Source organism: Petromyzon marinus, chromosome 23 (genome assembly GCF_048934315.1).
Source record: "Petromyzon marinus isolate PM22_M1 ecotype Great Lakes invasive population chromosome 23, UKy_Petmar_22M1.pri1.0, whole genome shotgun sequence".
Taxonomy (NCBI): Eukaryota; Metazoa; Chordata; class Hyperoartia; order Petromyzontiformes; family Petromyzontidae; genus Petromyzon; species Petromyzon marinus.
In genome coordinates this window covers 12,171,259-12,747,974 of record NC_133689.1, presented here as the reverse complement: position 1 = coordinate 12,747,974, position 576,716 = coordinate 12,171,259, and the positions used below count along the sequence as shown (strand labels likewise).

At 48.2% G+C, this 576,716-nt stretch overlaps 9 protein-coding genes and 1 long non-coding RNA gene across 34 annotated transcripts; 3 read left to right on the top strand and 7 right to left on the bottom strand.

Annotated features, from left to right (window-relative positions):
• Nucleotides 1-20,814: 20,814 nt before the first annotated feature.
• ALKBH2 (alkB homolog 2, alpha-ketoglutarate dependent dioxygenase) lies at nucleotides 20,815-29,829 on the bottom strand. Of its 9 annotated transcripts, none has more exons than XM_032959706.2 (5): nucleotides 25,717-29,829; nucleotides 25,269-25,491; nucleotides 24,280-24,501; nucleotides 22,235-22,433; nucleotides 20,815-22,008 (listed from the first exon to the last, which is right to left on the bottom strand). In XM_032959706.2, the coding sequence occupies exons 2-5, from the start codon at nucleotides 25,429-25,431 to the stop codon at nucleotides 21,384-21,386; spliced, it is 1,209 nt and encodes a 402-aa protein (XP_032815597.2). In that variant the 5' UTR covers nucleotides 25,432-25,491; nucleotides 25,717-29,829; the 3' UTR covers nucleotides 20,815-21,383. The 9 variants fall into 9 exon arrangements, with proteins under 9 accessions (XP_032815597.2, XP_032815590.2, XP_032815584.2 ...); XM_032959699.2 differs by having other exon boundaries at nucleotides 25,269-25,450; XM_032959693.2 differs by having other exon boundaries at nucleotides 28,432-29,829.
• A 342-nt stretch (nucleotides 29,830-30,171) lies between these two features.
• On the bottom strand, nucleotides 30,172-54,531 carry TRAPPC12 (trafficking protein particle complex subunit 12). 2 transcript variants are annotated; one of them, XM_032959690.2, is made up of 14 exons: nucleotides 54,378-54,531; nucleotides 46,787-46,956; nucleotides 44,850-45,587; nucleotides 44,292-44,566; nucleotides 42,948-43,064; nucleotides 42,304-42,417; nucleotides 41,033-41,171; nucleotides 40,788-40,900; nucleotides 37,554-37,626; nucleotides 35,629-35,702; nucleotides 34,268-34,366; nucleotides 33,600-33,700; nucleotides 31,714-31,801; nucleotides 30,172-30,479 (listed from the first exon to the last, which is right to left on the bottom strand). In XM_032959690.2, the coding sequence occupies exons 2-14, from the start codon at nucleotides 46,923-46,925 to the stop codon at nucleotides 30,237-30,239; spliced, it is 2,313 nt and encodes a 770-aa protein (XP_032815581.2). In that variant the 5' UTR covers nucleotides 46,926-46,956; nucleotides 54,378-54,531; the 3' UTR covers nucleotides 30,172-30,236. The 2 variants fall into 2 exon arrangements, with proteins under 2 accessions (XP_032815581.2, XP_032815582.2); XM_032959691.2 differs by lacking the exon at nucleotides 54,378-54,531 and adding an exon at nucleotides 48,183-48,701.
• A 417-nt stretch (nucleotides 54,532-54,948) lies between these two features.
• LOC116945285 (signal peptide peptidase-like) lies at nucleotides 54,949-71,441 on the top strand. Of its 7 annotated transcripts, none has more exons than XM_032959684.2 (13): nucleotides 54,949-55,095; nucleotides 55,601-55,767; nucleotides 59,885-59,983; nucleotides 60,847-60,929; nucleotides 61,492-61,580; nucleotides 61,974-62,059; nucleotides 62,684-62,809; nucleotides 64,120-64,162; nucleotides 64,833-64,916; nucleotides 65,400-65,490; nucleotides 68,675-68,768; nucleotides 69,887-69,972; nucleotides 71,112-71,441. In XM_032959684.2, the coding sequence occupies exons 2-13, from the start codon at nucleotides 55,678-55,680 to the stop codon at nucleotides 71,251-71,253; spliced, it is 1,113 nt and encodes a 370-aa protein (XP_032815575.2). In that variant the 5' UTR covers nucleotides 54,949-55,095; nucleotides 55,601-55,677; the 3' UTR covers nucleotides 71,254-71,441. The 7 variants fall into 7 exon arrangements, with proteins under 7 accessions (XP_032815575.2, XP_032815574.2, XP_032815573.2 ...); XM_032959683.2 differs by having other exon boundaries at nucleotides 54,957-55,232; XM_032959682.2 differs by having other exon boundaries at nucleotides 54,957-55,444.
• Nucleotides 71,442-74,708: 3,267 nt separating this feature from the next.
• NPL (N-acetylneuraminate pyruvate lyase) lies at nucleotides 74,709-100,156 on the top strand. Of its 3 annotated transcripts, none has more exons than XM_032959679.2 (12): nucleotides 74,709-74,865; nucleotides 76,650-76,717; nucleotides 78,497-78,570; nucleotides 85,242-85,329; nucleotides 87,599-87,656; nucleotides 88,429-88,504; nucleotides 89,323-89,415; nucleotides 90,162-90,307; nucleotides 93,212-93,258; nucleotides 94,318-94,402; nucleotides 94,831-94,870; nucleotides 99,442-100,156. In XM_032959679.2, exons 1-12 carry the CDS (start codon nucleotides 74,821-74,823, stop codon nucleotides 99,591-99,593), a joined length of 972 nt encoding a protein of 323 aa, XP_032815570.1. In that variant the 5' UTR covers nucleotides 74,709-74,820; the 3' UTR covers nucleotides 99,594-100,156. The 3 variants fall into 3 exon arrangements, with proteins under 3 accessions (XP_032815570.1, XP_032815572.1, XP_032815571.1); XM_032959681.2 differs by having other exon boundaries at nucleotides 74,725-74,879; XM_032959680.2 differs by having other exon boundaries at nucleotides 74,747-74,897.
• A 7,249-nt stretch (nucleotides 100,157-107,405) lies between these two features.
• LOC116945283 (collagen alpha-1(XII) chain-like) lies at nucleotides 107,406-432,608 on the top strand. 3 transcript variants are annotated; one of them, XM_032959676.2, is made up of 66 exons: nucleotides 107,406-107,437; nucleotides 108,035-108,109; nucleotides 110,725-110,855; nucleotides 116,720-116,836; nucleotides 117,997-118,140; nucleotides 121,144-121,221; nucleotides 173,576-173,839; nucleotides 174,821-174,988; nucleotides 176,009-176,176; nucleotides 176,768-177,097; nucleotides 177,359-177,498; nucleotides 183,397-183,597; nucleotides 187,337-187,439; nucleotides 187,824-187,979; nucleotides 212,084-212,377; nucleotides 214,761-215,042; nucleotides 222,313-222,597; nucleotides 228,710-228,979; nucleotides 251,692-251,991; nucleotides 252,361-252,553; nucleotides 253,560-253,672; nucleotides 257,629-257,775; nucleotides 259,844-259,963; nucleotides 262,279-262,443; nucleotides 268,957-269,103; nucleotides 271,118-271,272; nucleotides 279,659-279,788; nucleotides 281,715-281,863; nucleotides 283,671-283,800; nucleotides 286,569-286,717; nucleotides 289,976-290,105; nucleotides 290,962-291,101; nucleotides 292,079-292,208; nucleotides 292,909-293,048; nucleotides 293,703-293,835; nucleotides 297,699-297,740; nucleotides 299,027-299,169; nucleotides 300,259-300,388; nucleotides 303,261-303,380; nucleotides 303,690-303,836; nucleotides 304,345-304,461; nucleotides 308,025-308,171; nucleotides 309,934-310,005; nucleotides 310,951-311,090; nucleotides 311,775-311,898; nucleotides 312,660-312,803; nucleotides 313,617-313,781; nucleotides 314,431-314,469; nucleotides 314,649-314,787; nucleotides 324,310-324,452; nucleotides 326,384-326,493; nucleotides 328,089-328,247; nucleotides 330,883-330,960; nucleotides 334,517-334,603; nucleotides 341,291-341,344; nucleotides 341,983-342,078; nucleotides 342,354-342,407; nucleotides 368,362-368,415; nucleotides 369,224-369,277; nucleotides 372,208-372,279; nucleotides 374,019-374,054; nucleotides 375,587-375,653; nucleotides 378,402-378,590; nucleotides 378,974-379,051; nucleotides 382,358-382,516; nucleotides 432,362-432,608. In XM_032959676.2, exons 1-66 carry the CDS (start codon nucleotides 107,421-107,423, stop codon nucleotides 432,523-432,525), a joined length of 9,117 nt encoding a protein of 3,038 aa, XP_032815567.2. In that variant the 5' UTR covers nucleotides 107,406-107,420; the 3' UTR covers nucleotides 432,526-432,608. The 3 variants fall into 3 exon arrangements, with proteins under 3 accessions (XP_032815567.2, XP_032815568.2, XP_032815569.2); XM_032959677.2 differs by lacking the exon at nucleotides 432,362-432,608 and adding an exon at nucleotides 393,696-406,433; XM_032959678.2 differs by lacking the exons at nucleotides 378,974-379,051; nucleotides 382,358-382,516; nucleotides 432,362-432,608 and adding an exon at nucleotides 372,714-372,733 and having other exon boundaries at nucleotides 378,402-378,542.
• On the bottom strand, nucleotides 160,172-167,717 carry LOC142925697 (uncharacterized). The gene is made up of 3 exons (XR_012942654.1): nucleotides 166,421-167,717; nucleotides 164,031-164,126; nucleotides 160,172-161,391 (listed from the first exon to the last, which is right to left on the bottom strand). It is a non-coding gene; the product is annotated as an uncharacterized LOC142925697 (long non-coding RNA).
• Nucleotides 432,609-435,954: 3,346 nt separating the features above from the next.
• LOC116937727 (A-kinase anchor protein 7-like) lies at nucleotides 435,955-458,608 on the bottom strand. Of its 5 annotated transcripts, XR_012942653.1 has the most exons (11): nucleotides 458,426-458,607; nucleotides 457,280-457,368; nucleotides 455,993-456,100; nucleotides 455,281-455,433; nucleotides 454,116-454,246; nucleotides 452,781-452,914; nucleotides 451,715-451,875; nucleotides 450,782-450,894; nucleotides 447,806-447,953; nucleotides 442,850-443,124; nucleotides 438,959-439,094 (listed from the first exon to the last, which is right to left on the bottom strand). XR_012942653.1 is itself a non-coding variant. In XM_076069060.1 (10 exons), the coding sequence occupies exons 2-10, from the start codon at nucleotides 457,362-457,364 to the stop codon at nucleotides 438,940-438,942; spliced, it is 1,188 nt and encodes a 395-aa protein (XP_075925175.1). In that variant the 5' UTR covers nucleotides 457,365-457,368; nucleotides 458,426-458,608; the 3' UTR covers nucleotides 435,955-438,939. The 5 variants fall into 5 exon arrangements, 4 of the variants coding, with proteins under 4 accessions (XP_075925175.1, XP_075925176.1, XP_075925173.1 ...); XM_076069060.1 differs by lacking the exon at nucleotides 442,850-443,124 and having other exon boundaries at nucleotides 435,955-439,094; nucleotides 458,426-458,608; XM_076069061.1 differs by lacking the exon at nucleotides 442,850-443,124 and having other exon boundaries at nucleotides 435,955-439,089; nucleotides 458,426-458,608.
• A 38,543-nt stretch (nucleotides 458,609-497,151) lies between these two features.
• On the bottom strand, nucleotides 497,152-514,187 carry LOC116937725 (olfactomedin-4-like). 2 transcript variants are annotated; one of them, XM_076069054.1, is made up of 6 exons: nucleotides 513,851-514,187; nucleotides 505,521-505,679; nucleotides 504,826-505,032; nucleotides 502,643-502,883; nucleotides 502,301-502,448; nucleotides 501,142-501,229 (listed from the first exon to the last, which is right to left on the bottom strand). In XM_076069054.1, the coding sequence occupies exons 1-5, from the start codon at nucleotides 513,941-513,943 to the stop codon at nucleotides 502,354-502,356; spliced, it is 795 nt and encodes a 264-aa protein (XP_075925169.1). In that variant the 5' UTR covers nucleotides 513,944-514,187; the 3' UTR covers nucleotides 501,142-501,229; nucleotides 502,301-502,353. The 2 variants fall into 2 exon arrangements, with proteins under 2 accessions (XP_075925168.1, XP_075925169.1); XM_076069053.1 differs by lacking the exon at nucleotides 502,301-502,448 and having other exon boundaries at nucleotides 497,152-501,229; nucleotides 513,851-514,186.
• A 17,445-nt stretch (nucleotides 514,188-531,632) lies between these two features.
• LOC116937723 (olfactomedin-4-like) lies at nucleotides 531,633-539,269 on the bottom strand. Its single transcript, XM_032944818.2, has 5 exons — nucleotides 539,153-539,269; nucleotides 538,561-538,719; nucleotides 537,225-537,431; nucleotides 535,226-535,397; nucleotides 531,633-532,777 (listed from the first exon to the last, which is right to left on the bottom strand). Exons 1-5 carry the CDS (start codon nucleotides 539,213-539,215, stop codon nucleotides 531,987-531,989), a joined length of 1,392 nt encoding a protein of 463 aa, XP_032800709.1. The 5' UTR covers nucleotides 539,216-539,269; the 3' UTR covers nucleotides 531,633-531,986.
• Nucleotides 539,270-551,709: 12,440 nt separating this feature from the next.
• Nucleotides 551,710-554,591, bottom strand: LOC142925691 (laminin subunit alpha-4-like). The gene is made up of 3 exons (XM_076069044.1): nucleotides 553,866-554,591; nucleotides 552,877-553,011; nucleotides 551,710-552,166 (listed from the first exon to the last, which is right to left on the bottom strand). Exons 1-3 carry the CDS (start codon nucleotides 553,963-553,965, stop codon nucleotides 552,150-552,152), a joined length of 252 nt encoding a protein of 83 aa, XP_075925159.1. The 5' UTR covers nucleotides 553,966-554,591; the 3' UTR covers nucleotides 551,710-552,149.
• Between the last annotated feature and the right edge of the window lie 22,125 nt (nucleotides 554,592-576,716).

Here is a 576,716-nt window from a genome sequence, read left to right as displayed (position 1 = left end):
CGCCCGCCCGTCCCCCGGCTCCAACCCCTTCGTGTGCGATTGGTCTGTTTACGGGCAGAGGGTAGGGGCGTGTTTGTTATTGTCGGCACACGTGGAGCGCGGATGGGAGGGAAACACGCGCCGCGCCTGTTTGTTTACGGGCGGGACGGAGATTTACTGGCGAGTGCGCTTACAGCCCCACCCCGCCTTTGCACAGTGTAATACATCGCAAGCGCGAAGCGTACGAGCCGCTAATTAAACTATGCAAACGCGGTCGACATCCCAGGCAGAGGTACAGGGGGGCGAGACGTTAGGGGTCGTTAGTCTGGACCTGACAGAGCAGCCGGGGGGTAGCGGTGTGAGTGGAACGGGGGAGTCGGTGGGCAGCGGCCCCGACAATTCAGTGATGGCGGGGGACGGTAGCCCCCACAGATTGGCGTCAGAAGCGGTACGAACCCCCGCGTTTCCCCACGCGAAAATAAGACATATATTCACCGGCCGGGGTACACCATCGTGGAAAGCATTTGCCCGCAACGTCCTAGGGGCTAAGGAAATTAATGGGTGGACGGACGCACAGGCGTTACGTCAACTTAATATGAATCTGGATGGGCGGGCAGCTGATTTTGTGGAAGCCCTACCCGCTAGCGCGCAGACACAGCTAGAGGAGCTGATGCGCCGACTTGATCTGCGTTTCGGTACGCGCGATGAGGAGGAGGCAAAAGCGGCCTTAGAGGCACGTCGTCGCCAACCCGGCGAGGACCTGCGCGATTATGCCGAGGATGTGCGCGAGCTAACAAAGATCGCACGCCCGGGGTACACAACGGAAGTGATTGAGGAGCTGGCCGCAGAAAAAATCCAGCGATACTTAACGCGCACGGCGTGGTGGCAGCCAGACATGAACTGTACGCGCCTCCCCTTTAACACCCTTGTCAAGCGCGCGCGCAAATGTGAAAGAATTTCTAGCGAACGCACACAGCTCCGAGGACTGGGACGGGAGCGCACCATCGCAAGTCTGTCCACCGAGGAAGAAGAGGAGGAACAGGAGCTCGCCACGACGGTAAGGGATCGGGAAAGGGAGCCTCCGGCATCCCGCGAGACAACCCCAGGATGGGTAGCGGGGATACAGACGGGCATCGGGGGGATCGACAACAAGGTAACCCAAGTAGGTGAAAGAATAACCCAAGTGGACAACAAGGTAACCCAAGTACGGGCACATATGACTGCGCTGCAGACTACAGTGGAGACGGTTCAGACCGAGGTGGGATGGCTGGCCGGGAGGGTAGCCCGACTAGAGGCGGAGTCTGGGCAGCGGCGTACGGGAGGGGAAAGAGGGAGTGGGCAGGGAGGCTCCTACGGGGCTGCCGCCCTTCTCCGAGCATGTTACCTGTGCGACCAGCGAGGGCATCTGGTGAGGGACTGTCCCCAGATCGCCCGCGCTAGAAAGGCACCAGGGTTAAAACGCCAACGCCCCCTAGAGAATGGACCACCTAGGGGTGCAATCAATGAGGTCCCGAAACAAAACGGCGATAATAATAATGGTGAGCGAGTGACCCCCACACAGGTTCCAATCACAACACCCAAGGACGCGGTGAGGACGGGCGACTGGCTGCGGGAGCTGGTAGCAGGAATCACGGGGGCCACGTCGCTGGTGGAAGGACAGGTGAACGGACAGCGCACCCGGATCCTACTGGACACGGGGGCCGTAGCCTCGCTCGTGAGCGCCGCACACTGCAGCGTGCTCGGGGTTGACGTGAGCCGCCTGCAGGCCCCGGATCGCGCGCTGCACACAGCGAGCAGAGCCGGGATGGGGTTGCTGGGAAGGATCTCCCTCGAGGTCCGTCTCGGAAACCAGGTGTGCACCCAGAAATTCTACGTCTCGAGTGTGTTATGCCACGAGTGTATTGCAGGTATGGACCTCCTGGAAAAGCTGGGGCTCAGCGTGCAGCCCCGCCAGCGATGTGCCACCGCGGAGGGCAGCGGGGAGTGGATCCCGTTCCTGGGACCCGAGCCGAATCGCCCTCGCTTCACACCCGTAGCCGCTACGCTGGTATCGGCCGTCACCATCGGGCCACTCGCCGAGATGCTGGTGCCAGTGGCAACCCCCTCCGCCGACCCCGCACACCGACCATCGGGCGAGGTAATGCTAACTCCTCACCCAGAGTTGGCAGTCCGGTACGGACTGCCAACTCGTAGGGTCAGCCACGCTGGTAAACGCAGATGGGGGCCGACTGTTCATGCGGGTGTTTAACCCACACAGTACCCCGGCGATGCTACGACGACGCACCGCAGTAGCCACCATACACCCCCTGCATGAGCACCACTCTAACGACTCGGTGTTTGCACTCTGGGCAGAAGACCCTGGCCACTCCGGGGACAACCAGGATCTGGCCTGGCGGGTCGGCCCAACCCCCCGGGCCGAGATCGCTCCCCTACATGATGCGTTACATGTGCCTTGGGCAGATTTACCTAGGGGGGAGGCCGATCAGCTTCGCGGGTTGTTACGGGAGTACGCCGACGTGTTCAGTGAGCACGATTCAGATGTAGGCCGAACAGACCTTGTTAAGCACCAAATTGACACAGGTGCAGCCCGACCGATCAAACTCCCCGCATACCGGGTGGGCGCGCCCGAACGGGCCCAGATCAAGGAGGCAGTCGCGGACATGCTACGCGATAACATAATTCAGCCCTCGACGAGCCCCTGGTCTGCCCCAGTGGTACTAGTGACGAAAAAAGACGGGTCGACCCGATTCTGCGTTGATTACCGAAAATTGAACGCCGTCACCCTCGGCGACGCCTTCCCCTTACCGTGCATCGACGACACCTCTGACAGCCTCGCAATAGCACAGTACTTTTCCACCCTCGATCTGGCGTCCGGGTACTGGCAGGTGGAGATGGCGGAGGAGGATCGGCCGAAAACTGCGTTCACCACCCCGATGGGGCTGTTCGAGTTTCGAGTGCTGCCGTTCGGACTCACTAACGCGCCCACGACGTTCCAGCGGTTGATGGAGTTGGTAATGCGGGGCTTACAGTGGGAACAGTGCCTGATTTACCTGGACGACGTGATAGTGTTCAGCAGATCTCTGTCCGAGCACTGGTCCAGGTTGCAAGAGGTGTTCCAGCGACTACGAGCCGCCCATCTCAAGCTCAAGCCGTGTAAGTGCTACATTGCGCAGCGAGAGGTAGGGTACCTCGGACACCGAGTCAGCGAGGCGGGGGTGCGCACCGATCCGGAAAAGGTGCGCACCGTGGTGGAATGGCCACGGCCCAGGAATCTAACAGAGATCAGGTCATTCTTGGGACTCGCCACCTATTATCGTCGATTTGTAAAGGGATTCAGCGAGATTGCACGCCCCCTCACCCAACTCACCTCCCCTAAGAACCCCTATCGATGGACGAAGGCCTGCCAAACGGCCTTCACCACCCTCAAAGACCACCTCACCCACACCCCTACCCTCGCTTTCCCCGATTTCACCACGGATTTTATCTTAGACACCGATGCCTGCAGCAGCGGGCTGGGCGCGGTGCTGTCACAGGTGCAGGGGGGGACGGAGCGGGTCATCGCATATGCCAGTCGAACCCTGAGTGGGGCTGAGCTGAATTATTGCGTGACCCGTCAAGAACTGTATGCCGTGGTCTTCGCGTGTAAACAGTTCCGACCGTATTTGTACGGCAGGAAATGTCGGGTACGCACTGACCATTATGCCCTGCAGTTTCTCCTTACATTCAAGGAACCGCGGGGGCAGATGGCCCGGTGGTTGGCGCAGCTGCAGGAGTACAACCTGCAAATAGAGTACCAAGCTGGGCACACGCACGCAAACGCGGACGCCCTGTCGAGGCGGCCCGCGGTGGGCACCGAGACAAGGGCGGAGGAGGCTTGCCCGTGCTTCACGGGGGGCCGTTGCCGGCAGGTGGTGGACCCCCAGGGGCGCACCGAGACTAACCCTCCCCCGGTGAGAGACAGTGCAGTATGTGCCACAGAGACCCCGGTAGGAGGAACCAGGGGCCCGGAGGACCACTCGGCGGACACGGAGCCCTCACCAGGGGGCCCGACGGGTCGCTCAACCTTTCTCGATCGGATCCAGGAGGACGTCGGCTGTGCCTTCCCGAGCCTGGACGACGAGCAGCTGAGGCGGATCCAGCTGCGGGATCCAGATCTAGCGGCGGTAGAGGCGGCCCTACGGGAGAAAGAGGACACCCTACCAGGGCCCTGGAGTGGTTTGTATGCCCGATTGTGTGTGCAGAACGGGGTGGTACGGGAGCTAACCGAAGCCGGCCAGCCGGGGTGCATCTGCGTCCCCGCCCAGATGCGACCCCAGCTGCTGAGATTAGTGCACGACCACCCGCTCGGGGGCCATGACGGAGAACGGCGCACTCGTGAAACCCTGCGCCGCCAGTATCTCTGGCCCAAGTTGGCACAAGACGTGGCCGTCTGGGTGCAGGGCTGCCGCGCGTGTCAGCAATGCGGGCCAAAACCGGCGCGATACCAGGTACCCCTGAGGCCGTTCCGCGTCAGCCGGACGAACCAGTTGGTCGGGATCGACCTGCAGGGGCCATTCCCGCGATCCCACCGGGGCAACCGATATATTCTTGTAGCGGTGGAATACTTCACACGCTATCCCGTAGCGGTAGCCATCCCTGATAAGACAGCCCTCATAGTGGCCCGAGCGTTCTTGGAACACTACGTACTGAAGCACAGGATCCCCGAACGGGTCATTACTGACCAGGGTAGTGAGTTCGAGGCAGAACTATTCCAGGCACTGTGCCGGGAGTTCGGGATCCAGAAGGACCGAACTACGGCGTATCACCCCCAGGCAAATGGGATGGTACAGAGAATGAACCAGACCCTAGCGGGGAAACTTAAACGCATGGCAGCCACGAATCAACGGGACTGGGACGAACACCTCCCCTATGCGCTGTTCGCCTACGCCACCACAGTACACACCTCCACGGGACAGACCCCGTTCCTAATGATGTTTGGTCGCGAGTCTCGCCTGCCTACAGATCTGCTGTTCGGTGTCCCTCCGCCGCAATGGGAGGAAGGGAGCCACCCCGTGGAGCACCTGATGGGGACCCTGCGAGAAGCTAGGGTCCGTGCCTACCCACAAGGCGAGACCGCACACCGGCGGCAGGAGCGGGGCGCCCAACCCCGGATGGAGCCCCCCGTCTACTCGGCGGGCTCTAAGGTATGGCTGCACACCCCTCGCGTCGGGGCCGGGCAGGTAGGGAAGCTACCCACATACTGGCGGGGGCCCTGGACGGTGGGGCGACAGATCTCCCCCTGGACGGTACTGATTCAGGGGGGGGAGAGGGGCCGGGAGATGGTAGTTAATGTTCGGCGACTAAAACCGTGGAGGGTGGCCCCAGCGAGGGAGAACCCCGCCGTTCAAAGACCCCAAAACTCCGGGGTCCCAACACCCCCGATACCCGGGGGCCTCGCAGAGTATATGGGCCCCACGGGGTCCCGGGCCCCAGGGGGTCCCGGCCCAAGCCAGGAGGGACGAGGACGACGCCCCCTGAACCCTACCGCCCCCGAGTTTGTCTCCAAGCCTGCAGGTACCCAGGGCCGGAGGGAACCATTGGAGTGGAGAAGGAGACCGCCGCCGGAACCCCAAGAAAAGGAGCCACCACCGTCGAGACCAGCCACGAGAGCCGGGCGAGTCCCGCGGACCCCGCGGCGCTACCTTGTAGGGGCAACCCAGGCGAGGTGCTCCAGTCAACCCGGGACGGGGACTGGCACCTCGGGGGGCTGTGTGGTGCCGCCGCAGCAGAGCTGCTCCAGCGGAACCGCGCCCACTACCGCGGCGCCATCACCTATGCCGCGGATTTCCCGCCACTCTCCCGGGGCCGGTGCCTTCTCAGACGTCCGCGTTTTGGCCCCTGCACAGTCGTGAGGCCGCTGCAGCAGGGCCACTCTGCCGAGGTCGTGCCCACCGCCGCAAAGCCGCCACCGGGGGATGTCGACGCCGACGCTGAGCACCCTCACCACCCCCCCCCCCCCCACACGAACGTACACACGCCCCACGTAGAGCCAGGAGGGGAGGTCACCCGGCTGATAGGTTTTTGTCCAGAAGTCCCTAGTGGGATCGAACTTCATGGTTTCCTGCGGCCGGGAAATTGGGCGATCTTCCCCGCTGTAGCTGACATGCACTGCGGCGCCGCGACCTGATATTAAAGTTGCATGGTCGCGGCAAGGGCCATCGAACCACCGCGAGTGGAGCCTCACACATGCACGGGTCAGTGGACTGGTAGCGGGAGAACAGAGAGCGGACGTCGGTGAGATCACTGCGGCGACGTCATCTGAGCTGGGATCCGGACATCGAAAGGGCGGGAGAATCCGAGCCGCTGATTGGACGGGAGGCCAAGGGTCGGAAAGAGCAAAAATTCCTTTGTTGTAGGTAGGATAAAAAGGGGGGGGGGGATCGGGGTAGCAGGGGGGTTCTTCTGGTTCAAGATCATCGCGGTCCCGGGAGCAGGAGAGTCAGCCATCCGAGACGTCCGTGAGACGTACTCCAGCATCGGCAGGCTCATCGCCTCATTCCCTCACAGCGGTCAGTACATCGGGGAGAAGTAAGTACGAGTGAGAGAGGCGTAAGCTCAGCCGTTTTAAATCCAGGATAGAGAGCAGGGCGAGCGGTAGGGGAAATCGACTCGTAGACCTCCGAGGGATAGATTAGCGTCCACTGACCATACCATCACAGGTAAATAAAATTCGCTAGTGGGGGGATAAAACTGTGTTGCGTGGTCTTTTGGGAGTGTGAAGTGGAGGGCAGTGTGCGCTGGGTGTCTACGTGTATGCGCGGCTGTGCACCTCGAGACGAAGCGGGTGGTGTTTACGTGCCCGCACGATTGCCCACCATAGTGCTTAGCGATCGCGTACCTGGGTGGCGGTGCCGCGGTCACACACCCGCACATGTGTCTGGTCGCGAGATAGCGAGTTAGAGCGCCGAGCGCGCGCGTATTCGCGCGACTGTTTGAGCGGGACCTTTAACTCAGAGCCAAGCGAGCGTCCCCAATCAGCGGCGCGCGCACGGCAGAAACCCCGCCCGCCCGTCCCCCGGCTCCAACCCCTTCGTGTGCGATTGGTCTGTTTACGGGCAGAGGGTAGGGGCGTGTTTGTTATTGTCGGCACACGTGGAGCGCGGGTGGGAGGGAAACACGCGCCGCGCCTGTTTGTTTACGGGCGGGACGGAGATTTACTGGCGAGCGCGCTTACAGCCCCACCCCGCCTTTGCACAGTGTAACGGATCGCAAGCGCGGAGCGTACGAGCCGCTAATTAAACTATGCAAACGCGGTCTACATCCCAGGCAGAGGTACAGGGGGGCGAGACATTAGGGGTCGTTAGTCTGGACCTGACGGAGCAGCCGGGGGGTAGCGGTGTGAGTGGAACGGGGGAGTCGGTGGGCAGCGGCCCCGACAATTCAGTGATGGCGGGGGACGGTAGCCCCCACACTTGCAGAGACCTGTCGAACACTAATATGTATAAAACAATCAACATTCAACTATACTCCTGGAGGTCATCGCTTATCATAACGTTATTCTGAACTCCAGGTTGTGCCCCGAAAGAGTGGCATCAAACAGTTTTTGACAAGAAAATCTTGATCCCAATGCAGTACACCATATCGACTTGATAATTAAATGAAATTTGAAGTGTGCTTAATTTATCCGAAAGTATGTTAATTATTGTAATTATACGCATAAATGATGCTAATTCTAGAGATACTAGAATTAGTATCTCTAGAATTAGCATCAGTGGGTGCGGTTATGATAATGCAGGTCGTTATGATAATTAGGTCCAACCTCGGTGACGAAGATTGGTTATTAATTGGAATAACGCAATTAATCGTATGCAAGTGTTGTGCAGGTGCTTTGAGCGTGAATGAGAGAGAGTCAACTCGGGTCCGTTATTTAATTCCGTATTATCAATAAGGACACGATTATCTTCGATTTAACGCTTATTGATTATGTGATGGATTAGGTGTTAGTGTGCTTATGATAGGTCCCCCAAAATTCAGATCTCAATCACAGAACAATTCTCATGCAGAATCACGGAAAGAATCACACACAACTCTTATGCTTTAATCAATTTTATTTTCTAGCTAAACTTAAATGTTTGAATAATATGAGAACTCTCAATCTCGGAATCTAAACACAGCATTAACATGGTAACCATCACGATTGCGTTGTTGCACTTCGATAACGGCACCTGTGGTTAATTCCCGACGCGTAACTCAATTGATCGGTTGTTGAGAGAAAGATTAAAACATGCAAAACTATTCTACCAAAACCTTGACTCTATCATATGTAAATTCGTATACTTGAATTGTTACCAACACAGCACTCGGTCATTGATCATACGAGACCCTTAATATAAATTCTTGTCACGTTGTTAACCAGTAGGACGATTGATTATTATGCAACTCAATGACATATGAAAAGACACTCAAACCATTATTATTCCTAAATGCACAAATATGCGTTCATGGATTTGTTATGTTCATTCATGGATACATAAACAAGATTATGCCATTAAAGACTACCGACTAAAATACTCCTAAGTGACCGTATTCACATAACTCGATGGCGATGTTTTCCGTTATCAGCTAATATTTGATGCACTTATCATGAATCTTCTTGTATGTGTTAATGTGCGAGGGTTGTTGATCTTTTTGAGTTAAGCAAACGTCTAGGTTGGCGTTCCTTGTCAAAAATGTGTTTGTTCGTTGCGGCGTGGTGGGGGAGTGATGGTGAGAGTGTAGGGGAGGGGGGTGGGGCATACGAACAGGCTGCGACAGTTTCTGTCCACCGCTGGCTGGAAGAGTCGGCGCGAACCGCTCGCTGTCGTCGCGCGACGATGGGTGTTGAGTGCGGGCCCGCCGCCCTCTCCTGCTGCTGCCCGAATGCTCTCCGCGCTGGTGACGCGAAGTGGCGCACCGTAGCGCGCGCTGGCGCTGGAGGCGCGCGCTCCCTCTCCTTGAAGATGCGCGAACGTGCCCGTGCTGCTGGTTCGCCGACAGCAGTTTCTCTCCACTGCTGGATGAGCTGCGCCGGCAAGCGCTTGCTTGGTGGTGCTGGCCGCGCCCTTTCCGCTGATGATTGAGCCATGTTGCACGCGCTCTCTCTCTGTGGAGATGCTGAGGTTGTTGGCGGCTGGCCAAGCTTTTCCGCTCCTGGATGGCTGCTGCACGCTCTTTCTGTTCGCTGGCAGCAGCAGGCTTTCTTCACTGCTGTAATAGCTGAGTCGGCACAATGCTTGGCTGCTGGTTCGTTGACTCTTTTGTTTGTTGGTGCTGGACGCTCTGCTTTTCCGCTGCTGGATGGCTGGCACTTGATGTAGGAATAAAGTTTTGATACTTTGCCTTTCGGCTCTGAACTACGCTCGTTGATACATCGCGACTCAGCGATCCTCGCTACTCAGCGAGGCTCGCGCTCCTTGGAGCCAGCCGTTCGCTGCGACTGCTCGTGCCTTGTCGACTTCTTTATCCGTTGATCCGTCTTGACTGAACTTTTGAAAGATGCTCAGCCGTTATATTCAAAAATAATTCTCCGCTCCGCGCAGTGAAGGGGGGGGGGGGGCGTGGTCTGTGTGTGTGTGCGTTCGTGTGTGTGTGTTCGTCAAGCCATCTGCGTTTATACAACTCTGGGGGGGAGGAGGGGGCGACCCTCTCCTTTGACTGAGTTTATTACTGTTTATTACTCATCTCCTGGACTTTCTGGTTTAATGGCCCTGTTACGATGGGCATCTGGTTTTCTGTGTGGCTGGCTTACGTGTTTTATTCATTTTTTTTGGTCCCTTAAAAAAATGATATATAACGGCAAATATTATTGTTAATCTTAATTTTGGAAAAGGCTCGATATCCAACAGGGGGGCGAGGACGCGCAGCGTCGGCGTCGTCACTGCGGTGGGTGCGGCCCCGACGGAGTGGCTCCACGGCGGCAGCGGCGGCACCACAAGCGGACGTTGAGAGAGCACCGGCCTCGGGAGAGTGGCAGGAAATCCGAGGCACCGGTGGCGGCGTCGCGGCGGTGGGTACAGCCCCGACGGAGCGGCTCCGCTGCGGCGGCACCACACTGTCATCATGGATAAAACCACATACAACAACACAATCCAGGACCTTCGTAATGATGGCAGTTAACCAAAGTCATCAAAGATCCTACCAACCGCCTGGCTACAATAACCAACAATATCATTACCAGTTCGACGTTTCTAATCGAACGATGCAAACGGCTCTCTATAAAATATTCTGCTACGAGACCACCCAGATTCTATGGTATTCCAAAAATCCTTAAAGAAGGTACTCCACTTCAGCCCATCGTTTCCACGATAAACTCACCTACCTACAAACTGGCCAATTTTCTGTCTGATACCTTGCTTCCATTCATGGGCAAGACTACCTCAGCAGTATGTAACTCAGCTCACTTGGTCTCTCTAATCAAGGGCATTTCACTGTCCCCAGATGATTTGCTCGTCAGCTTTGATGTAGTTTCTCTGTTCACCAAGGTTCCTGTACCTGACACCTTAGCAATAATTGAAGACTTAGTCCAACATGGACTGAATCCTGATGTGTTGGTAAGGCACTGCCTTACCAAAAATGATATATAAGGCACTGCCTTACCAACACTTACTTCACCTGGAATGGTACTTTCTACAAACAAAATGAAGGTACCCCATGGGTTCCCCCTTTTCACTAGTGATAGCGAATGTTTTCATGGAGAAATTTGAAACAGATGCCATCCAGACATCCACCCTCTGTCCTTCCTTGTGGAAGAGATATGTAGATGACACTTTCGTCATTTTGCCACATGGCCTGCCAGCATTGAACCAATTTCTCAACCACATCAATTCCATACACCCATCCATCAAATTTACCAAGGAAGTGGAGAAGGATGGTACGCTACCATTCCAGGATGTTTTGTTTGAGAAGAGACCTGACGGCTCGTTGGGACACTCTGTCTACCGGAAAGGCATCCACAGATATTCCTATCTGAAACCTGATTCCCACCACCATCCGGCACAGAAGAATTCCCTCATCAAAACACTACACCATAGGGCCGACTGCATTCCGACCAACACCACCTAGCCAGTGAACTGGAACATGTACACCAGGCCCTCAAGATGAATGGATACTCGGACCGCATTATTCGCAAAGCTGTTTCTCCAATCATGGAGAAACAACCCCCTGAAAAGCCGATCAAAACAATCACGTTACCATACATAGCAGGTGTTACCAAAAAGATTCCAAAATCTTAAACAAACACAAGATCCAGGTCCAATTCAATACAGTACACAACATCCATGATCTAATCTCATCTGTGAAGGATGTCATTCCTGACATGCAATATCCTGGATTCTACAAACTGAGTTGTACCTGCGATAGCAGTTACATTGGGGAAACGAAACGGCATGTCTCGGACCGTGTTCGCATGGCAGAACCAATACCTCTGCCATGGCTGACCATTGTTATAACGCTGTGGGCTCACATGATATTGTTTTTTTCCAAGACCAAGGTACTCTGCAAACCTTCGGGCTACTTTCAAAGGTTTGTCATGAAGTCATCCAGATATATAAACACAGACATAACTTCAACCGAGAAGATGGATACAAATTGAGCAATCATTGGAAGAATGTTATTAACCAGGTTAAACCTTAACTGTTTATGGTTGTTCCATCATATCTGCCAGGTACTAGTCAATTTTTCCAAGTTAATTTCCCCCAGCATCCCCATCGTTCCCAGCCTCCCACTTCCAGCCCCGCCCACTTCCCCCCCCCCTCCCCCCTCAGCTTCACGTCCTCTCTCCCCCTAGCGCTCACGCAGCCCCCCCATCCCCCTACCCCCCCTTTCTCTCTCCCCTCTTGCTCCTCCCACTATTTCTTACCTATATAACCTCTTGCCACGGCAGCTCTCTCGCCCACTACATTGGTATTGTTGCTGCATTGGCATTGCTGCTACATTGGCATTGTTGCTGCATTGGCATTGTTGCTGCATTGGCATTGTTGCTGCATTGGCATTGCTGCTGGATTGGCACTCGTGCACCGTCCATGTTCCTGGTGCTGTTGGTGCACTTGGTCTATGCCCATCCCTACACCCTTAAAAACAGTTTGCCTTTAGAGGCTGACTCCTTTTCCTGATGACGACCGCTTGTGTTGCGATCGAAACGTCGTGATTTGTTTTATTTTATTTCTATCTACGTGACTTTACCGAAATAACCAAAGAGTGTGGATTCCTGCAGTCACTAAAGCTTCAAATAAAGGCTTAAAAACTTTACGTTAAAATGACAAAATATTAACAAGATATGAACACATACTTTCCATTGTCAATCCAGACATATTTCCTAAAACAAATTATACGAGCGCCCCACGCTTGTATTTGTAGTCGATTACAACAATAGTATATTAAACATATATAATGCAAAGTACTTGAACAGAAAAAAACGTATTTTTAACTTTTTAGTACATTTCATAAAACCGTGTTTTTAAATATATATATTTACACATCAACTCACCCAGTGAGTGCACCTGCCAATTCCATGTCGATATGGTGTACTGCATTGGGATCAAGCTTTCCTTGTAAAAGACTGTTTTATTCCACTCTTTCGAGGCTCAACCAGGAGCTCGTTAAATATCCAGCAGAAGTATTGAAAGTATTTTTTTTTTTGGAGATGAATGTGCGACAGGTTTTCGCAAGCTCTGCCTACGACCATATCATCCTGAATGCACCCGATCTCGTCTGATCTTGGAAGCTAAGAAGGTGAGAGCCTCGTCAGTACTTGGATTGGAGACTGCCTGGTAATTCCAGGCTTTTCTATTTTTCTGTTACTCAGGGGCACTATTTACACTTCAACTCACCTAATGAGTGCACCAGCCAATTTAACGTCCGTATGGTGCACTGCTTTGGGATCAAGATTTCCTTGTAAAAAGACCGTTTGATGCCACTCTTTTGGGCTCAACCAGGAGTTCAGAATAAAAGTTTTCCTGAGCGTTGACCTCAGAGCGAAGTGGTTAATTATTCACATGCCAATAAACAGCACCATCTGATATCTGAATTATTTTAAATTAGCTATTTGCTTGGCTTAGTGATATGTAAATTGCATCTGCCGATCTGCAAAGATTGCGTATTTATCAATAGATTAAAAACATATTTGAAAGACTAATAAGTTTACGATTTGCAAGCAATGCTCTCTACAGAAGGAAATATCCATGACTGCTCACTGTGTGAAATGATGACTGAATCTTCCATGCTTTTGGACGAAAATTATCATCCGTCGTGGTATTTGACCAGTGTGACAGCGTTAGGGATAAGGCCCTCTATGCCCCTTGTACCCCCTGATCCACTTAGAGGTTTGACCAAGGACTGAATGGCTTGGCTTCGGTGCACACGGACCATATCGGCCCTTCCAGGTGTTTAATGTGTAATGAGAGAGCGCCATCCAGTGGGTGCCAGAGGGTAACTGGTACAGGCACTATTATGTAATCGACATCCAATCCTAAGAGGGAATAACATCTGTGCCAAAGGTGACGGGCAGAATCGGGAAGGATGCTTAGGGATCCATCGGGAAAGGTTCCTCGAGGGGGCGTGGCTAGAGGCGGAGCTTAGCTCCGCCAGGGTAAATATAAGCAGAGGCAGGGGAGGACTCGTGGTCGGTGTGGGGAGCCTTGGGTCTGGACTGCGTCGATGCCCGTCGACTCCTATCTGCGCCACCGACCACGTGGCAGGTTCCCCAGCGAGGCTCGTCTCTTCTCTCCGGCGCGCCGCCAACCAATGGCGAGACCGGGGGGGGGGGGCGGAGCAAACCTCGCTGGTGGACCAGAGAGAGAGAGACGCTCGTCTATGGCGTTGTGCAAGGGAAACTACCGAGACCGAAGGAGCGGAGCTGTGCAAAACATACCTTGCTCATACATTGAGTTAATGTTCCATTCATCATCAGTGATGATCTAAGCATTGCTGGATGAAGACCCCTTCAAGCCGTTTTCATACCCACAGCTTTGGGTATCAATAATGTTCTCAAACTATAGTAAATGTTCTTTAAAACCGTTTTTCAACGTGAAAAATACAATTGTTTCTTATATTACAAAGGCATATTTTATTATTGTTTATTTATTTGAATTATTTTCTGCATAGTGATGCTCATGATTATTTTGCATAAAATATCCAGCAGTAACGTAGAATGTTATTTTTTTAAGATGAATGTGTTACAGAGCTCCGTAAGTATTGCCTAAGACCATATCACCCTGAATGCGCCTGAACTCAGACGCTAGGCAGAATACAAGCATGATTAGAACTTATAGTGAGGGAAAAAAGTATTTGATCCCCTGCTGATTTTGTATGTTTGCCCACTGACAAAGAAATGATCAGTCTATAATTTTAATGGTAGGTTTATTTGAAAAGTGAGAGACAGAATAACAACAAAAACATCCAGAAAAACGCATGTCAAAAATGTTATTAATTGATCTGCATTTTAATGAGGGAAATAAGTATTTGACCGCTCTGCAAAAACATGACTTAGTACTTGGTGGCAAAACCCTTGTTGGTAATCACAGAGGTCAGACGTTTCTTGTAGTTGGCCACCAGGTTTGCACACATCTCAGGAGGGATTTTGTCCCACTCCTCTTTGCAGATTTTCTCCAAGTCATTAAGGTTTCGAGGCTGACGTTTGGCAACTCGAACCTTCAGCTCCCTCCACAGATTTTCTATGGGATTAAGGTCTGGAGACTGGCTAGGCCACTCCAGGACCTTAATGTGCTTCTTCTTGAGCCACTCCTTTGTTGCCTTGGCCGTGTGTTTTGGGTCATTGTCATGCTGGAATACCCATCCACGACCTATTTTCAATGCCCTGGCTGAGGGAAGGAGGTTCTCACCCAAGATTTGGCGGTACATGGCCCCGCCCATCGTCCCTTTGATGCGGTGAAGTTGTCCTGTCCCCTGAGCAGAAAAACACCCACAAAGCATAATGTTTCCACCTCCATGTTTGACGGTGGGGATGGTGTTCTTGGGGTCATAGGCAGCATTCCTCCTCCTCCAAACACGGCGAGTTGAGTTAATGCCAAAGAGCTCCATTTTGGACTCATCTGACCACAACACTTTCACCCAGTTGTCCTCTGATCATTCAGATGTTCATTGGCAAACTTCAGACGGGCATGTATATGTGCTTTCTTGAGCAAGGGGACCTTGCGGGCGCTGCAGGATTTCAGTCCTTCACGGCGTAGTGTTACCAATTGTTTTCTTGGAGACGATGGTCCCAGCTGCCTTCAGACCATTGACAAGATCCTCCCGTGTAGTTCTGGGCTGATTCCTCACCATTCTCATGATCATTGCAACTCCACGAGGTGAGATCTTGCATGGAGCCCCAGGCCGAGGGAGACTGACAGTTCTTGTGTTTCTTCCATTTGCGAATAATCGCACCAACTGTTGTCACCTTCTCACCAAGCTGCTTGGCAATGGTCTTGAGGCCCATTCCAGCCTTGTGTAGGTCTACAATCTTGTCCCTGACATCCTTGGAGAGCTCTTTGGTCTTGGCCATGGTGGAGAGTTTGGAATCTGATTGATTGCTTCTGTGGACAGGTGCCTTTTATACAGGTGTAGTGGGTTCCAGGACACGGAGACGGCAGAGTAGAGGCAGTACTATTTATTGAACAAGGGGGTCACACTGGAAGGGGTAGTGGCCCCTTCACCCGTATATACTCAGGAATAACCCCAGGCTATCTAGCCTAAGCTCTAGGCTCCCGATTCCTCCGGCTATAGGCGCTAGAGAAGGCTATCTGATCTGGCCCTGGTCAGACACAGATCTCGGCACCCCACCCACCAGACCGGCCCATAAAAGGACTCCGGCTCTGGGGCTCTGGGGCCGCACCACTGGCTTGCTTTGCCGGCCCTGAAAAGGGCAGCGGTCACAGGAGTCTCAGGGTCTATCCTAGCCGGCCTTCCTTCTTCACTGGCGTTTCAGTCTTGGCCCCAACACACTGCCCCGAGCTCTCTGGCTCCCCGCCCTTTGTACCCACTGAGGGTGGAGCCACAGCGGACGTGGTTGTAGCCACCAAGGTGTGGGTGTGCCACACCTTCCCACACCGTGTGTTTCTTCCCCATAGCACCCCTACACAGGTAACAAGCTGATTAGGAGCACACTCCCTTTAAGAGTGTGCTCCTAATCTCAGCTCGTTACCTGTATAAAAGACATCTGGGAGCAAGAAATCTTTCTGATTGAGAGGGGGTCAAATACTTATTTCCCTCATTAAAATGCAAACCAATTTATAACATTTTTGACATGCGTTTTTTCTGGATTTTGTTGTTATTCTGTCTCTCACTATTCAAATAAACCTACCATTAAAATTATAGACTGATCATTTCTTTGTCAGTGGGCAAACGTACAAAATCAGCAGGGGATCAAATACTTTTTTTCCCTCACTGTATATGGTAGACTGCCTGGTAATACCAGGTGTTGTAGGCGGACGGCTTTTGCATTTGTGTGTCTGGAAGAGGGCGCTATTTAACACGTTAACTCACCTAATGAGTGCACCAGACAATTTCATGTCCGTATGGTGGACTGCTTTGGGATCAAGATTTTCTTGTAAAAAGACCATTTGATGCCACTAATTCGGGCTCAACCAGGAGTTAATTTACGCAAGTTTTCCTGAACATTGACCTCAGAGTGAAGTGGTTATTGTTCACATGGCAATAAACAGCACCATCTGAAATCTGAATTTAGAATATTAAATTAGTAGTGTTCATTTGCTTGGCTTAGTGATTTATAAATCTGCCAAAATTCCATATTTATAACTAGATTTTAAAAAACGTTACATTGAAAACACTGCTCCCTGTAGATGTAAATACCCATGACTGCTCACTGTGTGGAATGACTGAATATAAAACCATTTTGGACGAAAATTTAAATCTATCGTGGTCCTCGACCAGTGTGACGGCATGAGAGGTAAGGCCGGCTATGCACGGTCTACACTCCAATCCCCTGAGAGGTTTGACCAAGGACCGAAGTATTAACGGTCCATTATCGGTCCTTCCAGGTGTGTAATGTACAAACCAAAACATGCCTTGCTCATACATTGATTTCATTTTCAACTCGTGAACAGCAATGATCTAAGGATAACTGGATGAAGACCTCTTCAAGCCGTTCACGTTTCCCGCAGCCTTGTGAATCAATAAACCTTTCTCCAGCTATAGATAACGTTCTTTATAATCGTTTCTCGACGTGAAAAATCAATAGTTTATTCAATGATGGAGGCATATTTTAGTCTTATTTATTTGGGTAATTATATTTTTCACAGTAATGCTCATGATTATTTTGCATTAAATATCTAGCAATAGAGTTGAATATTTTTTTTTCAGAGTAATGTGCTACAGGTCTCCATAAACATTGCCCATGACCATATCACACTGAATGCACCTGATGTCGTCTTATCTCAGAAACTAAGCAGCTTTTAGCCTGTTAGTGCTTGGATGCGAGACTGCCTGGGAATACCAGGTGTTGTAGGCTTGGTATTTTTGTCTCTAAGGGGTGCTATTTATACTTCAACTCACCTAATGAGTGCAACCAGACAATTTCATGTCCGTATGGTGGACTGCTTTGGGATCAATATTTCCTCCTAAAAAGACCGTTTTATTCCATTAATGCGGGCTACTGAGCATTGATCTAAGAGCGAATTGTTTAATTGTTCACTTGGGAATAAACAGCATCATCTGAAATCTACATTGAGAATTATACTAAATCAGCAGAATGAATTTGTTTGGCTTAATCTTCATATATATAAAAGGCAAAGTTGTGAATGTGTCTCTTCATAATGTTTAGCGTTCTTCCCGACATGCAACAAACTTGACATTTGCCATGTGGGTACTTTCCAGACTGTACACCATGCAAAAATTATAAAAATACTTTTATTGGTTTTTTTTGGGTGAGGGGAGCTCAATAATGCATGTATTTTTTTGCACGGCAAGTGAGCTGTGACGTCAAAACTGTCATGTGACCCGCGCATGTGGAAGCGTAATGCATTGTAGTGTGGCGGTTAGCGCGCTGCGCTACGAACCCGGCGACCCGAATTAGATTCCCGCTCACGGCCACCACCGGTGACGATTATTTGAACCGGTCCTGGGCCTCCTATAGGTCGACTCAGCCTCAAACGAGTAACTGGTGTACTGTGAACATCGCCACTGGGGGGGACAAAGGCGGCCGGGCGTGGTGCTGGCCACCCACCCCCTCGTGACATATACATTGCATCTGCCGTTCTGCCAAGATTCTCTATTTATCACTAGATTAAAATATATATTACTAGCTGTACTACCCGGATGGAGTTGTGTGACAGGCTTGTGGCGGCAGCAAAAGCATGTTTAATGACAGGAGCCAGAACATAACCATGCGTGACCCCGACCTCCACGTTGAAGGGCTCTGATTGAAATCCACTAAGCACCACTCTGGCATGCATTCCGTCATGGAACTGTTTTAGAATGCTCAGAAACTTGGGGGAGGCACCCGACGTTTGGTGAGCTGCTGCCAGATTATCTTTCGGTTGATGGTGTCATGTTTTGGTGAGGTCGATAAAAGCTATGAAGAGGTCTTTGTTTTGCTCCCGGCATTTCTCCTGCAGTTGCTTTGTCACAAAGATCATGTCAGTGGTGCTCCTGCTCTTCCTGAAGCCGACACTGGGATTCTGGGAGGATGTTTCTTGATTGGTGCTCTGCGATCTGGTAGAGCATTATTCTGACAAGGACCTTCCCGGCAACTGAGGGAGATACCTTTGCTGTTGCCGCAAGCCACTTTGTTACCCTTCTTCTTGAAGATAACTACAAATTCGCATCCTTCCATTCCTGTGGGATGGTTTCAGACAGCAAGATTGACTTGATGAGAAGGTGCAAGCGGCGATGGAGGTATCCCCCTTTCTTCAGGATCTCAGCTGGGATGACGTCGGGTCGAGCACTTTTGTTGTTTTTGAGGCCTTTGACCGCCTGGTGGACCTCAGATAACTTTAGTGGGTTGTCGAGTTCATGAATGGGTGGGATATCTAGGAGTGTCGAGGATGAGCTGGTCTGTGGGGTTGGTGTGGTTGAGGAAGTTATCAACGTGCTTCGCCCATCTCTGCGAGATATTTTGGCGGTTATTGAAAAGTGTGTTGCCATGAGCAGACCTGACCAGGGTGATGGCTTGTTTTTCAGGACCATAGATGACTTTGATGGCATCATAGAACCCTTGGGCATTGTTTGCATCCGTGAGGCTTTCGATCTCATCTGCCTTTTGGACCCACCAGGTGTCCACCATGGCACGGGGAGCATGCTGGGACTCTACTTTGGCACAGGAGAGGGTGGTTTGGAGAGTGGGGAAGTCTGGGTTGGACATGACGGGTTTGTGGGCTTGACGTTTATTCTGTAGGCGTGTGGATGTCGGCAGCATTCTCGTCAAACCAGTCTTAGCGACGCTTTTTGGTGTACTCGACTGATTCGGAGGCTGCCTCGACGATGGCTGTGGTGTTGGGGGTGGAGTCCGGGGGGGTTGGGAGGAATTTGGTGGGGAGGAGACACCGAACGTTGTTGGCGACAGCAGGGTTTTTGAGGGAATTACTGTCGAGTCTCTTATTTGGGGCCTTCCTTGGATGGCGTGGACGAATCTCAATACGGAGCTTGGCTTTAATCATACAGTGATCAGTCCAGCATTCTGCCCCACACATGGCTCAGGTCACTAGCACCTCCTTTTGGTCACACCGACAGAAGTACATCTCCCTGACTGCTGTGTGCAATAATGACAATCTAAAATGCTTTTGGCTGAAAATTGACCTCCGTCATGATCTTCGACCAGTACGACTGCATTCGAGGCTAAGCTCTTCGTACCCCTTGATCCCCTGTTGAGGTTTGACCAAGGCTTAGGTATGTCCATGTCGGTTTTTCCAGATATTTAATATACAGACGAAAACATGCATTGCTCATACTCTCCCTACCTGCTTTATGGTTCTTTCATATCTGCCGAGTACTAGTCTATTTTTCCGAGTTAACTTCCCCCCCCCCCGCATCCCCAGCCCTCTCGGCCTCCCACTTCCCCCCCCCCCCCAGCCTCACGTCAAAACCATCATGTTACCATACATAGCAAGTGTTACCAAAAATATTTCCAAGATCTTAAACAAACACAAGATCCAGGTCCGATTCAATACAGTACACAAAATCTGTGATCTAATCCCATCTGTGACGGATGTCATTCCTGACATGCAACATCCTGGAGTTTACAAACTGAGTTGTACCTGCGGTAGCAGTTACATCGTGGAAACGAAACGACATGTCTCGGACCGTGTCCGCGAACACAAGGCAGATCTGAAACACGGCGGAACCAATACCTCTGCTGTAGCTGACCATTGTTATAACGCTGTGGGCTCGCATGATATTGTTTTTCCTGAGACCAAGGTACTCTGCAAACCTTCAGGCTACTATCAAAGATTTGTTCATGAAGCCATCCAGATATATAAACAGACATAACTTCTATCGAGAAGATGGATACAAATGTAGCAATCATTGGAAGGATGCTATTAACCAGGTAAAACCCTAATTGCTTTATGGTTGTTGTCTATTTTTCCGAGTTAACCCCCCCCCCCCGCATCAGCCTCCCACTTCTAGCCCCGCCCACTCCCCCTCCCCCCAACCTCACGTCCCTCCTAGCATGCATCCACGCAGTGCTCCCCTCCCCCTACCCCACATTCCCCCCCTCTCTCTCCCACCTTGCCCCTCCCCCTTTTTTATCTATATAACCTCTCTCTCTCCCACTTCAGCAAAAACAAATCTTGCTGTGGTTTTTCCCACCTGATGATTGCTTGTGTTGCAATCGAAATGTCGTGATTTATTGTTTTATTAAGTTTGTTTTCTGTGTGTCTGTGTTGTCTCTCTAGTAATTCCTGCAGTCACGAAAGCTCCAAATCTCTCATTGACATGCTAATTTCTCTACCTCCCCCCCCCCTCTCTATTTAAGGCCTCGACACAAAGGCGTTGTTTCTCTGTGTGCCTATGTGTGTGTCTCTATCTGTCTTGTCTCTCTCTGCTTATGCGTCTATGTGTCTCCGTGTCTGTGTTTTTTTGTCTCTCTCAAATTTAGCAACCTTTGAAAGAACGTAATCAACCAGGTAGGGTGTTGACTGTTATGTTAGCCGACTATCTGTGTTGTATTGCATTATATTTCTAAGTTGACTAGGTTTGTTTTTCTCATTCATTTGTACCTGATGACGATTGCTTGTGTTGCAATCGAAACATCGTATTCTATTATTTAATTTATTTTCTTTCTACGTGACTTTACCAAAAGAACCAAAAAGTAAAAAGCATATTATATTTTTATTTGGTTAATAATTATCTAAAGTGATGCTTGTGATTATTTTTGTTGACATATCGGTGAACGCGGTACCACGGAAACACGGCAGTATCCTGGTAATGTGTCTTCACACTCCTGTGTGGATGAGGCGGAATGTAAGGTTAACACGTATGCTTTTATCTCTGCGTCGTGGAGGGAGTGCATGACACCACACCTCGTTTGTCGGCCATTTCATTACCAGGACACTGCCATGTTCCAGCGGCATCACCAGCCTGTCTCCTGACACGGTGATGGCGATGTCGTTTGCACATCTTTCAATTGTGCATTTCAACTTGCTGGCAGATGACTGACACGTTGAAAGCATTTTGCTTGTTACGGAGTCATTCTCAAAGGCGCCGCTGCGATTGCCACTCCAGTTGTCAAGTTTTGGCAACTTTGAATGGATCATACCGCTCATTTCACACATTTGCTCAGTATCCTGATCACTGCCACCATTGTGAACAGTGCGACTGCTCCAAGTGCCAGATGATGACAAATCCTCCGTGCTGCTTTCACTGCCTCCGCTCGCATCACGACAACAGCCGCGGCTCTCCCGTGGTTCCGCATTCACCGATCGCCTGCCTCCGCGCGGCCGACGTCGGAAGCAGAAGTCCCTGCATGCGCCCAGCGACACGGACGCAATGGCCGAGCCACGGACGAGGTCCTTTTCATCGTCGCGGTGTTCCCCCATGTGGTCTCTTCCATCACGGTACCTAACAGCATCAGCACCGCTCATATGAATACTTTACAATACATTATAACAGCATCACAAATGCATATTCCAGTTTTATACCGATAGAGCTATCGGCAGTGGTGGAAATGGGATGTCATACGACGTAATGCCATACTGACAAATAAACAGCCTAAGAATCGACCTTACTCCACAGGCTGTCATCAATTAGATTAAAATAAAAATGTTAAACTACAACTGCGGCAAACCTGTTGACAAGAACAAAGTTGTAGGGTTGCTCAGTGAGGCTCTCAATGTGCTCTCGGATCTCCTTCAGCACTGGGCACCAGGGCCGGGCTAGAAGCGTTGACCCAGAGTAGCGGTACGTGACTCCGGGGTCCCCGTAAGCGGATTGCTGACGCGGGAGTGCGTGCCACGCTCCAAATACACGCACCCGCGCGTCCTCATCTACACACACACACACACGTCTCATTGATACATCCATGCACATATGGATGTTGTTTTAATATACACACACGGACCCGCGCATATTACACGATCGTGTACAATGGTTAATCTTCAGGAGGGACAGTGCATTCCGTTATGAACGGATAAACGGACGGAGAGATCGAATGTATAAACGCTTTTTACCTCGGTTGAAAAGCATTCATAAGTGAAACAATCTGCTGCGCATATGCAGCTGCACCAGTGGCTGATTCATTCATATTTAATCGAGTGCTTTCTGTGCTGCTGGGAATAAAATCAAAGGCTCCCTGTCCATAAACAATCATCGGGTTGTGCTCATCTGAATTTGTGTTCTCGAGCCAACGGTGGAAATGTTTGGTTTAACACGTAGGTTTTCGCGACCAATATCATCCATAATATAGGTTTTTTTTGGGTTAGATGACGTAAATGTAAATGTGTCGTTAAACCCGCCACCACCTGACATGCCAATTAATGAGGTTTAATCACTCATTGTTTTTTTTTGGTAAAGTCACGTATGTAGAAATACAATAAAATTATATTAATACAAAAAACAATCACGACGTTTCGATCACAACACAAGTAAATACAACAAAAAGATGAGAGACGAGAATTCAACAAACCTGAAAAAACATTGTGAAGCACATCCAGTCAGGCCAAGAACACAGACACTTCCTGGCGGACCACGAATTTCAGAAGAGTGTTAAATTTCGTGTTCAACCTTTGGATTGCACATACCAGCATAGATAGAATTAAAAATACGAGGTACACGGTCAGTAGAAATACATATACAAGTCCACCAAGAGGTAAGGAGGGAGGAAAGGCGGACAGGGAGGCCTATGCAGCTGCACTTATTCAGTCACGAAAGCTTTAATACTTTATTATCACACTTCTACGGGGAAGTTACCATTGTAATTATGTGCAAGATGTGCCATTTTTTGAGCTGCCGTTTTGTATTTACAAGAGGTGGTCCTTTTTTGAGCTGCCCCCTCTCTCTCTCTCTGCCTCCCTGTCCATCTTTCCTCCCTCCTTACCTCTTGGTGGACTTGTATCTGTATTTCTACTGACCGTTGTACCTCGTATTTTTCATTCTATCTATGCTGGTATGTGCAATCCAAAGGTTGAACACGAAATTTAACACTCTTCTGAAATGCGTGGTCCGCCAGGAAGTGTCTGTGTTCTTGGCCTGACTGGATGTGCTTCACATAATGTTTTTTCAGGTTTGTTGAATTCTCGTCTCTCATCTTTTTGTTGTATTTACCTCCGTGATTTGTTCTTGACACCTGATGAAGATTGCTTGCGTTGTGATCGAAACGTCGTGATTGTTTTTTGTTTTAATATAATTTTATTGTATTTCTACATACGTGACTTTACCGAAAAAACCAATGAGTAATTTTATGCAGTCACGAAAGCTTTAATACTTTATTAGGTTTAATCACGTAAACAGATGATGCCAATTCGTTATTAGTACAGCACACCGGTGTGTTGGAGAGCAAATCCACAACATTTACAATCCGAGTACAACGTTTCGCCAGTAATTACAACTAACATCATCAGGCGGATAAATCTGGCTGGCCGCCTGATGCTAGTTGTAATTACTGCTGTACTAGTAACGAATTGGCATGTTCTGTTTATGTGACAAATCTTACTAATTGGCTGTTGGCGGGTTTAGCGACATTTATATTTACATGACCTAACCCAAAAAAACATATATTATAGTGGAAATGTTCACATTATTATGGCAAGAAATATATTTTCAGTGTTTCAGCTATCACATAAGGTCTGCAGTCCACAGACACGCATTAACCTATTCAGAAACCCACAGCAGTACCTGCCATGTACTCAATTTGCTTTTCACACTCCTCCAAGAGCCTCTCGGCCTCAGCTCTTCGGAAGGCCCGGGTGTAGTCACAAGCCAGCCCATCACCTCGGATGCGAATCGCTGACCCAGACTCCGCGAATAAGAGTAACTCTGGATCCAATCTCACTTTGTTTCGCTCAAACTTCATGCCTGCCAAGGGCTGACTGTCCATGTCACCACCGCCAACACATCCTGCACAAAAAATTATACAAATTGTGCTTTAAATTTGAATGTACACATCGTCATTAGCTATTGCTGGATGTAGACTTCCCCAAGTTGCTGCCAACTCCCATGATCCTGCGATATAATAATCCACTGAGCACATGTACAAGACCTGAATATCATTGTTTCACCTTGTTTGTGGGCATCTTCTCGAAAAGATTCCATTCCTTGGCTGCCAATGTTATTATTCATGATCATTGGCCAATCACCCTTCTCAAATTATGTCCTGCCCAAGCTCACTTGTTTTTTGTTAAGAATGTCAATGACGTCATTAACCTGTGTATGTTCTATTTCACAATGCAATTCCAAGCATGCATCTCTACATGAGACTGGATAGTGTTTGGATAGGTAATCTCCATGCATAGCAAGCATTGTAATTTGCGGGGCTATGTTGTGGGCAGTGCAATTGTTCTAATGCACTTCTATGCTTCCATGTCAATGTTACCCACCTCACCAACCCGCACTGACCAGCGTGGTGAAGTATGGTCAAATAGCCCTCATGGTGTGTATCGAAGAAACAGTGCTGTATGTGTACATCCCAAATGATGACCATGCAGCCCAGTAGTCGATAATAACCTGACGTGCATGGTATTAACCCACCCAAGTGCTTTGCAGGCTCTTGGCAGCTTAGCTTCCGAGATATAATGAGCTTTCGGATGACTTGGTTATAAGCATCATGACCATAACTGTAAGCCGAGAGGATGAGGAGCAATAAATATGCAGTGAGGAGTTGTCACCATGAGATTGGCGATGCTTTCCAGCCTTCCCATCCACTGGGGAGTCTTGAGGACGTGGACTGTGAAGCCCACTCCCACTCGAGGCTTGAACTTTTGCTGAAACTCCCGCGGCAGACCGAGTCTCATGTCTCTTCGCAGACCCAAAATAAGGGCTGTGCATCATCTTTTCACCTTTCGTGGAACTGGGATACAGCAGATATGGATTTGGAAGTGATGAGATCACCTCCAATGGTAGAGACAATTTTTTTTAAACCATGTGTATTGACCCTCGTAATTTTCTAAAGTACACAATAAGCCACCTTCACTTATCTATATAAACTTAGTGTCTTGTTATACACCCCTTCAGCCACGCGTCTTTATGAATGCATAATTAATTAACATTGTTTCAACATTTATTTTTTTACGTGGAGGGACCGATATGGGGAGTAGGAATAGTCTGCTTATTTACCTTGGACCTTGTCAGATGCTGTGGGGCAGGATAGCTTTGACCTGAGGGTCGATTAGGACTTCCACATTTGTGCAGCGCGACACAAACACACAGCTCGCATGCAAAAATTGGAAAGGCAGTGCGATTACTGACAGGTCAAAAATAATCCCCTCTAGTGCCCGAAACGTGTGGCTAAGGGCAGTGGCGTCACTAGGGTTGGTGTCACCCAGTGCAGTAACTCATGGCAATAGTAGTGACATAAACAACTAGAAAATTTTAAATTATACCTTTAAATTACAATATTTCCTTTAATTACTACGTAATTCTCAAAAAAGTTATTGATATAGGTTCACAACAGAGACGTGCAGTCAGGGGAGGTAGGGCAGGTAGAGCCTCACCTGTCATACTCCAATCAAAATAGCTGTTACGAAAAGAAAAAAGAATATAAAATAAATAAATGCCCACTGACCTGTGTTATAAATGTCATTTCTGTACAATTCCAATAATTTTTATAGTCAAAATCGCCAAATTTGCGGAGCTCCGCTACAAATACAGAAAGAGACGAAAGGTGAGGCAGCGACGAGCTCAGCCTCCCCTCTGATTACGCAACCCCTCAGTAACTGGGTGGAGCGCGGGCAATAAGCGCGTGCCTGTTACTATCTCAGTATGTCACCAATGTAATGTTTGTAGACCCCTTCATTTCATGTTCTCGTCTTCCATACTCCAGGTAACTTATTTCACGTATGTGTATAAAGATGTTTAGGCTCGCTGGTCTCGTCATGAAACTGCAATGAAAAAGCACCAGGGGAGGCAGCTATCACATCTGCCTCACGGAGGGGGATGTGTCTAACACGCCCCCCACAGTGAGGACACGCCCCCCTCAGTGAGGTCACGCCCTCCTCAGTGAGGACACGCCCCCCTCAGTGGGGGTCTTGAAGCGTCACCGTAGTTGGGTAATAACAGCTCTGACCGGAGCGCATTAGAAGGTTAAAAAAGAAATGAGCATAGAGTTTTAGCCTTGTAGGTATATTGTACATGTAGGCTGGGATTACGAAACATATTTTTGTTATAATTAACTACAGGGATATTTTAATTAAAAAATTCTGCTCAAACACCGCACAAAAATTGTATTGCCATCTTGGTGTCACCCCCTCTGATGGTGTCACCCGGTGCGGCTCGCACCCCCCCCCCCCCGAGTCACGCCACTGGCTCAGGGTGCTTACACTTTACATCTCGGAAGCCAAGCAGTCCTGCATAGCGGCTATGGGTGGCCACCGCACAGCAGCAGGCGTTAGAGGCAGCTGTGTGGAGCTACGCGGTAGGGAACACTGGGCAATGCAGCATCAATTGTTGTACTGTACTTGTTTGCTCCCACATCCCACCGCTTTGGCATTAACATTCCTCCTAGAAAACACTGGTGGCAACCATCAACTGTGTCAGAGGATGAATAGGTTGAAGCGCACGTCTCCTTCATAAATGGAAAGTTAACAAGCCAAAGGAGTGATTGCGATGATGCAAACAGAATCGTAAGCCACATGAGGTCTGCGCTCCTTCAACGGGCGAACAGCAAAACGACACGAACCCTAGTCTCGTGAAGCCCTCTCGTCATGGCCAGCAGCTGGCCTGAAGAACACATTGCTGCTCCCACAACGCGCAGGAACGGGATGCCCCCCCCCCACCACCACCTTTGTCTTCACCAACCCGCACTGACCAGTTCAGTTCAGTTTATTTATTTTGGTATAGCCCTGTGAGCCATTCGGCTCTTGAATTGGGTGCAACCACAACAAAAAAAACACGAACAAGAAAAACATCTTAAAGTCTCTATGTGACTGTGCAAACAGAAAATCCATGAAAAAAACAGCTAAATATTCCTGAAAAAAGCACCGTACACCAACGCTGTGTGCAAAAAATCCCAGTGGGATGCAAGTCAAACAACCACAACAGCCACACGAAAACTTAGATTAAGGCCATCAGTCTAACTCCGTACTACAACAAAAGAAACATGTCCATACCAAAAAACGTTTTCGAAATCACCAAAAAATAAAGCCATAATTGCAACGTAACAGTGATCATAGGGACTGTGACCGAATTTTTACAATAAACTACATAAATAACATGTAACACCAAATCCTAGAGCCATAGCTGGCTGCATGAGTTACTCCACAACAATAAGCATCAGTCGGAGTATCAAATTTTTCAATGCACCTTTAAGATCAGCACGCTAAATCAAAATACAGATATCAGGCGTGGTTGCAGCTGGTTTGTTTACTTCTCATTGAGATCTCGCCCGGTTGAACAAAACCTCAACTTGAAAGCGTTCACTTGCCCAGCGTGGTGAAGTATGGTCAAATAACCCCCCCCCCCCCACGACTCTCAAGGGCTGTGGGGAGGCCCTCGTCCAGCAGTGACTGGACAACAGCGCTGCACGTGCACGAACCTCCACGACGCTTGTGCCAGGCTAGGTGCACACTGATGCCCTCACATGAGAAACGCGGATTCCCCCAGGGGACCTTCAAAACAGACTGTTGGGGCCAGGGCTGTTAGCGAGCACCTATTAATAATGCTTTTTTTTTAGAAATTAAAACAAAAGTAATTCTCATTAGGCCCCCATGGTGCAGTTTCCAGCTCTTATTATCCAATCTCTCTGGCATCTCTATTCATGTGCTATGAAGAAGTGCCGTTGTCCGAAACGTCGTCCATTACATGCTTTTTGTTGCCGATGGCACGGAGCGTTACCAAAAACGGAGGGTGGAGCGCAGTCCACCGTTGTACTGCACTTGTTTGCTCCCCGCCTCCACCAACCAGCACGGACAATCGGTGGCGAAGTACGGCGAAGCGGCACAGTCCCACTCACTCAGTGTGTCCGGGTTTCAGGCGAGAGCAGCAGCAGCAGCAGCGGCCTGGACGCCGCTACCACCATGGACCCCGCCACGCTGCACTGGGGGGAGCGCGGCAGCAGTAAGGGGAAGTGGCCTAAGCGAGGAGGCGTGGCCTAAGCGAGGGGTGCGGCCTAAGTGAGGAGGCGTGGCATAAGTGAGGGGGGCGTGAAATTTTGATTTAAAGCTTTCGTGACTGCAGTAATTCATATTCTTAGCTCTTTCGGTAAAGTCACGTTGAAGGGAAACAATGGTCGAGACGTCGTGAGAATTTTTATTGTTTTATATATATTTTATTATTTTATTGTTTCCCTTCAACGTGACTTTACCGAAAGAGCTAAGAATATGAGGGGGGCGTGGTTTAAGCGAGGAAGGGTCGACACGCCACGCAGGCGTGGGGTGAAATGGTCCATCCATGCCCTTTGGCAGAGCCAAGTGGGAATTCCACATTCCCGTGGCAGGCAGGGGTCCTGACATCCATACTGTTGACTTCGCAAATGTGGCTACTCAGTTAATCGACAATCAATTGTTAAAGGGGCATTCAATGAGTTTGTTTTTCTCTTACCAAATGTGTTCGTATTTTAGGAGGAATCTAAAACGTGAATTCTAGTCTTCAACGAAGTAGCCTGTCCAGGGCGCAGAGGCTTGAGTTCCTCGTAGACCTGAGCAGCTCTCATCCTTGATTGGGTTACCCATACCAAACGAGTGTGTAATTGCGCTACTTTTATTTTGTATGCGGAGGGAGAGATACCCCAATGAGACATTTGGTCTGCTGATTTATTTTATACATTTAGGAATACAGCAAACTTCATGTCTTTATTTAAAAGCCATGAAGAAAAAAACTGTTGCAGTGTCCTTTGTTCACAAGCTGAAACAAAATAACACTGTATTCTTAGTTCTTTCGGTAAAGTCACGTTGAAGGGAAACAATAAAATAATAAAATATATATAAAACAATAAAAATTCTCACGACGTTTCGACCATAACACAAACGGTCGTCTTCAGGTGTGTCGGTTTCAGGTGTCGGTTTGCATACATTTATTTATTTTTATGCAAACCGACACACCTGAAGACGACCGTTTGTGTTATGGTCGAAACGTCGTGCGAATTTTTATTGTTTTATATATATTTTATTATTTTATTGTTTCCCTTCAACGTGACTTTACCGAAAGAACTAAGAATATGAATTACTGCAGTCACGAAAGCTTTAAATAAAAAAAATAACACTACTATGGGTCTAAGTATTTTATTCCGACATTAGCAGTGACTTGGTATAAATTAGTGGCGTGCAGTTTTTTTGTTATTCAATTTCCAACGTAACAGACCGTGAAAATTACTATACACATTTCACATGATGCGCCCGATCTCATCATCACAGAGGCAAAGCAGGCTTGAGTCTCGATAGGGCTGGGATGGGCGACCACCACACACAAAGGGGCTGTCATAAGTCTGCGGGTCTGTAGCGTGTAAGTGGAATAATGGACAGGAAAATCCATTGTACTGCACTTCTATGCTCCCACGGGTGCTCCCCGACGAGTACAAACTCGCACGCTCTCCGGCACGGTGAAGCGCGGTCTAATAACCCCCATGACCCGCACGACGTGGCGAGGCCCTCGACTAGCAGTGGATCGACAAATGTCTGCAGAAGCAGACTTGCACAAAATCATCACAGCATTTTGAGGCACTGCACACCGAAGCTGTCCCCGCTGTGTGGGGCCACAGTCGCGAGCAGGCCTTGCTTTTTGGCCGTGCTGCGTGACGATTCGAGCTCGTACATGGTGGACAGGTTGAAGAGCACGCTCTCGTGGAGGTAGCGCTGAGGCTCCTTCTGAATGAGCTCCTCCAGCTGTCGCAGCGACTCCTTCAGCTTCCCCATGTAGAGCAGGCATACGGCTGCGTTGTTGTTGGCCTGGCACACAGATGGAAAGACCGATGATGCACAATTATGGCGGTGACGGGACCTGGCAATAGCGCGTTCACTGCTTGTTGCAGAAGTAAAAATATTTATCTGTTGGACTGCCTTGGTTATAACTGCGGCTGTATTAACCATAAAATAGGCAAAGTATGCTTTACAGCCAATATAAAAATCCACTGATGTCATTCTAAATAATTTAACTTCAATATTTCTCAATTAGGATTACACATCGCTACAACGCCCCCTAAAGTAACACTCCTGCATACTATGTGTCAGGCTATGTCTAGCCTTGCGCTATAATGGTGCACATATCACATTTACTAAATTATTATTAGTTACACTGAAACAGAAAGCATGAGTAGTTTCAACCATTCTGCACAAATCTTTGAATTGATGGGAAGTTGATCAGCTACGTTTATGTCTTCAGGTTGAGGTTCATATCCAGTCATGAAAGGACATGCTGCTTAAAAGTTTTAAAAAATGAATTAATTATAGACATATTCATTGTAAACTTTCATCTATCCACTGCTAGATGAAGTCCTCCCCACATCATCGCAATCCCTTACAGGCAACTTGCTCCTGCACGTGAGCTGATCCTACCGTCCCACCTCCGTGATGACCGTTATCTCGGGCGTGTTCCCTCCTTTGGCTGCAATGCCAACATCAGTCTCGACCAACAGCTTTCATCCTTTCTGGCAATGTGTCCTGCACAAGCCCACTTAATTTTCTTCAAAATAAATATGTTGCTTCCAATTTGCATTTATTCCCTGATCCACATTATTCTCCGATCCTGTGATTAAATCATATTCTCAAATACAGTGAGTTTTGTGGTCTCAATTACTCATTACTGCACAGAAACCCCGTTACATTACATTTGGTTCTGCACTTAATTTGTCTAAATTCCAGCTCTGAGAGTAAAAAAAACACCGGTTTTACTGCCACGTGGCAAATATTACTCTTTGTAGCTGGGCGGGTGGGAAGGTGATACGCCCTACTGTGTGGACTTGGTCACTTCATATCTGCGATATTCAATTTCCATTGGCCATTCTCTAACATGAATGGTTCCACTGCTCTGTGAGAGATCCGAACGGACAGCTGGTCTCAGGACATGATTCCAATAGTACAATTTGGTGGCTTTGCACCGTAACATTAATGTGGAGAAGGCAAGAATACTTCAAGGTAAATAAAAGTTACCCTAACAATAATGCCAAGGGGTAAGGAAGCTCACCACCGCATTCGTGGGATCCAACTTGGAGACCTCCTGGAAGCAGCGGTAAGCATCTGGGAAATTATTTTCTGCCAGGAGTGCGAATGCTCTGTGGAAAAAAAAATCACAAAAATATTAAAACCAGCCATGTCTGTGATTATTCCAGCAAACATAACATTTTATTTCACGAGCGGGTGTAGTGTACTTATCGCGTTAAACGTTCATATGCATGTGACAATTTGTTTGGCTGTGTTGGGTGGTGGAGGGTTCTAAATTACACAAGTTTGGTCAGATGATTAGGTGGCCCAACCTATAAATCAATGGTGAATCTTAATGTTTTATTATGAAGCTTACTTAGCGATCCATTTCATGCAATAGTCTTACCATTACATTGTTAATAATTGCAAAGAGAAATGTATTATTGCTAAAAATTATAGAACTAATTTGAGCAAACCTCAATAAGTGAGATGAAGGTGGGTGGGAGCGTGTGTGGGTTGGATGGTGGTAGGTGGTTCATCCATGGGAGTCACCCATAGGGGCAAGTGTTGAATATAATTACAATGTGTCCTCTAAACACTAGGCTAATCCAGGGTGCGGTTCCAAAAACACCATTACAGTCATACCTCGGTATACGACCGCTTTGGAATACGTCGAATTTGGTATATGTCGTGTTTTGACGAGAAAAAAATGTCTTGGGATACGACGTCTTGCTTGGGATACGCTGCGCTTGCTAGAACTTGTATGGGTAGGGATGAGTCACCGCGTACCCGTGTAGACCCGGTTCACGACTGAAACAAAGTGCCGCTCCTCAGTCTGCCTGTACAGTAGATCTCGTTCAGTGCACAACCGTTGCCATAACTCTCTGTGAATTTCAGCTTCCTGAAGTTTTCATGGAAGGGGACTCTCCTTCCAAAAAATAACATCTCCTCCTCCTCCCCTTCCTCACCACCATCCTCATAGGCTATTGACTCCTCTCAGCAAGGTAAAGTGTATTCTTAGTTCTTTCGGTAAAGTGAACGTGACTTTACCGAAAGAACTAAGAATATGGATTACTGCAGTCACGAAAGCTTTAAATCAAAATTCAAGGTAAAGTGATGTAAAAAAATTATGCATTTATTTTAATGTATGTATGCATTTTAGTAATAATAAGTAGTGTCTAAATTATTTTATGCAACCCCATTAATGTATAATATGCCATATAAAATATAATTTCTTATACTTATACTTATATTCTTATACTTATGGGAAAAATTCGTTTGGTATTCGTCACTTTCGGAATAAGTCCTCCTACCTTCTGGAACTAATTAACGACGTATTCCGAGGTGCCACTGTATTTACAAGACCACATTTAGAGTGTAATGTTACTCACATAAAAGGTAAAAAAAAACAGTGAATCCATCACAAATCACAAGGGAATTTGGGAATGTGCACTCCAGCGCTGCATCAGTTACTGCGCCGTGCAGTACTACACCGGGACTGCTGTGGCAAATGCCACATACACACCGCGTGGAGACGCAGCAAACCGCGAGGCAGCGTTACTCTGAACACTGTTAAAAAAAAAAATTAGCATTGGAAGTGCAATTTACATTTTCCAAATGTTTTCATTTTGAGGGAGTTTCTCAAAAAATAATGTCATACGAGGGACGCAGTTTATTGTCTACATTGTGTGCACTGTCATGCCCTCTGTGAACGGTGCCCAATTCTGTGGGAGGGACTTATGGAACAGGTTTCAATGGTTTGACAAGTGCTGAAATAAAAAAAAGTGCAGAAAAATGTACAAAAGTCATCTCCAATATTCCAACACGCCTGGAAGATAAAGTTTGCTCAAGTGGGGGCCCTTCCACTAGCAGTGGCGTGAGAGAGCAATTATAGGGCCGCACCTTTTTCCTTTTACAAAAGTAACACACCTGTTCATAAGCACCATGGTCTTATGCTGCACGCCTTCCTTATTCTCGCAAATGGACTCCACTCTCTGAAAGTACTTTTGTGCCGCCGCGAGATCTCCCACCTGAAAGAGCAAACGCCAGGTTTGCGTCAATTACGTGAGTTAAGGGAAAGGGCAAAAGCCCCTGGACCAGTTGATATAACTGTGGACATCGTCAAAGAAGCAGGACCAACTGCTTGAATAAAATAAGCAGACCAGGTAAAAACACAGACCAGGTAAAAACACTGTAAATCTGCAATGCGATAAAAATATATATTTATAGTTTTTTTTAATTTCAGAGTGAACTTGACTTTTAAGGGAATTAATTTAGCATAACCCAAAGGCTGCATCACGATCATTAAAGCAGGGATTAAGGTGATGTGTGAAAAGTTATGCGGAGTTGAATGTTTATTTGCTTTGTTGGTCATTGTGTTTGAATTATTGTACATACTGTTGAATACAACAAAGCAATTAAACACTGCACAGAATTGATGGCAAATACCTTAATCCATACCTAAAAGACTTAAGTTGTTGTAAGCGCAACAGTTAAACACTTAACATTTAAATTTACCGTGCAGTACAGAGATAATATCGATTTTATCTAATTGGCAAAAATTTACAAGAATGTCAATTTCATGAAGACTTCATTACCTGCAGCAGGATCTTTCCAATGTTATTGAGAAGCTGAAGCTCCTGCTCTGGCTGGATGGGGATGATGGCTTCATACGTGTTCACAGCCAAGCAGTAATCCTAAACGCATGTTCAGGTTACAAGGCTATTTTGCTTAACCACGTGTGAACTCAAGGGACTAGGATTAGAGTCTAATTCGCAAGAGCGAGTGACCTGAGTCACCAAAATGACAAAAGCAAAAACAAATAAAATATAGCAACAGCATTGAAGCAAATAGTAATGGGAGCAGAAACGGGTAAACATTTTTTCACAAATGCTAAATGAAACACCTGTAACAAGTCGGCCTTGGCAGATTATTTTGAGACTGATCATAGTACAATTACAATTAAGTTATCCAAACATTAAATATGTATGTTGAACTTCTCTCGCACCATACGTAGCCAACCGTGCTCATATAGGGTAACTATTGCACTAATGTGTAAAAGATGACAAGGATAAAAGAGTTAAATGCATTAACACACACAGTAGGGATTCACCAGGCATCGCAGAAGAGCAGTCTCTCGCCACTGCAAAACTGGGCCGATCCTGTGCAGATTGAAGCCTGATTGGTCAGGATAGCGACTGTGTTGAGATGTCATAATGGTCTTGGATATATTTTATTTAATATTATTTGTTAACATATTTCACCTGGAAATCCATTTGAGAAGGAATCTCTCATTTGCAAGAGTGTCCAGGATGCCATTTCAAACAGAAATAGCGATGCATTGCTTGAATGATACATTTCCTCTTCCCCCATCCCCCACCCTTAATTTGGGGTGGGTCGCATTTGTGCTCTGCCTATTGTGGGGCGGGAGACCATTCCAGGTAGCACAAAAATTACAATTCACCCAGGCAGTTTGCCACCGACAGCACTTTCCTAAAAGTCGAGTGCTGCTGGTGGCTACGCTGCACACGGTCTGTAATGCAGCGCTGTGCAGGCAGCGAGGGTCGGTGGATCAACACGATTTTGTAAAACTCCCTACCCGTGGGCCATCTCCTGGCTTGCCAGGGTACGATGGCAGTAGAGAAAGTGGATTAACTTCTATCCATGCAGGGGGATTGAGTGTTGCACCCCTCGCATGCATGGGTTATCTGCTGGCACCCCGGTTTCCTCCCACAGTAATAAATGCTCATCAATAGAGTTGGTAAAATATCCCAACATAGTACCACGGAGCTTGGGAAATTGTTGTCGTCAGCTCTGGCTGCCTTCCCACTTGTCTGTGGTTTCTGGCACCTCCGTGCGCGTTATAAGCTCACCAGCGTTTGAGGTGTAATTTGCATGAAAGTGGTGATACAGAACTAACACACTGTTACCAGTACAACGCCATGGTGGCAAAGCTCACCTTCATGAGCAGCAGGCAGTTAGCGGTGGAGTAGTGCACGCGAGCCACGCGCGACCGCCACAGCTGCACGGAGGCTAAACAAATGGCAAACAGAACATTGCTCACACCGAGAAGATTTCAATTTTCTTTTACTCAGTCAGTGGTTTCCTGCTCAAATGAGCATGGGGGCAGTGTCCACCTCCCGTTTATTGAGCGAAGCCAGGGTGTGGAAATTCCACATTGCTATGGCAAAGGAGAGTCTCTGTATAGGGCAACCACTGTTGACTTCCCCACAGAGTGGTGCCCACTTTATCGACTCCAGAAGGATGATGGGCTGAGTGAACCCCCCCCCTCACTCATACTCAATAATGATGAGAAGAACAACTCATAGTCACAACAATGGCACCGTCACTATGGAGTGTGGTCTTGTAACTTCTTGACACCCATACTCTTTGGTTCTTTCAGTAAAGTGACGTAGGTATAAAATAAAATAAATCACGACGTTTCGGGCGCAACACAAGCATCCATCATCAGGTGGGAAAGCAGCAGCAGCAGACCACACTTTCCCACCTGATGATGGACGCTTGTGTTGCGCCTGAAATGTCGTGATTTATTTTATACTTACGTCACTTTAGCGAAAGAACCAAAGAGTATGGATTCCTACAGTCACGAAAGCTTCAAATTCTTGACACCTGTATTATGCCAAAAAAGGGTAAAGCCTATTTTTATCATCTTAAAACTGTCAAAAAGGGTATCACAGATATAACTGCTTAACCCGAGCTGTTATTGCTTTGCCGTGTGCATCGTCTTTGTGCTGTTTGCCTTTTGGTGGCCTTTAGTCCAGCCCTGGTAATACAAGGCCATATGTGAGGCTGTCTCGGGCGTAGGCTTCAAGGAAAGTTTTACCAAAAGTACGTGTGCTATATGCAGACATGGTGCCTTGTGATAGGTATCTATTTGGTATTTTAACATCTTGACACCTGTATCATGCTGAAAAGGATACATACTTTTTTAAATTCTTGTTTGATTCCAGCCGACATACGCAAAATCAACATTTTAAAGAATGTGTTGTTTTTCTGAAGATTACAGCAGAACAATACAGGCGGTACGAGTCCACGGGAAGCCTCACAGCAACAAGACGTTGTCTAATGAGGTGAACGCCTATATTTGAGTAAAAACAAATGAATATGTTAATTTACACGTACATGATTGTCAGTCCATTGCTGAATGAGGGCCGTGGGGGTTATGAGACCATACTTCACCACGCTGGTCAGTGCTGGCTAGTGAAGGCTGGGAACAATGTCATGGGGGCACAAGCACAGCACGATTATTGTGTTTTTGCCGCACTACCCTCTGCTGTTCACCACGCAGCCTGTCAGTAGCCTATAACATACGGTGCAAAAGAAGTTAAACATACGTACAGACATACGTAACACCTGGCATGCATAAGGGCTACCCATCCAGCACTTAAAAGCAGGAATGCTGCTTAGCTTCTGAGATCTCATGAGATTGGGGCATATTCAGGATGATGCGGTAGTAGGCAAGACATAAACACACACACGGTCCATATGAAGTGTACTGCCGAAAAACTATAAACTAAACTATTTTTATCATACCAACTAAGGCCCACTTGAGCTATATAGCTCTTTTTCTGAAACGGCCCGGCCACAAATGATAGCTCAACAAAGTGGCTTATCAAATGGAAATGTACAGCGGCCAAATACCCTAAATGTATTTTTCTAAATGTGGAGGGAAAAACTGGAGGATCCAGAGAAAAATCCACAAGACCACAGGGAGAACATGCAAACTCCAAATATACAGGCGTCAATATCAGGATGAAACTCACGACCTCCTGTATACCAGGCGAGGTAGTTAATATCTCGCCACTGTGGTGAGCCATCCCATTGGAGAAGTCACTGGTGATGCAAGGGGTGATTGGTGGCTACCTTGCCGATTTTCTGTGGAGAGGTTGATCATGCTCCCGTCCTCTGCGAGTCCATTCTCTAGGTTGCTTAGAATCTAAATGAGAAATTATAGAACGTACACATAAACACGCATTACAACTGTAATACCGTAAATCTAGACAGACGCTCTCCGGTTTATGGTCTGATTTATGAAGATCCACATTTACGACACAGATACTTGATTTACGACACATTTTACGACTTGACTCTGAATACATTTCAACAGTTAGTGTGGTTTCCGATGTGACTTGGTGTGCAGTTATTAAACCCTGTTAAATTACTGATAAAACACAAGTGAAGTTTAGACTGTTTCTGTTTATGGAAAAGAAGGTCTGATTCACGACAATATGATTGATGACAATAGGATTCATGACAATAGGATTCATGACAGGGTTTCCAGGAATGCATTGTGTCATAAAAGTGGGGACCACCTGTACAGTTATCCCTCATTATACGGCAACTCAATATATGGAATTTCGCTAGAACGTTAACTTACACGTTTTGGAACAAATTCGACAAGCGTTAAGTTGAATTCGCATTTAGGGAATTTTGAATTTCAAAATGAAAAAAAAAATTCGGGGGGGGGGGGGAGGAATCAAACAATGTTCGATCTGCCGTTTGTCCAAGCAAATTTCAAGATATTGTCCCATGCAGTTTGCGTGGCACGCTTTTCAAGCTACTGGTTTCCCGCGCTCTCTGTGTTGCCACCCAAGCTCAGCTCGTTTTGGTTCGGTCCTTTGTGTTTATCTTATATAGCACCTTTACGCAAGGCGCTTTACAAGGGTTACGAGTGCTACAATGAGGGTAGCTAAAAGTGATATGGTGAATAGGGATGTGGTATGGGAGGGAGGTTAGTGGGTACTGTACTGCGCAGGATTAGACCCTTGTTCAACGTTCTTCAACGTTCATAAAGTAAGTCGAGATATCTGGAAACAGGATATGAAGTGCAAGTGTAAAAATAAACTATAAAGCAATTAGCTTGAATGTAAGTACTGTACAGTATTTATATTTCATTACCTATTTTGAGTATTATCACAATTTTATCATTACATTATTAACTTTTCATTAAATATGTACTTAAAAGAAGTTTGCTGCATTCTTAAGTGTGATTTTATTAAGTCTAGGGACCAAATGTTTTCCATAGGAACAAGCCTCCAATAGTCCCTCGGTTAACGTTTTTAATCCGTTCCATGAAAACTATTAACTCAAATAACTGTTAATCTAATATAGGAATGGCATGTTAAAAGCATTCGATTTTTCGAACACGCCCTTATTTGCCTTAAAGTCTTCAAACAATAAACCAAAGGATAGTGGAGCTTTATGTTTTAGGTGTTCGAACATAGCTCTCGGCCTTTTACAAATGGTTAAGCTATCTATAAACTCACCACGCATTGCCTTCTCCCAAATCCATATCTTTAGCAGTCTTTCCATTTATACAATAATTTCCAAACCTTTGAATATCCTGGTCGAGGAATCCTTCACATTGGTAGCTTTAATTGTCTTTATTTATCAAAATTATTAAAATGGTGGATTAGGTCACGGCAAACTCACTCATAAGTGCCCTGGTTTTTACCCCTTTGTCATGCTTAACAAGAATTCCATGCTTTGTTTTCATGCTAATTACTTTCCAACCCCTCTTTTCCCTTTGCAAATTCACTTTAGGGGGCATTGCAGTAACTATTAATTCACTTATAAGTTGAAAATAAGTAAAAATCACTGAGTTTGCAAGAGAGCTGCACTGCCAAAATAGAAAACATCATGTAAATAAAGTCACTCGAGGTCTAAATGCTCATAAATGGCTGTTGCTGATTGCCTGAGGCATGCTCAGCCCACTTACGAGTGCTTGGATTGGCCGAAATTGGAGCCTGCGTGCATAACGTAAACATACCATTAGTTCAAACTTTAACTATAGGAGGCAAAACGTCAACCGAAAAACTGTTAACCGTCGTCACTGTTAACCGAGGAACTTTTTCAGAAGCGACCTGGCCAAAAATAATAGCTCAAAGAAGTGGCTTATTACGTGTAAATGTAAAGCAAACACTCATAAACGCATGTTTATAAATGTAGAGGGAAAAGCCGGAGGACCCGGAGAAAAATCCACGCGCCCACGGAGAGAACATAAAAACTCCAAATGTACAGCAGGCGTCAGGGGTCGGGAACGAATCCACGACATCCTGCATACCAGGCGAGGGAGATAACATCTCGCCACCTCTTGCGAATGTCACGGGGATCTCAAGCGTTCCACTGTAAAGCAGACGGGCGCGTATTTTTTTATTTGTCACGGGTCAATACACCCGGCAGGATTAACCGGAGCGGCCTGCGGGAATCGAACCGAGGAACCTCTGCAAAGAGCGGTGCGGAACGCGCGTTAGTTGTGGGGGGGGGGGGGGGGGCACGTCAGAGCCCCCCATGCGTAAAAGACATCGCAAAGAAGCGGGGGGGGGGGGGTCGTTGGAACGCGGCGAGGTGGCGTTTTATAACCCGAGTGTGGCACGGCGCTCTCCACTGCTGGATAGATGCTGGTGTAATAATCCCGTAGCGCCACTGTTGCGTGCGGCGTACCACACTGCGATTTTAATAAACATAACAGACAGGAAGGGTCAAGCTTAAAGGGCTCGCATAATGCACATGCGTAATGTACGTTGACTCATTAATCCCCCCACTTTGCACAAGAGCGCAGAAGCGTGGTCACCACATCTACGCCTCTATATAAGGAACGAAACAGTTAAGACTTCTCCACAAATCTGGCTGTCGCCTGATGAAGCTAGTTGTAATTACTGGCGAAATGTCGTACTCAGATTGTAAATGTTGTCGCTTGCCGTACTAGTGACGAATTGGCATGTTCTGTTTACGTGACAACCCTTACTAGTTGGCTGTGTCGGGTGGTGGCGGGTTTTAACGACACAACATTTATATATTTACGCGATCTAACCCAAAAAGCCTCTATTACAGAGTAATGTTTGTTGGAAGAGAGTAAAGCTTATTTTCTTAACCAAACTGAAAGTGATGTTTTGTTTGTGCAGTCTTTGGTGAACGGGCTAAAACCATCAACCCACTAAATGTGTGACCCCGGTTTAATCAAAGGTAGTGGTTTAAACCTAGGTTCGAACCCACGGCCTCAGCAGTGCCAGTGCTCTGAGCCACCCAGCGACCCCTCAAGCCACAACAGAGATAATGTGTGATTTCATTTGTATTGAACCTTGGGTAATAACTTGCCTTTCCACAAATGACTCCAACCTGATGCAGACGATCCAGGGTTTCCTGGGGCCGACCGAGATACTGAGGCAGCTCGGCATGAAGGATCCTCAAGGAGAACGGTACCATGGACCCTGCGCGAGGAGGGAGGTTACAGCAACCCACCGCTCCCTAGGGTCCCATACGATACAATACGATCACACGTAATAATAAGTGGCAAGTAATTGGCACTCGGACGTGCTACCGACGCGCACAAGCACACGCACCTCTGCGTGCTGGGTACACATGGGGGTAGTACTCGTAGTACAGGTCAGGGTGGTCCAAGTTGCCGAACGGCTCAAGCTCCGCGTCACAGCCGCCGAAGAGCCGCAGTTTCACCAGGAGGGCGAGACGCACGAACCAGAGCTGTCAACGCACACAGACACCAATTTGCCAATCAATGTAGATACTGATGCGGCAGCTCCGATTGCGAAGTGCAAGAACAATGTCTTTCTTAGTTTCTGATTAAGTTTTCCACACGTTAAAATTCTGATGCAAATTTGGCCAAATTCTCAGTTATTTATAGTTATTATAATTCTTGTTTACCCAGGAAAGCCTCAGATTAATGGATAGATACTTTGCCTTGTTTCTGATACATCACTTGTTACACGCCTTTGATATAATATAGCAACAGATACAGCATTAAACACTGTAAAGAGGCTGCACTTTGGTCTTGGTGGTGACAACCGGGGTTTTTTTTTCGAAGACAGATTTGCCAAGGCCCCCACAGCTTAATTATCCCTTAATTTTGATGTCGGGTGATGCAGGTGGTAGTGCAGGTGGTGGTGCAGGTGGTGGTGCAGGTGATGAAGAGTGAAGGTAATGAGTGGTGAGGTGGTGCAGGTAATGAGCAGTGCAGGTTATAAGGGGGGCAGGTGATGGGCAGTGCAGGTGATGGGCAGTGCAGGTGATGGGCGGTGCTGGTAATAAGTCGTGCAAGTAATGAGTGGTGCAGGTGATGAGTGATGCAGGTGACAGTTGATGCAGGTGACGGGTGGTACAGGCGGTGAGTGGAGAGGTGGTGCAGATAATGAGTGATGCAGGTGATGGGTGGTGCAGGTGAAGGTTTGTGCAGGTGAGGGGTGGTGCAGGTGATGAGTGGTGCAGGTGATGAGTGGTGCAGGTGAAGGTTCGTGCAGGTGAAGGGTGATGCAGGTGAAGGGTGATGCAGGTGATGGGTGGTGCAGGTGAAGGTTCGTGCAGGTGAGGGGTGATGCAGGTGAGGGGTGGTGCAAGTGATGGGTGGTGCAGGTGATGAGTGGTGCAGGTGAAGGGTGGTGCAGATGAAGGTTCATGCAGGTTGGCGGTGATGCAGGTGTTGGGTGGTGCAGGTGAAGGTTCGTGCAAGTGAGGGGTGGTGCAGGTGATGGGTGGTGCAGGTGAAGGTTCGTGCAAGTGAGGGGTGGTGCAGGTGATGGGTGGTGCAGGTGATGGGTGATGCAGGTGTTGGGTGGTGCAGGTGATGAGTGGTGCAGGTGAAGGGTGGGGCAGGTCCCACCTGGATGGAGTCGGTGGTATGGCTGCTCGGCTGGCCACACTTGCCGTGGCCCTGCCCATGGGCGGTGAGCAGCCTGCCCGTGAGCTCCACCGCCGCACGCCAGTTCCACGAATTCTGAGAATCATTGACGTGTATTTCTCATCAAGCCCAATCCTTACATTCCCTAAAGCGTCTTCACAACAGCAAAACTTAGGTTTCGCATCGTTTGGAAGTTTATCAACAATGCTAAGAGCACCGTGCGTTAAGCTAAGGTGCATTGACACTTGGGCGTATGTCCAGAAACGAGGATGGTAATGAAGCAAATGCAAAAGAAAACGAAAAGGGAGTCAAGAATCATGGAGAGATGCATGCTGGAATTACACTCAAAGAAAGGAAGACGAAGATATAAATCAGAGAAACAATGCAAATTAGAGAAGTCACATTGACTTAATAACCCGAAGTGGGCATGGGTAGGACACACTGCAGGGGATTGATCATGGCTATTGATGATGGTATAATTTAACAATCAAAACAAGATATTGCACGTACGGAATGACAAGTAACAACTGCACAAGAGAGACAAACCATTGATAATAAAAATGGCTAAGAACTTAAGTCATACATAACGTACTTCTTACATGAGCCGAATATGGCTTCTTACTTACAATCAGCTGCTTGAGTCCAGCCAAAGACGGCTCCACAGAGTCCACCGTGAGCACTTTCCTCTTGGCTGCCTCCTGCTCCCCCACGCACTTGTGGAGCAGGTCTTTCACAGGGTCCTCCTGCAATGGCCATGCACGTGAGAGCAGGGCCATAGTCATTTAAGATCGTGGAACCTCCTAAAGAAAAGAAAGCTGTCTCTGGTGTGGATTAATCAGTTTCAAAGGCAATGCATATATTATCAGAGTATGTTTTTTTGTTTGCATTCTGACCACAAGTATTGTGGTTAATGCAGACATGAGCCCTTGTAAAAGGTTTCAGTTTGGTTTTTTAACATCTCAACAACTGTTTTGTTGCCAGAAAAAAGGGGAAAACCTATTCTCAGTCATTTAAAATGTTTAGAATAATTTAACACATGATATGAGCATTATTAAAATAGCGCGAGGCTATCATGAAGGTGGCATGTTTCACAGACGATTTTAGTTTGCCAATAGGGGCAATGTCACAATGTGGTTTTCCCAATTAAGTCATTTGCGAGTGTTTTTTGGAATGGCAAATTTGGAGTGCGACGCAAGCACACACCGCCCACTCTTTGAAAGAATAGCATCACAAAACTGTTAACATCCACTAGGGATAACACAGCATGCACGCATGGTTAATAATCCGCAGTATTAACCAGGGCAGCTGCCCTGCTCAAATAGTAAACATCGGTAATAAGCGGTAGACTGGGCCACCGCCTAGCTATGTCACTATATAAAAAACTTACTTAAGGTACAGGAAGACGGAGTCATTGAAAAATAGACTTTCTTGCACATATTTTAAATTATTTGCAATGGTTTTATAGTTGGTCTCAAATATAAGTTATTTCTTTTCACATTTTTCCAATTTTTATCACAATTATACAAGCAGCGTCCCATCATGAGATGTCTAATCCATTCGGATCTCTTGCAGAGCAGTGTAACCCTCAGTGTTAGAGAATGGCCCATAGAAGTGGATATCACAGAGCTACCTGAGATCCCATCCAGTGACCTGTTTAATGGGTGGTATTGTTCCACCCACTCTGCTACAAAGAGTAATTTTCATAGCATGAATCAAAGCAATGTTTATAATTCGCAGAGTTGGAATTTAGCCAAAACCCAGAACCAAATTTAATGTAATTTTTTTGTGTGCAGTCATTGGCAACCGAGCTATGGCCATCAACCCACTACATTTGAGATCCTGGTTTAATCACAGGCAGTTGAATTCAGGATTGGAACCCAGGATCTCACCAGAGCCAGCTCAACACCCTGACCACTGAGCCACCCCAGCCCTTGACAGAGTGGGCTTGCCCAGCGTGTTATCACTCTGACCTGTGGCGCGTCTGCTTTGAGCCCCGGCATGGTGAGGCGCTCTCGTTCAACAAACATGTTCCCGTACTGTTGGGTGGCCACTGCAATCAGTGTGCGGCGCGTCTCCTCCGAGGGAAGCCATGCGTCGTGCCTCCGGTCCGACTCGCTCACGCTCAGGGCCGACACAAACGCGTCCTCTCCTGCAGCGAACACCGAGAACGGCTGCGGAGACTCCAAGCCACCTGCTGCTTGTGAAGGGGGTGCTTCGGTTGATGTGTGACTTGAAACTTCGCTTTCTTGAGAAATGCACATGAAACAGACACATATAAATGTGCAAATTAGAAAAACTCAACTCATTCGTAAAAAATACTGTGGCCTTACAAGGAAAAAAAATCAGATAGGCGACACTTGGGAGCAATGGGCCATTATCATAGCATAGGGCCATTCTACACACAGTGTGTGGGGATGTCACGTGACATGCACGGCATGATGGGGTGATTGAACTTACATTTGCCATCTAGAAATAAGCTTTTGCAAGTTTCATTGACAAAAAAAACCTGACATCGCAAATACACGTACCAGCAAACGGCTTCTGGCTCTCAGACGGAGACAAAGAGAGGGACGTCAAGCCCGAAGGTGGTGCCTGAGAATCAACGTTCGGGTTGTTCGAAGTGATGACCGACGCAGACGTAAAGGAATCGAAAAACTCTGCCCCGGTAGTAGAGGGTTCCTCTGCAAAGAATTTGCTGAGACTCGGACTCGGATGAATGACATCTGCACCAGCTGCTTTAGGATTGCTTGGCTCGACACAGGCCGTGAAGCTGGCCGACTTAACCATCTGGCTCTGGAAACCGTCCTCCTTCACGGCTTGCTGCTCTCGTGCGTGCACCTTGGTTGCCGGCGCCTTGCTGAATATGGTGCACACAGGCAGAGAGTCCTCCTCCTCGGGGCTCAACTGGTCCAGCGCTGCCACTGTAGCGGCGCTTTGCGGCGATTGCGCAATGTCCGCTTCTCCGATTTCGACGTCGTTGTTCGTGCCCTCGATAGAGTCGATCGGGGTGCGTGGTGGCGACGTCCCTGTTGCTGCGTGCATCTCGGAGGCGACGCATGCCAGCTCGACCACCGTGTCCCCTTTGGGGTCCGGTTGGAAGCCCACTCGAAGCTCCGTCTCTGCGCCGTTTTCTAGTTTGTCGCTAGTCTGCAAAGTGGCACTCTCGGCTGTGCCGTCATCCTCACTGTTACTGGGGGAGTCGGAGATGAGAACACTCTCCATCATCGTGTCACCGAGGAGAGCGCTCATCTCAGCCACGTCCTCATCTACACACAAAAAGAACACGAGCATTAGCAGAATTAGACAATTTCATCAATTCGGATTTAAATTGTCAATATATTTGTCCGAGCGTTTAAAAGTGTGTACTTACAGTGTGTCGTGATGTTTCTAAATTTCAACGCAGTGCAAGCTAGCTTTGTTACAGGTGCTCTATGAAGTTGCACACATTTTTATTTGTCATAAAGCTGATATTTAGTTTTCTTGGTCTTTTTCCCCAATATTAACTACATTTTACTAGCTTTGCATGACATGTAATAAATAAACCATTTGGATCTCTCGCAGAGCGATGCAACCTTTCATATTACAGAACAGCCCACACAATGGGAAATTTCGGAACTATTTTTGAGACCACTTCAAGTGATTTCTAATACACACAATAGGGGACAGAATTTCCCTCCGGCCTTACCCCAGAAATAAATGTTCATCACATTCCAGTCAGAGCGGGAATATAGACAAATTAAATAGAAATAAAACAAATTTTAGTTTTTATTTCTGCAGTGATTCGTGACTAGGCTGAAATCATTGCACTGCACTTGAAAACCAGGGTCATCACAGGCGGCTGCCTGGGTTCTAACCCAATATATCAGAAGTGTCAACTCGGCACTCTGACCTCTGAGCAAACCAGTCGCCTTCCTCAATAGTTAAAATGCAAAGCTTTGTCAGCAAGGTGTGCAATTTACAATCTACCTCCTCCTCTAAACTCTTTGGTTCTTTCGGTAAAGTCATCACGTAGGTATAAACTAAAATAAATCACCACGACGTTTCGATCGCAACACAAGCGGTCGTCCTCAGGCGGAAAAAATATAATCCAGCAGTGGAACTGCTGAACTAGCGAGAGAGCAGCTACAACAACAAGATGTTTATATGTGGCGATGGGCAAGCAAGCGGGGTCTGAGCTGGAAAGGAATTCCATCGCCACATATATAACATCTTGTTGTAGCTGCTCTCTCGCTCATTCAGCAGTTCCACTGTTGGATTCTATTTTTTCCCACCTGAGGACGACCGCTTGTGTTGCGATCGAAACGTCGTGGTGATTTATTTTAGTTTATACCTACGTGATGACTTTACCGAAAGAACCAAAGAGTATGGATTCCTGCAGTCACGAAAGCTTCAAATCAACACCTCCTCTAACATTCACCTGTATCGGCCATAGTTTCAGGGTCTTTTTGCTTAAAATGCTACATACCATCATTCTCCTCTGGCCCCAGGTCAATGGTGTCTGTTGCTGGAGGAAGACTTTCCCCATCCTGCCCAGACTCCTCTTTTCCTGTATCCTGATTTGAAGCCATCATCGCATCTTCCTTTTTATGCTCAAGGTCGTCCATTGTGTGCTTCCACCTAGATTGTGAAGGTGACCTGTTTGAAGACAGAACCACAAAGCATCGTTATAAACCCTGTGGCATACGCTCACTGCCGAAACTGGAATAAGCACGTGCGAGCCCGGATCATGCTCGGATGAGTGTCCACCATGCACAAAGCATTTGTCAGAGGGCTGCAGGGTCAGGTGGTGGTTATTTGGGAGGCAGCAGAGGGCAGTGCAGAAATATCCAATATTCACCTTCAGATGTCAAGCAGGGCTAGAACTTCCAGCCTCTAGGACTGTGACTCAATTGCATCTGAAATGAGCATGGTGCGGGCCCCGACAAAGCGGTGTTATTTTTTGTATTGTTAGATATTATTTCTATTTATGAAGACCATATGGTAAACCGCTGAAGTGGTTTACGCTCCTTCAACTTAGGAATTGCAAAACACGAACTCGCTCTCCTGAAGTACTCCTGTGGCTGAGCAGTCCTGGTAATAGACTTTAGAGCTGCTGAACATATTGCCATGTGTAAGAATAAAATTAATTATTTTAATATTACGCTTGTTTACCCAGGAAGCCTCATTCAGTCTCGTGACTTTTTTTAAGAGGGTCTTGGGTCTTGTAAAGTTTTCGCAGTCTGGAGGCGATGCTTGCGGCGTATATTCCAACAGATTAATTTGCGGTGTCATTATTACATTTTGGCAAAATTTGGGCCATTCTGTCGGCAAACAATGGCCTCCTCTTAGAACTATTTTTTTATTTTATGTTAAGGCCCACTGAGCTATATAGAAGCGACCTGACCACAAATAATAGCTCAAATAAGTGGCTATTACGTGGAAATGTAAAGCAAACACTCAGAAACGCATGTTTATAAATGTTTGGAGGGAAAAACCAGAGGACCCGGAGAAAAATCCACGCGACCATGGGGAGAACACGAAAACTCGAAATATACAGCAGCAGGCATCAGGGGTCGGGAACGAATCCACGACCTCCTGCATAGCGGGCGAGGGACTTAACATCTCCAGCCACCGCTTGCGAATGTCACGAAAATCTCGAGCGTTCCACTGTAAAGCAGACGGGCGCGTCGTTTATTTTTATTTTGTCACGGGTCAATAGACCCGGCAGGATTAACCGGAGCGGCCTGCGGGTATCGAACCGAGGAACCTCTGCAAAGAGCGGCGCGGAACGCGCGTTAGTTGTGGGGGGGGGGCCACGTCAGAGCCCCCCATGCGTGAAAGACATCGCAACGAAGCGGGGGGGGGGGGGGTCGTTGTGTAACCCGAGTGCGGCACGGCGCTCTCCACTGCTGGATAGGTGCCGGTGTAGTAATCCCGTGGCGCCACTGTTGCGTGCGGCGTAGCACGCTGCGACGACGACGTCTGTGAACTGTGGTAAACTATTGTGATGTTGTGAACTGTGGTAAACTATTGTGATGTTGCAAACTGTGGTAAACTATTGTGATGTTGCGAACTGTGGTAAACAATTGTGATGTTGTGAACTGTGGTAAACTATTGTGATGTTGTTAACTGTGGTAAACTATTGTGATGTTGCAAACTGTGGTAAACTATTGTGATGTTGCGAACTGTGGTAAACTATTGTGATGTTGTGAATTGTGGTAAACTATTGTGATGTTGTTAACTGTGGTAAACAATTGTGATGTTGTGAACTGTGGTAAACTATTGTGATGTTGTGAATTGTGGTAAACTATTGTGATGTTGTGAACTGTGGTAAACTATTGTGATGTTGTGAATTGTGGTAAACAATTGTGATGTTGTGAACTGTGGTAAACTATTGTGATGTTGTGGCACTGTGGTAAACAATTGTGATGTTGTGAACTGTGGTAAACTATTGTGATGTTGTGGCACTGTGGTAAACTATTGTGATGTTGTGGCACTGTGGTAAACTATTGTGATGTTGTGGCACTGTGGTAAACTATTGTGATGTTGTGAACTGTGGTAAACAATTGTGATGTTGTGAACTGTGGTAAACAATTGTGATGTTGTGAACTGTGGTAAACTATTGTGATGTTGTGAACTGTAGTAAACTATTGTGATGTTGTGAACTGTGGTAAACTATTGTGATGTTGTGGCACTGTGGTAAACTATTGTGATGTTGTGAACTGTAGTAAACTATTGTGATGTTGCAAACTGTGGTAAACTATTGTGATGTTGCGAACTGTGGTAAACAATTGTGATGTTGTGAACTGTGGTAAACTATTGTGATGTTGTTAACTGTGGTAAACAATTGTGATGTTGTGAACTGTGGTAAACTATTGTGATGTTGTGAACTGTGGTAAACTATTGTGATGTTGTGAACTGCGGTAAACTATTGTGATGTTGTGGCACTGTGGTAAACTATTGTGATGTTGTGGCACTGTGGTAAACTATTGTGATGTTGTGGCACTGTGGTAAACTATTGTGATGTTGTGAACTGTGGTAAACTATTGTGATGTTGTGAACTGTGGTAAACTATTGTGATGTTGTGGCACTGTGGTAAACTATTGTGATGTTGTTAACTGTGCTAAACAATTGTGATGTTGTGAATTGTGGTAAACTATTGTGATGTTGTGAACTGTGGTAAACTATTGTGATGTTGTGAACTGTGGTAAACTATTGTGATGTTGTGAAGTGTGGTAAACTATTGTGATGTTGTTAACTGTGGTAAACAATTGTGATGTTGTGAACTGTGGTAAACAATTGTGATGTTGTGAACTGTGGTAAACTATTGTGATGTTGTGGCACTGTGGTAAACTATTGTGATGTTGTGAACTGTGGTAAACTATTGTGATGTGAATTGTGGTAAACTATTGTGATGTTGTGAACTGTGGTAAACAATTGTGATGTTGTGAACTGTGGTAAACTATTGTGATGTTGTGAACTGTGGTAAACTATTGTGGTGTTGTGAATTGTGGTAAACTATTGTGATGTTGTGAACTGTGGTAAACTATTGTGATGTTGTTAACTGTGGTAAACAATTGTGATGTTGTGAACTGTGGTAAACTATTGTGATGTTGTGAACTGTGGTAAACTATTGTGATGTTGTGAACTGTGGTAAACTATTGTGATGTTGTGAACTGTGGTAAACTATTGTGATGTGAATTGTGGTAAACTATTGTGATGTTGTGAACTGTGGTAAACAATTGTGATGTTGTGAACTGTGGTAAACTATTGTGATGTTGTGAACTGTGGTAAACTATTGTGGTGTTGTGAATTGTGGTAAACTATTGTGATGTTGTGAACTGTGGTAAACTATTGTGATGTTGTTAACTGTGGTAAACAATTGTGATGTTGTGAACTGTGGTAAACTATTGTGATGTTGTGAACTGTGGTAAACTATTGTGATGTTGTGAACTGTGGTAAACAATTGTGATGTTGTGAACTGTGGTAAACTATTGTGATGTTGTGAACTGTGGTAAACTATTGTGATGTTGTGAACTGTGGTAAACTATTGTGATGTTGTGAACTGTGGTAAACTATTGTGATGTTGTGAACTGTGGTAAACTATTGTGATGTTGTGAACTGTGGTAAACTATTGTGATGTTGTGGCACTGTGGTAAACTATTGTGATGTTGTGAACTGTGGTAAACTATTGTGATGTTGTGGCACTGTGGTAAACTATTGTGATGTTGTGGCACTGTGGTAAACTATTGTGATGTTGCAAACTGTGGTAAACTATTGTGATGTTGCGAACTGTGGTAAACTATTGTGATCTTGTGAACTGTGGTAAACTATTGTGATGTTGTGGCACTGTGGTAAACTATTGTGATGTTGTGAACTGTGGTAAACTATTGTGATGTTGTGAATTGTGGTAAACTATTGTGATCTTGTGAACTGTGGTAAACTATTGTGATCTTGTGGCACTGTGGTAAACTATTGTGATGTTGTGGCACTGTGGTAAACTATTGTGATGTTGTGGCACTGTGGTAAACTATTGTGATGTTGTGAACTGTGGTAAACAATTGTGATGTTGTGAACTGTGGTAAACAATTGTGATGTTGTGAACTGTGGTAAACAATTGTGATGTTGTGAACTGTGGTAAACAATTGTGATGTTGTGAACTGTGGTAAACTATTGTGATGTTGTGGCACTGTGGTAAACGATTGTGATGTTGTGAACTGTGGTAAACTATTGTGATGTTGTCAACTGTGGTAAACTATTGTGATGTTGTGAACTGTGGTAAACTATTGTGATGTTGTGAACTGTGGTAAACTATTGTGATGTTGTGAACTGTGGTAAACTATTGTGATGTTGTGAACTGTGGTAAAATATTGTGATGTTGTGAACTGTGGTAAACTATTGTGATGTTGTGAACTGCGGTAAACTATTGTGATGTTGCAAACTGTGGTAAACTATTGTGATGTTGTGAACTGTGGTAAACTATTGTGATGTTGCAAACTGTGGTAAACTATTGTGATGTTGTGAACTGTGGTAAACTATTGTGATGTTGTGAACTGTGGTAAACTATTGTGATGTTGTGAACTGTGGTAAACTATTGTGATGTTGTGGCACTGTGGTAAACTATTGTGATGTTGTGAACTGTGGTAAACTATTGTGATGTTGTGGCACTGTGGTAAACTATTGTGATGTTGTGGCACTGTGGTAAACTATTGTGATGTTGCAAACTGTGGTAAACTATTGTGATGTTGCGAACTGTGGTAAACTATTGTGATCTTGTGAACTGTGGTAAACTATTGTGATGTTGTGGCACTGTGGTAAACTATTGTGATGTTGTGAACTGTGGTAAACTATTGTGATGTTGTGAATTGTGGTAAACTATTGTGATCTTGTGAACTGTGGTAAACTATTGTGATCTTGTGGCACTGTGGTAAACTATTGTGATGTTGTGGCACTGTGGTAAACTATTGTGATGTTGTGGCACTGTGGTAAACTATTGTGATGTTGTGAACTGTGGTAAACAATTGTGATGTTGTGAACTGTGGTAAACAATTGTGATGTTGTGAACTGTGGTAAACAATTGTGATGTTGTGAACTGTGGTAAACTATTGTGATGTTGTGGCACTGTGGTAAACGATTGTGATGTTGTGAACTGTGGTAAACTATTGTGATGTTGTCAACTGTGGTAAACTATTGTGATGTTGTGAACTGTGGTAAACTATTGTGATGTTGTGAACTGTGGTAAACTATTGTGATGTTGTGAACTGTGGTAAACTATTGTGATGTTGTGAACTGTGGTAAAATATTGTGATGTTGTGAACTGTGGTAAACTATTGTGATGTTGTGAACTGCGGTAAACTATTGTGATGTTGCAAACTGTGGTAAACTATTGTGATGTTGTGAACTGTGGTAAACTATTGTGATGTTGCAAACTGTGGTAAACTATTGTGATGTTGTGAACTGTGGTGAACAATTGTGATGTTGTGAACTGTGGTAAACAATTGTGATGTTGTGAACTGTGGTAAACTATTGTGATGTTGTGGCACTGTGGTAAACTATTGTGATGTTGTGAACTGTGGTAAACTATTGTGATGTTGTCAACTGTGGTAAACTATTGTGATGTTGTGAACTGTGGTAAACTATTGTGATGTTGTGAACTGTGGTAAACTATTGTGATGTTGTGGCACTGTGGTAAACAATTGTGATGTTGTGGCACTGTGGTAAACTATTGTGATGTTGTGGCACTGTGGTAAACTATTGTGATGTTGTGAACTGTGGTAAACAATTGTGATGTTGTGAACTGTGGTAAACTATTGTGATGTTGTGGCACTGTGGTAAACTATTGTGATGTTGTGAACTGTGGTAAACAATTGTGATGTTGTGAACTGTGGTAAACTATTGTGGTGTTGTGAACTGTGGTAAACAATTGTGATGTTGTGAACTGTGGTAAACTATTGTGATGTTGTGGCACTGTGGTAAACTATTGTGATGTTGTGAACTGTGGTAAACAATTGTGATGTTGTGGCACTGTGGTAAACTATTGTGATGTTGTGAACTGTGGTAAACTATTGTGATGTTGTGAACTGTGGTAAACTATTGTGATGTTGTGGCACTGTGGTAAACTATTGTGATGTTGTGAACTGTGGTAAACTATTGTGATGTTGTGAACTGTGGTAAACTATTGTGATGTTGGGGCACTGTGGTAAACTATTGTGATGTTGTGAACTGTGGTAAACTTTTGTGATGTTGTGAACTGTGGTAAACAATTGTGATGTTGTGGCACTGTGGTAAAGTATTGTGATGTTGTGAACTGTGGTAAACAATTGTGATGTTGTGAACTGTGGTAAACTATTGTGATGTTGTGAACTGTGGTAAACAATTGTGATGTTGTGAACTGTGGTAAACTATTGTGATGTTGTGAATTGTGGTAAACTATTGTGATGTTGTGAATTGTGGTAAACTATTGTGATGTTGTGAATTGTGGTAAACAATTGTGATGTTGTGAATTGTGGTAAACAATTGTGATGTTGTGAATTGTGGTAAACTATTGTGATGTTGTGGCACTGCGCTCCTGGCCCAGCTTCCGCTTCCGCATCCACGACTCGTGGTCACGTGGCCTAGAGGGGGACGCGGTGCCAGGTTGGAGGTTTTTTTTACCTTCCTGGAATCCGATGAGCTGTGAAGCTCTTTGTTGCTCAGATGTCCAGTTATTATCGGGGCGGGTCAGCGAATTACATCGAACAGACGTTACTAAAAAAAACTACATGAGGGCAAGATGGAGACACGAGAAACAAGTCGCTATAAATTGCACAGCTGTCAAACCCGTACGGGTTACACCCTCCAATTATCGGGTCCATGCGGGCACATTTTTCGTGTGTCTCTCTGTGTTTGTGTCTCTCGCTTGCGATGGGACTTTGTAGGATGGACGTTGCGATGTTGCAGGGCACATTTTTCGTGTGTCTCTCTGTGTTTGTGTCTCTCGCTTGCGATGGGACTTTGTAGGATGGACGTTGCGATGTTGCAGGGCACAATTTTCGTGTGTCTCTCTGTGTTTGTGTCTCTCGCTTGCGATGGGACTTTGTAGGATGGACGTTGAGATGTTGCAGGGCACATTTTTCGTGTGTCTCTCTGTTTGTGTCGGGCTCGCTAGAACCAATGCTGATGAAACTGCCAAATGATTCAAGGCCAGGACCCTCCCTGTGTGAGACATGGGGTCCTAGCTTGACACAACCTACAGTATACAACACGGAGAGAATCAGCGTCGTGTTGCCCATTCGGTACGCGTTGTCTTTTATCGACGTGGCGCTGGCGTTTCCCCTGCACGGTATCCACGCTGCCAGCCTGCACTTGCCCACCCCGCACGTGTTGAGAGCCGCTCTACTTCACCATTCCGATTTTCAGGGTGGAGCGGTGGCGCAACGGTTAGCGCACTTTTGCATCCTGAAATTGGATTTCCAGCCACGGCTCACATCATTGGCGCGCGATATATAAAAAAACACTATTCTGGGTACGCCACCCACCCAACACACATCGTCATCAAGCCGCAATGTACAGCATGCTGGAGTGTGATGAAGCCTCACCCAGCAGTGGATAGAGCAGGGGCCGGGCTGTGTCGGAATGATGAACGCGGGGGAGGTGATGTCAGCGCGGCGCCCTCTGCTGTAGAGGCGCGTCCCGGGCAATCTCAGACCAAACCCTCTTCCTGCCCCTCCTCCTCCACCCGCTCCACCCGCTCCTCCCGCTCCTCCCCCTCCTCCTCCGGCTCCTCCCACCGCTCCTCCCCCTCCTCCCCCCGCTCCTCCTCCCCCCGCTCCTCCTCCCCCCGCTCCTCCTCCCCCCGCTCCTCCTCCCCCCGCTCCTCCTCCCCCCGCTCCTCCTCCCCCCGCTCCTCCTCCCCCCGCTCCTCCTCCCCCCGCTCCTCCTCCCCCCGCTCCTCCTCCTCCCGCTCCTCCTCCTCCCGCTCCTCCCCCTCCTTCTTACGGCTCCTCCCCCCGCTCCTCCCCCCGCTCCTCCCCCCACTCCTCCTCCCGCTCCTCCCCCTCCTCCCCCTCCTCCTCCCCCTCCTCCTTACGGCTCCTCCCACCGCTCCTCCCCCTCCTCCTCCGGCTCTTCCCCCCGCTCCTCCTCCCGCTCCTCCCCCTCGCTCCTCCCCCTCCCGCTCCTCTCCCCGCTCCTCCCCCCGCTCTTCCTCCTCCTCCCCCTCCTCCCCACACTCGCCACGCTTGACACAGCGAGCCCAGGGAGGGTGACACACGAGTGTCACGTGTGTGGGAGCACGCACACCGAGGAGATGGAGCGGTGAGATGAGCCCGTGCGAGGGTGCTGCATGGATCGTCGTCGTCATCATCGCATCGCGGCAGGGCGAGATTTGGCGACGGCGGCTTGCGGAGGAATTCCTCCAGCGGGGGATTGACACCGGCTGATTAATTAATCACGTAATTCATATCCTTCGTTAACTGACGCCGTGCTCATTGACACCACCGTCGCCACCACCTCCACGCTCAACCCCAGCTGCACCGGCAGACAGGACAGGCGTTCAGATGCGGGGCAGCGCTCTCACGCGCTCATCTCACTCCTAGAACTCGTGATACATCTCTTGATCTGATCGATCCCATTATCTCTCTGATACAGCTGATGCATCACCCTGGTACGTCTCCGGATACATTCTGATCTCGTAATAATCTCCCCGATACATTTCGTGTTACACCTCCCGGTAAATACGCTGATACAGCCAATACGTATCCCTGGTACATCTCGTGATAATCTACTGACACACCCAATAATCTCCATCTCTCTGATACAGCTGATGGATCTCCAGGATCCGTGTCCTGCTAAATCTCCCTGATACATCTCTGGATACTTCTCGTTTCGGCTGGGACCATGGCGGGCCGCGTGGCGCTCTCCGCGTTCTCACTGCTGCCCGTGGTGTGCGGGGCAAGGAGGGCGGCACGCCGAGACCAGGTGAAGCAGGTGAGTCGTGTGGGAGGTTCACGTGAGACCAGGTGAAGCAGGTGAGTCGTGTGGGAGGTTCACGTGAGACCAGGTGAAGCAGGCGAGTCGTGTGGGAGGTTCACGTGAGACCAGGTGAAGCAGGTGAGTCGTGTGGGAGGTTCACGTGAGACCAGGTGAAGCAGGCGAGTCGTGTGGGAGGTTCACGTGAGACCAGGTGAAGCAGGTGAGTCGTGTGGGAGGTTCACGTGAGACAAGATGAAGCAGGTGAGTCGTGTGGAAGGTTCACGTGAGACCAGGTGAAGCAGGTGAGTCGTGTGGGAGGTTCACGTGAGACCAGGTGAAGCAGGTGAGTCGTGTGGGAGGTTCACGTGAGACCAGGTGAAGCAGGCGAGTCGTGTGGGAGGTTCACGTGAGACCAGGTGAAGCAGGTGAGTCGTGTGGGAGGTTCACGTGAGACCAGGTGAAGCAGGCGAGTCGTGTGGGAGGTTCACGTGAGACCAGGTGAAGCAGGTGAGTCGTGTGGGAGGTTCACGTGAGACAAGATGAAGCAGGTGAGTCGTGTGGGAGGTTCACGTGAGACCAGGTGAAGCAGGTGAGTCGTGTGGGAGGTTCACGTGAGACCAGGTGAAGCAGGTGAGTCGTGTGGGAGGTTCACGTGCGACCAGGTGAAGCAGGTGAGTCGTGTGGGAGGTTCACGTGAGACCAGGTGAAGCAGGTGAGTCGTGTGGGAGGTTCACGTGAGACAAGATGAAGCAGGTGAGTCGTGTGGGAGGTTCACGTGAGACCAGGTGAAGCAGGTGAGTCGTGTGGGAGGTTCACGTGAGACCAGGTGAAGCAGGTGAGTCGTGTGGGAGGTTCACGTGAGACCAGGTGAAGCAGGTGAGTCGTGTGGGAGGTTCACGTGAGACCAGGTGAAGCAGGTGAGTCGTGTGGGAGGTTCACGTGAGACCAGGTGAAGCAGGTGAGTCGTGTGGGAGGTTCACGTGAGACCAGGTGAAGCAGGTGAGTCGTGTGGGAGGTTCACGTGAGACCAGGTGAAGCAGGTGAGTCGTGTGGGAGGTTCACGTGAGACAAGATGAAGCAGGTGAGTCGTGTGGAAGGTTCACGTGAGACCAGGTGAAGCAGGTGAGTCGTGTGGGAGGTTCACGTGAGACCAGGTGAAGCAGGTGAGTCGTGTGGGAGGTTCACGTGATACCAGGTGAAGCAGGCGAGTCGTGTGGGAGGTTCACGTGAGACCAGGTGAAGCAGGTGAGTCGTGTGGGAGGTTCACGTGAGACCAGGTGAAGCAGGCGAGTCGTGTGGGAGGTTCACGTGAGACCAGGTGAAGCAGGTGAGTCGTGTGGGAGGTTCACGTGAGACAAGATGAAGCAGGTGAGTCGTGTGGGAGGTTCACGTGAGACCAGGTGAAGCAGGTGAGTCGTGTGGGAGGTTCACGTGAGACCAGGTGAAGCAGGTGAGTCGTGTGGGAGGTTCACGTGCGACCAGGTGAAGCAGGTGAGTCGTGTGGGAGGTTCACGTGAGACCAGGTGAAGCAGGTGAGTCGTGTGGGAGGTTCACGTGAGACAAGATGAAGCAGGTGAGTCGTGTGGGAGGTTCACGTGAGACCAGGTGAAGCAGGTGAGTCGTGTGGGAGGTTCACGTGAGACCAGGTGAAGCAGGTGAGTCGTGTGGGAGGTTCACGTGAGACCAGGTGAAGCAGGTGAGTCGTGTGGGAGGTTCACGTGAGACCAGGTGAAGCAGGTGAGTCGTGTGGGAGGTTCACGTGAGACCAGGTGAAGCAGGTGAGTCGTGTGGGAGGTTCACGTGAGACCAGGTGAAGCAGGTGAGTCGTGTGGGAGGTTCACGTGAGACAAGATGAAGCAGGTGAGTCGTGTGGGAGGTTCACGTGAGACCAGGTGAAGCAGGTGAGTCGTGTGGGAGGTTCACGTGAGACCAGGTGAAGCAGGTGAGTCGTGTGGGAGGTTCACGTGAGACCAGGTGAAGCAGGTGAGTCGTGTGGGAGGTTCACGTGAGACCAGGTGAAGCAGGTGAGTCGTGTGGGAGGTTCACGTGAGACAAGATGAAGCAGGTGAGTCGTGTGGGAGGTTCACGTGAGACCAGGTGAAGCAGGTGAGTCGTGTGGGAGGTTCACGTGAGACCAGGTGAAGCAGGTGAGTCGTGTGGGAGGTTCACGTGAGACCGGGTGAAGCAGGTGAGTCGTGTGGGAGGTTTACGTGAGACCAGGTGAAGCAGGTGAGTCGTGTGGGAGGTTCACGTGAGACAAGATGAAGCAGGTGAGTCGTGTGGGAGGTTCATGTGAGACCAGGTGAAGCAGGTGAGTATTGTGAGATGTTCACGTGAGACCAGGTGAAGCAGGTGAGTCGTGTGGGAGGTTCACGTGCGACCAGATGAAGCAGGTGAGTCGTGTGGGAGGTTCACGTGAGACCAGGTGAAGCAGGTGAGTTGTGTGGGAGGTTCACGTGCGACCAGGTGAAGCAGGTGAGTCGTGTGGGAGTTTCACGTGAGACCAGGTGAAGCAGGTGAGTCATGTGAGATGTTCACGTGACACCAGGTCAACAAGGTGAGTCGTGTGAGTCGTTCACGTGAGACCAGGTAAAGCAGGTGAGTCGTGTGAGATGTTCACGTGAGACCAGGTGAAGCAGGTGAGTCTAGGTGAGGAGTCCTGATTTATAATTAGTTATTAATTAAAAATAATTAGGACCCTGTACTCCTCTAGAATATTAACCTTTTTGTCTTTGGTTCTGTTGCTCGGCTCACGGCAACAATATAGCGGGGAAACTGGTGAACGCCATCATCCATGTCACATATCAAACAAACTCAAATACCCACCGTCACCCGAAAGAGCCAATCAACTGAATTTGTTACGTAGGCAAATATTTTATTCGACGCTTCACTCACAGCAGTTCTCCTCTCGCGAGAGCAGAGCTGCTGTTAACACTTGATGATGCTGGATATAATCTCCAGAGAAATTTTGTTTAAAATTTGTTAGAAATTTGCTTTCGTTGAAAAACCAAATCACGCGGCATATTGCCCACGTGACAACTTGAGTTGATTGGCTCTGTCGGGTGGCGAAGGGTATCGGTGAACATCCTATTATAGCTAGGTCGTGTAACCCAAAAATAATTAATTTTGACTTCTAATATTGGTCATGAAAGACTGTATAAAATTAGTTAAGAGTCGTGTTTTAGATGATGGTGAGGTGAAGGTGAAAACGAGGTGATGCTCTGTGTATCGCTCTGATCCCATGGATGGAATGGATAGGTGGTTGCACAACATCACAAAACACTTCAGCATGAAATGCATTTGATGTTTCTTAACCAGTTCAACATCGGGCATTCTCAGTGAACCCTACGAGGCAACTTATTCCAGTGTGCTCAATGTGTGCTGGACCCTAGTCCAGCTTTCTAAGGGGCTATGTGGCACCGCAGCCGATTGGTGTTATGTCCATTCGAATCTTTCGCAGAACAGCGCAACCCATAATGTTAGAGACGTCCCACAGAAGTGGATATTACAGAACTACTTGTGAGATCTCTTCAAATTCATATTCTTGGTTCTTTCGGTAAAGTCACGTAGAAGGGAAGCAATAAAATAATAAAAATATAAAACAATACAATTCTCACGACGTTTCGACCGCAACACAAGCAATCATCAGGTGTGAAAGCCACAACAAGAAAATTTGAAAAAAGTGGCGGTTATTTTTAACGTTAGCACCACGGAGAGAGATTTGACAGTTTGTTCGTGAGAATTTTATTGTTTTATATTTTTATTATTTTACTGTTTCCCTTCTCCGTGTCTTTACCGAAAGAATCAAGAATATGAATCCCTGCAGTCACGAAAGCTTTAAATCAAAAGATCCCTTCAAGTAAATCTCTTACACACCCACCCTACCATACGAGAATAATGTCCGTCACATGACAGTCAAGCTGATCATTCTAATTCTCAGAGTTGTAAAATTGGTCGAATTAAGTACGGAACCAACCTCAACGTCGTGGTTTTTTGTGCAGTCGTTGGTGACCGGACTGAGACCATCAACTCGCTACACTTGAGAACCCGGTTTAATCACAGGCGGCTGGCCTGGCTTCGAACTCTGCTCTTTGTAACGACCCGGCGCGTTCACCTCTGCGTGTGAACGCAGGCAGCGTGCGCGGTCGAGGAACCCTCGCGCGGATGGCTCGCGGCACGTGCGCCTCTGTGCAGCGGCGTGGCCCTGCTCGCCCTGCACTTCCTCTACCGGGTAAACGCCTCCTCGCTCACCGCCCGCTGCCGTGTTCACCAACACGCACGTGCCACTGGCTCAGAGTTCACTCTCTCTCGAAGAGGGAGAACGACTTAGAGATGAGAGCAGGAACCACAGACAAGCGGGGAGGCAGCAACGTGATGAGTCAGTGCCAACAATTGCCTAAGCTCTGTAGTCCTCTACATATTAAGGTGTTATTGGCCAATTCATGATTGTTTACATGTGGGAGGAAATCAGAATACCCATAAAACGCATACATATGAGTGAGGGAGCAACACGGTATTCTATACAGGTGAACACAGGTGCAGTCTATACAGACGGAACATGTTGCGCTACTGCTTTTCCTGACAAGCCAGGGTATGGACACCTCAGTGCGCATGGGAAGGAGTTTCGCAACGTTTGTGTGATCCACTAACCCTCGCTGCCTCCACAGTGCTGGATTACAGGCCACGTGCGTAGCCACCACTGCCGGTTATTTTACCGTACTCCACCGTGCTGCTCAGTGTCGGTTAGTGAGAGCGAGGAGCACAGATATGAGAACATTACAGCACAATCATCGATTTTCCTGGACTGTCCAGAGTATGACATTTTAAATCTTGTCAGTAACACTGGCCTTCACGAGAAACATATATAATAGGCGACGTTCTGGGAAATGGCTATTCTTCATATTGTCTATCTTTACATGCTATGAAGAAGTGCCATTGCCTGCATAGTGGCCTTTCCCTTTTGAGCCCGCAGTGTTATTGACGAGCGTGTTGCATTTCCACGCGTTTCTCTTGTGCTTCTGCACCACTGCCAATGCAGCAGCAGCATCACCAAGTAGAGTAAAAACATTCTACGTTTATCTTCGGCTGTTGCAGATGTGTCCTCACGACGTGCTGTCGGAGGTGCTGGCTGTCTACTCCCTCGTTCTGGGCACTGTGGCCCTCCTGTGCTCCATACGGTGTGTTTCACATGACCGCAATCATCATATTTGGACACACAGGAGTGAGGTGGCCAGGTGGCTCAGAGATTATCCAATACGAACAACACTTTGGTGCTGTAGTTGTGTTAGAATTCGGGACTTGTGCCATTAAATACCAGCCAAATTACTCAAACGTTTTTTCAAGCGTTGGAATACAAAATCCAGAGGATGATGGATTTTTTGCAAAGTTGCAGACGCGTTTTGCCATGACAGCTGCCCATCTGCATCTGTACTGCGAATGCAATACTTCCGAGGACAAGCACGTTGGAAAGCGTTACAGAATCCACACGTACACGTTATTTTTGTGGTTTAATGTTAACGTTGCGTGCAACAGAATAAATAAATATATAGATAAAGGAGATCGAGAGATAGAACTGCGATGTTGCACTTTTCGCAGTGGCATTCAATGTGAAACACACAACGATGAATGCGCTAGTACAACCGAGTGGTTAACCTTGAAAGTGTACACTACGAATATGATGGACGATCAGTGTCACTGTGACAAGATGCGACAATGTTCCCGTCTCACACGATTGTTTAGGCCGACTGTACTCGCGATGCTTCCCGAAGGGTTCCCCAATACGTGGTACCAGGTGACGCTTAACCAAGGCTTAGGGACGGCAAGGAGAGGTGAGCTACTGGTATATAAATGCAGCCTAATTACACCCTTCTCTCGTGATGTTTGCAGCCGCTTCGATGAGAATGTGGCTATGATTACGGAACTGCGAATGTAGCAGACGCGGTTAATGCCGAGGGGCGCGTTAATGCGTGTTTCCCCGCTGGCGGGTATTGGAGAGCCCCCTTTGGCCCTCGGTGAGCAAACGATTGTCCACCCCTCCCATAGTAGCTGCAGATTATTTGCAATGAACCTCGTTCATTCATAGTCTTAAGAATGAGGCGAGAGGCCACTGAGACCAAACGTCCATCTTGCGATGGAGACCCGGGCAAATGTAAGCTGTCTGTATACGTGGGCGTGCACTCAGTCTGTGACAACCTCTTGCCGGGTTTTATGTCCCCCTCCAGAGATATGGAGCATGAGGTTTGACCGGAGAGACCTGCTGAGCTTGGCAGCAAGCCTGTCTGTGGGCCTGTGCTACTTTGTCACCAAGGTGCTGCGCCCGGCCCCGCGGCATGGCACAGCTCGCCACCTCACTCCACTCGCTCAAGAGCAGGCCTTCTCTTTTATCCGTAGATGTTCACCGATTGTTGTTGTTGTTGGCATGAATGGATTATATTTTACCCGGAGTGCCCGTGAGATGGAACATCTCGTTTGCACGGGTGCCTTAACCTAATCGAATACAAGATATATATTATAACACGATCACATCTTGTATATTTATCCTACCTTACCTAGCTCCATCACCGATGACCAAATCACTCGGAAGCTAAGCTGGTTTTATCCTGGATAGTGCATGGATCAGCAACCCCTATGCAGAAACAGGTTGTCATGTAGGGCTAGTGGGGCTACGTGGAGGGCAGTAGAAGCTGGTGAAGCAACATTCATTGTTTTACTGTACTTCCATGCCCCCAGGTTTACGCTCCCCAACCTTAAACGCGCACTGGCCAGCATGGTGAAGTATGTTCAAATAAAGTCCACAACCGACACAAAGTGTTGGAAAAGCCCTCGTCCAGTAGTGGATTGAGAGGGCTGCACACGTCCGTGCAGGCGGTAGACTCGACCCTGGTGTGACAATGACGCAGTGAGCGTGCCGTGCGTGCTGCGTGTGACCCAGCACTGGGCCACGAGCGATGTCCTGGCTGCGTCCCTGGCGCTGCGCGGGGTGGAATTGCTGCCGCTGTGCTCCATCCCTGCAGCGTGCCTACTCTTCGCATGTCTCTGTCTACATGACATCACGTCGGTAAGCCTGGGGATGATTACTCCATTCTCTTCGGCGGCCGAGCATTGCTGAGATCATTGGTTAGAATCCAGGTTTGGGCCATTGTGAGTAGAGCACGCGCAGTCAGCAATTTGACTAAAATTTAACTCTGGGAATAAAAATGAATGTTTGACTATCATGAGATGAGCATGACTGTCATATGGCAGTCATGGAGCTGAGGTCACTTGCAGTGCGGATCTCTGTTAAGAGTAGCTCTGTGACATCTGCTTCCATGGGTAATTTTCTAGAAGAAGTGTCTCGTTGCTCTGTGAGAGATCCGAGTGGATTCTGCATCTCATGACGCTGATAGCTCATTTGGGATCAAATTGGTGAAAAGTAAACAAATAAAAAAAGTGATAGTTACCGGGATGGTAAAAACGGATCGTATCGGTGGAAGGGATTTTGAGGTGCAAGGATTCCTTGCCCCATGTGTGGAGGAAGGACAAACCTTTGCCACTCCGTGCTCCACACAAAACGAACTACGGCTGAACCAAAACACACGAGCGCTTGATGGTATCTTCACTGCACAACAACCGATATTTTAGAACACTACTCTGCTCATAAACATAGGCAATGAGGACAAAAATATATACAAAAATGCAATTTAAACACTGCCTACCGTAATTAACGGATAACCGTAATTGCAGCTGAAAGGAATCGTCAAACGAGGCGAGACTGAATAACCACTTCGCAAAATCATGAAGAAGGTTGAAAACTTTTGATTTAAAGCTTTCGTGACTGCAGTAATTCATATTCTTAGCTCTTTCGGTAAAGTCACGTTGAAGGGAAACAATAAAATAATAAAATATATATAACAATAAAAAATTCTCACGACGTTTCGACCATAACACAAACGGTCGTCATCAGGTGTGTCACCTGATGATAAAAAATTATCACGACGTTTCGACCATCAGGTGAATCACCTGATGACGACCGTTTGTGTTATGGTCGAAACGTCGTGAGAATTTTTTATTGTTTTATATATATTTTATTATTTTATTGTTTCCCTTCAACGTGACTTTACCGAAAGAGCTAAGAATAAGGTTGAAAGCGTTAACGGAAGTGAGACCGGAATGATGCATGGTATGCGCCACTGCTGACCAGCACCAGCAGTTAGAGAGCTGAATATGCACAATAAATACGTGACTTTATTACATTCGTGAGAGTAATGGTTTTTGTAAAATAAAGAAAAATGAGCTGAAAGCTCTCTTGAAGGTTGAGATGTCATGAACCGGTGGCCTGTGAGGTCCTCGTTAGAGATGGTGAAACGCCGTTGTTTGTTTTCATGGCAGTGTCAGGAACTGAGTGGACTTGAAGGGAACATTCCGATCGCCCGTAAGTAGAGCATGCACAGTAAGCAAGTTACGCTTCTGAACAGATCGTTGTTTCATTTGCCATCACAAGCGACCGTAGTTATATTTATTTAAGCTACAGTGTTATGCTGCACCGTGTGTGGGGAAATTTACCTTGCTGTCATCCGAATACGATTCTCACATATATTTGGTGGGCCACACATTACCACGCAGACTCCTTAGCCCTATCCAATAGTAACGTGACAACGTGCGTGTCGAGCAATTGTAAATAGGCCCTTGAAGTGATAATAGCGACTGAGCAGGCATAACGTACTTTACAGGCACATCACTCACCATAGTCCCTAAACCTGGTAGCTTTGTGTGGTTGGTATGGGCCCTGGTAGATATAATTAAATGGGGCCCTCTGCCTGTAGGCTGGCACCTGGTCCCCCCCGGCCTGCGAGACCCCCCCCCCCCAGTGCAGTTGCACCACCTGCACACTCAATAGCTATGCCACTGTCCAGAGACGCAAGTGATGCTGCTCGTCGTCTAACATTTCCAAAGGGTGCATTCGGCCATGTCTGTCCAAGATCGGTGCTCACAGGTTGAGCACATCGATGTTGTTTCGCTTACCCCGGTGTGTGCGATGATGTTGTACCGGTGAAATCGCTCAATGACGCGCTCACTGGCTCGATCCAAACTGTTGCCCGCAGTGGTATTCCCCAAAGAATTATTCGGAGATGGTGTGGACGTGTCGCCGTTCGTGATAGTACCACTGGACACTGTCGTCATTCCAGGTGAGACTATTCACCAGCACTATTCATTTTACAGCTTTCATTTTTTTTTATTTAAAACAGTCTATGTCACTTGTTTAGTGAATGCTCAGTTTAACACGTAGGCTTTCGCCACCGTTATTGTCCATAACAGAGGTTTATTGGGTTAGATCACGTAAATATAAATGTTGTGTCGTTAAACCCGCCACCACCCGACACAGCCAATTAGTAATGTTTGTCACGAAAACAAAACATAGTTGTAATTACTGGCAAAACGTCGTACTCGATTGTAAATGTTGTGGGTTTACTCTCCAACACACCAGCGTGCCATGTTAGTAACGAATGTTTTGTTTACATGACAAACCTAATTGGCTGTGTTGGGTGGTGGCGGTACACGTTACTGCATAGTTAGAGCAACAGATGGATAACATAAAAAGTCCTCAGAAAATATCAGCAGTAAAACGTACCTCTTAAATGTTTCTCTTGTGTTTTTTTCTGGTTGTGAAGCTGAATGCAGCATAAATAACAAAATCATGCCCACGGCTGTCTCCCATTATTCAGGGATATTCATAGCATTTTTGCTGAAATTTGACATAAGGTAAGATTAATTTCCACTTAATATAAATTTGATCGCCTCATTCCACGTGTTGCTTTATACAATTAGGAGGCAATGTTTGTGCATTGAATAATGAAGTCTTATGTTCTTTCTAACACAGTGAAGTAAAACATGAATAAGCCACCGTTACACATGCAATTGGCGTCATCTGTTGAGATGGAGAATTAATTCAGATCCCTCACAGAAGTGCAACCCTTCGTGTTTGAGAACAGCCCGTGGAAACAGATATCACAGAGCTCCATCGGAGATCCCTTAAAGTGACCTCTGCTCCACACAGTAGAGAGCAGCACTGTCTCATTCGCTGAACAATAAGGGAGGGACGTCCCGTCGCATGATGTTTTAATTCTCAGAGCTAGAATTTAGCCAAATTAGATGTGGGAACCACATTCACATGTTTCAGTTACTTTGTGTAGTAGTGGGTGACTGGGCTGAGACCACAAAATAACTGCACTTGAGAACCAAGTTTAATCACAGGATTTGAAGTGAGGATCACAGTGTAAGCAGCTCGGCACTCTGACCTCTGAGCTACCTAGCCCTCTCCGGGCTTGTGTTTCCTTAAACATATATTCATCCTATAGATGGGGTGACTCTTACCAGTCAGCTCCACCACTTCACAGATCAAACCCTTCCCACACTAGCCCTGCCCCTTCCTCCATAGGCAGGATCAAGCAAGTTAGGGATTATCTAAAATAAATGGGTTTTTTGGGTTGTATAACGTAAATATGTGTCGTTAACCACCATCACTAGAAACAGCCAATTAGTAAGGTTTGTCACGTAAACAAAACGTGCCAATTGATTCCTACTTTAACGTACCAGTGTTTTGGAGAATAAACCCGCAATATTTACCGTTTGGTTATGACGTTTCGCTGGTAATTATATTTATGCCATGTAACCCAAAACACCTTCATTATTAATAATATTGGTTGCGAAAGCCTGCGTGTTAAATCGACTAACCTCTGTCGGGATTTTCATTGATTATGATATTGAAACGTGTCGCCAGGTTTCTGCCAGTGGATAATTAATCACTCCACTGCTGGATGAGGGCCTCCCCACACTGTGGGTTGTATGAGTTGTTTGACCATACTTTACCAGGTTGTTCAGTGTGGGTTGGTGGAGGGAGATCTCATGACCGTTTCAGATATCACTCGCTGCCTGTGGCCGAGAATCAAACTCGGTCACCGGATTCGTAATCATGTTTTTTTTTTAATAATTGCGTCGTCGTTCATGCAAATTGCATCTCTCACAATCCCTGAGGAAGCACACATAATCGGGAAGTCATTCACGCAGTGAGTCAGCACCAACAATTGCCCAAGCTCTGCAGTCCTCTATATGTTAAAATGTTTTCAGCCAATTCTTCAGCATTTATACATGTGGGGGCAACACTATCCCATACAGTTGGAACAGGTTAAGACCACACTTTGTTGTTACTCATTCTCCTGGCAAGAGCAGGGTATGGCACCTCCTACAGTGAGGGAAAAAAGTATTTGATCCCCTGCTGATTTTTGTACGTTTGCCCACTGACAAAGAAATGATTAGTCTATAATTTTAATGGTAGGTTGCATTGAACAGTGAGAGACGGAATAACAACAACAAAATCCAGAAAAACGCATGTCAAAAACGTTATAAATTGATTTGCATTTTAATGAGGGAAATAAGTATTTGACCCCTCTGCAAAACATGACTTAGTACTTGGTGGCAAAACCCTTGTTGGCAATCACAGAGGACAGACATCTCACCTCGTGAAGTTGCAATGATCATGAGAACGGTGAGGAATCAGCCCAGAACTACACGGGAGGATCTTGTCAATGATCTCAAGGCAGCTGGGACCATAGTCACCAAGAAAACAATTGGTAACACACTACGCAGTGAAGGACTGAAATCCTGCAGTGCCCGCAAGGTCCCCGTGCCCAAGAAAGCACATATACATGCCCGTCTGAAGTTTGCCAATGAACATCTGAACGATTCAGAGGACACCTGGGTGAAAGTGTTGTGGTCAGATGAGACCAAAATGGAGCTCTTTGGCATCAACTCAACTCGCCATGTTTGGAGGAGGAGGAATGCTGCCTATGACCCCAAGAACACCATCCCCACCGTCACACATGGAGGTGGAAATATGATGCTTTGGGGGTGTTTTTCTGCTAAGGGGACAGGACAATTTCACCGCATCAAAGGGACGATGGACGGGGCCATGTACCGTCAAATCTTGGGTGAGAACCTCCTTCCCTCAGCCAGACCATTGAAAATGGGTCGTGGATGGGTATTCCGGCATGACAATGACCCAAAACACACGGCCAAGGCAACAAAGGAGTGGCTCAAGAAGAAGCACATTAAGGTCCTGGAGTGGCCTAGCCAGTCTCCAGACCTTAATCCCAGAGAAAATCTGTGGAGGGAGCTGAAGGTTCGAGTTGCCAAGCGTCAGCCTCGAAACCTTAATGACTTGGAGAAGATCTGTAAAGAGGAGTGGGACAAAATCCCTCCTGAGATGTGTGCAAACCTGGTGGCCAACAACAAGAAACGTCTGACCTCTGTGATTGCCAACAAGGGTTTTACCACCAAGTGCTAAGTCATGTTTTGCAGAGGGGTCAAATACTTATTTCCCTCATTAAAATGCCAATCAATTTATAACATTTTTGACATGCGTTTTTCTGGATTTTGTTGTTGTTATTCTGTCTCTCACTGTTCAAAAAAACCTACCATTAACATTATTGACTGATCATTTCTTCGTCAGTGGGCAAACGTACAAAATCAGCAGGGGATCAAATACTTGTTTCACTCACTGTAGATGCCCACGGGAATGGCGTTTCACAACATTTGTCTGGTGATCCACCGAACCTTGCTGCTTCCACAGTGCTGGATTACAGGCCACGTGCATAGCCACCATCGCCCGCAAATACGTTGATCAAGATCATGTTCTCTTATCTACTACTCTCCCACTAGTTTGCTTTATCTGTGGCTACTTTACATTATTTGCCAAGGGCTTACGCTTAGTCATTGAGGTAATAAAGTTGTTACATGAATTGCTTAAGTATCTTCAATCGAAAGTATTGCTTCAATGACATTGTTGTGTCTCGTATGCATTACACATCACCACCTTTACTCTGTTGACTCTTTTATAAAAGCAGTGTTACCCGGATGTGCATAACATGTTTTTTCTCACTCCGAACAGCATTGAGAGGAATAGTCGCGTTTACTTCTACACGGGACTCACATCATACGCCGCGGGACTCTGTCTCACAGCAGTGTTGGAACATTATGCTCTGGTACGCAAGGCCCTTTGAACCGATGTCCACACGTCGCTAAGTCCAGTTATATACTGCTTTACTTGAAGTTGGATTCGACAGAGTCCACGTGTTTTAAGCAGCGAGGGCCAAACCCAGAAGGTGTCCTGTTCATCCCCAGCGAGCCTTAGCCCCACATGTCCCATCTCCATTCCAACTGATGCCGCACTGAGACTCATAAACTAACACAGATATCTCACAGACTCGCACAGAGTCCGACATTCTCCCTTGGAGACTGGCGGACTCGCTCAGAGACCCACGGACTCGCACAGAGGCCCGCAGACTCACACAGACACCCAGTGGTGGGTGGATACAAAGCTTTTGGGGACAGCCATAATTTTGGTGCATCGGTCATGGTGGAAGGTTGACCATACTTCAGCATGCTGGTCAGTGCGGGTTGGTGAAGGGAACATGTTTTGTCTTGCCTCTCCATAGGAATATGGAATTTCCACCACTGGCGCAGGGCTGTAAGTAGGAGATGAGCACCAATGCCTCTATGCTGGTTTGAACAGAAGATCCAATCTGAATGTTTTATTGAGTGTGTGTCGGTGTGTGTCGGTGTGTGTCGGCCACCAGTAACGAATATTTGAACCGGTCTTGGGCCTCCCCTAGGTCGACTCAGCCTCAAATTAATACCTGGTGCGGTGTGTAAACATCGCCACTCGGGAGACAAAGGCGACAGAGCGTGGTGTTGGCCACCCACCCCCTCGTGTGCCATGTCGGCCTTCATAGGTGCTCGCTAGCAGCACTTGTCCCTATAATCTGTTAAGGCTATATGGGGGATCTTTGTCTTTTGTGTACCCATTATCTATTTTAAGTCATCTCTATTTGTGCTAGACGTACATCACAAAGTGATGGGAACCTGATATTGCAATAATCGTCACATCGTGAAATGTAATATTATATCGTGGAAAATGGTATCAAAGCCACCCGAGTGTGATCTTTGAGGTCCGCCAGCAAAGGAGTTTGCTGATCGTGTTTGTCACTAAATGAGGAGCAAGTCCCACACGCTGCTGGACGGCGCTGCCTGCTTTACCCATAAATGGATCTGAATTGCCTCGCATAATTCCTAATTGAACCTGCGGCTTCTGTATTTGCAGCCAATATTTCCTTATCTGGCTCCAGTCTACCTTGGGCTGCCACTGCTGGTGGCTGCATACAGGGCGGAGCTCACGGAAATGTTCTGGTGAGGCCGCGTCAGCATTGCACGCTGTTTCACTGTGTGAATGTCATGCTTATACAGGGTTCTTTAAAACAATGTTAACACTTCGGAGAATTTGCATCAATACCACAAGAAATGTGCCTCCGGACTCGAGAGACCACCTGGAGAAGATTCCAGGCACGTGTTGACAATGATGGCGAACAAGTGGAGGCTCTTTGACATTTGGAAACTGTTAACATACATTTGTTATCATGTTACATCCATCCTTTTTCCATTAAAAAGGATAGTCCCGTACAAGTGTACATTTTTTTAAAGCATCCTGTATATTGAATTGTATTGCTGTGTATTCACAACTTAGGCAAACTTTTCAAAATGTCCCAATGTATTACAGTATGTGTGTATGTTGGACTTCTTTCGCACCGTATGTAGTCAACTGTCATAATCGGAGGTATGGGGGAAGGACAACAAACTAAACAAAAAAAAGCAGTTCTAAATAAATACGTTTTCAATCGAGATAATTTAAAAGTGCAAAGCTCCAGTGGCTTCCTAATATCCGAAGGAAGAGCATTCCAGACGGCCGCAGAAGCGCATCTGAAAGCGTGTGATTGGTGACCGTCCTTGTTCAATGGCTAGCCAATGCAGAATTAATGTATTGTTCTGAGTAATGCAGCAACAGATAGTCTGTATCTGTATTGATATATTGAGAGCTGTGGCAAGGAAAAAAGATATGAAACTTTAAGTTAAATGTTATATGCTACCTGCACGGTCGTTCATATTCTTAATTAAAATAAAAACCACGCAGAATGTAACCGATGCTGGCGAAACATCCCAATGATGAAAAATGACGCCCAAATTACTCATTGGGATTACACACAGCAGGAACATCACCTTTCCTACTGCGAAAACTTGGCAGGACCCTCCAGCAAGAGAGTCAGTCCTGGCTAAACAAGCTGAATGATAATACCAACAAATAGCGTGCGTGATGGCTCACGTTGATGTCACTGCACAGGTGCATGACTGCGACTTCACACAGCAACATCAGTCGGAGACTTGTGATACCAAATGAGCATGTGTGTGATCTGTGTGTGCCGTGTGTGTATATTGTGTGTATGTGTCGTATGTGGGTTGTGTGTGTCGTGTTGCGTGTGTGTGCATGAGAGCAGCTTTGTGTCGGCGGTGGAGCGGTCTCCCCACACTCCGCAGGCGAGCGAGCTGCCTCTAATGCCTGGCTACCCAGCAGCACTTGGGGCCTTCATGAGCTGCAAACCCAGGCTCTATCACATAGCAGACCCTAGCTCGGTGTGACCTTTCACCTCCAACCTATTGTCGTTTGAACGGTGGGATCTTGCCATATATCTTTCTGTGGCTCATTCTTATGATTTTAACATGGATTAATGAGCTCAACATGCTGTCGCAGTGTAATGGTCAGCACGCTAGGGGTCACCACTTCGATTCGTTAACAGTCAGTCCACGTGAAAATGTGAAAGCAGTGGTGGGGGAGGTGCCTCCCGGCCCGAGAGGGCCAAGTGCCTGCGGCGAGTTTGAGTCGAATGGGATTCAGATGGTGTGGGCAGAGACAGAAGAATATTGAAGGCAACATCCTGTGGTAGTTAGCGCAGGTGAAATGCGAGTTATTAGAAAAGTGTAGGACACTTCATGAAAGTTCAGTATTGACCTGGAGGTTGAATAGCAATCCATCTCTGCTTAGTGAGTTGATTGTTCTGCAGACGTCAATGCCGGGAATAGATTTGTTTATAAAGTGAAATGTTAATTTCATTGTACAAGTATATCTATGCGTGTGCATTTAGATGGAACATAGTGCATATACATTAAATGGTGTTTTGCTGAATGATCTCTTGTGATGGCGAGCCCGTGTGTATTACCTGTAAATATAATGGCTAAACACTTTCCTTACTTTTTACTTGTAAATAAAGTCCATTAATTTTTGTTATTCTGTTTTATTATCCAGTCATTGAATGTTTAAAGCCTGCACTGTTTTTTTCATACTGAAGCTCATCGGTAACGTCAGGCAAACCAACAGAACCTGCTCGTTTAGCCGACGATATTGACGTTGCTAGTAAATGCATGGTCAGTGTGTTTGCACTTACAGCCCCTGGTGTAGAGGGGGGTCATTACGAATAGCGAAATTGACGAGCAAACAGGAAACGAGCTGAGACCACAAATAAAAACGACGAAGAAAATGAGTGGTATGAGAAATGGTGACTGCAGCAAGAAACTTTGTTAACAAGTAGGATTTTTTATTTTATTTTGCCTTCTTGGTGTCAAGTGCAGACTTCATCTGGTTTTATTTTTGTCCCTCTGGCCTGTCTATGTGCTATGAATAAGGGCCATTGCCTAAAATAAGAATGTTTTTCTCTTAAGGCCGCTGCAAAGGGGAGGTGTTGGTCTCCCCATTCTATACTGCCACATCCACTCGCACGATCTTTCCAGCACTCATCCTGGACGAAATACGGAGACCAAGCTCAGCTGCAAGAAACCTCTCTTTCCGAACACCAAAACCGCAATAACCAACTTTGTTGAGTGTCAGTGGGGAATTCCTCATCCTAAATGGCAAGGTGTGCATCACAGCAACGGTCCACCAAGTTCCAGTCGCAGGTCCTTGTGGTTGCTCGCTCTGAAGAACACGAGCTGCCTGAATGCAGCACTAGCCGAACAGGCCCAGGGTGCAGGGGCAAGGCTCGTACAAAAAAGTGCCTGAGTGCACGATGGCTGTGAACTCCACAGGGGAAGGTGACAGATGCAGTTTATAACATAGGCTTTCGCGATCAATATTATCCATAATAGAGGGTGTTTTTTGTTTAGATCATGGAAATATTTAAATGTGTCAATAAACTCTCCCCCACCCAACATAGCCAATTAGTAAGGTTTGTCACGTAAATAGAACATTCCAATAACTTACTAATTCAGTTCACCGCTGTGTTGGAGAATAAACCCAAAATTTATGCGATCTAACCCAAAAAAACCCCTCTATTATGGTCACAGATGTGTTGAAGCAGAGGGCGGGTGGACTCTGCCAAGGTGAGTCACATTGCCACCGGTGCAGAGGGGTCAGCACCCAGCTGAGCCAAGCACCAGGGTGGTCACACGTGCCGAAGCCGATGATCGCCATCAAAGTTGGGTCGCGTTGGCCCCGACAGACGACTGACTGCAAGCTACCAGGAGCAGGCAGTGGCTAAGAGCGCCTGACAACTTGATATTCCAGCCTCAGGTCCACTGTTACGCCGAAAATGTAATCAAGCATTAGGCCGCTTTGTATTTATATTCCTGGGATTCCCTGCTTTGTCGCACTGGATCACGAGTGCAAGGTAAGCAGAGCTAAAACGAAACTAAAAGCTATTGTTAATTTTGCCAGGTAAAGTGCACTGACCTATACAGTGTCGCTATTTTTCAGAAGCGACCTGGCAATAAATTATGGCTCAACGAAGTGGCTTATCACATGGAAATGCATCGCATGTTTCTAAATGTGGAGAGAGGAAACCGGAGAAAAAAATACAAACTCCAAATATACAGGCATCAGGGTCGGGATCTAACCCACGACCTCCTAGATACCAGGCAAGGATTGGACTAATAATCCTTGGATTCACTACACACGGCTACTCTGGTTCGTTGTCGCAAGGTAAGTCGAGTTTTACTTGAAATCCTGGGGCTCACTTATCATGGAGCCTGGAATGCATTGTCTGCTGTAGTGTGGTGTGCTCCGAGTTAAAAATCTGAATATTTATCTACATTGGAGGAATCCGATTAGCTATAAAGCTCTTTTTCACCGGTTGGTTCAGGAGAAATTGCAAGACTCATTTTCTTCCTCATTGCTTTTCCTCAAGTGAATTGTATCGTTCCGCATTTTACCTGATGTTATCTTTGAAGGTGTTTGTACACTCGTTTGATATCACCTTGAGGGGGGGGTGATAATACATCTATATGTATCAAAGCTAAGGATGTCTACAACAACTCAGCTGGCTTCCGGTTCCTGGATTATCTACTTCGGGTCCTACGACAATGTTTCAGCTCCGAAGACGCGAGACTCTCTCTCTCTCTTTATAAAAGGCGAAGGATAATCATTTAAATGTATAAAGCGCCCTTAAACAATCGTTCTCAGGATGTCTGCAACAAGTCAGCAGGCTTCCAAAGACCGGTTCCGAGATTGTCTGCTTCAACTCTGGACGATGCTTCTGGATCGTCTGCTTCACCTCGGAAGATGGTGTTTAAGCTCATAAGAGGAAATATCCAAGATGTATTTTTTTATCGTGAAATTTTCGATGTACAGTTTTCGCTGTACGTCCGCCCGATGATGCTAGTTGTAATTACTGGTGAAACGTCGTACTCAGATTGTAAATGTTGTGGATTTGCTCTCCAACACACCGGTGTGCTGTACTAGTAAGGAATTGGCTTGTTCTGTTTACGTGACAAACCTTACTAATTTGCTGTGGTGGGTTTAACGACACATTTATATTTACGTGATCTAACCTCTATATTATGGATGATATTGGTCGCGAAAGCCGAAGTGTCAAGCTGTTGCAATTTAGTTGACGGACAAACGGAACACCGGGCTTTCACAATAGCTGGTCCGATCGTTTGATCCACTTCGTGTAGTGTGGGAAAATAAACCCAGAAATGTACAATTGTGTCTTTAGAGAAATCTTTGATTGGAAAATATGAGTTTAAAATATATATGCGTGAATCATTATTTAAGGTCTGCTAGATAGGCGTATGTCACGCGGGGTAAAGCTCATTTCAAATCAAACATTGAGAGACCTTCAACGGAGCCTGCCAGGTGTGGGTGGCGTTACAGCGAGGGGAGGGGTCGAACGCGGCCGGGCGGCACGTGACCGTGATCACGCGCTCGGGAAGCTGATGAGTCACGTGACCGCGGCCGTCCTCAGGACTCCAGCAACTCGGGTGAGGAGCGCGCGGTGAGGGCGAGTGTGAGGGTGAGTGTGAGGGTGAGTGTGTGAGGGTGAGTGTGTGAGGGTGAGTGGTGAGTGTGTGAGGGTGAGTGTGTGAGGGTGAGTGTGTGTGAGGTGAGTGGATGGTGAGGGTGAGTAGTGAGTGAGTGTGAGGGAGAGTGGTGAGTGTGTGAGGGTGAGTGGTGAGTGAGTGTGAGGGTGAGTGTGTGAGGGTGAGTGGTGAGGGTGAGTGTGTGAGGGTGAGTAGTGAGTGAGGGTGAGTGTGTGAGGGTGAGTGGTGAGTGAGCGTGAGGGAGAGTGTGTGAGGGTGAGTGGTGAGTGAGTGTGAGGGAGAGAGGATGGTGAGGGTGAGTGTGTGAGGGTGAGTGGTGAGTGACTGTGAAGGAGAGTGTGCGAGGGTGAGTGCTTAGTGTGAGGGAGAGTGGGTGAGGGTAAGTGGTGAGTGAGGGAGAGTGGGTGAGGGTGAGTGGTGAGTGAGTGTGAGGGAGAGTGGGTGAGTGAGCGTGAGGGAGAGTGGGTGAGGGTGAGTGAGTGTGAGGGTGAGTGTGAGGGCGAGGGGATGGTGAGGGTGAGTGTATGAGGGTGAGTGGTGAGTGAGTGTGACGGAGAGTGGGTGAGGGTGAGTGAGTGTGACGGAGAGTGTGTGAGGGTGAGTGGTGAGTGAGTGAGGGCGAGAGGATGGTGAGGGTGAGTGTGTGAGGGTGAGTGGTGAGTGTGTGTGAGGGTGAGGGAGGTGGGTGAGGGAGAGTGAGTGTGGGTGAGGAAGGGTGGTGAGGGAGAGTGAGTGAGTGTGAGGGAGAGTGGGTGAGGGTGAGGGAGACGGAGATTGAGTGTGGTTGAGTGGTGAGGGAGAGTGAGTGTGGGTGAGGGAGGGTGGTGAGGGAGTGTGGGTGAGGGAGAGTGAGTGTGGGTGAGGGAGGGTGGTGAGTGTGGGTGAGGGAGGGGGTGAGGGAGAGTGGGTGTGGGTGAGAGGGGGGTGAGGGATAGTGAGTGTGGGTGAGGGAGGGTGGATAGGTTGAGGGAAAGAGTGTGGTTGAGACAGGAGGGTGGTGAGTATGCATGATAGAGGGTGAAGAGGGGGGTAGTGAGGGAGAGTGAGTGAGTGTGGGTGGAAAGGGGGCGGTGAGTGGGTGAATGGGTGAGAGTGTGAGTGATAGGGTGAGAGTGGGTGAGTGTAACACTCGTCAGAATTGTCTGAACCGGTCCTGGGCCACCCCTAGGTCGACTCGGCCTCAAATCAGTATCTGGTGCGGTGTTTAAACATCGCCACTAGGAAGACAAATGTGGCCGGGCGTGGTGCTGGCCACCTACTTCGCATATGTGTTGTTCCAGCCTTAAGAGGTGCTCGCTAACACCACTTGCTCCTACAGCCTGTTAAGGTTATAAAGGGGATCTTTGTATTTGAGGGCGGAGAGGGCGAGAGACTTGGTGAGGAAGTGCTGATAGGATTAGTGAGTGGTGAGGATAGTGAAATGAGTAAGGGTAGCGAGGAGTTAATAGTGAAGTGTGTGAGTGAGGGTGGTCAGTATGAGAGAGGGTTTGAGAGCGAGTGTAGTGAGAGGGTAAGCGAGTGGGTGAGTGAGGGTAGTGAGTAAGGAGAGTGTGGAAGTCTGCGAGAGTTGTCAATAATTGATACTGTTTAGCTTACACGTGGCTTTTTCATTTGACAATGGGAACTGTTAATGTATAGGAGAGCGCATCCTCGTTATAACCCCGTGTGGCCGTCTCGGGAGTTCAACGCAAGGGATGCTGTTTGTGCTCGTTGGTGTTTTTCAGGCTACGATGGAACCACTGAATTTGAAGGGATTGATCGCGGCTCCGTTCACTCCTTTGACAGAGCAGGGGTATGGTCCCGTCCACACTGCATACGGTGCAGTGCATTCACATGTTCACACAAGCAATTGTGTTCATCCACGTGGTCCATTGTTATAGACGAAGTATCACACATACGCCAACTGCAACAACAACCGCCATTCGCCACTAAGTGGCGGTGACGTCATCACTGTGATTGTGCCAGGCTAAGTGCACGTTAAGGCCACGTGAAGTGTGGAACGCCCGCTGGCAGGTCACAGGACAGACCCAGGTGCCATGAGTTGACTGGCTAGGATGACTGGCAGATGCACACTATGCTAGACACGGTCCTCATCATACACTGACACAACATAAATCGATTTACCATGTTATTAATGCTTAATTACATCTAATCTCCTGTTATGAAACCAGGTTCTCAGGTGTATTGATGGTCCCAGCCCAGTCACCAACACAAGCATCATCACATTACATTTTGTTCCACGCTTAATTTTAGAACTAAAACTCTTCATTTGCCTGTGATGTGACGACGAACATTATTCTCTGTTACGGGACGGCTGGGATAGTGCTGCCCCCCTACTGTGGAACAGGACATAAGGGATCTCAGAGGTAGCCCTATGATATCCACTTTCTTTGGCCGTTCTCTCGAACATGGAGGGTCTCACTGTGATATTTTATAATGAATTCTTTGTCGAATTGCATGACGCTGATAATACAACTACGGGGAAAATTGTATCACAGTTGATAATCGATTATCCGGCTTCCAACATGATTCGGCGGTCCCGGGCCAATCTGGCAAAACCGTTCTAAAGGCTATACCAGTCTAGCGATCGGCACCATGTGCGTGACAAAAAAGCAGTTAGCCTTTATTTCAGTGGCAAATAATAGAGTAAATTATACACTACATACAACAACTTAAACAATGAAAATACTACACTATATACATTTTTCAAGACTAATAACTAAAGTTGTAAAAACAATATACAGTGCGATCCGGTGAAAAGTGCGTGGTATTCGGCGCTCGCATCAGTCTAGCGATCGTCAAACTTGTTGTAACAAGACTATAGTACGTACATCAACCCGTGCAGTCTTCAAGATGGGAGTGGTCACTATGGTACAGTAATACAGGAACTTTTTAGAGAAGGAAACTTTTTTTTCTATTTGTACGCTTATGTATGCCAATTTCATACAGTAAACAAATTTAAAACACGAAAAAAACCATACACAGCACCTAAAAATATGTTATGCTAGAATGTGCAAAAATAATCTATTTAAAATAATTATGTGATTATCCATCGTTTATTAAAATCCAGGGCCCCCGTCCCCCCGAAGTTACCTGGTAATCCATCTACAGTTTCAGTTTTTGTGAATATATTATTTTACAACTTTTTGGGCCCTATCATTAACTTTCCAGTGACAACGCCATGATTTTCCGTGGGCCACACACTACAGCAGAAACAAAACCACTTAAAATAAAATAGGATTTTTAAATAAACAGCAAAAACCGTATAAAATCAGTGATATTAATATAAAAAATATATATCCACATTACATGATCCACCACCATGTGCTATTAATTGTTTTTTGCCCATCAGAAAATATACTTTAATAATACCCTGATCTAGGCCCTGGAGGATGAGATGTGTCGGTCATTCTCGAAAAATTTGGCTCAATTGATAACGGTTGATCCTGAACGGAATGAGCGTTCTCTGTAAATAGAGGACTCAGGTGTAATTCGGAAGAAAAAACAAACGAGAAACGAAGCTGCGCAGATAATGAGTCTCGGGTTGAGCGTGCCTCTTTATCTCCCACAGGGAAGTGAACCTGCCCGTGATTGCAGGATACGTGGACTATCTGGTGCATGAACAAGGCGTGAAAAGCATATTTTGTGAGTTAACTCCTCTAACATTGAAGTTACGATAATTACAAAATTAACAGAAAGTCATTGCATCCCGAACAATATTTCCAAGTGGTTAAATGAAGTTTTTGCTAATTAATGTTTTCAAAACAGAGCATTCCCATGTTTGCCAATTGTATGGGAATATATTTATGGTGTTTTTGGCAATCCGCTGCTGCATGAGGGCCTCCCCACACTGCAGATTGTGGGGGTCATTGCACCATACTTCACCACACTGGTCGATGTGGGATTGGTGAAGGTGTTGTATTTCGATTTAAAGCTTTTGTGACTGCAGGGATTCATCTTCTTGGTTCTTTCGGTAAAGTCACGTAGAATGGAAATAAAATAATACAAATAAAACATAATAAAATAAAATTCTCACGACGTTTCGGCCACAACACAAGTAGCCTTCCTCAGGTGAAGAAACAGAACTGTCGGGAAGACGGCGCTTCAGTGAACACTGCCAAGCTTGGCAGCATCTTTTAAGCTGGGTGGGAGGAGCAGAGCTCTTTGACGAAGGAGTTTACATTTCAACAGAAGAATTTAGCATTGAAGTAGCTGTGTTAATGTGTTGGATTAGCAGGATGTTAAAGTCAGAAATTAGCATGTAACTGGGAGATTAGCATAATGTTAGTGTGAGGGATTAGCATGTAACTATGTCGGAAAAAGTGGCGGTTTCTTTTTTCTTTTCAACGTTAGCGCCACGGAAAGCGACGAGCTTTGTTCAGACGGACGAGTCCATCTGTGCTCGGAACGGAGGAGGGGGGAGAGAGAGAAACAGCCACGATGCGCTGCTCTGTCCTGTGTTGCGTTACAACTATGCTATAAACTAGACTACTATACATTACAATATTATAATACCTTCCAATCTAAACTACATTGTATAATATCGAATACACAGCCCAATGTAAGCTCTAACATTATGCATTATATTGATATGCCTCCAACTGAACTTTTTTCTAAATTACACGACTATACACCGTAATATACACTGCCATAGACAAACCCCACCCTTGAATTATACAATGCGTTACTATACACTACCCTATACTTTAGACTATAAAAGATTAGACTTGTAATATTACACTGTATTGTTCTACCAACCCTACTGTATACCACACTGCTGTATATTCACTATACAATTACAATACTATATATTGCCTTATGAATTATGTTAAACATTACACTGTTATACTATTTATTATTATACAACATTCTATAAACCATACCATTGACCGTCGTGTAAAAGGTACTAAAAGGCAGTGCCAGCGAATGGACTGCGGTATGAAAGTCACCGTAAAATACAATCAATCAACCAAAATGGTTTATAACGTCTTTCCAATGGTTACCAAGCCGGAATCCAGCTTCTCGGTTTAAATTGTCTCTGTGTTTGTACATGTGGATGGCCTCATGAACTAATCTCGCATGGTAGCCGGATGGCTTGCAGAAAACCTCTATCTTGGAGAAGTCAATGTCCTGTGAGCCCACTGAATTATAACAGTGATCTGCCACGGCTGAGGTGTTCGTCCTACCGTGTTTCAAGTCTGCTTTATGTTCACGGATGCGGTCCGAGATATGTCGTTTGGTTTCTCCAATGTAGCTGCTACCACAGAGGCAACTTGGTTTGTAGACGCCCGGGTACTGTATGTCTGGAACTACATCTTTTACCGACGGAACCAAATCACGGATTTTATGTACTGTGTTGAATCGGACCTGGATCTTATGTTTATTCAGGATTTTGGAGATATTTTTTGTGACCCCCGCAATTTAGGGTAAGGTGATGGTTTTGAATGGCTCCTCAAGAGGATCCTTCTTCATGGTTGGAGTGATGGCTTTGCGGATTGTGTAGTCGGAGTAACCATTTGCCTTGAGAGCTTGGTTTATGTGCTTGAGTTCACTGGCAATGTGTTCCTGGTCAGAGATGCATTGGGCTCTATGGTATAGAGTCTTGAGGGAATTCTTCTGGGATGGATGGTGGTGGGAATCCGGTTTTAAGTAAGCATCCGTATGGGTAGCTTTCCTGTAGACAGAGTGGCTCATTAAACCATCAGGTCTCCTTTTAATTAGGACATCCAAAAAGGGTAGCTTGCCATCTTTTTCGACTTCAATGGTAAATCTGATGGCTGGGTGTATAGAATTGATGTGGTCGAGGAATTGGTCTAGAGCAGGCCGGCCATGTGGCCAGATGACAAAAGTGTCATCCACGTACCTCTTCCATAAGGTCGGGCGTAGAGTGGAAGTCTGGATGGCGTCAGTCTCAAATTTTTCCTTGAAATCAAACTTACGCGCACCGAACTAGATCAGTTAGACAAGACACTCTATAAATCACACTTATCATTGACGGCAACAATGTCCACATCGGATTGGGAACATGTAGACAATATGACTGCCTGTTCAGCTGCTATGATGTAGACCAAATGTAAGGAGAACCTGATTTCCAAATTTAACCTCTCCAACAAAAGACCGGACCCACACACCAAAAAACTAGACGTTAACAAAGTCGTGATTAATCGCAGTAACAGTTCTATTTCCGATGGTCTGAAATCCGTTTTAGCTAAAGGTCTAAACTTTGCAGTCACACCTAAACACATACCAGTTAATGATATAATTGCCCAAGTAGACGTTGCTCTCAGGGGCCTGGGTCACATCGCTGCAGACGTAGCAAGATCTGAAATCGCTGCAACCCTCAAAAACGCTAAGATGCCAGCTAGCAACCTCAGCAAAGATGAGCGTTTTGAATTATATAAATTAAAAAAAGAGGGATGATATTGTAATCCTCTCGGCTGACAAGGACAATGCTACTGTCATCATGGATAAAATAGAATATAACAACAAAATTAAAGAATTACTCGATGATGGCAGCTATACAAAATTAAAAAGAGATTCCACCAACAGCCTCGTCACACAAACCAACAAAATAATTTCTGATTCAAGAGCATTAATTGATCAAACTAAACAGTTTTCGTTGAAACCTTCTGCTGCCAGGCCACCAAGATTATGCGGCTTACCAAAAATACATAAAGTATATACACCCCTTCGTCCCATCGTCTCTACTATCAACTCCCCCACCTACAAACTGGCTCGTTTTCTGTCTGAAATCCTGCGGCCTTTCACTGGAAAAACCACCTCTGTGGTACAAAGTTCTACTCACCTGGTATCGACAATCACAGGTATTTCCCTGTCCCCAGACGACCTGCTTGTCAGTTTTGATGTAGTTCCTTATTCACCAAAGTTCCTGTACCTAACACAATCACAATCATTGAAGACTTGGTTCATCAAGGACTAAACACTGAGGTACCCCCCCTGGTGAGACATTGCTTAACCAATACATACTTCACTTGGAATGGAACTTTCTACAAACTGAGGGCACCCCAATGGGCTCCCCCCTATCTCCGGTTATAGCCAACATTTTCATGGAGAAATTTGAGACTGACGCCATCCAGACTGCCACTCTGCGCCCAATCTTATGGAAGAGGTACGTGGATGACACTTTTGTCATCTGGCCACATGGCCGGCCTGCTCTAGACCAATTCTTCGACCACATCAATTCCATACACCCAGCCATCAGATTTACCATGGAAGTCGAAAAAGATGGCAAGCTACCTTTTTTGGATGTCCTAATAAAAATAAGACCTGATGGTTCAATGAGCCACTCTGTCTACAGGAAAGCTACCCATACGGATGTTTATCTGAAACAGGATTTCCACCACCATCCATCACAGACGAATTCTCTCATCAAGACTCTGCACCATAGAGCCCAATGCATATCCGACCAGGAACACATAGGCAGTGAACTCAAGCACGTACACCAAGCTCTTAAGGCTAATGGTTACTCCGACTATACAATCCGCAAAGCTATCACTCAAACCATGAAGAAGGACCCTCTTGAGGAGCCTTTCAAAACCATCACTTTACCCTACATTGTGGGGATCGCAAAAAGATCTCCAAAATCTTGAATAAACACAAGATCCAGGTCCGTTTCAACACATTACATAAAATCCGTGATCTGGTTCGGTCTGTAAAAGATGTGATTCCGGACATACAGTACCCTGGTGTCTACAAACTAAGTTGCCTCTGTGGTAGTAGTTACATTGGAGAAACCAAAGACATGTCTCGGACCACATTCGTGAACACAAAGCAGACCTTAAACACGGTAGGACCAACACCTCGGCCGTGGCAGATCACCGTTATAATTCAGTAGGCTCACATGACATTGACTTCTCCAAGACAGAGGTTCTTTGCAAGCCATCTGGCTACCATGAGAGATTCGTTCATGAGGCTATCCACATATACAAACAGACAATTTCAACCAAGAAGATGGATTCTGGCTTAGCAATCATTGGAAGGATTTGATAAACCATTTTGGGTCTCAATTGATTGTTCACGCTTACGGTGGCTTTCAGACAGCATACATTAATTTTTCGTCTCCCCCCTCCTCTTTTCCGAACATAGATGGACTCGTCCATCTGAAACAAAAACGGTCAAATCGCTATCCGTGGTGCTAACGTTAAAAAATAAATCAATAGAAACCGCCACTTCTTTCAAATGTTCTTGCTGTTGGTTTTCACACCTGATGATGACTGATTGTGTTGCAGTCGAAACGTCGTGAGAATTTTATTGTTTTATATATATTTTATTATTTTATTGTTGCCCTTCAATGTGACTTTACCGAAAGAACCAAGAATATGAATCACTGCAGTCACGAAAGCTTTAAACCAATTTACTTATTGTATGTTTATTGGGTCAAATTTGTCCATTACGATGAGAACCTGCCAAGTGCATACAACAAGCCAGACGCAGTTAACTCTTAGTTCTCCATGGGCAGGTTATACAGTTTGTGGTTTAACCTGGTGAATAAAAAATATGTTTATATTTACAAGTGGGTTTCATTTGCTAGCTGCTCGTTACTTGTTGAGGACCACTGGAAACACCACAGTATGTTTACCTAGGGTTGTAACTGAAGGGGGGTCTGGGATCAAAACAATTATCTGAATAAGAAAACGAGAGCTGGTTAGTGCTTTTTGATGACTGTGCTAATAATGAAAATCAGCTTTGCCAGTGTGTCTAAATAATAACCTTTCAACTGGGACAGTACCTACTATGAAATGGAACAAAAACATAGACCTCCTGTGAATGTTCAAATGTTAAATATAATTTCAGTAATTTATCAAACAGCCTGTGCAAGTAGGTACAAATACATGTTATTCAGGAAATCTCTCTAAGGCAACTTGTAGAGAAGCCTATTTGATGAAGTCAAGATCATTGTTCTCAACGAGTTGTGTCCCAGGAACCTATGACTAAATCAACCAGAATGTACCTGCCCTCGTCAGGTCTGGGAAGTAAGCAGAATCGAACCTTCACCATTAAACAACCTATGTATCGATGCTGCTGCGTTGGCTATGGTGCACAAGGGCAAATTATAAAAAATAACGCGACGCATTTGTGAATAACACCGCCTTAAAATAAAAAGTATTTCATAGGTTACATTTTGGACAATGGCCCTTCATAGCACATTTAGAGAGGCCAGAGCACTGGAATAGAGATTTTTCTGGACTCTTATTTGCTCGGAAGACGAGCCATTGCCCGAAAACATTGCCTATTATATACTTTTCCGTTTAGGGCGCTTAGAGTATTTTTTACGAATTTGATGAGAATTGAACCTGGATAGTGTGTGGCTGGGTGCCTCTATGTACAATCAAGTTGTCCGAGGGCTTGTGGCCCAACGTGGTCGACAGGGAAGGGCACAATGCAGCAATATAAATATGTTTGTGTACCTTTATGCTGCCATGTCTATGCACCATGTTTTCATCATCCCACGTTGACCGATTGGCAATGTTCATGTCAGGGCTCTATGGCACCTTCGACCACTTTTGAGTCGCGACGTAGCCAACACAGTGGCATATAGCATAGTATCGACAAGGCTCGATTATTGCAACTCACTATTCGATAGCATGTCTGGCAAAAACATTACCAAGCTGCAGCGTGTACAAAATTCTCTGGCACATATCGTGACGGGTACTGGAAGATCCGACCATGTCCGTCCAGTGCTCGCCGAGCTGCATTGGCTTCCGGTTGCCAACAAATACATTATAAGGTCGAACTCACTACACACAAAGTGCTTGCCACAAATGAACCACAGTACCTCGCTGATCTTGTCAAGGAACATAAACTACCATCACGTGAACTCCGGTCATCCTCGCAGCAGCTTTTGGCTCAGCCTCAAACAAGAAAAAATCACTGTATCGCGTGCTTTCAGATGTGCTTCAGTGGCTGTCTAGAACGCTCTTCCTTCCGATATCAGGATGTCACTGGAGCTATGCACTTATAAATCTAGATTGAAAACTAATTTCTTTAGACTTGCTTTTGTGTTTAGTTTGTTGTCATTCCCCCACACCTTCAATGAGCACAGTTGGCTACTTACATTGACCAGCATGGTCTTCATCCACCAGTGGATTGACAATGTATCTACATTATTACATCAAGAAACCAAGCTTGGCTGTGCTTATTATTGCACGTGTGTTCCTTTTCTATTGGAATTGATTTAAGTGTTCCCAGCTGTAATCTAACGGAATGTGGATATATACCAAATGTGAACCCACCATAATTCTGAATTGTATTTTGAATCATTGCCTTGTTAACTGATAGAAAATGTTTATTGGTAGTGAATGGGACCACGGGGGAAGGGCCCTCGCTGACTGTGGCTGAGAGGAAGCTGTTGACTGAAGAATGGATTAAACAAGGAAAGAACAAGTGAGTCATGAATGTGAAGAGCTTCAATGACACTAAAAAACACTTGACATTTGCACTGTGGCTTGGCTATACATTGTGCTCAATGTTCCTCCGATATTTCCTCGTCACAGTTTGTTCGTGAATTTACTCAGGTCTTGCGGTCACATACAAACGTGCAATGTAACTGATATTTGCCACGCATATCAATGGTGCAAAATTCACGAGAAAAATATTACTCAATTCGGATTACACATCGCAACATTGCAGGTGGAGGGCACATAGATAATTTATAAAATGGTTAGTAAAACTTGATAACTCATTAAACCGTTCGTAATTTTTTGTGTAATTGTAACACGTTGCCATCATGAAATATACTGCTTTGAAATTGGGTCCATCTTTTTAAAACACCCTGTATAACTACTTTCTGCTGCCTCGGCAAAAAGAGCTAAGCCGCCTATTTAGGCAATCCCCCCCTAATTCATCAGGGTTCCGCTGATATATCCATCACCACTGTAGCCAGATCGCCGTTGTCCATCTGTATGAAGGCCTTCCCAATCGATTGCAGTCGCGCACAGTCTTCGGATATTCAGCCTCTTTAGCACCTGCACATGAGTTTATTGCATTGTTCCATCTCCCCGGTGGACAGTCTCAGGCGTGTTGCCTCCTTTGACTGCCACTGTCATTAGTCTGGACTACCGGCCATCATCTCTCTTCTAGCGACATGTCTTGCCCAAGCTCGCTTTTGAATTGACTATAAAAGCAATGTTTTAAAATTGTCCAAGTTATTTAATCCATCTATTCTTATCTCTTAGTATAATTCCGTGCATGCACTTCTCCATGCTTCTCTCTCTTTGCGCTTCTCAGATTTTGTGTTGCGTTCCGTTCCATTGTCCATGTGTGTGATTCGTAGCATGCTGTGCTACAAACCCGGGGGCCCGAGTTAGATGCCCGCTCACGGCCAACACCAGTGACGATTATTTAAACCGGGTCCTGGGCCTCCCCTAGGTCGATTCAGCCTCAAATTAGTACTTGGTGCAGTGTGTAAACATCGCCACTAGGGAGACAAAGGCGGCCGGGCGTGGTGTTGGCCACCCACCCCCTCATGTGCTGTATCGGCCTTTAGAGGTGCTCGCTAACAGCACTCACCCTAACAGTCTGTTAAGGCTACACGGGGGATCTTTGTCTTTGATCCCTCTGCCTTAGCAGAGCAGGTGATAAACACTGATTGAAGCTTTTTCCTTTTGGCTCTGGTATGTTGCTTTTCAAGTTCGGTTTTCCCAAAAGCACTCCACTCTGCTGTCGTTTGCCTATTTATTTTACAATTTCATCTTGTTCTGCCCGAGGCATACATACTCCGATGTGTTTTTCAGTTGTGTCCCACTGACAGATATCTCCAGTTGTTTAATGAACTTGTACATGACTGTTATTTTGCTCATATATATCTTGAGCCGCAATTAACAGTCTTCTCGTTGAAGCTGCTCTATCGTGTTTTATAGTTCGGCTCCATGGGTTGTCAAAATGATTGTCATCAGCCAATCTGAGATTATTCATATTTTCACCATATATATTCGTACCTCTGTTTCACTAATCTTCTTTCAGAAAACGACCTCTAATGTGGCTGTCGATAGCTTTTACAAAAGCGCGTCACCTCCACAATTACCGTTGTACTACGCCTTCGTGGAGCATGAAATGGCTTTTTGCCTTTGTGGGAATCGATGCAATTATACAAGCTCTCACAAACCGAGGCATAAATAAAACAATGTTTAGTCCTGACGACAGTAATTTACACAAATGGAACAGCACCACTGACATTAAAATAAACAACGCACCAAATAAACACCCTCATTTACCCGGGGTTTTAAGATCGGGAGCATTTTGGGAGGCTTGGTCCAGTCGGATTATTGGAACTGAAGCAGGATTGAGCCTGCATAGTGCTTGGATGGGTGACAACCACCCACACCAGGTTATCATAGGCAGTGGGGCTGTGCTGTGTGCGGTTTAGCACAGGAAAGTTCAACCAAGGCATAGGTTTCATACTATACATCTCTTAGCTGACATCGATGCTCCCCTCCTTCGCCAACCCGCACAGCGTGGAGAGACCCTCATCCAGCAGTGAATTGACAAAAATGCTGTACGTGTAGTCCACAAATCTGAGATTTAATGCCACTTCAGATTCCTTTCATACCCAATAGCCAAATGTTTAATCACACATGTTTTGTCGCCATGCATGTTTTTATTTCGCGTTTATTTTTACAAAGTTAACCCCACATCTACTTGTTTAAATTTTCAGATTGACTCATGTCATTATACACGTTGGAGCAAATGCAATTACGGAAGCCCAGCAACTGGTGAGTAACATGAAGATTTATTTACACCTGCAGCTTATCTATATAATCTCTGCACTGGCTGTTAGGTATGATGAACAGATGCCAACTGGCTTGGGTTTCAATCAACAGCACATGACCTGCAGGTTCTGAGACATATCAGTTTGTCAAAAAATGAATTAAAAAACAAAAACATGAAGGAAAATCATAATCACGTGGCTTCTGGTGTGCATGCCATCTTCCATAAGAGAAGAAATGTCACTTCCAATTCTGGAGTGGCGCTTTGAGTGGCAGATTCTTGCCAGAATGTCGTCACGTATGTCAACAAAAATACATCTAGAAACAAAAATACAATTGTCATGACTTGTGTGAGAATAGAGGAGATTGAAACCTTGTGTCAAAACCACAAGATTATGTCACCATGAGAGGTGTGTGACTATGTTGTCTCGAAGTTTGTGACGTCAGTGCAAGTGGATACCCTGGATTTTCTGTAAGATTGTAACACAACTTATATTGGTACCTGATTTACATTGGATCATCCCCGCGTGAGTTTTATTGCAACCATCGTTCTAGACGGTGCAGGCAGATGGACAGAGCTAATGCATTAATGCTTTCAACGTCAGGTGGAAAGTGTTAAAATAATTCACATTTTAAATGGACTGCAGCAATGAGAATAAGCATTATAATAATTATGTTTTTATAAAATAAAATATTTCATTCATTTAAATGTGTAACACTGAACTGAAATTACTTTGGTGCAAGTGTTATGTTAACATCCGCTGTTGTTCTCTCCAAGGCGAAGCATGCTCAAGATGCTGGCGCCACTGCCATCTCCTTGATGGCTCCAAACTACTTTAAGCCATTGTCACTTGGTAACGTGACTTCCACTTCACATAACACATGCACACGTGCAGCCCTGGCACTTCCGGATGATGGCCTCCCCACGGCGTGCAGGTCATGGGGCTTATGTGAACATATTTCACCGCGCTGGTCAGTGTGTGGGTTGGTGAAGGCGGTCACCGTAGACGTGGGAGCATAAAAGTTCACCGTGCTTTGGAAGCAAGGTTTGGTGGAACATTTAGATGTGTGAAACTTACAAACCTACAGCATTCCAAGGTGACCAGAAGATGTCAGCACAGAAAATTTGGTCAATTAATCTGTGCACACTCTTGAGTGGTTTCCCCACGCTGACATGGGTTTTCTCTTGAGACTTTGGTTTTCTGGCCAGGTGGCTCTGCTGCGGAGTGAGTGGCTTGTTCTAGATTAAAATATTTAGCTGCTATAAGTTTGCATGTGATAAGCCAATTCGTTGAGCGATCGTTTGTGGCCAGGTCGCTTCTGAGAAAGAGCAAAAAATCTCAGTGGGCCTTACCTGGTAAAGTAAAAATGGTAAAAATGCAAAAATCTCCTGCGAGTTCACATTCGTGTTGTTGGGTGAACTCAGCCCATCATCGCTTCCTCTGAAGTGTTTGATGCAATGCATTTCTTTTAAGTTAAAACCATTAAATTGTTATGTGAATATAATTACAGATGGTTTACATCATTATGCATTCATTGTTGAAAGCTTTTATTATTTTGAGAAATGCGTTGGTCTTGTCTGTACCTGTCATAGTCTGTGCTGCATGGTGTTGTAGCCTTGCACAATATTTTATTTGTGTGGATTGTCTGACTCATATTTATCTCTTTGCAGATGCAATTGTAAATTTCATACAGGTGGTAGCAGCTGCAGCGCCTAACATTCCTTGCCTTTATTACCACATTCCAGAGTTCACCGGAGTGAATGGTAAGTATTTTCTACAGCTGCTAAGTATATTTCATTGACTATTTTTCAAGACGATGCGTAACATCAAAGCTGCATTATGAAGAAGCAGCGTTAAACATTGAATACCAATGATGCTGTGCTATTTGTGATATGTAGTCAATATAATTCGACATGTTACACAACACTTTACTTGCAGACACAATATATAATTTACATGCAAATCACTTGCACCTGACAATACTCGCATGTTAAATTTTGAATGCACTTAACAATTTCATGGCGCATGCACACAAATGCATGGACAGGAGTTTTGAAATTCACACATACACAACTTCCCATTTGATAGATTAGTAGTTGCAAGAGCTGTCAACGAGCACCTATTCGAACCGACAGCAACAAAAGTTTGTGGTTTAAGAATGTAAAGTTGCGTTCATTTGTGTATTGGTTATTACATTTACTCAAAACAACCTCCTACAAAGTTCTGTTGCAGTCAGTTTTGTGGCAATTGGTCACGTACCAGTGGGTGAATATGTGTCACACTCATTACAAATCCACTCCATTGCATCAGGGACAGCTCATAGTAAACTTTCCTTATCAGATCCTCCCTTGTCTAGCCATAATTATAAAAAAAAGTTAATTATTTGCATCCCTTTGTCAATGCACTGCTGGTTGAATGCCTCCCCACGCTTTGTCAGCCATACTTCATCACACTGCCTCACGCTGGGCTCTACGTTTGTTCCGCCACGGACCTGTTTTGTTGTGCCCAGTGTCCATGTACGAGTTATGTGATGGAATTCGCGAGAAAATCCCAACCTTTGCTGGAGTGAAGTTTTGTAGCTTGGATTTGCTTGAACTTGGTTGTTGCATCAGCCGCTATGGACGTGAATTGTCGTTCTACTATGCTAAAGACGAGGTGAGTGACTATCGCACGTTCAGTTGAATGAAAAATACTCTTCCATTGTAATGTAACATAGACGATACTCTTAACAAGTAATGTAAAGCACGAGAGACGCCAAGGGCCCGATTCGTACGTAAGTGGGACGGAATGAGCACGGAAAGGAACTGATCTGAAGCAAGTGGCATGATAGGGACTTACAGTGAGGGAAAAAAGTATTTGATCCCTTGCTGATTTTCTACGTTTGCCCACTGACAAAGAAATGATCAGTCTATAATGTTAATGGTAGGGTTATTTGAACAGTGAGAGACAGAATAACAACAAAAAAATTCAGAAAAACGCATGTCAAAAATGTTATAAATTGATTTGCATTTTAATGAGGGAAATAAGTATTTCACCCCTCTGCAAAACATGACTTAGTTCTTGGTGGCAAAACCCTTGTTGGCAAAACCATTGTTGGCAATCACAGAGGTCAGACGTTTCTTGTAGTTGGCCACCAGGTTTATACACATCTCAGGAGGGATTTTGTCCCACTCCTCTTTGCAGATCTTCTCCAAGTCATTAAGGTTTCGAGGCTGACGTTTGGCAACTCGAACCTTCAGCTCCCTCCACAGATTTTCTATGGGATTAAGGTCTGGAGACTGGCTAGGCCACTCCAGGACCTTAATGTGCTTCTTCTTGAGCCACTCCTTTGTTGCCTTGGCGTGTGTTTTGGGTCATTGTCATGCTGAAATACCCATCCACAACCCATTTTCAATGCCCTGGCTGAGGGAAGAAGGTTCTCAACCAAGATTTGACGGTACATGGCCCCATCCATCGTCCCTTTGATGCGGTGAAGTTGTCCTGTCCCCTTAGAAAAACACCCCCAAAGCATAATGTTTCCACCTCCGTGTTTGACGGTGGGGATGGTGTTCTTGGGGTCATCGGCAGCATTCCTCCTCTTCCAAACACGGCGCGTTGAGTTGATGCCAAAGAGCTCCATTTTGGTCTCATCTGACCACAACACTTTCACCCAGTTGTCCTCTGAATCATTCAGATGTTCATTGGCAAAACTTCAGACGGGCATGTATATGTGCTTTTTTGAGCAGGGGGACCTTGCGGGCGCTGCAGGATTTCAGTCCTTCACGGCGTAGTGTGCTACCAATTGTTTTCTTGGTGACTATGGTCCCAACTGCCTTGAGATCATTGACAAGATCCTCCCGTGTAGTTCTGGGCTGATTCCTCACCGTTCTCATGATCATTGCAACTCCACGAGGTGAGATCTTGCATGGAGCCGCAGGCCGAGGGAGATTGACAGTTCTTTTGTGTTTCTTCCATTTGCGAATAATCGCACCAACTGTTGTCACCTTCTCACCAAGCTGCTTGGCAATGGTATTGTAGCCCATTCCAGCCTTGTGTAGGTCTACAATCTTGTCCCTGACATCCTTGGATAGCTCTTTGGTCTTGGCCATGGTGGAGCGTTTGGAATCTGATTGATTGCTTCTGTGGAAAGGTGCCTTTGTTATACAGGTAACAAGCTGAGATTAGGAGCACTCTTTTTAAGAATGTGCTCCTAACCTCAGCTCGTTACCTGTATAAAAGACATCTGGGAGCCAGAAATCTTTCTCATTGAGAGGGGGTCAAATACTTATTTCCCTCATTAAAATGCAAATCAATTTATAACATTTTTGACATGCGTTTTTCTGGATTTTTTTTGTTATTCTGTCTCTCACTGTTCAAATAAACCTACCATTAACATTATAGACTGATCATTTCTTTGTCAGTGGGCAAACGTACAAAATCAGCAGGGGATCAAATACTTTTTTCCCTCACTGTAGCATGTGATCCTCTTAGCCCTATTGCACAATAGTTACCACTCGGAGGCGTCTCTCGCACGTTGTCTTGCATGTGGATAGCAGGAGGCATTGGCCTAGCGAAATCCTCTCATTCATGACCATTTCTAGGTAATTTCTCTTACCCGAAAATTAACGTGGACCACAGGAAGTAATCCACGATTTACAAAAAGACTTAACACGTTCGTCAGCAACACTTTGGCCTTAAATGGAAACATAATAGGCAACGTTTGGTGGAATGGTCCTTTTCACAGCACAATTACAGAGGCCAGAGATAGTGAAAAAGAGTTGAAGACTGCACTGCACCATGGGGCCTGATAATAATGAATTATAACCGGCGTCGTGGATAAGATGATAACAAGATGAGAGGCGACACTGTACGTGTCTCATCACTTTCGATTAGCACAGTTGGCTACGTACGGTGCGAAATAATTTCTACATACATTGACGCTGGTCCAGAGTTTGCTTGTGTTTAAGAAATGTTGCTCAAATTTTTAACTCGCAGAAGCCCGTGGGACTGATGAGTTGTGTAATAATATAGAATGATGGGGGAGACAGATGTGTGAAGGAGACATGGTTAATTCTATTCTCCACAACGGTGCTGATTATTATTTTGAGTTATGTATTATATTTACATCGAACTAATCCCCATAGCGTATAGAGAAGGTCCTTGTCTGTAAGTTTGGAAGTTTGCCATTTTTAGTTTATTAAAACCTGACTCCTGATCAGACACTGCGTGTTGCAACCGGTCCAGAGATTGCTTGTTTTAAGGCAATGTTGCTGAAATCATTAAACAAATCATGAATTTCAAGGTATGTGTTTAGTCCATTGGCTAATTTGCTTTCCAGATTAATTTCCAACAACATTTGCTTAAGCAAGATAATTCTATACTGGTTTCTACTTTCTGGGTTTCATCAGCATTCAGTCTTCTTAAACACTGCTGAGTTTCTAGATGTTATTGGAAAGAGCACTCTCGATGATGAAGAGGCCTTTCGGGAGGCAAGTTTAAGAAATGTCCCTTGTGAAATTCGCTCCTCTTGAGATGTTTAGACCCAGTTTGTGATGTTACTTATTTGTTCCTAAACCCCAGCAACTTCTTTCTGCTTTGGTGTTGGGAACGCACGGAGCGGTTGGCAGGTGTGTGCCATCTCTTTCTCAAGTCTGTTCATTTTGTTTTGCAATCCACATCCGGGAGCTGCAGCAGTTTTCATAGCATGTATCTTTGAACTTGCATTTGCAAGCGATCTCCATGGAAGACTTGTAGAAGAAGTTTAAATTTCGATTTAAAGCTTTCGTGACTGCAATGATTCATCTTCTTTGGTTCTTTCGGTAAAGTCACGTAGAATGAGAATAAAATAATAAATTGATAAAATAAAATAACACAATAATATTCTCACGACGTTTCGGCCACAACACAAGCGGCCTTCATCAGGTGAAGGGAGCGAGACTGTCTGGTAGGACAGCGCTGGAGTGAGAGAGCCACGTTCAGATCACGGCTTTTAAGCTGTGTGAGAGGAAATTTGAGGGCTCTTTGTTCCTCTCACACAGCTTAAAAGCCGTGATCTGAACGTGGCTCTCTCACTCCAGCGCTGTCCTACCAGACAGTCTCGCTCCCTTCACCTGATGAAGGCCGCTTGTGTTGTGGCCGAAACGTCGTGAGAATATTATTGTTATTTTATTTTATCAATTTATTATTTTATTCTCATTCTACGTGACTTTACCGAAAGAACCAAAGAAGAAGAAGTTTAAACTTGACTATTTGTTGTTGATGCTGCTTTTTGAAATGTTGACTTGCTCGTAGCCTTCTAATATGAATGTTTAGTTTGAAATAGCATCGTTCATGCAAATTGCATCTCACACTCGCTGAAGAACCACAAGCAGAGTGAGCTGGCATCAACAATTGCCCAAGCTCTGCAGTCTTCTATAATATTAGAGGACCGCACATACTGTACATATTTTTGGTAAGCTTTTCTTGCTTGCTTCAAATTCTTCAGCTTACTCCAATCCGGCTTCAAAAGGTTTTTCTGCATGTGTGTGTTAATAAACAATACAATCGAGTAAGACCAACATGTTTTGGGTGTTGTAGTTTACTTTAAATATGGAAAAACTTCGATATGTTTTCATGTCAAATGCATCGCAAAGTATTGTATCAAATGCCAGTATCAACTTTGAATTGTAATTGTTCCTTCTTGACAGTACTTACAACTACATGGGAAAACTTAACAACTCGATCATCGAGGCTCTGGATAGCGGCAAACTGGAAGACGCTCGCAAGCACCAGGTAAAGCAGAGTCACATTGCTGCTCAATGTTTTCCTTCCACGTTGGGTTTTAAAACTTGTCGGGTTAAACGGTGGACACGATGTCCTTATCAGATACCTCGATTGTGGAACCAGGCCTCAGTCGTTCTTCTGTGGAGGTTTAGAGAGATGGAATTCGTTCAACACACCTTCAATCCGTCAAGTGTGCACGTGTGTGAGGCTTCATTGACCTGGTTCACACTGCCAATTATGGGCAGTTTTTTTGTCGTAATAACTTTATTGGATACCCTGTGTTTATTTTGCATAACTCGTTGGTTTCACTTCGATACTCAAAAGTGTAATTTATTTAAGCCATGAGGTGTTTTGGTGACTTTCCAAACATATAAGTCTACAATGCTCGCATACTTATTCACCATCTTTTCTTTTTCTCCATCCAATGTTCATTGCAGTTTACCGCACAAGAGCTGCTGAAGAAACTCTTCACATTTGGTCAGTCTTTTTTTTTATTATATCACTGTTAAGACGATGAACAACATTTACGAAAGATAATGATATCCTGCAGAGAAGTACAGGTGCAGCCTTGAAATGTCTTGCCCAAGGCACTTGTTGGAAGGGCCTCCACTCTAGGGAGCTCTCGAGTGCCTCTCTATCGAGGGTCTTTCAGCCTACTCTTCCACAATGGGCAGACATTTTTTTTTTCGATTTAAAGCTTTGGTGACTGCAGGGATTCATCTTCTTGGTTATTTCGGTAAAGTCCCGTAGAAGGGAAATAATAAAATAGTAAAAATAAAACATAATAAAATAAAATTCTCACGACGTTTCGGCCACAACACAAGTAGCCTTCCTCAGACTGCCACTCTACGCCCGACCTTATGGAAGAGGTACGTGGATGACACTTTTGTCATCTGGCCACATGGCCAGCCTGCTCTAGACCAATTCCTCGACCACATCAATTCCACACACCCAGCCATCAGATTTACCATGGAAGTCAAAAAAGATGGCAAGCTACCCTTTTTGGATGTCCTCATTAAAAGGAGACCTGATGGTTCAATGAGCCACTCTGTCTACAGGAAAGCTACCCATACGAATGCTTACTTAAAACCGGATTCCCACCACCATCCATCCCAGAAGAATTCCCTCATCAAGACTCTATACCATAGAGCCCAATGCATCTCCGACCAGGAACACATAGCCAGTGAACTCAAGCACGTACACCAAGCTCTTATGGCTAATAGTTACTCCGACTACACATCCGCAAAGCCATCACTCCAACCATGAAGAAGGATCGTCTTGAGGAGCCAGTCAAAACCATCACCTTATCCTACATTGCGGGGGTCACAAAAAGATCTCCAAAATCCTGAATAAACACAAGATCCAGGTCCGATTCAACACAGTACATCATCAAGAGGATGAATCCCTGCAGTCACGAAAGCTTTAAATCGAAATTTATCCGCCTCTACGGGGAGGGATTCCACATAACCCTGAGATCCTTCAACAAACTCCGGGATAAGAAGGCTCAACTAATCGAGTCTCTCACCTTTCTGAAGAGATGCTGCGGCTCTAAGGTAATGATTCCGCCCACACAGCTTAAAAACACGCGGTCCCTGCTTGGCAGTCCTGTTTATTCACCTGAAGAGGGCTACTTGTGTTGTGGCCGAAACATCGTGAGAATCTTATCTTTTATTTTTATTATTTTATTTCCATTCTACGTGACTTTTACCGAAAGAACCAAGAAAATGAATCCCTGCAGTCACGAAAGCGTTAAATCGAAACAGTACATAAAATCCATGATCTGGTCCCTTCTTTAAAAGATGTGGTTCCAGACATACAGTACCCGGGCATCTACAAACTAAGTTGCTTCTGTGGTAGCAGTTACATTAAAGAAACCAAACGACATATCTCGGACCGCATCCGTGAACATAAAGCAGACTGGAAACACGGTAGGACGAACACCTCAGCCGTGGCAGATCACTGTTATAATTCAGTGGGCTCACATGACATTGACCTCTCCAAGACGGCGGTTCTCTGCAAGCCATCTGGCTCCCATGAGAGATTCGTTCATGAGGCCATCCACATATACAAACACAAAGACAATTTCAACTAAGAAGATGGATTCTGGCTTAGTAATCATTGGAAAGACATGATAATCCATTTCGGTTCTTGATTGATTGTATTTTACGGTGACTTTCATACCGCAGTCCATTTGCTGGCACTGCCTCTTAATACCTTTCACACGACGGTCAATGGTATGGTTTATAGAATGTTGTATAATAATAAATTGTATAACAGTGTAATGTTTAATATAATTCATGAGGCAATATATAGTATCGTAATTGTATAGTGAATATACAGCAGTGTGGTATACAGTAGGGTTGGTAGAATAATACATAGTGTAATATTACAACTCTAATATTTTATAGTCTAAAGTATAGGGTAGTGTATAGTAACGCATTGTATAATTCAATAGTGGGGTTTGTCTCTGGCAGTGTATAGTACGGTGTATAGTCGTGTAATGTAGAAAAAAGTTTAGTTGGAGGCATATCAATGTAATGCATAATGTTAGAGCTTACATTGGGCTGTGTATACGATATTATACAATGTAGTTTAGATTGGAAGGTATAACATTGTAATGTATAGTAGCCTAGTTTATAGCATAGTTGTAACGCAACACAGGACAGAGCAGCGCATCGTGGCTGTTTCTCTCTCTCCCCCCTCCTCCGTTCCGAGCACAGATGGACTCGTCCGTCTGTACAACGCTCGTCGCTTTCCGTGGCGCTAACGTTGAGAAAAAAGAAACCGCCACTTTTTTCGACATAGGATTGTAATGTATAACGACTTATTGTTAGTAGTTCAGCTGATGGGAGAGTATAGAGTTTATTGATAATATTGATGTAGTTTATATTTTAGTTTTTTATCAGTTTACTATATGGTATTCATTATATAGTGTAGTGTATATCCAGTTACTTTATGTTAATAGCTCAGCTTATTGGAGAGTATATTGAGTACATTGATTATATTGATGTAGTTTATATTTAGTTCTTTCACATCGATTTATTGTATGATAGTTGGGTAGTTGCAGTCTTTAGCGTTAATATAATAAATGCCTCTGTTGATATGTAAACTCTGACTTTAACATAGCCACTTCCGTGACAAGTTACATGCTAATTTCTCACATTAACATCATGCTAATCTCCCAGTTGCATGCTAATTTCTCACCTTAACATCCTGCTAATCTCTTAGTACCTTTCAGTGTAATGTTTAATATAATTTATTTGGTAATATATAGTATTGTAATTGTATAGTGAATATACAGCAGTGTGGTATACAGTAGGTTTGGTAAAATAAAATAATACATAGTGTAATATTACAAGTCTAATATTATTATTATCTAAAGTATAGGGTAGTGTATAGTAATGCAGTGTATAATTCAATGTTGGGGTCTGTCTATGGCAGTTCATAATAAAAAAGATTAGTTGGAGGGATATAATAATTTTTGCGACATAGAAGTGTAATGTATAATGACTTATTGTTAGTAGCTCAGCTTAGTCGAGAATATATTGAGTACATTGATTATATTGATGTAGTTTATATTTAGTTCTTTCACATCGGTTTATTGTATGATAGTTGGGTAGTTGCAGTTATTTAGCATCAATATACTAAATGCCTTTGTTGATATCTAAACTTTAACATAGCTAATTCCGTGACCAGTTACATGCTAAATCCGCACACTAACATCATGATAATCTCCCAGTTACATGCTAATTTCTGACTTTAACATCCTGCTAATTCAACACATTAACACAGCTACTTCAATGCTAAATTCTTCTGTTGATATGTAAACTCCTTTGTCAAGGCGCTCTGCTCCTCCCACCCAGCTTAAAATACGCTGTAAAGCTTAGCAGTGTTCATTGGAGCGCTGTCTTTCTGACGGTTCTGTTTCTTCACCTGAGGAAGGCTACTTGTGTTGTGGCCGAAACATCGTGAGAATTTTATTTTATTATGTTTTATTTTTATTATTTTATTACTTCCCTTCTACGGGACTTTACCGAAAGAACCAATAAAATGGCCAGACATCTTCTAAGAGTTGCAGGTGCCCGCACTTGTGCTTAGGAATAGGTTACTCTGCATGACTAATGACATTTCATATACCTGCCACTGTTGGTCATTACCAGTGGTCGAAATGTAAGTGTAGAAGCATGAGACGCGCTATGGAACCTGTTTGTCGTGCAGCAGCCCATGGTTTCTGCTGCCTCCCCTCTGCGGAGACATCGTGGAGTAGGAACAGGAACCGTTTTGTTAAGTGCCGATATATCACGTGGTTTGATGACATTGAGAAGTGCCGGTGTGGCGAACATTGCCACCACTGACCCAAGATTGTAAAATTCTATTGCCCCGCCGAGTCCGTCTTGCTTTGCTATTTGCTAGACCACGACGTGGGCAGCAGAGGGCAGTACAGCAAAGTCCTTTGTACTGTAATTCTGCACTCAGACCGCCTTTAACAACCGACACTTATCAGCGTGGTAACGTATGGCCAAATGACCCTCACGACTAGCACAGCATGGAGAGGCCATCATCCAGCAGTGGATTGGCAGAAAGAGCCGCGCATATACTTGCGTCTCATTAAACGCAAGTCACGTCACCGACTACGACTAAACTACTACTATTTGTATTTTACCAGGTCAAGCATTGAGTGAATAGTGGCCAGATAAAAGTACAGGCTCTGGCAACAGTTTGGACCCAGAGTAATTTCAGGCCCGTGCTGTTGGGCCTATTGCTGTTTATGAGAATGTGATGTACGTGTGGTGGATGGAGGAGCTCTTGTGTATTGAGACTTTATCCAAGCAAATGTTGGCACAATCCCAAGCTTGTGCTGAAGTTTACTGTCCCGATGTATGGCTCGTGACTTTTTGTCTCACCCTCAGTAATCCATGAGTCGCTGGAAATGCTTTATTTTGCCGAAATGTTCCAAGTCTTATTTTATTTAACCGGGGGACAGTGTCTTATCCGCAAGATTGACCTGGGTCTCATGTGACATTGCCATCTCCGCCTGCGATTTCAAGGTTTTGGCGTGGCAGAAAACAAGGCGGTGATGTCGCTCGTGTCGGGGCTCCCCCTGGGTCCGCCACGTGCTCCACTGCTCAATCGCTCTCCAGAATCCTTCTTGATCCCGGCGAGGCTGGAGCTGGAGCGTGCGGGATTCCTTAAACAGTGACACCAGCGACGACCTGCATCACTCTCATTTTATTCTAAACAAACCATGTCGACTGAAAAGTAGAGTTGTGCATACACGATCGAATAGCTCTCTTGTGTGTTTTCAAGTTGTTCGACGTTTCAGAGCATCTTCAGTTCCTGCACGTGGGAAGTTATGCCAAAAAACACGCGATGCTGTACGACCCGAAACCACATCGGAGAGCTATACAGCATAACCGAGAAGAGCTGCACCATTATTATTTCAAGGGAGCATTGCTGAAGTTTTTGCATAAACATTTTCAGGAGTATTTTTGTTATGACTTGATTAATATTAAAATTTGAATATTTGATTAAACAGTATAATTGATGATAAGCATTCAGAGTTGTGTTTGAATGGGGTGCCACAAATGTACAATTTACAAAAGTAAGTCTAGACTTTCTGGACTCATTGTGACTTCCTGGGTCCTCTGATGATGTTCAATGTAATTTCAAATGGAATGCTGCTAGATTTGGATGTAAGAATCGCTCTTACCGGTGTGAGCGGAAACTAACAGTTGTCACGATTAAAGCTTGTGTACTTGACAATTTTGCTGTGTCGGGTGGTGAAGGGTCTTTATTACGCATCAGATAATTACATGGCCTAACCTAAACATCTATTATGAACTGTGGTGGTGTGGTGAGGATAGCTGTGATGATTACGATGGATTAATTGTTCATGTGGCAGCTGCTACATTGGGCAGACGGGACGTAACATCAGCGTAAGACTAAAAGAACATCAGAGAAATATTAAATTATCTCAAACACAACTGTCGGCAGTGGCAGAACATGCTTGTCAACAAGGACACTCAATTGATTTTGACAATGTTGCAGTGGTGTGTAAAACTAATTATTACTGGCAAAGACTAATTAGAGAATCCATTGAAATTGAGAGGAACAAGAATAACTTTAATCGCTCTGACAGCTACCGGCTCAGTGCGGCCTGGAAGCGTATTATTAAATAATACACATTACATTTTGATTTAAAGAATTACTAATCTACAACTCATTACTAATCATAACCAATGACTGATTACTAATCGATTATATAATTACATTACCCCCCCCTCCGCCTCTAATCACTGCACCTGATGAGTTAAGTGATGACGTCACTCTTCTGCTCTATATAAAACCGGGAGCAAGCGAGGGCTTTACCATTCTGGCGAATTGCCCGATGATGCTGGAAGTATTTACCAGCGAAACGTCGTACTCAAACTGTAAATGTGGATTAACTCTTCAACACACCGGTGGGCTGAAGTAGTGAATTATTTGTCTTTTGTCAACGTGACACTTTTCTTTGCTGATTGGCCGTGTCGGGTGGTGGAGGGTTACGACACATTTATAAATAAACGCGATCTAACCCAAAAACCTTTATTATGAATGAATTAACCATCACTCCTGTCATCACCACCGCCACTCCTAAAATTCTCAGCACCAGCATCACTACAATCTTCACCGCCATCGCTACTATCCTGGCCACCGTAACTACTATTCTCAATTTTGTAACCTTTCTCTGTTGAAGTTAACGGCATCCGTTCGCTTGAACAGCTGGGGTCTGTTTTGATAAGCGTTGACCTCTGTATATGGTCTCATCTTAAGCCCCATTAATAGCGAAGTCGGAAATATGGTGGATCCATAATTGCTGGATCCAGGAATTGATAGATACAGGATAGGTGAGGGCGACTGAAAAGTGTTGACCAGGTCGGAGAAAATCGTCTGTCTGGAGCTTACCCCCGACCCCCATGTAACCACTCTCCACCCAGTAGTGTAAATGTGTACACCACATTAGATTGGCAGGTTGCATGTGGTGTGTTAGTGTGGCTACTCCCACCCTTTCCAAGACATCTTGCCAGCGTGTTGAAGTTGTCCAAAATATTTTCTATCGGGGTATTGAGCTGCCTCTCGTGAAGGCCCGTCCGCCAGCAGTGGCATGAACGAGCACTTGCATGGCTGCGTCTGTACTCGTGGCCTGTACTTACATACTTTTAAATGACAGTAACTAAATAAGCAATGCATCTCCACATTTCCATACCTCTACATTTGTTTAACACCTCTCATCAGAACTTTTTGCGAGTGCGTAACGTCAGCAGCATTGGTTCAACACATTTTGTGTCTCATCAGCAGAAGCAGGTTGATTTGAACCAATTCTGGTGAACTGCTAGGTGTTCATAGGCAAGGATCTTCGCCCATATATGAGCCCTGATTCTCTGCAGATCTCGAATACACAAGACAAATATTAAGTTTAACACATCGGCTTTCGCGACCAAAATAAAGGTTACGCGATATAACCAAAACAACGTTTATCATGGACAAAATCAGAAGCCTCATTACTTATATTCTCCACAAGGACACTTTATTACTTTCTTAGGATCTGCGTTGGCAAGACATTGTGGCTGCAACTTGACATTTTACTGAATGTTGTAATCTGAGCCATCCCCTTGGGCCATCTCCTCGGCACCGCAGGCCACACAGTTTGCTGCGTGTGCAGTAGGGGGCGCAGAAGGTTCACGCAGAGGCGGGCTCAACAACATTGAATCATGAACGTCTTTGCGATATCTCAACCCATACGGTTTACCCGTATTCTAGTACAGGGAAATTTCATTTTTAGGTCCATACGGTGTACAGCCGTTTCAATACGGGCACATGTTTTTGTCTATTTGTGTTTTTCCCTTGTGATGGGACTTTGTAGGATGAACGTTGAGATGTATACAGGCACGGGGTGACCAATAAGGTCTAAATTGGTCTGTAATAAGTTGGCACTGATAAGGGGTTGATCGGTGTGGGATATCAGCAACAACACACGTTTTAAACCAGGACACGAACTTGTAAGAAGCACAGCCATTGCGCATATGTAAAAAAACAGCATTAGTGGCTCTAGTTTTCTGATTAATCCTAATTGGAGCGAAACCTGTCCACAGTTGTCTGTCACTGCATCACCGAAGCTTCCTGTCGGTCACATTTGCCCAGATTCATTTGGACGATGACTTCAAACAAGAGGCACCAAACGGCACTTGAACTGCTGATGGTTTGTTGCATGTGCACAGTGGCGGTGGGTTGTTGTGCGCGAGGTGTGTGTTGTGTGAAACTTCATCGCTGCAGCTTTGTGGCGGATGGCGGCGTGGCCGATGTACCAGGTCCCCCCTACCGCTGCCTTCGCCCGGTATTTGGAGAACTCCCGTGTCAATGGTGCTTATGCACGCCCGTGATACAGAACAGTATCGGCAGCGATGGTTGGATCACAGACATTCGTGAAACTCCCTACCCATGAGCGTCGAGGTCACCATCGCGTGGCTTGCCACAGCACAAAAATATTAATTTCCGCCTGCACGGGGATTGAATGTTATGCTGCCCCCCCCCCCCCCCCCCCCCCTTGGGCAATTGTTGCTGCTGGTTCTGGCTGAATGATTCTCAGTGGTGAGGGTGAACGATGTCTCAGCATGTTACAAATCCTGAATGTTAAATTAAAACTCAGGGGCGAGTGCTGGCCGTGTTTGATGTTCGGGCACCAGTACCCCGCATCCCACTGAGCCGGCCCAGCCAGCTGACGGCTCCTTGAGCCCGAGGCTCCGATCCAGCGTCGCTCCGACGAAGAGCGGCTCAGGGTCGCGCCTGGGCTAATGGTCGCTCAGGTATGGGCACCACGGTGGCAAGAGTTAACCACCTCGCCTGGTATGCAGAAGGTAGTGGGTTCGATCTGGACCCTGACGCCTGCTGCTGTATATTTGGAGGTTGCGTGTCTCTCTCTCATCATCATCATCATCACGGTGGCTAGGAGATGTTAACTACCTCGCCTGGTATGCAGAAGGTAGTGGGTTCGATCCGGACCCTGACGCCTGCTGTATATTTGGAGTTTGCGTGTCTCTCTCCCCGTGGTCGCGTGACATTTTCTCTGGGTCCTCCGGTTTTTTCCCCTTCACATTTAGAATCACGCGTTTCGAGTATTTGGCCGCTGTATATTTCCAAATAAGCCACTTCTTTGAGCTATCATTTGTGACCAGGTCGCTTCTGAAAAAGAGCTATATAGCTCAGTGGGCCTTACCTGATGAAATAAAATACATAGATTAATTAATGTAGACGTAACTAGAGACGTAGATGAGATTAATTTGTGAATCGCCCGCTACGTGTTTTACGATTTAGAGTTTGAGCTGACATTTGCTTAAATGAGTCTTGTTTCCTGAAGTAGAAAAGTGATCATTTGAGTTTCACTGAGCATGGTCGCCTCCATCCGAAGTTGTATCCGCATGAGTGAAACCAATATTGTTCTCAGAGCCGAGTGAAGTAGTGTGAAATCAATTCGAATGCGATTATATGTTTGTGCGGTCATTGATATCTGGGTTCAGACCATCGACTCGCTGCACTTGAGAACCCAGTTTCATCACAGACAGTGGCTGAAACAGATTCGAAACCAGGATCTCGGCGGTGCCGGCTCAGCGCTCTGACCTCTGAGCGACCCCACCACCTCAAAGTTGTTTTCATCTTTAGGGCCTTAATAACAACTATGCTCTCGCACCTCCCACGACACTGATCTCTTCAAACATCTTTGGAACGTCTGTCAGTGGTAAATGCACTTCTCTGCAGGCTTTTGACAACCTACAAATACACTCCAGGAGCATTGCTCTCTTCACACGATCATATTTGCCTCAATGTGGCTTTGCAGATCGCTGTTTAATGGCCTGCTGCCTCAGCGGTAGGCCGAGTGGCTCGCAATCGGAAGACTTGCGAGTTCCAGACCGAGTTGGAGGTTGATGTAACCCAGCATCCCTCTGGCGTCGATTAAATGAGCGCCACTCTGGGCAGTTAAAACAGTAGTCGTCCTATACACTCACTTGCGCCATAGGAATGTGGAATTTCAACCACTGGCTTAGGGCTGTAAACAGGAGAGGAACGTCAATGCCGCAATGCTCAGTGAGCAGGGAATCAGGTGGATTATTGCCGATTGTTAGTTTCAGAGGAACCTCTATACCAGTTGCTTTCTTGCTCTTAACTCTAGACTATGCACTGCGTATGAGATTAGCTGCCTAATGAGATGGGCGCATCCTAGGTGGCCTGGTCATGGACTGTGTCATCTCCGTCAGGATGTTACTGCTGGGATATTTAGACACCCCGTTTAAAAAAAAAATACGTCTCGAACATTGTCTTCCACACCTCTCTCGCTCGGGACCGGAGGTGTCTTTACACCCCGGGGTGATGGGCACCGGTGTCGTTTCACCCTGCCGCGTTGTACCACCGCCCTCGTAGAGCACGCACGCTGGCCCCAGCCGCCTGCGTAGCCTCCGCCGTCTCATCGTCCGTCTCGCAATCTCCGATCTGCCGCAAGTGGCTTCCTCGTCCTCCTCGACAAGCCCAGCTCTTGAACCAGACGAGACGAATGTGGCGTCTCGGTCGCCTGGAATGGACTCCCTGACTGCGCTCTCCCTGAGGCGTCGTCCCCTTCTGTGGGAATCTCAAAACTCCTTCCTCCTCAGCTATCTTCCGTGCCTCTGTCCTTTAACGTTCAAATTGCGCGCGTCATAAATGCACTGAATACCCATAGGTATCCCGAACGGACTCTGCGTCTGCGCTCTGTGTCTGTACCTGGTTGAGGTGGCCGGCCAAGACCTGGTGTAGTAGCTCACTGCTCTGGCTGCAGTCGCCACGTCCTCACTTGGTGGCTCTGCCTCCGATGAGGGTTACTCAACAACACACGGTCTCCCGCTGGCCGGCCGCCAGAGAGTACAGAGGCCTGATCCCATTGGGGTGTTTTGAGAGGAAGGCTGCGTCATCGACAGTAGTGTAGTCTGAGTCAACTATTCTCCAAGCAGACGATGTGTGGGGGCATTGTTGAGGCCACGTTCGGGAGTTGGGTGGCCTCTGGCATTATTTTCTCGTCTCGTGCTGTGCCGATTAATAATTGCTCTACTGTGCCTTACAGGAAGTTCCAATTTCCAATAATCATAGCTCTTCAAAGTATTTTACTTACAATGACAGCCGCCGTTCGTCACTAAGTGGCAGCGACGTCACCACAACGCCAGGCTAGGTACAAGTTGTACGTTGGTTGAACTTCTTTCGCACCGTATGTAGCCAACCGTGCTAATCGGAGGTGCGGGGGAAGGACAGCAAACTAAACACAAAAAGCAGTTCTAAAGAAATAACTTTTCCATCCAGATGTTAAAGTCCATAACTTCAGTAGCTTCCTAATATCAGAAGGAAGAGCTTTCCAGACGGACGCAGAAGCGCATCTGAAAGCGCGCGATGCAGTGGCCGTCTTTGTTCGATGGATACCCGAAAGCCGCTGCGAGGATGACTGAAGTTCGTGTGAATGATCAGAGTTTGAGGCCACGTGGAGCGCCCAAGGCTCGCTGGCAGGAGGTCACGGGAGAGACCCAGGTGCCATGGGTCGACTGAGATGGCTGGCAGATGAACGGCCTCTCCGATAGATTTGAGCATCGCTCCTCTGCTGTCCGTTGTGTTGGTGTAGGGCGACTATCTCTAACCAACCAGTCATTAGCGTCCTTCACGAGCCTCCTCCATAGAGGCCGTTCTTTAAACCGCTGGTGCCGGTGTACGACAAGTCCACTCGGCTCCACATCCTCCTGTACCACATCAGTCCATCTCTTCTCCAGCCCGTGCCGCTCCCGTTGAGCCTCCTTTATCCGGCCAAACAGAAGCAGTTCAACACGTGGGCTTTCGCGACCAATATCATCCATGATAGAGGTTTTTTTGGGTTAGATCGCGTAAATATATAAATGTGTCGTTAAACCCCGCCACCACTCGGCACACGTTCTCGTGGCGACCCTTACGAGTTGCCTGTGTCGGGTGGTGGCGGGTTTTAACGACAAACAGAAGCAGCTTAGTGGACATCCGCTGGCCGGGCATGGGAATTTCCGCAACACCCAGGGTATCATCGACGCCACTTCTGTTCGTAAACCACCATGGAACAAGCAAACAACCGCCTCCCGTGCCTTCGCAGAGACTGCGCCTTCCCTGTCCACGACGGTCTACGCGGACTGTCGGCGCGATCCGCCGCGCGTGCTCGCGATGTTGGTGAACGCGCGGCCGCGCAGACGCAGGAATGCGCTCGCGCCGGTTTCTCGCCGCGGGGAACGCCCGCGGGGAGGGGAGTGGGGGGGGGGTCTCTCTCAATCGCTTCTCTTCCAACCCCCACCCCCACCCCACCCCTTCTGTCGGCGCGTTACTCGCAACGGGGAGGTGACAGGTGCCTGCCGACTTGAATTAGCCGAGCGCGATTGCGCCGCCGCTGTCATCCGGCGCTCATCATTGGATCGAGCGGCTTGCGCAGTTGCATAACCCGAATGCGCCCCCACCCTCCAGCACGTCGTTAGCACCCGAGCCTTCGCCTGGATACCACACCGAGACCGGAGACCACCCCCCCACCCCCCCCCCCCGCCGCCTTCACTCGCATCCACGGTCTTCGTATGTCGCTCCAACGACCGCCTCCCTCTACTCCTCCTGCCCTGCACCGGTGGCATCTCTCCCAGCGTCCGTGATCACCTGGATATTCCAGGTTATGCACAGGTGCCGTGACCGCCCATCACCTGGGACGAGCGGGTGGGAGTCGCGGCGCTGGGCCGGGGAATCCGAGCGTCAGGGATTTCTGTGTCTGAACACAGCAGGGCGTGCGTGACGGTATTTTTAATAAAAGCAACCGCACTCCTTTCCATCGCTCCCTCTCCCTCCCCACAACCCTCCTCACCCCCCCCCCCCTCTCCCTACCGCTCGCTCGTTCCTCCTCCCCCCTGAGCTACTGCGCTACGCGCCCGCCCTGGCAGCCAGCGCGCAGCACGCACCTTGCCGGGTCCATCCCACCGGGGTGATGGGAGCCCTGCAGAGGTGGGGGGGGGCCCTGCAGAGGTGGGGGGGGGGGCCTGCAGAGGTGGGGGGTCTCTGCAGAGGTGGGGGGCTCTGCAGAGGTGGGGGGGCCCTGAAAACGTGGGGGGGGCCTGCAGAGGTGGGGGGACTCTGCAGAGGTGGGGGGCTCTGCAGTGGTGGGGGGGCCCTGCTGAGGTGAGAGGCCCTGCTGGGGTGGGGGGGGCTCTGCTGAGGTGGTGGGGGGCTCTGTTGAGGTGGGGGGCTCTGCAGAGGTGGGGGGGGGGCTCTGCTGAGGTGGAGGGTTCTGCTGAGGTGGGGGGCTCTGCTGAGGTGGGGTGGGGGGCTCTGCAGAGGTGGGGGTTTCCAAGGGAGGGGTTCGGAGGGGTCTGTAAGGGAGCGCTGTGGTAGGGGGGCGGGGTTGTAAAGATTGGGGTGGTGGAGGGTGGAGGGAGAGGGGTTGACGCCTGTGGGTGGGAGAAGGGGAGGGGTGGAGGATCCACACAAAACTTGGCTACGGAGCGGGGGGGAGGGAAGCGAGGCGGCCGCCCTGAGAGTGGCGCCCTTCTCCCTCCCGACCCTTCTCCCTCCCTCCCGACCCCGCTCGCTCGCTCAACTCAGACGCCGGGAGAGGAGCCCAGAGGCTCAGCAGTCGCCTGGGCAGTGGAGGCACGGCCCGCGAGAAGGAGCGAGACGGTGAGCGCGGCCCCAGCCCTCCGGTTTCACTCGCCCAACTCTCTTCTCGCATCCTCCTCATCTTCGTCTGCTCGCCCAGAAGCCCCACTCCTGCATGGAGGCGACTGCACCGATGTCCCCCCTCCTTGTGCTTCCATTCTGTGCATCTTCTCTACTCGCGTTCACTTGCCTCGCATCTCGCTCCACGCATCCTCCCATCTCACCCTCGGGCTCCCTCCAACGTGTGCCCTGTGCCGGTGACGTCTCCAGACATCGCGTCTCATCTACGGGGCTCTGCTAGAGTCTACGGGTCTCTCACTCTGTGGGTCTCTGTGTGAGTCGATTGGTCGTTGTATGAGTTTGTAGGTCTGTGTGTGTCTACGGGTCTCTGAGTTTGCGGGTCTCTGTGTGAGAATATGGGTCTTTGTATGAGTTTATGGGTCTGTGTGTGAGTCTACGGGTCTCTGAGTCTATGGGTGTCTGTGTGAGTATATTTATGTCTTTCTGTGCGAGTCTATGGGTCTTTGTATGAGTGTGCGGGTCTCTGTGTGAGTCTGCGGGTGTCTGTGTGAGTATATTTATGCCTTTCTGTGCGAGTCTATGGGTCTCGAATCTCCATAGCGCTTCTAATTGCCCCCCGCCTCCTTTAAGTCTTCTCAACACGTACCCAAACCATCTTAAATCTCTTCTCCACGACCTCCTCTTCCTGCGCGTTTCCCGGAGACGCGTTTCCAAATCGGCATTCGCATCGCCGCGCTCGGATCGCGCTGCGTGCAGACCTCTCCTCCGTTACCCGCGTGGCCGTCGCTCCCCCCTCCAGGGTGACGAACTCTGCCCCCCGATGGTGCGGTGCTCGTGTCGCGCAGAATCTTTGCCGCGATTCCGCGAGTCGCATCAATCCGTGTCGTCTCCATCCGCGGGGCTCAGCACCCAACCACCCACCCGCCAGTGTGCGCAGCAAAATATTTGTATAACGTGCAGCCCATTGTACATCCACTGCTGGATGGAGGTCTCCCCACGCCGTGTAGATCGTGGGGGTTACTTGACGCATACTCCATCCCACGCCAGTCCGTGCGGGCTGTGGTGAAGGGGAGAGACTCAGGCCCGGTTCAGATGTCACTCGTCATCATTCATCTGAGCCGTGGCCGGGAAGCTAACTCCAGTATCCAGGTTCAAAGCGCAATGCGCTAACCGTTGCGCGACCGCTCCAGCCCCAACAATGAGCTGTGATGGCCAATGACGACCGTAGATAGACGCAATCACTGCCTGATGTCCTTCCCCGCACCTCCAATTAGCACGATTTGGGTACGTACGGTGCGAACGAAGTTCAACGTGCATACATCTCGCCTTTGGAGTGGCACGTACTGGCGTTAGTTACTCCACGCTCAGCGGACTCCGCGTCTGGTTCGTCATCTCTGCCCTTGCAGCTGTGCGCGGGGTAGGTTGTGCGCTGTGGCGTCTTCATCTCAAAGGAGCCTCGATGCCATGGCACCCGGTGCGCGCCCCCTGTCCACGCCGCTCCCTGGCGGGGACAGGGCGCGCTGCCTGGTTCAGCGCCGCGCGCGCACGGAGCGGTGGCGCCGTGGTGAGCGCGCACCGCGCTCTTGCGCTCCCAGCCGCCCGCGTTATTAGAAGAACATTTCGTGCCGCGCGAATCGCCAGTGGTGGTCGCTGTTGACCCGAGCAGAGCCGACTCCGGGCGCACGCCGCTGCCGGGCTGTCGGCCACGGGGGCCGCGCGGCGGAGTCGCGGCGAACGCCAAGCACTCCGATCGCACAAAACAAAGCTGTCTCTTGCACGAGCTCGACCATGCTGATGAGAGACGAAATGTCGAAACCGCTCTCGAGTTTGTCGTGTTAAATCAATGCCGCTGATCACTCCGAGAAAGAAGGCTGTGTGGTTGATGGGATGCGTCAAAGATTCTGTTCTTTTTTTTTCACGTGGAGAGACGGGCGTGTGAATGAGGTGTCTTGTCCGCTTGGTTATTTTGCTCGGATCGACGCACGTGAGTGTGGGGCGGTGACGCAGACTAACCCGACGACTTGGCCTCAATTCCCGGCCACGGCTAACATCAGTGGCGAATGCTACCTTCAGTGGGTGGTGACCTGCCCGCGGGGTGTGTTGTTACCCATCAGCGCTGGGTGTGGTGCTGACCACACCGCCTCTTCGTGCGCCGTGTCGGACTTAATAGGTGCTCGCTAATCGCAGATCAATGACATTCAAACTGGTATGTAAGTGGGCTTTAGCAGGACGTCTCGCTAGAAGAGGGGTGATGGCCGATGATCAGAACTGTGGTCGGAGCGGCAGCCAAAGAATGGACCGCGGCTGAGAAGACGTCCACCCAGAAGGTGGAGGCGCGTGTTTAGAGGTGCCAGGTGGATTGTTATACATCGCAGGGACCGTGGGCGATGATGATGATGATGGTGGTGTAGAACGCAAATGTATTCATGAAAATATGAGCTCTTGTAAAAGAAAATGAACCTATGCAAAACCACGTGGTCTGTCACGTTAAAATCCTGGCAGCCATCCGTGATGAAACAAGGTTCTCAAGTGTTGTGAGCTGATGATAATGAACAGCACTTTCCCAAGCAGTCTGTAAGGCTCCATGGGGGATCTTTGTCTTCGTGTGCATGCAGACTGTGCAGCGGCGACAACAGAACCACCACCACCTCCACCACCACCACCTACACGATGTCTGTGGCGTCGATCTCCGCGCTCGCCCTAATCCTGCTCGCCACGCAGCCCGCGCCCCCCGTCTCTGCGCAGGGTGAGCGGGGCCCACGGGGCTCCACGGGGGTCTAGAGGGGTCAGCAGGGGTCAGCAGGGACGTCGCGTCCCGCCCTGCTGACCCCCCCCCCCCCTAGACCGCGGGGGGGAGGGGTACGATGGGGGCTGGCGGTGTGGGGTGGAGTGCGCAACACGAGCGGCGTGGAGCCGACCGTGAACTATGCACGTGCGTCGTGTACACGTGTTTGTGTGTACACGTGTTTGTGTATTTTGTGTAGGTTTGTGTACACGTGTGTGATTGTGTACACGTGTGTGTACATGTGTTTGTGTATTTTGTGTAGGTTTGTGTACACGTGTGTGATTGTGTACACGTGTGTGTACATGTATTTGTGTATTTTGTGTAGGTTTGTGTACACGTGTGTGATTGTGTACACGTGTGTGTGTGTACATGTGTTTGTGTATTTTGTGTAGGTTCGTGTACACGTGTGTGTGTGTGTACGAGCGAGCGCCGAGGATCAACGCGTGTGTGTGTACGCAAGAGTGAGTGTGTGTAGGTGTGAGTATGAGCAAGGTTGCGTGTGTAAATAGGTTGTGCGTGTCAGTGTGTGTGTGCGCGTGTCAGTGTGTGTGTGTGCGTGTGTGATTGTGCACGCTGCACGCGACGAACCGCGGCACACAAACACACTCAGCTCCCCAAACGCACACTTTCCTGGAAGCAAGAACAGGAGCTAGAGTCTTGGCAAGCGGACATCGCGGTGCGTGTGTGGGGGGTGGTGCTCGTGTGGGACGGCGGTCAGTGCGCGGTTCGTGTGTGGGAGGAGCGGTACATGCGTGTGGGGGAGGTGCGTGTGGGGAGCAGTGCGTGCGTGGTGGGGGGGGGAGTGTGTGGGTGTTAGTGGTGGTGAGTAGGGGTTGGGTGTTGGTGGGGGTGGGTGGGGGGGTGAGTGAAGGTGAGTGGGGGTGAGTGTTGGGGGTGAGTGAGGGGGGGTGAGTGGGGGTGAGTGGGGGTGAGTGAGGGTGAGTGTTGGGGGTGAGTGTTGTGGGTGAGTGGGGGGGTGAGTGGGGGGTAAGTATGGGTGAGTGAGGGGTGAGTGTTGGGGGTGAGTGAGGGTGAGTGTTGGGGGTGAGTGAGGGTGAGTGGGGGTGAGTGGGGGGTGAGTGAGGGTGAGTGGGGGTGTGGGGGGTGAGTATGGGTGAGTGGGGGTGAGTGGGGGGTGAGTGGGGGGTGAGTGAGGGTGAGTGTTGGGGGTGAGTGAGGGGGGGTGAGTGGGGGGTGAGTGGGAGTGAGTGGGGGGTGAGTGGGGGTGAGTGTTGGGGGTGAGTGGGGGGTGAGTGTTGGGGGTGAGTGAAGGTGAGTGAGGGTGAGTAGGGGGTGAGTAGGGGTGAGTGAGGGTGAGTGGGGGGTGAGTAGGGGTGAGTGTTGTGGGTGAGTGGGGGGGTGAGTGGGGGGTAAGTATGGGTGAGTGAGGGGTGAGTGTTGGGGGTGAGTGAGGGTGAGTGTTGGGGGTGAGTGAGGGGGGGGGTGAGTGGGGGGTGAGTGGGGGTGAGTGGGGGGTAAGTGGGGGTGAGTGTTGGGGGTGAGTGGGGGTGAGTGGGGGTGAGTATGGGTGAGTGGGGGTGAGTGGGGGTGAGTGGGGGTGAGTGCTGGGGGTGAGTGGGGGGTGAGTGGGGGGTGAGTGGGGGGTGAGTGAGGGTGAGTGTTGGGGGTGAGTGAGGGGGGGGTGAGTGGGGGGTGAGTGGGGGTGAGTGGGGGGTGAGTGGGGGTGAGTGTTGGGGGTTAGTGGGGGGTGAGTGTTGGGGGTGAGTGGGGGGTGATTGTTGGGGGTGAGTGAGGGTGAGTGAGGGTGAGTGGGGGGTGAGTAGGGGTGAGTGAGTGGGGGGTGAGTAGGAGTGAGTGTTGTGGGTGAGTGGGGGGGGGGGTGAGTGGGCGGTGAGTATGGGTGAGTGAGGGGTGAGTGTTGGGGGTGAGTGAGGGTGAGTGTTGGGGGTGAGAGAGGGTGAGTGGGGGTGAGTGGGGGGTGAGTGAGGGTGAGTGGGGGTGAGTGGGGGGGTGGGTATGGGTGAGTGGGGGTGAGTGGGGGTGAGTGGGGGGTGAGTGGGGGGTGAGTGAGGGTGAGTGTTGGAGGCGAGTGGGGGTGAGTGGGGTTGAGTGGGTGTTGGGGGGTGAGTGGGGGTGAGTGGGGGGTGAGTGTTGGGGGGGTGAGTGGGGGGGTGAGTGGGGGGTGAGTATGGGTGAGTGAGGGTGAGTGTTGGGGGTGAGCGAGGGTGAGTGGGGGTGAGTGGGGGGTGAGTGAGGGTGAGTGGGGGTGAGTGGGGGGTGGGTATGGGTGAGTGGGGGTGAGTGGGGTGAGTGGGGGGTGAGTGGGGGGTGATTGAGGGTGAGTGTTGGGGGCGAGTGGGGGTGAGTGGGGTTGAGTGAGTTTTGGGGGGTGAGTGGGGGGTGAGTGGGGGGGCTTGAAACGCCCCGGGGAGGGGGAGGAGGAGGAGGAGGGTGCAATCATCGCGGGGTTTGGACCCTAAACTGTGGATCCGGAGTCTCGTCGCCTGCTCACCCTCACGGCTCCTCCTCTTCCTCCTCCATCACCTGGTGAGTCCGCGCGCTGCCGATGAGACACTCAACACCGCGTCCGGGACTCCACCTCAACAAATCCGCGCCGGTGTCGCCAAGATCAGAGCCGCGGAATCCGCGACGCCTCTCTCGGCGGGACGCAGCGCGCGGCGATGGTGGGTGGTGGTGGGTGGTGTTGGGTGGTGGGTGGTGGTGGTGGGTGGTGGTGGGTGGTGGGTGGTGGAGTGGAACGCAGCGCCCCGGGGGGGAGGGCAGAGCGCGAGTGGGCGAGAGACTTGGGGGGACAGAGCGCGCTCGCGACTCACATCCCTGCGGTGGGCAACACTCGGGCAATGTGTTGGCACGTTCGTGCCCGCCCACACCCCCCACTTTAAACAGAGCGTGGAGTTGCAGACGTGGACCAGGTGACGCCCGCGGAGAAGTGCTGAGGTCGCTATCGGACGCTTTCGAAACTGCGGTCACGCCATCGGAGGGGTTCCTGCGTCCAGGGTGCTAGAGCCTCACAGAGGGTTGGAATAGAGGGCGGCAGGAGGACACCGGGTTCCATGAATCGACTTAAACAGAGAACCATAGATCCACGTAGAGACCCATTGACTCAGAGACTCGCACAGAGATCCATACGCTAACGCAGAGACTCACGGTGACCCATATAGTTACAGAGACCCATTGACTCAGAGACCCGTAGGCTCACACAGAGACAGACTAACAGAGATCCATAAACTTGCACAAAGCCTATAGACTTACACAGAACCGATAGACTTAATAATACGGTACTATAATAATAACGGAAGAAACACAATTACCGTATAAAGTTACAGGAATGTAAGATCGCGATAATTTTCATATCGCAAATATCGATACTGTTTATCGAAGTCGACCGGTAGGTCACGCGTGGTGGGGTAAAGCGTGGGTCCTCCCACGCCATAGAAGACGTCTGATCAGCGTAGGACAAGAGTAGGACAAATACCTTGCACAGGGGCTCTATGCTGCACCAGCAGTGGCGCGATAAAAGCACTTGCGGGGCTGCGCCTTTACCCGAGAAAGGGCACGAGGTGCGCTGGACATCCGGCTGTGAGGGCGCCACGGTGGCTAGGAGACGTTCACTGCCTCGCCTGGTCTACAGGAGTCGTGAGCTTGATCCCGACCGTGACGCATGCTGCTGCTGCTGTATATTTGGAGTCTGCAATGTCTCTCCCCGTGGTCGCGTGGTTTGTTTCCTCCGGGTCCTCCGGTTTTTCCCTCCACGTTTAGAAGCACGCGTGTAGAGTGTTTGGTTTGTATATGTTTCCACGCGATAAGCCACTTCGTTGAGCTATCATTTGTGATAGTCAGGTCACTTAAAAAAAAAGAGCTAACTAGCTCAGTAGGCCTTTCCTGCTAAAATAAAAGAGAGAGAAACGCAGCGAGAGAGAGAGAGACGCAGAGAGCGAGAGAGAGACGCAGAGAGCGAGAGAGAGAGACGCAGAGAGCGAGAGAGAGACGCAGAGAGCGAGAGAGAGAGACGCAGAGAGCGAGAGAGAGCGAGAGACGCAGAGAGCGAGAGAGAGCGAGAGACGCAGAGAGCGAGAGAGAGACGCAGAGAGCGAGAGAGAGCGAGAGACGCGCCGTTCCTGGAGAGGACGGCTTCCTAGAAGGCGCAGGGAATTGCGTCATCTTCGCTCCCCACGCCAAGCGAGGCCCTGCCACTGGGGGGCTACGAAAGCAGGAGGGGGTTTGGGTGAGGGGCAGGGAGGCGGATGGGAGTGCGGTCGCTGTGGGAGTAATACGAAGGGATCCTGAGTCAGCTCGGGATGGAAGTGTAGATGCACCTCGTCGTCGTCGTCATGATGCGTTATTTATACCACCACAGTAGATGAGGTATTTGGGATAATTAGGAAGGAAGTGGGTGCAGAACAAAAATACCACACAGACATTGTGGTAGACAGTCATGGGCGGCACGTGACTCGTAGTCGCCACCGTGAGTGGTATACTGGATGCGGTGTGCTGAGTGCGGAAATATTTTCCAGGTCGCTGACCTGGACAGACCCGGCTGAGATGAAGCCCTGGACGGAGGTGTGGGCCGGGGGGTAGAGGGACGGGAGGGCGAGACGCCGTGATTTGAGGGCGGCGACACAACAGGAATCTGCTCGGAGCGGAGGAATTCTCCCCATGGGTGGTCGCGGGGGCGGGCGGAGGGGCATGGGGGCGGTGGTAGTGGCGGGTTGTGGGGCTTTGGTGGTGCTGGCGGTGGTGGTGGTTGCACGGTGGCTGCTAATGGTGGTGGTGCTCGCGGTGGTGCTGGCGGTGGTAGAAGCGATGTTGGTGGTGCTACTGGTGGTGGTGCTATTGGTGGTGGTGCTGGTCACTGTTGTTGAGCCGTCTTCCCACACTCTCCGCCTCGCTTCGTCACACGGTGGGAGCCCCGGGCTCGTCACGATGGCAGTGTTTACTTTGACCCACTTGTCACCAGCAAAAGCCAAACGCAGGCAAAATTCAAAGGCGCGCCACACAAATTGGTGGTAGGGTTTTGTGATTTGGCGTTGTGGCCATCTATTGTGGTTCCCGGTCAACTGAAATTGGTATCCGGTGCCCGTCTCTATCACAGCGGGCTGCCACTGAACGCTGATTTTATTAAAACTCGATTGCTTCGCCAACCAAAACGCGCGTGCACACGCGTGGTCGTGTCACGGCGCACATTTCAGATGCATCCACAAAGTTGTGAAATCGCTGCAGTCCACGTGCAAAGAGGGCACTCCCCTTGGCGGTCAGCTGGCTCAATAGGGGGCCCTGGGCGAGTCGAGGCGGCAGCTCCAGCAGCCCAACCCCACCCCCCCCCCCCCCTTAAGGGAGGAGGAGGCGGTCTGGGCTCCCCATCCCTGTGGGCAGGGGCGCACACCCGTGGGGGCCAAAGAGCTGTCACACAAAGTCACTATTGTTTGGGAAACTGAATTGAATGATATTAAAAATACGGTTTCAATCTTTGAATATTAAATGTATCTCTAATTAATGGACGTAAAAGACGTATCCCTTTGAATCACAATTTCGTATTCATGAAAAATCTCACAAATGGTCCGTGGCTTACGACGGCCTTCTCAACGTATTTCGGGTGAGGAGGTGGGGCAGCTGCGCCTGTCACCGTCCCCCAGTGTGCGCCCCCGTGTACCCTGCCACTTGCTCACTCGCACAGCTCCTCGTGGGCGGTCAGCTAGAAACTCGCTACTGCTGCCAGCGTGACTGTGGCCCGTGTCTCCCGTGTCGCCTTGAGTCTGCCGTGACTCCCGAAGTCTCCGCTGCTGGTGGTTGATCGTTGTTCGCCGCTTTTAGCTGCTGCCGCGTGCCTTGTGTCCCGCGTGCAGTGAGGCCGCCCGTGAACCTGCGCTTCAAGGTGCTGTCGGGCAGCAGCGTGCGGGTGCTGTGGCGCTCGCCGCGCGGCTCTCTCCTGGGCTACAGGCTCCACGTGCTGCCCACCAACGGTGCGATCGCGCATGCACGCGAGCGATGTGTTCACGGATTTCGGAATAGTTGGGAATCCCACGGAGGTGACATCATTCTCACGACGGCACATCTTCAGATGAAACAGAATGTCCCAACATTTCACGTCTCGGTCAGATTTTGGATTTACCGCAATAATTTGGCAATTAACACGTCTCTACTCCCTGCACAAAGACACAGATGCCCCGTATAGCCTACGCAGACTGGGAGGGCAAATTATGTAAGTGTGTAGCACACGTGCAGCAATCTCACGAGCTGTGCGGCAGGACTGGGAGTGCCCTGCACGACTGCCGCACACACTCCAGCTAATCCGCACTCCGATCCCCAAATCGCTCACCTCCCAGCCCGTGTGCCCACACGTTTAGCAAACTCTGGCCAGCTCTCGTGCTAACGGGGACAAACACGTTCAGGTGGAGGTAGAAGTGAGGTGTGCCCATGCCGAACTAATCTACAGCGTTCCCCATCTGTACGCGAGGCAGCGTTGTGGTTTATCGAACCGGTTACTGAGCACAAGAGCCCAAAGGTCACCGTCACATCAGGCCGCCTACCACTTGGAAAAAGGGCCGTCAGCAATATTTATTTGTCTCAGCCGCATTCATCGGGTGCCAGAGGGGGACGTGTTTGCGCTGGCAATTCCGTGTTTCTAACATAAGCGTGCTCGGTCACGCGTTGAAGCCGTTTGAACGCACAGGCGATACCCACAGTCCCTGTGTGATCAGAGCGTCGGCTAACGATGGAGCTCGCCATCGCTCTCTGTGAAAGCTTCACTTAAACTCAACTATTTTTTTTGTATTTTACCAGGTAAGTCCCACTGAGCTACGTAGCTCTTTTTCGCAAATGACTTGGCCACAAATGATAGCTCAACAAAGTGGTTTATGAAGTGGAAATTAATAGCAGCCAAATTCTTTAAACGCGCGATGATGATTCTAAATGTGGCGGGAAAAAAACCAAAGGACCCGGAGAAAAATCCACACGACCACAGGGAGAGAGAGAAAGACATGCAAACTCCAAATATATAAGCGTCAGGGTCGTGTTCATACCCACGACTTCCTGTAGACCGGGCGAGGGAGTTAACATCTAGCTACCGTGTCACCCCACGTGGGGGTCTCTGCCCGGTCCGTGTCCGCCGGCGGCTTTACAGGCGAGGCCGTGCGAGAGATCTCGCTCCCACGTGACGCCACGTACGCCGTCATCGAGGACCTGGTGCCCAGGACCAAGTACGTCGTGACCATGGTGGCGTACGACGCGTCGGGGGAGAGCCCGCCCGTCACAGGAGAGATCACACGTGAGTGTCCGCACACGCCAGGGTCATGGGACGGGGGGGCACGGGGGGAGAGGGCGAGACAGACTTGACATCCTCCCCCTTCCAGGGATGTCTCACTTGGCGATCTCTGAGAACCTTAACTTCACTCCACGCGTGAGAACACGTGGGAAGACACGGAACACCTGGCAAATGGCGAATCGGCCTCACAATGCGACTGCAAGGGATAATTGGGCAAGTCCTTCCGACAACGTCAATCTGATTACCGGCCACAACTGACGTCAGCGCCGAGCGACATTCGAACTGGTTGAGTTCATCTGCACCATCCTGCACGGACCAGCATGGTGAAGTATGCTCAAACAACCTCCACGCCCGACACAGTGAAGGGACCCCTTCATCTAGCAGTAGATTGAGAAAGGCTGTACATTATATTTCCTGTTATACCAATGACAAACATTCCTCCGTTTGATGCCAATGAGCTCCCCGTTGCACGAATCGTCTTATAGAGCCCACACCGCTTCCCATGCACGTGGTGGTGGTGGCCATTGTGCACTTCACTTCTCCGCTGTGGGTGAAAACAAATCGTGCACTCTGCTGTTTTTTTGCTCCAGGTTGCATCCCTCAGAGGCCCAAAAGCGTTCGTTCTCTCTCTCTCTCTGAACCCTGGGTCATTTTAACTGGGAAGCTGGTTTCCTGTGATTCGTATACATACTGTATATATGAGGAGAAAGCCAAGTTATATTGGAGGGATTATTCTTCTATTTAGGGCAGAATTTGTTCAGTCGGAAATTAAAACAACTATGATAGATGCGATGTTCAAATAGGAAATGAAGCTTCGAAACGGGAGCTGAGGCTCTGGAAGCTGTGCCTTAAAATACAAACACAAATTCCGAGGAGGATTCTTGAACGACGGCCATCCTCGTCTTCCACTGGACCGGCACAGCAACACAAAAAATCCCCCAACAAGTTAAGAGTTTGCGCTCACTAACAACAACAATAAAACCAACACGACGCCGTCCTGCCAAGCCCCGACTCGGCACAAACGCAGCCAAGGCCAGACAGCCTGGGCAGCTGAAAAAGGGAGTGCAGTGTTATGCTAGGGGTGCGTAGTAGCCCTCGGTGGCCCTTAGCAGCTCGCTGGTAGCTTCTGGTAGTCCCCAATAGCCATTAGTAGGCCCCTGGTAGCTTCTGGTAGCCCCGGGTAGCCCCGAGTAGTCTTTCTGGTAGTTTCTGGTAGCCCCCAGTAGCTCCTAGTACCCCCAGTAGTTTCTGGTAGCCCCCAGTAGTCCCCTCGGCAGCTTCTTGTAGACCCTCGTAGCCCCCAGTAGTCCTCCAGTAGCTTCTGGTAGCCAACGGTATCCCTTAGTAGTACCCCCCCCACCCCCAGTAGCTCATGATAATCCCCGGATAGCCTCTAGTAGTCCCCCAAATAGCTTCTGGTAGCCCCTCGTAACCCCTCGTAGCCTCTGGGTCTCCTGGTGCATGGTGTGTATTGCTCCGGAGCTACTGCGAGACCTTGCATTGTGCCCTGCTGGAATGACCTGCAACCCCCACTTACCCTGCAAATCCATGTCCACGAGTGGTTGATTAATGCCGTTCGCTATAATTCGGAACATAATCGGCACCCCTTTGTCAGCCCATGTGTTTGTGACCATACTTCACCGGGCCAGTCAGTGGCGGGTTGGTGACGGGAGAGTCCCAGGACTGGTTCGGATATCGCTCGCCGCTGTTCTATACCATAACCGGCAGGTCACACGTGCACACACAAACGTGTACTATATATACACACATACACGTGCACAGGGCGCCGGGTTCACGATGTGTTCCATGGCTGTCGTTATGGAAGAGCTTTCCAAACAATTATCGTATTAACTTTAGGAATTTCGCAAAAGTGGCTTACCGTGTCATCTGGAATTATGCCGGCCACCCTGTGAATTAAGTAATTGTGCTAATTCCCTTGTAGTTGGAGAAAAATCCGACTCACAGCGAAGCGCACAATTGATTTGCTTCTAACATGAAGTGCAATTGGAAAAAATGCATCTAATTATTCAGAGAGAGAAAAACCATGGAGAGGAACCTGAATGTAGAATATTGCGTTGGTAATGAAGGAGTAACTTGTTAAAGCACACACGAGCTGCCCCTGAGACTCACATCTGATGGGCCTCATACAGCCACAGAGATCACGTAGACGTGCTGACTGGAGCTGACACGTGCTGACATGATCTGACACGTGCTGACACGTGCTGACTCGAGCTGACACGTGCTGACTCGAGCTGACACGTGCTGACATGATCTGACACGTGCTGACACGTGCTGACACGTGCTGACTCGAGCTGACACGAGCTGACACGTGCTGACACGTGCTGACACGTGCTGACTCGAGCTGACACGTGCTGACTCGAGCTGACACGTGCTGACACGTGCTGACACGTGCTGACATGATCTGACACGTGCTGCCACTTGCTGACACGTGCTGACACGTGCTGATTCGAGCTGACACGAGCTGACACGTGCTGACACGTGCTGACACGCGCTGACACGTGCTGGCACGAGCTGACATCTGCTGACGCGTGCCGACATAATCTGACACGTGCTGGCACGAGCTGACACGTGGTGACACTCGCTGACACGTACCGGCACGTGCTGACATGTGGTGACATGTGGTGACATGCGGTGACATGTGGTGACACGTGCTGACACGTGGTGACACGTACTGACATGGGGTGACATGGGGTGACATGTGGTGACACGTGCTGATATGTGGTGACACGTGCTGACATGTGGTGACATGTGCTGACATGTGCTAACATGGGGTGACATGTGCTGACATGTGCTGACACGTGCTGACATGTGGTGATACGTACTGACATGTGGTGACATGTGCTGACATGTGCTAACATGTGGTGACATGTGGTGACGTGTGGTGACACGTGCTGACATGTGGTGACGTGTGGTGACGTGTGGTGACGTGTGGTGACACGTGCTGACACGTGGTGACGTGTGGTGACGTGTGCTCCATGATCGCAGTGGAGATGATGCGCCCGGGGGGAGCCCGAGGAGGCACCGAAACAGGCGCCTCGCCAGAAGAGATGTCCGTCTCACAAGGTGAGTCGCTCGGCTGCTGCTCGCCTCCACCTGCAGCCGTCGCTACTCGGCACGAAATAACATTGGGCTCGAGCGAAAAAACTCAGTGGGGCATCGATCCCCGGAGCCGTGCAGGGTTGTGGGTAGGGCCTGGACGGGCAACCACCTTACTCAGCCGCGCTGTTATACCGCGCAGACTGAGCGGCAGATGGCAGTGCGGAAAGATCCACCGTTGCACCGCGCTTCTATGGTCCCGCGCCGCGATTTCACCAACCCCGCACTGGTCCAATAAGCCGCTGCATCCAGCAGTGGATCGAACCGGGCCCCCCCCCCCTCCCTGTATGTAGCCCTAACAGGCTGTTGGGGCGTGGGCAGCACCACGCCCGGCCGCCTTTGTCTCCCCAGTGGTGATGTTTACACACCGCACCAGGTACTAATTTGAGGCTGAGTCGACCTAGGGGAGGCTGATCACCGGTTCAGATAATCGCTACAGGCGTTTCAATCGAAACTCGCACATCCGATTAGCACGGGTGGCTTATGTACGGCGCGAGAGAAGTGAAACAATGCGAGCTTAGGTCGCCGGGTTCGGAGCGCAACGCTGTCCACACGCGTGTACACATTCATCGGTAACATGCATCACGTGTGTGCATGGTCACACATCCACGCGCATCATTTGGTTCCCAGAGAACTATATATGTAAAACGCACGCTGTGTTATACACATGCATGCGAACACACATCGACACACACACGCATGTGGAGCGGGTTCTTTAGACGACGTGGACGGATGGTTGTGGCGACACTTATTTATTATAACTTTACACAACACAATATCCCTAACAGGAAGGGTAGCGACCCCTCCACCCGCTAACTAAGGGGGATACAATCCCCCACGGAACTCGCCCGATCTCTAAGCTAGGGTCTCGGGCTAGTCCGACCTCACCGGCCAAGGTGCAGGTCCCGACCTCTGGTTACACGGACCCGGCCCTGACAAGGACGTCGGGATCCCAGGCTCCCAGGGTCACACCACTGGCTCAGTCTGCCCGGCCCTGACAAGGACTGCGGGTCAGAGGAGTCCAGGGTCCTAGGCGAGCCGGCCTTCTGTCTTCAACTGGTTCTTCAGTCTTTGCTGGCAGCACTGCCCAACTCTCTCGAGCTCCCGCCCTTTATACACCTCCGCAACGAGGGGCGGGTTTTTGTGGGAGCCCAGGACACCCCGCAGCTCCCTACAGGTAATCAGTGGGTGCTAGCCGGAGATAGTGTACGTTCGTCCCATAACACCATTACACATGGTATATGCAGACTTCTGTAAATCCACAAAGTGTACGGACAGAAAATATGACTCTCCCATGGATGGGCAGCTGGGATAAGAGTTCTTCGAGGTCACCTCTATAGGTGTTGAGGTGTGGTCAGCATCATGCCTACCCGCCTTTGTGTTCCCGTGCTGTGTATTTTGTTGTTGTTGTTGTTGTTGATCACACACCGTACCAAACACCGTACCAAACACAGTATTCATTTCAAGTGGTATGCGTAACAGGGATTTTAATCTTGGATTTTAGCAGCGCGCAGAACCCACGCTGGAGTTTATGCACGCACCCCGCACGGAAGTAGTGAGGAGGAGCTGTGATCAGGCAATGAGGAGGAGCTGTGATCAGGTAGTGAGGAGGAGCTGTGATCAGGTAATGAGGAGGAGCTGTGATCAGGTAATGAGGAGGAGCTGTGATCAGGTAATGAGGAGGAGCTGTGATCAGATAGTGAGGAGGAGCTGTCATCAGGTAGTGAGGAGGAGCGGTGATCAGGTAGTGAGGAGGAGCGGTGATCAGGTAGTGAGGAGGAGCTGTGATTAGGTAGTGAGGAGGAGCGGTGATCAGGTAGTGAGGAGGAGCTGTGATCAGGTAGTGAGGAGGAGCTGTGATCAGGTAGTGAGGAGGAGCTGTGATCAGGTAGTGAGGAGGAGCTGTGATCAGGTAGTGAGGAAGAGCTGTGATCAGGTAGTGAGGAGGAGCTGTGATCAGGTAGTGAGGAGGAGCGGTGATCAGCTAGTGAGGAGGAGCTGTGATCAGGAGTGAGGAGGAACTGTGATCAGGTAGTGAGGAGGAGCGGTGATCAGGTAGTGAGGAGCGGTGATCAGGTAGTGAGGAGGAGCTGTGATCAGGTAGTGAGGAAGAGCTGTGATCAGGTAGTGAGGAGGAGCTGTGATCAGGTAATAAGGAGGAGCGGTGATCAGGTAGTGAGGAGGAGCTGTGATCAGGTAGTGAGGAGCGGTGATCAGGTAGTGAGGAGGAGCTGTGATCAGGTAGTGAGGAGGAGCTGTGATCAGGCAATGAGGAGGAGCTGTGATCAGGTAGTGAGGAGGAGCAGTGATCAGCTAGTGAGGAGGAGCTGTGATCAGGTAGTGAGGAGGAGCTGTGATCAGGTAATGAGGAGGAGCGGTGATCAGGTAATGAGGAGGAGCGGTGATCAGGTAGTGAGGAGCGGTGATCAGGTAGTGAGGAGGAGCTGTAATCAGGTAGTGAGGAGGAGCTGTGATCAGGTAGTGAGGAGGAGCTGTGATCAGGTAGTGAGGAGGAGCGGTGATCAGGTAATGAGGAGGAGCTGTGATCAGGTAATGAGGAAGAGCTGTGATCAGATAGTGAGGAGGAGCTGTGATTAGGTAGTGAGGAGGAGCGGTGATCAGGTAGTGAGGAGGAGCTGTGATCAGGTAGTGAGGAGGAGCTGTGATCAGGTAGTGAGGAGGAGCTGTGATCAGGTAGTGAGGAGGAGCGGTGATCAGGTAGTGAGGAGGAGCTGTGATCAGGTAGTGAGGAGGAGCTGTGATCAGGTAGTGAGGAGGAGCGGTGATCAGCTAGTGAGGAGGAGCTGTGATCAGGAGTGAGGAGGAACTGTGATCAGGTAGTGAGGAGGAGCGGTGATCAGGTAGTGAGGAGCGGTGATCAGGTAGTGAGGAGGAGCTGTGATCAGGTAGTGAGGAAGAGCTGTGATCAGGTAGTGAGGAGGAGCTGTGATCAGGTAATAAGGAGGAGCGGTGATCAGGTAGTGAGGAGGAGCTGTGATCAGGTAGTGAGGAGCAGTGATCAGGTAGTGAGGAGGAGCTGTGATCAGGTAGTGAGGAGGAGCTGTGATCAGGCAATGAGGAGGAGCTGTGATCAGGTAGTGAGGAGGAGCAGTGATCAGCTAGTGAGGAGGAGCTGTGATCAGGTAGTGAGGAGGAGCTGTGATCAGGTAATGAGGAGGAGCGGTGATCAGGTAATGAGGAGGAGCGGTGATCAGGTAGTGAGGAGCGGTGATCAGGTAGTGAGGAGGAGCTGTAATCAGGTAGTGAGGAGGAGCTGTGATCAGGTAGTGAGGAGGAGCTGTGATCAGGTAATGAGGAGGAGCGGTGATCAGGTAGTGAGGAGGAGCTGTGATCAGGTAGTGAGGAGCGGTGATCAGGTAGTGAGGAGGAGCTGTGATCAGGTAGTGAGGAGGAGCTGTGATCAGGCAATGAGGAGGAGCTGTGATCAGGTAGTGAGGAGGAGCGGTGATCAGGTAGTGAGGAGGAGCTGTGATCAGGTAGTGAGGAGGAGCTGTGATCAGGTAATGAGGAGGAGCGGTGATCAGGTAGTGAGGAGGAGCTGTGATCAGGTAGTGAGGAGGAGCTGTGATCAGGTAGTGAGGAGGAGCGGTGATCAGGTAGTGAGGAGCTGTGATCAACTAGTGAGGAGGAGCTGTGATCAGGTAGTGAGGAGGAGCGGTGATCAGGTAGTGAGGAGGAGCTGTGATCAGGCAATGAGGAGGAGCGGTGATCAGGTAGTGAGGAGCTGTGATCAGCTAGTGAGGAGGAGCTGTGATCAGGTAGTGAGGAGGAGCGGTGATCAGGTAGTGAGGAGAAGCTGTGATCAGGTAGTGAGGAGGAGCTGTGATCAGGTAGTGAGGAGCTGTGATCAGCTAGTGAGGAGGAGCTGTGATCAGGTAGTGAGGAGGAGCTGTGATCAGATAGTGAGGAGGAGCGGTGATCAGGTAGTGAGGAGCTGTGATCAGGTAGTGAGGAGGAGCGGTGATCAGGTAGTGAGGACTTCTTGCTATGATTGGAATAGGAACCAGTCCACAGTTAGCTATCACAGCGACACTGCCGCGGTCAGTTGGTGAAGATTTGCTCAAATTAGTGTGGCGTCCTCAGACAAGAGGACGAGAATGCCGTTCTGCCTGCCCTGGCGATGGCTTGGCATGGTGCGCAAAGTTCAGGGTGCCCGCTCCGGCGTGTTGTTCGTGGTGACGGCGCGTTCACGATCTCAGCGCGCGGAACGCGAGGCCAGGAGCAGACGTCGAAGAGGAACGGCGCGCCCCGTGGCCACGGCTCTTCAATTCTCTGGAGCAACAAGAAAAGTCGCGCATTCGCGTGGATTCCGTGACGCTTGGCACGACTTGCGCGTGACCTCAGAAGTGTTTAACTGCAACGGTCTGGGCCTCTGGCGCTGCGTTGAGCGAACATTTGTGGCCAGGTCGCTTCTGAAAAACATGTTAATAGCTCAGTGGGCTTTGCCTGGTAGGATGGGCATGGTTTCGTTGAATGTGTGTGAGTATACTTTGCATTACTCTCCTATTTTTGTACTGTTTGCTGGTGTAACGTTCTTACTCGCCCATACTGGACATCTTTTGAGAAGAGCTTTGTAACTCATCGGATTCCTCACGCTGTATGAATGAATGTTCTCATTCTGGCTGCACTGGCGGGTATGCAGGCAGCGCGGTGATTCTCCGTGGCCGGGTTTCTCGTGGGAAAGGTCCCCCAGTAGCAACACAACTCGACACGGGAGGTCGGTTCACGTTGAACGACGTCGTCGTTGTGAGAGTCACCATGACACCCCTCTCCCGCCTCGCGTTTCGATGGTTCAGGTGCACGGATGAACAGACAGAGAGAGAGAGAGCTCACACGTGCACATGTTCACTCTCAGTTGCAACGCGTTACAATCAGGACCGTTGTCGTATTCAATAGGCGCCGTTAATTTGTAAACGCGGCGGCACTTGGTCTAAAATAGTTTAATTCAACCTCTGCGTCTCATTCCGTTCCGCTACTCAGCCAGCGATTTAGTTTTGTTCACCGAGGCCGCTGCTGCTGCTGCTGTTAACTACACAGCCCCTGTGTTCTGCTGTGTCAAGCACGCGCGCAATGATCACCGGCGGGGCGTTTTTAACGAAGTGGGCAAGCGGTCGACATTCTCTGCTTGATTGTAGACGCAGCGCGGTGGGGAGCGGTGGTGCAGCGGTTAGCGCGCTGCGCTGCGAACCCGGCGACCCGGGTTCGAGTCCCTCTCATGGCGAACACCGGTGACGATTCATCTGAACCGGTCGTGGGCCTCTCATAGTTCGATTCAGCCTCATATGAGTACGTCGCGCGGTGTGTAAACATCGCCGCTCGGGACACAAAGGCGGCCGGTCATGGTGCTGGCCACCCACCCCCTCGTTTCGGCCTCCATGGGTGCTCGCTAACAGCACTTGGCTCCTACAGTCTGTTCAGGCTATAGGGGGGGGGTGGTCTTTGTCTTTGTGGGCGTAGTAGAGGAGTGAAACTTGAATCGGCCGTGGGTAGACGAGGTGTGAGGGAGCTGACCAGGCGAACGAGACGACTGCTCTTGCGAAGGTCCAACCACCGTCCCAGCCACGTGCCGACGTTGTGCGGCGAGGCGAACGAGACGACGGCTCTCGCAGCGGAAGTGATGAGAAGGATGAGAACCACCACCTCCACCACCAGAATCAGAAACTACAAAGACGTCCCAGTCACCATCGTGTGTGTGCCGGTGTGCACTCGGAATCGGGGGGCAGCCAGCGAGCGCAATCTAACCCAAACAACCCCCCCCCCCCGCCCCTGTATTATGGATGATATTGGTCGCGAGAGCCTGCGTGTTATGCTGGCGTTAACCTGCGTCCGCGTGAACATTCCACCAAGCCCGCAGACACTCCGAGTCATGGAAACACAGCCCTGCTCGCTCGCAGCCCTCATTACCTCGTCGCTGGCACGAGGAGCCGAGTTGATCGGCGCGTGCGCGAGCGTCGAGAACGCGCCCCGTGAGCGTCCTCTTTGTTGGCTCAATGCCGGCGGCACGAGGCGGTGCCGGTAACCCCCCCCCCCCCCGTGCGGGTTACCTGACCGCGAGTTAAGTCGTTCCTCGCTTAACGCGGTGGTGGTGGTGGTCGTCGTCGGCGTCGATTGCGTTGCTGAAAAGTGCCGCGTTAAGCGAAAAACGCGTTCTTCGAAAACAGCTTCCCCCGTAAAATAATGTAATGACGAGAACTTTCGACGAGATACAATGAACGCACACGCAGTCGAGATTGTATCACTGTACCGCTTAGCTCAAGAAAGTACCGCGTTATAACGGTATGTGTATCACGTTATAACGGTGTGTGTATCACGTTATAACGGTGTGTGTATCACGTTATAACGGTGTGTGTATCACGTTATAACGGTGTGTGTATCACGTTATAACGGTGTGTACCAAATTATAACGGTGTGTGTATCACGTTATAACGGTGTGTGTATCACGTTATAACGGTGTGTGTATCACGTTATAACGTTGTGTGTACCACGTTATAACGGTGTGTGTATCACGTTATAACGGTGTGTGTATCGCGTTATAACGGTGTGTGTATCGCGTTATAACGGTGTGTGTACCACGTTATAACGGTGTGTGTATCACGTTATAACGGTGTGTGTACCACGTAGACCCCCTACTTGTGTGCACGGTGGTCCCCCACGCAACCACCATGCAGGTTCAGCCCTGCTGAGCTTGCGAGGTCTTAACGAGATCGGGCGCATTCGTGGTGATATGGTCATGTGTTTAGCATCTGAAGGTATCCGTTAAAATCGTAGAGGCATTTTTTTTATCGTGTCTATAATTGCAGGGGGACACATACAGCAGCAAGATATTGATCAAAGCACAGTTAATGCACCTTGTTTATAATTAACCCCGTGTGTGATTTGACTTGAGCGCACCGTTTGATTGAACGAGACGTTTGGTGCGTCGCCCCAAGTGAACGTGTTGAAGAAGATTGTCGGATCTCATCCCTTACTGACATTTTCAAACGGTGAAAAGCCTCACACCGCCACGTAAGCTAAATGGAACCTTGCGCTTGAATGTGAGTGCGGCGAAGCACAGCGTCGTCTCGCCGCCCGGGTGAAGAGCATTGCCCTGAAAACGGGTGCGATCGTCCTCCTACGGAGCTCACGTTGGCCATGACGCCGGCGATGCTTCTGGAATTGGTTCGTGCTGCCAATGCCTTCCCTTAACTTCATTTAGATGTTTCCACGGGCGCGCATTGGAACAGGGCCGTCGAAGTCTGATGCGGGTGCTTCGCGCTGCGTTCCTGATGGCAGATCGGGTTCCAGAGACGGGCGGTGCAGCAGCTGCACCTCCTTTGCCCTGGCGATGTTAGACAGGATTCGAGGAGTCACCAACAGGTTTCGCGCTCACCGATCTCGGGATGCGACCGTGAGCGCAACCGCTCCTGTAACTCTGAAGGCCCAAGAACACGAGAGGCCTCGTGGGTGGCAAGCAGAGGAATGGCACTGCCAATGGCACAACGACAATCAACACGTTCGTCAATAACAACACTGTATGGCCTTAAGAGGAAAAAAAATATACGTAACATGTGACGTTTCGGGGCAATGGCCCTTCTTCATAGCACTTAGATATGTACTCTTTGGTTCTATTTGGTAAAGTCACGTAGGTGAAAATAAAATAACAAAAAATCACGACGTTTCGGCCACAACACAAGCGGCCTTCATCAGGTGAAGGGACGAGACTGTCTGGAGGACAGCGCTGGAGTGGAAGAAGCCACGCTTAGATCACGACCGTTAAGCTGTGTGAGAAGAAAAAGACCACGCGCCTTGACAAAGGAATTAGCATATAATTTAGCATTGAAATGACTCATTGAAATAGCTAAGTTAAAGTATGCACATGACTTTACCCAATAGAACCAAAGAGTATGGATCCTAGCAGTCACGAAAGCTTTAAATCTACCACTTAGATATGCTTTGAAAAATGTTAATAAATGTGCCATGAATGTGGGCCATTGCACAAAACGTCGCCGAGGATATTTGTTGTGCTTGTAAGGCCTCAGTACGAGTGTCGAATGTGCTGAGAGTTGTGTGCGCGTTAACGGTGCTTGTGCACCACTGCAAGCTCAGCAGCAGCAGCGGCACCACCAAATATTTAGAGGACGACGCAGCCGTGACCGCTGGGCGTGGGCCGGCCGCTCAGGCTGCACGTGGTGCGTGCCCCCCACGAGGCTAAAGCTCACCCGGGGTGAAGTGGTGGGGGGGAGGGGTCCCACAGCATCGCTGCGTGCCTCTGCTGCTGGATGCTCGTGGTGTAGCTGTGTTCAAATGTGGGGAGCGGTGGTGCAGTTGTTAGCCGCCCCCCCCCCCATACGGACCCAGTAACCAGAGTGGCAGCGGCGGCCGCGGCGGTAGCGGCGACAGCAGCGGCAGCAGTAGCGGCGGCAGTAGCAGCAGTAGCGACAGCAGTAGCAGCAGTAGCGATAGCAGCGGCAGCAGCAGCGGCAGTAGCAGCAGTAGCGACAGCGGCTGTAGCGGCAGCAGCGGCGGCAGTACTCGGCGCGCCGCTGCCCACCGAGCGAGCAGCCGGTCCGACTCCCGCCGAGTCTTTGTAAGTTTTGCCTTTTGACAAAACCGTAGCGCGAGAACTGCGATCTGCGTATTACGTTACACGGGTGCGCGAACAGCACTAACTCGAGCCACGTGAAGGTATGCGAAGGTACGTGAGGTATGAGCAATGAGGAATGTACCTGCGTGTGAGCGTGTGTGTGTGTGTGCACGTGTGTGTGTGCACGTGTGTGTGTGCACGTGTGTGTGCACGTGTGTGTGTGCACGTGTGTGTGTGTGCACGTGTGTGTGTGCACGTGTGTGTGTGTACGTGTGTGTGTGCACGTGTGTGTGCACGTGTGTGTGTGCACGTGTGTGTGTGTGCACGTGTGTGTGTGTGCACGTGTGTGTGTGTGTGCACGTGGGTGTGTGTGTGTGCACGCGTGTGGGTGTGCACGTGTAAGTGTGTGTGCACGTGTGTGTGTACACGTGTGTGTGTGCACGTGTGTGTGTGTACACGTGTGTGTGTGCACGTGTGTGTGTGCACGTGTGTGTGTGCACGTGTGTGTGTGTGTGCACGTGTGTGTGTGTGCACGTGTGTGTTCACGTGTGTGTGTGTGCACGTGTGTGTGTGTGCACGTGTGTGTGTGTACACGTGTGTGTGTATATACACGCGTGTGTGTACACGTGTGTGTGTGTGCACGTGTGTGTGTGTGTACACGTGTGTGTGTGTGCACGTGTGTGTGTGCACGTGTGTGTGTGTGCACGTGTGTGTGTGTGTGCACGTGTGTGTACACGTGTGTGTGTGTGCACGTGTGTGTGTGTGCACGTGTGTGTGCACGTGTGTGTGTGTGCACGTGTGTGTGTGCACGTGTGTGTGTGTGTGCACGTGTGTGTGTGTGTGCACGTGTGTGTACACGTGTGTGTGTGTGCACGTGTGTGTGTGTGCACGTGTGTGTGTGTACGTGTGTGTGTGCACGTGTGTGTGCACGTGTGTGTGTGCACGTGTGTGTGTGTGCACGTGTGTGTGTGTGCACGTGTGTGTGTGTGTGCACGTGGGTGTGTGTGTGTGCACGCGTGTGGGTGTGCACGTGTAAGTGTGTGTGCACGTGTGTGTGTACACGTGTGTGTGTGCACGTGTGTGTGTGTACACGTGTGTGTGTGCACGTGTGTGTGTGCACGTGTGTGTGTGCACGTGTGTGTGTGTGTGCACGTGTGTGTGTGTGCACGTGTGTGTTCACGTGTGTGTGTGTGCACGTGTGTGTGTGTGCACGTGTGTGTGTGTACACGTGTGTGTGTATATACACGCGTGTGTGTACACGTGTGTGTGTGTGCACGTGTGTGTGTGTGTACACGTGTGTGTGTGTGCACGTGTGTGTGTGCACGTGTGTGTGTGTGTGCACGTGTGTGTGTGTGTGCACGTGTGTGTACACGTGTGTGTGTGTGCACGTGTGTGTGCACGTGTGTGTGTGTGCACGTGTGTGTGTGTGCACGTGTGTGTGTGTGTGTGCACGTGTGTGTGTGTGCACGTGTGTGTGTGTGCACGCGTGAGCGGCACGAAGTCGCGCCGCGGCGAGCCACGGGCTGGCTCGGCCCGTCTCAGCGCAGGTCCGAGTTGGATAGCGCGCAGTGCGTGCCGCCCCGTGCCGTAGCGACTCTCAATGAGGCCGCCTTCCTGCTCACGACGAGCCCGGGGTGATGCTGCTCTCTCTCCTCCACCCACTGAGAGTGGCAATGAGCACCACCACGCCCTCACCTGCGTAGTGAGTTCAACTGAGTCGCAGACGTATTTATCACCAACACACGGGGTAACCGCCCCTTAACAGAATAACAACCTATGGTGGTCACCACCTGGCTAGCTACACTAGTTACCACGTGACTGGTGTAGCTAGCCAGGTGGTGACCACCAGGCTAGTTACACTAGTTACCACGTGACTGGTGTAGTTAGCCAGGTGGTGACCACCAGGCTAGCTACACTAGTTACCACGTGACTGGTGTAGCTAGCCAGGTGGTGACCACCAGGCTAGTTACACTAGTTACCACGTGACTGGTGTAATTAGCCAGGTGGTGACCACCAGGCTAGCTACACTAGTTACCACGTGACTGGTGTAGCTAGCCAGGTGGTGACCACCAGGCTAGCTACACTAGTTACCACGTGACTGGTGTAGTTAGCCAGGTGGTGACCACCAGGTTAACTACACTAGTTACCACGTGACTGGTGTAGTTAGCCAGGTGGTGACCACCAGGCTAACTACACTAGTTACCACATGACTGGTATAGTTAACCTGGTGGTGACCACCAGGCTAGCTACACTAGTTACCACGTGACTGGTGTAGCTAGCCAGGTGGTGAGCACCAGGCTAGCTACACTAGTTACCACGTGACTGGTGTAGCTAGCCAGGTGGTGAGCACCAGGCTAGCTACACTAGTTACCACGTGACTGGTGTAGCTAGCCAGGTGGTGACCACCAGGCTAGTTACACTAGTTACCACGTGACTAGTGTAATTAGCCAGGTGGTGACCACCAGGCTAGCTACACTAGTTACCACGTGACTGGTGTAGCTAGCCAGGTGGTGACCACCAGGCTAGCTACACTAGTTACCACGTGACTGGTGTAGTTAGCCAGGTGGTGACCACCAGGTTAACTACACTAGTTACCACGTGACTGGTGTAGTTAGCCTGGTGGTGACCACCAGGCTAGCTACACTAGTTACCACATGACTGGTATAGTTAACCTGGTGGTGACCACCAGGCTAGCTACACTAGTTACCACGTGACTGGTGTAGCTAGCCAGGTGGTGAGCACCAGGCTAGCTACACTAGTTACCACGTGACTGGAGTAGCTAGCCAGGTGGTGAGCACCAGGCTAGCTACACTAGTTACCACGTGACTGGTGTAGCTAGCCAGGTGGTGAGCACCAGGTTAACTACACTAGTTACCACGTGACTGATGTAGTTAGCCTGGTGGTGACCACCAGGCTAGCTACACTAGTTACCACGTTACTGGTGTAGTTAGCCAGGTGGTGAACACTAGGCTAACTACACTAGTTACCACGTGACTGGTGTAGCTAGCCAAGTGGTGACCACCAGGCTAGCTACACTAGTTACCACGTGACTGGTGTAGCTAGCAAGGTGGTGACCACCAGGCTAGCTACACTAGTTACCACGTGACTGGTGTAGTTAGCCAGGTGGTGACCACCAGGCTAGCTACACTAGTTACCACGTGACTGGTGTAGCTAGCCAGGTGGTGACCACCAGGCTAGCTACACTAGTTACCACGTGACTGGTGTAGTTAGCCAGGTGGTGACCACCAGGCTAGCTACACTAGTTACCACGTCACTGGTGTAGTTAGCCAGGTGGTGACCACCAGGCTAGCTACACTAGTTACCACGTGACTGGTGTAGTTAGCCAGGTGGTGACCACCAGGCTAGCTACACTAGTTACCACGTGACTGGTGTAGTTAGCCAGGTGGTGACCACCAGGCTAGCTACACTAGTTACCACGTGACTGGTGTAGTTAGCCAGGTGGTGACCACCAGGCTAGCTACACTAGTTACCACGTGACTGGTGTAGCTAGCCAGGTGGTGACCACCAGGCTAGCTACACTAGTTACTACACTAGTTACCACGTAACTGTTGTAGCTAGCCAGGTGGTGACCACCAGGGTATCTACACTAGTTACCACGTGACTGGTGTAGTTAGCCACGTGGTGACCACCAGGCTAGCTACACTAGTTACCACGTGCGACCAAGGGGAAGAGAAGGCCAAAGAGGGCACGGCGGAGAGCGCAGATCTTGGAGGCCGTGCAGCAGCTGCGGGATCTGGCAGGGGGTAGAAAGCGTTGGCTATGAGGTGCGGTGGTGGCATGAGCGGCTTTGGTCAGCGGCTGATCTCTGTATGCACGACCACCGTTGCTCTATCACGAAGTGGTTCTCACTTCACGGAACCCATAGAGACGGCGGTGAGTGACCGGGATTTGAACTCGGACTCTTCCAACCGCGCACCGAGTGACTAAACACACCACCCGGCCGGATGCGCTACCATTAGAAAGCATTCGTTCGCCTTGTTTTACCCTCTTACGTCTGCAGAGCCGGGGTCTAATGCGTTTTGTGGATGTGTCTCTCACAATGCAGCCTTTGACCGTGCAGCGCGAAGGCTAGAAGGGGTGCACATCTTTCCGGATGCTTTTCTATAATGGATTTTAAAAGACATTGGTGGGTGGAGACCAATGCTGCGGCTCTTCCCACGTGTGTCCGTCTTACGCGCACGGCTCGTCCACCCACCAGAGGGGACGACACGAGATTCCAGAGAAATGTCTCCGAGGCTGCCTTCGGCGGATATCCTCGCCATGTGTCCAAACAGATGCTCCTTTGTAGGTCGCAGTGTTGTGTCCGCGCGCGCCGTTCCCTTCACGCCACTCTCCCTGACGCAGCGCCTGAGCACTGAGCATCTCCACACGTCCACACATCTCCACACATCTCCACACATCTCCACACATCCACACACTTCGTGCATCTCCACACATCTCCACACATCCACACACTCCACGCATCTCCACACATCTCCACATCTCCACACACTTCGTGCATCTCCACACATCCACACATCCACACACTTCGTGCATCTCCACACATCCACACATCCACACACTCCACACATCCACACATCCACACACTCCACACATCTCCACACATCCACACACTTCACGCATCTCCACACATCTCCACACATCCACACGCTTCGTGCATCTCCACACATCTCCACACATCTCCACACATCCACACACATCCACACACTTCACGTATCTCCACACATCCACACATCTCCACACATCCACACACATCTACACACTTCACGCATCTCCACACATCTCCACACATCCACACACTTCACGCATCTCCACACATCCACACACTCCACACATCCACACATCCACACACTCCACTCATCCACACACTCCACACATCCACACACTCCACACATCCACACATTCCACACATCCACACACTCCACACATCCACACACTCCACACATCTCCACACATCCACACACTTCGCGCGTCTCCACGCATCTCGGCGAATCTGCACGAGCAGCTCTGTCCACTGTGAAATCAAAGACTTTTTTTTTTCTCAGCCGCAACCCAAACCCCCGACCGCGGCGCTCCCCCTCCGACCCAGTCGCTCGCGCCGCCCGGCTCGTGTCAGGGTCAATTTGTGGGCCGCGTCTCCTCGGCGCGGCCCCGCGTCTCCTCGGCGCGGCCCCGCGTCTCCTCGGCGCAGGGCCGCGCCGTCATTAGCAGACGGATCCCAGCAGCGCCGAGCGAGGCGGCGGCTGCCGGCCGCGTGGCGCGCCGCCAAACATTTGCAATATTTTCCACAAAAAAAAAAACCTCCTAAATGTGTTACAACTTTAAAAAGGTATTTCGGTTGTAAAAATAGACGAGGTTTCAGCGTTTTGCGGCGCGCCATGTGTACGGGCCAAGCGGGGTTTGCCGTACGCCCGAGGATCGCCTTGGCGTTTGGCTCGCTCGACTCGCTGGGACTCAGCAGCCTGGAGCTCGCCGCCGGCTTTCTCGAGGTCTTTGTTGAAACACGGTCGCCAAATAAAAGGAACATTTTTTTTATTTTACCAAGTAAGGCCCACCTGGGCTGTACAACTCTTTGTTGGTAGCGACCTGGCCACAAATTATAGGTCAACGAAGTTGCTTATCACGCGGAAATAGCAACCAAATACTGGAAACGCGTGATGTTGGATTCTAAATGTGGAGGGGAAAACCGGAGGACCCGGAGAAAAATCCACGCGACCACGGGGAGAGAGACACGCAAACTCCAAATATACAGCAGGTGTCAGGGTCGGGATCGAACCCACGCCCTCCTGTATACCAGGCGAGGTAGTTAACATCCCATAGCCACCGTGATAATGATGAGAGAGAGACACGCAAACTCTAAATATACAGCAGGTGTCAGGGTCGGGATCGAACCCACGCCTTCCTGTATACCAGGCGAGGTAGTTAACATCTCCTAGCCACCGTGATAATGATGAGAGAGAGACACGCAAACTCTAAATATACAGCAGGTGTCAGGGTCGGGATCGAACCCACGCCCTCCTGTATACCAGGCGAGGTAGTTAACATCTCCTAGCCACCGTGGCGCCGCTGATGATTGTGGAAGGAGCACGACTAGGAAACGCTTGAGGGTGTGTGCACGTCGGGCAGCTATTGCAGGCGGACCGGAGCACCAACGATACAATACCCAACACGGCGCAACGAGGAGATTTGGCGCAGCGTTCCCCACGCTGTCCTGTGAACCGGGTGGACCTGAGTGTGATTCGTGGCCGAGTTGTTTCTGAAAGGGTCCTGAGCCCCTCCTTCACCAACTCACACTGACAACCCCCATGCCAATGCGGGTTGGTGAAGGACCAAGCGTGGTCAAGTTGGGTCCAGCAACCCTTCTGACTGTCGTATGGAGGCCTGCATCCAGCAGTAGGTTGATTGAGAGAGGGCCTGTGACTTATGCGATGTGTTACATTGTTACCAAGGTAGAGGATTGAAGGAGGGCTCTGTTCGGGCTGAGTAATCGCTGGCAAGTCCGGCTATGAACGCGAGGCGTCGGACGTGAGAGGCAGGAATCAAACCTCGAGGTTTTGAGAGGAGGTTAATTTAAAAAGGCAAAGGGGCAGCCCTGCAATGTCTCGCTCACGCCACTGCTGGTGGAAGAGCCTCCACTAAGAAGGAGCTCCAAAGAGCCCCCTCGAGAGGGTATTTGGCCTCTACTCTTCCACCCTGGCCGGACACCTTGGAGGAGTTTGACAATAGCCACACTTTACCCCACTCACTGTGGTGAGCTGTAGCGAGCTCATTCATACTGCTGCGTGCTGGGTGGAGGAAGGTGGCGGCAGTGTGGGGAAGGGGGTCGGGTGGGGTGGGGGGGTGATTTGAGAAACTCGCACCACTGTTTGAACTGCCACGCCCGGAGATCGAATCGAAATCCGGCGACGTCTGTCAGAACCGGTGCCCGGCCACTGGCTGCCCCCTGATCCCATCCGCTACCGCGTTGTCATGACACCATTGGGAAGGGGTGGTGGGGGGGGGAATCTAAAAAAACTATTTTTCTTCTCTTGTAATTTGGCTACTCTGAAAGAAATGAAAATAACGTTTTGTAAAATAACAGCCGCCCGAGCAAGCATTGGACTCGCTTGTAAATTCATCGCAGTATAGCGGCGGAATTCGCTGCTGGCACCGAGCCAAGGAGAGGCGCGCGAATATTGGGGTCACGGCTGCCGCTGGCTGCAGCGTGACTCCAGACGGCTGTGGCTCACGACCGACGTGGAGGAAATTGGAGCAGGAGAGAAACCCGCGCGAATCCTCTCCCGAGACAAAGATCGCCCATTTACGCTCCGACTGCCAGAGTCAGTGACGTGAGCGAGGTCACTTCTTGGTAAATAATGTCTTTTATAACGCATCCCTTCAGCCACAAGGCCTGCTGGGAGTGCATCAATTCAGGAACATTAATTCGGCACTCTGCTGATGAGACAGTGAATGCCAAAATGTGTCTAGAATTTGCTTGTGTGCATCAATGCTGCTGACATTATACACTCCCAGAAGGCCGTGTGCCTGAAGGGATGTGATTTGTATGGAGAGAGACATTGCATGTGGAGGAGGCGTATATATGTTCCCTACAACGATGGTCGTGTTTATTATGTCCCACCGTGAAGGACGTATTTAGAATGGACAGAGCTCTTTCCACGAGCTCGTCTGCCCGTCTCTGCCCGATGTATGTCGATGATATTCACCAGTAACTCATTTTAGACCGAGTTGCCCTTGGCGCATGCCCAGGTTGACCTGTGAACTATCAGTTTGATCTTAGACCAGGCAACCTAAAGTGGGTCACCGACATTGGGGCACAGTTTGTGAGCCTCTACCCGCACAGATTGGAGCGCGCGCACATCTATCCATCCACGAACAAAGTCAACTATCCTCCGTGTAGACTTTATGGGGCAAGTGCTGTTAGCGAGCACCTATGAAGGTCAGCACAGCACACGACGGCATGTGGGGTGGGTGGCCAGCACCACGCCCGGCCGCCTTTGACACACGCCACGATACCCTGAAACTCAGCAGACATCACCCACCACTCACCTGATATTCACTAGCCACTTGCCTCATCGTTCACAAATACTTACTTGACAAATCAATCATTTCTATTACGACCTTAAACCCCCATGCCACACCGCCACCAACACACCACTGCATGAATAAACTACCCCTCTACAATACAACATTAGAGTACACACCACAGCACTGATATACACTACTACATCATTTCACTGCGCCACCTAAGACTAGCCCACATAACTACAGCACACCACTAAACCATACTCACGTATTTCTCTCTCATTCACTCACACATTCCTCATTTACTTGTGTATCTTTCAGTCACTCGTTCCATCCTCACATTCACTCTCACCCATTTCTCTCATTCATTCTTACCTCGATCAATAATTTCAATCAACCATTCATTTGCTCACCACCTCACCGCCCAGCCTCTAACGCAGACCTACCCACTGGCTGTCCAGCACCTCCCACGTGCTCTCTCCCATGAGGTCCTTGGGCCAGCCATGGCTCGCTAACGCCGATTGCTGGACCAGTGGTCGACATCCTGCGGCTCTTCAAGGACCGCAGTGGGGCTCTTGAAATTCGAAGAAAAAATGTTTTTCAGCATTGTGAGATAATGAATTAAGGTCTTGAGGTAAATGTTCTCTCATTCCTTCCTCATAGCCTTTATGCCTTCTCATTCTTACCTCATTCGATCATCAGGCTCACCGATGCTCCCCGATGACTTCGTATGGAGCCAGCCCTTGCTCTGGACGGCTGTTGCAAAGGCGTCACTGTTGGTCCTCGCAACAAGCAAGCAGCAATACGTTTGAGGTCTTGTCGTGCAGACGAGTGCTCGGGGTTTTGAATGTTGCGGTTCACATGCAGGTGCTGTTTTTTTGTTTGGTGCCCATGACTCGGCAAGGAAGTGTCGTGGCGATAGCAACATGTTTGCTTTTCATCGTTACTAAATTTGTACAGGCAGCTTGGAAAATGTAGATTTGTAGAAGGTTGGTTCAAAGTGGCGCACAAGGACAAAGATCCCCCTATAGGCTGCACAGACTGTTGGGGCAAGTGCAGTTAGCGAGCCCGTGTGAAGGCCGGCACGGCACAACAAGGGGCTGGGTGGCCAGCACCACTCCCGACCGCCTTTGTCTCGCCAGGGGCGATGTTGACACACCGAACCAGGTTCTCATTTGAGGCTGGGTCGACCTAAGGGAGGCCCAGGACCAGTTCAGATAATTGTCACGTGTTGGCCGTGAGCGGGAATCGAACTCTTGTCGCTGGGTTCGTAGCACAGCGTAGCTGACCGCTACGCTGCCACCCACACGCAGGCAGGCGCTGCCTCGTGCTCCCAGCGTCACACACAGACACACGCAGAGCTACAACTGCCAACTCACAAAGATGTCCATTCTAGTCTGGATTGGCAGCTGGGTTACCCATTACGGTGATGACAGGGTGGCAGGGCGAGCCCGGTTACCACAGCCCACTCCGCCCCCCCCCCGCTCCCCCACCCTCAGATCTTCAGTTTGAGCTGAGCTGACCGAGAGGTGTTGAAAACCTCCTTCCCATATTTGTCTCTCCATATGAAAAGTTAAAGTATTTTATACGCATCCCATCGGCCGCACTGCCTTCTGAGAGTACATCTTTCCGCAGCATCGGTTTAGTGAAAGCAAACTGTCTCTGTTCAGACATTGAGTGTCTCATCAGGCGAGTCTGGCTTGCTGGTGCACCACTAGATGTTTATAGGCAAGGATATTTCTCCGTTATATATTGGTCCTGCCTGCTTCGACTTAACGCTATAATGAGGCTCTTGACCAAGAGGTTCCTCCCAAACCTCGTGTAGGTGACCAGTCGGAGGATCACGAGTGGTGTGCGTGGGTTCATGGCCTGGATGTCTGCAGCATAAGCCTTCGAGGAAGCTTCAATATCTGGATATGATTTTTGTTTTAACAACGCAGATCCAATTAATTAAAACATTCCCTGAGATATATATTGTATATAAAACATCTAATTGCATTACAGCTTTTTTTATAAATCAATCTATTTCATGTGCACTATTGCAACCGGCACGCATTGTCTCCCGGTGTGTCTGCTCACGGAGTGAATGGGATGAGAAGTTGTATCCCTCGTCACGCGGTCGATGCAACTGCGTTCCGATGGATATGTACTTAATAGCCTCGAGCAGAACTGCAAGTGTGAACAATAAAGAGTTGAATGTGCGTGTAGACAAAATAATCTGAATATTAAGCCGTTTAGTTTCCATTGAACTTATAAAAATGCCACCATACCTGTTTCATTTTTATATTCCGCAACCACTACTTAACCGGCATCTCCATGCAGCAAAACTAGTGGTCGCCACGGTGGCGAGATGTTAACTACCTCGCCTGCTATACATGGAGGTCGTGGGTTCAATCCCGACCCTGACGCCTGCTGTATATTTGGAGTTTCCATGTTCTCCCCGTGGTCGCGTGGATTTTTCTCCAGGTCCTCGGGGTTTTATCTCCACATTTAGGAATATGCGTCGAGAGTATTTTCGGCTGTGATACATTTCCACGTGATAAGCCACTTTGTTGAGCTATCATTTGTGGCCAGGTCGCTTATGAACAACAGCGACATAGATCAGTGGGCCTTACCTGGTAAAATAAGAAATAGTTTAAGTTTATCAGACAGGTTGTGAGGATGTCTATCCGGTGTCCCCGTCTCCCGTCCTTCAGGATTAACTGCGTGCACGTTCACTGCACACCGCCACGCGCAATGCCTGAGTGCACACCCACCGAGCGCGGGGAGAGGTCACGGGGACCTGGCGGACAGCGCGATCATTTTAATTACTTCCCATCATCATTTTCATCAGTAGCCGTGATTAATCCACTGCTGGATGAAGGCCTCCCCAAGCCGTCGCCATCCCTCAAAGTCCGTCGATGGGACAATTCACCGAGCATACGAGCCAATCTCATCGCTTCATCTCTGCGACACTCCAGGAATTGGCATCTGTGTTCGGGTGGCAGGACTTTGATATGATGTACCGAGATGTGACGGTGGTATCGTTTTGAACTTTACTTCACTACCCTGCACAGTGCTGATAGATCTGGGCTGACTGAGAAACGTGCCCGGATTTTGTTTGTGGAAAAGGTGGCGACTCTAGTTTCCACCGAGTCTCAGGATTGAACAAGAGTGCTTGGAGAGCTGTGCGCTCGTTCGTAAAGCAGTCTGCGGGACTTTTTACTCCGGACGTTGGGAGGCTCTGAATGTCCTCTCCTGGCTTGGGCGGGTTCATCTTGGGCCATGACGCAGGCGCAGATGCGGAGACGTTCGTTCGCCTCCGAACTCTGGGGAACTCCCCGTGGCGGCCCTCTCACGCGACAGATGCCGCCCTGTACACTTGCCACCGAGGGCGATCGTCGCCCGCGGTCGCTCTTTTGTTTGTGTCACAGCGCCCTCCCTGGGCCGCCCACTAAGCTGCAGGGGCCGGCGAAAGGAGCCGTTTCGTCTTGTGGGTGGGTGGGGGATGCCCACAGATTTCTCATGGGCTGCTGGCAAGGGCGCTAAATAATGTCATTTGAAGCTACACACACATCGGCGGCGTAATGTACATCCACAGGCCAACAAAAAAAACAAAGATCCCCCATGTAGCCTTAACAGACTGTTGGGGCAAGTGCTGTTAGCGAGCACCTATGAAGGCCGGAACGGTACACGAGGGGGTGGGTGGCCAGCACCACGCCCGACCGCCTTTGTCTCCCCAGTGGCGATGTTTACACACCGCACCAGGTACTCATTTGAGGCTGAGTCGACCTAGGGGAGGCCCAGGACCGGTCCAGATAATCGTCACCGGTGTTGGCCGTGAGCGGGAATCGAACCCGGGTCGCCAGGGTCGTAGCGCGGCGCGCTAACCACTACACCACCGCTCCCAGGCCAACACACACACACATACATCCCAGCACGTGCAGTGTAAACACACATGGATTGTCTTATAAATGCCGTAGGTGGATGCAGACCGTGCTCCATGAATAGAAGTCGCACTTTCAAAGCTCGGGAACTGAACAGCGCGCTGTCGCTGCTGACGCGTGGCCAGCCGTTGTCCCCACGTGGCACAGAGGCGTCATGCGCCACGAAGTCCCCGTTGAGTCCTCGTCCTGTGCACTCCTATTCCTCCACCCCTTTTACAACGGTTTTACTTAACTTGAAAGCTGTGTCGGGGTCAAATATTGTAATCAAAAGTTAGTCTACTTCCTGTTGTCCAATCAATTACAAATTTTATACACGTACTCAGATCCGGTGACAATGCATGCCTGTAGTAAAATCGGCATCAATTAATCAATTAATTGCGTCCTTTAAAGCAATTCAAAAAAAATCATGGAAGGCATATTAATTAAATATGTTTGTGTAGGTGAAAAACATCCCTAAACTGTGGAATCGGTTCGCACAAAAAGCAGGCGCCACGTGTCTCTTGTCATCAAGATGTCGTCCACTTACCGCTGTTCAATCGAGGTATTTACTTTATAGTGCACTTTAAAATAAAACCGTTGTTCTTAAAAAAACGTTTTTAAAAGGAGTTTACGTTGTCCTTACCCCCGCACCTCCAATCAGCATGGTTTGCTACGTACGGCGCGAAATAAATTCAACAAACGTGCAAATGCATTCCAGCGCCGTGCCACCAAAACAAAAGCAGTGGTTAGAGGGCGCCCTGTTTAGTGACCCCTGTGACCCGCGTTTGATTTCCAGCCACGGCTCACATCGTGGCGGGTGATACCTGAACCGTGACCTGGGCCACACCTCTTTCACTAACTCGCACTGACCGGCACGGTGAAGTGTGGTCAAACAATCCCCATGACCACCCACATGGTGTGAAGAGGCCTTCATCCAGCAGTCGTTTGACACAATGCTGTAAATGGTTATCATTGGCAAAGTCGCGGTTATAAATTGCACACTTAAAAACTACCAGCGTATGCAGCACACCCAACTCAAATGCACGAAAATAAACTTGTCACACCACGCTTGCATAAGGGCGATTTAAACACCGCAGCTCAGGACGTAAACAAATCCAGCTCTCTCGCTCTCCCCTCTCGCGCGCGCGCGCTCGTAAACACGTGGACGCGCACACGGACGCGGTGACTCAGTGCGATGCGGGATGCAGAAGCACCGTGGAGAGACCGCCAGATGTTCGGGACTCGGTCCCACCGAGAGAGAGATCCAGCATGCCTCCCCCACCGCACCCGTCACACTCGCAGCACAACCCGTCCCCGCTTTCTCATCCCTCCCCCCGTCTCCATCCTCACTCATCCTCCGTCTCTCAGCACGAACGCAACTGCCTCCCCCCCCCCACATCCACTACCTCCTTCCCCATCCGCAGGCAGTCCGCTGCCCCCCCCCCCCCCCGATGCCCGACTCACGAACAAGTGAGCGACTAGAAAGCCAAGCCCGTGAGTTGCAGAGCAAACCATCGCGACACCGTCGCAGTGGCTGGTTAAGCAAGGAGGAGGCCGTGCGCTTGGGATCGATGCGTCGTCAGAAGGGACGGTGGCTGCTGTTCGACCGTAACGGCGGAGTGGCGGTCCAGAGAGTGGTGGCAGGGGGGAGGACGTCCGCCACGGAGATGGAGTCACCAGACCAGGGCTCGGCAACCCGTGCCTCCAGAGCGGCTCTTTGAGAACCGTTTGGTGACGTTCTTTATCAAGGGCCGTCTCGACGTATTCGCATGCATTGCGGCTCTTGACATTTAAAAAAAAACAATCGAATTCGAAAAAAAGTATCTTCCTGTTGCTTTGGTCGCCGGCCCCGAATATTTGCATCCCAGCGTCGCGAGAGAATGACGATGGCTTGGGGGAGGCCTTCACCCGGGAGTGGCAAAGCTGTCAACCCGTACGGTTTACCCCGTTTCTTTAACAGAGAAATTGAGTGTTCAGGTCCATACGACGTCCAGCCGTTCCAATACGGGCAAAACAAAAATGTCGATGTTTGTGTTTCTCCCTTGTGATGGGACTTTTGAGGATGAACGTCGCGATTTATAAGGGCAAGGGGTGACCAATAAGGTCTGAATTGATCTGCAATAAGGTAGGCACTGATCGGGGGTTGACAGGTTTGTAGTGGGGTCAATCGATCACGGCCAACGAAGGTGCTCGTTTTGCAGCACACGGATGCTCGGTGGAGGCAAAGTGAAAGCGACACTGAACTTGGTCGTCCCCTTGAGTGTGCGGTTGTTACGATTCTGTAAACCGGACAACGCTGGCAGAGGCGGCGATTACTTTATAACGTCGTCGTCAACGTTATGGCGATTGTGCAAGTTGCGTCGTGTAGTGAAAAGGTCAGAAAATGGTTGCACACAGAAGAAGACCTGGTGATGCAGGCAGCGGTGAGGAGGAAACTGGCACGACTGTATTTGGACACACATGTAAGATGGACAACGGCAAGACATTTAACGGTGTGTTGTTCAGAAAGATGGAAGGAACCGCAAAGAGGACGACATCACAGAGCATGGCTTGACGACGACGTCGTCAGGGATTGGTGCCAGAGACACGCGGTCACCACCGCCTGAGCATCCTGGGACATGACGGAGAAAATGACGACATGTGCAGTGGACACCTACGGGCTATCTGGCCGTGGATTGTGATGAGTCCATTCTATGATACTTATCGAGTGGGAAATCGATTACATGTTTCAATATAATCACTTCCGATGAATGCTCTTGACGAGTCATCTTTTGCTGAAGATGACTCACTTCTCTGGGGGGGGGGGGGGGGGAATCAAATAGCTTCGCGATAAAACGCAGTCGTTATTTCTGGAGAGAGGCAGGAGGGCACGGGCGTTGGGAGGGATGATTGTGAGCAGAGGATTGAGAGAAGGAGGGACAATGAGGAGGGAGCCATGCGGTGCAGAGAGAGGGGAGAGTTTGGAGATGTGCCAAGTGGTTCTAACCAGCCGGCCCGATGCAGATACAAACCCGAACGTGTTTGTCCAGATGTGCTCAGCGTCCTGCGTGGGGACTCCAGGAGGCGGGGGAGAAGCGGTGTGGGGGGGGGGGCATGGACGAGCGATTGGTATGGGCGTGATGGGAAATCGGGATCGTGGCTTGGCCGTCAAAGCTGGGGGAGAAGGGCGCGGCGCGTGCGTGCCTTCTTGTCGTACCCAGGGTGGCGGTGGGCTCGGTGTCTGTCGGCGACGTGGACTCCGCACCACCGTTCCCTATCGACCGCGGTTCTGCTCCGCGTTACCCCCAATGTTGCCGGCAACATCCACGCGCCTGGACGTGGCCGCTAAGATTGGGGAACGCGCTCGATTCATGTGGGTGGCTTCAATTTGTGAAATTGCTGTCGCACCGACATCGTCAAAGAGAGCCCTTTCCCATCAGTGGCCAACTCCCAGCTCCCTGCATCCCCCGTGAGGCCGGGACTCCATGTCAACAACCAATCAATCTTTATTTTACGTGCCAATATCGCCTTCAAATAAAGTAGGCATCAGTGCACATTACAACAGAATGGAAACGGAACAGGAGTATAGAACAACAAAAAATGGAAAAAGAAACCCGTCACGACCTCAGCAACTTACAACGACTGGGCAAAGTAGATTGCGAATTTATTTTAAAATGCAGATAGTGTACTGAAGGCGCCACAAACACGAGTTCCAGTGTCATGTTAGGTCTGCCTGTCACTCCACGTGAGAGACGAGTTGACCAGCAAAGTTTCTCTGTTCACGTGGAGGTTGGTGTGCGAGCCACGGGGGGCCTGGTGAATGAGTGAAACGCTGCCAGCGAACGATCAAAGCGGTCAGTGATGTCACTGTGTGGTTCGCGGTTTTGAGACAGACGACTCGCATTTAGGGCCACAGACTCAACGCAGAGACCCATAGACTCGCATTTAGGGCCACAGACTCAACTCAGAGACCCATAGACTCGCATTTAGGGCCACAGACTCAACGCAGAGACCCATAGACTCGCATTTAGGGCCACAGACTCAACGCAGAGACCCATAGACTCGCATTTAGGGCCACAGACTCAACGCAGAGACCCATAGACTCGCATTTAGGGCCACGGGCATGAATGGAAGCGGGCCGTGCGTGGCGTTACTCTTTGGTCCATCGCTTGAGACTCGTGAGCGCGGTCGCACCGCGGGGTATTTTCCATCGTCCCCCGGTGTAGCTGTAGGTAGCCGCGTCTGCCGCGCAATGCGCTGTCGCCGTTCAACACCGAGCCATCGTTTCCTGGGCGGAGTGAAGGTGGAATCTGGAAAGTTATTTTCGCAGGGTCCGTGACGACGCTCCCATGGTGGGAACCTCACGCGGGCGCCGCGACACCCCCACGGTCACGGCGGCATCGCCAGTGGCCGTAGGCGACGCAGCCCCTGGACGTTAGAAACGTCTGTCGACCTCGGCGGGGTGCGGCTCCAGGGCAGCCAATTGGACTTCTTTCGTTTCTGTTCTTTTCACATTGCCACATAAAGAGATCAAGTTTAAGCCGCGATCTTCGGCAAGAGGTAGCACTGCCACAGTGGTGTAACGGTGAGCACGCTGGATTTGCCGGTTCAATTCTATTTTAGGGTGCAGCAGCAGTAGAAAATATATTTACGTTTCTTAAATCCTCCCACCTGTGCCCACCCAGCAGTATAAGTAGGTACACCACCGTAATTGCACGTGGTGGAGTAGAGTCGACCAAATACCCTCCAGATGAGTTCTCCAGAGCCCCCTCTCGTGGAGGCCCTTCTTCCAGCAGGAGCGTGAGAGAACGCGATTGCAGGGCTGCGCCTCTACGTCTTGGGAAATGCAGAGAGGAGCTGTGGGATTCTCGGTGGTGCAGGAGAGGGTGGGGAGAGTGGACGGATTTTTTTTTGTTGGTCCGAAAATGAGTAAGGTGTTAAACACATGTTCCCAGATTTCATGGAAGTTATATATTTAAAACCAACATTTACAATTGCGTCGTTGTGTGCTGTGTTAACATAGCATGACCGCATGTGAAAACATTTAATAGATTTTCCAAGCCCTAAAAACCACGTCGCGTATCCGTGTGTGCGGATGAGTGTGCACATTTGTACGCGGACACGTCTCGTAATTGTGAATCATTCTCTGTGATTACGTGGAGTGCGCGCATGCAGTCGACACTGCACGGCTGTGCGCATTCAGTAATATGTGGGTGTTTGCTAACCGCCCTTGCTATAATCATCATCGTGCCTATTACGGATACTGATATATTTGTCATTGTTGTATTCAGTATGTGTGTCCATGAGACCACTAAAACCCCGACAGCGCAGGTTCGAGTGAAGGTTCCGCAGAGCGGACGCCTCCACGAGGTTCCGTTACAGACCCGGTGGCGTCATCAATAAAAAAAGAACACGAGTAGGCCGTTATTTGCCGGCGTCATGATCCTAATTTACATCCAGATTTGGCCCACGACTCCGGCGCACATCTGTAACGTCCGCAGTGAGGCGGACCGCGTGGAATATTTTATGGTTAATGCACCCGCGGCGGCGGCGGCGGCGGTAATAACGGGGGAGGATTTCCGATTTCGAACTGCGACGCGCTGCAAACGCGCGACTGGTGGGGCCACGTCACTGACCCTCACGTGTCGACACGCGCACGCCGACGATTCCTCTTGGCGCGATGATTACTGCCGTCGTCGCGATGGCACACGGGCGAATTGACTGCACAGTCGCCGTTACCGTGATCGTCGTCGTCACCAGCGCCACTGTGAACTCCGTGGCTTCTGTTCACCCTCACGAGAGGCAGAGGCCACAGCGCAGCAACATCCTGGCCCATCGTGGGTTACCCAGTACACATACGAGGTGCGGTCTTGAATATTGTCGCAATACAACTGCAAAGCCTTTGTGTTAATCCACTGCTGAATGAGGGCCTCCCCGCACCGCGTGGACCGTCAAGAGTTATGAGGCCAGACTTCGCAACATCGGTTAGTGTGGGTTCGTGGACACGAAGAGCCTAGGGCTGGCATCATAGTACAGTACGTAAACCCGGGGGCTACGTGATTTGAATATTAATTCGTGATGCTCGTGAATGTTTCGTGGGAACAACTTTCCTGTGTTTGATGGATGAGTGTGCTGGATCCTGCTGCGCCAGGGTAAGACGTCTCCCGTCTGTGTTGCTGTCCATGCGTCTGCTAAGACCGCCGGTGTCCATGTAAGAGGGGACACCTCGCGGCTGAAAGACTCAACAGTGCCATCCTTGTCACAGCACTGTTAAAAAAAGCAAATGCAAAAGAGGTTCAACATACATACAAATGGCATTGGCACCAACCTTGTAGCGCAAGGCAATCTCGAATTAAGGTGCCACTGTGTTTCAGAGACGCAGTCTACAGTAGTTTCACAGATGTGGCTACAATCCCAATGAAGTATTTTTCAGGTGAATGATCAAATTCGCAAATATCGACCAAATCACCGGCACACAATAGCCAATCGTTTTTAATTAATCTCGGGATGACTGTGTGTAGTATTTTCTGATGAATACACCGGCATTATTAACCAGGGCAGCCTGCTGGAATCGAACCACGAACCTCCGCAACAAGAGGCAAATGCGCTGTGGTTGGGCCAGGACACCACACCTCATGACACCGAGTATGTCGAAATATGCACTTCGATTATTGCCACTGGCAGTCAAACCGTATTATAGTAATAAGTGTTTCTGAGCTTGTGTGTGTGTGTGTTTTGGAGAAGTGGCGTAGTAGCGAGTGCACTGCATTGTGAACCCGGTAACCTGAATCTGGTGCTGGACCCCCCCCCCCCCCCAGGTCAACTCAGCCTTAAACGAGTAGCTGGTAAGGTGCGTAGACCCGGAGAGGGAAAGAAGGCGGCCAGGCGTGGTGCTGGCCACACGGCCCCTCGGTGCGGCTGGCCCACCTCGACAGAGCGATCACTAACAGCACTTGCCCCCACAGCCTGTTAAAGACTGCGGGGGGGATGTTTGTCCTTGTGTGTGTGGGAGCGATGCCACGGCAGTGAGCTCGGTTCTCTGCTCGCAGTGACCCGAATTTATTGTGTTGGCCTGCACGGCAGGCTGGGTGGTATTCGAGTCTGGCAGTGCGGTCAGCGGCGGCTCTGTGGGGAGGGGTGAATGTCTTCTGGGCGTAGCGCCGGCCACGCTACCACACCGCGCGTCATGGCAGCCTTTAAAGGTGCTGGCTAACGGCACCGCTCACTCTCAACGTCTAATTAGTTATTTGGGGGGGTCTCCGTCTGTCATTGCAGCGTGTCTGTGTGTGCGAATCTCTACCCGATGATCTGGAGCCCATTTCCAGCTCCTTGAGTTCAGCCAATAGCGAAGCATACGAGTGGCTGTTGGTATTGCTGCACGGCAAGATCAATGAACCATCAAGCCCTCGTATGCTGCCCTAGCTATTACAGATGCCCTTCGATAATATTCACGAGGTGCCCCAAAATGTCGCAGTGCAGCAATGGATTGAATCTATCTGTGCAGGGCTTTTGAGTGTTTTTATCTCGTATGCCTGGCTTTTCTCCGGGTATGACTGACAATTTTCAAACACTAACGATCGGCCCTGGCAAAATATCCCACGGAAGGACTCTGACAACAGTCTTCATATGGAGCGACGCCTGCCTGAGTTAGCGAAGAGCGTCGCTCTCAGTGCAATCGTTCGGCACGGTTTGGCCATATTAGCAAGGGGACTTCTGTGTTTGTGTTCAATGTCCCCATTACTAATTGTCCATGGCGTGAAGCGCAGTCTCCAACTCTTACTCTACCTCTCTCTGCCATGAGCAAGGGCCGTTGCCCGAAACGTCGCCGATTATTGAATTCTAGTTTTAGGGCCGCGGTGCCATTGACGAAAGCGTTCGGCTCGTATAATTCGCGATTGTGCACCACTGCCGGTGCAGGGTCGCAATGGTGGTTGTGGACGCTGCTGCGTCCATCTTCGTTCGTGCTGAGGCTGTGGTGTGCGGCGTCGCGGGCGTGTTTTGAGCGAGGCTGCGGGATCGCGGGGCCTCCACATTCCATTAGACATCAACTAAAATGAAAGGAAATCATTAGGGTGATAAGCGGGATTATGGTTTGTCTGCTGGTGACATGCGGCAGGACTCGGCAGGTGTGTGCATGTCTGCTACGCCACGTGAGTCCACGGTGACATTTGTCAGTGTCTTTGCCGGCCACGCGTGTGTCTGGCGTGTGGGCGCCGCTGCACCTCGCAGGGAGTGGCACGCTCGAGATCGCGTTGCTCCGAACGTGCGCAGAGGCCCTCTGCCTCGACAGTCGGCCAGTCGCCGCACAGCCTCACGAGTGAGTGTGTGTCAGTGACACTCTTTGTGCGTGTGTGTGTGTGCGGAGCGGTAGTTAGCACTCCCGCTCCATGAACCCGGCGACCCGAGTTATATTCCCGCTCACGTCCAACATCAGTGACGAATACGGGAACTGGTCCCGGGCCTCCCCTATGTCGACGTAGCCTTCAAATAGTACCTGGTGCAGTGTGTAACCATCAGCACGGGGGAGACGATGGTGGTCCGTGCGTGGTCCTGGCCACACCGCCCACGCGTGTGCCACACTGACCGAGATGGTTGCGTGAGGACACGCGAGCACGAGAGAGTGAACGCTAAGAGGCTGTCGGAGGGGTCAAGGTGCGAGGTCACCGCCGTGAGAATGTGTGGGAACCGCCGGAGTGGTGCGGGTGGGGCCGTGTCCAACGCAACCTTCCCCGCAGGTGGCTCTCTGTCAGCCACCCTCTCTTCTCCCTCCCCGCACACCTCGCTCCCCCGGGGCGTGCGAACAGGCTGCAGCAGGTATCCCACCCTCTCTACGTCTGCGTGCGCATGTCACGGGGTTGGGGGGGGGGAGCTTGGCAAGTTCGGACAGAGACCCTGGGACGAACGGAGGCATAGACGGGCCAGAGTGCGACGTCCTGACCGAGATGGAGACGGAGGCGCGCAGACGCACGGCGTCGGAACAGCGGGGCAAAGTCGTTGTTCTGCGCCACGTAGGTTTTCGCGGCTCGCTCGGGAGCTGAAGAAACTCGGGCATTCGAAGAAGTGAAAACGCTTCCGGAACGCGGGGGCAAAAACGTCGGACATAATGCCGAGCGCGCGCGCATCGCGGCGCACGAGACGGCGGCTGACAAGGGAGAGGGGACAGCGAGGGAGACGCACGTGGCAACAGAGCTGTAAAAACACGGATCGGCGGCAGAGACGGCCGCATAGCTGCACAGCCCGGCGAGGCAACGGGAGAGCGACACGCATATTAAGGCGACACCCAGAATGCTACTTCGCCCCGCAGCTCATTCCACGGTGCGTTACGCCCCGCGGACTCCCGCGCGTGATTGACAGCGCCGCGCCGGGTCCAGCGCCGCGTGCACTCTTAACTCTGCGGAGCGGAGGAGATGTCGCCACGTCACCTCGAGAGCGATTTCCATGAAAGGTTTCTTCCATTCTTGCTTCGACGTTTTCATTCCCCCGGAGTGGCTTTTGGGGGCCGTTTATGCACGCTCAGTCGCTCGCCTTGCTCAGTACCGCAGTGGTAATAAAAACAAAAAGCAATAATTTAGCGGTCGCGGGAAAGCAGCTGTAATGTGACCGTCTAAAAAAAAAAGGTTACATACTGAAATGCAAGCCGTGGGCAGAAAATCGAATCTCGCATGGCCCTGCCGCAGCTACTGAAACGTGATGACCATGCATGGGTAGGGGTAGGTCTCTCTCGGGGAAATGGGTGGATCCGATTCTGGCCGCTTCTTGAAAATGTGAAATCTCCTTATTGGGAAGAGATGTTGGACCGTGTCACGTCACAGGATGTCCTAATTTCACAGGTACAACATGCGTGTGCTTGTGCACGCGTTTCAAGCTGCAATGCGGGGGTCAGTAGCCATTTGACTCCGCTCAGAGCCCCCCCCCCCCGCCCCCCGTGTGCATTAGAATCAAAGTCTCCACCAACCCCCCAAGTGCCCTGACACCACTCTCTCCACCTTCCTGCAAAACGCCGATTCACTCCAATCACTCGCTCACCACCAGTCAGTCGCCTGCGTATCACTCGTCTACTGCTGCTACCCTTGTCCCGATGAACTTCACACGTTGATTCCTCTACCCATGTTGAAGAACTTGGTCTACCAGATTGTGTTGTCTCATCCCACACTGTTAAACCACCACCACACTGAAGGTCACAACAACACACTCAGTCACCCACTCATGCACCGACTCACCAACTCACTCACCCACTCATCCACTCACTCACCACTCCACAGGTCACAACACTTCTCGTTCTGAATTTTCCCTCGCACTGCTCCACTTTGAAATGCCTTCCTCCCATCATCACCATCATCATCTCATTCCCAAGCTTTCACAATAACGTTGCTCAATTCAAGAAATACGTTGGACTCTTATCTATTTCCACTGTCGGTCATGCTGTTTGTTGCTGGCCACTCGGCATCGTAGGCCTCTGAGCCTGTTCTCAGTAAACCGTGACAATCAAACTGAACGATGGTAGTGCAGAGCTAGCAGATCCAACCTGCTTTGACATGTAACGTCAAGATTCCCACAAAATAACGCGCAGCCCCCTCAACCCGGGCACACATCATTCTAACAGGAATGGAATGCTCCGAAGCTCATTGCTAACATCTGTGCAGCCTCAAAAACATCAGCTCAGGAAACATCGAGGGAGCCATCATTTTTGGTGTGGCTCGGCTAACGATCCATCTCCACGCGTTGCTCGGTAGTCGCTACGTCGGGCCGCGATGTCCTCCACGGTGAACTTTGACCCCACTGCAGAGTTCCCAGCTTTTCCTTCATTGCCCTCCCCCCCAAGACAAAGACCCCCCATATAGCCTTAACACACTGTTGGGGCAAGCCCTGTAAGCGAACACCTATGTAGGCCGGCACATCACACGAGGAGGTGGGTGGCCAACACCACGTCCGGTCACCTTTGTCTCCACAGCAGCAATGTTTACTACACACCACACCAGGTACCCATTTGATGCTGAGTCGACCTAGGGGAGGTCCAGAACCAATTCAGATAATCGTCATTGGTGTTGGCTATGCAGAGGATTATTGTCTTTGAGTGAGTCAGTGGGTGAGTGTGTTCTTGTGAACTTCAGTGTGGTGAGTGGGTGAGTGAGTGGGTGCGTGAGTGAGTTGTGAACTACAGTGTGGTCACTGTGGTGAGTGGGTGAGTGAGCTAGTTATGAACTGCAGTGTGGTCACTGTGGTGAGTGTGTGCATTGTTATGAACTGCAGTGTAGGGAGGGAGTGGGAGGGTGAGTGATTGTATGAATTTGTGAGTTATTTCGAATTGCAGTGTGGTGGTGGTGGCTGAACACAGTGTACAGGTTTAGACGAGACAGTCAGTGTCTGGTAGACCGAGTCCTCAACACGGGTGGAGGAATCAATGAGTGAAGTTCATGGGAAGAGGAACCACGGTAGTAGTAGTAGTAGCGATAGAAGAGTGATAAGGCGGTGAGACACCGCCAGTGAGCCAGTGACTGGAGTCAGTGACTGCTAATACACGTGGTGGGTGAGGATCACTATTAAGGGAAATTCCACATTCCCATGGCCTCTCCAACAAATAATGGACAACCTTTGTTAACGTCCCACCAGAGGTGTTATAGACTCCATGGGCCGGGTCAAACGGACCAGTATTTTAACTCCGCACTTTCCGATCATGAGCCTCTTGCACGCTCTTCTGCAGGCCGCTCGCAGGTCTCCTTGAATTTCTAAGTTTGACATCAGCTTTCAGGACCGTTGCCAATTTCTACCGACGCTTCGCCATTGCCCGTAGAGCAGGGCTGTCCGGTTATTTCAGTAATCGATGACTGGACTACGGTACTCAACTACATTCAGATAACGTGAAAATATCTTTGGGAAAAAAAGTCTCACCTCTGTTCCCACGCGTGCCGCTAGACGGGAGGTGATGGGTACTGCTGGGTGACATCTCCATCTGTGTCACCATCAACCGCTTCGCTTTAGCTTGTAGGGGGTTTCCGCATCTTCGGGAGGCAAGATGTGGGGGTAACCTCCTCTTTTAGAGTGGCCCGAGACGTCTACCCCAAACGAGGTGTTTGATCTCCATCTCTAGCCGTTCGATCGACTTTATCGGCCGGACACGCCGGCTGTCCTTGCTCAGGTGTTGATACGTGAATAGATTTGATGTCTTGCTACCACGTGTTCCTCTCATAGCATCCGCACGTTATCTCTGTGTCTAAATCAGTTCAAGCCTCCCGTAAATCGCGTGACTTTGTGGCCACCCCCCACTAAATTAATCCTTCCCCCCACAGCTCCCTTTGAAAACAGATGCTGATGCTCTGTGCAGTGTCAGTTTTCCATTCATTTTCCATCAGTTTCCTCTCATATCCCATTCTGTCCCTTCTCTCTTCCCTTTCCCATTTCTATTTCCATGCAATGGATCCTTGACTCGACTCCCCTTGCCGGGGTGTAGCTACGGGGAACGAGTTGCCACTTCACTTCAAAACATCGATTCATTCTATCAATGGAGATGCAATGAGAAGGGCTATGGCGATGCCATCGCTGCTGCAAGGCGGAAAGTAGAGCGGGGGGTGGGGGGAGATGGGAGGATGCGGTGGAATGAGATACGAGGAGAGTGAATGTAGCGACAGCAAGGGACACGGAAGACAAAACTGCGTCCGACTCATGCAGGAACGGGGCTTTGGCTGAGCAGAAGGGGGTCAAACCACGCCACTTGCAGTTATTTCCACGACCAATGATGAGAAACTCCCCCACCCCTCCTCCCTGAGTTTCCTCTCTTCGCCCGGCACCCCTCTCCGAGCCTGTGGAATGGACACACTCGGTGCCAACCGGGACGCAATGTGAATGGAGAGCCGCGGGCTATAAATCTGCGCCACGCGGAGTTTCTTCTCGGTGCGTAACTCGCTCCCGGAGACCCTTCGCTGCGTTCTTTGCGCAAGGCTGGGCCTGTGGGGAGCACACGCCGCGTGTGCGTCTCTACTCCACGTGTGCGTGCGTGGGCGCGTGCACGGCTTCGTGAGTGCACGTCTGAGAATGTCCGCGGTACGGGCGCGTTAACATCGCGCGTCTCGGTGCTTTCCCGTCAAGCGGAGGCTCGCATCGCCCGCTCGGTTCAGCCCCGCACCGATTCCTGCACCCGTAAAACCTAAACTGCGGCATACATCATCCTCCTGCTCGAGAGAGAGAGAGAAAAACCGGAAAGAATAATAATAGTCGTAGTAAAAATGTATTACGTGTTCATTTGGCTAAGGTTTGTTCTTATTTTTGGAAGGCACTGGGGTAGGAGCCAGCGATATTGTGGGGGTGGGGGGGGAGGTGCGCTCGTATGCACGTTCTGCTCCGCTGCGTTCTCATTAAACAAACCTTTCCTCGTCACATGTCGAACTACTCTCTCTGTCCTTCCACAGTTCCTGACACGCCGTTGTATTTATTGTTTTGTCTCCATAATTTTATCCCGGTTTTGCCATTGGTATCACGTGATCATCAGACTAAGCATCCATTCAAATCTCTAGCAGAGCAGTACGACCGTTCGTGTTAGACTACACGTGTTAGACTACACGTGTTAGACTACACGTGTTAGACTACACGTGGAAGTGGACATCACAGAGCTACCTCTGAAATATTTTCACCGGATAATAAATGGGTAAGGAGTCTGTTATATTGATTCAGGATTAGGGTTAAGAGTCTAATGTTATGGGTTAGTGGTTGGTGTTTGGCGTTAGTGTTATGGGCTACACTTATGGTTGAGGATTATTGGTTCGGACAAAGTAGGGACCACACAGATGGTAGCAAGGGGATCTGCGTTTCTGTACCGCACGGTGGAGTGGAGTGGTTTGCCGTAGGAAAGGTGCGATCCTCAAGTAGTTACTTTGTAGTGCATCGCCACCGCATTCCCTGGGGAGCACGTTTTCTGCGCGTTCCCCTTCCTCCCCCGTCTGCCTGTGGTAATTTTCTGCAGAGTTGCCCATTCCCGCAGAGACGCCGGGCTGCCTGGCACTGACCCACCCACATTCCCCGTGCGCCGCCGTAACCCCGCTCGCAAATTTGGGTGAGAATGTAGGACAATGTGCAACTGTTTAGACCACGAGCTGCTGTGCGTGGCAACGCGCCGCGCTCTGATGTCGCTCCGCTTCTACTTGTGAGTTGGCACCGACTGGGCCGATGTCGCTCTCCGTGGATTCTCTGTGCCTCACGTCATCCAGCTTTCTCAGATCTGTTTGTTTCTTGTCTGTAATGATTACAACAACGTACAGCCCTTCTGTCAGTCCTCTGCTGGACGAAGGCCTTCCCCACGCTGCGTTGGTCCCTGGGGGTTATTTGACCTTCCATCACGCTCGTCATGTGTTGGAGGACCGGTTTAGATAACACCGGTGTTAACCATAACACCGGTGTTAACCATAACACCGGTGTTAACCATAACACCGGTGTTAACCATAACACCGGTGTTAACCATAACACCGGTGTTAACCATAACACCGGTGTTAACCATAACACCGGTGTTAACCATAACATCGGTGTTAACCATAACACCGATCACCGCCATTTTTTTCAAATTTTCTTGCTGTGGTTTTCACACCTGATGATGATTGTCTGTGTTGCAGTTGAAACGTCGTGAGAATTTTGTTTTATATTTTTATTATTTTATTGTTTCCCTTCTACATGACTTTACCGAAAGAACCAGGAATACATAACACCGATGTTAACCAACAGCCAGGAATCGAACTCGAGTTGCTGTGGTCGCAGTGCCATGCATTAACCACTCCACTGCCGCTCCATCCTGCCTTAAATCCACCTGTCCGTATGTATGGCAGCGTGTCTGAACGTTGCACTTTAATAGCTATTTGACCACATGGTAATATCTATTAAAGTTTGAAACATATACGTACGTACAAGAACTAAACTAGATTGAACAGTGCTGAGAAGAAGTTTGTGAACCCCAATGATCATTATGGAAATTCCATAGTTTTACCACAATCGCCTTCTTGAATCAAAACCGTTCTTTTCTTAAATATCCAATACGGTTTATGTCACCAATTCCATGTCTTTTGAAACAAAATGATGCATGAATTAAACAATGAGTAATTAAAGTTCAGGGTATGTGAAAAAGTAAGTCAACCCCTGATTTAATTCGCTCAATTAAGGGAATAATTAGAATCAGGTGTTTAAATAATTAGGTAGATCTTTTCAGGAGTGGGAGGCCCCACCCTAGATAAAGATCAGAAGCTTTGTGAGTTTGGTCTTCACCATACATGTGTGTGGAAACAGGTCATGCTACGATAAATATACATCTCTGAGGATCTCAGAAAAAGAGTTTTGATGCTCATCATTCCGGAAAGGGTGATAAAACCATTTCTCAGGATTTGGGGCTCCACCAATTCACTGTCAGATAGTCTACAAATGGGAGAAAATTCAAGATGACAGTCACTCTACCCCCGAGCGGTTGTCCTACCAAGATCTCTCCAATAACAAACCATAAAATCATCAGTGAAGTAACAAAGAACCCCAGAGAAACATCCAAAGATCTGCAAGCCACTCTCGCCTAGGCGAATGTGAGTGTTCATGACTTAACCCGATTGAAATGTTGTGGTAGGACCTTAAGTGAGCTGTCCATACAAGGCAACCCTCAAATATTACCAAGTTGAAATTCTTTAAGGAGGAATGGGCCAAAATTCCTAAAATCCGATGTGAGAGACTGACCAATGGTTATAAGAAATGCTTAGTTGCAGTCATTACTGCTCAAGGGGGTGTAACCAGTTACTGAATCTAAAGTTTCACATACTTTTTCATGCATGGTTATTGAATGTAGAATCACTTGAAGATGAATACATGTCGAATCATTTGTTTAATCAGGTTATCGTTATTTATTATTTGGACTTATTTTAAGATTTCATAACATATTCTTGGTTCATATTCTTGGTTCTTTCGGTAAAGTCACGTAGAAGGGAAACAGTAAAATAATAAAAATATAAAACAATAAAATTCTCACGACGTTTCGACTGCAACACAAACAATCATCATCAGGTGTGAAAACCACAGCAAGAAAATTTGAAAAAGTGGCGTTTTTTAACGTTAGCACCACGGAGAGCGATTTGGCAGTTTGTTCAGATGGACGAGTCCATCTATGTTCGGAAAAGAGGAGGGGGGAGACGAAAATAATGGATGCGGTCTGAAAGCCACCGTAAGCGTGAACAATCAATTAAGACCCAAAATGGTTTATCAAATCATTCCAATGATTGCTAAGCCAGAATCCATCTTCTCGGTTGACAATCTGTGTTTGTATGTAGATAGCTTCATGAACGAATCTTTCATGGTAGCCAGATGGCTTGCAAAGAACCTCTGTCTTGGAGAAGTCAATGTCATGTGAGCCTACTAAATTATAAGTCATCTGCCACGGCCGAGGTGTTGGTCCTAACGTATTTTAGGTCTGCTTTGTGTTCACGAATGCGGTCCGAGACATGTCGTTTGGTTTCTCCAATGCAACTACTACCACAGAGGCAACTTAGTTTGTAGACGCCAGGGTACTGTATGTCCGGAATCACATCTTTTACAGACGGAACCAGATCACGGATATTATGTAATGTGTTGAATCGGACCTGGATCTTGTGTTTATTCAAGATTTTGGAGATCTTTTTTTGTGATCCCCGCAATGTAGGGTAAAGTGATGGTTTTGAAAGGCTCCTCAAGAGGGGCCTTCTTTATGGTTGGAGTGATAGCTTTGCGGATTGTGTAGTCGGAGTAACCATTAGCCTTAAGAGCTTGGTGTACGTGCTTGAGTTCACTGGCTATGTGTTCCTGGTCGGATATGCATTTGGCTCTATGGTGCAGAGTCTTGATGAGGGAATTCTTCTGGGATGTGGTTTTCACACCTGATGATGATTGCTTGTGTTGCAGTCGAAACGTCGTGATAATTTTGTTTTATATTTTTATTATTTTGTTCCCCTTCTATGTGACTTTACTGAAAGAACCAAGAATATGAATCCCTGCAGTCACGAAAGCTTTAAATCAAAATCTAATAATATTTTAGTTTTGAAATATCCAAAATATCTAAAAATCCTAAGAGGTTCACAAACGTCTTCTCGGCATTGTAAATATAATGTAAATGGCCATCGCTAAGGCTTCTGGACCTAAAGGCTCTGCATTGTTCAGAGTTGTCTGCAAAGGCAATCGTCTGCACGCATTTGTGAATAAAGTTCAGTGCTTATTGATGTTTTGTACACTCATGGATATCTTGCCCAGTACATGTGCAGCACCATTCATTACTGGTTGAGGGCCCTCCCCACACCATGCAGGAATTGAGGGAGCATTTAATCATACTTCACTACTCTGGTCAGTAGAGATTTGGTTAAAGAGGGGAGAATAGATGTCGGAGTATAGTCCTGTACAACACTGAAATTTCTGCACTAGCACTCTGCTGTATGTGTAGTGACTGACTCAGAGACACTAAGAGTAGGAGGCACTCTGTTTATTAACACGGCCTGACAGTAACAACAGTTCCCAGTCAGGAGAGCTGATAGACTGCCCGACTGGCGACGCTGAGATGGTGAAGACAGAGACGACGATGAAGACTCCAGCAGCACGACGGGATCCCACTCCAAACGACAGCCTCGAGGTCCCGTCCCGGGGCCCCTCTTACACTGTCAGCGTGGCCTGGCCCCGCCGCCGGCCACGCCCCCTTCTGGAAGCTGCTAGCGGGTTCTCGATATGCCCCTTCCGTGACCTTTCCCCCGAGATCCCTCTCTGGTCTATCACGTGACCTGCTGTCAGTTAGGGCTGCTGTAAGCTGCAGATCCCCTTTCCTGCCAGCAGCCAGCACTATGCTGCTGCGTGACCGATTCTATGTCACTACATATGTATGAATGTTGAACTTCTTTTGTACCGTACACAGTCGACCGTGTTAATTGAAGGTACGGGGGAAGAACAACAAAATGTTGTCCGTAATGTAGCTCTGCAGCAACCTTTAACACCTGTTATGCATAATGGTCGCCCAACCAAGCACTCTCCTGGCGGGATCAGGCGCATTGCGGGTGATTTGATCATTAACTTACGATCAGTTTAACACGTAGGCTTTTGTAACCAATATCCAAAAAAGGTTTTGTTTTTTTGGGTTATATCGCGAATATACAAATATGTTGTTAAACACGCCACCACCGGACAAAGCCAATTAGTAAGGTTTGTCATGTAGATAAAACATTCCAGTTAGTTACTCGTTTAGCACACTGGCATGTTGGAGAGTAAACCCACAACAACAACGCCAAAACCTCTTATGGATAACTTACAATGTAAACAAAGAACATTCTTTTTGAGTTTCCATTGTCATAAATAAACGGGAATGATGCAACGGCCACAGAGAAAAGGCGGTGGACAGCTGTAGATCTCATTTGAACAAAAGCAGCCAACCACATCGCGCTCGCTCAGGATTTAGCACTTTAATTGAATACACACGGCTTTCGCAAACTTTGGGCGCGTTTCAGTAAGTCGAGATTGAGTTCCCTTTTCGGAGTTGTGTTTGTTTTGCAAATTTATATTCCTCATGTGAACAGGCTAGACTTCACCAGTTTCGTGATTGGGTGGCTCTGGCTTTGTGAGCAAGACTCTGCGATGTCAGAAACACATGGGGAGGTGGTACTGATGTTGGAACCACTCCGGACGCGCAAGTGGCGGTGTTTTTTCATCACTCCCGAGTATAAATTTTGTGCTGCTGAAGTCGCAGCTGCGACGTGGGAATTGGATGGTATTTTTGGTGACGCAGTGCGACCTTGTGCATTCCAGTGTCAATTACCGACTCGTGAATTCACGGCCGTGGAAATTTGAATCATTTCTCGATCGTGAAACCAAGCTGCCGGTCTTTTATGTCTGGCTGTTACCCAAGCTGCCGTGCTGTAATGGTTATGGCATTGGACTTGCATACAGAGGTCCCCACCGATTTGATTCGATCTCCCGGCACGGCAGTTCACACATTGGTGCACATTTTTCTTAAATATCTGACGCCACCTGTCCACCCAGCTATATAAATGGATACGCTCTTCCTTCCGATATTAGGAAGCCACTGCAGCTATGCACTTTCAAATCATGTTTGAAAACGAATTCCTTCAAAACTGCTTTGTGTTTAGTTTGTTGTCCTTCCCCTCCACCTGCGATTAGCACGGTTGGCTATATGCGGTGCGAAAAAAGTTCAACATACATACACTAGAGTGAGTTGAATGTCGCGTCCCATGTGGTGGGATATATGATGTCTGACTAGTGTGGAAGAGTAGGCCAAATATCCTCGAGAGGGGCTTTCTAAAGTTACCTTTAGTCGGGGTTGCTTTCACCACCGGTTGAGTGAGCAAGACATTGCAAGGCTGCAACTTTGCACTGAACGTTCACATTTGCTTTCATAAAGCAGCCGCACACGATGCAGTGACAGGTACATTGCTCGCTCTTGCTGTGTCGCTCACGAACGTACAAACAAGATTACGGGCTCTGATCTCACACGCACACTTACTCACGCGAACGTACATCAGAACCCTCCATAATCGCAGTCACTATAGTCCTCCATCATCATCATTATTGTCGTGGACAGGGCTTTTGTCAATCCACTGCTGGCCGAGGGCTTCTTCACATCCTGGGGTTTGACCCTACGTCACTGCGCTGTGAAAGGTGGGCACCAAAGATGTTGAGCGTGGGTGGATTTTATTGCACTGCTTTCTGTTCACCGCGTAGCCCCACACACAGCAGCCTATAACAACCGGTTTTGCAACAAAACAACACGACCCCGTTGATTCCCTGAAGCTTATATTAACCATGCTCCAAAACACGACATCACAAACCTTTGCTTATTTCCATTGAACCCCAGCAATGTTCGAAACCGCTGGGCCTGTGCTCGCTCCGCTGGGCGACCAGCCCGTGGTGCTTACTAAGCTCTGCAAGCTTTTAAGATGGAAAGTTAATAATGGAAGCTGTTGAATGTATAAGCTCACTTGAGACCTTGTTAGCCTCCGCGTAGGTTCTTGCCGGGTAATTTTTTTTGGCTGCGGTGCGCGTAGCGAGGCATGCCTGCATCTTCCTGCCCTCGACATATGCATGCAGCTCCGTTCATTTTGCGTGAACGTCGCTCCTTAGAAAGCTCGACGGTGGATGAATGACGGTGTTTTAAATTATCTCTAAAGTGGTAGCGCGATCTCTCTGATTGGCAGTGATCGTGTGGCAAAGGCAACGTGGGAATTTCAATGTTGCTTCCATGGACGTGCCACCCGGTTCTGCACGAGCGTGACGATCGCAACGCATGCCTCATGGGTAGCCTGGGGCAGCTGCAGCAAGCGGCTTTGTGTGTAACCAGATAAACATTAAATGAGATATTAAATGTACTTGCACATGTTCAAGTTCAGTCCTTTTGTCAATCTACTGCTGGATGAGGGCTTCTCTCGGCTGCGGGGGTTATTTGACCATATTTCACCATGCTGGTAAATCCGAGTTAGTGACGTTGGAAAGCATAGACGTGGGAGCATAGAATTACAATTCATTGTATTTTGCTGCACTGCCCCTATGCTGCCGAGTTCATAACATATTTATGGACAAAAATAATTATGCCCTTTTTGTGCCCAAACGAGAATCGCATTGAGGTTCAAGACATTTTGAAGGGGGTCCTTGCATATGGGATAATTGGCCGATGCCATTAAAGATGGTAATTTGGCAATGATTAGAAGGGCAATGGGGGGGCTTGTGTTGACGGAACTGCAGTTGGAGAACTTTCAACTTATCTCCGATCTCTGCTTATTCTGGAAGCACGGCAAAGCACAAGCACGAAGCAATACAAATAGGAAATCCAACCATGTCGTTAGCTCAGTGGGTCAGTCCACTGCCACTGTTCAACATGTGACGACTCCTGCCACCTGGGAGGGACTCCTGGCTTGTGTGAGGAGGGTAGTGCATTCTGGGTGTTGGTTTAGTGGGACTGAAGTTCTTGGGCTACTGTGAGGAGCTGAGAGTTTATTTAAATCAACAGGAAATACAATTACAATTTCACGCTGTGTTGAGATGCAAATTTCAATGCTAAAATGTCAGTTCCTCTCACGAGTGTCACATGTAACGTTCTGTTTAACACGTAGGCTTTCGCGACCAATATTGTCCATAAAAACGTTTTTGTTGGGTTAGATCGCGTAAATAAAAATGTGTCGTTGAACCCGCCCCCACCCGACAATTGATAAGGTTTGTCACATAAACAAAACGTGCCAATTAGTTACTACCCGGTAGCTCAGCACACCGGTGTGCTGCAGAGTAAACCCACAAACATTTATAATTCGACTACGTTTTCGCTGGTGATTACAACCAGTTCAATCAGGCGATTAGCCAGAATTGTAACGTTATTTTGGATTGCTAGCGAGGTTTCCAATGTACATAGTTCACGTTTATATAATTTCCCCGTTAAATGTGATTTTTCCTGGCCAAAATAGGCATTCATAATTCGTTTCTATTGGGTTCGATCGTCGTGTCGTAGGTATCGTGCCAATGTTTAACTACTATAACCCTTCCCAGCCCGAGAGAGCCAATCAAATCAAATTGTCATGTCGAGGAAAATACGAAAATTTACTTACCCCTTGATGCGAGATGTTTTACCATAATAAAAAAATGTAAACAGCATTGTTAATCTGCATTCTAACTGCGTTGTTAATATCCTCTGTGTTGTTAGTTTTTCGTCGTTAATTCGTATAGTTTCTTTGCATTACTCTGCGTTATGCATTGTTACTGTGCGTTGTTAATCTGTGCTCCTTCTCTGCTTTGTTACGCTTCTTTGTTAATATTCTCTGCGTTATTAATCGACAGTTGATCTCCGTCGCTGTGCTAAGTTGTTACTCTGCGTTGTTCATCTGCGTTGTGAAGCTGCCTTGTTAATATGCATTGCTGATCTGTTGTCAAAATGCATGGTTACTCTACTCTGGAGCGTTAATCTCCCTTGTTAATCTCCACTGCTACTCTGGTTGTTACTCCGCGTTCTCGCTCTCTGATGTTTTGCTAAGTTGTGCATTTAAACGTTGGCTCCTTTGGAAAACCCATTCCCAGCTATTTCATGTACCTCATATGATGTTAATAATCGTTGAATTTAAGAAATATTAAATGTGTATTCTCACTGGAAGTGTGCACTGTTAAGTATCTTGGGTGCTTTCAACATGTCGTGATGATGTAATTGAATTAGTCATGCCGCGAACAAACTGTCCTCTCTACTCATTTCCCCGAAACATCTCTGAAATTCCACTGTGTAGGTTTTCGTGGTCGTGCCGCAGAGCTCTCACCGATGTGTCGGCAGCTTGTGCCGCGTGTTGTTCGGCACGGTGTCTGACGTTTCGCTCCACTTGCTGAAGCTCCGAGGACGCTTAGCGAACAGCACCCTGAAAACACATCAGAGAGCCAGCTCTGAAATTCACTCCACGTTTCCCTAAGCTCCTAATTGGATATCAGTACTTAACGTAATTCAGTATAATGTGGTTTTTCCTCCCAATGACATCAATCAATGGCATTTGCAATGGCAAATAGGCATTCCAGGGTCAGCTGGTATATAGAGACGGATTCGTCTTTCATTGCGAATTCTTGCCGTGAGTTATTATCCAGACCGTGTCTCTGAGCAGACATGTGGCAGCACTCCCGGAATCTTTACTGTTGGTGCAGAATGTATCCTCGGCCGTTTGAGCGAATACACAATATAGGATGGTAACATTTATTGCTAGAAATGCAGATTAACTTCTTCACTGTAGCCACAGATTCCAGTTTTAGTCTTGACTGAGATGGTTCATATACACAAAGACCCACGAAGCATTGTAATTCAACAGGGCAACTGAGGATAGCATCAAAACATGAAGAAAGTATTTAAGTTATTACAAAAAAAAAGCTGGGTAAAGGAAACAATGAATACAACCAATATAAGACTGAGTTATGAGAAACCAAAAAGGAAGTAAGCCCTGCCAAGCGATTCATAAAAATAATGAAGATTGTTTTAAGATAAAGCAGAGTGTCTCTGGTATTTATCCAGATTGGGAAAATTATTTAATAGAGGCTGGGCCCATCAGCACAGACAACTGGGGGAGCGCGTGCACGTGGTGCCACGTACAGATTTTAATTCATTCAGCTCCATTATTTACTTTGGAGGATGGCATTCACCTGGCCATGTATTTACAAGTTTTCCGCCGGATATTAAATGTGGAATAACTAGCGAGAGCAGCAGCCGCAGCATGAGGCAATGTTTGGATTCCGATGCCTCTTTATAGCGGAGAGGACAGGCCTGACATCGCGAGCAGCTCGGGCTGCTGACCAGAGTCGCTGCCCTCATTCAAGACTGGGTTTCCTCCGCTCAGAATTCTCGAGCTTACGCTTAGCTTGCAATCTTGATTTGAAGCTTTCGTGACCGCAGGAATCCATACTTTGGTTCTTTTGGTAAAGTCATCACGTAGGTAGAAAAAATAATAATAGATCACGACGTTTCGATCGCAACACAAGCGGTCGTCCTCAGGCGGAAAAAAAATACATATCCAGCAGTGGAACTGCTTAACCAGCGAGAGAGCGGCTACAACAAGATGTTATACGACCGCTTGTGTTGCGATCGAAACGTCGTGATCTATTATTATTTTTTATACCTACGCGACTTTACCGAAAGAACCAAAGAGTATACTTAGCTAGCACTCAAACTCTGCCGATTTAAAAGAGAATGGTTTACATGGCCACCCACTTAAGGAAGTGCTGATTAGCTGCACGATAAGCCACTTTGTTGAGCTATCATTAGCGAACAGTTCGCTTCTGAAAAAGAGCTATATAACTCAGTGGGCCTTACCTGTGAAAAATTGCCTGCTTCCATAAACAGATCTGATTGTTGACTCAGGAGCCTTTCTGTGTGGACTTGGCCCCCCCCACCCCCTTCAGTTTCATGCCATAGTTAAAACCCCGCACGATGTAACTGGCATTGGCCAAGCATCCCAAATGCCGAATGATAACCTGCAATTTACTATTAATTTTTATTTCGCACAGCAACACCGGTCGCGAAAACTTGGTAAGTTCCTCCGAAAAGGGGGCCTTGAGACCCAGCGAAGCTTCCCTGGGTAAACAAAAGCATACTCATATTTATAATAAGAAACCTGTGAGCAGCACATTATCAAGGAACACTCTGCACGTGGTGCCCTCGTGTTATTCTTTTGAAATATGTGGTCTCTCATCTGCGTTTGTATCTATGTTGAACTGTTTTCGTACCATACGCAGCCAACCGTGCTAATCGCTGTACAAAGGGAAACTTGCGGCTCTGATTTGAAGGGGTTACAGTGGACGCATCGGTAATTGTGACCCAGCTGGTTTCCTTTGGCGGAAACCTTAAATTCGGTGGATTATTGAGCGTGGACTTTTGGGATTAATTACAATTTTGTTGTGGATGTGTCCCCCATTTCGAGAAGTATTTTAACAAATATAAACCCACATATTTTAGAATAATTTCAGACATTGATTCACGGCACGATCGTTGTAACGAAAGTGAAAACGTTGCAGTGTCCCGGGTGGAAACCTCTGCTTCTGTTTATGCAAAACGGCAGCACGGGCTAAACTTTAATATCTCTGCGAGGAGAATAGATGAAAATCTGCAATTCCACTTCCACGGTTTATCCCGCGAGGAATGCGTGCCACATTACGGCCACAGCACTCGCCGCACCTCGCTGTGACAGCTCCGATGGCCGTCGCTGCCGCCTCTCTGGCTCCGCGCTCGCGTGGAGCGGGGTCCAGGTGGAGCGGGCTCAGGTGGAGCGGGCTCAGGTGGAGCGGGCTCAGGTGGTGCGGGCCCAGGTGGAGCGGGGCTCAGGTGGAGCGGGCCCAGGTGGAGCGGGGCTCAGGTGGAGTGGGGCTCAGGTGGAGCGGGCTCAGGTGGAGCGGGCCCAGGTGGAGCGGGCTCAGGTGGAGCGGGCCCAGGTGGAGCGGGCTCAGGTGGAGCGGGCCCAGGTGGAGCGGGGCTCAGGTGGAGCGGGCCCAGGTGGAGCGGGCTCAGGTGGAGCGGGACCCAGGTGGAGCGGGGCCAGGTGGAGCGGGACCCAGGTGGAGCGGGGCTCAGGTGGAGCGGGCCCAGGTGGAGCGGGCTCAGGTGGAGCGGGACCCAGGTGGAGCGGGGCCAGGTGGAGCGGGACCCAGGTGGAGCGGGGCCAGGTGGAGCGGGCCCAGGTGGAGCGGGCCCAGGTGGAGCGGGCTCAGGTGGAGCGGGCTCAGGTGGAGCGGGCTCAGGTGGTGCGGGCCCAGGTGGAGCGGGGCTCAGGTGGAGCGGGCCCAGGTGGAGCGGGGCTCAGGTGGAGTGGGGCTCAGGTGGAGCGGGCTCAGGTGGAGCGGGCCCAGGTGGAGCGGGCTCAGGTGGAGCGGGCCCAGGTGGAGCGGGCTCAGGTGGAGCGGGCCCAGGTGGAGCGGGGCTCAGGTGGAGCGGGCCCAGGTGGAGCGGGCTCAGGTGGAGCGGGACCCAGGTGGAGCGGGGCCAGGTGGAGCGGGACCCAGGTGGAGCGGGGCTCAGGTGGAGCGGGCCCAGGTGGAGCGGGCTCAGGTGGAGCGGGACCCAGGTGGAGCGGGGCCAGGTGGAGCGGGACCCAGGTGGAGCGGGGCCAGGTGGAGCGGGCCCAGGTGGAGCGGGCCCAGGTGGAGCGGGCTCAGGTGGAGTGGGGCCCAGGTTGAACGGGGCCCATGTTGAACGGGGCTCAGGTGGAGCGGGCCCAGGTGGAGCGGGCCCAGGTGGAGCGGGCTCAGGTTGAACGGGGCTCAGGTGGAGCGGGCTCAGGTTGAACGGGGCCCAGGTGGAACGGGGCCCAGGTGGAACGGGGCCCAGGTGGAATGGGGCCCAGGTGGAACGGGTCGCGTCTCTCGGTCGCCACCATTTTGCGCAGCGCGTGCCGATGGGGGCATCCATTTAGTACGAACTCAATGGACGTGCGTGCTCAATGGATGGCCCCCATGCACCTTCCCTCCCTTTTGCTGTTTTGAAACCAGCTTGAGGGTCCCCCCCCCAATGAGGTCCCCCCGCCCCAATGAGGTCCCCCCCAAATGAGGTCTCCCCCCCCCCACGAGGTCCCCCCCCGAATGAGGTCCCCTGCCCAATGAGGAGGTCTCCCCCCCCCCCCCCCCCCAATGAGGAGGTCCCCCAAGGAGCGTCCCGAGGCCACTGCTGCTCGTTGTGAGGCCCACGTGTTGCTGCTCGTTGTGAGGCCCACGTGTTGCTGCTCGTTGTGAGGCCCACGTGTTGCTGCTCGTTGTGAGGCCCACGTGTTTCTGCCCCGAGTCCTCTACGCGTGCGTGATTCCGTGTGCTCGCTCCGCCGCCGCTTGGTAGTCGAGGTGGTCGACACGACGGTGCCGCTGTTGGTTGTGGGCTCCCGTCCCACTTCGCCGAGGTTGTAGCCAGTGTTATCATCTTTACTCCACACATTCAGCAAAGGGAGTGGTTTAATATTTAGCCGGCAAATTGTCACGCACGCTCTCGCTATCTAGAACGCGAGTGTGGAATGTGTGTTGAGCGAACTTGCTTATTTATTACTCTCAATCCAGGCTCGACTTGAAACCTATTATAGAGCCCCAACTCCTTACAACTCATGCCGAGGGCTTGCTAAGAAGGGCCGAGGGCCTGTGAAGAAGGGCCGAGGGCCTGTTAAGAAGGGCCGAGGGCTTGCTAAGAAGGGCCAAGGGCTTGCTAAGAAGGGCCGAGGGCTTGCTAAGAAGGGCCGAGGGCCTGTTAAGAAGGGCCGAGGGCTTTCTAAGAAGGGCCGAGGGCCTGTGAAGAAGGGCCGAAGGCCTGTTAAGAAGGGCCGAGGGCTTGCTAAGAAGGGCCGAGGGCCTGTTAAGAAGGGCCGAGGGCTTGTTAAGAGGGTCCGAGGGCCTGTTAAGAAGGGCCGAGGGCCTGTGAAGAAGGGCCGAGGGCCTGTTAAGAAGGGCCGAGGGCTTGTTAAGAAGGGCCTGTTAAGAAGGGCTTGCTAAGAAGGGCCGAGGGCCTGTTAAGAAGGGCCGAGGGCTTGCTAAGAAGGGCCGAGGGCCTGTGAAGAAGGGCCGAGGGCTTGTTAAGAAGGGCCGAGGGCCTGTGAAGAAGGGCCGAGGGCTTGTTAAGAAGGGCCGAGGGCTTGCTAAGAAGGGCCGAGGGCCTGTGAAGAAGGGCCGAGGGCCTGTTAAGAAGGGCCGAGGGCTTGTTAAGGGCCGAGGGCTTGTTAAGAAGGGCCGAGGGCTTGCTAAGAAGGACCGAGGGCCTGTTAAGAAGGGCCGAGGGCTTGTGAAGAAGGGCCGAGGGCCTGTTAAGGAGGGCCGAGGGCCTGTGAAGAAGGGCCGAGGGCCTGTTAAGAAGGGCCGAGGGCCTGTTAAGAAGGGCCAAGGGCTTGTTAAGAAGGGCCGAGGGCCTGTTAAAAAGGGCGGAGGGCTTGTTAAGAAGGGCCGAGGGCCTGTTAAGAAGGGCCGAGGGCTTGTTAAGAAGGGCCGAAGGCTTGTTAAGAAGGGCCGAGGGCCTGTTAAAAAGGGCCGAGGGCTTGCTAAGAAGGGCCGAGGGCCTGTGAAGAAGGGCCGAGGGCTTGTTAAGAAGGGCCGAGGGCTTGTGAAGAAGGGCCGAGGGCTTGTTAAGAAGGGCCGAGGGCCTGCTAAGAAGGGCCGAGGGCCTGTGAAGAAGGGCCGAGGGCTTGTTAAGAAGGGCCGAGGGCCTGCTAAGAAGGGCCGAGGGCCTGTGAAGAAGGGCCGAGGGCTTGTTAAGAAGGGCCGAGGGCCTGTGAAGAAGGGCCGAGGGCTTGTTAAGAAGGGCCGAGGGCCTGTGAAGAAGGGCCGAGGGCTTGTTAAGAAGGGCCGAGGGCCTGTGAAGAAGGGCCGAGGGCCTGTGAAGAAGGGCCGAGGGCTTAAGGGCTGAGGGCTTGTTAAGAAGGGCCGAGGGCCTGTGAAAAAGGGCCGAGGGCTTGTTAAGAAGGGCCAAGGGCCTGTGAAGAAGGGCCGAGAGCTTCTTAAGAAGGGCCGAGGGCCTGTTAAGAAGGGCCGAGGGCTTGTTAAGAAGGGCCGAGGGCCTGTGAAGAAGGGCCGAGGGCTTGTTAAGGGCCGAGGGCCTGTGAAGAAGGGCCGAGAGCTTGTTAAGAAGGGCCGAGGGCTTGTTAAGAAGGGCCGAGGGCCTGTGAAGAAGGGCCGAGGGCCTGTGAAGAAGGGCCGAAGGCCTGATAAGAAGGGCCGAGGGCCTGTTAAGAAGGGCCGAGGGCCTGTTAAGAAGGGCCGAGGGCCTGTGAAGAAGGGCCGAGGGCTTGTTAAGAAGGGCCGAGGGCCTGTGAAGAAGGGCCGAGGGCTTGTTGAGAAGGGCCGAGGGCTTGCTTAGAAGGGCCGAGGGCCTGTGAAGGAGGGCCGAGGGCCTGTGAAGAAGGGCCGAGGGCCTGTGAAGAAGGGCCGAGGGCATGTGAAGAAGGGCCGAGGGCTTAAGGGCCGAGGGCTTGTTAAGGGCCGAGGGCCTGTGAAGGACCGAGGGCTTAAGGGTCGAGGGCCTGTGAAGAAGGGCCGAGGGCTTGTTAAGAAGGGCCGAGGGCTTGCTTAGAAGGGCCGAGGGCCTGTTAAGAAGGGCCGAGGGCTTGTTTAGAAGGGCCGAGGGCTTGTTAAGAAGGGCCGAGGGCTTGCTTAGAAGGGCCGAGGGCTTGTTAAGGGCCGAGGGCCTGTGAAGAAGGGCCGAGGGCCTGTGAAGAAGGGCCGAGGGCCTGATAAGAAGGGCCGAGGGCCTGTTAAGAAGGGCCGAGGGCCTGTGAAGAAGGGCCGAGGGCTTGTTAAGAAGGGCCGAGGGCCTGTGAAGAAGGGCCGAGGGCTTGTTGAGAAGGGCCGAGGGCTTGCTTAGAAGGGCCGAGGGCCTGTGAAGGAGGGCCGAGGGCCTGTGAAGAAGGGCCGAGGGCCTGTGAAGAAGGGCCGAGGGCATGTGAAGAAGGGCCGAGGGCTTAAGGGCCGAGGGCTTGTTAAGGGCCGAGGGCCTGTGAAGGACCGAGGGCTTAAGGGTCGAGGGCCTGTGAAGAAGGGCCGAGGGCTTGTTAAGAAGGGCCGAGGGCCTGTTAAGAAGGGCCGAGGGCTTGTTTAGAAGGGCCGAGGGCTTGTTAAGAAGGGCCGAGGGCTTGTTTAGAAGGGCCGAGGGCCTGTGAAGAAGGGCCGAGGGCTTGTTAAGAAGGGCCGAGGGCTTGTTAAGAAGGGCCGAGGGCTTGCTTAGAAGGGCCGAGGGCTTGTTAAGAAGGGCCGAGGGCCTGTGAAGAAGGGCCAAGGCTCAGGTGGAGCGGGGCTCAGGTGGAACGGGGGCGGAAGCGACCGGTCGCGTCTCTCGGTCGCCACCATTTTGCGCAGCGCGTGCCGATGGGGGCATCCATTTAGTAGGAACTCAATGGACGTGCGTACTCAATGGATGGCCCCCATGCATCTTCCCTCCCTTTTGCCGTTTTGAAACCAGCTTGAGGGTCCCCCCCCCAATGAGGTCCCCCCCCCCCCAATGAGGTCCCCCCCCCACGAGGTCCCCCCCCCAATGAGGTCCCCCCTCCCCCAATGAGGTCCCCTGCCCAATGAGGAGATCTCCCCCCCCCCCTGCCCATGAGGAGGTCCCCCAAGGAGCGTCCCGAGGCCACTGCTGCTCGTTGTGAGGCCCACGTGTTTCTGCTCGTCGTGAGGCCCACGTGTTGCTGCTCGTTGTGAGGCCCACGTGTTTCTGCTCGTTGTGAGGCCCACGTGTTGCTGCTCGTTGTGAGACCCACGTGTTTCTGCTCGTTGTGAGACCCACGTGTTGCTGCTCGTTGTGAGGCCCACGTGTTTCTGCTCGTTGTGAGGCCCACGTGTTGCTGCTCGTTGTGAGGCCCACGTGTTGCTGCTCGTTGTGAGGCCCACGTGTTGCTGCTCGTTGTGAGGCCCACGTGTTTCTGCTCGTCGTGAGGCCCACGTGTTGCTGCTCGTTGTGAGGCCCACGTGTTGCTGCTCGTCGTGAGGCCCACGTGTTGCTGCTCGTCGTGAGGCCCACGTGTTGCTGCTCGTCGTGAGGCCCACATGTGTCTGCTCGTTGTGAGGCCCACTTGTTTCTGCCACGAGAGTCCTCTACGCGTGCGTGATTCCGTGTGCTCGCTGCGCCGCCGCTTGGTAGTCGAGGTGGTCGACACGACGGTGCCGCTGTTGGTTGTGGGCTCCCGTCCCCCTTCGCCGGCGTCAAAGTGAGCAGCGTTGCCGAGGCCGAGGTTATAGCCAGTGTTATCATATTGACTCCACACATTCAGCAAAGGGATTGGTTTAATATTTAGCCGGCAAATTGTCACGCACGCTCTCGCTATCCAGAACGCGCCCGAGTGTGGAATGTGTGTTGAGCGAACTTGCTTATTTATTGCTCTCAATCCAGGCTCGACTTGAAACCTATTATAGAGCCCCAACTCCTTACAACTCATGCCGAGGGCCTGTTAAGAAGGGCCGAGGGCCTGCTAAGAAGGGCACACGCACGGCACCGAGGGGGACAGCGTGTGGTGCATGCTGTCTGTCGACTGTGCCGACTAATGTAACTGATGAGAGACGTATTCTTAGCTCTTTCGGTAAAGTCACGTTGAAGGGAAACCGTTTGTGTTATGGTCGAAACGTAGTGAGAATCTTTTTATATATATTTTATTACTTTATTGTTTCCCTTCAACGTGACTTTACCGAAAGAGCTAAGAATATGAATTGCTGCAGTCACGAAAGCTTTAAATCAAAATTCATGGTGAGAGACGCTAGAGATGAAACTGCTGCAGGGTGTTGCTCGTCTTGACAACGCTGCCGAATGTTCGCGCTCGCAGAGGGCTGTGGTGGCGGCTGATGGGTTGTGTAAGGCGTTTATTATATTTTTTATGTGAAAAGACGAATACGAGGGCGACGTCTGCTTATTTATTTTGTTATTTATATTCTCTACAATGACGCAAATAATTACTGAGTTTTGTATATACAGTTTAAGGGTTATCTCCTCAAACAATACGGTTACCTCAGGGCACTCAAACTAAATACAGCGTTCAATATGAATCTGTAAATAGACGGCTAAACAATATTCTCCTGACAAGAGGCGTTCACTCTCGTAACTACACTGGCTTTAGGGACGGTTTGCTCTACATCATAAACAACAATGATCGCGATGACGACACGTGTTATTTCACCACATCTCAGAAGCTAATCAGGTCTCAGCCTGGATAGCGCTTTGTGACCAAATCGCTTTTAAAGCAATTGTGTTGATATTGGCTTCTGAGGTGGCAACGTTGTGGACAGCAAAACCCGTAGTTGTGCCCGTGGTTGTATGCGCTCACCATCTTGACGAACCCACACTCACCTGGTGTGGCAGCTGAGCAGACTGCACAGATGAGGATGCACATGACGTTAGTGGTTATCCATGGAGGGCCACCGCTCCCATCATCGATCACCACCGCAACATCGATCACCACCGCAATCATCGATCACCACCGCGATCATCGATCACCAGGTGTTAGGGGCAACCCGTTTGAGCAGAGCAACCGCAGGGCTGCGTCTGGACTCTTGGCCTGTATTTACTTACGTAATTTCTAAATGCACCCGTAGCAAACCGGGATTTTAAAGTAATTGAGTATCTTAAATAAGCAGACAACGCACCTCAACATTTCCACACCTCCACACATGTTTGTTTTATAGCTCTCATCAGTGAGAACTGTTTGCGAGTGCGTAACTTCAGCATTGGGTTCAACGCAAACTTTGGACCAGCTTCGACATTCGGGTCCTCATCAGCAGAGTCGGGTTGATTTGAACCAACGCTGGTGAACTGCCAGGTGTTCATAGGCAAAAGGACCTTCGCTTAAATACGAGCGCTGATTCCCTCCTCCTGATCCTCGCCCCGGCAGGTTGCGCCCCGTCCACGGAGGCCGAGTTCGTGCTGCTGCTGGAGGCGACGCGGGGCCTGGACGAGGCCGACTCGCGCCTGGTGCTGTCCTTCGCGTCGGCCCTCGCGGGGGCCTTCCCGCTGGGCGCCGCGACGCGCGTGGCCCTGGTGCTGTACGGCGCAGCGGCGCGCACCCGCGTCGCGCTGGGCGCCGAGACGCGGCACGCGCGGCTCGCCAACCTCATCCTCGGTCAGCCCCTGCAGCAGGAGGGACCCCCCAATGCCGGTGAGGGTGCGCAAGGGGACCACCAGCGCCCTGCTACACACACCCGGCAGCACGCTGCAGGGAGTCGACGTGGGCCAGGAGGCGTTCGATCGGTGCGGTTTCCCCCACCCCCCCCCCCACATCCTTCTAACCCAGTGTAAGTCATCTTGTGATCCATTAAGTTATAATCGTATCATGGAATGCAGCCTGCACACAATTGCCACCTTTCCTCAGCTACCTGCATGGACTTTTACTTTCAACCACACTCTACTATAATGGAAATTAAATAATATATAACTATATATTACTTTAACTATACATCTGCCATGTACCATATCATCGTGGGAACTCCTTTGCCAGTACCAAAATATGAGGTTTTCCTCTTTTTTCTGGCAACAAAACAGGTGTTGAGATGTTAAAACACCAAACTGAAACCTTTGACAAGGAATCATGTCTGCATTGACCACAATATTTGTGGTCAGAATGCAAGCAATGCAGACATGATTCCTTGTAAAAGGTTTCAGTTTGGTGTTTTAACATCTCAACACCTGTTTTGTTGCCAGAAAAAAGGGGAAAACCTCCTCCACGGCCTCCCCACGTCCCTCATCTCCAATCTCCAGAGGAACCAAAACATTGGACTCACTGTCTCTGAGACCACTCACCGCTCATCTCGCGCTACTCTCCTCCACTGTCTGCTCCATAAAACAAGAATTGCTATCAAAGCCCAAGATCAACCTTCGCTCAGTGGGAGGTTGCTTCTTCTCTTCTGCTGCCCACATAATCTGGACGTCCGTTCCCCCAGCCAACAATACTGTCGACTCTCTGCCTCTTATTCAAGTCCAGGCTTGAGACCTCTTCTCCTCTGCCTATGACCGGCTGCCCCTGCCTACGAAATAAATTCACCCATAGCATCTTGACACGCAGTGGCACTTCCCAGCTCTCTAAATCCACATCGCACCGCGTGCTTTGCGTAACACGAATTCCGTGCGTGCGTGCGTGCAGGTGAGGCACTGCGGCACAGCCTGGACACGCTGCTGGGCCCCACGTCTCCCGCGCGCCCCACCGCGGCGCGCCTCCTCGTGCTGCTCGCACGCAGCGCGTCGCACGACGACGACGTCGCCGGCGCAGCCGCGGCGCTGCACGAGGCGGGCGTGGACGCGTTCGCCGTGGGTGCGTGCTCCTTCGTCTCGGTCCTGGTCCGAGATCGGACGGGAATCTGCGCGTGGTCAGGGAGGCTTGCTTCAACGCCCCGGCAGCTCGAAGTCCCTTAACATCGTAACCTCGCTCGGCTAGACCATTCTAATGCCATGCTCCGGTCTGGCCTGTGAGACCCCCGGTGGCGCTGTCCCCGTGTGGAACAAGGTGTACGCAGCGCCGGCCTGCAAGTAGGCGTAGGTAGTGCCAGATTAAGCTAGTGCGGGGCCTGTAGCATATGTTATCAAGGGGCTCTAAATAAAAAAAAAACACGTAAATATTAAAACACATATTTTACTTGCATAGTAAAGTAATTGTATTTTTTCATTTGCTATACAGCCAGATAATACGACAAATAGCTAACTTTAAACACCAAGTCGTTCATAAAAGTTGAAGGCGGTATAGTACTATAGTAATAGAGCACTTGCAGAATCACTGAACCGGAATTGATAGCTTGAAAGCATTTAGCGCGGGGCCCTTGAAAGTGCGGGGCCCGTAGCATATGTAGCTACTTTTGCTACTAGGATAATCTGGCACTGGGCATAGATCGACCTTTAAGTTGTTTTACAGTTGAAGACAACCTGTAGAAGTTTTGTCCAGGCTCGGTCTGTGGATTTAATTATCTTAATTCAGTCGAGGGAAACCGTTCAACATTTGGTCCCCTGTTGATTATTAAATGTTGGTATACATTTATACATCGCCAGTATTTGAACATTCTCTTGGCCGCTGGTAAATTGGAGGAGGTGGCACTTAGCTAATAGCCGCAGCGATAGCAAGAGATGTATACTGGATGTGGTGTGCTGAAATTACAAGCGCTGCCTGTGGCTCCTTCTAAACGGCCTTAGACCAAATCATTGGGGTTGCCACCCGATCTCGTCGGTTGTCGGGAGGCCACACAGACCCCGCCACACGAATGCGTGGCGGGGCCCGGCGTGGCTGTGTGCATCATTGCCCTGGCGGTGCGGGGGGGACTAAGCGAGCGGTCGCTGTGCGCAGGGCTGCCGGGAGCCGTCGCCAGCCAACTGCGCCTGGTGGCGTCGCAGCCGGAGCACCTGCTGATCGTGGCTGGCACCGCGGAGCTGCCCCATGCCCTGCCCCGCCTGGTGGCCCTGCTGTGCGCGAGCGCCGAGGCCCAGATGGCTCTGCTGCGCCAGGGAGACGTGGGTGAGTGGAGGCGCGGCCCTTCCGCGGCGTGCCACGTGCCGTCAATCACCTGTCATCGCCTCACATCATGCACACATTTTTTTTTACGAGCCGCAGTATATTTTTTTTTATTGTTTCCATAAAAGAAGATTCCCGCGTTATATCACAGGTATTTTTGGCCGAGCGAAGTTTATTACGTGAGAAACATTTCATTCGTCCAGTCAGCGGAGAGCGTCGCATCCTGGCAGGGATTGGGCTCTAGGACGGCTCCACAGAGCTAAATAGATCTCATCAATCTTGATTTGAAGATCTCACCATTCGCATAATCAACACCACCTTGATCACAGAGAAATAGCAGACACTTTGGGCGAGAGCCCTTCTTCAGAGTCCACTTAACTACAACTGCCCGCTCCTATATATTTTGTGCGGAGTGGTTTTCTGCGAGTCAATCGTCTAATATAGTGGTGACCCATTTAGAGATACCCTATGAAAATACTCGAGAGCAATTGAGGAGAAATCGACATGTTCATTTCACAGCCTCTAAATGTCTCATGCCGCTGTCAGTGTGCATATGAAAGCTGTTGACACCATGTGACTGATACCCCCATGCAGAGCCACCGATTCAGGTGCACGTGTCGGAGGTGACGTCGCGCTCGCTGCGCATTAGATGGGCGCTCCCCGCGGGCCCCGTCTCGGGCTTCCGCGCGGTGTGCGTCGCCGCGGGAGGCCCCGGGAGCAACGGCGTCCCCGCGGGCGGCCTCCCGCCCGTCGCCGGCGGCGGCATTCAAGAGCAGACGCTGGGCGCGCGCGACACGACGGCCGTGTTCCGTGGGCTACGCTCGGACACGGAGTACCGTGTCAGCGTCTACTCCCTGCAGGGCCGTGCGCTCAGCGCGCCCGAGACGCGCACCACACGCACCAAGAGCACCAAGGTCACCGTGGGTGAGTGCGGCGACGGCACTCGCGCGGCGCTCGTGCAGCAAAATCAATTGTTGCACCGTACTTGCCATGCTCCCCACCTTCACCAACGCGCACGAACCCGTGTGCTCAAATGTGGCCAAATAACCCCCAGGACCTGCACGGCTTGGAGGAGTCCCTCATCCAGCAGTGGATTGGCACTAGGGCCGTGCGCGCGCGTTGCGCGCGTGTGCGTTGACCGTGGCCTCCGCGCGGTTCTGACGCAACTCATTCGCCTCGCCGCAGAGTGCACGTCGTACGTGGAAGTGCGGGCCGACGTCGTCTTCCTGGTCGATGGTTCCTACAGCATCGGCTTGGACAACTTCGCCAAAGTTCGCTCGTTTCTCGACGTGCTCGCCAAGACGTTCGACGTGAGCCCAACTAAGGTGCGAGTTCTCCTTCACCCTCCCCCATGTCGTCGCGTCTCTCTGCACGTTCGCTTGAATAACGGGTGCAGCAATTATGTACGCGCAGATTTTCATGTCATGGTGGTGGATTGTGGGTGATTAGGTGATTGATTAATTAACCGTAAACAGATACAACTGAAAGAGTATTTTGGGCCTGTGATTTTGTCGGTTCTCTTGGCCAATGTTTCTCACTCTGCTGATGGAACTCAGAAATATGCGTTGAGATTATTTAGATGATTTGGCTGCTGTAACTTTCTCCATGATAAGCCACTGTGTTGAGCTATCATTTGTGGCCAGTTCACTTTTTAAAAAGAAGATAAAAGCTCAGTGGGCTTTACCTGCTCAAATAAAAATATTTCAGTTAAATTTCTTAGTGATTTCCTTACCTTACCTATACTTTGCACTCCTATCGTGTTTGTACTGTCATTGTAACTTTCCGACTCGCCGCTACTATACATCTGTGAAAAAGAATTTTATAGCTCATCGGATTCCTCAACTATTAATACAGATTCTGATTCTCAAAAGGTCAAAGCCAGCCCAGCGTTTGAAAGGCTTAAACTAATTTGGTTTGAAATAATGGTCACAAAAAATGTTCCCCAGACACGTTTTTCAGCTGCCTGAAGTGTCAGGGCACCTGGCTGACAGTACAGTATTGAATACCCATATGACTGGTCCTCCATCTGCCTGTTGTGGGGGCCTGTGAAGATTGCACAGTGGCTTGCAGATATGCGTGTATGTGTGGTGTTCATGTGAAAGGTTTAGGTAAATTGATCCAGACCAGAATACTATTTGTGCAAAAGACAGAGCAGTTTTTTTCACGGTTGCACTGCATAGATCTATGACGCACGCTCGGGTTGTACCGACGTCTGGTCTTTCGTTTCGTTCCACGTGCTAGGACCTTCTTCGGGAAACAGTGCTGTTCAACACTATAGTTCGTTCGTCAAGCGCGCAGACGTTGAGCGAAACGTCGGACGTCGTGCCGAACTACATGTAGCAGCTGCGTGTCTCTAACACGTCATAGCGCTGCTTTTTTGTTGCTTCACCCGTTAAAACTATCAAACTATATTTATTTCGCCAGATAAAGGCCCACTGAGCTATGTAGCTGTTTTTTAGAAGTGACCTGGCCGCAAATGATAGCTTAATAAAGTGGCTTATCGTGTGGAAATTTAGAGCAGCAAAACACTCTAAATGCATGTTTCTAAAGGTGGAGGGAAAACGGGAGGAGCCGGAGAAAATTCCACGCGACCACGGGGAGAACATACAAACCCAAAATATACAGCAGGCGTCAAGGTCGGGATCAAACCCACGACCTCCTGTGTACCAGACGAGGTAGTTAACATCTCGCCACCATGGCGCCCGTTCGCCGCGGTAGGAGGGCGAGGCCCAGCCCAAACAATTGTCTTAGCTCCGGTTTTGCTCCCCGTCGGCCCGTGTGCACGCATCGTCCACGTTTAATCAAGGTAGCGTCGCACGGCTTGACGGGGTTGGGGGGGGGGGGAGAGAAGCGGGGTGAACTTCACGAGAAGGGGGACAGGATGGCGCTGCGCTTTTCCGCACGTGGACGTGTAGCAGTGAGCCTCATCGTGTCACGCTGCTGCGCGTCTGTGTTGCCGACTCAGCACATCGCCGTGTGTTTGGCTCTGACAGAACAGAGTGTTTGAGAACATCGCGTCGTAGCTGTGTGTGTCTGTGTACGTCCGGGCACAGTGCTATGTGTGGTGTTTGTTTCAGCAAGGCAGTGTATGGCTGAGCGCGTCAGCTCAGTGCGATGTGTTTGTGTGTCTCTTTGTGTTTCATCGTGTCGCTATGACAATGTGTAACCGCCATTGTCCTTTCGCTTGTTATTCTGAATTCTCGTGTGTTTTTGTACTTTGCTGTGCCCTTGTCCGTGTGCTGCGTCCCAGCATGGTGCAGTGGATAGCAATGTCTCCCTGGTGCATCTCCTCGCCACGTTTTTCGCGTGTCTGTTGGGATTTTATGTGAAATGCGTGCGATTACGTACGTTGCTTTTGGAGTTGTTGCCGCGGTGAAATGGTTCACATCCTGGATCATCAAGATTTTTAAATCCTTTCTCCGTCTCTGTCCACCCAGCAGAATGAATGAGAATACCACAGTTAGTCGAACAGCAGGTTACGTGTGGTGGGGTAAAGTTATGGTATTCCCAAGACGTCCAGCCAGCATGGAAGAGTAGGCCAAAACACCACTGTGCAGGGCCTCTCCACTGGAGCTACCTCCAGTGGAGGCCCTTCCTCCAGGAGTGGAGCGAGCAAGAGCTTCCAGGGCTGCATCTTTACCTTTGCACTAGTTGCTGTAAGCCGCATCGGTGTGGCTTCTGCAATGTCACGTCAGAAGGCCTCCACACGTCCACCCGTGAACGAGCGCGTTCGTGACCTCGAATGCTTCGTCAGAACATATCCATGGGCCGCATACCGAGCCTGCGAGGGGAGACCACGGCGGGAGCGTGGAGGCGTCGTGAGACAACTGGTGCCCGCGGGACGCGCGGTCGTGCTGTGGCGATCGCTATCCAAGCGGCCGTGTGCTCGACTCATTCCCTGGGGGGGCTCCCGCCCTCTCGTGTAAACTCGGCGCGCTCTCTGTCGGTGCGATGCCTAGGATGATGTCATGGCCACGTTAGCTCTGAGTGTGGGGCGGCCTTCGCTCGGACGAGGTGCACTGTGCTAGGATGAGGTGCGCTGTGCTAGGATGAGGTGCGCTGTGCTCGGATGAGGTTCGCTGTGCTAGGATGAGGTGCGCTGTGCTCGGATGAGGACGTTGACAGGAGGACGAGTTGGTCAAGTTTTTATTTTTGCTTACACACGTGCCACCTTTTTTGCACAAATCTTCCACTCACAATTACGGTCGCATGTTTTATCCAGGATGGCCTCGCTTGCCCTCACAACCCTCATGGTCACCCGTGTGGGGAAGTTGAGCTTTGTGTGCGGTCTCACCTGGAGAGCCAACGCAAGATGTCGGCATGTGCTGTTACATTAATAAAGTGAAGGGAAATGTCTATGAAACAGGATTTCAAACCTTTTGTATTAATATGTATTATTACAGAGTTTATTCCACATGTGCTATCGGCATTATGTGATGAGAATCAATTGAGAGCTCCCAGAGCAGTGCATCCCATGTGCTAGACGTTGGCTTCCACATGACTTAAAAATCTGTCAAATTGCCGTTTTAGTTTTCAAGCTAGAAGGATATCTCTTTTCTTCATAACCCTGCTAAGAGATTGTCTGTTGCATGACAGTAAAACAAATATTTTAAATTCTCATAGCTGGAATTTAGTCTAATCAACTTCAGAATAAACGTTAACACGATATTTTTGAAGGAGTTATTGGTGACCAGGATGAGACCATTAATTCTCTACGCCTGAGAATCCAGGTTTGATCTCAGCGGTGCAAAGCTCAGCGCTCTAATTTCTGAGCCACCTGAGTTTCACAATAATCGGTTTAGCCACCAACGTGTCCTTGCGCTCACAGCGTGATTGAGCACTCCAACCGGGGAGTCACTCAGCCCGAATTTCAGTTGAGCGGTACAGCAAGCCACTGCGAAGTCTTCGGCAGTTCCTAAGCCACACGGTCAAACCGCACGACCGCCAAACATTTCAGTGTCCGTCCCAGCACGGCTGTCGTCACGTCCACTCAGGGCGTTTTCATCGCCTAAGTTCCACGGCCTGGGTCGTTATCGTGACCCCCTGGCCGCTGTGGTCCTGTGCGGTTGCAGCCGTCTCACCGCCCGTCATGCAATGCAAACGGACTGCAACGGAATCGCCCATTATGCAGATATTGGCCAATTTGAAAAGTTTATGGTTAACTTTGAGCTGGCACAACTGAGTGAGAATCGATACGATTAACCTCGATTCACGATCCACGGGACCATATGTTGGGCAAAGAAACGGCCCCTTTGGGCAACACCACGCCTTCTTTATTCCACATATGGGGCAAATCTCTGATCGGTGATTTTGTCGGGTGTCCGCTTTTATCGTGTTACAGCGCCGTTGTCTCCGCCCGGTCTCTCGTGGCCACTGCTGTGTGGCGATGGCGGTCATCCCTGACGTGTCCTCGGCAATGCAACCCGCGTCTCGTTTTGATAGGCGAACAAAACTCCGTCCATCTCATTGGTCGTTTTAAGATAATGAAACAATATAAATGTTTCAGGCCGCCAGCCTGTGCGTGCACTGTCGAGCGAAATAGTTTTCCCGGCAGCACTGTTGAAGCAGTAGACCCTGGATAGGTGTCCACTTTCAGAGTCTTATCAGCAGAGTGGTCCAGCAGGCTCTTATGCTGATGGATTAAAATATTATTTGATTACTGTTTACATAATGAGAAAGTGTCTTGTCTATTAATCATTGTATTATCCACAATACAACACAACAGGACTATTTTTGCTCTGCTTTCTAAATAATTGTGGCGTTTTTAATTATTGTGTCTTTTCAAACACTCGTGTTTCTTCGCTTGCATCACCCAGCTTATTCCAAGCAAATGCTATTTTCAGACTCGTTTGTCTTGATGTCAAATTTGTCCAAAGACTATTTACTCCAGAGGGTTTTGATCCTGCCATGAACCGCTATTGGCTGTCTTTTCTTTGTCCACATCTTACCGTGGAAATGTGTTTTGAGTGAAGTGTTTTTTATTGTCTATATTTAGGAAAGGCAGATTGTAACTGCGCTCGCCTGCGCCGACCGTCAATGCGTTGCGATGATCCGTGCTGAGAAGTTGTCACAGCCTACAAAGGCCTCCGCTGTGCTCCCCTGACAGTGACACTGATCAGCGTTGAGAACTCGTCTCGCTTCACTCGCTCTGAGCTCACGTTCATCCCACACGCCGACTCCAAGGCTTTCATTGCACAAAACGACCGCACAATGCCCGTAATTTGACTCGCCGCGATGTCATCACTGCCATGTGCGGCGAGTTTTGTCAATCCACCGTTGGGTGAGGACCGCTTCACTCCGTGCAGGTCGTATGGGTTATTTGACCATACTTCACCATGCTAGCCCGCTATTCAGTCTCTTGTGCTATTCATGCCTGTGATGTTTGTTTTTGCCTTGTGACTGATGAGAGGCTATGACTCTGTGATTCTGCCCCTCGTGTTAACAACGCCGAGAGCGACCGTGCGTGCGTCTGTCCAGGTTGTCGCATTTTTCACGTCACGATAAATTGGGTTCACGTCGCCTCTGGCGGACTCTCTTCTATAGGTCCCAGGAATGGGTGTCGCTCTCATCGAATGTCATCCGGCCGAACGGTAGCGTTCACAAAATTGTCCAGTTCATCACGGCAAACCTAACGTTTTGGGGGTTCCTAAGACGGCACGTCTGAATCGTCACTTGGCAAAAACCGCTACGCCGCATACCGCTTGGCGCAACACGTTGAAACGGCGAGGTGCCCTAGACTAAATGGTAGCTAGGAGATGTTAACTACCTCGCCAGGTATACAGGAGGTCGTGGGTTCGATCCCGACCCTGACGATGCCTGCTGTATATTTGGAGTTTGCGTGTCTCTCTCCCTGTGGTCGTGCAGATTTTTTTCCAGGCCCTCCGGTTTTTCCCTCTACATTTAGAATCGACGTATTTGGCTCTAGAAATTTCCACACGATAAGCCACTTCGTTGAGCTATCATTTGTGGCCAAGCTGCTTCTGAAAAAGATCTATGTAACTCAGTGGGCTTTACCTGGTAAAATATAAATGTAAGTATTTTTAGTTTTAGTTAAAAACATGAGCTGCAGGAAGTCAAGAAGATGAAGCTCCTTTGCAGTGGAAGGAAGCCATTGGGGCAGTGACGTGGCCACTCTTTGCAGAGGTTCCCTGCTCGAGCCCGGTGGCCGTCCTGGTTAATACTTTGGGAGTAATAACCAACAACGCTCGCAATGTGACCCGCAGGTGCGACTCGGCCTGGTGCAGTATTCCCGCGAGCCTGTGCTGGAGTTTGCGCTGGACAAACACACGACAAGGGAGGCCATCCTGGAGGCCCTCAAGAACTTCCCTTATCGCGGCGGCTCCACCAACACCGGGCGTGCCATGACCTACGTGCGGCAGCGAGTGTTCGTACAGGCCGCTGGCGCCCGGCCTGATGTCCCGCAGGTAACTCCTGTCCCAGCGCCATCGCTGAGTGAGTTCTGTGCTGAGCGCGGTGAGTGTGATCCCTGAATGAGGCATGTGGTGAGTGAGTGTGGTGACCATGGTGGCGAGATGTTAACTCCGTCGTCTGGTATGGAGGATGTCGTGGGTTCCATTCTGACCCTGACGCCTGTGTATTTGGAGTTTGCATGTTATCCCCGTGGTCGTGTGGATTTTTCTCTGGGTCCTCCAGTTTTCCCCCCACATTTAGTTTAGAGCATTTGACTGCTATAAATGTCCACGTGATAAGCCACTTTGTTGAGCTATCATTTGTAGCCAGGTCGCTTCTGTAAAAGAGCTTTGTTTCTCAGTGGGCCTTAACGGGTAAAATAAAAAAGTGTATTAATAGGTGGGTGTGATTCCTGATCGAGGTGTGGAAACAAGTGATGATATGGAAAACACGAGAGAGATAAAGGAGGGCATGGTCACTCAGGAGTGGACGATGATAGATGGACCAGAGCCAGGAGGGCACGGGGCAGCCAGAGAGAGGGAAACGAACCATGGACCGATAGCAGGGTGAGGGTAGTGAGAAATACGATCTGGTAGACTCACCTGGGATCCCGAAAAAAATACGCCTCCTTCACATATACCGTTACATTACAATTTAAAAGTATTTTTTTTACACATTTCATCAGCAACACGGCCTTCTGGGAGTACGTGATGGTTTAAAATAACGAGTCGCAAACCTTTATCGGAATTAGGACGAATTTGTAACGATCTTATACTTATGTACGTTTCTCGCCCGCGGTGTGGAATTTGCGGAGCGATAAATCATCATCGGCCCATTGCATTATCGCTAAGGGGTAAAAAAAAAATCAACGGGGTGGGGGGAATAATTGCCGAGGCCTCCGCCCGCGCGCTGCCGAGGAATGTGCAGAATCAGACGCGGGTTTCATGCGGCCCCCGGGCAGCATCGAGGCGCCTCCTGCTCCTTCGCGCGACGGCGCTCACGCATTTTGCCCCCAATGCACGGCATTGGGGAAAAGAGCGCGGGCGTTCACCCCGCTCCATGGCGATAACGCGGGAGGTTTTGAGACGTTCGAACGCCAAATAGACACACCGATTGCAAGTCGTCAAGTCTGCATTCGCCAGGCATGCTCGTGGTAAAACGTGCAACCAGACATGCTTTGATAATGTACGCATTGTCCTTGGAACTGATTGGCCTACAACAGAGACAGCCTCCTTTATGGCCTTGTCTCGCCCAGTGTTAGGCCAGAGAATGCCAAAAGGCGAACAGCACAAAGGCAACGCAAACATCAAAGCATCAATAGCCCGGGTTGAATGGTTATACCTATGGGACTCTTTTTTTGCTGTTATCAAGGTGATGAACAAAAATAGTAGGCTTCAGTCATTCCGACGCAAGTATTGTACAAAACGCGGTTACTTGATAATACACGTGGCAATAATGTGACCACCGCGGCTTAACGCGCTTGGTAATTTACCGCTAGAGCCGCCGCAGTAAATCACATGGCACCCCCCAGGCCCTCCAGGCTGGCTGTGGCTGGGACGGCGGTGGAATAGTTGCGGTGGAGCTCCCTCCCCCCGCCCCCACCACCTCCCCCCCCCCACAGGACGAGCCGAGCATGGCCTTGACACGTCGTCTGACCGCCCCCCTCCCCCGCCCGCCCGTGATCTCTCGTTCACGCTCAGCGAGGATGCCCCGCGGTGTCAAGTGCAACTCTCATCCCCACCTTTTGTTATTCACCCCCATCTTTGTGGCCTCTCTCTCCGTGTGCTGTGAAGCAGAAGAAGAAGAAGCAGAAGGGACCATTTCTCAAAACGTTGCCTTGTCGTGTTTCTTCTAAGGGCGCATGCCGCACAGTGTTGTTGGCCAACGTGTTCAGTTTTTTTTTGCTTCAGTGCCACATGGCCCAAACCAACCTGTGCACTTTTCACGCTTGCTTACGTGATGTGTACACGCGCGGCCCATCCAGTCAATCTACTGCTGGATGAGGGCCTCCCCACGCAACATGGTCTGCGGGGGGTTATTTGACAATATTTCACCAATAAAGTACTAAAGCTTTCGTGACTGCATAAAATTACTCATTGGTTTTTTCGGTAAAGTCACGTATGTAGAAATACAATAAAATTATATTAAAACAAAAAACAATCACGACGTTTCGATCACAACGCAAGCGATCTTCATCAGGTGTCAAGAACAAATCACGGAGGTAAATACAACAAAAAGATGAGAGACGAGAATTCAACAAACCTGAAAAAACATTATGTGAAGCACATACAGTCAGGCCAACAACACAGTTAGACACTTCCTGGTGGACCACGAATTTCAGAAATTTCAGAAATTCGTGGTCCACCAGAAAGTGTCTAACTGTGTTGTTGGCCTGACTGGATGTGCTTCACATAATGTTTTTTCAGGTTTGTTGAATTCTCCTCTCTCATCTTTTTGTTGTATTTACCTCCGTGATTTGTTCTTGACACCTGATGAAGATCGCTTGCGTTGTGATCGAAACGTCGTGATTGTTTTTTGTTTTAATATAATTTTATTGTATTTCTACATACGTGACTTTACAAAAAAAAACAATGAGTAATATTTCACCACGTTGCTCAATGGAGATTGATGAAAGCGGGGAGCATAGACATTGCAGCACGGTACAGTACAACAATGAATTTTGCTGCACATCGTCTGCTGACAACATAGCCCCGCAGCAGCCCCCTGACACTTGTTTTAAGCGTGGTGGTCGCCCATCCAAGCGTTTACCAGGCGCAAGTTCTGCTTAGCTTCCGAGATCAGTCGAGAGCGGGTGCATTGCGGGCTGTGCTGCACACACGACAACGCAAGGCAAAGGCGCAGCCCTGCAATGGCTCGCTGTCGCCGCATGTGGAGGAAGGGCCTCCAATAGAGGGAGCTCTAGAGAGCCCCCTCTGTGGGTGTTTGGTCTACTCCTCCACTCTGGTTTGTACGCCTTGGAAGAGCAGGGGAGTACCCACGCTTTACTCCACCACATGTCCAACCAATGCCCGATGCTGCACCACTGAATGGGGCGATAAGCGCACATGCCGTGCTATAAACCTGGTGACCTGACTTTGATTCCCAGCCACGGCAAATGTCAGTGGCGAGTGATATCTTAAATGGTCCTGGGCTCCCCCTTCACCATCCTGCATCTACCAGTGTGGTGAAGTATGGTGAAACAACCCCATGACTGACATGGATTGACAAATAGTATCGGTCGCGAAAGCCTAACGTGTTAAACATTCCGAGTGCATCACAGGGAGATCCTTGTCAGAGGTGGGTGCTCAGCACTAAAGAAGCCCTCCACAGGCGATGACTAATTAGGTAATTAACGCTGTGAATATGTCGCACCGATAGACAAGAGCACTTTGAAACAAATTTCATTAATGAGGGAGACCTGGGGTGAAGTCAGTGACGGAGGCGATGGACAACACAGGCAGTGTAGAATAATTACAGTAAATGGTAACAATACGTCCGAATGCGAATTGCAACTGCGTGGGCGTCTGCTGTTGCGCCGCGCTGCTCTCCGACGTGTTGTCTGGATGCGCCGAGTGCCGTGTGGGCGGCGCGACGTCCGACATTCCACGCTACACGCCGGCGGCTTCTTCAGGAACGCGAGAAGCTCCCAGCACGTGGGAGACGAAACGTCGGACGTCGTGCCGCACGACACGCGGTTTTACTGTGTCCTCCACCGTGCCCATTTCCTCTCCTGCCCCTGACCCCCGCTTACAGGTCATGATTCTCATCACGGACGGGAAGTCGTCGGACGAGTTTCGGGAGCCAGCCAAGCAGCTCCGTGACTCCAACGTGGAAATCTTCGCCGTCGGAGTCAAAGGTGGGTGTACGCTCGTCGGAGGGACATTTGGACACGGGCCATCCACTCACTCGTGATGTTGTTTGTTCAGTCTCGTCAACGACAGAAGACTGGTCGTGTTGTTTATGAATCGATTCAAATATTGAACTTGAAACTCTCATATACAAGGGTGTCAAGAAAGTATCGATTGACACATGCATGGAAAACTATGAGCGGAACTCCCTGCAGGTCAGTCGGTGTGTGTGAACAGTCACGAAACGCGACCATTACCGCTCGAATCTAATTTAGAAAGGGTGGGGGGCCGAGCCTTCAACAGGGGCCACAGGTCCCCTCCAGCCTCCCTCCTTCCACCCCCCCCCCCGACTCTACGGGGCTAACCGTCGTTCCCCCGTGCCTCCCATTCAGACGCCGTGCAGGCCGAGCTGGAGGCCATCGCCACGCCGCCCGGGGACACGCACGTCTTCACGGTGGAGGACTTTGACGCATTTGAGAGGATCGCCGCCGAGCTCTCGCAGTCCATCTGCCTGCGCATTGAGCAGGAGATCGAGGAGCGGCGGCGGCGTGAGTCCCCGTGCCCACCGCTCACTCACTCACTGACTCTCTCACTCACACTCACTCATACACTCACTCACATGCTCACTCACACACTCACATACTCACTCACACACTTACTCACACATTCACTCACTCACATACTCACTCACTCACACTCACTCACATGCTCACTCACATGCTCACTCACATGCTCACTCACACACTCACATACTCAATCACTCACACACTCACATACTCACTCACTCACACACTCACTCACTCACACACTCACTCACTCACATACTCACACACTCACATACTCACACACTCACATACTCACTCACACACTCATCACACACTCACTCACACACTCATCACACACTCACTCACACACTCATCACACACTCACTCACACACTCACTCATATACTCACATACTCACTCACTCACACACTCACTCACTTGCACACTCACCCTCACACACTCGCTCACACACTCGCTCACACACTCACTCTCACAGTCACTCGCACAGTCACTCGCACAGTCACTCACACAGTCACTCACACAGTCACTCACACAGTCACACTAACACACACTCACTCACACACTGACTCACTCACACAGTCACTCACACAGTCACACTCACTCACACACTGACTCACTCACACAGTCACACTCACACAGTCACACTCACACACTCACTCACACACTCACTCACACACTCACTCACACACTCACTCACACACTGACTTAATCACACAGTCACTCACGCAGTCACTCACACAGTCACACTCACACAGTCACTCACTCACTGACTCACTCACACAGTCATACTCACACACTCACACAGTCACTCACTCACTGACTCACTCACACAGTCACACTCACACACTCACTCACACACTGACTCACACAGTCACTCACACAGTCACACTCACACAGTCATTCGCACACTCACTCACATACTCAGTCACTCACATGCGGGCCTTCACTTTTAACATCAAATAGAAGATTCCCCATTTAGCCTTTAACAGACTGTTAGGGCAAGTGCTGTTGGTGAGCATCTATGAAGGCCGGTAAAACACACGAGGGAGCGGGTGGCCACCGCCAAGACCGGCCACCTTTGTCTGCCCAGTACTGATGTTTACACACCATACCAGGTACTCATGTGAGGCTGAGTCGACCTAGGGGAGGTCCAGGACCGGTTCAGATAAGCGTCACCGGTGTTGGTGGCCGTGAGCAGGAATCGAACCCGGGTCGCCGGGTTTGTAGCGCAGCGTAGCGCTAACCGCTACACTACCGCTCCCAACCTTCCACATATACATGCACGTACACACATTGCCCTTCTCTCGTTCCACTGCTGGATGATGGCTTGGGTTGTCGCATGTGTCGGGTCTGTCCCGGGTTGACCTGCTGCCTTCTGCCGTAAGTTTTATGAGAGAAGACCACTTCTGGCACAAATGATGGCTTCCCTACGGGTAGAACTCAACGTGGCCTGAGGCTTCTAAAGCAAGCTAATTGTCACCTAGTGGGGGTCTGCCTTGCATTGGACAAGGGTCACCACCTGTCCTGGTTTGGCCCAGGCAGTGTGGGAATTGGCATTTGTATGGCAGGAATGTATTTTTACCAAAAGATCTGGTGCTGGTGATATTGTGTTGAACTATATAGCAGTAAACTGCACAGTTTTGACAGACGTAGGCTGATTGAGAAATGTGTCCTGGTTTTGTCTACAGTGGAACAGGTGGCAGCTCCCATGACAGCCTCCTCACAGTGAGGGTATTTTCCTTCGTTGGAAGAATTCTGGAACTGTCTTCTGGAACTATCTTCGTTAAACGCCTACAGACGCTGCACTGTTCACAGTCGTCTGCAAATAAAAAAAATTTCCTCCAGTAACTTGGCCAGTGGAAGCGCATCGCTTTTGTCAATCCACTGCTGGATGAGAGCCTCTATCTAACCAGCGGGTCATTAGGGTTATTTGACCATACTTCTTCACCAAGCTAGTCTGTTATGTGTTGCCAAGGCGGTGAGCATAGATGTGGCAGTATCGTACAGTACAACAGCGCAGTTTGCTGCACTGTCCTTCGCGGCCCACAACATAGCCCCATAGCAGCCTATAACACCTGTTTTAAGCATAGTCGTCGCCCATCCAAGCGCTAACCAGGCTCGACCTCGCTTAGCTTCCAAGGTCTGACTTGTACTCGATTTGCGCCACTATAGTGCTCATCAGAAAGCAACTGGCGTTTATTCATTTGCCAAGGAGAATCAATCTATCAGTCTAAGCCAGCACAAACTCCCTGAGTCCCAATGAAATAACCAATAAGAGGATAGATACAGCACTGATGGTCATTCTCTTCAATGGGGGGGTGCTTTGTACAAATTGTGCATGCGTAGCCGACGTTCAAGTTACGAAATTCGAACTTTATTTTTCGCTGATCGACAAACTTTGTGCACGCGGGGTTCCTCTCGGTGACTATTGGGTAGCGCGCTCAGAGGAGGAGAGGATTCATTTTGTCCTCTATTGAAGAGACGCGTCGCGTCCCGTCGCTCTGCGTGGCGTAATCTCGCCTCCCGCTCGCCCCCCCCCCCGCCATGCTCCCGTGGGGCGGTGACTTTAAGCTACGGTCTACTCTGTGGGTTTTTTCTCCCTGGATAATTGTTTTCTTCCTGTGATCATAAATACAAAAAACAAGCTGCCCAAACCATGCCTGTAAGTGGGCTTTGGCAATAAAATTAAAGGTACGACGCGAGCATGATGAGCGCAGCATGCGGTCGCAGTTCCCAGCGCCCACTGCTAGCCACAGACGGGAGGCCAAGATTGGAAAGCCCTTCGTGGTTTCTTGGTCATTAAACTCAGACGCTTGAGAAGGAAAGCGGCGGTTCCTCTCGTAGAAGAGACGTGCACTGTTTGCCAGACGTCTGTCCTGCGGGTGAGCCACGTTTGGCCACGTGCGTGAAGCAGGCATTAGCGGAGTTGCTCATTTGGACACAGCACCCAACCCTGTGCACACGGGAAGCTGTGCCTTGTCACAGAGGACAGAGGGCACATAATAATAATAATAACAACAACAATCATGCATGTGTTTATGTTGTGCAAATTGAGCCTTGAAAAGCACAGTCTTCACTTGTGACCCTACGGTGGGGGTAGGGGAAGATGGGCACTCATCGTCATCATCGCGATCCATGGGCAAATAGCCCATAGGTGTTCACTGTACATTTCGACATTTGTTTCCGCTGCCGTCTGTCATGTGCCAGTATAGTCAAGTAGTGCACATCTTTCTGGCACCTATCTCTTATGTCGTTGTCCAGCCATTCTCTGTGAGGTCTTCCTCTCTTTCCAGTTCATTCCATTTTGTTGTCCATTCTACATACGTGTCAAAATAGTGCCACTTTCCTTATCACTGCCTGCATCCACGTCTACTTTTATAGTGCTACCTTGTTCTTACGTCTACATTGGCCACTCTATGGGCACTCACAGTGAAACATATTCTTGGTTCTTTTGGTAAAGTCACGTGAATAAGAGCTTTTATTATTTTAAATGTTAAGTCAAAATTTCACGGTGAAACAATTTGTGGGGGTGCCTGCAATTTGCAGGCTCATCCTGTTGCCACAGGGAGAGAAGAGGGCTCTCTGTCTCCACAGAGCCGAGTGTGGGGGCTGGACAGTTGCGCTGGGGGGGAAGCTAGCAGAGGTTAACTTCTGTTACGCCTGCGTAAAGGTTTACTTTTGAAAATTCTGAAATGTGCCTAGACAACAGCCCTGTCACGAACGGCCCTTCAGTGCACCATCATCTTCGTCACCATGAGCCACAATCAAGGCCTCACCAAGCCGTTGCCATCTCTCACGGTCCTCAGACGTAATAATCCATCTGGCACCTGCAGACAGGCGGTCGTCCTCTACAGGGACCGCCCCCTCATATCGCTGCCACTCCGTCGTTAGCCTTAACCTGCTGGCTGACATCCCTTCGAGCGACGTCTCCTTCCCAAGCCCACGCGCTCGTTTCCAATGGTCAATGCGGTGATGTATTTCTAACGTGCATTTCTTCACTAATTCATGCGTTCCTCTTTCTGTCTCAATGAATTCGCCGTAATGATTTTACTACGCTCCTCCAGCGGAAAGCTTTTCCACGAGACAATTGGACTGGGCTGTAAGCAGCTGTGCTGGAGCATGCTGCCAGGGCCCGGCCAAACGCTATTAAAACGGCGCGTCCCTTTGAAGTGAGGCCCTGGGTTCTCTGTGGACGAGGGCGTGTTTCATTCTTTCCGGCTGTGCACTTTGATGCTTGTACGAGGACGACAAAGCTACGCCGAGAATGCAAGGGAGGAAAATGTGAAGTACTGTATTCATTGTTTTACCGCTCGCCTATACCTATCGTGATTCACTCTGGAAATTTGTTACTCTGTGCGCCAAATTACAGCAACGTGACAGAAATATGTAACGTGAAGAATTTATTCTCGACTGGAATGAAGGAAGACATTGTAAAGTAAAAAAAAACGATGATCCCCGGATCTGCGAGCTGCCACTGCCCTTTGACAGTTAAGGTAAAAAAAAAATCTCAGGAAGTTCGAGAAAAAAGGGTATGGCCACGTGTGTAGGTGTCATGGTCTAATTTTACCAAACTTGATCATTAGAGTAATACCTTGGTTAACGAAGCCTCTGGGAACAGAGTTCCTTCATAGCGAAGTCAGCCGTGGAGGGCCTCTTCACCTCCATATTTTTGCTATTTTTTTACAAAATAAAAAAAATATTTCTTCAGAAATCACGGCAAGTGATTCAGACAGAGTGAAATCTTAAATGCTGCACGTGCCCTGTCAACGTGACCGAGTGGAGTTTGTTTACCGTACATTATCGGTAGGCCATCAGCGAAGAGCTTCGTGAATCTCCCTTGCATCACCTAATCAGTGGCGTGCTTTCCCAATCTTGAATCTCCTGCCCACCATTGCTCGAGCTCCTTCTGATGGTAACATTTGATAAGCAACCGTGCTAATTGTAGGTGCGGGCGAAGGACAACAAACTAAACACAAAAAGCAGTTCTAAAGAAATTCGTTTTCAGTCTAGATTTAAAAGTGCATAGCTCCAGTGGAGATAGTTTCTCGTGGCCTTATTGGGCAACACGTGCAGCGTAAATCTATCTCTTTGAAAACGAAAATGCAGATCTTAAGGAGGGTAGAGGCGGGAGAGATGAAAAGTGAAGTGGCGCGTACGTTAGGGTTAGTGTCGTCCACCTTAAATACCATTTTAAGCCAAGCAGACAAAGTGTAGGCTTCTTTGCAGCAATCTAGTTACCGTAATGCTACTAAAACTATCTAAACTCTTTTTTTTATTTTGTCAAGTAAGGCCCGTTGAGCTATATATCTCATTTTCAGAAGCGACTTGGTCACAAATGATAGCCCAATGATGTGGTTTATCACACGGAAATTTATCGCAGCCAAATACTCCATACGCATTTTTCATAATATGGAGGGGAAAACTGCGGGACCTGGAGAAAAATGCACACGACCACGGGAAGAAAATGCAAACTCGACATGTAGAGGCGTCAGAGTCGAGATCGAACCCACGACCTCCTGTATACCAGGAGAGTTAGTTCTTGAGTAAATCCACTTAGCAACATTGCCTCCTCCTTTGAACGTACTGCAGACGATACTCAACTGTGCAATATTACGTCTTCTTCCTGATAGTTTTATGCGATAAGAATGACACGAGTATATATATTAGGAGCTTGAGTTATTATCAGAGAGGCAGTTTTAATCAATGTGGCCAAAACATATCTTAACCACTACACCACCTTGCCACTAATTGGACCCATGATTTTGCCACCAATTTGACCTGTAAATTGGCTATCACTTTCTCCCCATGACCATTGGAATGAGGCCCCAGATCCGAATGCAAGAGAGAGAGAAAAAATCGTTTCACTCTTATTTCCATACTCTTTGGTTCTTTTGATAAAAAAAGAAACGACCCGCGTTTCAAGATGTCAATAAAGCAAAGTGTGCGCAAGCCGTGGCAGAGTGCTAGCGGCACACGGGCCCCGGTGCAAGGAATGAGATGCGGGGCTTAGATCGCTTAAATATGAATGTGTCGTTAAACCTGCCACCACCCGACACGGCCAATTAGTAAGGTTCGTCACGTAAAACAAAACGTGCAATTAGTTACTGGTTTAGCACACCGGTGTGTGGGAGAGTAAACCCACAGCATTTGCAATTCGAGTGCTGTCACTCAATCTTCGTAACCTGGTGCGGCCGCGCTGCCTGCATGCTCGCTGGATACGCCACTGCGGTACGAGCTCACTTTCGGCGGATGAGCGAAATAGCGGCGCACGGCACACGCAGGTCTAGGGCTGTTCTTCAGCAGTGGGGGGAGGAAGAGCGTTACAGCGTGGTGCAGTGGGAATGCTTGTGTCTCATAGCAAGAAGAGAACCTGAGTTTGGTTACTGAGTTGGGCACCGTTCTGCGTGGAGTTGTATGATCTGCCCCTGCATGGAGTTCCTCCAGGTTCTTCAATTTTCTACGAAAGCTTAAAAATATATACAGTGCCAATGTGGGATGTTCCTGAAAACAAATCTTCACACCCAGTGTGGTTTTCCTGGGTAAATAAATAAACTGTTATTATTATACTCTTTGGGTCTTTCGGTAAAGTCACGTAGATAGAAAAATTTAATAAAAAATCACGACGTTTCCATCGCAACACAAGCAATCGTCTTCAGGTGAACAAATACAGCAGGCGGACTGCTGAGGCAGGAGAAGCCACTGCATTGCTCGAGATTAGAGATTAGCATGTCAATGTGAGATGGCTCCCACAGCAGCGGCAATGTTAATGAGACATATTCAGCCTCTTAAACAACGAAAGCCACCGCCACATTGAGGAAAAGGGAAGCAGCGGCTATGTTAGACATTTAGCCTGTTAATGTAAAGACATTTAACAAGGTAATGTAACTCGGAGAGTCGGAAATAACTGTTAACATCGGCAGGTAGGATGGAAGCATCACAGCCAGTTAAGACTTTATCTGGTTAATAACATCCTTCCAATGATGGATTGGTTTGTACCCATCTTCTCGGTTGAAATTGTGTCTATGTTTATATATCTGGATGGCTTCATGAACAAATCTTTGTTGACAGCCAGTAGGTTTGTAGAGTAGCTTCGTCTTGGAGAAATCAATTTCATGTGTGCCCACAGCGTTAAAACAATGATCAGCCACGGCAGAGGTATTTGTCCTATCATGTTTCAGATCTGCCTTGTATTCACGAACACGGTCCGAGACATGTCGCTTAGTTTCCCCAATGTAACTACTGCCGCAGGAACAGCTTAGTTTGTAGACACCGGAGTATTGCATGTCAGAGATCACATCCTTCACAGATGGGATCAGATTACAAATTTTATGTACTGTGTTGAATCGGACCTGGATCTTGTGTTTGTTCATGATTTTGTAAATATTTTTGGTGACCCCTGCTATGTATGGCAAGGTGATGGTTTTGATTGGGTCCTCAGGTGGTTCTCTCCCAACGGTTGGAGTGACAGCTTTATGGATTGTGCAATCCGAATATCCATTCATCTTGAGGGCTTGGTGTACGTGTTCCAGTTCACTGGCTAGGTGGTGATGGTCGGAAATGCATCGAGTCCTGTGGTTCTAGAGTTTTTATGAGGGAATTTTTCTGGGCTGGATGGTGGTGGGAGTTAGGTTTTAGATAGGCATCCGTGTGGGTGGCTTTCCTGTAGACAGAGTGTCCCAATGAGACATCTGGTCTCTTTTCGATTAAAACATACAAGAATGGTAACTTGCCATCCTTTTCCACCTCCATGGTGAATTTCATGGCGGGGTGTATGGAATTGATGTGGTTGAAGAATTGGTTCAGAGCTGGCAGGCCATGTGGCCAGATGACAAACATATCATCTACGTATCTCTTCCACAAGTAAGGACGTAGGATGGATGCCTGGATGGCATCTCTCTCAATTTTTTTTCCATGAAAACATTGGCTACAACTGGAGATAAGGGAGAACCCATTGGGGTACCTTCAACTTGTTTGTAGAATGTTCCATTCCAGGTGAAGTGTTGGTGAGGCAGTGTCTCACCAGGGCCGGTACCTCAGCATTCAATCCTTGTTGGACCAAATCTTCAATGATTGCAATTGTGTCAAGCACAGGAACTTTCTTAAACAAAGAAGCTACATCGAAACTGACAAACAAATCACCTGGAGATAGTGAGATGTCTATAATTAGATTCCTCAGTGAGCTGAATTAAGTACAGCTGAGGTGGTCTTGCCAGTGAATGTAAGCAAGGTCTCAGACAGAAATCGGGCCAGTTTGTAGGTGGGTGAGTCAATGGTGGAGACGATAGGACGGAGTGGTGTACCTTCTTTATGGATTTTTGGTAGGCCATAATATCTGGGTGGTCTAGCAGCAGAGGGTTTTAGAGAGAGCCGCTTGGTTGGTTTGAATAAAGATGTCGAATCAGTGATGATACTGTTGGTTTTCGTAAACCAGGCGGTTGGTAGGATCTCTATTGATTTTGGTATAGCTGCCATCATTAAGTAGGTCCTGAATTTTATTACTGTATGTGGTTTTATCCATGATGACAGTGGCATTGCCCTTGTCGGATGAGAGAATGACTATGTTATCTCTCTTTTTCAGTTGAGCAAGCTCAAAGCGTTCATCCTTGCTGATGTTGCTAATGGGTTTCTTCGCGTTTTTTAGGATTGCAGCGATTTCCTATCACACCACGTCTGCAGGAATGTGTCCCAAACCTTTAAGGGCTACGTCGACCTGGCCAACGATATCATCAACTGGGATGTGTTTCGGGGTGATTGCGAAATTCAACCCTTTAGCTAGTACCGATTTTAGACTGTCAGAAATTGAGCTGTTACTCTGATTGATAACAATTTTATCAACGTCTAACTTTTTAACGTGTGGTTCTGGCTTCTTCTTAGACAGGAGGCTGAACTTGGAAATCAGGTTCTCTTTGCATTTAGCTGACATCGAGGCGGCTGAAGAGGCTGCCATGTTATCTTCATGGTCCCAATCAGATGTAGACATTTTTTCTGTGAATGCAAAGTGTAATTGTAAGAGAGTCTTGTCTAAATTATCTACGTGACTTTACCAAAAGACCCGAAAAGTATGAATTCCTGCAGTCACGAAAGCTTTAAGTCATTATTGTTATTTTATCTATTTAGGTGCCATGATGAGCATAAGGTGAAGGATGGACTGCACGTGACGTGTGAGAGACGAGCACGAGAGAGAGTGCCCTGTGTGGAGCGAGATGAGCATCGTTGAAAATAAACAAGTCCACATCCCATCAACAAACACTATCTGTTTTGACATTCAGTATCTCATCAGCAGACTTACTTGAGTCAATGCTGAAGTGCCTGCTGTCTATCGGCAACGACCGTGTCCGTTAGATATGGTTCCGAGGTAAACACAAACCTGTATTGGAGTTATACTCTTTGGTTCTTTCGGTAAAGTCACGTAGGTATAAAATAAAATAAATTAAATCACGACATTTCGGGCGCAGCACAATCGTCCAGGTGGGACAACCACAGCAAGAAACAATTGCTGAAGTGGGCCCAAAACTTCAAATCTAGACTGTATTGGAGGTGTTAGTATTCTGATCTTCAGGGAGATTCACGTGATGTATGCCATGGTGTAGGGAAGCGCGTGAGAGTGTTTGGGCTCTGTTTGCCGATTCCGCTGCGATGATTCACAGCGTGGGAAAGCATATGGGTACTCGATGTCCAAATAAGGCTGCTTATACAACATTGATAGTTAAAAGTATTTTGGAATTGTTTAAGTTCCGTGATCGTTTTTTTCCGTCGTTTAATGATGCCGGGTATTTATGGGTGTGCTCTCTGAGTAACTCCACACGCACAGATTGTGCTACGCACAGATTGTGCTGCGCACATCACCAGCACGCATGGTGACATTTTGGTCGGATTTAATAACTCCGGCGACCGGCAAAATCCGCTGATTAATAAAACTGATTTACATTTTTTGGTGTTGGTCGTGAGTGGGAATCGAACTCGGGTCACTGGGTTCATAGCACAGTGCGCAAACCGCTACACCACCACTCTACCACATAAACACAGAGACAAAGATCCTCTGTATAGCCTTAACAGACTGTTGGGGCAATTGCTGTTAGCGGGCACCTATGAAGGCCAAACTCGGGTCACCTGGTTCGTAGTGCAGCGCACTAATCGCTCCACTGCCGCTCCCCACACGTAAACACACAGACACATAGTCACAGACACACGCACATACATAATTACACACATACATACACTCTAGAAAATATCACTAGACTGCCGCTTGGATTTAAGCTCTGAGCCAGTGTTGCCGCACCTCCGATTAGCACGGGTGGCTATGTACAGCGCGAAATAAGTTCAACATGCATACATAGTCCGTTGTTATGATTGCGTACAGATGGGTGTAGTTTCTGAAACTTGAAGTTCCTGGAGACACTTTCATCTGATCATCATCTGTTAATTATACAGAATTAGCGTTGGGGATGGAGGGGTCAACTCTCCCAAATAATCAACAGATATTGGTAATGTGTTGCTATCGACTGCCTAGTGGGAAGGATGTTGAAGCTGCATCTGCACTGAGAGAGCTTTTTGGGGGCCTCCCTAAAGGTGAAATAGTTTTAGTGGGTTATCTAAATTGGAATTGGCTAAACCCGCTGGCTTGGCCACAAATTTTGCAGATGAATTTAATCTTTCAATTAATAAATGTCCCCACAAGACCCAACCTAAAAAATCCGGGCAGTCATCTCTGCTTGACGTCCTATTGACAAATGCCCCTCACAATTTCACACTGAAATTGTGTTCTGGGTAATATGCTTAGTGATCACTCCTTCATTTTTGGGGTGAGATCATCAGCCAGACCCAAAGCCCCCCCTAAATTGGTTGAGAAGCAAATTTTGATTGAAAGCTTTCGTGACTCCAGTAATTCATATTCTTAGCTCTTTCGGTAAAGTCACGTTGAAGGGAAACAATAAAATAATAAAATATATATAAAACAATAAAAATTCTCACGACGTTTCGACCATAACACAAACGGTCAACATCAGGTGTGAAAAACTAACGGCAAGAAACATTTGAAAGAAGTGGCGGTTCGCATTTATTTATTTATTTGTAAACGGTGTATTTATTTATTAAAAAAAACGTTAGCACCACGGGCAGCGATTTGGCAGTTTATTTAGAAGGACGAGTCCATCTATGTTCTAAAAAGAGGAGGGGGGAGACGAAAAATTAATGTATGCTGTCTGAAAGCCACCGTAAGCGTGAACAATCAATTAAGACCTGAAATGGTTTATCAAATCCTTCTAATGATTGCTAAGCCAGAATCCATCTTCTCGGTTGAAATTGTCTCTGTGCTTGTATATGTGGATAGCCTCATGAACGAATCTCTCATGGTAGCCAGATGGCTTACAAAGAACTTCTGTCTTGGAGAAGAAATAGCTATGTTAAAGTCAAAGCCTACACATCTACAGAGGCACCTAGTACATGGACGCCAAAGGGGCTGCAACAACTCGACTATCATATAGTAAACCGATGTGAAAAAAACCTAAGTCTAAATTACATCAATATAATAAATGTACTCAATATATTCTTCAATAAGCTGAGCTATTAACAGTAACTGGGTATACACTACACTATATAATGAATACCATATAGTAAACCAATAAAAACTAAAATATAAACTACCTCAATGTTATAAATAAACTCTATATATTCTCTAAGCAGCTAAGCTACCAACAATAAGTCGTTATATATCACAATGCTATATGGCGATAAAATGGGTGGATTATTACCCTCAACTTCAGCACCACGGGTAGCTACGAGCTCCGTTCAAACGGACGAGTTCATCCATGGTCGGAACGGAGGAGGGGGAGAGAGACAGCTGCGAGGCGCTGTTATACTCCATGTTGTAAACCATACCATTAACCGTGGTGTGAGAGGTATTAAGAGTCAATGCCAGCGAAAGAGCTGCGGTCTGAAGGTCATCGTAAAATACAATTAATTAAGAACCGAAATGGTTTAAAACATCTTTCCAATGGTTACTAAGCCAGAATCCATTTTCTCGGTTGAAATTGTCTCTGTGCTTATATATGTGAATGGCCTCATGAACGAATCTTTCATGGTAGCTGGTTGGTTTGCAAAGAACCTCCGTCTTGGAGAAGTCAATGTCATGTGAGCCCACTGAATTATAACAGTGATCTGCTACAGCAGAGGAGTTCGTTCTACCGTGTTTCAAGTCTGCTTTATGTTCGCGGATGCGGTCCGAGATATGTCGTTTGGTTTCCCCTTTTGGTCTCTCTTTATGTCAATGACTTGGGCACTGACCTGGATCATTCCAGGGTAAATCTTTTTGCAGATGACACGATACTGATTACTGCTGGCTGCTCTCCGGATGACCTGATTGCTAAGCTACAGGGTGATTTCAACAAACTACAACATCAGCTAGTTACTCTTAAACTAGTCCTGAATACCTCCAACACCAAGGTGCTATGCTTCTCACCAGGACTAAAGCAGGAAGTTATTTTTCCCCAATTACATTCCTTAAATAATTATCAAATAGAGCAAGTCAAGATTTATACGTATCTTGGGGTCATCCTGGATTCAAAACTGAATTTTGAAGATCACATTGATTATATTGGTAAAAAGACAAATAAAAATTGGTTTTCTGTATCGACACAAGCACTGCTTTTCCCCAATGTTCCGTTTGGAATTAATAAAAGCTACTATACTGCCTCTACTTGACTACTGTGACATCGTGTATAAATCAGCCCCAAGTACTGTACTGAAGAAGCTTGATTCCATCTATCACTCGGCCTTAAGATTTACATTGAACTGCCCATATATGACTCACCACTGTGATCTCTACATTGGGTCAAACTTAACATCTCTTAATGTTCGACGGCTTGTGCACCAGATCTTATTTATTCGCGATGTACTTACAAAACAATCCGAAGACTACCTGCTGGATCTCCTCTCTGTTTCAAAGAACAAATTTGACCTCAGGTCTTCGCTTATTTACCAGCTTCACATTCCCTATTGCCGTACACAAACTGAAGGAAGGGCCTTTGCTATTGATGCCCCCAGGGTCTGGAATGCTATTGCCAATAAACTGCAACTTGAATCGCTACCAATGAGATCTTCTCTCAAAACTGCTCTAGAGGAGTTGTACACCCCTAGCTGCCACTGCTATTCATTGGCATAAAATAAAGTAAAATGTTTCGCTCTGGATAACGCTGCAAAGTATTATCTGTATTTTGATTTAGGTGCATTGAAAAATTTGATACTCCGACTGATGCTTCTGTTGTTGTGGAGTAACTCATGCAGCCAGCTATGGCTCTAGAATTTGGTGTTACATGTTATTTATGTAGTTTGTTGTAAAAATTCGGTCACAGTCCCTATGATCACTGTTACGTTGCAATTATGGCTTTATTTTTTAGTGATTTCGAAAAAAAATTTGGTTTGGACAGTTTGTTTTATTGTAGTACGGGGTTAGACTGATGACCTTAATCTAAGTTTTCTTGTGGTTGTTGTTGTTGTTTGACTTGCATCCCACTGGGATTTTTTGCACACAGCGTTGGTGTACGGTGCTTTTTTCAGGAATATTTTGCTGTTTTTTTCATGGATTTTCTGTTTGCAGTCACATAGACCTGCAACTTCCTCTACACAATCCCCATCGTATTGAGAGATAAAATACCCAGTGGTGCACTAAGCCTTGGGTAAAGCCATGATAATTAAATTATATTTGTTTATTCGCTTTCCTTCAGGTCCCTGCAATAACATCACCTTGCCGCCTTTGGAATTTGTTCTTGGCGTTAGTGAGCTCGGCAAGTTTTGCGCTACGGTTTTTTGACTTTGTAGGGGCTTGTTTTGCATTAGCCAGGCTGAGGGGGCCCGATATGGTAAATGTGGGGGACTCTGCATACTTCGCTCCCAGAGGCAGACTTCGCTGTAGTGAACATTTGTGACTATACCGTCCTGATGAGTCCTAAAATAAGAGCAAGACCATTCCGCAGTTATATCTCTGTCTCACAGCTGCCTGTCAGTCAGTCACGTTTGTTTAAATATATTTGATGGTGATCTGAGATAATAGGACCACGTTTTGCAGTTCTTTCGGAAGCCAGTGATGGGTTTTTTTTACATTATGCACAAACGCTGAGTGCTTCGTGTAAACGTTTCTGCCTGTGGTTTGAATGCTTGGTGGATGTTACTTTAGCCGGTCTGGTCGTGGTGCCTTTTGAGATTATTTCACTTATTGTGCTGCTATAAATGTCCAAATGATGAGACACTTTGTTGAAATTTCATTTGTGATATCCAGATCACTTCTGAATAATAAGTGAAAACATCAGTGGGCTTTGTCTGGTAGGAGGGGGATGGTTTAGTACTTTACACTCGTGTCGTGTTTTTGTTATTGTTTGTTGTTGTGATGCCCTTACCCGCCCCTCCTGGACATCTTTGAAAAAGAGCTTGAATACTCATCAGATTTCTCCAGTATAAAATCATAATTCTGACTCCGATTCTGAAAAGGGGCCTGTGCTCCCAGTTTCATCAAGCGAGCAAGAGTTGAGGTGTTGCGTTGTTTCCTTCTCAGAGCGTTACCTGACGCCCCGAACTCGGTCACAATGCATGTGTTAAGGATGTTAACGTTCTAACAAGAGAGGTAAAGCTGTTGAAGACAACGCGCTTGGTGGTGCTTGCTGCGTTGGCGGTGGTGCACAAACGCGCGTTTTCCAAAAAGCCCAACTCGTGATGGCGTAGCCGGAATGGAATCGCCGTGCGGCTACAATGCTTTGCTTGTGCACGCCGGCAGCTAAAAAGATAGACTAGGCCACACTTCGCAAAGTCGCGGGGCTGCTTCTTGGGTTACCTTCATGGCCGCTTTAGCAACCCTGAACGAATTTGTGGAGACGATTTAACGTCGACACTGCTTCCACGTGGGTGTCTTGCATCGGCAGATCTGGTTTGAGTGCAATGGCTTTTGAACTTGGTTTACGGTATCCCAGAACATCGTCGTAACGATGATAACAGACAAAGGACCATCAAATAAAGCGCTTTGGGTAAGGCGAGGTGTTGTGTGACTTGACGCAGATATTATTATCCCTGCTCTTTGCTATTAGAGCAGCAGCAGCAGCAGCAGCAAAAACAGGCTTCTCTGCGATCCATTCATTTCTCTACATCCATGCCACCATCCATAGGTCACTCAGTTAACCTTAATAATTCACAATCCCCTTAGGGTCACAGAATGTGATGCAAAGTGCCCGGCCACTGCCACCTTACATCCCCTACCCACAATCCATGAGCCTCTCAGCATTCTCCACATCTCGGAGCGAGCTACAGACGGAGTTTTTTTTATCTACAGCTAAAGTGAATTTTTTTAATGATATATTCGATGCACTCAGAGCCTCCAGACAAGCAACAAAGTGCGATTCATGAATTTTGTGTCCATCAAACCAACCCGGTTGGATCATTGATAAACCGTCTATGGTGGGCACAGGCCCCCTGTGTGCAGTCAGTAACGGTGCTTAAAATCATCAGCTGTGCACATTGCTCCTCTTGCAGACGACGCTGCTGGGCGAGGCATCGTCCGCTCTGCACCGCAAACGCAACTCGTGTTCTCTGCCATCAAGAGCCATCGTGATCATAAAATCTGTCCTCCCATAATGACTTGGGTGTCACATGACATCACCGCACTGGGTGTGTGCATGCAGCCTTGTTCAGACCACCAACTTCAAAGTAAAAATTCTAAACATTTTGCATTTCGATAACAGGAGAACAATGAAACAAGTGTATCATGGTTTCATCCTTGTTAAGAATCATCAGTGCAGTTGAGCCATAATTGCATCCCAGGGGCTGCATGTCGACCAGCCCTTCCTGATCGCTGTGGGGAAAAAATAAACAAGCAGATAATTTGCCTCCACATGAAAAAAATATATTTATTCTTTACACATCTTATCAGGAACATGGCCTTTTAGAAGTGATTTTTTTTTCAGTAACACAAGTTTAGTACGAGGAAACTCTGGAGTGGTTTTGACATTCATTGTGTCATCAGCAGGGTCAGGCTTGGCACTGCCTCAGGGCGACAGTAAACGCTGTTCGTGGTGAGGGAAGTGCTGTCGCTGGCAGGCGAGGTCACTGTAGTCTCTGGTTAATCTGAAGACCGCATGTTTAAGGGCGTCAGTCCTGGCATATTTGTGGTGAGGAAAGCAACCATGACACTTTCCTAATTATACATGATTGAAGTCTTCTGTGATTGTTTAGTTTGAGAAAGTAATTAAATGCACGAGAGTAGAATGTTGGAAAAAAAACAATCTATGAACTTGGTAATATTGAAAAACTAAAAAAATCCTTATCACAGGTAACAATTGAATAATGTTGATCACATTCAATATCATGCTAATATAATGCCAAACGGTTAGAGAGTTGGTGAATGTGCTGACTTCCGTTGACTCAGCTTAACGGTGGAGTCGAGGCTCCACAATTGTGCAGTGGCAGCCTAGGAATGGGACGCGCCCGAGAGACGTCGAGCGGGGAGATGGAGCGATGAAATCAGCTCGTGCATGAGTGCTGGGTGGACTTCTGTATCGCCTCGCAGGATCATAAGAAACGGTGACTGCTTGGTGGATGCTTTCATCCAGCAGTCGATAGATGATGACTGTTGATGATGAACTGATACTTGAACTCTATCCATATCGAGGCTGAAGACGGACACGTTGACTTGATCAACAAACTCAGGCCACCCCTGTCCAATTCTGTGCGCCGCATAGCAAAACCCATCCCTCCTCATTTGCTTGCTTCTCTTGGATATTCCTCACCTGGTGTTTGTGGAATAAAAGGTTGAGCTTATTTTTTCTTCGTTTCACATGAAGCGTGAAAATTCAACCATGCTGAAAAAGGCTAGAGGCTCAATGATACCCTAATGTTTGTTATTGCAGGTACTGTGTCACGGGGATTTTCGTGGGTAATTGCTGATGATTTAACTTGGCTCCGACAGCGGCACGTTCCGGACACCTTCACCGCGCTGGCGCAGTGGCGTTAAGCACCGCCAATTGATCCTTTTTTTTGTTTCGTGTCTTCCTGTGAAGAAAAGAAAGCCGCGTATTTCACGATAGCTATCGCTGCCGAAGCGGCCTCCACTTAATGGGCGGCCATCGCAAATGCGTGGGCTGTGCTGGCACTGCCGCCCCCCCCCCCCACTCCTTCACAATGTGTTCTAGCACTCAACGGTCGCTTCTACTTCTATAAATGTTATTCTGGTGATGGATGGAGCGCTGCGCTGTCAGTGAGCTTGACCACCTTGGGCTGTCACGGGAGTGTGTAATTTTTCCTCTTAGGTGAAGCTTAAGGCCGAGTGGAATTTCAGGAATGCACGCTTTTCATCGCTGGCCACTTCATCTGTCACCGCGTCATTTCGGTTGTTTTTACATTCCGGCAAATTAAGCAATTTTTTTTATGAGCGGCGATGATGAACGTGGGCTGTGATTTCGGTCCTAAGCGCGCAATTACGCAACGCCGCGGATGATTTTTACCCCTAGTGGGTCACGAAAATGGCCCTTCATGGGCGCGCGTCGGGCTGCCGGGCGTGCCCACCGCTGCGAGCCTGTGCGGCCTGGCCCTTGTGTCCCCATTGAGTCCAGGCGGTGGCCACAGCAGCGTGTGCTCTTCTGCAGGTGCCTTCTACGAGCATGTGGCTAATGCATTGCTACGTGCGGCTAGGGTAAAGGTGAATGCGCAGCGGAAAAAGGGGCCTTCCCGAAACGCAGCTCGAGAGAGTCCCTCTTGCGAGTGTTTCCGGGCGTGCTCTTCCACACCGGCCGGGCATCTTAGAAGAGGTGGAAGTAGCCGCACTTCCACAGCACCGCATGCGACCTGCCAATCAATAAACTGCAGTAAAGCCATTTACACTGCTGGGTGACCAGAAGACGTGGGTGGTGGGGGAGGGGGGGGATTTAGAACTTGCCCCGTTGTGTCAACTGCCACACCGGGAGGTTGAACCGGCGATCTCTGGATGAGCAAGTCCAGCGTGCTAACCATTGCACCGTTGTGGCAGTGTCCTATGTGGCTTAATCACCCCTTAAATAGTTCGTGCACCTCAATCTGCATCACATTTACAATTGTAACAACATTTACCATTGTAAATGTTGCGAGTTTACTCTCCAACACACCGGTGTGCCGAACTAGTAACTAATTGGCATGTATTGTTTGCGTGAAAATCCTTACTAATTGGCTGTGTCGGTAGTGGCAGATTTAACGACACATTTACATTTACGCGATCTAACCCAAACACCTCTTATGGATAATACTGGCCGCGAAAGCCCCCGTGTTAAACTGAATATGCATTGTGTGAGTGTGAGCGACTAGCAGTTAACTAGTGCGAGTGTGCTCCTCCATGTGCGTTGTGCGTCAGTGTGAGATGAGTTTTCTTTCACCGGTCGAGTGGCACAAACTGAAGATGTGGCTTTCAAAGTGAAGTTCCCAGCAGCAATATTGTTATTTAGCTTCGAGAATGAACAATGATGATAACAACGCTGTTTTCGATATAGCGATGCTGTCTATGCCAGCGCATCTCAGCGCTTCACATCGCATCTAATTTCAACACATTCAAAGTGCACCCCCAGTGGCAGCTGTCTCTGTGGGCACAAGGCGACTTGGCACCTGGTCAGGAAACCGGCATTAGTCTGCCAGTAGGTGGCGATGATTGCTGCCGTGTGTGTGTTATCCCAATTAAGTAATCTTGTCAAAGCCATTGCGCATTCAATCTCGTGGCCGCCTTTGTCAAACAACTGGTTCTCGTCCCATTATGTTCACATGACACCCCCACGGTGGTTATTGTACGCGAGTAGCGGCTTGTCCGGTCGGTGATTGACCTTGATTCCAAAGGTCGAATCGCGCTTGTACGCTTCGATGATTTTCAATTAACCTGTACCGTGTTGCCATCGTCCACATAAACCCGGCAGCCACTAGAGGTAGTTCGCACTCCAGATCGGCACAATGGGAATTGGGTTTGGAATCGAATAGACCGTTCGTCACGTCACGAGGGAGACGAGTTGCTACCAGCCTGGTAATTTTGTTTTTGTTCCAGCCGAGATCAGAACTCGTTGAGTAAGTTTTGTATCGGATTTTTGTGTACCATCGCCATCATCGTCATCTTCTTCGTCAACCCGGCGTCTATCCTCTGCTGGCTGAAGTCCTGCCGGCATCATTGCAATCCCTCGCAGTCCGGGTTGATGTCTCGCGTAGATCTGATTAGTGGTGTGGTGTGTGTGGTCGGTGCTGTCGAAAGCTCTCCTAATCCAGTTGCACTCGTCACGGTCTTTTGGGTGACCCCGATGATTCTCATGATTCTCTTGCACGCGCGTGACAGGAGGCTAATGGAATTGTAATTATTGAAATTTGCATTGTTTCTCCTTTGGAATGGATTTAGGTATTTCACTCATGTTTAAATATTTAGAGAACAGGTTAGATCATTGTGTTTTAACAGCTGGTTCCACTTCATTGATGTTGAGCGCAGTAATTCCATCTGGTTACGGAGCTTTACATTGTTTTATAGTGCTCAGGGCAGTGGCTACTTACTCTAATATGGGTGATTCTGGAGCATCATTCTCATCTGACAAAACCATTTTCTCCTGGGGGATATCTATTTTATTTGTCGTTAAATTCTTCCACTAGTTGTTCGGTCATGTGCCCTATCACGTGCTGCGGCTACATAACTTCCCCTTTTAGAGTGCCCATTTTTATTATTAACCAATTATAATGATAAATGTCTTCTCTTGCCACTGTCAGACTGCTATCGTTTATCGCGACATTTTAACACCCCCTTTGGTGTCGTGTTCTCGCATTTGTTCATTAGGAAGCCACTGGGGCTATGCACTTTACATCGAGATTGAAAAGTCATTTATTTCAAACTGATTTTTGTGTTTAGTTTCTTGTCCTTCCCTTGCACCTCCGAGTGGCATGGCTGGCTACGTAGAGTGCGAAACAAGTTCAACACACACACACACATTTTTACTTTGATATTCACGTGCTAATCCTGGTAGCTTGCGACAGCTCAGTGCTTATCTCTTAGAATTTGGAACATTTTTTGTTACAAATTTTTCTTTTCTCTTCTTTTCTTCCTCGAGTTTTTTCTGGTTTCACATACTTGCCAACTTCCTGACTTTGCCAACACATTTCCATGCGCTGTACATTACGACGCTCTCTTTGGTTCTTTCGGTAAGGTCACGTAGAAAGAAAACATAAATTAAATAATAGCATACGACGTTTCGATTGCAACACAAGCAATCATCATCAGGTACAAGTGAAAGAGAAAACAAACCTAGTATACTTATAAATATAAAGCAATACAATACAGAGAGTCGGCTAACATAACAGTCAACACCCTACCTGGTTGATTACGTTCTTCCAAAGATTGCTAAATTTGAGAGATAAAACAGAGACACAGAGACACATAGAGAGAGATAACACAGAGAGACACACACATAGGCACACAGAGAAACAACGCCTCTGTGTCGAGGCCTTAAATCGAGAGAGAGGAGGGGGTAGAGAAATTAGCAGGTCATTGCTTGTGTGTCGGTCTTTGTGTGTCTGTGTCTTGTCGCTCTCTCTCAAATTTCACACTTAACTTCTAATTTAGCAATCTTTGGAAGAACGTAATCAACCAGGCTATGCGTTAATTGTGTGTTGACCGACTCTCTGTGTTGCATTGCATTACATTTCCAAATTTTACTGAGTTTGTTTGATTTAGTGTATTTTCTCTCTCTCTGGGTGCCCTCGTGTTGTTGCTCTGTTATTTCCTGCAGCTACGAAGGCTCCAAGTCTCTCATTGACATGCTAATTTCTCTACCCCCCCTCTCTCTCTCTGCACCTCTCTCTCTATTTAAGGCCTCGACACAGAGGCGTTGTTTCTCCGTGTGCCCATGTGTGTGTCTCTCTCTGTGTGTCTCTGTGTTATCTCTATATGTGTCTCTCTCTGTGTGTCTCTGTGTTATCTCTCTCTCTCTCTCTGCTTATGTATCTGTCTATGTGTCTCCGTGTCTGTGTTTTGTCTCTCTCTCAAATTTATCAATCTTTGGATTAAAGTAATCAACCAGGTAGGGTGTTGACTGTTATATTAGCCGACTATCTGTGGTGTATTGCAATATATTTCTAAGTTTACTAGGTTTATATTCTTAGTTCTTTCGGTAAAGTCACGTTGAAGGGAAACAACAAAATAATAAAATATACATAAAACAATAAAAATTCTCACGACGTTTCGACCATAACACAAACGGTCGTATTCAGGTGTGTTGGTTTGCATACATTTATTTTTAAACAGTGTATTTATTTATTTATAAAAAAACGTTAGCGCCATGCGCAGCGATTTGGCAGTTTATTTAGGACCGTTTAAAAATAAATGTATGCAAACCAACACACCTGAATACGACCGTTTGTGTTATGGTCGAAACGTCGTGAGAATTTTTATTGTTTTATATATATTTTATTATTTTGTTGTTTCCCTTCAACGTGACTTTACCGAAAGAACTAAGAATATGAATTACTGCAGTCACGAAAGCTTTAAATCAAAATTTTACTAGGTTTGTTTTCTCTTTCATTTGTACATGATGATGATTGCTTGTGTTGCAATCGAAACGTCGTATGCTATTATTAAATTTATTTTTTCTTTCTGCGTGACTTTACCGAAAGAACCTGCAGTCACGAAAGCTCCAAATCAAATTACGACGCTCGTTACGGCATCCCACTGCTTGCAGTGCCCCACATCCTGCCTGTCGTTCCGTGTCTTTGGAGACACGACTCCGTCTGAATTCTCCTCCCTCTCGAATGGGGCTGTGTTGATGTTAACCGTCTTGTATTTACCTGTAATTAGCTCTGTCCTCTCTCTCTCTCTCTCGTTTGCTTGGCAATGCACCCAGCGTGTTATTACGACCCAAAAGTAGGACTAATATATTGTCAAGGAATGCGCTGACCACCGCGATTACCTACGAATTATTGGAATGTGGAAAACAAGTTCATGAATGTGAAACATGCCCCGTGTGTGACTCAGGGTTGTCTGAATGTGATCTGGGAGCCAGGTTTGTGATCATCCCCACTGAAATAACTATTTTAATTGAAAGTCATCTTCTGTCGGAATGTAAAAAAACACCATTATTTTTTGGTTGTTTGTTTGCAAAGTTGGATATTTAAATGATAATAATGTGCATTCCTTCATCATCAACCCACTTCTCAGTGAAGCACTCCCCTGCATTGTGTCGGTCAAGGGGGTTGTTTGACCATACTTAACCACAACGGCCAGTGTGGGGCATGTATTTATTTATTTATTTAGTATGTACATGTGCACCGAGCCGGGCAGCAGAAAGCGTCGTCGTCCTATGACCGACACGAGGCTTGGTTAGCGACACCGTCCGTCTTGCGCGACGGCTACAGTCTGGCATGGTGCGTAAAGCCACACCAGTACAGACCTTGCTGGAAACAGGAGGGCTTGGCCGGTTCGGAACCCTGGCAGGTGGACTGCAGGGTCGTCCACGGTTCCTTGTTGACGATGAGCGGGACTGGTCAAAGGGGGTAACGCTGAACCGGTTCAAAGATCACTCGCCGGGTTGCCGGGGCGGACTGCTTACTGCTGCGTCAGCGTGCTACGTACCCCAAGCGGGATATGGCACGGAGAGATTCTATCCTCCCCGTGCGGTGCTCTTGCTTGGTCCTCGTGATTGTGGCGCCACGTACGGCCATGTGCTGTGCCGCGCCTGGGTATTCACTCGGGAACAGTCTCTTCCGAAACGGCTTTTGCACGATGTTTTGTGCCACATGCTGGCCTGCAATGCCCTGGGCCGTGTGCAAGTGGAGTTCATTGAGATCACCAGTCGCCTGGGCACTCCTGGCTACGAGTCACCAGGGGGGGCTGTATTCAACCATACTTCACCACGCTGGTCGGTGCGGGTTGGTGAAGATGGAACAACAAGGCTGCCCTCCAAGTAGCCCCACAGCCTATAATGCCTGTTATGCACAGCGGTCGCTCATTCACACTCTATCCGTGCTCAACCCGAGATCTAACGAGACCTGGCACGTTCCGGGTGGGACATCACGATATAGCGTCCGAGTGAACGTGAACGATTGGTTCTTTCATTTTGAGAGACCCCATTGCTTCGTTTCCAGTGGAGTGACACGCTCTGCAAAATACCACTCGCCACGAGGTAGGAAGCCGACGCGAGGAGTCACATTCCAGAGTCGTACGCGTCAAGAGCTGCCTTGCAGTTGTTACATGGGGGGGAGATGCACTGGAGGGGTGCGTCGTTCCTCGAGGACGCTGTGGTTACACGCGACGGTGCCTTACGCATTGTGCGATGAGGAACGAGCGATGAGCCCTTCTTTCGCCGGTGGCCACGAAACGTTCATCGGTTAGCTCTCGGCCGCTGGCGCTGGGCACACCCGGCAGGTGTGGCATTTATTTTAACCTGGGCCACACTCTGCTGGTGATACCCAGAGAGGTCAAGTCCAGCCAAAGGTTTGCGCTCTTTTAACAGGCGCTGATGGTGAAATCGAAGATCCATTGCCAAATAGGTTTAAATGGCTCGTTGTTGTTTTGACGATGAAACGGACCCACTGCTGCCTATTTATATGCATTTTTGTTATTTTACTTGTTTCATCTCAACCTTAAAAACAGTGGTCTGCAGTAAAGTGAATCCACACATCTCAAGATAGCTCCACCCACTACGATCGTTACAAAGTGGAAACTCAAATAAAACCTGTTTGCGTGTGCAACTGACTCCACATGTGATTGCAGAAACACTGACCAGATCATCGCCCACACGGTAGTGAACCCCATTGAGAACCATGCGCGAGTTTGCGGGCGTCTATGTGATCATGTGGGTCTCTATGTGGGGCCACACAGTAGCCAACCACTGTGAACGCAGAAAATTCAACCGGAACATGGAATCCAATCGATGGCAACTGAAGCCATTTCCTTTGCTAACTAATCTAGACACAGACTTATTCATTGAATTCGTACGAAACAGAGACATTTCTTGTCTCTTCAACCATTTAGGACCACAGCAATGCATCTGCCCTATCCTTTCGAGCTATGAGGGGTCTGCTGTTGGCAGCGTGGAGTAACGACGCATGTGTCCGTGTGTGTCCCCCCAGGATCCCTGTTACCTCCGCAAAACCTCTCCACGTCGGACGTGACGCCCCGCGGCTTTGTCGTGTCGTGGCACGCCGCGCGGGATGACGCGCGTAGCTTCCGCGTGGAGTACTCGGCGCTGACCTCCGACCCCGCCGCGACTCCCGCCGCCCCGGGGTCTGTGACCATCGCCGGGAACGACAGCAGCGCGCGGCTCGTGGGCCTGGCGCCCGACACCACCTACAGGGTTCGCGTGTTCGCGCTGTACGCGGAGGGCGAGAGCCAGCCGCTCACGGGGGAGGAGACGACCCTCGAAGGTGAGCAGGGTGCGTGGCACCGCGGTGTGATCGTTGTTACCGTGCCCCTTGTTTACCCACGAGAACCCCTCAAGGCTATATTTTTTTGGAGGAGGGTCCTGCCAAATTTTCGCAGTAGGGCATGACGTTGGGATGTCTTGGCCAATGTCCACTACGTGGTATCTTTTTTTCAGCCATGGAATCCAGAGAAGCCAGAGAAACTCCACGCAGGAAGGTGCCCGAGTTGGGAATAGAACCCACACGCTTCTTGCTGTGAGGCACGTGTACAGGCTGCCACCCTGCTGCTGCCTGTGAACTGAATCCAGCCCTGCGAGAGGGCAGCACGTCTTGTACATCACAATTACATTGTTGTTGTTGTTATTCCACCGTTACTGAGCACGGGCGCTCAAAGGCCTAAAATGCCAAGTGGCCAGCAACAAATAGCACTCTCCAACGTTGTAATCGATAAAGTGACAACTCGTTTAATAAACTGAGCAATGTTATTATGAGGGCTTTAAGATGGGGGAGGGGGGAATTCCAAAGTGGAGCAGTGCGAGGGAAGAAGCAGAAAAAGAAGTGTTGTGATCTGCAGGGTGGGTAAGTGAGTGAGTAAGTGTGTGAGTGAGTGTGTTGTTCTGATCTGCAGAGTGGGTAAGTTAGAAAGTGTGTGTGTGAGTGTGTTGTTGTGACCTGCAGAGTGGGTGAGTGAGTGAGTGTGTTTTTGTGATCTGCAGACTGAGTGAGTGTGTTGTTGTGACCTGCAGAGTGAGTGAGTGTGTTGTTGTGACCTGCAGAGTGAGTGAGTGTGTTGTTGTGACCTGTAGAGTGAGTGAGTGAGTGTGTTGTTGTGACCTGCAGAGTGAGTGTGTGAGTGTGTTGTTGTGACCTGCAGAGTGGGTGAGTGAGTGTGTTGTTGTGACCTGCAGAGTGAGTGAGTGTGTTGTGCGCGAAGCCTGGCACAAGCGACGTGTTGATGTCACCGCCACTAAGTGGCGAATGGCGGTTGTTGTCGTTGTTGTTGTTGAGTGAGTGTGTTGTTGTGACCTGCAGTGTGGTGGTTGAGCACAGAATAGATGAGACTAAACATTCTGGTCGAGACCACGTTCTCAACGTAGGTGAAGGAATAAATGAGTGAAGTTTGCGGGAACAGTCAACTGTGGTAGTAGCGATAGCAAAGTGATAAGGAGGTGACTGACCGCCAGTCAGCGAGTGGCTGGAATTAATCAGTGAGCGCTGGACCATCAATCACGCTGACTGTTTACGTTACGCCCGATCAGGTGCAGTGCAGTAAGATTTGGGAGCTCCACCGCAGGAAGGACAGCAGGATTCAAACTTTGGCCAAAATTGTGCTCTGCATAGCAGCAGTGATATCATTGCTCAGAATTAAAAGGTTTGGCACGGAAAAACAACCAAGCTTCCCCATGTCTCCTTAACCAGATTAGTGAAGGGGTCAGCGTGTCCCTGACGTGCCAGGGCCCCGGTTCCATACAGGGGCCGCTAGTTGTGAAATAACTGCTCCAGGCAATGTTTGTTTATCCTCCGTGTGAAAGCACACGGCAGAGATTACGGCTGCAATCGCTTCTTTATTTATGCGGAGCCTTACAAGGGGAGGTGGAGAAAATCTTCTGGAGGTAATCGAACACAAATTCCAGTAACTCGCTCAGCCTGCTCGTGCATAATAACCAAGGCATTTGTGTCGCACCGATGAAGGTAGCCGGTAGTTTACTGTTGCTGTGGAATTTTTTTACCCAAAAGGATTTTTTCTCACGGGTCATATTTGTCCCACGACCATCTCCAACAAAAACACAATTGAACACGCTCGCATGAAAACGCCTTGCAAATCAATGTGCCAGCGTGCTCTTAAACGTATTTATTGTTTTTATTTAGCTTGTTTACCTAGGAAAGCCTCGCTGATTCTAAAAAAAAAACCGCTCAGCACACATTTATTCCCAAGAACCTTTTCCTCCGGAGATTCCTGCCAGGTGTTCTAAGTCGGGGGTGATGTTGCTGCTGTGCGTGATCCCAATTGAGTAACTCGCAGGTCATACTTTCAGCTTTGGGATTATTTTGGGTCAATTCCAGTTACATTTTACTGTTAGCTAACATCAGTGGCAAGCGATAATTATTTGAACCTGTCATCTGAACCAGTCCTGGGCACTTCCCTTTAACAACCCACATTGGCCAGCGTGGTGAAGTATGGTCAAAAAATACTCATGACCGTCACAGCACGGGGAGGCCTTCGCGCAGCAGTGTGCATGCGTGGTGATGTGTTCTCTGTAATGCGGGGAGTGGTAGTGTAATGGTTAGCCTTGAGTCGACCTCGGGTGGAAATCCAACTTAGGTTCTTCAGGTTTGTCGCGCAGCGCGCTGAACGCTGTGCCACCCCTCCCCCACACGCGCACAGTGCTGGGAGCAGCGCGCGACCTCGCCGTGTCGGACGAGACCCAGAGCAGCCTGCGGGTGAGCTGGGCGCCGGCGCCGGGCCGGGTTCAGCGCTACCGCCTGCGCTACCACGCGGCCGGCAGCTCCACAGGACCGGGCCCCGGGGAGACGGTGGTGCCGGCGGCACAGACATCGGCGCTGCTGTCGGGCCTCACGGCCGACACGCGCTACGAGCTCTCCGTGGTGGCGATCTACGCGTCCGGTGACGGGCCCGAGCTGCAGGGCCCTGGCAAGACGCTGGAAGGTACGGGCAAGCAAGCAAGCAAGCGCGTGTGTGTGTGTGTGCCGGCCACCCACCCCCTCGTGTACCATGCCGGCCTTCGTAAGTGCTAGCGAACAGCAGTTGTCCCAACAGTCTGTTAAAGCTATAATGGGGATCATGTCTTTATTTGTGAGGCTGTGGGTTATGCTGGCATGATGCCTGTTTGAGATGTTTGGGGCAGTAACGGGGCTGAACGGTAGCACGTTCGCCACTTGTTGCAGAAGTTTATGGTCCGAGCCCAGCGACCACCCTGGCCAATATCACGAGTGTATCAACCATCAATACTCCTCGACGTCTGCCTCACGGTGAACATTAAAGATCCTGTTACATTTTAAAAAAATATAACAGATGATGTGTTGCCATTGTCATGGTTCAAATTTCCCAAAAATCTGATAATTACCAGTGAATTACCCCAGCTGGTTAAAACCACACGGCAACATTGCCGCCTACTGGCAGAGTATGCCTCCTTTCCTGATAGCCTTGTGCTATAGGAATGGCGTGAATACGGAATGTGCCAATTATCATCAAGCCGCACCTGCGACGCGTGTGCTGCTTGTCTGGTTGTGTGCAAGCATTCATGTTCCTCGACGCAGGAGAGTGTTCGGTATCGCTCGAGACAGTTGTGTGTGTGTTCTTCGTGTGTCTGATCAGCGCTTGCCGTCCCTGCGCTGCTAGTCATTTGCAGGGCACAAGCTGTGAAGAGTTGTCTGTGTATGCGTGTGCGCATTTCATCATACGTGCCTGCTGCTTGCAATCGTTTGACCAGGTACGCACACGTGCGACCGTGTGTATGTAACCGAGGTGGCGATGACAGGTCGAGTGCCTGAGCGCCTTGCTTAAATAAACACGGCGTAGTGCCGTGCCGTTGTGTCTGTTGTCAGGCACGTCAATGGCATGTCTATTTGGTGAGGCGTATACAAACGGGGAAGTTGTGCAAGGGAGTGTGAGCATTCGGGCTGTGACCTTGGCTCGTCTGAGCGATGGCCACGGGGCTTTGACAGCTTGCATTGCCCTCATAGCAGAACCGTTGGTAATCGAGGGAGCCACGCCATTTGGGATGTTTACACGAGTCACAAATGAATTGTAATCGTAACGAGTCCGATTTACAGCAACGTGCATAACTCGCACGCGGCGAGCGGCTCGCAAAAGGCAGAAGCGGATGTATCGTGCCCGATTTTGCTTTGTGAAACGTATTTCAAAACGCACGCCCGCACAAGTGCGTATTGTTTGCGTTTTTACAATATTTAGCAATAGAGCTGCGCGAGTGAATTACGCGTGGTTCTCCGCAGAGGCACGGGGTTTCACACGGGAAGTGTTTCGTAGTGTCGACTGTAATCGGGCTTCAGGGTCGATAGGAGTCCCGCGACTGTGGTATCAAGTGACATTCAGGAACGTCTTGGTCTGTGGTGACCGTGTAGGTGTGTGGAAAGCAGCGCCGTTATCTGGATGAATTCCCGTGGAGCCAAGACTAACATCATTCAGAGGGCCTGGGTCTCCCCTAGGTCAACTCCGCCTTATATATGTACATGATGTAATGTTAAAGCCCATGATTAAATCACCCGGAATGCGCCTCATTTCATTAGAGCTCGGACGCTAAGCGGCGTTTAGTCTGGATAGCGCTTGAATGGGCAATCACCACACGCAGGACACACAGGTGCAGTAGGCATTGTGGGCAGTAGAGGGAAGTGAAAGAAACTCCATCGTTGTTCTACACTCTGCCCACCTTCACCAACCTGCCCTGACCAACGCGGTGAAGTATGGTCAAATATCCCTCATTGCCCGCGGGGGTGTTGGGAGCCCACCATCCAGCGGTGGATTGATACAAACGGGCCGTGCATGTACACGTGATGTGATAGCCTGAGTACTGGGCAGCTGAAGGTGGTGGCTACACCAACGACTTGTGGACCGTGCTGGCTTTAATTAGCGCCCATTAACAGCACCCGCTCCAACCGCGAGTAAGGCCAAACAGGGGACCTTTGTGTGTGATTATGTGTGGGTGTGTGGGGTACGGTGGCGCAGCGGTTAACGAAACCCGACGGCCCGATCTCAATTCCCACCCGCGGGTAACGCGGGTGACGAATTTATGAACCGGTCCTAGGCCTGGGCTTCCGTTAGATCATACTCAGCCTAAAAATAAGCGGCTGGTTACCGTTCGTGTGCACGAGTACTATGGAGACACAGGCAGCCAGGTGCTGTGTTTGACGAAGCTGACGGCGCTCTTCGAGCGCCGATAGAAGAGTAACAGCGCCACAGTGGCAGGCGACATCTTGACGGAGCGGGCGCGCGAGCGAGCGAGCGAGCCCGCGGCGTCGCGGGTTTAAATGAAGCTGTGACAGCTGCAGAGAGGGTGCGGTGAAGGATTAAGAGAGCGGTGGCGAGGCCCTTACCCATCTGTCCGGGAGGCGCGGTGATTCGGCGGTGCCGGCACAACACAGCCATGCGACTCCATCACGAGCATGTGATGAGCGGTGCCGATTAGCTCTCCAATGTGTTTCCAGGTTGTGCTGCGCGTTGTTCGACACAATGTCCGACTTGTCACTCCACGTGCCCAGGAGCTTCTTCATGAACTACCTGAAAACACGTCAGAGGGCTATGCAGTACGTTCACTGAAACTACACAGCAGTAATCTGCAGTAATCTGCAAGTATAGCAAAGCTGTGTTGAAAACAGGCAGAGGATTGGCTTCATATTTCCATGATAACTATCATTCTTGTTTTAACCAGAAAAGCCTTAGGACGTTTTAAAAGAGGATCCTGATTAAGATGTTTGGCTAATTTATTGTCCATTAAGTGTTTTGTGTGGGAGGAAGGCAGAGCAGCAACACTTCAAGTTTCAAGTTTTCAAGTTTCATTTATTAGGTATAGCCCTGTGAACCATGCGGCTCTTAAGTCGGGTGCAACCGCAACAGACAAAATTTGAACACAGAAATATCTTAAAGCGACAACGGACATCACTCACAACCCCACACTCATCGGTTAGCAGTCTACTTGGTGTACTTTTTTCCCGTAGATCTCTGCAGGTGAGTGTTTTCATGCACACGACTTTGCCTGTGAGATCCTACAACCGTGCCTCTGAGGCATGTCTGGATCACGGGCGGGACTTGGGTTGTCGCCCGTATCTGGTGTTCCAGGATCGCCCAGCAAGGCAGCTTGCTTGCCGCCCTAGGAAATCTGATGCTAAAAGTCCCGGGTTTAGTCAGCTGCGTCGTAAAGCGCCACTTTGAGTGTTGTAGTTCTCCCCTCTTCGGTGGGCCTCCTCACAGTGGTGGAGGCAGCCGGCGCCCCGCATCCCCGCCACGGTCGTCCTTGTCACAGAGCTGCTGAGCTTGATGGGCCTTACTAGCTAAACGAGAGCCTGGGTCTCCAAGTCTCAGTCTGCGTCGGGCACCTTCAGCTTCATACCCACCACAACCTCCTCAAGGCCTCCAGCAGCACGTGCCAAGGCCAGCTTGCAGGATTTGCATAGTGGAAAAATGTGTAGAGAGGCCCATGCTGCACTGCCTATTAAAGCAAGCATTGGTTCAAGCAAGACTGACTCTGCTAACGAGACACTGAATATTGAAACCGATCCAGAGTTTTGATTGTGCTAAACCAATGCTGCTGAAACTATGCACTCCCATAACGCCGTGTGACTGATGGGATTTATAAAAAAAAATCCTTACATTGTATACGATGGAGGTACACACGATGGGAAAGGAGGCGTATCCGTCTGCTTGTTTTATTCCTTACACTCTCGGCAACGGTGCCAGTGTTGCGCATTAAACTCAAGGGGAGACACATTTGACTAAAATCCCCCAAAATAGGACACTCCTGAACAAAAAAACGAGATTCAGTGAGGATTGCTTTTGTAAAAAACATATTATTTTAAAATTTATACGGTGGCGTTTTATTACAATTCAAAAGCCACCGGGGAGCTATACACATTTATGGGTGCTTGGTGCGGCTGGCGGGCGGGCCAGCGGGAGCGTGATCGTGCGGGAGTGTGGGCGTGTCTTGGCACGCAGGGGCCGTGGCACCGGCCGGGGTTCGGCGCGTTCCGAGAGTCCTTGATGAACAAATTAGGAGACAGGTCACCGCTAACAGCGGAGCCGCTTCCTATTTTTCCACATTTCATCACGAGAACAGAATCCATCAGAGCTGCCTTTGAGCTGTGTCGGCTTTGACAGTCACGCGTTGCGTCAACCGATTTATGGTTCGCTCTGTATCACCAAGCGGCAAGAAAAAATGCACGAGAGAAAAAAAAAACACGACGGGTGAAATGAAAAAGTAAAAAATGTTTCCATGAGCCCTGCCTAGTTGGCGTGGGGCCCTGGTTTTTGACAGGTTTTTTCCGCGTGGCTTCTGGGGTGAGGGGGATACACGGAGAGTCGCCCTGCAGCCAGCTCAGGTGGCTGATGGCGGCGACGAGCGCACGATCCTCCGCTCCTCCGCACCTCGGCCTTCCGTAGCCTCATTGTGAGAAACACCACGAGGAGGAGGTGCTTATTCTCGATATCTCACCTGCAGTAGGGGACTGCGGCCCTTTGGAAGGATTAAAAGAGTGAAAGCTCCAAGACAAATTAGAATAAATGTGGATTTTATCGAAGAAGTGGGACCCAGCGGTCAAAATCCTCCGCACCTCGGCCTTCCGTAGCCTCATTGTGAGAAACACCACGAGGAGGAGGTGCTTATTCTCGATATCTCACCTGCAGTAGGGGACTGCGGCCCTTTGGAAGGATTAAAAGAGTGAAAGCTCCAAGACAAATTAGAATAAATGTGGATTTTATCGAAGAAGTGGGACCCAGCGGTCAAAATCACATTAGTTGACATATTTAGAGTAAATGTTTATGGCGGAATGACATGTTTGAATGAAATAATGATCCCTCATTCATTACTCTGAAGAACAAACCCATGGGTCTCCTATCGTGTGTACACATTATTCATGAACGTTATAACTGAATAATGGATGCTTTAAAAGCCAACCAACTACATGAGTAAACTGGTTTCCATTTTTTTATTTTTTCCAACCACATGACGATAAATCGAGAAATAAGCCAAAGGAATGCGAAATGCCACTGTGCTGAGCATTTGCGGACGAAAGAAAGTTGGTTTCATATTCTTGGTTATATTTTTTCTATTTACGTGACTTTACCGAAAGAACCAAGAATATTAATTCCTGCAGTCACGAAAGTTCATTCACTCGAGCACTCACAAACCGCGGTCCGAATATAAATAAATATAGACATTATGTTAAACCACGTGTGCAGATGGAGCCACGGAGATTGGTGGAGAGTTACAAAGCACAAATTTGGAAGAGCAGTCGGGCGAGGACACGCATATTCAGCACAGCAAACCTCGGATTATAATTATTGACGATTGTGTTGCATAAATCCGTGCATACTTAAGTGGAAGGATACAAACATGGCCTAATGATGAATCTGGACAAGTTAAAGGTCACGCGCAACACGTTCGCAAAGAAAAACAATTTAATTGGAGGGACAGTATGACCAGAAAATGCGTTGGGGTTCATATACCGAGGGGAATTGTGAAGGTAGATTGGGATGAAAATCATGATAGGGAGAGGCAAACGAGTGTAGTGCTTTTGGAAAACTGATTATGAAAAGTAATGTATCGGTTTGCATCGAGAAATTTGCCATTCAGTGCATTCTGCCCGCGACACCGGACGCATCAGAAACGTGGGCAGAGTAAATTGGTAGTTGATAAGTGTGCAGAGGAGCATGCGGAGATCCATGCTCGGATTTATATCGAGTGAGATATGAAGAGCAACGCATGGATCAGAGAACAAACACGAATTAGAGACATCGTATTGTCTGTCCATGGTAAATACGAGGGCTAGGGGAGGACATGTCGTTAGCAGGGACGTTGGCTGATGGGCGAGGCTGGTGACGGAATGAGGACGACCACCATGGAGAGAGAGTGATGAGGCCAGCTCGTGCGAAGGAGCGAGATGGATTGTGTATTCACAGCACTATGGGGGACGACGTTGGCATGGGGAGGCCTTCATCAAACCGTGGATAGATAATGGCTGACGACGATGATGATAATCATGTGCGTGCTGCACAGCTGCTCCAACCGCTGTGTGTTCTCCAGTAACCGGCACCCCGATGTTGTGTGTGCTTCTGTATGGAGCCGTGAGCTGGCCTCTGACAGTTAAAAGAAAATCATGGTCAAGGAGTTGTGGTTTTTCTTTCGGCCATTTTTGAGAACCCCATGGGCGGTCAGAAGATCAGGCATCACCATTATCTAGAAGCTTCACGCGGAGAGAGGTAGAGAGAGAGGTGGCTCTAGGAAGAGCGGTCAGAGCCAAGATCGGTTTATTCTTGGGACTTGCGGCATGTATGTATGTTGAACTTATTTCGCACCGTACATAGCCAACCGTGCTAATTGGAGGTGTGTGACATGCGGAGGTTTCACTGGAGGCTCAGAGACGATTACAGTCGAAGGTTAAATGGGGTCGAGGTTAAATGGGGTTGATGTTAAACTGTGTGGAGGTTAAACTGTGTGGAGGTTAAACAGGGTCGAGGTTTCCAGAGAAAAGGGCAGTCAGAAGACACGCGAACGTGGGTGACCGATTTGATGTGCATCCAGCTGCAGCGATGGGCTGAGTGGAGTGTGTCCAGAGAGAGCTATTTAGCTCAATGGGCCCTCGCCAGCGTAAACACAAATCACGTAAACAAAGAGGCTGTCTGAGCCTCCATTCCTCCAGATGATGCGGCGGCGGCGGGGTGGGGGGCAGAGTGGGGGTAATTTGTAATCACCCGCTCGCTGCATACGTACTGCTCGTCCTGGTGTGTGCTCCACAATGAATGCCACTCCAATGTCGTGAGCGTGTGGCTCGCTGCGTGTGTGCTCCTCATCCCCGTGCGTGCTCTGCAATTGACTACCACTCCAGTGTGGTGAGTGTGCGTGCGTGCTCTGCAATTGACTACCACTCCAGTGTGGTGAGTGTGCGTGTGTGCTCTGCAATTGACTACCACTCCAGTGTGGTGAGTGTGCGTGCGTGCTCTGCAATTGACTACCACTCCAGTGTGGTGAGTGTGCGTGCGTGCTCTGCAATTGACTACCACTCCAGTGTGGTGAGTGTGCGTGCGTGCTCTGCAATTGACTAACACTCCAGTGTGGTGAGTGTGCGTGCGTGCGTGCTCTACAATTGACTACCACTCCAGTGTGGTGAGTGTGCGTGTGTGCCCTGTCTGCGATTAATCACCGGCTTGCTTCCTCGTTGTGCCCGTGCCTGCTGCCACTGTCTCTCAGTGACCGGCACGCCTCGCGAGCTGCTCCTCTCGGACGTGAAGACGCGCAGCATGCTCGCCACGTGGACGGCGGCGCCGGGCCGCGTGCTCCACTACCGCGTGCTGGCCCAGCCGCCGGGCGGCCCGGCGGGGGAGCCGGCGCCCAAAGAGCTGAAGGTGTCCGGCGACACGACGCGCGCCCTCCTCTCCGAGCTGCTGCCCGACACCGCCTACAGCGTCGCGGTCACCCCCGTGTACCGCTCGGGGAGCGGGGAAGCGGCGCGGGCGCAAGAGACCACCAAGGAAGGTGCGTGGCCGTGGCCGATCGGTTCGCTCTCTCTCTTTTCGTGCTCGTCGTGTACGGAGAGGACGACGCCTGCACGGGACTCCCGGAGGCCTGTAGCAGCAGCGACTGTTGATGACTTACATCTACTGATGAGTACTAATGAGGAGGAATCCGGTGTATGGGTGTGTCTTTGTTTCACTGCTGCCTGCTGTTGGGATTAGCCACATTTTGTCAACACTTTTGAGTCGGTGGTTCTAAACAACAAGGCCAAATTTTCAGTTCTTTGTGGATAGGGCTCGCCTTTGTGTGTGTCTGTTGTTAAATCTCTTTGTTTTCCAACGTGCACTAATGTTCCTATTGGGATGGATTTTTCTCGTCATTTACGGATATGGTTTGACGAGTGGCTGTAGAATTCTTATTGTACCCTTCAGTTAGTGCACCCGTAATATTCCACTGTTCACGTCTCTCTCCCCTCGTGTTCCTTCGTGTCCCTGCGTGCCTCCGTCTTTTCCCTGTTTATGGCTCTCTCCGCGTCTCTCTGTATTAATTCCTCGGTCAATATTTTCTATCTCCAATTGCGCAAAATAAGAACATCAGGAATGTTATTTTGGGCGAGGAACACGGGACCCATGGATAAAAGAACTGTGGGTCAGAGAACTTTCCAGATTGGCTCAGAGAGTGGCCAACGTACATAAATTCCGCTGTGTTTTGTTAAGGTAGCGTTGCCGAGTAGAGGCCGCTCATTCATTCCGTCCTCCGTAGGCTCCCGTGCAATAATATCCTGACGGCGAGACGGACAGCGCTACACAAAGCCCCATTTGGATTGAGAGCAGCTGCGACTTGTGCACTTGTGGAAAACAACGGCAGCGATTGAATTCAACGTTAAATGCACACAGGAAGAGGACTCGCGCGAGGAGCCGCGCGGTAGAGGCCGAGTGTCGGGACGTGCAGTGCGAATGGGAAACCACTGGACATCTGTGGGGGAAAAAAGCTTTGTAGCTCATCGGATTCCTCCATTTTAAAAACATATTCTGATAACTCGGCAGAAGACAGGCCTCCCCCACCCCCTGTCTGTCTCTCCACGTCAAAAACATAGTTTTTTTTTATTTTAGCGGCATAGGTTCAACGCAAGCAAAAAACACCGGTTTCGACTTTCAGCGTCTCATCAGCAGAGTCAGGCTTGCTTGAACTAATGCTAGTGACCTGCCCAAAAAGCATTCGTCTCCTCTGTTAGATGTGGGTCCTAGTTCAATGCAAAACTATAAAGTACGTAACACAAAGTAATCATTCGTGTAGTTATGGAGAATATTACTAACAAATTAGTTGTAAGAGCTCATGCGTCAGGGGAATGAGATTCGAGGGCAATGCAAATGGCGCTTGTTCAGCGGCAGTGACTGGATGGGTTTGTCACCGGGGTGCGGACTGCAGTGAGGTCCTTGGTGTCTCGTCACCGTGACTCCCCAAGGAGCTATAGTGTCTCTATGCAGTGCAATCTGCATATAATCACGCCTTATAAAAGCACAGCTGCGATATAAGCAACACGTGCTTACATTGCACTTGCGGGGGTAAGGCAAGACACAGCTGGGCTTCCTCCCAGGGGGTGTGCTTATATCCAGCTACACATCTGCAGCCGAGCATGCAGATCTGAGATCGGTCTTTTTAGCCGTCTCCGGACGCGTCGATGATCTGCAGAAGGTGTGTCATCCCCATACGCGAGGGACCACCGACAATGTCCAGGTTCTACTGCACTGGATCTCATCAGTTTGCCAGACCTCGGTGGCGACGTTGGTGCCATGCAGAGCTGCGAAAACATTCCAGCGGAAATGGCTGCAACCGTGTTTGACATTCATGCTTGTTAGGCTGGTCGTACCCATCATACAACATTCCATAGGCACCTGGAATTTCATTCACCGGCATTTTTCTCGAGACTCTGCGGTCGGCAATCCGGACCATGGGCAGTGGATGTGCAGTCGTGTTTGTCTCGCCTGGGGAGCGGTGGTGCAGCGGTTAGCGCGCTGCTTTACAAACCCGGCGACCCGAGTTCGATTCCCGCTCACGGCCAACACCGGTGACGATTATCTGAACCGGTGCTGGGCCTTCCCTAGGTCGACTCAGCCTCAAATGAGTACCTGCTGCGGTGTGTAAACATCGCCACTGGGGAAACAAAGGCGGTCGGGCGTGGTGCTGGCCACCCACCCCCTCGTGTGCCGTGCTGACCTTCATAGGTGCTTGCTAACAACACTCGCCCCAACAGTCTGTTTAGGCTATACGGGGGATCTTTGTCTTTGTCTCGCCTGGCACGCACAGGGTCTGATGTATCTGGTTGTTAAACGAGCGTGATCATAACGTCCCCAAAGAGAGGGCGAGTGAGAGATCGTTACTCAGAGGCTCGGGTGGCTGAGGTTTCCAAGCTGTTAGTGCACTGGGGACTCGGCAACGGGCATGCAAACGGCAGTAGACTGGCAAATATTTGCTTATGATTCAGAGATAAAATACGTGAATTACTTCGCATTAAATTACCAATTCAACACAATCTAATTATAAATCCTTTGACCTGTCTATTTGGTTTTACTTTACGAAGCACTTGGGGGTCGAATTGTCAGCAATACATTAATTCGGTTTGTTTATGTTCGTAACAAATAATGAATGAGACTTAGGAACAGAGTGAGAGAATGAACAGATGCCCAAGGGAGCCGAAAGTTAAGAGCCACGCATTGAGTATCCCCTTCCCCAGCACCAGCGGTGGAACGCTCCGACGGGAACAGCACTCGCTAAATGAAGGCAGCCGTCCCGGACCCTCGCAGAGGAGGCCGTGCTCCCGCACATTGGCAAGGGCTGCATCTAGACTTCCAAATGCAACGAATGTTAGCACAAGAGAAAACAGCGTCCTCCAGTGAACGTAGTTTTATTTCCTATCGGTAACCCCCATCGATCTGTGGAATTCCAAAGCTTATCACCTGGCGCGTAGGTTCTTTTCTAGATTTAAAGCTTTCGTGACTGCAAGGATCCACACTCTTTGGTTCTATTCGGTAAAGTCACGTAGGTAAAAAATAAAACAACAAAAATCACGACGTTTCGACCACAACACAAGTGGCCACTTGTGTCGTGGTCGAAACGTCGTGATTTTTGTTGTTTTATTTTGTGGATCCTTGCAGTCACGAAAGCGCTTGCGCTGCTCAGCTCGCCAATGTGCCGCGTGTTGTTCGGCTGTAAGTCGCACGACGTTTCAGTCCGCCTACTGGAGCTTGTTGAGGAACGAAACGAGCTCCCAGCGTGTGGCGCGAAACGTCGGACATCATGCCGGATGGTACGCGGTGCAGCATGAAAACACATTGGAGAGCCAATGGCGTGGTGTCAGCAAGTGGTGAAGATGGGGTCAGCTTTTTCATATGTCACCTCGAGCACATGTTAACGGACGCAGACTTAAGAATGGATGTGGTCTACAAGCTGAGATCAGCTTCTTCTGCTCAGAGGTCCTAAAATAGGATGGGCAAAAAAAATGCAACACAAATATTAACCAAATAAAATAGTGCTAATCGGTTTCCCTGAACAATGTGACAGCAAAGCTTTTCAAATGCGTCCTAGGAAGATGAAATAGAGAACAGAAAACGGCTTATGATGAGAACGTAAAGATTAAATCGTTTGACGGGTGCTGATCACGTCGTCATCATGATCATTTATCTAATGTCCTAAAGATGAAATCAGGACGAAAACATGTTGAATAAAAACACAAATCAGTTTACTCAGAGAACATCCTCATTGGTAGAATGTCGTAAGATGAACAAGAGTATCTGCGTATCTGAAACGGCAACTGGCCATGGGGGTCATGGCTAAAAGAAATGAAACGTGGAAAATCCAGAGCAATATCATAATAGAAAAATCAATCTCCATCGTGAATGGCAGAACGCACATGTTACTCGCAAGGAAAACACGCAGCTGATGCAAACTGCGAGTCCCGACATCTGGATTATAAACAACACTACTACCGCCGAAGGGGACCACTGACGATCCGAAACCCGAGTGGCGCACTCTGCACGTGGCCACGGCAGCCGCCACCGCTCTCTGCTCGTTAACGATCACCAGACCGGCGTCGCGCGAGTGCCTTGGCCAAAAAAAAGAAAACCCGCAATTTATTTGCACGATAATCTTAAGTGACTGCCGAAACGCGCGTGCGTCGTCATGGTCCGCAGGCCGGGCACGGGGCCACGCGCCCACAGCTGCCGCGGCACCGCTTAGGCGCACCCAGCGCCGTCTCTAGCCAAGGCAGCTGGGTGGTGGGTTTGTGCTTTTCCCTGAGCCCGTGGATGGGGGATCTCGGGCCAGGATATCACTGCGGGGACCGAGGCACGAACGTTGCCTCGGCAAGCGTCCCGCAGAAGGTACCGGTATCAGGGCGCTGGCCGGCTCTGTTGCAGTCGGATGTCTAGCCACGGCTCCGCCAGTTTTGCTTCCCACCGATGGGACGACTTTGGCGGCTACGTCATTGGGATTCCGTGAATCATCACATTAGTCAGTAAAACGCGGCTGGCATTGAGATATATACAGTTGGAACATTCCTGGTGATAGTTTACTTAATTTAGAGTGTTTAATTGAGAGTAATACTTTTGTCACAGTAAATCAAGATTCAGTGTTAGCCGCAGATTGCGCGCGGTCTATCGGACATCAACGCAAACCAGTTTATCCGTTTGTATATCCTGCTGCCTTTGATGGGTCTGGCCATCCGTATTTGCGGCAGTCAGTCCATCCATTCACACATGGCTGCTGCATATGCGCAGCCACTTGAGAAAGATGAGAGCATCGATCGTCAGGCTGCACAGACCATGAGTGTGTTTGGGTGATGTTTAGGGCCGTTAGTTGCTGGAATGGGCTCAAGCTGCTCAAATGCGGCGTCATGTCTTAGTGTTGCACTCTATTAACCTGGACAGCCTCTTGTAAAACAAGCGGCTCCATAAATTCTGCCTTAAGCCGGAGATGGCCTTTGGCTGCGGAACGCAGACTCCGTGGTGAGACGTCTGCGCCGTGCGTCTCACTCGAACTCTCATAGGCACGCCGGCTATAGCCGACGTGGCTTGCAAGCGATAGGAATACGTCATGCCCAGCTGATGACAAGCACCAGGAGAGCGAAGCTTCTGCCACTTAATGTTAAATGGGATGATGAGAAAATAAAATAAGAATCGCAACAACTTACAGCCCTTAATCAAACCACACTGCTGGTTGAAAGCTTCCCCACGTCGCATTTGTCATGGGGGTTGATTGACCATACTTCACCACGCTGGTCGGTGCCATGCTACGGTACGAGATCGGGGGGAACCTGCACTATCCACACGGGTTTTTGCCTCGAGGGCTAGCGGAGGGTGAGGGGGTCAGCGATGCTGAGGTTCCGAGGGCAGAAGGCGGCTGTGTTTCAATATACGCCTCGACGTCACGGCTGGGCAAACCTTAATTTCAGATATGGCCCAGATTGAGGCCGTGACTTTTCCCACTTGTCCTGCAATGCAAGCGTCTTGGCTGCGCTAATTAGGTAATGGAGGGGGGAAAGTTATCAAGCTGGAATTGCTTTGTTTCTAATTTTAGCACGCTCAGACATAAGTGGGTTACTGGTGCTTTGAGTGCCAGATTTGTACCAGCAAGGCGCCATGTGTTTCAGCAGAAATAAAAATTGACTCGACCTGACTTGTTGGAGTTTAATGTTCAGCTCACTGCACTCAGACAAGGTCGCCAGTTCAGTTCAATCTCCTGGCATCGCAGTTGAAATCTCCCCACCACGCCTATACACCGAGCAGTATAGACTGGTCGATGGGCAGGTAACTTGGCAAGTCATTACCAGCGTGTAAAATAAGGTCAGTTACCCCCCAGAGAGGCTCTCTCGAGCTCCCCGTTGCGGAGGCCATTTTACCGGCAGTGACGTGAGCGAGCTATTGCAGGGAAGAACCATTACCTGACTGAAGTGACTGAGACGCGGTGATTCATGCGTGACTCCACCAAAGGTATCTGAAAGTCCAATTCCCTGCAGTCCACCGCAGTCCAGCGCAGTCAACGCCAGTCCAGCGCAGTCCAGCGCAGTCCATTGCACGCGTGCTCCGCTCTCGTGCGAAACTAACGACGCGGCGGTGTGCGCGCAACGCTCTCGCAGAACTGGGCCCGCCGCACGGCCTGCGCACAAACGCCAGCGAGACTGGCGTGGCGGTGCGATGGCAGGCGGCGCCGGGGCGCGTCACCTCGTACCGGGTGTCCTACCGCTCGCTGCTGTCGGAGGCGGACGCCGGCGAGAGGCTGCTGGACGGAGGGGCGCGCTCCACGCAGCTCACGGGGCTGCAGCCCGACACCACGTACGAGCTGTCCGTGAGCGGCGTCTACGCCAGCGGGGAGGGACCCTCCGTCACGGGCAAGGACACCACCCTGGGTACGTGTGTCTCGCAGTGCCGCTCGGAATGTGGATTTCACTTTTTCCACCGGCGCGTGTTCGAGGTGTGCCAGCGCAGGGCCCTCGCGGAACGGGGGGGGGGGGGGTTTGTTTACACCGGCTACTCGCTGAGCTATTCCAGAAACGAATCATGATATGACACTCACTTCGCAAAATATCCGAATATGCCTTCTTGCGCTTCAGTCGGTGTGCGGGTGAGGTATGTTCATGTTATTTATGTTGATCATATGAATGATTACTTGTATTATATGAATAATTCATTCTTAATGTTGTTCATTATAATTTTGTAATTATTAAATAGTTGTAATTATCATCGGATACAATCAGCCACTTGTAATATTTACAGGAACTTTATGAAGCCAAATGTCAAAACTCGCTTATTTACTCTAAGTTACGACTAATTTTATCCTAAATCGCACTTACAACTCTTGAGCGGTGCCATAAGTAATTCTATACCATAGTCCCTTATTTGTGGAAGGCCTCGTGAGGTCTGCCAGGCTCAGCTTGTCTGTCTGCCAGTGGAGTCGGTGGACTTATTTCTACGCATGGTAATAAGTTTAGTTTTGTGCTGGGTGATTAAATTTACTTTTGACTTAAAATGTAATATTGTTCCAACCTGTTTAGCATGGAGGCTTTCACCTATCAAAATTATCCATAATAGAGGTTTTTGGTTAGATCGTGTAAATATAAATGTGTCGTTAAACCGCCATCACCCAAAAGCCAATTAGTAAAGTACTCGAATTGTAAATGTTGTGAGTTTACTCCCCAACACACGGATGTGCTGAACTAGTAATGAATTGGCACGTTTTTTTACATGACAAACTTTACTAATTGGTTGTGTCGGGTGGTGACGGGTTTCACGACGCGTTTATATTTACGCGCTCTGACCCAAGAACCTCGATTATGGATTGTTCCAACCTTCTAATTATACGAACAGAACCATTGAGACGTCAACGTAAATGATGGTAGCAATGGTATAATGGTTGTCGCGATGACATGTTCATGTTGGTCAATCCATAGATGATATGTTCATTGACACCACGCTCACACACGAAACGTGAAGTCAAAAGATGTGAAGGATTCCCATTGCCAGTCGTCGCGGCACAAGCGCCGTGTGGGGCCTTTTATGGTTTATTGCTTTCAGTAGCAAGGATATCGTACGTGAAAATCTGCCAGACGTCCTGAGTTGGGTGGGACAGTCCCGGTGGTTTCAGAAAAGGCTGTCCCGGTGTGCCAAAGCTTTTTTGCGACAATCTGAATTTTCTCGTGGTTAAATTCCTCTGGCTGCATAGATGACTCGTGATGTGGACAAAGCCAGAGCAGTCGGCAGGGCCTATGAGCAATGGGCATGGCCAATGTCAGAAGAGCCAGGTGTGGCCATGTACGTAGATGTGGGAGCGTAGAGGTAGAGTACAACAATAGATGTTGCTGCACTGCCCTCAACGTGGCCCCGCAGCAGTCTATACCATCCGTTATGCATGGTGGTCGCCCATCGAAGCGCTATCCAGGTTCCACCCACCCTGCTTAGGTTCCCAGATCTGATGAGGCCGGGAGTGCCCGGGTGCAGAGCTGAACTTAGAATGTCGTGCGGTATTCTCTGTGCTGCAACTTTGGCTCTTTACCAGTTTCCTGTTGAGGAGCAAGACCATGACATAGCCCCATTGTGTCGGAGGCAGGGGGGGGGCTGGAGGGAACTGAACCCCCTTTGTTCAACCCCCCTCCTAAATTCTTAGCATGAACATTTGTTTAACGTTGGTTTAACATTAACTGTGTCGTGCCCCCACCACCGAGAGCGCGTCTGTACGTCCCACCGCTAAGCCAAGGTCACTCTGTAGGGTTTACGGCGTGTTGAGAAAAATGTCAGTGTTGCTTGTAATTTGGCAACCTAATCTTGACAAACCCCAACACTCCAGATGTTCTTCTCGGCAGCGCCTTGATGAGGACAGCCTTTAAGAGCCACCCACTACCCTCGCGTTGGCCCGACGATTTGTCAACAGTGTAGCCTCTCCCAGAGTGACGTCAAACTTTGACCTGATGGAGATAGAAATGGTGGGTAATGCATTTGTTGTTAAAATCATAGATGAATCGTAGATAAATCATTGCTAAATCTGTTTCTGGTAAACTAACTCCTCCAGCATGCTAATCAGACCCATGCTGTGGGCACTGGCCGGGCGTGTGTCATTACGTAACTATCTGCCGCGATGTGGTCACTGTGCACAAGAACATTTTCTTTAAATTTTTTAACGACACGCAAGAAAGCCCCACAACGCCCGTGCGTTTATGTTGCGTTGGCTGAATAATAGTCGACGGCATCAGGGGGCTCGTGTCCAGCATGTGGTTGCCGCTACCTCGCGGAGATTTTTATTCGCTTGCGGTTACGTCTGGAGCAGCTGCAGCTCGGCGTAACGGGAGCGCCGCAGTAACTCGGATGCCGTGTTTGTTTCCAAGCGAGTGTGGGATCTCTGCGGCTGCCAGTGGAGATGTTCCAGGCGTAGGGGAAGGTGCTCTCCGCCTTGGCTCAGCCATCGGGTGATGGCGGTCTGGTGCTGCTTTGTCCCGTTAAAGCTGTGGTTGGCCCCATCACCATCTCTAAACGTGTGAAGTATTGAGTGGACTGTCACGCGGTGGACGTCACTGTCAGTGACAGAGTAGGTGCTGCTTTGTCCCGTTGAAGCTGTGGTTGGCCCCATCACCATCTCTAAACGTGTAAAGTATTGAGTGGACTGTCACGTGGTGGACGTCACTGTCAGTGACAGAGTAGGTAGAAAAGTGCTCCCCTCCTACTGTACAGTGAGGGAAAAAAGTATTTGATCCCCTGCTGATTTTGTACGTTTGCCCACTGACGAAGAAATGATCAGGCTATAATTTTAATGGTAGGTTTATTTGAACAGTGAGAGACAATAACAACAACAAAATCCAGAAAAACGCATGTCAAAAATGTTATAAATCTAATCTCAGCTCGTTATCTGTATAAAAGACACCTGGGAGCCAGAAATCTTTCTGATTGAGAGGGGGTAAAATACTTATTTCCCTCATTTTAAAGGCAAATCAATTTATAACATTTATGACATGCGTAATTCTGGATTTTTTTGTTGTTATTCTGTCTCTCACTGTTCAAATAAACATACCATTAAAATTATTGACTGATCATTTCTTTGTTAGTGGGCAAACGTACAAAATCAGCAGGGGATCAAATACTTTTTCCCCTCACTGTATGTGCCAGAGGTCACTTGAAGGAATCTCAGAAGTATTTTTGTCATGTCAAGTTTCGTGTGCCATTCTGGATACTTCTCTACGAGAGATCCGAATTGATGCATTTGTCTCGTGCCACAATGCCAATAGCACAATAAAACAAAACAAAATATTCCGAAAATAAAAAAAAAATATTCCAAGTTGTTTACTTGGCGAATCTGAGCCGCAGGACAACAGACGACTGACCGTGAGCCCAGGGAATGGTTGAGTGGTGGAACTTGCCCGTTGCCCCGTTGCGATCTCTCATTCCGATCCCCCGCGTTGTCGTGATGGACGGTGCACTCGGACCACATCAAGCTGCGAGCGGCTTTTACTCTTCTGTGAGTTTAAACAGAGCACTTCAATCAGAGGCTTGCGAGGTCAAATCCCGGCCGGAGCGTTGGCTCAGACATCCATCCCTATGGCGTTGATAAAATGAGTACAACCTTGTGGAAGTCGGCAGTGTTGTTCTCACGGATAGAGCGGTGCCCACCATGGTAATATGGAATTTCCGCCACTGGCACTGGACTGCAATGGAGATGAACGATGCTGGAAGCTCATTCGAGTGAGAAAGCTCCGTGACTCGCTGTGACTTCTCAATCGGTAAAACCGGGTACGTTGGGTCAAGGGAAAAAATCGTAGCGTGACACCTGTGTTGCCTTTGCTGTCTTGTATTGAGCAAAAACTAAGACAGATGTTTTACAGATGCATGCTAACGATTTGCTGTGAACACGAGGCACTCTTTCTTTTGTGCCCTGTGTCCATACAATCCATAGTACAAGTGCTTCTGGGCATTGTCGTCTGACACTGTGCTGGACTGGAGATCATACCCCTTATGGTTGTAAAGCTGGCGTGATTTATTGAGTTGGTACCACATGAAACGTGAAATGACATTTCTGAGCATGGAGTCCAGACTTGCGTTTCGGTGAGTGGTGACACTGCAAAGTCTCACAGTTGGTTTTGGCACTCCATTCGTCAAAGTTAAACTAACTTTACGAGGTGTAGATATATTTTCCTTAGGCCGATTTGAGGTTACCCGGGGATATCCCCGGTCTCTTCTGGCATGGCACGGACAATTCCACAAAAAACTCCCGTTTTGAGGGATAACTTGCAACGAGCCAGAGGGCACTGTCACTCACTGTGCGTAAGTTGACGGGCCCGACTTCTTTCGGGACAAAAATTGCGATCGCGCTGCCCCTGCAGGGTGGCTCGCCGTTGGGTGCGGGGGGTGCCGGTGGACATAGTCGGGGACCGGTGAGCCACTCCGCACCCTGACGCCTCATCCCCCGCGGCACAACCTGGACATACGTAGCACCTACGTCGCAACCGCGTCTCACGATGCTAGAGAGAGGCCGTGCGCACACCGTGGGCACAGTTATTTTAAGAGAGAGGGGGGCAATCGGTAGCTTTGGTCAGAGGGAAAAAAGTAGGATTTGAATAGGGCGGGGAGTCGACAGCGTGGACGGATGAGGGAAGGGAATTCAGGACGACTGGCACAGCACAAACCACTTCGCACCGCTGCTCAATGCAAGCGGTCTGTTGAGGCCCTCGGCGTGCAAAAGTCACCATGAAAACTTTATTTTCTGACCTAGCGAGCAGGTGCAGAGCCTGGGGCTTGACACGACGGTGTCATGTCGGTGTCATGTCGGTGTCATGTCGGTGTCATGTCGGTGTCATGTTTGTGTCGTGTCATGAGATGCAACCCCTCCTGACATGAGAGAACGGCCCGCAGAAGAAGATAGAACATCTTTGAGATCCTTTCCAATTGACCTCTGTTCTACACAGGAGGGGGCAGCACTTACCCACCCACTCTGCTATATGGTTCGTCACATGACAGCAAAACCAATCTCTTTAATTCTAAGAGCTCGAATGTAGAAACATTAAATGCAGAAACAAATTTAAGGTGATATCTCGCTTTTGGAGAAATTGGTGACCGCGTTGAGAACATCAACTCACCACACTTCAGATCCGTTGCATTTGCCTTGCTGCAGGAGCACTCGTTAAACATAACGTGACAATGTAACTACGTATCGTATTTGGGATGCTGACAAGTATAATGGGAAGCACACCGGACTTGCAATGCAGAGGTCGGAAGTTCGGTTCAATCTCCTGGCACGGTAGTTGAACAATGATGCAAGTTTCCTGAACTCCCCCCCCCCACCTCCCGTCTCTGTCCACCCAGCAGTGTAAATGTGGACCCCACGGCCGCGTACGGTGCGGTAAGGCGTGGAAGAGTGGGCCAAAACACCATCTAGTTCAGAATCAAAATCTTCATTTATCCTGGAGAAATCCCATGAGCTGTGAAGCTCTATTTTTTTTTATCACAGATGGCTAGTAGTTGAGGTCCTTCTGCGAGCAGTGGTGTGATTTATCACTTGCGGGGCTGTACCTTTGTTCTTTGATGCATACAGTATTTAAAATAGCGAGAATGTTTGCTTTGAATGCCTACCTGTCTGCACGCCGCCCAAGGGTGGTGGCTTGCTGGGAGTCCACGGTGTTGTGTTGCGACCTGCCTCTGTCGCGCATTGCGGCTCACAGGTATTCGTTACGCGCGTGCGTGCGTGCTTACGTGAGCGCTGTGTCCCCCGGGGGGGGATGGAGGGAGGGGCTGGCTGCTGGGGGAGGAATCCCCACGCGTGTGTGTGCGTTTGTGGTGTGCGTGTGCTATTGAGGGCCCAGCAGGTAACCCGGGCACACAGGTAATGTGTGGGAGTAGGTTTGGCTTTCCTCTCAATGTCTGTGATTATTCAGCAGCAACAGCCACCTTGATCTATCCGACGGTGCAGTGGTTAGTGCACTGCGCTGTGAACCTGCTGACCCGAATTTGATTCCCGCGGCCAACATCAGTGGGCGAATATCTGAACCAGCCCTGAAACCTCCCAAAGGTTGCCAACCTTAAATGGGAGCCCGGCGCTATGTGTAAGCATCAGCGCTTGGGGAAACAAAGGCGTCTGGGCACGGTGCTGTCCACACCTTCCCCCAATACGCCTTACCAGCCTTAATGGGTGCTCGCTAACGGCACTTACCCAAACGGTCTGTCCGGCCGTCGGGAGATCTTTGTCTTTGCGTGTTAGTATACGGCGTTGTGCTGTTTGGAATGCGAAAGCGCTTGTTCTATTTCGATCACGCGAAGCCCTTTTGTCAATCCACTGCTGGATGAGAGCACTCCGCACGCCACGCAGTTCATTGGGGTTGCTTGACTACACTCCACCAGGCCTGGTCAGTGCGGTTGGTTGGTGAAGGTTGGGGAGCACGGAAGTACAGCACAGCAGTGGATTTTGACGCGCACCGTGCGGCGTGATGTTGCGGCTCGCAACATCACAACCTGCAGGGGGGGACCCCCCCCCCTTTATTTCTCAATTGAAATACCCACAGCGCTTATTGCCCCCCGACTGCGACAACTGGGCAGGAACCCTCCCTGAAAGAGGGTCGTGTGGACTTGGCGAGGCTTTTCTGAGTAAACAAGTAGAATAATAATAACTGAACGTCGCTGGACAATGTCACCCGCATCCATGAAACAAGCACAAATATGCTGCCAGTGACGCTTACCCTGGCACAGAAATTACCTTCATCACTCAAAGCCTGCTCACAGAGCCCCGACCAGCCCATCGCCAGCTTTCATCTCGCACCATTATAACCACCTGCTCCTTCCTGGCCATCACAGCCGTCAAGGGCATGTGGTTTCCGCACTTGCCGTTTCTTCACAACTGCCAAACTTAATGTTTGCAATCGCCTTCTGTCAAGCTCCACGTCTGAGCGATACGTTCCGCAACACAATAGCTCTCGAAATCGCACAACTTAATTCATCGCCTACAGCTGCTCTGTTCACGTCTGAGCGACTAGTCGCTCGCAAGGACGTGTCTGGCCATGCCCTCTGCACTCTCCAGCAGAGCGTCTGCCCCTTGTCTGCCCAGATATTTGATTTTCGCGGTCAATCAGAGTTCTCAAGCGTGCCTGTATGATTAAACTAAACTATTTTTAATATCATCAGGTAAGGCCCACTGAGCTATACATTTCTGTTTTAAGAAGCAACCCAGCCACAAATAATAGCTCAACGAATTGGCTCATCAGGTGGAAATGTATAGCAGCAACATACTCTAAAATGCATGTTTCTCAACGTGGAGGGAAGTTGAATCGACATGTGGATGGAAACACCAGAGGACCTGGAGAAAAATGCGCACGTCCACGGGGAGAAGATGCAAAATTAAAATATACAGCAGGGACCGGGTTCGGGATCCAACCTACGACCTCCTGTATACCAGGCCAGGCAGTTAACATCTCGCCACTGCAGCGATTCAGTTGCAAGCGAGTTGTACGACAGGTCACTTGTTGATTCCGTGGACCCCGCGGATCACAGTGACCCACTTGGGAATGCCAAACATTGCGTTTGTTAAAGCCTGGCAATTTTTTGCTGCGTTTAAAAATGTTATCGTGTTTGTTTCTGTTTGCTGCGCAAGTTGTTTCTTTCTTTCTCTCCTGTGGAATTCATTACCCCCTCCTCTCTCCTGATGACAAACACACACGAGTCCATATTGTATGGTAATATTTTGTAATTTCACTCTTCATATGAATTACGTTATTTGAGTGATAATTCCATGTGATTCTTGAAGAGTGTGTCTGGTACTGAACTGCTACTGTTAGGGAACTATTCATATGCCAATTAAAATAATTGGTCACCCTTGAACAATTACAAAATGTAATTCTCATCAGGCCCCATGATGTAAAGTGCAGTCTCCAACTCATGTGATCCACTCGGTCTCTCTGGCCTCTCTGTTTAAGTGCCATGCAGAAGGGTCTTTGCTTAAAACTTTGCTTCATATATAGTTATTTTAAAGCCACGGACAGAGTTGTTTGGTGAATGTGTTAAGTTATTTTTCTGATTGTGTTGCAATTGTACATCAGCTCATGCTTTATCTCTTGTTACCTTCAATGCAATTGATCGATCTGTCCTCCGAGGGCATTGGAGGCAGCTGGAGCAAATTTCTCGCTGTTGGGTCCACTCACCTCTCATTCCACGGCTTCCACATCTCAATCTTATTGCCATCTAACAACTCTAGCTGTCATTCTGTCGGTTATTGCCCTGCGCTCTGATTGGCTGGAGGCCACGCACTGCCCCCACCATGTGTGGGGAGGGGGGGGGGGGCAAAGCGGGTGGTCTGCACCCATGCAAGGGGGGAGGGAGGGCGCGGGGGGTCATGGGGGTGAGGCAGGGTGCACGGAAGGGGTATGGGGGTTGTGGGGGGTGGGGGTGGAAGGGTGGGAAGCGTACGGGGAGAGGTACACAAGGGGGTGAGGGCCTCGCTGGGGCGGTGGGGCGGCTTTCGGCGAGGGCCTGGGGGTGTGACGGGGGGCCACCTGGCGGTGCCGAGGTGGGGGTGACACGGTGAAGAAATACTAACGACCTCGCCGGGTCGTGGGTTCGATCTGGACCCTGACGCCTTCTGTATATTTGGAGTTTGCATGGTCTCCCCGTGGTCGTTTGGATTTTTCTCCTTGTCCTCCTGTTTTCCCCTCAACATTTAGAATTAACGTCACACGTTTAGAGTATACATTTCCACGTGATAAGCCACTTCATTGAGCTATCATTTGTGTCGAGTTCGCTTCTGAAAAAAAGAGCTACATAGCTCAGTGGGCCTTACCTGGTAACATACAAATAGTTTAGTTTAGATCTTGGGCTGGTGGGAGGTGTCGTCGTTCAAGGATGCGAGCTTCCACACAAAACGCAAAGCGATCATTCACGTCGTTGTGGAGAACACGAGCAACAAACTAGACAGGCGGATCCGACGTCTCATTCAGAATTATTGCTTTTTCCACATAAACGATGGCTTGTTCTTTACACAAACCATTGCCCTTTATGGCCTGCTGGGAGAACGTAATTTCAGCACCGTTGATTCATTTGTTGTCCTTCCCGATTAGCACAGTTGGCTACATACGGTGCGAAAGAAGTTCAACATGCATACATACATTCCAATCAGTCTGTGGACCAGTTTTGACACAGAGTGTCTCAATTGTCCACAGTATCTCATCAGCAAGACAGGTTACCCCTGTGCAATGGAGATTCACGGGGTTTTATTTTCGGGGTGTTTGCTCTTCCCAGTCTATATTCTCCCACGTCACAAGACCATCTTCTCGTACACCCCGTGAATTCCCGTTTCTGTGCTGTGACCCCAGCTGGAGCCCACCCCCGTGGACTCTACAGAGCTCACCTGTCCGTATCCTCTTTTATCTCGCCTTGACCCAGACTCTGGTCTGATCAGTTCATATTTCTTCAGCTGAAGGCTCCATCAGCACTCAGCCGTGCGTGTGCGTTCAGTGCATGTGTGGTTGTGTACGTATTGGGAGCGTGGTGCTGACCACCCACCCCCTCGTGTGTCGTGCCGGCCTTCATAGGTGCTCGCTAACAGCACTTGCCCCAACAGTCTGTTCAGGCTACACGGGGGGATCTTTGTCTTTGTATGGAGGGCGGTCGTGCAGTGGTCAGCGCACGATGCGACGAATCCAGCGAGCCCAGTTCACTTCCCGACCGTAGATAATTCCCGCAGGCATTATCGGAACCAGTCCTGGGCCTCCACTTGGTCGACTCGGCCTTAAATGAGTACGTGCTGTGGTGTGTAAACGTCAGTACTGGGGCAATGAAGGCGGCGAGGCGTGGTGCAGGCCACACTGCTACCTCTTGCGCCTTGCAGTCTTTAATCGGTGCTCGGTGACAGCACAAGGGGGGGGGGGGGGTTGTTTGTCTTTGTGTGAGCGGGGGTCCCGCCATGAGACGCAAAAAAACTCTTCTTGAAGTGTGTGTGCTTTGAAAACGTCGAAGAGTGAATGCTTTAAAATTCTGGAGCAACGTGCACACATGTGCCATGTATCTACAACAGGAAGAAAAAAAAACCTTCCCAAGAGTCGCATTTCTCCTCAGGGTAAATATCACGTACGCTTCTTTCTGCTTAACAAAACACTTTTTCCCCCCCCTCCCCCCCTCCGGCATTTTTCAACTTTCCCTTTAGTTTCTCTGAAATTGACATGTCCCTTTGGTTCAAGCGCGCCGTTTCTGCTTTGAGTTTTTTGCTAAATGTCCCGGGCCCAGGTGTGCGGGGCTAGGGGGGGGGGGGAGCTAACCGAATTACGCCACAGACCCGAGTCTCCGCGTGCCGCCCGTGAGCTTCACTGCACGTGGGTGAGCGTGCGGAGGGCATGCAGGGGTCGGGGGGTCACGGTGCCGTGCAGGCCGCGCGCCCGGCTCGCCGACCACTGCACATTGCGTCGTGGGCGCCACGGTGGCGAGATGTCAACTACCTCGCCCCGCATACAGGAGGTCGTGGGTTCGATCGCGACCCTGACGACTGTGGTATATTTGGGGTTCGTGGTGTCTCTCTCAATATGGATTCATGTATTTCTGTCATCAGGAGAGAGGAGGGGGTGATTGATTCCACGGGAGAGAAAGAAGTAACTTACGTAGCAGACAACAACAACAAACACGATTAAATATTTAAACGCAGCAAAGAACGGCCGGGCTTCAACGAACACAATATTTGGCATTCTCAAGTGGGTCACTGCAATTCACGGGGTCCAGAGAATGAACAAAATACCTGTCGCACAACTCGGCCGCTTGCAAATCACTCGCTGCAGTGGCGAGATGTTAACTACCTCATCCGGTATGCAGGAGTTCGTGGGTTCTATCCTAACCCTGACGCCTGCTGTATATTTGGGAGTTGTGGTGTCTCTCTCTCCCCCTGTGGATCAGTGAATTTTTCTCCGGGTCCTGTGGTTTTATCCCTCTATATTTCGAATCAACGTACATTTTAAGAGTATTTGGCTGCTATACATTTCCACGTGATAAGCCACTTCGTTGAGCTGTCATTTGTGGTCAGGTCACTTCTGAAAAAAAGAGCGAGATAGCTCAGTGGGCCTTACCTGGCGAAATAAAAAGAGTTTAGGTTTAGTTTAGTGTGCTTATGATCGAGCGACGCGGGTCAGAATCGGACCTCTAAAATATCACAATTTTTTGCAGGTGATAATCGGTTAAGGCAGGGGTCACCAAACTTTTTTCACGGTGGGCCGGATAACTGAAAGAATGACGAGCGCGGGCCGCATAATCATTCTGTTCAATACTTGCAAGCCAGAACGAAAGCTCGGGGAAAAAAGACTAAAAACTAAGTTTAGCCTTCCATGTTAATCATGGGTGAGTGGCGTGCAATGCACAAGAAACAAAGACAACCAACATATTTATTTACTAAAAAGTTATCAAAGAAGGTGACGTTCGCAAGAAGATAGTTACATCAGACCTAGTGTGCACATATCCGAATCTCACAAACTAAGCAGCAAAAAAGGTTAGTGAGATTTGTGAAACTGACGTTTGGCTTTCAAGATATCATCAATGTTTGGTTTGGAATTGCTGCATCCAATCAAGAGAATTGCTTTCAAATGTTCATCAGTCAATCTCGTTCGATGAGTTGACTTCACATACTTCATTTTTGAAAATGTTTGCTCACAGACATAAGTTGTTCCAAACACTGATGCCATACCAGCGGCAAATTTCTTCTGTTTCGGAAACTCAACATCAGGTAAGCAGCGGTAAAATTCAACAAGGTTTCCTTCTCTGTGCTTCTCTTTCAACAAGTAATTTGCTTGCAAATCAATGAGCACCAACTGTAGTTCAACTGGTACATCATCAAGGCTACAATCAAACGGATTCTGGAATAGAAGAATGTCACTCTCAATTCTGTCAAGATCTGAAAATCTCTTCAAAAAATGCTTCTTCAAGTCACGAATAATCTTTTATGGAAAATCGAGGTTGACATCTTCAGCGATTGTAACGCAAAACTCTTTGAAACAGTGAAAATGAGAGAAGTTTTCTCCTTCCAGTTGTGCTTCAAACAATGACAGCTTTCTCCGAAATCCTTTGATGATTCTGTAGAGATCACAGACGAGGTTATCCTATCCCTAAAGTTTCAAGTTCAGTTCATTCATGTGGGATGTGATGTCGACCAAAAATGACAACTTTGACAGCCAGGTAGGATCTGACAGCTGTGGATCAGCTCTATCTTTTTCAGTGAGAAAAACATCTATTTCGTTTCGGACCTTGTAAAAACGAAACAGGACTTTACCGCAGCTGAGCCGCCTCACTGCTGTGTGATAAGGCAAGTCACAGAAATCAGAATCCATTTCTTCAAGAAAAGCCTGGAACTGACGGTGATTGAGTGCATGTCCCCGAATGAAGTTCACAGCAGAAACGACTGGTTTCAGTACACAAGAAATATCTAAGTCTTTCCCACAGAGTGCTTGCTGATGTATGATGCAATGTACGAACAGAGCGCCCGGAATTTGCAAATCTTCCAACTGAGTCCTGATCTGCCCCACCAGACCCTTCCTCACTCCAGCCATGTTTTTTCCTCCATCAACTGTAACACCTCGAAGCTGATTCCACTGAAGGTTATAGTCTTGCTAAGTTTTTTGCACTTCCATGAAAATGTCTTTTCCAGTTTTTGTTCCATGCATGCTGCAAACGGATGCCAACTCTTCCGTTATCTGAAAGTCCAAATTGACACCACGAAAGAACACGAGAAGTTGTGACGTACTCGAGAGATCAGTAGATTCATCCAGCGCCAAAGAATACCACAACAAGTTCCTAGCTTTCTCGCGTATCTGTAGCACTATGTTCTCTCCAAGTTCTTCTGTTCTCCGCACAACTGAACTTGCCGAAAGGCTGATACTTCCAAACAAATCGGCTCTCTCGGGACACAAGTCATTTGCTGCTTCCATCATACACTCTTTGATGAAGTTGCCATCAGTAACGGTTTAACTCGTTCTGCCACCTTATGCATTATTTGGAACTTGTACGAGTGACAGATTCATTTTCAGCAAACTTTCTCGTGAAGAGATTCCTTTGAGTTTCTAAACCACGTTTCATGGACTCATATTTCGCAGAGCGTAACTTTCCAGAAAACTTTGAATATGTTGATAGATGTTTTGTTTCATAGTGACGCCGAAGATTGTACTCTTTCAAAACGGCAACACTTTCGCTGCATATTACGCAACTAGCTTTCTGGTCCTTTGTTTCCACAAAGAAGTACTTTACTCCCCATTCTTCATTGAAAACGCGACACTCGGCGTCCACTTTTCTTTTCTTAGTAGCCATAATGAAGGGTGAAGAAAACGGGATCTGAAAATGAAAAAGACATTGAATTATTTCCTATTGAAACACAAGAAAAGCAGAGGATTCAGGGGTCACTGGTGAAGCTACGGCTCACCAAAGGTACATATAAAGTTTATAGGTACCTTTGGTAATAGAATATATCACATAATAAGGTTTACAAAATATATAAATAGGGCGGGCCTAAATAAACAGCCTAGAGACCAGCTCGATTAATACCTTGACAGGGGAATTTTTCTGAGCTGGGGATAATATTTTCGTAATAACACGAGGCTTCGATGGCATTGTTATTCTGTGTTTGTTACTTTATGACCTTTAATCACACTTGTAGTTCACTGACCTATCACTGTCAAACAAAGCAATCCTTGTTACATACCTATAGAATGGATGACAGGCAAAAATAAGTAGTTATTTCTGGAGCGTTGGACCTGTGTTGACAGCCGGAAAATTTGGGGGCGGGAAAGATGCGTGTTTGTGTGTGTTGCCATGGAAACCATGGTAACGTGTTGCCATGACGTTGCCATGGAAACCATGGTAACGCGTTGCCATGACGTTGCCATGGAAACCACGGTAACGTCAGCGTAGGTGGAGCTACCACGAGCCGGGGAAGGACTTGGAATGCCGCGAAATAAGCAAACGTTACAATAAACAAGAAAATCTAGATACAATAATTTTAAATTGAAAATAGTAAATTTAAGGCACATAGCAGTCAGGAGGTCTCCGCACGCGTGAAGATCTCCCAGTATTCTAAACATAATATTTAAATTGCATCACAACGTCTCGTGTTCCATACGTTTTATCAACCAAATTCAAGTACCGTCGGCGGGCCTGATGGACTGACGTCGTAGTTTGGTGACCCCTGGGTTAAGGCAACTCTCACGAGCACCGGTTTAATGCTAGCCGCTCCCCGCTCGTCGGGGGTTAGCGATTCTGTAACCCATTACTCCGAGAAGCAATACAAACACTCCATGCACTCTGCGGCCGTACCCCTCCTCGCGACGGAGGTTTCACGATAAACACGGGCCTTTATAGCCTAGCTTGCATCGTCCGCGGCTTTGTATTTTATCTGGGCCACCGCTGACCACCTCTGCCGCAGGGAGTCGAGCGTCAGTCTCGTGAGAGAAGAAAAGTGGGAAAGGGAGAGAGGAAAAACATGAAAAAAGAACGAGAAGTCAAGTGGCGGAGGAGTGGGAGCCCACGGTGCGCACGTGCGGTACATGGCTCAGGAATGCACAAATGAAAGGAACATGTATTAGCTAAAAGGAAAGAGAAATAGACAAGCGACCTTTCGGAGACGGACTGCTCTTCGGGGTCAGAACTTTCCATCGGCAGTTGTACACCACAGAGGAATTGCACAAACGTCGTTCCCTCGTGAGTGGTCAGCCCTGTCTCCTTCCACCCCCCCCCCCACCTCCCACTGCCTTCCCCCCCGGAGCGATGGGCGACGCCGTGCCGCGTTCACCGCTTGATTGTGCAGTTCGGCTCGCACTCGGCGCAGGAGGACCGGCGGCTCTGCCGCTGGAGGTGTAGGGGATTGCCGTGTTTAGCCGCACGACGCGCATGAGCGGTTCTGTTCTACTCTATAGTTTAGTTTAATAGTTTGGTTTTACACCGACGGCGATTGATATCTGAACCGGTCCTCGACACTGCCTTCCCCATGAAATAAAGGAATTGAGGAGGCCTGCATCCAGTAGTGGATTGATGAAGGTCTGAACATTACTTGCCGTGTGCAAGAGACGGTGAAGGGTATTGAGAATGATATTTTACTAAAGCTGCACCAGCCTCAAGTAGAATACTTTTTAACTTTATCTTGACATTCAGCCGCGTGATGACGTCGCCCGCATGCCGCAGCGTTGGGCCGGGTTCGTGCGTCAAGCTGGCGTCGTGCCTCCACCCTACCCACCCTCCACCCGGTCCGTGGTACCCGCGCAAATGCCCGGGCAGTGCAAGTCTCTCATAAAATTGTTGAACCCTTGTATGTCCATAGGAATGTATTCATGTGCGTATGTCTGAATGTATGGTGGCTATAGTGGTTAGCGCATTGCGTGATGAACTCGGTGATCCGAGTTCAATTCCCTGCAGCTGCTAACATCAGTTGCGCACACCTGAACCGGTCCTGGTCTGGTGTGTGTGTCCGCATGGCTATATGGGAGCCTGCAGTGCATTGTAGATACCTGTCAGTGCTGAACGCTGATGCCTCCACAGGACCCCCCATACCCCCCTCCAAAAGTATCAGGAGGAATGCTCGCATGCGGTCATTACTGGAGTATCCCGCCACAGCCTGCCCAAGTCCACATGCCGGTCGCCTTCTGCAGCATGGTCATAAATCAGTATCGTCGGTGAAGGACGGAAAAATATATCCACGAGTCTTTTGAGAGAGAGCTGTCAGTGTTTTTTTGTTGTTTACTCTGACCCCCGGGGAGCCAAGCGGCCGCGTTGCCTGAAGTCAGCGGGGCCGTGGGAGAGAGGCGTTCGGTGGAAAGATCGGCACAAAACTGGCATTGTCCATCACGGGGGAGGAGAGCTCCCCCAGCAGCATGTTGGCTGTGAACGTGGTAGGGAGCCGCATGGCACCGAGTGGCATCTCTGCGGCCCGGTCGCCTCCTGCCGTCCGTCGATAGCAGGGCTACGATTCAGAAGGTGGTCACCGCTCACGGGGCGATGTCGAATTACATGGATCAGCCGAGAGATGCGAGTCACGTGTGCCAGGTGTCGGAGATAGACTCCATCTGCATGCACAGAAGGGAATTGGGAATGGATTTTTTTTTTAAAGTAAACCAAGTTGTGCATTCCTCGTAGTGTTTATAGAATCTTGATTGCGAACCACTTTGAGTAAGTGTTTGTATTCTTGGGATGGGAATCAAAGTGTACTCAGAAACAATGAGCCTGATTCACAGCTTGGCAGACTTTGTTTACAGTGCCATTTCTCACCTGCAAACCCCATCATGGAGGAAACAAAGCTCTGTCCTAGGACTCCTCAGGATAGTCCTGTTTGGAATATTTGGCCGGTTTCTTACCGAGTATTTCTCCATGCAAGGTAGAACACACAAAAATTCCACGCAGATTTAGGCCACTTAACCCACTTGCTTAATACAGTTTTTGTTGGGGGGGTTACATTGTGTAAAATAAAGCCCGTATTACGGATGATATTGGTCGCGAAAGCCTACGTGTTGAACCCACTTGCTGCACCGCCGGTTGTACTGTCAGCTTTGCGGCCCCAAAGGTTGGGTGTCTTGGTGGTGCGTAGAGCGCAAGGGTCGGAACCTGCGGCTCCGGAGCCGCACGCAGCGGCTTTTTAAGGACTGCTTCGTGACGCGTTATTTATTAAGGACCACCGCTGGCTCGTATTCACCGCACGGTGCATTGCGACCCTTGAACTCGTGAGGTTTTTTTTTTTACCGAATTCGAAAAAAATGGCTCTTCTTGTTATTTTGGCTACCGACCCCTGGTATAGCGCCTTGCGTGAAAATAATTATCTCATCTCTGCTATTGTCAATGAGCTAAACGATGACGTCACCCTGCTGCTGCTCTATTTAAGACCGGGAGCAAGTGAGGGCTTTACCATTCTGGTGAATTTCCCGATGATGCTGGATGTAATTACCAATGAAACGTCGTACTCAAACTGTAATTGTTGTGGATTCACTCTTCAGCACATCGGTGGGCTAAAGTAGTGAACTATTTGTCTTTTGTCAACGTGACACTTTTTTGCTGATTGGCCGTCTCGGGTGGTGGAGGGTTATGACACATTTATAAATACCGCGATCTAACCCAAAAACCTTTATTATGCTATTGCCATGTTCACTTCTTTACAGCATAATCTTTTTTTATATTGCCATCATCATTGGTGATTCACTTATGAAGAGTGTTTCATTGGTTGTCCTTATTCAATATTCTACTCTTTTTCCAGTTCTTTCCATGTAAGTAGTGTCTTTTTTTACGTAGAATATATTAATTGATGTAAACATATTTTTATTCGACTCCATCTATTCCTTCTAGATTTGAAGTTTTCGTGACTGCAAGGATCCATTCCGTCGATATGGCATCGAGTTTTACCCCCTAGCATGCGTGGATTTTCTCTGCGTGCTCCGGTTTCCTCTCACATTTAGATGCTTAATCATTGCCTGAAACATCTTAATATATAGAGAACCACGGAGCTTGGGGGCGGGTCGGGATTTGGTACCCCAGCTCACTGCCTGTCTGCTGCTGCCTTCCCGTTGGTGTCCGCTGACAGAGATTAGATGATTTGCCTCCGTTAACATAGTGTAGCACACGCCACTGGTGCTAATTGTGTTTTTACTCACAACATCCTTATCTGCAGTGTCCATCAATTCTCTGAGCACTTTCTGTCTCGCTGTCACCCATGATTAATTACGATTGAATGATAGGAAGCGCAGAGACATCATCATAGTTTCGTGCTGATAAAAGGAAAGTGTTGCTATTTCTGAATGTGGCATTGTGAATTATTGCCGCTGTTCACATTTCACCAGTTTTGGTGTTTATGGCTGCTTCAGTGGGGTGTCAAAGCTAATGGCCAATTTGTGCTGACATCTCCCATGAAAAACGAGCCATCCAAACATCCAAATCACGTCCGACTGATATTTACTGGCCAAATCAGTTAGCAGCCTGTACCTGCGACGTGTGTGTGGCCTAGGGCGATTCGCAAATGTGCCGGTGAAATTCTGCAGGCTTGACATTCACTCAGGGCCCGGTACTCCCCGGTTGCACTGCACAGAGACGGTGGCACACACGTGCCGTAAGGTGATCTGTCACTCACCCTGCTCTCTGGCCTCCTGTGCAGTGTGAAAAGTGATGCTACCGCAGTGGTCGTGTAGATGGTCCTCGTGCAACAACGGTGGTGTCACCAGCACGGGCCCACCTCGGTGCAGTCCGTCGCACGTCGCTAACACAGCCAGTTGTGAAGCATCGCCTAGCATCTGCAGCCAATCGCAAATGGATTTTGCTCTTGACATGGTGTCGCCGGCAGATGTACCGGGTCCACCCCCTTGCTCGTTATTGGCAGGTGGTTAGATAACAGGACACTGAGTGTTACTGGCTGCCATGTTTGCGAACGTGAATTTTTGGATGTGAATGTGGCGTTTGGAAGCTTCTGGAGAGCCCCGTGGAGGCGTCTGGATGTGAATGTGGCGTTCCTGGGCTGCTGGAGAGCCCCGTGGAGGCGTGTGGATGTGAATGTGGCGTTCGTGAGCTGCTGGAGAGCCCCGGTGGAGGAGTGTTGATGTGAATGTGGCGTTGGCGGGCTGCTGGTGCGCCCCATGGGGGCGTGTTGTGATTGGCGAGACGTCCCAACTGAGATGCAAATGATGCCATGTGCGTGCGATGTGTGTAAAATATGACTCGCGATGTAGCCTGCTGCGTGAGACCGCTAACATTCTTTCAGATCATTGAGAACTTCTATGAAGTGGAACTTCATGTGCTTGCCAATACAAATACAAGATGTGCTAAGATGTTACAGCCGTTGTACGCGAGTTACCTTAACCCCCCATGCCCTCTTTGTGTGCGCCAGCCTTTAAACGATCTGATATTGTGTTGGTGGTGGTGGTGGTGTAAAATTCAAAAACACAGCAAGTTGGCACAGTAGGGGAGCACAGGTGGTGCATCGGCCAGTCACCTCACCTGGGTCTGTCCCGTGACCTCCTGCCAGCGGGCGTTCGACACTTCACGTGTCATTAAAGTGCACATTGCCTGGCACAAGAGCCGTGGTGATGTCACCGCCACATAGTGGCGAATGGTGGTTGTTGTTAAAATGCACTGACATTCAAGCAACAAAATTCAAAGTAACTTCCTGATAAAATTTAGGATGGAGGTGCTCATCTCTCATTTCCAGCCATGAGCCAGTGGTGGAAATTCCACATTCCTATGGTTGGGACGAGGATAGATATAGGTACAGTGAGGGAAAAAAGTATTTGATCCCCTGCTGATTTTGTACGTTTGCCCACTGACAAAGAAATGATCAGTCTATAATTTTAATGGTAGGTTTATTTGAACAGTGAGAGACAGAATAACAACAAAAAAATCCAGAAAAACGCATGTCAAAAATGTTATAAATTGATTTGCATTTTAATGAGGGAAATAAGTATTTGACCCCTCTGCAAAACATGACTTAGTACTTGGTGGCAAAACCCTTGTTGGCAATCACAGAGGTCAGACGTTTCTGGTAGTTGGCCACCAGGTTTGCACACATCTCAGGAGGGATTTTGTCCCACTCTTCTTTGCAGATCTTCTCCAAGTCATTAAGGTTTCGAGGCTGACGTTTGGCAACTCGAACCTTCAGCTTCCTCCACAGATTTTATATGGGATTAAGGTCTGGAGACTGGCTAGGCCACTCCAGGACCTTAATGTGCTTCTTCTTGAGCCACTCCTTTGTTGCCTTGGCCATGTGTTTTGGGTCATTGTCATGCTGGAATACACATCCACGACCCATTTTCAATGCCCTGGCTGAGGGAAGGAGGTTCTCACCCAGAATTTGACGGTACATGGCCCCGTCCATCGTCCCTTTGATGCGGTGAAGTTGTCCTGTCCCCTTAGCAGAAAAACACCCCCAAAGCATAATGTTTCCACCTCCATGTTTGACGGTGGGGATGGTGTTTTTGGGGTCATAGGCAGCATTCCTCCTCCTCCAAACACGGCGAGTTGAGTTGATGCCAAAGAGCTCCATTTTGGTCTCATCTGACCACAACACTTTCACCCAGTTGTCCTCTGAATCATTCAGATGTTCATTGGCAAACTTCAGACGGGCATGTATATGTGCTTTCTTGAGCAGGGGGACCTTGTGGGCGCTGCAGGATTTCAGTCCTTCACGGCGTAGTGTGTTACCAATTGTTTTCTTGGTGACTTTGGTCCCAGCTGCCTTGAGATCATTGGCAAAATCCTCCCGTGTAGTTCTGGGCTGATTCCTCACCGTTCTCATGATCATTGCAACTCCACGAGGTGAGATCTTGCATGGAGCCCCAGGCCGAGGGAGATTGACAGTTCTTGTATCTTTCTTCCATTTGCGAATAATCGCACCAACTGTTGTCACCTTCTCACCAAGCTGCTTGGCAATGGTCTTGTAGCCCATTCCAGCCTTGTGTAGGTCTACAATTTTGTCCCTGACATCCTTGGAGAGATCTTTGGTCTTGGCCATTGTGGAGAGTTTGGAATCTGATTGATTTATTGCTTCTGTGGACAGGTGTCTTTTATACAGGTAACAAGCTAAGATTAGGAGCACTCCCTTTAAGAGTGTGCTCCTAATCTCAGCTCGTTACCTGTATATAAGACACCTGGTAGCCAGAAATCTTTCTGATTGAGAGGGGGTCAAATATGTATTTCCCTCATTAAAATGCAAATCAATTTATAACGTTTTTGACATGCGTTTTTCTGGATTTTGTTGTTGTTATTCTGTCTCTCACTGTTCAAATAAACCTACCATTAAAATTATAGACTGATAATTTCTTTGTCAGTGGGCAAACGTACAAAATCATCAGGGGATCAAATCCTTTTTTCCCTCACTGTAAGTCCTGTTGACTTCCCCACAGCGGTGCCTATTTTATCAACCCCAGAGAGATGATGGGCTGAGGCAATCCCCATCCAAGATATGAAACACGACATCCGAATACTGGTTTAGCTCATTGGAAATCTTCAGTACGGTGCAGCCCTGCTGTCTTTTGCCGTAAGCTTCGCGAGCAGTCGGTACTTTTCACACAATATGCGGCTTCCATATGAGTAGAACTCAGCAGGGCCGGGGGTTCCAAAGCAAGTTCACGGTCACCTCATGGGGTCTGCCTTGTTTTGAATCAGGGTCGCCACCTGTCCATATTTGATCCGAACATGGGGCTATTTTTTTCTAATTCCAAACAGTCCAGGACAGCTTGGGAAATGGTATCTGTGTTTGGGTGGCAGGAATTGGTGTGTACTGAGAACGGGATGTATATTGTGTTGAATTGTTTTACAGTATTTTACACAGTTGTGATAGACACCGGTCGACTGAGAAGTCAATCCGGGTTTGATCTGTGGGAAAGGTGGCAACCCAACTTGGAATGGTGGCAGCAACATTGAAAGACGTGGGAGGACAACGTCAACTTGAACGAAACTCCCTCGCCGGTTGACACAACAGCCTCGCTTGTAACAGTGGCAGCAGATGCCCAAGGCCTCGATACATGCAAGCGCACGATGGATCGAGTCTCTTGATTAAGAAATGGACACCAGTCCCACAGCACTCGCCCTCGCACTGCCACCCACCGTGAGACCAGTGATGCTTGGCAGAGCCACTGGCGGTCTGGCGAGAGAGGATACGGGGGACTGCGAGTGGGGAACACAGTGAGCGAGCGTTTGCGGTTCGATGTGCGGTATATTTTTACAAATTTGAAACGTTTTAATGAAGTCTGTGAAGCCAAATTTGGAGGAAACCTTTTTTGCTGATGTGCAGAACCGTGAGGGAGGCGTGGAAGTCAAGCGGGGGTCAAGGCTGTGTTTAGTCCCGAGGGGCAGGAGCAAAGTGCAGAGCTGGAAATTGGAATTACTCACGTCATTGTCTCACTCGTGGCGGTGGCCAGCGTGCTACGTGCATCCCGAGTAGCGCCGCTGAGCGTGCGTGTGCACGTGCACGCTCACGCACGCATGCGTCGTGCGCACCGTCTGGAGCGCACGAGGCAGCGGCTGTGCGGGGGCGCACCCACTCGGGTGGGCTACCCCGTTTAACCCTGCGCACATACCGAGCTCTTTGAAAGGACACACACACACACACACGCGCGCGCGCAGTTGTTGGGGCTCTCCCCAACGACGATGATCCCAACAAACGCACGTCAAGAGTTTTAAAGCAGTGTGCTGAAAAAATAAACGACGTTGGGTCGCTCTTTCCGCCGCACGTAGATCATTTACAAATAGGCGCTTTACTGTTTCGCGGGGAATTTAAACGTGACTTCTGCCTCCATCACTCGGTGCCTGGTTTTCGCCACCCAATCTCGTTTCCTCTTCCCCTGGCCCCTCTCAACTCTTTCAACGCTCTTCTGCCTTGCTACACCTGCACAACTTCTTCCCTCCCTGCGTGCCCCTCTTCATTCCGCACCTCTTTGCTTTCTGGCATCTCCCCGTTACCGCCATCTTCCTTGTGCGCTTCCACCTTCACGGCTCTTCCTCGCCGCTACTCTGCTTCTCCCCGTTGCGACGTCCTGTGTCCTCTAGCTTCTCATCTTCTATCCCCATCTCATCATCTCCACGCTGCCCCCCCCCCCCCCGCCAGTGTTGCTCTCTCATCTTCCTTCGCCCCCTTCTCCCTACGTTTCCTCCTCCCGTGCCCCCTGCTCCCCCCCCCCAGTTCCCGACGGCGGCCGCGTGCGGGTGAGCGAGCGCAACACCACGGCGTTCCGCGCGACGTGGGCGCCGGCGCCGGGCCCCCCGCAGAGCTACCGCCTCACGTACCGGCCGGTGGAGCCCCCCGGAGACGGCGGGGGGGACGCCCCCCGGGGCCGCTCCGTCGTGATGCGGGTGCCTGGGAACGCCACGTCGGTGCCGCTGCGCCGCCTCAAGCCCGGCACGCGCTACAAGCTGGCGGCGACGCCGGTGTACGGTGGCTGGGAGGGCCGCGCCCGGCACGGGGAGGGGGCCACCGTCGACCGTGAGTGCGGCGCTGCGGCACGCTCGTGGGCCGCGTTTATCGCGTTTGGTTAAAGAGAATTCAGTGCCGGTGTGAGATGGTATTTTTACGCCCGTTGTATTAGGCGCTGTGGGGAGGCGCAGCCAGGTGTGCAGTGTTTGAGAATGCTTGCAGCACTCGCGCTGTTGTCGAAGAAAAGTGGCAGGGCGATGGCCGCGGTGGAACATCGGGATGTCTTGACGGAGCGGTACGCGAAGCAGAACCGGCGCGCGAGCGAGCGCGTGTTGAGGGTTCAAACGAAGCCGTGCCAGCTGCAGGGAGGATGCCGTGAAGACGCAAGAGACCGCTGGCGAGGCCATGACGTATACGTGTTCGTGTCCTGCGCCGCAGCCACCAAGCTGAGGCCCCCTCGCAATCTGACGACGTCGGACGCGACGAGCAGCAGCTTCCGCGTGTCGTGGCGGCCGGCGCCCGGGGAGGTGACGGCGTACCGCGTGGCGTTCCACCCGGCGGGGGAGCGCGTGTCGCTGCGCGAGCTGCTCGTGAGCCCCGAGGACAGCAGCGCCGTGCTGCAGGAGCTCAGGCGAGGATCTCGCGCGCGCGGAGAGAACGAGGCGCTCGTTCGCGGTCGAGCGTAATACCGCCAGAGTTGTTGTCGCCCCTGTTCGGTCAGCGGTCCTCACCTGGGATGCGGGGGACAGGGGGACGGAGCCGGTGGTCACGTTCGCACCTCGTGCCGTCTCGAAGTCACCGCGTGCGCTCTAAAGCTCTGCTCTCTGGATGGGTTTCTCGTCGTTTGCAGCACGTGTTAGAACTGCCCTAGGCAGGGCCAAGCTGTTCCCTCCTGCAGGGATGAGGGAGGGGGCTTGTCCTCACAAAGCCCCCGAGGCACAATGCGGCTGCAGTAGGCAATCAACGATGGCTGCTATGGATCTACCGCACTGACGATTACTAATGAGGGCCAAACCGTCTACATTGTTGTACAGTTGTATCATATTCTTAGCTCTTTCGGTAAAGTCACGTTGAAGGGAAACAATAAAATAATAAAAAATATATAAAAATATATATTTTTATTGTTTTGAAGCTTTCGTGACTGCAGTAATTAATATTCTTAGCTCTTTCGGTAAAGTCACGTTGAAGGGAAACAATAAAATAATAAAAAAATATATATATAATATAATTTATATATAAAATATTTTTTATTGTTTTATATATATATTATTATTTTATTGTTTCCCTTCAACGTGACTTTACCGAAAGAGCTAAGAATATTAATTACTGCAGTCACGAAAGCTTTAAATCAAATTTTTTACAGTTGTATCGTTAACATGTCCTCGTTCAACAAGGCCATTCCCACGTCTGCTGTATCTGAACCAGGTTGAGTTGCTTCCAGCGAGCAGTTGTGTGAAGAGCTTTGAAGAGTATTGATATGTTGGTGTGTGAATGTTGGTTTATGGACTGTTTACATTTTCCAGCTTATATCATTTGCTCACAGTTTAGTTTTACTTAATTGATGACACAATCTTTGATCTTTGATCCGGTGTATGTGTGTGTGTGTGCCGGTGTGTATGTGTGTTTGTGACGCACAGGTCTGGCACTCCGTACAAGGTGAGTGTGTTTGCAATGTACGAGGATGGGCCAAGCGAACCGCTCCTCGGCTCCGAGGTCACAACTCCCGACCTCCCTCCCGCCAACATTGAATGTGAGTAGCGCATATTGCACGTGCACGTGTGCAAACACGCGCGATGGCACGCACAAGTGCAGGAGAAGACTATTGACACAACCTCGGCTCACGATGGCGCATGCCGGCATGTGGGGGCACACGCATGTAGATACGCACACGCAAAAACTTGAATGTGAACATGTGTAGCCCGTTTGTCAATCCACCGCTGACTTGGTCCTCCCCGGACCTGGGGTGGGGGTATCGTAGAAGATACTTGACCATACTTCACCACGCTGGTCAGTGTGGGTTGGTGAAGTTGTGGGGCATAGCAGTAGAGTACAACTGTGCAATATTCGGCACCGCGCATTTGCTGCCCACTACGAAGCAGCTCAGTCTATCTACGTGTTCTGCACGGTGGGCTCCCTCCAAGCGCTATCCAAGCTCACCCTGCTTACCTTCATTGAGACGCACCGAGGTGCTACCTCTTACAATAATTTGGTTCGTTTGGTTTATTTTTTTGCTGCAAAATCTTTTAGAAATTGGCCTACACGTGCCCATTTTGGGCGGTAACCCGTTTACCCCAATAGGCACATGGCTACAGAAAAAGAAAACAAACACGAACGAAACAACTGTACACAATCAAGTTCTGATTGGCATGGTCGTGTGTATCATCAATAGACTATTATTATTTATGATGCAGTTGCGTGCACGAACGCGTACGCACGCGTGAAGGCGCACAGGCGCGAACAGGTGCGTGCACGGGAATCCTCTTCTACCTGTACAATTTACAAACCGTGATGGCCAACCATTTCCCGGGCCCAGCTTTTATTCCTTTCAAAGCGGATTCCATACGCGTGGCACGACTGCCCAGATGATGCGCGCATCGCGTCGTCTGCGGCGGGGAATCCCTGGGGACGCGCCCAAGAGGCGACCACCGCCCGCTTGGCTCGCCGCTTCTCGTCGCCAAATCATGAGCCCTCAGCCGGTGGGGGGGGGGGGTGGAAGCAGCCACTCACCGTGCGGGCGCTGCGTGGGTGTAGGCACCCCCAGCACATTTACAAGCGGCTAAAAGAGAAACCCACCAATATTTGTACGGAGAAAATCATGGCGCTGCGTTTTTTGTTTGTGAGCCTGTGATTTTCTCCCTTTGACAAGGTGACAAAAATGAATGCCGATGACAGAACCTTTAAGTACACAGTAGCGTGCTGATCTCGTCAAGGCGCACAGACCGTCGCGCGAACTCCGGTCATCCTCGCAGCTGCTTTTGACTCGCCATCGACCAAAGACGGCCACTGCATCGCGTGCTTTTCCTTTCAATATTAGGAAGCCACTGGAGCTATGCACTTTTACATATACATTGAAAACGAATGTCTTCAAAACTTATTTTTTTGTGTTTGTTTAGTTTGTTGCCCTTCCCCTGCACCTCCGATTAGCACGGTTGGCTACGTACGGTGCGAAAGAAGTTCAATATACTTACATAGAGTAGCGCATAGGCAGTCGGCTCAGCACTAGCCAGCCGGCAGCTGCGTAGACTGAATTGCATCACAGTGTAGCAGAACCCCTCTTGTCCATGGTGAAGTGGGGGGGGGGGGTGGCGAACATCTCGGATCCGATCTCTAGCCAGTCAGATTTCACATCAACTGGCGCAGCGGGCTCCCGGCTGAGCACGTCCGGCTCCTCGGGAGATCGGTTGCTATCAAGCTCACCCCATTAGCTCACAGACACACAAGCCGCGGCACGAGCCGTGGAAAGTCGCGTTGACTGCTCGATTAACTGCCGCTTCTGCTGCTGATTAAAGCCAGGCGATGCGGCAGGGCATTCCGCGTGGTGAGGGTGGGGGGGTGTCCCAGCACACGGCAGGAGGGTCCGCCAGTCCCCCCCTCCCTCTCCCCTCATCGGCCGTCTGAGTGAAACGGCGTCACCCAATTTATTTAGTGAATCACTTTGGTATTCACTGGAAACTCTGATTCATTATTATTGTTTTTGTTGTTGTCACTTTGGTGCGTATCATTGTGGCAGCTTCAGCTTCATGTTTGTTTAATTTTAAGTTTGCTGTGCGATGAGCAAATCGTTTGAAATGACCGAACGCACTCCAGGGATGGGACTTGAATCCACTCAGCTCATTCCCATCTGCCGATGCTGCATTCCATAGATGGTGCTGTATAAAATGTAAAAACGCCAATCCATCATAGTAAGGCGAACATACACCAGAGTCAGATCAGATGCCTGATGGCTGTTTTGGTAATGCTTTTGTGTGTGTGTGTATGAGCGTGAGTTCGCATGTGCGCATGTGAGCGCGAGGGTGTGCTCGTGCGAGCGTGAGTGCGTGTATCCGCGAGTGCGCGCGTGCGTGCGTGCGAGCGTGAGTGCGTGCGTGCGCTCGAATGCATCTGTTTTCTTGTTTGAGATCTTGTGGTCTTGCGCAGTGGTTCAGAGCAGGAGCATGTGGAGAGCTGCACCTCATTGACGATGGCTTGCAACAGCTGAACTCAACAGTGAGACGCGGGGCTGAGCACCCGGCGGGCTGCCTCGATCGCTGCCTGGACGGACGGGTGACAGGCTGGCGCGCTGGCCGGCTGGCAAAAGCCTGCCATACGCGCGCACGTCGTGCACGACCGCAGAAGAAAAATAATCCGCTTGCATCCGCTCATGACGGCATAACAACCTTCCCGAGACATGACTGCATGGAGCACCGCTGCCTAGAGAGAGAGAGAGAGCATGTGGCCCTAAAGCACTGCAAGCGCTCAAATAGGAGCGCTCCTAAATCCGCGGCGCCAATCGACGCGCAGCCCGTGATCATTTTTTACCCCGCTAACTGCATTTACTTTTCGCCCAGCGACACTGGCCACTCTCATTAAATGCTCTGCCTGCTCGCCCGGCGTCTCGTGCCTTCATGCTTTGCCTGCTCCCCTGGCCTCCGGCCCGGCCTGGGCCCCGTCCCAGCCTGGCTGAGCTCCGTGCCGCCCACCACCCCCGAGCATGGAGAGTGCCGCTCGCTGCCGATTGCGTCACCGCCAGCGTCCACTTGCCCAGGATAACCCCTCCCCCGAACGGCGCTCAGAAGTAGGCAGAACGTCGTGTGCAGCGTGCACGTGTGAGTACGTGTGCGTCTCTGAGTGGGTGAAAATGTCTACGTGTGTATTTGTTTTTGTCCCATGTGTGCGCGTGTAATTGCACGTTTTTATTCATTTGTTTCTTTGTATGTTGATCGTCGGATACACATGCATTTGTTTGGTGTGTACGTATGTGTGTTCATGTGTATTCCTTACGTGTGCGTGAACCTCACATGATACTGAGCTTCCAGTGTAGTGCGCGACCCCGGGATGGATGCCTTGCGGGCGTTCATGAACGATGAGCTCCGGTGTTCGCGGGCAGTGACCCCTATGCGGAGACTCAGTCGGCGGCCCCCCTCACACACACATTGGGCAGCTCTGGCTGTGACCGGTGTCCGGCAGGGCCAATCTAAAATTTACTGGGCCCAGCCAAAATCCCGTTATCTGCTCGTACCAAATATATACAAATTATAATTTAGTACATTTGCTATTTTCGCCATTCTTGAAGTATAAGGCTATCTTGAGGATGCCAGTTCAGGGGCCATATTCCGACGTGGTTTTAACAAATGAGTATTCAAATTGCAAAATTTGGACTGTGGTGCCAGCACACGTAGCCTACCCTTTTGAATAATGTCATGGGAACCTTTAACGTCCTCTGTACCTTTGGTTAACACGGCCACAGTATTAACCAGGGCAGTCACCGGGCTCGAACCGGGAGGCACTGAAACAAGCGGCAAACGTGCCACTACTGCCCTGCCACATTAGCGTATCGTGCGTTCGAGCCTTTAAACCCGGACGTCGTCACAGGAGATGCCGGCGTGCAAAGTGCCGAGGGGGGGGGGGGGCGACGATACGGACGAGGTGTCTCCCCCAGGGCCGCACCGTCACGATCCCCCCCCCCGCCCCCCCACCCCCGACATCCCCCCCCCCCGCTCGCCGCAGTGTACGAATGCGCCAGCTCGGCCGTGGCCGACATCGTCATCCTGGTGGATGGCTCCTGGAGCATCGGCCGCCTCAACTTCCGCCTCGTCCGCCAGTTCATCGAGCAGCTCGTCAATTCGTTCGACATCGGGGACAAGATCCGTGTGGGTGAGCGGCAACTGTCAGGGGCGGAAGACGGCGCACCTCGCACCGTGCGCATTCCTAGCTGCTGACGGCACCAAAAAGCTCTGCCGCCGCCGCCGCCGCTCTTTCTGCCCATGGGAAAAGCCGGTGCTGGGGCAGGGGGGGGGAAGGGTGTAATTGCACTTGGAGTAGTGCTACAGCTGTGCGAGGAATCGGGGTGCATTGTCCTAATTACATTGGCTCTGTTTTTGTTGGACGTGCACAAGCCGCGCAGATACCGAGCTCCGGTGAGAAACCCCATGCTTCGTGTCACACCGCCGGCGCTCGCGCTCGCGCGCGGGCACGGTCGACACAAACAAAAGAAATCTGCAACGTCGCAGGCGTGGGCATCCGTCGGCAATGAGACGCACGCACCAAGCGGTGCCCTGTGCACCATCACCCCACCCCCGCGCGCGTGGGACACAGGCGCAGCCAGGGACGCACGCCACGCGAGCGGCCCACGCTCTCGGCTGCTGCGTGTTCGGGTCGTAGAGTCACTTTAGGAAATAAATCGGTCCAAATCTGAGTTAGATTTCAAATCGAGATTGATATTGGCTCACTTCCTCAAGAAGCTCGCGGTGCGCGGAGCAACCCGAAAATACAACGGAGAGGCGCGCAGTAGCACAACCGCAATCACCTGTGCAGCAGTGTCGGAGTCGAAATATGTATTTATCCTGGAGAAATCCGATGAGCTATGAAGCCATTTTTCACACGTGTCCAGTAGAGGAGGATCAGGCAACACAAAAAAACAATAGGAGTGCAAAGTATAGGGAAGGTAAGCAAATCACTCAAAATATATAACTAAAGCACAAATAGGTAAGGCTCACTGAGCTATAGAGCTCTTTTTCAAAAGCCACCTGACTCAAATGATAGCTCTACAAAGTGGCTTATCATGTGGAAATGTATAGCAGCCAAATAATCTAGGTATCGTTCTAAATGTCGAGGGAAAAACCGGAAAACCCGAAGAAAAAGTCCCCGCGACCACGGGGAGAACATGCATACTCCAAATACACATGCGTCAGGGTCGGGATCAAACCCCTGACCTGCATACCAGGCAAGGAAGATAACATCAAATTGCATAAGTACATCTCATCAATTCCCAAGCTTGGGCAAGGCAGCAAAACAACAGCAAAACAGTCCCAGCCCACACCAAGACAACACACAGTACCTCAATACAATTGCACTTTCAAATGTATCTATCGATACATGGGTAAGGATCAAAGTTGCAAATCACTTTTGCCAATGTGGTAGCACAAGTATCGAGCGATACAATAACAGAACACAGCGCTTGTTGGTATGAACATGGTCCGGTGGGCATGTCGGCGCATCTCCCATCTTGTCACGTGGCCACGGGGTTGGCGGATCATGCCAACACCATCGTGGCGACCCCAGCCCGTCGGGCCGCAAGGTTACCCCTAGTAGGAGGCAGCATGGCAAGCGGGTTGCTGACGGCTTCTTTTGAAGACGCGATCGCACACGATCACAGTCGGGCAGCTGCATAATCGAGAACACCCACACACCGCCTGCACAGGTGACTGGAGACACGGCCCTCTGCATACGGATTCGTGAGATCGATAACGTTAAAGAGAATGTTCAAGCGGCTTTGCGAGTGGTGAAAACAATAATAGTGCATGGTGCGGACTGTTTGTGGTTCAAATGAGCAGCACTACCATCTCAGTTCCCTGATTAACCCAACCATTTTTTTTACTAAAACGCTGTGCGTGAACATCAATACAAAATAAATATAAAATGACAAGCGCTTGCATATTTATCACTGCGAGTGCGTGTCCCTGAGCGGTCATGCGCACGTGTGCGTGTATGTGTTTGGCCGTACACGCGTGTTTACGATGCAACTGATCATGCAGACCATTTGCGGTTTGGTATCTAGACGGAATCTGGGGCTCCCCGAGTTTAACTTGGCCTATAACAATTACCGGGGGCATTGCCGGCCAAACGGGTGCTCTCATAACGGCGCTTTCTCGCAGCGAATCCCAACGGGAGATCTTCATCATCACGGCGCTCACTGGCGCGCACGTGCGCGCGTCTGCGACAGGTCTGGCGCAGTACAGCGGAGACCCCAGAACGGAGTGGAACCTCAACAGCTTCTCTACGAAGGACACCACCCTGGAAGCCGTGCGCAACCTGCCCTACAAGGGGGGCAACACGCTGACAGGTGCGGAGTTCACCCCGCGGCAGAGACCCATAGACTAGCACAGAGACCCATAGACATGAAGACCCATAGACTAGCACAGAGACCCATAGACATGAAGACCCATAGACTAGCACAGAGACCCATAGACTAGCACAGAGACCCATAGACACGCAGACCCATAGACTAGCACAGAGACCCATAGAGACGCAGACCCATAGACTAGCACAGAGACCCATAGACATGAAGACCCATAGACTAGCACAGAGACCCATAGACGCAGACCCATAGACTAGCACAGAGACCCATAGACACCAAGACCCATAGACTAGCACAGAGACCCATAGACATGAAGACCCATAGACTAGCACAGAGACCCATAGACATGAAGACCCATAGACTAGCACAGATACCCATAGACTAGCACAGAGACCCATAGAGACGCAGACCCATAGACTAGCACAGAGACCCATAGAGACGCAGACCCATAGACTAGCACAGAGACCCATAGACACGCAGACCCATAGACTAGCACAGAGACCCATAGACACGCAGACCCATAGACTAGCACAGAGACCCATAGACACGCAGACCCATATACTCACATAGAGACCCATAGACCAACACAGATATGCATAGACTCATAGAGAGGCCCAGAGACTGGCACGGCACGGTGTTCCATCCACTGCAGACATTGAGGGTCCCCGAGAGTGCCTGGGTCATGGGAGTGGGGGTCGTCACTTCACCCTCGGCCACACGCGCGCCACCTATGGGGTTAAAGGAATCGCTGGAGTGCGGTTCTGTGCGAAAGAGCTGCTGCCATGCCTTGGTGCTTATTTCATTCATCCATTGATTTTGTTGGCAATTCAAATATTTCACCTGGAATATCCCTTCCTTGAGATGGAACGTTTCATTTGCCAGGGTCCCCAGGGTGTTGATTGACACCTACATAGCAAACGCGTATCGACGCGTATACACGCAGAACATGCTTGTCAACAAGGACACTCAATTGATTTTGATAACATTGAAGTGTTGTGTAAAACTAATTATTACTGGCAAAGACTAATTAGAGAATCCATTGAAATTGAGAGAAACAGAAATAACTTTAATCGTTCTGATAGCTATAGGCTTAGTGCAGCTTGGAAGCATATTATTAAATAATACATATTACAATTCCTTATAGGAGAGACATTAATTAACGGATTACTAATGTAGCATATAATCACAATAACACACATTACAACTACTTACTAATTTACAACTCATTACTAATCATAACCATTGACTGATTACCAATCGATTATATAATTATAATACCCCCCTCTGCCTCAAATCATTGCACCTGACATGAGTTAAATGATGACGTCACCCTGCTGCTCTATTTAAGACCGAGAGCAAGTGAGGGCTTTACCATTCTGGCGAATTGTCCGATGATGCTGGATGTAATTACCAGCGAAACGTCGTACTCAAACTGTAAATGTTGTGGATTCACTCTTCAACACACCGGTGGGCTAAAGTAGTGAACTAATTGTCTTTTGTCAACGTGACATTTTTTTGCTGATTGGCCGTGTCGGGTGGTGGAGGGTTACGACACATTTATAAACAACGCGATCTAACCCAAACATCTTTATTATGAACGCATGTTACATATATAACGCGTATCGAGGCGTATACACGCATGTTACATATATAACGCGTATCGAGGCGTATACACGCATGTTACATATATGACGTTCACAGCATGCATTTACATAGTGGAGATAGACGCTGTTGGGATAAACTCTCTGAGTATAGAGTTGGCTGTTGGGCACTTCAGAAGGAGATTTGAGTTTTGCTTCTCCGGGCTGAAGAGTACTCTAAGAGGTGTCCAGAGACTCTACTGGGAGACGGAGGAACTCGTGAATTGGAGAACATGCGCAGGCTAATCACATAATTGTTAAAACTGGTAGACACACATCTCAAAGGGATGACGGCCGATCATCCAAGGCAACAATAATAGCTGAGTGGCATCCAAGTAATCGATCGCGTGGAGAGAATTCTAGCCGAAGCGATGGTGCGATGAAAAATCAGCTCGTCAGAAGGTTCTTGGAAGATTGTTAAATTTGCAGGATAATGAGGTGTGGCAATAGCTTGTGGAGGATTTCATCCAGCGGTCGATTGATCATGACTGATGATGATGATGACTCGAGCAATCCGAAGCACGTCAGCTGAAGCCATTTCCTAGCATGCCAGCCTGGCCGCAGCCCTACACGACGCGACGTAGTCGGGTGAGGGTGCACACGCGCGGGCGCCGGTTGACGGTGGTACGTACCGCGGTGGTGTTGCGCGCTGGGACGCAGGGCTGGCGCTCACCTACATCCGTGAGAACAGCTTCACGCCGGATGCGGGCGCGCGGGAGGGCGTCAACAAGATCGGCATCCTCATCACGGACGGCAAGTCGCAGGACGAGGTGTTCGGGCCCGCGGACAGCCTGCGCGCCAACGGCGTGGAGCTCTTCGCCATCGGTGAGCGAGAGAGAGAGAGAGAGCGCTAGAGAGAGCACTAGAGACTTTTTTAAACAACTTGTATTGCCACCAGCAGCAACAGCACTGGAGGCGATTTCGATACGAAATACACAGTCACCAATAAACAAATAAACAAACGCTATACATCCACGCGCTGTGGCGCTAAATGCAGCGCGCACAACACAATAAAAGTCACGTGGTGGTGGTGGTGGTCATCGCACACACCACGGCGACGAGCGAGCGCTTCAGCAGGTGAACATGAGGGTGCCGTCCAGTACAGAGGGCTTTTCCGGCCCCCCAACGTTCGAAGAAGACGCGCACATCACCGGCATGTGTTTGGTATGCGTGCTCCAGTCGGAGCCGCGCCTTGAGCAGGCCCCTGAACGCTGGAAGCACCACAAAGCAGCCAGAGCAGCCATCAATGTCTCGTCTTGTACACCACCATCTTCGCCTGAGCACAGGCGAAGTTGGCGAGGTCATGGCGCTTGTTAGCCGGGTAAGGCACCACCCCATATACGAAGCCGCTGTTATAGAAGGGTACCCCCAGTTTCCTGAAGATGTCCCCCAAAAGGCGGAACATTGGTTTGAGCCGCTGGCAGCATAAGTACGAGAGAGACAGAGCGAGAGAGACAGAGCTAGAGAGAGAGAGAGAGACAGAGCTAGAGAGAGAGACAGAGCTAGAGAGAGAGACAGAGCTAGAGAGAGAGACAGAGCTAGAGAGAGAAAGAGAGACTGAGCTAGAGAGAGAGACAGAGCTAGAGAGAGTAACAGAGCTAGAGAGAGAAAGAGAGACAGAGCTAGAGAGAGAGACAGAGCTAGAGAGAGAGACAGAGCTAGAGAGAGAGAGACAGAGCTAGAGAGAGAGAGAGAGACAGAGCTAGAGAGAGAGACAGAGCTAGAGAGAGAGACAGAGCTAGAGAGAGAAAGAGAGACAGAGCTAGAGAGAGAGACAGAGCTAGAGAGAGAGACAGAGCTAGAGAGAGAAAGAGAGACAGAGCTAGAGAGAGAAAGAGAGACAGAGCTAGAGAGAGAAAGAGAGACAGAGCTAGAGAGAGAAAGAGAGACAGAGCTAGAGAGAGAGACAGAGCTAGAGAGACAGCTAGAGAGAGAGACAGAGCTAGAGAGAGAGACAGAGCTAGAGAGAGAGACAGAGCTAGAGAGAGAGACAGAGCTAAAGAGAGAGAGAGAGCTAGAGAGAGAGACAGAGCTAGAGAGAAAGACAGAGCTAGAGAGAGAGCTAGAGAGAGAGACAGCTAGAGAGATATATACAGGGCGAGGAAGGTAGCCCTTGAGGGGCAACGTCCAGCCAGCAGCCTGGGCATCTTCCGCGCTCTGGTCGAAGCCAGGGTGTGGCTGGAGTTCCGCCATGCGCGGCTGACCCACGCCGTGCCGGCCTTCAAGGAGCAGTGGGCGCTGGAGGAGGCCGTGTGCTCGGTGGCAGATGACGGTAGAGAGCTCTGCATGCAGATCTAAGCTACCCGTCGGAGGCCGTTTGACTGTGGGAAGGGCTGCGTGCAGGTGCAGCACTTGTCGTAGTTATAAAAAAGAGAGAGTGAGCGAGAGAGAGCGAAATGGAGTAGGAAGAGAGGGGGCAGAGAGAGAGGGGGGTAGAGAGAGAGGAGGGGCAGAGAGGGGGGTAGAGAGAGAGAAGGGGTAAGGAGAGCAGAAAAAAAGAAAAAATTGTTGGGTCTTTCATTTAAAGGGAGGGGGGGGGGGGGTTACATAAAGCAAAACATAAAAAACAAAAAAACTAAATGATGAACGGAGCAAAGTGCCGACTACACCGAGCACCTTCTTGTTTCCTCTGATCGTAAAAAAAGAGAGAGACAGAGCGAGAGAGATAGAGCTAGAGAGAGAGAGAGACATAACGAAAGCTAGAGAGAGGGAGAGCTAGGGAGGAAGAGCTATAGAGAGAGAGAGACAGAGCGAGAGAGAAAGCGGCAGTGGCCTGCAGCCGTAGGCGGCGAGTGGCGCGCTCGCTCGCCGCGAGGTTCGCGTGAGCGAGTGGTTGGTGAGAGCACCGCCCCGAGTCGGTGTTGTTGGGGTGACTTCTTCAGCAAGTAAATGGATACAGGTAGACTCAGGTAAACAGGCAGAAAACCCTCCTTAAACATCAATGTCCACAAAATGTCTGTGACATATTTACGTGCATGTGCCAGTTTTTGGCAATCTACTGCTGGATGAGGGCCTCCTCCCCACTTCGTGTGGGTCGCGGGCGTCATTGTGAGCGGACTTCACCACGCTGGTCAGTGCGGGTTGGTGAGGGAGAGGACAGACTTGGGAGCATAGAAACACAGTACAACAATGGCTTCTGCCACACTGCTATATTAACCTCTTGTGAACGGTGGTTGCCCATCCAGTCTCAATCCGCACCTTTGATTAGCACGGTTGGCTACGTACAGTGCGAAATAAGTTCAACGTACTCTACATGCATGCAATCCTGCTTATATCTGATAAAAAAAAAAACTCGACACGCTCTTCTTCATAGTCTGCGACCCTTCTTCACAGTCTGCGCGACAGCACGCGTTGTTGACGAGTGTATTGAGATCTTGTCAAACTTGCTTGTGCACCACTGCCGACGCAGCAGCAGCAGCAGCAGCATCGCCAAATCATTTGTTGAGATCTGACGAGAGACGGGGCGCAATTCCCGGTGACGTGGCGATTCGGTTCCCTCTTTCCGCCGGGATTGTTGCGCCGTGTATCTGCGCGTGCGTGCGTGCGTGCGCGCGCGTCTCGCTCACTGCAGCTCCAGCACAGGTGTCCTCCTCGCAGAAGCTCACGACGGGCGCACAAGCATCCAGGGGGCGTAGGGCGTGGAGGAATCCCACAACCACGGAGTCGTCGCCCCACATGCACGTCGCAGCTCCCGTCGCCGAAACTAAACTATAAGCACAACTATTTTTGTTTTAACTAAACTATTTTAACTAAACTATTTTTATTTTAACTAAACTATTTTTTATTTTAACTCAACTATATTATTTTAGCTAAACTATTTTTATTTTAACTAAACTATATTTATTTTAACTAAACTTTTTATTTTAACTAAACTTTTTATTTTAACTAAACTATATTTATTTTAACTAAACTATATTTATTTTAACTAAACTATTTTTTTTTTATTTAAAGCTTTCGTGACTGCAGTAATTCATATTCTTAGTTTTTTCGGTAAAGTCACGTTGAAGAGAAACAACAAAATAATAAAATATATATAAAAAAATAAAAAAATTCTCACGACGTTTCGACCATAACTCAAACGGTCATCTTCAGGTGTGTTGGTTTGCATAAATTAATAGTTTAGTTAAATTTATGCAAACCAACACACCTGAAGATGACCGTTTGAGTTATGGTCGAAACGTCGTGAGAATTTTTTATTGTTTTATATATATTTTATTATTTTGTTGTTTCTCTTCAACGTGACTTTACCGGAAAAACTAAGAATATAAACTATTTTTATTTCAACTAAACTATTTTTATATTACCAGGTAAGGCCCACTGAGCTATGTCTCTCTTTTTCACAAGCGGCCTGACCACAAATGATCGCTCAACGAAGTAGTTTATCACGTGGACATTAATAGCAGCCAAATAATCTAAACGCATCTAAATGTGGAGGGAAACACCGGAGGACCTGGACAAGAAATCCTCGCGACCACGGGGAGAGAGACGTGCAAACTGAAAACATACAGCAGGTGTCAGGCTCGGGATTGAACCCGCGACCTGTCCACCAGGCAAGGGAGTTAACATCTCCGAGCCGCCTCGGTGCCTGCGTGCGGGAAGCCTGCCGGGCGGGCCGCACAGCTGCACGATATTACCGGGGAATGTGCTGCTGTTTCTCTGGGGTGCCACACCTGCAGCTCCCGTTCGGGGTGCGACAGGGCACGGGGGGGGGGGGGGGGTGCTTGGCAGTGTCAATCAACGGGCGAGGCCGCGGAGGAAGACAAATGGGAGACCCCCCCCCCTCCTCCCCACTTTGCTCCCAGTGGGCATCTATAGAGCGAAGGCAACACTCAACACATTGTGTCAATAACACTGTGGTCTTGAAAGTAAAAATACGTAATAGGGGACGTTTCAGGCAATGGGCCCTCTTCATAGCACATGTAAAGATATAGAGCCCAGAGGAGTACAGTGGTTAAGAGTTGGAGACTGAATTTTACTAGGGGGCATTGTCTAACCCTTATCCACTCTCTGGCCTCTCTATTCATGTGGTTTGAAGAAGCTTTCAAAAAGCGCGTTCCTCCTTCACGAGGGTTCCTCCTTCACGAGGGTTCCTCCTTCACGAGGGTTCCTCATTCACGAAGGTTCCTCCTTCACGAGGGTTCCTCCTTCATGAGGGTTTCTCCTTCACGAGGGTTCCTCCTTCACGAGGGTTCCTCCTTCACGAGCATCCCTCCTTCACGAGGGTTCCTCCTTCACGAGGGTTCCTCCTTCACGGGCGTCCCTCCTTCACGAGGGTTCCTCCTTCACGAGGGTTCCTCCTTCACGAGGGTTCCTCCTTCACGAGCGTTCCTCCTTCACGAGCGTTCCTCATTCACGAGGGTTCCTCCTTCATGAGCATCCCTCCTTCACGACGGTTCCTCCTTCACGAGGGTTCCTTTTGGCGTCGTTCTCTGGTCTGCTAACTCAAAGTGATATTGACGAACGTGTTGAGTTTGTAGTTATGTTCGATTTAGCACCATAGTCAATGCAGCAGCAGCGTCACCAGATTAATGTGTTTAACGAGAGCGGGCATAGATTGTGGGCATTTTGTGCAGGTTCAAAAAATCACTCCGAAGCAGAGCTCGTATTTTAATGCAAATGTCAGGGATTCTAAGAGCACGTGCCTGGAATTAATTTGTTTATAAGTGCCCCGTTATTAAATTTTGACTTAAAACTTTCGTGACTGCAGGAATTCATATTCGATGGTTCTTTCGGTAAAGAACTATAGAATATGCCCCGTTATTTTAAAAGGAGAAAAAAGAATAACAATAAAATAATACAAATGAAAATAAAGTGAATAAAAAATATCACGACGTTTGGATCGCAACACAAGCAATCGTCATCAGGAGAAAAAAAAAACGATCGCTTGTGTTGTGATCGAAACGTCGTGATATATTTTTTATTCACTTTATTTTTTTATTATTTTTTTTTATACGTGACTTCACCGAAATAACTATAGACTATGCCCCGTTATTTTAAAAGGAGCCCCTCTGCTTTTGCCCTCTTGAGAATTGTGCCAGAGCACAATTTCTCTGCCAGGTGGCCTCACTTGAACCCTTTGCTTCAGCCAATAAAATCCCCCATAAATGTCAAGAGCCTGTGTGGTGGCACCCACTATCACTGCCCTGAGCTCCCCACGCCTTCTCTTCTTGATCCCCATCTGCTGTTTTCTTCTTTCATTCTCGCAGAGGTTGAATAGGCGGTCGCTCAGAGGGGGTTTCAGTTCGCAGCTTTCCTCCATGCGTGAATCGGTGCGGCCACGATGAATTATCCGAGCCGGGCACGGGTGGCACGGGGGTTGGCGCCCGTCGAATCCGTCTCGATAGAACGCAGGATCTTTGTCGTGGTTAGGTGGAGTGCCCGAGGCTCTGTGCGCACGCAGGTGTCCGTGCATCATCGGTCACCTGGCGAGTGCTCTGCAGATAAAGGGTGATTTATTGTACAGATTCCTCATTGCGATCTTAGGGAGGAATTATAGAGAAAGTGAAACCTCTGTGTGTCTCCCACCAATCTCAAAGCACATTAAATCGGCTGACGCTCTGCTTTGTAATGTACGGAGCCATTGCTTAAGCGATATTCAGTGTTGTATCCATGAACGGATTAGTATGTACCAATGGACAGTGTTCATGCGGTGAGCACTATTCACTCACGGCAACATCTTCGTATCGCTTGACCCGATTGCAATTACTGTGTCATTGCCAAGCACCTTTACCACTAAAAATGATCCCACGTGGTAACAGGTGACGTCACTTTGTCAGAATGTCCACACGTGATTTATGTTAATGATCCGAACATTTAAAAGAGGATCCAACATCCTTATATTTCTAAAAATCCAATAGTGATAAAAATGCAAAACTCATTATTCAGTCTGGTGTTCACACAACGCTGCTCCCACAGGTCAACGTATTCCCAAACTGCCGTGTTTACGCACAGCACTGTGCGGAATAATGGCACAACGATCAACAACGCACGTGCAAGTGGACGTGTTACACGCGTACACCCCTTTGCATCAATCCGCTGTTGTACGAGGGCCTCCCCCACGCCGTGCGGGTCGTTGGGGGGGTTGTTTGACCGTACTTCACCACGTTGGCGGGCGCGGATTGGTGAAAGCGGTGAGCGTGGACGCCTGCAGCGTAGTACAGCAGGACAAATGGATTATTGTTGCGCCGCTGTTGTCCGTGGCGCGGCGTCTCTTCGCGTGGCTTCCCGCGGCAGCGTCGGCCGACCGTTGGCAGCTCGCCAGCCTGCGGGTGGCGGTAGTGCTCGCCGTATCCGGCGCGTGAGCCCCGTCCGCAGCGTGCGTGTCCTCCGCTCGCCCAGGCGTGAAGAACGCGGACGAGAACGAGCTGAAGCAGATCGCCACCGACCCCGACGACACGCACGTCTACAACGTGGCGGACTTCAGCGCCATGGCCACCATCGTGGGCAGCCTCAGCAAGACGGTGTGCCGCAGCGTCGACTTCCCCGGTGGGTGGCCGCGTCCCGTCTCTCGGTACTCGTGCGCTCATCACCCCGGCGACCGTTTTGACACTTCTGCAGCTTGATGTTACTCGTACTCTTTTGAAGTAATTTGTCAGAGTCAAGTTTCGCTTCCAGGAAATGTATTTTACGGAATGACATAACCGATATTAAGTGCACAATCCATGGGACTGTTTTGCCAATATCAAAATGATGGAAAAATTAGAATAGGCTTTACCCTTTCTGGCTATAAATCATATGTCCAAACACCAAATAGACACCCTTTTGCAAGGTATCAAGTCTGCATTATTTTTGATGTATTCTGGAATCCCCTGATTTCTGTTTGCTTCATTGCTGTTGTTACTTTTGGCATTTTGGTGACCTTGGTTCCTCTTGCAGATGAGAATATCCTGGTCTCTTTCGGCCTCGCCCGGTTAAACAAAACCAACTTGAAATGTCAGGCCACAGCGCAGTACAATGTGGATTTGTATTTCGTATAAATGCGACCTGATCTCAAGGCACAGCAGCAGTCAGCGTATTTATTTTATGGAGAAACAGAGGCAGTCAGTCAGAGAATCTCTTCAGTCTGGACCTGTAAAGGGGAAGATAGTCAACAGCACGGATGCAGTTCCATACTGTGAGGGTAGCAAAAGAGAATGAGCAACATTGTAGCTTGGTGTCACCTCTGTCATTTGTACCTTCGGCTGAGAAGGGGTCGAATTGACGGAGCTGAGAAGGAGTCTTTAACCTGCATGCGATGGCCACTGAGAGGCTGCACTACGGCTTGACTGGCCGTCGCTCAGCGCAGGCGTAGAGAACCATGAGCCGAGTGTGGCCCGTGATTTAATTTCACAGAGGCCACGTCCGCATGAGGCCAACCGGTTTACTATTCCAGATTTAAAGCTTTCGTGACTGCAAGGATCCATACTCTTTGGTTCTATTGGGTAAAGTCATGGGTATTTTTTACCTACGTGACTTTACCCAATAGAACCAAAGAGTACGGTTTACTATTGTCTAGCAAATATTATATAACAATCACTCCCGAGCATTTTATCTGCACTGATTGGGTACCAGAGAGGGATATCTTTGACCTGGCAACACTGGGTTTCCACTTTTTTTCATGCCCTGTCACGTCTGTCACTGCGAGGGCCTCCTGCAGTGACAGAAGTGATTGAGCCGTGTTCATGTGGGACCCCGCCAAAGGTGTTTTAAAGTCCTGTTTGGCCTCAGTAAGGAATAGTTTCCCACTCCTGTTTGAGGGGAATGTGGGTTATGGGAACTTTCTAAATGAGCTGGAAAGGAATAGAATGATTGATCATTTAACAAAAAAAACCTGTGCAATGAAATTAACTTGGGACACATTTATATCAAATAGTTTGTGATGCTTGAAATAAAACATCATGAGGCACCAAAATTTAAGACATGGCCAGACCACAAAACTATACCAGAGATGGGCAAATTATTAGCATTTTATATTATTTTTAAGTATATGAACATTTTGTATTTCGTTATGGGTTGGTTTCTTTTCATATCACAAACCACAACCGGAGCCCTCAGCCCAAACTCTGAGTGATTTATGTGAATGTCTTACCATACATGCAGCCATTTTATGAGCCACGGTCTTAAATAACTGGATTCAGAGCTAAGATTACGGTTGAATAAGGAATGCTTAAAGCTACGCAAATATTTCCATTAAAATCTTGAAGATCATAAACACGTCACATTCCGCAAATAATTTCCAGGGCTCTAGTGCTAATGTCAGGTCTGACTCGGTTTTCCCATGATGAGCTCCCCCTCAATAAGGATTTCCATCCAATGGTCCTTTGGCCAATCCTGATAAATCCACGAGGTGCTAAAAGTAGGTGGACACGCGCTGGCAGTTGGCAGTAAATGTTGGTAGAGCTGACTCATTCGGTCAGGCCAATGGAGCCCTTGTAATCGACCACAAGACAGCTGTCCAGCTGGTCGAGCCGATCGTGGAATTGCCCCGGCAGCGATGACGACGACGCCGTGCCGTTTACAGGAGGGGCAGACCCCCCGCCCGGCGCTCCGCTCGACCTGGTCACGTCGGAGGTGACGACACGGAGCTTCCGCGTGACGTGGACACCGTCGCCCGACCCCGTGGATCAGTACCGCGTGGTTTACTACCCCCTGGGCAGCGGGGGCTCCCCCCTCGAGGTGAGGGGAGGGGCGGCAGGGCGAGGGGCGACGGGGTGAGGGGCGCGCTCGGCCAGCGCAGCGGGGCAGACGTCATTGTAGCTTGGCTCTCTCCAATGCCTTTTCTGTTTTCTGTTGTATTTTCAGGCTTTTTTTTTTTTACCAGGTAAGGCCATTCTGATAGCTGAACTAAGTGGCTTATCACGTGGAAATGTATAGCAGCCAAATTCTTTATTAAATGCTTGATGTTGATCCTAAATGAGGAGGGAAAAAAATCGGAGGACCTGGAGAAAAATCTACGCAACCGCGGGGAGAGAGACATGCACACTGCAAATATACAGGCGTCAAGAACTCACGACCTCCTGTATACCAGGCGAGGTAGTTAACGAGTTTCTGGACGTTTCTTTGCACGTGCTGGGGAGCTGGGGAGCTTCCCAGCATGTGGGGCGACACGCGGTACAATACGAAAACACTTGGGCCAGCCGTACTGAACCTGCGCAATGACGTCATTGTGGTTTGGCGAGACCTCGTCGTGGACTAGGCAAGTGGTGCCAAGTGTCGCACAGAGGAAGCTGAATTCTATTGACGGCCTTCTGTCAAATCACCTCCCGATAAAGACCTCCCCATGCCCTGCTGGTCACGGCGGTTGTGTGACCATACTTCACCAAGCTTGCCAATGGGGGTTGTTTTAAGAGAGGGTGACTGGAATCAGTTAATTCGTCACTCACCAGGTACGGGAGCACAGTGCGGTGACCTCCGAAGGCGCTTCACTGCCAAGGGTGGATCTGATCATCTCTGAAGCCTCGTCACGGGTTGGGCTGCTGGGTCCAGGTCTCGTCACCGCGCTAGTTACAGAGCTATGCATACTGGATGTACACAATGCGTGTGAGATTTGTGGTTTCCGTGGCTGGTATGCTAGTAGTGATCACTCTTGCCTCTGAGTCAACCGCCACAGTCAGCGATTTAATTTCTTAAATTCGTTACCATAATATTTACCTTGATTATTACCCAACTGTAAACTTATTCGTAATAGTGTTGACAACTGCTTGTTTGTATCAACGTTGATGTTGCTGATTATTTATGTTAAGCTTTGGTTGAAGATCTCATTCATCTGACTGACAATAGCTGGCAGTGTTTGCGGCACTGTCGATTGACTTTGATGACGTGAAGCAGGGTATTGTTGTGATGGTCGTTGTGCTCAATGTGATTGCTGGGATTATGAACTTCTCTTTGAGTATCGCTCAAGTGAAATATATAAAAGCTTTTTGTCACACTAACTATGAATTCGCTGAGGAAACAATTCCAGCCTTTACTGTCTCTATATCAATAACACAGGAATGGTTCAAATGTTCAAACGCCATATAGACACCTCTTGCAAAGCATCAAGTCTACATTAACCACACATCATGCTTGTGGTAAAACAAACATGCTTTGATAATGTACGCATTGTCCTTGGAACTGATTGGCCTACACCAGATATAGCCTCCTTCATAGCCTTGCTCAACCCGTGTTATGCTATTTGCATTGCCTTTGGTCTGTTGGCTTTTGGCTTTCTCTGATCTACCACCAGTGGAGACAAGGCCATACAGAAGCCTGTCTCTTGTGTAGGCCAATCAGTTTCAAGGACAATGCATACATCATCAATGGATGTTTGTTTGCATGTTTTACCACAAGCATGTGTGGTTAGTGCAGATGTGATGCCTTCCAATAGGTAACTATTTGGTGTTTGAACATCTTAAAACGTCCTGTTTTATTACCAACAATGGTAAAGCCGATTATTTTTTCATAGGTACGGTGCAAAATAATTTCAACATGTACAAACATCATCTTGATACTGACAAAATGGGTCCCATAAATATGAATTCGCTGCTGTGGATTGCCATTTTGCACGAGCATCTGTAACAACGAAATTAATCTCAGCGGGCCTTCCTGATAAACAAAACACAATATAACGAGCTACTTAAGAGCAAGCCTGCTTCTGAGTCGACGGTGAAGCGTGTGCAGGCGTTGGCCATAGCAGTTCCTGTGGTGGCCTCCCCGCAGTTCTCCTGGCTGCACCCAACACCCGCGCAGATCCCATGAGCCCTGTTGCTGAAGCTCAATGAGGTGGCCACCTGGCTCGGAGGTCACAGCGCTGAGCTGGCACCCGCTGAGGTCCTTTGTTCCAATCCAGGCAGTCGCTGGCTGGGTTCTCAAGAGTAGTGAGTTGATGGTCTCAGTCTCGTGGCCAATGACTGCACACAAAGTAACATCATATTCCACTTGAGTCTTCGGTCAGTGCAGCTAAATTCGGGTCCTGAGAATATAACATCGGTTTGACGACTCCCAGTTGTAGAGTGAGAAAGTGCTGCCCTCTGTAATGTGGACGACCAGAGGTCACCTGAAGGGATCTCAGAGGTAGCTCAGTGATATCCGCTTCTGTGGGTCGTGGTCGTTCTCTCACATGAAGGCGGTGGCACTGCTCTGCGAGAGCCCCGGATGGATTGTTTTGTCTGATGACACCGACTGCACAATTGGGATCGAGTTGGGGGGAAAAGATAACATTCATAAAAAATCTAATTTTCTCATTCCGATTGCCCAACTAATATCCTGTTTCACCAACTTCACTGATGTCTGTAATGGAATGCACATGCCTAAAGCACAGTTAGTTTTGGTTTTTCGCGTAAAGAAACGGCACCGAGCTTTTACGACCGCGCACGTCTTTACAGCTGCGCATGGCAGCTCTCTGGTCCGTTTTGCTGGTCATGCCCCTCGCCCCAGCTGCGCATGATGTCCAACGTTTCCCGTCATGTTGCTGGGAGCTCCGACTGAAATCGTAAAGGAAATCCCGAATTCAGTTCCTTGAGAAGCCCCCAGCACGCGGAGCAAAAAACGTCGTACACCGTTGCCGAAACAGCACGCGGAAACGACTTGAGAACGCGTTGGCGAGCAACGCTCGGCTTAACTCCGCCGCAGATAAGCCGGGCGGCTCTGCAGAACCGATCCCCATGGCAGGGAGGAAAATAAAAAAAAATCGTAATTTTTTTCTTTCCAAGTCTCACATTGAGCAGCAGAGAGGAAAGGATTGCTTTCACGTGGCGCCAGGGCAGACGCTTCGCGTGGCCACGGAAGGTCTGCTGTGCAAGGAAAAATAAATTCGTCTGCTCTGGGGTCAGCACAGAGCCTTCTGTCCGCGACCCCGGGTGGGGGTGTTTCATCGGCAGCCAAGTGCCGCTCCCACTCCCGCCGCCGCTGCTGAACGCAAGTCTGGCCCCCGCGTTTATTTACACAAGAATGCTTGGCAGTCTGCTGCACTTTGTCGCCAATTAAAGAGGCAAGAGGATGTGAAATGTATCAGCAATGGGTTTCCCAAGCCTTGATCAAATTTTTTCGAGTTGAGGTATCCACCCAGGGACACTCCTCGACACGGTGCGAGCGCCCGTGGTGCTCCATCGCGGCCTCGTGGCTCGCAACGCGCGCCGCTCGTAGGGCTCACCCGGCCCCCACCCGCCACGGTCTTGGAAACCTGCAAATTTGACCTTTGAACTCAGTTTTGCCTTTAAGTTCTCCTCCTCCTCCCCACCACCACCACTACCCTATCCTCCTCCTCCCTCCCCTCCTCCTCCCTCCCCCACTCCTTCCCATCTTCCCCCACACCAACAACTGTGAGATAGAGATTCAGTGCAGGCGTACCCACGCTCCGACTTCGCGTGTACAACTGAGGCAGAACTGATGTCTTCAAGGAACATAAACCATCACGTGAACTTCAATCATCCTTGGAATAGCAGCGGCTTTTGGTTAACCATCGAACAAAGATGATCAATGCATCGCGCCCTTTCAGATGTGCTTCTGCGGCCGCTGGAACTTTCACATTCTTAGGAAGCCACTGGAGCTACGCACTTTTAAATCTAGATTTAAAACTATTTTTTTTAGAACTGCATTTTGTATTTAGTTTTGGTTTCCTACCCCCACACCTCCGATTCGCATGGTTTGCTACATACCGTGCCAAAGAAGTTGAACATACATACATACGTAGAGTGAAGTTATGCGCTCCGTGGTTTGTAGTTTCTACCTGCAGTCTTGCGCACTGGAGAGCCGCTGATTGGTCACTTGTGCATGAGGTGTCCACATTTTTGGTCCTTCGCGCTGCCCCGGTTAAGCATTGCCCGTTGGCTAATCCCCTGGGAACTGCAGAAAGACCGAAGCGGAGTCGTGTGCCCCAAACACATCGCGGATACGATGAGCGGCGTTGTTTTTTTTTATTCGGACGGAGAACAGGCCGTCCTCTCTGGCGCGCATGGCACTGAAAGCCAGGTGCACGGCACGCCCGCCGCGCGACCGCTGTCCGCTGACAGCGGCTCTTGTTTATCTCCCATCACCTTCAAGGAGGCGGAACGGGGGATCGGAGATTGTAGATTGGGGGATCGTGGGAGCACAGGGAAAGAGAGGGCAGGGTTCGGACCTTGCTGGCAGCGGCCGCCTCGTTCTCTCGAAACGCCGCCACTCGCGTCTCCCCCGCAGTGCGGTTCGGTCAAGTGCCCCTTCCAAGAAAACAAACTTGTAATACTGCTCTATATATAGCAGAGCTGGCAACGATGTCTTCATTTATCTCTCTTACCTTGTATCATTATAACAGTGGCACAAATAGTTTTAAATGTTTTGTCCATAGATCATAATAACACATGGTGTTTTTGCTGCTGGCAGTCACGAAGTTTGGACTAGGAGCCAATTATTTCACGTTGCTGTCCTCGTGGCAGTGATTTATGAATTTTCATTTTTACAAGACGTGGACACGGTGGTCACAGTTAAATGTAGAACTAAAGTGATCGTGCGCACCACACGCACTTCTGGATAACGTCAAGGCACCCACTTCGGATGCCAGGAGCACGTTTTGTTTCATCTCGTGCCCGGTGCCAGCGACCTGTTTGCGTGAGTGGCCGGACTTTACTCACACCGGTAGCTTGCATCCTGCCTCCTGCCAGGCATGATGTAGTTCGGGTCAATTAGTGGTCGCGGTCTGTGACAAATCTACCAGACTGTCACTTGTTGGCAGCCAGTCCCAGACGCTGTGCACTTTGTACTCCGGTGACACGTACTGGATGGAGTCCCATACTTACTCCGTAAGGAAGAATGTAATGACTTCAAGGACAGTTAATGCGACGTGATTTTATTGTTGCCATCGTCCGTGGTCATCAAGTGATAAGGTTGGCTTTTACCATAGGAATGTGGAATGTCCACCACTGATTTAGGATCACGAATCGAGATGAACGTGACCACAGCCGTTTGCAGAATTGAGTCTTTTTTCCCCATTGGAGAGATAGACTGAGCCACATTTCATACCTCCGATTAGCATGGTTGACTACGTACGGTGCAAAAGAAGTTCAACATACATACGTATATTAAGTGGCAAATGTGATTGAATGATTTTCGCGAATACATCACTGAACTGAGAGACCGCTGGCTCACCGCACAAGAGAACCACGCCGAATGGAAGATAGATGCCCAGGCCTGATCCCACGCCATCATTAACACGGGCGGTGGGCCCCTGTGTCAAAAGGTGTTGTTTGCATTCTTGTTAGCAGCCTAAACTGCGTTTATTTTTACTCATGAGACGCAAAGTCAAAGATCCCCCGTGTAGCCTTAACAGACTGTTGGGGCAAGTGCTGTTAGCGAGCACCTATGAAGGCTGGAATGGCACACGAGGGGGTGGGTGGCCAGCACCACGCCCGGCCACCTTTGTCTACACACCGCACCGGGTACTCATTTGCATCGACCGAGGGGGGGCCCAGGACTGATTCCGCTAATTGTCCCCAGTGTTGGCTGTGAGCGGGAACTCGAGTCAACAGGTTCGTATCACACGTGCGTACACACGCGTGTAAATCGTGCATACATACATACTGCGGTATAATGTGCTGCACTTCACCCATACCCACATAGAAGCCCCGCTATGGAACCTGTTCATCCTACAGCAGCCCACGGCCACTGCTGTTTTCCCTCTGTGGAAACATCGTAGCATAGGAATAGGAACCGTTCTGAAAAGTGGCAATAATCACAATCGGTGTTCTGAGAAATGCGTTGTGGCGAACCGGCTTATACCCCCAGCACATTTCCACCACAGTAAGCCATTGTGCATTGCACGTTAATGGCAGGAATCCACCGTGAAGAAATTGCCACCGCAGGGAGGGTGCAACGAATATTGTGAGGTTTGCGCGCGCCCCTTGGCTGTGACACCGCGGAATTTTCCGTTGTGTAGTCGTTCTACCCCTTACCAAGGAAAAAATGTTGCAGTCGTAGTCTCCACTGGCCGCCCTCGGACAGCTCGGGTGCGTGGGCTGTGCGGGGCTCCACTCGTCTCCACTCGTCTCCACTCGTCTCCCGCCTCGCGACGACACGGCCTCCCGTCCACTCTGGGTGGGAAGGCTGCGTTGCTGGGTGCTCGTGCCCATGCTGCACATGGCCTATAAAGCAGCAGTGTGGAGGCAGGGAGGGTTTGTGAATCACACAAATTCACGAAACTACCTCCCCTAATTATGGGCCTCGATATCGCCCTCTCCTGGCTCGACAGGTTATGATGGCAGTACGGCAAGTGGATTAATTTGCATCTGTACGGAGGTTGAGTGTTCAACCCCTCGTACCCGTGGGGTTTCTCCCGAGTACTTCGGTTTCATCCCACATGTTTAAATACTCATTCGTAGAGTTGACCAAACATCATAAGATAGGACCACAGAGCTTGGGCAATTGTTGGCGCCGGTTCTGGCTGCCTTCCCGCTTTACAGGTTTCCAAAGCCTCCGTGCAAAAGCTGTGTGTGCTAAAAATTCTACAGATACATTTCACATGAATGACGCTATGTAATTATGCATCGTTATCGATTATTTATTGTTTTATATATATTTTATTATTTTGTTGTTTCCCTTCAACGTGACTTTACCGAAAAAACTAAGAATATAAGCTAAAAACAATCAACACATTTGTCAAAAACACAGTGACAAAGTTATATAACAGGTGACGCTTTGAGCAATGGCCCTCCTCCACGGTGCAGAAGGAGGCCGGAGAGGTAGAGTGTGAATGAGCTGATATGCCCATGGCTGTGTGTGGTTGCCCTTCCGCCAACCACACACAGTCATGGGTCAAGACCCACTTAGCGGGGGTTGCAGCTCATTCTCACTTGAGGGGTGGTGCTTGTCGGTGAGCGTGGCCGTGTTGCGCTTGCTGGAGACAAATGACTTCATTGTGGCGATCAATGTGGTTGTGATTATACAAATGTTTTCCCAAATGTTTCCCAAAGTGAACAGATTAGGATATTTTGAGATAATGGTTCTTGGAAAGGCATGCCATGGCTTGCGATTATCCAGACTATGTCATGAAAAACCTCTTTGTCGTTGCCAAAACAGTGTTTTGCTTAATGCTGCTAAATTTACTGCAGAATCACTTCCACAATTTTTGCACAGTTCGTGTTTATATTTGGCGAGTCGAGCTTCGTGGCTGTTCCTTGCTGCATCGTTGCTGCACCTGCTGCTGCGGCCGCTGATATGAGGCCTGCGTTATGTACATATGTACGTGGTACCGCCTTCTTCATGAATTTACCACTGGATGAAGGCCCCTCCCAGCGCCGTGTGGGTAATGGCGGTTAATTGACCGTACTTCTCCACGCCGGTCAATGGACGTCGGTTGTCCGCAATTATTTGTGTGCTACTCTTCTATAACACGGTATTAGTTGTGTTCCTGAAGAACACCGTTTTATGGAAAAATTACGTTATAATGAATAATATAAACATGGGGTGAAGCACAGTCCACGATATCATGTGAGATGCGTACGCATGGGTAGCATCTATAAGGATCCAGCAGTATCCCGCCTTGTGTGATTCTACGCGGAGGCAGCTGTACAACAGCTGCTTATTCCTACTCGCGTGACGTAGTTCTGTTCACTCGATCGAGCTATATCCGGTTCGCATCCGTGTTCCCCAATACATTCATCCCGTTATATCCAATTCGCGTTATGAAAACACGCGCTATAGGAGAACACACTGTATTAGAATTACCCTATTGTATTGTATAGAGACCTGTGATGAAATTGACCCGAATGGGCCAGATCTCGGAAGTGGTGGCAGCTGATGGACGAGACAGACAACAGAGTGGCAGCCAAAGGAGGGAACACACCCAAGAGGTCAACCACCACGGAGATAGAGCGACGAGGTCAGCTTGCGTACAGGAGCTAGATGGATTGTCGCATTACGAAGATTGTGATGGGTGGCGGCAACTTGAAGAGCCCTTCATCCATCAGTTTATAGAGCATGGCTGCTGCTGCGGTAGCAAGGTATTATTTCCTTGCCTGGTATGCAGGAGGTCGTGGGTCTGTGAGGTGCATGGTGCGGTGATGGCACGGTAATGATGCTGAGGGCCCGGTGTGGCACCGTGTGTGCATGGCAGGATGAGGTGGAGGGCACGCTGAGCACCGTGGTGCTGCGCAAGCTGCAGCCGTCCACGCGCTACGAGGTGTCCGTGTTTGCCGTCAACTCCGTGGGGGCGAGCGAGCCACTCCGCGGGCACGACACGACACGTGAGGTCACACACGGCACCATCGCACAGACACGTGAGGTCACACACGGCACCATCGCACAGACATGTGAGGTCACACACGGCACCATCGCACAGACACGTGAGGTCACACACGGCACCATCGCACAGACACGTGAGTTCACACACGGCACCATCGCACAGACACGTGAGGTGACACACGGCACCATCGCACAGACACGTGAGGTCACACACGGCACCATTGCACAGACACGTGAGGTCACAGACGGCACCATCGCACAGACACGTGAGGTGACACACGGCACCACCTCACAGACACGTGAGGTCACACACAGCAGCACCTCACAGACACGTGAGGTCACACACGGCACCACCTCACAGACACGTGAGGTCACACACAGCAGCACCTCACAGACACGTGAGGTGACACACGGCACCATCGCACAGACACGTGAGGTCACACACGGCACCATCGCACAGACATGTGAGGTCACACACGGCACCATCGCACAGACACGTGAGGTCACACACGGCACCATCGCACAGACACGTGAGTTCACACACGGCACCATCGCACAGACACGTGAGGTGACACACGGCACCATCGCACAGACACGTGAGGTCACACACGGCACCATTGCACAGACACGTGAGGTCACAGACGGCACCATCGCACAGACACGTGAGGTGACACACGGCACCACCTCACAGACACGTGAGGTCACACACAGCAGCACCTCACAGACACGTGAGGTCACACACGGCACCACCTCACAGACACGTGAGGTCACACACAGCAGCACCTCACAGACACGTGAGGTGACACACGGCACCATCGCACAGACACGTGAGGTCACACACGGCACCATCGCACAGACACGTGAGGTCACACACGGCACCATCGCACAGACACGTGAGGTCACACACGGCACCATCGCACAGACACGTGAGGTCACACACGGCAGCAACTCACAGACACGTGAGGTCACACATGGCACCACCTCACAGACACGTGAGGTCACACACAGCAGCACCTCACAGACACGTGAGGTGACACACAGCAGCACCTCACAGACACGTGAGGTGACACACGGCACCATCGCACAGACACGTGAGGTTACACACAGCAGCACCTCACAGACACGTGAGATCACACACAGCAGCACCTCACAGACACGTGAGGTCACACACGGCACCACCTCACAGACACGTGAGGTCACACACGGCACCATCGCACAGACACGTGAGGTGACACACGGCACCATCGCACAGACACGTGAGGTCACACACGGCACCATCGCACAGACACGTGAGGTCACACACAGCAGCACCTCACAGACACGTGAGGTCACATACGGCACCATCGCACAGACACGTGAGGTCACACACGGCACCACCTCACAGACACACGGCAGCACCTCACAGACATGTGAGGTGACACACAGCACCTCACAGACACGTGAGGTGACACACAGCACCTCACAGACACGTGAGGTCACACACGGCACCACCTCACAGACACGTGAGGTCACACACAGCAGCACCTCACAGACACGTGAGGTGACACACAGCAGCACCTCACAGACACGTGAGGTGACACACGGCACCATCGCACAGACACGTGAGGTCACACACAGCAGCACCTCACAGACACGTGAGGTCACACACAGCAGCACCTCACAGACACGTGAGGTCACACACAGCAGCACCTCACAGACACGTGAGGTCACACACAGCAGCACCTCACAGACACGTGAGGTCACACACAGCAGCACCTCACAGACACGTGAGGTCACACACAGCAGCACCTCACAGACACGTGAGGTCACACACAGCAGCACCTCACAGACACGTGAGGTCACACACAGCAGCACCTCACAGTATCCCGGGGCACCCCGGTGGGTCTAAGTGGTTGTTCTTATAGTCACTGTCGTTCTTCTTTCTGCAGTGCCTCTGGAGGGGCCGCGGAACGCTCGCACGTACGATGTGACGACCAACAGCATGCGCGTGCGCTGGGACGTGGTGGCCGACGCCACGGGGTACCGCCTGGTGTTCGCCCCCGTCGACGCGGGTAGCGACCCCAACCAGGAGCGCGAGGTGGGTGGCAGGGAGACCGTCTGTCGTGCCTGTGTGGGGGGAAGGGGGGTATGGCCCTGGTAAGTCCAAGCCGATCCAGCGATGCAGGCGGTTTTCCCACTGGATTTTTTTCTGTGCCCGGCCAGAACTAGAACACGACACGCTGGACTCGCAAGATGTCTGAATCTGGCTCGGGGCCAAGCAGGGCCAGGGGCAGGGCGAGTGACAAGTTTATTGCGTGCGTTGTCAGTCAAGTGCGCTGTGAGGACGGTGTCACCGTGGCATCTACGTCCGCCTCATTTCTTTAGAACTGATTTTTGTGTTTAGTTTGTTGCCCTTCCCCCAAGCCTCCGATTAGCACGGTTGGCTGCACACCGCGTGAAAGCAGTTCAACATACATACACATACATACACATACATACACATACATAATACACATACATACACATACATAATACAGATACATACACATACATAACAACAACCGCCATTCGCCACTAAGTGGCGGTGACGTCACCACGACGCTTGTGCCAGGCCATGTGCACCTTGAGGCCACGTGAAGTGTCGAACGCCCGCTTGCAGGAGGTCACGGGGCAGACCCAGGTGCCACGGGTCGACTGACTGAGATGACTGAGATGACTGGCTGATGCACCACCTGTGCCCCCTACTGTGCCAACCTGCTGTGCCTTAGCCACCCGGCGCTCCGCTCGTTGTTGTGAGCATCGCTCCTCTGCCCTCCGTTGTTGTTGGAGGGCGATTACCTCCAACTGCCCAGTAGCGTCCTTCACGAGCCTCCTCCACTGAGGCCGATCTTGACACCGCTGGTACCAGTCATCGGCAAGTCCACTCAGCTCAACGTCCTCCTGTACCACATCACTCCCTCTCTTCTCTAGCCCGTGCCACGCCCGTTTAGCCCCCTCGATCCGGCCAAACAAAAGCTGTTTAGGCATGCGGTAGCTGGGCATACATGACCCAGCCAACGCAGCCTTGCCTGCCGGAGGTGCTCACCGATGGGACCTTGCCCAGATCTTTCAAAGATTTGTGAGCTCCTCACACAATCCAGCCTGGTTAAACCCAGGATGGATTGTAGGCAGGCCAGCCTAAATGTTTCTAACCAGCGAAAATGTTCCATTAGGGGGGTCCACGTTTCAAAAGCGTAGAGAATGGAGGGAATGACCGTGGCCGAGAAGACCTGAAGCTTAGTGCGGAGCGACAGACCAGGTAGCTTCCACACAGCGTTACGCAACCGATGAAAAGATATTGCCGCTCGACTGATTCGGAGTGAGACCTCTGCTGTTAAACTGGAGCCGATCATAAGCACACTGCCCAGGTATGGGAAACTTTCCACTCTTTCCACAACTGCCCCATCACCGATTGGGAGTTGTGGGGGTGGAGTGTCCGATGGTACAAAATACCCAGGCAGGTGCTTCGTTTTGGTGGGGCTGATGGTAAGGCCCCACCTCTTAGTGGCACGCTCCAGTCTCAGCAGCAGCGTCTCCAACTCCTCCTCTGAATGAGCAGCTATTACCAAATCATCGGCATACATAACGTGGTTGAGCAATAGGGAGCCATCCCTTGACCGCTCCCGGGCATCGATCAGCCTCCCATTATATCTGTACCAAATGGAGATTCCCCCGGTACAGCTATTGAAGGCTTCACGAACTACGTGGTCAAAATAGATGTTAAATCACGTGGGAGCCAGAGGACATCCCTGTCGCCTCCAATCACGCAGCCATTAATCCACATTTCAGGTCACGGTTGCCTCGCGAGAGTGAATTCTCCTGACGCCTGCTCACCGTGTGGACGTTGAACCCACCCCTCCCCTCAGCTCACGGTGGGCGCCACAGCTAAGAACACTCTGCTGGATCGCCTCACCCCCAAAACCACGTATCGGATCGCGCTGTACGCACTCTACGGCGAGGAGGAGAGCCAGGCCATCCCTCTGCAGGACACCACACGTGAGTAGCTCGCGGAGCCAGTAACCTCTCGCCCCTGACCTGCGAACCACAATCCCCTGCTGATCTCGTCAGCAGGGTATTGTGGTACCATCCTTGGAGCGGCGTTTGACTGCTAGCCATCGAACAAAGACAGTCACTGCATTGCGCACTTTCAGATGTGCTTCTGCGGCCGTCTGCAATGCTCTTTATGACGATATTAGGAAGCCGCTGAAGCTATGCACTTTTAAATAAATATTGAAAACTAAGATCTTTAGAACTGCTTTTTGCGTTAAGTTTGTTGTCCTTCCTCCGCACCTCCGTATAGCATGCGAAAGAAGCTCCAAACATACGTTTGAGGTGATACTCAACTGCTGTTTGCTGCCCTAGGTCAGTGGTGGACATTCGACATTCATATGGTGGGGGCAAGTTTATCCATAGGACAATCGCTTTTGACCTCCCCACGGAGTGGTGCTCATTGTATTGACCCTGGAGGGATGAAGGGTTGAGTCAACCCCCAGACAGTATGTGAACTCACAACCTTGGGATTGCGAGCCCGCTACTGCTGAGCCACCTGGCCGGATTTGACCCTGCACATGCAACTGAAAATTAGTTACCCTCTGAACACAGTGCTTGGATGGGCAACCACAATGCGTAACAGGGATTACAGTGAGGGAAAAAAGTATTTGATCCCCTGCTGATTTTGTACGTTTGCCCACTGACAAAGAAATGATCAGTCTATAATTTTAATGGTAGGTTTATTTGAACAGTGCGAGACAGGATAACAACAACAAAATCCAGAAAAAACGCATGTCAAAAATGTAATAAATTGATTTGCATTTTAATGAGGGAAATAAGTATTTGACCCCTCTGCAAAATATGACTTAGTACTTGGTGGCAAAACCCTTGTTGGCAATCACAGAGGTCAGACGTTTCTTGTAGTTGGCCACCAGGTTTGCACACATCTCAGGAGGGATTTTGTCCCACTCCTCTTTGCAGATCTTCTCCAAGTCATTAAGGTTTCGAGGCTGACGTTTGGCAACTCGAACCTTCAGCTCCCTCCACAGATTTTCTATGGGATTAAGGTCTGGAGACTGGCTAGGCCACTCCAGGACCTTAATGTGCTTCTTTTTGAGCCACTCCTTTGTTGCGTTGGCCGTGTGTTTTGAGTCATTGTCATGCTGGAATACCCATCCACGACCCATTTTCAATGCCCTGGCTGAGGGAAGAAGGTTCTCACCCAAGATTTGACGGTACATGGCCCCGTCCATCGTCCCTTTGATGCGGTGAAGTTGTCCTGTCCCCTTAGCAGAAAAACACCCCCAAAGCATAATGTTTCCACCTCCATGTCTGACGGTGGGGATGGTGTTCTTGGGGTCATAGGCAGCATTCCTCCTCCAAAGATAGCGAGTTGAGTTGATGCCAAAGAGCTCAATTTTGGTCTCATCTGACCACAACACTTTCACCCAGTTGTCCTCTGAATCATTCAGATGTTCATTGGCAAACTGCAGACGGGCATGCATATGTGCTTTCTTGAGCAGGGGGACCTTGTGGGCGCTGCAGGATTTCAGTTCTTCACGGCGTAGTGTGTTACCAATTGTTTTCTTGGTTACTATGGTCCCAGCTGCCTTGAGATCATTGACAAGATCCTCCCGTGTAGTTCTGGGCTGATTCCTCACCGTTCTCATGATCATTGCAACTCCACGAGGTGATATCTTGCATGGAGCCCCAGGCCGAGGGAGATTGACAGTTCTTTTGTGTTTCTTCCATTTGCGAATAATCGCACCAACTGTTGTCACCTTCTCACCAAGCTGCTTGGCAATGGCCCACTGACAAAGAAATGATCAGGCTATAATTTTAATGGTAGGTTTATTTGAACAGTGAGAGACAGAATAACAACAACAAAATCCAGAAAAACGCATGTAAAAATGTTATAAATTGATTTGCATTTTAATGAGGGAAATAAGTATTTGACCCCCTCTCAATCAGAAATATTTCTGGCTCCCAGGGGTCTTTTATACAGGTAACGAGCTGAGATTAGGAGCACACTCTTAATGGGAGTGTTCCTAATCTCAGCTCGTTACCGGTATAAAAGACACCTGGGAGCCCGAAATCTTTCTGATTGAGAGGGGGTCAAATACTTATTTCCCTCATTAGAATGCAAATCAATTTATAACATTTTTGACATGCGTTTTTCTGGATTTTGTTGTTATTCTGTCTCTCACTGTTTAAATAACCCTACCATTAACATTATAGACTGATAATTTCTTTGTCAGTGGGCAAACGTACAAAATCAGCAGGGGATCAAATACTTTTTTCCCTCACTGTATAGGCTTTGGGACTATATGGTGTTCAGGAGAGTGCAGTAGAGCAAAATACATAAATCCGTGCAGTAGAGATAAATATTGAACCGTACTTCTATGGCCTCTCGTCGATGCTCCTCGTTCGCACAGACCAGCACGGTGAAGGAAGCGACCCTGAATAGCCCTCCCGACACTCGTGGCACAGAGAGGCCCTCGCTCCATCGGCGGACCGACGTGGAGGGCTGCGCTCGTGTGCTACGTGCGACCGTGCGCGACCGTGTGAGACCGTGTGTGATCACGTGCGACCGCGTGCGACCGCTTGCGACCGTGTGAAACCGTGTGTGATCACGTGCGACCGCGTGCGACCGGTTGAGACTGTGTGTGACCGTGTGTGATCACGTGTGACCGCGTGCGACCACGTGCGATCATGTGCGACCGTGTGTGACCGCGTGTGATCACGTGTGACCGCGTGCGACCGCATGCGCGCAGTTCCCCTGGCGGGCCCGCGGAACGCTCGCACGCACGACGTGACGACGCACAGCATGCGTGTGCGCTGGGACGCGGCCGGGGACGCCTCGGGGTACCGCCTGGTGTTCTCCCCTGTGGACGCGGGCAGCGACACGAGCCAGGAGCGCGAGGTGGGTCCCCGTGCCCCCCCCCCCCCCCCCCCCCCACTCCCCACCCCTCCTCTTGGCCGGTCCAGCACCTTCACGCTGATTAAGTTCCATCGTTCGAGATCGTGGCCGAAAGCCGTTGATGCCATGGAACCTCACTACGGAAGCTTTCTCCTCTCCGCCACATCCTACAGGTGCCGTGCAGTAAAACTATTTTACTATTTGTTTATTTTACCAAGTAAGACCCACTGAGCTATATAGATTTTTTTTCAGAAGCAGTCTGGCCACAAATGATAGCTCAACGAAGTGGCGTGTAATGTGGAAATGTATAGCGGCCGAATACTCTCAACGCACGTTGATTTTAAATGTGGACGGAAAAACTGGAGGGCCCGGAGAAGAATCCACACGACCACGGGGAGACAACATGCAAACAGGCATCAGAGTCGAGATTGAACCCACAACCTCCTGTATACCAGGCGAGGTAGTTAAGATCTCGCCACCACAGCGAGATGTTAGATTAACCGCGACCTCCAAGATCTGCCCTTAACGTATCCCACCACCGTTTGCCTTCACGTCTTCCCCTTGGTCGCTGGATAAATGTTATGAATCACATTAGAAAACCCAGCAGTCAGATCAAACTCCATTATTACACCTATAGTTGTGGCTGGGTGGCACAGAAAAGGGGGACTATTGAACATCACAGCTGTCCAATGTGTTTTTGGGTTCTACCACACTCTGTTTAGCATGATGTCCGATATTTTGTTCCACGTGCCTGGGAGCTTCTTCGGGAATAATTTGTCGGACTTCACGTCGAAAAGCAAGCTGCGCAACCCGAGAATACACCTCAGAGAGCCACGCAGCGCAGCCGTGAAATCCTGTGCCCAACGTCAACTTACAGGGCACGGTGTAATGAGAGAGATGAAGATGACCCAAGATCAATTGTGTGACAAATGTGATGCTAGCACGGCCAATAAACCCGCACAAGACCAGAGAAGGAGTGCGAAGGACAGGCAGACGTGGGGACAGGTTTGACATCCGAGGCATCAGCAGTCGCCACGACCACTGTGGTCGGATCTCGGCAGCTGATGGCCACCTGCCTAGATCCATCTTTGACAGTTGAGTTCTGATCCCGCTTATTCATTTCCGCCCGGAGACGGCGTTAACGTTGGGGATAATAGGATAATAGACGTAGGCTTTCACGACCAATATTTTCCATAATAAAGTTTTTTTGGGTTATATCTCCTAAATATAAATGTGGTTAAGCCCGCCACCAGCCAACACAGCCGATTAATAAGATTTGTCACGGTAACAAAACGTGCCAATTAGTTATTACTTCAGCACACCGGTGTGTTGGAGAGTAAATTCACGTGCTTTGGCCAGGTCCCAGCAAGCAATGCAGCTCACGGAAACAGGTCAGGCAGCCTCTGGTGACCGAGCAGCGTGGGTAATTTCAGCACCCAGCACCGGTTGTGTTTTTGTAACCTCACATTTGGCTGGAGCGGCGCCTCATGTCCATTTCAGGCAGTTTATATCGGGTGAGGCACACTGAGCCTCACCCGATATAAACTGTCTGAAATGAAGGAGGGTAAGGAAAAGAAAATCGAACCCACGTTGGGTCTGTACGACTGTCCCACTGCAATTGGCAGAGATTCTCCCGGGTATTTGGAAGAGCGTCACCTTGACTGATATCCCACAATAACGTCTTGCATTCTTCACGTGATCCTTATGGCGGTATCAAATAATACAAAATGGCCGAGGCAATTAAATACTTTATTTCTGGGACGCTTTTTTTTCCAGGGGTGTTACTGAACTCCGCGACTGGGGTACTAATCAATCCGAAATCAGTGCCACACTCCGCGATGTCGAAACGCAGCGAGGACGATTGCGCCGAAACCCTGAACGCTCGCGGTACGCACCGTGGTGGTGCATCGTGCACAGTTCGTTGAGACGAGTCGACCATCAACAGACTAAAAATGACTGCGTGTGTGATTCTTCTACTCGCACGCGAATGGAAAGCTACGAATCTGTAATGAAAGAGAGGTGCTATGAAGAAGAGACATGACCCAAAACGTCACCTATTACATATTTTTTCTTACAAGACCATGGATTTATTAACGAACTCAATGGGTTTTTTTGTTGTTTGTGTTTTTTCACCACTGGCAGCGCAGAATTACCAAATAATTATTTTTTGGGTAAAAAGGATAGAATCATGATAATGGATTGTGAGCATCAGCATATTCGCTCATTTTTGTTGCTTGAATCTCTGACATTGCATTGCTGTGGTGAATAAGCACGCATTATCATTTAAGTATTCGCACCTTGCAACGCCTGTAATGTTGTGGATGGGGTGGGACAAGCCGTCAGTGATTCAGCAGTGTGTGGGTGAGGTTCACTGATCGAGCTAGGATCATCGCGTGAGACACCGGGCCAAAATAATGGGGTTATTTTGGGTTGGACCTCTTCATTGTTATCCACTGAGACACCGCGTGCGTTTTTTTTTTGTGCTACAGTTTACAGCTGCACTTAAAACACTTTGCAAAAAGGACTTGGAAAATGATCTCGTGCAGGACTCGGAGCTCTGCGAGGCTTTCCTCAATAAACGAGCAGTAAACGTGACCGTGTCGTGTAATTATTTACGAGGATCTTACAAGCACTCGATCTGGTTTATATTGAGAAAAGCACTACGGCTGTTTATCCACCGTGCAATGCACTCAGGGATTACAACTTCAGAGTAGCGTTTGAGTGTTGTAGCACAAGAACGCAACCCCCCCCCCATGCCCCCAGGCTTATAAATAAGAATAATACGAGAAGAAAGCCCGGGGATACTATACTTTGTTACAAAACGGCTTGTTTAAAAACCAGTAAAGTCCCCTGAAAAAATGTGATTTTTTTTGTATGTGTGTGTGGGGGAAAATAGCGTTGCCATTTTGTACAAAGACACATGGGGAGCATTCTCGGGCTTTCACGAAAATTGTGTTAATGCGACGTTGTAAAAGACACACGATTGACAGGAGAGTCTCAACTCTCCTAATATTAGAATCTTGAGGAGAACTCAAGAATTGCATTTTCATTAAAAGACTGAAGCCTCATTTTTGTTTATACAGAGCCATGACTTTTGTGACCTTTGGTGTCGTGATGCGTGCGAGTCCGTCTCCCGAGTGCGGCACGAACACCCTTGCATTGCATGTACATAAGTTGAACTTCTTTCGCACCGTACGCAGCCAACCGTGGTAATCGAGCGTGCACGTGGCGTCTACGATCCACGTCCCTCTTGCCGCGCAGGTGACGGTGGGCGCGTCCATCAAGGACACGCTGCTGGACCGCCTGACGCCCAACACGGAGTACCGCATCGCCCTGTACGCACTGTACGCGGACCAGGGGAGCGAGCCCATTCCCCTGCAGGACACCACGTGTGAGCGCCCGCCTCGCCGCCCTCGCCGCGCTCACCCTCCTCACCATCCTCACCCACCTCACCATTCGCACCGCCTTTATCGCCCACACCGCACTCACCTCCCTCACCCCTTCGCCACCCTCGCCACGCCCACCATCCTCACTGGCCCTCCCTCTTCTCCCCTCCTACACTACCCTCATCCTCCTCACCCCCCCCCCCTCACTCTCCTCACTCCGCTCACCCCTCTCACTGCCCTTACTCTCCCGACCTCCCTCATCCTCCTCACCCCCCCCTCGCTCCCCTGACCCCTTCGTCGCCCCAATAACCATCGTGTTTGTGTCGGCTCGTGATGTCGTACGTGTGAGTTTGTGCGTCTGTGCCTGGTTTGTGCTGCTCACTCGTATCTCTGCCTCCCGCGTGCCGCGGCACCCGTGTGGTGACGTGTGCATGGGGGCGGGGGGGGGGGGTGGCGATTGCGCAGTGCTGACCACGCGAAGGCCCTCTTGACCTGGGTTCAAACGTTACCCACACAACACAACCTGCCAATGCACTAACAATACTGACTGGACAGAGGCAGGAGGCATTCAAAAAAGTTGTCCACGATTCAACTGCCAACGCCGGGAGATAGAACCGGGGACCTCTGGATTGCACTCTGCTACGAACCTGGTTAACTCGTTTTCATTCTTGGCTCAGTGGTGATTATCTGAACCGGCCTTGGGCCTCCCCTAAGTTGACTAAGCCCTCAATAGGACCTTGATGCGATGTGTAAACATCAGTATTTTGGAGACACTACCTCGCTAACGGCACTCGTCCCAATCGTCTGTTAACGGCTACGGAAGGAGGAATCGTTCCCTTTGCTTTTTCTTCTGCACCGCAGTGCCCCTGCGCGGCGTGCGGAATCTGAACTTTGCCGACGTGACCCACTCGAGCTTCCGCGTGTCGTGGGAGCCGGCGGAGGGCAGCGTGCTCAAGTACCGCGTGCGCTACTCGCACGACAACGGTGCCGAGCCCGGCGAGGTGAGGCCCTGCGCCGGGGCACGCGGAGCGCCCCGCGGCGACAGTGACGACAACGGCGATGACTTTGATAATGGCGATGTTGATGATGACGTTGATGACGATGACGACGATGATGACGGCGATGACGGCGATGATGACAACGGCTGCCACGGTTGTCCCGTGGCAGCCGACGATGAGGCCCAGCGGACCTCTCTCGTCTCCTTGCGATCGCTTCGCATATAACTGAGTGTTTATCTCTTAACCTCCTCCTTCATTCTGTCAATCCGCCACTTGGGAGGACAGCCTCTACTTCTTTGCTGCTGTCGCGTGGCAGTGATGCTTACGTGTTGGCCTCCATTCTGTTTACACGTCCAAGTCAAAGAAGTCTGCGTCTTCATATATTTTTCATCGGATTCTCCTGCTGCCCTACCTTTTGGAGTTGCTTGAATCTCAAGATGCTGTAAAAAAAAAAAACTGTGGAAATGTGGATACATTTATTTTACGTCGAAAAAGGAAGGTTTTGAGCCTTGACTAGAACAGGGCTAAGGGAGTTTTAGAGCATGGGGGCAGCAGAGGAAAATGACCCAATGCCTCATTAGTTTTTAAACTCAGGTCATCTTCCGTGATTACGTGTAATGCACGGGCAATGGAATCACTCGATGTGAAAACATGGTCTCAATTCTACCATTTTACACAGCCCGAGGTAAACAAGAAGCTACCATTCATCATACACAAAAACATTTTGGGTTCGATCGCTTAAATATAATGTGTCGTTAACCCGCCACCACCCGACACAGCCAATTAGTGAGGTTTGTTACTTGGTGTCAATTGAGAGAGGCTTATAAATTTTAGGGCCACATGAAAGCCCCCTGGCGAGGCCTCTGGATGAGTCACACTGTGTTGCTGCCAGCCGTGAACCTGCCACCGCCACCACGGCTGCTGTTTGTAATCTGACCGCGTTTTGCCCACGGCGACGTCACGCGCCCCTCGCCCTGCAGGTGGAGGTGGAGGGCTCGGTGACGAGCAGCGAGCTCACGGGGCTCAACTCCCAGACGCGCTACCGCGTCACCGTCACAGCCGTGTATGCTGACGGGGAGTCGCCACCCCTAGCCGGCTCCGAGACCACGCGTGGGTCACACCACCCACACGCACGCACTGAGACCACGCGTGGGTTACACCACCCACACTGAGACCACGTGTGGGTTACACCACCCACACGCACGCACTGAGACCACACGTGTGTCACACCACCCACACGCACACACAGAGACCACGCGTGTGTCACACCACCCACACGCACGCACTGAGACCACGCGTGGGTTACACCACCCACACGCACACACTGAGACCACGCGTGGGTCACACCACCCACACGCACGCACTGAGACCACGCGTGCGTCACACCACCCACACGCACACACTGAGACCACGCGTGTGTCACACCACCCACACGAACACACTGAGACCACGCGTGCGTCACACCACCCACACGCACGCACTGAGACCACGCGTGGGTCACACCACCCACACTGAGACCACGCGTGGGTCACACCACCCACACGCACACACTGAGACCACGCGTGCGTCACACCACCCACCCACACGCATGCACTGAGACCACGCGTGCATCACACCATCCACAATCGCACAGAAACCACACGTGCATGGTAAATTCCTTTGTGACATTGGTGACGGTTTTAGAAGGTCTGGCGACGAGTTGACCCCGCTCTGTGTGTGTGTGTGTGTCCGTGTGCGCTCGTGTGCTCGTGCGTGCTTACCCACGGCCGCGCGTTCCCCCGTTCATTCCTGCGCGCGTATCGGCCCACAGTGAAGGTGCCGCCCCCGCGCCTGCTGCGCTTCTCGGAGGTGACAGAGACGACGTTCCGGGTGACCTGGGTGCACGGCGGGAAGGACGTCCAGCTCTACCGCCTGGCGTGGCGCCCCGTGGCAGGCGGCGCCACGGAAGAGGTGCGCCGCACCTCGATTATTGCCGCCACCCGCCCGTCCTGGTTCTTCCGTTGCGACCCCCGTCCCGGTTTTCCCACCATCGACCAAGGCAGCTCGTGCCGGCGGTGACGTGGCCCTGCAGTCGGACGCGCGTCGCCCGTTTCGTTGGAGAGGCTCGCGGTTCGAAACCTGGCAGGCTGCCGTGGTTATTCCCGCGGGTGGTTTAACCGTACAAATACCTTGTTGTCTGCCTTGCAGCGTTATGGGCCAAGTATGAAGAACGAAAAAAAACGCCCGCAAACTACTCAATTGGGATGACATACAGCAACATCGCTTGCTACTGGCAGACTACGCGAAAGATAGCATCTTTTTCGTTTGAAAGCTTTCGTGACTGCAGGGATTCATATTATTGGTTCTTTCGGTAAAGTCACATAGAAGGGAAATAATAAAATAACAAAAATAAAACAATAAAATTCTCACGACGTTTCGATTGCAACACAAGCAATCTTCATCAGGTGTCAAAACCGCAGCAAGACAATTTTTGACAAAAAGTGGCCTTTTTTTTCCTTGCTAGTATCTTTGTAGCAGCCTCTGTGCTATACGAACAGGATACAATACCAAACGTCTTCACCCACTCGCTGTCGCTCCGTGCGTTACGCTCGTTGTGCCGAGCAGGTGATCCTGAACGGAGACGAGAACTCGAAGGTGCTGCAGAACCTGCAGAGGGGCACGCTGTACGAGGTGTCCGTGACCGCCATCTACCCGGACGAGTCGGAGAGCAGCCCGCTCACGGGCCGCGAGCAGACACGTAAGCCTGCTCGGGGACAGGGGCGAGGGTTCCGCAGGGCCCGGTTTTGTTGGGCGGTTCCCTACTGCAGGTTTGGGAGGTGACAAATTCCGCTTCAAGTTCCCGTTGGCTCGTAGACTCACTGACGCAAATTGAGGATCGGGAGACTCGCATAGCAGCTGTGAATCATGCCTAGCGCCACTGGTGGGACTCACCGATCACCGACAAAGTGGTGGAAGCGGGCCGATCCCGCCATTGGTATTCGCGAGCGGGGGTTCCCGTCCCTGCAGCCTGGCCAGCTGTGCCTGCACAGATGGCAGGAAAGCGGGGCGCGGTGGCTGTTTGGCCGCCCTTCATGAATGCCTTCCACCGCTAGGTGGTGGGAAATGGGTCAAATTTCCCACATACTTAGCCGGATAGGTTGAGCTAGCGGCGTAAGGGCGGCGATCTCACCAGGATTACGTTTCTGCCACTGGTGGGAGAGACAATGTGAATTTGCCTGCGATTCCGGTTGCGAAGAAAATCGGAATGCACATCGCAAAGCACGTGGCGGAATCGCAATTTGTGCGGGAGCCGCGGATCAATCCAGGTTATCCAACGGTGGATTCCTGCGGGAGGCATTTGCCTCCACTGACCCTGCACCCTCATTGGGCACCAGGCAGCACCACGCGTGAGCTCGACCTCTCCATGTAGCTCCCTCACCCCTGGCTGGTTTTGGGCTGCTTTGTAGCTGTCAAGTAAACTGCACTCGTGAGTCAACGTCAATTTGAATTGTCCCCACGCTTAGCACGGGCGCAGGAATATAGATGTGAAGCCCGGCATGTGATTACGGAAATATGACCAGACCATCGATCGCATTGAAGCGAATCCAGACCCACAGCTTGAAGATTCTAACAGAGGCATTGCAGCAATCCACCACGCATCGTCCAACGTGTTTTCTTGGCTTAGTATTTTTATTATTATTATTCAGGTACCAGGATAGCCTCACTGAGTATCAAGACTCTTTTACAGGAAGGTCCAGTCAAGTGTTCACAGTGGAGGGGGGCGATGTTTCTATGTGTAATCCCGATCGAGTAATGTTTCAGCATTGGGATATGTGGCCAGTCCTGGTTACATGGGTTTTTCTTTTACCTGTGGGAGAAAACCAGAGAACCCGGATGAATGTCATGCAGAACAGGGGGAGAAAGCAAACTCGACAGAGGCCTCGAAGTTGCGATGCATCCATCCATCTGTGCACTAAAAAACTAAACTAAACTATTTTTTTTACCAGGTGAGGCCCACTGACCCATGTAGCTCCTTTTTAGCTCAACGAAGTGGCTTATCACGTGGAAATTTAAAGCAGCCAAATAGTCTAAACCGACGTTTCTATATGTGGAGGGAAAAACCGGAGGACCCAGAGCAAGATCCACGCAAAAGACGGGGAGAGAGACACGCAAACTCCAAACCCACGACCCCCTGTATACCAGGCGAGGGAGATGACATCTCGCCACCTTGGCGATTCCCGCTGTGACACCCAGCATGTTTCACGGCGGTGCACCGCGGCACGCGCGGCCCCGCGTGCGCCGTGGAACCGCGCCGCGGGGCGCAGGCGGTGCCTTGTGTGTGGAAGGCCCCCTTGTCCCTTGTCTCAGCGAGTCATCGACCCGTGCCAGCAGGGGTCCGCGTCACACGAGGCATTGTCTGCGCACCTGTGCTTCGCCGTTCCGATTGTTGTTGGCAAGGTGACTGCAAAATACGAGCCCCCCATCTCGGCTCGCACTCGAAGGTCCGTCGGGTCACGTCCGTGCCGATGTATTGTCTCGGGCAGGCCCTGTTGTACAGTAACAAACGACCGAGTTTGAAAAGACTCGGTGAGAACTGAGCGAACAAAACGCGCACACACACGCACGCGATGCGACCAGAATTGGCAAAACGTCCCGGTGCTGAAAAATCACCCGCACATTCCTCAGTGGGGGATGGTACGCAGCAACGTTGCCCCCTACCGTGAAGACTTGGCAGGGACTCTTCTGAAAAAAAAAAGTCTGGGACTCAGTGAGGGTTCTCCTGAGTAAACAAAGCGTCATGGTCGTAGCAATAATACTGATGACACTGAAGAAACTAGATTTACCGCTTTTGGTTCTTTCGGTAAAGTCTCGTAGGAAGATAAAATAATAAATTAAATGATGGCATACGACGTTTCGATTGCAACACAAGCAATCATCATCAGGTACAAATGAAAGAGAAAACAAACGAAAGTAAACTTAGAAATATAATGCATTACAGCACAGAGAGTCGGCTAACATAACAGTCAACACCCTACCAAGTTTGTTTTCTCTTTCATTTGTACCTGATGATGATTGCTTGTGTTGCAATCGAAACGTCGTATGCTATTATTTAATTTATGATTTTCTCTTTCTACGTGACTTTACCGAAAGAACCAAAGAGCAACACAGAAGAAGTCTTCTCAAAGCCGCTGTGTTTGCTCGAAAAGTGGGGAAAACCTCTGACTGCTCCTCCTGTCAATCCGTAAGCCCTTGTGTACAGGTTTGCTCTGGTGTCTAGACCAGGGAACCGAACTGAGAACTGGAGCTAATAATTGTTTTTTTCAGTATGAAAATGGAAAGCCGAACCCAAATAATGTTTTTGGGGCTCTGGAATGAAAATCTCCCGAAGAAAACGTCGCGCAGTTAAATAATAATTCCGCTCGCCTGCTTGTAAGGTTAACACGATGAAGCATGGCTGAGGTCCCCGAGGCAGTGAACTTTGCAGGGCACATTGACCGCGGCGCTTTCCGTCATTTGGTGAAACGTTTCGTAGACAGCCCCACGAGTGTGCCGCACGCAGTCGACACGGGGGCTCGAGGTGACAGGGAGACACACACACACATTAGTCGCGATGACGAAGATCTCCCGTATAGTCTTAACAGGTTGTTTGGGCAGTTGCTGTTCGTGAGCACCTATGAAGGCCGGCAAGGCACACGTGCGGGGTGGGTGGCCAGCACTATGCCTGGCCGCCTTTGTCTCCCAATTTGCGATGTTTACACACCGCACCAGGTACTCATTTGAGGCTGAGTCGACCAAAGGGGAGGCCCAGGACCAGTTCAGATAATCGCCACTGGTGTTTACCGTGAGCGGGAATCCAACTCAGGTTGTCGGGTTCATAGCGCAGCGTGCTGATAGCTCCACTACTGCTCTCTGCACACACATTAGTCAAATAGATACACGCAGAAAGATACATATATGGCTAGATGTGCATATCTCTAGTATTTAACAGTAAATGTTAATGCTCATGGGGTTAACTAGTGTTACTTAGAAGCTACATACACAAACATTAATATTGCCCTGAGAGTATATGTGAGTAATGCTGGGGAGTGTGTATTGCTGTTTATGTTAATGATGATTGTTTGTATGATTGTATGTGCTGTCCTTTAGTGCTCGCAAGAATACAAACGCGATAAGCAATTAACCATATTTTGCGAAGTTAAAACAAACTTGAACTGGTTTAAACCAGTTTTTAGACACGGTTAACCATAACCGAAATTTAAACCCATTTTTAACCACACTGGCTAGACTCGCTGGCGTAGATATGGGCACTCATAACACGTTTCACCCATTATTTCAAAATCTCAAACTGTTATTTGGTGCAATGCCTTACGTGTGCGTGCGTTGTGTGTAAAGCGCATTCTGTTATGATTTACCGAACTTGTCACTGCGTCTTTTCGCTTCATGTACTCTGCTGGTTTCACCGAGGATCGCGTTTGCACCATGCCCAAACAGGACGATACATTCTGTGCAAGCTTCACTCCCCTAACATTAACATCTAGGCCCATTATCCCCCGACGTGTAGCTTTTATGTGAACTATCCACCATTAAGTGTCTGCCTTGTGGTATGTGTGCCGAATGCAGTTGACGTCACAACAACCACGCCAACCACCACCACCACTGCCGGTGAGTCCTGCCAGGTGCTGGGGCCGGGAGAGCCCCTCCCCTACCCCCCCCCTCCATCCACCACCCCCAACCGCTCCTCCAGGGCCATCCCAACTGATGGGGCTTCTGGACGCTGAGCCGTCGGGTTTCCAATGCCCTCGACGTCTAACGGGCAGCGCTGACGACGAAATTAACAGTGACACTGTGACATTGAGAAGGCCGACGCCTTGTTGGTTGTGTATGCTATGCTGTGATTGGCCCAGATGTCTATGCGGAACTGCTAAATGAGGGCGCCGCGATGGCGAGATGTTAACTCTCTCGCCTGGTACACAGGAGGTCGTGGGTTCGATCGCGACTCTGGCGCCTGTATATTTGGAGTTTGCGTGTTCTCCCTGTGGTCGCGTGGATTTTTCTCCGGGTCCTCCGGTTTTTCCCTCCACATTTAGAAACATCATGCGTTTAGAAAATTTGGCTGCTGTAACTTTCCACATAATAAGCCACTTCGTTGGGCTATCAATTGTGGCCAGGTCGCTTCAGAAAGAGATCGATGTAGCTCAGTGGGCCTTACTTGGTGAAATAAAAAATAGTTTTGCTTAGTTTTTAGACTGGAGAATATCCACTTTTAACGAGTGACTGGCACGCCTGGGTATAATGGGCCCATATAATGAATCTCCCTCCAGTAGGTTAGAGGATGTCACCGGATCACACGGAATGTGCCCCATCTCGTGACATTCCGGAAGATAAGCAGGGTAGAACCTGGATAGCGCTTGGATGAGTGAGCAGTGTGCACGACGGGTTGCTACAGGCTGCAACGGTGGGCAGCAGAAGGCAGTGCAGCAACATATACGGCTGTGCAGGGCTTATAATGCTCCCGTGCGTTTTCTCCTCGCCTGAACAACCTGCACTGACCAGCATGGTGAAGTATGGTCAAATAACCCCCATAATTTGCGTGGCCTGGGGAGGCCCTCATGCAGCAGCGGATTGACAGAAGGGACTGAAGACAAATCGGTTGTTGAGCGTTGAAGTTGTTGTTATTGGTCGAGGAATATTTCTGCCACCTGCAGAATAAACTAGGGTAGTGGTTGTCGTTGTTTGTGAAGGCACGAGTGTGTGTGTGTGTGGTGAGGTGAGGTGAGCGTGCTGAGTATGGTGAGCATTGCACTTGTGGTACGCATGGCAAGTGTGGTGATCGAGCATGGTGAGCGTGTCGCGCGTGGTGAGAATGGTGAGCGTGTCGCGTGTGGTGAGCGTTTCGCGTGTGGTGAGCGCGGTGAGCGGAGCCCGCGTCTCGGCGTGCGTGCGTGCAGCTCCGCGCGGCGCCCCGCGGGGCCTGGTGACGAGCGACGAGACCTCCTCGAGCTTCCTCGTGCGCTGGGAGCACGCCGTGGGGGCCGTGCTGCAGTACCGCATCGTCTACGAGCCCGTGGGGGGCACGCGGTCCCCCGAGGCGGTGAGGCACGGGCCCGCCGCGCCCACCGCACTCACCACACTCGCAGTAGACAAAGGCAAAGATCCCCCGTGTAGCCTGAACAGACCGTTGGGGCAAGCGATGTTAGGGAGCAGCACCTATGAATGCCGGCATGGTGTATGAGGGGGTGGATGGCCAGCACCATGCCCGGCCGCCTTTGTCTCCTCAGTGGCGATGTTTACACACAGCACCGGCCACTCATTTGAGGCTGACTTGACCTAGGGGAGGAGGCCAGGAAAGGTTCAGATAATCGTCACTGGTGTTAACCGTGAGTGGGAATCGAATTCGGGTTGCCGGGTTTGTAGCGCAGCGTGCTAACCGCCACGCTAGCACCACACACTTACACACACTCGCACACACACTCGCACACACACACGTACACACACTCGCACACACACACGTAAACGTTCATTCACATGCACACACGCGTGTTAGTCATACATTACTTTTAGTGCACTTTGTGTTTTCTTTTCATACTGTTGGTAAGAAGAGGTATCTTTTATATTCTTTGGTTCTTTCGATAAAGTCACGTCGATAGAAAATAAAATAAAAAATAATCCTAAAACTCATGACGTTTCAATTGCAACACAAGCGGTTGTCATCTGGCGAAGAGAAAAAAAGGTATCTTTTATTTTATGTTGCTGGTTGTTGTTGGTCGAGGTTTTTTTGGTGCCATGGAGGCGAGGTGCACTACCTCGCCTGGTATACAGGAGGCCGTGGGTTCGATCCCGACCCGCACGCCTGCTGCTGTATATTTGGAGTTTGTGTGTCTCCCCGTGGTTGCGAGGATTTTTCTCTGGGTCCTCCCATTGTTCCCTCCACATTTAGAATCAACATGCGTTTAGAGTATTTGGCTGCTATATATTTCCACGTGAGAAGCCACCTCGTTGAGCTGTAATTTGTGGCCAGGTCGCTTCTGAAAAATATCTGTACAGCCCAGTGGGCCCTACCTGGTAAAATAGAAAATAGTTTTAGATTTTCGTGTTACTGGCTGCATCTATGACCCTCTTCCGCGCCACACAATAACCTCTCACACTGCCACACAACACCTGCGTTGTGATGCCCCTGCAGGTGCTGGTGGGTGGACGCCGGAACAACGTGATCCTGCAGAACCTGCTGCCCGACACCCCGTACCGCGTCACCGTCACCTCCCTCTACCAGGCTGGCGAAGGGGGCAACCTGGACGGCACCGCACGCACGCGTTAGTACCGCACGGCACGGCGCACCGCAGGGCAACCCGTACACATCCAGCGCACAGAGCATCCGGTACATGGGCCAATGGGTACACAGGGCAACCGCACATATGGCAAAACGTAGCGCACTGCACATGGGGCACAGCACTTAGCACGGTCTCGCGCTGCTTGTACACGGTTACACTTGCACGCGCTGCGTTTGGACGCACAGAGTGCACACAGAGAACCGTCCGGAACACGGTCGTGACAGCAGGTGGGTGCTTGCGTAGGGAGGGGCGCGTGTCTCTCTCAAGAGAAACCCCGGGAAGTAACGGGAACGATGTGTGAGCATACACACCAGGAATAACCTTTGTGAACAAATCAATAACAGTTGTTCAAATCGTAGCAGTTAAAACACCAATTTACGCTTAGCTGATATCGACTTATAAACCGTAAACACTTTACATATCAAACATACTGAATACTCATACTCTGCGGTTCTTTCGGCCAAGTCACGTAGGTATAAAACTAATCAATCACGACGTTTCGATTGCAACACAAGCAACCGTCATCAGGTAATGCCAAAGAGTATGGGTTCCTGCAGTCACGAAAGTTTCGAATCAAGATTTTAACATACTGAATATATAATATGAAATATATCGGGGGGGAAATCCAATAGAAACGCGATGACATTTATTCTAACTGTCATAATTCAATTGGAATAAAATACACTTGGAAGTAGCCACGAAGCTAATTGACATTCGCAATTGGCCAAATGGAGAGTATCTTTGCCTGACGAAATATTTATGAAGAAGGCCGACGTGATGAATTAATTGCAGATGAAATATCATTCCATTTTAACTGAAGCAGTCTGCTTCAAACGTTTTGGCCGAATGTTGCTTTTATATTGGTACCTAACAGACAGACACAACCACAGTGCAAAGACAAAGATCCCCCATATAGCCTTAACCGACTGTTGGGGCATGTGCTGTTAGTGAGCACCTATGAAGGCCAGCATGGCACACAAAGGGAGTGGGTGGCCAGCACCATGTCCGGCCGCCTTTGTCTCCCCAGTGGTGATGTTTTACACGCCACACCAGGTACTCATTTTAGCCTGGGTCTACAGAGGGGAGGCCCAGGACCGGTTCAGATAATCGTCACTGGTGTCGGCCGCGAGCCGAAATCGAACTCGGGTCGCCGGCTTCGTAGCGCAGCGCGATAACCACTACACTACCTCTCCCCAATGATACAAAGACATAACCACAGCGCTCACTCACAAACTCATACGCACACCCGCACACATGCACACACATTTGTGCGCGTAGTTCTCGCCCACAGACCAAGAGTTCCGCGGTCCGGGCCAAGAGAAATGTTTAAAATGTGGTGTAAAGAGGTGCCCTTCAGTGACATCCAGAGGCAATATTTATTTTTTGGGTTATAGGAGTAATTCAAATAGTTTTCAGTTACGAAATATTCCATTGCTTTGCTCACATGGCAAGTGGATCCTTGCCAGATGAGACTCGATTTTCTGCTCCACGCGTCACATCATTGTCCAAAAATTAATTGCCAGCACAAACTGACTCCGCTATTAGTAAGTTCACTTCCAACCTTGACATCTCCCCTCACGCGCTCAATACAGACAAAACCAATAGCACGAGTGCATTGCACACCAGAACGCACCGCAATCCACATCACTTGTTTGAGTGCCCGCGGCTCAGCGGTGGTGCCCCTGTGTGTAACAATCTGGGTTTCCATACCGACACGGAGCTTGCACCCGAGCCCCCAACGTTGGCTCGATGGCTACAGTCGCTCACTGAGAAGTCCCACAAGGGCGATACAATTCTGCGTCTTCAAGCTGCTTACTGCCATGATCGACTTCGTTAGGGCCCACTGTACAAAATGTTAATTAACACTATTCAGTGTGATACCCACAAATGAATTGGGGTTTTTTTTTCCTCTTGACAAACTGTAATTAAATTATCGCGGCATCACCGCTGTACACAAGAGGGAAAACTCACAAGTAAGCGCAGAGCACTCTAATCTTCACTACCTCGCTCAGCTAAAACTCAGAACTTAGCTCAGTACTCTTTACATTCTGAGCTTTAAGCACCAACTTTGTCTGGTCAATTGTCAGAAGATTACTGCTCTTCCACGATTGTGTTGACGCCAGATTGATCGTGTTTCATAAATCGTGGACAATTCATGTATGGTGCCTTCTGTATTGGGCAACACAGGCCTTGCAGGGCTAGGGCGAGTGATTATGAACTGCATGATAATCACTGTATTGTTTTGACATCCAGTACGTCGTGGCCTATCCGACCCATCACATATCCACCCTGGCCACTTAAACTGCCCACATTCCGTGCATGGGGCGGCGACTGTCATTGTATCAAGATGTTAAAAAATCTGACCGTTTCACAGAGCCACCTTTTCCCGTAGTCTGCCCCACTGTAATGTAGCCCGATTTCTATCCCCAATAAAAGTTGTTCAATGGACTCACTCCTTCCTACCCTCTCCCCGATCATCTCACTACTCCCCTCCACACACTTTCTGCTTCAGCAAGCAATACCTACTATTGAAACCCACGGTCATTCGTAGCTAAATGGGAGGTCGCTCATTCTCCCCGTCTAGGACTCCCCTAGACCTCACCTTGAGGACGGAAGTCCCCATCTGGGACTCACTCGTGGTGCTGTCCCTTAGTCCCTCTGCTTATTGTTGACTGCATAAATAGACAAGCCCACCGTGCCATGCGGAGGATATATAAAGCTGCGTAGAATCCATAACGGTTTTGTCCGTCGAGGCCCGTCTCCGGGTGCCCATCCGGCGTTTTCAGCCGCGCTGAGCTGCCGCCGCCGCACCGTCACGTCACCGCTCACGCTGGCGCGTGTCCGTCTCCGGCAGTTCCTCTGGTGGCACCGCGCAACCTGCGCATCTCGGAGGAGTGGTACACGCGCTTCCGCGTGTCCTGGGAGCCCGTGCGCGGCCCGCTGCTTGGATACCGCGTCACCTACTCGCCCGCAGGTGCGCAGCTCACCCACACACGCACTCAAACGGCGACCGAGTGCACCAGCGGTGGGGGAAGCTTCTCCATGCCGAGGGCCAAACAGGACTTTCAAATACCTTTGGCAGGCCACGCATGGAAAGTAACGTCGAACGTCACGGCAAACAACAAGCGGTACAACCCGGGCACAGCTCGGAGACATACGCAGCGGCATAACCGCGAAGGCGTACGCAGTGGCACACGGTATTTATTTTGAGTCCTCACCTTGAACCCACCCACCCTTGTCCCCACGCACGCCTTGCCTTCCCACGGGCATGCGGTGCCGGCAGCGGGCGGCCCCGCGCAGGACGTGTTTGTGGGGGACGTGACAAGCACGATGCTGCAGGGCCTGAGCCCCGGCACCGAGTACGGCGTCAAGGTGCAAGCGCTCTACCCCGGGGGCACCAGCGAGCCCCTGCAGGGGCCCGGACGCACGCGTGAGTAGCCGCCCTTCGCCGGGACGCACGACACCCACCCACAGGCTCGCCCACCGGCTCCCCATCACGTCGCCCGCCAGCTCAGCCCACCCACTCACCCGTCAACCCACCGGCACACCCACCCACTAAACCACTCACTCACACACACACTCACCGACCTACCAGCCTAGGCGCCCGTAGACCACCCACTGGCCAGCCCACCCAATCACCCACCAACCCGCTCACCCACTCACCCACCAGGTCACCCACCCACCAGCTTAACCTTCCACCCACTCATGCACTCATCATCCCCCGCATCCAACACCTACCAGCCTATTGCCTGCCAAAACTAACATCAGCGGGAAATATCTAAACGCGAGGTCATCTTAATTCATTACAGTACCTGGTGCGATGCGTAAAATATCAACACTGGGGCGGCAAAGGCGGTGGAAAATGGCCGCGCCACCCCATTGTATACCCCAGTGGGCGTCTCGCTAACGGCTTGCTGGGGCTCGTTTTGTCCGCGCAGTGCCGCTGATGGTGAGCGAGCTGCGCGCGTTCCGCGTGGAGGTGAACAGCCTGTGCATGCGCTGGAAGCCGGTGCGCGACGCCGCCTCGTACCGCCTCTCCTGGGAGCCGCTGGCAGGTGTGGATACCCGGCCGTGCCGGCAAGGGACGATGGACTCGTGTGTGTATCACCGTGTGTAACGTGTGTGTATCACCGTGGGTAATGTGTGTGTATCACCGTGCGTAACGTGTGTGTATCACCGTGTGTAACGTGTGTGTATCACCGTGGGTAATGTGTGTGTATCACCGTGAGTAACGTGTGTGTATCACCGTGGGTAACGTGTGTGTATCACCGTGCGTAACGTGTGTGTATCACCGTGCGTAACGTGTGTGTATCACCGTGAGTAACGTGTGTGTATCACCGTGCGTAACGTGTGTGTATCACCGTGAGTAACGTGTGTGTATCACTGTGAGTAACGTGTGTGTATCACCGTGAGTAACATGTGTGTATCACCGTGCGTAACGTGTTGTGTAACGTGTGTGTATCACCGTGAGTAACGTGTGTGTATCACCGTGCGTAACGTGTGTGTATCACCGTGAGTAACGTGTGTGTATCACCGTGAGTAACGTGTGTGTATCACCGTGCGTAACGTGTGTGTATCACCGTGAGTAACGTGTGTGTATCACTGTGAGTAACGTGTGTGTATCACCGTGCGTAACGTGTTGTGTAACGTGTGTGTATCACCGTGAGTAACGTGTGTGTATCACCGTGAGTAACGTGTGTGTATCACCGTGAGTAACGTGTGTGTATCACCGTGCGTAACGTGTGAGTATCACCGTGCGTAACATGTGAGTATCACCGTGCGTAACGTGTGTGTATCACTGTGCGTAACGTGTGTGTATCACTGTTCGTAACGTGTGTATCACTGTGTGTAACGTGTGTGTATCACTGTGTGTAACGTGTGTGTATCATCGTGAGTAACGTGTGAGTATCACCGTGCGTAACGTGTGTGTATCACCGTGAGTAACGTGTGTGTATCACTGTTCGTAACGTGTGTGTATCACTGTGTGTAACGTGTGTGTATCACTGTGTGTAACGTGTGTGTATCACCGTGAGTAACGTGTGTGTATCACTGTTCGTAACGTGTGTATCACTGTGTGCAACGTGTGTGTATCACTGTGTGTAACGTGTGTGTATCATCGTGAGTAACGTGTGTGTATCACTGTGCGTAACGTGTGTGTATCACCGTGAGTAACGTGTGTGTATCACTGTGTGTAACGTGTGTGTATCACCGTGCGTAAATCACCGTGCGTAACGTGTGTGTATCACTGTGTGTAACGTGTGTGCAGCGCTATGTGTAATGAGTGTGCATCCCTGCTGTGTGTGTGTAATGTGTGTGTATCCCTGCTGTGTGTGTAATGTGTGTGTAATGTGTGTGTGTAATGTGTGTGTATCCCTGCTGTGTGTGTGTGTGTGTAATGTGTGTATCCCTGCTGTGTGTGTGTGTGTAATGTGTGTGTATCCCTGCTGTGTGTGTGTAATGTGTGTGTATCCCTGCTGTGTGTGTGTAATGCGTGTGTATCTCTGCTGTGTGTGTGTGTAATGTGTGTGTATCCCTGCTGTGTGTGTGTGTAATGTGTGTGTATCTCTGCTGTGTGTGTGTGTAATGTGTGTGTATCTCTGCTGTGTGTGTGTGTAATGTGTGTGTATCACTGCTGTGTGTGTAATGTGTGTGTATCCCTGCTGTGTGTGTGTGTGTGTGTAATGTGTGTGTATCCCTGCTGTGTGTGTGTAATGTGTGTGTATCCCTGCTGCGTGTGTGTAATGCGTGTGTATCACTGCTGTGTGTGTAATGTGTGTGTATCCCTGCTGTGTGTGTGTGTGTGTAATGCGTGTGTATCCCTGCTGTGTGTGTGTAATGTGTGTGTATCCCTGCTGTGTGTGTGTGTGTGTAATGTGTGTGTATCCCTGCTGTGTGTGTGTAATGTGTGTGTATCCCTGTGTGTGTGTGTAATGTGTGTGTATCCCTGCTGTGTGTGTGTGTAATGTGTGTGTATCACTGCTGTGTGTGTAATGTGTGTGTATCCCTGCTTTGTGTGTGTGTAATGTGTGTGTATCCCTGTGTGTGTGTGTAATGTGTGTGTATCCCTACTGTGTGTGTGTGTGTAATGTGTGTGTATCCCTGCTGTGTGTGTGTGTGTAATGTGTGTGTATCCCTGCTGTGTGTGTGTAATGTGTGTGTATCCCTGCTGCGTGTGTGTAATGCGTGTGTATCACTGCTGTGTGTGTAATGTGTGTGTATCCCTGCTGTGTGTGTGTGTGTGTGTAATGCGTGTGTATCCCTGCTGTGTGTGTGTAATGTGTGTGTATCCCTGCTGTGTGTGTGTGTGTGTAATGTGTGTGTATCCCTGCTGTGTGTGTGTAATGTGTGTGTATCCCTGTGTGTGTGTGTAATGTGTGTGTATCCCTGCTGTGTGTGTGTGTAATGTGTGTGTATCACTGCTGTGTGTGTAATGTGTGTGTATCCCTGCTTTGTGTGTGTGTAATGTGTGTGTATCCCTGTGTGTGTGTGTAATGTGTGTGTATCCCTACTGTGTGTGTGTGTAATGTGTGTGTATCCCTGCTGTGTGTGTGTAATGTGTGTGTATCCCTGCTGTGTGTGTGTAATGTGTGTGTATCCCTGCTGCGTGTGTGTAATGCGTGTGTATCACTGCTGTGTGTGTAATGTGTGTGTATCCCTGCTGTGTGTGTGTGTAATGCGTGTGTATCCCTGCTGTGTGTGTGTAATGTGTGTGTATCCCTGCTGTGTGTGTGTGTGTGTAATGTGTGTGTATCCCTGCTGTGTGTGTGTAATGTGTGTGTATCCCTGCTGTGTGTGTGTAATGTGTGTGTATCCCTGCTGTGTGTGTGTGTGTGTAATGTGTGTGTATCCCTGCTGTGTGTGTGTAATGTGTGTGTATCCCTGTGTGTGTGTGTAATGTGTGTGTATCCCTGCTGTGTGTGTGTGTAATGTGTGTGTATCACTGCTGTGTGTGTAATGTGTGTGTATCCCTGCTTTGTGTGTGTGTAATGTGTGTGTATCCCTGTGTGTGTGTGTAATGTGTGTGTATCCCTACTGTGTGTGTGTGTAATGTGTGTGTATCCCTGCTGTGTGTGTGTGTGTGTAATGTGTGTGTATCCCTGCTGTGTGTGTGTAATGTGTGTGTATCCCTGCTGCGTGTGTGTAATGCGTGTGTATCACTGCTGTGTGTGTAATGTGTGTGTATCCCTGCTGTGTGTGTGTGTGTGTGTAATGCGTGTGTATCCCTGCTGTGTGTGTGTAATGTGTGTGTATCCCTGCTGTGTGTGTGTGTGTGTGTAATGTGTGTGTATCCCTGCTGTGTGTGTGTAATGTGTGTGTATCCCTGTGTGTGTGTGTAATGTGTGTGTATCCCTGCTGTGTGTGTGTGTAATGTGTGTGTATCACTGCTGTGTGTGTAATGTGTGTGTATCCCTGCTTTGTGTGTGTGTAATGTGTGTGTATCCCTGTGTGTGTGTGTAATGTGTGTGTATCCCTACTGTGTGTGTGTGTAATGTGTGTGTATCCCTGCTGTGTGTGTGTAATGTGTGTGTATCCCTGCTGTGTGTGTGTGTAATGTGTGTGTATCCCTGCTGTGTGTGTGTAATGTGTGTGTATCCCCACTGTCGTTGATGCTGACCAGGAGGTCCCAAGCGTGAAGCGGTCTTCCCGGGCAGCCAGATCGAGCACTGCATCCCGGAGCTGCAGGCCGATTCCCCCTACCGCGTCAGCATCACCGCGCTCGTGGGACAGGCCGAGGGGCCTGCCACCAGCGCCACAGAGCGCACCAGTACGGCACAGTCATACCCGGCACATGCAGCACACCAGAGTCATGTGCAGCACGCCAGAGTGACACGTAGCAAAGCGGAGTCATATGCGCAGCCCAGCTATACCCGGCACAGAGAGCGGACTTAAGGGGTGTAACGATCCACTGATTTATCGATTGACACGGATTCTCCGAGCTCACGATATGCGCGTGTAAGAACCGGTATTTTTTGGTTATTATATACATTGTGAAGAGCTCATAACACCCCTCCAGCTCCTCAATAATGCTGTGTTCACCAAAGTGTTCAGGAGCTATTGATTCGTGAGTCAATTCACCCACCCTGAATCGTGATGATGGATTGGACCACGTGGGGGGAAGAGTTGCTCCACTCCAAACTGAAGCACACAGCACGGGACACGCGCACGAGGTGCCAGGCACAGGTGTATGGCGACAGCTTCGGGTGATCCCCGGCATCGGAACGAGCAACGTGATCATCGTCGATCCCGCTAACGAACCTTCGGGATTGAATCTCTACGTTCGCAACACCGATCCACGTTAAATCGATTCCCCACATCTTAAGGACACTGAGCGGACACATGACCAGGGATTAGAATTAACCCTGGTCGCGTGCGACTGCATGAACACCGACCAGACTATTGTGACCACACAGTGGTGAACGCCATTGTGAACTCGATGTGTGGGTCTGTGTGAGTCTTTGGGTCTCTATGTGCGACCACACTGCAGTGAACCACTGTAAACTCTGAAACATTCAACGGAGGCATTGAAGCCGAATCTCCACCGCACATCAACTGAAGCCATTTCCTGGCTAACTGACCTGGACATAGACTCACAGTCCGCTAATCCTCGAGAGAGTACGCGAGAGAAGGTTCGGGGATGCGCAGCATCCGCGCGTCCCGTCACAACCCCAGGTGGTGTGGTCGGCTCGTGGCCTCCACGCTGCATTAGCGCAGGGTCGTTGAAGTGCTGTCACGGAGTCCCGGACCTCGTGTGGCAAATCGCTCTCGCACGTAAAAACTCTGCGGTGTAATCCCCACTGGAGACGGGCCAGGGGTAGTGATGACAGACGGATCGTACTTGGCGAACGCGAACGACAAACATAATTTGTAATGTAACTGAAGTCTTAATATTTACTGTACTTATGAAATGCATGTAAAGGTTTTAGAAGCGGTAATATTTTAAGATTTGAAGACATCTTTACTGTGATGTGTTTGCACAAAAAACACACCTGGCCATATACATTTTAAATACGCTGAGTTTCTAATACGTATAGTTGCGCATTGTGTAAGCACCTGCTAGGATGCTGCCGTGATGTAATGGCTACATGTGATCCGGAGGTCACCGGTTCGACCTCCCGGCACAACAGCTGAAACAAATCCCCCCACCTCTGTCCACGCAGCAGCATCAATGGACTCACCACAGATAGCCAATCGCCAGGTCACATGTGGTGGGGTAAAGTGTGGGTGTTCCCACCTCTTCCAAGACGTGTTTGCCAGTGTAAAAGAGTAGGCCAATCACAGGGCTGCACCTTGACATTTTATAGACCCGCCAAACGTCAATGGGGGCATGTCCATCAATGCTCGCGCAGTTAACTTTCCCAGCGTCTGTCGTTCACAAACATCACGGTAACGCGTGACGACGCCCGACACTCGCGGGACGCCGGCGGCCGGTCGCTGCTTGACGGCGGCCATGGCTCGCCCGGGCGGTCGTCGGTCCGTCCTCACCGTGTACGCCTGCGCGCGGGCGCGCGCGCGTGCGGCTTTTGCAGTGCCCGTCCCAACCACGACTCCGACCACGACGACCACCACGCCGCCGCCCACGATCCCTCCTGCCCGCGACGGTGCGTGACCCACGCCCGCACGGCTGCCCGCTGCCTCTTCACCGCCCCTCCCCTTGAGGTTGAACAAGGGAGGCGCGTTACGACCGCTCCCTCCACGACCACGGCGGTTGGAGTTGTGCCGCGGGTGGTTTGCTCCATAGTGCCGGGAGCTTCTTCAGGAAGTGAATGCAGTGGATTCTTGTGAACCCACCTGCCCCCCCCCCCCCATCCTACAAAGATGCCCGTCCCAACCATGGGCACCATGGTGGTGAGATGTTAACTTACCTTGCCTGGTATACAGGAGGTCGTGGGTTTAATCTCGACCCTGACGCCTGCTGTATATTTGGAGTTTCAATGGTGGCGTGGATTTTTCTCCAGGTCCTCTGCTTTTTCCCTCCACATTTCGAATAATGCGTTTAGTTTATTATTTGGCTGCTATACATATTCACGTGATGAGAAGCCACTTCGGTGGCCAGGTCGCATCTGAAAAAGAGCTACATAGCTCAGTGAGCCCTTACCTTGTAAAATATATTTTTTTAATATAGCTATACAGCAAGTAGGTTACCGTTCTCGCTGTGTGGCTGGTACAAAGCGTTTTAACCCCCCGCTCCTTCCTAAAGGGATGCTTCCAAGCGGTAACGGCGAGCACGTGGGCCCAACAGTTAGTCGATCAGCAGGCCGCGTGCGGTGGGGTCAATTGTGGGTACTTCCACTTCTTTCAAGACGTTTGGCCAGCGTGGAAGAGTAGGCCAATATAACATCTTCAAAGTGGGACCTCTAAGTGGAGACCCCTCCCGCTAGCAGCAGCGTTAGCGAGCGATCACAGTGCTGTACCGTGACCGTATGTCGCCTTATACTTGGCTGTTGCCACCCACGGCACGAGTAAGCATCTGCAGCCGTGGTCCAGCTGGGGGTGTGTGATGTGAACGGGCACTGTGCACCGCTGCTGCTGCTACGTGTGCGCAGTGTGCAAAGGTGCGAAGGCAGACATCGTGTTCCTGGTGGACGGCTCCTGGAGCATCGGTGATGACAACTTCCACAAGGTGATCCGCTTCCTGTACAGCACAGCGGGCGCACTGGACAAGATCGGACCTGACGGGGCACAGGTGGGCGCACGCACGCGGAGCAACTACGTGGAGACGAACACCAAGCATCCACATGTAGCCCTGAACAGACCAGTGGGGCCCATGTTATGGCCCGGTATGGCACGCATTGGGGTGGTGTGGACAGCGTCACGCCCACTGCTGTTGTTTACCACACCACATGCCACACCAGATATTAATTTTAAGGCTGAGTCGACGTTTTGGAGGCGCAGGACCGGTTTAAAATAATCTCCACTTGATGTTAGCTGTGGCCATAAAGGGAATGTGGCAATACTGGTCTTAATTAACATCGAGCGGTTATTCTAACATGTATCTACCAATTAATAATATACTTGTGCAAAATAACACCTTCCCAAACAGAGCCTGTATGTACGTTCAACTTCTTTCGCACCATATGTAGCCAGCCGTGATCATTGGAGGTATATTTAATCCTCGTAGAAATAAAAAAACAAACCTTCTGTGTGGCTCTAATGTGTTTTTTTTCTGAGCCGAAGAAGTCCCAGCACGTGGAGCAAGACATCGGACAGCGTGCGGAAGAGCGCTCGGCACAGCGCCGTAACAGTGCAACGGCACGGCGGAGAGCCGCGCAGCGCAGTGGCGAAAGCCTCGCTCGGTAGCGGCGGCGCTCCGCCCGCCAGTGCCCTCTGACCCTCCCGTCCGCCACCCCCACCCCGTACCACGTGCCAGGTGGCCATCGCCCAGTTCAGCGACGACGCGCGCACCGAGTTCCTGCTGAGCATGCACCGTGACAAGGAGAGTCTGCTGCACACCATCGAGAACATGCGCTACAAGGGCGGCAACACCAAGACCGGTGCGGCCCTCGCCCCGCCCCCCTCCCCCTCGCCACCTCCACGGCTGCCCACCGTTCGACACCGGCACCACAGCGGGGCGGGGAACCCAAAGGGACAGCTTTCCCCGGGCCCCACACAAAAGAGGGCCCCACAACTAGTGCCGGATTAAGCTAGTGCGGGACCTGTAGCATATGTTATAAAGGGACCCTTAAATAAAAAAAACACGTAACTATTAAAACACGATTTTTTTACTTGCATGGTAAAGTAATTGTATCGTTTCATTTGCTATACTGTCAAATAACACGACAAATCGCTAACCTTAAACACCCAGTCATTCATAAAAGTTGAAGGCGGTATAGTACTATAGTAATAGAGCAAGTGCAGAATCACTGAACCGGAATTGATAGCTTGAAAGCGTTTAGCGCGAGGCCCTTGAAAGTGCGGGGCCCGTAGCATATGTAGCTACTTTTGCTAGTAGGATAATCTGGCACTGCCCACAACGGCCTTGTTGTTACTTTCTCGCGAATGCATGAGGGGGGCCCACGTCACGTTCTGCCATGGCCCTCCGGGCAGCCTCTGGGTGACCCTGCTCAATGTTCTACCCGGCAAACCACGGGCAAACCTCTCCGAGCCGGACTCAATGGGGGGGGCAGAGCCCTTCCCATTGAGGGAGACGTCCGGCAAACTGCCAATACTAAATGCGTAATTACTCTGTTATATCATTTACACGATCCCTGTCGTGCCGACTCACCGCACCGCCTCTCTGTGTCCGCCGCAACAGGACGTGCGCTGACGCACGTCCGGGACCACCTGTTTGTGGAGACGGGCGGCATGCGGCGCAACGTGCCCAAGGTGCTCGTGGTGCTCACGGACGGCCGCTCCCAGGACGAGACGCCGCTCATCGCTCGCGAAATCCAGCTTAGCGGTGGGCAGCGCGACGCGCCACACGGCGGGGTTTTGAGTCGTACCGCGTGTGGTTCGCTGAATGCAATACTCTGGAGGTGCGGTGCATTCTTGTGAACCCCCCTGCCCCCCCCCCAGCCAATTGATAGCTGTACAGCAAGTAGGTTGCTGATCTAGCGCAGTGGCGCGATGACGGTCACGCGGCCTCGGGGCTGTCGCGCGGCACGGCCTAGCGCAGGGCTGTGAAAGCGAGGCCTATGCGGGCACAACGTGGAATCGAGAGGGGCCGGATATCGTGAGTTCCTCTCACAGTGCACGATGGTAATGCGCACGATGGCACCGACGTAGCGTGACGCAACAAGGTATTGGGCACCGGTGGCGCGAGGAATGAGAGGGAAAAGCCCCCATGGAGCTCGCGTATGAAGAGGGATGCACCAAATATCCGCCATAATCCAGATCCTTATGAACATAAAAGCCAATATACGGAAACACACAATTAATCTCTCTCATCTCTATCTTGTCTGCAGCTCTCTTCTCTCACCTCACGACATCTTTGCCTCTTTTCTGCATCTCTCTAATTTCACTACATTCACGTCTCATCTGTATCTCTATTCACTCACCTCACTGTCAGTTAATATCTATTTGTCCACATTGCTCTCACCTCACTACATCTCTGCCTCTCGTCCAAATCTCTTCTGTCCATCTCACTGGGAGTTTATAATTTCCCACGGCCCCCCAGGGAGCCGGCGCCGGCAGCGGCGGCCAGGGACGGCGACAGCAGCAGTCGTTGCGCGCTTGAGCCGGCTCCGCGCTTCTCCCTCCCCCTCGATCCCAGGCGTCAGCATCTTCGGGATCGGCATCGCGGACGCCGACTACACGGAGCTGGTGTCCATCGCGAGCCAGCCCACAGAGCGGCACCTCTTCTTCGTGGACGACTTCAACGCTTTCCAGAAGATCGAAGATGAGCTCATCGCCTTCATCTGCGAGACGGCCTCGGCCAGTACGACACACGCGCACGCCACTCCTCGCAACATGCCTAGCACACGCCTAGGACACGCATAGCGCACACCTAGCACACGCATAGCGCACACCTAGTACACAAGCCACGCAGCCCTCACTACATGGCCACACAACAATAATCCCCCGCATAGCCTCATAGGCTTTTGGCGCAAGTGCTGTCGGCGAGTAGCACCTATGAAGGCCGGCACGGCACACGGGGAGTGGGTGGCTCACACCACGCCCGGTCGCCTTTGTCTCCCGAGTGGCGATGTTTACACACCGTATCGGGTACTCATTTGAGGCCGAGTCGACCTAGTGGTGGCCCAGAACCAGATCAGATAATAAATACCGGTGTGGCACACAAACGCGCTTCTGCGGCCGTCTGGAACGCTCTTCCTTCCGATATTAGGAAGCCACTCGATCTATGCACGTTTAAATCATCTAGATTGAAAACTAATTTATTTAAAACAGTTTTTGTGTTTGGTTGTTCTTCCCCCGGTACCTCTGATTAGCACGGTTGGCTACATATGGTGCAAAAGAAGTTCAACAAACTACATACGTATAGACTCATACACATGCACCCACACTCCTACGCACGCGCTCCCTTGTGCCTCGTGTGCTCACGTGTGCTCTATTTGTGTTCCCCGCAGCCTGCCCACTCGCGTTCCTCAACGGGCACACGGTGTCAGGTGAGTGGCGCTCGCAGCGTGTTCAGACCTGACCCGACGCAGAAGTCCCCCTGTCGTCTCGGCCGTGAAGGCTGTCGAGGCAACTCCTGTTGGCAAGAACCTTTGAAGGCCAACAGGGCACACAAGGGGAGACCGTGCAGGGTGTAACGGTGCGGTTGTATCGGCTGTGCGGTGTGCAGGGTTTAACATGATGGAGTCATTTGGGCTTTTGGACAAAACCTACTCTATGCTGAGTGGCGTCGCCATGGTGCCAGGGACCTTTAACAGCTTTGGCTCCTTCAAGATTCAACCGGAAGCTCAGCTCCGACAACTAACCAGGTAATAGCAGACGAGCCAGGCTGTTCTTTGCGAGTGAAACATGTTTGTGTAATAGGAGAGTACTGGGCCTGTAATTCATGTTTTGCTGTCATCGTTTTCGGTCTTTGCTCCCAAGTTTCAGTTATTTGTCCAGAATGTGATCTTTCATTATTATGGTCGTGACAACTGTTTCAGAATTTGTCTTTGTCTTAGGTATTATAATCTGCTGCGTAAAGGGACTCTAAATGAACCCACTCACCGAACCAGTTTTTTTGTTTTTTTGCCCCGGTTTTTCCCTTTTTTTGCTTTGTCCTCGCTTTGCCAATGCTGAAGTATAACCAGCATTGTTTCGGCTTTGGTTCGCTCCCTGTCTCACGTTCGCGTCTCGTTTTCACGAATCGTGAGTACCGTGCATGCCTTCTCAGTATAATGACCACGTTTGGTTCATAAACAGAGGATTTGCGTACATCCCTAATGCGGCTCAGCGGGAGAGCGAGTGGCTTGCCAGCAGGCTTCAACTTAAAATTCTGGTTGGAGTTTGACTCGGCCTATCGTCCCTCCGGGATTAATAAAACAAGTACCACTTTGTTGGGAAGTCACCAGTGGTCGTTCTGTGACTCTGCTGGTGAGACCACAGTGTCAGAACCGGGCCACGGTTTTCTTTGCTTGAAAGAATTCTGCTGAAGTGATGCACTCCCAGAAGGCCATGCTGCAGATACTGTAGGTTGTGCATGAAATGCACTAAAACTTTGCCCACCTGTCCAGTACTCATTGTATACACGCACAGTAAAGGTGCTCTTTAACTGCACTCTGCTCACGTGAAAGAATAGACACACCATCTTGATCACTCATAGTAGGTAAAATAATTATTACATTGTTCTTTTTGAATCTACATAACATTTACTGTACATTTGTCGTTAACCTTATGTTTCACCCTATACCATACAAGTAATATTTAACACTACACAAAATGTTAACCATAGTTTACGTATAAAGATACTTCCTGTTTTGGCTTATATAAGGTGACATTAAACAAGAGGAATGGGTGTCATATTGATGAACAGTGAACCAAACCCTATTTTTCCTATTCGCCTTTTGAATTTGCGGATCGCGGATTTGCCGATTGCGGTGATTTTCACACAACGTAACTCCCCCCCCCGCGATGGGCAAAGTTTTTTGGTGAACTTTTATTTTTTCATGTTGAGAGACAGACAAGGGAAGGAGACGTCGTCTGATTATTTATTTTGTCCTCCGGATTTTGTCTCGCCTCCGCCATGTGAATGGGGAATTTCCTACACTGGCTCAACGATGTTAGCGGGAGATGAGCACCGCCTCCGTGGCTCACTCGAGCAGAAAATCACGTTGCCTTTTGACCCCAACGCTACAGGCACTGGTGCTTGTACACTTGCGCAACGTCTGGCACACCTAGAATGTAGTTCTTCTTTCTTGAAACACTCTCGTCGCTTTTGCTTGAGTACACCCTGCAATGGGGCTGTTGGTACAGCTTGCTGATGGATGTCTTTGTGTACCCCCTCTTGGCACGAGCTGCCTGGAGCCTGCTCTGCCACTGCTCGCCAAAGCCGCTTGTAATGGAGCTTCTGGGATGGCGGGGCATTCAGCTTCCCTTATTGGTGTTGGCATCCTACCTCTGGTGTGGGGTTGCTTCGTCTACACTTTGCGAAATATTTCCTGAATGTCAGACTAATTGTATTTTGAAGCCAAGGGACCGAATACGCTTTGAGATACCCAACATCAATAGTGCATTGTTTTGCACGGCGGTATGCAAAGACGGCAAGCACCGAAGCTCTGGAATGCCTTCAATAAAAATAATTCGCAGGTGGGGTCTCTTGAGACGCGCGAAGATTCAGTGAATCAAGGAATATTTTTCATCGTCAGTTCATCAGGTCGAATACACTGACGGTGAATAATTCTTTGATTTGCTAATCGGAGAAAATTGCAACCTGAAAGGTGAATGCAGTACAACGCCACGTATCCGACTGTCCGGTGACGGGTTCAAGGTCAATATGTGGAAAGGTCGATCGGATATGTGGAACATCTCGAGAAAATGACAGTTGCACCCTGCGCAAATCCTGCCCTGGGTGTGGCCGATAAATTGCTCAGGGTGGTCGTGTGATGGTCGGATACGCAACGTTGTCCTGCACCCCGTATTGATGATGAGAGTGGACGGTGCTGGACTGTGATTTAAAAGTTTTTTTTCTTTCCTTATAACTCATTGGTAGCCAATAACCAGATACATCGATTACGAGATGTCAGAGAAGCACTTATTATACTAGCCAATATTAAAATAACTGGGTAATCATCATCAGCCATGATCAATCCACTGCTGGATGGAGGACTGTCCAAGCAGTTCTGGGATACAATAATGCACCTACCACCTGCACATTTCAGGTGATGAAGCCGATTTCATTGCTCCATCTCCTTGCTGGACATCCTCTTGGACATGTCCACTATACATTGGTAGACCACAGTTATTTGATTGCCAGCTCGCATCTGGTGGGATTTAGTGTGGGGACTCCGTACTTCCACCCCTTGCAAGATGTCAGTGTGGGAGAGAAGGCCAAAAATTACCATCAACAAGGACTCTCGAGAGCTCCCTAGAGCACACATGCAGTACCCTACCCATCTGTATTTCCCTGTTGCGATCCCTGTGTCTTGTGTGTATCTTTTATTTGATGATTTTTCTCAGAACCAGATCGCATCACGCGTCTGTCCCTGGCATACAACTTGAAGCCGTTTGTCCGACGAGCCAAAAGTCAGAGTGATTTCCTCATCAAATGAGCATTGAGGCTGTGCCCACCTCCTGTGGTGTAAATACCACATTCCTTTGGAAGGGACAAGCTATTAATAAAACAGCTAAACTATTTTTTTATTTTACCAGGTAGGTCCACTGAGCTATATAGCTCTTTTTTTACAAGCGACCTGGCCACAAATGATAGCTCAACGAAGTGGCTTATCCATAAACACGTGTTGACTCTAAATGTGGAGGGAAAAACCATAGGACCTGGAGAAAAATCCATGCGACCACGGGGAGAACATGCAAAAATATACAGCAGGTGTCAGAATCGGGATTGAATCCATGTGCCTCTGTATACCAGGTGAGGTAGTTAAGATCTTGCCACCGTGGCGAGATATCCATAGGACAAGCAATGTTTACTTCCCCACAAAGCAATACTGATTTCATCAACCCCAGAGGGATGATGGGCTCAGTCAATCCCCAATCGGGATTTGAACTCACAATCCACCAATTGTGAGCCCCTCACTCTCCCGCTGAGCCACGGGGCCCGACGCGCAATAAGAACGCGCAAATACCAAATCTACCTCGCTTACCAGCGTCCGCTCAGGCACTACCTTCCTGTTGCTGGCTATTGGTGCTGCTTGCTACGTGTCATTGGACCAATTGGCCCTGCCCAGTTAAGTATCCACCACGTTTGCTATGAATGGTGAAAGGGGCCTGCTATGCCCCAAGGACTTTAGTTTGCACGGTTGGGATTTTGCCGAGTCGGTACAGCAGTAGCCTCCCCAATCACAAAGATCATTCCAGGCCAGGGCTGCCTCCTGACTGATTAAATAAACAACAACTATCAGCCGTGGTTCTGCTGAGAAGTCACCTGTGACTGCTGCATAAAGGCCCTGGTCTCGGCCATATTAAAAGTGGAATTTCCACTGCTTGCTGGAGACCACTAATGCTGCAGAACACTGCCCATTGATCACCTGACCTCGGGCACAATTGTGGCATCATTGCGCTTTAATTGGTGGGTGTGGAGGAATAATTAAAAGCCATATTGGACTTTGGCCAGGCAGATAATGCACGCAGATAACTAATCTGCTGATATGATGATGTGTTTATAAATATCTTAATGGTTCTTTTGGTACAGTCACGTAGAAGGGAAATAATACTTTTTTTCCCTCACTGTACATGCTAATTTCTGACTTTAACACCCTGCTAATCTCTCACATTAACACAGCTACTTCAATGCTAAATTCTTCTGTTGATATATGAACTCCTTCGTCAAGGCGCTCTGCTCCTCCCACCCAGCTCAAAAGACGCTGCCAAGCTTAGCAGTGTTCATTGGAGCGCTGTATTTCCGACAGTTCTGTTTCTTCACCTGAGGAAGGCTACTTGTGTTGTGGCCGAAACGTCGTGATAATTTTATTTTATGTTGTATTTTTATTATTGTATTATTTCCCTTCTACGTGACTTTACCGAAAGAACCAGCAGATGAATCCATGCAGTCACGAAAGCTTTAAATCAATGTTTAGAAATATTCCATGTTCTCAATAAGTGAGATGGTATACAGTCAAATAGTCTCCCAGCCACCAGAAAATATTCTGTCCCTCAACCAGCTACTCAGCCATTGATGAACCAACTTTGTCAGACAAGCAGCCAGCATATGATGAGTTTACACATCTTTTTGTAGTTTTCCACATTTCTATCTTAATTGTGCTCTCTACTTCAGGTCATCCTCTCACGAAGCAGAGCAATCTTTCATGCTATTGAATGGCCCACGGCAGTGGATATCACAGAGCTACCTCTGAGGCCCCTTCAAGTGACCTCTGGTCCACTTAGAGGGCAGCACTTTCCCACGCTCTGCACACGAGAGTAATGTTTGCCATATAACAGACCGATATTTTAATTATCAGAGCTGGAATTTATCCAAATTAAGTGCAGAACTACAATTAATATGGTGTTGTGCAATCATTGGTGACCGGGCTGAGACCATCACCTCACTCCACTCAAGAACGTGATTAATCACAGGCGGCTGCCTGAATTCGAACCTAGGTCCTCAGCGGTGCCGGTTCGATGCTCTGACCTCTTCAGCCTACTCGCCCACATCACACCACACAATGACCTTATGGCATTGCCATCACCAGGAGCAATACTTCTTGAGGTGTCACTTTCACCTCCTCGGAAAAAAAACCTCACGAATAACAAATGCTGTGAGCGGCCAGCACATCGATGCCCGCCGTGCCCGCCGTGCCCACCCAGCCCATTGTGCCCACCATGCCCGCCGTGCCCACCCACCCCATTGTGCCCGCCGTGCCCGCCGTGCCCACCCACCCCATTGTGCCCGCCGTGCCCACCCACCCCATTGTGCCCACCATGCCCGCCGTGCCCACCGTGCCCTACATTCCCGCCCTGCCTGCCGCGCCGCCTCTCGCCCCAGGGCCTCCACTCCGCATCAATCGGCGGGGTCGCCGTCACTGCTTAACCCATTAACGCTTGAGAGCGGGCAAAGCGGCAGGTGTGGCTTGTAAAGGTAGGCGACATGCGGCCGATCACTTAATTAGGCAAACTTCTAAAATGCAAACAGGGATTCACGTTTAAAGCAGACCTGCTGGCCCTGCCTAGAGTGAGCAACTGCGAAACCCATCATGGCTGTGTCGGACCATGCAGTTAAGGGCTCGACTCTCATCTTCGCCAAAGACCTCCGTGGCTTGATTCTGGCAGGGATAAAAAAAATCAACTTTTCTGCGAAAACGGAACTGATTCTCTCCAATAAAATAATTTATAGAGGCATTCGGGGTGGAGTGGTGTTGGCGCAGTGGTTATGGCGCTGTAGTATGAAGTTGGCGACTTGAGTTTGATTCCCGGCCAAGGCTCACAGTGGCGAATGATACCTAAACCAGACCTGGACCTCTCCCTTCAACGAACCGCATTTACCGTCGTGCTGAAGTATGGACAAACAATCTCAACGGCTGATGAGTGTGGGGAAGCCTTTAATCAGCAGTGGTATGACAAAAGGTCTGTAAATTATGAATTATGTCAGGTCTTCACAATACAGTACATGAAATTGAGGCTTTATATTTTTCACATTAAAGCCACGCCTACAATTGTTCATCGTTTAATCGCCATACCTGCTCATCCTTTGCACAATCAACAACCCCCATGATGACCGCGGCGGTGCGGGCGCGCGGCCCCCACGACTGCAGGAGGCGGCCGATCTCCGCGTGGCCCTCGGGGGTCGGCAACCTGCGGCTGCAGAGCCGCTTGCGGCTCTTGTTTTTTTTTACCTAATTCCCCCCAAAAAATGGCTCTTCTTGTTATTTTGGTTGCCGACCCCTGATCTCCAGTGTGGGGAGGCCTTCAACCCAGCAGTATCCTGACACACGGGCTGTGCGAGTACTTTCTGCAACCCCCCCCCCTCCCCCGCCGTGTGTGCTTTGTCTCCACGTACTCTGGTTTTCTCCCGCGTGCAAAGGGGCTCGGACAAGGAGTTGTTGAGTTTAATTTGAGGCATTGCTAAGTAATTATCAGCAATTGTGAATCGAGGAAAATGGTCACCTTCCCATTCATGAGGACCTCAATAACGTCCCTCGTCAACGCTTGAAGTCGCGCCAAGACCTTTTGGACCCATGTGATGAAGCTTGGAGAGCTGAATGGAGTTTAAAATGACTCATAAACCAACACCTTCTTCTTTGGTTCTTTCGGTAAAGTCACGTAGAATGAGAATAAAATAATAAATTGATAAAATAAAATAACACAATAATATTCTCACGACGTTTCGGCCACAACACAAGCGGCCTTCATCAGGTGAAGGGGACGAGACTGTCTGGAGGAGGACGAGACTGCGCTGTCCTCCAGACAGTCTCGTCCCCTTCACCTGATGAAGGCCGCTTGTGTTGTGGCCGAAACGTCGTGAGAATATTGTGTTATTTTATTTTATCAATTTATTATTTTATTCTCATTCTACGTGACTTTACCGAAAGAACCAAAGAAGATGAATCCTTGCAGTCACGAAAGCTTTAAATCGAAATTTAACCAACACCTTGTGAAAGACCCAACGCAGAAGATCCCTGGGTTTGATCTTCCACCCTAAACCGCATCCACACGAACCATGGCAGATGCGGATACCTGATGCACAAAAAAGGAATTTTTAAAACTGTCCAGTGTGCGACTGTAGTCATCTTGAACAGACCATACAACGTATACCGTTGCAATGTCCGAACCACAAATACGAAGGAGACATCGCAGCGATACACTCTGCTGCTCCTGACGCAGTTATCTGGCTTGACCACCTGAATGTGAAATTTTAGTTGTTGCTCTGCATCTACTTCCAGCCATACGAAAGAAGAAGAAGACTTAGAATATAACCAACACTGCATTGCACTCTGAGATGGACGGCGTAACGGAGGTGGCACAGTGTGCTCCGTCTCCAGCTTGCGGGACACACAATCTCAAAAGATAAAATCCACAGATCCCCTTTGCTCCAAGCCACATGAGAACGTGCCGATACGCAACATAGGACGTGAGATATACCTGACATATGATCTCTGTAAAGGCGGAGTTATGGAGGTAAGATGGAAATAGGTGCAACCCCACATTTGCTTGCTAACCCCACTTGGAGGGTACTCTACAGGCACCCCCCCCCCCCCCAGAGGGCATGTGGCCTACTCTTCCAGACTAGCCAGATGTCCATCGACTGTGAGTGGACTCAGTTACACTGCTAGGTGAACAGAGGCGGTGGTGGGGATTCACCAAACTTGCCCCGCTGTGCCGGGAGATTGAATCGAACCGGCGACCTCTGGATTGCAGGTCCAGTGTGCTAACCCGTGACACCACCGCGGCAGCATTCCCAGTGGTGTCTGCAGGATCCACCGAAGTGCTCCAATCTCAGCCGTGGCACCTTCACGTCATGGCGGTGTGGAAGGGGTTCGGGGCACGGAAGGGGATGGGGGTACGGCGTCCCCTTGGGGTGTGGCCCCAGTGGAGACGCGGCCTCGTGGAGCGAATGCCGTGCATGGTGCCGATAAGTTTATTTCGTTACGAGCCCGGTCCATGATTAATTCCTTCCTGGAACCGCAGGCAGCAGTTATTCTGTCAGTTTGACTCGACTTTTATAGGTTTTCATCCTCTGTCACCTAATCCGCAGGGTACTCCTAGGGTCCCGACATCCATTATTTATCACGGCTGCTACGGTCAATGCCAGCGTGTGGGCACATGCACACGTGTGTGCACGTGTTGACGTATTAATGAATGCACGGGTATGTTTGTGCACATTTGGGTCGGAGTTATGAATTATTGATTCCTACTTGACCATGTTTGGGCCATGTTGTGTGTTCGCAATTCCTTCGTATGTCGAGAGCAGTGGTGCAGTCGGTAAGTGTTGCTAAGGGTTCAATACCTGACCGTGTGCATTTTTCATTGGCTTTACACTCAGTTTGCCTCTAACTAAATCACCTGAAATGCACCCGCTTTTATCACATCTTGGAAGCTCAAGTGCTATTCAATTTTCAAATGTTAAGCCACTTCGTTGAGTTATCATTTGTGGCCAGGTCGTTTCTGAAACAGGTCCCTGCAGGGTGGGCTGGTAGGACAAGTCTCTGCATTGTCTATTGCTGATTTTACACCCAACAGCACGAGATTTCACTTCGTTAAAGTATTGAAAGGGGACGGACGGACGGACACATTAATCTATTGCAGGCTGGTACACTCAGTTTACAACTTCGTTCCTACCAGTAAAAGAAGCTAACAGCTCAGTGAGTCTTACCTGGTAATATGAAAAAAAATTTAGTTTTAATTGTGTATATATTTGAAGTGATTTCTTTACCTATACTTTGCACTCCTATCGTGCTTTTGTACTATTTATTGTTGTAACGTTCTGACCTGCCCCTACTGTGCATCTGTGAAAAAGAGCTTTATAGCTCATCGGATTCCTCCAGTATAAAATAAATATTCTGATTCTGGGTTCACCCTGGATGGTGCCTGGATGACCGATCGCCATGCTGAGAGCATGTTGTGGCGAGTTGCAGGGCTACTTGGTGGGCAGCAGCAGGCAGTACAGCAACAACCACTGCTATAGTGTACAGCCTATACTCCCATGTTTATGCTGCCTGCATTTACCAACCCGGACTGACCAGGGTGTGTAGGTATGGTCAATTAACCGCTAAGACGTACATAATGTTTACACGTGTGTGTGTGTGTAGCGGTGGTGTAGCGGTTAGCGCTACGCTGCACCAGATACTGGCGACCCGGGTTCGATTCCCGCTCACGGCCAACACCAGTGACGATTATCTGAACCGGTCCTGCCCCCCCCCCCCAGGTCGACTCAGCCTCAAATGAGTACCTGGTGCGGTGTGTAAACATTGCCACTGGGGAGACAAAGGCGGCGGGGCGTGGTGCTGGCCACCCACCCCCTCGTGTACCGTTCCGGCCTTCATAGGTGCTCGCTAACAGCACTTGCCCCTACAGTCTGTTAAGGCTATACAGGGGATCTTTGTGTAGCGGTTAGTGCATTGCGCTACAAACCCGGTGACCAGAGTTTGATTCCCGCTCATGGCGAACAGCAGTAACGATTATCTGAACCGGAGTATCCCCTAAGTCGACTTCTCCTCAAGTGAGTACCTGGTGTGGTGTGTAAACATCGCCATTGGGGAGACAAAGGCGGCCAGGTGTGGTGCAGGCCACTAACCCCCTCGCGTGCCACGCTGCCCTTCAAAGGTGGTCGCTAAAAGCACTTGCCGCAGCAGTGTCTTAAGGCTACTCGGGGAATCTGTGTGTGCGCTCGCGCGTTTGTGTGACAGCGACGTGCACCCGGACGGCCTGCGGCCAGACTTCACCATCTCCTTCCTGTTCCGGGTGCTCCCTGAGACCGGGCCCGAGCCGTTCGCGCTGTGGCAGGTGCTGAGCACCAGCGGCAGCCAGCAGGTGGCCATCATCCTCGACGGTGCGCACGCCCCCCCCCCCCCCCCCGCTCGCAGCACCGACACCACGGCATCGTTGGGACGCGCACACACAGCACGGACTTGACAGCCCACGTGACGTGACGTGACACACACACAGCACGGACATGACAGCCCACGTGACGAGACGTGGAGACACACACAGCACGGACATGACAGCCCACGTGACGAGACGTGGGGACACACACAGCACGGACATGACAGCCCACGTGACGAGACGTGGAGACACACACAGCACGGACATGACAGCCCACGTGACGAGACGTGGGGACACACAGCACGGACATGACAGCCCACGTGACGAGACGTGGGGACACACACACAGCACGGACATGACAGCCCACGTGACGTGACGTGGGAACACACACAGCACGGACATGACAGCCCACGTGACGTGACGTCACACACACAGCACGGACATGACAGCCCACGTGACGTGACGTGGGAACACACACACACACAGCACGGACATGACAGCCCACGTGACGAGACGTGGGAACACACACACACACAGCACGGACATAACAGCCCACGTGACGAGACGTCACACACACACAGCACGGACACGACAGCCCACGTGACGGGACGTAGGGACACACACACAGCACGGACTTGACAGCCCACGTGACGTGACGTCACACACACAGCACGGACATGACAGCCCACGTGACGAGACGTGGAGACACACACAGCACGGACATGACAGCCCACGTGACGAGACGTGGAGACACACACAGCACGGACATGACAGCCCACGTGACGAGACGTGGAGACACACACAGCACGGACATTACAGCCCACGTGACGAGACGTGGGGACACACAGCACGGACATGACAGCCCACGTGACGAGACGTGGGGACACACACACAGCACGGACATGACAGCCCACGTGACGTGACGTCACACACACAGCACGGACATGACAGCCCACGTGACGTGACGTGGGAACACACACAGCACGGACATGACAGCCCACGTGACGTGACGTCACACACGCAGCACGGACATGACAGCCCACGTGACGTGACGTGGGAACACACACACACACAGCACGGACATGACAGCCCACGTGACGAGACGTAGGAACACACAGCACGGACACGACAGCCCACGTGACGGGACGTAGGGACACACACACAGCACGGACATGACAGCCCACGTAACGAGACGTCACACACACAGCACGGACACGACAGCCCACGTGACGTGACGTCACACACACAGCACGGACTTGACAGTCCACGTGACGTGACGTCACACACACAGCACGGACTTGACAGCCCACGTGACGAGACGTGGAGACACACACACAGCATGGACATGACAGCCCACGTGACGTGACGTCACACACAGCACGGACTTGACAGCCCACGTGATGTGACGTCACACACACAGCACGGACTTGACAGCCCACGTGACGGGACGTGGGGACACACACACACAGCACGGACATGACAGCCCACGTGACGGGACGTGGGGGACACAGACAAATCCAAAATATATAAAGGCAATGTATGTACACACACGCACAATACAGAACGCACAGACACAACATGGCTTTTCAGAAACAATGAGATAAACGCACACACACGTGCAACATGACAATACACAATAACAATGCAGCATGAGTACATCATTATAGTGCGATATGGAGAAACACACAACCTGGTGAAATATAAACACAACGTAACATTGGTATGAACAAACACAATGCGGCTGTGTATGAACACACTGCAATACATCGACTCAAACACACAATGCAAGCTGTGAGCTCTGGACCGGTTTCAACATTCTGAGTCCCATCAGCGCAGTGGGGCGCAGAGTGCCGGCGTGTTGCCCGATGCAATTATCGCACGCGAGACATCAGACTCGAGCGTCGGGGTCATCTCTGTGTTCCCCTCGCCTCCCTGCAGTGGGTAAGAAGGTGCTGGCCTACGTCTACCATGACGAGCAGGGCCAGAGGCAGGTGGTGACGTTCGACGGGCCTGAGGTGCAGAGGATATTCTACGGGAGCTTCCACAAGGTCAGTGGAAGCTATCATTTGTGATGGGCAGGTCGCTTCTGAACAAAGAGGCTATATAGCTCAGTGGGCCTTATCTGGTAAAATAGAAAAAAAAACACTTTCGTTTTTAATTTAGTTTAGTGCTTCCCGCGCGTTCCGATTTGGCACGCTTGGAAATGTCTGCCCCAAACGCACGGCGCCACCAATGAGCCAGATGTGAAAATTCCACGTTCTTATGACAGTGCTTAGTGTTTTTTTGGGACGAAAGTTGTTGGCTCTCAACGAAGTGAGGCAGCCTTAGGGGGAGGCCAAGAGGATGAATGGGTGAGTGGCAGCGGAAACACAGCGTACGGCCAGTTTCACCGGCTGCTGCTACACTGACTGGGCCATACATCTGACTAAATAGAGGCATCATTATTATTATTATCGACTTTTGCTCTTTCGCACGACAGGAAAATATTTAAGATTTTGCGCAGCTTCAAAACGAGTGGATGCCTGTGGGAAAACGCTTCGACCGCTGGAAGAAATACCCTGGCCAAATACTGACAGATGGGTTTAATGAATTTGTGTATCCTCGGGGATGGGAGTTCCTCTCGCGGTTCTGCGTCAGAACGTTGCGCCCTGCACGTTTCACGTTCACGGTGGCCGCGCCTGCTGTCCAGTGGATTCCTAGTTCGCTTCACAAGGGCGAAGCGAACTCGGAATCTCCTCCAGTATCAATCAATATTCTGATGACTCTGATTAAACGCAGACTCCAACAGCCTTGACGGTGACAGTGCAGTTTCTACTTTATCTTTCGTTACCTCACATTAAGTAACACACGTGCCCATTTGAAATGTTTACAAAATGAAAAGTTGTACTGACGGTCACACGTGTAATCATTAGGATAATTTGACTAATACCAGTTGCAATTGAATGTGTGTGGCTTTAGCTATGAAAGGAAACTGAGGAATCCGGAATAAACTCCTGACAGAACAGGGGAGAACATACAAACTCTACATTGATAGGCACCCGAATCGGAAATCAAACCTAGTACATTTTGGCTGTGAGGCACGACTGCGGAACCCTACCACCCACGTTCTGACATGTGCTGTGTGTGTGCTGTGTGCGTGCTGTGTGCTGTGTATGTGCTGTCTGTGTGCTCTGTGTGTGTGCTGTGTGTGTGCTGTATGTGTGCTCTGTGTGTGTGTGCTGTGTGTGTGCTGTGTGTGTGCTGTGTGTGTGCTCTGTGTGTGTGTGCTGTGTGTGTGCTGTGTGTGTGCTCTGTGTGTGTGTGCTGTGTGTGTGCGCTGTGTGTGTGCTGTGTGTGTGCTCTGTGTGTGTGCTGTGTGTGTGCTGTGCTGTGTGTGTGCTGTGTGTGTGTGCTGTGTGTGTGTGTGGTGTGTGCTGTGCTGTGTGTGTGCTGTGTGTGTGCTGTGTGCTGTGTGTGTGTGCTGTGTGTGTGCTGTGTGTGTGCTGTGTGCTGTGTGTGTGTGCTGTATGTGTGCTGTGTGTCCTGTGTGCGTGCTGTGTGCTGTGTGTGCTGTGAGTCCTGGTACATCTGCTGCATGTGCCGCGCGTGCCCCACGTGTGCCCCACGTGTGCGTGTACGCACCGTGTGCTGCGCGTGGCACCAGGTGCACGTGGTGGTGACGCGCGAGAGCGTCAAGGTGCACCTGGACTGCGCGCTGGTAGCGGAGCGCAGCTCGTCGCCGCCGGGGAACGTGACCACCGAGGGCCACGCGGAGATCGGCCGCCTCCTGCAGTCGCGGGGGCCGCGCGCCCGTACCGCCGCGGTGAGACGCGCCCCCTCCGCCCGCCACCGCACGCACCGCCCCGAGGGCCGAGCCTCGCCGAGCTTTGCGTTACCCAACCCTCGCCGGGAACGAAGACAAGAGCCGATCCGGACGGAGAAATTACCGCGTCACCTTCACGTGGAAAGACTGCTGCCCCGCCGCGCGCCGAGCTGCCTCGGCTGTTCGTCGAGCACGATAGGACGTGACGGCGTATAATCGCAGGCCGTCGGCGCACGTGCCGTAGTTATCAAAACCGGAATGTAGATGAGACAGGTGAAATGACCTGCTTGCGGCCGGCGTCTGAATGAATTGCGCGCGATGCCCCGTGCTTGCGTTGTTGCCGCATCGAGCGCTCACCGCTTTGCCCCACTGCAGGCTGACGCAAGCAGCCAAAAAAAGGGAAGGAAGGGATTAAATAAATCGGTGGAATTATTTCTCTTCCCACGCACATCATCATTTTCCATGCGCAGCCCTTGGACATTTTCCCCCAGATTGCCAACGCAGCTCTTTCAGCGTCTGCCCAACTTCCTGGTTTGAGGTTTTTGTTGGGGCAATTTTTGAATACCGTGTTATTATATTTGCCTTCGTTTAGCTTCTCAGATCAAGCCTCGGGTTTATCTGGGACATCGTTTCCCACTGCAATTTAAGAGCCCTATAAGCAACCGAGCACAAAGGCCAGGCAGAGCAGAGCGGCCTCGAGGGCAAGTCAGTCACATCGGCGTCTGCCATGGCAAATCCAGAACAGTTCCCCTCTCTCCAGGGCTGTCGAAGACTGTTTGGGGAAGTACCGCTGACTTCGTAAAATTTTTCCGCACCCGGCACACCACGTCCGGGATACCCCTCGCTTCGACCCGGGAATTATTCGGTGAGAAATGAGGTAGCCCAAACCGGAGATTTTCCAAACGGAATGTAGCCTACGCTGAGCAGACATTATGCGACTTCAGAACCAATCTGGCATCCATACCATGGCGATGACCATAAGGCAGTAGCGGAAATACATTTTTGAGGATTTTTGGGGTTTTTTCACCAATTATTGGTTTTGTCACGAGGCAGTTCAGTGTCTCACGGAACCCTCGCGGCATCCAGGGCGCCACACGGCGGCCTTCTTGGTGACACTGCAGAACCACTGCTGGAGTCGGATTAACGAGACCCCTCTGGACTGCACACTCTGCAAAACAGTTTTTGAAACGTGTCGATTTACCAAAACTTTCTTCCCCGAGCCAATGTGCAACAAGTTAAGTGAAAATCCAAAAACCAAATTGTCCTTATATTGGTCACCGGGCAGTAACTATCAGCTCATTACAGTTGAGAAGCTGGATTAATCAGATCGTGATCATAAATATGGAAACTGTGATCCCTTGTGCCACTCAGATTAACATTGGAATTTCTTCCTGGTGCATGCATTGCATAACGGTGAAGGAGTAGTAGGATAAAAAATGCTTTGTCAATCCACTGCTGGATGATGGCCTCCCCACACCGTGTAGGTCGTGGGAGGTATATTTACCATACTTCACCACGCTGGTCAGTGTAGGTCGGTAACGGCAGGGACATTAGATGCGGGGGCATGGAAGTACAGTACAACATTGGATATTGCTGCACTGTTCTCTGCTGCCCATGATATAGCCTCCCAGCCTGTAACAACCTATTATGCGTGGCGGTCGCCCATCTAAGCACTACCCAGGTTCAACCTTGCTTTGGCTTCTGGAATATGGTAAGATCAAGTGCATTCCAGATTTGGTCAGAGGTTGGGCAGTCACCCCACAAAGCAAGGCCTGGAACCCCCCCGGTGTTTCCACTGCTCTCGTTCCTCGCAGGCTGCAGAGTGGAAGCCACCGTTACCCTGGAACGAATTTCACGGTCCACTTTCCCCTGGCCAAGAGCACCGAAGCGTAGCAAAGTGGTCTGTCTGCCTTAAAAAATAAAAAAAAATTATTGAGCCTCTAATGTTCTTCAAAGAATAAGTCACTTAATAATGTTATTTCTTTCAATTTTGTCCTGTGCCGCGGTGTTGGTTTTGGCTGTAGGTGCCATGGTTGTTTGGTGCCGGTCGTGAGCCGCTTCAGGTTTTAGTAAGCGTAAGCACGGTGCCTTCCTTTGCCATTCCCTTGGATTTAAAAAACATCACCATTGTTGTTGGAAATCACTTTTCTTCGTGGGCTTTGGACAGAAAAACTGCTTGCCCAACTGCACACGAATAATGCCATTTGTGTACCTGTTTGCGGCATATGTGGTACGTGTGTGTGTGTGCTTGTCGCGCATTGGGGCCGTCCGGAATGGAACATGGCAGGCGAATGTTGTAGATGCGAGTCACAGACACGGTCGCACTGGGTGGCATGTGTGGGCAGGATGAAGGGGGGGTCGGTTACAGAGACCGGAATTGGAGCGGTCTTCACAGGTCCAACGACCAAGGGCAAGAGAAGGCCTAAGAGAGCACGGTGGTGGTTGCTGTGTGTCCTTGTGCAGCAGCTACGGGATGTGGTGGAGGGCAGAAAGCATTGGCTATGAGGTGCGGTGGTGGCATCAACGGCTTTGGCCAAGATGACACTTTGTAGTTGTGCCTTGTCCCGCGTGTTGTGTTTATTGATGTCCGCCATGTGTGTGGGATGCTGCATGTCTGTCCCTCCTCTGGGTACAGTTCCAGCTACAGATGTTCGAGATCGTGTGCAGCATGGGCTGGACGAGTCGTGACAAGTGCTGCGAGCTCCCGGCCACGGTGCGTACTCAGGGAGGAGGGGAGGCGGGGTGGACGAGGGTGCTTCTTATAATTCGCACAAACTCTAGGGTGGCTGCGTGGGCCCTGTGGGTCTCCGCTGCCCCTTGCTCGTCGCGTGCGGAACCCGGCACGATGCGGTTGAGCGGCTTAGGTGAGGCAGAAACACCGCGCGGCTCGTGATGAATCTCGAAGTGAATGCAGCGCACTCTTAGTTTATAAAGCGTCTCGCTTCCGCCGTGGTGGTGCGACACAAGCAAACCAAATCTCACACATTACGCGCGCGTCATTCTTAACTTCCTCGGCGTTACACGCGTACGTGCGCGGTTTCCGATGCATTCAGCCTTGCTCACGCGTGCGTGCGTGCGTACACACGCACACACGCACGTGTATATTGACTGGTAAAACTGCCCACGAATACCACACCACAATTAGAGATGCCAATCCAAAACCCGGCAACCCTGGAAACCTTGTCCAGAAAGATTAACCAGTGCCGTATTTGAATGAAGGAACAGGAAAAGTGGGCTAAATAACCATGCGAGTCACAGTGACAAACACGCTTTAGGTCCAGCTTGTGCCGTGATGCCGTCACAGCCCTGTTACTCTGCCCCTGGATAGAGGCCTCCCCCATGCCGGTCATGGGAGCTCTCGGCCATACTCCACCACGCTGGCCTCTACGGATTGGTGAAGGAGAGGACCAAGGCCGGTTCGGATATCACTCGTCTCTGATGTTAGCCATAGCCTGGGGTCGAACTCGGGTTGCTAGGTTTACAGCGCGTTCCGCGAACCGCTGCGTCACCGCTGCTTCCACGTGCCGTAATACCGAGTGATGCTTACACCAAGGTTTGTTAGAGATATCCCCATCGCTTCAGATTGCGTGTGAGGTTTAGAGATGGGTGACGTGGCCCTCTCCGGGAATCCCGCACTTGGGAGGTGAGGGTTGGTGAATCACCAAGGATTGTTGAAACTCCCAAACCCCACGGGATGCTGCGAGGTGACACAGGGACAGCAGTACAGCAAGTGGGTGTCAAAACTCCTCCCGCGTGACCATTGCGTTTTGTACATGCAATGCACATTTCTGCTGCGCTGTTAAATATATGACCATTTCGCTCTATCCACTCTTTCATACGGGTTTTCTCCGGGTACTCCCGGTTTCCTCCCACATGCAAAAGATGCTCGGTAATGGGAATTGGCCAAGCTTCCCGATGCCGAGACCTTCTGAAAAAAAAATCTTGAGGCTTGGTGAAGCTTTCCTGGATAAAATAAAATTACATTATTATTATGACTGCAGTTTTATACATTGTAATTTTTTCACGGATGGAATAAAATAACTCTGGATTGATTTCATGTAGAAATCTAATTTCGCCGAGTCAGATGCAAGCATTAAGACGCATGGGTGCCACACAGCGTGATAAAGGTCTTTCTGTGCCTTAGGCAGTGTCCAGAGTGATCCGTCCCAGCCACGTCTAACAGAGTCGCAGGCTGCCCAAGTTTGGAGTATTTAACAAGTGGGAGTGGAAACCTCATTCATGCCAGAAATGTTGTTTAAGCTCTGGGCAAGTACTTAACAGTTTAAATGTTGAGCCCAGACAGATGCTGTTTGGAGATCTCTTCGAAGTCGCAAGTAGCAATGTGGGTGATTTTATATAAGCACAACTTGATTTTCTTGGTCAATACCGATGCAGACTTGTTGACAATGAGAAGGACCCCTCAGTTTTAGGGATGTTCATTCATTGGTAGGAAATTTGTGTAAAAATGCAGTCTTCAGGCACATTGCTGTTGCAGTGTGCTTTGAAGTCATACATACCGTCAAATGAACCGTTTAATATTAATCTTCCTGTTACGCTTGTTTCCCCACGAGTCTCATGACTCGTTTTAAAGAGGATCCTACCATGTATTCGCACTTTGGGACGATGCTACTTCTGCGTGTAATCCCAATTGAGTAATTTGCAGGTGATTTTTTTTTGCATTGGCATGTTTGGTCAATGTCAGTTAAATTGTGTGTATTGGTTTGTTCGCTAGTTACCCTGCAGTGCTGCTGAGTAAAGCGTAGTCAGATTGGATGCTGCACTGCTGACTGACCAGTACAAAATCATTGTGAGCTGCTACCACCCACAGTGCTGCGGGAAATGGTAGCCGTCCAATATATTAGAAAATAAACAGAAAATACAAATGACCTTTCAATGCCAGACTTCACAAATTAAATGGTACCCATTATGCGGTACTGAATTTTTCAAAAATGTATGTAATTTTAACATTTCTTGCATTTTTTGCTATATATTTTTGTTTGTTCGAAAACTTTTTTTTTCAAACAAAATGTTTTGCCATAAAGAGACTTTGTGTGCGCAAGTACAAAACGTCACCAAAGTGTCCAGTACGGAGGCTGCTATTCACGTCACGCTGGGGGTAGTGTTTGTACGTGTGCGCAAATATTTTTGTACGTGGGGAGCGGTAGCGCAGCAGTTAGCGTGCTGCTCTACGATCCTGGCGACTCGAGTTCGATTCCGGCTCACGGCCACAACACGGGTAATTATTATCTGAATCGGTCCTGGACCTGCCCTAGGTCGACTCAACCTCAAATGAGTACCTGGTGCGGTGTGTAAACATCGCCATTGGGGAGCCTAAGGTGGTCGGGCGTGGTGCTGGCCACCCACCCCCTCATGTACCGTGCCGTCCTTCATAGGTGCTCGCTAACAGCACTTGCTCCAACAGTCTGTTAAAGGCTACACGGGGGATTTTTGTCTTTGTGTCCGTGTGACAGCAGTGGTGCAGCGGTAAGTGCTGCACTGCACTACGGACCCGGCCACCCGAATTAGATTCCCGCTCATGACCATTAACAGTGACGAATATCTGAACCCGTCGTGGGCCTCCCTGAAATAGACTCGGCCTTAAATGTTGTATCTGGTGCGGAGAGTGTACAAGTTAGCACTGGGGAAATGAAGGCGACCAGCCGCGGTGTTGGCCACGCCATCCCCTCGTGTGGCGTGCCGTCCTCCATAGGTGCTCGCTCTCATAGCGTTAGCCCCAACAGTCGAGTAAAGGTTACACAGGGGATCTTTGTCTTGTGTTTGACTGCACGCGTGTCTGTCTGTCTGCGTGAGCATCTGTGCCCATAGGTACATGCATGCATGCGGACCAGTGCTGCTGCTGGTCCATCGGGGGCCCTGTGTAGGAAATAAATGTGGAGGCAAGGGATTGAGTGAGATAATGGAAGAGAGATATAGACGACAAAGAGAAGACTCTACAGTTCATTTTCTGTTATGTTATATATATTGTTAGGTTTGTCTTCATTCGAGTTTGGGAGGGATATTTGATGCACCCCTTTTTTTCTTCAATCAGTTTTGGGCCTTCCCCAATGTCGGCTCGGCCATAAGTAACGGCGCAGTGTGTGAACATCGATACTGGGCAGACTAAGGCGGTCGGGTGTTGTGCGAGCCGCAACCACCCGCTCTCGTGCGCCGTGTTGTTTCCCTTAATAGGTGCTCGCGGACAGCCCTGGCTCCAACAGTCTGTTGAAGGTCCACGGGGTGACCGTTGCGTCCGTGTGTGTGTTGTGCAGAGAGACGAAGCCAAATGCCCTGCGCTGCCACATGCCTGCAAGTGCTCCCTGGACAGCGTGGGGCCACCCGGACCCCCAGGGCCAGCGGTGAGAGTGGCCCCCCTCCCCCTTCCCGTTGGACCCTAACCCCAAGCCGTCGCCGCGTGCCGGGGAAGCATGTCACGTGCACCGCGCGTGCCCCCCTCCCCCCCCCCGCTCTGTGCGTTACTCGTTCTATTCACTACCGGAGGGTTCGTGACCTCGATTATGTAGCTGCTGCGCTCTCCGCGGCGTTGGGCTCTGCTGTGACGTTGCCGTACAGTCCTCGCGGTCACATTCACAATTCTGTCTGTCCACCTCAGTCTCTGTCTACCTCGGTTCCTTGTTTCTTCCACTTTACCAGCCATCAACAATTGCTCCGGATTTTCTCCCGTCACACCCGTAGCTGCTTGTCCAAAACACTTTAGTTTCCGTCTTCACGTCACGGTGTGCGGTCTAGCCGGTTCTTGCTGCGGTCCACGGGGCACGCTGGAGTCTACTCCAGCACGTGCTTCACGAGCTACCATCGTCCTCCTGTCTGCTGCACAGATCCCCAACGTGTGACGTGCACGCATTCAAGATGTTGACTACCTCACCTGCTATACAGGAGGTTGTGGGTTCGATTCCGACCCTGATGCATGCTATATATTTGGCGTTTGCATGTTCTCTCTGTGGTCGTGTGGATTTTTCTCTGGGTCCCCCGGTTTTTCCCTTCACATTTAGAATCAACATGTGTTTAGAATATTTGGCTGCGATAGATGTTCACATGATAAGCCACTTCGTTGAACTATCGTTTGTGGCCAGGTCGCTTCAGATAAAGATCTATAAAGCTCAGTCGGCCTTACTTGGTATAATACAATTTCAAAAATGTGTTTAATTGGAAACCCTCAAATGTTTTGAGTTGCGTGATATTTGTGGATCTACTAACACTGCTGCTGACCCTCCATAGTTTGTTCATCTTTGGGAAGACATAAAACCTGTGTTTATAACAGCTTACTGTGCCTACGGCGACATGACGTCTATTGTATATTGTGTAAGAGAGACCAAAACAACAAGGGGTCCTTTTCATTTCAGCAGTAAAAATGTGCAGAAAAAATATTTTAGTTAAACAAATTATAACATCAAAATACTTTACATAATCGGAATTGTGAGCGAAAACCAATTAAAATAGCCATGAAAAGTGAATTAGCATTGGAATCAAGGCATAAACGTAAAGCTTATTTACAAGCACCATTAAAGGGCCTCTGGTCTGTAAGTATAAATAGTGGAATCCTAACACATGGATGAACCATTGGAAGGCAATAATAACACAAGGAATGTACTACGATCACAATGAACACGGCTATTATATTTTCTTAACAATCAAGGACTCCAGGGTATTAAAAGCTAGCGGTTATATTCTTGCCAATGTCATTAATTAGCTACTATTAAAAGTAATTTTTACCATTTTCACAATGTATCAAAAAACAGGACTCTTGCCATCACCATAAATTGGCCACTAGTAAAAATAATGAATTTGACGAGATATTTATGCTTCTGCATTTTAACCGCCGGTGACATCGCCCACTACTGTGTGTGTTTGTTGTGTGGTAGCGCTGGAGGGGTTTTACTCCATTCTTAAGCCAGTGGTGGAGTGGCGATGGCACCACGTGCCCCCCGAGTGGGCAGATATCCCTCGCACGATGGGGCGTGGGGGGGTTGTTGATGAACCGGGGCTGTACAGTCCAGATGATGTAGCACCGCCGCCAGCTGCGGCTCTGGATCCCCCACGCGTTATGCAGCTCGGAAAATACCCGCGTAGCCCTCGCCGCCGGAATCGTAGCCGAGCAGTGACACGGCTGCCGCTTGTTTGCAGGGGGGTTTGCAGTTCGGGGCCAGCGGCTGCCCTGATTAATACTGCAGAAGTGTCGACTGAGCGTCCTACGCTCTCTGTCTGCCCTGCAGGGAACTTTACAGATCCCGTGACGTCGCTGAAAAAGAGTAGGCCATATGCGTGCCAGCGTCACAGTCCAAATGTTTAAATAACCCGCAAATTACACCATTGGGGGAAAAACAAGATCGCAACATCGCCTCCGACCGGTAGACTTTACCATCTGTGGAACATAGCGCCAGTTGTACTAATAATAAGTTTGAGGGGAAGATCCCTTATGTGAGTCCATTGCAAAACACAAAACCCCCAGATGGTGGGACCAAATTGTGTCCTGCGTTCCAGTGCTAAATATGGAACGGGAGATTCCCAACTGCCGCCGCCTCCTGATAAGATTAAGCCCTGGCTCTTGGTATGGTGAGACTGCAGAGAGGAATGGTATGGAGCAGGGTCCTGTGAGGTCTGCGGAGCCCTCAATCCCACCCTCCAGCAAGAGCCGTGCGATGGCCATGGGATCCGGCCCAGACAGGAAACCGAGTGTCCCGCTCAAGATTTGTAAGCTCGTGGCTGCGATATAATTCTATGATGGGACTGCCGGTTCGAGGAAAGAGATAGCCTGCCCCGCGTGTGAGGAGGGCAGAACGTTTGGTGCAGCTCTGAGTAGGACACGTTCTCTTCTGCAGTGACTCCGCGCTAGTGGGGTTTATATACCGCGCGTGTTACGCGCACCGCGTCCATCTTGGGATAATGCGCGCCGTCCTGCCCACACATCGCCCCGTGCCGTCCCGGCGTTGTGATGCTGGGGGTCCTCTGCATTCCTACCGAGGTCCAATACTCCGAAACAATTTTCGCCGTGCGTTTCCTACCCCGCAAGGGCTACCCCCCCCCCCGCCCTACGTGGTGCGGAGCAAACGGCCCCCAGTCCCTGCCCCGTTGCCCTGCGTCTCAACCTCGCTCACGGCAATTATCGAAGCTCTCAGCACAGAAACCTCACGTGTGGTGCACCGCCCCAGCCCTGCATGCCGTCTGATTGCCATGACATCACCGGCGACGTTAGCGCGTCCATAACCGGCACCGTCGTCAGCTATAATTAAAAAAAAACACAATGACAACTTACAATTGCGCTTAATAAAGTTAATGGCAAAGGGTTTTGGGGTGGTTTTTTTTTTACATTTTCCATCTGTGGAATTATTGCGGACATACTTATGCACTGATGTAAGCTGTTGTGCGTGACTCTCTCTCGAAGTCTCGGCGCGATGGGCGGCGGTGGGGTAGACGCGGCGGGGACGATTGCTTCCTCCTCTCCCCCTCCTCTCCCAACCGCCCCACACGGTTGTAGGTTGTGCTGGGGGCGTTGTTATTCCTGGGTGGCCGCCAGTTCCAAAGGGAGGAGGGGTTGGTGGAGCAGTTCAGGAATTATCGTGCCGTCTGCGTCGCGTCCTCTCCGGGCTTATATAATTCCCGTGGTTGATAAAAAATGAAATAAAGCCACGAGCAGCTCCTTCTCAGAAGCTGCTTTATTCGCAAAACTTCGCTTTGAGCAGTGAGACGTGTGGACTTAGCGCCCTCCGCTCAATCCCAAAGCCTGACAGTTTGCTTCGATAGGCATGTAGGTCGGTATGTAGGTAGACCGGTATGTGTGATAGCTCAAGATGATGTCGTGGGAATCGGTCCAAACTCAATGCAGGTCATAATTGATTAATTATGGAAACGTACATCCTGAAAATTTAAGTTATCTGATGGACGCCTATTAAAACATCTACTCCTAACATACATGTTGGCAACTTGTCATCAGATTAGAAGGATATTTTGTATTTTGGTAACATGCGTGGGTCTCATTGATTCTGTGCTTGAGTTTCCAAAATTTGGTTTCAATGTTTCTAGGTTTTTTTCAGTCTTTAAAAGGTAATTGTTCTTAGGATATGCCAAGTGCCTCACAAACTAGTCCTTGAATTTGCAAACCAGTGTTGTAGACCGATGACAATGCGGAACAAGAAAAAAGCACCAATATTCCAACAAGTCTTCCTTGCCACAAGGACGTACGTGTGTGAGTTGAGATCCCCTGTACATGGCACCCTTTCTGGCCTTCGTGACTCATTATGCTCAAAACCACTTGGGGGTATCAGACTCACACGCTAGCCATGTGATAAACGTCAGTTCGCGAGTAAGCGATGTAGCCGAGCAATGCGATGCGCCGTGCCGTTCTTCTGGGCCACGCAGCGGGGGACACTGCACAATCGGCCCCCCAAAAAGCCACGAGCGTGGTTCTCTACAGCTCATTTCCATTCGGGGCACGGTTGACGTTTGGCCGGTTATTAGCGGGTTACCTACGGTGGTGCATAATGCACAGTATGGGATACGTTACACTTGAAAAGTACAGATGTTCTCAATCCACCAATGAGTGAATACCTCCCCATGCCGTGTTGGCCATGAGGGAGGGGTATTTGTGTTACCATACTTCACTGGGCTGCTCAGTATGATTTGGCGAGGAGGATGATAGGACGAGACCGGTTCTGATATCACTCACCGTGTTTGGGAATCGGGACTCCGGCCGCCAGGTTCCTAACGGAGCCTGCAAAACAATTGCACCGCCGCTCCTCCCCATATCAAAAAAGATTTGCACACTCAAAGGGACTGTTAATTGTCTTCTCACCGAGAGAAATCCAGGTCAAATAACGTTGTATTAACCGCAACCAACCAACGGACGAATAATTACAACTCACAGTCGGAAAACTCGGTCACGTGGATGCCAAGCCCACCCATACAGCACCTTCCCCGATCCGACGCTGCATTCGCTCAAACAGCCCAATGACATTTTGTTCAATTAAGCTGTACCTTCCAGTAATTCGAGAGTAAGGCTGTTATAGCCAACAGGCAGTCATGCTGACCTGTATTCCCTATATTGCTTATAGCTTCCAACTGCTGCAGAATTTTATAGGCAGAGTCATTGCAGAACAAATCCTGGCTACTTCGCTACAAACTAAAGTTACTTAAATTGCTTGTGGAAATGTGCTTCATGATTTTTCATATGAGTAAAGAACCTGTTATGTGTGATTGTCGTACGTGTTAGTGCCCATTTGTGCCTGACCATCTGTGTATGAATGCTTTTATGTGCGTGTCTTTGTTTTTATGATGTGGGGAGGGGGGTCGTGTAATGCTTAGCACACGGCGCTATGAACCCGGCGAGCCAAGTTCGATTCCCACTCACAGCCAACACAGATGACGGATATATGAATCAGTGCTGGGCTTCCCCTAGGTCAACACAGCAATCAATGAGCACCTGGTACGCTGTATAAAACTTCAACAATGGGGAGACAAAGGCGGCTGGGTGTGGTGTAGACCACACTACCATGCACCTCCCTTGAATGTTGCTCATTAATAGCACTTACCGCAAATAGTCTGTTCAAGGGAATATGGGCGATCTTTATGTGGGGGGTTTGTCTGTGCATGTGTTGATGAGTGTGCATCTTTCAATGCGTGGGTGTGGATACTTTTTTGTATATGTCCACGTGGTATGTGTGTGAGTGTGGGGGGGAGCAGCACTGCTGTGGTTAGCGTGCTGTGCTATGAACCTGGTGGCCGAGTTCGATTCCCGCTGAGGGCCAACACCAGTGATGATCATCTGAACCAGTCCCAGGCCTCCCCTAGGTCGACTCAGTCTCAAAAGCGTAGCTGGTGCGATGTGTAACACATCGCCAATCGGGAGAGAAATGCGGCCGGGCGTGGTGCTGGCCACTCATCCCCTCGTGTGCTGTGCTGGCCTTCATAGGGGCTTGCTAAAAGCACTTGCCCTAACATTCTGTTAAGGTTATATGGGGTATCTTTGTCTTTGTAGAGGAGTTCAACATACATACACACATACCTAGACAGTCTTCTTATAGCTAGCTGCGTTTGTCAGCAGACGTTTCATTCTGAGTCAGTTGAGTGACATTTAATTGGCTGCATAACACTGTGGAAGCTGCCTGAGCTGTCGCTACATATGAAGCTCACGGTTTTCTTGGCCACAGTTATGCCCTCTCTTATTTATGCTTACAAAACATGGACCCCCTCTAAAGGGGAACATCTGCACCAGTTTGAAACATTCAGGCTGCACTGTCTACGGTCCATCCTGGGTTTGACCAGGCTAGATTGAGTTTACACATTCTCGAACGATCTGGACACAGTTCCATTGGTGAGTCCCTCCAGCAGGCGAGCCTGTGTTGGCTGGGTCATGTAGTCTGCATGCCCAGCTTATATTTGGCTGGATAGAGGGAGCTAAATGGGTGGTGGCATAGGCTAGAGAAGAGTTGGGCTGATGTGGTATTGGAAAATGTGGAGCTGAGTAGACTTGTCAATAACTGTTACCAGCAGTGTGAAGATTGGCCTCTGTGGAGGAAGCTCGTGAAGGATGCTACTGGATAGTTGGAGGCAGTCACCCTCCAACAACAATGGGGGGTGGAGGAGCAATTCTCACAGCAGCAAATGGTGTTTTGGGGAGATTAAACGCAGTAAGCTGCAACAGTAGAGAGCACCGGTGGTGCATCTGCCAGTCATCTCATACAGTCAACCCATACAGTCAACCCATAACACTTGGGTGTGTCCCATGATCGCCTGCTAGCGAGCCTTCGACACTTCACGTGGCCTCAAGGTGCACCTAGCCTGGCAGTATCGCAACGGTGACATCACTGCCACTTGGTGGCTAAAATTGGTTGTTTGTCTTATAGATGTGTTGTTTGCCACACCTCCCACTTGTGTGCCATTGTCGGCCTTCATAGGTACTCGCTCACAGCACTTGCCGCAAGTCTGTTAAGGCTAGAAAGGGAATCGTTGTCTTTGTTGACGCATGTAGGGCTACGGAATGGGTGTATATACGTGTGTGTGCGTGTGTTTCTGTCTGTGTGTGCGTTCAGGGAGGTCCTGGTATCCGTGGAGCAAGAGGAACACAAGGGGACCTTGGTTCCAAAGTGAGTAATCCCCATGCACACACACACAGACACACACAGACACACGCACACACACACGGCTGGTCAGTGCAGGTTGGTGAAGGCGGGGAGGATAGATGTGGCAGCGTAGCATTCGGATATCGCAATGCCCTTTTTTCCTGCACTGCCCTTTCCTGCACTGCCCTTTCCTGCCCACTCCCCTCAAGCACCTATGGCGACCTGTGCTATGCACGGTGGTCGCACATCCAAGCACTATCCAGGCTCATCCCCGCTTAGCTTCCAAGATCTGAGGAGGTCGGGAACCTTCCGTGTGAGTTTCTCATTTGATTCGAGGCCTCCAATTAAAACTATCTCTATGAAATCCTCATTTGCCATCAAAACAGTGGCTTCTGTCTGTGGATGCAGCCTCGGACAACTTGTTGGACCCACATACTCTGTTATCCACGATGGTCTTTTTTTGCACCGTCCCTGTGAATGTGGTCTTCAGGGTTAGGCCACACATTCAACCCACAGTAGTGCGTGGTGAAAGCTTGAGAGTAAGAATGCTCACTGTTCCGCCTACACAAGAAGAACACACTTGGATTGCTCTGGCTTTCTTGCACTCTCCTCCGTAGCTCCTGACCGATGTTTGTGTTTCTGTACCACTCGCGCCTCCCCAGGGAGCAGATGGATTTCGAGGGGAGCTGGGGCCTATCGGTCAGCAGGGTGCCCCAGGGCCTCAAGGCCCACCCGGCATGTCGATACAAGGCGACCCGGTAAGCCCGACTGCATGCGACGGGGCGACCCATTCCTCGTCGACAAGAGACATCAAACCCAGGAGCACAGATTGTTAGTGTGATTCATCGCATGTTTTTGGGTGAACCCACGTCATAATCTGGCCAAATTTGTTTTGTTAAGACCCACCACCACCTGACGGCCAAACATATCAAATTGTCACGTGCACAAGCGTTTTACGCCCCATTTATTATTATTATAATTGTTTTCCAATCTCTGTAGAGTACAAATGCTCGTGTGTGCATCTGCGTGGCAGGGCCGGCAAGGAGAGAAGGGAGAGAAGGGAGAGCCAGGCCCACCAGGTCCTCAGGTAAGTCTCATCACCCTCCTCTCACCATCATTGTCATTTATATCACTTTTCCATTGGCACATCCGAGCCGAGCCAGCGTGGATATAGCGTGCTGAGCCAGAACCAAACCGTGATGCCACTGACCTCACAAGACCTCTTCATCCGGCTTGGGGTGGAACTGGGCCAGGGCACGTAGCCGATTATACGGTCGCTGTGCGTGATGTCGGTCAATACATTTCAAGGAGCCAGCAATACCGCGTCATCTATGTTCGTCCGGAAGTGTTCGTTCAACATGAGCCTGGTTCGGCACAGCCCATTTATGGCTTGGCTTTACAATGGAAGAGGTATCATCAACTCACCTTGTGTCATAAGATGCCAACTGAGGAATGACTCTCTATTCTTTAATCAGATTGCTGAGATAATAATGAGTGTGGACTTATCTGTGTCAACATTGACCTTCTTCAAACTCAAAGAGGAAGATGATCCGAATCATAAATGGTTTCTGATGGCCTCACATAGAGGCCCTACATCGGAAATCTTTCAAAAAGATTGCAAATTTGGTGGGTTACCTGGTTTTTATGTACATTGTGAAGTAATATTACTGGTACATTTTTCATGTTTCCATGATTAATAGCCACATTATAAAAATGTGATGAAAATGTTTGAATGCTCTCCGACTAAGGTTAAAAGTGGTTACACATTAGCTATGTCCGTCCATCTGCATCGACAGGGAGGGCACTTTAACTCTTGTAAAGATCATACGGTATGAACGAAACTTAAGAGTACGAAGTTGTGTTGCTATTAGGGACTCGCCCTCTTGAAACCCGGCCACATTGATCAAAGAGTTACGCAAAAAACTTGGAGACACAAACCACAGCAAAAAAGGTCCATCGCAAATTGACTTGACAGCTACTCGTTGGAAATATGCAAAACAAACACATCTTGCCATGACAGCTTTATGACAGCTTCCTTCCCCATTGTACAATGCCTCCGAGGACAAACACATGGCCCCGGAAAATCTTTACATAATCTTTGCATATGCATGACTTTTAGAACTTGTTTTCTAGCATGTCTTTTGAAAAACGCAACCCAGCCATACGTCTTCATAATAATAATAGGCACGTTTATTTGTCAAGCGTCACCTTTTAGAGACGATGTCACGAGGCTGAGGCCTGTGGAGACACTGGAGTGTAGAGGTACTCGGCGCTTTCTGTCCGAGTGAGGGAGGTTTGCACAAAACAACGACGTGTTTAAACGTTATTTGAACGTTTCGTGAGTTGTGATGGGATCGAAGGTCATTGTGGCAGAGCGTTCCAGACCAATGGAGGGGTGACTCGTCACGTGTATTTCGCGCATAATCGCAATCAACCAATCATACGGCTGGGATTTCAAAGAGGGGCAACTCAAGAGTGCCGCAAGTGTGTTGACGTTTTGTTAACGACTGAACCTCGGCCTGTGTGCGTCACTGCAGCATTACTCTAGTTGACGCTTCACACCTGTGTGGTGGTGGTGGTGAGGCTCTGCATGTATAACAACTCTGTTAACCTTTGAATGTTAATTGAGATGATAGTCGTCGCACTCTGATTGGCTCTGACATGACGATGAGGTTTGAGCGTGTCACTGGCGGTAATCCGGCGGCCAGTGTGGACGTATGTCAGGAGGCGGTACTAGAAGGCTTTGGCTGTCGCTGTGTTTAGAAGATAGGTTAGGGTAAAGGTGTGGCCATGCATTTGTTTGCTCACGCCACTGCTGGCAGAAGGGGCCTCCACTGGAGAAATCTCCAGTACAGAGCCCCTCAAAGGATAACGTGGCCTCTTCTTCTACTTTGTCTTTGAAGAGGTGGGAGTGCCCATACATTACCCCCACTTGACCGTGGTGCTACATTTACACTCCTGGGTGGACAGACGCAGGGGGATTTAAAAAACTTGCCCCATTGTTTCAACTGCCACGTCGTGAAATCAGACTGGCAGACCTCTGGATTGCAACTCCAGGGTTACTGACCGTTCTACCACGTCAACATCACATTTTTTCGAGAGGATCGGTACGGTTGTTTTTCTTTTTTGTCGAGGAAGAAGGTGGTGTTGAGGAATGTGGCGGTGGTTAAATTGGGATCTTTTGCTAACCTTGCAAAAGAGACCACAGCTCCATTCGTGTCCAATTACAAACGGTGGAATTATAACATTAGTAATGTAGATACAAATAAACATCATGCATAAAGCTGAATAACCCTTTTGTAACAGTGGTATATCGCATGGTCTTTGATCATGTTTGTTCTGTGGGTCCATTGCCCTCGGTGAAAGGTAAGGGGAGTATTGCTCATTTGGCTGTGATTCACATCTTTGCGTAACTCATAAACCTCTCTGAATTTACATGGTGTATCAATAATCGTTAACCATATACTGGATGCAAATAGCTTATATATAAAAGTACGTATATATTAATATATGTAATTGAGAATAACTTGTAGGTAATGGTGACATTCACAGACGTTGTTTACGTAATGGTACGTGAAAATTTGAGGAAATATTGAGAGCAAGCCAAACAAGACAGCCAGGCTGGGTGCAGGCAACTGCCTATGGTTAAATCATCTTCTCAAGTGTCGTGAGTTTATGGTCTTAGCCCAGTTATCTATGAATTACTGAAAGACCCACCGACTTGCATAGGCCCATGGACTCACGTAGTGACCTATTGACTTGTGCATAGACCCATAAAGCGACATAGCGGAGTTGTGATTTAACTGGATATCTAAAGTGTAGTGACCCGATGGTCTCAGACCGGTCATCAAAGCCTGTAACACAATAAACCCATCACATTAAATGTGGTTCTGCATTTAATTTGTATAGATTCCAGCACTGTCTTTTTAAAATACTGGCTTGAGAGTCGCACAATGAACGGTATTGTTGGTGGGAGGGCGAGTAGGACGTGCTCCTATCCACTGCGTGAACCAGAGGTCCCATGAAGAGATCTCAGAGGGAGCTCTAGTATATCCGCTTCTATGAACTGCTCTACAACATGAAGGGTAGCACTTGTCTGTGAGATATCTAATTAGATTTCCCATCTCGTGATGTGGCGCCGATAGCACAATCGAGATACAATTGTGGTGACGTCGAAGACAAAATAGTGATCACTGAGTGTAGATGGTGCCACAGGTTGTGCAAGTGGTGTCCTCAGCAGCCCTGACATGGCGCAATGATGTTCAAATGCTGCCTCTGAAACCTCAGCGTAGGTTGTTGGGACACACGCACGCACACGCACACAAGAATAGATTATTTGTTCAAACTGTCCATTAATCTGTCACAGGAGTTTATTTTAAAACAGGAGTATACTGTGGACTTTAGCCAGCACTGGTGCTCGGTCAGCTGGGGGGGAATTCTTCCGAAAGATTTTTGGGTGTGAACTCGACTCGGCTGGCACTTTTCCTAAGCAGACCGGGGGAGCCTGTGTGTGTGTGTGTGCCACTGTGTCTGTGTGCTTGTTTGTGTGTTTGGTTCCGTGGTTCACGCACCAGTCTATGAACCCGGTGACTCGGATTTGATTCCCGGCCACAGCTAACATCAGTGGTGAGTGATATCTGAAGGGTCCTGGGCCTCCCGTAAGTCAACTCAGCTTTAAATGAGTACCAGCTGTGGTGTGTAAACATCAGCAATGCGGACAAAGGCAGCTGGAAATGCTGCTACCATTAAACACCCTCTCATGGACTATGCTGGTCTTCATACGTGCTCCCTAGCAGCACTTTCTCCAGCAGTCACTGGAGGGTATACAGTCAAATCGTTGTCTTCGTGCATATAATTTATACACATGTGTTGACCTGGGTTAGAGGAATCTGGCACTCGAGAGACATGGCATATATTCAACTGTAAATGTTGGGCAAATATTCTAGCCGCAACTAAAATTATGGCTTTCAATGGTAGTCGGTCATTCGTTTTACCCCACACCAATTAAATTTCGATTGAACGCTTTCGTGACTGCAAGGATTCATCTTCTTTGGTTCTTTCGGTACAGTCACGTAGAATGAGAATAAAATAATAAAATAACACAATAAAATTATCACGACGTTTTCAAGACGGCCGCTTGCGTTGTGGCCGAAACGTCGTGAGAATTTTATTATATTATTTTATTATTTTATTATCATTCTACGTGACTTTACCGAAAGAACCAAAGAGGACCACACCAATTACTTTACAAATAAAAAAAAACGTCATGGTATTTGAACTTAACATGGCCTGTCTGAGATCTGAGTGATAGATTAGTAACTGTGGAATATGTAAACCTGATAATGGGTTTGCAGCAAGCCATACCGGCCTCGATCACCGTCTTGTGTTTATCACCAAAGGGGCTGGCCTATAGAATAATTTCAAGTAATATAGAGGTGAATTCCTCCAGGGTTGTTTTCCCAATACGAAATCACGCTCTGCACAAATGAAAAAGGCTGCGGGTGTTATACAGGGTGATCCATTTATAGAGACCCTACTAAAATAAAAGACATTTTGAAGAACACAACATTTTAATTCAAAGCCTCTACACGCCTCCCAAAAATCACAGTACTCTTATTTAATATTGTATCACTGCTCTGTACGATGCGGAGCCATTGCCTTTACCACATTCAGTCATCAGATGAGAATAAATGATTGGGGTAACTTATCTACGGATCACACTGAATTTCAAAGAGATAAGCTTGGAAGCAAATTCGGCCGGTGTTGAATATAAAGATAAAGCGCCGAGGTTTTGCACATCGCTAGGGGGGATGGGGGTGTGAGCGGGGCGGCCCGGACCCCTGCCATTCGTCTCATGTTTCCTGTGCCCGCGATGGCCCTGCGGGGCGCTGGGCAAGAAGCAACAAGTCCTTGCTTGTTGTGCTGAGAGCCATGGCGTAAGGCCACCGAGGCGTTGCAAGGTCACATTGCACGATTTGGCCTTTGTGGACCATTCGCTCAGAAGGAAGCAGAGTGGAATGTGTAAGAGCCGCTGTATTTTGTACATACTGAATCCATTGTTGTACATGTTGACACTCTCAATTTTAACTGATCCAACGTTGCTGGTTTATGTCACAGTACGTGGACGTGTAAAGCCCTTTTGGTAATCCACTGCTGGATAAGGGCACCCCCATGTTTTTTTTTACTTCACTCCGCTGGTCACTGCAGGTTAGTGATGGTAGGAAGCATAGACAGGAGAGTATAGTACAGTACGCCAATGGACTTAGCTGCTCTGCCCTCTGTTGCCCACAGTGTAGCCCAGCAGAAGCCGATAAGCTCCCGTGTTGATCTTGGGTTGTCACCCACCCAAGATCTTTCAGGCTAAAACCCCGCTCAGCTTTCAAGATCGGACGAGATCAAGCACATTCTGGGTGATTTGGTCACAGCTGTATTGCAGTACGGCTGCTTGCCGTACTGCTCCGTGGTGGCGAGATGTTAACTCCCTCGCCTGGTATCCCACAGGTCGTAGGTTCAATCTCGACCCTGACGCCTGTGCGTTTGGAGTTTGCGTCTCTCTCTCCCCATGGTCGCGTGGATTTTTATCCGGGCCCTACAGTTTTTCCTCCCTGCATTTAGCAACATCCGTTTAGAGTATTTGGCTGCGATACGTGTCCACGTGATACGCCACTTCGTTGAGCTATCGTTTGTGGCCAGGTCGCTTCTGAAAAAGAGCCATAGAGCTCAGTGGGGCCTTACCTGGTAAAATGAAAAATAGTTGAGTTTAAAATTTTAGTAGTGAAATAATACAGCGTGTTATTGACACTCTGGTCCCTATCGAAATAACCAGCCGTCTTATTAGTTGCTTATAAGTAAGGAATGCGATTCTTCACATGAGGTCAGGGAGTTGGGATGTGGTTTTGAAATATATATATTGGTAGGGTCTGTGATCCAGAGCAGTGCTTCTGAACTATGTTCATTCCACGGCACACTTTTGCTCGTTCTTCGCGGAGCACCGAACCAACGCCTGTTCGGCCCAACTGCGCGAGCACGACCGAAGTAGTCAAGTGCCTCCTGCTGTGGAGGGGGCTCGTGAAGGACGCTACTTGGCAGTTGGAGGCAGTCGCCCTCCAACAACAACGGTAGGGCAGAGGAGCGACGCTCAGAATAATGAGCAGAGCGCCGGGCGGATAAAATGCATCAAGTTGGCAAAGTAGGGGGCACAGCTGTGCATCTGCCAGTCATCTCAGTCAACCCATGGCACCTGGGTTTGTCCCTTGACTTGTCAGCGAGCCTTCGACACTTCACGTGGCCTCAAAGGTACCTGGCCTGGCACAGGCACATCACCATCACTTAGTGGCGAATGGCGGGTATTGATATTGGAGGGCGCGATGTGGGGGGGGGAAGTGGTGGTAAGATCAGCCACTGAACGGCACGGACAGATTGTCCTAGCTTGCGAACAGTGCGTTTCTTTTCTATAATTCCGAAAATACCGCAGCGAACCGGGGACACAATGTGCTGAGGTGCACCAGTTGCAAACCACTGGTCTAGAGAGGTCTAGAGAGATCAGAGAGGGAAAGTTGTGCGTGAGTTTACCTGCCCGGAGGGGTGTGTAAATGCCACTCGCACACTCAAACGGAGTCTCTGAAGAGTGAATTACAGCTCTAACGTGGCACGCTGCTCATGTTGCAATGACTTACTGTGTGTGTGTGTTTTAACGCTCACCTCTATAAAAGTAAACGCCCCTCTGTCCCCACGCTGATGCAGCCGTGGTGTAAATGCTCAGCACGCAGGACTTGCAATCCAGAGGTGGCAGTTGAAACAGTGGGGAAAGTTTCTTAAATCCCCGCCCCCCACTGCCGATGTCCACCCCGCAGTAGAAAATGGTATAACCACACGGCTAGTCGATCGGCAGGCCGCGTGCGGTGGGGTAAAGTGTGAGTACTTCCACCTTTCCCAAGATGTTTGGCCAGCGTGGATGAGTAGGACAAATGCCCTCTGGAGTGGAGGTTGCTCTCTAGAGCTCCCTCTAGTGGCGACCCTTCCGCCAGCAGTGGAGTAAGCCCGCAATTGCAAGGCTGCACCTCGCCACGAATTGGGGCCTTTGGTGCGTGAGTTGCGACGCCAAGATTGCTTTGCTGTTACACTGATAACATCAGCGGTTATTATGTTTTATTCCTGACGAGAGAATGCCCCACATTCCATTCACAAGAGGAATTACGAGGAATTGGGGGCAGGGGCGTGTAAATTCAGGATTGTATCTCTCGTATACAATCCGTTCCAACCGACGTTTTCGAGAGCCCACTGAGAACCCTTTGACTCACAAAAGTCATTTTTTATAAGCAATGTAGGAAAATGTATCGACTTTAACATTGCTTAGTAATATTGTGAAAGAGTTGGCAATAATACTAAGGTCCTTTGCATGACATAATAATACTAGCAATGCTATTACAATGATAATACTCTCACAAATCATTCACTCTTCTGCGAAAGTTAAAATTAAAAAAATACAAGCGGCAATATATTCTAAGCTAATTATACGGGAGATGCAGCACGAGACTAAAGAGGCAGCTGCAGTGTGCCGCGTTGCGTGCATGAAATGTAAACGTCTGCAATTAGAAACAATGATGTAACAACCTCGAATGTAACCCTCCATGGGTTTTTAGAACTGTACTGAAATCAAACAGATTACTTGGCCAGTGATGCTGCTTCTGCGTTGGCAATGGCGCACAAGCGCAATGAATAATGCGACTAAACGCGCTCATCAGGAACGCCTTAAATATAGAGATACATGAAGAGGCTAAAGAGATAGAGCAGATAATATGAGTTGGAGGCTGCGTTCTTTTAACTCTTAAACTCTTTTTTTTACTCATCTTTTTTATTTGCCCAGGCAAGGCCCACTGAGCTCTGTAGCTTTCTTTCAGAAGTGACCTGGCCACAAATGACAGCTCAACGAAGTGGCTTATCAAGTGAAAATATATAGCAGCCAAATACTCTAAACGCCATGGGGCCTGATGAGAATTAAATTTTTTAACTGTTATAGTGAGGGAAAAAGTATTTGATCCCCTGCTGATTTTGTATGTTTGCCCACTGACAAAGAAATTATCAGTCTATAATTTTAATGGTAGGTTTATTTGAACAGTGAGAGACAGAATAACAAAACAATCCAGAAAAAACGCATGTCAAAAAAGTTATAAATTGATTTGCATTTTAATGAGGGAAATAAGTATTTGACCCCCCTGCAAAATATGGCTTAGTACTTGGTGGCAAAACACTTGTTGGCAATCACAGAGGTCAGACGTTTCTTGTAGTTGACCACCAGGTTTGCACACATCTCAGGAGGGATTTTGTACCACTCCTCTTTGCAGATCTTCTCCAAGTCATTAAGGTTTCGAGGCTGACGTTTGGCAACTCGAACCTTCAGCTCCCTCCACAGATTTTCTATGGGATTAAGGTCTGGAGACTGGCTAGGCCACTCCAGGACCTTAATGTGCTTCTTCTTGAGCCACTCCTTTGTTGCCTTGGCCGTGTGTTTTGGGTCATTGTCATGCTGGAATACCCATCCACGACCCATTTTCAATGCCATGGCTGAGGGAAGGAGGTTCTCACCCAAGATTTGACGGTACATGGCCCCGTCCATCGTCCCTTTGATGCGGTGAAGTTGTCCTGTCCCCTTAGCAGAAAAACACCCCCAAAGCATAATGTTTCCACCTCCATGTTTGACGGTGGGGATGGTGTTCTTGGGGTCATAGGGAGCATTCCTCCTCCTCCAAACACGGCGAGTTGAGTTGATGCCAAATAGCTCCATTTTGGTCTCATCTGACCACAACACTTTCACCCAGTTGTCCTTTGAATCATTCACATGTTCATTGGCAAACTTCAGACGGGCATGTATAAGTGCTTTCTTGAGCAGGGGGACCTTGCGGGCGCTGCAGGATTTCAGTCCTTCACGGCGTAGTATGTTACCAATAGTTTTCTTGGTGACTATGGTCCCAGCTGCTTTGAGATCATTGACAAGATCCTCCCGTGTAGTTCTGGGCTGATTCCTCACCGTTCTCATGATCATTGCAACCCCACGTGGTGAGATCTTGCATGGAGCCCTGGGCCGAGGGAGATTGACAGTTCTTTTGTTTTTCTTACATTTGCGAATAATCGCACCAACTGTTGTCACCTTCTCACCAAGCTGCTTGGCAATGGTCTTGTAGCCCATTCCAGCCTTGTGTAGGTCTACAATCTTGTCCCTGACATCCTTGGATAGTTCTTTGGTCTTGGCCATGGTGGAGAGTTTGGAATCTGATTGATTGATTGCTTCTGTGGACATGTGTCTTTTATACAGGTAACAAGCTGAGATTAGGAGCACTCGTTTTAAGAGTGTACTCCTAATCTCAGCTCGTTACCTGTATGAAAGACACCTGGGAGCCAGAAATCTTTCTGATTGAGAGGGGGTCAAATACTTATTTCCCTCATTAATTTATAACATTTTTGACATGCGTTATTCTGGATTTCCTTGTTGTTATTCTGTCTCTCACTGTTCAAATAACCCTACCATTATAATTGTAGACTGATCATTTCTTTGTCAGTGGGCAAACGTACAAAATCAGCAGGGGATCACATACTTTTTGTCCCTCACTGTATCCCAGAAGAAGCTAATTGTGAATCATAACTTTGGCCGCGAAAGCCTGCAAGTGAATTTAATAAACCCTCGATTATCCTGGCTAATGGAGACAAGAGGTGGCCCATTAAAGAGCAAAAAAACACGAGTAATGCAAAACATATGGACATTCGGCTGAACCACAAAAACACCGCTTACCCATGAATAATGGGGGTAAAGACGTGGACTGTGTCATGTGTTTTTATGCCTTCTCAAAAGTATTCATATTAAGACACAAATTGAGAAAGCCTGGTGACAAACGAGGGTCGCCACCTGTCTGGGCGTAACCCGGACAGCCCGGGAAGCGGCACCGTGTGTTCTGGTGACGGGAATTTATTCCCACCGAGGTCTGGTACCGCTTTTGTGTTGAACTTTATGACAGCATAATGCACAGTTTTTATTTAGCCTTGTGTGTGATTGACAAATCTGTAAGGCTTTGTCTTCAGTGGAAAAGGTGGCAACTCCATGTCAAACCCTTCACTCGTATGACTGAAGTTAACTGTTTAACCCATTACGTCTCACGAGTTCAGTTATCTAAGCCATCACTATCACTCGGGGTGAGCGTTGAACACATCACATATCACCTGGGTCAGGTCCTGAACCCGTAGGCCCTGTTATTTTTAACACGTGTTAATCCCATCAGCCTGTGCTGTTTTGGTCACATTCTTAAAGTTGTCAATACGATTAACGCACAGGTCACACAGGTCTGAGTAACCTTGCGTAATCAAACTCTTGAGCAAACACATCACGGTTGAAAAGTTTTTAGTGTCTCCCTGCAGAAAGCAATAAAAACTATTTTAAATTTAAAAAACACCCCTTAGTAGTGTGCTGCAGGGCACACGTGTATGAAATAACAGGATGTTTTCTTATCGCACCTCTGCTTAAGATGACAGATGACCGGCTTCGTCAACTTAAGAGTTACAGCCTCATTTTGCTGCGTCGTGTTTTGGGAATGTTGCGCGATAAAAAAAATCAATTGCGTTGTTTTAGGAGTCACCGTTGAGATGTATCGTTGGCAACACCGAAAAAGGGCATAATTCCTTTTTTAGGTTGAGCCTCAGTCGATCAGTGCATTCTGCCAGCAGTTGAATATTACCACCATTTAGTGTTTTACTAATGTTAATACCCTAAGAAGTAGTGAGGGGGCTACCGTCCCCCGCCATCACCGAATTGTCGGGGCCGTTGGCTCCCGACTCATGCACTACCCCCCGGCTGCTCTGTTGGGTCCGGGCTACCGGCCCCCACTTCCTTGCCCCCCTGTGCCCTTGACTGTGTTGCTGATTTTGTAGGCATGGCTCAATTAGTGGGGCGGTACGCTTTATGTTTGCGGCGCGCTACGCTGTTCAGTGGCGGCGTGCCGCGGGGAGCGCGCTCGCAAGTATAAACCCCGTCCCGCACGTAAACAAACAGGTGCGGCGCGCCGACGCGCGTTTCCCTCACACCCACGCTCCTCGCGCTCCGGCAATAACCAACACACCGCCACCTCCTGCCCAGCCCCGTACACCAATCGCACGCGAGGGGGTTGGGGTCGAGGGGTGGGAGGGCAGGGCGTTTGCTGTGCACTCACTGCGGATTGGGGGGAGTCGCTCCGCTCCGATTTAAAGGGCCGTTTAAATAGACGCGCGAATACGCGCACGTCAGGCGCTTAGCTCGCTACCTCGCTATAGGCAATCGCGTAGACACGCGACCACAACACAGTCGCACATTAATGCGAGCGCTAAGCGCTAGACTCCCTTATTCGCCGCAAACAGCCGCACGGGTACGCGAGCACTAAACACCACCGTAAACAGCCGCGTAGGCACGCGCACGCTAAGCACTGCCGTAAACGGTTGTACGGGTTACGCGAGCGCTAAACACTCCCGTAAACAGCCGCGTATGCGCTTAAACACAAAACACTCTCCACCCTCCTCTTCACCCTCCAAAAGACCACACGACCCAGTTTGTCCCCCTACCAGTTATTTTATTTACCGCGAGTAACCCGTTAACTATGCGTGATTGTGTGAGTCAGCAGGCCCCCCTAGCCTATACTTTGGGAATCCTAGGCTCAATTCACCCTGCCTACCGCTCCGCTCCCCACTCTCGATTAAATCTCTCAAACTCACTTCTCTCTCACTTGTGCTTACTTCCACTCTGCTGCGCTGAACGCTGTAGAAGGACGAGGCTGTGAGTCGTCTTCGTAGAGGGTTGAGCCTGGCTGCGCTGGAGCTCATCACACGGACGTCTCGAACGACTGACTCTGCTGCTCCGTGGACCGCGATGATTTTCAGAAGAAGTCTCCCTTGCTACGCTAAGCCTCCGTATTTTATCCACCCAAAAGGCATTCAGATGCTTCCGCACCCGCGCCTGCCCTGTCCATTCAGAGGCCGAGTTATTCTCGTCTCTTTCACATTCGGATCCGTGACCTAATCTAAAACAAAAGGCATTCAGATGCTTCCACACCTGCGCCTGCCCTGTCCATTCAGAGGCCGAGTTATTCTCGTCTCTTTCACATTCATATCCGTGACCTTACCTAAAACAAAAGGCATTCGGATGCTTCCGCATCCCGTGCTGCCTTGTCCATTCAGATTTCAGAATGCTCCTGTCTCACTGTTATTGGAGTCCCTAATTCCACCTATGACAAAGGCTTACCGCCGTTCCCACGCCCCGTGCCGTGTGTGCGTGATTTCATCCGCGGTGGCTCTGCGGCCTCCGCCGTGACCACGTAATTTTAATATCAGGTCACGGCGCTGCAGTGCGCGTCAGCTACGGGGGGAGATCGCCCAATTTCCCGGCCGCAGGAAACCATGAAGCTTGACCCCATTAGGGGCTTCTGGATAAAAACCTGTCGGCCAGGTGACCTCCCTTCCCGGCTCTACGTGGGGTGTGTGTGCGTTCGTGCAGGGAGGCGGGGGGGCGGGGGGGGGGGGGCGAGGCACGCCGCGTCGGCGTTGCTACCCCCCGGTGCTGGTGTCATGGCGGTGGGTACGGTCCCCGACGGAGCTGCTCCGCCACGGTGGCACCACAGTAGCATGGAAACACGCATACTTGGAATAAGTGCAAGATATGTGTTGGGAACTCAAACATTGGAGAATAAACTGAAATCTGAGGCATCATGGGTATTATAAAAGATATTAATTACGGTCCATTCTTAACCCTGAAAGCCTCGACAGGGGTTCCAAGGCTCTTTAAGGCGGATTTAGGAGGGCAGCTTCTGGCATTTGGCAAATTCTCATTGAGTATATACGCACGTGGGAGGGAACCGCAGCGTGCAGAGAAAATCCACAAATACGAGGGGGGGCTAAAGCGCAAATATGCTCTCGCGTCAACAACTGTCTGGATGCTCTGCGATTGCCGTGTTATTGCTATCGCATAGCGCACGCATGGCATGCAGGCGAAGTGGGCAGTGCAGTAACTTTCCTAGCTGTGGCTCTGGAGCGGCTCCAGAAATTCATCTCCAGCTGCTTTTATGTGGCTCCATCTCCAGGGACATAAACACCTCTCGTCATTAGCGTGCCCTCTCGACTAGCATGGTATCATGCGGTTTTAGCGTTCCTTAATAGTTCCGTTAAATTAAATGCATTTTACTGAAATAGACGAGTGAAATCTGGTTTTAAAGTTTTGTTTTCACGTTTGTACAATCCCCTCCACCCCCATCCCATCAGCTACTTGGCCTCGTTCCTACAACCTCGTTGACATCAGGACATGTGGTTCATTCTTACTTGGTGTGCTGTCACGAGTGGTGTCTTGGTACAGACCACCTTGTGCTGTCATCCTATACTCGTATCACCTGCACCGAGTCTCTGCAGAGTGCAGACGCTAAGCAGGTTTTTGAGCCTGGATAGTTGTAACCACCATGCACACCAGGTGTTACGGGCCCCGATGCTATTCGGTATTGTGGGCAGCAGAGGCAGCGCGAAAAAAATCCATTGCGTTCCTGTACTTTCTAGGCTCCCACACGTATATGCTCCTCGCCTTTTACAACTCGCACTGACCAATGTGGTGAAGTATGGTAAAATAACCCACGTAACCCGCTCGAGGTGGGGGGCAGAGGGCCTCATCCAGCAGTGGATTGAGAGTAGTAGGTAAAGAGGTCTAGAGAGTTCCACCAAGGTATATTCACGCTGATTTTTCCCACTGGCCAGACTTCTTGGAAGTGAAAGTGCCCACAATTTACCCCACCACACTGCGACCTGCCAATCAACAAACTTTGGTGGACCCACGTACACTGCTGGGAGAGCGGGGACGGCGGAAGGGGATTAAAAAAACTTGAACCATTGTTTTAAACACCACGCTAAGATATTAAATACTTGAACCATTGTTTTAAATACCACGCTAAGATATTAAATACTTGAACCATTGTTTTAAACACCACGCTAAGATATTAAATACTTGAACCATTGTTTTAAATACCACGCTAAGATATTAAATACTTGAACCATTGTTTTAAATACCACGCTAAGATATTAAATACTTGAACCATTGTTTTAAATACCACGCTAAGATATAAAAAAACGATGTAGCTCTTTTTCAGAAGCGACCTGGCCACAAATGATGGCTCAACAAAGTAACTTATCACGTGGACATTTACAGCAGCCAAACAATCTAAACGCATGTTTCTAAATTACGAGGGAAAAACCAGAGAACCCGGAGAAAAATTCATGCGACCACGGGAAGGCATCAGGGTCGGGAGCGAACCCAAGGCCTCCTGTATACCAGGCGAGGGAGTTAACATCTCGCCACTGCGGTGAACCGGCGACCTCTGGATTTCAAATCCAGTGTATTTACGGTGACACCACTGTGACAGCTCCTGCTAGTTGCGAGCTCAGTTTAAAAGGAGGGAAGTCATGGAAGGAGAGCGACTATGGAGTGAATCTGAATTGCTGAGTTTCCGTTTCACCTCATTGCAGGATCGTGTCACGGAGGAATGTGCAGACATTAATTTCTATTCTCCTGGACAACGTTGGCTGGGTGAATGTGGGATTGTATTCAGTAATCCTCAATGAGCCAAATCCACGGAATTACTTTTGCAGACTTCCACTAACTTCCACTTTCGTGGCGCAGACGCATTGGATCAACGAGTAGGTGAGGTGGCTCTTGATATATATACACTTTGTATTTTTTATTTATCAAGCCTGCCATAATCCCTGCATGGTGCCGTGTCCTTAATGGATGAAGGAATTTTTCGAAGTATGACTTTTTTTTACCCCTTTGGCCACGTCTGCCATTTAGATTTTGATCTCAGGTGGCGACGCTGCGCTAAGCGCTGTGACGGATACCCCCCTCCCTCTCTCTGCGCGTGCGAGAGATGCCTAAGCGTTGGGCCGCTCGCCTCATGCCTCTCACGAGCAGCAGCTGCCATCTGGCTGTCCGGGGTAATGAAGCTCCAGCTGCTTGAGCGCCGCAGAAAAGCGGCTACTGTGCGAGCGGGGTCCAATCCTAACTCTGCCGATGCTCTCTTTCTCCCCCGCCCTCCCCCACCTCCCCCGTGCGGGGCGCCAGCTCGCGCGCTCGCCCCCGCCGCGTGTCTCTTGAGAGCTTTCTGTGGTTCCGGATGCACCCCTCCCGCTCCGCACGGGGAGCTGTAATATGAGTTTTGCTGAATTCGGTGCCGATGGAATTTCCACTGTAGGCTTTGGAAAGCGAAGCTGGGCCCCGAAAGGCAGCACCAGGTATACGTGACTGCGCGTTGTAGCTTTTCCTTTTTTTTCTTTTCCTTTTTTCTTTTCCTTTTCGTCTCTCGTCAAATGTATCACAAAGACGCACTGTGAACGCTGCCCACCCAATTGAGCGGCTTTAGGGCAACGTTTCGCTGGCGCGCGCCGCGCATGCCTTGCAGTGTGGCCGTGGCCGGAGTCGCTCAGACAGCCCGGGGTTTTGCGGTTGTGGAAACGTAAACACGGAGAGCGCGCCACCGTCCCCGCCGAGCTGCGTCAACACCGGCGTTCGCCCCCCCATTTTGCCGTTTAATAACCGAAAGTGCAAAAGTCGTCGAATTCATTGCGGCAGCTGCCGTGGCGATCACGGCAGCAGGGGCTTGAACGTATTTCCACTTGTGGCGCGCACGCCGCTCAGTTACAACCGTGCAGATGAAATGCGTGGAATGCAAAAGTTTAATGGCGTCTGGTTAAATCTCAGTGGAGCAGCAATGCTGAATTCAGCACTGCCCCGTTTTGATTAACAACTCAAACATGAGGCCGTGTGGTGTGACATAACATTTTTTTCAGTCATTAAAAGCCAGAGAGTATATATATGCTTTTTCTTTCAAGTAAATGTTATTGTAGAAGTGGCCATGTGGCTCAGGGTTCTCTTGCCCATGTCATGGTACTGAGCCAGCACCACTGAGAACCCAGGTTGAATAATTCAGAGCTCATAATGGTGGCTCAGCAACGTTCTCAAGTGTAGCCTGGTGATATCCAAAAACCATTTCACTAATGGCAGCACAATTAAAATTCCTGTAGGACACTTTTCCACAGGCCAATAGTTAAAGTAAATCGGTCCTTCTCTTGGGTCATGGCTCGATGATTAGCAAATTATTAGTCGATGTCCAGGTCAGTTAGCCAGGAAATGACTTGATGTGTGGAGGAGATTGGCTTCAATGCCTCTGTTGAATTTTCAGAGTTCACAGCGGTACACTGCAGTGTGGTCTCACATAGACACCCCATGTACTTACATAGAGACCCACAGACTTACAATGACATCCACAGACCCATACAGAGTTCACAGTGGTAGATGGTCTGATTGGTGTTTCCGCGATCGTACGCACTTGTGAGTTATTTGAATCTTCTCCACTCGTGACGGTCATAGTGGGCGGATCTGCCGTGAGAGGTGCGAAATGGATTTCATGTGCATCGCCGTCTCGAGGGGGAGATTACATCCCAGAGGGTTCTCCGGCATCGGTGTTCACCCAAATCTATCGCCATTTCTCCGACTCGCTAAAAACCCGAGTTCTTGCGAGGGCTCTGGCTGTGCTCACGAGCGATTTGCGTGATTGCAGGCGGCGCCTCGGTAGACGTACATAAGTAGGGTAAATGGATCCCGTCTGTAGGTCACTGCACGGGCCCTGGGTTAAGCTGCCAATTCTCATAGAGCAGCTTATAGGAAGTGTATGCATCAAGCGCAGGTCTCGCCCATGGGGCCTCGGGGATTTCCCTGTCTGTGGTGGAAACAGCACATGGATCACCGGGCTTGGTACAACAGCAAGCCGCCCACATCAGTGCGCATATGTCGACAACTCCTCATGCAAAAATCGGTTGGGATTTGACTTGTCGCACATCATCAGATGTTTCAGATTCACATGTATCCGTGAGTGACTCACTGTAGTTATTGTCACACAGCGTGTAATTATGTCAGATGACTCGTGTGAGCTGGGTGGGCTGCTCGCTGCTGTGCCTGTCACCCCGTGTTCGAATTACAAAACTAAACCATTAAACATTTTTTTTACTACCAGGTAAGGCCCATTGAGCTTTTTCAGAAGCAGCATGGCCACAAATGATCACTCAACGAAGTGGCTTATCACGTGGAAATTTATAGCAGCTAAATACTCTTAAGCGCACGTTTCTAAATGTAGAGGGAAAAACCCAGAGAAAAATCCACACGATCACGGGAAAAAGATGCAAACTCCAAATATACAGCAGGCATCGTCAGTGTAAGGATGGAACCCACGATCCTGCATAGCAGGCGAGGTAGTTAGCATCTCGCCGCTGCGGCACCCTTTGTATTACACTTGAAGGGGCGGCACTCGCTTGGCCTGCGATCGAGCGCTTTGTTTGAAACAAAAAATAATTCAAACAATGCAGGCCTTGTAGGTTCATCCGTAAGTCACAGCAGGTGATACATACCACTGGATACTACTTGCGTTTGTTATAAAGTGGTCCGGTATCACTCTCCTCGGTGAATCGCGTAACCGGTTGCGGTTAAGGTGGTTAGGGCTTCGTCGTGCTGATTGCCGCGACCCCGCGTCAGCTGTGGTTAGCGAGCGTCATGCCTGGGCATTTGCACGATCCGTCACTGCTCATTTTATACACAGATTAGAGCCCCCCGGGAGATGACATGTCTTTCTTTGTGGAGGGGGCCTGGGAGATTAGAGGAGAAACACATGGAGAGAAAGGAACAGCTCTGCCATGTGTGTACGATTAAATAAAATAAAAAGAAGCCAGAATTCAAATCGGTGGGAACAAAAATAAGTGTGAAAAATGTACAGTGAATAGCGCAGAGTTCACGAAATACCTCCTGCAGACAGTAACCTCGGAGGTAGAGGCAGTCATTTTACAACTAAAAATACTTGGTAATGATAGCCACAGTCATCTGTATCCGAAGCATCTCACAAAATCCGTGCTTGTAATTGCCAAAAAAAAATTAGATAACTTTTTTAACGATGACAGATTGTCACCAATATAACTTGAGTCTTCCAGACTATTTTTTAAAAAAGGGTCATCATTTGGATGTGCACTTTCATTATCTTGATCGCTTTTGCTTGATTGGTGGAAGGGAATCAAGCGAAAGCAATGGCAATGCGAGTGGAAGGTAACAAGAGGCAGAGGCCGGCTGGGAAGAGATGGACTGACTGAGTGGAGGAGGAGGAGGAGACACGAGTACGGACAACAATAACAGCAGACGCGATCGTCACCAACAGTGCCAGACTGCTGCTGCTGGTGCTGGAAGATTTGTGGACCCAGTGGCCTCCATAAAGGGGTTGCACAGCAACTATAAGGACATTAAACTGTCTGTATAAAAAATATAAAAGCACACTTCACACCCTTTGGCCATGAGCTCTAACAGTAAATAGATGGGGTGGATTTAATCCAAGCACTTTGAACGCACGGTTGATGGATCACGCGGACCTCGTTGTGTGTGCTTATGCAACACAACTATAACTAAACTATTTTTTTTATTGTGCCAGCTAAGACCCACTGAGCTCCATAGCTCTTTTTCAGAAGCGACCTGCCCACCAAATGATGGCTCAACTAAGTGGCGTATCGTGCCACAACTGTAGAGCCGTGGCCTGTACAAGGCACTACGGTAATCGCTTTGCTGTCTAATTGCGTGGCTTTTGAGTGCCATCCCCTAGTATCTGCATGAATCTGCTTCGGTTATTCCTAGGATCTAATCAAATCAGAATATGTATTTATCCTGGAGAAATCCGATGCGCTGTGAAGCTCTTTTTCACAGATGTCCTGTAGGGGTGGGTCAGAAAGTTACAACAAACAGTACAAAAAAACCGATAGTGCAAAGTAGAGGAAAGGTGAGCAAATAACTACGTATAAATAAACTAAAATGTAACCAAAATATTTTTTCCAGGTAAAGCTCACTGAGCTGTTAATTATTTCCAGAAGCGACCTGGCCACAAATGACAGCTCAACGAAGTGGCTTATCACGTGAAAATGTATAGCAGCCAAATAATCTAACCGCACATTGATTCTAAATGTGGAGGGGAAAACCGGAGGACCCAGAGAAAACATCCACACGTCCACGGGGAGAGAGAGAGACGCGCAAACTCCAAATGTGTAGCAAGTGTCAGTCGGGATCGAACCTACTTCCTGCATACCAAGTGAGGAAGATGGCATCACGCCACCGTGGCGCACCTTAAATAACTTAAAACAGATAAAGTATGAGTTCACCCGGAGAGAGCCAAAACTCGTGTCATCCCGGAAGCTAAGCACAGGGGTGAGTGTGGGTAGTTCTTTAATGGGTGATTACCAGGCACAAATGGGTTGTCATAGGGCTGGCTGGTGGGACTACGTTGTGATCAGCGGAGGGCACTTCATTGTAGGGCTGAACGATTAATCGATTCAAATCGAAATCGCAATTTGAAACAATGCGAATAGCAAATCGCAAAGGCTGCGATTTTTTTCGATTTGAAAAGTCCTATTACTTTCTTATTGGAATTGTTTTATTTTATTATTATAACTTCATTTATTTAACTTAACAATTGTTCTATGTTTGATTGTTCTATTTCAATTAAAACACTTAAAAAATACATGTTGGAAGCAATTCATATCTTTTAAGTTCTCATCCTTGCATTAGATTATATAGAGCAGTTCATATTTTGGTGGTATCATGTGGCAATGCTCCATCACAAGTTTTAAATGTATTACACAGTGAATATTGAACTGAAGCTTGACTTAAAAAAATTGAATCGCAAATCAAATCGCAATATGTCAGAATAATCTAAGACTATCGTTCAGCCCTAGTTCATTGCTCGGCTGTGCTTCTATGCTGCCCGTCTTAACCAGCCTGCACTGATCAACGTAGTGAGGTGTGGTTAATGACCCTCACATCCCATATCCCTTGGGGAGATCCACATCCAGCGCTGGGTTGACAGATACCTCTTCATGTACATTCCAGTTTTCTCTTCCGCACCTAATGCACTAAACGTAATTTGTGAATATCCCGAATAAGATCCCTGCTGATAAAGAGTCTTGAGACTTGAAGCATTCCTGGGTGACAAATGACTGTTTTCGTTGTATAAATGATGTCGCTCATCTGTTCTTTCATTCTCCTCCGTGGATTTAAAGTGGAACACAATTAGGAGATGCTGCGCTCATACATCACAGAATGAGTCAAATACCAGATGAGATGGAGGAGCGGTGATGTGTCATGAAACGTATGTAATGAATACATCGCCCCATACACAATGTCTTCTTGTATCTTTGCAGGTGGGTGTTCTTTAGCTATCCAGAGGCCAATCAATTCATATCCTGAGACATCTTGTGAAGTGAATCTGGGTACATCGCCTGACACAGGGGGGTTGGTCAGGGACCGGAGCTCTGTAGCCGGTGCTGGGGAGACTCTGTGGGGAATGCAAGCGTCCGACGAATTTGCCGGGCCTTAAAAGTGGGTCGTTATCGCGATGAAATCGGCTCATACGCAGGTGCCAGGCGAATTATTTTATCGTAGGATTATGAGACGGCGGTAGATTCTGAAGGCCTTCATCCAGCAGTGGATTGACCATGGCTTATGGTGATGATGAACAAAACTTGCCCCGGCAGCTTGTACACGCACACAGGGGTCCCTGTGTGCGTGCGTGCCTGTAAGGACGCTGACCAATGAGCAGAAGCCGATTATAAATTCAGTGCGGTGATTGATATTGAATGGATTAATAGTCTCAACATCAGACTATAACTGCTTCCCCAGCCATACGAAGAAGACGTGGCTGTAATAGTTAACGCAGCCATGTGGGTCAGGAGTACACACGCATATGTGCTGCAGAAGGAACATCCTGTCGTGTGCATGTGTGTGTGTGCTCCACTATAGGAGCGAACACCATTTGCCCCAACAGTCTGTTCGGGGCTGCATGGGGATCTGTCTTTGTTGTGCTGCGTATGTGCTGTGAGATCGTTCTTTAAAGACACAACTGAAAATCCGCCTTTGATTTTTTTTCTACCACGTTCTTGAGCTGTTGGGACTAACTATAGCAAACATAAATCGTTTGGCCTAATACATTCACCCCATTTTGAATGCATTACTATTCCACAAGATGGTAATTCACCATCACCACTCTATGGTGAACGCCATAAAACACCCAACAGCGCTTTCAGCAGTTATACACCAACAACAAAAAGCGATTGAGGATATTGTCACGCACTGTTGAAAAATATTTTGACGCAAGTGCATCGTCCAAGGCATTTGTCGTGCGCTTCATGGAATTGTAAACAGAGAGTTCATGGTTGTGCGATGGGATCGGTGGTGTTTAAATACAGGCCCAGATATGAAGTTTGCGATGTTAAAAAAGTGAACGTTCATTTTCACCAAGTTCTAAAGTTGTTTTCAGTGAGTGTATCACTCATTCGTTCTTGAGGTGGGAAAAAAAAGGGTTCGTCAGATTTTTAGGCGGGATGGAGACGCGGGGACATGGTGACGCGGGCGTTGGTTCAAAACAAACACCGGCGTGGGCCAGGCCACACCGCCCGGCGCAGCCACGGGTCGTGGCACGGCCCCATGCCTTGGCTCCCAGTTTAAAAGCTCGCGCCGTTTGGGTTTTTAGATATTTTTTTCCGTCGCTTCTGTTGGTTAAAAAAAAAAAGCCGTAAATCTTTGTAACCCAGTTTTAAAACCAACGCGTCTCATTTTGCATTTTAAAATTTCCAGAGGCCGGGGTCTAACCGTGTTAAAAGAGAAGTTGCCAGCACACGTGCCGGCTCTGCACAGTCATGAGATATTATTCCCAGTGATTTTGTTGTTTCATCTGCACAAGCTTCGGCCAGGCCTGCCAACACACGAGGGGGAACATGACCTGTCCGTTTATTTGACACTGGCAACAGGAATATGGACAATAATGCACCTTGTAATGAGAGGTGGTTTGTTATATGCACACTGGCTCGTAGAAGCGTGGTGATGCACCCATTAGTATCGATTGTTAAGCCATGATGTGCATAATATGCATTGAGGAGTAAACATTGATGGCTCCCCTGTACTGATGAGTTCTAATAATGACAAAACCGACCTACAGTTGTGTCTTTTTGTCACAGCTGCCTTAACTCTTTGAGTCGGTAATTCTAAGCGACAGCACAGCCACACATTCAGGTACTGGTGGTACGGGTAAGGCTGAGAGTTACTGTGCATGCGATGCTGCACACCTGTGTGTGTGTTGTTAAATCTACTTGTTTTCTGGCCACCACTCGTTTTTCTGTTGGGATGGATTGTCTCGTCATTTACAGATTGGAATGAGTGTTGCCCTTTACGTGCAAGCAACACAGCACAATCCTGCACCTAAATACACAAAACCCGAACTGCCCAGCCTGGTATGAATTAATAGCTGCCATGATAATAAACACACACAAAAATCCACGGGGAGGCTTTCATCCAGCAGTTGATTGATAAAGGGCAAAGACATTTCCTAAGACAACAGAACTAAGAGTCTCATTAAGATGACCATGTGGAGGATCACTGGCTTTCTGTTATCATCCTTCAAGGCTCTCCCTCCACGTCGCTTCGACTAGAAGAGTCTATGGCTACGAGGATGAGTGAGCAGTTCAGCCGTTGTTTATTTTTTTTCAATATTTCACAGAGCCTGCAGGGTAATATGAAGTTACCGAGCTGAAATCGTCAAACTCGCTGAAAGTAAAAATGCTATTGGCTGCCCTGAATTTTTAAGTGCAGGAACTCGGGTGCCTTGCAGTGTCCAGCCATCGCGTCGTGCAGTGGCGAAAATGCGCCGGTGGTGTACGGCGGCACGCTACACTGGCAAGTTCTCACAACGGTTCAAATAATAATGAAAACAATTATTTAAACTTGTTTCACGAAAGCGCACAGTATCCGCTCACTGTCGATAAGAGATAATGACTCGGAGGTGTGAGGAGTAACCAAAGAGGAGTGGGAAGGCAACCACGTGGTGAGCCGGCACCATATCCCCCCACAAGCTGTGCGGTCCTCTACATAAGTACAAAGGTGTCAGCGGCCAATTAATGAGTGATTTCATGTGGAAGAAACCCACGTGAAAAGACGACGGCGAGATTTGGACCTCGCGGTCGGCGGTCAATCAGGCTTGAACTGACTGCCGCTGCGCGACGCTTGAGACTATTCACAGACATTTAACCAGTTCACGAGACAATGCAAGACAGGGCTGTTTAATAGAGCTTACAATATGTGAATACTGCGCACTCGTGATAACCTAGAAAGTTAACGTTTCGCCACGGTAGCGGGATGTTCGACCTCCACCCTGTATATTTGGAGTTTCCGTGTTCTCCCTGTGGTCGCGTGGATTTTTCTCCGGGTCCTCCGGTTTTTCCCTCCACATTTAGAATAAACGAGCGTTTTAGAGTATTTGGCTGCTCTACATGTCCACGTGATAAGCCACTTCGTTGAGCTATTACTTGTAGCCAGGTCGCTTCTGAAAAAGAGCCATAAAGCTCAATGGGACATACATGGTCAAATAAATGTTAGTTTATAATAGTTGCGTGTTTATAAATGTACTTATGCACATGAAGACACCTTGGTGCTTCAAACATACATCTCTTGCCTGACGTGTTGGCTTAATGACGCATTCTTTTCATCTGGCTCAGATCACTTTTATGACCTGTTTTCCTTTTTTTACGTGGTACTAAATGCTTTTCTCAGATGTGTGTGTGTGCAAGTAATTTGTGAATATTTACAACATTATGCCTGACTAAAGTGCAATCCTTCATCAAAAATGAGTTATCCCGGGAAAAACATTTCACAATAATTGCCCGCGATATTGGTCCGCCACTCTTGACCAGAGGGTGCGCGTAGCACAATACTGAGCGGGTCAACCCTCTGCTCCGTCCTCGTCTCAGTGGGTCGCAGATCGAGGTGGTGGGGGGGTGGGGGGTCCGTGCCAGAGCGCGTTGCTTCCGTAGCACCCGCGACGCTTGCGCTGCTTCAGGTGCTCCCTCCGCGATTATTTTTCTTGTCTCGCCGTTGTGCCGAGCACACGGCCCACCGGGCCTGCTGGGGATTTTGCGCCGCTGGGCAGGGGTGCGGTGGTGGTCGCCGCCGTGCTGGAGTGGGGCCTCGTAAACCCAAAGGGTTTAATTGTTATTTTGCCAAATTCGCTGGCTTGGTTCAAAGCCGACAGTCCACGGGTGTTCGCCTCGAAGCTCAAATGGAAATTGTATTTTTTTTTCATTCTCTTGAAATGTTTACATTTTTTCGGTACGAACAAAAAAAAAATCCTCAAGGCTGAGGATTTTTTTCATTCTTCCAAACGGTACATTTTATTGAAAGTTTGTTTTGCAGTTCAGATTGTGCTTGTGTGATGGCTGGCTCTCTTTCTCTCTCCCTCTTGTCGGTCTTTGCAGAAGCTGACACGTTCTGGTTATGTCACAACCCCCGCTCTTGTAGAGTGAGCACGAGTTCTCTCTTGCAAATGCGCTCGTGTATACAGCACGTATATAGTGGGCTTGCAAAAGGTTAAAGGCATCCCTTCGTTTCATTCTAACTGTTATACAGAACGTCAAAGTGCTGCCCTTCGATTTCTTACCAACGTCACTGCTTGGTGGGAAGCGTCTCCGCGAGAGGGAAGCTCTAGAAAGCCCCCCCCCCCCTGTTGTGAGACAGGTGTGTATCCCACTCTTCCATTCCAGACAGGTGTTGTGAATAGAGGTGGGAAGTACCCACACTTTACCCAACCACACGACCTGCCCGAATGACTGCCTGTGGTGAGAACCCATTTATGCTGCTAGGTGGACAGAAAGCGGTTGCTGGTTGGGGCGATTTAGGAAACTTGCAGCGTTGTTTCAAGTGACGCGCGAAGGAAATGGATCCTGTGACCTCTGGATAATCCTAGATTTGAAGCTTTCGTGACTGCAAGGATTCATACTCTTTGTTTTTTTTTCGGTAAAGTCAGGTAGGTAAAATAAAATAAATGAAAACAACTAAATGTAATCACTAGTTTTCATTTATTTTATTTTACCTACGTGACTCTGGATAATCGTCACAGCAGCGTTACATAAACACGATCAATATTTGTGAAAAGAAAAGTTAAGAAGTCATCGTAGAGTAAGGAAAGTCGGGTGGTTCTCATTTACATTCATGGCCCTGAGCCTGTGACGAGGGCCAGTCTCTCCATTGGACACTGGACTTTCCATAGACGTGGCACTGATTTTATTGTCATGATAGAGATGATGGGCTGGGTGCTTTTCACTTCCAGGTTGACTTCATTGTGTGACTCTCCCAACTGCCGAGTCCTCATCGGGACAAGCAGGGGTATAGATGATCGTGTTATCTTCAAAAATCAATGATGGACAAATGAAACTAGCAATGTAATAGCCATCGTAAAGTTTAGAAGTGTAGATTAACATCAGTTGCAGCTTAATTTGCACCGCGTTGGCGATCTGTTTATGGGTTTTTTCTGAACTTATTTGCGAGGCACAAACGCGTGACGGAAGTAAAGCAATGATGGCAGCCCGTGGAGCCCCATTCACAAGTTGCCAGAAAAGTTGGCCAAATTGCCGCCGGTTTCGTGGGGGGGGGGGGGTTTGTGATTCTGCCAAAAATGTGTCAGGGGGGGGTGGAACGTTTCCACCGATGCTTGAATCGGCCCAGTCGTGGGCGTGAGGGTACCCACCCGCTGGGCAATGAGGTTCCTACAGGAGACAGCTCAGCAAGTAGGTTTGCGATCTCTCTGCGCTGTGCTGGAAATCTGCGCACGCTTTCACGTGTTCTGGACACTTGAAGACGCAGGCGCGTGACACATGCACAGCCTCACTCCGCAGCCTGACCCCTGTTCTGTATATTTTCAACCGAAATTATTATTTTGCGATGTGTATCTTGCGTGGAAGACTTTTCTTTTTGCCGTGGTATCCATTCCTGGGCAGGGCTTATTTTTCCAGTCAGTTAGCATCGCAGATGTGACGTGCTGCCTTCCAGCGTGAATACGCACCATTTGTCTCGCTCGCCGTACCGAGCGCAGCGCGGGCAGCCGTGGCGTAAGATAACAGCCTCCCTTCATGCCCTCCCTCCGTCCCCTATTTCCTAGGGACCCCAAGGGCTACAAGGTCCGACGGGCAGGGATGGGCCTGCAGGACAGAGGGTGAGGTGAACGCACGCGCGCACGCACGCACACACACTTACACGTTCGCATGTCCAGTCGGTACGTAACACCTTACATATTACACCAGGGACGGAACATAAGGCACGTGGGCCGGAGACAACCCAAGACTTAATTTCATATGGCCCGCAACTACGTGACACCTACCACAAGCGATAATTATCTGTAACTGCAGGCGTCTTGACAGCACTAATCGGGTACCGGAGGGAATATGTTTTACCTTTCAATGCTGTGTTTATAATTTTAGCACATCCAGTCATCTGTTGTCTTTCGAGTAGTCCTGAGCACACAGTCAACGCATGTGGTCCCGAAGTTCTGAGCGTTGAGTGTCAAATCATATAGAACCTGCGCAAGGTAATGTAAGGTCTTCTTCGGCCCTGGGTAAGGAAAAGGTGCCCCCCCCCTTGGGGAATGACACCGGCAGAATTGGTGGATCACTGTCGGATGACAGCGAAATGCGATGTGACCTCTGTGCCGTCACTGTGGTGAGGGAACGAACGCACGTCTGGCATCGAACCTGGACGAGACAAAACGACACCAAACCACGGCTTTGTCAGTCTGATGCTGTGCAAACATCATAATTCATGACGCTAAACGAATACAAGAGGCTTTACTTTGTGTGAAGTGGGATTATTTCGCACCCGTCACACCAACATAAATAACTCAGAGTGACTGGACCAAGAGAATGACTACAGGAAAACCACACACCACGAGTTGCAAGCTCGCCAGCCACTGAACTTTGTGCGACTGTGTCCTTACACACGTGCGCGTGTGTGTGTGTGCGCTGCAGGGTCTGCCTGGAAAAACCGGGGAACAAGGACCCAGAGGACCTCCAGGGCCCATGGTAAGCCGCCTTCCTCCATGACCCGCGGCCTGTGCAGTGTGTGCAGCTGCATTAAAGTGTAACAGGTGTGGTTATGTTCGTGATAAAATCGTGCGTATAAACGCGCCACCTGGCGACGAGTGCGTGGGAATCGCATGGCTGCAGTGAATATTGTGAGGAGTTGGCGCCACAGGGGCGTGCAAAGCGCTGGGTCGCGATTGGCTTTTCTCGATTGGCGGTAATTGAGGCCCGTTCGCAATGTAAGCAGACGCGTGGCTCACGGCCTCAGAGCCGCGTGGGGCACGGGAGACAGAGCAGCGAAGGAGGCATGCCGTATCTGCGGACCGAGTCGTGGCCCGGTGTGATCACGTTACCGGCCCTGTTGGGGTCGAAAATAAACGGGCACCATTGTGGTCCATCACCATCTCCTGGAGATTCTGTGCGTGGTGGCAGACGTGTGATAGAGGCCTGCTGCAGCCTCAGAGGGAGGGAGAGGCATAGAGCTACAGCAAGGATACATTGTGGAGTACTGCCAAACTTTGATAACGCTATGTCACACAATTTTTGTTCCTGGGTAGTAAGTGTTATTTCTGAATTGCTTATGCCTAAAAAGTATAGAAAATGGTTATTATTTCCCACAGAGAACTCGGTCCGCTGTGGCCAGTCCCGTCTGTGGTCATGCGCCTTGGTGTCGTCCCTGCTGTCCCAAAGGCAAAGATAGCAGGGAAACTTGATGAAACTGCTTTGGAGACCCATCAGAAATGCCACGATTTTGAAGTCTCCGATGACCTCCCAGCCATACTCATCATACTTCAAGGCATCCAGAAAAGTCTTGATGCTGTTGCAATCCTCTGTGAGGTGCAACGAGTGAGCCAGGGGAAGAGACGGGTACTTGTTACCATTATGGAGCAGCACGGCTTTGAGGCTCCTGGATGAGCTGTCAATGAAGAGGCACCACTCATTCTGGTTACAGGCGATTCCGATTGCCTCGAACAGACTGGTCATATTGTGGCAGAAGCAGAGCCCACCTTGACGGGTCAAGAAGCTGCAAAAAGGTTGTTGACGCTGCCTCTGATCTGCGACTTGCACACTGCTTCAGCCTAGACGTCAAACGCTTGGCATTGGTATTGGTGAGACCAAGATCTCTGATCAAGTCGTTGGGGTCTTTTTGGTTGGGGTAGCATGGGTTTCTCTCCTCAGCTCCACCTCTGAAATTGTCATCTGGATCTACAACGTCTTCCTCGCTCTCTGACTTGCTGCTCTCTTCTAAAGACGGCTGCTCTCTCTCCAGAGGAGTGGGTACGGGGAGCTTATGGCAGTGTGGCACCAGGGCGATGGATGAAGGAAGGTCCGGATACGTGATAGCAGGTGCATTCTTGACAGTCCGACGTTTGGAAGGGTCCACCATGCAGAAGTAGCAGTTGCTTGAGTGGTCAGTGGGTTCCCACCAAGTTATTGGGATAGCGAACTTCATGGCTGATGCCACCACTGCACATCAAATTGGGCCTTATGGAAACATTTTGTCAGAGCTGTAGATAAGGAGTTGGCAGCCTTCAAGTACCTTCAAGACCTCTTCCCTATGCTGTCTGAGCAAAGGTCAAAGCCGGTGTCTTCGTCGGACCACAGATAAAGAAGATCCTGGAGGATGTCCCTCAAAGTCCATGTCCTTGATGCTCATCTTGATACAGTAAATTCAAGGAGAACATGGGAGCGTACTCGGAGGAGCAAGGCGAGCGCTTCCACCAGAATATGCAGGACTTTGAACGCCGCTACCAAGGACAGTATAACGAGAACATGATGGGAGACTACATTCGGGGGCTGATTCGTGAAAGTGAATTCTAGTATAATCATAAATCTTGAAAAACTACTGACTTCTAAATATTTAGTAGTAATTTTTGTATTACCTTAGTATAAATACATGTTAGTTTTGATTCATATGTTCTTTTTTCTGACTTTATGTGATCGAAAGATACAAATTCGCCTGTTCATTGAAAACAGGTAAATTTCTAAATATCACTGTCCTGGTTACAAAAGCAATGTTTGTGGGGAATAATAGCCATTTTCTATACTTTTTAGGCATAAGCAATTAATAAATAACACTTACTACCCAGGAACAAAAATTGTGTTACAAACTGTTATGATTCTGAGAAAATCCTTGAGACCCGTTAACATCAGGGAATGCTGCCGCAGTGTAATGGTCGCTGGTTGGATCTCCTGGTGCGGCGGTTGAAACAATGGGGCAAGTTTATTGAATCTCCCCTCCCCACTGCCTCTGTCCACCCAGCAGTGTCAATGGCTTCACCACAGTCCATCGGCAGGCTGTATGTGGTGGGGTAAAGTGTGGGTACTCCCTACTACTTCTAAGATGTCTGGCCAGTGTGGAAGAGTAGGCCAAAAACAATCCTCTGGAGGGGGCTCTCGAGTGCTCCCTCTATTGGAGGCCTCTTCTGCAAGCAGTGGCACGAGAGAGCAATTGCAGGGCTGCACCTTTACCCATTAGTGCTCTGCAAAAGGTTTACTGGAGTAATTTCCGGCCTGTTCATATGCCATTGAATTGTTTAATTTTCTATCGTGTCACTGACACCATTGTGAGTGTTATGGATTGTACATCTGCAATGCTTAGACTTATTGTGTGTTTATGCCGAGTGAACTGCAGTTGCAGAATGTTTAAGTCATCTTTGTTAAAACGGGAAATACAGTGAAGAACAAGAAACAATATTGATGAATAAAAAGCAAAGTGCTATCTACAAAGTTACAAGAAACAAATATGATGAGAATCATCACGTCGCAAAATTCGATATCACACCGTGCTGAGGGCAACCATAATCGTTACAGCGTTTTTGTTTGAGGTGGGCGCTTGAGAGACTAACGCTGTGCGGCCGGTCATGCTGTGCGTGGAGCTGTGCGCCCGGTGTGCTTCCTGACCCGTCACTCCGTTTGTGAGAGAACAGGGGCAGCCCGGGTCACCGGGGCCACAGGGTGACGTTGGGGCCCCAGGCACGCGTGGCAACCGGGGGCTGCAGGTAAGAGAGCGGCGGTACCAACGTGGTCGCCACGCGTGCCCCTCCTGTTACCATCGCCTGGGTCTCATTTCTCGCTGAACATCTGATTGGCCGCTGGTAAACTGGAGTGGTCCTATAATCAGAACTGTCGAGGGGAGATTAGGCCTACATTAATTGGTGTCCTGAGTATTTTAATGTTTTCACGGTTTTAAGTTTCAGGTCTTAATTTGAGCCAGACAGCTCAGGTCTCATGACGTGACACTCATAGCAGACCAAATTTGGGAGAAGTAAAAAAAAAGTTTGTAAGGGTGCCTTTCAGACAGTCAGCAGACATTAACTCGGAATGTCAAGCAGGCCACCCCCCCCCCCCCCCTTGTCCACCATTTCTCCGTGTGAGCTGCCTGACTGCCTCTTGTCTGCGCTGTTTTTCCACCTCCGTTTGTTGCTGGAGGCAGACGCGTGCATCACGATGCAGGCAAACCCACACACACCCACACCCACATGAATATGCGCACGCGCATCTGTGTACACATGCAGGCATTCACTTACACAGTGACACGCACGTGTACATTTACAGCAATGAATACGTGAAGATGAGAGTCCGGTTCATCACTTCGCAATAAAGTAACATGTTAGTCCTTTCAGGGCCAGTTTTTATCCACCACCTCCGCTAAGCGTTGTTTCAGTGCCAGCGATCACAGGTTACTGTGTCTAGCTCTGCACGTGAGCACAGTTACACACGAGGGAGGGGCTCCCAATATTCGGATCAGTCTGAAAAATCTAAAATATCAGTTCTAGTTGCTAAATTTCAGAAGGTCTGGAAGAATAAATTGCTTCAGATCGATCCAAACGTGACGTAACTTCCATGCCCTTGCTTGCTTGCTTCCCATCCAACGGAGCCGTGCCGTAGTCACATTTGTGACGACCTGCGACGCCACTTTTGTTGAAATCATGAATGTGTTAAAATACTTCCATTCACATTTTTGTTCTACCGATGCAACTTTATGTTATTATTTGTTTAAAATCAAAATTATTAAAATGGTTTTAAATTATTACATTTTGTGCATTACCGAAAACATGGACTATAATATAAAATTGGACTTTAAAAAAATCTCATGTCTGATCTGAAACGGATCCCTAGTACACATAAGTAAAGTCAAATCTAAAGTTAATTTTGTGTAACCAGCTGTGAGAGCTCGAGGGGGACCGGGATAGGAGTCTCTCATTTTCAAGATCAACCTGGGTCACCACAATGACAAAAGCAAAAGAAACTAAAATAAAGTAGAGCAACCGACCAAAGAGAAGTGAGAGCAAAAACAATTTCATCATCACATGAGCAAACATTACGCAAACATAAATCAGTGTCGAATAGTACATTTCCTGCAGCGTAAGTTGGCTCACACAAAAAGACTGTTGGATCAAGTTCCGTTAGCGAGCACCTACGGCACACGAGAGACAGGGTGGCCAGCACCACGCCTGGCGCGCCTAAGTCTCCCCAGTGGCGATGTTTAGACATCACACCAGGCACTCATTTGAGGCTGAGGCGACCTATGGGAGGTACAGGACTGGTTCAGAGCATCATCACTGGCGTTGGCCGTGAGCGGGAATCAAACTCAGGTGGCTCAGCATGCTAACCGCTACACCACCACTCCCGACTCGCTGTATACACATACACATGTACACATGCCCTCTACACATGTACAACACACATGTGTACCGTGTACTGCAATGACTGTGAATGGTCTGCTGTGCTGATGCAGGGTTTGCTGGGCTCGAGAGGTGAGAAAGGAGACAAGGTGAGTTCATATCATTTGCCACACGACACCAAATGGCTTTGTCCTCTGATCTCTTTGTGAAGGAAACCAGTTGTGATGGTTACACATTTATACAAAAATAAACTGCAACGACAGAATTTAAAAATGCAGTCTGTAGAACAGCAGTTTGTGAAGGTTTAGATCTTATCGAAATAATTGCTCAGCTCGTTTCATTTCCCAAGCCTCCCTCGCCCGAGGGTCGGTGTCTCGTTGGGTCCGCACCTCGTGCAGGCTGCTGCTGCCATTGCAATTCCTCACACCTCTCCTACGTCCATTTTAATTACAAACTTGTAACCGGTCAGCGGATTCGTCTGCTTTCTGTCGGTGTTCATGGCACCCCTTTTTTTAAGTAACAGTAGGTTCCCCTGAAGAACACCACGTGATGGAAAAATCGCGTTAGGCTAACGCACAGTCTGCGATAACACGTGAGATCCATATGCAGGCCGAACAAAGACTCAGGCACGTGGGTAGCGTCTAGAAGCATCCAACAGCATCCCAGCTTGTGTGATGCTACGCCGAGGCAGCCATACGACTCGTGTGACGTAGTTCCGTTCACTCAATTTGCGGTATATCAAATTCGCATCCGCGTTGTAAAATGTGTTTCCTGATGAGTTAAATGATGACGTCACCCTGCTGCTCTATTTAAGACCGGGAGCAAGCGAGGGCTTTACCATTCTGGCGAATTGCCCGATGATGCTGGATGTAATTACCAGCGAAACGTCGTACTCAAACTGTAAATGTTGTGGATTCACTCTTCAACACACCGGTGGGCTAAAGTAGTGAATTATTTGTCTTTTGTCAACGTGACACTTTTTTGCTGATTGGCCATGTCGGGTGGTGGAGGGTTATGACACATTTATAAATAACGCGATCTAACCCAAAAACCTTTATTATGAGTACATTCATCGTGTTATATTGGGCACCACTGCCAATTCGCGTTATGAAAACCCACGTTCGAGGAGGACAGACTGCTTAAAACATTGAGTTATCAGAAATCAGATTTTAGATTTGGGTTCAGTACCCTTCAACACCTCCAGACATAAACCCGGCGTTCATAAACAAAATGGTTGACGTTTGTAGCTTGCCCCATATTTGATGGTAGTGCCAATTGGATTCGTTTTCGAATTTGAATAATGCCCGAGTTGAAGAGAGCACTGATCTAATCCTCTAAAAACAAACCTATGTAGGCCTAGGCTTGAGAAAGTTTACTTATTTTGCCCCCCACCCCCAATTTTGAGTGGGCCCTAAGCAACAATCAACAAAACAGTACCAAATGTCAGCTCTCTGGTCCTTCTATAACAGCATTAAGATATATATCAGCCACTCATAACCGACAATCTTAGCTCTTCAAAACACAGGGCATGTTTTTTGTATAATCAACATGCGTGTGGCATGTTGCATGTCCTGTGCTCTGTCCACCGGTTTTTATTTGTTTAGTTGCCTCTGTGTTTGGTTTAATGCTGAAGTTCCCGTACCACGTGCTGTGCCATGCCGTTTGTGTGCTGTGGAAACAGGGGGACCCGATGTCCCAGAACATGATTCGGTCCGTGGCCAGACAGGTGTGCGAACAGCTGATCAGCTGTAAGTGACTCCAGCAAATCCTCCACACGACTGCACCACGTGCACACATCCGATCTAACGGGACAGCGATGTCAGCAACGAACCAATGCTTCCCCCTCTCTCGACTCCCCAACCAAATTCAGATCCCTCATCTCTGGCCCTGATTTTCCCCCACATTGTCACGTCTCATCAGATGCGGTGACCCATGGTGGACATCTCCATGTGTTCTCACGTTAAGCCTGTTCCACAAGTTGCCGTACAGGACGACAGAGCGACTGTGCCCGAGAGTGTCGCTCTGCCGTCGCTCGGTGTGGAGGAGTGCTGTGCGATAGCGACGCACCTTGGCGTGCCCTCAGTGATGGCCGTGACATAAAACCCAGCCCAGCTCCGCACTCCTCGGCCATCCGTTCAAGTGCATGACACTCAACAGGGATTTGGCCAAGCGTCTCAAAGCGGCTCCCCTCCTGAAAAAGAGACTTGAGGTTTGGTGAGATTTTGCTGGTAAAGAGTCTCATGCAAATTTAGATTTTAACCTTAGGCCCTCCCGCATGAAAAACGAATTACATTGGCTTTTGTGTGCGACGTGTTGATGTGCAGTGTCGCACGTGATGGTTTGATGGGTTCGGCCGTGCCACCAGTTACTGCGCAGAAGTCGCTGTGAGTCTTTGCGTTTAATCCAGAGGAGCCGGTCCGTGGGCAAGTAACCAGTAGTAGGCAGATGTAGGCGCGTGCTCAACATGCTTTTAGAGTATTTGGCTGCTATACATTCCAACTAGACAAGCCACTTCGCTGAGATGTCATTCGTGGCCAGGTCGCTTCTGAAAAAGGGCTGAATAGGCTCAGTGGCCTTACCTGGTAAAAAAAAAAAGTTTAGTTTATAGTTTATCTAAAGAGCTGCAGGGGGCACGTTGTGCAGCCTCTGTTAGCGAGCTCCTCCTTCATTATGGCCCATCAGGCAGAGCCTCGGGGATTTTGTCCTCTTCACGGTGTGTTCCTTGGATTGTGCGATTGACGTCAGGTCACGATACAAAGCATCTCGAGTGGTGTATAATAATCCTTGTGTTAGAGCATGGCTCACGGAAGTGGACATCCTCCCAACCCACCCCCGTGATATTGAGAGTAGTGTTTGTCGCACGATGGTCAAAACCAACGTTCTTTTGATTCCCAGCACAGTAGGTCAGCACCAAACTTAATGTGATGCTTTTTGTACAGTCCTTGGTGACCGGGTTGACACCGTCACCTCACTGCACCTAAGACCCGAGGTCTATCACGAGGAGTTGCCTGGATGGAACCCAGGCTCTCGGCGGTGTCGGCTCAGCGCTCTGACCTCTGAGCCACCCGGTGGCCACCCGCTTGCGGTTTTAATTCTAAATAGTTCCAGTTCTTAGATGGCGATAGTGTAACTCGCACACTTCCATCTGAGCACGCCCTGCTGTGCGCACGCTCGAGTGCACACCTGAGGCCGTGCGGTTTGCGTGGAATCGAGTTTGTGGGCATTTGCGTAACGTACGCACAGATATAAAGGTCGGAGATTCCATGATATTGTGCATAAGAACAGGGCACTGTGCGCTGATGGTTGGGCCAATTTGGGGAATTGCTCGTAATTACGCGATGACCTGATTGTTCCATCCTGGATACCAGTAAGTAGTAGGAGCCCTTGTGCTGAACTCAGGGAACCTCGCTTGCAACACAACTGCCGCTAGTTTATATTCAGCAAGTCAAGCCAACAAAGACTGTCCTATGTCTGGTTCCAGCCATGGGAATGCGGAATTTTCAACAATTTTAACGAACTATTAACTTTTTTATTTTACCAGGTGAGGCCCACTGAGCTAAATAGCTGTTTTTCAGAAGCGACCTGGTCACAAATGATAGCTCAACGATGTGACTTACCACATGGAAATGTATAGCATCCAAATACTCTAAAACAAACGTTGATTCTAAATTTGGAGGGAAAAACAGGAGGATTTGGAGAAAAATACATGCAACCACGGGGAGAACATGCAAACTCCAAATATACAGGTGTCAGGGGTCGGGATAAAACCCACGACCTCCTGTACACCAGGCGAGGTAGTTGACATCTCACCACCGTGGCGTCTCAATGAGTCGGGGCTGCCAATGGAGATGAGTGCCACACCTCTGCTGTGCTCCCAGTGACCCAAGCTCAATTCCTGACTTTCCGGCTATTCAGACCATCGCTGGCAATTGGTATCTCAATGTACGCTCGACACTCCTTAGTGCCGACTCGTGATGAAATTAGTGACATGGTGCAGCATGTTAATATCAGCACTGGTGAAAGCAAAGACAGCCAGATGTGGTGCTGGCCACACCTCACCCTCTCGTACTGAGCTGGCCCAAATAGGCGTTTGCTTACAGCACTTTTCCTCGGCAGTTTGCAAACTTAAACAGGCAGAACTTTGTCCGCACCGTCATTGTGTGTGTGGTTGTTCGGGAGCGGTAATGCAACGGTTAACGCGCTGCGCAACGAATCCGGCGACCCGAGTTCCATTCCCATTCACGGCCAACACCAGTCACAATTATAGGTCGACTCAACCTAAAATTAGTACCCGGTGCGGTGTGTAAATATCGCCATTGGGGAGACAAAGGCGGTCGGACGTGGTGCTGGCCACCAACCCCCTCGTGTACCGTGCCATCCTTCATAGGTGCTCACGAACAGCACTTGCCCCAACAGTCTGTCAAGGCTATACGGGGAATCTTTGTCTTCGTCTTTGATCGTGTTATGTGTGTGTGTGTTGTGTTCATGCTCTGCAGCCCAAATGCACCGTTACACAAACCTGATCCAACAAGCCCCCAACAACAACTATCCTGCTCGTGAGGTGAGGGGGCCCCCGGGACCCCCCGGCAATTCAGGCTCCCAAGGGCCCCCAGGAGAACCCGGCAGCCAGGGCCGCCCAGGCTTCCCGGGGGAGCCCGGCATGGGAGGCTCCCCTGGAGAGAGGGGTGAGGACTTCACACTCAAGCGCAGTACACGCACCTAGCCTGGCACGATTGCTGCGGCGAAGTCGCCATCAGTTCGTGGCGAGTGGCGGTTGTTATTTGTAATGTGCCTGATGCTCGTCTGTGTTTACGGGTTTGCCTATTGATGTGCTCTGAAGAAGGGCCATTACCCGGAATGTCGCCTTTTGTATATATCATTTTTTGAAGACCACGGTGTTTTTGACAAATGTTCTGAGTTGTTTTTTTCTCTTTAAATTGTGCTTGTGCACCACTGCCAAATGCAGCAGCATCACCAACACAATTCGTATTCGGGGACCAGTTTAGGTGCGCGTGGGTTTTGTGTCGCCGCACGGCTGCCTCCGCTCACCGTGGCCTCGTGATTGCAGGTTTGCCTGGAGACAAAGGAGAGAGGGGATCCCCTGGGATCAGCCAGCAGGGCCCTCCTGGCCCTCCCGGGCTTCCAGGCAAGAACACACATCCTCACTCACTCGATCGCTCACTTGCTGGCGCAGGCTTTGGCTAATTCACTGAGAACACACCCGGCCTTGGCACAGCTCACGCAAGATGAGCAGGTTTGAGCTTGGATTGTGCTTGGATGGTGACCGCTGTGCACAGACAGGATGTCAGAGCGCTGCGGGGCTGATGACGACCGCTTGTGTTGCGATCGAAACGTAGTTTTTTGTTATTTTCTTTGAACCTATCTACGTGACTTTACCGAAAGACCCAAAGAATATGAATTCCTGCAGTCACGAAAGCTTTAAGTCAAGATTTATAATCTTACGTTCCAGGTGACGTTTCTAAATGCTACACTTAGTCGATCCAGTGGCATAGCTCTCTTAAGTGTACAGGCGGTGGGACTGCACCACCAGGACCCACGGGCTGGAGGGGGCCAGGCACCGGCCTACAAAGAGGTAAATTAGACAGAAGGCCCCCAATTCAGCCCTTACAACATGACCCACTTCGTTGTGTCTTCCCCGTGTATTTTAGCACTGTCATTTTACGGTTCTGGTTTACGTTAATACGAGGGACGCAGAGTAGAACTCGGTGCTTTTGAAATGGGTGGGGAAGCCTTTCCTTCCCGAGAGCCAAAAAGGACTTTCTGAACCCTTTGGTGTGCCACCACACGTCAACACGCACACACCCAGAGTATCCAATCCTCACGCCAAAAGTAATGCGTTTGCTGACCGAATATAAAGAGGAGTGACTGAGCGTGGCGTTAACGTTAGAAATGCAGCAATGCTGCCAGGTCGATAATATCCCTCTCTGGTATCCGATTAGTGTGGCTAAAATGCTTTGCGTGGACAATAAAATCTAGTTTTTGGGTCCTTTCCAAGTGCCGGGCCTCATGTGGGCGTGGGCCGTGTGACGTGAAGCCGTAAGGGTTCCCCTTGACGTAGACTGTGGCAGTGGCTCGAGGGAACCGAGTTCGTGGCCATGACACTCCTTCAGTTTATTGTGAACTCCAAATTCGGTAAAGTGGCGACCGTCGGTAGAGTGGCGACTTCTTCTCTCGCGTTCCCTCGGTGAGGGGGATCTGCTCGGTTCACTTACGAGCAGCACCGCTGTGCATTGCCCTCGGAGCGTGGAGCGACGTATCATGGCAAGGCTTGCAAGTGAAAAGCGACAAAACAGCTCACGCTCAGCTCGCTTCGGCACGTGGATTTTAACACCTGCCAGTGCCATTTGCAATCCTGTGCACGCGATTTACAGTTACAAGGGGGAATGGTACTCGTCAGCTTTGTCTTTGCACAAAAAAACCTCCTTGCAGGCTGCACCGCTCACTCCGAAGAGAGTGGCACCCATCTCCCCTCTGTGTCAGCCCACAAGAGTTTGCATGCGTAGATATGCATTGGTTGTAGCGTGGGGTTCTCTGAACCGCTGATACCACGCACCCGGCGGGTACGCACGGAGACCCCCATCTCAGCTTCCCGTGGTGTGGAGTCTTATCTTCTTTTATAGAGCGCCTTGAGCTAAGGCGCTCAGTAACATAGTTTCATACGTGGTAACAATAATAGAGTTATTTAGATGGCAGGGGCAGTGCAAGGACCGAGGAATGTGTGACCGCAACAGAGGGCACATGGGGGTCACGAGAGAGCAGGGGAGGGACGGGAAGGAGTGGAGGGGCGAGAGAAGAGAAGAGGAAGGGAAAGGAGGAGGGCTGCTTCATGTTCAGGGGAAGTTTGTCCCAGTGGAGAGGTGCAAGGAGAAGGATCGAAAACGAGATTGGTCACAGGGAGATGATAACGTGCTGGCCATGCAGCCAAGGGCACCCAAGGTACCCTATCTCACCATCTCAATACACAATCTACGTTCCTGCAAATATGGATTCACGAAATTGTGTCGGTCAGTGAGCCGAACTTGAATTGGCAGATCCTTGTGCCGATGAGAAATATTTGAAGTGACTCTGTTTTAAGGAAATGTTCACACTGACCAAATGGCTCTGTCATGTGTTCACGTGAGTTCCCGGCAGCATAGCGACATGATACAGAGCAGCGGTTAGTCTACAGAGCCGATCTAATTTCATGACTGACCACGTGGGGGTATAACACAAAGAAACGTTCTCTTAACACTGGCCATGTCAGTTGTCACTTCCTGTTAATATCGACATCGACTCAAAGATTAACAAAAGCAAATCGAGTTGGCTGCAGAGGACAATAGGAGGAGTGAGGTCAAGGGAGGACGGTGTGGGAGCACGGTGGGGAGGGAGAGTCCATTCAAGTGGGAGTGCTTGAGTACGTGGGGGTGAGGTTTGGGGAAGAGCGTCAAAGGGACACGGCAGGTGTGTGGGTGGACCCGAGAGAGAGAGGAAGATGGACCTCGACAAAAAAAGCAAGATAGGGAACAGAAGCCAAGGATGTGGTCCCACAAAGGCAACGTTGTCCTCCGCTCACAAATAAACGCAAATTAACGACCGTGGTTGATTCACTGAAGCGAACGTCAAGTCTACGTTCGATATTCCTTCACCACCATCATTCTGTGTGATCATACGCTGATGATGATGATGGCCGCACATCATCACAATTATCGCCACCATCATCATCACGTTCTTCTGCAAGCGTCCAGCCCTGAGCGGCTTTCACGAGAATGCTCTTCAGTGGCGTTACAGCTGCAGCCATTCTTGTCAATGGTGTCACGACAGAAACCCCGTGCTACGCTGCGCACGTGGCACGAATTATTCTGGGAGCAATTTGCGAACGCCTCGTGGCACCCACTTGCACAAACGACGCCGGCGTACGCAAATTGCCCCTCAACGAATTCGTTTAAACATTTTAAACAAATTCGCAAGCGGCTGTTGGTCAGCTCTATGCACTTGCGCAGCCCCATTTGACAATGCAATGCTGGATGAGGGCCTCGCCATGCCGTGCAGGTATTGGGGGTTATTTGACCATACTTCACCATGACGGTCAGTGTGGGTTGATGAACGTGGAGAACATAGACCTGGGGGTGGCACAACTATCAATTTTGCAGCACCGGTCTCTGCTGCCAACCTCATAGCCCCCTGCAGATTTAACATCTCACAGATAAAAGCGGCGCCGCTCAGTTTCTTTTGGCGAGCCCGAGCCAGTGGAGAAAACTCCACATTGCTATGGCAGGACCCAGTTTTACCATAAAACAAACCGCCGTGGACCTGTTACGAGGTGTTGTTTATTGGCTCGACCTCAGTTACGGAGAAGGTTCCCGAGCCTTGTTAGTAGCTGAACTCGTTCCCTCCAAGTCCTCTACTGTCGTTGTCGATGGTCGTGTGAAATGCCCTTCCGCGTGTCGCCCAGGCCCCCCCGGGGACTCGCGCACGGGCAGCCCCGGCTCCCGAGGCCTTCACGGGGCAACGGGCCCCGCTGGGTCTCCCGGCAGCCCGGGCCCTGCGGGTGCCCCGGGGCCGCAGGGATACTGCGACTCGTCCCAGTGCAACCTGGTCTACAACATTGACGGTGGGTGAATACGCACGCACACGCGGCACAGCCCGCACACTTGCACTGGACAGACCGTGTGTGATGCATCCCACCTACTGCATTGAGCATGGAGAGGGTGTGTGGGGTGGGTGGGGTGGGTGTGTGGGGTGAGTGTGCGGAGAGGGTGTGTGGAGTGGGTGGGGTGGGTGGGTGGGGTGAGTGTGCGGAGAGGGTGTGTGGGGGTGGGTGTGTGGGGTGGGTGTGTGGGGTGGGTGTGTGGGGTGGGTGTGTGGGGTGGGTGTGTGGGGTGGGTGGGTGGGGTTGGTGTGTGGGGTGGGTGTGTGGGGTGTGTGGAGTGGGTGTGTGGGGGTGGGTGTGTGGGGTGGGTGTGTGGGGTGGGTGTGTGGAGTGGGTGTGTGGGGTGGGTGTGTGGGGTGGGTGTGTGGGGTGGGTGGGGTGGGTGTGTGGGGTGGGTGTGTGGGGTGGGTGTGTGGGGTGTGTGGGGTGGGTGGGGTGGGTGTGTGGGGTGGGTGGGTGGGGTGAGTGTGTGGGGTGGGTGTGTGGGGTGGGTGTGTGGGGTGTGTGGGGTGGGTGGGGTGGGTGTGTGGGGTGGGTGTGTGGGCTGGGTGTGTGGGGTGGGTGTGTGGGGTGGGTGTGTGGGCTGGGTGTGTGGGGTGGGTGTGTGGGGTGAGTGTGTGGGGTGGGTGTGTGCGGAGAGGGTGTGTGGGGTGGGTGTGTGGGGTGGGTGTGTGGGGTGGGTGTGTGGGGTGGGTGTGTGGGGTGGGTGTGTGGGGTGGGTGTGTGGGGGTGGGTGTGTGGGGTGGGTGTGTGGGGGTGGGTGTGTGGGGTGGGTGTGTGGGGTGGGTGTGTGGGGTGGGTGTGTGGGGTGGGTGTGTGGGGTTTGTGTGTGGGGTGGGTGTGTGGGGTGGGTGTGTGGGGGTGAGTGTGCGTAGAGGGTGTGTGGGGTGAGTATGTGGGGTGAGTGTGTGGGGTGAGTGTGTGGGGTGGGTGTGTGGGGTGTGTGTGTGGGGTGTGTGTGTGGGGTGAGTGTGTGGGGTGGGTGTGTGGGGTGAGTGTGCGTAGAGGGTGTGTGGGGTGAGTGTGTGGGGTGGGTGGGTGTGTGGGGTGGGTGTGTGGGGGTGAGTGTGCGGAGAGGGTGTGTGGGAAGGGTGTGTGGAGAGGGTCTGTGGGGGTAACGTGTAATTTTCTATAGACGTTCACATATCCAATCTTGTAACATATCTGCCTATACCTTAGTCCCCAGCGAGTCCGCAGTGCTGTATGTGGGTTTGCTCCAGGTACCCGGCTTCCTCCCACACTGAAACAATCGTGAATGGAATTGTCCAAACTTCCCAGTGCAGGGCTCTCCTGGAAAGAAAAATAAGCTTGAAACTCAATGAGGCTTTGCTGGGTAAATAATTAGCATTTTTCGATTTAAAGCTTTCGTGACTGCAAGGATTCATCTTCTTTGGTTCTTTCGGTAAAGTCACGTAGAATGAGAATAAAATAATAAATTGATAAAATAAAATAACACAATAATATTCTCACTGAGAACACAATAATATTCTCAGTGAGAATATTATTGCGTTATTTTATTTTATCAATTTATTATTTTATTCCCATTCTACGTGACTTTACCGAAAGAACCAAAGAAGAATTAGCATTTTTTTAAATATATAACATAATTACTTACATCTTAGTGGATGAATATCGATAAAGGCATGCTTATAATTGATATTAAGATAGGGACATGAGGCGGCTTGGTGGCTCAGAGGTCAGAACACTGAGCTGGCATCGCTGAGATTCTGGGTTCAAATCAAGCAGCCGCCTGTGATTAAACTGGGTTCTCAAGTACAGCAAGTTGATGGTCTCAATCTGCTCACCAATGACTGCATAAAAGACCCCATATTTGTTAATATTGGCTTTGTGGATAAATTTGCTATTATGCACCAAATTATACTCTAGGTGACTGAGTTGGTGGAAAAATGCTGCTTCTGCAGAAGGCATATCAGAGGCAGCTCCGTGATATCTGCTTCTGTGGGCCGTTGTCCAACACAAAGGGTGGCGCTGCTCTGCGAGAGTTCGGAATGGATCCTTCATCTAATGACGTGATGCAACGCACATACTTGGGGTGGGAGGTGAAATAGAGCTTACGGAATAATGGGCTTTGCAAGTGATGCATCTGGTAGCGACACATTTAACACTGTGTTTACACTTAAACCTATAAGTGGCTCCCAGTAAAAGGTAGGAAATGTCATGGGCTTAATAGTTGCGGCTTGGAAATGTTTTCTCTATTCGAACGATATCTTTCACACAGCTGATGCACGATGGCCCAGAGGCCATCTCTTCGCGCTGACGCGTGCAGTAGCCCTAAGCGCAGTGCGCCAATAAATAGTGCTTACAGGTGACCTCATCCCTCGCCGCCCCCTATCACCTGAGCCACCCCCCACTGCCCCCCTCCGGAATCGGCACTCCCTTCACTCGCTTTGCCCAGGCAGCAAATGCGTTTAATTAGCAATCGGGCAGCGAACCCATCCTAATAACAATAAAGTCTGGAAATTACCGGGATCAAATTCCAATACTAATGGCAGGAAATGTTTAAAAATGACCGTTTACATTACAGATCTTTAGCAGATATGTCAACCTCCAAAAATGCTTCAGCGGCGAGAGTTGATGCAGGTCTTTTAAAAGCAGACCCCCGCTCCACGTGATGCTTTTGGCCACATTTGTCTTCCTCTCGCTCATCCTGAAGCATTGGCTCGATCCAAATTAATGCATCAATGAAGAGTGATATATATAATTATATATAATTCTCCGGATGGAAAATGTCGGTGTACTCGCAGTACTAATTGCCGGTAGCATTGCACGAGCAAATATTTCTGTTAAAACTCTGAGAACAATGAACGGAGACTCAAAGCGAGCGGGAGAGGTGGTGGTGGTGGGGGGGGGAAGGTCCTGGCAGACGCCCCACATGGCTGTCTGCCCGGGATCCGCATGCGACTTTGGCCGACGTTCTCTTGGCTCCCCTCCAGCAGCTCCGTAGGGGCCTCTGCAGGCCCCCCTCACCCCCTCCCCATCTATCGCCGTCTGTTCCTCAAACGCCCCGTTTCTCTCACCGTCGGACTCTCTGACTCGGCACAATCGAATTCTCATAATGTAGTTAGTGACTGTAGAAATAATAAGAATAACAAAAAAATAGCGGCACTCAACCGAGCCTGCCGTTGTGTCAAAGCAAAATACATCGAGCGGAAATGAGGCAGGAATGCGACATGAGACCAGCCGACGAGAGGCAAAATGAACCACGGAGTGAATAGCGAGAGAAGGGGAGAGGAGCGGAGGAAGACAACCAAAATAGATGGCAGCAGCAGCAGCCGCCGCGGCGGCGGCGAGATGCATTCACAGACATTCGGAGGCCACAATCGGACAGGAGAAATTCATTAAAGGAACCGGAGAGACTCAGCGACGCTAGGGAAGCCTCACCGAGTCCCGTGACTCTTTATTTTGTTTGTTCAGGAAACTCCTTCCAAGTCTTCACAGTAGAGGGCGGTGATCGCTTTGTACGATCCGTAAGCACTCTCGTCTCACTGCTTTCCCCACCCCCCCTTAGCCACACTTTCGGTGAGACGCGGCGGCTCGTGGGTCGGTGAGCTCCCCCTGCGGTTCTAAGGAGGAAATTGATCCAAACTCGTCTGATGACTTGGCACCATGGAAATGGGTGCACAAGCGCAAATCACAAAAAACTCAGCGCGCTTGAAATAAACATCCAGAAAGGAAATGAAATATAAAATAGGTGATGTTTCGAGCCTGAAATGTCACCAATGTTAAGTATGGTTTTTTTTCTTCCTGTTCGGGCAGTGGTATTGACAAGCTTGTTGATTTTATATGAACCAAAAAAACTGCTGCAGGAAACAAGATTCTGTAAAGATTCACTTTCTTGGTAACTGCACATTGCAGTGTACCGTTCTTTCTCACTGTGGAGTTTAGGCGTCCATTAGTACTCTTTTCTTTCAGAAGGAACCTTTTTAAAATTCGCTTTTAACGGCTGTTTTTTTTTTCTCTCAAACGCAAAACGCATTAAAAACGCAGCTCTCTCAAAAAGTCTTTCCACTCGGGGAGTTGCGGTTCTCCGCGTGACATCGCTATTTCGAGATGTGTGGTAGGAGGTTTAAACTTGACCTTTTTTTATTGCCCGAGAGACTCGATATGTCACAGCCGTTTACGACCATTTGCTCTGTGAGATGAAACTGTTTTTCACATCATCGTTTTATTGTTTCCGTCATGGTGGATAACGGCTTCTCGGAGTGCAGTCGGGCTCACACGTACGTCCACACGGCCTCACGCCGATCATCAAGTGGAAATTAATTGCCTCTTATAGAACGAAGAGTCATAGTTGTGATACAGAACTCAACTGGGAGAGAGCAAGCACATCAATGAAAGTCCAGAGAACAATAATGACAATCATAAAAATGATAGTAAGATTGTATGCGTTATGTTCATATTAAATTGTAAATATGTACTCAATTGATTTTAAGCATTGAATCAATGTCAAAAGATGTTTATTCCGTGTAAATGTAATTCACACCTAGTTATTGATTAATCTATATGCTGGTAGGGGAATGCGACTTGCAATGGACAGGGTCTGGTAGAGGCTACACAATACGCAGGATGGAAACCAGGGCTTGACTGAACTGAACGGACTGCACGTGCACTGTTGGCAATGAGACCAGCAAGCAACATGGCTAATCATCTTGTACACTGTGGACACTACATTATTCCATATTACACACGTGGATTTAACTTCTATTATAATAATAAATAAACAATAACTACTCTATGCATTTGCACAGTCAACTTGGAATTATCACGTGGTGGAGTTATAGTCATGGCGCATGATCTGGTGTGGCATAGTCTCCATGACAGCTATTTGACATCGCACTCTTTTGCTTCAATTAACCTCACTCACGAAATTAGCGACGGAAATATCTCCGCGTTGTTGAATTAAGTCAACGATGACTAAGCGAACGAAAGTCCACAAGCGTGTCAGTATCTCCGAGTGTGACAGGACAAGATTCACAAGTCTGCACAAAGACGAAAATCATTCACCGACTTGATAGACTGCATTCATAATAATAATCTTTATTTATTGAGCATCTTTCATAGCACAAGGTTCAAGGCACGCTTCATACAAGTTAAGATAAAATAATAACCTCTATTTTATAAAGCGCCTTTCATATTGAAACATCTCAAAGTGCTGCAAAATAAAAATACACTCACAAATATAGATAAAATCTAAGCGAAATAGAGAGCTGACAATAACAACATCAACGATGACTCTCGAAATTCCAATAATGCGAAGAACTATGATAAAAGCAAGAGTAATAATAATAGCAGAGTAATCCAATCAGACAACAGAATTGGTTTTTAAATCTTAAGTTACAGGGAAAGCCGGCAAGTAAAAATAGGGGAGTTTTAAGACGCGATTTCAAAAGTGACACAGACTCAGAATCCCGAATGGACCGAGTCAGGAGGTTGCACAATCGTGAGGCCTGGCTGCTGAAGGCTTCTTCTGCCATAGAACGTCAACACCACCACGGTCCTGTTTTTAGAATGATGAGTAGACCGGAATCGGCTGATCCTAAGTTTTACAAAGACAAAATGTTGTACACACACTTATAAAGTAATAACTATAATGAATAAAACAGTAAAATAACCATAACCATAACGCCAGAACAAAATCGAACGCTAAATTGAAGAAAGAAAAAAGGCCTCAAAAGCCTTGAATCTATGATGGGGCAGAGAGTTCCACGGTTTGAGAACCCGGACACAAAGAGTGACGTCTCCATTCCCCTGTCGAACTGCAGAACAAGGGCCAGCAACAGCTGACCTCACTGCACTTGGGAAGGCCGACAATATGTACATAATAAAATGTACTGTGTTCACTGGTTGACTCACATAATAGCATTGGGTGGGGAAGAATTCCTCACCTCTCACCGCCAACTTTTAATAATAAAGAATGTCTTGAGAATGACTAAATGAAAGACACAAATTAAGACTTGATTAAAACTCCACAGTTGACTAGATTGCCGCTAAAACAATTATTTATTTTGATGACACGATTATAAAATCTCTCAATGCAAGCAACACAAACACATATAGTATACACTATTCGCAAGTATCAACAAAAGTACGCAAACTGTACGTGATATCGTGCACACACACTACCCTTGTCTCTTGAGTTCTCGCCTGGCTAAACAAAGTAATCTCGGAACATTGAAAACATCTACACCACACCGTTATTATTGCAGCCCAGACCACCGTGGCTCAGTCAGATTCCAGCGCACACCACCGCGCGCATCGGTGGCTTCGTTCCCGTGTCCCCACACTCAATTTAGATGAAAATAATCTCCAAACCCTAGGCGGGGCCGTCCATAGGGGAGGCGGGGGGTTGCGGGGCCCAGGGAAATCACACTGTGTGGGCCCCCCCCCCCCAACGCCTTCAAACCAAACCGGACGTATTACATCTGACACCGTAGCGTCGAAGCACGGGGCCTGGGGCTGTCATCCCGATTTGACGTGTGCCCTAGGGATGGCTCTGCCCACAGGACTCCCGTCCACTCGGCCGTAAATGTCTCATCCCGTATGTTCGATTGTTTTCTTCGTTTTACCATGATGTGCACGTCCCCACATTGTTGTGGTTGGTCCCCCCCGAGGGTGAGCGAACGTTTATTGGTCTGAACAGGGCACCCCCTCGCTCGCTCGCTCGCTCGCTCGCTCGCCGAGCCGTCGAAATGTGCGGTCATTCATGCTACAGACGTACAGCTGTGAGCAGTTTGTGCACAGTGCTCGAACAAATATCAAGTTAGCGCAATAATGTGAGAGTAATTAATGAAATTGGACACTGGTCAATTGGCTGCTAACGTTTCTAATTAAGTTATATGAAAACGAAAAATCAATTAAAACTGGGGGGGGGGGGGCATTTCCTAACACAGTTCACCTACTAGTGCCATGTGGTCGTGGTTAATACCCCTTTGGTAACGTCTGCCACACGGCATGAGGTTTACCCAGCGTCTACTCTTGAAACATGCGACGGAAAATGTTTTGCTGCTGACAAAGGTAAAGGAAATCTTAATTTTCAACGAAAGGGAAAAGCACAAACTAAACTTCTCTGGCACCAGAGCTTCCAGCTACACATTTCATTCGACCTGAACGTAACCATTGTGCTGGGATTCTTGCCTCCAACAATATGTTATAAATTGTAGGCACGTTTAAAGAAACCAGTGGTCATCATTGTGCTGAGCTGTCAATATCACAAACGGGAATCGGCGGAAGGTGAACGGCTCGTGGTAGTGTGAACCGACGAGTCTAGTAATGCACATCTGGAAGAAGGCCTCCCACACCCGCAGGCTGTGGCACTCTGCTGCTGTCGCGTACCAGTTGAGGGTAACCGGTGGCATAGTCGGTCAAGTTGTACTATTAAACTGTAAACAACTATTTTTATTTGACCAGGTAAGGCCCACTGAGCTATGTAGCTCTTTTTCAGAAGCAATTTGGCCACAAATGATTGCTCGACGAAAGAGCTCATCACATGGAAATGTATAGCAGCCAAATACTCTAAACACGTGATGTTGATTCTAAATGTAGAGGGCCAAAACCGGAGGTCCTGGAGAAAAATCCACGCGACCACGGGGAGAGAGACATGCAAATATACAGGTGGCAGGGTTGGGATCGATCCCAGGACCTCCTGTATACCAGTCGAGGTAGTTAACATCTCACCACCGTGGCGCCCTTGCGCTGCGTTTATCAGTGGGGCAGCGCTTCGGAGTGTTCGGCTCACAATAAAGTTTTGTGAATGTTGAAGTTATCGGTAGTAAAGGCCTCAGATTGGGCGTGGATAAAGGATAAAGCGAGGTCTTTTGGAAGCGACCACGTGGCTTGTAAAATGCCTCCATGCTTCAGGTGAACAACATTTTTGCTCTTGCAGAAGTTCCATTGTAACCAGATATATTCTCTCTCTCTCGCAAACGTATTCCATTTGTGAATCGTGTCGTCACAGGATGAATACATTGCCATCCAGAACTCTTGCAGTGAGCAGTGTTGCTACCTTGTGTCTTCGAAGGGCCTCTAGAAGATGACAGCACAGTTTCTTAATTCGCACAAGTAGACCTCAAGCCGTACTGGGGACGCACCATTGATATGCCCTGCAAACAAATATTTGTCACGTGCCAATAAAACCGGAATCCGTAATAAAACCAGAATGTTTAGTCCTGAGACCAGTAATATGCTGTATAAGTGAAAAAAACTATATCATAATGTAAAGAGTTTTTTTGTACAATCAATGGTGACCAGTTTGATATCACCGACTCACTACACTACACTGGGTTCTCCCCACTTCAATTATGAGTGATGCACAGATTCGAACCCAGAATCTCGGCCGTGCCGTATCAGTCCTCTGACATGGTATAAGCCTCCTCAGCCAACTGGTCGCTTCCCAAGTCAAGGGAACTTAACATTTGAAGTGAACAGAGGGTGACCTTGACATATTTCCTGTTTAAAGGATGAATAATTAAAAGTAATTAGTCACGGAAGACTCACTGGGTCTCAAATCAACAGCAATACGCCTGCTTCACATATCTCTCCCTGAACATTAAAATTTTATTATAGTTTGTTTACATATCCAGTCAGCCACATGACCTGGGAATGCATCATTTCACCAGCTTTGGTTCAACACAAAAACGCATTCAGTGTCTCATCAGCAAAATTGGACTTGAACCAATGCTGGTGTACTGTCATGTTTATAGGCAAGGGATCTGTCTTGGATATAGTCGCAGTCTCAAGATCATTTTAGCTGGGTTGTGCCAGTTCCATTTTGATGATTATTTTGTGGTTGGAAGGAAATCAGAGTACCCAGAGAAAGCCCACCCATTGGCGTGGATAGCACTCAAAGGCGGACACATGGGTTTGTATGCATGTATGTTCAACATCTTTCGCACCATACGTAGCCAACCGTGCTAATCGGAGGTGCAGAGGAAAGGACAACAAACTAAACACAAAGCATTTCTCAAGAAATTAGTTTTCAGTCTCGATTGAAAAGTGCATAGCTCCAGTGGCTTCCTTATATCGGAAGGAAGAGCATTCCAGACGGCCACTGAAGCGCATCTGAAAGCACGCGATGCAGTGCCCCGTCTGTGTTCGATGGCTCACCAAAAAAAAAACTTGCTGTCCTGCCATGTAATGGCCATCTGGCAACCCGTGTGTTGATGTGATCCATAAAATTGCCTCTAAAGCACTGAATCACGGGAGAGCAGCGCCCCAGTACAATTAATTATTACATATTTATTTAAAATACTCTTTGGTTCTTTTGGTAAAGTCACGTTGAAAATCAAATAATAATAGAATACGACGTTTCGATTGCAACACAAGCAATCGTCATCAGGTAAGAATGAATGAGAAAAAAACAACAGTAAACTTATAAACACAATGCAACACAACACAGAGAGCCGGCCAACACAACAGCCAACACCCCACCTGGCTGACCACGCTCCTCCAAAGAATGACGAACAGAAAGACAGCGCCACTGTGTGGAGGCCTTAAATAGAGAGGGGGGGAGGGGTTGGGGCAGAGAGAAAGGGGGGATTGGTGCAGCGGACAGTGAGAGAGTTGTGTGGAATTCCGGACCGTAGTAGCTGGCGGAGAGACAAATCTTGTTTGTTTCAAGTAGTTAACTACGTCGTTTACTTTGCAATGTTTTATCAAAAGTATTTTTTTATCTGTAATTTCATTGGTGTGGGTTGAGATTTGTTTTATGTATTTGATGTTACATGATGAAATGACTGTGTACTTATTTACATGGCAACTTGCATCATACTCATCAGTATGTGTGCTGGAGAGGTGTTGAGAGTGTTGTATATGGTCTTGTAGTGTGAGCGTGGCAGTATTGCAGGCAAGTATTCACACTCATATGGACACACGTACACTCGCTCGCACGTTACACGTACATTTTAATGTTATTCTCTGCCTATGATCAAATCACTGAGAATATTATTATCTTATCTTAACGGAATGTACGTCGAGCATTCACCAAGGTGCTTTACCAAGAATGTACAACGGCACAACGTGTGGATGTAGTGGTGGAGACGAGGTGAATGAAATTGATGAGAGGAAGCAGTGGGGGCAAATCTGTGATGATGCGGGAACTCGGCGAGAGAGAAATTGATGACAGGCGATGACGATGACGATGATGACGATGACGACGATGATGACGATGAATGAATTGAACGAGCTTGACGTCATCAAAGCTCAGAAGCTAAGCTGGATGGAGCCTCAATAGTGCTTGGATGGATGACCACCATGCATAACAGGTGTTACAGGCTGGGGGGCAGCAGAGGGCAGTGCGGCAAAATCAGTTGTTGCGTTACTTCTGTGCTTCCACGCGCATGCTTACCCATCATCACAAACCGGCACTGATCAGCGCGGTGAAGTATGGTCAAAAGACCCCCACCACGCACTCACTGATCTGACTGTGCGGTAATGGTTAGTACACTGGGCTTGCAATCCCGAGATCGCTGCTCTCCTGTTGCAGCCACTGAAATGGCGACATTTATTAAATACACCCAGCACCATGAATAGGTACACCTAGGCCCGAAGCTGGTCCACGCGTGGTGGGGTAAAGTGTGAGTGCGCCACCTCTTCCAATACATCTGGCCGGTGTGGAAGAGTAGGCCAAACACCCTTTGAAATGGGTTCTCTAGAGCTCGAGCAGCATTAGCAAACAATTGTTGTATTATTGTCGCATTGCACCCAACCCGGGCAGGCGTGGGCAGACCGTCATCCGGCAGTTAATTAACATGTTCATGTCCAGGGGTCGGAGACCCGCGGTTTCAGAGCCACATGTGGACCTTTAAGGACGGCCTCGTAACGTTGCTCACGTGCAATTGCGCACCTCCGATTAGCACGGTTGGCTACGTACGATGCAGAAGAAGTTCAACGTACGGTACATACATTGGCAGCTCTTGAATGTGTTGAGTGTCTTCGAAACAAAATTGGCTCCTCTCGTTGCTCCGGTTGCCGACCCCCTGTTCATGTCCAATACAAAGTAGCGTCACATGGCTGCGACGTGGTCCAAGTGTCCGAGCGCGAGGGGTGAGCCCCCCTTCTGTGTTGTGCATTGCGCCGTGTGAAGAGTGGAAGGGAGTGACACTGTCTGGCCCCCCCCCTCTAGGTTACTCTGGCCCCGAGCAGTAGCTGCGCCGCTTGCGACCTCTGGACGCTGCTCCTGCCACTGCTCGCAACGTAGCGCCGCTGGGAATCGCAAAACTCAAGCCTCTGCTGGGTCGACGCGCTTTGCTTCGCACTCCTGCCACTCAACTTCTTCTCCTCCTCCCTTCTGCCACTGCAGTTTTTTTGGTGTTTCTTTTACATTTTTGTGGTCATACGGTTTTTTTTTTTTTTAGCTTTAGTAGATTGCCTTATTGAACATTGCTGTTGACGGTTCGTTACGCTCTGTGTCCCGAGAGTTAAAGGTTACATTGAAGTGCAAGTCTAGAGAAATGTGTGTAATCATAAAGTTGTGCTTTTACTGTCTAGGCACTCGTGCTTGCAGAAATTACACTTCCACCACCACCACTGAACTTTGTCATGTACATGCACCTGCACTGCTGCAAAAAAATGTGTTTGCCCAGCTAGCAACATGGGGCTCTGCTTCCTGGTGCTTTCGCTGGCCTGTATACTGGGTCTTCAACGTGTACAGACATACAACTGCACACCCGCTGCACATTTCCCACCGCCTTCTGTTGAGAAGGGTTTTTTTATTATTATTGTTCATGCACATGATTTTTGCTGGGGGATTGATTTTGCCGGGGTCCTTTTTTCGCGCTTGGTTATGGGATGCTGAAAGTCTTGTGTGTTTTTTTTTGTGCTCGGATTCTCCGCAAGCTCATGCAGGGTGCGCATGGTGCCCACGTCCCCGTGACCAACCCAGGCCTTCGCTCTTGTCCCCCTTTTTCCTAAACAGGAACGCGTCCCAACCATTACCACTGGCTCTCCCACGAAGTAAAAGTTTCATTGATAGGGGACATGGCAAGCATTGTTTTATTGTCTTGAAGTGATTCCCTAAAATGGGTTTACAGAATTTTAATTTCATACTGGGAACATTTGAAACTGGAGGGTGCAGTTTTAGTTTGCAGCCCCATACTTCAGGGCATGAAATTCCGTGCCGAGTTATCCTTACACCTCGCATGCCCTGTGCGTGGGTCCCATGTGTGTATTTTCTTGATGGCAAATGTAAGAATCAAATTAATATATTGCCAAGTATCGTGCACCTCACCCTTTGTATTGCATTAAAGACCCGTATTTGACGACACCCAGGGTTGACAGTTGCACATTTGTACTGCCCTTAAGACATCGATGTCAGAAAATGTTTCTGTACAAAAGTAGGCAATTACTCTCGTGTTGCAAGCGACGGATGACACAAGCCGTCCACTTCACAGTGTCCCAAACTGTGTCACAGTTGAGCTTTCTGATGTCTTTGGGTTGTACCGCGTTATTGTTCGGCATGATGTCCGACGTTTCGCTCCACGTGCCGGGAGCTCCTTTTAGAACTGAATTAAAGCTCTCCGTACATGGAGCAAAACTGAGTTGAGTTTGTGAAGCCTATGGCGCATGTATCGAAATGTCAGCTAATCATGCGGTACAACCCAAAAACACATCGGGAGAGCTCTACAGCACAACTGTGAACATGCACGCAGTTGAATACTATCGTTCATATTCAGAACTTGCTACCAAATTTGATGCGGGAACTCATTTCTATAATAGCATTTGTCTTGCAGCTGTCAGCCATTCATTTGATTTCCATAAGCAGTAGAGCACCCATTACAGGCTCACATTCATAACAGGCATGCGTACATGGTTGTGAAATCATCTGTGCGGCGAATACATGTTCTCTGTTCCTGGGAATTGCTTGCTGATAAAAGTGCTCACTTAGCATGTCCGAGTGAGGCCAGTTGCCTCGGGTGGACAACGCTAAGACTCGGCCAATGCAGTTTGCCTCTTGTGTAGCAGTGTAAAGATTTTCTCCAGTTCCCTTCTTGCTAAGTCAACAACAAATCACTCGTTTTCACTTCATGCTGTCGGTAAGTTCCTCTGGGCACAACAGGGTCACAGAGAGGACAAGATACTCCAGACTTAGGTCAAATGTACACGTGTATAGCTCGCTCGCTCGCTCCAATGCCGCTCCACAGCCAAGTTGCTTGGGACTTGACAGGGACACGGGACTGAAGGTGCATTATCGTGTACCGAATTCTACGGGGACAAAAATTGCCGAGCGATAGAGACGTGGATTGGCGTGGCCTGGAGTCACCCCGTCCGGCTCGCCCTGTCAAGGCCAACGAGATGGCTTGCGTCCTGCAGCATTGTTACCATGCCAGGCAGAAGCAAGAGACGAGCGGGGGTTGGTCGAAGTCGTTTTATTATGAAAGCGGGAGGCGTGAAAAGGGGGTATCTGTTGGCCGAAGGGAGGCCACCTCTTGCTCGCGTGAGCAGCTTCGGCGAAATGCAGCTGCACCAACATGCCCCTTGTGAATGGAGCCGAGAACTCGGGGGACACCCTTGCCTCGGGCTCCTGTGGGCCGTGGCAAAATTAATCGGCTTTTAAGATATAAAGAATGTGCTGTAAAGAATCGTTCCAATGTCGAGCCTCTTAGCATAAATGTTAGCGTTCGGTTACAACTGTAGCGGTAGTAAATGCATTTGTAAAAGCTTACAGGGATGTCGCTTTTTGTGTCGCGGGCTCAAACTGGTAATCCAGACATTGGTCCAGTCCTGGACATTGGTCCAGTCCTGGCCCAACGCAGTGTGTTGACTGAATTATACCACACTGGGCCCTTCCTGGCAGAACTCTGTCCACGCTCGCTTCCTAGAGTAGTCGTGTCGGACCGCGTCGCCGTCTGGTTAAGTTTATTGTGTTGATAGGGAGTGTCGGCTGGTTTGAAAGCGCCGCGCCTGTAATTTCCTTTGTTACTTTTACTAATACATGTTGGTGGATTATCATAGTGAGGTGCTTTTGTGGGTGCGGGTCTCTTGACGACAAAGTTTTAAACGCAACTCCCCCAGCACAGTCCTCATTTCTGAGTCGAATCATTAACGACGTTTACATGCGACCACCCTGCAGAGCGTCATCCTCCGCAGAGGGGTTACTCTCACATGGAATAGCCCTAGAGAAGATGCTGAGCTCCAACACCCTGCATTGCCTGCGCGTGGCTCTGATGTTAGGTTCAACTTTGAGGTGGCCCACAAATCCAGTCTCAGGTAACGAATCCAGGATGTGTGTTCGTGTTCAGTCAATCCACAGTTAGGTGAAACCCCACGCCATTTGGGATGTGGGGGTTCATTGATGATACTTCTTCACCATGCTGGTCAATGTGGGTTGGTGAAGATGGGGAGCATTTAAGTACAACACCGCAACAGTTTAATGTATTGCACACGGTATTGCACACGGCTTACATGGTGCTCATTCGTCCAATTACGTTGCAGGCTGAAGCCTGCTTAGCACAATCCGCCTGATTTGGTCATAATCTCACATGCTCTTTGAATTGAACACAATTTGGGCTGGATAAGAGGCCACCACGGATGCATAACTGCAGGGGTTCTTTCACTCCACTCGTCACCTCATCACCTTGCTCGTGTTACCTGCAACTGGAAGGAAAGGGCTGGAATCACCTCAAACTGGAACCACGTGGGCCACATTTCAGAATATCGAAGGCAGATATTTATCAAACACCACGTTGTACATTGGGCATTCAAATGCAACAAGGACAACGTATGTTTACCGGCACAACGTCGGTTCACACAGTCTCGTCGCCTGAGCCGACTTCGGTGCGTCAAGAGCCAGTGCGTGATTGACGCGCGGAGATGATATCAGCTGCTGTGTTGGTTCATGCTCCGCGCCGGATGAGGTTGTGTTGGTTGGCTGTGCGCGTGGGGGGGCGAGCTTCGGGCGCCACAGCCGTGCACAGGCGACTCGTGTTGGCGCTTTGCGAGGCTGAATTTACGGTGACAAAAGGTGCAGATTTAGGAGGTCTGGTTTTTTTTGCGTGGTTCGCGTGCAGTCGACAACATTATTCAACACGCGGCGACTGCTTTTAAATCACGTGGACGTGAAAGCGCCAGTGACGTCTCGCACACATTCGGGGGCTCGCAGTGTCGCGCACCGCGTTAACTGGGTTCCGAATCACCGTTTACCCAATAAGTCTTTAATTATATTGACGTTTTGGGAGGTGGGGGGGAGTCGATAGGATATACACACACGTTCTTCCTAAAACCCATCATCCTTGCATAAAGATACATTTGAAATGCAAATGTCCTTTGTGTTTTGTTGAATGCATGTTGGACGCGTTGGATACGTTTTAAGTCGACAAGGTAACACGTGATGGATCACATTTGCTGGCGGTTTTAACTAAGTGGCAACTATAGACAAAAACATTACTCCAATACCAAAGTACACGGGGCGGTGGTTGCAGAGAAACAATTGTGATTTGAAAAATTTGTTCATTTGACACGTGATTTTATAATTTTGATTTCAGTAAGCCGAATTATCGACTTAGTTTAGTTTTTTTTCAGTTTATTTATTTTGGAATAGCCCTGTGAGCCATTCGGCTCTTGAATCTGGTGCAACCACAACAAACAAAAAAACTAAAACACGAACAAGAAAAACATCTTCCAGTGACTTTGTGACTTTCGATTTAAAGCTTTCGTGACTGCAAGGATTCATCTTTTTTGGTTCTTTCGGGAAAGTCACGTAGAATGAGAATAAAATAATAAAATTAAATAAGACAATAAAATTCTCACGACGTTTTGGCCACAACACAGTTTTGTTACTTCACCTGAAGAGGGCTACTTGTGTTGTGGCCGAAACGTCGTGAGAATGTTATTGTCTTATTTAATCTTATTATTATTTTATTCTCATTTTACGTGACTTCACCGAAAGAACCAAAGAAGACTATGTGACTGTGAGGATGGAAACCCAGTCAATTGGATACACCTAAAGTCGCTACATGTGTGTGTGTGTGACCACTGCGCTTTCGTCATATTCGTATTGGTCCATAGTGAATGCATAACACTCTGTAACACAATTTTTTGTTCCTGGGTACTAAGTGCTATTTTTTTAATTGTTTATGCCTAAAAAGCATTGAAAATGGATATTATTCCCCAGAAACTTTGCTTTTGTGACCATGACTTTATGTGAACGAAAGACACAAATGCACACCACGTTTTCTCATTGAAAATAGATACATTTCAAGATATCACTGTCCTGGTCACAAAATGAAAGTTTGTGGAGAATAATAGCTATTTTCTGTACTTTTGAGGCGTAAACAATTACGAAATAACACTACCCAGGAACAAAAAAAAACATTGTTTTTGTTACACAGTGAATTATCACTGGCAAGGTGGGGTCGTCATTGTCGTTTGGAACTCGGGGCTTGTTAACAAAACTATGGTCCCTTTAAACCTGCCCCCGTGCATCGCTCAACCTTAGCGATGGAAGCGGCACCTCCTTGGCTTTGAAGTTAAATTAATAAAGTTAATTATTTCGCACAAACGTGTGAAGCAATGAAGTCAACTTCCTCGGTGCAAGCGTGGTTGGCTCTGTCGTGGCACGGCGCCCGCGAGTGGTGAACCTCGGCAACACCTTCAGTGAGCCGTGCACACCTTCAGTGAGTCGTGCACACGCTTTAGTGAGCCGTGCACACGCATTAGTGAGTCGTGCACACCTTCAGTGAGCCGTGCACACCTTCAGTGAGCCGTGCACACCTTCAGTGAGACGTGCACACCTCCAGTGAGTCGTGCACACCTTCAGTGAGCCGTGCACACCTCCAGTGAGTCGTGTACACCTCCAGTGAGTCGTGTACACCTTCAGTGAGCCGTGCACACCTCCAGTGAGCCGTGCACACCTCCAGTGAGCCGTGCACACGCTTCAGTGAGCCGTGCACACCTCCAGTGAGTCGTGTACACCTTCAGTGAGTCGTGCACACCTCCAGTGAGCCGTGCAGACCTCCAGTGAGTCGTGCACACCTTCAGTGGGTCGTGCACACGCTTCAGTGAGCCGTGCACACCTTCAGTGAGTCGTGTACACCTTCAGTGAGTCGTGCACACCTCCAGTGAGTCGTGTACACCTTCAGTGGGTCGTGCACACGCTTCAGTGAGCCGTGCACACCTTCAGTGAGTCGTGTGCACCTTCAGTGAGCCGTGCACACGCTTTAGTGAGTCGTGCACACCTCCAGTGAGTCGTGCACACGCTTTAGTGAGTCGTGCACACCTTCAGTGAGCCGTGCACACCTCCAGTGAGCCGTGCACACCTTCAGTGAGCCGTGCACACGCTTTAGTGAGTCGTGCACACCTTCAGTGAGTCGTGCACACCTTCAGTGAGTCGTGTGCACCTCCAGTGAGTCGTGCACACGCTTTAGTGAGTCGTGCACACCTTCAGTGAGCCGTGCACACCTTCAGTGAGTCGTGTGGACGTGAAAGCGCCAGTGACGTCTCGCACACATTCGGGGGCTCGCAGTGTCGCGCACCGCGTTAACTGGGTTCCGAATCACCGTTTACCCAATAAGTCTTTAATTATATTGACGTTTTGGGAGGTGGGGGGGGAGTCGATAGGACATACACACACGTTCTTCCTAAAACCCATCATCCTTGCATAAAGATACATTTGAAATGCAAATGTCCTTTGTGTTTTGTTGAATGCATGTTGGACGCGTTTGATACGTTTTAAGTCGACAAGGTAACACGTGATGGATCACATTTGCTGGCGGTTTTAACTAAGTGGCAACTATAGACAAAAACATTACTCTAATACCAAAGTACACGGGGCGGTGGTTGCAGAGAAACAATTGTGATTTGAAAAATTTGTTCATTTGACACGTGATTTTATAATTTTGATTTCAGTAAGCCGAATTATCGACTTAGTTTAGTTTTTTTCAGTTTATTTATTTTGGAATAGCCCTGTGAGCCATTCGGCTCTTGAATCTGGTGCAACCACAACAAACAAAAAAACTAAAACACGAACAAGAAAAACATCTTCCAGTGACTTTGTGACTTTCGATTTAAAGCTTTCGTGACTGCAAGGATTCATCTTTTTTGGTTCTTTCGGGAAAGTCACGTAGAATGAGAATAAAATAATAAAATTAAATAAGACAATAAAATTCTCACGACGTTTTGGCCACAACACAAGTAGCCCAAAACTGTCGTCCCGACAGTTTTGTTACTTCACCTGAAGAGGGCTACTTGTGTTGTGGCCGAAACGTCGTGAGAATGTTATTGTCTTATTTAATCTTATTATTATTATTTTATTCTCATTCTACGTGACTTCACCGAAAGAACCAAAGAAGACTATGTGACTGTGAGGATGGAAACCCAGTCAATTGGATACACCTAAAGTCGCTACCTGTGTGTGTGTGACCACTGCGCTTTCGTCATATTCGTATCGGTCCATAGTGAATGCATAACACTCTGTAACACAATTTTTGTTCCTGGGTACTAAGTGCTATTTTTTTAATTGTTTATGCCTAAAAAGCATTGAAAATGGATATTATTCCCCAGAAACTTTGCTTTTGTGACCATGACTTTATGTGAACGAAAGACACAAATGCACACCACGTTTTCTCATTGAAAATAGATACATTTCAAGATATCACTGTCCTGGTCACAAAATGAAAGTTTGTGGAGAATAATAGCTATTTTCTGTACTTTTGAGGCGTAAACAATTACGAAATAACACTACCCAGGAACAAAAAAAAACATTGTTTTTGTTACACAGTGAATTATCACTGGCAAGGTGGGGTCGTCATTGTCGTTTGGAACTCGGGGCTTGTTAACAAAACTATGGTCCCTTTAAACCTGCCCCCGTGCATCGCTCAACCTTAGCGATGGAAGCGGCACCTCCTTGGCTTTGAAGTTAAATTAATAAAGTTAATTATTTCGCACAAACGTGTGAAGCAATGAAGTCAACTTCCTCGGTGCAAGCGTGGTTGGCTCTGTCGTGGCACGGCGCCCGCGAGTGGTGAACCTCGGCAACACCTTCAGTGAGCCGTGCACACCTTCAGTGAGCCGTGCACACCTTCAGTGAGTCGTGCACACGCTTTAGTGAGCCGTGCACACGCATTAGTGAGTCGTGCACACCTTCAGTGAGCCGTGCACACCTTCAGTGAGCCGTGCACACCTTCAGTGAGACGTGCACACCTCCAGTGAGTCGTGCACACCTTCAGTGAGCCGTGCACACCTCCAGTGAGTCGTGTACACCTCCAGTGAGTCGTGTACACCTTCAGTGAGCCGTGCACACCTCCAGTGAGCCGTGCACACCTCCAGTGAGCCGTGCACACGCTTCAGTGAGCCGTGCACACCTCCAGTGAGTCGTGTACACCTTCAGTGAGTCGTGCACACCTCCAGTGAGCCGTGCAGACCTCCAGTGAGTCGTGCACACCTTCAGTGGGTCGTGCACACGCTTCAGTGAGCCGTGCACACCTTCAGTGAGTCGTGTACACCTTCAGTGAGTCGTGCACACCTCCAGTGAGTCGTGTACACCTTCAGTGGGTCGTGCACACGCTTCAGTGAGCCGTGCACACCTTCAGTGAGTCGTGTGCACCTTCAGTGAGCCGTGCACACGCTTTAGTGAGTCGTGCACACCTCCAGTGAGTCGTGCACACGCTTTAGTGAGTCGTGCACACCTTCAGTGAGCCGTGCACACCTCCAGTGAGCCGTGCACACCTTCAGTGAGCCGTGCACACGCTTTAGTGAGTCGTGCACACCTTCAGTGAGTCGTGCACACCTTCAGTGAGTCGTGTGCACCTCCAGTGAGTCGTGCACACGCTTTAGTGAGTCGTGCACACCTTCAGTGAGCCGTGCACACCTTCAGTGAGTCGTGTGGACGTGAAAGCGCCAGTGACGTCTCGCACACATTCGGGGGCTCGCAGTGTCGCGCACCGCGTTAACTGGGTTCCGAATCACCGTTTACCCAATAAGTCTTTAATTATATTGACGTTTTGGGAGGTGGGGGGGGAGTCGATAGGACATACACACACGTTCTTCCTAAAACCCATCATCCTTGCATAAAGATACATTTGAAATGCAAATGTCCTTTGTGTTTTGTTGAATGCATGTTGGACGCGTTTGATACGTTTTAAGTCGACAAGGTAACACGTGATGGATCACATTTGCTGGCGGTTTTAACTAAGTGGCAACTATAGACAAAAACATTACTCTAATACCAAAGTACACGGGGCGGTGGTTGCAGAGAAACAATTGTGATTTGAAAAATTTGTTCATTTGACACGTGATTTTATAATTTTGATTTCAGTAAGCCGAATTATCGACTTAGTTTAGTTTTTTTCAGTTTATTTATTTTGGAATAGCCCTGTGAGCCATTCGGCTCTTGAATCTGGTGCAACCACAACAAACAAAAAAACTAAAACACGAACAAGAAAAACATCTTCCAGTGACTTTGTGACTTTCGATTTAAAACTTTCGTGACTGCAAGGATTCATCTTTTTTGGTTCTTTCGGGAAAGTCACGTAGAATGAGAATAAAATAATAAAATTAAATAAGACAATAAAATTCTCACGACGTTTTGGCCACAACACAAGTAGCCCAAAACTGTCGTCCCGACAGTTTTGTTACTTCACCTGAAGAGGGCTACTTGTGTTGTGGCCGAAACGTCGTGAGAATGTTATTGTCTTATTTAATCTTATTATTATTATTTTATTCTCATTCTACGTGACTTCACCGAAAGAACCAAAGAAGACTATGTGACTGTGAGGATGGAAACCCAGTCAATTGGATACACCTAAAGTCGCTACCTGTGTGTGTGTGACCACTGCGCTTTCGTCATATTCGTATCGGTCCATAGTGAATGCATAACACTCTGTAACACAATTTTTGTTCCTGGGTACTAAGTGCTATTTTTTTAATTGTTTATGCCTAAAAAGCATTGAAAATGGATATTATTCCCCAGAAACTTTGCTTTTGTGACCATGACTTTATGTGAACGAAAGACACAAATGCACACCACGTTTTCTCATTGAAAATAGATACATTTCAAGATATCACTGTCCTGGTCACAAAATGAAAGTTTGTGGAGAATAATAGCTATTTTCTGTACTTTTGAGGCGTAAACAATTACGAAATAACACTACCCAGGAACAAAAAAAAACATTGTTTTTGTTACACAGTGAATTATCACTGGCAAGGTGGGGTCGTCATTGTCGTTTGGAACTCGGGGCTTGTTAACAAAACTATGGTCCCTTTAAACCTGCCCCCGTGCATCGCTCAACCTTAGCGATGGAAGCGGCACCTCCTTGGCTTTGAAGTTAAATTAATAAAGTTAATTATTTCGCACAAACGTGTGAAGCAATGAAGTCAACTTCCTCGGTGCAAGCGTGGTTGGCTCTGTCGTGGCACGGCGCCCGCGAGTGGTGAACCTCGGCAACACCTTCAGTGAGCCGTGCACACCTTCAGTGAGCCGTGCACACCTTCAGTGAGTCGTGCACACGCTTTAGTGAGCCGTGCACACGCTTTAGTGAGTCGTGCACACCTCCAGTGAGCCGTGCACACCTTCAGTGAGACGTGCACACCTCCAGTGAGTGGTGCACACCTTCAGTGAGCCGTGCACACCTTCAGTGAGCCGTGCACACCTTCAGTGAGTCGTGCACACGCTTTAGTGAGCCGTGCACACGCTTTAGTGAGTCGTGCACACCTTCAGTGAGCCGTGCACACCTTCAGTGAGCCGTGCACACCTTCAGTGAGACGTGCACACCTCCAGTGAGTCGTGCACACCTTCAGTGAGCCGTGCACACCTCCAGTGAGTCGTGTACACCTCCAGTGAGTCGTGTACACCTTCAGTGAGCCGTGCACACCTCCAGTGAGCCGTGCACACCTCCAGTGAGCCGTGCACACGCTTCAGTGAGCCGTGCACACCTCCAGTGAGTCGTGTACACCTTCAGTGAGTCGTGCACACCTCCAGTGAGCCGTGCAGACCTCCAGTGAGTCGTGCACACCTTCAGTGGGTCGTGCACACGCTTCAGTGAGCCGTGCACACCTTCAGTGAGTCGTGTACACCTTCAGTGAGTCGTGCACACCTCCAGTGAGTCGTGTACACCTTCAGTGGGTCGTGCACACGCTTCAGTGAGCCGTGCACACCTTCAGTGAGTCGTGTGCACCTTCAGTGAGCCGTGCACACGCTTTAATGAGTCGTGCACACCTCCAGTGAGTCGTGCACACGCTTTAGTGAGTCGTGCACACCTTCAGTGAGCCGTGCACACCTCCAGTGAGCCGTGCACACCTTCAGTGAGCCGTGCACACGCTTTAGTGAGTCGTGCACACCTTCAGTGAGTCGTGCACACCTTCAGTGAGTCGTGTGCACCTCCAGTGAGTCGTGCACACGCTTTAGTGAGTCGTGCACACCTTCAGTGAGCCGTGCACACCTTCAGTGAGTCGTGTGGACGTGAAAGCGCCAGTGACGTCTCGCACACATTCGGGGGCTCGCAGTGTCGCGCACCGCGTTAACTGGGTTCCGAATCACCGTTTACCCAATAAGTCTTTAATTATATTGACGTTTTGGGAGGTGGGGGGGGAGTCGATAGGACATACACACACGTTCTTCCTAAAACCCATCATCCTTGCATAAAGATACATTTGAAATGCAAATGTCCTTTGTGTTTTGTTGAATGCATGTTGGACGCGTTGGATATGTTTTAAGTCGACAAGGTAACACGTGATGGATCACATTTGCTGGCGGTTTTAACTAAGTGGCAACTATAGACAAAAACATTACTCTAATACCAAAGTACACGGGGCGGTGGTTGCAGAGAAACAATTGTGATTTGAAAAATGTGTTCATTTGACACGTGATTTTATAATTTTGATTTCAGTAAGCCGAATTATCGACTTAGTTTAGTTTTTTTCAGTTTATTTATTTTGGAATAGCCCTGTGAGCCATTCGGCTCTTGAATCTGGTGCAACCACAACAAACAAAAAAACTAAAACACGAACAAGAAAAACATCTTCCAGTGACTTTGTGACTTTCGATTTAAAGCTTTCGTGACTGCAAGGATTCATCTTTTTTGGTTCTTTCGGGAAAGTCACGTAGAATGAGAATAAAATAATAAAATTAAATAAGACAATAAAATTCTCACGACGTTTTGGCCACAACACAAGTAGCCCAAAACTGTCGTCCCGACAGTTTTGTTACTTCACCTGAAGAGGGCTACTTGTGTTGTGGCCGAAACGTCGTGAGAATGTTATTGTCTTATTTAATCTTATTATTATTATTATTTTATTCTCATTCTACGTGACTTCACCGAAAGAACCAAAGAAGACTATGTGACTGTGAGGATGGAAACCCAGTCAATTGGATACACCTAAAGTCGCTACCTGTGTGTGTGTGACCACTGCGCTTTCGTCATATTCGTATCGGTCCATAGTGAATGCATTACACTCTGTAACACAATTTTTGTTCCTGGGTACTAAGTGCTATTTTTTTATTGTTTATGCCTAAAAAGCATTGAAAATGCATATTATTCCCCAGAAACTTTGCTTTTGTGACCATGACTTTATGTGAACGAAAGACACAAATGCACACCACGTTTTCTCATTGAAAATAGATACATTTCAAGATATCACTGTCCTGGTCACAAAATGAAAGTTTGTGGAGAATAATAGCTATTTTCTGTACTTTTGAGGCGTAAACAATTAGGAAATAACACTACCCAGGAACAAAAAAAAACATTGTTTTTGTTACACAGTGAATTATCACTGGCAAGGTGGGGTCGTCATTGTCGTTTGGAACTCGGGGCTTGTTAACAAAACTATGGTCCCTTTAAACCTGCCCCCGTGCATCGCTCAACCTTAGCGATGGAAGCGGCACCTCCTTGGCTTTGAAGTTAAATTAATAAAGTTAATTATTTCGCACAAACGTGTGAAGCAATTAAGTCAACTTCCTCGGTGCAAGCGTGGTTGGCTCTTGTCGTGGCACGGCGCCCGCGAGTGGTGAACCTCGGCAACACCTTCAGTGAGCCGTGCACACCTTCAGTGAGCCGTGCACACCTTCAGTGAGTCGGGCACACGCTTTAGTGAGCCGTGCACACGCTTTAGTGAGTCGTGCACACCTTCAGTGAGCCGTGCACACCTTCAGTGAGCCGTGCACACCTTCAGTGAGCCGTGCACACCTTCAGTGAGACGTGCACACCTCCAGTGAGGCGTGCACACCTTCAGTGAGCCGTGCACACCTCCAGTGAGTCGTGTACACCTCCAGTGAGTCGTGTACACCTTCAGTGAGCCGTGCACACCTCCAGTGAGCCGTGCACACCTCCAGTGAGCCGTGCACACGCTTCAGTGAGCCGTGCACACCTCCAGTGAGTCGTGTACACCTTCAGTGGGTCGTGCACACGCTTCAGTGAGCCGTGCACACCTTCAGTGAGTCGTGCACACCTTCAGTGAGTCGTGCACACCTCCAGTGAGCCGTGCACACCTCCAGTGAGTCGTGTACACCTCCAGTGAGTCGTGTACACCTTCAGTGAGCCGTGCACACCTTCAGTGAGTCGTGTACACCTTCAGTGAGCCGTGCACACCTTCAGTGAGTCGTGTACACCTCCAGTGCGTCGTGCACACCTTTAGTGAGTCGTGCACACCTTCAGTGAGTCGTGTGCACCTCCAGTGAGTCGTGCACACGCTTTAGTGAGCCGTGCACACCTTCAGTGAGCCGTGCACACGCTTTAGTTAGTCGTGCACACCTCCAGTGAGTCGTGCACACCTCCAGTGAGTCGTGCACACCTTCAGTGAGTCGTGTGCACCTCCAGTGAGTCGTGCACACGCTTTATTGAGCCGTGCACACCTCCAGTGAGTCGTGCACACGCTTTAGTGAGCCGTGCACACCTCCAGTGAGTCGTGCACACCTTCAGTGAGTCGTGCACACCTCCAGTGAGTCGTGCACACCTTAAGTGAGTCGGGCACACCTTCAGTGAGCCGTGCACACCTTCAGTGAGTCGTGCACACCTTCAGTGAGCCGTGCACACCTCCAGTGAGTCGTGTACACCTTCAGTGGGTCGTGCACACGCTTCAGTGAGCCGTGCACACCTTCAGTGAGCCGTGCACACCTCCAGTGAGTCGTGTACACCTTCAGTGGGTCGTGCACACGCTTCAGTGAGCCGTGCACACCTTTAGTGAGTCGTGCACACCTTCAGTGAGCCGTGCACACCTTCAGTGAGTCGTGCACACCTTCAGTGAGCCGTGCACACCTCCAGTGAGTCGTGTACACCTTCAGTGGGTCGTGCACACGCTTCAGTGAGCCGTGCACACCTTCAGTGAGTCGTGTGCACCTTCAGTGAGCCGTGCACACGCTTTAGTGAGTCGTGCACACCTCCAGTGAGTCGTGCACACCTCCAGTGAGTCGTGCACACGCTTTAGTGAGTCGTGCACACCTTCAGTGAGCCGTGCACACCTTCAGTGAGCCGTGCACACCTTCAGTGAGTCGTGTGGACGTGAAAGCGCCAGTGACGTCTCGCACACATTCGGGGGCTCGCAGTGTCGCGCACCGCGTTAACTGGGTTCCGAATCACCGTTTACCCAATTAGTCTTTAATTATATTGACGTTTTGGGAGGTGGGGGGGAGTCGATAGGACATAACCACACGTTCTTCCTAAAACCCATCATCCTTGCATAAAGATACATTTGAAATGCAAATGTCCTTTGTGTTTTGTTGAATGCATGTTGGACGCGTTGGATACGTTTTAAGTCGACAAGGTAACACGTGATGGATCACATTTGCTGGCGGTTTTAACTAAGTGGCAACTATAGACAAAAACATTACTCTAATACCAAAGTACACGGGGCGGTGGTTGCAGAGAAACAATTGTGATTTGAAAAATGTGTTCATTTGACACGTGATTTTATAATTTTGATTTCAGTAAGCCGAATTATCGACTTAGTTAATTTTTTTTCAGTTTATTTATTTTGGAATAGCCCTGTGAGCCATTCGGCTCTTGAATCTGGTGCAACCACAACAAACAAAAAAACTAAAACACGAACAAGAAAAACATCTTCCAGTGACTTTGTGACTTTCGATTTAAAGCTTTCGTGACTGCAAGGATTCATCTTTTTTGGTTCTTTCGGGAAAGTCACGTAGAATGAGAATAAAATAATAAAATTAAATAAGACAATAAAATTCTCACGACGTTTTGGCCACAACACAAGTAGCCCAAAACTGTCGTCCCGACAGTTTTGTTACTTCACCTGAATAGGGCTACTTGTGTTGTGGCCGAAACGTCGTGAGAATGTTATTATCTTATTTTATCTTATTATTATTATTTTATTCTCATTCTACGTGACTTCACCGAAAGAACCAAAGAATACTATGTGACTGTGAGGATGGAAACCCAGTCAATTGGATACACCTAAAGTCGCTACCTGTGTGTGTGTGACCACTGCGCTTTCGTCATATTCGTATTGGTCCATAGTGAATGCATAACACTCTGTAACACAATTTTTGTTCCTGGGTACTAAGTGCTATTTTTTTTAATTGCTTATGCCTAAAAAGCATTGAAAATGCATAGTATTCCCCAGAAACTTTGCTTTTGTGACCATGACTTTATGTGAACGAAAGACACAAATGCATAACACGTTTTCTCATTGAAAATAGATACATTTCAAGATATCACTGTCCTGGTCACAAAATGAAAGTTTGTGGAGAATAATAGCTATTTTCTGTACTTTTGAGGCGTAAACAATTAGGAAATAACAATACCCAGGAACAAAAAAAAACATTGTTTTTGTTACACAGTGAATTATCACTGGCAAGGTGGGGTCGTCATTGTCGTTTGGAACTCGGGGCTTGTTAACAAAACTATGGTCCCTTTAAACCTGCCCCCGTGCATCGCTCAACCTTAGCGATGGAAGCGGCACCTCCTTGGCTTTGAAGTTAAATTAATAAAGTTAATTATTTAGCACAAACGTGTGAAGCAATGAAGTCAACTTCCTCGGTGCATGCGTGGTTGGCTCTGTCGTGGCACGGCGCCCGCGAGTGGTGAACCTCGGCAACACCTTCAGTGAGCCGTGCACACCTTCAGTGAGTCGTGCACACGCTTTAGTGAGCCGTGCACACGCTTTAGTGAGCCGTGCACACGCTTTAGTGAGCCGTGCACACCTCCAGTGAGTCGTGCACACGCTTTAGTGAGTCGTGCACACCTTCAGTGAGCCGTGCACACCTTCAGTGAGTCGTGCACACCTCCAGTGAGCCGTGCACACCTTCAGTGAGTCGTGCACACCTCCAGTGAGCCGTGCACACCTCCAGTGAGTCGTGTGCACCTCCAGTGAGTCGTGCACACCTTCAGTGAGCCGTGCACACCTTCAGTGAGTCGTGTACACCTTCAGTGAGTCGTGCACACCTCCAGTGAGCCGTGCAGACCTCCAGTGAGTCGTGCACACCTTCAGTGGGTCGTGCACACGCTTCAGTGAGCCGTGCACACCTTCAGTGAGTCGTGTACACCTTCAGTGAGTCGTGCACACCTCCAGTGAGTCGTGTACACCTTCAGTGGGTCGTGCACACGCTTCAGTGAGCCGTGCACACCTTCAGTGAGTCGTGTGCACCTTCAGTGAGCCGTGCACACGCTTTAATGAGTCGTGCACACCTCCAGTGAGTCGTGCACACGCTTTAGTGAGTCGTGCACACCTTCAGTGAGCCGTGCACACCTCCAGTGAGCCGTGCACACCTTCAGTGAGCCGTGCACACGCTTTAGTGAGTCGTGCACACCTTCAGTGAGTCGTGCACACCTTCAGTGAGTCGTGTGCACCTCCAGTGAGTCGTGCACACGCTTTAGTGAGTCGTGCACACCTTCAGTGAGCCGTGCACACCTTCAGTGAGTCGTGTGGACGTGAAAGCGCCAGTGACGTCTCGCACACATTCGGGGGCTCGCAGTGTCGCGCACCGCGTTAACTGGGTTCCGAATCACCGTTTACCCAATAAGTCTTTAATTATATTGACGTTTTGGGAGGTGGGGGGGGAGTCGATAGGACATACACACACGTTCTTCCTAAAACCCATCATCCTTGCATAAAGATACATTTGAAATGCAAATGTCCTTTGTGTTTTGTTGAATGCATGTTGGACGCGTTGGATATGTTTTAAGTCGACAAGGTAACACGTGATGGATCACATTTGCTGGCGGTTTTAACTAAGTGGCAACTATAGACAAAAACATTACTCTAATACCAAAGTACACGGGGCGGTGGTTGCAGAGAAACAATTGTGATTTGAAAAATGTGTTCATTTGACACGTGATTTTATAATTTTGATTTCAGTAAGCCGAATTATCGACTTAGTTTAGTTTTTTTCAGTTTATTTATTTTGGAATAGCCCTGTGAGCCATTCGGCTCTTGAATCTGGTGCAACCACAACAAACAAAAAAACTAAAACACGAACAAGAAAAACATCTTCCAGTGACTTTGTGACTTTCGATTTAAAGCTTTCGTGACTGCAAGGATTCATCTTTTTTGGTTCTTTCGGGAAAGTCACGTAGAATGAGAATAAAATAATAAAATTAAATAAGACAATAAAATTCTCACGACGTTTTGGCCACAACACAAGTAGCCCAAAACTGTCGTCCCGACAGTTTTGTTACTTCACCTGAAGAGGGCTACTTGTGTTGTGGCCGAAACGTCGTGAGAATGTTATTGTCTTATTTAATCTTATTATTATTATTTTATTCTCATTCTACGTGACTTCACCGAAAGAACCAAAGAAGACTATGTGACTGTGAGGATGGAAACCCAGTCAATTGGATACACCTAAAGTCGCTACCTGTGTGTGTGTGACCACTGCGCTTTCGTCATATTCGTATCGGTCCATAGTGAATGCATTACACTCTGTAACACAATTTTTGTTCCTGGGTACTAAGTGCTATTTTTTTATTGTTTATGCCTAAAAAGCATTGAAAATGCATATTATTCCCCAGAAACTTTGCTTTTGTGACCATGACTTTATGTGAACGAAAGACACAAATGCACACCACGTTTTCTCATTGAAAATAGATACATTTCAAGATATCACTGTCCTGGTCACAAAATGAAAGTTTGTGGAGAATAATAGCTATTTTCTGTACTTTTGAGGCGTAAACAATTAGGAAATAACACTACCCAGGAACAAAAAAAAACATTGTTTTTGTTACACAGTGAATTATCACTGGCAAGGTGGGGTCGTCATTGTCGTTTGGAACTCGGGGCTTGTTAACAAAACTATGGTCCCTTTAAACCTGCCCCCGTGCATCGCTCAACCTTAGCGATGGAAGCGGCACCTCCTTGGCTTTGAAGTTAAATTAATAAAGTTAATTATTTCGCACAAACGTGTGAAGCAATTAAGTCAACTTCCTCGGTGCAAGCGTGGTTGGCTCTTGTCGTGGCACGGCGCCCGCGAGTGGTGAACCTCGGCAACACCTTCAGTGAGCCGTGCACACCTTCAGTGAGCCGTGCACACCTTCAGTGAGTCGGGCACACGCTTTAGTGAGCCGTGCACACGCTTTAGTGAGTCGTGCACACCTTCAGTGAGCCGTGCACACCTTCAGTGAGCCGTGCACACCTTCAGTGAGCCGTGCACACCTTCAGTGAGACGTGCACACCTCCAGTGAGGCGTGCACACCTTCAGTGAGCCGTGCACACCTCCAGTGAATCGTGTACACCTCCAGTGAGTCGTGTACACCTTCAGTGAGCCGTGCACACCTCCAGTGAGCCGTGCACACCTCCAGTGAGCCGTGCACACGCTTCAGTGAGCCGTGCACACCTCCAGTGAGTCGTGTACACCTTCAGTGGGTCGTGCACACGCTTCAGTGAGCCGTGCACACCTTCAGTGAGTCGTGCACACCTTCAGTGAGTCGTGCACACCTCCAGTGAGCCGTGCACACCTCCAGTGAGTCGTGTACACCTCCAGTGAGTCGTGTACACCTTCAGTGAGCCGTGCACACCTTCAGTGAGTCGTGTACACCTTCAGTGAGCCGTGCACACCTTCAGTGAGTCGTGTACACCTCCAGTGCGTCGTGCACACCTTTAGTGAGTCGTGCACACCTTCAGTGAGTCGTGTGCACCTCCAGTGAGTCGTGCACACGCTTTAGTGAGCCGTGCACACCTTCAGTGAGCCGTGCACACGCTTTAGTTAGTCGTGCACACCTCCAGTGAGTCGTGCACACCTCCAGTGAGTCGTGCACACCTTCAGTGAGTCGTGTGCACCTCCAGTGAGTCGTGCACACGCTTTATTGAGCCGTGCACACCTCCAGTGAGTCGTGCACACGCTTTAGTGAGCCGTGCACACCTCCAGTGAGTCGTGCACACCTTCAGTGAGTCGTGCACACCTCCAGTGAGTCGTGCACACCTTAAGTGAGTCGGGCACACCTTCAGTGAGCCGTGCACACCTTCAGTGAGTCGTGCACACCTTCAGTGAGCCGTGCACACCTCCAGTGAGTCGTGTACACCTTCAGTGGGTCGTGCACACGCTTCAGTGAGCCGTGCACACCTTTAGTGAGTCGTGCACACCTTCAGTGAGCCGTGCACACCTTCAGTGAGTCGTGCACACCTTCAGTGAGCCGTGCACACCTCCAGTGAGTCGTGTACACCTTCAGTGGGTCGTGCACACGCTTCAGTGAGCCGTACACACCTTCAGTGAGTCGTGTGCACCTTCAGTGAGCCGTGCACACGCTTTAGTGAGTCGTGCACACCTCCAGTGAGTCGTGCACACCTCCAGTGAGTCGTGCACACGCTTTAGTGAGTCGTGCACACCTTCAGTGAGCCGTGCACACCTTCAGTGAGCCGTGCACACCTTCAGTGAGTCGTGTGGACGTGAAAGCGCCAGTGACGTCTCGCACACATTCGGGGGCTCGCAGTGTCGCGCACCGCGTTAACTGGGTTCCGAATCACCGTTTACCCAATTAGTCTTTAATTATATTGACGTTTTGGGAGGTGGGGGGGAGTCGATAGGACATAACCACACGTTCTTCCTAAAACCCATCATCCTTGCATAAAGATACATTTGAAATGCAAATGTCCTTTGTGTTTTGTTGAATGCATGTTGGACGCGTTGGATACGTTTTAAGTCGACAAGGTAACACGTGATGGATCACATTTGCTGGCGGTTTTAACTAAGTGGCAACTATAGACAAAAACATTACTCTAATACCAAAGTACACGGGGCGGTGGTTGCAGAGAAACAATTGTGATTTGAAAAATGTGTTCATTTGACACGTGATTTTATAATTTTGATTTCAGTAAGCCGAATTATCGACTTAGTTAATTTTTTTTCAGTTTATTTATTTTGGAATAGCCCTGTGAGCCATTCGGCTCTTGAATCTGGTGCAACCACAACAAACAAAAAAACTAAAACACGAACAAGAAAAACATCTTCCAGTGACTTTGTGACTTTCGATTTAAAGCTTTCGTGACTGCAAGGATTCATCTTTTTTGGTTCTTTCGGGAAAGTCACGTAGAATGAGAATAAAATAATAAAATTAAATAAGACAATAAAATTCTCACGACGTTTTGGCCACAACACAAGTAGCCCAAAACTGTCGTCCCGACAGTTTTGTTACTTCACCTGAATAGGGCTACTTGTGTTGTGGCCGAAACGTCGTGAGAATGTTATTATCTTATTTTATCTTATTATTATTATTTTATTCTCATTCTACGTGACTTCACCGAAAGAACCAAAGAATACTATGTGACTGTGAGGATGGAAACCCAGTCAATTGGATACACCTAAAGTCGCTACCTGTGTGTGTGTGACCACTGCGCTTTCGTCATATTCGTATTGGTCCATAGTGAATGCATAACACTCTGTAACACAATTTTTGTTCCTGGGTACTAAGTGCTATTTTTTTTAATTGCTTATGCCTAAAAAGCATTGAAAATGCATAGTATTCCCCAGAAACTTTGCTTTTGTGACCATGACTTTATGTGAACGAAAGACACAAATGCATAACACGTTTTCTCATTGAAAATAGATACATTTCAAGATATCACTGTCCTGGTCACAAAATGAAAGTTTGTGGAGAATAATAATTATTTTCTGTACTTTTGAGGCGTAAACAATTAGGAAATAACAATACCCAGGAACAAAAAAAAACATTGTTTTTGTTACACAGTGAATTATCACTGGCAAGGTGGGGTCGTCATTGTCGTTTGGAACTCGGGGCTTGTTAACAAAACTATGGTCCCTTTAAACCTGCCCCCGTGCATCGCTCAACCTTAGCGATGGAAGCGGCACCTCCTTGGCTTTGAAGTTAAATTAATAAAGTTAATTATTTAGCACAAACGTGTGAAGCAATGAAGTCAACTTCCTCGGTGCATGCGTGGTTGGCTCTGTCGTGGCACGGCGCCCGCGAGTGGTGAACCTCGGCAACACCTTCAGTGAGCCGTGCACACCTTCAGTGAGTCGTGCACACGCTTTAGTGAGCCGTGCACACGCTTTAGTGAGCCGTGCACACGCTTTAGTGAGCCGTGCACACCTCCAGTGAGTCGTGCACACGCTTTAGTGAGTCGTGCACACCTTCAGTGAGCCGTGCACACCTTCAGTGAGTCGTGCACACCTCCAGTGAGCCGTGCACACCTTCAGTGAGTCGTGCACACCTCCAGTGAGCCGTGCACACCTCCAGTGAGTCGTGTGCACCTCCAGTGAGTCGTGCACACCTTCAGTGAGCCGTGCACACCTTCAGTGAGTCGTGTACACCTTCAGTGAGTCGTGCACACCTCCAGTGAGTCGTGTACACCTTCAGTGGGTCGTGCACACGCTTCAGTGAGCCGTGCACACCTTCAGTGAGCCGTGCACACCTTCAGTGAGCCGTGCACACGCTTTAGTGAGTCGTGCACACCTCCAGTGAGTCGTGCACACCTCCAGTGAATCGTGCACACGCTTTAGTGAGTCGTGCACACCTTCAGTGAGCCGTGCACACCTTCAGTGAGTCGTGCACACCTCCAGTGAGTCGTGCACACCTCCAGTGAGTCGTGCACACCTCCAGTGAGTCGTGTACACCTTCAGTGAGTCGTGTACACCTCCAGTGAGTCGTGTACACCTTCAGTGAGCCGTGCACACCTTCAGTGAGTCGTGTACACCTTCAGTGAGCCGTGCACACCTTCAGTGAGTCGTGTACACCTCCAGTGAGTCGTGCACACCTTTAGTGAGTCGTGCACACCTTCAGTGAGTCGTGTGCACCTCCAGTGAGTCGTGCACACGCTTTAGTGAGCCGTGCACACGCTTTAGTGAGTCGTGCACACCTCCAGTGAGTCGTGCACACCTCCAGTGAGTCATGCACACCTTCAGTGAGCCGTGCACACCTTCAGTGAGCCGTGCACACGCTTTAGTGAGTCGTGCACACCTCCAGTGAGTCGTGCACACATTCAGTGAGACGTGCACACCTTTAGTGAGTCGTGCACACCTTCAGTGAGCCGTGCACACCTTCAGTGAGTCGTGCACACCTTCAGTGAGCCGTGCACACCTCCAGTGAGTCGTGTACACCTTCAGTGGGTCGTGCACACCTTCAGTGAGTCGTGCACACCTTCAGTGAGTCGTGCACACCTTCAGTGAGTCGTGTGCACCTTCAGTGAGCCGTGCACACGCTTTAGTGAGTCGTGCACACCTTCAGTTAGCCGTGCACACCTTCAGTGAGCCGTGCACACCTTCAATGAGTCGTGTGGACGTGAAAGCGCCAGTGACGTCTCGCACACATTCGGGGGCTCGCAGTGTCGCGCACCGCGTTAACTGGGTTCCGAATCACCGTTTACCCAATAAGTCTTTAATTATATTGACGTTTTGGGAGGTGGGGGGGAGTCGATAGGACATACACACACGTTCTTCCTAAAACCCATCATCCTTGCATAAAGATACATTTGAAATGCAAATGTCCTTTGTGTTTTGTTGAATGCATGTTGGACGCGTTGGATACGTTTTAAGTCGACAAGGTAACACGTGATGGATCACATTTGCTGGCGGTTTTAACTAAGTGGCAACTATAGACAAAAACATTACTCTAATACCAAAGTACACGGGGCGGTGGTTGCAGAGAAACAATTGTGATTTGAAAAATTTGTTAATTTGACACGTGATTTTATAATTTTGATTTCAGTAAGCCGAATTATCGACTTAGTTTAGTTTTTTTCAGTTTATTTATTTTGGAATAGCCCTGTGAGCCATTCGGCTCTTGAATCTGATGCAACCACAACAGACAAAAAAACTAAAACACGAACAAGAAAAACATCTTCCAGTGACTTTGTGACTTTCGATTTAAAGCTTTCGTGACTGCAAGGATTCATCTTTTTTGGTTCTTTCGGGAAAGTCACGTAGAATGAGAATAAAATAATAAAATTAAATAAGACAATAAAATTCTCACGACGTTTTGGCCACAACACAAGTAGCCCAAAACTGTCGTCCCGACAGTTTTGTTACTTCACCTGAAGAGGGCTACTTGTGTTGTGGCCGAAACGTCGTGAGAATGTTATTATCTTATTTTATCTTATTATTATTTTATTCTCATTCTACGTGACTTCACCGAAAGAACCAAAGAAGACTATGTGACTGTGAGGATGGAAACCCAGTCAATTGGATACACCTAAAGTCGCTACCTGTGTGTGTGTGACCACTGCGCTTTCGTCATATTCGTATTGGTCCATAGTGAATGCATAACACTCTGTAACACAATTTTTGTTCCTGGGTACTAAGTGCTATTTTTTTAATTGCTTATGCCTAAAAAGCATTGGAAATGCATAGTATTCCCCAGAAACTTTGCTTTTGTGACCATGACTTTATGTGAACGAAAGACATAAATGCATAACACGTTTTCTCATTGAAAATAGATACATTTCAAGATATCACTGTCCTGGTCACAAAATGAAAGTTTGTGGAGAATAATAGCTATTTTCTGTACTTTTGAGGCGTAAACAATTAGGAAATAACACTACCCAGGAACAAAAAAAACATTGTTTTTGTTACACAGTGAATTATCACTGGCAAGGTGGGGTCGTCATTGTCGTTTGGAACTCGGGGCTTGTTAACAAAACTATGGTCCCTTTAAACCTGCCCCCGTGCATCGCTCAACCTTAGCGATGGAAGCGGCACCTCCTTGGCTTTGAAGTTAAATTAATAAAGTTAATTATTTCGCACAAACGTGTGAAGCAATGAAGTCAACTTCCTCGGTGCAAGCGTGGTTGGCTCTGTCGTGGCACGGCGCCCGCGAGTGGTGAACCTCGGCAACACCTTCAGTGAGCCGTGCACACCTTCAGTGAGTCGTGCACACGCTTTAGTGAGCCGTGCAGACGCTTTAGTGAGCCGTGCACACCTTTAGTGAGTCGTGCACACCTTCAGTGAGCCGTGCACACCTTCAGTGAGCCGTGCACACCTTCAGTGAGTCGTGCACACGCTTTAGTGAGCCGTGCAGACGCTTTAGTGAGCCGTGCACACCTTTAGTGAGTCGTGCACACCTTCAGTGAGCCGTGCACACCTCCAGTGAGTCGTGTACACCTCCAGTGAGTCGTGTACACCTTCAGTGAGCCGTGCACACCTCCAGTGAGCCGTGCACACCTCCAGTGAGCCGTGCACACGCTTCAGTGAGCCGTGCACACCTCCACTGAGTCGTGTACACCTTCAGTGGGTCGTGCACACGCTTCAGTGAGCCGTGCACACCTCCAGTGAGTGGTGTACACCTTCAGTGGGTCGTGCACACGCTTCAGTGAGCCGTGCACACCTTCAGTGAGTCGTGTACACCTCCAGTGAGTCGTGCACACCTTTAGTGAGTCGTGCACACCTCCAGTGAGCCGTGCACACCTCCAGTGAGTCGTGCACACCTTCAGTGAGTCGTGCACACCTCCAGTGAGTCGTGTACACCTTCAGTGAGTCGTGCACACCTCCAGTGAACCGTGCAGACCTCCAGTGAGTCGTGCACACGCTTCAGTGAGCCGTGCACACCTTCAGTGAGTCGTGTACACCTTCAGTGAGTCGTGCACACCTCCAGTGAGTCGTGTACACCTTCAGTGGGTCGTGCACACGCTTCAGTGAGCCGTGCACACCTTCAGTGAGTCGTGTGCACCTTCAGTGAGCCGTGCACACGCTTTAGTGAGTCGTGCACACCTCCAGTGAGTCGTGCACACCTCCAGTGAGTCGTGCACACGCTTTAGTGAGTCGTGCACACCTTCAGTGAGCCGTGCACACCTTCAGTGAGCCGTGCACACGCTTTAGTGAGTCGTGCACACCTCCAGTGAGTCGTGCACACCTCCAGTGAGTCGTGCACACCTCCAGTGAGTAGTGCACACGCTTTAGTGAGCCGTGCACACCTCCAGTGAGATGTGCACACCTTCAGTGAGCCGTGCACACCTTCGGTGAGTCGTGCACACCTTCACTGAGCCGTGCACACCTCCAGTGAGTCGTGTACACCTTCAGTGGGTCGTGCACACGCTTCAGTGAGCCGTGCACACCTTCAGTGAGCCGTGCACACCTCCAGTGAGTCGTGTACACCTTCAGTGGGTCGTGCACACGCTTCAGTGAGCCGTGCACACCTTTAGTGAGCCGTGCACACCTTTAGTGAGTCGTGCACACCTTCAGTGAGTCGTGCACACCTTCAGTGAGACGTGCACGCCTTCAGTGAGCCGTGCACACCTTTAGTGAGCCGTGCACACGCTTCTTCCATCGTCTCCACGCACCGTGTATTTCATTACTCCATTACACGAGTGCAGTCGATCATCGATTATCCGGCTGCTTCCAACATTATCCGGTGGTCCCGGGCCAATCCGGCCAAATCGCTCCAAAGTCTGCAACCCAGTCCGGCGATCGGCACCATGTAGCGTGAAAAAAAAAAGTAGCTACACTTGATTTCAGTGTCAAATATTACACACCGTACATTATACACTACACACAACTTAAACAATGAAAATTCTGCGCGTGCATGCATCACCCCGTGGTGCAGAGTATTCGAGATTTGAGTGGTAAGTACGGTACAGTAAATACAGTAACTGTTTAAAGTGGGAAGTTTCATTTGGTCTATTTGTATGTTTACTTTTGCCAATTTCATATAATGTCTTCTGAATGCATACCTAGTACATATGTTGCCACTACACGTCTCAACATCTCTCTTCTTAGTACACCTCTCATATCTCACCTGTTCTAAATATCTCTCGTATAGATGTTTTTGGAATGCATCATATATCCGTTCCTGCGCTCTTGACATGTGAGTCAATCCAGCTGCCAATGCAGAAAAGTATGAACACCCCTAGTTCGGACACTGTTCACGCTGATATGTTGCTGCGTCGTGCAAGCAAAGGTCATACTGTGCATATGTGCAAACATTAATTATAGGTCTGTGATGATGAAATGTGTAACACTTGATACATAAATCTTGACTTAAAGCTTCCGTGACTGCAGGAATACATCTTCTATGGATCTTTCGGTAAAGCCACGTAGATAGAACGTAAAATTCGTGATCTGATCCCATCTGTGAAGGATGTGATCCCTGACATGCAATACTCCGGCGTCTACAAACTAAGCTGTGGCTGTGGCAGTAGTTACATTGGGAAACTAAGCGACATGTCTCGGACCGTGTTCGTGAACATAAGGTAGATCTGAAACACGGTAGGACAAATACCTTTACTGTGTGGGCACACACGAAATTGATTTTCCCAAGAAAAATCAACAAAGATTCGTTCATTAAGCCATCCAGATATATAAACACAGACAATTTCAACCGAGACGATGGGTACAAACTGAGCAAACATTGGAAGGATGTTATTAACCAGTTTAAGTCATAACTGGCTATGATGTTTCTATCCTACCTGCCGATGTTAGCTGTTATTTCCGACTCTGAGTTGCATTGCCAGGTTGGATGTCTTTGCATTGACAGGCTGAATGTCTCACTAGCACATCCACCGTTGCGGTGGTTCTCTTACATTGACATGCTAATCTCTCACAATACAATGGCCACCTCCACAGCCTCAGGGCGCCCTCCGATCTTACATTTACATGCAAATTCCATCTCTAGCTCCGCCCATTTACCCTTGGGCTACACCCAATACAAAGGCCACCTCCACAGCTTTGGTGGTGCCCTACAAGCTAATCTCTCACAATACAAAGGCCACTAACCCAGCCTCTGTGGTTGGACCATCTCTAGCTCCACCCACCTACCTTGATGCACCCATCTCAGGCCTAGAACTGCTGAGACAAGTCTCAGCAGTTTTCTCTCTCACCTGAAGACGATTGCTTGTGTTGCGATCGAAACGTCGTGATATTTTTATTATTTTTGTATCTACGTGGCTTTACTGAAAGATCCATAGAATATATACTTTATACATATTTGATCCAACCAGAAACTCCATAAGGATCTCAAAAGATCTCCCCTTCGCTTTTTACCCAGCCTCTAAACTCCATAGGTTTGTGTTCAGACTCTCTAACATCAGTCACATTTGGATCTATAAACTTCTCAACATCTACATTTCAAGATTATAAAAAGGCCTTATATTATTACTTTTAAAACACTGAATTTTCTATGGTAAATATCCATAAGATATAAACTTCCGGGGCCTCAAGTGGAGAGATCGCCCCTTTCATCAGTGGCGACCATTTGGCCAGTCATGGGCCTCCCATAGGTCGATCTGTAAACATCAGTACAGCGATACCTTGACTTTCGTACACTTGACTTTCGCCGCTTCGCTCTTTTGGCCGTTTTCAAATTTCGTCCACGTGCTTTCCTCTTTCGTCCGATTTCATCCAACCTTCCACCACATTCGCGCCACGCGCCATCTTTTTCGTTCAGTCTTTGAATAGAAGTCGTTCAGTGAGCATCTCTTATATTTGTGTTTATTCATATATTAATACTGTATTTATTTCTGTGATTATACTGTAAACAATTCATCGTTAATTTTGTGATAACAGTATAATACTACAGTGTTTTGACATTCGTCCATTTTTGACATTCGTCCACGCTCTGGTCCCTAACCAGACGAAAGTGCAAGGTATTCCTCTACTGTGGAGAAAAAGGCAGCCGGGTATAGTGATTGCCACACCACCCCGACGTGTGTCATACCGACCTTAATAAGCCAGCAGATACATGAATTAACTATGGGTTTGCGGATAATACTCGCATCACATTTGGCACACAGCTTGTATCCGAAGAGTTTGAGTTTTTTTGATTCGTTACACGGATGATCCCGTTTCGCAAGTTGCCCGGGTATTTTATTAGGGACATCCGTGTTGTGAGCACAGCTTGATTAGGTTGTATTATTCCAATGCTGTCTTCATCCATAACTATATCAATATGATATAATTAATATATTCAGTATTATTAAGGTTTTAAATGTGCTTTTTATAGACCCCATTGCACAAACACATTGCGCAAAAGCCATCCTTGCATGTCGTGTCTGCTCACGATGCCGTAGATCTGTCTGAGGGTTGCTCAATTTTAGTATGGGAGAGAGCAGAGTTAGGATCCATTTCCTCTCCCATGCAATTCCCTCTATGTTTTATAGGGCACCAATGCGGATTTTAAACGTGCTTTAATGATGACAGGAAGGACAATAACTCTATCCGGAATACAATAAATCTTAACAAGATTTGGAATTTATTAACTACTAGCTCTACTACCCGGCTTCGCCCGAGACTTGGATTAATACACGGCCTACGCGGAGGGTGGGGGGGTGGGGATGAGTGACGTCAGCAGGCACACTGCGTGACGCTGCCGCATGCGGGTGACATCACAGATGTGACGTCACCACTCACTTGCCATGCAAAATATATCCATTATTATGCCCCTCCCCCCCCCCCCCCCAAAATAGTGGAAACAAAACATACATGAACTCTATACTCTTTGGTTCTTTCGGTAAAGTCACGTAGGTATAAAAAATATAAACCACGACGTTTCTATCGCAACACAAGTGGTCGTCCTCAGGTGTAAAAAAATATAATCCAGCAGTGGAACTGCTGAACTAGCGAGAGAGCAGCTACAACAACAAGATGTTATATATGTGGTGATGGGCAAGCAAGCGGGGTCTGAGCTGGAAAGGAATTACATCCACGGACGTAAGCATGTCAGTTGTATTAATGGGGGAGTTTAGGGAAGGAGGGATTAGGAAGGGAGATTAGCATGAATGAGCTTCCGTCGCCGCATAAGAGTATCATGCCCGCATATGCGCACAACAGCAGTGTTAATAAGAGATTAGCACCATGAGGGTGCAATCCAAAGGTCATGTGAGTATGAGAGTGCAATCCAAATAACATGTGAGTATGAGAGTGCAATCCACAGGACATGAGAACATGAGAGGTGCAATCCAAAGGGCATGTGAGAGATCTAAGAGAGAGGCATAGAGAGAGACAGAGAGTCAGAAATAACAGCTGACATAGGCAGGTAGGATGAAGACATCACAGTCAGTTAAGACTTTACCTGGTTAATGACGTCCGTCCAATGATTGCTCAGTTTGTACCCATTTTCTCGGTTGAAGTTGTGTCTGTGTTTATATATCTGGATGGCTTCATGAACAAATCTCTGAAGGTAGCCGGTTGGTTTGCAGAGTACCTCTGTCGTGGGAAAATCAATTTCGTGTGAGCCCACAGCGTTAAAACAATGATCGGCAACGGCAGAGGTATTGGCCCTACCGTGTTTCAGATCTGCCTTGTGTTCACGAACGCGGTCCGAGACATGTCGTTTCGTTTCCCCAATGTAACTGCTGCCACAACCACAACTCAGTTTGTAGACACCAGGGTATTGCATGTCAGGAATCACGTCCTTTACAGATGGGAACCAAAGAGTATGGATTCCTGCAGTCACAAAAGCTTCAAATACATAAACTCCTTTAAAAAAAAGTTTTTTTTTAATACAACGGTTTTACTAACAACTTCGTTTGACTCACGGTCGAAAAGTACATCAATGGCGCCTGCTTTTTGTGTGAGCCGATTCCACAGTTTAGGGACCGCGGCGTTTTTTGACCCACATAAATATATACAGTGAGGGAAAAAAAGTATTTGATCCCCTGCTGATTTTTTACGTTTGCCCACTGACAAAGAAATGATCAGTCTATAATTTTAATGGTAGGTTTATTTGAACAATGAGAGACAATAACAACAACAAAATCCAGAAAAACGCATGTCAAAAATGTTGTAAATTGATTTGCATTTTAATGAGGGAAATAAGTATTTGACCCCTCTGCAAAACATGACTTAGTACTTGGTGGCAAAACCCTTGTTGGCAATCACAGAGATCAGACGTTTCTTGTAGTTGGCCACCAGGTTTGCACACATCTCAGGAGGGATTTTGTCCCACTCCTCTTTGCAGATCTTCTCCAAGTCATTAAGGTTTCGAGGCTGACGTTTGGCAACTCGAACCTTCAGCTCCCTCCACAGATTTCCTATGGGATTAAGCTCTGGAGACTGGCTAGGCCACTCCAGGACCTTAATGTGCTTATTCTTGAGCCACTCCTTTGTTGCCTTGGCCGTGTGTTTTGGGTCATTGTCATGCTGGAATACCCATCCACGACCCATTTTCAATGCCCTGGCTGAGGGAAGGAGGTTCTCACCAAAGATTTGACGGTACATGGCCCTGTCCATTGTCCCTTTGATGCGGTGAAGTTGTCTTGTCCCCTTAGCAGAAAAACACCCCCAAAGCATAATGTTTCCACCTCCATGTTTGACGGTGGGGACGGTGTTCTTGGGGTCATAGGCAGCATTCCTCCTCCAAACACAGCGAGTTGAGTTGATGCCAAAGAGCCCCATTTTGGTCTCATCTGACCACAACACTTTCACCCAGTTGTCCTCTGAATCATTCAGATGTTCATTGGCAAACTTCAGACGGGCATGTATATGTGCTTTCTTGAGCAGGGGGACCTTGCGGGCGCTGCAGGATTTCAGTCCTTCACGGCGTAGTGTGTTACCAATTGTTTTCTTGGGGACTATGGTCCCAGCTGCCTTGAGATCATTGACAAGATCCTCCCATGTAGTTCTGGGCTGATTCATCACCGTTCTCATGATCATTGCAACTCCACGAGGTGAGATCTTGCATGGATCCCCAGGCCGAGGGAGATTGACAGTTCATTTGTGTTTCTTCCATTTGCGAATAATCGCACCAACTGTTGTCACCTTCTCACCAAGCTGCTTGGCAATGGTCTTGTAGCCCATTCCAGCCTTGTGTAGGTCTACAATCTTGTCCCTGACATCCATGGAGAGCTCTTTGGTCTTGGCCATGGTGGAGAGTTTGGAATCTGATTGATTGATTGCTTCTGTGGACAGGTGTCTTTTATACAGGTAACAAGTTGAGATTAGGAGCACTCCTTTTAAGAGTGTGCTCCTAATCTCAGCTCGTTACCTGTATAAAAGACACCTGGGAGCCAGAAATCTTTCTGATGGAGAGGGGGTCAAATACTTATTTCCCTCATTATAATGCAAATCAATTCATAACATTTTTGACATGCGTTTTTTTCTGGATTTTGTTGTTGTTATTCTGTCTCTCACTGTTCAAATAAATATACCATTAAAATTATAGACTGATCATATCTTTGTCAGTGGGCAAACGTACAAAATCAGCAGGGGATCAAATACTTTTTTCCCTCACTGTAAATAATAAGGCGTCCATACAAAATGTAAATTGCTTTAAAGTAGTGAATTAATTGATGCCAATTTTGATACAGGCATGCATTGTCACCGGATCTGAGTACGTGGGCAAAATGTGGAATTGATTGGACAACGGGAAGTGGACGCAATTTTGATTACAAGATTTGACCACGACAGAGGAATCAAGTAAAGTAAAACCGTTGAATAAAACTCGACGACCGTTTGCACCAAACCTTAAGCGTGTTTCACTCTTGGGTGAAGAAACAGCACAGGAGAAGTCCAGAGTACGCAAATCCGCTCTCGAGGTCACGTGCAGCCCTCAGGGATTCCCCAGGACCCAACGGGAGTGCAGCACTCACCGGATTTAACGCAAAATAAACCTCAGTTTTGGTTTGTATTTACAACAGTGCTCTCAATGCATCCACGCAGCGGCAATCTCGGGACTTGTTTGAAAATTCCAACAGTGCTTTGAACAGCTCAACGCAGCTGCGGTCTTGGCCAGTGTTGTATATCAGGGTATTGAATTTTTTTGATGAAAATATTAAAATTAAATCAAATTTGGAGAAATGCGTAATTATCCGAAATTATGTTAATTTATGTAATTATGCGCATAAATGATGCTAATTCGAGAGATGGTCATATTAACTTATGCACATGCATGCGATTATGCTAATGTGAGCCGTTATGATAATTAGGCCCCGCCTCGCTGACGAGGGTCGTATCATCAATCGGGATCACACAATTAATCGTATGAGGTTATGCAGGTGTGATGTAAGTATGCCAGATTAAACTCGGCTTCGTTGTCTAGGTTCGTATTATCAATCGGTATAATACTCTTATTCTCGCTTTAACATTTATTGATTATGTATTAGTGTTTATGTCAGGTCTCCAAATTCAAATCTCAACGCAGGATACAGTTCTTATAAATAAGATTATTACGCATGAACTCAGGAAAGAAACACTCAAACACTTGTGTTAAGCAATTTTAATTTCTAAACGAAAGCTTAACACTATAATATGCAAATTATTATGCTTGGAATTATCAACCTCATTGATCCATACATTTAACTCACAATGGTCACGTTGTTAATTGGGTAACAGATCAATTGATTACTTCAGAGTAACACAAGCATACATGGCAAATAGGAACAAAAAGTCCTTAAAAATTCATCCGACGATATTCCAGCGAAAGGCGATAAAATCAATTATTATACCCCAAAGTCAAAGTATACGTCAATATATTCATCGGCAAGATTATGCAATTAAAAAGAAAATTAAAAAACGAACGACTAAGATGCTTCTAAATGACCTAATCCACGTAACTCAATGGGCAGCAATGTTCTTCACGATCAGTTGATATTTAATGCACTTTTATAATTAGTCTTAATATTGCGTGGGTGTGGTGGATTGTCTCTTTGGTAAATTCTTGTGTGATTAGACGCCGGGAGCGTCGTGGGTTTGTGAGGGTGGGGGAGGGCTATACGAACAACGGCTGGTTCCCTCTCGCTCGGCGTCGGACGTTGGCTGAAGGTTCTCTCCGCCGCTGGACGATGAGCTGTGTCGGCACGATGCCCTATCCTTGAAGGTTTCTCGATCGCGCTCGTGCTCTGGCAGCTGACACCCTTGCTCACGGGCGGCTGGTCAGGCTGTTTCCCCTGCTGGATGAGCCGAGTCGGCACAACGCTCGTCCGCTGCTGTTGGTCCTCTGCGATGCTCGCCTGGTCGATGCTTGGCGCTTTCCGCCCTTTCTCGAGGTGGATTGCTTGACGCCGAGAATACTTTCAGCGATACTCTGTCTGCCCATGCCGAACTCAGCACAGAGCATCACCTCGCCCCTCTTCTCTGCGATGCACTACACGCACTGTTGATCTCGAGGCCATGCCCCGGGGCTGGCTTGCTGTTCTCTTCCGAGCTGATGGTCGCCGTCTTCTGCCGCTGGTCGCTGCTGAGCTGAATTGACGAGCCGATGGTCGGTGTCTATATCCAAAAAAAATCTCCCCTCTGCGCATCTCTTGCGAGAGGAAAAAAACAGATGCTCACTCCGTCATGTTCTTTCACAAAGGGCCGGATTCCTTTGATCTCGCTCTGCGTTGTGGGGGGGGGGGGTGTGGTCCGTGTGTCCATGTGTGTGTCATTTATTGAGGTGAGGTAATATTAGTCTCATCAAGGCATGGTCCCCTCGCCTTCCTCAAGCCATAAAAGCCATCAAAAGGAAACAGACAGATGTTTCAGATTGCTCCGAGTGCGTCCCTCCGTCTCACTCTCTGCATTAATTAATCTGGGGGGAGGGGGCGAGCCTCCTGTCCGGTCAATTACTCCCCCCCCCCCCTGCTCTTTCCTCCCGGTGTGACATTTTTCACCGCACAAAGGGTGTGTTGAGGCTTTTGAAGTTAACATTTATTTTATCATAGTTTGGTACCGTACCACTTGCAGTTATGATTCTGTATGTGACTCAAGGTATGTTGTAGTAGTTTTTCCATCGTGATGTTTGATTTTGATTTTTAAGAGATGCTCTCTCGAGCGTATGCAAATTCTTATCACGTGCTGCTGGAAGACAAAGGCGGCCGGGAGTCTCTCTTTCTCTCTGGCTGGCCCTCGGTTTAACACTGCACAAATATTATTTGGTTTTATGTTTCCCAAGATTTGTGATTTAACACCGTCATCACGACGCACTTTCCAGGGTTTATTAACCTCGTCCCCCTGTCTGTATCCAGGGATCCGTGCTGTTATGCATGAGTTATTATTTCTTTTATTTTTGATGTCCTGAGTTTAAGAGTTAAGTTTATTGACTGTTGCAATTCATATCCCTTGGTTTTTGCGAGGTCATGTAACGGCAAGATGTAATGTAATTTAAGGTGAATAACGTTAGTGTTAATATTATGTATGTGAAGTAATAACCCGCTATGTAGATTGTAGTTTGGTTTTTCTTAGTGAGTGTGTGGATTCTTTATGATGTCGACTCATTTGTTGCTAAGTTCTGAACTTTAACCGTTGCATTAATAGCAACGAAGGAGAAAATTGCCCAGAACTCGCCTGTGCGTGGCGTCTGATTGTCTGGGACCTCCTTCCTCCGGGGGGTCTTTGAAGCCATCCTTAGGAATTCGCCTTTCTCTTTGGTAGGTGTATTACTTTTTATTGTTCATCTCCTGGCGGCCTGTTGTATGTGAGGGGAGGGGGTTGTTCTCTCACCCCCTCTTTGCCCCGGAGCTGATCATTTATGGCCTTTGACGACCTTCAAGATGCTCGGTGCTTGTGGGAGGTAGCGGTGTTTTATTTATTTATTATTTAAAAAATTGGCAGAATTATTTTTTTATATTAATTTTGGAAAAAGACCTCTATATCCAACACCACTGACCCGCATGCCCTGCAGTAGCAGCTGGTCTTGCCCAGGAATCCATTGGTCGTGGTGAGCGTCGATCGTCCTTCCCCCTTACATGGGTAGCGCTCACTTAAATACACATTTAATCCCGCCCTCACAGCCTCTGTCAATTTAATCAACTTGGCTCGTGCAGCGCACCCCAATTGGAACCCTGTAACATCACATAAGCCCTGTCTTTTTGTTGACCTCACTTTCCACCAATCACACACAGCCTGTTCTATGGCTAAAGCAGCAATGGCACGTACCATCTTTATAATAAAGCTCCGTTTGAGAAACGTGGTAAATTCATCAGGATGTTTGACTTCCAGTGTAACCATGTCTCACAGATGCACTGGAATCCACATACCATGATTGCTGTGGCCCAGCCTGAAGAACCATTGAACAATCTTGGTTAAACCATGAATATAGAATAATAGATCTGCCACTCGCATTGCCCTTACATAGTTCAACACTTCAAGTTCAATATGGATAATGGGCCTAAACTGGAATGGGTGACTGCTACAGCTCTGTCAGTACATGTCTATTAGGTACATCAGATTATTTCCCTCTTTCAAGCTACAGCTGTACAGGGTGTAGGAATACTGCATGAGTAGATGCCGCACACTGTGATCTAATGAGCGCATAGCAGGCTTTATGAAACAAGTTTCCTCTTCTGGGTGTGGCAATGCCAGCTTGCAGAAGTTACAATGGTCTTCCCACTGTCCTGCAAAAGATCCCCAAATGAGTTGAAAGCTGCCATCTCGATGTACAACCGCCGAATATCACAAGTACTTTTTTACCATGGCTAGTTGGCCAGCTCCACCGGGCTTGCTTTGGAAGTGTGGACAGAGGCTGATCCACAGTGATGACGGACACCTGTTCAGGTGACCATCATTACTGTCTGGTCAGCAGAGAGCCAGATTTTTTTTTAAATCATCTAATCGTACCTTCAGGGCAACATGTACAGAGGGAAAAAAGTATTTGATCCCCTGCTGATTTTGTACGTTTGCCCACTGACAAAGAAATGATCAGTCTATAATTTTAATGGTAGGTTTATTTGAACAGTGAGAGACAGAATAACAACAATAAAATCCAGAAAAACGCATGTCAAAAATATTATAAATTGATTTGCATTTTAACGAGGGAAATAAGTATTTGACCCCTCTGCAAAACATGACTTAGTACTTGGTGGCAAAACCCTTGTTGGCAATCACAGAGGTCAGGCGTTTCTTGTAGTTGACCACCAGGTTTGCACACATCTCAGGAGGGATTTTGTCCCACTCCTCTTTGCAGATCTTCTCCAAGTCATTAAGGTTTCGAGGCTGACGTTTGGCAACTCGAACCTTCAGCTCCCTCCACAGATTTTCTATGGGATTAAGGTCTGGAGACTGGCTAGGCCACTCCAGGACCTTAATGTGCTTCTTCTTGAGCCACTCCTTTGTTGCCTTGGCCGTGTGTTTTGGGTCATTGTCATGCTGGAATACCCAACCACGACCCATTTTCAATGGCCTGGCTGAGGGAAGGAGGTTCTCACCAAAGATTTGACGGTATATGGCCCCGTCCATCGTCCCTTTGATGCGGTGAAATTGTCCTGTCCCCTTAGCAGAAAAACACCCCCAAAGCATAATGTTTCCACCTCCATGTTTGACGGTGGGGATGGTGTTCTTGGAATCATAGGCAGCATTCCTCCTCCTCCAAACACGGCGAGTTGAGTTGATGCCAAAGAGCTCCATTTTGGTCTCATCTGACCACAACACTTTCACCCAGTTGTCCTCTGAATCATTCAGATGTTCATTGGCAAACTTCAGACGGGCATGTATATGTGCTTTTTTGAGCAGGTGGACCTTGCGGGCGCTGCAGGATTTCAGTCCTTCACGGCGTAGTGTGTTACCAATTGTTTTCTTGGGGACTATGGTCCCAGCTGCCTTGATATCGTTGACAAGATCCTCCCATGTAGTTCTGGGCTAATTCCTCACCGTTTTCATGATCATTGCAACTCCACGAGGTGAGATTTTGCATGGAGCCCCAGGCTGAGGGAGATTGACAGTTATTTTGTGTTTCTTCCATTTGCGAATAATCGCACCAACTGTTGTCACCTTCTCACCAAGCTGCTTGGCAATGGTCTTGTAGCCCATTCCAGCCTTGTTTAGGTCTACAATCTTGTCCCTGACATCCTTGGAGAGCTCTTTGGTTTTGGCCATGGTGGAGAGTTTGGAATCTGATTGATTGATTGCTTCTGTGGACAGGTGTCTTTTATACAGGTAACAAGCTGAGATTAGGAGCACTCCCTTTAAGAGTGTGCTACTAATCTCAGCTCGTTACCTGTATAAAAGACACCTGGGAGCCAGAAATCTTTCTGATGGAGAGGGGGTCAAATACTTATTTCCCTCATTAAAATGCAAATAAATTTATAACATTTTTGACATGCGTTTTTCTGGATTTTGTTGTTATTGTCTCTCACTGTTCAAATAAACCTACCATTAAAATTATAGACTGATCATTTCTATGTCAGTGGGCAAATGTACAAAATCAGCAGGGGACCAAATACTTTTTTCCCTCACTGTATATGAATGGCAGCCATCTTCTCAGAATAAAATCTGTGATGGCCCTATCGGTTAAAATATTACTTGGGCCAACCCCGAGCTACATGCAAATGCCACACTTGTATCACCAAACCCACAATAACCCCTAGTATTTCATATATCTGCTGTACAATAATAGGTTCTCGCTATCAGCACTCGCCCCAACAGCCTGCACAGATGTAAAGGGATATTTGTCAGTCATGGTGCACATGTGTGAGCATTGGGGCAAGTCGGATTGAGTTGTGAATGTGGAACCCTGTGGTTCTCTGTGGTGACCGTATCTCTCGGGTGCTGGTGGTGGGATATCACACGCATTTTACTCTAAAGGTCGGTACTGGCCGGCCAGATCAGTCAAGAGTCAGCAGAGCTACGGGTACAACTACATGTACCGAGACGACGGCGGTGTCAGCAGCGACCCTGCCACATCCTTTATACCCGGCGGGGGCCCCAGGGACCAAAGCCGCCTCTTCGCGGCCCCGGGTGCCAGCGGTGCGGCCGTACGGCAGCACAGGAGGAGCTCAGGTCCCAAAGCGCGGCCACAACGCGCGAAACCCCGCGCACATGAACTCGGTTCACTCACTTTCATTATTGGCACGTTCAACCCTGCTCCGGAGGCCCAGTCAGACCGTGGGAGTTAGGGTGTCCTACTTGGGTTGGTTCCTCGTGATTATTGGTTGGATTACAGGTACAATGACACGTTATTTGCAAATGTAAATTCTGTTGCGATTATAGTACTAACAAATCATAAAACAGAGTATCTAAGTTGAATGTTATAATTGCCAACTAACGTGTAACAGTATACTAAATCTACACAACTAGCTCAGCGTTGAGTCGCTGTGGTCCATACACTACTGTTCGTCCATGAACCCCGAGCAGATGTTTCACTTGTTGGCAACCACCTGAGGTGTTATGAGGTTAGTGGTTTCCATTTATTAAAGTGGCCAATCGTGAGTTATGTGATAACTATATTAAATGAGTGGGTTATCAAATAATTCACTCTCATTAATTGTTTGAATAAATTGGTATAACTATCGTAAATGGTACTAATTTTTACTCTGGACAATGGACTATGTGTAATTAAAGGTTCCGTTGTCAGCATAACCTGGAATTGTTACGTCACTGAAATGAGAACCAAGCAGGCGCCAAAATACCAGGATTTTCACCCAAATTGGTGTGGGTTGTTCCCTAGCCAAATCTAAGTGCGTTGTGTTCTTTAGAATTTACTCAGAGACACGCACACGCCGTGTTTCTATATTCATGACTCCCACAGTGGCTACGCCCCTGCCCTGCCCTTCCACTTGTCTTCTCGATGTCTCCCTGAAACCCACCGCGCGTAATGGATCCTCTCGTCATCCCCACAGGTCCCTACGGGATCCCCGATCCATACATGTTGCGGAGAGCCGCGGCGGAGGCACGGGGTCGGGAGCGTGTGCGGTTGGAGGGGAGAGTGCGGCGCGAGGAGGAGAGAGTGCAGGGCGAAGAGCAGAGTGTGCGGGGAGAAGACGAGAGCGTACGGCGCAAGTAGGAGAAAGTGCGTGGGAAAGAGGAAAGTGTGTGGATGGAGGCCCCACACTCCCCACTGCTTGGGAGGCGACGCAGACTCGCCCAGCACAGCAAGCCCCACTGGGATTCACAGCCTCTACTCACGTGTTCACATGCACAATACATACACGATACACACCTGCAGAATGCATATAATACATACACAGCACAGCGACACGCATCAATCTGCACCCGAGTGCTGGTGGGTGCCTCAAACAAGAGCATCACAATAATCACTCGTTGGCCTGTGGCCGCATCTATGGCATTAAAGGTATGCTGCCTGCTGCATGTATTTGATTTTTTGCTTTAATTTGTAAAATCAACATTGAAGTTTAACATCTTCAGGCTCTTAAGACGCTGCCTTTTTCCTCTTATGCCCCGCCTTCTTACTCTTTAGGCCCCAACCTGTACTGATTAGACACCATCCTACTTTGCCTCTTTTGGTACAGCACCTATCCTTCTTACGACCCGCCCCTTCTTTAGGCCCCACCCCCTTACTCTGGACACGGGTTTGGGATTGTTTCGATAGGTGTGATTCAGCGTGCGCATCTAACACTTGTCTTTATTCTCTTTGTGTGTGTTTTACATGTGTAGTGTAGCACAAGTTGGAGACGAGGTAGCTGCAGGAGGCACCTTCTTTATTATAACACTCCTAAGGTTCGACAGGTTCGCCTCCTTCCTTCTCGCATGTCGTACAGCCCAGCCGAGACAGAACCCTAACCGCGTTACACTGACGGCGTCGACCAAGACAGCCAACATCTATCTGGCCGCGCAATTATCGAGTGAAGGCGGCGGCGACGAAGGCAGCGAAGACGACAGTGACGATGAGACGAGTCCACTCCCAGAACCGGCAGCCCGGAGCTCTCGCTCTCCGCTGCTTTTATCTTACCCAGCGCGGCCCGACTCCGCCCTGGCCGCGCCTCCCTTCTCAAACCCACTAGCGGGTTCTGGGGGCTTCCAGATGAGGTATTCCGTGACCCTTGCCCCAGTTCCTCCGCCCTACCGGCACATATATGCTCAACGGCGTGTGCGTTGTCCACCGCAGTTGCCGCTGCTGGACAGCAGTCGGCGCTCTCACTACGCATGTAATATGTGAAGTACTCCACACTACGTTTTCATGTACTGTGTAGTACATATGGTAAATATTGTAGTCTGTCGTGTAATGTGGGGAGCGGTGGTGCAGCGGTTAGTGCACTGCACGACGAACCTGGCGACCCGGGTTCGACTCCCGCGCATGGTCAACACCAACGACGGTTATCTGAACCAGTCCTGGGCCTCCCTCTCGGTCGACTATCTTCAAATGAGTAGCTGGTGCGGTGTGTGGTAAACATCGACCACTCGGGAGACAAAGGCGGCCGGGCGTGGTGCTTGCCACCCACCCCTCGCGTGCCGTCCCAGCGTTCATAGGTGCTGCTCGCTAACAGCACTTGCCCCAGCAGTCTGTTAAGGCTACACGGGAGAGACTTGTAGGGGCTGCATGTGGTAAGGTTGAAGTGAAGCTGTATATGTAGTTCATAGTTCATTTATTTGGCATAGCCCTGTGAGCCATTCGGCTCTTGAATCAGGTGCAACCGCAACAAACAAAAAACATGAACAAGAAAACATCTTAAAGTGATTGTGACTGTGCAAACAGAAAATACAGGAAAAAAAATATCAAAATATTCCTGAAATAGCACCGTACACCAACGCTGTGTGCAAAAATCCCAGTGGGATGCAAGTCAAAAAACAACAACCACAAGACAACTAAGATTAAGGCCATCAGTCTAACTCCGTATACAATAAACAAAAACATGGCCAAAACAAAAAAACAACTTTTCGAAATCACCAAAATAAAACCCATAAATGCAATGTAACAGTGATCATAGGGACTGTGACCGAATTTTTAATAAACTACAAAAATAAATTATAACACCAAAATCTAGAGCCATATTTTAGGCCATTGAATAGCAGTGGCAGCTAGGGTTGTACAACTCCTCTAGAATTCGAGCAGTGTGTGCAAGGAGCTGGTAACCCATCCGTTTTAACTACATTACCTCTATGGAATACAGGAGGTCCAGTAGACTGGTTCTGATTCCAATTACCACGAGGGGTAGACAGTCCTGTCAAACAACATGGAGTGGTTCTTCGTCTGAACAAAGGAATCAACGGGGCATATGAGCATGGTAGCGAGGTGTGGGAAGCTGTGAGTTCCAGGCTACTGGAGCATCACCTCATCAATAGCAGGTGAGGAATAGGAGTGGTGGTCAGTGCTGGATTAAGCTAGTGTGGGGCCTGTAGCATATGATGTTATAAATGTGCCCTAAAAAAACACATACATATAAAAACATCAATTTTTTACTTGCATGGTAAAGTAATTGTATGTTTTTATTTGCTATACCGCCAGATCATACGACAAATCGCGAACCTTAAACACCCAGTCGCTCGTAAAAGTTGAAGGCAGTATAGTACTAAAGTAAGAGCAAGTGCATAATCACTGAACCGGAATTGATAGCTTGAAGGCATTTAGCGCGGGGCCCTTGAAAGTGCGGGGCCCGTAGCACGTGTAGCTACTTTAGCTCAAGAGGAGAATCCGGCACTGGCTCTGCTCTCAATCTCTTCCACTGCTCCTCACCGTCCACCCTCTCCTTGTGCACAATCCCCGTGACCGCTCCTTCTCCCTACTCGCCCTCTTGCATTGCAACAAACTTCACATGAAGCAGCGAACGCCGTCCTCCTGTCGAGTTTCCGCTCAAGACCTCCACCTGGCCCCATCCTTCCCTCCATCCCTGGGTACCCACCGGTAGTTCCCGTAGCCACCAACCTCCCTCCCACACCCCCATCCCTGTTCACCATATCACCTGGAGCTGCACTCATCATTGTACAACTTGCTGTGGTTTTCACACCTGATGATGATTGCTTGTGTTGCAGTCGAAACGTCGTGAGAATTGTCTTGTTTTAGATTTTTATTACTTTATTGTCTCCCTTCTACGTGGTGACTTTACCGAACGAACCAAGAATATGAATCCCTGCAATCACGAAAGCTTCAAATCAAAATTTAAAACCCTTGTCAAGCGCCTTGGATAAAGGCACTCCATAAATGTAAGAACTTACAAATAAATGTACATTTAATTCACTCACCAATTGACATGTGACTCACTAAATTTTTACGAACAAATTAATAATAGTATTAATTAATTAATTAAGCATTCCATAAGCGAATGACAGCTTGTGATTAGCTACGGGGCGGGGCCTAAGTCGTCTCAGCTCCACCCCTCTCCCCAAGGCTGCAATCTGGGGGAGGGGCTTCAAATGGCCAATGAGAAGCCGCCCCTCGATCAATGGGGGAGGGGGGGGTGCTGGGGGAATCTCAATTGTAATTCATGCCACAGACCACATTGACATTGGAGAGGGACTTTGAAAGAAAAACAGCGCATCAAACAATCACTGTTTTTTTATTGAAATATGAACGGACATTAAAATATCAGAATGAACATGCAAATATCAGAATTAATATTTTGATGTTTTTAATGCGATGTTTATTAACTATTTGGAAGAAAAAACTACTGAAACATCCAAAAGCATTTTTTTTTTTATAATGGGAAAATAATTAATCATGAAATCGTAAACAATCGAATCGTGAGATGGCAAAAGCTACTGCTGCAGGGTCAACATTCAACACAAACTTATACTACGATACACCGTAAATAATGTTAATTATTAATACATTCATAGAAAATATACAAAAGACAAGGCTCCTGTTGCAGGGTCGAATCTCAACCGACACAATACTTACACATCTGCTTTCCAGAATATGAACTTTACATATATATGTGTATACAGGCAGACCTCGCTTTGAGCTCAAGATGCGTTCCTGGAGAAGTGTGCACGAGTCGAATCAGCATTGTTTATTTTGTATGAGCAATACATAAGGGGTTCATTGGGGCATTGGTAATAGTGCTAAAACTAATACAGATGGTGAATACTTCACATATAAAAGTAGTGTATTATAACGTCACTATTAAATACTGCACTCCTACAAAGGCAGCGGTGGGGAGAAGAGGTTGGAGCTCCTCTGCTCCCAATTCGGGTCTTTCTGATGCCCTCAGTCAACATTTCTGCGATGAGGTTTCTTTTAGGGTGGAGCCTGAGACTCTATCCTGGTCTCATGAACTCTCACCATGCTAAATATAATTTTAAAAAATATATATTTTTTATGGAATCGTGAGCACCAATCATAATCAAATCGCGGGGGGGGGGTCTGGGTTGGCTCAGTGTACCTCGCGTTCATTGTCTGAGCGGATGCTGGGGGGCAGGTAGGTTTCCTCCACCAGCGCTGCTGCGTCTTCTCAACTCGTAAGCGCGTGAAAAGTTTTAATTTCATTAAGTTGAGTAAAACATTTCTCCAGGACAAAGAGCGCTATAACGAATCACTGTTCTACGGGCTAATGCTTCAGCGAGGTCTACCTTAATACACCTGCCAATTACGTTTGAAGAGTGGCCAGTTTAATTGTATTTATCAAAAACCTTAAAAATAGTGTTTGCTTTTTCTTTTTACGTGAAAAAATACAACATAAACATCAAACATCGTTAGGAAAGTATCGACATGAGAACCAATATGTGTGCCCATCCTAAAACCAAACAGAACAGATTTTATAGGCCAACAAATTGAGGCCACTATTCACTAATGTTTTCTTCAAACTTTGGAAGAGTTCATTAAACTTGTTTTTCTTTAAAAATAGAAATGTTTAAAAGATAACTTTTAGGTGGAGCACTGCCACAATGCCCCATCCAGCCCATCCACTAACTTCCACACGCACACATAATATACGTATACGCACAATACAAAACATACAATATACACACACAACACGTACAACACACACGAGCTGCAACTCGTCACTAAGTGGTACTGATGTCACCACAGTGCTTGTGCCAAGCCAGGTGCACTTTGAGGCCACGTAAAGTGTGTCGAAGGCTCGCTGCTGTCTGTCATGGGACAGCCACGGGTGCTTTGCGTCAACAGCAACGCGGCACGGTGTGTCCAACTGAGAGGCACGTACAGACCCACGTACAATATACAATCTACAACTGACGCGTACACCGCACCGCCTTCACGTTTGCCACGATGGGCGCCCAACGCCGAGCACCCGTTGGCTCCACCGCACGCGCCATGAGGCCCCCCCAACGGCGCGGGGTCGTCCTCGAGTCGGGGTATGGGCGAGCGCCGTCCTCCTCCAACTCGAGCAACTTGTCCATTGTGAACGCAGCATCACGACGCGTCACAAGCTGCTCTATTGTCGTCGTCATTGGGGCGGTTAGGCCAAGTGTGAGCTAAAAAGCTTTTCTTCTTTTAAACGTCTCGGTGAAGCAGGGACAGAAAGGGTTTTCATACTGGTGCCCTGGAAGCTTTCGTAAAAAAAAATGTTGTCCCAGTTTAAAAAAAAACAAAAACTTCTGGCACCGTTCTCGGTTCTTGATGCGGGCAAAAGGCGAAGCTGCCCGAGTCGTGAGCGAGGCCGAGCGGAGGGAAATCTGACGGTGCCAGATCTGGGCTGTGCGGTAGATGGAACAGCGCAGTCCACACAGACTGGGCAATGTCCTCTGATCTTCTCAGGTTGTGCGTCGTCTAACAATGTGTGTGGAGGAGCTGCTTCTGCCATTTGAATAAACGCATTCGCCGAATCTGGACTTTCGGTTTCTTCAATTAAATCTACATATATATCTGTAAAATTTCTCAAGGAAGCAATAAAGGTTATTGATAATGACATAATTGCTTCTGGCATTTTACTTGTACGGATCCACTTTAGAGCAGGAACGAATACAGCCAAATTAACCACGTTTAAACAATGCTCTTGTTTATAATCCTCGCAAGTCAATTCTGCCTCTTACCCTCTCTGGGATGCGTAAAATGTGCACCACCTTGTGAGCAATAATGCACTGTTTGATGGGAAGCCAATTGATTGTTCCGTGGAGAATCTGTTTCCTGCCATGATAGTGCGAATGTCCAACACCGACTCGGGACTGCAAATAAAAAGAAACACTGCCCAATGCTAATTGACTACGAACACAACAGACGTGGACACGTGGAGCCCTCGTGTGAGGCTACTGCTCGATGAGGGCCTTCCCATACTGTGCAGGTTGCCAGGGTTTATACGATCACACTTTAACCATGCTGATCAGTGTGGGTTGCTGATGGACGGTGGGAGAATAAATGCAGGGGCATAGAAGTGAAACACAACATTGGTGTTGCTGCACTGCCCTCTAATGCCCACCATATTGCCCTTCTGATATTTGATTCGTTCATATAAAATATATACAGGTCCCTATTTAAAAATAACCCGCAGAAATACACCCCCTAAAAGAAACAATTTAAACAGAAAGCACCATTCTCAAATGTAAATGCTTGGCTACTGTGAGGTCATTCTACATTGCTTGCCAGTGCACGTTTAAGTTTTTGTACCGTTTCAGGAAGCGTTAGAAACTTCTTAAATTCGGCAAGTTTCTCCATCACTCTCCGTCGCTCCGACTCGAGCAATGTTTTCAGTTCCACTTTCCCCTCGCCCGCCTCCTGTCCTGAAAGAGAGCCACAATTTAAAAAAAAACATCAATTACCTGCAGCGAGCACCAACAGAGCACTAAATGTGAACTCGCCACTCAGTTACGGATGAAGGCCTCCTCAAGCCGTGCTGGTCATGGGGGGTAGTTTGAACATACATTACCAGGGACTGATGTCACTCGCCCGCTCACGTTGGCCATGGCTGGGAGTAAAACTCAGGTGATTAAGTTCATAGCATGGTGCGCAAAACACGGCTCCACTCGACCACAGCACAGCCTGTGTTTAGGCTGCAGTATATCCAACAACGCCAAGCGCTGCCAGGAGCATAAATCATTCTTGATTTGAAGATTTTTTTTTCTAAGGACAACCGCTTGTGTTGCGATCGAAACGTCGTGATATATTATATTTTATTTTTCTACTTACGTGACTTTACCGAAATAACCAAAGAGTAAGCATAAATCATCTTAGCTTCTTCATGAGTGGGAAACCAAGGCATTGCCTCAACATGTCCGTAGCTGAGTGGAGACTGAGCCAGATCTGGGCTACTCGGATCACAGGTTCAAAACCTGCAATATTCTCAATGACTGACTGAGATCAATAATAATAGTGAAGAAAATCGTAAGTATTAAAGGGAAATCTTGATTTGAAGCTTTCGTGACTGCAGGAATCCATACTCTTTGGTTCTTTCGGTAAAGTCACGTAGGTAGAAAAATTAAATAGATCACGACGTTTTGACCGCAACACAAGCGGTCATCCTCAGGCGTAATGTGCTGTGGTGCTTCCATCCTTCCCTGCCGTTTGGCTGTTGTCTCCGACTCTCTGAGTTGCTTTGCCCTGTTGGGTGCCTCTGCATTAACGGGCTGGGGTCTCATTAACATGGCCACCTCTGCTCCCTTAGCCTTGATGTATCGATGGTTCCGGCGCGACCACCGTTGCGGTGGTTCCCTTGCGTGGACGTGCTTGCCTCTCACAGCGCAGTTGGCAGCGCCGCAGCTTGTGCTACACATAGACGTGACATTAACTTGCTAATCCTCCTTATCTCTCTGCCTAATCTCTCCCATCAACATAGTGGTAATCTCCCATTAACACTGCTCTTGCGCGCATATGCGGGGACGATACTCTTATACGGCGACGGAAGCTCATTTCATGCTAATCTCTCTCCCTAATCTCCCCCATTAACACAACTGATGTGCTTGCGTGCGGGGATGGAATTCCTTTCCAGCTCAGACCCTGCCTGCTTGCCCTTCGCCACATAAATAACCTCTTGTTGTAATGGCTCTCTCGCTGTGTTCTTGAATGATTTTTTCCGCCTGAGGCCGACCGCTTGCGTTACGATCGAAGCGTCGTGATATATAATTTTTTATTTTATTTTTCTACCTACGTAACTTTACCGAAAGAACCAAAGAGTATTAAAGGGAATCAGTAAAATATATTTTATTTAAATACATTTTCAAAACCATAGCATTTGTTACATTCACCAAGGCAGTGCAGTGGGTAGGTCAATGCCTGTACCTGAAAGCAGGCATCCCGAGTGCGAATCTCACAACTGCGCATGCGATGCAGCCTCCGCTGCACACGGAGCCGCGCGAGGCTGTGAGTACACGGTCGCTCGGATCGACGAGACGCGACCCTCGACTGTGAAGGGGGCAAGTTCCAATAAAAACTGGACTGGACACGTGGCAAGGATGGGAAAGGGCAGATTGTGTGAGAATACGCAGCCCACGGGGGAGGTGGAGGCCTTGAGAGACCTCGATGATGGAGAAAGCTGGACAAGAGAGCTGAAGGGACAAAGATTGAGGAAAATAATGTATCCTGAGGTTTTTATAAATTAAAAATTAAACTACCACTAGGGAGTGCTCTTTCATTTAAAGTCACCATTCAAACTGCATCATTTTCATGTAAATGACTGTAAACTGTTTTTTTATACAAATAACCTATAAAGCAGTGGTTTAAATAAAAAAAAGCTAAATCCTGCGTTAACAATCGAAATGTGCTGCAAAAATGGTGAAATAATAACCAGCTACAACCATAATAGAATTTTTTGGGGTTAGATCACGTAAATATGTCATTAAAACCTTCCACCACCCAACACAGCCAACTAGTAAGGGTTGTCACGCAAACAGAGCATGCCAATTCGTCACTAGTACAGCACACCGGTGTGTTGGAGAGCTAAGCCACAACATTTACCATGAGTACGACGTTTCTCCCGTAATTCCAACTAGCTTCATCAGGCGACAGCCAGATTTTTGGAAAAGTCTGTTTCCTTCCATATATAGAGGCATAGATGTGGTGACCACGCTTCTGTGCTCTGGGGGGGAATTAATGAGCCAAAGTACATTATGCATGTGCATTCTACGAGCCCTTTGATCTTCTCCCTTCCTGTCTCTTGTGTGTATCAAAATAGCCGTACCAACGGTAATCTCTATTGAAGTATGGTGACCTTTATAGGCATGCATTTAAATAATGTATTATTTTATGATTCGCGTCCACGCAGCACTAAGGCGGTAGCTATCCGAATGGTTAAAATTATTTTTTTCTTTCAATTTTGATAAATTCACCTTAGTGCTGCGTGGAAGTGAATCATCAAATAATACATTTAAATCATTTTAGGATGAAGGTGTTGATGATGCTCCAGGTTACGTACGATGCTGGAGAGCTCATTTGTAATATAATACAGCGTGTTTCTTTCGCATGGTGCCAAGCAACCTCTTCTGCTACTGTAGACTTCCATGGTACAAGTCGGCACCAAGTAGCGAGTGAAGGGCATTGTGCTAGGCCAGGACAGGAGAGGGCAACATAATGGTAACGAAAGTTGCTTAAGCTTTGGTTGAGAGCTTCATTTTCTAACATCCTATTCCAGTGAGAAAAGTTACACGAGATCCATAATCGCCGATGGCCGAGTCCTAAAATGCCGATGAAACACGCTGCAACTCGCAAAGACTGCACGGCATTCACACGTGAATGTATTGTAAATGCATATATTTTTTGGTGCAACTCGTGGTACACAAAATGCATCCTAAAATAAATAAGTGGAATTTACATATCAGCACGATGCAATGAAAACAACATGTTAACGCTAGAGCAATTAATAACATCGGCACAAGCTGGTTTTAAATTAAGTCAAAGCAGTAAGCTAGGACATTTGTCATCAATTTAGTCATGACAACCAAAATTGTGGTTTCCAAATGTAAAACGTGACGCTCATCAAAACGTGATACCCGCGAGACGACTGCTGATCACTGTAGGGTGACACTGTTGCACACACACGCTGAGGTATGGTTTGTCAGATATTTAACAATTTTATCCCAATATTCTGCAACTCAAAATCTCACCGGATAATGGACGCCAGTTCTCAACTACTCAAACTCCGTGTTTTAGGCCAGTAATTATGATATATATTTTTTCATAAGAAACACACAATTAACTAAGTTAATGAATTTTCATATTTTTCAAAAATGGAAATGCACATATCAAGTTACATTTGAAAATGTAATTTTTCACGCTGACAACAAATGGAATTAAAAATACCCAAGAGGAACACATAGCTGAACGTTTTCAAAACAATATTTTTTTACCATTTAACTGTACAGAGCACACCAACCGTTAAATCCTCATATTTATTAGAAAAAAACATTCCACGAAAGAGCCCAAACATATATTTGTATTCGCTTTCAACAATTCCTGGCAAAATATCGCCAAAGTGTTCTGGGCAAATGCAAAACAAAATGTTTTCTCTAAAAAAGAAAAACACCCATCACGGAAGTGGCATTACCACTGTTGTTGCAGCCGTTAACAGATTCCACGTTTGTTGTGACAGCACTCATCTATTCTGTCTGCCCTCCGTGCGCTACTCCTCTGTCTGACGCAGCGGCGTGTCAGGCTGGTCTCCCGCAGGCCATGGGTGCTGCTTAATTTGTTCTGCGCCACCAGGCAGCACTCGTGTCTCGTGAATGAGCTGCAGCACCGCCCTCTTCACAGCCGTGTCCACCAGCCGCCTGCTCAATGCCGCCAGTTCTACTTCCTCCTCCTTCACAACGGGCTGGTCACCTACACCAGCCACATGCATCGTGTGTAACGATTAGGGAAAGTTGCCGCTACAGTGAGGGAAATAAGTATTTGATCCCCTGCTGATTTTTTTACGTTTGCCCACTGACAAAGAAATGATCAGTCTATAATTTTAATGGTAGGTTTATTTGAACAGTGAGAGACAGAAAAACAACAAAATCCAGAAAAATGCATGTCAAAAATGTTATAAATTGATTTGCATTTTAATGAGGGAAATAAGTATTTGACCCCTCAGCAAAATATGACTTAGTACTTGGTGGCAAAACCCTTGTTGGCAATCACAGAGGTCAGACGTTTCTTGTAGTTGACCACCAGGTTTGCACACATCTCAGGAGGGATTTTGTCCCACTCCACTTTGCAGATCTTCTCCAAGTCATTAAGTTTTCGAGGCTGACGTTTGGCAACTCGAACCTTCAGCTCCCTCCACAGATTTCCTATGGGATTAAGGTCTGGAGACTGGCTAGGCCACTCCAGGACCTTAATGTGCTTCTTCTTGAGCCACTCCTTTGTTGCCTTGGCCATGTGTTTTGGGTCACTGTCATGCTGGAATATCCATCCATGACCCATTTTCAATGCCCTGGCTGAGGGAAGGAGGTTCTCACCCAAGATTTGACGGTACATGGCCCCGTTCATTGTCCCTTTGATGCGGTGAAGTTGTCCTGTCCCCTTAGCAGAAAAACACCCCCAAAGCATGTTTCCACCTCCATGTTTGACGGTGGGGATGGTGTTCTTGGGGTCATAGGCAGCATTCCTCCTCCTCCAAACACGGCGAGTTGAGTTGATGCCAAAGAGCTCCATTTTGGTCTCATCTGACCACAACACTTTCACCCAGTTGTCCTCTGAATCATTCAAATGTTCATTGGCAAACTTCAGACGGGCATGTATATGTGCTTTCTTGAGCAGGGGGACCTTGCGGGCACTGCAGGATTTCAGTCCTTCACGGCGTAGCGTGTTACCAATTGTTTTCTTGGTGACTATGGTCCCAGCTGCCTTGAGATCATTGCCAAGATCCTCCCGTGTAGTTCTGGGCTGATTCCTCACCGTTCTCATGATCATTGCAACTCCACGAGGTGAGATCTTGCATGGATCCCCAGGCCGAGGGAGATTGACAGTTCTTTTGTGTTTCTTCCATTTGCGAATAATCGCACCAACTGTTGTCACCTTCTCACCAAGCTGCTTGGCAATGGTTTTTTAGCCCATTCCAGCCTTGTGTAGGTCTACAATCTTGTCCCTGACATCCTTGGAGAGCTCTTTGGTCTTGGCCATTGTGGAGAGTTTGAAATATGATTGATTGATTGCTTCTGTGGACAGGTGTCTTTTATACAGGTAACAAGCTGAGATTAGGAGCACTCCCTTTAAGAGTGTGCTCTTAAACTCAACTCGTTACCTGTATAAAAGACACCTGGGAGCCAGAAATCTTTCTGATTGAGAGGGGGTCAAATACTTATTTCCCTCATTAAAATGTAAATCAATTTATAACATTTTTTACATGCGTTTTTCTGGATTTTCTTGTTGTTATTCTGTCTCTTACTGTTCAAATAAACCTACCATTAAAATTATAGACTGATCATTTCTTTGTCAGTGGGAAAACGGACAAAATCAGCAGGGGATCAAATACTTTTTTCCCACACTGTATATATTTTTGTTTACGATACCATATACATTTTCATAATATACAGTATAACAAAACGAGCCATATGTTTATCCCACAACTTTAGAAATTGTATTGAGATTTTTTGTTGGACTGTGTCTGCGCTTGACGATTTCCATTAGAAATAAAGATCACTTGAAAGTAATTCCACTGCAGTTCACTCAACATAAGCCTGCTGCAAGTGTTCTTCGCTTTGCAACTTTACAATCTACAATGTTTATATAACAATACACTGTGACAAAACGATGGCGTCATAACATTTGCCGTGCCATCAATTACACGAAAAAACATTTAGAAAAACACTCATTGAATGGGCAATGGTTATTTTAAATTTCAATTACTATGTGTTGTGGGATAAATACGATCTGAAAATATTGATCAAAAAGGGCAATACGATTATGATGGACTGTGTACCCTATGAGATGTATAATAGTAAACCCACAGTGTACCATACAGTTCAGGAGACTCTGCAAGACTATTTTTTATTTTTAGATTTTCCTTGAGTATATCCTCTCATTTTGACATTTTAAAATATCTTGATTTTATCTGTAAAGCTGTCACCCCAACCGTTGGGAGAGAACCATCTGAGGACCCAATCAAAACCATCACCTTGCCATAACATAGCAGGGGTTACCAAAAAGATTTCCAAAATCATGAGCAAACACAAGTTCCGGGTTCGATTCAACACAGTACATAAAATTCGTGATCTGATCCCATCTGTGAAGGATGTGATCCCTGACATGCAATACCCCGGCGCCTACAAACTAAGCTGTGACTGCGGCAGTAGTTACATTGGGGAAACTACGCGACATGTCTCGGACCGTGTTCGTGAACATAAGGTAGATCTGAAACACGGTAGGACCAATACCTCGGCCGTGGCTGATCTGTGGGCACACATTAAATTGATTTCTCCAAGATGAAGGTACTCTGCAAACCTACTGGCTATCAACAAAGATTCGTTCATGAAGCCATCCAGATATATAAACAGACACAATTTCAACCGAGATGATGGGTACAAGCTGAGCAATCATTGGAAAATCGTTATTAAACAGTTTAAGTCATAACTGGCTGTGATTTTTCCATCCTACCTGCCGATGTTAGCAGTTATTTCCGACTCTCTTGAGTTGCATTCCTCGATGTGGCGGTGTCTACATTGACATGCTAATCTCTCACAATACAATGGCCAGGCCCAGCTTTGGGGTGCCCTCGATCTTCCTTCTCTAACCCCGCCCACTTACTCTTGCACCCATCTCAGGCCTTAATAACACCCAGATTCAGCAGCTCTCTTGCTATATTTTTTCACCTGAGGACGATTGCTTGTGTTGCGATCAAAACGTCGTGATTTTTTATTACTTTTCTATCTACGTGACTTCACCGAAAGACTCGGAGTAGGAATACCTTTGTTTAATTGAAACTGTAAAGTATTGTAATGCCCTCTTTAGTGGAGGTGAGTTCTTACTCAAATCATGTATTGAATTAATTAATGAAAAGTAGATCTAGAACCAATAGCCACTAGCCTGTGGCTACACAAATGCCCCGGGTACATCAACAAGCCTGGACCCCACACTACGGCATGGTAGTTATCTCAACCAATATCTGCTTGCTCTTTTACGAGTGCCTGTCTTGCCATGCGTTTTCTGTCTCAAGCAAATGCTTATCATCTCTTTGGGTTCATCAAACCTTCTCATATTAACCCACATCTGCTTGATTGTGAAATGCATAAAGAGAGCCGATTAATAAAACAATTGTAAGAGTTATAACGATCACCATGAAGTAAAATGCCTGCGTCACAAGCACTGAGTCACCACCACAACAGGTGCCGTGACAATCGCCGGTTCTGAAAGGCACCCAGCTGGCAGCCTCAAACCGAATAATCTTGCGTGAGAAAATCTATCACTTGTCTGAAATAGAGTACCACTGATGCTTGGCTAAGACACTGAATGGGCAGACACCAGAAATCATACCGTGGTGTCAACATCCATTAGGGCTGTTAAGGACATGATTAGAGTGGGCTATTCAGACCATCTGGCTTGTGTGGCTGTTCTCTGGAAATAACGTGATGGGAAGGAAGTCACCCACGATCAATGTGCAGTGTTTTGCCGTTTCAGTGAATTATTCTAACATAGGGAGAGAGGTAGAACAGCTTGGAATTTAAATAATAATTTCAAAAACTAAAGAGACTCTTATATCCACACGTGTTCTCACGATTATTCTAACATTGCAAAGTGGCAAACTGATGTTAAATGCCAGGGGTGCTGAAGCAACAACAAAACAAGCCACTGTTTGAAACCCGGTATATCTGCCTAAAATTAGCATCCTTCACATGCAGCTGCTTCTCTAACAGTGTGCAATATGGTTAACGCTCAGTTATCCAAGGTAATGGGGGTGGATGGATGACCCAATAAAAGAATAAACAAAGATAAAGCCAAACACATGTACCCTGTAAAATATACGTCATCATCAGCATCACGATCCATAGGCAGGTAGCTCGTTAGGTGTCCACTGCGATATTTCGTTATTTGTTTCCACTCTTCTCTGTCTTGTGCCAATATGCTCAAGTAGTGCCATATCTTTCTGGCACCAAACTCCTATGTCGTCATCAAGTCATTCTCTGTGAGGTCTTTCTCTCAATACGTATTGTTTACTTATGTGGAATGTTGGTGAAGATGCAGAATGAGGTTTTAACGCTACAGTGAAATGCAGAAAACACGTTACACACAGTTAACCGGGGGGAAATCCTCAAAAATAATAATGAAAACATTGTTTTTGTTAAATTGTTAAAATAACACGTTTACATTTACCTACAAACGTCAAGACCTCACAAGGGTACCGATTCACTGCCCCTTAACACACGAGGAGCAGCTCGTAATAGTGATGGAATTGATGAGCGCACCCATAGATAGTTCATTTGACAAGCGAGGTGAACCCACAAGTCGGATAATGTAGCCACAGGTAAAGCGAGAGTTAGCCGAATCTTCCATCATGGTGAACGTGTGTGAGCACAACACTTACCAAGAGCTATTGTGGCCTCGCAGTGGTAGAAGCCACTGAGCTGTTTCTTCTTCAGCATCGCGCACAAGTCGAGCCGATGTAGCAGCTCCCCCCCGAAGGACTCCTCTTTCGAGTCTTCATAGAGGCTCGGGTCGATCTTCCTGATGCCCTGTCCCACGTATCGCACACGGGGTCTGTTTATTCACGACTTCTTAAAATTACGGCAGAACACGATTCCTGAAGATGCGGGGTGATCCCATGATAGAAAAAAATCATTGTAGTCAATAATCATGGGTGACACCGGAAGAGTTCCGATTCGTGTGGTCTCAACCACTGGGGGAAACAGGAGCATTCACTAAACACAACCTCAAGACAGTCTCATCGAGTCCGAAGACTCTTTTTGGCTACATCCTTCTTGGATTATTTGGCGAATCCACTGAAAAGTGGTAGAACATTAGCGAAAAAAAACCTCAAACATAGGAAGGTATGTAATGATATAAGCCCAAGGACAACGTGTATGTGCATGGTAGTCGCCTGTAGTCTGGCACTGTGGAGGCAAGGGTCAGTGGATCACACGAATGTTGCAAAAAACTCCCAGCCCTTGGGCGTCGAGGAGGAGCCACAACCTGGCTTGCCAGGAGAATGCAGTACAAGTACGGACTAACGTCATCTTTCCCTCGTATACCGCGATACTGTTGCCCTCTCGCAAGTGTGGGTTTTCTGTGGATAAATCATCTTGTATAGAGGGTTCGCAGAGCTTGGGCAATTCTTGGTTGCCGGCTTACTGTTGGGCTACTGTTTCCCAGCTGGTTTGTGCTTCCTCAGCAATTGTGAGATGCAATTTGCACAAAACGAAACTACATTAAGCTTAACATTATTACTATAAGCCAAGAATGTGTGTGTCCCGCGCATGACGTCACTCCACACGAGGCCCCCCCCCCTTCATTAATAGTCATGAGTGAGGGGATTTTTTACACTAATGCAAAGGAAGGTCGAGCTAAATTAAATAATTAATTACACAAAGTCACTTCAAATATGACATTTCTTTACAGAAACGCAGCACAGTGCTACATCCGTGCGTGACGTCACTGCAAAAGAGCCCCCCCCCCCTTCATTAATATTCATGCCCACGTGGAAATTTACACTAACGCACAAGAAGGTCGCGCACTCCACATTCCGCACCCTTCCCCAATAACCATTCACGGGTGACGTCACTCCACATGCTGCACCCCTCCACAGTAACCATGAGGGGGTGACATCACTGCACATGGGGCAACCCCCCCCCCCCCCTCATTAATAATCATGAGCTGAACAATTTTTCTATTTAATGTTTCAGATTGACTGCACTATACACCCGTCCTTGGACGGGCAAAAAAGCTAGTTTATATTATTATCCGTGTTCAAACATTCTCAATCCTGAGTAGCGTCTGACATATGGTGAAATCATGAACATCTTGGGTGATTTGGCCATAGGCAAGAGGGGATAACACAAAAAAATATGTACAAACAGGACAAGCTATTTGATATACTTGGAGCCATACGATGGCAACATTGCAGGCTGTGCGTGTCGTGCACACGACAAGCATGCGATCCACCGGCCGCTGCCCAGATCACAGGCATGCACCAACAAGCCAGTTCCAGTCACATGACAGAAGGAGCGTTACCGTAAATGTAAGGCGTAATTAAATCAAGCCTGTATAAATATTATCACACGAGCAATGAAAACATTATAAATGCACCGTGGTGCCTATGGAGTTTTACTTTCATGAGGAAAGTAAAAAGTATTTTCTTGATGGGTATGAACTGCTGCCTAGACATTCTTAATGAATAGCGAAAACTATTGCCAACAGTATATCTGTTGCCGCACCATCAATAACATTGTTTTACACGCCAGCGATATCCTAGATATACGGCGAAGTGTAAAATGCTTTGAAAAGGGCACTCGCGTCTGCAGCAGGTCCAATACCTACACCTGCGCAGATCGTTTTGTAACACCAAATTACTGAAGTTATTTATCTTGCGACTATTTAAATGAATGTTGAACGTACAAAAAAATGTGCTGAAGCTGTTGGCAATTTATTTAATAACGAATGTGCATTTCAGCCCCCGAAGACCTCGCCCATTTTGGCATCACGCCGGTGGACATGGCAATATTGTGGCACCAGAGACAAAGGCCTCAGTTTCCCTTCTGCAAGGGAGGCAATGAAAAAGTACAGCAGTCTCAGGAAACAACTGAGGGTGCTTTTACAATGATTGACTGCTTTATTTAGTCTGGCACTTTTGAGGTGCAGACTCCCCACTGAATCCTACGGAGTGGCTTAGTTCAGCGCAGCTCGTGAAAATCTACGTCTCTTACACTTTCTGTTTTTTAAAAAATGTCTTTAATGTACTTAACCAGACCGTGTGTATAATACAGGTGCTTTGTGGTTAAAGGCAGTGCAAGATAATTTGTTCGAAATCACAAAAGAATCTTATTGTGTGTAAAGGGTTTTACATCCACCATTCTCAATAGCTATTTGAACAGTCTCCAAACAATAATACTTTTTAAAAACAGAGGTAGGTCATGTTGATACGATTAAATTATTTTTATTTGACCAGGTAAGGCCCACTGAGCTATGTAGCTCTTTTTCAGAAGCGACCTGGCCGCAAATGATAGCTCAACAAAGTGGCTTATTACGTGGACATTTGTAGCAGCCAAATACTCTAAATGCATGTATCTAAATGTGGAGGGCAAAACTAAGTACCCGGAGAAAAATCCACACGACCACAGGGAGAACATGCAAACTCCAAACATACAGGCATCAGGGTTGGGATCGAACCCATGACCCTCCTGCATACCAGGTGAGGTAGTTAACGTCTCACCACCACGGCGCGCTGCTCAGTGAGAGCCCACTGAGGTAGCATATGATTGTATCACGGGTGATATGAATTACATCTAAAGTGTAAACATTCAACCATTTTAGCTGTCAAGGTTTGTAGTGAGTGTACATTAAATACCTGGCGCCTTAGCTTTGAAGCCCTTGACAATTTCATGAAAGTAAGGTGAGGCTTAAAGGCTTTTCCATCTGCCACAGCAATGCCTTTCTCTTCAAAGCAAGTATGGATCGTTTCTGAAACCAGAATGTTGAACATTACTCAACAACTGCAACCTAAAGAGCACTAATAAATGTACCAAGATGGAATGCTTAAAGTAATATACTAGATCAATGGTAAAATATCTTCACAGAAAAAATAATATTGTAATCACCAAATATTTTGTTTATAGCACCTCTTTTTTAAATGAACATGGTTGAAGATTTTAATTGGTATTATTCGAACATAAGAACCTCTTCCTGTCTCTGGGATTTTTCTTTGCTTCGTGCCAAACTGATGTCATCACACAGCGATTTATGCAGGAGCAATGTGAATAGCTGTGCGGCCCCGATAAGTTGTAGCTGTGTACAGGGTAATGAGCCAAGAATCATGGCCAGATGAAGGCTGTGCTGCTGCTGTGGGGAGCGGCAACTGAAATATTTTGGGCTAAGACAACTGAATTCTTTGATTGGCAATTTCCACTTCTGCTGCCCTTAGAAGCTTGTTAAACATGTGTTTGTGGCCATGCCTCTCACTTTTTGAAATTCATATATCTATATCAAACAATATTAATAGCAAGTGCCACGTCACTGATTTCAGTTATCACTTCACATTGAATGCTGTAAAGTTACAAATATCCAAAGTGTCTCTGCACCGGCAAGCATTTGTCATCTGCCACTGAGTAAAGCAAAGAGGTTGGCCTCCACTGACATTAACAAAATATTGCACCTCTTTAATGGATACACACAGGCCTCCCTACATCCCCTTCATCCCCTTAAACTCCCATCTACCCTGAACCTCCCCTTTTTAAAATCGTCCCGTCTTCCATGTGACACCAGTGATCGGTTCTTGCCGTACCTGCAATCTCATTGAGTATGGACATGTGGTGTCCATCAGATATTTTGACAAATGCCACCTCATTTTTAAAGTCTCCAATGCCCTCAAATGGTAGCACCACCGGTGGTCCTGGCACAAGAGTTCTCAACTTCTTCTGGCAGAGCTCCATGGCGCTTACAGCACTGCAACACACACAAACATTTTACAGCCCTTTCGTCAAGACACTGCTGGATGAGGACCTCTCAACCGCTGTGCAGGTTGTGGGGGTTAATTTGGTAATACTTCCACATGCTGTAGGTTGAAAGTGGGGAGCGTGGATGTTCAGGCATAGACGTGGGAGCACAGAAGTACAATAAAACAAAGGATTTTGCTACACTGCCCTTTGCTGGCAACCACATAGTACCTCGAGAGAAACCATACCTACATGGTTTGCAGAATAATACTCACCAAGAAAATGAGGTAAGAGCAATGCTTTAAACATGTATAACAACTGAGGTGCAATTTACATGAATGCCACTACAAGAATAAGGCAGATGAACAATGTCAGGGGGAATGCGCAATTGACTGCACGCACCTCCCAATCAGAGCCACCAACAATGCAGAACTTAACATTGCCACCGCTCCCAAGTCCCAACAAACTTCGAATGCCCGAGACAAATTCCTACGTGGCTTACGCCTACGGTACTGCCAGGGGTCCCAAGCCAACAGCCAGTGGCCGCTCCACTCCCACCTTCCCTTTCTTCGTATTCCAGTTCCTGGGCCCCACCTGCCAGTGAGTCCCTGTGCAGCTGCACCATCTGCGACCCTGCCCGCTATGCCACTGATCCAAAGAAAAAAAGCAGACTTGATTGAAGCCCATAATACATATTTCTGGGTTAGATCGTGTAAATATAAATGCGTCGTTAAACCTGCCACCACCCAACACAGCCAATTCATCAGGTTTGTCAAGTAAACAAAACATGACAATTAGTTACTAGTTGTGTTGGAGATTAAACGCACAACATTCGAGTACGATGTTTCGCCGATAATTATAACCAGCCTCATCAGTGTGGAGCATCTGCACGAGTGCCAGGCAAAGTTCACGTACTTGCTAACCTGCTCCGTGGCAAGGTGAGCCACGAGCATGGTGATGTGCAGCGTGGCAACGGGAATCAGCGCCGGCATCAGTCTAGGGTCTCGCTGCACCACTCCCTCCTGGACGGCCTGGACGCCAGCTGCCACCTGTGAACACCCATCGAGATAAACAGGGCAACCATGCAGGCTGGCTATGGACACTTCAACAATGCTACCAAACTGCTTAAAGTTACTCCACCTCACTTACTTTTACTCGACCACATTTGGCAACATTCATGAATTTTTGTTATACTTGGTTATAACTAGCAGGAAATACCCGGCGGTGCATGGGTACTTGCGGCTATCCTTTGTTAATGTAGAGTGGCTTAATCACTATTCAGGAGGCGGTCAATGAATATATATTGTTTTCCATTTTGAGTTCAGTATATGTCCTAGTCTGGTCAATAAGCCCTTTTATCAGCTACAGCTGTTGCTGCTGCATTACCCTGCTACTTGCAGATTAGATGCTTCGTGATTAATCAGCACATTTGCCGACAATCATATGCAGTATCATTTCGTACTCCATTGTGGCACGTTATATTACATTTATTACAGGCCTCATGGCACAGCAACATCTTAACGGTTGCTGTAACGCCATAGACCCCCCTCCTTCTGAATACAGTGAAACTTGTTTTGAAACATTAATGCGGTTTGTCTCACACGGCAAGATGGGCGTGATTAGGGAGGTTGATCACCAACGGTGTTTTGGTTGACACAATCAATGGCAATTTTATATTAACTTCATGAGTGGGTCATTGTGTAACTGTTAGATGTGCAGGGCCAGGTGAATGTGCTGGATTAGGGATGGTAACGTCACTGAGAGCATGTGGGGTGCCGTTTGCGGGGCTCCGGGCCCCCCTATATAAAATTTCGACTCGCCATGTAGCTAAAGTTTTCCGCGGGGTTTCAAAAGGTAACCCTGCAAAGTTTGGTGGCAATAGCTTTTGCGGTGTGGATTTGTATTCGGGACAGACTTTCATGTTTATATACAGAGAAGAGTGATACCTCTGCAGTTACTACAGGAATTGTATATGTATTGTTCCGTGCCATATTAACATAACACATCCATGCCTTCCATCTATGATTAAAGCGAGGCCAAGTCTATGTACAACACTAATTTCTTATACCTTCATTTAATGAAAGGACTTTAAATGGTTTTACATTTCATTAAGTTGATGTTATGTAACAGAGATTACAATTATTTTTTTGCACAGTAGTTATCGTTTTTTTGAAGGCATGATTTTTCCATCATAGAACATCTGGCTCACACTGAGAGACAAGCGGGATGACACTGCGGAGTCCCTTCTACCTTGTTGTTGGTGATGGGAATCGCCACAAAGTAGTTTGGTCTCCGCTTCTGTTCATCAGTGTCGGCTGCGTCTCCCTTCCTCTCATTCTCCCATCCTTTTCGTTTCCTCTTTCCTTGGTGCTGCTCTTTGACTGACATTCACAAATGTTCTTGAGTCAGTGAAAATCAAACGAGTTCCTCTTCACCACACAAACACAGGGATACATTAGTTTATTTAGAATATGCGAACAGGGGGAAACGTTGAACAATTGAGTTGTCTGCGTGTGTCCACCACCACAATTGTGAATACATATAACGTGACATTTGGCCAGCAAATACCGGTACACAATTTACCCAGCCTTGCAAACATCCCAGGGTTTTTAAAGGCCACCCTGTACCAGAGTCTAATTTTATTAATTTCCCAAGGTAATTACAGAGCAGAGCAGCTAATGAAACTACAAGCGCAATAGAAATCGACTTGAAAGTCAAATCTGCTTGCCACTCGGCTATAACTGCTGGCCGCAAACGCATGCAGTAGCGAAGTCCTTGGGCACACTCATTAGGTCTTTGCAGTGTAATGCAGCATTAAACTAAACTATAAAATATAGCTTATTTTCATAAACGACCTGGCCACAACTAAAAGCTCAACGAAGTTGCTTATCATGAGGAACTTTATAGCAGTCAAATGCTCAAAACGCATGTTTCTAAATGTGGAGGGAAAAACCGAAGGACCTGGGGAAAAATTCACACGACCACGGGGGAGAACACGCAAACTCAAAATATGCAGGCATCATGGTCGAGATTAAACCCACAACCTCCTGTATATCCGGCGAGGTAATTAACATCTCGCCACCACAGCGCCCTCAAATAATAACACCTGAGGGCAAACTGTTTACAATGTTTTTGTTATATAGCATCATTTATGCAAATTGCATCTTAAAACGTGACATCACAAAGCCCAATAACAAAAAACTTGGCGTGAGAACACCCAAGAGAATAAAAAAAGAATGTAATCAAATGCACGGAGGCAAACGCAACACGAATCAGGCGAGGCGACAGAAACTTCCAAAGCTGCCTACCTCAGCCAAAATTCCAGAAAACAATAAAAATACTAAGAGCAACAGTCATGCATGCAAACAGTACCCCACTGTCACACGTGTGCGTGGGTTGCCTCGTGCTTTCTTACTGCTGAACTCTGCGGAGATGTCGGTGTGAAGGAAGGGCAGCTCGGCCAGAAGATTTACCACCTCACTCTGCCTCTTCTTCGTCTTTTTCTTGTGAGTCTGTCCCTTCGGCCGGCTCTCCACCTGCACACCAGCGCTGTCACTGCCCTGCATACCTGGTAACAGCACCAACCACACTCGACATTTCACTTGGGGCACGGGCACTCGAATCGGCCCGCACAATGAGAATGTGGTCAACATCGCCATGTGTTGTAAGATGTGTCAGTTATTGAGATGGTCCATCCGATTATTTAAGCAATACAAATAGACGATTACCGATTATCATTCCAGTCCTTATCCCAGGGGTTGGGAACGTCCGGCCCGCGGGCCGTACAAGGCCCACGAAATCATTTGGGCTGGCCCTGCCAAGGCAACCGCAGGCGGGACTCGAAATTGAATAAAACTAGGAGCAAACCTGGAAAAGCAGTTGCGAGTAGCAACATCATCAATACCAACTAACATCATCACACGCCTCACCAAAGAGAAGCAGTTCCAGCCATCGCATTAGGGGTGAGTTAATTAAATGTTCGACCAAATATAACAGGCTAATTTTTAAGTTGATAATTTTGTATGGCCCGCGAATGATGTTATAAATATCCAAATGGCCCTTGGCAGAAAAAAGGTTCCCCACCTCTGCCTTATTCTATGGCGGGAAGATAGTGGGAAAAGTCTCACCTCTGTTTCCATGTGCACTCCTGGATGGTAGATGATGGGTGGGGCTTAGTGACATCACAGGAGAACCAGCCGCATCACGATGGGCTCGGCTTGTCAGGGGTTTCCCACCTTCGAGAGGCAGGATGTTGATGGTAGCCATTGTTAAAGGAGCTTGAGTAATCGGTCACAACAAAAGCAATCGGGTACAATTTCTGGTCAATTACTAATAATCCCAGCTTTAATCAGTTATCATTTATGTTTGCCTCGTAAAGCTTAAAATTTGTCTCAAGTGCAATTTTCAAAAGGATCCTTGAGATGCTCGCACGAGTTTTTGTGTCGACACTTTGTGAATTATATTTTTTTAGTAAATAATGTCGAGAACTGCCACATCAATCAGGTGTAAACAGTTTATAGACTTGCTTTCTATTCGGTCTCATTGATAGCAGTTAATTTGCCCGCTGCTGTACATTAACAATGCACCCCGCTTTGACCGGTAAACCTGGTGGTGCCACAGTCTGTCCCGGTGAAAAATCTGTATTTTAAAAAGTTCTCGCAACTAGTAATTTAGCATTGAAATAGCTAAGGGATTAGCTTGTGACTGGTCACAGAAATAGATGTTAAAGTAAAGGCCTACACATCCACAGAGCTTCAATGAACGCTGTTAAGATTTGTAGCGACTTTAAGCTGGTTGGGAGAAGTGAGGCCCTTGACAAAAGGGGGTGTGCATATCAAATAGCTGAGGGATTAGCTTGTAGGCCTTTACTTTAACATCTATTTCTGTGACCAGTCACAAGCTAATCCCTTAGCTATTTCAATGCTAAATTACTAGTTGCCTCTGTGGATATGTAGGTTTTGACTTTAACATAGCCATTTCTGTGACCAGTCACAAGCTAATCCCTCAGCCATTTGATATGTAAACCCCTTTGTCAAGGTGCCTCACTTTTCCCAACCAGCTTAAAAGTCGCTACGAGTCTTAACATCGTTCATTGAAGCTCTGTCGTCCCGACAGGTCTGTACCTTTCACCTGAAGACAGCCGCTTGCGTTGTGGCCGAAACGTCGTGATAGTTTTATTGTTATTTTATTATTTTATTCTCATTCTACGTGACTTTACCAAAAGAACCAAAGAAGATCAATCCTTGCAGTCACGAAAGCTTTAAATCGAAACCTTACTCAGTTGGCTGTGTCGGTTGGCGGCGGGTTTAACGACACATTTATATCCAACGCGATCTAACCCAAAAACCTCTCTTATTCAGACGTCAATGAAATTGCACTTGGGTCTCAAAGTCGATTCACCGACCCGCACTGACCGGCGTGAAGCTTTGTCGAACGAATCTCCCACGACCTGCACAGGCACACGCGGAGACCCATCACCAAGCAGCGGAGGGACAACATAGCCCTGATGCGCGCACACACACACACTGATCATCTTTGAGATGCAAGTTTTATACTCATATAAATATGCGGTTCTCTTTGTATATACCTCATAACGAGTTGTCTGTGTCTTTGTGAGTGTACGTGTGTATGCTGCGTCAATTGACACCCTTGGACAACCCTTAAGAATGCCAAGTTCCACATCACAGGGGGGGGGGGGGGTTGCAGGTGAAACATTGCAACAAGAAGAGGTCACCACGTCCCACATCGAACAGGGATTCACGTTAGCCGGGAGAGAGCTCTCCGCGAGTTATTGGGGTCGATGCCACGAGGTGTGAAGCCGATTGTAATTGTCAACAAGTGTCGCGTGTGCCACATAGCTGGTGTCTACATTGACATCAACAACAATAAACTCCTTACATTTTTTTTTTTTAAACAACGGTTTTATTTTAAAGTGCACTAAGGAGTAAATAACTCGACTGGACAAGGGGAAGTGGACGACATCTGGATCACAAGAGACACGTGGCGCCGGCTTCTTAGGCGAAGTCATTCCAGTTTCGGGACCGCGGCCTTTTTGACCTACCCAGTAAAATATTTAATTAATACGCCGCACATACAAAATGTTAATTGCTTTGAAAGAGCCAATTAATTGATTGATGCCGATTTTGATACAGGCATGCATTGTCACCGGATCTGAGTACGTGTGCAAGTTTTTGAATTGATTGGACAACACGAAGTAGACTAACTTTTGATTACAAGATTTGACCACGACACAGCTTTCAAGTTAAAACCGTTGAAAAACTCAACATTCGTCACGAACACTTCGAAGGAAAAGCAAAATAGAGGTCGGTTTAGGGGAATGATATACCCTTATGTGCGCTTAAGGAGCATTGCTCGAAACGTCGGGGGTTTTTTTCGACATTGACGAATGTGTTGAGTCGTATTGTTAAATGTGCGTGTGGGCTATTCCTGGGAGGATGGGAATGGTTTAGTTGTGTCTGTGCGTTTGGGTGATTTGTTTCGCTTTCTTATACTTTGCACCGCTGTCGTGTTTGTGTCATGTTTGTTGTTAACGTTCTTACCCCGTGCCCCTACTGGACGCCTGTGGAAAGATCTTCACAGCTAATCGGATTCCTCACGCAGTCGAAAGACTTCGTGATTCTCAGTTGATAAAACTCGAGACGCGAAAGGGAGGCACGTGACCACGCAGAGTGGGCGGAAGCGTGGGGGGAGGGGCGCCGTGAGGGGAGGGGCGCCGGGTGTGGTGGGGGGAGGGGCGCCGTGGGGGGAGGGGCGCCGTGGGGGGAGGGGCGCCGTGGGGGGAGGGGCGCCGTGGGGGGAGGGGCGCCGTGGGGGGAGGGGCGCCGTGGGGGGAGGGGCGCCGTGGGGGGAGGGGCGCCGGGTGTGGTGGGGGGGCGCCGCTTGCCCACTCGCCTCGCGTGCCCCCGCCCCCTCCTGCTGCTGCTTGGCGCGCGCGGCGGCGCGGGAGAGCGACGGTGGGGGCCGAGGCGGGGTAGAGGAGGCCGAGGCGGGGTGGAGGAGGCCGAGGCGGGGTGGAGGAGGCCGAGGCGGGGTGGAGGAGGCCGAGGCGGGGTGGAGGAGGCCGAGGCGGGGTGGAGGAGGCCGAGGCGGGGTGGAGGAGGCGCTACAAGAGAGAGAGAGGGGGGGGGGAGCGGGAAACTTCCCGCGACTCCCCCGCAGCAGCAGCACCGAGGCGCGTGGCGCCCGAACCACAGTCGCCTAGAGGGGAAGTGACGGCAGCGTCGCCTCCTCCTCCCTCACCCCGCCTCCTCCTCCCTCACCCCGCCTCCTCCTCCCTCACCCCGCCTCCTCCTCCCTCACCCCGCCTCCTCCTCCCTCACCCCGCCTCCTCCTCCCTCACCCCGCCTCCTCCCTCCCTCACCCCGCCTCCTCCTCCCTCACCCCGCCTCCTCCTCCCTCACCCCGCCTCCTCCCTCCCTCACCCCGCCTTCTGCTTCCTCACCCCGCCTCCTCCCGCCCTCACCCCGCCTCCTCCTCCCTCACCCCGCCTCCTCCTCCCTCACCCCGCCTCCTCCCTCCCTCACCCCGCCTCCTCCCTCCCTCACCCCGCCTCCTCCCTCCCTCACCCCGCCTTCTCCCTCACCCCGCCTCCTCCCTCCCTCACCCCGCCTCCTCCTCCCTCACCCCGCCTCCTCCTCCCTCACCCCGCCTCCTCCTCCCTCACCCCGCCTCCTCCCTCCCTCACCCCGCCTCCTCCCGCCCTCACCCCGCCTCCTCCTCCCTCACCCCGCCTCCTCCTCCCTCACCCCGCCTCCTCCCTCCCTCACCCCGCCTCCTCCTCCCTCACCCCGCCTCCTCCCTCCCTCACCCCGCCTCCTCCCTCCCTCACCCCGCCTCCTCCTCCCTCGCCCCGCCTCCTCCCTCCCTCGCCCCGCCTCCTCCCTCCCTCACCCCGCCTTCTCCTTCCTCACCCCGCCTCCTCCCTCGCCCCGCCTCCTCCCTCCCTCGCCCCGCCTCCTTCCTCCCTCACCCCGCCTCCTCCTCCCTCACCCCCCACCCGTTGCCACGTGAGAGGCTTTCCCCTCCGGGTTGATATTTGAGCCGGGACCCCCGTCTTGTAAACACGTCAACACCACAACTTGTAAACACGTCACTACAACTTGTAAACACGTCATCACTACAACTTGTAAACACGTCAACACCACAACTTGTAAACACGTCACTACAACTTGTAAACACGTCAACACTACAACTTGTAAACACGTCAACACCACAACTTGTAAACACGTCAACACCACAACTTGTAAACACGTCATCACTACAACTTGTAAACACGTCATCACTACAACTTGTAAACACGTCAACACCACAACTTGTAAACACGTCAACACCACAACTTGTAAACACGTCACTACAACTTGTAAACACGTCAACACTACAACTTGTAAACACGTCAACACCACAACTTGTAAACACGTCATCACTACAACTTGTAAACACGTCATCACTACAACTTGTAAACACGTCAACACCACAACTTGTAAACACGTCAACACCACAACTTGTAAACACGTCATCACTACAACTTGTAAACACGTCATCACTACAACTTGTAAACACGTCAACACCACAACTTGTAAACACGTCAACACCACAACTTGTAAACACGTCACTACAACTTGTAAACACGTCACTACAACTTGTAAACACGTCAACACTACAACTTGTAAACACGTCAACACCACAACTTGTAAACACGTCATCACTACAACTTGTAAACACGTCATCACTACAACTTGTAAACACGTCAACACCACAACTTGTAAACACGTCAACACTACAACTTGTAAACACGTCACTACAACTTGTAAACACGTCAACACCACAACTTGTAAACACGTCACTACAACTTGTAAACACGTCATCACTACAACTTGTAAACACGTTAACACCACAACTTGTAAACACGTCACTACAACTTGTAAACACGTCAACACCACAACTTGTAAACACGTCATCACTACAACTTGTTAACACGTCAACACTACAACTTGTAAACACGTCAACACTACAACTTGTAAACACGTCACTACAACTTGTAAACACGTCAACACTACAACTTGTAAACACGTCATCACTACAACTTGTAAACACGTCAACACTACAACTTGTAAACACGACACTACAACTTGTAAACACGTCACTACAACTTGTAAACACGTCAACACTACACCTTGTAAACACGTCAACACCACAACTTGTAAACACGTCATCACTACAACTTGTAAACACGTCAACACCACAACTTGTAAACACGTCACCACTACAACTTGTAAACACGTCATCACTACAACTTGTAAACACGTCAACACTACAACTTGTAAACACGTCAACACTACAACTTGTAAACACGTCAACACTACAACTTGTAAACACGTCATCACCACAACTTGTAAACACGTCAACACTACAACTTGTAAACACGTCACTACAACTTGTAAACACGTCAACACTACAACTTGTAAACACGTCATCACTACAACTTGTAAACACGTCACTACAACTTGTAAACACGTCATCACTACAACTTGTAAACACGTCAACACCACAACTTGTAAACATGTCATCACTACAACTTGTAAACACGTCAACACTACAACTTGTAAACACGTCACTACAACTTGTAAACACGTCAACACCACAACTTGTAAACACGTCAACACTACAACTTGTAAACACGTCATCACTACAACTTGTAAACACGTCATCACTACAACTTGTAAACACGTCAACACCACAACTTGTAAACACGTCATCACTACAACTTGTAAACACGTCAACACCACAACTTGTAAACACGTCAACACTACAACTTGTAAATACGTCAACACTACAACTTGTAAACACGTCAACACTACAACTTGTAAACACGTCAACACTACAACTTGTAAACACGTCACTACAACTTGTAAACACGTCATCACTACAACTTGTAAACACGTCACTACAACTTGTAAACACGTCAACACCACAACTTGTAAACACGTCACTACAACTTGTAAACACGTCAACACTACAACTTGTAAACACGTCATCACTACAACTTGTAAACACGTCATCACTACAACTTGTAAACACGTCAACACTACAACTTGTAAACACGTCACTACAACTTGTAAACACGTCAACACCACAACTTGTAAACACGTCAACACCACAACTTGTAAACACGTCATCACTACAACTTGTAAACACGTCAACACTACAACTTGTAAACACGTCACTACAACTTGTAAACACGTCAACACTACAACTTGTAAACACGTCACTACAACTTGTAAACACGTCATCACTACAACTTGTAAACACGTCAACACCACAACTTGTAAACACGTCACTACAACTTGTAAACACGTCACTACAACTTGTAAACACGTCATCACTACAACTTGTAAACACGTCATCACTACAACATGTAAACACGTCATCACTACAACTTGTAAACACGTCAACACTACAACTTGTAAACACGTCACTACAACTTGTAAACACGTCATCACTACAACTTGGAAACACGTCAACACCACAACTTGTAAACATGTCATCACTACAACTTGTAAACACGTCAACACTACAACTTGTAAACACGTCATCACCACAACTTGTAAACACGTAAACACTACAACTTGTAAACACGTCATCACCACAACTTGTAAACACGTCAACACTACAACTTGTAAACACGTCATCACTACAACTTGCAAACACGTCAACACTACAACTTGTAAACACGTCAACACCACAACTTGTAAACACGTCAACACTACAACTTGTAAACACGTCAACACTACAACTTGTAAACACGTCACTACAACTTGTAAACACGTCATCACTACAACTTGTAAACACGTCAACACTACAACTTGCAAACACGTCAACACTACAACTTGTAAACACGTCAACACTACAACTTGTAAACACGTCACTACAACTTGTAAACACGTCATCACTACAACTTGTAAACAGGTCAACACTACAACTTGTAAACACGTCACTACAATTTCGATTTAAAGCTTTCGTGACTGCAATGATTCATCTTCTTTGGTTCTTTCGGTAAAGTCACGTAGAATGAGAATAAAATAATAAATTGATAAAATAAAATAACACAATAATATTCTCACGACGTTTCGGCCACAACACAAGCGGCCTTCATCAGGTGAAGGGGGCGAGACTGTCTGGTAGGACAGCGCTGGAGTGAGAGAGCCACGTTCAGATCACGGCTTTTAAGCTGTGTGAGAGGAACAAAGAGCCTTAGAGTCGCGGCATCTCTTCAGAAAGGTGAGAGACTCGATTAGTTGAGCCTTCTTATCCCGAAGTCTGTTGAATGATCTTAAGGATGTGTGGAATCCCTCCCCGTAGAGGCGGTTAAATTTCGATTTAAAGCTTTCGTGACTGCAATGATTCATCTTCTTTGGTTCTTTAGGTAAAGTCACGTAGAATGAGAATAAAATAATAAAATTAAAAAATAAAATAACACAATAATATTCTCACGACGTTTCGGCCACAACACAAGCGGCCTTCATCAGGTGAAGGGGGCGAGACTGTCTGGTAGGACAGCGCTGGAGTGAGAGAGCCACGTTCAGATCACCGCGGTTTTAACCGCCTCTAACCGCGGTTTTAACCGCCTTTAACCGCGGTTTTAACCGCCTCTACGGGGAGGGATTCCACACATCCTTAAGATCATTCAACAGACTTCGGGATAAGAAGGCTCAACTAATCGAGTCTCTCACCTTTCTGAAGAGATGCCGCGACTCTAAGGCTCTTTGTTCCTCTCACACAGCTTAAAAGCCGTGATCTGAACGTGGCTCTCTCACTCCAGCGCTGTCCTACCAGACAGTCTCGCCCCCTTCACCTGATGAAGGCCGCTTGTGTTGTGGCCGAAACGTCGTGAGAATATTATTGTGTTATTTTATTTTATCAATTTATTATTTTATTCTCATTCTACGTGACTTTACCGAAAGAACCAAAGAAGATGAATCATTGCAGTCACGAAAGCTTTAAATCGAAATTTAACCGCCTCTACGGGGAGGGATTCCACACATCCTTAAGATCATTCAACAGACTTCGGGATAAGAAGGCTCAACTAATCGAGTCTCTCACCTTTCTGAAGAGATGCCGCGACTCTAAGGCTCTTTGTTCCTCTCACACAGCTTAAAAGCCGTGATCTGAACGTGGCTCTCTCACTCCAGCGCTGTCCTACCAGACAGTCTCGCCCCCTTCACCTGATGAAGGCCGCTTGTGTTGTGGCCGAAACGTCGTGAGAATATTATTGTGTTATTTTATTTTATCAATTTATTATTTTATTCTCATTCTACGTGACTTTACCGAAAGAACCAAAGAAGATGAATCATTGCAGTCACGAAAGCTTTAAATCGAAATTTAACCGCCTCTACGGGGAGGGATTCCACACATCCTTAAGATCATTCAACAGACTTCGGGATAAGAAGGCTCAACTAATCGAGTCTCTCACCTTTCTGAAGAGATGCCGCGACTCTAAGGCTCTTTGTTCCTCTCACACAGCTTAAAAGCCGTGATCTGAACGTGGCTCTCTCACTCCAGCGCTGTCCTACCAGACAGTCTCGCCCCCTTCACCTGATGAAGGCCGCTTGTGTTAAGGCCGAAACGTCGTGAGAATATTATTGTGTTATTTTATTTTATCAATTTATTATTTTATTCTCATTCTACGTGACTTTACCGAAATAACCAAAGAAGACGTCACTACAACTTGTAAACACGTCAACACTACAACTTGTAAACACGTCATCACTACAACTTGTAAACACGTCATCACTACAACTTGTAAACACGTCAACACTACAACTTGTAAACACGTCATCACCACAACTTGTAAACACGTCAACACTACAACTTGTAAACACGTCACTACAAATTGTAAACACGTCAACACTACAACTTGTAAACACGTCAACACTACAACTTGTAAACACGTCACTACAACTTGTAAACACGTCATCACTACAACTTGTAAACACGTCAACACCACAACTTGTAAACACGTCAACACCACAACTTGTAAACACGTCAACACCACAACTTGTAAACACGTCAACACTACAACTTGTAAACACGTCAACACCACAACTTGTAAACACGTCAACACCACAACTTGTAAACACGTCATCACTACAACTTGTAAACACGTCAACACTATAACTTGTAAACACGTCAACACCACAACTTGTAAACACGTCAACACCACAACTTGTAAACACGTCATCACTACAACTTGTAAACACGTCATCACTACAACTTGTAAACACGTCAACACCACAACTTGTAAACACGTCATCACTACAACTTGTAAACACTACAACTTGTAAAAACGTCATCACAACTTGTAAACACGTCAACACTATAACTTGTAAACACGTCAACACCACAACTTGTAAACACGTCATCACCACAACTTGTAAACACGTCATCACTACAACTTGTAAACACGTCATCACTACAACTTGTAAACACGTTAACACTACAACTTGTAAACACGTCATCACTACAACTTGTAAACACAACACTACAACTTGTAAACACGTCATCACTACAACTTGTAAACACGTCAACACCACAACTTGTAAACATGTTAACATTACAACTTGTAAACACGTCACTACAACTTGTAAACACGTCAACACCACAACTTGTAAACACGTCATCACTACAACTTGTAAACACGTCATCACTACAACTTGTAAACACGTCAACACTACAACTTGTAAACACGTCAACACTACAACTTGTAAACACGTCAACACCACAACTTGTAAACACGTCACTACAACTTGTAAACACGTCAACACTACAACTTGTAAACACGTCATCACCACAACTTGTAAACACGTCAACACTACAACTTGTAAACACGTCAACACTACAACTTGTAAACACGTCAACACTACAACTTGTAAACACGTCATCACTACAACTTGTAAACACGTCAACACTACAACTTGTAAACACGTCAACACTACAACTTGTAAACACGTCACTACAACTTGTAAACATGTCATCACTACAACTTGTAAAAAGGTCAACACTACAACTTGTAAACACGTCACTACAACTTGTAAACACGTCAACACCACAACTTGTAAACACGTCATCACTACAACTTGTAAACACGTCATCACTACAACTTGTAAACACGTCAACACTACAACTGTAAACACGTCATCACTACAACTTGTAAACACGTCAACACCACAACTTGTAAACACGTCACTACAACTTGTAAACACGTCAACACTACAACTTGTAAACACGTCACTACAACTTGTAAACACGTCAACACTACAACTTGTAAACACGTTACCACCACAACTTGTAAACACGTCATCACTACAACTTGTAAACACGTCATCACTACAACTTGTAAACATGTTAACATTACAACTTGTAAACACGTCACTACAACTTGTAAACACGTCAACACCACAACTTGTAAACACGTCATCACTACAACTTGTAAACACGTCATCACTACAACTTGTAAACACGTCAACACTACAACTTGTAAACACGTCAACACTACAACTTGTAAACACGTCAACACCACAACTTGTAAACACGTCACTACAACTTGTAAACACGTCAACACTACAACTTGTAAACACGTCATCACCACAACTTGTAAACACGTCAACACTACAACTTGTAAACACGTCAACACTACAACTTGTAAACACGTCACTACAACTTGTAAACACGTCATCACTACAACTTGTAAACACGTCAACACTACAACTTGTAAACACGTCATCACTACAACTTGTAAACACGTCAACACTACAACTTGTAAACACGTCACTACAACTTGTAAACAGGTCAACACTACAACTTGTAAACACGTCACTACAACTTGTAAACACGTCATCACTACAACTTGTAAACACGTCATCACTGCAACTTGTAAACACGTCAACACTACAACTTGTAAACACGTCAACACCACAACTTGTAAACACGTCAACACCACAACTTGTAAACACGTCAACACCACAACTTGTAAACACGTCAACACTACAACTTGTAAACACGTCATCACCACAACTTGTAAACACGTCAACACTACAACTTGTAAACACGTCAACACCACAACTTGTAAACACGTCAACACCACAACTTGTAAACACGTCATCACTACAACTTGTAAACACGTCAACACTACAACTTGTAAACACGTCAACACCACAACTTGTAAACACGTCAACACTACAACTTGTAAACACGTCATCACTACAACTTGTAAACACGTCAACACCACAACTTGTAAACATGTTAACATTACAACTTGTAAACACGTCACTACAACTTGTAAACACGTCAACACCACAACTTGTAAACACGTCATCACTACAACTTGTAAACACGTCATCACTACAACTTGTAAACACGTCAACACTACAACTTGTAAACACGTCAACACTACAACTTGTAAACACGTCACTACAACTTGTAAACACGTCAACACCACAACTTGTAAACACGTCACTACAACTTGTAAACACGTCAACACTACAACTTGTAAACACGTCATCACCACAACTTGTAAACACGTCAACACTACAACTTGTAAACACGTCAACACTACAACTTGTAAACACGTCATCACCACAACTTGTAAACACGTCAACACCACAACTTGTAAACACGTCAACACTACAACTTGTAAACACGTCATCACAACTTGTAAACACGTCAACACTATAACTTGTAAACACGTCAACACCACAACTTGTAAACACGTCAACACCACAACTTGTAAACACGTCATCACTACAACTTGTAAACACGTCATCACCACAACTTGTAAACACGTCAACACTACAACTTGTAAACACGTTACCACCACAACTTGTAAACACGTCATCACTACAACTTGTAAACACGTCATCACTACAACTTGTAAACACGTCAACACCACAACTTGTAAACATGTTAACATTACAACTTGTAAACACGTCACTACAACTTGTAAACACGTCAACACCACAACTTGTAAACACGTCATCACTACAACTTGTAAACACGTCATCACTACAACTTGTAAACACGTCAACACTACAACTTGTAAACACGTCAACACTACAACTTGTAAACACGTCAACACCACAACTTGTAAACACGTCACTACAACTTGTAAACACGTCAACACTACAACTTGTAAACACGTCATCACCACAACTTGTAAACACGTCAACACTACAACTTGTAAACACGTCAACACTACAACTTGTAAACACGTCAACACTACAACTTGTAAACACGTCATCACTACAACTTGTAAACACGTCAACACTACAACTTGTAAACACGTCAACACTACAACTTGTAAACACGTCACTACAACTTGTAAACACGTCATCACTACAACTTGTAAACAGGTCAACACTACAACTTGTAAACACGTCACTACAACTTGTAAACACGTCAACACCACAACTTGTAAACACGTCATCACTACAACTTGTAAACACGTCATCACTACAACTTGTAAACACGTCAACACTACAACTTGTAAACACGTCATCACTACAACTTGTAAACACGTCAACACCACAACTTGTAAACACGTCACTACAACTTGTAAACACGTCAACACTACAACTTGTAAACACGTCACTACAACTTGTAAACACGTCGTCACTACAACTTGTAAACACGTCAACACCACAACTTGTAAACACGTCAACACCACAACTTGTAAACACGTCATCACTACAACTTGTAAACACGTCATCACTGCAACTTGTAAACACGTCAACACTACAACTTGTAAACACGTCATCACTACAACTTGTAAACACGTCAACACTACAACTTGTAAACACGTCACTACAACTTGTAAACAGGTCAACACTACAACTTGTAAACACGTCACTACAACTTGTAAACACGTCATCACTACAACTTGTAAACACGTCATCACTGCAACTTGTAAACACGTCAACACCACAACTTGTAAACACGTCAACACCACAACTTGTAAACACGTCAACACCACAACTTGTAAACACGTCAACACTACAACTTGTAAACACGTCATCACCACAACTTGTAAACACGTCAACACTACAACTTGTAAACACGTCAACACCACAACTTGTAAACACGTCAACACCACAACTTGTAAACACGTCATCACTACAACTTGTAAACACGTCAACACCACAACTTGTAAACACGTCAACACTACAACTGTAAACACGTCATCACTACAACTTGTAAACACGTCAACACCACAACTTGTAAACACGTCACTACAACTTGTAAACACGTCAACACTACAACTTGTAAACACGTCACTACAACTTGTAAACACGTCGTCACTACAACTTGTAAACACGTCAACACCACAACTTGTAAACACGTCAACACCACAACTTGTAAACACGTTATCACTACAACTTGTAAACACGTCATCACTGCAACTTGTAAACACGTCAACACTACAACTTGTAAACACGTCATCACTACAACTTGTAAACACGTCAACACTACAACTTGTAAACACGTCACTACAACTTGTAAACAGGTCAACACTACAACTTGTAAACACGTCACTACAACTTGTAAACACGTCATCACTACAACTTGTAAACACGTCATCACTGCAACTTGTAAACACGTCAACACTACAACTTGTAAACACGTCAACACCACAACTTGTAAACACGTCAACACCACAACTTGTAAACACGTCAACACCACAACTTGTAAACACGTCAACACTACAACTTGTAAACACGTCATCACCACAACTTGTAAACACGTCAACACTACAACTTGTAAACACGTCAACACCACAACTTGTAAACACGTCAACACCACAACTTGTAAACACGTCATCACTACAACTTGTAAACACGTCAACACTACAACTTGTAAACACGTCAACACCACAACTTGTAAACACGTCAACACTACAACTTGTAAACACGTCATCACTACAACTTGTAAACACGTCAACACCACAACTTGTAAACATGTTAACATTACAACTTGTAAACACGTCACTACAACTTGTAAACACGTCAACACCACAACTTGTAAACACGTCATCACTACAACTTGTAAACACGTCATCACTACAACTTGTAAACACGTCAACACTACAACTTGTAAACACGTCAACACTACAACTTGTAAACACGTCACTACAACTTGTAAACACGTCAACACCACAACTTGTAAACACGTCACTACAACTTGTAAACACGTCAACACTACAACTTGTAAACACGTCATCACCACAACTTGTAAACACGTCAACACTACAACTTGTAAACACGTCAACACTACAACTTGTAAACACGTCATCACCACAACTTGTAAACACGTCAACACCACAACTTGTAAACACGTCAACACTACAACTTGTAAACACGTCATCACAACTTGTAAACACGTCAACACTATAACTTGTAAACACGTCAACACCACAACTTGTAAACACGTCAACACCACAACTTGTAAACACGTCATCACTACAACTTGTAAACACGTCATCACCACAACTTGTAAACACGTCAACACTACAACTTGTAAACACGTTACCACCACAACTTGTAAACACGTCATCACTACAACTTGTAAACACGTCATCACTACAACTTGTAAACACGTCAACACCACAACTTGTAAACATGTTAACATTACAACTTGTAAACACGTCACTACAACTTGTAAACACGTCAACACCACAACTTGTAAACACGTCATCACTACAACTTGTAAACACGTCATCACTACAACTTGTAAACACGTCAACACTACAACTTGTAAACACGTCAACACTACAACTTGTAAACACGTCAACACCACAACTTGTAAACACGTCACTACAACTTGTAAACACGTCAACACTACAACTTGTAAACACGTCATCACCACAACTTGTAAACACGTCAACACTACAACTTGTAAACACGTCAACACTACAACTTGTAAACACGTCAACACTACAACTTGTAAACACGTCATCACTACAACTTGTAAACACGTCAACACTACAACTTGTAAACACGTCAACACTACAACTTGTAAACACGTCACTACAACTTGTAAACACGTCATCACTACAACTTGTAAACAGGTCAACACTACAACTTGTAAACACGTCACTACAACTTGTAAACACGTCAACACCACAACTTGTAAACACGTCATCACTACAACTTGTAAACACGTCATCACTACAACTTGTAAACACGTCAACACTACAACTTGTAAACACGTCATCACTACAACTTGTAAACACGTCAACACCACAACTTGTAAACACGTCACTACAACTTGTAAACACGTCAACACTACAACTTGTAAACACGTCACTACAACTTGTAAACACGTCGTCACTACAACTTGTAAACACGTCAACACCACAACTTGTAAACACGTCAACACCACAACTTGTAAACACGTCATCACTACAACTTGTAAACACGTCATCACTGCAACTTGTAAACACGTCAACACTACAACTTGTAAACACGTCATCACTACAACTTGTAAACACGTCAACACTACAACTTGTAAACACGTCACTACAACTTGTAAACAGGTCAACACTACAACTTGTAAACACGTCACTACAACTTGTAAACACGTCATCACTACAACTTGTAAACACGTCATCACTGCAACTTGTAAACACGTCAACACCACAACTTGTAAACACGTCAACACCACAACTTGTAAACACGTCAACACCACAACTTGTAAACACGTCAACACTACAACTTGTAAACACGTCATCACCACAACTTGTAAACACGTCAACACTACAACTTGTAAACACGTCAACACCACAACTTGTAAACACGTCAACACCACAACTTGTAAACACGTCATCACTACAACTTGTAAACACGTCAACACTACAACTTGTAAACACGTCAACACCACAACTTGTAAACACGTCAACACTACAACTTGTAAACACGTCATCACTACAACTTGTAAACACGTCAACACCACAACTTGTAAACATGTTAACATTACAACTTGTAAACACGTCACTACAACTTGTAAACACGTCAACACCACAACTTGTAAACACGTCATCACTACAACTTGTAAACACGTCATCACTACAACTTGTAAACACGTCAACACTACAACTTGTAAACACGTCACTACAACTTGTAAACACGTCAACACCACAACTTGTAAACACGTCACTACAACTTGTAAACACGTCAACACTACAACTTGTAAACACGTCATCACCACAACTTGTAAACACGTCAACACTACAACTTGTAAACACGTCAACACTACAACTTGTAAACACGTCATCACCACAACTTGTAAACACGTCAACACCACAACTTGTAAACACGTCAACACTACAACTTGTAAACACGTCATCACAACTTGTAAACACGTCAACACTATAACTTGTAAACACGTCAACACCACAACTTGTAAACACGTCAACACCACAACTTGTAAACACGTCATCACTACAACTTGTAAACACGTCATCACTACAACTTGTAAACACGTCATCACTACAACTTGTAAACACGTCAACACCACAACTTGTAAACACGTCATCACTACAACTTGTAAACACTACAACTTGTAAAAACGTCATCACAACTTGTAAACACGTCAACACTATAACTTGTAAACACGTCAACACCACAACTTGTAAACACGTCATCACCACAACTTGTAAACACGTCATCACTACAACTTGTAAACACGTCATCACTACAACTTGTAAACACGTCAACACTACAACTTGTAAACACGTCATCACTACAACTTGTAAACACAACACTACAACTTGTAAACACGTCATCACTACAACTTGTAAACACGTCAACACCACAACTTGTAAACATGTTAACATTACAACTTGTAAACACGTCACTACAACTTGTAAACACGTCAACACCACAACTTGTAAACACGTCATCACTACAACTTGTAAACACGTCATCACTACAACTTGTAAACACGTCAACACTACAACTTGTAAACACGTCACTACAACTTGTAAACACGTCAACACCACAACTTGTAAACACGTCACTACAACTTGTAAACACGTCAACACTACAACTTGTAAACACGTCATCACCACAACTTGTAAACACGTCAACACTACAACTTGTAAACACGTCAACACTACAACTTGTAAACACGTCAACACTACAACTTGTAAACACGTCATCACCACAACTTGTAAACACGTCAACACCACAACTTGTAAACACGTCAACACTACAACTTGTAAACACGTCATCACAACTTGTAAACACGTCAACACTATAACTTGTAAACACGTCAACACCACAACTTGTAAACACGTCAACACCACAACTTGTAAACACGTCATCACTACAACTTGTAAACACGTCATCACCACAACTTGTAAACACGTCAACACTACAACTTGTAAACACGTTACCACCACAACTTGTAAACACGTCATCACTACAACTTGTAAACACGTCATCACTACAACTTGTAAACACGTCAACACCACAACTTGTAAACATGTTAACATTACAACTTGTAAACACGTCACTACAACTTGTAAACACGTCAACACCACAACTTGTAAACACGTCATCACTACAACTTGTAAACACGTCATCACTACAACTTGTAAACACGTCAACACTACAACTTGTAAACACGTCAACACTACAACTTGTAAACACGTCAACACCACAACTTGTAAACACGTCACTACAACTTGTAAACACGTCAACACTACAACTTGTAAACACGTCATCACCACAACTTGTAAACACGTCAACACTACAACTTGTAAACACGTCAACACTACAACTTGTAAACACGTCAACACTACAACTTGTAAACACGTCATCACTACAACTTGTAAACACGTCAACACTACAACTTGTAAACACGTCAACACTACAACTTGTAAACACGTCACTACAACTTGTAAACACGTCATCACTACAACTTGTTAACAGGTCAACACTACAACTTGTAAACACGTCACTACAACTTGTAAACACGTCAACACCACAACTTGTAAACACGTCATCACTACAACTTGTAAACACGTCATCACTACAACTTGTAAACACGTCAACACTACAACTTGTAAACACGTCATCACTACAACTTGTAAACACGTCAACACCACAACTTGTAAACACGTCACTACAACTTGTAAACACGTCAACACTACAACTTGTAAACACGTCACTACAACTTGTAAACACGTCATCACTACAACTTGTAAACACGTCATCACCACAACTTGTAAACACGTCAACACTACAACTTGTAAACACGTTACCACCACAACTTGTAAACACGTCATCACTACAACTTGTAAACACGTCATCACTACAACTTGTAAACATGTTAACATTACAACTTGTAAACACGTCACTACAACTTGTAAACACGTCAACACCACAACTTGTAAACACGTCATCACTACAACTTGTAAACACGTCATCACTACAACTTGTAAACACGTCAACACTACAACTTGTAAACACGTCAACACTACAACTTGTAAACACGTCAACACCACAACTTGTAAACACGTCACTACAACTTGTAAACACGTCAACACTACAACTTGTAAACACGTCATCACCACAACTTGTAAACACGTCAACACTACAACTTGTAAACACGTCAACACTACAACTTGTAAACACGTCAACACTACAACTTGTAAACACGTCATCACTACAACTTGTAAACACGTCAACACTACAACTTGTAAACACGTCAACACTACAACTTGTAAACACGTCACTACAACTTGTAAACACGTCATCACTACAACTTGTAAACAGGTCAACACTACAACTTGTAAACACGTCACTACAACTTGTAAACACGTCAACACCACAACTTGTAAACACGTCATCACTACAACTTGTAAACACGTCATCACTACAACTTGTAAACACGTCAACACTACAACTTGTAAACACGTCATCACTACAACTTGTAAACACGTCAACACCACAACTTGTAAACACGTCACTACAACTTGTAAACACGTCAACACTACAACTTGTAAACACGTCACTACAACTTGTAAACACGTCGTCACTACAACTTGTAAACACGTCAACACCACAACTTGTAAACACGTCAACACCACAACTTGTAAACACGTCATCACTACAACTTGTAAACACGTCATCACTGCAACTTGTAAACACGTCAACACTACAACTTGTAAACACGTCATCACTACAACTTGTAAACACGTCAACACTACAACTTGTAAACACGTCACTACAACTTGTAAACAGGTCAACACTACAACTTGTAAACACGTCACTACAACTTGTAAACACGTCATCACTACAACTTGTAAACACGTCATCACTGCAACTTGTAAACACGTCAACACCACAACTTGTAAACACGTCAACACCACAACTTGTAAACACGTCAACACCACAACTTGTAAACACGTCAACACTACAACTTGTAAACACGTCATCACCACAACTTGTAAACACGTCAACACTACAACTTGTAAACACGTCAACACCACAACTTGTAAACACGTCAACACCACAACTTGTAAACACGTCATCACTACAACTTGTAAACACGTCAACACCACAACTTGTAAACACGTCAACACTACAACTTGTAAACACGTCATCACTACAACTTGTAAACACGTCAACACCACAACTTGTAAACATGTTAACATTACAACTTGTAAACACGTCACTACAACTTGTAAACACGTCAACACCACAACTTGTAAACACGTCATCACTACAACTTGTAAACACGTCATCACTACAACTTGTAAACACGTCAACACTACAACTTGTAAACACGTCAACACTACAACTTGTAAACACGTCACTACAACTTGTAAACACGTCAACACCACAACTTGTAAACACGTCACTACAACTTGTAAACACGTCAACACTACAACTTGTAAACACGTCATCACCACAACTTGTAAACACGTCAACACTACAACTTGTAAACACGTCAACACTACAACTTGTAAACACGTCATCACCACAACTTGTAAACACGTCAACACCACAACTTGTAAACACGTCAACACTACAACTTGTAAACACGTCATCACAACTTGTAAACACGTCAACACTATAACTTGTAAACACGTCAACACCACAACTTGTAAACACGTCAACACCACAACTTGTAAACACGTCATCACTACAACTTGTAAACACGTCATCACTACAACTTGTAAACACGTCAACACCACAACTTGTAAACACGTCATCACTACAACTTGTAAACACTACAACTTGTAAAAACGTCATCACAACTTGTAAACACGTCAACACTATAACTTGTAAACACGTCAACACCACAACTTGTAAACACGTCATCACCACAACTTGTAAACACGTCATCACTACAACTTGTAAACACGTCATCACTACAACTTGTAAACACGTCAACACTACAACTTGTAAACACGTCATCACTACAACTTGTAAACACAACACTACAACTTGTAAACACGTCATCACTACAACTTGTAAACACGTCAACACCACAACTTGTAAACATGTTAACATTACAACTTGTAAACACGTCACTACAACTTGTAAACACGTCAACACCACAACTTGTAAACACGTCATCACTACAACTTGTAAACACGTCATCACTACAACTTGTAAACACGTCAACACTACAACTTGTAAACACGTCACTACAACTTGTAAACACGTCAACACCACAACTTGTAAACACGTCACTACAACTTGTAAACACGTCAACACTACAACTTGTAAACACGTCATCACCACAACTTGTAAACACGTCAACACTACAACTTGTAAACACGTCAACACTACAACTTGTAAACACGTCAACACTACAACTTGTAAACACGTCATCACCACAACTTGTAAACACGTCAACACCACAACTTGTAAACACGTCAACACTACAACTTGTAAACACGTCATCACAACTTGTAAACACGTCAACACTATAACTTGTAAACACGTCAACACCACAACTTGTAAACACGTCATCACTACAACTTGTAAACACGTCATCACTACAACTTGTAAACACGTCATCACTACAACTTGTAAACACGTCAACACCACAACTTGTAAACACGTCATCACTACAACTTGTAAACACTACAACTTGTAAACACGTCATCACAACTTGTAAACACGTCAACACTATAACTTGTAAACACGTCAACACCACAACTTGTAAACACGTCATCACCACAACTTGTAAACACGTCATCACTACAACTTGTAAACACGTCATCACTACAACTTGTAAACACGTCAACACTACAACTTGTAAACACGTCATCACTACAACTTGTAAACACAACACTACAACTTGTAAACACGTCAACACTACAACTTGTAAACACGTCAACACTACAACTTGTAAACACGTCGACACTACAACTTGTAAACACGTCATCACTACAACTTGTAAACACGTCACTACAACTTGTAAACACGTCAACACCACAACTTGTAAACACGTCATCACTACAACTTGTAAACACGTCATCACTACAACTTGTAAACACGTCAACACTACAACTTGTAAACACGTCAACACCACAACTTGTAAACACGTCAACACCACAACTTGTAAACACGTCAACACCACAACTTGTAAACACGTCAACACTACAACTTGTAAACACGTCATCACCACAACTTGTAAACACGTCAACACTACAACTTGTAAACACGTCAACACCACAACTTGTAAACACGTCAACACCACAACTTGTAAACACGTCATCACTACAACTTGTAAACACGTCAACACTACAACTTGTAAACACGTCAACACCACAACTTGTAAACACGTCAACACTACAACTTGTAAACACGTCATCACTACAACTTGTAAACACGTCAACACCACAACTTGTAAACATGTTAACATTACAACTTGTAAACACGTCACTACAACTTGTAAACACGTCAACACCACAACTTGTAAACACGTCATCACTACAACTTGTAAACACGTCATCACTACAACTTGTAAACACGTCAACACTACAACTTGTAAACACGTCAACACTACAACTTGTAAACACGTCACTACAACTTGTAAACACGTCAACACCACAACTTGTAAACACGTCACTACAACTTGTAAACACGTCAACACTACAACTTGTAAACACGTCATCACCACAACTTGTAAACACGTCAACACTACAACTTGTAAACACGTCAACACTACAACTTGTAAACACGTCATCACCACAACTTGTAAACACGTCAACACCACAACTTGTAAACACGTCAACACTACAACTTGTAAACACGTCATCACAACTTGTAAACACGTCAACACTATAACTTGTAAACACGTCAACACCACAACTTGTAAACACGTCAACACCACAACTTGTAAACACGTCATCACTACAACTTGTAAACACGTCATCACTACAACTTGTAAACACGTCATCACTACAACTTGTAAACACGTCAACACCACAACTTGTAAACACGTCATCACTACAACTTGTAAACACTACAACTTGTAAAAACGTCATCACAACTTGTAAACACGTCAACACTATAACTTGTAAACACGTCAACACCACAACTTGTAAACACGTCATCACCACAACTTGTAAACACGTCATCACTACAACTTGTAAACACGTCATCACTACAACTTGTAAACACGTCAACACTACAACTTGTAAACACGTCATCACTACAACTTGTAAACACAACACTACAACTTGTAAACACGTCATCACTACAACTTGTAAACACGTCAACACCACAACTTGTAAACATGTTAACATTACAACTTGTAAACACGTCACTACAACTTGTAAACACGTCAACACCACAACTTGTAAACACGTCATCACTACAACTTGTAAACACGTCATCACTACAACTTGTAAACACGTCAACACTACAACTTGTAAACACGTCACTACAACTTGTAAACACGTCAACACCACAACTTGTAAACACGTCACTACAACTTGTAAACACGTCAACACTACAACTTGTAAACACGTCATCACCACAACTTGTAAACACGTCAACACTACAACTTGTAAACACGTCAACACTACAACTTGTAAACACGTCAACACTACAACTTGTAAACACGTCATCACCACAACTTGTAAACACGTCAACACCACAACTTGTAAACACGTCAACACTACAACTTGTAAACACGTCATCACAACTTGTAAACACGTCAACACTATAACTTGTAAACACGTCAACACCACAACTTGTAAACACGTCATCACTACAACTTGTAAACACGTCATCACTACAACTTGTAAACACGTCATCACTACAACTTGTAAACACGTCAACACCACAACTTGTAAACACGTCATCACTACAACTTGTAAACACTACAACTTGTAAACACGTCATCACAACTTGTAAACACGTCAACACTATAACTTGTAAACACGTCAACACCACAACTTGTAAACACGTCATCACCACAACTTGTAAACACGTCATCACTACAACTTGTAAACACGTCATCACTACAACTTGTAAACACGTCAACACTACAACTTGTAAACACGTCATCACTACAACTTGTAAACACAACACTACAACTTGTAAACACGTCAACACTACAACTTGTAAACACGTCAACACTACAACTTGTAAACACGTCGACACTACAACTTGTAAACACGTCATCACTACAACTTGTAAACACGTCACTACAACTTGTAAACACGTCAACACCACAACTTGTAAACACGTCATCACTACAACTTGTAAACACGTCATCACTACAACTTGTAAACACGTCAACACTACAACTTGTAAACACGTCAACACCACAACTTGTAAACACGTCAACACCACAACTTGTAAACACGTCATCACCACAACTTGTAAACACGTCACCACTACAACTTGTAAACACGTCAACACTACAACTTGTAAACACGTCAACACCACAACTTGTAAACACGTCACTACAACTTGTAAACACGTCATCACTACAACTTGTAAACACGTCAACACCACAACTTGTAAACACGTCAACACCACAACTTGTAAACACGTCAACACTACAACTTGTAAACACGTCAACACTACAACTTGTAAACACGTCACTACAACTTGTAAACACGGCATCACCACAACTTGTAAACACGTCAACACCACAACTTGTAAACACGTCAACACTACAACTTGTAAACACGTCAACACCACAACTTGTAAACACGTCACTACAACTTGTAAACACGTCAACACTACAACTTGTAAACACGTCACTACAACTTGTAAACACGTCGTCACTACAACTTGTAAACACGTCAACACCACAACTTGTAAACACGTCAACACCACAACTTGTAAACACGTCATCACTACAACTTGTAAACACGTCAACACTACAACTTGTAAACACGTTACCACCACAACTTGTAAACACGTCATCACTACAACTTGTAAACACGTCAACACTACAACTTGTAAACACGTCATCACTACAACTTGTAAACACGTCACTACAACTTGTAAACACGTCAACACCACAACTTGTAAACACGTCATCACTAAAACTTGTAAACACGTCATCACTACAACTTGTAAACCCGTCAACACTACAACTTGTAAACACGTCAACACCACAACTTGTAAACACGTCAACACCACAACTTGTAAACACGTCATCACCACAACTTGTAAACACGTCATCACTACAACTTGTAAACACTACAACTTGTAAACACGTCATCACAACTTGTAAACACGTCAACACTATAACTTGTAAACACGTCAACACCACAACTTGTAAACACGTCATCACCACAACTTGTAAACACGTCATCACTACAACTTGTAAACACGTCATCACTACAACTTGTAAACACGTCAACACTACAACTTGTAAACACGTCATCACTACAACTTGTAAACACAACACTACAACTTGTAAACACGTCAACACTACAACTTGTAAACACGTCAACACTACAACTTGTAAACACGTCGACACTACAACTTGTAAACACGTCATCACTACAACTTGTAAACACGTCACTACAACTTGTAAACACGTCAACACTACAACTTGTAAACACGTCAACACCACAACTTGTAAACACGTCAACACTACAACTTGTAAACACGTCATCACTACAACTTGTAAACACGTCAACACCACAACTTGTAAACATGTTAACATTACAACTTGTAAACACGTCACTACAACTTGTAAACACGTCAACACCACAACTTGTAAACACGTCATCACTACAACTTGTAAACACGTCATCACTACAACTTGTAAACACGTCAACACTACAACTTGTAAACACGTCAACACTACAACTTGTAAACACGTCACTACAACTTGTAAACACGTCAACACCACAACTTGTAAACACGTCACTACAACTTGTAAACACGTCAACACTACAACTTGTAAACACGTCATCACCACAACTTGTAAACACGTCAACACTACAACTTGTAAACACGTCAACACTACAACTTGTAAACACGTCATCACCACAACTTGTAAACACGTCAACACCACAACTTGTAAACACGTCAACACTACAACTTGTAAACACGTCATCACAACTTGTAAACACGTCAACACTATAACTTGTAAACACGTCAACACCACAACTTGTAAACACGTCAACACCACAACTTGTAAACACGTCATCACTACAACTTGTAAACACGTCATCACTACAACTTGTAAACACGTCATCACTACAACTTGTAAACACGTCAACACCACAACTTGTAAACACGTCATCACTACAACTTGTAAACACTACAACTTGTAAAAACGTCATCACAACTTGTAAACACGTCAACACTATAACTTGTAAACACGTCAACACCACAACTTGTAAACACGTCATCACCACAACTTGTAAACACGTCATCACTACAACTTGTAAACACGTCATCACTACAACTTGTAAACACGTCAACACTACAACTTGTAAACACGTCATCACTACAACTTGTAAACACAACACTACAACTTGTAAACACGTCATCACTACAACTTGTAAACACGTCAACACCACAACTTGTAAACATGTTAACATTACAACTTGTAAACACGTCACTACAACTTGTAAACACGTCAACACCACAACTTGTAAACACGTCATCACTACAACTTGTAAACACGTCATCACTACAACTTGTAAACACGTCAACACTACAACTTGTAAACACGTCACTACAACTTGTAAACACGTCAACACCACAACTTGTAAACACGTCACTACAACTTGTAAACACGTCAACACTACAACTTGTAAACACGTCATCACAACTTGTAAACACGTCAACACTATAACTTGTAAACACGTCAACACCACAACTTGTAAACACGTCAACACCACAACTTGTAAACACGTCATCACTACAACTTGTAAACACGTCATCACTACAACTTGTAAACACGTCATCACTACAACTTGTAAACACGTCAACACCACAACTTGTAAACACGTCATCACTACAACTTGTAAACACTACAACTTGTAAAAACGTCATCACAACTTGTAAACACGTCAACACTATAACTTGTAAACACGTCAACACCACAACTTGTAAACACGTCATCACCACAACTTGTAAACACGTCATCACTACAACTTGTAAACACGTCATCATTACAACTTGTAAACACGTCAACACTACAACTTGTAAACACGTCATCACTACAACTTGTAAACACAACACTACAACTTGTAAACACGTCATCACTACAACTTGTAAACACGTCAACACCACAACTTGTAAACATGTTAACATTACAACTTGTAAACACGTCACTACAACTTGTAAACACGTCAACACCACAACTTGTAAACACGTCATCACTACAACTTGTAAACACGTCATCACTACAACTTGCAAACACGTCAACACTACAACTTGTAAACACGTCACTACAACTTGTAAACACGTCAACACCACAACTTGTAAACACGTCACTACAACTTGTAAACACGTCAACACTACAACTTGTAAACACGTCATCACCACAACTTGTAAACACGTCAACACTACAACTTGTAAACACGTCAACACTACAACTTGTAAACACGTCAACACTACAACTTGTAAACACGTCATCACCACAACTTGTAAACACGTCAACACCACAACTTGTAAACACGTCAACACTACAACTTGTAAACACGTCATCACAACTTGTAAACACGTCAACACTATAACTTGTAAACACGTCAACACCACAACTTGTAAACACGTCATCACTACAACTTGTAAACACGTCATCACTACAACTTGTAAACACGTCATCACTACAACTTGTAAACACGTCAACACCACAACTTGTAAACACGTCATCACTACAACTTGTAAACACTACAACTTGTAAACACGTCATCACAACTTGTAAACACGTCAACACTATAACTTGTAAACACGTCAACACCACAACTTGTAAACACGTCATCACCACAACTTGTAAACACGTCATCACTACAACTTGTAAACACGTCATCACTACAACTTGTAAACACGTCAACACTACAACTTGTAAACACGTCATCACTACAACTTGTAAACACAACACTACAACTTGTAAACACGTCAACACTACAACTTGTAAACACGTCAACACTACAACTTGTAAACACGTCGACACTACAACTTGTAAACACGTCATCACTACAACTTGTAAACACGTCACTACAACTTGTAAACACGTCAACACCACAACTTGTAAACACGTCATCACTACAACTTGTAAACACGTCATCACTACAACTTGTAAACACGTCAACACTACAACTTGTAAACACGTCAACACCACAACTTGTAAACACGTCAACACCACAACTTGTAAACACGTCATCACCACAACTTGTAAACACGTCACCACTACAACTTGTAAACACGTCAACACTACAACTTGTAAACACGTCAACACCACAACTTGTAAACACGTCACTACAACTTGTAAACACGTCATCACTACAACTTGTAAACACGTCAACACCACAACTTGTAAACACGTCAACACCACAACTTGTAAACACGTCAACACTACAACTTGTAAACACGTCAACACTACAACTTGTAAACACGTCACTACAACTTGTAAACACGGCATCACCACAACTTGTAAACACGTCAACACCACAACTTGTAAACACGTCAACACTACAACTTGTAAACACGTCAACACTACAACTTGTAAACACGTCAACACCACAACTTGTAAACACGTCACTACAACTTGTAAACACGTCAACACTACAACTTGTAAACACGTCACTACAACTTGTAAACACGTCGTCACTACAACTTGTAAACACGTCAACACCACAACTTGTAAACACGTCAACACCACAACTTGTAAACACGTCATCACTACAACTTGTAAACACGTCAACACTACAACTTGTAAACACGTTACCACCACAACTTGTAAACACGTCATCACTACAACTTGTAAACACGTCAACACTACAACTTGTAAACACGTCATCACTACAACTTGTAAACACGTCACTACAACTTGTAAACACGTCAACACCACAACTTGTAAACACGTCATCACTAAAACTTGTAAACACGTCATCACTACAACTTGTAAACCCGTCAACACTACAACTTGTAAACACGTCAACACCACAACTTGTAAACACGTCAACACCACAACTTGTAAACACGTCATCACCACAACTTGTAAACACGTCATCACTACAACTTGTAAACACTACAACTTGTAAACACGTCATCACAACTTGTAAACACGTCAACACTATAACTTGTAAACACGTCAACACCACAACTTGTAAACACGTCATCACCACAACTTGTAAACACGTCATCACTACAACTTGTAAACACGTCATCACTACAACTTGTAAACACGTCAACACTACAACTTGTAAACACGTCATCACTACAACTTGTAAACACAACACTACAACTTGTAAACACGTCAACACTACAACTTGTAAACACGTCAACACTACAACTTGTAAACACGTCGACACTACAACTTGTAAACACGTCATCACTACAACTTGTAAACACGTCACTACAACTTGTAAACACGTCAACACTACAACTTGTAAACACGTCAACACCACAACTTGTAAACACGTCAACACTACAACTTGTAAACACGTCATCACTACAACTTGTAAACACGTCAACACCACAACTTGTAAACATGTTAACATTACAACTTGTAAACACGTCACTACAACTTGTAAACACGTCAACACCACAACTTGTAAACACGTCATCACTACAACTTGTAAACACGTCATCACTACAACTTGTAAACACGTCAACACTACAACTTGTAAACACGTCAACACTACAACTTGTAAACACGTCACTACAACTTGTAAACACGTCAACACCACAACTTGTAAACACGTCACTACAACTTGTAAACACGTCAACACTACAACTTGTAAACACGTCATCACCACAACTTGTAAACACGTCAACACTACAACTTGTAAACACGTCAACACTACAACTTGTAAACACGTCATCACCACAACTTGTAAACACGTCAACACCACAACTTGTAAACACGTCAACACTACAACTTGTAAACACGTCATCACAACTTGTAAACACGTCAACACTATAACTTGTAAACACGTCAACACCACAACTTGTAAACACGTCAACACCACAACTTGTAAACACGTCATCACTACAACTTGTAAACACGTCATCACTACAACTTGTAAACACGTCATCACTACAACTTGTAAACACGTCAACACCACAACTTGTAAACACGTCATCACTACAACTTGTAAACACTACAACTTGTAAAAACGTCATCACAACTTGTAAACACGTCAACACTATAACTTGTAAACACGTCAACACCACAACTTGTAAACACGTCATCACCACAACTTGTAAACACGTCATCACTACAACTTGTAAACACGTCAACACTACAACTTGTAAACACGTCATCACTACAACTTGTAAACACAACACTACAACTTGTAAACACGTCATCACTACAACTTGTAAACACGTCAACACCACAACTTGTAAACATGTTAACATTACAACTTGTAAACACGTCACTACAACTTGTAAACACGTCAACACCACAACTTGTAAACACGTCATCACTACAACTTGTAAACACGTCATCACTACAACTTGTAAACACGTCAACACTACAACTTGTAAACACGTCACTACAACTTGTAAACACGTCAACACCACAACTTGTAAACACGTCACTACAACTTGTAAACACGTCAACACTACAACTTGTAAACACGTCATCACCACAACTTGTAAACACGTCAACACTACAACTTGTAAACACGTCAACACTACAACTTGTAAACACGTCAACACTACAACTTGTAAACACATCATCACCACAACTTGTAAACACGTCAACACCACAACTTGTAAACACGTCAACACTACAACTTGTAAACACGTCATCACAACTTGTAAACACGTCAACACTATAACTTGTAAACACGTCAACACCACAACTTGTAAACACGTCATCACTACAACTTGTAAACACGTCATCACTACAACTTGTAAACACGTCATCACTACAACTTGTAAACACGTCAACACCACAACTTGTAAACACGTCATCACTACAACTTGTAAACACTACAACTTGTAAACACGTCATCACAACTTGTAAACACGTCAACACTATAACTTGTAAACACGTCAACACCACAACTTGTAAACACGTCATCACCACAACTTGTAAACACGTCATCACTACAACTTGTAAACACGTCATCACTACAACTTGTAAACACGTCAACACTACAACTTGTAAACACGTCATCACTACAACTTGTAAACACAACACTACAACTTGTAAACACGTCAACACTACAACTTGTAAACACGTCAACACTACAACTTGTAAACACGTCGACACTACAACTTGTAAACACGTCATCACTACAACTTGTAAACACGTCATTACAACTTGTAAACACGTCAACACCACAACTTGTAAACACGTCATCACTACAACTTGTAAACACGTCATCACTACAACTTGTAAACACGTCAACACTACAACTTGTAAACACGTCAACACCACAACTTGTAAACACGTCAACACCACAACTTGTAAACACGTCATCACCACAACTTGTAAACACGTCACCACTACAACTTGTAAACACGTCAACACTACAACTTGTAAACACGTCAACACCACAACTTGTAAACACGTCACTACAACTTGTAAACACGTCATCACTACAACTTGTAAACACGTCAACACCACAACTTGTAAACACGTCAACACCACAACTTGTAAACACGTCAACACTACAACTTGTAAACACGTCAACACTACAACTTGTAAACACGTCACTACAACTTGTAAACACGGCATCACTACAACTTGTAAACACGTCAACACCACAACTTGTAAACACGTCAACACTACAACTTGTAAACACGTCAACACTACAACTTGTAAACACGTCAACACCACAACTTGTAAACACGTCACTACAACTTGTAAACACGTCAACACTACAACTTGTAAACACGTCACTACAACTTGTAAACACGTCGTCACTACAACTTGTAAACACGTCAACACCACAACTTGTAAACACGTCAACACCACAACTTGTAAACACGTCATCACTACAACTTGTAAACACGTCAACACTACAACTTGTAAACACGTTACCACCACAACTTGTAAACACGTCATCACTACAACTTGTAAACACGTCAACACTACAACTTGTAAACACGTCATCACTACAACTTGTAAACACGTCACTACAACTTGTAAACACGTCAACACCACAACTTGTAAACACGTCATCACTAAAACTTGTAAACACGTCATCACTACAACTTGTAAACCCGTCAACACTACAACTTGTAAACACGTCAACACCACAACTTGTAAACACGTCACCACTACAACTTGTAAACACGTCAACACTACAACTTGTAAACACGTCAACACCACAACTTGTAAACACGTCACTACAACTTGTTAACACGTCATCACTACAACTTGTAAACACGTCAACACCACAACTTGTAAACACGTCAACACCACAACTTGTAAACACGTCACTACAACTTGTAAACACGTCAACACTACAACTTGTAAACACGTCAACACTACAACTTGTAAACACGTCACTACAACTTGTAAACACGTCATCACTACAACTTGTAAACACGTCAACACCACAACTTGTAAACACGTCAACACTACAACTTGTAAACACGTCATCACTACAACTTGTAAACACGTCAACACCACAACTTGTAAACACGTCACTACAACTTGTAAACACGTCAACACTACAACTTGTAAACACGTCACTACAACTTGTAAACACGTCGTCACTACAACTTGTAAACACGTCAACACCACAACTTGTAAACACGTCAACACCACAACTTGTAAACACGTCATCACTACAACTTGTAAACACGTCAACACTACAACTTGTAAACACGTTAACACCACAACTTGTAAACACGTCATCATTACAACTTGTAAACACGTCAACACTACAACTTGTAAACACGTCAACACTACAACTTGTAAACACGTCAACACTACAACTTGTAAACACGTCATCACCACAACTTGTAAACACGTCATCACTACAACTTGTAAACACGTCATCACTACAACTTGTAAACACGTCAACACTACAACTTGTAAACACGTCATCACTACAACTTGTAAACACAACACTACAACTTGTAAACACGTCATCACTACAACTTGTAAACACGTCAACACCACAACTTGTAAACATGTTAACATTACAACTTGTAAACACGTCACTACAACTTGTAAACACGTCAACACCACAACTTGTAAACACGTCATCACTACAACTTGTAAACACGTCATCACTACAACTTGTAAACACGTCAACACTACAACTTGTAAACACGTCACTACAACTTGTAAACACGTCAACACCACAACTTGTAAACACGTCACTACAACTTGTAAACACGTCAACACTACAACTTGTAAACACGTCATCACCACAACTTGTAAACACGTCAACACTACAACTTGTAAACACGTCAACACTACAACTTGTAAACACGTCAACACTACAACTTGTAAACACGTCATCACCACAACTTGTAAACACGTCAACACCACAACTTGTAAACACGTCAACACTACAACTTGTAAACACGTCATCACAACTTGTAAACACGTCAACACTATAACTTGTAAACACGTCAACACCACAACTTGTAAACACGTCATCACTACAACTTGTAAACACGTCATCACTACAACTTGTAAACACGTCATCACTACAACTTGTAAACACGTCAACACCACAACTTGTAAACACGTCATCACTACAACTTGTAAACACTACAACTTGTAAACACGTCATCACAACTTGTAAACACGTCAACACTATAACTTGTAAACACGTCAACACCACAACTTGTAAACACGTCATCACCACAACTTGTAAACACGTCATCACTACAACTTGTAAACACGTCATCACTACAACTTGTAAACACGTCAACACTACAACTTGTAAACACGTCATCACTACAACTTGTAAACACAACACTACAACTTGTAAACACGTCAACACTACAACTTGTAAACACGTCAACACTACAACTTGTAAACACGTCGACACTACAACTTGTAAACACGTCATCACTACAACTTGTAAACACGTCACTACAACTTGTAAACACGTCAACACCACAACTTGTAAACACGTCATCACTACAACTTGTAAACACGTCAACACTACAACTTGTAAACACGTCAACACCACAACTTGTAAACACGTCAACACCACAACTTGTAAACACGTCATCACCACAACTTGTAAACACGTCACCACTACAACTTGTAAACACGTCAACACTACAACTTGTAAACACGTCAACACCACAACTTGTAAACACGTCACTACAACTTGTAAACACGTCATCACTACAACTTGTAAACACGTCAACACCACAACTTGTAAACACGTCAACACCACAACTTGTAAACACGTCAACACTACAACTTGTAAACACGTCAACACTACAACTTGTAAACACGTCACTACAACTTGTAAACACGGCATCACTACAACTTGTAAACACGTCAACACCACAACTTGTAAACACGTCAACACTACAACTTGTAAACACGTCAACACTACAACTTGTAAACACGTCAACACCACAACTTGTAAACACGTCACTACAACTTGTAAACACGTCAACACTACAACTTGTAAACACGTCACTACAACTTGTAAACACGTCGTCACTACAACTTGTAAACACGTCAACACCACAACTTGTAAACACGTCAACACCACAACTTGTAAACACGTCATCACTACAACTTGTAAACACGTCAACACTACAACTTGTAAACACGTTACCACCACAACTTGTAAACACGTCATCACTACAACTTGTAAACACGTCAACACTACAACTTGTAAACACGTCATCACTACAACTTGTAAACACGTCACTACAACTTGTAAACACGTCAACACCACAACTTGTAAACACGTCATCACTACAACTTGTAAACACGTCATCACTACAACTTGTAAACCCGTCAACACTACAACTTGTAAACACGTCAACACCACAACTTGTAAACACGTCAACACTACAACTTGTAAACACGTCAACACCACAACTTGTAAACACGTCACTACAACTTGTAAACACGTCACTACAACTTGTAAACACGTCAACACCACAACTTGTAAACACGTCATCACTACAACTTGTAAACACGTCAACACTACAACTTGTAAACACGTCAACACCACAACTTGTAAACACGTCAACACCACAACTTGTAAACACGTCATCACCACAACTTGTAAACACGTCACCACTACAACTTGTAAACACGTCAACACTACAACTTGTAAACACGTCAACACCACAACTTGTAAACACGTCACTACAACTTGTAAACACGTCATCACTACAACTTGTAAACACGTCAACACCACAACTTGTAAACACGTCAACACCACAACTTGTAAACACGTCAACACTACAACTTGTAAACACGTCAACACTACAACTTGTAAACACGTCACTACAACTTGTAAACACGGCATCACTACAACTTGTAAACACGTCAACACCACAACTTGTAAACACGTCAACACTATAACTTGTAAACACGTCAACACTACAACTTGTAAACACGTCAACACCACAACTTGTAAACACGTCACTACAACTTGTAAACACGTCAACACTACAACTTGTAAACACGTCACTACAACTTGTAAACACGTCGTCACTACAACTTGTAAACACGTCAACACCACAACTTGTAAACACGTCAACACCACAACTTGTAAACACGTCATCACTACAACTTGTAAACACGTCAACACTACAACTTGTAAACACGTTACCACCACAACTTGTAAACACGTCATCACTACAACTTGTAAACACGTCAACACTACAACTTGTAAACACGTCATCACTACAACTTGTAAACACGTCACTACAACTTGTAAACACGTCAACACCACAACTTGTAAACACGTCATCACTACAACTTGTAAACACGTCATCACTACAACTTGTAAACCCGTCAACACTACAACTTGTAAACACGTCAACACCACAACTTGTAAACACGTCAACACTACAACTTGTAAACACGTCAACACCACAACTTGTAAACACGTCACTACAACTTGTAAACACGTCATCACTACAACTTGTAAACACGTCAACACCACAACTTGTAAACACGTCAACACCACAACTTGTAAACACGTCAACACTACAACTTGTAAACACGTCAACACTACAACTTGTAAACACGTCACTACAACTTGTAAACACGGCATCACTACAACTTGTAAACACGTCAACACCACAACTTGTAAACACGTCAACACTACAACTTGTAAACACGTCAACACTACAACTTGTAAACACGTCAACACCACAACTTGTAAACACGTCACTACAACTTGTAAACACGTCAACACTACAACTTGTAAACACGTCACTACAACTTGTAAACACGTCGTCACTACAACTTGTAAACACGTCAACACCACAACTTGTAAACACGTCAACACCACAACTTGTAAACACGTCATCACTACAACTTGTAAACACGTCAACACTACAACTTGTAAACACGTTACCACCACAACTTGTAAACACGTCATCACTACAACTTGTAAACACGTCAACACTACAACTTGTAAACACGTCATCACTACAACTTGTAAACACGTCACTACAACTTGTAAACACGTCAACACCACAACTTGTAAACACGTCATCACTACAACTTGTAAACACGTCATCACTACAACTTGTAAACCCGTCAACACTACAACTTGTAAACACGTCAACACCACAACTTGTAAACACGTCAACACCACAACTTGTAAACACGTCATCACCACAACTTGTAAACACGTCACCACTACAACTTGTAAACACGTCAACACTACAACTTGTAAACACGTCAACACCACAACTTGTAAACACGTCACTACAACTTGTTAACACGTCATCACTACAACTTGTAAACACGTCAACACCACAACTTGTAAACACGTCAACACCACAACTTGTAAACACGTCACTACAACTTGTAAACACGTCAACACTACAACTTGTAAACACGTCAACACTACAACTTGTAAACACGTCACTACAACTTGTAAACACGTCGTCACTACAACTTGTAAACACGTCAACACCACAACTTGTAAACACGTCAACACCACAACTTGTAAACACGTCATCACTACAACTTGTAAACACGTCAACACTACAACTTGTAAACACGTTACCACCACAACTTGTAAACACGTCATCACTACAACTTGTAAACACGTCAACACTACAACTTGTAAACACGTCATCACTACAACTTGTAAACACGTCACTACAACTTGTAAACACGTCAACACCACAACTTGTAAACACGTCATCACTACAACTTGTAAACACGTCATCACTACAACTTGTAAACCCGTCAACACTACAACTTGTAAACACGTCAACACCACAACTTGTAAACACGTCAACACCACAACTTGTAAACACGTCATCACCACAACTTGTAAACACGTCACCACTACAACTTGTAAACACGTCAACACTACAACTTGTAAACACGTCAACACCACAACTTGTAAACACGTCACTACAACTTGTTAACACGTCATCACTACAACTTGTAAACACGTCAACACCACAACTTGTAAACACGTCAACACCACAACTTGTAAACACGTCACTACAACTTGTAAACACGTCAACACTACAACTTGTAAACACGTCAACACTACAACTTGTAAACACGTCACTACAACTTGTAAACACGTCATCACTACAACTTGTAAACACGTCAACACCACAACTTGTAAACACGTCAACACTACAACTTGTAAACACGTCATCACTACAACTTGTAAACACGTCAACACCACAACTTGTAAACACGTCACTACAACTTGTAAACACGTCAACACTACAACTTGTAAACACGTCACTACAACTTGTAAACACGTCGTCACTACAACTTGTAAACACGTCAACACCACAACTTGTAAACACGTCAACACCACAACTTGTAAACACGTCATCACTACAACTTGTAAACACGTCAACACTACAACTTGTAAACACGTTAACACCACAACTTGTAAACACGTCATCATTACAACTTGTAAACACGTCAACACTACAACTTGTAAACACGTCAACACTACAACTTGTAAACACGTCACTACAACTTGTAAACACGTCATCACTACAACTTGTAAACAGGTCAACACTACAACTTGTAAACACGTCACTACAACTTGTAAACACGTCAACACCACAACTTGTAAACACGTCATCACTACAACTTGTAAACACGTCATCACTGCAACTTGTAAACACGTCAACACTACAACTTGTAAACACGTCATCACTACAACTTGTAAACACGTCAACACCACAACTTGTAAACACGTCATCACTACAACTTGTAAACACGTCAACACTACAACTTGTAAACACGTCAACACTACAACTTGTAAACACGTCAACACTACAACTTGTAAACACGTCAACACGACAACTTGTAAACACGTCATCACTACAACTTGTAAACACGTCTCTACCACTTGTAAACACGTCAACACCACAACTTGTAAACACGTCATCACTACAACTTGTAAACACGTCATCACTACAACTTGTAAACCCGTCAACACTACAACTTGTAAACACGTCAACACCACAACTTGTAAACACGTCAACACCACAACTTGTAAACACGTCATCACCACAACTTGTAAACACGTCACCACTACAACTTGTAAACACGTCAACACTACAACTTGTAAACACGTCAACACCACAACTTGTAAACACGTCACTACAACTTGTTAACACGTCATCACTACAACTTGTAAACACGTCAACACCACAACTTGTAAACACGTCAACACCACAACTTGTAAACACGTCACTACAACTTGTAAACACGTCAACACTACAACTTGTAAACACGTCAACACTACAACTTGTAAACACGTCATCACTACAACTTGTAAACACGTCAACACCACAACTTGTAAACACGTCAACACTACAACTTGTAAACACGTCATCACTACAACTTGTAAACACGTCAACACCACAACTTGTAAACACGTCACTACAACTTGTAAACACGTCAACACTACAACTTGTAAACACGTCACTACAACTTGTAAACACGTCGTCACTACAACTTGTAAACACGTCAACACCACAACTTGTAAACACGTCAACACCACAACTTGTAAACACGTCATCACTACAACTTGTAAACACGTCAACACTACAACTTGTAAACACGTTAACACCACAACTTGTAAACACGTCATCATTACAACTTGTAAACACGTCAACACTACAACTTGTAAACACGTCAACACTACAACTTGTAAACACGTCACTACAACTTGTAAACACGTCATCACTACAACTTGTAAACAGGTCAACACTACAACTTGTAAACACGTCACTACAACTTGTAAACACGTCAACACCACAACTTGTAAACACGTCATCACTACAACTTGTAAACACGTCATCACTGCAACTTGTAAACACGTCAACACTACAACTTGTAAACACGTCATCACTACAACTTGTAAACACGTCAACACCACAACTTGTAAACACGTCATCACTACAACTTGTAAACACGTCAACACTACAACTTGTAAACACGTCAACACTACAACTTGTAAACACGTCATCACTACAACTTGTAAACACGTCAACACTACAACTTGTAAACACGTCAACACGACAACTTGTAAACACGTCATCACTACAACTTGTAAACACGTCTCTACCACTTGTAAACACGTCAACACCACAACTTGTAAACACGTCATCACTACAACTTGTAAACACGTCATCACTACAACTTGTAAACACGTCACTACAACTTGTAAACACGTCATCACTACAACTTGTAAACACGTCAACACTACAACTTGTAAACACTTCAACACCACAACTTGTAAACACGTCAACACTACAACTTGTAAACACGTCAACACTACAACTTGTAAACACGTCAACACGACAACTTGTAAACACGTCATCACTACAACTTGTAAACACGTCATCACTACAACTTGTAAACACGTCTCTACCACTTGTAAACACGTCATCACTACAACTTGTAAACACGTCATCACTACAACTTGTAAACACGTCAACACTACAACTTGTAAACACGTCAACACGACAACTTGTAAACACGTCATCACTACAACTTGTAAACACGTCATCACTACAACTTGTAAACACGTCTCTACCACTTGTAAACACGTCAACACCACAACTTGTAAACACGTCACTACAACTTGTAAACACGTCATCACTACAACTTGTAAACACGTCAACACTACAACTTGTAAACACGTCAACACTACAACTTGTAAACACGTCACTACAACTTGTAAACACGTCATCACTACAACTTGTAAACACGTCATCACTACAACTTGTAAACACGTCAACACCACAACTTGCAAACACGTCACTACAACTTGTAAACACGTCAACACTACAACTTGTAAACACGTCAACACTAAAACTTGTAAACACGTCATCACTACAACTTGTAAACACGTCAACACCACAACTTGTAAACACGTCAACACTACAACTTGTAAACACGTCATCACTACAACTTGTAAACACGTCAACACTACAACTTGTAAACACGTCAACACTACAACTTTGTAAACACGTCAACACCACAACTTGTAAACACGTCACTACAACTTGTAAACACGTCACCACAACTTGTAAACACGTCATCACTACAACTTGTAAACACGTCAACACTACAACTTGTAAACACGTCACCACAACTTGTAAACACGTCATCACTACAACTTGTAAACACGTCAACACTACAACTTGTAAACACGTCAACACTACAACTTGTAAACACGTCATCACTACAACTTGTAAACACGTCTATCACTACAACTTGTAAACACATCAACACTACAACTTGTAAACACGTCACTACAACTTGTAAACACGTCATCACTACAACTTGTAAACACGTCAACACCACAACTTGTAAACACGTCAACACTACAACTTGTAAACACGTCATCACTACAACTTGTAAACACGTCATCACTACAACTTGTAAACACGTCAACACCACAACTTGTAAACACGTCACTACAGCTTGTAAACACGTCAACACTACAACTTGTAAACACTTCAACACCACACAATTAATATCAATTAGAATATTTGCCGATATTATTTCTTTTTTTAACAGAAATAATGTATGAAAACACACAAACCCTCCCAGCAAACAGCATATGGAGGTCATGGAAAGCCCATTAAATTAAAATTTAATAAATAATACCTCCCGGGTCCAGGAAAGTTTAGCGGCTATCGGTGGAATCGCCATACTGCCAGGAGACGATTTCGCAAACAAATATCAAAATTGATGTACCCATACACTCCCGGGGTCGCCAAGAGGTTAGGGAATTCTGGACCCCCAGAGTTCGCCCCCCGTTCGTCAGCACAGACAAACCGACGCATGCAGGCGAGTAAACAGCTTTCCTCTATTAAAACGACGGTCAAAAGTTCAAAATTCAACAACGAGAATAAGCTAACATCGATCATCACACCCACTCCAATTAAAAACCAGGCCATAATCTATATCAGTGAACTGTTGCCCCTTTATTAATTCAATACTAAATGTTATTTTCATCTTTAATCATTTCTACACAACCTGACCGAAGCGTATTTTGGCAATCAGAATTTTTCCTAAGTCAAAACGAATTCTCTAACATCAGGACATAAGCAAATAATAATAGTGCAGTGTTAACTCAAAGGGTTAGGGAGAGAGAGTGCATCCCGGCCGTCTTTGTCTTCCCGCAGCGCGAGACAGCAAAGATAACACCAGAAGACAAGGAATTATCGCAGGCCATCTGTGTTCACGGGAGAGCTAAAAGATAATAAACAACACACACACACCACACGTGCAAACAGAGAGGGATCAGGGGAGGAGGGGGCAGGGGGGGAAATCCCTTAGAGCCGCGCAGCAGGCGTCAGACAAACCCAGCGGACAAATTTTAGTTAAAGAATTACAATACATAGGTTCATACATAACATTCATACTAAAGTTATTCACCTTAAAATTACGATGCACCTTGCTGCTACCCTACCTTGCAAACACCAAGAAGTACAAATTCCAACAATCGAGAGGCTTACCTCTGGGCTCAGGATATCGGAAATAAAATGATATCAATGATAAAGTATGCAGACGGGGAAACGAAAATTAATAAACCGAGGAAGAGCCAGGGTAACGGAAATAAAACACAACCTTGTTAAACATTAAACCAAATTATATTTGAGCGACGTTAAACCGAGGGCTAGCCAGAGAGAGAGAGCCTCCTGGCCGTCTTTGTCTTCCCGCAGCACGTGATAAGAATATGCATACGCTCAAGAGAGCATCATATCCTCGTGAAAATAAAAGCAGATACCCGGAGTCACAGACAGAATCCTAACTGTGAGTGGTACGGTATCAAAAACTATGATGGAATAAATGTTAACTTTACAAACCTTAACCCTTCCCTTGTGCGTCGGAAAATGTCATACAGGGGGGAATCTCGCCCCTCCCTCCAGATTGTGTAACGCAGACAGAGGGACACCTTCGGAACGATTTGAAGCCTCTGGTTTTGTTTATGGTTTATGGAAAGAGGAGGACAACAGAACCAGGCCGTAAATGACACACACACTGACACACATACAGACACACTGACACACATACAGACACACATACGCACACACACTCCGGACCACGACACACAGCTAAATCAAAAGGAGCTCCGCCTTGTAAGGAGGAGTCAAGGGGAGAGATTTTTGGCATAAAAATAAAGCGCTCCAGCGTTGAAATCAACTCATCAGCCAGCGGACAAGCTCAGCGACCAGCAGAACCAGCTCAACTCATCCCTGCAGAAGAAGATCAACCATCAGAAGATCAACCACCACCGACGCAGAAGAAGTTTCTACAACTCGCCAGAATGGCGAGATTCGCTGTTTAGCGACAGGCTACACGGTGCGAATGAGCACCATCCGAAGGAGCATCGCCACAAACGTGTCTCGCCCAGCGCCAGATAGCGCGCAATCAGTAATCATCACTCCAACGACACGACCAGCAGACGCGTGCCCTCTACCGGTCGTACAACCGCGCCCGCTACGAGCGAGCTGTGAGCGCCCTCTACCGACCGAACGCCGCGCCTACAACCAGGCGTCTGCTTGACGCAAATAATTAATTCCGAACACTGGCCTACTCCACACAATCCATATCACGCAAAACACACACACACAAGTCATTGACTAAAGCCTAATCCTCAAGACGTGAACCATCAGTGGCCGTAAAAGCATCGCGACAGACCAAGTGATAACCCCGTCGTTTATAAGTACAGTAATACATTTTCCTCCTTAATTATTTTGTTTTGGGTTGTACTCCTAATCGCATAAATTACCAACATATCCATCAATACGAATTAATCCTTGACACCTTCGCCACGGAGCTACGCTCAAGGGGGGGGGGGGGGATAGTGTATCCAACCGGTTTCCTTATCAGGCGATCTGGTCCACAATTAATTAAAAGTTGGCCCAAGATAAGGATCTCAGGGGAAAGCGCACACCCCATCGCACACCCTCACTCCAAGCCATTTCTGTAATCATATAATCTTGCCGATGGATCTATTGATATATTTGTGCCTTTGGGAATAATAACTGTTTTTTTGTCTTTTCGTATGAATATCGTCACATAATTTTAAGGGCCTTTCGTTCATAATTGCCGCACGTGCTTGTGTTACGCTGTATAAGAATGAATTGCTCTGATACCCAAAGTGAAACAACGTGATAAGAATTGCCTTGAAAGTTGCTTATGGATCTATGAATGAATGCAGGACCGTGTGGGCAACTTTCAAGTATACGAATTTGCATATTATAAAGTTAAGGTTTTTGTTTAGAATAGCGTATGCATGTTTTTAACGACTCTCTTTCTCACCAACTGAGCTCGCGTTACGCAGGGGAAGGAATCACATGTGCCGTCATCAAAGTGAAACAACGCAGTCATGATGATACTGTGTTGATACTGTGTTGAAATTCCAAGATTGAGAGTTGCATCTTTTAGAGTTAAAGTTTAGTTAGAAAATCAAATTGATTAACGCAGAAGTGGTGGTGTGTTTCTTTCCGAAATTTCATGCATAAGAGCTGTATCCTGTGTTGAGATCTGAATCTGGAGATCTGACATAAATACACATACACTCAGTATATGTTAAAGCAATAATAATTGTATTATACCGATCGATGATACGAAGTTAAACAACGAAGCCGAGTTTAATCTGACATGCTCACAGCACCTGCATAACTGCATACGATTAATTGTCTCATTCCGATTGGATACGACCCTCGTCAGCGAGGCGGGGCCTAATTATCATAACGGCTTGCATTAGCACAATCACACACACTCGCATAAGTCAATACTATTATCTCTCGAATTAGCATAATTTATGCGCAAATTACAGCAATTAACATAATTTCGGACAATTATTCAACTTTCAAATTTCATTTAATTTTTATTATTTTCATCAAATTTTCATAACCTACATATACAACAGTATCCCGTCATGTGTCCATTCTCTCTGGTTTTCTCAAGCATGCAAATCAATAATGCAAATGGCCAAACATGCAAATTCAAGACCCTCATGCAAAAGTATATTGAGATTCATTAAGCAATGCTAGATATATAAAATCATCAGCAACAGATAGTCCAAAGATTACACTCGGAGAATAAAGCAAAACTCATTGCATTAACAAAAGAGGTGGAGAGAACTCGTGTCGACAGCATGTGTGAAAGTGCACGATGCCACCTCATGACTAACTTTCCATTTTAATCTTCACTACTAAACCATTTAGCATTTAACTAAAATTATACGTGTTTAAAGGACAATTTATGGGTAACTAAATATCCTTGATTATACATGTACAGCTTGTGATCGGCTGGGTTATAGCTAAGGTTGCTCATCTTTTCCAAGGGCTTATCAATTATGATGCTCAAAGACCTTTCCTGGTTAGAGTTGGTGTCAAATGCAAAATAGATCTCTTCAGCCTCAAGGCTAAACGTGCGAGTGAGGTAGAGGACTCCACACACCATGAAGCCATTGCTGACTGATGGTTTGTATTGTGAAGTGGTCCACGTGCTGATAACTTGCAAAGAATCATCGTTAATGTTAGCAAGTGAAACTTTGCTATCGTTTGAGTAAATGACCCACAGACCTTGCTCATCCACGCAGAAATCCATATCAGAGTAGGCCGAGCCCAGGTAAGGGAATTTATTGTTTCCTGCAGCTTGGGGTAGTTGTGCCCGTTTAATGGAAAATGTTGAGAGACTGTATTTACACATCACGTTACCTGTACTGCATCTGTAAAATAAATTGTTTTTGTATACCACCACGTCCATACCATGGCCACAATCGTAGTTACATTGCATTTGTCTTTGTTCCATTTTCACGAAGGTCTGCATTGCCCGATAGTTGGCATACAGCTGAAATGAAGTAAAAGAATTTGCGCTGCTGGACATCACCCAGTACATGTCTTCACGTCCCCTGGCTGGGAGTGGATCCTTCCCAAAAGCTCCGTATATGGCCCCTACACCTTGCCAGTTCAGCCCGTGAATATGTGATGCACTGGCATTCTGCAAACCACCATGCCTGCACGCTCCTGTAAGGACAAAAAAAAGTTCTTGTTTGAATGCCGAGAATATCAGATGTGAAATTTGCCTTTAAAAATTTGCCTTAAAATCGGCTGAAATACTATGTAATTAAAGGACATTGTATATTTAGTAAGCATCTAATTATTTATCAATTCAAGTCTATATTTATGGTAAAGATATATACATTGAATTGTTTATCTTATGAATCAATGGAAATTGATTCAAGTTGTTTTTAATGGTATGTTCAATTGGTTACTTTTTATCAGCGTTGCCCAAAACACCAAGCACTGGGATCCACTTTGGTGGATCTCAACAGGCTTCACGAAGCACCCGAAAGCTATTGCCAACAATTACTAGATTTAACCGTGTACTGCCCAAGCATATATATATTTTTTAAACAAGTGAAGTTACTTTATTCATGTAACTAGATTCCATTTGTCATACTAAATACGTTTCCTCCTGTACTGCATATGAATTGTAAGGCTGTTTTTTTTTTATAATATAGAGGTGGATAAACATTGCATTATAAATTACTACAGCTTAATATAATACGAGCACCATCTATTAGTAGAAGCTATTGGATGGTGGACACTTGTGTTGCGCCCAAAACGTGATTTATTTTATTTCATTTCAACGTGACTTTACCGAAAGAAGAGTATGGATTCCTGCAGTCACGAAAGCTTCAAATGAAGATTAGAAGCTATTGATTTTTTAATGTATGAATTCTTGGACGAAATTTTTTATTTTTCATCAGCCGTAATGAAAACTGTGTTATGCTTATGTTAATATTTCATTTGTAATGAGATCCACAAAAAAATTTTGAAGCCCACGCATGGATTGCAATTCACCTATTGGCCATCGCTGCATTATATGCTCATATAAATTATAATTAGGATAAGAACACAAGCATTCCAGAACAAAATAATTCAACATTACAAACAGTATTGTAAAATGAGACATACAATAATGTTTGATCCAATAATGATCAAAATAATAATCGGATCCAAGAATAATCGTGACAATTCATCATATTTGCATGGGACATGCCTCGTGATTAGTGATGTGACATTAATAGGCACCTTTATTTAACAAGGGGTTCTTCGACTGGTGGGGCGTAGACCGGCCCACCAAGCTATGACCCTGTTAAGAAATGTGGCTCATTGAGATGTAGAGAGATACAGATTTGTGAGATGAAAGAGATATGAACAAGAGAAAGAGGCGAGAGAGCTGCAGACATGAGGTTATATTTCATGAGATGAGAACAAGATAGACAAGAGAGATACATGGAAACAAAAGTTACACATTAGTAGTAATATTCTATGAGCGTTATGATGCTACTACTCCAGGTAACGTAATATACACAGCACACACACACACATGTTTCACTGCAAGGTTCAAATTCGCTTGTTTATGGGACTCACCAATGGAAGACTGGCCCGCCACGTTGCTGGGGTGCTGGATTGGCTTGTTTCTGCGGGGCTGCGTTGGGTTATTGCTGGGGGGCTGGGATTGCGTTCTGCTGGGTAGCCGCATTGTAGTGTTGGTCTCTTCCTGACAGTTCTCCAGGCGCTTGCGCAGAGTGTCCACCTGGCGCCGGATGAGCAGCACGTTGTTCCTGTCGTAGACCTCCAGCGTCTTCACCACCACGCTGACGTTCTGGATCTGTTGACAAGGACATCATTAATGCACCACACGTCATTACAATGTTCTCACATTTTTATTCATGTTGAACATCAACACCATAGTTTTACATTGCAACAAATACTCTGATGTGTACCATGTTTGTATGTGATAAAAGAGCATGACAGTCTAGTTTGTTCTGTCGTTTACAAACCATTTGCATAATTCAACCAATAAATTATAATGGGATATAAGGCCTTGCCATTCCTCACGGTCCTGCTATACCACGATTCATCTCACTCCTGTACTTGAACTTTTTAATCGCACCAACTCTTAGGTGGTCATACTTGTGTGTTCTGTTGGTTGCCCAGTGTGACATAATTGACTGCGCAAGTGACAGCCAGAGAGCTAGGCCACGCACAGTGCCGATCATCTTCATCACCACCACCATCCTATGAACATCTTTATTACTGTCAACATCGTTATCATCACCACCATCACCGGGAACATTAGAGACTGAGGCAGCGCACGGCGGGAGATGTTGCTCAAGCCCAGTGAGATGCTAGACAGAAATGGTGCACATCATTAACATAAACAGCGTGAACCTTCATCAATTCATCATAATCATTCACCTTAATTACGAACTGGCCACATATGAAAGGAATAATCTATTCTATAATGAAAATGTATTTCCACGAGTGGACATGGAAAACAAAAGTGGCAGATAATAAGGTTCATACTATCCAGACACAAGATGATATCAATGAGGGATATAATATTCAGTGAACAATTCCTGGAAGTGTAGTGGAGCTAATTAAGCAATTTTTTGAACAAGAAGGAATCACAATATCACAGCAGATTCATTGCGACATCAGACAGAAGGAAAAAAACACCTCAAAGAGTGGCGATTGCTGAGTTGTAAAATCATTGGGAAGTTAAATAGAGAAGTGAAACTGCTAAAACCTGGTAATAATGGATGAGTCTGAGCTGCGATAATACAATAATATTCACGTGGGATACATTACTGGCGTGAATATTATGTCCGTGAATATTGCTACTTGAAGCTTATCAGGAAAATTAGGTTGGGTATAAAAATATATTACGTTTAAACATAAACATGTGTATCTATCGTATGTATGTTGGACTTCTTTTGCACTGTACATAGCCAATCGTGCTAATCTGAGGTGCGGGAGAAGGACAACAAACTAAACACAAAAAGCAGTTCTAAAGAAATTAGTTTGTCAATCTAGATGATTTAAAAGTGCATAGGTCCAGTGGCTTCCTAATATCGGAAAGAAGAGCGTTCCAGACGGCCGCAGTACTACATCCGAAAGCACACAATGCGGTGACCGTCTTTAGTTATAAAATTAATGCTCATATTGTATAGTATTACTGTGTTAATTAACTTACCTTGAATAAGGATGAATATAAATATATTTAAAAGTGCAAATATCGATGAATACATAAATTAATATTATACATTTCCAAATTGTTTTCCAAAAAATGCAAAGGAAAGCACTCGCGTGTCAAACTACGGCAGACAAGGGCAGAGTGAGAGGGAGAAGCGGCGTCGTGGGGGCAACTTCTGCACTCCCATGCCTCACGACTCCTTGTCAACTTGTCACGAGCTACGGCCGCGAAGATTCAAAATGTAACCCCGCGAATTTCAAACAGCGCTACGATAGATTCGTCGCGGATTACGCAAAACCATAATTGTGTCTCCTGTGAATATTAAGGGTTTACTGTGTGGCAGAAATGTTGAAATAAGTGGACTAAATAATGTTTAAAAAGACATTATAGACAAGGAAAGTGTTGGCAAATGTCTGGAAACAGCTGTTATTATACGACGTAAAAAAGAAAAGACTAGCTCTTATAGATCATGGGTGGGAAACATTTTTTCCTTACTGAGGGCCAAATAGGACCTTTGACAGGTCACAAAAGAGTTGACACTAAACGTTAAATGCGCGAGGACTGTGCGACTGACCGAGAGGTGGAGATGATCGAGCGTGGCGCTGGAGACCTCCAGCTTCAGCTGCTGTACCAGCTGCTCCATCTCCCTGATTTCCACCCGCAGCAGCTCAAAGTCCAGCTCTGTGTAGCGGTCATGGCCCTGCTCCATTCGCTCCACGCGCACCGTCAGGTTCCGCAGCAGCGCCGTGTAGCGCACCAGCATGGCGTGGTTCTCTGCCACCTGCAGGCGAAATTTGAATATTATATCCTTCCAACGCATTTTAATCGATCTTTTACACATGTTCACTTAACAAACAACGATTTATATGAAATGCATGGGACTGTGTTGTTGGCAGTGCTGTAGACTTTCCTGTTTATTTGCTTCTACTGCTCTGGAGTAGAGAAAGTGCCCATAAACTCTGGCAAGTTTGCGATTGTAGTAAGATTCGAAACGGCGAAAGAGAAACGGTATACAAATTTAAAGAAAATACTTGTTCTTATCCCACATTTCAATCCACAACTGGGAACTCGACTTTAGAATTCAGTTGGTGAAGGAGCTCCCAGCATGTGAAACTAAACCACAGACATTGAGCCGAACAGCACGTGGCACAGCCTCAGAACACATCAGAGGCCTCTACAACACTACAGGCATGAATACAAACGCAGTGACATTTCATGTTGTCTTAAATAGGCTATTTCCCATATCCTGGTGAATCATGAAGAGGTCACCTTCTGTGACTCGAGCGTGACGGCCGTTGCGAGCGTCTGAGTACGGAGCTGCAGCTGCTCCACCGCGTCGGCCGGGAAGATAGGGTCCGGCAGATAGACGTGACACACGCACTGGCCTTCCGCATCTCGGGAACCGTTAGTGTAGGCGCCAGTGATCAGCTTTCAAGAGAAGATCACAACATGAAATAATTATTGAACGAGATATTTATTATATATAACATGAGTTATTTATGAAATTTTGTCAATCCACTGCTGGTCAAAGGCCTCACGCCATGGTGGTTATGGTAGCTGTTCCTTACATTGTGGGTTTGGTGATACAAGTGTAGTGTAATAGCGCCGGCTGGTGACCAGCAGCGGCAACTGCGGTGGACAAACAGTACACACGCCGGTGAGCATATACACGGGTGTGTCGGCAGGGTGGAGGACAACGGCCATGGAGGGCCCTACCTGGAAGCCCCTGGAACCTGCTCGTGGGTAAGAGAAGGGAGCCACAGGCAGGGCAGAGCCAGGCCGCGCAGGTAGCATAAAAGGGGCCGAGAGGTGGAGCTCGAGGCTGCCGGTTCTGGGATTGGATCGTCTCGTCATTGCTGTTGTCTCGTCGCCATCGTCGCTGTTGTATTCACTCGATATTGCAGTGCTAGATAGTTGTTGGCTGTCTCCGTCAGCGCCTTTGCTGTTAGACGTCTAGTGTTGTGTATAGGCTAGCGACTGTAGAGTGTGCAGGCGAGAGCGTGTGTGCTCAATAAAGAAGGTGCCTCTACAAAACCTCGTCTCCGACTCACTCACACTACACAAGGATGGAATTTGGCACACCGCTCGGGTTAGCCCTCAGAACGATGTTTAAATCTAAGGCCATCACAGATGTGTTTTTTCCTGAGGTGGAAGGGGTAGATATTTTCCAAGATGGCCACCATCCATTTAATTGTTGGCTGACTGGTAGACTCTATCCACTTGTGAGGTTGCAAACTTCTTGAGGTTGTATTATTCCAATGTTGTTTGTGTTCATAATAATTGTACAAGGATCACATACGATAATGTAATTGATGTACTTCATATTAAATCTTAACCAAAAGCTTTCATGACTGCAGGAATTCATATTCTTTGGTTCTTTCGGTAAAGCCACGTAGATAGAAAAAAATAATCCAATAATTTTCTATCTATGAGGCTTTACCGAAAGCCGCACAGAATATGTTCTTCATATTGTAAGGTTTACACTATAAAAGTGATACTTTCTTGAACAAAAACACATTATGCCGACGAGATGAAATAGTATATCCAACAATTACAATTGTATAACAAACTATCGAATGCATGGTGTTTCTATAATAGACACATTAGGTTTGAGCACCTTCTCTCCTACAATGACAAATGTCCAGTGCACTTACAATTGCATTGTACCCTGCAACCATTCTCGCAATTTCAGCACTCGAGTTGACGAAAAGCTTTCGTAGCTTCTGGAAGAGTAGTCCAGCAAATTTTCCAGCCATGTTTTGTTATTCCTGGTTCACTCCCACTCACTTGGAGATGGAAGCTCTGGAGCTGCAATTGTCATCTGGGACCAGCAGTAGAGAAGTCTAGTCATGCAGCCCCCTCTCTGTGTGCTTTATGAGTGCTGCCTTTGTCAGGAGGAAGGTCATTAAGGGGCGCCACAATGGCTAGGAGATTTGAACTACTCGCCTGGTATACAGAATGTCCTGGGTTCGATCCCAACCCTGACTCCTGTTGTATATTTGGTCACGTTGATTCTTCTCCGGATCCTCCAGTTTTCCCCTCCACATTTAGAAACATGTCCACATTATAAGCCACTTCGTTGACCTACAATTTGTGGCAAGGTCGCATCTAAAAACGAGCTCTATAGCTCAGTGGGTCTTATCTGGTAAAATAATGAAACAGTTTTTAGTTTAAGTGCTCTCCCCTTCTTTGCGAAGTCTTTTCCCTTCTTCCTCCAACATATGACACAGTGTCATACCCAGTAAATACAAGAAACATTGGCAAAGAACACACCAGTGCTAGGGTAATTCGCGAGCTGCTAAAGCACAACATTATTTCCAGTTCCAAAGGCAACCCACAGCTCAGGGACGTTGGGGCACTGGGATGATGTCATTGTGAATTTTAATGATGTCACTGTGAATTTTAACACCTTGGTATGCCCTTGTTTCACGTAATCTTCAACGTGTGGGAGGATTTGTGTCGGCCTCCTCATGATTTAGAACGCTTGGCTACGTACGCTGCGAAATAAGTTCAACATACATACATACATGATTGCATGGAGAAAGACCTGGCCTCTCGGGCATGAGTACATAGCCCACTTGAGTTATTACTTGTCGCCGTACATGGCTGCTGCACTGGTTGCTAGGAAGGAGAACAGCTCCATATTGTCATTAATTAAAATAAACTCATACTGTCCAGTTTCAGCGAACTGCACTGAATGGTTCCACTGATCCCTGCACTCCCTTCCCCCTCATAGTTCATAGTTCGATTTATTTGGTATAGCCCTGTGAGCCATTCAGCTCTTGAATCGGGTGCAACCGCAACAAACAAAAAACATGCTGTGTACCTCCTTTAAAACTATCTGAGAGTTACTGACCCCACACAACATCTACCTGGCTTGCTAGCTGCAGTTGGGATTTGATGTCTAGCAGGAACATTTGCGTAGCATAATCATTGAATTTTTTGCAGGGCCAGGTCATAGCATGTTGACAATAGCAGCCCCATCAAGGATGTTGTCTTCCCCCGCAACGCTGATTAGTACGGATGTCTACGTACGGTGCGAAAGAACGTCAACACACTGACATACGACTCCAGCAATGGGCTTGGAAGCTCTGTCCTGTGCAGGGACCAGGTCTTCCGAGAAACCTACCAGCTCAGATCTCTTTTCCAATTCACAGCTCGCCCATTTGTGATAATGACGGTGGAAGTTCCTGGTTTTCGTGCACAAAAAAATATCTTTGAGGTCTCCATCTCGTATCTGCGGCACAATGTACAACTTGAACAATTTGGAAAAAGAGGTTCTTCAGTGATGACATCTGTAGCTGTGTTCTTGACTTCTCTCAGAGTGCATGGTTGAGCAAGATGGCGGCAGCGCTGTGTAAGGTGGCGGCAGCAGCCAATCTGCTTGATGCCTACGATCCCTACTTTCCCTCTGCCATCCCTTACCTCCCCTAACTCTCTCCCATTCTCTCTTCCCCTTCTTCTTCCCGTCCTCCACTATTATATGTTTGCTTTATTATTTTGGTGATGCTTCTCCTTTTTTGGAGGCGCTGCTCCTCTCCCGCGTCCCCTGCCTGCCCCCGCGTCCTCTCGGTGGCCTGGCTGCCGGCGGTTGCCTGCCGAGCCACGCCGGCGCCATGCACCTGTAGCTACTTTTGCTATTAGGATAATCCGGCACTGCCCACAGCCCTCCATTGCCTTTCACTGTGGCATTGTTCTGTTCATGGGCCTGATCTATTAGCATAGCAGAGAATGCATATTGCGTAAAGCTCCTCTGAAGAAACTCGATAAATACAGTACAGCAGGCCAGCAGATGGCCAGCTTTTTGATTTGCCGTACCACATCTTTACTGTGGTTGCGGCAAAAATGTCAGTGAACATCGAACCGTCTGCTGACTCATCCAACCACACTGCTTGCTGCTCCCCAGTATTAGGATAGGAGGAAGATCCACAACCGCTTAGGATATCACTCTCCACTGTTGTTTGTCATTGCCACGAATCAATTGTCGGTCACCTGGTTAATAGTGCAATGTGCAAACCGATGTTCCACCAGTTCAGCCTTTAATGTGAATACAGTTCTGTACTAGGGACGTGCGGTCAGGGTAGGCAGGGGAGTAAGGATTTTGACGAACATTTGCAGCGGTTGCGTGCCGTCTTAGGCCGAGTGCGGCGCGCTAACTTAAAATTTAAGCCCCAAAAGTGCCGTTTGCTGAGGACGTCTGTTAAATATTTGGGTCACGTTGTTAACGAGTCAGGGGTGGCCACCGATCCCGAAAAGACGAGCTGCGTGCGAATGTGGCCAGTACCAAAAGACGGTAGCTGAAGTGTGTAGCTTCATGGGCTTTGCGTCGTATTATCGACAGTTCGTTAAAGATTTTGCCACGATTGCGCGGCCGCTGCACACGCTAACTGGTAAGGGCATGAAGTTTCGGTAGGGGGACGAAGAACAATGTTAATTCGAGGTGCTGCGGGCCGCTTTTGCGGACGCGCCGCTGCTTGGATACCCTGATTTCACGAAAACGTTTATTCTCGACACGGATGCCAGTGACACGGGCATAGGCGCAGTCTTGTCGCAAAATGTTGATGGTATTGAGAAATAGGAATAGGTTTTACCCTTTTAACTGGCACAAAAACTGACACCTTTATTCAAGGCATCATGTTTGCAATAACCACAACACAAGCAGTCAAAATGCAAACAAAAAAGGCAACTCTGATAATAATATGCACTGTCCTTGAATTTGATTGGTCCACACCCGAGACGGCTTTTCTTAGAGCCTAGTCTCCATTGGTGTTGGACCAGAAGACGCCAAAAGTGCCAGTTAAAAGGGTAAAACCTATTCCTATATCTTGTTACTGGCAAAGGAGGTCTCATAATGTAAAAGGTATTGAGAAAGTTGTGGCGTACGGCAACCGCGTGTTGTCTCCGGCTGAGCAGAAATATTGTGTAACGCGCAGGGAGCTGCTGGCCATCGTGCACTTTGTTCGATTGTACCGACCGTATTTGTATGGCAGGGAATTTCTGATCCGCACTGATCACGCGGCGCTACAATACTCGTTGCGGGTTGACCAGCCATCGGGCCAAATGGCCCTTTGGCTCGAGACCCTTCACGATCCAGCATAGGAAGGGGATGCATCATGTCAACGCCGACGCTTTGTCGCAATTGCCGCAACCGACAGGTTCGTGTCGGTGTGCGGAGGGCTCGCTGCGTTGCGGTCCGCCGCTGCAGGACGTTCCGGCAATGGTCACTGCAGCGGATTCAATTCGGCCGGAAGCGATTCCCGCTGTGGGATCGGGTTTATTGGGATTAACGCTGGCCCAGCGGAAACGCTTACAGGCGGATGACTCCTCCCTAGCCAGAATGAGGCTTCGGGCCTCTCGTTCAAGGGGATCGGAAGATCACCCCTTTCTGCGACTCGTTGATGGTCTGCTCGTTCGCTGGGATGTCGAAGCGCAAAGATTCTGTATTGTTGTTCCGATGGTGTTACGCGGGAAGCTCATTCGTGATACCCATGACAAATTGATGCACTTAGGGAAGAAAAAGACCGCGCTGACCTTGGGGAAAGAATTTTACTGGCCGGGAATGTATAACGATGTACAACGAGATGTTAAGGCATGCCACGAATGCGCATGGCGGAAGGCGCCGGCACAACCCTATCGCGTACTGCTGCAATCGATACAGGTTTCGCGCGTCAACGAAATTGTCGCCCTGGATATATTGGATCCGTTTCCTGTCACCCCCCGGGGGCACAAGTATCTACTCGTGGGTGTAGAGTACCTTACTTGCTGGCCTATGGCATGGCCGCTAGTGGACCAATCTGCGGGGTCAATCGCAGAAGCTTTCCTACAAGGATATGTTCTCGATAAGGGCACCCTGGAGCACTTGCTCACCGATCAAGGCAGGAATTTCTCGTCCCATCCCGATTGCTTAAAGAAGCGTGTGATTCGTTGGGCACTAAAAATATTCGAACGTACCCGTACCACCCGCAAACCGACGGGATGGTCGAACGTCTGCATAGGATGCTGATGTCTATGCTTTGCCATTAGGTTAACTCCTCGCAGGATGATTGGGACCTACACGTTCCGGCGACCCTGGCCACTTATTGACTGGCCCCGCATGCCTCGACGGGGTACTCGCCTTTCTATTTAATGTATGGTCGCGAACCAGAGACACCGGCCTTGGTCAAATTGGGTGTGCGAACACAAGGGAAGTCGTCGACGGTACCTGCTCCTATGCAGGTGGCATTGGACCGTCTGAGGGAGGCTCGGGAGGCCTCGTTGGGTAACACAGCACGACGACAAGCCGCCAACGAATGATTGCATGGTACGCAGCCTCCTCGAGAGCCGTGGTGTGTGGGGGACAGGGCTTGGTTGCACTGCCCCATGGTACCGGTGGGAACGTCTCCAAAGTTCCATCGGCCCTGGCAGGGGCCCGTTGAGGTCGTTGAGGTTCTCCGGGACCAGAGTGTACGGATTCAGTTTGGTCGTCGCACATGGTATGTTCATCCGTCGCGCCTTAAGAAATTTGTATCGCCCTACGACGCATCATCTCCCATCCCAGAGCGGCCTGTATTGAATGTATCCGACGAACCTGTGATGTGGTCACATGTGAACGCGCCTCAGAAGTCTGCCTCCCGTGTGCCTGCAGGACCATCCCTTTTGACTCGGAGAGGGGGTTCTGGCAGATTTACTGGCCGGAAGCCGGCTGACCGACCGCAACCTCGGGATACTGTCCGGAACGCACAGGGGCGATGGGCGGTCCCGCCGGAGGATGGTCACTGTGACAGGGACGGGCGTGCGTCGAGGACCGGACGCAGCCCTGAATTAACAGGGGAGCATTCCCCACGCTTGCCCCACAGTGTCCCGTTCAGGGGAAATGGGCCGGCAGCTGGAACTCGCTCCCTAGGAAGAACCTTCCGTTAACTATACGTCTCTTACGGTTGTTGTACAAAGTTCTGTGATGCATTGTTGTTATTGTTATGACCTTGTTGTGCTCCGCTACCTGACAGTCGAAGTATGGTCGTAGCCGGGACGGCTAGATTTTTTCATCACGGTGGGGGGGGGGTGTAGTGGAATAAATAGGTGCATGGGGGTAATTGGTGAGTTTGCGCGGGAGCAGGACAGTAGGGGTCATATTGGGACGATGAGGTAACGATTGGGCCAATTAAGCTGGGGGAGCCAAGAATGGCTGTGATTGGCTGGTATTGTTGTCAGGGCTGGAGTGGCGTCTTGAAGTCTGGCGAGGTAACAGGTGCACGGGCACGTGGAGCGTCGTTGGGACGCGGGTTAATTAATTGGGGTGTAATGAGAGCGGGGATAAATTGGGGAGACGTGAGGAGAAACGGGGAATTCGAGTCGGGGGCTGGACGAGGCAAGACGTGGAGCAGCTGAAGAGAGAAGCAGCCAGCAGTGGAGAGAGCATAGTTATAGCGAAGAGCCGAGAACAGAGACGAAGCAGTTAGCAGTGGAGAGAACACAGTGATAGCGGAGAGCGGGGAGCAGAGACGAAGCAGCCAGCAGTGGGGGAAGCACAGGGATAGCGGAGAGCGGAGAACAGAGACGAAGCAGTTAGCAGTGGAGAGAGCACAGTGATAGCAAAGAGCGGAGAACAGAGACGAAGCAGTTAGCAGTGGAGAGTGCACGGTGATAGCGGAGAGCGGGGAGCAGGGACGAAGCAGTTAGCAGTGGAGAGAGCACAGAGACAAAGGAGCTTATGGAGAAGTGGAGATTGGAGAGACAAAGACGCCGAGTGAGTCGAGTGAAGCACGGCGAGCGAGCAGTGGCAACAAGGGAACTGTGGAGCATTGAGGACATGTGGAGAACTGTAAATAGAGTGGTGTTGGAAGAAAGACAAAGGTTGTACGAGTGAAATCAACCACTACATACATACGGCCATGTTGTCCATCCAGTACAGGATGAAGGCTCCCGCACCAAGCCATGTGGCTCATGGAGGTTGTCGTGTTTGTCAATACAGTACTTCAACATGCTGGTCAGTGCAAGTTAATGAAGGCGTGAACCATAGACATTGGAGCATAGCACAGCACAACGATTTGTTTTCTGTGTGCCCTTTAATGACAACCATAGCCTCGTAGCAGCCTACAACATTTGCTTTTTAAAGTATGGTAGTCGCCCATCCAGGCTTAGACCTGCTTAGCATCTGACGTCTGAGAGATCGGCCGCATTCTGGGTTATTTCGTCAAACACTTAATCGCTAGAATGCAGTAAATGCAGCTTGCAGACATTCTGAAAACTCCACGTAAACCACACATGAGTGCATTAAACAATTCTGTATCATTGGACCTTTTTTTGCCAGGATCAATGTATGAAAAATAAGGATATGTTTGATCCTTTTTGGCAATAAAACAGGAGGTGTTCAGATGTTCAAACACCAAGTAGAAACCTTTTGCAAGGCATCAAGTCTGCATTAAACACACAGTACTTCTGATGAACCTGCAAACAAACATGTTCTGATAATATATGCGTTGTCTTTGAAACTGAATGGCCTACACCAGAGACAGCCGTCTTTAAATAATTATACCATAAAACACCACGGTACACATCTGTGCAGTATAACAATACAGGACACCGCAGCACATCCTGCGGCGGAATGGTGCATCACTTACAGCAGAAGAGACCGCCAGCCGTGGCAGAAGAAGAATCGTGAAGACGATGCCAATGCATGATGTCTTCATCGTGAACGCTCGGTGTGATGCCATCTCCAGCTAGTTGCACTTCACGACTGAACCTGCACCGCGCGAACGGCCGCTGTGACCGGCAGTGATATCACCTTTCGGGTTGTCGGGGGGAGGCGGTGAACAATTAAATAAATGTACAGGTGTGATGCACTGGACAGCGCCGGCTCTCTCGGGGAAGCACCGTGTCTCGCGGCTGATAAAAAAAGAGGCGTCTGAGTAAAAAAACGTGCAGCCGTGACATGTTGACTCCACCCGCACTCACGGTCGGCAGACCACCTCCCAGTCACACGTTCTGCCCGCCACCTGTCCGTGCGCCTCACAACCATTGAGACGCACTGTGTACATTGTACACTACGGAGATGATGGTCACTATGATGATGATGAACCTCATAGAGTCAGTGGCGTGACCACGTCCATCAGCTTCAGGGGGGTGGTGCGACAGACGGTCAGGTGGGGGCCCCAATATTTGGTTTGTCTCGCACGGTCACAATAAAGTTACTGCTCTAAGTTAGAATAAGATGTTGAGCGTAAATAAAAAAAATGTAACCGTGTTTTCACTAAGTTTATGTTCTTTTACACTGTTGTTGAAAACAAATCTCACAGTGGTTGTCAAGGGCCCCCAGCTCGTAGCCATTGCCACGCTCGTTACGGTACTGCATACATGACAATACATACAAATAAAAACACGTTATTGTTGTAGTCGGTATTATCAAAGTCGACCTCATATACGCGTGTAATTAAGGTGTGGCCCATACGTTTGCATATATGTCTGCAGGTGTAATGACAGGGTGACACCTGCTGGCCAGAAAGGGAATCACGGGTACGGGCACGGTTAAGTACCAACCAATCAGAGAAGGAGTGTATTCTGGGGAAACAGGTGGGGCTAGCCGAGATACTCCGGGAACCTGGCCGGAGACGGGGCCTAGCCACGCCTGGGGGGATATAAAGGGGGATCGGACCCGGAGCTCGTGTGTGGGGTCCTGGGTCCAGGCTGCATCGCTGCTCACCGACATCTAAATCCGTCGTCCGGCCACGTGGAAAATCTCCTGCGTGGTTTCCATCGCCATGATCGTCACGCCGCCAGCGAGCGGCGTGGCCGAGTGAGGGCGATGGGACCACGCCAAGTGATCGGCTGTGTGTGTAGCCAGTAGAGGTGTTATTACCTAGAGTTCTACTCAGTGTGAGGAAGAACGAGTGTTGGCCTGTGTTGTGCCCAGTGTGAGAAATAAAGAAGAAGTACCCTCTACACGACGTTTTGTGGAAGTTGCTCATTACACAAGTATGAATGCCTTCATCCAGCAGTACTATGCGCTTGTCTTTGAGAAACAAAAAAGGGCCGAAACGTGATTTTGGTTCTTTCGGTAAAGTCACGTAGAAAGAAAATAAATTAAATAATAGCATACGACGTTTGGATTGCAACACAAGCAATCATCATCAGGTACAAATGAAAGAGAAAACAAACGAAAGTAAACTTAGAAAAATAATGCAATACAACACAGAAAGTCGGCTAACATAACAGTCAACACCCTACCTGGTTGATTACGCTCTTCCAAAGATTGCTAAATTTGAGAGAGAGACAAAACACAGTCACGGAGACACACAGACAGACACGTAAGCAGAGATAGATAGCACAGAGACATACAGAGAGAGAGACACACACACTGACTCTCTGTGTTGCATTGTGTTATATTTCCAAATTTTGCTACGTTTCTTTGTTTAAGTGTGTTTTCTCTCTCTGTGTGTGTCTTCGTGTTGTTGCTTTGTTATTTCCTGCAGTCACGAAGGCTCCCAATCTCTTATTGACATGCTAATTTCTCTAACCCCCCCCCTCTCTGGCCCCCTCTCTCTATATATTTGGACCTGATGATGATTGCTTGTGTTGCAATCGAAACGTCGTATGCTATTATTTAATTTATCTTTTCTTTCTACGTGATTTTACCGAAAGAACCAAAGAGTAAAAATGGGCCGATTGCGCTTTACATCTGTTCCAAACAAAACAAACCGTAAACAAAAATCAGTTGTGAAATAAGTCAAATGTTATCTCTTTTGTTTGTCATGCGAGAGTGACACGAGAAATTGAAACTTCCTCTGAGTTTTGTCACGTGATATGGGTGCGGGGAACCCGAGCGTGCTGTGGGTCGTGGGGATTGTTTGACCATACTTCACCGTGCTGATCAGTGGCAGGTCGGTTGAGACGGGGGTGCGAATAAGAAAAAAACGCAGCAATTACAGTTGCCGTGTTTGTGTCTCTTTCACGTGCCAGAGGTGGCGAGTTCAACCTTTGTCCCCTCAAATGAGGATAACAAACACCCCACTGCCCAAGGACGACAACTCGGTTTAACGGAGAGATTATCCCTTGGCTGTTGAAATCACTTCAAATAATTAACTTGACCATGATCATCACCAGTAAGCTTACCAAACAAACAAAAAACCTGCTTCTAATTAAAAAAAAACAAATCCTGGATAAGCTAATTATTTTCTAAGTTAAATAAGTTTTCATTTAAAATCGGAATTGTTTAGTGAACTTGAACTTGGGTACTGTGTACGGCAGGACATTGCATTGGATTTCTGGATATGTCAAAAGTTGCGAGTAGGTCAGTGGTTGTCAATTTTTTTTGTCGTGTACTCTATCGACTGTATGCGTACCCCTACAAGCGTATAAGGGGGGTTTATTTTGTATTTTAACAAGCCAGATCTTATCATTGTTTGCATACTGCAAATATTTTCCTCGGTGGACTCTCGCCCCTACGAAAGTGAACACTTTGTCTGCTAAAATAAGGTCCAGGATACTACTGTAAAAACAAGCGTGGAAATCACAACCAGCAGAGAAACAGAACATTGTAAGCTACTCAAAATGACAAGCTACTCAAGGGGTGCCACGGTGGCGAGATGTTAACTACCTCACCTGCTATTCAGGAGCTCGTGGGTAAGATGCCGACCCTGACACCTGCTGTATATTTGGAGTTTGCATGCCCCTTTAACCGTGGTCATGTGGATTTTTCTCCGGGTACTCCGGCTTTTCCTATCCCCACGCTTAGGAAAAAGCATTTCTGAGTATTTGGCTACTGCTATAAGTTACCACGTGATGAGCCACTTCTTTGAGATATAATTTGTGATAGTCAGTTGGCTTGTGGACAAGATCTCTATAGCTCAAGCTTGTCATCTTCATTTATCCCTTCGATCAGCGTATCAGTGGCCATGGGGACACAAAAGGAATCCGAGACTTCTCATTATTTTGCCAGTACTGTATATTCTTTCAATATGAATAGTTTTTCAGAAACGAAAATCTTATCAATTTTTTTCTAAATCCATTTCATCATAGATTATTTAAATATCCAGTTCTGGCTCATACTACTTTTGTGAACCCGAGTGTATTGCGTGTACACAAGTGTAGTGTTCGATTTCACTCGGACAACTTTTGTCTTTCTCCGAACACCGCTTTATTTACAACTCTCAGCATGTCCTCCACATTCCACAGTATCCTGGTCGCCACGGCTCGCTCGCCATGCTTCACTCGACTCGCTCGCCACCTTTGTCTCTCCACTCCCCACGATCACTTCGCTTACTCCGCCGCTAACTTATTCGTCTCCGCTCTCCGCTATCACCGTCGCTGTGTTCTCTCCACTGCTAATTTCTTCGTCTTTGTTCACCGCTATCACCGTCACTGCTCACTCCACTGTTTAACTGCTTCATCTTTGTTCACCGCTATCACCGTCACTATGCTCACTCCACTGCTGGCTGTTCTCCTCTTCAGCTCCGCTATCGCTACGCTCTCTCCACTGCTAGCGATTCTCGTCTTCAGCTCCGCTATCGCTATGCTCTCTCTAAGCTCTCCACTCTTCAATTCCCCGCTGTTGACTCCAACTTCAATTCCCTGCTGTTCACTCCAAGCTCCCCAACTTCAACCACCTCCGTCTCCAAGCTCTCCAAACTCCAACTCTCCCGCTCCAATTGCCGACCCCCCAATTTATCCCCGCTCTCATTACGCCCCAATTATTAGTCCGCGTCCCAACGGCACTCCGCGTGACCTACACCTGTTTCTCCTCCAGACCTTTAGGCGCCACTCTAGCCTTGGCAACAGCTCCAACCAATCACAGCCGTCCACGGCTCTCCCAGCTTAATTGCCCTAACATAACCTGCACTGTATTCGCCTTCACTACAGACTGACCCAAGATAACCCGTACTGTCTATGTGATCATGTAATCACGCTGTTTGTCCTACGCACCTTCCTACTCCACTACACAAGTAACACGGAGAAACATTCTCACACGAACCATGGGACGAACGCAGCGGCAGTGGCACACGCCGCGCTTGTTTTGACGATCGCAGGCACACGGAATATTGTTTTTATGCTGGTGGTGTACCACAACAGGTACAACTAGATCTCCTTTTCTGTCCAGATTTTTTGTAATCGAACAATAATTAAATTATTAATTAACGAACCCCATTTCGTGACCATCACAGATCATTCTTGCCAAGGAGAATATTCCGGTCCCGTGAGTTCTCGCCTGGTCTAACAAATAACACGTAAACTAATTTTTACCGCGAAAGATGTGCAATTTGTAAAATCAAAACTAAACCTATTCGACTCGATTCAGAGCCTAAGACGTCGATGCCCCATATATGCACAAGCCACCCACACATGCCCTCATCACCAGCCATGATTGATTCTCTGTTGGATGATGGCCTCCTCAAAGCTGTAACCAGCTCTCAAAACACAAGATAAAGATAATTCAAGTAGATCCTCCAACAATCCACAATGACAAAGTAGACCAATTGTGTGAAGTTATCATCCAGCTACTTAATGGGAATACAATGAATCCCATTAAGAGACATGTACTAGCCCTTGAAATATGCACTTGCCTCTAATACAGTGGGTCTTAACTTGGGGTGCATGCATCCGTTGGGGGAGTGAGACGACCTTTCTGGGAGTGCGAGACATTGCCTGATTTTTTTTAAAGGTAAATCAACGAAACACAAATTAAGCACGGGCACGTAAGTTCAACTACTTTGTTTCATCAAACCCTCTATGTATTTATTAACATTGTATACATTTTAAAGAATATACGAGTAACCGGAAAATGTGTGCTAGGTGGAAACAAACGTGCCAGCGACCAGGAAGGTATACTAATACTCGAAATGCACCAGCTCTTCGTGCATGCACGACCAAGCCCCCATACCTAATCGGCAAGAGCCCACCAGAACCTCAGGTGAGTCGACGCATGTGAAGAGGAGGCCACGCGGGTCGTCGTGGCAAGGAAACTTTATTGGTGCGTCACGTGACGTGGCGATGACCACGTAATTCACGTGCAGGCAGTGTCGCTGCACGCGCCCCTCCGCCACTGATTGCCCACGCAACGTCGTATTCAAGTGGCCGAAGCGCACGGTCCAAACCTCAGATTAGCACGGTTGGCTACGTATGGTGCGAGAGAAGTTCAACACAATGTACATACTTACCAAATCGTGGAACTTATTTTTCTTTCGTATGGCATGAGGGGGGGGGGGGGCAACAGCTTGTGTAGATGATGTCATAGTTGAATGTTAAGGTCCTTCAACGAATCCAAGGCGGCAGTCGACGCTGTGTGGATCGCAGCGACACCGCCAGAGTGTGCGACGGCGGCGATGTGTTTGATGTTTTGGGCTTCACCACGGTCGCAGTTTCGCGATTCTTTGATGCTCCACAGGCCTATTCCAGGTGACGTGGCAGCCCCTCCAGAATCGATATCAATGGGCGAATGGGATGCGGTCAGTCGACCTAATTGGAACAGAGCGCGAACGTTTTTATTGCTCATAATAGAGGTTGTTGGGTTAGATCTCATCAATATAAATGTGTCGTTAAACCCACTACCACCCGGCACAGCCAATTAGTAAGGTTTGTCACGGAAATAAAACATGTATATTCGTTACAAGTACAACACACCGGTGTGTTGGAGAGCAAATCCACAACATTTACAATCCGAGCTCGACGTTTCGCCAGTAATTACAACTAACATCATCAGGCGGCAGCTAAATTTGAGAAGACATCTTCCCGTTTAGTTCTTAAATTGAGGGATGCATTGATGTCGTCACTTGTGAGCCAATCAAGTGCGAAGGCCAGAGGGGGTGGGGTGCAGTTAATGTTTGCATATAAATTACAATGGATATCCATTAGCGGTTGGGTTATTGCCTCCCACGATTGTTAGGATGCGCGAGGAACGCCGTTCCCCCTCGGAGATTGAGGTTGGCGACATCTCCGCAATCGTGCCAGGCTAGGTTCACGCTAAGGCCTCGTCACTGATAAGCACCAAGCAGGAGTGTGGGTGGATGGAGAGATCAAGTTTTTGATGATGCAGACACAGAGTCTTGCTGTGATTACAATTTGTATTTAATAAATTGTAGTTGATTTCATTGGATGATGATGTTAGTGGGAGATACCCTAAAAATGTTGGTAGATAGATCCAGTCTATGAAAATATTCGGATTATTACGGGAAAAATCCAAATGACACAGATTATAAAGATAAAGGTGAGGGCTGCGATGCTTTCTAACGATGATGGTGAAGGGAGAGACCCAGGCAACCTGGGAAAGACTCGTCCCCCGTGCATTGAGCTCAACTTTGAAAGTATGAATGAAGAAGTGTCTCCTCTGTAGAGAAAGCGTAGGTTCATTTTCTTCTACTTTAGGTGACGCTGTTTTTAGCACAGCGATCGTACAGCCGGGGAAGTGGGGGGCGGGAGCGGGCTGAGGCCAATAGCCCCCCCTGCCATCCCCTTCTCCTCCCCGTGACGCCACCTCTACCCCCCCCACCTCTCCCTAGACCGTCAAGGCCGTCACGACGAGGCCATCATCGTGGCGTGCTGCTGCAGTAAGCAGCGGATATGTGGTCACGTGTCAAGTTTTATTGGCTGCCCCTGGCATGTCCGATGTGCGGCCCGGGCGTTCACACCCCTCCCCTGCCCCTCGCCCCGTCCTTTCGGTGCGGTGTTTTAGCTGCTGCAGTTGAACTCCCCTCATCCGTGGTGATGTGGGGACACCGTGGATCCTCTAATCCGCGGGGGTTATCCGCAATCATTTGTTCCGATTTTCTGCAGGAAACAAAAAATGTTGCATAATTGTAAGAATAATTGCTGATCAATGGTCGTAGTTTTTGCAGATTCAATGGCTCCCAGAAGCCAATGCAGCCAAGCTGCATTATAAGGTCGCACTCATTACATAATTCCTGACTGATCTCGTCAAGGAGCATAAACCATCACGCGAACTCCGGTGATCCTCGCATCAGCTTTTGACTGCTGGCCATCGAACAACGATGGTCACCACATCGCGCGCTTTCAGATGCACTTCTGCAGTCGTCTGGAACGCTCTCCCTTCCGATACGGTATTAGGAAGTCACTGGATCTATGCACTTTTAAATCTAGATTGAACACTAATTTATTTAGAATTTATTGTTGTGTAAAGTTTGTTGTCCTTTCCCCGTACCTCCGATTAGCACGGTTGGCTATGTACGGTGCGAAAGAATGTCAACACACAAATATATGTAGTGTAAAGTCGAGCCGGCACGAGGTTGGGGGGGGGGGGTCCGTCCTTTATTTCCCCCCAGCCCACACTTGCCCACAGCCCTCTCCCAACCCGTTCCCCGCCAGTGCCCCGAGACCCCCGATGCCCCTCTCCTGCATCTCCTCGCCTGCTCCTTCCCTTCTCCACTGTCCCTGCTCCACTGCCTCCCTCCTCTTGGTGGGAATCCTCTCCATGCCCCTTAACCCACTGTCCATCTCCATTACTACCCCTGGCATCCCTTACAATAGCATGAACACTTGTAGGGCATGCGACACGGACACTTGTCGGTGACTCCCAGCCTTTTGTTCCACAAAGCCCAGAGCCCTCCTCCCACACCTCTCTATGCACCCTCTCACCTCTTTCCTTCTTTCCCACCAATATGATTCTTTTGGATATTTCCCCCCCAATCCCCTACCTCCTTTTTCGCACATTTTTTCCCAGCGCCTCTCTTTAACTGTCTTCCCTGAGCGTGGTGACGTGGGCCTGGGTAACCCCTACCTCTGTCAGCGTGCCACCTGCACAAACCTCTACATACACTTTAAACTATTTTTTTATTCTACCAGGTAAGACCCAATGAGCTATAGATCTCTTTTTCAGGAACCGAGTGATGGCTACAAGATGCTAAACGATCACTGCACCTGTAGATTTGTCTTGCCATGTTTGTTTCTCCCCATTTGACCTTCAAGTGCCTCATTCCTGCCAGATTGCATTTGTGTGGCCTCCGTGAAACGAATACTAATTTGATTGTCTGTGCCCCTCAAGCATAATCTATCCCTGATTGCCCTAAACCCAGAGCTAACGAAGCCATCCATTGACAACAGGAGTGGAAAGCAGTCAACATTTCCACATTGAGGCATTCGCTCTGCCATGCTTGACCTCACCTCAATTTATGTCCTTACCAAGTGCCATCACACAAAGTCACCCATGGCAACGCCACCCGATTGCCCACGTTGACCCTGCGTCATTGTGCTACCTTCCAAACCTGCCTTTTGGGCATACCTATATCTTTTGGAACGTGTGAGGTCAACACTCCGGCAAAAGTCTGCGAGCGATACTTTGTCTGCATGAACCTGACCAAGACCCCTGCGTGGTGAAGACGCGATCCTAGCAGCATCCCGGAGGAGTTTGGAGCCACACGACGTGGAGAATCGCTCGTGCTGGTGGGGGGAGGTCGTATCAGCATTTTGCGTGCACTGAACGCGAGTGCCTTATTAATGCGGTGACAACAATTTTCAACAAGTCCCAGAGAGTGGCGTCTTTGCATGCGTGACTTAATAATTCATTTCCGACATCACTCCTTGTCATTTGGTCAGCCATGTCACTTGTGTATGTGTAGCGGCATTGTTACGCGTAACATGTGTACTTAACTGCGTAGCAGTATTGTATTGTATTGCCCTCAGTGTGTAGGGGGCGCAGAACAGCCAAGGGGGCTGTTGAGTGACAGTTGTACGACCCACGACTACAATAACCGCTGACCCGGGGTGAGGGGGCGAAAGCCCACTGAGGGAGGGGGCTGGGGGGGGGGCAACGGTCGGACCCAGACCCTCTCGAGAGAGGGCAGTTGGGAGAGAGGAGGATATAAAGGGCAGCAGCTCTCCCAGCGTGAGTCAGTCCGCACTCACGTCAAGACCCGAAGACATCTAGATATCGCCTTGGGACTTCCGACCGCCGGCCCTTGTCAAGGTCAGGTCCGAACGTCCCAGTGGCGGCACCCGTTACCCTGGCAAGGTCGGGTGAGCATAGCCTCCCCTAGGTCCCTTAGCGGAGGAATTCCTGATAGCAGAGTATAGTGTGAGGGCACACTAAGTGTGATGACGTATCCTCTAGGCTATCGGGTGGGAGAGGCCGTTACCTCTCTGTGTTAGGGACGTTATTTGTCGTTAGAGTAAATAAACAGTGTTGCCTACAAATGAAGTCTCTGCCTACTTTGTCAACACTACATATGCATGACGGAAGGAGTCACACGGGCACAAGAGTGGCTCTCACCAGTGACCACACTCTGGAGGGGTGGTTAGTTTTTATTTTGCAGACAGGCCACCGAAAGAGTTTACACCGGGCTAGTGCAGTTTTATACAGACGGCAGCAACATGAAATGTATCGCAAAGCTCACGAGAAATCACAACGCGCGCACACTCAATCCTACACCCTAGCGCATGCTGGAACTCAAACACATTGAGGCAATGTTTCCTCAGCCGGAGCTGGGCCACCAAAGCCATTTTGGAGAGCATTGTAGATGTGGGGAAGACTGTGCACCACCTCCACTAATCCACCAGATGGCGCGCCACGCCAGCTCACCACAATTTAGCATTCTATGGCAGACACCCCAATACGAAAGCACGAAACTGACTTTTCCTGGGCGGTCCTCGACTTAAGTCGGTTCGACTTACGTCGATCGGCATTTGCAGGAGGTTGCCAATTGCCACCACAATGTTATTACCCATGGGAGTGGCAATTGGGCGCTACCGTGGCTAGGAGATGTTGAAGCTGCATCTGCACTGAGAGAGCTTTTTGGGTGCCTCCCTAAAGATGAAATAGTTTTAGTGGGTGATCTAAATTGGAATTGACTAAACCCGCCGGCCGTGGCCACAAATTTTGCAGATGAATTTAACCTGTTTCAATTAATAATTGTCCCCACAAGACCCAACCTAAAAAATCCGGGACAGTCATCTCTGCTTGACGTCCTATTGACAAATGCCCCTCACAATTTCACACTGACTGGTGTTCTGGGTAAACCTTAGTGATAACTCCTTCATTTTTGGGGTGAGATCATCAGCAAGACCCAAAGCCCCCCCCCTAAATTGGTTGAGAAGCACTCCATGAGACACTTCAGCACTCAGGCATTTACTAATGATGTGCTTCACTCGGATATTGACAAGTTCTGTGATATCCCCAACCTGACTACGGCTTTGGAGACCTTCAGGTACACGTTTCTCCACATTCTTAACAAAGATGCTCCTTTGGTTAGATTTAAAACTAAAGGAAACCGCCCACCATGGTTTGATCCTTTGATTACAAAGCTCATGAAAACTAGGGACAAGGCTTGGGCATGTGCTCAGAAAAGTAATTTGGTCAATGACCGGCTAGAATACAGGATTTTTTATAGAATAGATGCGTCAAAAAAATACGGCATGCAAAAAATGCCTACTTTTCCTCCACTCTCCTGGAATCACATGGAAATGCCAGGATTTTCTGAAAAACAATCAAATGTATCGAAAAGGCATCCAAAACAGACAATCTGTCCGTTGAGCTTAATCGAAATGGGGAATACTTTTCAGATCCCAAAAAAATAATTGACAATTTTAACCTTCATTTTTCTGAAGCTGGTAATCTTTTTGATAATGTATTGGGAGTCACCCCTGCTCATGCAATTCCTACACCCCTGTCCAAACATTAAACGAAATTTATTTTCCAGACAATCCACGAAAGTAATGTTCTGAAACAACTGTCCCACCTCAAAGGGTCCTCCTCTACCGAAGCAGATAGTATTCCCGTCTTTGCTCTACTGTTGGTCACCTAATATACAAACCTATAGCCCATATTTTTAACCTGTCCATCAAAGAAGCATCAGTTCCTCTAGAATGGAAACATTCCTATGTCCGTCCACTTCACAAAGGGGGTCCTAAAGATGATCCAAATAACTACCGACCTATCTCAATTTTGTCCACGTTGATGAAAATTGTAGAAAATTTATTGAACTACCAAATTAGCAGTTTCCTGTCCACAAACAATCTACTACATCTAAAACAATCTGGGTTCCGAAAAAAATACAGCACCACATCTGCTGTATTAGACTCTCTGAATCACATTTACAGTAGCCTTGATAATAAGCAGTACTGTGCCTGTCTTTTTCTAGACCTGTCCAAAGTTTTTGATACAGTAGACCACAACACCCTGCTTAGTAAACTAAGTTGCCTCGGTTTTTCCGAAAACGCAGTAAAATGGTTACAAAATTACCACTTTTCCCACACCCAAACTGTATTAACAGATGGTTGTAGGTCAAACAGTGTTAAGATAACAAAAGGGGTTCCACAGGGTTGCTTCCTCGGCCCCCTTTTGTTCTCTCTTTATGTCAATGACTTGGGCACTGACCTGGATCATTCCAGGGTGCATCTTTTTGCAGATGACACGATACTGATTACTGCTGGTCGCTCTCCAGATTACGTGATTGCTAAGCTACAGGGTGATTTCAACAAACTACAACATCAGCTAGTTGCTCTTAAACTAGTCCTGAATACCTCCAAAACCAAGGTGCTATGCTTCTCACCAGGACTAAAGCAGGAAGTTATTTTTCCCCAATTACATTACTGAAATAATTATCAAATAGAGCAAGTCAAGATCTATAAGTATCTTGGGGTCATCCTGGATTCAAAACTGAATTTTGAAGATCACATTGATTATATTGGTAAAAAGACAAAAATAAAAATTGCTTTTCTGTATCGACACAAGCACTGCTTCCCCCAATGTTCCGTTTGGAATTGATCAAAGCTACAATACTGCCTCTACTTGACTACTGTGACATCAGCCCCAAGTACTGTACTGAAGAAGCTTGATTCCATCTATCACTCGGCCTTAAGATTTACATTGAACTGCCCATATAGGACTCACCACTGTGATCTCTACATTGGGTCAAACTTAGCATATCTTAATGTTCGACGGCTTGTGCACCAGATCTTATTTATTCACGATGTACTTACAAAAAAATCCGCAGACTACCTGCTGGATCTCCTCTCTGTTTCAAAGAACAAATTTGACCTCAAGTCTTCGCTCATTTACCAGCTTCACATTCCCTATTGCCGTACAAAAACTGGAGGAAGGGCCTTTGCTATTGATGCCCCCAGGGTCTGGAATGCTATTGCCAATAAACTGCAACTTGAATCGCTACCAATGAGGTCTTCTCTCAAAACTGCTAAAGAGGAGTTGTACACCCCTAGCTGCCACTACTATTCATTGGCGTAACATAAAATAAAATGTTTCGCTCCGGATGACGCTGCAAAGTATTATCTGTATTTTGATTTAGCGTGCTGATCTTAAAGGTGCATTGAATAATTTGATACCCCGACTGATGCTTCTGTTGTTGTGGAGTAACTCATGCAGCCAGCTATGGCTCTAGGATTTGGTGTTACATGTTATTTATGTAGTTTATTGTAAAAATTCGGTCACAGTCCCTATGATCACTGTTACGTTGCAATTATGGCTTTATTTTTTGGTGATTTCGAAACCGTTTTTTGGTTTGGACATGTTTGTTTTGTTGTAGTACGGAGTTAGACTGATGGCCTTAATCTAAGTTTTCTTGTGGTTCATATTCTTAGCTCTTTCGGTAAAGTCACGTTGAAGGGAAACAATAAAATAATAAAATATATATATAATAAAAATTCTCACGACGTTTCGACCATAACACAAACGGTCGTCATCAGGTGTGTCGGTTTGCATAAATGTATTTATTTTTAAACGGTGTATTTATTTATTTATCCTGCGTCCTTTCACTAGAAAAAACACCTCTGCGGTACAAAATTCTACTCACCTGGTATCGACAATCAAGTGTATTTCCCTGTCCCCAGACGACCTGCTTGTCAGTTTTGATGCAGTTTCCTTATTCACCAAGGTTCCTGTACCTGACACCATCGCAATCATTGAAGACTTGGTTCATCAAGGACTAAACACTGAGGTACCCCCCCTGGTGAGACACTGTTTAACCAATACATACTTCACTTGGAATGGAACTTTCTACAAACAAACTGAGGGTACCCCAATGGGCTCCCCCCTATCTCCAGTTATAGCTAACATTTTCATGGAGAAATTTGAGACTGACGCCATCCAGACTGCCACTCTGCGCCCAACCTTATGGAAGAGGTACGTGGATGACACTTTTGTCATCTGGCCGCTTGGCCAGCCTGCTCTAGACCAATTCTTCGACCACATCAATTCCATACACCCAGCCATCAGATTTACCATGGAAGTCAAAAAAGATGGCAAGCTACCTTTTTTGGATGTCCTAATTAAAAAGAGACCTGATGGTTCAATGAGCCACTCTGTCTACAGGAAAGCTACCCATACGGATGCTTATCTGAAACCGGATTCCCACCACGATCCATCACAGAAGAACTCTCTCAAGACTCTGTATCATAGAGCCCAATGCATATCCGACCAGGAACATATAGGCAGTGAACTCAAGCACGTACACCAAGCTCTTAAGGCTAATGGTTACTCCGACTATACAATCCGCAAAGCTATCACTCAAACCATGAAGAAGGACCCTCTTGAGGAGCCTTTCAAAACCATCACTTTACCCTACATTGCGGGGATCACAAAAAATATCTCCAAAATCTTGAATAAACACAAGATCCAGGTCCGTTTCAACACATTACATAAAATCCGTGATCTGGTTCCGTCTGTAAAAGATGTGATTCCGGACATACAGTACCCTGGTGTCTACAAACTAAGTTGCCTCTGTGGTAGTAATTACATTGGAGAAACCAAACGCCATGTCTTGGACCGCATTCGTGAACACAAAGCAGACCTTAAACACGGTAGGACCAACACCTCGGCCGTGGCAGATCATTGTTATAATTCAGTAGGCTCACATGACATTGACTTTTCCAAGGCAAAGGTTCTTTTGTAAGCCATCTGGCTACCATTAGAGATTCGTTCATGAGGCTATCCACATATACAAGCACAGAGACAATTTGAACCGAGAAGATGGATTCTGGCTTAGCAATCATTGGAAAGATTTGATAAACCATTTCAGGTCTTAATTGATTGTTCACGCTTACAGTGGCTTTCAGACAGCATACATTAATTTTTCGTCTCCCCCCTCCTCTTTTCAGAACATAGATGGACTAGTCCTTCTAAATAAACTGCCAAATCGCTGCGTGTGGCGCTGACGTTTTTTTCATAAATAAATACACCGTTTAAAAATAAATTTATGCAAACCGACACACCTGATGACGACCGTTTGTGTTATGGTCGAAACGTCGTGAGAATTTTTATTGTTATATATATATTATTATTTTATTGTTTCCCTTCAACATGACTTTACCGAAAGAGCTAAGAATATGAATTACTGCAGTCACGAAAGCTTTAAATCAAAATTTCTTGTGGTTGTTGTTTGACTTGCATCCCACTGGAATTTTTTGCACAGTGTTGGTGTACGGTGCTTTTTTCAGGAATATTTTGCTGTTTTTTTCATGGATTTTCTGTTTGCACAGTCATATCGTCACTTTAAGATGTTTTCTTGTTCGTGTTTTTGTTTTTTTGCTGTTGCACCCGATTCAAGAGCCGAATGGCTCACAGGGCTACACCAAAATACATGAACTGAACTGAACTACCTCGCCAGGTATGCAGGAGGTCGTGGGTTCAATCCTGACCCTGACGATGCCTGCTGCATACTTGGAGCTTGCATGTTGTCTCCCCGTGGTCACGTCGATTTTTCTCCTGGTCCTCTGGTTTCTCTTCGCATTTAGAATCAACATGCGTTTTGAGTATTTGGCTGCTAAACATTTCCACATAAGACACTAGCGCTGAACGATCATTTGTGGCCAGGTCGCTAATGAAAAAGAGCTACATCACTCAGTGGGCCTTACCTGGTTAAATGAAAAAAAGTTTTCGTTTATTACGTACGGTGGTCAAACCCCGGCACGATGCAGACTCAGGCGCCAGTTCTACACAGAGTATGCCGCCCACTCAGTCGGCTTTCCTACGCACTCCGGTACTTTTTAAAATGGGTGATAACGGGGAATCTTCTTTGGTTCTTTCGGTAAAGTCACGTAGAATGAGAATAAAATAATAAATTGATAAAATAAAATAACACAATAATATTCTCACGACGTTTCGGCCACAACACAAGCGGCCTTTGACTGTCCTACCAGACAGTCTCGTCCCTTCACCTGATGAAGGCCGCTTGTGTTGTGGCCGAAACGTCGTGAGAATATTATTGTGTTATTTTATTTTATCAATTTATTATTTTATTCTCATTCTACGTGACTTTACCGAAAGAACCAAAGAAGATGAATCATTGCAGTCACGAAAGCTTTAAATCGAAAGATAACGGGGAAGTTCAGTGCTCAGTGATAAAAGGGAAGGTAAAGTGAAGGTCAACAGTGAAGGTCAAGGGAAGGTAAAAAGGAATGTAAAAGGGAAGGCCATTCATAAAAGGATAAACGGGAAGCTCAGTGATAAAATGGAAGTTCATTCATAAAAGGGAAGGTCAGTGATATAAAGGAAGATGAAGTGAAGGTCAAGGGAAGGTCAACAGTGAAGGGCAACAGTGAAGGTCAGTGTTCGTCTGATTATCATGGTGTCCCTTCACCTTCAGATTTCTTGCAGTAATTTCCCCGATTTAACTGCAAATGTGCAGTCCAAGTAAGCCAGGAAGTACGAAGAATCAATAACTTTTTAAACACCATTATTGTACTTTATATATGATTGGTAGTTGATTAAAATGCTATTTATATTCATAACTATGAAGAGTTGCGTATCGGACACCCTATTATACCATTGTTTCTCTGTGAAAAAACGGTCTCGATTTACGTTGTTTTGACTTCCTGCACCTTTTCTAGGAATGTAACTTGACGGAGGTGAGAGGCCCTCTGGTATTGTGGAGCTTACACCACTGACCAGCAGTACATCACATTTTTTTATTCTTAGTTTAAAATTGAAAAGATTCGATTTTTTAAGTTTCCGAAAGATGTTCTAATTTGTCTCGGCACAACGTTTGGGAGTTTGTCACCAGCACGGGTGTTGAACTTCTTTCGCACCGTACGTAGACAAACGTGCTAATAGGCGGAACGCTTCAAATGCTTTGTTTTTCTTCTACTTTGCATATGGATCGGGAGCGAATGCAAGTCTTAAACGTCGTTTTATAGCCACCCAGTGCGATTAAAAACACGTAAAGGGGTGTTTCTATTCGGTCTCTGAATGGGACATATCAAGCCGTGGCGGAGAGCGAGAGGCAGATAGATTGTTGCCTATGGAGGTGGCATTAGAATATGTTCATCCAATATAGTAAGTGTAATTGAATGCATTCATTTTTAATAAAGGATATTGAGATTGTCAATGTTTTGTTGTTGGCAATAATGATACCATGCTTAGGAAAAATAATTAAAGTAATGCATTTGTTATTTTTATATCTTACATCAACATTAGCGGTATTTTTTCAGCACGTAGTTCCATCTTTGTAAGTAACTGCAAAAAGATATACATAATATACATTGACCTTTGTCCCAATGTACTTGAATCAACTTTGATGCGGCAGGTTGCGCAAGGCGGCTGCAGGAGTAACACTCAGATTTGATTGGAGCATTTTAGTTCCGTTCATGGCAATGGCGAGTTGCTATCACGAGGCGACAGTCTCGACCGTACCGTGGCGCCGATCTTCATGCTCGTGAAGAACCATCCACAAATGGCAGTGGCACGTCAAGCGTCAAGCAACGAGCAGGTGAAAACAGACTGCTCAAGGTCGGTCATGAAACTGTCGCTGTTGAAGTTGTGCCGACGACATCTCCAGCCTGCTACTGGAAGCAGGCCGATTGTTTCACATCCACCGAACTAGTGGTCAGACACCAAAAAAGACAAAGACCCCCTGTGTAGCCTTAACAGACTGTAGGGGCAAGTGCTGTTTGCGAGCAGCACCTATGAAGGCCGGCATGGCACACGAGGGGGTGGGTGGCCAGCACCACGCCCGGCTGGGTTTGTCTCCCTCGTGGCGATGTTCACACACCGCACCAGGTACTTGACTCTAACATGTGTGTCCTTAATAGAATCATGCTCACAGTGCCATCGAGCCACCTGTTTCCAATGATCTCAACGCGCGCCTTCCAGAACCTTCTCTTGTACAGCCCCCGACAATGACAGTGCGTGTCATGGTGTCTTCGTGCAGTTGCGTTTGATGGGTCTCTGTGTGCGACAGATGCATCGTCGAGTTAAGTTTGTTGTTGCCTGTTTATTGTTAACTGCAACATCGTGTACATCACGTCAGTTGCATTTGTTGTCGGTGCAGTGCAGGACATCGGTAGTTGCATAGCTGGGCCACCCTTTGTTCTTGTTGAGGCGGCTGCATTGTGGCTAAAACGCAGTGCACTATGAGGTTGCTACCCCTTAATGCCCACGACCTCTGATTAGTAAGGTTATCTACGTACGGCGCGAAATAAGTTCAACATACTGGTTGGTGACCAACTCCCGAGTTGCGAAAGTATTTGTTTCTTTATTGCTGTTTAAATGACGATAACAACACCAAATACTGAACTGAATAAACACCGATGGCCACATTCACAGCATCCATGCATTGGCTTGTCATAATTGGAGCATAACGTTTGTTTTATATAATTTCTATGTATTTCACACCTGGAGTGTGTCTAGGTCTACAAATCATGCAGCATCATCTATTTGAAATGGAGTAAACAAATAACCGATGCACGCTCATTTTAAATATTACACGGTGCAGTATATGCCCTGGCAACTATCAATAATAACCTATAGATTGAATTGTTGAAGCTCTCATACAATGAAAGCCCTAAGGAACTACGAATTGTTATAAATTATATTGGTTTAAAGGTCACATCATAAGTAACCAAATATCCCTGATTATACATGTACAGCTTGTGATCAGCTGGGTTGTAGTTAAGGCTGCTCATCTTTTCCAAGGGCTTCGAAATCACGATGCTCATTAACCTCTCTTGGTTAGTTTTTGTGTCAAATGCAAAGTAGATCTCTTCAGTTTTAAGGCTAGAAGTGCGCGTGAGGTACAGGACTCCACACACCACGAAGCCATTGCTAACTGAGGGTTTGTACTGCGTGGTGGTCCAGCTGCTGATAACAGCAAGGGAAGTATCATTAAGTAAAGCAAGGGACAACTTCCCATCAACAGAGTAAATGACCCACAGACCTTGTTCATCCACAGAGAAATCCATATCAGTATAGGTAGAGCCCAGGTAAGGATACAAATTGCTTCCTGACGCTTGGGGGAGATTTACTCTGGTAATAGTGGAGGCTGTCAGGTTATATTTGCAAATAGAGACACCAGTAGAGCATCTGTAAAACATGTGATTTTTGTACATCACTGCATCCATTCCATAACCACAATCAGATCCACAAGAAAGGGTCTTTTGTTCCATCTGCACATACGTCTGCAGTGCCCGGTAGTTAGCAAACATCTGAATCACAGTAAAGTAAACCTGATTGCTGGTTATCACCCAGTACACATCCTCACGTCCCTTCAGTGGGAGTGGATCTTTCCCAAATGCACCATATTGGAACGCTGCACCTTGCATGTTCAGAATGTGAATATATGGTGCGCTGACGTTCTGCAAGCCACCGTGCACGCATGAGCCTGGAAAGAAACACACACTTTAGAAAATGTTTTTAACGTTTCCATGAGGAGAAAAATTTCATTGAAATTTCTAATTATGATTTTAAAATGATCAAACACGTAAACTGTTTTATGAATACAAATATACAACTTAAATCTCAGTCGCCACCACAGGAATTGGTAATGTCCATCACGACCAATGGATGAGTATAACACCAGAATTGTTTAGTCAGGGCCACACAAGAACTTACTACATTAACTTTTAAAAATATTTCCAGGGTAATCCACTTATATACACTCCATTGAAGTAATAGGGAGACATTTTAGACACACAAATACTATACTGCTCCTCTGAGAGGGTTTTTGGTCGTCATCACGTAGCCACCCCACCCCGACTGCTTCCACCCACCCATACCCACTGGTGTCCCCGGTCACCACTACCACTGCTGTGCACCTCCCTTCCACAACCTCCACCCCTACCTCTACAAGTCCCTGGTCACTACCACTGCTTTGTGCACAATTCCCCATACCCTCCACAACCCTCACCACCACCCAAACAAGTTCAACCCTGTGTCTGGAAGAAGAGGTGGGGGGGGGGAGAACCTAAACAGAAAGACGTGGAGGGGGGTCTAAAGAAGGGTGGGTCCTCAAAAGGGAAGGTATAGGATGGGACTCCAAGCAAAAAGAGGCAGGGTAAATTTTGACTTTAAACTTTCGTGACTGCAGGAATTAATATTCTTTCGGTAAAGTCACGCGTGTTGCGGTCTTCATCAGCTGATGAAGACCGCTTGTGTTGCGATCGAAACGTCGTGGGTTTTTTGCTTTCATTTTTATTTTATTTTTAATTTAATTTTAAATTTAATTGATTCGCCTCTACGGGGAGGATTTCCACACAACAATAACTTCAACCGAGAAGATGGATGCAAAATTGAGCAATCTTTGGAAGGACGTTGATCAACCAGGTAAAATGTTAACTGTTGTGTTAGCCGACTCTCTGAGTTGCATTACATTTCTAAATTGTGTTAAGTTTGATATCTAAGCTTCCTTTTCATTTTTTCTCTCTCTCACCTTAGCACTCTTTGAATTTCACTCCCACCCTCTCGTCCGTTACGGCCTCCCCTCCCTCCCTCCCCTCTCTCGGATCTATATAATGCCTCGTCACAATGGCATGCTTCTCTCTCTCACCTGAAGACGATTGCTTGTTGTTGCGATCGAAACGTCGTGATCTATGATTTATTTTCCTATCTACGTGACTTTACCGAAAGAACCAAAGAGTATGAATTACTGCAGTCACAAAAGCTTCAAATCAAGATACATTTTATCATTTTTATTTTATATCTACGTGACTTTACCGAAAGAACCAAGAATAAGGGGCAGGGTCGAAAGGTGAGAGGGCAGGGCCAAAAGGAAAATGGTGTTCAAGAAGGGGTGGGGTCTCAAGTGAAAAGGGGAGGGCCTAAATAGAAGGGGGCGGAGCCAATAGAGGAAGGGGCAGGCCACAACGGAAGTGGGCGGTTTGTAAATACGAAGGGGCAGGGCTTGAAGAGGAAGCCCAAGTGAGTGATCTCCAATTAAAACAGGGCCCAAAAAACAGCAAACCCACATATCTCAACAAAAATCAGAGTTAAAAGAAAAAAACAATTCCGCATGAACCATGAACTTCCCTCGTGATATGTGCAGCAGGAAAGCAAACATGTCGCAGATGCGGTCACAGACCAACTGGTTTTGTTTTAAATCCACTATAAAGTAGTGGAGGCTCCTCCCTCACTTTGGGCATTACAAAAGTGATACAATAATTGGCATTTATATGGCGGAGCATATCAAAATAATAGACCAACTAATACACGAAAATGTTTAATGTTGATGCGGTGTGCAGCGCATTACAACAGGAATCGGCAGCGCGATTCTGCTAATCTGGAAAAAAGCTGCAGATTACAGAGGAAGCATGACACGTGACTAGTAGCTAAGGTAACTCGCAGTAAATGTGAGGATTATGAGGTTTCAAATTTTTCTAATTCCCAAGAAGTGCAATCTGCCATTTGGGGTCGATATTGAGGGATTTTGCAGTAAAAGAAAAATCCAATACAAGTAAAAAAATATGCAAACATTATTTTCTATTAAGCGCAACTAGGATGTGCAGATGCAACAAACAAATGCAAAGTAAAAAAAGAGCTTAACTCAGAATTTCCAAACAGCTCGACTCCTGCAGTTCTGAAGAACCATGGCCACATCTAATGTTTGTGGTTAGCTGTCCACGAAGTGGAATCAATCTGCCACGGTGTGCCACGGATTGCAGGAAAGGTTGCGAACAGCCAATAATCCGCAAATTATAGGGATTTACGGATTATGGCATCGCAGATTATTGTATTTCTGCTGTATTTGAGTTGCATTTGTATTGCACTTAACCCGACCCCTATCTACTGCAGTGGACGTATAGGTTGAAGAGAACCACTGATATATGGAACTCACCTATGGGGGGCTGCTGGCCAGGATTGCTGCCGGGGGGCTGGCCAGCATTAGAGGCCTCCTCTTGGCAGTCCTGCAGCTGCTTGCGCAGAGTGTCCACCTGGCGTCGGATGAGCAGCACGTTGTTCCTGTCGTAGCTCTCCAGCGTGTTCACCACCACGCTGACGTTCTGGATCTGTTGACCAGGATGGAGTTATAATACATTGCGTCATAAGTGTTACAAACGAAAACTTCTATATTTATATACGCCAGAATTCTTAAATGAGTGATGTGAATATTTCAGGACTTCTGTTTGCGAAGTAGAAGCACTTCTAAAATATTGTTGCACGTGACAATTAACTGTAGGGGAAGGGCTACCAAATGTCTGGGAGACTAAAATGGGACATGTGCTGAGCTGGTAGGGCCCTCCCTCCATCAGCCCCACCCACTTTTACATGGCCACGCCCACTCACTCACTATTCCCGCCCATAAAGTTGTTTTTCCTCGCTCTGTCTGACATTTGCCCTGCCTACTGCTCTGCCATGTGAGAACTGGAATGCCAGGAGAACAACCCTCACAAAGCAATTAACATCAACATTGTATCCACATAAGCCATATTCACGTGGTGCCTTATTTTACGGCAGAAGCAGTGAACTTTAATTCCAGTCCAGATATATTTTCTATTGAGCTGCCTGCATATGTCTTCACGTGAAACTGCTAAATTCACCGCTACATAGCAAGTTGTGTTATGAGTTGCTGCACTGAACATTTACAACAATGAATAATTAGTATTAGGGTTCTTTCTCTGAAGGAAAATTACTATTCATATATATGCACAATTACATTTGTATAATCAATAATTAATATGTTCATGTCTCTTTAAAAACACACTTCATTCGGAGGAAAAAATGCTTAAAATGATAACCTCAGGTAGCTCTAACAAAGTATTTTGAATTTTGATTTAAAGCTTTCGTGACTGCAGGGATTCATATTCTTGGTTCTTTCGGTAAAGTCACATAGAAGGGAAACAATAAAATAATAAAAATTATAAAACAATAAAATTATCATGACGTTTCGACTGCAACACAAGCGATCATCATCTGATGATCATCAGATCATCGTCGAAACGTCGTGAGAATTTTATTGTTTTATATTTTTATTATTTCATTGTTTCCCTTCTACGTGACTTTACCGAAAGAACCAAGAATATAAAGTATTTTGATTTAAAATCTTGTTTCGTTTTCATAACCTACCCGTTTCTTGTATATCATACAGTAAACATGATATTCACTTTTTTTTCAAATGTGAATGGTGAATAATACTTGGAAACTGCAACCCTTTAACCCCCCTCATACATCCAGGACCCCAAGGCCCAGTGACCCTGGGACCCACATCTTGTCAAATTACATGAGAACTCCATTAACTAACATGCTCATGTCTTTATACTGCCACGTGTTAGCCACTTGCCTACCCCTCTTGTGTTCATTAAAATAGGAACTCCCAACCCTGTGAAATTCCAACAATAGGCTCTGTAATTAAGCACGTGTATGACCTGTAATGGCAGGCAGTATGTTTATTGAAGAAAGTGCACATGTGTGGAACACGTACATAAATATCCAAGAGTACTGAAACCCTTTTCTACACCCTAATAGCAATTAGACAAAGGACATTAAAACATTATCTCCAGGACAGCAGTGAAGTAATAAACCATTGTGGTTTAACATAGTAACAATTCCTCATCCCTTTGCAAGCAATTTCGCTAAGGAAGGCCATTTAATATCCGAGTGATTTATGCACCGTTTCTGTTTCCATGCTCTTCCCCTCCGACTCACCAGCCCTCAATGACCAGGGTGGTGAAGTATGGTTTGGAAATGATCGAACAACCCCCATGACCAGAGTGGAATGACGAAGGGCTGTAATTTTTTGTATGTGTGTTTTTTTTTAACACATTTTCACAAGCTTTACCATAACACAACACCCCTGATGGAAACAATTGCATGCCTTTGTGACAATCGTGACTCACCGAGAGGTGGAGACGATCGAGCGTGGCGCTGGAGACCTCCAGCTTCAGTTGCTGCACCAGCTGCTCCATCCCCCGGATCTCCACCCGCAGCAACTCAAAGTCCAGCTCTGTGTAGCGGTCATGGCCCTGCTCCATTCGCTCCACGCGCACCGTCAGGTTCCGCAGCAGCGCCGTGTAGCGCACCAGTGTGGCGTGGTTCTCTGCCACCTGTAGGCGTAGTTTGAAGATTACCTCCTTCCAACGCATTTCAATCGGTCTTTTACACGTGTTGACTTAATAAACCATTTGTATTAAATGTACGGGACTGTTGTTGGCAGTGCTGTAGTCATATATATATAAATTTAGCATGACTATAACAGCATGGTTGGCTAAGGTACGGTGCGAAAGAAGTTCAACATACATACAATAAAAGGTTGATTCGTCAAGGAATCTTTGAGGACAGATTAATACCGGGGTGTTATCAAATACTGCCCTGGGCTCCCACAAATATATGAATTGCTTTAGAACGGCTGAAATACAACACTACAGCGCAATGATGAGCCCTAGAAACAATTTAGTCATTACAGCCAAATCCTCAATGGCTATTACTCACAGGAATTTAGTTTTCCTAATTTAAACTTTGATTTAGCTCTACAAACCACATTCTATTTTATGTGTACCTGTGGTTAAATCATGAGCCTGCATGCTTATATTAGGTATGAGAATTGCGCGAGTTATTTACTTGCTTGCTTTTAGCTCTGTAAAGCACCTTGCGACCTCTGGGTGAAACGCGCTTTACTAGTGTCAATTATTATTGTTAAAAACCCATGACTGAATTAACCGGGATGAATAACAATGGAGAGGTTGACATCGGCTATGGGTGTTGACAAAACATGAGTTTGGAAGAAATGGAACATAAAGAGAGATGCCCCTAAAGCTGTAGCAGCAAACCTGGGCCCCCGTCAAGCTTCATCCTGCCCTGCTTGGGGAAATACTGTCGTGCCCTCTGCAGTGTGAAACGGGTGACTGATCATTTCCAAAGAGTGTACGGGATTTTTTCGGCCTGCAATTATGGTCTTCTGCAGGGATTCCAGGAATTGTCATCACAATATGACGACTCAATTCAACAATACATTATTTTAGCATTGTGGTGCATGGAGAATCACTAATGGTTGCATAGGAAGTCCGTCACGGTGTTCCGAAGCATTCATGAACTGATAACCTTCCAGAAAGTAACGATACAAGGGTGTATAGTATTTTCGAGGCATACAAGAAAATATTGAAAACCTATACCGTCATGTTTCATGTTGGCTTAATGGGCAATGTTTAAGCTCCTGGTGAAATAAGAAGAGGTCACCTTCTGTGACTCCACCGTGACGGCCGTGGCAATCGTCTGGGTGCTGAGCTGCAGCTGCTCCACCGTGTTGGCCGGGAAGACGGGGTCCGGCAGATAGACGTTACACACGCACTGGCCCTCCGCATCCCGGGAGCCGTTAGTGTAGGCGCCAGGGACCAGCTTTGAAGCGAAGATCACAACGTGAAAGCACATCACACTCGCATATTTTAAACATCACAATTGCATATCCACCGTAATATTTAAAGAGGTATTGTTCCCAAAGTTTATACAAAATTAATTAAGTTTGCTTTGTAGACTACAAGACCACGAGAGATGGAGATGGCTTGGGGAAGCCTTCATCCAGCAGTGGATAGATCATGTCTGATGGATATTATACACGTAGAATGCCAGATATGTCATCATTAGCTATTAGCCATCGTTCATCCAGAAAGTTTTAAGGAAACCCGCGCTTAACATCAACAAGGTCTATTTTAACACACAGCAGCACCAATTCCAGTATATATCTTATTATAGTTGTGGTTACTTGTCAAATGCCTACTCCAGTCGACCAGTCAGACATTGAGCCTGGCCTGCAACAGCGCGCGTAGCTTACATAAGTGGAGCAAGCGAGCTCCTGGAGGAGAAGACCGAGGACGATGCTGAGCAGTGCCTTCATCGTGACTGCTGGATGAGCTACAACTGTAGTAGTGTCCAGGTGCTCTGGTCTGGTATTTATCAGAGTGCCACTCCCATGCCACGCAAACACCCTTTGTTCTCTGTGTAGTGGCAGCCGTCACGGGGGAATTACCCCATGGAAAAAAAATTCATTGAGGTCTAAATGAGTGCTGGGGAAATCCACATTTAAAACAAATGGGAGATAAGTTAATGTTTACCTACGTCCTTTTTGTTCCCCAGGGTGATTCATCGTATGTTTGCCAGTCTCTACGAAATGCCCCCAGAAAGTAATACTCAATCTGGTTAAAGAACACAATGCTGTTTGTTCAGTCTTAATTTAATCATTTGAGTCTGTTTACTTTTTAGAGACTGTGTAATGACTCTCTTTACTTTCTATTTGAGGACAAACTGCACAATGAGCAGTTAAAAAAAATCCTCTTCCCCTTGCCATGAAGTTGGGTGGAAATTCCATGCCAAGTTATACTTTCCATTACTTCCTAGAAACCTTAAATGTATATTCCATGGGCCTCCATGGGCTTCCATGGAACTCCAGGATGTGTAACCTGTATCATGCATATCGTCAGTCATGATCTATCCACTGCTTGATGAAGGCCTTTCCAAGACACCATCTCTTCATGGCCCTACTATGCAATAATATGTCTAGCTCCTGCACTTGAGCATATTTCATCGCTTCTATCTATGCGGAAGCTAGTGGGACTTAATCTGAATGATGAATGAAATAGGTAAATGTCAATGATTGAAATTCAATCATCCAATCTTTAATACTGTAATACAAAACACTGGATACATTCATCTTTGTATAGTAATACACATAGTAATTGTAAATTATTTTTTTACTGAAAATATAAACGTATTCAATATTATGGCCATATATAAATAAATCAATAAGATATGATAATAACAATACAAATTAAGTGATTTTATGGTTGAACAACCGCAATGACCAAATACTAATGGGGAAGCCTGCATCCAGCAGTGGCTTGATAAAGGATGTGAATTATTAATCATCAGAATGTTTTCTTTGGCATTGTGCTCTTCAGTATGTTGTACACATCATTAATTAACATTTTGAAGATACTTTACAATTGTTAATACCCACATTCATGAATATACGTTACTAACAGTCGGTTAAAGCAGCCACTCCATTTCTGAGTTCATTATCTGATGAAGCTCAAAGCAGTTTGGGCGAAGTCATATTATTTAAATTCAATCATGACAAGCACAGTACTAAGCCACTAGTAAGGCGCTGTATTAAGCAAGACATGATAAATACACTGGTACATCGAAACAAAGTTTGTGTAAAACTGATAGGCTTATCAGGTGAGAGAGTGTCACTGACACACAGGTTGGCATAAAACTGCCACCACGAGGCCTTACCCGAACACAAATGTTGGTTACAAAACCCTAAAAACATTTTAAGTCAAATGTGTGCACTTCACATTTGAGGTACACTTAAGCAACGGTGAGCAGGGCAATGGATAATGTTCTGGAAGTCTTTCATGGAAATTCATGAGTAATTATATTCTGAGCAACCATAACTACACACTATTCCATGAACATCCCAAATCCCTTTGCCTATGGAATTTGAAAATAACATTTTGCTCAGCGTTAATCACCGGACACAATCCACGATTGTCTTCTACAAACCAACAGTGTCGTCGGTTCATGGGAATACAAAACAAACAACAGTATAAATGATTAATGTTCAGATGTTGCAATCGTGCCCTTTGGATTACCTTACGGATAAGTGTTGTAACACGTTTGCATGTGGAATAGAGTACGTCAATGTTTGCACTCCTGGAGGCTGGTGCCGTTTTGTAAAATGTTGAGAAATTGTGATGGCACGTGTCATAGACCTTAATAACAACAATTATGCGTCCTATAAGCTGTCATTGCGATTTAAAAAATGTGTTAAAGTACACTGGAATGCGTTTACTGATCACCCTTTGTAGTTACTCTAAACTACAAGAGATTATTTGCTATAGGATACTATAAATATCACCTATGAGTTACTATTAAATCTGTGGTTATTATACTCACACCTTCAAAATCACAAAGCTTCTCCTGGGTGCTGATTAAAAATTAATAATTTATGTTAATTTGTTAAGTTATATCAATACAGCTGCATTTATCAAGTTTTACTCTGCTGATGAGAACGAGAAAGGTCGACACCAGTCCAAAAGTTAACTTGTTTAAACAAATGCTGCTACATAACATTGGTCCGGAAATCCAATCGTGCCGATGGACTAAAAATATGTTGTACGTATGTATGTGGAACTTCTTTTGCACCGTACGTAGCCAACCATCCTACTCGGAGGTGTGTGTATATATGTTTGTAAATATCGGAGTTTTTTTTGTAATCAGGTTTTCCCTTCATAATATTTTTCCTGTAATTATGCACAATAGGGCACCATTGGTTTGATAAAAAAAATATGCTGCCGGGTGCCCTGACAACATCCTGAGTGTTGAGATTCCCTGCCACCGTCGCGAACGCCTGTGCAGTATATCCATTAATCAGTCACCGATTGGTCACCTTGAATATAAATGAGTTTGAAGCTCAATATAGACCATCAAAGTATCCTTTATATGAATTGTTACAACATATAGTAGCTCTGCACATATTTTACCTTTTAATGTTAAATAAGTTGTGGTTTAATTTTGTCGATGAAATGTAGATTTCACGTTGTTTTCCTCTACAATTGTTAAACTTTTAACCTAACACACACTACATTTGTTCCAATTCTTACCGTGTTACAATCTGTATTTAATCCACATCCAAGCTGAAAACTGTAGCGACCTCACCTTGAACCGAACTACAAAATAACACAATAAATACGCAATGTCTCCTTCACATAACAAAGATACTCGCTTGTACTGTCAGCGAGTTTCATCGGCATATTACGTGCCCTGAACACAAGTGCCTTTGTGTCCTCTGGGTTTTCCCTCCACCTTTAGAATCAACATTACGCTTCAAGTATTTTACTGCGAGAAATGTCCACATGGTAAGCCACTTCGTTGAGCTATTATGTGGCCAGATCGTTTCTGAAAAAAGATATACAGCTCAGTGGGCTTTGCCTGGTAAAAAAAAAATAATGTGCGAAGATAAAATTATTACACGTGTCCAAGGGAGTGGCATCTTTGCATGCCTCGTGAGGCAAGGATCCGTTGCCAGGGTCACTCATTCTCATGTGGTCAGCCAGGTCACTTGTGCACGTACGATGGGTGGAGTGGCATGGGCGAGAGACTGGCTCTCACCTGTGACCACAATCACTCGGGGTGGTTTGAGCAGAACAGTGGAATGTATCCAACTAACCCACTCGTGCTGTGCCTAGATGTTTTGTGTTTACTCTAATCAAGGGTTGTCTACCCGTCCCCGGGTGAGTGTAGAGGTTAACGCGCTGTGCTATGGAAGCCAGCAACCCGACTTCGATTCCCGCTCACGGCTGCCGCCACCAGTGACTATCTTAACCAGTCTTGGACTTCCCCTAGGTCGACTCAGCCTCAAATGAGTACCTGGTGCGGTGTGTCAAAATTGCCACTAGGGCGAGGGTGTCAAAAACACGGCCTGTGGGCTGGACCTGGCCCCCCAAGCCCCTTCCTCTGGCCCACCACCTTTTGAAAACGTTATGACTTATTTATATACATTTAAAGTCTCTACCTAAATGTAACCTGAATTTAAAATTGAAATGTATCAATGAATCAACTATTTTTTCCCACGCTTTCAGATTTTGAATTTGAGGCACAGCACGCCAAATCCCCCATTTCAATCTCTGGTTGAAATTAAAAGTTAAAATGCATGGGAAAAGATAATTATTTTTTTATTGTGATATAATTTGTATAGCCTTTATTGTTATCTAAGAAAAGGAAGGTGGACAAGGTGTGTAGAGTTGTCCAATAAAATGGAGGAATTCATATTAGTGGAGGTGAATGAAAAGGAAACATGCTTGATCTGCGCATCGCAAATAATTGTCCACAAAAGAGTACAGCGCTCCGAGGCAATGTGAATCCAATCATGCGGAGAAATACAACAAATACCCTGGGAAGATGCGTGCCAACACAGTTGACGAACTCGAGAAATTGTTGAAAAAGCAGCAGTCCCTTTTCACGAAAGCCCATCAAGTGAGGCGTCAGTTAAAGCTAGCTCTATGACTGCACATGAACTTGCTCGGTCAGGAAAACCCTTTTTTCAGATGGGGGCATGCTTATCAATGCAGATTTAAAGTCCAGAAAAGCAACAGGCCTTTGCTAATATTAGCCTCTGTAGAAACACTGTCGCCGAGAGTGTTAGTGACATATATTTGAGAATATTAATGAGCAACTTACGGACAACTCACAGTCATTTTATGCATTTTCGGTTGCCATTGATGAAAGCACGGATTTAACTGACGTGGTGCAACTTGCAGTTTTCATTTGTGGTGTTGATCAAAACATGTGGCGTTTGTAGAGGTGGTTCCCATGAAAGACACCAAACCACAGCTGTAAATATATTCACCAGTTCGGTGGATGCCCTGGACAGATTAGGTGTAGACTGGTTTGGCCGCACACGGAGCACCATGCATGGTGGGTAAGAGAGCTGGAGTTGTCACAAAGTAAAAATAAAGGTTCCGTCAATCCCGACCGTCAGTTTTTCAGTGTGCATTGCATTTTACACCAGGAAGCACTGTGTAGTAAAACATTGCAAATGGGAAATGTGCTGGCTGTGGTTACAAACACCGTTAATTTCATTCACGGAAGGGGCCAGACCCACAGGCACTTCAACTGCCTTCTTGAAGATGCCCAGAAGCCCTGTAGACTGCCATATTGCACACGGACATTTGTTGGATAGGCTGGGGAGCGGTATTGAAACGTTTCTATGAATTGCGTGGTGAACTACAGTTGTTCATGGAGCAGAAAGGGAGGGCTATAACAATGAATGGATGCGGGATCTTGTTTCATGGTCGATATTACAGAACATCCGTCTTAACACCAAAATGCAGGGGCGCAATAAATGGTTGACAGATGTTTATGACAGCATTCACACTTTAGAAGTCAAGCTTCAGCTGTGACTAGGAAGACACAAGGCAGCCGGGCCTGGTGCTGGCCACCCATCCCCTCGTGGATGTCGGCCTTCATAGGTGCTCGCTAACAGCACTTGCCCCAATAATCTGTTAAGGCTGTAAAGGTGATCTTTGTCTTTGTTGCGAGTCAAGTGGAGGTGGGGCAGGTGCTAAGGGGACTATTGTGTACCATGACACACATACATGGGGCACGCGCGCACGCGCACACACACACAGACGCATGCACCAACAGCGATCCCCCGTATAGCTTTAACAGACTGTGGGGGCAAGTGCTGTTAGCAAGCAGTGCCGATGAAGGCCAGCACGGCATACGAGGGAGTGAGTGGGCAGGATCATGCTCGGCCACTTTGGATTCTGCAATGCTGATGTTTACACTCAACGCACCAGGTACGCGTGTGAGGCTTAGTCAATCTAGGGGAGGCCCAGGACCCATTCAAATAATCGTCACTGGTGTTGGTCGTGAGTGGGTATCGAACTCGGGTCATTGGGTTTGTAGCGCAGCGCACAAACCATTGCGCTACCACTCCCCGCACACACACACACGGGCACACGCGCACACGCGCACACACACAAGTGTGGGGGCTACCGTCCCCCGCCATCACCGAATTGTCGGGGCCGTTGCTCCCCGACTCCCCCGTTACATTCACACTACTACCCCCCGGCTGTTCTGTGGGGTTCGGGTTACCGACCCCCGACTCCTTGCCCCCCTGTACCCCTGACTGTGTTGTTGACCGCGTAAGCATGGCTCAATTAATGGGCTTGGACGCTTTACGCTGGCGGTGCGCTATGCGGGTTCGGTGGTGGCGCGCTGCGGTGAACGCGCTCGCAAAGTAAAACCCCGTCCCGCACGTGAACAAACAGGTACGGCACGCTAACGCGTGATTCCCTCACACAAACGTTCTACGCGCTCAGGCAATAACACGACGCTGCTACCTGCCGAGCCCCGTGCACCAATCACACGTGAGGGAGTGGGGAGTCAGGGGTGGGAGGCCAGGGGCGTCTGCCGTGCGCGTGCTGCTGATTGGAGGGGGTCACTTCACTCCGATTTAAAGGGCCGTTTAAACAGCCACGCGAATACGCGCACGCCAGGCGCTTAGCTCGCTACCTCACTATAGACAATCGCGCAGGCACGCGACTGCAACAGTCACACAGGCACTCGAGCGCTAAACACCACCGAAAACAGTCGCGTAGGCACGCGAGCACTAAGCACTACTGTAAACAATCGCACAGGTACGCGAGCGCTAAACACCACCGAAAACAGTCGCGCAGGTACGCGAGCGCTAAGCACTACTGTAAACAATCACACAGGTACGCGAGCGCTAAACACCACCGAACACAGTCGCGTAGGCACGCGCTGAACACTCCGCCCCATGGTAAACAACCGCGCATGCACGCGAACACCAAGCATGCTCTACCCTCCTCTTCACACTCACAAAGACCATACGACACAGTTTATCCCCCTACTAGCTATTTTATTTACCGCGAGTAACCCGTTAAACTACGCGTGATCGTGTGGGTCAGTGGATGCCACCCTATTCCCCCTGGGCTCCTAGGCTCAATTTATCCTGCCTATCGCTCCGCTCTCTACCCTCGATAAAACAGCTCAAACTCACCTCTCTCTCACTTACGCTTACGTCCACTCTGCTGCGCTGGAAGCTGTAGAATGGCGATGTTGTGGATCGTCTCCGCGGAGGATGGTGCCTGGCTGCGCTGAAGCTCGTCACATGGACGATTCGAACGGCCGGCTCCGTGGACCTCGATGACTGGAAGAAGAACTCTGATGCTACCCTAAGCCTCCGTATTTTATCCACCCCATCCGTGGTGCTCTCGTTCGTCCACCCGTGCTCTTTGCCCAATCGGAGGCCGAGTTATTCTCGTCCCTTTCACATTCGGGTCTATAATTTTACCTATAACAAAAAGGTATTCAGATGCTTCCGTACCCGTGCTGCCCTGTCCAATCGGAGGCTGAGTTATTCTCGTCCCCTTCACATTCGGATTCGTAATCTCACCTATAACAAAGCGTTCCGCTGTTCCCACACCCCGTGCTGCCTTGTCCATTCAGATGTCGGAATGCTCCTGTCGCGTTGTTATTGGGGTCCCTAATTCTACCTATCACAAAGGCGTACCGCTGTTCCCACGCCCCGTGCCGTGTGTGTGTGATCTCATCCGCGGTGGCTTTACAGCCCCCTGCCGTGACTATGTAATTATAATATCAGGCCATGGCGCCGCGGTGCTGGTCAGCCTCAGAGGTAGGTCGCCCAATTCCCCGGCCGCAGGAAACCATGAAGCTCGATCCCATTAGGGGCTTCTGGACGAAAACCTGTTGGCCAGGTGACCCACCCCGCGGGCCCTATGTGGGGCATGCGTGTGCAGGGTGTGCGTGTATTCATGCGGGGGGGGAGGGGGGGGGGGCGGCGAGGGCGCGCAGCGGCGGCGTCGTTACTCCCCGGTGGCGGTGTCACGGCGGTGGGTACGGCCCCGACGGAGCGGCTCCGCTGCAGCGGCACCACACAAGCACGCGCTCACATACACAACAACAACTGCCATTCGCCACTAAATGACGGTGACGTCACCACGACGCTTGTGCCAGGCCACACACACACAAACACGGACGCACACATGTGCAGAAGCACTCCCTGCGTGAGGTTGACACATTACATCTCATGGAGGATCGCCTCGCTCAAAATATTTGTTCAGTGGTTCAATTTGCAAGTGCAAGTTCACGTTTCAAATCAATGTAAAAAAAATCGTGGAACCTGGTTCATAAATGCGTGTTCATAAGTCGAGGACTGCATGGATACAGAATAACATCCCCATGCTGTTAAAACGTCGCAATCTACCTAAATTCACCTAGCAGAAGGCTTGTAGGCTTGTCGGTAATCCAGGCCTTGCCGTTGACCCAAATTAATAATATCAGAGGTCTAGTGGCCACCTCGGGGTTATAGGGGTGGTCCCACGGTAGGGGGTACACAGGGAGAAGGTTTTGGGTGCCATCCTAGCGGTGTCTCAGCATGTGGTCCTTAACTTCACCCCAGTCCACAGACAAATGGTTGTGCTTCACAAGTTCAGTAGCACACGTAAACATATACGAAAACCACATAGTGGTGCTACAGCGACAAAACAATTCCCAATGATCCCTCAGGCTATGCCGTTTGGAGCTTCGGCCCCTGGCAGGGTCACTCATGGTGGACAGGCGGGGGATGGGAAGGGGTGAGTGGCTAATTCCGTCACGTCAGCGGTGAGTGGCTTCGAGCAGACGAGCCACTGGGTAGCCAACATGCTTCAGGGCAGATCCTCCAATTGTCTTGGTCTCCTTGCCATTGGATCCAGATCCTGTCCTGGTTAAGCATTGCGTGAAAACTGACGTGCTACAGTCTCCTCACGTTAATCTGCTCACGCACAGGCGTCATCCATGGACTCCGTTTTCACCTCCCATAACCTATGAAACTCGTCCGGCGATCAGCAAGTGGCAACATGAGCAGGCTTGTGTGGCTGGAAGATCTTAGTCACGACTTAGCATGGAGGTGGCAGCTAAAATATGGCCGCCACACACTTGGATGATGCAGAAGTGTGCCTTGGCAGCAGCTGTGTCTCAGCAGTCCTCTTTAAGATCCACTCTGCTCACCTCCTGTGGTGAAGGGGCTTAGAAAAGGTGCCCTAAAAATAGTCTTCCACGGCCAGAGGGGACACCACCTAGCGGTCGACAAAGTACAAATATTCTGAAAAATTTGGTTCGTGGAATGCCAGGACCTTAACAGATAAACCCAATTCTGACCGTCCAGAGTGCTGGACAGCAATCGATGCTCGTGAACTCAAAATATTTGACACCGACATTGCTGCCCTGAGTGAAACTCACTTTCCCGATGAAGGGCAAATTAAATAACTTGGTGGAGCCTACACCTTATTTTGAAATTGTAAACCAGAAAATTAACCTCACCTGCAAGGGGTCTGCTTCACCATGAAAACTTACCTTCTCAGCAAATTCAGTGAACTCCCAGTTGATATCAATGAACGTCTTATGATTCTATGCATAAACTGTCCAGTAATAAATATACCACATCTTCTTTGGTTCTTTCGGTAAAGTCACGTAGAATGAGAATAAAATAATAAATTGATAAAATAAAATAACACAATAATATTCTCACGACGTTTCGGCCACAACACAAGCGGCCTTCATCAGGTGAAGGGGACGAGACTGTCTGGAGGACAACACTCCAGCGCTGAGAACTGGTGGAGGGAAAGGGCAGAGGAATTCCAGCACTTAGTAGACACAAAATAACTCCCATGGCTCTTCAAAGCAACCAAAGACACCTCTGGCCTGAACAGGTCCCTGCAGGGTGGGCTGGTAGGAACATTGTAATTTTTCACTTCGTTAAAGTATTGAAAGGGGACGGCCGGACGGACGGACGGACACATTAATCTATTGCAGGCTGGTACACTCAGTTTACAACTTCGTTCCTACCAGTATAAACCATGGCCTCACACCTCTCCGCTTGAGCGATGGGACAATGCTAATCAAGGACAAAGAGAAAATACATGCTCACTGGCAAGAGCAGTTCAGAAACCTCTTCAACAGTAACGCTGTTGTAGATGAGTGTTTTAAATTAGGTCATACAGCGACCTGTCCTTTTTCAACTAGCCTGTGAGCCTCTGCTGCTTGAGGTAAAGAACACCATTAAACAACTGAAGGATAACAAGGCTTCTGGCCCGCATGGAATTCCTGCTGAAATTTAGAAGCATGGTGGTGCTGTCCTAAGGTATAGACTCTATGCCATCATCTTGATGATCTAGAATGAGGAAGATACTCCCAGTGAGTTGAGAGATGCCATTATTGTAACCATCGTCAAGAAGAGTGATGAAGCCGACTGTGGTAACTACAGAGGCATTGCCCTCCTGGCCACTGCTGGCAAGATACTCGCCAGGCTACTACTCAATTGTCTTCTCCCTCTCGCTGAAGAACTGCTACCCAAGTCTCAATGTGGCTTAAGACCAAGCCAAAGTACTACTGACATGATCTTCTCTGCTAGATTACTGCAAGAGATGTGTCGTGGTTAACATCAACCTCTCTACATGGCCTTCTTTGATCTGACCAAAGCCATCGATTCCATCAAGCAGGAGGCCCGGTGGAAGACCCTGCTGAGAAATGGCTGCCCCATAAAGTTTGTAAACACCCTCCGCCTCCTCCACGAACGTATGCAGGCAATTATTCTCAGCTACGGCGCCATGCCTGAGACAATTGTCATAAGGACCGGCGTCAACAAGGATATTAGATTTCCCCAACACTCTTCTCCATCTTTCTTCCAACAATGCTTCATCTTACATCACACAAACTCCCTTTTAGTGTACAACTAACCTACAGGATGGACGACAAACACTTCGATCTCTGCCATTTCGGAGCCAAATCTAAGATCATAGCCACATCTCTAGTGGAGCTACAATATACAGATGACAGAGTAGTCAGTACCAGTACGTAAACTGATCATAAGGCCATTGTTGATGCCTTAGCTGAAGCATACACTAGGATGGGGTATATATTGAAACGCCAGAAAAACGAAAGTACTATTTCAGAAAGCGGCCAGCATTCCATGACCTGCACCTTCAATCAGGGTCCAGGATACCTTATTAGAAAACGTGAAGTATTTACCTTATCTTTGCAACTATCTGTTACACAAGTAGACATCGACAAGGAGATTAAACATCATGTTGCCAATTCCAGCGTGACCTTCGGTCACTTAATGACCACAACATTAGAACCACCAAATTAGTGGTCTACAATGCTGTCGTGATCCCTACACGCCTGCATGGCGCAGAGATGTGGGCAACATACAGAAGACACCTAAAGGCACTTGATAAATTCCATGGAAAAGCCTTGGCATTACCTGGCAGGACAAACAAACCAACATCAGTGTTCTTGAAGAGGCCGGATCCTCGAGTATTGAATCTGCCATCACTCAATATCAGCTCCGTTGGGTTGGGCACATTGTCAGAATGCCCAATTCTAGGCTTTCCAAGCAAGTCTTCTATTCCCAACTCCAGATTGGAACACATTCTAGAGGGGGCCAAAATAAATGTAACCGGGATGTACACAAGGAACCTCACCAAGTGCAACATCGACCCGGTAACACGTGGGGGGAGCAGCTAGCACTGAAGCGTTCATCTTGGAAATCTCGAGTCCATCAAGCCACAAAGACGACGCCATAAAGAAACTGACAAGCAGGCACGAAGGAAAGAATGCACCCAGGCCAGACAGAACACTCAAATATTCAAACGATAAATAAAAACACATGCTGTCACTGTGACAAGATATGTGGTTCCAGGATTGGTCTTATCAGCCACCTGTGTGCTCAAAACCCTGACCATTATTACTGTCCGTGGACGATCATCATACTCATCCTCGAGGGATCCCAGATGGTGAGTGCACATTTGCAACCCTTCCTCTGGACCACAGCGTGGCGCTAGGGTCAGCCTTCTGCTTCTTATACTTGCCCCTGCCCTGGCTCCTGTTCTGTCCTTGATTTGACCTCGGCCTTGAGACATTGACAGTCTGGGCAGTCCTCGACATACAAAAGGGTTCTGATCCTGAGATCCGTTTGTAAGTGGAACAGCTCGTAAGTCAGACCACAATAAAGTTTCTATATATAAATGAACATACGGTCAGTGCTATGAAATGTTACGGTTTAACATAGAGCAGCATTGTTAAACTTATAAATAAGAATATTGTAAATTTGCATGTAATACTGTAATATTGTAATACAAATTAAACATAAAAGAAAGTTACGTTAAAATTTATAAAAATAGTTTGGTTTTAACTTACCATGAGTCCTGATGCTGGCTTGCTTGTTGGAAGGGGAGTAATGAGTTCCCACAATTGCACACAGACACGGGGGCGTGGGCTTATGCACGCACACACACACACAAAACAACGACAAAGATCCCCGTGTAGATCTCACAGGTTGTTGGGGAAAGTTATGTTAGCGAGCAGGGTCTATGAAGACCGGCATGGCCTTCAGAGACCATGGGTGGCGATGTTTATAAACCACACCAGGTACTAATTTGAGGCTGAGTCTACCTAGGGGTTTAAGGCCACGTGAAGTGCGAATGCTTGCTGGCAGGTCACGGAACAGACCCAGGTACCATGGGTTTACAGACTGAGATGGCCGGCAGATGCACCATCTGTGCACCCTACTGTGCCAACTTGCCATGTTTTAGCCACCTGGCGCTCCGTTCGTTGTTGTGAAAATCGCTCCTCTGCCCTCTGCTGTTGTTGGAGGGTGACGACCTCCAACTGTCCTGTCGTGTTTTTCATGAGCCTCCTCCACAGAGGCCAATCTTGACACTGCCGATACCAGTCATTGGCAAGTCTACTCAGCTCCATATCCTCTTGTAAAACATCATTCCATTTATTCTCTAGTCCCTGCCCGTTTATCCCCCTCCATCCAGCCTAACAAAATCTGTTTGGGCATGCGGTCTACTTGACCCAGGCAACACAGCCATGCCTGTCAGAGGAGCCAGGGTGAATCTTTCTAGCTGGCAAAGATGTTCCATTAGGGGGGTCCACGTTTCACAAGCACAAACAATACAAGGTATGGGATTTTGGAAAGGATGGCATGACACTACTGCGCTAAGCATCCCGGGGCAGCTTCCATTCCAGTGAAATCGACTGCCTTGGTCATGACTTTGGCTCTGAACAAAGAAGTCACTCAAGGGTTCAAGTGAAGGTGCACGATGGAGCCGGGCACCAGAGGGGCAGCTGTCGCAGTGGACGGCGACTGCGCCTCACCTGCGATGCGATGCCACTGGCCGTCGCACAGAGAGCGCGTGGGGGAGACCGTGGCGGAGAACTCCTCCACGCCATCGTTAGCCAGCACGGTCACCTGCAAGCAACACGCAAGCACAAAAGACAAAGATCCCCCCATGTAGGGGCGAGTGCTCTTTAGCGAGCACCTATGAAGGCCGGCACGGTACACGAGGGGGTGCGTGGCCAGCACCACTCCCGACCGCCTTTGTCTCCCTCAGTGGTCGATGTTTATACACCGCACCATGTATTCATTTGAGGCTGAGTCGATCAAGGGGAGCAAGCCCAGGACCGGTGATCGGCACTGGTTTTGGCCATGAATAGGAATCGAACTCGGGTCATTGGGTTCATAGCGCAACGTGCTAATCGCTACACCCACCGCTCCAGAAGCGATCTGGCCCCAAATGATAGCTCAACGAAGTGGCTTATCACGTGGAAATGTATAGCAGCTAAAATACTTTAAACACATATTGATTCAAATTGTGGAGGGAAAAACCGGAAGACCCGGAGAAAAATCCACGCGACCACGGGGAGAGAGAACATGCAAACTCCAAATGAACAGGCATCAAGGTCGGGATGAAACCCACAACCTCCTGTATATCAGGTGAGGAAGTTAACATCTCGCCACCGTGGCACCCCCGGCATGGGAAGGCCTTCTTCCAACAGCAGATTGGCACAGGACTACAACACACAGGCCGGGACAGTGGGGCAAGTATCAATCGCCGGAATGTGACAGCGGCCGTTGCCGTGCCGCGTCTCTGCTAGAGTCGGTGCACCACGGGCGCTCACCTGGCCATCGTGAAGGTAGAGGGCGAGGTATCGCGCGGCGCCCGGGCGACCCAGGTGCAGCAGCTGCCCCGAGGGGTGGTGCGGCCGAAACCTCCAGCAACAGATCCAGCTTCGAAGCCACCTCCATGGCCTCGTCTGCAGCGCCAGAGGGAGTGTGTGTGTGTATGTTCAACTTCTTTGGCACCCGTATGTAGCCAACCGTGCTAAACAGAGGTGCAGAGGAAGGACAACAAACTAAAACACAAAAAGTTCTAAAGAAATAAGTTCGTCAATCTAGATGATTTATAAGGAAGAGCGTTCCAAACGGCCGCAGAAGTGCATTTGAACGCACGCGATGCGTTGACCGTCTCCTTTCGATGGGTGGCAAAAAAGTGCAGTGATACCAACAACTGTTGGGGCGAGCACTGTTATTGAGCGTCTATAAACGTTGACACAGCACACAAGGAGGCGGTGTGGCCAGAGCCACACATTCCCAGCGCTGATGTTTTACACACCGCACCGGATGCTCGTTTAAGGCCGAGCCAACCTAGGGGAGGCGCCAGACCGGTTCCGATATCCGATATCGCTTTCCTCTAACGTTTGACATAGCCAGGAATTCAACTTACAATGCCGGGTTCGTAGCGCGGTGGCCACGGCCATGAATTTAACTCGGGAACGCCAGGTTGAAAGCAGCGATTCATAATTTACTTTGACAAGTGAAACATTAAAAAAAAAACTATATCCGCAACAATAACAGCAAAATAACGACACCGCTCATGTCATGACGCGGTGAGGCGACAGCATGACGACACCCGCGTGGGGTTCGCTGTGCTGCATCGCGTGGTTGAACTTCTTTTGCTCCGTACGTAGCCAACCGCGATAATCGGACTGTGCGGGGCAAGGACGGTTGTTCCCTCCACATTTAGAAACGTGCGTTTAAACAGATTATTTGATGTTTGGCTGGGGGCGAGGGAGGGGGGGGGACGACAATGCCGGCATGGCTCTCTCACCCAGCAGCACGTGGCCTCCTTCGTGCGAGAAGAACACGCCGGGCGTCGTGGGCGCGGAGGTGCAGGGCGTCACGGCGAAGCGGCGTGCTGGCTCCCCCATTAAGGTAATTTATATTTTAGTTTTTAATTGGTTCACTATATAGTACTGTGAATGGCTCAGATGTGTAGGCCTTGACTTCAACATAGTCATTGCTGTGACCAGTCACTATCTAATCACTCAGTTATTTCAATGCTAAATTCGCCTAGTTATTTCAATGCTAAATTCTCCTGTTTGATTTGTACTAAGTGCCTCGGTGAATGTGTATGCTCCGACTTTAACGTAGCTATTTCTGTGACCAGTTACAAGCTAATCACTCAGCTATTTCAATGCTAAATTCTATGCTAATTCCTTTATCAAGGGGTGCCTCTGCGGATGTGTATGCTTTAACTTTTAACATAGCTATTTCTGTGACCAGTCACAAGCTAATCACTCAGCCATTTCAATGCTAAATTATATGCTAATTCCTTTGTCAAGGCGCTTTGTTTCCTCTCACACAGCTTAAAGGTCGTGATCTGACGTGGCTCTTTCACTCCAGCGCTGTCCTACCAGACAGTCTCGTCCCTTCACCTGATGAAGGCTGCTTGTGTTGTGGCCGAAACGTCGTGAGAATATTATTGTGTTATTTTATTTTATCAATTTATTATTTTATTATATTGTGCTGATCTAAAAAGGAGCATATATATAGTACGATACTACTGTTAATATTTGTGCTATTATGGAGTAACTCATGATAGTGGCTATGGCTACAAAGTTTTTTTGTACATGTTATGTATATCGTTTATTGTTAAATTTGAATCATAGTTCCTATGATCCCTGTTGTTACATTGTTTTTATAGCTTTATTTTGGTGATTTCGAAAACGTATGGTTAAGCCATGTTTGTTGAAGTATGGAGTTAGCCTGATAACTTAATCTAAATTGTCTTATGGTTGTTATTGTTTGACTTGGATCCCACTGGGATTTTTGCACACATCTTGATATACGTTGCTTTTTTCTGGAAGATTTTTGCTGTTATTTTTCCTGGATGTTTTTGTTGCGCGTCATCACTTAAAATGTTTTTTGTTCATGTTTTTGTTTGTTGCGGTTGCACCCGAGTCAAGAGCCGCATGGCTCATAGGGCTACAGTGAGGGAAAACAGTATTTGATCCCCTGCTGATTTTGTACGTTTGCCCACTGACAAATAAATTATCAGTCTATAATTTTAATGGTAGGTTTATTTGAACAGTGAGAGACAGAATAACAACAACAAAATCCAGAAAAACGCATGTCAAAAATGTCAAAAATTGATTTGCATTTTAATGAGGTAAATAGGTATTTGACCCCTTTGCAAAACATGACTTAGTACTTGGTGGCAAAACCCTTGTTGGCAATCACAGAGGTCAGACGTTTCTTGTAGTTGGCCACGAGGTTTTCACACATCTCAGGAGGGATTTTGTCCCACTCCTCTTTGCAGATCTTCTCCAAGTCATTAAGGTTTCGAGGCTGACGTTTGGCAACTCGAACCTTCAGCTCCCTCCACAGATTTTCTATGGGATTGAGGTCTGTAGACTGGCTAGGCCACTCCAGGACCTTACTGTGCTTCTTCTTGAGCCACTCCTTTGTTGCCTTGGCCGTGTGTTTTGGGTCATTGTCATGCTGGAATACCCATCCACGACCCATTTTCAATGCCCTGGCTGAGGGAAGGAGGTTCTCAGCCAAGAGTTGACGGTACATGGCCCCGTCCATCGTCCCTTTGATGCGGTGAAGTTGTCCTGTCACCTTAGCAGAAAAACACTCCCAAAGCATAATGTTTCCACCTCCATGTTTGACGGTGGGGATGGTGTTCTTGGGGTCATAGGCAGCATTCCTCCTCCTCCAAACACGGCGAGTTTAGTTGATGCCAAAGAGCTCCATGTTGGTCTCATCTGACCACAACACTTTCACCCAGTTGTCCTCTGAATCATTCAGATGTTCATTGGCAAACTTCAGACGGACATGTATATGTGCTTTCTTGAGCAGGGGGACCTTTCGGGTGCTGCACGATTTCAGTCCTTCATGGCGTAGTGTGTTCCAATTGTTTTCTTGGTGACTATGGTCCCAGCTGCCTTGAGATTATTGACAAGATCCTCCCGTGTAGTTCTGGGCTGATTCCTCACCGTTCTCATGATCATTGCAACTCCACGAGGTGAGATCTTGCATGGAGCCCCAGGCCGAGGGAGATTGACAGTTCTTTTGTGTTTCTTCCATTTGTGAATAATCGCACCAACTGTTGACACCTTCTCACCAAGCTGCTTGGCAATGGTCTTGTAGCCCATTCCAGCCTTGTATAGGTCTACAATCTTGTCCCTGACATCCTTGGAGAGCTCTTTGGTCTTGGCCATGGTGGAGAGTTTGGAATCTGATTGATTGATTGCTTCTGTGGACAGGTGTCTTTTATACAGGTAACAAGCTGAGATTAGGAGCACTCCTTTTAAGAGTGGTCTCCTCATCTCAGCTCGTTACCTGTATAAAAGACATCTGGGAGCCAGAAATCTTTCTGATTGAGACGGGGTCAAATACTTATTTCCCTCATTAAAATACAAATCAACTTATAACATTTTTGACATGCGTTTTTCTGGATTTTGTTGTTGTTATTCTGTCTTTCACTGTTCAAATAAACCTACCATTAAAATTATAGACTGATCATTTCTTTGTCAGTGGGCAAACATACAAAATCAGCAGGGGATCAAATACTTTATTTCCCTCACTGTATATCTAATACATTAAACTGAATATAGGGGGGCAGGGTTCCCACAGCGACACCTGTGGGAACCGACATCTCACCAAATGGACGTCCTCTAAATAACCTAATCAACATCGACGTCCTCTAAATAACCTAACCAACATGGACGTCCTCAAAAATCTAAATAACCTTACCAACATGAACGCCCTCTAAATAACCTAAACAACATGGACACCCTTTTAATAACCTAACCAACATGGACACTGTCGAAGTAACCTGACCAACATGAACGTCCTCTAAATGACTTAACCAACATGGAAGCCCTATAAATTACCTAATCAACATGTACGTCCTCTAAATAACCTAACCAACATGGACGTCCTCTAAATAACCTAATCAACATCGACGTCCTCTAAATAGCCTAACGAACATGAACACCCTCTAAATAACCTAACCAACATGGATGCCCTCTTAATAACATAACCAACATGGACACCGTCGAAGTAACCTGACCAACATGGACATCCTCTAAGTAACCTAACCAACATGGACGTCCTCTAAATAACCTAACCAAATGGACGTCCTCTAAATAACCTAATCAACATCGACGTCCTCTAAATAACCTAACCAACATGGACGTCCTCTAATATCTAAATAACCTAACCAACATGAACACCCTCTAAATGACCTAACCAACATGGACTCCCTTTTAATAACCTAACCAACATGGACACCGCCGAAGTAACCTGACTAACATGGACATCCACTAAGTAACCTAACCAACATGGACGTCCTCTATATGACTTAACCAACATGGAAGCCCTATAAATTACCTAACCAACATGGATCTCCTCTAAAATCTAAATAACCTCACCAACATGGACGTCCTCTAAATAACCTAACCAACATGGACGTCCTCTAAATAACCTAACCAACATGGACGTCCTCTAAATAACCTAACCAACATGCACGTCCTCTAAATAACCTAACCAACATGGACGTCCTCTAAATAACCTAACCAACATGGACGTCCTCTAAATAACCTAACCAACATGGACGTCCTATAAATAACCTAACCAACATGGACGTCCTCTAAAATCTAAATAACATAACCAACATGGATGTCTTCTAAATAACCTAACCAACATGGATGTCCTCTAAAATCTAAATAGCCTAACCAACATGAACGCCCTCTAAATAACCTAAACAACATGGATGCCCTTTTAATAACCTAACCAACATGGACACTGTCGAAGTAACCTGACCAACATGGACATCCTCTAAGTAACTTAACCAACATGAACGTCCTCTAAATGACTTAACTAACATGGAAGCCCTATAAATTACCTAATCAACATGTACGTCCTCTAAATAACCTAACCAACATGGACGTCCTCTAAAATCGAAATAGCCTAACCAACATGAACGCCCTCTAAATAACCTAACCAACATGGATGCCCTCTTAATAACATAACCAACATGGACACCGTCGAAGTAACCTGACCAACATGCACATCCTCTAAGTAACCTAACCAACATGGACGTCCTCTAAATAACCTAACCAAATGGACGTCCTCTAAATAACCTAATCAACATCGACGTCCTCTAAATAACCTAACCAACATGGACGTCCTCTAATATCTAAATAACCTAACCAACATGAACACCCTCTAAATAACCTAACCAACATGGACTCCCTTTTAATAACCTAACCAACATGGACACCGTCGAAGTAACCTGACTAACATGGACATCCACTAAGTAACCTAACCAACATGGACGTCCTCTAAATTACTTAACCAACATGGAAGCCCTATAAATTACCTAACCAACATGGATCTCCTCTAAAATCTAAATAACCTCACCAACATGGACGTCCTCTAAATAACCTAACCAACATGGACGTCCTCTAAATAACCTAACCAACATGGACGTCCTCTAAATAACCTAACCAACATGGACGTCCTATAAATAACCTAACCAACATGGACGTCCTCTAACCACCCACCCACTCACTCTACCACCCACCCACTTATTCACCCACCAACTCATTCTATCATCCAACCACTCATACACCAACCCACTTACTCCATCACCCACCCACTTTCCCACCCACCAACGAACTCTACAACCCACACAATCATCGACCAAACTCACTCTAACACCCACCAACCAACTCACTCTACCACCCACCCACAAACCCACCAACTCTGAGTTGTTGGGTGAATGGGTGGTAGAGTGAGGTGGTGGGTGAATGAGTGGGTGGATGGTAGAGTTTGTTGGTGAGTTGGTGAGTGGGTCGGTGGTAGAGTAAGTTGGTGGGTGAGTGGGTGGTAGTGACTTGGTAGATTGGTGAATGTGTGGTAGAGTGAGTGGGTGGGTGGGTTGTAGAGTTGGTGGGTTGGTGAGTGGGTGGTAGAGTGAGTTGGTGGGTTGTTGAGTGGATGGGTGATAGAGTGAGTTGGTCGGTGACTGGGTGGGTGCATGGTAAAGTGATTTGGAGAGGCAATGGGTGGGTGGCTAGTAGAGTGAGTTGGTGGGTTGATGAGTGCTGGGTGGTAGAGTGAGTTGGTGGGTTGGTGAGTGGTAGAGTGAGTTGGTGGGTGAGTGAGTGAGTGGGTGTATACATGATTGGATGGGTGGGTGAGTGAATGAGTGGATTGGTGACTGAGTGGGTGGGTGGTTGGGTGAGAGAATGAGTAGGTGTGTGTGAATGAACAAGTGGATGGGTGGGTGAGTAAACGAGTGGGTGGGTGAGTGAACGAGTGGGTGGGTGAGTGAACGAGTGGGTGGGTGAGTGAGTGAACGAGTAAATGGGTGGGTGAGTGAGTTAACGAGTGGGTGGGTGGGCGAGTGAACGAGTGGGTGGGTGGGTGAGAAAACGAGTGGGTGGGCGAATGAACATTTGGGTGGGTGGGTGAGTGAACGAGTGTGTGGGTGTGTGAGTGAACGAGTGGGTTGGGTGAGTGAACGAGTGGGTGGGTGGGTGAGTGAACGAGTGGGTCGGTGAGTGAATGAGTGAATGGGTGGGTGGGTGAGTGAACGAGTGGGTGAGTGAGTGAACAAGTGAGTAGGTGGGCAAATGAACAAGTGTGTGGGTGGGTGAGTGAACGAATGGGTGGGTTAGTGAGTGAATGAGTGGATGGGTGAGTGAACGAGTGGGTGAGTGAATGAGTGGGTGGATGGGTGAGTGAACGAGTGGGTGGGTGAGTGAATGCGTAAGTGGGCAGGTGGATCAGTAAATGAGTGGGTGGGTGAGTGAACGAGTGGGTTGGGTGAGTGAACGAGTGGTTGGGTGTGTGAATGAGTGGGTGGGTGAACGAGTGGGTGGGTGGTGAGTGAACGAGTAGGTGGGTGGGAGATTGATCGAGTGACTGGGTGGGTGGCTGTGTGAACGAGTGGGTGGGTGGGTGGATGGCTGAGTGAACGAGTGCATGGGGGGGTGAGTGAACGAGTGCGTGGGTGGGTGAATGAACGAGTGGGTGGGTGAGTGAACGAGTGGGTGGCTGGGTGATTGAACGATTGGGTGAGTGGATGAGTGAACGAGTGAATGAGTAGGTGGGTGAGTGAATGAGTGGGTGGGTGAGTGAACGAGTGGGTGGGTGTGTGAATGAGTGGGTGGGTGTGTGAACAAGTGGGTCGGTGGATGAGTGGGTGGTTGACACGGCCATTATGAACTCCGACCCACACGGCACTGACAATCGAAGGCACCAACCCCAAAACACGTCTGCAAAGACATTTCATGTCCTTGTGACTTTATGTATAATAACAAGACTCGTATAACAATTATCTTACAACAATACTCCTTATAATTACAATATATTTACAATAGTAACAATATACCAAAATTCGACATTACGTACGACGCTATATATTATGAAATATTACTAGTTTTTACACACACCACGTGACGGGCCTATGCAGGATTCTCGCCCAAGTGCCTGCATCAGGCCTCTCACTCCCCATGTCCTGGAAACCGTGTGGCGAGGTCACCCACTCCCTCGTCATCCTCCTGTGAGGACTGCCACCCGATGAAAACGAGCATGGATTAGAGTCTGGCGTAAAGGGGTGCCCAGGGTGGGCTGAGTGTGGGGTGAGCGTGTGGTGAGTGCAGTGAGAGTAGCTGTGTCCAGTCCATGTCTGGTGTCCACTCTTAAGTCTTCTGCCACAGCTGCTCCCTACGGAAGTGTGTGTGTGGTGAGTGTGGTGAGTGTGTGTGGTGAGTGTGGTGAGCATGTGTGGTGAGTGTGGTATTACAGGGTGGGTAGCTGGGTGGATGGTGAGTTGGTGGTGCTGTTCCTGGTGGTGGTTGGCACCAACTCCACCACCACCACCCCGCTACTGTGCCGTGGCCTGGCCACCGCACAGCAGTATGCGGCGGAGGAGCGAGCGGTGTGAGCGGAGTGCGTTTCCCATCCTCGCCAGGCCCCTGTGCTTCTTCTTCTCCTGTGGCTGCTGCACCTCCTCCACCTCCTCCTCCGTCTTCTCTTCCATCTCCTCCTTTGTCTGCTCCACCTCTGTCGTATCCTCCTCCTTATGTTTGTCCTCTTCCTCATTCCCATATTTGTCCCCCTCCTCATTCCCATCTTTGTCCTTCTGATTCCCATCTTTATCCTTCTCCTTATCCTTGTCCTCATCCTTCTCCGTCTCCTCCCCCTCTTTCTCCTCCTCCTCCTTCAACTCCTCCTCCACAACCTTCAACCACTCTCCATAGATGTGGTCGAACAGTGAGAATGACAATGATGATGATGATGATAGGGGCTTCTCCTCCGTTTCAACTCTGCGGAGACAGCAGGACCACAGCACCACAGCACCATCACTTCAGCATCTCACTACTAACACCAGAAGGTCGCAGTCGGTCTTCACCACCACCACCACCGCCGCCACCGCCACCGCCACCACCACCACCAGATCCTCCCATGGGTGAACTAACGGATTAAAACTACGACTTTTTTTCACCAGCTGTAACGCTCCCACTGAGCTGCTGTGTAGCTCTTTTTAAGAAGCGGCCCTGGCCATCACAAGCAATAGCAGCTCAACCAAGTGGCTGATATCATCAAGTGGCCATTTAACAGCAGCAGCCAAAGAGTCTAACCGCGTGGTGATGTCGATTAAAAATGTGGAGAGAAAACCCCAGAGGACCTGGAGAAAAATTCACACAGTGACCACCACGGGGGGAGAGACGAAGACTCCAAATAAAAAGCAGCAGCAGGCATCGTCAGCGGTCGGGATCGAACCCACAACCTCCTGTGCACCAGGCAAGGTAGTTAACATCTCCACAGGTAGAGGCAGAGAGATGCAGACTCAAAATATACAGCAGCAGAAGGTATCGTCAAGGTTCGGGGTCAAACCCACGACCTCCTGCGTGCCAGGTGAGGGTGTTGACATCTCAGCCCTGCACTGAGCACACAGAAAGAGTCTCACCGTGACTCGGCAGCTTTAGAGGCCTGCAGATCCCCAGCAGTGGTGGTGGTGGACTCGCTGGTGGTGGTGGGGGCCCTGCCGGTGGTGGCAGTGGCCCTGGTGGGGGTGGCAGTGGCCCTGGTTGGGGTGGCAGTGGCCCTGGTGGGAGTTGCAGTGGCCCCGGTGGGGGTGGCGGTGGCGGTGGCCCTGGAGGGGGTGACGGTGTCCCTGGTGGGGGTGGCGGTGTCCCTGGTGGGGGTGGCGGTGTCCCTGGTGGGGGTGGCGGTGTCCCTGGTGGGGGTGGCAGTGGCCCTGGTGGGGGTGGCAGTGTCCCTGGTGGGGGTGGCGGTGTCCCTGGTGGGGGTGGCAGTGTCCCTGGTGGGGGTGGCGGTGTCCCTGGTAGGGGTGGCAGTGACCCTGGTGGGGATGGCGGTGGCCGTGGTGGAGGTGGCAGTGGCCCTGGTGGGGGTGGCGGTGGCCCTGGTGGGAGTGGCGGTGGCCCTGGTGGGAGTGGCGGTGGCCCTCGTGGGGGTGGCGGTGTCCCTGGTGGGGGTGGCGGTGTCCCTGGTGGGGGTGGAGGTGGCCCTGGTGGGGGTGGCAGTGGCCCTGGTGGGGGTGGCAGTGGTATTGGTGGGGGTGGCAGTGGCCCTGGTGGGGGTGGCAGTGGCCCTGGTGGGGGTGGCAGTGACCCTGGTGGGGGTGGTGGTGGCCCTGGTGGGGGTGGTGGCGGTGTCCTTGCTCTTGAGCCAGCCGTGAGCCAGCGCCTGATCCGGAGTCATCCGCAGTTCCAGATCCCATCTTGGGTAGGAGTGGGGGTGGGGTGGAAGAGGGGGGGTGGTGGGGGTGGCACGGAGAGGGGAGGGGGGGAGCGGTGGTGCAGTGGTTAGCGCTACGCTACGCTACCACGGACCCGGCAGAGACCCGAATATCTATTCCCGCTCACGGCCACCAACACCGCCAGTGATGGCGATTATCTGATCCCGTACATGGGCCTCCTCCCCTAGGTCGACTCAGCCTCAAAATGAGTACCCTGCTGTGTAGGCAACATCGCCACTCGGGAGACAAAGGCGGCCGGGCGTAGTTGCTGGCCACCCACCCACTCGTGTGCCACAGTGCCGGCCGTCGTAGGTGCTTGCAAACAGCACTGTCCCCTACAGTCTATTAAGGCTATACTGGGGGGATCTTTGTCTTTGTGTGTGTGTGGTGTGTGGGGTGGTTGGGTAGGTGTGTGGGTGTGTGTGGGGTGGATGGGTGTGTGTGGTGTACGTGTGATGTGTGTGATCTGTGTGTGGTTTGAGTGGGGTGGGTGGTGTGGGTAGATGGTGTGGGTGGGGTGGGTGCGTGGTGTGGTTGGGGTTGGGTGGGTTTGGTGGGGTGAGTGTGGTGGGTGTGGTGGGTGGGTATGGTGGGTGTGTGTGCGTGGTGTGTGTGGTGTGTGTGTGGTGGTGGGTGTGGTGGATGGGTGTGGTGTGTGTGTGGTGTGTGTGTTGCGTGTAAGTTTGTTCTCACTGCAGGCAGCATTTCACGAAGCTCACGAGCTGCGCCCCACATCCCTGCAGCACGTGGTGCAGGGGAACGCTTCCAGGGGGACGCGACCTGGAAGGCCAGTGAGGCCTTCCGAAAGGGTCTGCAGGAGAGAGACAGACCATCAACACCACCATCATCTCCATCATCACCACCATCTCCATCACCACCACCAACGCCATCTCCATCACCATCACCACACCACCACCTCCATCACCACCACCACCACTCTCTCCACCATCATAAAAGTACCACCATACCACCACCACTCTACCACCACCACCACCACCACCATCTCCACCACCGCACTACCACCACCATCTCCATCATCATCACCACCACATGACCACCACCCTTAAACTCACCAAAGTAGGACGCCCTGTAGGGAGCTTTCTCGACCATTCGTTTGGGAAGCATGCCCAGGATCTGCTCAACCATTTCAAGGCAGAGAGACACAGACACAGAGACACCAGGCAAGGTCCCCACTGAGCTACTGTCTAGCTCTTTTTCAGAAGCGACCTGGCCATCACAAATGAGAGCAACTTAACCAAGTGGCTGATATCATCATCATCACGTTTTACAGACACATAGAGACCCATACACATAGAGACCCATAAAGACTCATACTAATAGAGACCCATAGAGGGACCCACAGAGACCCATACTCATAGAGACCCACATGAACCCACAGAGACCAATACTCGTAGAGACCCATACTCGTAGAGACCCATACTCGCAGAGACCCATACTTAAACTAAACTATGTTTATTTTTCCAGCTGCAAGGCTGGTAGGTGGATAGATGGGTGGGTGGGTGAGTGGGTGGATGGGTGACTAGACGGGTGGGTGGATGGGTGGGTTAGTGGGTGGATGGGTAACTAGGTGGGTAGGTCAGTGGGTGGATGGGTGGGTGGCTGGGTGGCTAGATGTGTGGGTGGGTAAGTGGGTGGATGGGTGACTCGATGGGTGGGTGGGTGAGAGGGTGGAGGGGTGACTAGATGGGTGGGTGGGTGAATGAGTGAGTGGCTGGGTGGGTGAGTGGATGGATGGGCGACTAGATCGGTGGGTGGGTGGGTAGATGGGTGGGTGGGTGGCTGGGTAGCTAGATGGGTAGGTGGGTGGGTGAGTGGGTGGATGGGTGGGTGAGTGGATGAGTGGGTGGATGGGTGACTAGGCCGGTGGGTGAGTGGGTGGATGGGTAGGTGAGTGGGTGGATAGGTGACTAGATGGGTAGGTGGTGGGTGAGTGGGTGGATGGGTGGGTGAGTGGGTAGATGGGTGACAAGGTGGGTGGGTGAGTGTGTGGATGGGTGGGTGGATGGTTGACTAGATGGGAGGGTGGGTGGGTGAGTGGGTGGATGGGTGGGTGAGTGGGTGGATGGGTGACTAGATGGGTGGGTGGGTGAGTGGGTGGGTGAGTGGTTGGATGGATGGGTGGGTGGCTGGGTGGATGGGTGGGTGGGTGGCTGGGTGGCTGGGTGGATGGGTGGGTGGGTGAGTAAGTGGGTGGACAAGTGGATGGCTTGGTGGGTGGCTGATTGGGTGAGTGGGTGGATCGGTAACTGCGTGGCTGGGTGACTAGATGGGTGGGTGGATGACTCGGTGTGTGGGTGGGTGACTGGGTGGGTGGATGGCTGGGTGGGTGGATCGGTGGGTGGGTGGCTGGGTGGATGGGTGGGTGGCTGGGTGGGTAGCTAGGTGGCTAGATGGGTAGGTGGGTGGGTGATTGGGTGGGTGGGTGAGTGGGTGGATGGGTGGCTGAGTGGATGAGTAGGTGGATGGGTGACTAGGCGGGTGGGTGAGTGGGTGGATGGGTAGATGAGTGGGTGGATAGGTGACTAGATGGGTGGGTGGATGAGTGGGTGGGTGGCTGGGTGGCTAGATGGGTGGGTGAGTATGTGGGTGGACGAGTGGATGGCTTGGTGAGTGGCTGATTGGGTGAGTGGGTGGATCGGTAACTGCGTGGCTGGGTGACTAGATGGGTGGGTGGATAACTCGGTGTGTGGGTGGGTGGCTGAGTGGGTGGGTGGGTGGATGGCTGGGTGGATGAGTGCGTGGGTGGCTGGCTAGGTAGCTAGATGGGTAGGTGGGTGGGTGAGTGGGTGGGTGAGGGGGTGGATGGGTGGGTGAGTGGATGAGTGGATAGATGGGTGACTAGGCGGGTGGATGAGTGGGTGGATGGGTGACCAGATGGGTGGGTGGGTGACTGGTTGGATGGGTGGATGGGTGAGTGGGTGGCTGGGTGGCTAGATGGGTAGGTGGGTGGGTGGATGAGTGGGTGGATGGGTAACTAGGCGGGTGGGTGAGTGGGTAGATGGGTAGGTGAGTGGGTGGAAAGGTGACTAGATGGGTGGGTGGTGGTTGAGTGGGTGGATGGGTGGGTGAGTGGGTAGATGGCTGACTAGGTGGATGGGTGAGTGGGTGGGTGGGTGGGAGAGTGGATGAATGGGTGATTATTTGGGTGGGTGAGTGTGTGGATGGGTGGGTGGATGGTTGACTAGATGGGCCGGTGGGTGGATGGGTGGGTGAGTGAATGGATGGGTGACTAGATGGCTGGGTGGGTGGCTGGGTGGGTGGGTGGCTGGGTGGGTGGCTGGGTGGGTGGCTAGATAGGTAGGTGGGTGGGTGAGTGGGTCTGGTGGGTGGGTGAGTGGATGAGTGGGTGGATGGGTGACTAGGTGGGTGGGTGTGTGGATGGGTAGGTGAGTGGGTGGATAGGTCACTAGATAGGTGGGTGGTGGGTGAGTGGGTGGGTGGGTGAGTGGGTAGATGGGTGACAAGGTGGGTGGGTGGGTGGATGGGTGGGTGAGTGAGTAGATGGGTGACTAGATGGGTGGGTGGGTGAGTGGGTGGGTGGATGGATGGGTGGGTGGCTAGGTGGATGGGTGGGTGGGTGGGTGGCTAGGTGGATGGGTGGGTGGGTGGCTGGGTGGCTAGATGGGTGGGTGGCTGGGTGGCTAGATGGGTGGGTGAGTAAGTGGGTGGGCGAGTGGATGGCTTGGTCAGTGGCTGACTGGGTGGATCGGTAACTGCGTGGCTGGATGACTAGATGGGTGGGTGGATAACTCGGTGTGTGGGTGGGTGGCCGAGTGGGTGGGTGGGTGGATGGCTGGGTGGGTGGCTGGGTGGATGGGTAACTGCGTGTCTGGGTGACTGGGTGGGTGGGTGGATAGCTGGGTGGGTGGATGACTGGGTGGGAGGGTAGGTGTTTGGGTGGCTCGGTGGGTTGGTGGCTGGGTGGCTAGATGGTTGGGTGGGTGAGTGGGTGGATGGGTGGGTGGATGGCTGGGTGGGTGGGTGGTTGGGTGGGTGGGTGGGTGAGTGAGTAGATGGATAGGTGGCTTCCTGGCTGGCCAGGCCAAGTCGGCTGGTGCCTCCCCGAGATGCCCCGGTCACCTCGATGCAGCAGGCCACGTGGTCGTTGTCCATGTCGGAGACGAAGAGCTCTTTTCTGATGGCCAGCTTGGCGACGGTGCAGCCCAGGGACATGTCCATGGCGCAGGTGGCCGGGTAGCCCAGAACCACCTCGGGGGCCATGTAGGGGAGGGTGCCTCCAATGAGCGACGCTGTGCGGACGACAACGACAGCATCAGGAATGGTGGGTGAGTTGGTGGATGGTTGGGTGCGTGGATGGATGGGTGGATGGGTCGGTGAGTGGATGGGTGTGACTCCCCCACACATGGACAAACAACCACAACTGCCATTCGCCACTGAGTGGCGGTGATGAAACCATGACGCTTGGGCCAGGCTATGTGCACGTTGAGGCCGTATGAAGTGTCAAACGTCTGCTGACAGGAGGTCATGGGGCAGACCCAGATACCACAGGTCGACTGACTGAGACGACTGGCTGATGCACCACCTGTGCCCCTGACTGTGCCAACTTGCTGTGCTTAAGCCACCCGGCGCTCTGCTCGTTGTTGTGAGCATTGCTCCTCCCACCTCCGTTGTGGTTGGAGGGCGACTACCTCCAACTGTCCAGTAACGTCATTCACGTGCCTCCTCCACCAGTCCAGCTCCCGACAGAGGGAGTGAGCGTTCGAACATTTCACATGGCCATCCGTAGTGGCTTTTTGTTGTTTCTGGAGGAACCCCGAGGGTGAGTATTCAGTCTCCTGGCTCCGCAAAAAGGGGTTTGGTCAGGAGACGTCATAGATCCCTGTCCCTCCAGGGCCTCCGGCACAAGCTTAATTAATTTTTAAATCGTAGTTTGGTGGTAGTTAATTGAAGGTGGAGGGCTTACCAGCCTCTTGCACCCATCCAGAGCCCCCATTTGGCCGGTGTTGTGGTTACAACCGCCATGAAGGGAAAGGCTAATCTAAATTGGCCCTCCCCACATGGCACTGGGGGGTAGGCCAATTCACAGCGTTGCCATTCAGCACCACACACCCACACACACACCCACCTACCCAAACACACACCCACGCACTTGTGCAGGTGTGTGGGGGGGGGGGGGGTCACCACTCACGTTGTTGGTCCACAAAAAAGCTGAAGCCGAAGTCAGTGACTCTGACCACCCTGCTTGAGTTGTTCTTCAAGAGAACATTGCCCTGGATGGTGAGCGAACGGCAGACAGAGAGAGAGATAGGATTAACACTACTCAGCGGGATCAAGGTGGGTGGGTGGGTGGATAGGTGGTTGAGTGAATGGATGGATGGGTGGGTGGATGGTTGGGTGAATGGGTGGATGGGTGGGTAGTGGATTGGTGGGTGGGTGGATGGGTGAATGGATGGATGGGTGGGTGGATGGGTGTGTCGTTGGCTGGATGAGTGGATAGATTGGTCAGTGAGTGGGTGTGTGGGTGGATGGCTGCGTGGGGGTGCGTTTTAGTGAGTGTCCGTGCCCCCAGTGTGCCCCCAGCATGCCCCCAGCGTGCCCCCAGCATGCCCGCAGCGTCCCTCCAGCGTCCCCCCAGCGTGCCCTCCATTCACCGGCTTGATGTCCCCGTGGACGATGCCCCGGGACTTGGTGTAGGTGAGGAAGCGGACGATGCCCCTGGCGTACAACCTCAAATCGTCCTCGTCGATGTGCCACTGCCCCATATCTATGAGCACCTGATGGAGGCTCTTCCTGCGATGGGGAGACATCGGCAGCGACGTGAGGCGACGTCAGGGTCTCGGTGGATTTCTGTGGGTCTCTGTGGGTTTCTGTGTGGGTGTCTCTGTGGGTCTCTGTGGGTCTCTGTGTGGGTGTCTCTATGGGTCTCTGTGGGTGTCTGTGTGGTTCTCTGTGGGTGTCTCTGTGGGTGTCTCTGTGGGTGTCTCTGTGGGTCTCTGTGGGTCTGGGTGTCTCTGTGGGTGTCTCTGTGGGTCTCTGTGTGGGTGTCTCTGTGGGTCTCTGAGGGTGTCTGTGTGGTGTCTCTGTGGGTGTCTCTGTGGGTCTCTGTGAGTGTCTGTGTGGTTCTCTGTGGGTCTGTGTGATTCTCTATGGGTGTCTCTGTGGGTCTCTCTGAAAGTGTCTATGGGTCTGAGGGTCCGTGGGTGGTGATGGTGATGGGTGGGTTGTGGTCGTGGGTCGGTGGGTGGGTGAGCGGGTTGGTGGGTGGGTAGGTGAGTGAGTGGATGAGTGGTGGTGGTAGTGGTGGGTAGGTGGGTGGGTGGGAGGGTGAGTGGGTGGGTGGGTGAGTGGGTGGATGAGTGGGTGAATGAATGGGTGAGTGCATGGGTAAGTGAATGAGTGGGTGGGTGAGTGAATGGGTGGTTGAGTGGATGAGTGGGTGAGTGAATGAGTGGATGAGTGGGTGGATGAGTGAGTGGGTGGGTGGATGAGTCGGTGAGTGGGTGAATGAATGGGTGAGTGCATGAGTAAGTAAATGAGTGGGTGGGTGAGTAAATGGGTGGATGATTGGATGAGTGGGTGAGTGAGTGAGTGTATGAGTGGGTGGTGGGTGGGTGAGTGAGTGGATGAGTGGGTGGTGGGTGGGTAAGTCGGTGGGTGGGTGGATGACTGGGTGGGTGAGTGAGTGAATGAGTGGGTGTGTGGTGGTGGTGGTAGTGATGGGTGGGTGTATGAGTGAATTAGTTGGTGGGTGCTTAAATGAGTGAGTGGGTGGTTGAGTGAGTGAGTGGGTGGTGGTTATGGGTGAGTGAGTGGGTGTGTGGTGGTTGTAGTATTGCGTGGGTGAGTGCGTGAATGAGTGAGTGGGTGGATGAGCAAGTGGGTGGGTGGGTGGGTGGATGAGTCGGTGAGTGGGTGAATGAATGGGTGAGTGCATGAGTAAGTGAATGAGTGGGTGGGTGAGTGGGTGGATGAGTGGATGAGTGGGTGAGTGAGTGAGTGAGTGGATGAGTGGGTGGGTGAGTGAGTGAGTAGGTGGTGGTGGTGGTGGGTGAGTGAGTGGGTGTGTGGTGGTTGTAGTATTTGGTGGGTGAATGAGTAGGTGAGTGCGTGAATGAGTCAGTGGGTAGATGAGTGAGTGGGTGGATGAGTCGGTGAGTGGGGGAATAAATGGGTGAGTGCATGAGTAAGTAAGTGGGTATGTGGGTGAGTGGGTGGGTGGCTGGGTGAGTGAGTGAGTGAGTGGATGAGTGGGTGGATGAGTGGGTGGGTGAGTGAGTTCCTGGATTAGTGGGTGGGTGGATAAGTGGATGGGTGAGTGGATGAGTGAGTGGGTGAGTCCGTGGGTGGGTGGATCACTGGGTGGTGGTGGTAGTGATAGGTGGGTGAATGAGTGGGTGTGTGGTGGTTGTAGTATTGGGTGGGTGGATGAGTGGGTGAGTGTGTGAATGAGTGAGTGAGTGGGTGGGTGGGTGGATGAGTCGGTGAGTGGGTGGCTGTGTGACTGACAGGGTGGGTGCATAAGTGGATGGGTGGGTGAGTGGGTGGGTAAGTGGGTGTGTGGATGAGTGGGTGTTTGGGTGGGTGAATGGGTGGGTGGGTGAGTGAGTGAGTGTGTGATTATGGTAGTGGTGGGTGGGTGGGTGAGTGAGTGGGTGGGTGAGTGGGAGAGTGGGTGTGTGAGTGGGTGGGTGAGTGAGTGGGTGAGTGGTTGGTTGAGTGAGTGGGTGAGTGGGTGATTGAGTGGCTGAGTGGGTGGGTGGGTGGGTGAGCGAGTGGGTGAGCGGGTAGTTAAGCGGGTGGGCGGGCGAGCGGGTGAGTGGGCGGGCGGGTGAGTGGACGGCCGAGTGGGCGGGCGAGTGGGCGGGCGAGTGGGCGTGCGAGTGGGTGGGTGAGTGGGTAAGTGGGTGGGTGAGTGGGTGAGCGAGTGGATGAGCGGGTGGTTGAGCGGGTGGGTGGGCGGGTGGGCGGGTGAGTGGGCGGGCCGGTGAGTGGGCGGCCGAGTGGGCGGGCGAGTGGGTGTGCGAGTGGGTGGGTGAGTGGGTGAGTGGGTCGGTGGTTGAGTGAGTGGTTGAGTGAGTGGGTGGGTGGGTGGGTGAGTGAGTGTGTGGGGAGCGATAGTGTAGCGGTTAGCGCGCTGCGCTATGAACCCAGCGACACGGGTTCGATTCCTGCTCACGGACAACACCAGTGACGATTATCTGAACCGGTCCCGGGCCTCCCCTAGGTCGACTCAGCCTCAAATGAGTACCTGGTGCGGTGTGTAAACATTGCCATTAGGGAGACAAAGGCGGTCGGGCGTGGTGCTGGCCACCCACCCCCTCGTGTACCGTTCGGGCCTTCATAGGTGCTCGCTAACAGCACTTGCCCCTACGGTCTGTTAAGGCTATACGGGGGATCTTTGTCTTTTTTGTGTGGTGGTGGTAATGGTGGGTGGGTGAATGAGTGGATGAGTGAGTGGGTGGGTGGGTGAGTGGGTGGATGAGTGGGTGAGTGGGTGGATGAGTGGTTTGGTGGATGAGTGGGTTGGTGGACGAGTGGATGAGTGAGTGAGTGTTTGGGTGGGTGAATGAGTGAGTGAGTCAGTGGATGGGTGTTTGGGTGAGTGAATAAGTACGTGGATGGGTGAGTGAGTGGGTGGTTGAATGGGTGCATGAATGTGTGGATGAGTGGGTGTGTGGATGAGTGGGTGTGTGGATGAGTGGGTGGGTGGGTGAGTGAGTGAGTGAGTGGTGGGTGGTGGTGGTGCTTGTGGTGTCCGTACTTCAATAGCTCCATTACGATGCATTTGTGTCCCCGGAAGTAAAAAATATCCATGACGTTGGCTACGTTTTAGTCCACGTCACTACGGACCGTCTGGAGCTCCATGGACATCCGCAGCTCCAGCATCTGGTGCACTTCGTCCGTAAAGCTGTGATCGAGTGAGAGGTAGACAGACAGAGAGAGACAGACATACACAGATATACAGACAGACAGAGGGAGATACAGAGAGACAGACAGAGAGACAGAGATAGAGAGAAATAGACAGAGAGAGACAGAAATGGAGGCAGAAAAAAACAGAGAGAAACAAGTTCAGCACTTAACCGGTTGTGTGTTGGAGAGTAAACTCAATTGGTGGGAAGTGGGTGGTGGGGAGGTGCTGGGGGTGGTGGTGGTGGGGTGGGTGGGTAGTGATGGTGGGGAGAGGAGGTGGTGGTGGGGAGAGGACGTGGTGGTGATAGTAGAGGAGGGTGGGTGGGTGGTGGTGGTGGGGAGAGGTAGTCGTGGGTGGGTGGGTGGGCGGGTGGGTGGGTGTATGGTTGAGTGACGGAGAGTCACGGCAAAGTTGCAAGCAAGGACGTTCAGCCCTAGTTTGTTGCCGCTGCTGCTGTAACTTCACAGCCAGGAGCAGCCTCATAATCTCTGTATTGTTGTTTGATGTTGGTTTGTTGACTGCACAGCTGCCCCAGGGTACCACTCACTGGGTGGGAGAGGTGAGGATCTTGAGTGCCACCGGAGTCTTCGTCTTGTGGTCGAGACACCGCACGACCACGCCCTGCCCGCCCTGCCCGATCTTCCTGCCCAGCTCAAATCGGTAGTTGAAGTGCTCGTGCTTGACCTGCAGGGGGTCACCAGGGGGGGGGGGGGGGGGGGAGGTAGTCAGGGTTGGGAGAGTAATGGGGAGGTCACAGGAAGGTAGTCAGAGTGGTGGTCAGGGTGAAGTTGGTCAGGGTGGGGGCTACCGTGGATCTCAGTAGGTCTAGGATCTCTGTGTGTCTCTGTGGGTCTCTGTGAGTTTCTATAAGTGTCTCAGTGGATCTCTGTGGGTCTAGGTCTCTGTGGGTTTCTATGGGTCTCTATAAGTGTCTCTGAGGATCTCTGTGGGTCTAGGTCTCTGTGGGTCTCTGTGGGTTTCTATAGGTGTCTCAATCGATCTCTGTGGGTCTAGGTCTCTGTGGGTCTCTATGGGTCTCTATAAGTGTCTCAGTGGATCTCTGTGGGTCTAGGTCTCTGTGGGTCTCTGTGGGTTTCTATAGGTGTCTCTGAGGATCTCTGTGGGTCTAGGTCTCTGTGGGTCTTTATAAGTGTCTCTGTGGATCTCTGTGGGTCTAGGTCTCTGTGGGTCTCTATGGGTCTCTATAGGTGTCTCTGAGGATCTCTGTGGGTCTAGGTCTCTGTGGGTCTCTATAGGTGTCTCAGTGGATCTCTGTGGGTCTAGGTCTCTGTGGGTTTCTATAGGTGTTTCAGTGGATCTCTGTGGGTCTAGGTCTCTGTGGGTCTCTATGGGTCTTTATAAGTGTCTCTGAGGATCTCTGTGGGTCTAGGTCTCTGTGGGTCTCTATGGGTCTCTATAAGTGTCTCAGTGGATCTCTGTGGGTCTAGGTCTCTGTGGGTCTCTATGGGTTTCTATAGGTGTCTCTGAGGATCTCTGTGGGTCTAGGTCTCTGTGGGTCTCTATGGGTCTCTATAGGTGTCTCTGAGGATCTCTGTGGGTTTAGGTCTCTGTGGGTCTCTGTGGGTCTCTATAAGTGTCTCTGAGGATCTCTGTGGGTCTAGGTCTCTGTGGGTCTCTATGGGTCTCTATAGGTGTCTCAGTGGATCTCTGTGGGTCTAGGTCTCTGGGGGTCTCTATAGGTGTCTCTGAGGATCTCTGTGGGTTTAGGTCTCGGTGGGTCTCTATGGCTGTCTCTGTGGATCTCTGTGGGTCTATATGGGTCTCTATGGGTGTCTCTGCTGGTCTCTCTGGGTCTCTATCGGTGTCTCTTTGGATATTTGTGAGTCTAGGTCTCTGTGGGTCTCTATGGGTGTCTCTGTGGGTCTGTGAGTCTCTATAGGTGTGTCTCTGTCTCCGTGAGCCTCACAGCGATTTAGTTGTAGGTCTCAATGGGTGTCTATGGGTGTCTCTGTGGGTCTCTATGGGTGTTTTTGTATCTCTGTGAGTTTCATAGGGATGAAGCTGTGGATCTCTATGGCTGTCTCTGTGGGTCTCCATGGGTCTCTACGGGTGCCTCTATGTCTCTGTGTGTATCACAGGGATGTAGTTGTGGGTCTCTATGGGTGTCTGTGTATCTGTGTGTTTCCGTGAGCCTCACAGGGATGTAGTTGTGTGTCTGTGTGTGTCTGCATGTCTCCGTGAGTCGCTATGGGTCTATATGGGTGTCTATGGGTGTTTCTATGGGTTTCTATAGGTGCCTCTACATCTCCGTGAGCCTCACTGGGATTTAGTTGTGGGTCTCTCAGGGTGTCTGTCAGTGGCGGGCCGTGTATTTTACACCTAGGCCTTCAGTGATATCCTCCCGCAATTAAACCGCCTTCGAATAACCTCACCATGACAATAGCGCTATAGGCTATTGGTCATTCGATGTAACCACCCCATATTCACAGTGACAGTAACCTTTATCGAGTAGAATAAAGTGTTTAACATGAGGCTCAACACCTATCAGAGTTACAATACACTAATTGCAAAGACATGAATACATGGCGACTGAAACCATAAAGGGTGTACCACTATTACGCAGACTGACAGGATGCTGCATCACAAATAGACATCACATAGCCTAAATCAATGTCATTACCAAAGAAACAAGAACAAACTCACAACAACCAGTCACATTTACCCATACTACCACCAAGCAGGCAAAAATCCCGTAAAACACAAATAACACAATCAGGATTCAACAGGCTTCCCCACAGAAAAAAAAAATCTAAAGCACTACATATAAAATCGAAACGTCACTAAAGAAAATTTAAATAAATATTAGATGATGCTACGTTATGTGCTAGCTAGTTTTACTTCAGTTAGCTAATTGGCCCTCCGATCACGCCAACCGAAAAATGCTAACGTAGGCGGTCAGGCCAGCGAGAAGGCTCCGGCGTGTCAAAGAATACGCCAAACATGGCAAACTCCAAATCTGATTAGTTAAAGAATATAATAATAAACAACATCGTCCCCATTTGCTTCAACAGCAGAGGGGATTCATTCGACATTCTGAAGGCCTCAGGATAGATTTTTCACCCGGAGAGGCGGAGACAGCACAGGAAAATCTGATTGAAATTTATTAGATGCACTGGAAGCAGCACAACTGAGGGAGAGAGTAGCAATGAAATGACGTTAACAGACTGATGGGAACGAACTTTGTAATATACGTATAGCATTAATGAAGATATATATTAAATTATAAAAAAATATAATCTTCTGATTGTGACAATCTCTAGGCCAGCAGAGAAGGCCTTGCTGGCTCTGATGGCCCACCTCTGGTGTCTCTATGAGTCTCTATGGGTCTCTATGTGTCTCTATGGGTGTCTCTGCATCTCCATGTGTCGCACAGGAATGTAGTTGTTGGTCTCTATGGGTGTCTATGTGAGGTCGCTGTGGGTCTCTATGGGTGTCTCTGTGTCTCCGTGAACCTCACAGGTTGTGGGTTTCTATGGGTGTCAATGGGTCTCTATGGGTGTCTCTGCATCTCTGTGTGTCTATATATATATGTCTCAGTGGGTCTCTATGGGTCTCTATTGGTGTCTCTGCATCTCTGTGTGTCTCTGTGAGCCTCACAGGAATGTAGCTGTGGTCTTGGTCATCGTAGCCATGGTTCCTGATGCCGCCTCGTGACGTTTCCTCCTCGCCATCGTCCAGAGTAAAGTACCAGATCTCGTCCATCGTGGTGACAAGCTTCTGGCGCTCAGTGAGGTGAGGCTCGAAGAGAGCCAGGATCGCTGCGGACATGGCAACAACATCAACAACAACATCATCAACAACAACATCAATAACAGCAACAACAGAAACAACATCATCAACAGCAACAACATCATCAACAACAACAGCAACAACATCAACAACAGCAACAACAACAACAGCAACAACAACATCAATAGCAACAACAGCATCATCAACATCAACAACAGCAGCAACAACAGCAACATCAACAGCAACATCAAGAACAACAGTAACGTCAACTACAACAGCAAATACAACAGCAGCAACATCAACAACAACATCAACAGCAACAAGATTAACAACATCCACAACAGCAACAACAATAACATAAACAACAACATTGACAACATCAAAAACAACATCAATAACTGAATCTAGAAACGAGTTGTCACGTACACACACACACTGCGGTTTAGAGCACCACACCACCCTATCCAAGTGGCCGGGATCATCGGTGCATGGAGACCATAGAGTCTATAGAGTCTATGCAGACCATAGAGACCCATAGAGTCCATAGAGCCCCATAGAGACCATAGATACCCATAAAGTCCATTGAGACCCATAAAGTCCATAGCGACCCATATAGACCCATAGAGACCACAGAGATTCATAGAGACCCACAGAGACCCATAAATACCATAGAGAACAGAGACCCATAGAGACCCATAGAGACCCACAGTGACCTATAGATTCCATAGAGACCCATATAAACCGATAGAGACTATATAAACCCATAGAGCTCATAGAGACCCAAAGAGACCCACAGAGACTCATATCGACCCATAGAGACCCATATAAATGATAGAGACCCATAGAGACCCATACTCATATAGACGCACAGAGACCCAGAGAGACCGATAGAAACTATAGAGACCCACAGAAACCCATACAGACCCACTCATATAGACCCACAGAGACACATAGAGACCCATACTCTTATAGGACCATAGAGACCCACAGAGACCTATATTCATATAGAACCATAGAGACCCATACTCAGAACAACAGAAACCCATACAAATAAATACCTATACTTTTGGTTTTTCGGTAAAGTCACGTAGGTAACATAAAATGAAAACAACTAAATTAAATCACGACGTTTCGGAGGCAACACAAGCTTCCGTCTTCAGGTGGAACAGTCACATCAGAATAGCTGTATCAAGTGAAGAGCTCTGAGACACCCGAGATTATATACAGGTTAAGGGGGGGGGGAAGAGCCA

Bases quoted from the DNA above. Each gene is read 5' to 3' on its own strand.
- ALKBH2 (XM_032959706.2), bottom strand. From the start codon at position 25,431: ATGATGCACAGCCCTTATTTTGGGTCTGCGAAGAGACATGAGACTCGG. The intron at 24,502-25,268 runs GTGACAACTCCT...TTTTTTGTGCAG, and splicing joins AAAGCATCGCCAATCTCATG to GATGTGTTGGCGGTGGTGAC. The intron at 22,009-22,234 runs GTTTGCCGCAGT...TGATGCTGTTAG, and splicing joins AACTTTGTTCTTGTCAACAG to GTACCGTGATGGAAGAGACC.
- TRAPPC12 (XM_032959690.2), bottom strand. From the start codon at position 46,925: ATGGACGACCTTGAGCATAAAAAGGAAGATGCGATGATGGCTTCAAAT. The intron at 43,065-44,291 runs GTCAGAGTGATA...TGGCCATTGCAG, and splicing joins TCAAAGCAGACGCGCCACAG to GAGGACCCTGTGAAAGACCT. The intron at 41,172-42,303 runs GTGGGACCTGCC...GTGCGTTGACAG, and splicing joins ATACCACCGACTCCATCCAG to CTCTGGTTCGTGCGTCTCGC.
- LOC116945285 (XM_076069055.1), top strand. From the start codon at position 60,941: ATGACCGCAATCATCATATTTGGACACACAGGAGTGAGGTGGCCAGGT. The intron at 62,060-62,683 runs GTGCTGCGCCCG...CGTGTGACCCAG, and splicing joins TGTGCTACTTTGTCACCAAG to CACTGGGCCACGAGCGATGT. The intron at 68,769-69,886 runs GTACGCAAGGCC...CTGTATTTGCAG, and splicing joins TGTTGGAACATTATGCTCTG to CCAATATTTCCTTATCTGGC.
- NPL (XM_032959679.2), top strand. From the start codon at position 74,821: ATGAGTCACGTGACCGCGGCCGTCCTCAGGACTCCAGCAACTCGG. The intron at 76,718-78,496 runs GTATGGTCCCGT...TATCTCCCACAG, and splicing joins ACTCCTTTGACAGAGCAGGG to GGAAGTGAACCTGCCCGTGA. The intron at 89,416-90,161 runs GTAAGTATTTTC...TGTTGTGCCCAG, and splicing joins AGAGTTCACCGGAGTGAATG to TGTCCATGTACGAGTTATGT.
- LOC116945283 (XM_032959676.2), top strand. The intron at 262,444-268,956 runs GTGAGCGAGAGA...CCGCTCGCCCAG, and splicing joins CGTGGAGCTCTTCGCCATCG to GCGTGAAGAACGCGGACGAG. The intron at 314,470-314,648 runs GTGAGTGGCGCT...TGCGGTGTGCAG, and splicing joins CAACGGGCACACGGTGTCAG to GGTTTAACATGATGGAGTCA.
- LOC116937727 (XM_076069058.1), bottom strand. From the start codon at position 457,364: ATGTTGTCCCTCCGCTGCTTGGTGATGGGTCTCCGCGTGTGCCTGTGC. The intron at 455,434-455,992 runs GTGAGACTTTTC...TGCTGTTACCAG, and splicing joins GAGTGCACATGGAAACAGAG to GTATGCAGGGCAGTGACAGC. The intron at 443,125-447,805 runs GTAAGTGTTGTG...TGGCTGGTGTAG, and splicing joins CGAGGCCACAATAGCTCTTG to GTGACCAGCCCGTTGTGAAG.
- LOC116937725 (XM_076069053.1), bottom strand. From the start codon at position 513,943: ATGGCATCACACCGAGCGTTCACGATGAAGACATCATGCATTGGCATC. The intron at 505,680-513,850 runs GTAAGTGATGCA...TTCTCTTGAAAG, and splicing joins GGCTGGCGGTCTCTTCTGCT to CTGATCACTGGCGCCTACAC. The intron at 505,033-505,520 runs GTGACCTCTTCA...TTTCGCCTGCAG, and splicing joins TCACGCTCGAGTCACAGAAG to GTGGCAGAGAACCACGCCAT.
- LOC116937723 (XM_032944818.2), bottom strand. From the start codon at position 539,215: ATGAAGGCACTGCTCAGCATCGTCCTCGGTCTTCTCCTCCAGGAGCTC. The intron at 538,720-539,152 runs GTAAGCTACGCG...TTCGCTTCAAAG, and splicing joins AGCTCGCTTGCTCCACTTAT to CTGGTCCCTGGCGCCTACAC. The intron at 532,778-535,225 runs GTGAGTTCCATA...GTTTCTTTCCAG, and splicing joins TGGCCAGCAGCCCCCCATAG to GCTCATGCGTGCACGGTGGC.
- LOC142925691 (XM_076069044.1), bottom strand. From the start codon at position 553,965: ATGGGGGAGCCAGCACGCCGCTTCGCCGTGACGCCCTGCACCTCCGCG. The intron at 553,012-553,865 runs GTGAGAGAGCCA...CTGGCGCTGCAG, and splicing joins AGGAGGCCACGTGCTGCTGG to ACGAGGCCATGGAGGTGGCT.